The sequence below is a fragment of the Nesoenas mayeri genome (assembly GCF_963082525.1).
Source record: "Nesoenas mayeri genome assembly, chromosome: 2".
Classification (NCBI taxonomy): Eukaryota; Metazoa; Chordata; class Aves; order Columbiformes; family Columbidae; genus Nesoenas; species Nesoenas mayeri.
The window spans coordinates 155,653,195-156,229,910 of NC_137543.1; the positions used below are offsets into that span (position 1 = coordinate 155,653,195).

General features: G+C 40.2%; 1 protein-coding gene across 1 annotated transcript; it reads right to left on the reverse strand.

The window, feature by feature from the left end:
- Positions 1-33,728: 33,728 nt before the first annotated feature.
- Positions 33,729-447,524, reverse strand: DPP6 (dipeptidyl peptidase like 6; the record flags this gene model as incomplete). Its single annotated transcript, XM_080340056.1, has 26 exons — positions 33,729-33,875; positions 36,027-36,100; positions 36,200-36,272; positions 38,234-38,292; positions 39,140-39,245; positions 40,147-40,201; positions 41,478-41,672; positions 43,642-43,711; positions 46,023-46,121; positions 49,541-49,588; positions 71,477-71,595; positions 73,722-73,769; positions 75,440-75,531; positions 76,122-76,229; positions 82,418-82,456; positions 83,343-83,466; positions 87,407-87,504; positions 88,630-88,784; positions 119,753-119,873; positions 134,938-135,019; positions 151,755-151,807; positions 173,333-173,407; positions 175,868-175,962; positions 201,094-201,192; positions 209,281-209,395; positions 447,324-447,524. 26 exons carry the CDS (start codon positions 447,522-447,524, stop codon positions 33,729-33,731), a joined length of 2,550 nt encoding a protein of 849 aa, XP_080196182.1.
- Positions 447,525-576,716: the final 129,192 nt, after the last annotated feature.

Sequence of the window (576,716 nt, forward strand, 5' to 3'; positions counted from 1 at the left end):
TTAAATGAGGCAGCTACATCAAAGAGAAAAGTAATTAAATAGAGGTTTCCCTCGCTGCTCTTTGTGGCTTTAAAGGACTGATTGTCATTTGATTTCGTTCAGCTCGTGGTGTTGGAGTTGTGGGAAATGGCACAGGCCTTTCTGATGGGCAAGGTGTTTCTACTTCCAGATATTGAAGATATCTTACTGAGTGTTGATACCTCCTCACTGTTTTCATGGCTTTTGGAATGTGACATTTGAATTCGGTAGCCTTGCAGCTTTTTGTGGACAATACCTGTGTCATATAATCCCTTCCTGCTGTAGAAATCCCTTCCTGTCTTCTTCCCTGTGAGAGAAGACAGACAAATGGCTTTGTCAGAAAAGCCCTGTATTTGAGCTACATTTGGTAAGGCAGCATTTTGGGCCCCATGGGGCCCAAAACAACTGGAGCCCATCAGTGTTCCAGAGGCCAGGCTGGAGCAGGGAAAGGAAGAGGAGCTCAGGGATAAACCAGCTGAGAGACCAGGTGGCAGCAGCTATCCTTCCCAGGAGGAACCTTCTGAACACATATAGGTATTTGAAACCTGCTCAGAATTTTCTATGTCCTGTTAAAGCAAGAAATAGACAAAATATTTTGAAAGGAGAAAAATGGGGAGAGAAGAGCTTCATTTGCTTGTGGCGAGGCAGTGGAAGGAAAAGAGAGGGATCAAAACACAGATGTACTTTTCCTTTTGCAGCATCCTTTAGCTGAGAGGCTCCAGGGTTACAGGTCCCCTAAGGGGAGAACTCAGAGGAGCTGTGGTCCAAGGCAGCTTTAAAGCACTGCTTTATCAGAATTTCAAATACAGTAAACCCATCTTTCCTACTTCTGGCTCTATCTGGACTGAGTAAGAACAAGATGCCCACTTCCCTGACAATACCAGCATCTTTGCTTCTCATGCCATGTGTTTGTCAGTTTGTGCTTCATACCCTCCTGTTTTGTGCTGCTTTCACCCCACAGCTCCTTCTTTTCCCCATCTGTCCAGAGAAGGCTGTGATGGCCACGTATTTATCTTTCCAGACTCACTTCTTGCGCTTAAATCTGCTGTACCTCGCCTCCCCAGTGCCACCATCTTTCTGACAGAGGGCCCAGTGCAGTATTATAAACTATCCAGGATATTAAAAGTGCTACTGGGGTGATTAAAAGCAATATCTCTTGTGTTCCTCAGCTTCTGATCAGTCTCTAAACCTGTCTCAGGCATCAGCAGCCGCTCTCATTTCCCTCCGTGCTCTTCACCCCATCTGTCCCTCCCATGAGCGTGGGGTCATGGCACAGCTCCCCAGAGCTAACCAGACACTTTGCTCACCAGCAAGTTCCCCAGAGCTTCTTTGCCACGAACATCCCAACGTGTCTGTTTTACAGAGCCTTTCCCTCTTGGTCCGCAGCAACTGATATGGCTTCATTTCCTCTCCTATCACGCCAAGAAATTTGTTATTGCGAACTGCATTTCTGCTTCCGTGGAACAGGCGGTATAATAAAGTCTAGTTATTAAAAGCAGTATCTCCCTTGATCTTGGAGACAGGTAGAAGAAAACAATGTTTGTAAACTGCTCTGATTTGTTTTGCTGTAACATAGGGAAATACCTGAACTGCAAATTGATCAAATGCAGGCTCCATCAAATAGCAGTTTGTTTACATGTGTTGTGAAATGCCAATGTTAACGAACCCTTGGAAGCACCATTACAGCTGTGAGGACCCAGAAATAGTATAAAAAGCTTTACAAGGAGGACGAGTATCTCTTCCTAGGATAACATAAGGATGATCAAAGTGGCCAAGCTCTGGATCATGTGTGCACCTGGAGGTAGGCTTTTGTGATTGAAAACTCCTTTATTTTATCTGGTCATGTCACCTGGTTACGTGAAATACATCATCCTTCCCAACACATTTGCTCTTTCAAAGCAAGTAGGAGTAGAACTGAGCAAGAGTGGCAACTTCTTGCTAGTGCCTATGAGCAATGAAGTAAAATGTACCCTGCCCCCCAAAAAGGTATGTGTGTGGATTTTGTGAGGCTAAGAGCCTTTGGAGCTGATAAATTAGTAAATTATTCCATTTAAATTGAAGTACATTGCAATAAACTGTCAGTTTTGACAAAATTTGGGGACTTTTTGACTAGGAAGGCAAAATTAAAGTATCAACTAAAGTAATTGGGATGAAACTAATTGAGAAAACAAAGCAGAAACATAACAACTTATACCACTATAATCAAAGCTGCTCAATGTGGGGAAACTGAAACAGGAATTCACATTTCCAACTTTGCAGCACCATCGCTTGATAACTGCTGAAAGAAAGCAGAATTCTTGCAATTTGCCCAAACTCTGAACAAACAGGGAGAGAAACTTCAAGCTTATTTTTTTTTCCAAGCACCACTCCAGGTGTAACCGCCAACTACCAGCTCCTTCTTGCAGCACCTCTAACTAAATAGCTAGTACAACATCATGCAGCACTGCAGGGTGGTTCAGTCATTTATTTCAGTGATCTAACTGATGTTATTAATTGTTTAACCTCCAGTTACACCTTTACAAATATATCACCCACCCTCCGCATACAAGCTGCAAATATCCCAGCTGGACTCTACCAAGTGAAAGCCAAACTTTCTGTCCTAAGCATCCACTTGGATGCTGAGTCTTCCAAAGAGATGACGTTGTCTCTCATGTTTGAATTCACCTGCCAGAAAGCTCTTGAGCGCAAAGCCATGACCTCAGTGATGGACAAAGTCACTGTGAAGTTCTTCAGGATCCTTTTGTCTTCTCTGTTGGTCTGGTAGCATCATCCAGAAGGGGCTGTCTGTGTGAGGACCATCTGAAATGATTTCGGTCACCTGAGTGACATGAACACTAACACTCGGTATTGCCTCCCCAGAGGGCTTAGGATCCAGAGGCTGGTTTGAGATTTATGACATTTGAAACGTATTTTCCATCTAATTTGGGGAGTTTAAACTATAAGCAGATTTTCAAGGTTTTCTTGTCACCCACGGTGTTACAAACATGCTTTTAAAATAGGGAATTAGAGATCTAAGAAGTTTGTGTTATCCTTAAAATCACAGAATGTTTGCCAGGACCTTTAAAGATCACCAACCAACTGCCATGGCAGGGGTATCTTCCACTTGATCAAGTTGCTCAAACCTCATCCAACATGACACTGAACACTTCCAGTGATGGAGGATCTACAGCTTCTCAGGCAACCCGTTCCAGCGTCTCACTACCCTAATCATAAAAGATCTCTGCACATCTTCACAGGAGCTGTTCCAGCCTCGGATCATTTCTGTGGCCCCTCTGGCCCCTCTCCAACAGGTCCATGTGTGTCCTGTGCTGAGGAACCAGAGCTGGACCGGCACTGCAGAGGGGTCTCACCAGAGCAGCATCACCTCCCTCCACCTACTGGGCACACTCCTTGTGATGCAGCCCAAGATACGATTTGCCTTCTGGGCTGCAAGCGCACATTGCTGGCTCATGTCCAATCTTTCATCCACCAGTGTCCCCAAGTCCTTTTCCACAGGGCTGCTCTCAATCTCTTCATCCCTCAGCCTATTGAGACTGGGGGTTGCCCCAACCCAGGAGCAGGACTTGGCAACTCTAGGAGCTTGAGTTTCTAATTTGTTGTAATTAACAATAAAAGTGCCACCCAAGGCACAGGGAGCTGCAGAGATGCCAGCTCTTGCAATCTCAGTATCAACTCAGTGTGCCAGGCTGAAAGGAAAGCTTTGAAAGTCTGACCATGTGTGCTGAGCTGTCATTGCTGGGTGGTGAGCTCTTCATAACACAGAGAAAGCAGGATTTGTGATTGTAATTGAGTTCTTCAAAAAAAACTTGTTGTATCCTGGGTATGAAATGCCTAATCAAATCATGTTTACTGCTCAGCGCTAGACTGCTAATTTGCTTTGATTTAGAACTTTAAAAGATAATTGTGGATGTGTGCATCTGTGTAGGTTGCTGTGAAAAGGCTTTCCTGCCCGTTTAATAAGCAGCCCATTAATATGGACTGCGTTAATTTGACTTTCTTTTTTCAATTATGATTGATTTTAGTCCCTCCGTTAGAGGAGGAAATTGAGGCAGGGAACATCGTGTGCTCGCACCAGAGATGTGGGGTGGGAGATGGGGAGCCGAGGAGCAGCCTCTTCTCACAGGATCCATAGAGGTCCCCTTGTCTTAGAGAAACCCTCCTGGGAAAAGCAGGGACAAACACTCACGTTTTGCAGCTCCACTCTTAATATTCTTGGCAGCAACTTAACAAAGCAACTTAAGCATTTTTGCTCCTGTTTTAGCGTTAATAAAAGTGGAATGAGCTGGAAGTTGCAGGTAAATGTGGCGTCAGTGTAACGCAGAAAATAATTCCTGTTTACCAGACCACTTTTCTTTGGGCTTTATTCCTACTTATAGAATGTCCCAGGGGTGAATCCCTACTCCCATCTGCTTGTGTTCTGAGACTGTTGCTGACTCTTTGCATCTCCTCACATAGTCAAAAGCTGTCTGGGTCAGTCTGGTGCTGTACAGCTGGAGAACAGCTCTTCTGATGTGTTTTACTGTTCATTTTACTCCAGAATGACTCTGAAGGTCACCTGCATCCAGCCAAGGCTCCATCCACAGTGTAGAGGCTGAGCAGCTCAGGCACTGGCACCTACCTGGTGGACACCTGGTTTTGAGTCCAATTAATCGGATCAGGTGAGGCATTCAAGATAATACGAGATCATGTATCTGATGTGGGGAGACTTCACACTAGGTAGTCAGCCTGACCCCTCAGTATCCAAAGTTTGCAAGTAAACAATAACTATAGACAAGAAAATGCAACAAAGACAATGTCTCGATGGCTGCTCTTGGCAGCTGCTTCTTCCCCACTCACAGATTGACACCAAAGATCATATTGAACAGGCTGGGGTGGGATTGCACTGACAGTGTGTCGCTACAATAACCCAGAGCAGAGCTCAGTCAATGCCACCTCCACATGTGCTGACAGCAAACGAGATATTGTAAAGGACATCCCTGGATTTTGCTCTAACCTTTGTCTGTGCTCTTCTTCTCCTGCCAACATGAATCTTCAGTTGTCCGGATAGGCAGCAGCACTCCTGCCATCTTCTCGCATGGGCTTAATCACATGCAGAAGCACGCATTAAAATTCACAGATCTTCTTCCTTCTGATCTTCTTCGCAAAGAGACAGGAATCAGTTTTTCTGGTCTTCAGGGATGGAAACTTTCTCTAGAGATAGTTCTTGTCTTTTTTTTTTCCACTCATGGAAATGGTAGTGATTAATTATTGCAACTTTTCTGAAGTGCCTTAAAGGACTAACGGTTCTGAAATACTGTTCAAAACCTCAAGTATTAGGGCATTCTAGGAGAAAACTTGTCATCCCAGTGTGGTATCTCCAAGATTACTGATCAAGGGCATAAATCAGGATGGTGAGATCCAGCTCCTCTGTAGAAACAGCAGAAGGAGAGTGTTGCCTGCCAGGGTCCTTCAGCCTCTTTGCCTGCACACCAGGCTCCTCCAGATTCCTGTTTCACAGCTCTCTTTTGTGGCTGTAGGATTTCTAGATGTGGATTTAGCAGTATGAGTGGTGGGGTGAAAGATTGTCCGAGTTCAGGCTTTGGTGCAACTGCTCCATTTTTAGCTATTGCCTCTCCTCATAAATGGTGTTCGATCTAAGCTGGTCTTGCCGTGTCATTTTATACAAAATGTGGTGTTACTTGAAGAGAAGCCTCATGCTGGATGGTTTGGGTGCTCTTGTCCCAGCACCTGCAGAGAGCATCCTGGGCACCGAGAGGCAGCCGGGGCCAGGATGTGGTCAGGGCTGCAGCTTCAGCCCTGGGGATGCTGCTCAATCCAAAGACACAGGGAGCAGCGTCCAGGGCAGGCTCAGCCAGTGGGAAGCCAGATGTAGGTGGCTGGGTAGATTTTGGGGCATGAGGTTTTTCCTTGATCTGCTTTTCTGTTCATCTGGGAACATCAGAAAACACCAAAAGCACCCTACACAGTGTCTCCCTCCTTCAAACAATGGCTTTTAGCTCAACCTGCATTAGGCAGAAGTTTTATCTAACACCAATGGAAGATGTGCAACAGTAACTTGGTCCTTCAAACCAGGAAAGGAGAACAGGAGGCTGAGGGGAAACCTTATTGCTGTCTACAGCTACCTGAAAGGAGGTTGGAACATGAAGTGTGTTGGTCTTTTCTCCCAAGTAACAAGTGACACGACAAGAGGAAATGGCCCCAAGTTGCACCAGGGGAGGTTTAGATTGAATATTAGGAAAAATGTCTTCCTAGAAAGTGTTGTCAGGCATTGGAACAGGCTGCCCAGAGCGGTGGTGGAGTCACCATTCCTGGAGGGGTTTAAAAGATGCAGAGAGGAGGTTTTTAGGGACATGGTTTAGTGCCAGTATTATATCAATGGCTGGACTCGATGTTTTTGAAGGTTCTTAGGGTCTCTTCCAACCAAAATGATTCTGTGATTCTATCCTATGACTTATAGGGAACATGCATTTGAAGGGACAAAGCACAGACCTCCAGATGGTCGGGTCAGCCCTGGACCTTTGTCCTGGAGCATTCACCTGCTGGACCAGGGCCACGTGTCCCTCACGTGGACAGAGCTGATGCCACCAGACAGGGCTCACCTTTCCCTGCACCGCCTCTTCACCACAGCCTGATGCCAGCCCAGAGGTAAGGCCATCTGTGCCCAGCAAGGGATGTCCCCAAGTCACCAAGCAGCAAAACTTGTTCACCATCTGTATGTATTAGGTCAGGAGCTGAGAGACTCTCGTGCCACAAATTCAGTCCCTGAGTTACAGCAACATTTTCCCCTTAAAACTCTATTTCTCATGCTCACCAGTACAGTAGTTTTTTAAAAAAATCTTTGAAGAGGTAGTTGTTTTCCTCTGTGAGTACATTTTGCACAGGAGACACAGCATGTGAGGAAAATTTCCCATATGATGAAAGGATGTTTTGCATACATTCCTTTAGAGACCTATTTCTGCACCTCTGGGGATCTGGAATACTACATCTAATAGCACACCTTAATTAAAATAAATAGTGCTGCTAATTATATCTTGTCACACAATTTGTACCCTACAATTTACTAGTGCAATGCAGCTATGATAAAACCGTTAAAAACACACTTGTATGTAATTTTGCTGGTATGAATGTACTGCCGCAATGCTTTATTGCTTTTGGTCTTTTATGAAGATCCTCTTGTATTCTGAAGGTCACATTAAGTTGTCCTTAAACTTTGTTTTCATAACTTTCAGCAGCTTTGCTTCAAGAAGCAGTTTTGTAACTAAGAATGCTGAGAACCACAAGGACAGAGTCACCTAATGGAATACACCTGTGAAATGGAAAGAGGAGAGTAAAAAATAAACCAACGCAAGATAAAGGGAGTTACAGTTTATAGCTTACGCTATAAATAAGGCTTAGTCTAACAAGATCAACTTTCACAAACATGAGCATCTTCAAAGTGGCAATGAGGGAATCTTTCCAGGGGGGTTGGGAGTGACTGGTGCTTGTGTCTTTAAAAAGTTGTAGATTCATCATGTTGATGCACGTTTTTGCAGAGCATCACTTCACATCTGGAGCCTCCAAGTGAACCCTCACCCTGTACAACAAAGATGCTGAAGGGAGTGGAGCATCTCCCGTGTGAGGAAAGGCTGAGGGACCTGGGGCTCTTGAGCTTGGACAAGAGGAGACTGAGGGGTGACCTTGTTAATGTTTACAGATATGTAAAAGATGAGTGTCATGAGGATGGAGCCAGGCTCTTCTCGGTGACAACCAATGATACGACAAGGGGTAATGGGTTCAAACTGGAACATGGGAGGTTCCACTTGAATTTGAGAAGAAACTTCTTCTCAGTGAGGGTGCCAGAGCCTGGAACAGGCTGCCCAGGGAGATTGTGGAGTCTCCTACTCTGGAGACATTCAAACCTGCCTGGACACCTTCCTGTGTAGCCTCATCTGGGTGTTCCTGCTCCAGCGGGGGGATTGGACTGGATGAGCTTTCGAGGTCCCTTCCAATCCCTGACATTCTGTGATTCTGTACCTCTGAGGTGCAGCAGCATCTGCATCACTGCAATTGTTTGCTTTTATTTGGGTTTCAGAGCCAGATTTTGTTCCTCAAAACTTGTGTCTATCTGAACCCAGGCCCATCTAGCTTCCTCCCGTGTGAATAAACTAAAGAGCTCGTTGCACTCCTCCAAATCAGGAGCACCTGCCGGGCTGGGCAGGCCCAGCGGGAGCAGCGCCCGGCAGGAGCCGCTCGGAGCCGGACGGTCGCTCTGGCGGCCTCTGCTGCCACCTGCCGCCCGCTCCGCCCGGACACGGGGCTGCTCACCTCTGTAAAATGAGGAAAATTATTATTCCCCCCTTCGCCTCGGCTGCCACAGCTTCCACAGGTTTATTTCCGGGGAACTGATTGCCGAGGGAGTGATGGTTTTAAACTAAAGGAGGAGAGATTCAGGCTGGACATGAGGAAGAAATTTTTTACAGTGAGGGTGGTGAAACACTGTCCCAGGTTGCCCAGAGAGATGGTGGATGAACCGTCCCTGGAGACATCCCAGGCCAGGCTGGACGGGGCTCTGAGCAACCTGAGCTGGGTGAAGATGTCCCTGCTCATGGCAGGCAGGTTGGACTAGTTGATCTTTGAAGCTGATCTTCAACCCAAACTATTGTATGATTCTATGAGAGCTGAGGGGTGGGACTGCCAAAGTGACAACCTCTGCACTTCTACCCTGTAAGAAAGGCTGCTTCGTCATCTTTGCTCACCCCAAGTGAACCTGGACAACATGACGTGTTTCTCCATCTGGAAACATCTAAGCCCAGGCCACGTTTAAGACTACAAAAAAAAGAAAAATATCTTCCTGACGTCTACACCAACTGATGCCATTTCCAGTTACAATTTTGCCAGAGCAGCACTCATTAAAGTAGTGAGGTTTTGGGAAAGGGTCCCCTCTGAACTTCTGAGCCTTCTGTTGAGAAGACTGAAGGACCTTCTGAGAGCTGCTGGCACAGCCACTGCCTTCAGCGATGCCAGAGCGGAGCAGGAGCCGAGGGATCCAATCCTACCCCCATCCCTGCGGCACGGCCCCTGAGCTGAGACTTCTCACCCTCCTGTGTGTTTTCCCAGTGGCTGCACAGGGCTCCCAATGCTTCCCATGGAGGGCTGGCATGAGACTCGCTTCATTAACTTGTGTGCCGCTCCTTGAGGAAAGTGCTATATATTATAATTACAAAGTGCAGATGGCGATGACAGGCTGAGTCACTTCTGCTGTCCTCACGTGGTTCCCCTCCAACAGCACTGCAGCATCCTGTGGTTAGAAACCTCTTTCCCAACACTGACACCAGTGTCCATGTCAGGATTCTGTGCACCTTGTAAGCTGTGTCGGTGAATTTGAACCTTTTATGCTAAGCCTGAGCTTTACCCAGTTCTGCTGACCATCAGCCAGCAGCCCTTGCATCTGTGCAAGGCCTTGGGATGTGTTTTATGGACCAAACCTACCATGGCAGTACTATACCAATGTGAAATTGTGTCTATGGCTTTGGTCTGATTGTCTGACTTCTCCCTTCCTATTTATAACTCAAGTGATGGTGCTTAGCCAGGTAAAAACTCATATCTCTGCCCCCTCCACAAGAAATAAATGGTTTCTAGAACAACAGAACAAACACCACCTGCTTTCCAGGGACTTTATCATGTGTAAATTAACAGATACGTAGTAAATGCTTAGTCTTTCAGTGAGGACATTTAAGGCTATCATTTGATGCCAACACCTGTTTTCACACAACTTGTAGCTCAGTATCTTTGGGACCGTTTTCTCTGCTAGCACTGAACAGTGGGTTAGGGAGCTGGCAGGGCTGAGGAAGCGGGGGGGGATGGACAAGAAAATCAGCACACACCTGTGAAGAATAGTTTTGTACAAGCCTTACTTAGCTAAAAATATGAGTAACCCCACATCCAGGTTTCCACTCCTTTTCATGTGATTTCTTCCAGTTCTTTTTTATTTTCAGTGGAATAGAAAAGTTTTCTGATTCTGTGGCTGAACCAGCCTTTAAACTGTTTGTTTGTCTGTTAGTGTGGCAGGGGAAGTTACGGAGCAGCTGGCAAGTTGTAAATATCCTGGCTTTATCCTGGGCTTAAAGACTTTCTTTCAGATCAAATTATCTTTTTTGTTGTATTTTGGTTTGGTTTGGTTAGATTTTTTTCAGGATTTTTTAACAAATTTCAAAAGAAATGTGAACATTTGGGGCTAAACTTGGTAGGGAGGTTCATCCCCAAAACAGGAGGGGAGGGAAGGAGTGTGCAGTGATTGGCTCACAGGAGCACACTCACAAAAGGTGGAGAAACTTCTGCTCAAATCCTAGCCTGAACTCAAGCAAGTCACGGTTTGCAGTTTCCCTGCTTTGAAATGGACCAGGGATACAAGCTCCTCGAGTTCAGTTGGTTTTGTGATGACATTTAGAATGAGATGAGTGGTAAGATCTTAATTCCTGCTTTGCCTTTACCAGCTCTTGTGAGCATCCTCCCTACCCACCCAGAGCATCTGCGGGTGTTGCAGAAGAAATGAAGGTCAGAGCTTGGTTGCCTGCACCCTTTGGCTGCAGCAGATACGTGAAGCTTGAGAGATGGCTGTCCTGAAGCCTTCTCTGTGTCACAACCCTGGCGTTTCACAGCTCTGGCCTTGCAGGAATCCTTGTGCTTCTGGAGGTGGCACCTCGCAGCAGACTCCACTAGATGGAGCGGTGTCTGAGCGCTTGGCAAAGCCTCCGATGTGGTTTTAAAGCAACTGCAAGGGAAACAGACATTGAATGTGAAAGATTTCTCTTTTCCTAAGACTTCATTATAAAATAAATGTTTCCTAGCTGACATATGTGAGAAAGAGCTGTGTGTCCCTATAGGGAAATGCAGCTTTCCTCCTACAACGTGGAATGAAGTGATCACCTGGCAGCCCCCACTGTGGAAAGGGTAACCAGTGGCACTGGTGGCCCTGTGTCACAGGATGGTGACACACTTGTACCACGTTCCTGGGCCTGCTTGCTCTGCTCAGGGGTCCCTCTCTCTCTACCTCCTCTACAGTAGGTAACCCAATCCTGGTGCACCACCCTTGTGACCATCCTCACAGTAATGCAGTACCTCCCCAGGTCTGGCTTGGCTTTTGGCACCTTGGTGTTCATGAGAGCCTCATGCTACCAGCTGGAAGATCTCACTGCAGAAGGAACCCAGGAAAGCCTGGGCTACATGGAAGGTGGGGTCTGGGCAGGGCAGGCTGGACCTCAGGTGTCCAAATCCTGTTTCTTCTTGAGTCCATATCAGGGCTGGAGATGGTGACACCACCCACATCTACCTCCAGCATGGTGCTTGGCCACAGCCAAGGTGTTTACCTGGATGTGGGATATCAGGGCTGGTGCTTGGAGCACTGCTTGTCTGAATCAAGCACATCCTCTCTTCCTGGTGTCACTGCCACCAGAGTCCAATGACCTGGTCCAATGACTCTGACCTGCATGACCTCATGCTGCCAGTCTGGATCCCTGCTGGGGTCCATCTCATTCATTGTCCCTCTGAGGTGGCCAATGCCAATGGCTCTGGAAGAGGGTGCCAGCAGAACTGGAGGCAATCTGAAAGAGTGTCTGTCCTGCCTCTCCTGGCCCTGCTGTGAGCTGCATATTGGCTTGTGCTTCAAAGTCCTGACACATCCATGGACAGAGGCATCCTGTGGTGCACACAGGTGTTTCAGGAGCTGCAGTGTCAGGTGCTGGTGCAACGCAGTGTGCATCTCAGAAGTGGTCTGATGCGGAGATGCAGACACAAGGCTGCAGAACCCCAGACCTGGTGCCCCACCATCAGGAGGGCATGTGCAGCCATGGGGTGAGGGCGTGGGTGGTGATGCTTTCATTTGGCAGCAACCCTCCCTTTCTTAGAGATGGGCAATGGGAGAAGATAGGGAGGATGTGACTAATGGATGAGCACAGATGAAAAGTGAATGAATTTGGGTGAATTGGAGAGCCACATCCCACTGCAGATCAGCAGTGAGCCTGAGCTGGCTTTACCTCCAGGTTTCACTGGATAACACTCCTTCTGTCACTTTGAGGCACTGTGATTCTGCATAATGTTGTGTTTCATAAAGCTAAAGGCTGTGTGTGTCTGATGTTGCAGACAACTCTTCCTTCTTTATAAATGGCAGTGGTCAAAAGATAAATCCATCTGTGCAGCAAAGAGGGCAAAAGCTGCAGGTAGCCTTAGCCCACATACAGAATAAGTAATAACAAGAGCTTGGGCAGCCTGAGGCAACATACTTCAGAGCTGACAAGCTGGAAGACTTGGCTTCCTTCAAACATACTTGGTCTCCCCAGTGAATAATGATATTAGGATCCAAGCAGGCAATCAGATGTCAAGACAGGCTGAAGGTTAGGGCACGCTATTCAGATGAGACGGGGCCCTGGAGAGGGGGCCACTTGCTAAAGATTCACAACTTTTGTCAAGTATGTTTTGAAAATTTTAACCGACCTTGAAGGGTTGGGTTTGAAGAAACATTGATCTGTGGGAAGTGGAGACCATATCTCTTGCTCTGCAATGCTTCAGCTAATCATTGGAGCAGAGCTTTGACTCAGAAGCCTTTCAGTTTGATGTTGCATATCTTGTCCCAAAGACCTTTTATGGTGTTTATGGATGGGGATTGTTTCACCCACCAGGAGAACACAGTTGATTTAGGGGTGGTTATTCAGCAACAACTGGGTAAGTCTGCCCATCTGAACAATGTCAAGCTGTGGTTGGTGTTATTTGGTTGTGCCCATGGATATGCTGAGTGACACAGACTGTGAAATACCCTATAAAGGTGGAAACACAGATGTGGATCCACTCAGCATGTTTGCTTTTGGCCTAACAACAGTGACATGGGAGACCAGAGCTGCACCAGCAGGATGTGAAATGCGATGGGCAACAGGACAGTTTCTCTGTCTAATTCTTGGACTTCTAAACATGGCTGGTTATTGTTCATCTCCTGTTCCTGGATCAAATTGGGCTCTGCAGGTGATCATGGAATGATTTTGGTTGGAAGAGACCCTCAGGATCATGGAGTCCAACTATAACCTAACTCTAGCATCAAACCGTGCCCCTAAGAACCTCATCTATGCATCTTTTAAAACCCTCCAGGGATGGTGGCTCCATCACAGCCCTGGGCAGCCTGTTCCAATGCCTGACAATCCTTTCCAGGAAGAAATTTTTCCCAATATCCAATCCGAACGTCCCTTGGCACAGCTTGAGGCCATTTCCTCTGGCTGTATTTCTAGAAAAAAAAACAAACCAAAGCAAACCAAAACAAACCCCAAACAAACAAACAAACAAAACACTCCCACCAAAAAACAAACAAAACAAAACTAAACAAAAACCCAACCCCCAAACACTTGTAACTGTTTAAAACCTAAAGTACCTTCATGTCTTGTCTGGAGTCCATCACACTTTAAGGGTAAGAAAAGCACCTGGGGTGTGGGGTGTGTGTGTGTGTACAGAGCTGTGTTGTTCTGCCATCCTAGAGTTATCAGCACATAGCTGTGGAGAGACGTTTCCCAACACAGCTTAACTGTTCTCAGCAAAATCGGTAAATAATGACTTTCCAGCCACAATATAGTCCTGCTGGTTGCCCATGAACCAGAAAAAAGATTGATTTGACTTCTGTGCTGCAGCCTTCATGAGAGGGGTTGTCAGATCAAAAGACATTTTCCTCGGTTCACAATCAGAGCACACCTCATCTGCAGCCACTGAAAAACCATAAATGTGACCTCCCCCCACTTCCATGTCATGTGTAAAGAGTGGCCTTTTATCTGAGGGCTGCACATGATGGTGCTTGTGCCTGCAGAACCACGCCAGGGCTGTGATCTCATGTGCAGCTGACCCTATGCCTTGGCTTTCCTGCGATTCTGGCTGGACTTTGTGGTGGGTACAGTGTAAAATAAAGCTGTCTTGCTCTACCCTGTGGCATTTTTCTACCTGCTGACGGGATGAATTTTAGCTAGCATGAGTGCAGTGAAACGCCAGTTGCAGCTCAGTTAATGTATGCTAAGTAAGCAATTTCATTAGCTAGCAGTCAGTCTGCAGGATAATTTCATTACTTTGATGTGCATCATTACCTCTCCTTTCACTTATATGGGAATTTTAAATTTCACTTGGATGTGTATTTTTTTCTTCCCTTTCTATTTAAAATTTCTCCTCCCTGCTTCCTTTTCTTTTGCCTGTTTGCTAATGATATCTTAAAGTGAGCTTTGAATTGTCATAAAACTAGAATAGAATAGACTATAACAGAAGAATAGAATAGAATAGAATAGAATAGAATAGAATAGAATAGAACAGAACAGAACAGAACAGAACAGAACAGAACAGAACAGAATAGAATAGAATAGAATAGAATAGAATAGAATAGAATAGAATAGAATAGAATAGAATAGAATAGAAGTATAGAACCTGCAATAATTATTCAGTCCAACTGCCTGACCACTTCAGGGCTGACCAAAAGTTAAAGCATATTATATCATTTAAGGCATTGTCCAAATGCCTCTTAAACACTGACAGGTTTGAGGCATTGACTACCCCATATCCTTCCTCTTTTCAAAGTGTCTGGCTTTTGGATGTATGTATACACAGCCACGTATGTAACCATGCCAGGAGCTTGTCCTGCACAATACCTGTGCCAATGTGTCAAAGTGTTGGAGCTTGGGATATATCTATGGTTGCATGGTTTGAGGGACAGACTGTTGAGATGTTCCTTTGCTGAGGCCAAGCTTGTGGTAGCCCAGCCCCATTAAAACTTCTTCTTCTCCATGTGCCTCATACTTTGCATTTTTCAGAGGAGAGTACAGATAACAGTCCTGTGCCCTGACAGGGGCTAAAAAGGTCCTGCCTTCCCCAGCCTCTTCTTATTGCCATTGCTGCTGGATCAGACTTCCCTGGGCAAACTTCCTGTGGTTGCTCTCTCTGTACCACAGCATTTGTCACTGACTATGCTTATGGACCACATCTATCCATTTATTTCATCCATCCATCCACCTACCCACCGACCACAGCCGTCCACTCATCCATCCAACCATTCCATCCATCCAACATCCACCCACCGCATCCATCCATACAGCCAACCATTCCATCCATCCATCCATCCATCCATCCATCCATCCACCCACCCATCACATTTCTTCCTCAATCTTCTCCGCTCCCTATGACCATGATGCTGCTCACTCATCCCTGCTACTTTGAAACCCCCCCTTTTTTTTTCTTTGCCAACCAGGTGATGGGGGCTCAATTCTGTACTATGTGCTGCCTCACTTGAAGTGGAAGAGGCTGTGATGTCCCATTCACAAGTTGATCAGTAACGTTTTTCCTCTCTCTGAAACTCAGAGTTTGTTTTTTGGAGGTTTTTTCAAAAGCTGTTCATGCACTGTTAGTTTGAAATTGTATTTACAATAACTTATTTCTATAGCTTTTCTATTGTGCTGTTTGTGCTGGCAATTAATTATCGAGGCAGCTTATTTACAGGTCGCACTTACTTTCTTCTAGCACCTCCAATGAGATGTGAATAGCAACATTTTTTGTTGCTGGCACAGAGAAGTAGACATATAGTCTTTCAGAGCAATACTGTAATCTAAACAATAACTCTCAGAGAGATTCAACCTTGGTTTTAAAAAAAAGAAAGAGTCAGAAATTCAGCCTTTGAAATCACGTGTATTGGCCAGTAACCTTGGAGTTGTTTGCTACTGCTTTTTAAAAGTGTTTTTTTGGGTTTTCTTTTGGTCTGTTTATGTAAGAATAAAGTTTATTCTCAGCTATTCCCATGCTTCAAGGTTGCAGTCTCTGTAGCTCTTGCATTGGAGCACTTTGCAGCAGACTATTGGAAGTCTGGCAAATGTGACTCCCTCCTCCTCCCCCATCCCTTGTCCCTGAGAAGGACACATGTGCAGCCTTATCACTTGGTGCTGATAGTTCAGTTGCCTTCCAGCAAGCTGCATTTTGCTGTGTAGCTGCAGGTTGGGGACGGTGTGCTGGGTCTTTCATCACCCCCAGCACACAGCAGAGGCTGAACAGACAGTCCTGGTAGATGCATTTAGCATCAGCCTTCTCTTTCACAGAGTGTTGGATGATCTTCTGTACCAGGCAGGGGAAAAAGGCAGGACCTGCACCCTCTGCTTCTGGGAGTCCACGGGGAAAAGCCATCTGCAGTCCTCATGGGCTTGTACAAGGTGACACGGCAAAGGCGAAACCCATGGTTTTCTTCAGAGCTGGTTTAAAAGTCAAAACTGCACTGGAGTTTGTGATTTTTTCTTTTCCTTCGTGATAAGTAGAGGCTGTCCCTTAAAAGCCAGATTGGAACCAACTAAAACTCAACCTGCCTGCCTGAGCACTGGCATTCTTCTCTTACCCTTGTGTTTCTCTGCTTTCCTTCTGCTTAGAAACTTAAATCAGACAGCCACAAATCCATCTCCTTTGAGATGCTAACGCTGCTCTATATCTGCATTTTTCCAGTCCCAGCACAGTCATGATGCTGATGAGGTCATGGCTGTAACCATGTGCTGGAGGTACCTGGTTCTGCTGAAAGATATTTAGGTGATACCTGTATCCACCACCCTCCCCACAGCACAGTGAGATGGGAACCCCATGGCGGGCTCAGTACCAGGGTTTTACTTCCAAGTCTGGCTTCCAAAATTGCCACAGTGCCACTGTGGACTTACAACTGGACCCTGTATCTGCAGGAATGGGCATATGGGATGTTCTACAAGCTACTCAGACATTTATGTACATCCCGAATGAAGTCTCTGTTCATTGCAGGGGTGTTGGACTAGGTGACCTTTAAAGATCCTTTCCAACACAAATTATTCTATGATTCTATGGTTCTATGATTCTATGATTAAGAGCTCTGCAATTTGTGTGTGCTCAGATTCAGGAATGATGCCCCTCTCCTTTCCTTGTTCTACTTTTATTTATATCCAAACATATCACTGCAGTATTTAAGCTCCCTTAGTGCCCCATTTTGGAGCAGGGCACATGGGCCTGTCAACAGCAGCAGGCAGGGCCAGGCAGATACCACTCCAAACCAGCTGTGTGTCCCTGCGAGCTCTGCCAGGAGCATCTCATGCCTTGAGTCCACCTTCAACAAATCACTTGATTCTTCTCCCTGCCTGCTTCTGAAGATGGTTGGGAGCAGAGCAGTGGGAAGCATCATGCTTTCCAAAGTCACAGCCCTTTCCAAAAACCTTGCTTTGCCTCGAGGTGCAAAGCAGAGCTGCTACTGCAGCTCACCTGGATCCTAGGCTGCCCAGCCTTTGCTTTCTAATGGTCTAATTCCTTCGGATGGGGCTTTGTCAATGAGTAGCACACTAAGGCAAGACCCCTATGGCTTTTCCTGCCCTACTCTTCAAAATAATAGCTGTCTCCTTGGAAGGCTCTTTTTCACTCAAAGAAACATTAATTTATCCTGTATTTTGCTGCTCCACAGTTGTGGCTCTGAGCTCTGGCATCTGTAGGACATGGGCTGCCAAGAGGGACCATAAGGCATGTGTGTTCACAACCCTCTGGTGCTGTACCTGATGCTTTGCCTCTGGCACTCATCTTGGCCTTCTGCTGAAACTTGTCCAGAGGCTGTTCTCTCCCTGCATTTTAAAGATGTACTTTAAAATAAAATCAAAGCTGCCCATGATGTCCCAAGTAGATGGATGCTGGAGAAAGTACCCTGCTGATTTTGGACAAGCAGGAAGAAAAGCAAATTGTTTTCAACTCTTACTCAGGTCCAGGAGAAGCATTTTCTGAAGAAGGAGGCTCAGCTTTCTCTCAGTCTCTGCACATCTTCACAGCTTTCCTTGGCTCAAACCCCATCAAATCCTGCAAGAATAGCACTGTGGATAAATGGCCAAGGAGCAGGATTAGGCATTTGGATTTTAGGCCCCCAAATCCCTGCTGTTCTCTACCCTCTCCCACAGTTTGCACTCGAGCACAATGGAGATCACTCATATCAGTCGCAGTGCTGTGCCTTTTGCACTTCTTTTTCCACCCAGCTTCAAAAGATGATGAGCAGATGGAAACCTCTGAAGGATTCAATGACCTTCAGCAGATTGGGTTGAGCCCTAGTGTCCATCATAGGCTGTGGCACTGGAGACCATTTTAAACGTGGTCCTGCTGTTGCATGGTGGGTGACCCTGCTCACCCTGAGCTCACCTCACTTTGTGCAACTGGTATCACTGGCTGTGAAGATAGTGCAGAGTGCTTTATCCTTGCCATGTTCTGCTTCCCTGCCTGTAATGTGGAGACAAGGTAGAGTCCCCAGCCACCCAGGGATGAATGCTCCTGGTGCTGCCGTGTAGTGCAAGGAGACCTTTTAATCATCACACTGCTCCACTGCTCCTGGTGTACTTCCTGCAGCCTCCCAAAGCCAGGCTGCTCATGGAGGTGGACTAGGGCCAGCTGGGAAAGAAGCATTTACCATATAGAGTCCTTGGAGTCCATCTTTGGATGAGGACCTTCTGGAAAAGAAGCACTCCCCGTATAAAGGTCCTTCAAGTCCATCTCTGTTGTAGATATGTGTCCAACTTGTGTGACTTGTTTTGAAATTTGCTCCCATGATTTATGCCCACTGAGAGGAGCCACCTGACCTTGAGGAAGCAAGTTTGTCTTCTTTCATATGTGCGCAGAGAGGTTGTGGTTTAATGTCTTCGAAGTAACAGGGGATTCAATGCCATGCTGGAAATGTTTAAATGGATAAACAGTGGGGCTGGCATTTCCCTGTCCTGAAAGACCTGAAAAAGGCCACATCCAGTGCCCACTGAAACTGCTGCATGTTTCCCCAGTGACGTGGGCTGTGGTCCAGACTCAAAAAGAATGTGCTGAGGTTATCCAAGAGCTACGAGAGATCTGCAGAGTTGTAGCACGAGGGGGATGCTGACATGTTATCACAATTGATTAACGTCATTTGTCAATGCCTGATTAAAATGAGCAGAAATGTTTTTTCTTCCTCAGTGGCAGAAGAGCTCTCTTATGCAGAAAGTGCTTCTCTTAATTACTGCTCTGTAAACCCTCAGCGAGACAGTTCATCAGCATTGTAGCTTAATTCCTCCTTAATTCCCCGCTCCTGGTTTTGGCTGGGATAGAGTTAATTTTCTTTCTAGTAGATGCTAAGTGCTGTGTTTTGAATAAGGAATGAGAATAATGCTGATAACACAGGGATGTTTTAGGTGTTGCTGAGCTGTTCTTACACAGAGCCAAGGGCTTTTCTGCTCCTCACACCAACCACCAGCAAGGAGGTTGGGGGTGCACAAGAAGTTGGGAGGTGACATGGCTGGGACAGCTGACCCCAACTGACCAAGGCGATATCCCATACTGTGTGATGTAATGCTCAGTACTTTGGAAGTGTTTGCAGCAGAAGTACCTCAACTGCTCAGGGAAGAGTGTCAGTGGTCACCTGAGAAAATGCAACATCATTGCAAAAGCTGATTGTGACAATGAATCCCATAGGAAACTTAGACATGGATGGCGCTTGTACATAGTAACAACAGGAAAAGGCCAGATATTGAATGGGAGGGAGTGTCTAATACCGTATGGTGAGATTTGGGCAGGATTTGAATTGCATGAGAGAGAGAAAGCAATGGACAGATTTGCTTTGAAGGTGTTATATCCCTGAAACGCTAGCAAGCACCAAAAGATTTCAAAGAATTTTTGTAAATCAAAATGAAAAATGAGTTGTGGCTAGGATAAATGCAAAAGAGTGAAGGTAAAATATAAAACAATGTCAGCTGCAGGAGGGGCCGGGGGGCAGACACAGGGGGAGAGCGGAGCAAGAGCTGCCCTGTGTGCCCTTTTGCTCTGCTGGCAAACACAGAAAATGGGAAGTGAATCTTCATAATGGTTTTCTTGTTGCCTGCTGTGTTAAGAAGGGATTATTTCAGGCCAGCCCAGAGGGTGTGATGGCAGGACAGATGAGCAACATGGCACCTTTCATTGTGGTCCCGTCCATGGGGATGTGCTGTTGTGATGAAAACCTGCACCAGCATCTTCCCAGGCATCAGGGATTCTTCCAGGGCAAAAGCCAACAGAGACAGAGAAAACAAGAAAAGCCCCTTTGCACATAAAATCTGTTTTTTTCTCCTTCCATTGAGAGCAGGACAAAGAGCTGGGAAGGCTAGTGTAACAAGCCAAGGCAACAGAGGAGAGGTGAACTGAGGATGCGGAGCAGGGGCAGGTTGGGTGAGCAGCCTGAACAGGCACAACTGGAGATACAGTGTGGGGTGAGAAGTCTGGGAAGGTGCCCAGTTTTCTGCACTGGTTGATGGGAGGTTGGAGAGCCCAATGTGTGCGAGGAAGAGATAAATGTTGAAAAAAGCCTCGAGTGTTAGCGTCAGCAAGTTGAGCCTTCTTGTACAGTTGCTGCAAGAAGAAAGGAATGTCTGCCTGTGCCAAAGTGGTTTTACCTGATGGGCTTTGACAAGCAGAATCAGTACCGTTTTCTACATCTTCAGGCATCAGTGCGTAGACAAGCCAGAAGTTGGGCAAGGATCCCCAGAAAGCCAAGAGCAAATCTATAAGCTGTACCCAGGTACCTGAATCTCAGCCCCAAAAAACCAAACCCAGCTTTCTGCTCTGCATTTCTGGATATGATTTTCCAGATAGCAGTCAGGCAAAGCCAGTCCCCAGCCAGAGGTCTGGGGTAGTCTTTGGGCATATCTCAAAGTCCCAGCCTGGAGAACCGCAGTCCCTTCTCCATACTGGTACCAGACTTAGTCCTTGTGATGAGAAACAGAGTGGGTCCGGGCAGGACTACTGACAGGGCAGCTGAAGCTCGCTGTGTGGTGTTCTCTCTGTTAAGCTCCATGGGTTATTTAGCTCTGCAAATGCACCTTCTGTTGGTTGGTGCACCCAAAATGTTGGCTCCTTGTTATGGGTAGCCAGTATGGCCATGTAAAGCTGAAAGTGGTTCAGAAGGGTGGAAAGAACTGACCAGGTCCATCTCCATTCACCTCCTAGTCCAGATCAGGAACATGGTTTTTAAACCGAATGCTTGATTGTCCCCACTTACTACACTGGTGGTCATCAAAGAAGGGTATTGGGGCACGTGTGTGAAACGTGTCCCACGCCACCTGTAAATATGGATATAAGCTTTGAATCCTTGTGGTGTTGCAAAGAGAAGACCTGGCTTGTGCAGCTAACTACTTTCCTGATGTGGCAAGACTGAGGTTTGTTCCAAGCCAAGGTTCACGTTGAAGCTCCTGTGAAAATAAGTAAATTATCAGCCAGGAAAAGAGAAAGACCACAAATGAATTTGTGATCAGTTTCATCCAATTCTGATAAGAGCACATTTTGGTCAATCATGTACAAGACACAAAAGACTCAAAAGCTCCAGGCAGACAAAGTAAATTTTATGCCCCAGAAGAAAAACAGGATGCTGCAGCCTGATAGGAAACACAACTCCCCAGGGAGGTGCCTAGAGCAAGACCATGCTCTGAACGGTGGCCCTCAATTACTACAGCATTAAAATGTTAAGGTTGCAAAAAGTCACTCAAGAGACCCACAGCCCAAATAATGTGCAATTGGTTTTCTCTGTAGGTTTTTGATTGACAATTTTGATGACTGATATCAACCAGCTAGGAAATCCTACCTTAAATTCACAGGGGTAACTGTTAATTTTAGGATGCCTTCCCCAAGGATACTTACAGCCCACAGCTCAGTGTCTCATCTGTCTCCTCCCCGCTTCTCTTCGCTCCAGCTTCTTTCTCCTGCATCATTGCCATCTGAAAAACTTCCAGAGAAAAAAAAAATCAGCAAGAATTTTCCTGTCTTCCCTTTCTTCTAGACATGATGTCTTTTTAACACTTAATTGTTCTAATTACCTAATTATCTGTTTCACACAATCATGATTCACAGCTATAAAACATTCTTCAGCTTCTAGATGAACACCTCATTCAATTGCTCTCATGGAAACCCAGATGAAGTTGTTTTGCCCAAAGTGAGAGCACCAGCTCACGCTTCGAACTAGGTTGGATTTGCTGTGTTTTCTGTCCCTGTGGAGATATCCTCAAGACCTCACAGGTCACATCTCTGTGTTCCACCTCTGCAGTGGTACAGAGGGGAGAAGTTTGGGTGTTAAAAGCAGGAAACAACTTCAATATCCCTTTGCCTTCTGGCAGAGCCATACCTCCCTGTGCAATATTTTGGGGGTCTGCCATCTGTAGGGATGCAGGTACAGGCAGCTCAGGGCTTAAGGAGAAGGAAGTTCCAAGTGGGAGCAATTCCAGAGATGAAATTACATGACAGCAGACAGAGCTGAAGTCTCTCAATCCTTTGTCTTCTCAATAAACTTGTTATTTGGTTAAATACATAGTACTTTTCTTCAACAGCTCCTGAGGGCTCCATTAGCCATTTGAGAGACTTTGTACACATATGACTCAACCTGTTCCAGAGTTTGAATCATGAGCTTCTGCACTATGGCATGATGGGGTAAGTTAGTATTGATCTTAGCCTGGTGTTTTTCCAAAAGCAGGAATTGGGCCTGAATCTGTATTATTTTCTTTTCATTACTCCAAATGTTCTGATCTCGAAGAAAACATTTGTGTTGCGAAACAGGGCATTAGCAGCACAAATGGCAGCAGCGCCATGGGACTAGAAGTGCTGAACACAGCTCACCCCAGCAGCACGGACACTTCCCAGATAACCCAGATCAACTGAACTGTTAAACCACCAAAATCCAGCAGTCATGGATGGTTTTGTGATGCTTTTGAAGAGTTTATCTGCTCCAGCACAGTGAAGCGTTTGGCTGGGGACAGCAGACTATTGAAGTTAAAGCTGTCAGAGGTGTACTTAGAAAAACAGCTATTTATAGTACAGAGTGAGAAAGTTGCGAACTTTAAAAGGAGACAGACTCCATATGTTCATATACTGACCAAAAGCCTGGGTATTGCTAATCTACATTTCTTGTAGTAGGTTTTCCTTGACTGAAGCTAGATACGATGTATATGCATTAGATTTACCAGACTTTTGCAGTAGAGAAAGTGCTGAGAATCCCTGGCTCAAAACTCTGGGGTTTGAAGTGTGTCATAGAGATTGAATGTGGCAGGTACCTAGAAATGTACTTCTTGAAGTGTGAGCAAGTGGTCAGTCCTGGGGAGACACATAGCAGATGGGTTTGTTTTTCCATGTTTTCCATCTCTCTTTCAAGAACACTATTACTCGTAAGTTAAATAAGCTACAGCAGAAATACACCAACACTCTGCTGTGTAGCTTCTGTGTGTGGAAACTAACCCATAAACCCTGTAGCCTGGGAGTTCTCAGAAGATGAGCAATGTCCGTGCACTTGGAGAAAGGGCAACGGTCATATGTCCAAAATATGATAAAATTTAAAGCTGGTCTCTGAGTGACATAAAGATGCATTTGAGGGATTTGAAATTCCTGCAAGGAGTTCCCAGGCAATGTCCATGCCTTAAAGCAAACTAGTGTCCCATGTAAATGAAATCCTGGAGCAGGACCTGCCCATACACTGGGGTGTGTGAGGATAGGTGGTTGCACAATAAGCCTTTTGCTTCAACACTGACTCTTTTGTTGTGTGGGTATGTGCTGAACGATCTCTTCTGTGCCTTATTCAGAGGTCTAAACAAGACACATGTGGCTGCTCACCCTTGGAAAATTCTTACTGTAGAGTCATCTACAAGCATGTCTGTGGTTAGACATCTCAGTGCAACTGGCCCCTTGGCTTCTCTGCAGCCAGTGGAGATCTTCAGCCTATATGTTTCGCTTTCCTTTCTAGGGCAGTTGGGATGTGGGGCAAAAGGGAAATCCCAGGGACCAGCAGCCATCATGGGCTCAGCCCAGCGCGGAGCAACACAGAGCCTGGATGCACTCATGGGCTCTAGGGCTCCACATCATGAAACAAAACAAAGAATATTATCTGGAATAGATGTTAGTGTACCCCAGGAAAGAGATTTAGCCTGGCAAGTGCCTGCAGTACCTTTAGTCGAACAGAAGGGACAAAGTCAGATAAAACAATTGTGATCAGACCTCCAAAAAAATCCCATGTGAGGATCTGAAGCCAAACTTTGTAAAGTAAACCCAAATTTATTTTCATGTCCAGACACTAGAAACCTGCTGTCTCAGCTTGGTCCACTCCCTTGGTCCTAAACTGGGAAGCTGCTTTCCTGTACATCCAAAGTCTGTGGAAGGTGGGTTTTTTTGACATTTAATGGGACTAGAGCAAAATCCCAATGTTTCAACATGGACAGAGCTGTCAAGAGGCCTCACAGGTCTCCAAACCAAACCAAACCAAACTGAACCGAAACAAAACAAAACAAAACAAACACCAAACAACAACAAATTAAACAAACAAACAAACAAATAAAACCCACAAAACCGACCCTTTGCATTTATATTTCCATTAAAGGGTTTCCGTAAGGAAAGTGGAGCTATTGCCTGCAGCAGGGAAGAGCACCTGCTGCCAGACAGGGCTCCTGCAAGCAAATAGCATGAAATTTTCATGCAAATTTCCCACCAGGGTCTCTTGAATAAAGCTCCAGATCTCCCTGCCCTTAATGAATAAATCACTCCATCTCATTAGTGGAGTCTCCAGCATGAGGGCATCAAGCATCACCTTTGCCGCTGAGTTGACCAAAGAATTGATGTGACCAGAGACAAATCTTGCTCTTAAACTCGTGCTGAAGAAGACATGAAAAACTCATTAGCTCATAATCTCATGCACAGCAATGCAACATGGGGATAATTGAGATATAAGTGCTGCTCAGGCGCTTACTTCAGAATGATTTATTTTGTAAGCTAACAAACGATTTCCAAAGCAGTGAAGCTCTTTAATGTATTCTCTTTTTTTAATTTTTATTTTTATTTTTATTTTTTCTCTTTTTTTCTCCAAGTCTTTTGGGAATTGGCATTTGCTTCTAGGATGGCATGTGCATCTGTGGGGGGCTTTTGCACAGCATCAAAACAGAGGGGCCTTTTAATATAGCTCTGATGAGTCTAACACCATGGAGCTGTGTGCTCTATGTTTGAACAGCCCAGGGAGCAGCTGGATCCACCCCACACATCCCCAAAGACTGCAGCAATGGTATCACAACCCTCCTCACGCCCCTTGAAAGCAAGCGAGCACTATGTGCCCTGTTTCATGCCATCATTGTTCAACATGCCAAGTACCGTGTCCTGCATTTGAGTTACAACAACCCCAGGCGGCACTACAGGCTCGGGGAAGAGCGGCTGGAAAGTTCCTGGAGGAAAAGGATCTGGGGCTGTTGGTCAACAGTGGCTGAACATGAGCCAGTGTGTGCCCAGGTGGCCAAAAATGCCAACAGCACCATGGCTTGTATCAACACTAGTGTGGTCAGCAGGACCAGGGCAGTGACAGTCCCCCTGTGCTGGGCACTCGCTCTCGCACTCACTCTCTGCAACTACCTGAAAGGAGGTTGGAGCATGGAGGGGTTGGTCTCTTCTCCCAAGTCACAAGTGACAGGACAAGAGGAAATGGCCTCAAGTTGCACCAGGGGATGTTCAGATTGGATATTAGGAAAAACATCTTCCTGGAAAGGGCTGTCAGGCATTGGAACAGGCTGCCCAGGGAAGTGGTGGAGTCACCATCCCTGGAGGGGTTTAAAAGACACATAAATGAGGTTCTTAGGACATGGTTTAGTGCCAGATTAATGATTGGACTTCATGATCCTGAGGGTCTCTTCCAACTAAAATGATTCTATGATTCTATAAATGTTATTTCCTTGCCAGAGAGGTTACCTGAACTGCTGGTCTTCATCGTTTAAGCAAGTCTACTTTGTGTCTTGCATGGAGGATAAATTGAGGAGTGCAGGTTTTTGTGATTGTTGATTTAATGACAATTTCAGCAGTCCTTCAGAGTGCCATGCTGAAGCAGAGACCACTCCAAGGGTTGCAGGGGATGGCACATAGCCCCTCTGAGTGCTGCCACTGAGCTGCCTGCACCCTTCCCTGTGTGGGGCTCATGGCTTTAGGCTATTTTTGAGGGAGAGGCAATTTTTCCTCTTGTCGTTGGTGCTCCCAGTGCTCCTTGTGCCAGCTGCCCCAGGGGCCTGTTTGGCAACTGAGCTGCTGAAACTCCTGAGTAATTGATACCTTCTAAAATTGCACCTTTGAAGCAGTTGACTGGCCCCTGCGATGAGCTCCTGAATAATTGAAGTGATATTTGTGGGTTTTGCACTGAAGTACTAACAGCTGTGGTATGTTTTGATATTTATGAAGCCAAATAAATTATGGATTAGTCAGTGCAGTGAGCCCAGCGTGATGCTTATTACTGCTGGAGTGCCGGAGTTGATGGTGTGCTATTCATCCAGTTTTACTTCTATTGTGTGGCTGAGTAAGACTGGTGTCTATTACTGGACTTAATAGAGCTTGCTTGCAGGTTTAAGTTCCAGTCCCCAAGAACTGACAGTATGTTTTAATTTGTTCTTCACTCCACAGATTTTAGAAAGACATGCTGGGACTATAATTCAGGGTCACAGGGCATCACATCGACTCACAGATGTGGAGATGATTGTTTCTGCAGTAATGGAGATGGGCGCTAGCAGAATTAGCAGCAAGTCTTGGCATTAAACTCGAAATTATACAAAATCCAATCTTCTTTGCAAGCTGGTCTGTGGGTAAATGTCATACGTCTTCTCTGTGATGCCTCATTCATTGTACAAAGTTTTCTTCATAACTGAACCAGTGGTTGTGAGATTAAACTCTTCACTTTCTATTACCCACGCAAATTTTGGTTTTGTGCATGAGAATATTTTTATGCTGCAGATGATCCCATCATATTCGAAATTTCCCCCCATCGGCACATGCTGGGAAGGGACAGGCAGGGAGGAAATAACAGTTTGGAGCAGCAGATGGCATCCTACCACCCAAAAGCTTCCCTGGCACAGTGAAGTGTAATAAATATATAATAGCAAGGGGCACTGCTCTGCTTAGAGCTGCAGTAAGCAATTTGGTAGGAAACTGAGGTGTTTGTTCATTTCTTAAAAGTTATTCCTTTAGAAATGGAATGCTTTCTTTGCTTTCCTTGTCTTCTTGGGTGGAAAGGGATATCTATAGCTGATCTGCTTACCCAGATGCTCCTGGTCCATGCAGACTATGTAGCTCCTTCCGTCCCAAAGTGGGTGTCTGGAGCTGGCTGGATAAATTGTGCCCTGAAGTGCCTATTAGTCTTCTGAAAAACAAAAGCTAAAAAGAAAGCTTCTATTGGATGTCTCAGCTGTGGAGATGTTAAATGTAAACATCTACATTTCACTCCATGAAACCAGCTGACACTTGTCCAGAACAAAGTGTGGCACTGCAACTTTTTCTTAAAAGTATCCTGGTATAGAAGTCCCCAGAAAGGTAAAGCTCTGCAGGTAAAGCAAGCCTTTGCATATAATGAAATGCTTCAGACAGGAATTTCTTCCTTAGTTTCTTTTCTGAAGGTGCTGAGTGAAGGAATGAAGGACATTTTGTGTTTAAAATCCTGATATAGGAAAGGGCAGTGCTTTTCCAACTGTTATTTATTGAGCCACATTTGCAGATATTACCAGGGAAGTTTGGGCTGAGTTTCTGGCTGCTGTCACTGTGTTGCATGACGAATTGTTTATAGTCTGCCAGTAGAAGCAAGTGAGGAAAGTTTTTCCTATCCCAGTTTCCTCATAAATTATATAAGAATCATCACAGTGAAAACAAAAGTCTACTGGATCACAAATAAATCCTATGCAGTTAATGAGGTTTGAACTTAATGTTTTTGGTGCTTCTACCTTCAAAAAATGCCTCATCAAGAAGAACTGCAGCCCACCATGCAGAACTGATAAGGATGAAAAATGCACCAGCTCTGGTTTCCACTCAAAGCTGGGATGTTGTTTGCTCCTTTCCCCCACAACACCGTCACCAACAACAGCTGACAAACGCCTTATTGCCAGTTCTGGTATGGATAGCCAAGAAGAGGGAATTTCCATCCCTGTTATTGCCCCAGACCCTCTCTGACTTTCAGCGCAATTCTCCGCACCACTGATGTGTGGTTGCCATTCACATTGCCACCACTGATTTCCTCCCTGACCATCAGGGAGGTGTGCATCTTGCACACCTTCAGGAATGCAAGATGCAAGATAAAATTGCAGGCACAGCTGGCAGGTTTTGGGTGAAAAAGTGCCCATTTCTGCTCTAACCCAGTGCTCTCAGCATCTCTGTGGGTGCTGGGGTTGCTCTGTGCAGCTCCAAGGGTGCAGGCTGTGATGTGCAGCTCAGAGTCTGCCTCAGGGGAACAGCCAGATCTCAGCCATTTTCAACTCACTTTGATTTCTGCATTCCTAAAGATTTCCCTCTGAGGCTTGCTGGCTCGTAAATTTAAACTTACTGATGCTAGACTTTCTTTTCTTATCTGCCTTTCGTGGACCTTAGTGCACAGACTGAAAATATCTGGGGTGGAGGACCTCTGTGATTTTCATGGCTATAACCCTAGCCACTGCATCTCAGTATGGGCTGTCTCATCTCTGGCCTCTCTGTCTTTCCTCATTCCTCTGCAACACTTTTTAATAGGTGACAAACTTTTGTGTGTATTTCAGACTCATGTAGTGGCTACACGGCCTTATGTTTACTGTGCCTCACGTGATAGAATCATAGAATCGTTTCAGTTGGAAGAGACCCTCAGGATCATGAAGTCCAACCATAACCTAACCTAATTCTAGCAATAAACCAGGTCCCTAAGAACCTCATCTAAATGCCTTTTAAACCCCTCCAGGGATGGTGACTCCACCACTGCCCTGGGCAGACTGTTCCAATGCCTGACAACCCTTCCCATTAATAATTTTTTCCTAATATCCAATCTAAACCTCCTCTGGCACAACTTGAGGGCATTTCCTCTTGTCCTGTCACTTGTGACTTGGGAGAGGAGACCAACCTCCTCCACACTACAACCTCCTTTCAGGTAGTCGTAGACAGTGACAAGGTCTCCCCTCAGCCTCCTGTTCTCCAGGCTGAACAGCCCCAGTTCCCTCAGCTGCGCCTCCTAAATCTTGTGCTCCAGACCTTTCATCAGCTTTGTCACCCTCTTCTGAACTCTCTCTAGTACCTCAATGTCCTTCTTGTACTCAGCAGCTTGTGGAGGCTGCTCACCAACACCCACTACAAATTATGTGTCAGTTTGAGTAACTGGAAATGCTCAAAACAAACTACATTCTGGGACATTGACAGCAGCTGTTGCAAAGAGAGTGCAAGACCTGGATGCCTTTCTAGAAAGGTTGCAAGCGTTCACATCAGCCCACTGAAAGAGTTGTTTGTTGCTTTAATATGACCCAAAATATATATCTATAAAGAATGAAGGAAAAAAAAAAATGGAGGGAAACCTTGCTATTCCAAAGAAATACTGGAGTATGCTTTACTTTTGTGTTTTCCAGGAGCTTCATTACATCTATATTTTCTTTTTACTACTCTTCTCTTTTGATCATGGAAATGGACATTTTGATTAAAGCTGTTATCCCAGTGAGGAGGCAGAATGTGGCTTCATTTAAAATAAGGTTTTTAATGAACGTCTCAAAGGAAAAAAAAAAGGAAAGAAAAAAAATCCATTTTACAAAGGATTTCTGAATCTTCCCCTTCACAGCTGCTGGCAGCATAACTACAGTAGCAAAAATTATTGCTTACAGAGGACACTGATTATTGTAGCCAGGTAAAGGACCCAAGATCACTGTGGGAGGGTGGTCCTGCATTCAGCCACAAGATGGGGAGATGCTGCTTCCCCCATCCTGGAGCAGTTCCAAGGCTGGGGGGGTTGGGAACCTGTCCCCAGCTGCCTCGCACCGGCTTGAAAGTGGCAGGAAGGGTGATTTCTCCTCTCCCACTAGTCCCTGTCCCCAGAGGTCCCCCCGCTATCCCTCTGTCTCCTTTGGAGATGGTCAGCCAGGGTGATCCCAATTGAGGGTACTCAAAAAAAGGGTGTCCTCAGCCCTTCATTTCTTGAGCTACAGTTGAAGCCAGATGGTGTTTTCAGGTTGTTACAATCACACACACACATGCATACAAAAAAAATAAGCAGCACTAGGCTCTCGGGACTTGTTTTAGAAATTAAAACTGTAGTTTTTATGCAAATGTCCAAGTTCCACACTGGAATGTTTTAAGAAAAGACACAGTGTCACACCAATGTGACACTGAGATAGTAAAAGATTTGCCTTTATTAATGCTTAGCAAAGATGTTGGCAGCTGCTCCCAGAGAGTAGGATCATTGCTTATCCAGTTTTCCTGCCATGCAGACCACAGGTAGCCTCCTTTCCCCTTGATTCTGAAGATGAATTAGGTGGATAAGAAAATTAAAAAAAAATCTTAGTTGCATGAACACAAAATAAAAAAATTAAAAAATAATTTAAAAAAATTAAAAGTAAGCAAAATAACAGCAAAACTATTTTGTACCAATGCAATCTTTCTGCCCTGTACCAGTGCTAAAGCTTCTTGTTTCCTGATTTGCTCACAGAAAATATTACAGTAAGCATCCACAAGAGTTTTTTGGTTTTGCTGTGAAATATCACATTTCTCGTCCTCTTACTTTGCTTCAGTCAAACGATATCAGCTGATGGGACATCACCCTGGACACTGAAGAGGTGCAGCAAGTCAACATGGTGCAATTGGAAACCACATTTGTCAACCTTGTACCTCTTGAGTGGCTGCTTAGTATCACAACCTTGCTACATGACTTAAGTCTTGTAGAGTGAAAAGGTCTTTCACATCTTTATTAGGCCTGGAGACACAGATGTGTGTGCAGATTTAAATCTTTCCTGAAGCTATGCTTGAGATGAAGATGACAGAGTATTGTAGGGTACAATCATAGCCAGGATTTCTAATTTGAGTAAAAAACTCAGTTTTCCCAGGAAATCCATGAAATGAAAGGATTTCCTTTCCAGATGTGAAGGAGATGTGGAAGCATCCAGCTGATCTTATAGGTCACAAAATTCTGTTACAGGGACAGCTGGGGATGGCGGCAACTTGTTCCCCAGCTGTTTCAGTCTGGGACAGTCACTCCCATCCCCACAGCTGGTGGAACAAAGTGGGCACATGCAAAAGCTGCCACTCATTTGAGAGAGGTGTCTGAGCAGGTGTCGGGGTCGCCTCTTGGCTGGAGAGGAAACAAATATCTGAATTTGTGTGAGATGACTTGTCCCATTCCTGATGGAGAACCGCCTGCAGAAAAATCTGCTATGGCAGTCTTAGTAAGCTTTAGAGCTTTCAGAACCCAAAAGTGACTTTTGGGAAGAGGGACAATGTGTGAAATGGTAAAAATCCCTTTGGCCAAGCTGTCGTGCCTGGCTCATGGTCCCAGGAAGCCCGTGGACCGGGTCAGCAGCTACGTCAGCACCAGGGTCGGCAGGAGGAAAGGGAGGAAAGCTGCATTTTCGCCAAAGACTGGAGAGTGATACAGGTCTTCTCATGAACCGCTACTTTGGGAATGAACCCACTTTGTGCTCCTTCATGTTTTCCTCAAAAGTAGTTGCTGCTTACCATGGTGACACCACCTACCAAGGTCATGGGCAGACTGAATGGTAATGTGTATCCATTTATAAGGACTTGTTTTCATTTTTCTGATTTGTATCCTGCAGTGTGGGTTCAGTTCAACCAGGAATAGCACTTCAAGCAACTCAATGTTTATCTAAGTACTCTAAATTAAATAACAGGAGTAGCAACCAGGGTGGTAAAATAATGTTTTATTCCATGAATGAACAAACACTACCATGCCACATCCTAAAGTTCTTTCTACAAAAGATTGTGGACAGAGCAAATTTTTACATTTCTCAGGTCAAGTTCATTTCAGGATTTTGAGCCTGTTCAGTGTAGCAAAGTCTGGACACGCAGCATTCTTATTGTCTATTTGGCATTTTGCCAGATAAAGCTGATTTATACTGTAGTTCTTGTTCACGCATTGTTGATGCACTGTAAATTAAAGAAGACAATCAAAACCAAACTAGGTCATTTCTGTGGTTTATCAATATATTTGTCATGATGGTCAAAGTACAACCAACATTCAAAGCTTAAAATAATGATAATAAAAAAGACACACTAAAGAACACAATGGAAACATCATCATTGCTGTCAGGATGTGAGTTTACCCATAGTACTATGGAAAAAGTAGAAACCGGCATTGACATTCAAGCTGTCAAAACAAGAAAAGAAATTACATTAATTGTTATATTCCCAAGCTAGTACTTCTAAAGACTCCTGATCAGCAAAGAAGTGTTATCGCATGCATGCTGAACACAAGACTAATATTGGCTTGGGGACCTGACAAATAACTGACTTACATTCCTTTATATACAGCAAAATGAAATATACAGTATTAATACTGGCTGTACATTTGGTCAGAATACTTTACAAGGAGTGACACTAGTCAAAATTCTTATGTTGTGGTATGTGGATGTGAATGAAGTTGGATTTCCTTCTAAGAGCTGAACGTTTTCATAAGAAGTTTTAAAAGTTGCTTTGCAATGCTATAATGAAGTGTTAGACATTTTAAAGCAAAAATGCTCCCATTTTTTTTTTCTTTTACGCTAGTGTGAGAAGATGAGATAATTAGACCAGTTTGGAATGTGCTAATCATTGACCTGGAATAAAACTAAGCCGCAGACAGCATGTGCAATAAAGCCCAGCACATTGGTTTTGTTTAAATGGCTTTATGAGATGATCCGTGAAGTATCTGGTACAAAAAATTCCTACTACCATAGCCTCACCTAGCTGTTCCCCAACAGGTTGCCAACCAATTGTTCCAACACTAACAGAAAAAAATAATTGTGGCTCTCACCTATTTTTCTATAGTACAATAAAAATATCTCAGTGTTAGGCTGATTTAGCTTATTTATGTGCATATTTTTTGAGGCTGCCAAAGAAAATACTCAATCTTGCAGGCAAAGGCTGTGCCAGGAACATGAGAGTGAGATTTTCTTTGCTTTAGTCTAGTAGATTTTTTAAAGTTTGAGTACCTTGACCCCCATTGCCTCTTTAGACCCTTAAGGTCTAAAGTGATTTGGTTAATTCAGTGTATGCTTCTTCCCCATCCAGAACAAGCTGAGAAGCTAATAAGGTAAGCATGAGACCAAATGAAAACAGAAGTAAAAGCTATACAAAATAAAGAAATAATTACAGGTAGGCAAAGATCAGTTTAACTATAGCAACATTGTGTACAATTGAATTTCCGTGTCCTGTACCAATGAGAATACTTCTGAACATGGGAAAGAGTAGACAAGTAGGTATCCTTCAAAATAATTGTGCTATAATCTTTTCCATGTATTAGGTTAGATTCTTTTTCTGACAGAGTGTGATGCTAACTATAGTAACCTTCATATGGATGACAGATTTCATTGCTACTGTTTGATTGCTTGAATGCAGAGACATTAAATCTTCCAGTCCTCAAAGTGGTTTCTTGGGGTGTCCCTTCAAGTCCAGGGTCTTGCCACTTTCAAGCTAGAAGTCACTTTGTGGCAAACAAACAAACAAACAAAAACAAAAACAAAAAGGGGAAAAAAAAGAAAGAAAAAGAAAGAAGAAGAAAGAAAAATAAGATGTTGGTTGTGACGGATTAATTTCGGACAGCAGTTTCTGCTGAGTTCCCCATGCTTAATGTTCTTCCATTTAGGAAGGAGTTGCTGTCAAGTAAAGCAGATGAGCTGCTTTCAGTTTTCTTTAAATACATGCTAACAATGTAACATCTCTTTCTTCAGGAAAATGATCCAGTTGCATATTGTTAGAGAGATCTGCCTTGTGCTTAGCACGGACAAGTAGGGTTAATCGTCGTCCTCCTCCTCTTTCAGTGGGACAATCGGGAGTTTGTCCTGAACTTGGAAACACGCCACAAAGAAGTTGACAATGGAGTTGTACAAATGCTGCTCCAATGCTGCATTGCTGAAGTAATGGCTTTCATCAGGGTAAATCTGCAAAGAAACAGCGAAATATTGTAGCAGTAGGAGCTTAAAGTCTAGGATGACCATGAGCCAGCACTGGGCCCTTGTGGCCAGGAAGGCCAATGGTATCTGGGGTGGATTAGAAGGGGGGTGGTTAGTAGGTCAGAGAGGTTCTCCTGCCCCTCTACTCTGCCCTGGTGAGACCACACCTGGAATATTGTGTCCAGTTCTAGGCCCCTCAGTTCCACAGGACAGGGAACTGCTGGAGAGAGTCCAGCGCAGGGCAACAAAGATGCTGAAGGGAGTGGAGCATCTCCTGTGTGAGGAAAGGCTGAGGGAGCTGGGGCTCCTGAGAAGAGGAGACTGAGGGGTGATCTCATTAATGTTTATAAATATGGAAAGGAGGAGTGTCAGGAGGATGGACCCAGGCTCTTCTCGGTGACAACTAATGATAAGGGGCAATGGGTATAAACTGAAACACAGGAGGTTCCATTTAAATTTCAGAAGAAACTTGTTCATGGTGAGGGTGACAGAGCCTGGAACAGGCTGCCCTGGGAGGTTGTGTAGCCTCCTTCTCTGGAGACATTCAAAACCCGCCTGGACACCTTCCCTTGTAACCTCATCTGGGTGTTCCTGCTCTGGCAGGGGGATTGGACTGGATGATCTTTCGAGGTCCCTTCCAATCCCTGACATTCTGTGATTCTGTGATTCTGTGACTGACCATCCATATCTGCAACGTGAGCTGGCCTGCAAATCCACTGCTTCTCCTTGGGACTGAACATCTTCCCATGGATGCACATGCGGTCCAGGGTAATTCAGGCACCACAGTGCTCTGAGCACAGACTTGCATCTTCCTTCAAAAGGAACTTTTTAAGGGAAAGGTTTAAAATTTAGTTCAATTCAGAACAAGTTTGGTCTAAGAAGAACCAGACCACACTTAGAAAAAGCAGTGCTTGCTCTTGTGAAAACTGAAAAAATCCCAGTGCAAGTCTGTTTAGAGAAATGGCATTAGGTTTTACTAACTGAAATGAGGGATTTAAAGAAAAAAAATGCTATTAAGTAAAAAAATTGAAATAATTCTTGCTGAAAAAATAAATAGTAAAACATGGGAAGCTAGAAATGAAATAGTTTGAACACAACTTTCCATTTTAATGAAACAGGTAATCTTTGCACATGTTGAAGGAATGGAAGAGGATCATAATGGGGAGGATCATAGGCTGGGATATTGAAGGGCTGCATCCTTGCAGGCAGGACTGAAGTGTCTTACGGCTGCTCTGAGTACCTTGATCCAAGATGTAGATCCCTCAGACCTCCACTCAGTCCTCAACTAATCTTTGAGAAGCATCAAGCCCATCAGTGCCTTCAAGCTCCAAAGTACCAATGTTTTTGCACTGGAAAATGTGCAGCAGTGCCCATATTGGGCTTATTGCTTGTCTCTGGTGTCTTTGCTCCATTCTATCTGCCTTCAGAGCATGATGGAGTGAGTGTAGCCATCACATGAAGTTCCACACAAATGCAGCCAGAGGGAGCTGGTATTCAGTAAATCAAGTGTTAGTAGGGCTTGGGCACTGCAATGCAACTGTCTGTACTGTGAGCTGTAGCATGATCCTTGGCATGGTTTGAGCCTGGACTAGTTGCACTCTCCTGGTTGTGCCTTGTCATGTAGCAGAGGGTAGGGACCATCACCATGGTTGGTGGATGGGTTCGTTTTGGAAGACTGAATGGCTTGGACATGGGGCATTCAGCAAATCAGAGATGTAATTCAGTGGAAAGAGGGGCTTTCTAGACCAGAGCATGTCTTTTGCAGTGGGATGCCAGATATAAGTGACATTTCACTCAGCTTTTCTGGTTGATTTAATTTAGATCCCTGTTTCTCTGTAATTCATCCTGAATTTGGCCTGTTGTTCTCACAGAAAGTCAACAGGTATCAATTTCTTAGAGATACATCTCTCAAAACCTAATTTACTGTAATTTAATAATTGTTCTACAACTGTACAAACCAAAATAATGGTATCAAATAAGCATGGGAGTACAACATAGGCACACATTATACGGTGGTGCTATTTCTACTGCTAAGCTGAGTTTGCAAGTGGCTTTTCAAAGCTTGCTTCATAACAGCAGTTTGAGTTCAAACTGGGAAATAACTGTTTAAATATGAAAAAAATGAAACATATACTGTACCTGCAAGCTGTAATTAGCCTTTTCCCTAATTAGATGTGTGATAAGGTCTGCAGTATGCTGAAAATGGATTTTTTCTGTAAAAACAGATTACAATCATTAAAGGGGCAAATGTAATTAAGAAAAATCAAAGCCATCCCAAATATATAATGAGCTCAAATGATGGGCTAACTTACCATCAGCAGTAGCATGAATGATCAAAAATGTCTGTTCCTTCAGTAATGAGACTCTATGTGCTAATTTGGTGATCTGTGAAGGTAAAGGTTGCAATAAGATTAAAAGTCTTGCTAGAAATGAGCAATTTATATGGAAAAAATAGAAGCACTTAATTCCATTTGATACTTCATCACATGGATAACAAGCAGACACCAGCACAGCATATTCTTTTGGCTACTTGAATCAGTCTGGAGGTTAAAACAGAGCTGTCCCTGTCCTTTTAGGCTCAGTATCAGCAACAGGAAGAGGCCAGAGACTCTCGTCTGTGCTGATAACCTTCACTGAAAGCCTGAGCTGCAGAACACGTGGAGAATGCCAAAATGAATTTCCAGTGAATACAAAACACTGATGAAAAGTGTTCCCAGGTGCTATGCCTAAGAACACTTCAGAGAGGTGAAGTGACTTTGGTATGGTTTGAAAGCCAACCTCAGTGAGCTTTGACAGCTCAGGGGAGGATCTGATGCTAAATTCAAGTGTCCACTGCTGAGAATGCCTTTGCCCCCAAGTGCACAGGGGGAAATACAAATCTGAGTGACTGGGTAAGAGAAATGAAGGACTTCTCCACTTTCTGTTGCCTTGTTCAGAAGAATACAAATCTCAAAAAAACTCCAAGAGACTCCAAAAATTCTCAGAGTGGCAAAAGGAATGTACATCTCAAAATACAGATGTTACTGCTCTGTAGGGGGGCAAGGAGGAATACCTGTCTTAAATTCATGTTTCCTTCACTGTTTAAATGCATGTGTCCTGGCTCTTATTCACTTACGTGACTTAATGTATTTTTCAGTTAAGACACCCTTTTATCAGTCCTATCTTACACCTGTTTTCATCTTCCCACTATACTATGTGGTTTCCACAAAAGATAGACAAGTACGTCTCCAACAGCAACAAGACCTTCCATGTCTGGCTACAGAGGTCGAATTAGCTGGCTAAAAATGTTGGCATGTATTACTAAGATAGAGTCACTGTCATTTTATATTACAGATTACATGTATCTCTCCTCATTTAAAAGATAAATCAACCCTGAACATTAGAAGTGAGCCTGCCTATTTCTTTAGCATTAAAAGCAAGTTTTGGGGAATTTTGGTGGATGCAAGCTTGTTCTGACGTTCTTGCAGCTTTACACTCTGTATGGACTCAGATAGTGTTTGCAAATTTTGGAAGGGTGTCTCTGATCTTCCCTCTATTGTTGGACCTAATTAATGAGTTCTCTAATCCTCAGATGACCCATTGTGGGTTTTCCTTTTTTCCTTTTTTAAAAATGGGGTTGTGTCTCCCTTTTTCCAATCAGTGGGAACTTCACCAGACTGCCATGACTTCTCAAGTACGAGGGATAGCGGCTTAGCAACTTCATCCACAAGTTCTTTCAGGATCAATAGAGGCATCTCATCAGGTCCCAATGGACTTGTGCTCCTTCAGGTTCCTTAGATGGTCTCAAACCTGATCTCCTGCAGTGGGTGGTTCTTCATTGTTCCAGTCTCTGTATTTGCCTTCTGCAACTTGAGTGGTGTGGCTAGAGCACTTGCCCATGAAGACTGAGGAAAAAATTCACTGAATACCTCAGCCTTCTCCATATCCCAGGTAACCAGGTCTCCTTCTGAAGAGGGCTCACATTTTCCATAGTCTTCCTTTTATCACCAATGTACATATAGAAGCTTTTCCTATTGCTCTTGATGTCCCTGGCCAGATTTAACTATATCAGGGCTTTAGCTTTCCTAACCTGATCCCTGGCTGCTTGGACAACTTCTCTGTATTCCTCCCAGGCTACTTGTTCTTGTTTCCACTCTCTGTAGGCTTCCTTTTCATGTTTGAGTTTGTTAAGACAACAAAAGCAGCAAGCAGGTTGAAGGACACCTTCCTGCCTTTTAAATATACAGAGTTTTACTAGTGAAACCATGTTGCGTATCTCTTTTCACCCCCTAAAAGACAACACGTTGAGGAAGAGTTAAAACCCCTGTTCACATTTTATCAGGGAAATGCAGTGTCCATGCAGTTACCTCATACGCTTTGTTGTCAATCCCATGCAAGCCCAAGTATCTTTCAGAAAAGGCTGAAGCTTGAAAAGAAACAAAAAGAAAACATCAGTTCCAGTCATAAGTGAATACACTGGTGCTTCTGAGTCAAATATTACAAATACTAAAAAAAGATCCTTTCTAACCTTGCCTTACTTATACAGGGCATATTTATAAATTTTTTTGAAAATGGACTAAGAATACATATGATACTACAGTCTTTCATTATCACCACATATTTATGGTTTCTAAATAAGTCACAGAAGAGCTTTTTTTTTTTCCTTTTTCCAGAATACAGCCAAGATATGAGAGGAGAAGAGCACTATCTTCTTGTGTCCTTTTCTCCTTTCACATGGAGCCATCACCATCAAGAGTCTACTGCAAGCTCCCGTTGGTCTCACGGATAACTGCACGGGACCTTAAGGTTGGCTTAACATCACTGTCTTCTGTGGCAGTCCTTTGATTTCCACTGGCATCAAGTGCAAAGATAACTGGTGTCCCTGAAAGGACCACAATGTGCAGTGGAGTATTGTCATTGGAGAGAGGATGAGGTGGGCAGGCTGGACCACAGCTCCCACCCATGGATAGTTCAGGCAAGAAGAATTCTGGGCAGTGGTACAAGGTGGTACCAGAGGCTGGAGGGGTTTAGAGCAAAGTCTTCATTATTTAAAAGAAATAAGTAATAAAAGTTACTTTATTACTCTGACTACCATGGCTGGTCCCATTGGTGCCAGCAAAATTGCTCTTGAAGGGTTTATGGCTGGTCCTAAGAAGACACACAATAGAAAACAGGCAGGATCTTGGGGAAAAAAGCTATAACTGGGAAATGTTAGGGCAGAAACATAATTTGTGGTGATCATGAGGGTCTGTGGGCTCTGGGACAGGATTTACCATATAGTTTGAAGTCTGTCAGCGGGGAAAGAGCAGCTCCACAGGCGAACACCTGGTTCTCTTCGCCAGCTGGAAGCATGTAAGTGCTCAGGTAACCACCGTAGTCCTGGAACACAAACAAGGCAGGCACGTCAGCAGTTCTGTCGTGAGATGCTGCTGCTTTTGGGTACAGAAACAGGGCAGCTGAGACCTTGCAGCAAACTTTAGTTCATTACAGAGCTTTTAACACTTTGCCCTGAAAAAAACATCAAACAAAGGACATCTCCCTGGCTTCAGCAGATGAAGCTGAAGATGAACTCTACTCTTGTTGCGCTCCCCTGAAGGCAGGAGGGTTGTGGGCCCAAGAACTTGTCTCTTTTCATCCCACGTTATTGCTATGGGTCTGATCAGATATGTTACCTCTCCTAAATATTACCCCAGTCTTTCATTACTTAAAACGAGTATCACAATTTCAGCGTCTGCCATCACCCTGTTAACAGTTCCCTGCAGAGATGCTGCTGTATGTGCAGCTCTCTTTGCCCACCTTAAGCTTCTGTCTCCCACAAAAAACAATTTCTGCTCTTAGTCCCACTCTCATTTCAAACCGTGCGCACTTGGCAATTGCAGTTTCCCAGCCAGGCGCACACTGTGGTGTGAATCAGCCTCAGAAATCAATATTGTTGTTGTACATTTGTACTACACGATTTAGATCTACCCCCATTCCCATAGGCCTTAGGAGACAAAAATGAAATGAAAATTTGCAAGGGGAAAAAATAATTAATTATCTGACAGCATTTTTCTGACAACTAGTCACTTTCTGTGCTTGGAAGTTAATTAAAAAAATGACAAATACATTGATAAAATGAGAGCTTTCATCTTCACACATCTGAGAAAGGAGGAGTCTATCTCAAAAACAAATAATAATGAAAAAGACATCCCTGACATATTTGATAAATCACGATTTAGCTCAGCTGCGTAGCTGCATCAGCCAACTAGAGCAGCACAGAAGAACAACAGGAAAACATTACCTTCCCAAACACACCAACTCGCAGTTTATCAATGTAATGCTCCTTCAGCATCGTCCTAGAACATGAAAGAGAAGAAACAACGGGTTAAAAATATTTTTCCCTTAGATATAGCAAACATAATGTGATGTCAGCTTGAATTTGGGGTGGCAGCAGAAAAATGGTGTACACAACCTAAATTCACTCTGCCACATGCCGCTTTCACATGAATCTCGGTTCGATTTAATCTTGCAAACTGTTGTGTTGGATTTGATCAAGTAACAGCAGCAAATAACCTGCAATACTTCTGAAAGTCATAATAAAGCTGATCCTACTGCACTACTCTGATAGTGTTTTCAGTGTGATTATGTGCAGAATAAATCTAACAATATGACAGGACTTGACATTTAGGGGTTTGCACTGTTTTTTCTCTTTTTAAAAGTTTAAGGGTTTAAAGATGGATTTTTTTTTTTCAGCTATTATATCAGTCTAGCAAAAAAATAAGTAGGAGCTGATATTCAAGCTTACTTGTTTGTAGCTGTATGACTGTACAGAGCTAAAAATAAACAGGTTTTGAACACGTGACACAGATAAGTGTGCTCTAATCTAGCTCTGTTTAAGGCTTGTTTTTCTCCCCCTGCACTAGCTGGCATGAGCTGTCTCTTACATGCCATCACCTGCTTACAGAGGCAGGACTACATTCTCCCCCTCTACTCTGCTCTCATAAGAACCCCCCTGGAGTGCTGTGTCCAGCTCTGGGGCCTCCAACACAAGGACATGGACCTATTGGAGAGTCCAAAGGAGGCCACGAAGATGATCAGAGGGTTGGAACACCTCTCCTGTGAGGACAGGCTGAGAGAGTTGGGGCTGTTCAGCCTGGAGAAGAGAAGGCTCAAGGGACACCTTATAGCAACCTTCCAATACCTAAAGAGGACCTACATGAAAGCTGGAGAGGGGCTTTTTACAAGGGCATTTAGTGATTGGACAAGGGTTAATGGCTTTAAACTGGAAGAATGTAGATTTAGATTAGATATAAGGAAGAAATTCTTCACCATGAGGGTGGTTGAGGCACTAGAACAGGCTGCCCAGAGAAGCTGTTGATGCCCAATCACTGGAAATGTTCAAGGCAACGTGGTCTGGCGGAAGGTGTCAGAAGGGGTTGGAATGAGGTGATCTTTAAGGTGTTGAAACTAGGTGATCTTTAAGGTCCCTTCCAACTCAAACCATTCTATGATCCTATGATTCCCTTCTATCTTCTTGCTCTACCATACCCACCATTAAAGGAACAAGGATTAATGTCAGTCTTGGTTTATTATCATTAATGAATTAATTTCTTCAATAACAGTGTGACTCACCGAACAGCTTCCAACTGATCCTTTTCTTCTAAAAGGCCCAGCCTCCTCTTAACCTCATGCAACAGCTTAGTGCCTTGGAAGCCACTCCCACGACCGTCAAACTTCAGCACGATGGCGCTATGAGAACTGACCATGACACTTTCCCACGTCACCTCAAATCTCTCTGTTACGATCTGGTTACCAGGTGTCCCATCTCTGAAACAGAATCAAGCAAAGGCAATGGCACCAAGCATGGGCCAAAAGCCCTCCCTGGGTCTTGCCATGGAGATGGGGACTGGCAGCTCTTGCATGCATCATAAAGCAGGGCAGATTTCAAGATGGGGAGACCAGTCTCTGCAAAAATGGTGTGCAGAAAGCTGGTTGTGTGGGATGGGGTTTGAGGCTGGGGTAAAAGCTGCAGGTTGCTTTCTGCCTTCCTCTTTGCGCAGCAACTATCACTGTGCTAAGCTGAGCTTTGAATGAATCTAGCAAGCACAGCAATAACTGGGCAGGATTCCTCCCATGAATAAACCAGGGCAGTGACATAGAGGTCAGCTGAGTCTTCCCTTTTTACACCTGTTGTAATCTATATCTTTTGTCCACATTCTCCAAAGATGGTATTTTTCTGGTGGAGGGGTTTCCGTGAGGACCTTGGCTTTGGGGTGCACTGGCACTGCCAAAATATGTTGGATGAAACTTGCCGACATCTATCAACCTCTACTGGCAAGAACTGAGCTTTCATTCACTGCCCCATTCATCCAACCCAGACCTTCCCTCTCCCACGTGGTTCTCAAAAGCAGCTGTAGATGGAGCTGACAATCAATTCTGTCACCACTGCTTCACATAAGTACAGAGGGAAAGGACACTTTCAACGCGATAAATATAACAGATTAAAAATGTTCAGGCTGGCACAAAATTGGTAGGTAAGGGGAACGGGGTGGGCAGACTCCCTTTTCACTCTTCTGCTTAGGGCCAAATCCTGCATAGGGCAACTGTCTTGAGAAATATTGACCCACTTCAGCCAGACAGCTGGAAACAGTCAAGAGATGATGATGGTGGTTGTAAGTAATATTTTAAGACGGGGATTAATGTAGAGCCACTGGGACTTCCATCTGTTTCTTGTCCTTTTTGGGGTTCTTGGAGACATTAGGCAACTCACTGCAGGATCTTAATGTGCATGTGACATCAGTTATTTGCATTTATTCAAGCAAGATGCAGGCACATCCAGCTTCAGAGGCAGCCTAATCAAGTGCTGTTAGCTTGATGAGTACCAATCTTCCTCAAGCACTTGTATAATGAAGTACATTTTCTCTGCAGTAATTTTGTGATGTAACGGCACACTTACTGCAGTGCTTTTGTCCTTCATGGAGGAATGTGCAGGATGGTGTTCAGCCATTCATCAGGCATTCGTCACTCCTGCATGAGGCTTCTCTCTTGTGGGGTGTTCCCTGGCAAGCAGCAAGTGATGCAGTGGGATGCAGCCAGGGCCAAATGGGTTCTTCCAAGGTCAGTGACTTTCCTCCTCCAGTTTCTTTCCAAATTGCCAGAAAAAAACTCAGGAATCTGTATTGTTATTACTAAATGTTGCTCAAAGAAATACCCATCTGCTATGTCTGCCAGGAAGAACCTACCTAATATAAACGCTAATGTTGTGGAGATCTTCAAAGGTTTTTAGCTCTTGCCTTACTGCAACTTCAGAGGACACTGGCATTTACATGGGAAGGATTGCTGCATGAGGGTGTCTAAAATTCAAGCTGTAATGTTGACTGCATCCCACTCTAATACTACCTGCCGTTAAGCACACGGTGAATGCTCCAGGCATTGGGACAGAAAGTCAACACCCATCTTTTATTCCTCCCACTCCTGTTTCTCCCCCCCTTATTACTGAATTGCAAAGGCACGTGGAACAATTTTACAGAATATTACAATTTACTCTGCAGGATTTCACTAGGGCACTCTCCTGAGAGCTGAAACCATTGACTTAAACTTGGGAAAAAAGGGACCTACAGCCAACCTCTCCCAGCTTTGAGGTGAGACAGGGGTTAGGGACCAATGTGCCAGATTAAGGTGTTAAAGCAGTCTGGCACTTATTGTAAAAACTGTATCTGAAAAGGTTTTGATCAGGCCAAGGTTTCCATCCTACCCTAAAAAGGTGAACAGGAAGAAAGGACGAGCGAGAACTTACACAATCAAAAGCAAGGGGTAGTGCGCGGTGTCCGAAAAGGTTGCTGGCTTTAAGATCTGCATTGGCAATCCTAGGCAAAAAAAAAACCCAAATAACAACATGTTTTCAGTGTGGGAATGCTGACATAACTCTAATAGGTGTTTCTGGTGCTTTGGCCACTTGTGAACAGGAACAAAATGGCATTTCATCAGAGGCAGTGGTAAATACCACCTTAGAAACACAGATGTTGTCAAAGAAAAGACACATATTATGATAGCTGAGGTGACAAGAAATGTAAATCGGGAGTACAGTGTGAGCTGCTCAGTCATGCTTCACTTTTACAGCATTCAATTAACATCTGGCAATAGCTATAATTTTCCTTTTTGGCAGCTGGGAGAGTGACACAGCCAGAAATCAATATTTCAGGGCAGCAGAGGAGGGGGAAAATTGGTGATGAAAATGATAATTTAAAACCCAATTAAGTATGGTGGCTGGGGGATAGAATAGGATTATTTTGCTATAATGGTGTGAGGACAGATAAAGAAACACTTATTTTAATTCTAACTTCTAGAGGGCTTAATTTTGCTATAGAACAGGAGGTAAATGTGCTGACGCCTACACCATTATACTGGTACTGAACCAATGTAAGTATGGGACGTGGTCACCAAAGCTTCATTTAATGCTTCCTATGGCTTCATATTGACAGCCCAAACTGCTGCCATACAAACGCTTTCTGCATTAATGAGATGACATTTATTTTTAAAATGTTAACTACAATCCAGATTAGCAAAGGCCCAGCAATCAAATCGGTATTAGTAGCATTTTCCGTAGATTAATACACAGATTAACCACGCAGTTTAAGTGGTTTGCTTTGCAATCATTGTCTGACACTCCACCTAATTAGTTATTCCATCTGAATGCTAATAGCTGCAAATTGGCTCAATGGCCAAGAGACAGCCAAAAAGGCCATCACTTGACTTTAAATATAACTAAGCACTACGTGCAGTGTTCCCCAGGCTGTTAAGCCCAAAGCTGTGAATATACAGGGGGAGCGCAGAAGAACAGCCACACATCTGCGGCCAGCTTGTATTTGTTAGACACACACACACATATATTTTACATTAAATGACTAGAATCACATTTCAATGATACCTGCAGTTAAGAAATTTAGCATCAAGCTCAGTTATTCCTAATAAGATGCCAGTGCCACTATGAATTGGCTCACGGTAGGGATAGGCATGATCTTTGTGACAGGCTCTTTCCCCATCTTTTCCTGCCCATAAGCCCTGGAAAGTCATGTCTGTTCTTGTTATCTCATGCACTTGTTTATGTTCCTAATGCCCATGTGGCAAGCAGAACATGTTAGGGCCATTATGATCGCTTTCAAATGGCAACTGTCCCTCAGACTTTGCTTCACACTTTATAACACCTGGCAATGGTCAAAATTAGTAACTTGTCATCCATCACACCTCACTGCTTTATTTCACTGCATCCAATCTGAGAGGTACAATCCTACTTGGCACGGGAGATAGCATGGGTCATACTTTGAACTCAGGGAATTTGGGCTTTTTTTTTAGAGTTTCTATCATACACATAAACTGGAATTTTTGGGAGCCACTGAACAACTCCAGGTATGTGGATTTTCCACATATAGGTAAGATACATGCTTACGGCGAGAGGAGATGCTTTTTAGGTTGTTTCAGGTGCAACTATAGAGACAGGCAGAAAATGCTTACACTTTAACTGTTTGCCATTAAGCTTTTCTCTCTGTCCTCTCTGGCATATAGGTATGCGGGGAATTATTACAAAAATAATGCATCACCTGCAGATACAAACTGCTCTGAGTTTCTGCCTTCTTCACTGTTTTGGCTTTCCTCATAAAGCATTTTTTTCCAATCCTATTAAATGATATTGCTTTCTCAAAGAATCCTGAATGACTCTGGTGGACAGTCATTGGCGAGTCATCTCCATTCACTGCAGTTCAGCATTGTACACTGAAAGGCGGCCACAGCTATAGTCAGCAAGCACCAGACAGTATCCCACTTCAAACCTATCTCAAATAATTCTCTGGTTCTGCTGGGGCAAATGCCCTGAAGAATGGGGGCACCACACCGTGTCATTACTCAGAATGGCTTTTTCTCTAAAAATAAAATTTCAAAAGGAAACCCCTCACACACCTCTATCATTTTGCCTTTCTTCAGCTGCATTGTCATCAAATCCTGTCTCCGTAATAACCTCCTTATTTAGCACATCCTAAGAGAGTGTATGCGAACTGGGTGAGTTTATTGAAAGTCAAAGTAATTTTTCCTCCTGCCAGTCTAACCAAGATGACTGTATCATTTCACAGCAATAGCAGTCAAAAAAGAAAAAGAAAAATAAGAGAAAGGAAAGGTGCTACTTACTGTAATCGTCTATCTTGATTTCCATGTATTCTACCTTAGGCATTTGCCTGTCATTTACAGCCAGCTGCACATTTTCATTCACTTCCAGCTCAAATATTTCTGAAAGATGAAGGACAAGGTCAGAAAAATGTTTGGCATAGTTTGTGAAAAAGTGTTTCAACATTTTATAGTCACCTGAATATTTGTAACACAAGTTTCCTTATGAAAGAATTTCCTTGTAGTCCTCACAGAGATCTAGTTCACTTAAGTCTTTGAAACCCCTTCCAGGTTCTGTGTTGGCAAAAAGCTATATTCCTGAAATCAGTGACATTCAGCTGATTTACAGCAAATGGGAGTGTGACTTCCATGTAGAGGGTCCCAGGCAGACATCTACTTGCCATGCAAAGCTAGATATCAAATTAAGAAGTCCTCAAGTCTGAGTCAAATTTATACATAATAAACAGGGAAAAGGAGGAGACTGTGGAAAGCTTCGGGACAAGGTTGTGCTGCTACACAAGAGAAAATCCACAAGAAGGAAAGCCATGGGTAGAAAAGAGTGGACAAAGATCATACAGCCCTACAACATCTGGTTTTGGAGCTGTCTTGGCTTTCAGAGATTTTTGATGATCATTCAATTTGCTTACGTGTATTATGCAAAGAGTCTCTGGGACTGAAATAGAGGATTCCTTCCTCCTTCCCAGGAATTAATCTTTATTCCCCACATCCTGGCCATGTGCTCTAACCACTGAGTTTCTTCTAGAAAAAGCAGCTACATCCAACATCAGAAAGAGAAAGTCCCTTCCAACTGGTAAGGAAAGGGTCCACCTTTAGGAGACATTTCAGGTTGTATGTCCTAGGTGGTGGGATGTATCTCCTGGTGACGATGAGGCTCCTGAGTCCCATGGGGAAAGGATTCAGGGTCCGGGGGGATCCCATGGCGGTGGTAGTGAATCCTGATCTGGGGACCCCATTGTCTCATCCCCGTGGCAGCCAGCTGGGTTTGGACCAGGGGGATCCAGGGCACCATCTCTGCCATGTGAACCCAAGGAGGATTTGAGGATTTCGCCTCAAATTATGTGTTTCATTGACTGTAACTTCCCTTTAGAGACACACTGATAAATAGAAGTGTGACCCCAGCTCCTAAAATAATACAGTACCTGATTATCATGCTGTCGTTGCCCATCTCTGCTGAATAGGCAGGCACAGCACAAAACCATGCCCTTCCCACTTAATACATTTCACAGATCTCTCAGCTACAGTGTATTGATTCAATGACTATTCACCCTGCTTCTGAAAAGCCTGGCTCATCTCTATTGAAACCACAACCCCCACAAAAGTGCCAAAGCAACAGCCTATTACGTTTAGTTAAATATTAAGATTCTCATTTAATTATGGCACACACAAGTAGCTTTATCAGCAGAAAGGGGCTTGCCACGTAGGGGAATTTAGTCAAGCCGTTTTATTTGTTCATATAATTGCATTCACAGAAAGCCAGGAAGACTGTGGAGGAAATAAAAAAGATTGGCATATCTCCTAAAGGACTTTCTTTTCTGCTTTAGGACCACAGGGGGCTTGAGTCTGTGGAGTACAAATGGTCATTGCTTAATTAAATGTAAGCACGCTATAATATTCAGTGCAACTCACTATTATCAGATTATTGCAGAATACAGAGGCAAACTCCCTTTATAGAGGAATGGGCTCATATTAAATAAGTAAATTCAGTAACACAGAACTGTCAGTTGCCCTTTATTCAAAAGCAAAAGAAAGGGGGCAGAGGGGGGAAAAGGAACCAGGGGAAATGCTGATCATCTGCAGAAAATAATGAATTTCAGTAGGGAATGTGTTCTGTGCATGACTAGATCAAGTTCTCTATGTAATAAATGCTACACATCTCTATCTGTCAAAATAAAGCTAGTCTCGATGTGGTTTACGTTACTTTTTCAAGCCCTTCTTTTGCTGTTTCTGTTTTATAGTATCTCTCATTTTATTCACCTGAAAGTATTTTATAAAACTATACAGGAGATGTAACACAGTTCATGAGAGCTGTTATAGCCAGTCAGCCATCTCCATGCCTATGGTAAAATAAAAATATTATGTTTAAGGGGTGGAAAAAAGGCCACTTTGGAGCTGCAACTCAGAGCCGACTGTTCTGGCCCAGTGGCAACATCCCCTGTGTGTTGAGGAGCCTTATGGGCATCACCATGGCTGCTCTGGACTTACACTCAATGAGGGCACTGCCAAGCCCAAGTCTCTGCTGGGAAGAAGAAGAGATGATACACCCTTGTGCAATGACTGAGATATGAGTGGTCACCGATGCGGAAAGACTGAAAAGCTAAGAACTGGCAATTTTCTTTCAGTATTACTTAAAAAAAGCAATTTTTGTATCTTTGTAGATCAGAATAGTTACAAGTGCCAACCTTTGTGCATTTATACCTCTAACCCACTATTGCCAGCAGCAATAACATGAACATGAACATGAACATGAATGTAAACACAAACATGAACACGAACATGAATAAAAAGTGAGAGCCCTCCTCTGGAGGACAAAATCAGTCAGCTCTGTCATGGCGCTTTTATGGAGAAATTATAGACCAGTGGGGAAACTGAGTCACAAGGAAATTAAATATTTATGTCATGGTCACCCTGTAAGCAAGATGATGGCAGATGGTCTAAACCATGGTCCAGGGTATGTTGTGATGCTTTACTTTGGCAGCAAAGATCTCTCTTGCTGCCTTTACAGGACAGTCACACAGCAGCAAATTGCTTTAACCCAACTTGTTCTAGGATGTTGCTAAATTTCATGCATTTCTTTCTCTGCAAAGGAAAATTTTCATTGGAACAAACTAATTGAAAAGGATGGGAGGATAAATTAGAGGCTTCCTGTCATGCTGACTTGGGGTAAAAAAATGATCTTTCTGGATGATTTGTATTGTTACAGGTGTGACAGAGGAACCCCAGAAACCTCAGCTCTCTACAGGGAGTCCTAATCCACCTGGTAATGGCTACAGCCAGTACCAAAGAATTTGAGGGAAAAAACCCTATATTTGCAATAATTCCAGCTTCACAGTGGTGTAGATATGAACCATTATCCTGAAAAAGCTTTACCAGACAGTAAGTGCTACAATCCCCATGAACAGATCAGGAAACCAGGTAGAGGCACAACTTGCGGGGCTCACTCCACTGTGTTCTCTCTCTCAACCTGGTAATCCATATCAGAGTGATTTTATTAAAACTGTAGATTAAGCTAAATATTTATTATTTTTTGAGTGGGAAAAGAAACAAAATTTGTGGAAGACTAACAAAAAGAAAGAGGGAGATACAGACTTTGCATTTTTTTTTTTTTTGAGAAAGCTGATAACAAATGTTATGACCAAACCCATTGTGTTTGTACCCCATACAGAAAGCTTTTCGATGGCAGCACGACAGCTCTGCAAGTCCCTCTGACTTGCACAAGACTTGTATTTAGGTGGAGTCCTACTTTTGTAGGAAGAATCAAGCCCTTTTGTAGGAAGAATCAAGAAGCTCAAGCCCATTCTTACTCTGTGCATCCGTTGTGTTGTGAACAGTCACCATCGGGACTCGGGGACCTGGAAAAGAAGAAAAGAACTCAGTTAAATGTCTGTTGAAGCACACACAGATGCACGTGAACCTGGTTTTGAATTCCACAGAGCTGAAGACTCCTGAGACTCGCTTTCCATGCAAGAGTAATCTAAAAAGCAAATCACCTTGGTATTAGAAAGAGCCTATGAATAAATGACAGTAATGTAGACTCAAAGACATACGAGGTTTCAAAGCCCGTTCCCAACAGACCACTAAATGCATCTTTCCCTAATTTGTAAACATTATAATTAGCATAAACACAATTAAATCACTTGCTTTTAAAATTATTCTAATGATACTCAAACACCACAGCACAAAGCATTTACATTGTTTCTGCTACGGATAACTGTTGCTGGTTTGCAAATGTTTTGTGTTTTTGTGGTTTTTGTTTTGTTTTGTTTTGTTGTTTTTTTCTTGTTTATTATTTTGTTTTGTTTTGTTGTTGGTGGTTTTGTGTGTGTGTTTGTTTGTTTGTCTGTTTTTTAATGAATTAAACACCAGTTTGGCTCTCACACTAAAAATGATCACATATGCTGCCTTAAAATGCAGTATTTGGGTACTGAAATGAGTCAGTATTACACAAAGAGCATTATTATTACCATGCAATGCACAAGTGAACCACAGAATTCATTGCCATAGGATGCTATAGTCTTTAGGACGTTATAGTCTTTACCTCAGAGTGCTATATCTTCAGCACAGGATGCTATAGGACACTACTGTCCTTAGCACAGTGGTCTGGATTCAACTTCTTGTTCAGAAGGTCACCAAGTGGCTGATTGACAGAAAAATGGAACGGTAGATGAGAGGAGATTCATTTTGTAGTTGTTAGCTTCTTTCTCTCTGTTTTTCAATTAGCATTTGCTGACTGCTCTTGGAGACAGGATGCTGGGCCAAGATGAGCCTCAGTGTGACCAAGTCCAGCCACTTGTATGTTACTACCACACCTGTTCATAGATTTTCCATTGAGCTTGATAATACGACTCAGGAAGGTGGAAGAAGCAGTGATTAAATTATTAATTTTTAACTTTGGAGATAGCTGTTGTCTTACTTTCCTTCCCTTTCCCCATAATGTAATATGATGCAGCAGCAGCAGGTGCAAGCAGCTGAGGAAAGATCATCTGTAGACTCAGAATCAACAGCAGAGCCAGATGGCTCCCACACCAAGTCTACCACTAAACCATGTCCCTAAAAACCTCATCTACACATCTTTTAAACACCTCCAGGGATGGTGACTCCACCACTTCCCTGGGCAGCCTGTTCCAATGCCTGACAACCCTTTCCAGGAAGAATTTTTTCCTAATTATCCAATCTAAACCTCCCCTGGTGCAACTTGAGGCCATTTCCTCTCATCCTATCACTTGTGACTCGAGAGAAGAGACCAACCGACTTCATGTTACAACCTCCTTTCAGGTAGTTGCAGAGAGTGAGAAGGTCTCCTCTCAGCCTCCTGTTCTCCAGGCTGAAGAGCCCCAGACCTGTGCTCCAGCTTTGTTGCCCTTCTCTGAACTTGCTCCAGCACCTCAATGTCTTTCCTATAGTGAGGGGCTCAAAACTGAACACAGGATTCAAGGTGTGATCTCACCAATCTTTGTGGCAGAACTCTTTTGTACATACTTTATTTCCAGTTCAAACTTACTATGCAATGAGGGTGTGCAGCTGGTGGGAATGGCAAAATTTGGAACCATTTGTACAAAAGGCCCATATTAGAAACTGCGTTTCCTCCTTTCTCAGGCTCCAACACTCTGTTGGCACACTGATGGAATGCAGGCCAATCCTGCTGTTGAACTACACTGAATATTACAAAACCAATATTTTTAAGCTTCAAATTTAAGACAGCTTAATGAAGCTTGATATTCACTGTGATTCAAGTTCCTTTAAGATGGGTCCTTCAACCTACAAACAAATCCAATGTGATCACCAGTTGTGCATTAGCATTTTGTGCAGAGATGGCTGAGAAAAAGCACCTCAAATGCTGTAAATGATAGTCGTCACAAATGGCAACAACAACAGGTTACTGCGAGCCATCCATACTAGTTTGGTAAGTGAAATAAGTTCTTCAGAGCAAGAAAGACTTTAGGACAGTATAGTGGTGTCAATGTTTTAACCCTCTGCTGCCAAGAAACCACATCCCATGTCATACCATTGAGAGTGTTTAATGTAAACCTGACCTACACAGTGAGGAGGTAGAAAAAGGTTTTATTTATAATTAAGCTGACTGATATAGCAGCCTGACTTTTTGGTTCCTTGGCAACTGAGCATTTTCTTCTCTAACAATCCAATTCCTTTGTTTGTACCTTTTCTTAAAATGCAGCTGAGTACAATGCACAGAAGAAAACTCTGTTTTACTCACCGGGATTTAGCTGAATTAGCCCTTCTACTACCAATATACATTGATATGCTGACCATATTTATTTATAAATCTGCCCTGCTTTTTTTGTTGATGTCCCAGAAGCCAGTCTGCTGGAAAAGCAGCAAACCTAATAAACAATTCATCATGGGCATGATAAAATCATCACTGAAAATAAAAGGAATCCTCCCAAATGACTTCAGTTGGAGCTAGCACAATCCTTTAATTAACACAAAAATGCCTAACAAAAAGAAAGGTATAAAGAGAAAAATACAATGCATATAATCCTTTTATTTTCTAATCTATTTTTCCTTTTGTGTTGGTACTGGAAAAACTATGAGAAACTAATAAACAAAGAAAAAAGCCAGTATGTAGTTTATATATTATGTGTTGTGTTTCCTTAGTCTCTCAGTAGCTTACTGTAATCTTCCCAAATCAATATTTTAATGTGAGGTCCCACACACAGATATTCAGTTTGAGGTAATATGAAATATAAATATTTTAAACTATGCATAATTATCCTTGAAAAAGCAGACTTTCAAGTTGCTCAATTTTTATTTTTCAACAAATGAGGAAAAATGTTAAAGACAGTAATCTACAGAGTGGAATAATCAGGTTTGTGAGGAAGACCAGTCTTGATATTAAATATTCCCGGTGATGACATTCCAGTTAAAGAATGCATTTCACTTGTGAGCAGGCTGAAAGTCATTAAGAAGAAAAATCACTTTTTAGGAATGAAGTAAATTGCTTATTTCAATGCCAATTCTTAAAGTGAAACAACCTAGTTACACTCTAGACTATGTCTTTTAGTACACACACATCAAAAGTCTCTCAACACTCACAAGTGCCTAATGCCTGACAGGGATAGAACAAAATTCTTGAAATTAGGAAGTGTATATTCATTAGCTGCCTCTTGTACTTTATTTTTAAACCTCTAACAGTGTGACAGTCCCATTACACATGCCATCTGGTAAATGCCATCCACTGTCATTTGCGAATCTGAGAGTGAAACCTAATTTGTTCAATGAACTGCTGGGAGCTGACAGAAGCAGAGTGAGGACATCCTCTGCTCCATGTCCCCTCTCTCCAGAGCCCTTCCAAACGGGCTTTGATTGGGACTCCTGAGCCCTGGCACATTCTGCTACTTCTCTTCTTTAATCAGTGCTGATGAGCACCCGTGTCTATCCGTCCCCCTCGGAAACTTTGTGAAAGCTCTGCCTCTTGCTTACAGAGGTGTTGAGTGTGTATGAGCATCAGGTGCAGGTTGGATTTAAGCAATCGCTTGTGCTCCTTGTGGAATAAAACACCAAGTGCTCCCCTTTAAGAAAGTAAAGCAGATACTGAGCTGCTTTGCACTGATGTGAAAAGGTAAGAAAGACCCAGTGCACACCTCATAACCTGGGTGGGTGTTCCCAAAATCCTGGGCAGGACATTTTCCTGCAGGAAGAGGGGAGGATGATGCTGTTGGATTTCTTCCCCTGCCCCAGCTGCAGAGGGGCTGTTACACACAGGGCTGTGATACGCCCTGAGGTGTGGGACCTGGTTCTGCTGCTCTCTGCCACATCACCCCAAATTTGTAGGGTGCTGAGTGGCATCATATGGGCTCTGTGACCCTGTTATCTCTCCCTGCATACCCCTGGAAGGAGTGGGCTCTGCTCCCCTCTCCTTGGCTCCAGCATTGCACCAGTGAACTCCAGTAACTTGACAGCAGTTTTAATGCTTTTGCTTTATTTATAGCTTAAGAGAAAGGACCAAAATATTGACAAGAAAACTTCTGTGTGTATAGACATACTCCATACATTTCCGGACAGACGCACAGTTAATAATGCTGCATAAATCTCTAGTTACAGGAATGAGATTTTCAATTACTACAGTTAAAAGTCTGGCTTTATGATAAGGCCTTTGACTTTAAAGACGTTACTGTCATTATCCATGCTAGAAGTAAATTAAGCCATATCACTATAATGACACGGGCAAATTCATCATCAAGGAAGTATGACCTGCTGTGATTTGAAAGTGCACAGAAACTCGGTGCCTTGGTAATTTGACAAGAAAAAGCATTGGCCATGGCTTGTCATCAATTTTTTAAGCAGCTTTCATTATTACTTCCAAGAAGGTTATGCCTAAACACTATCAGAAATAAGTGACTCCAGATTTTAAGGTCGTAAGGTATAGATTTACAGAATAAAAATGGAAAATCATACAATTTTGAATAAAATGTTTACCAGGTATTTGTTTTGTAATATTTTGAATATAATATTCCACAATATTCCTGATGTTTTCATGATCTCAACAGCATATGGAATTATATCAGTTACAACATTAAAATGAAAGTAGTGATTATAAAAAGATTATAAAGTAAAATTGCAAAAAAAAGGTAATAAAAGTTTATATAAGTGTTTAAAAAGCAAAAAAAAAAGAAAAAAAGAGGAATTGTCTTATTCTCCTCATCCATATTCTCAAAGGCTTCAGTGTGGCAGATAATTTCAGACCAGAAGCTAAATTCACAGTGTGTAAACAATGAAAATTCAAATACTCTCTGCCAGCCCCACCAGCATATCTCTTAAGCGCTGATGAATGATTTAAAAGAGCAGCTGCAAGCGACAGGAGCTGAGAGGGTCTGGCTCTGCACAAGTGAGATAATTGGCAACAGCCATCTCTGCGTACAGATTCCAGATCTCTTTATTTGCTAGTCTATGAATTATTTATACACGCTGCATAAAGTTCATATGTTGGGGTGATATTATCAGCCTAATAAATTAAGACATGGGGAGTTCTGTGAATCACTGCTAACAATTAAAATATTTTCCCATTTACAGTATTTTCCAGTCTACGCTACAGACAGATGTTCGTGCTGTTTGCTTTGGCAACCTTGTTGACACAAACATCAAACAGATTTGTGCTGCTATTCACCCTCCCCAAGGCATTTAATTTTTTAATCTAATCTACTTCCTCAAATGTAACTTGTCTTGTAAAATAATCAATACTGTCTTGTTCACATGCAACACGCAGGATTGCATAAACCGCACCGATGGTACTGCTTGTTTCTGCCTCGCCTGATACCAGTAATAAATTTCATGCTTACTTTATATAGAGCAGAAATAAATCTGGTTGTTCTGAGGTGGCTTCAGTTTTCAGTGTCTAGAGGGCAAATGAGGAAGAGATTTGTCTTTAATTATACTACACAAAATAGCTCCAGTGAGTTCTTCAAAAGGATTGCTTGAATGAATAAGCGTGGTCAGGTCCTGAGTCTGTTCCATGGGATTTTGAGCAGCATCTACAAACAGCAGTGTGGAAGCTGGGCTGACACTAACTGGCTCCATCCCACTGTCTGTCCTGTGATCTCCAAGATGCAGAACAACATGGGACCTCTGGGGCTGAGAAGACTCCCCCTTGCTTCTTCAGGTAGTTGTGTGTTATAAAAGTATTAACAAACACCCACTAAATATAACTGTTTTCATGAATGTAATTCCTACTGGTGTCTCACTCTTCTGGTAGGAGCTGCTTTCTAACTTGAAGCTGCACTGGCTGTCACGCCAATTTACACCTTTTTGAGTTTATGCCAACAAGTCATCTTCTACTAATCACAAATATTCCTATTATAATTAGAGCAGTCATGTGTCCCCAAAGATCTCATCCAGTATAAAAAAATAGATGATTTTAGCTCCTTTTTGTAAGACAAAATCTCTTTTCCTCTTATTCTTTAATACAAGAGCATGTCACATTCAGTTTCTCCTTCCTAAACAGAAATGACCAGGATTCTGGCCGTGCTGTAGAGGATGTCTTAATTGGTCCTTACAAAGCGAAACTGCTACTTGCTCAGTTCTGTGGAAAATTGTTTGCCTGATCCATTCTGAAAGAGCCTCCTCTATGGCAACAGCCAGTAAATGGTTTGCAGACATCCAGTGATCACCTTTGTATGCCCAGGTACCCCCCTGCTCCTTTGAGACATTTGTAACTCTAGAGTTTCAAGCACACAAGACAAATTCTTGCCCTGAGTCGCCACATGCTTAGTTTTGCTCTTTATTCTACGAATTTCTCCCATTCCAGACCTGAAAGACAGCCAATTTCCCCAGTATTTCTCTCTGCCTTCTGATAATGCTTATCCACTTTGTGGCCTTAACATATTTCATTTGCTATGTCCAGCTTTGGGTTCCCAGGCTGCCAGGGAACAGTCTAAGTAGGGTCATTCCCAAGACCAGCTCTTAATGAACCCCACTGCTGATCTCCAATTAGCCTTATATTTCTCTTCATCATAATCTACCGCCTTCTTTCATTTAGCTGCTACTTAACCTTCCCTTAGAATTCCTTCACTAATCCCCATCCTCTCCTTCTTAATTAATATCATCCAATGAGGCATCACATTGAGTGGGCTGAGTGAAAGCATTTCCTTCCTTTCAGGAGGCTTTGGTGAAGGTTTTCAAAAGCCATAATGCAATAAAGCATGTGGATGATTCCAAAGAAGAACAGAATACCTATGGCCCTCAAGAAACATTGCAGGTGTATTAATCCATTATAGTGATAAGATCAGCCATAAAAAGGAGGCGACAGTACATCAAGGCTCTGTACCTGGAGGTGTAAGTACCAAAGGTAGGAAGGAACCACTCCAGATCATGTGGGGATCACTGACTTCCCAAAATGCTTTGTTATTTTGTTCTAATGTGCTGGTTCAGATCTATGATTGGAAGAACAAATCTGGACAGATAAATCCCCATACTCAATTCTCTTTCTTTTTTCCAATTTCTGTTCCATTTCCCGTTAATTCTAATTGAATCTCTCATTAATTTAACCTCTTTCAATTCAATTTTAATCCAGGCTTTCCGCAAACTTTGAAAAGAGATTAAAGCAGAAGTTTAACATTTGTCCCTATTTAAAAATTATGCTTGTTTCTTATTGGATTAGTTTATGCTAATCCTTAGAGAAATATGATATGTGGAGGAATATGCCTGACATTTTCTGTATTCCCCACCTACCATGGAAAGTCACCGGGTAACTCAGGATGCTCAGGGAGCTTGTGTGTTCTCCATCCTTGGAGGGTTTTAAGAAAAGACTAGACACAGCCCCGATCAATCTGGTCTGATCTCTGACACTGCCTGGAGCAGGAGGTTGCACTAGAGACCTCCTAAGGTTCTTTCCCATCTGAATTTTACTATGATATTTTGATTAAAAAGTAGCACAAATGGCAGTGTAGTCATAACAGAGGGACTGTGTAGCCATTTCCTGGTAGAGCTGTGGAAAGGTCCCCTAATAAACATCCTGCTGATAAATTAAAGGGAAAAGGATATTTCCTTCTAATAGCAGCATGAATGAAAATACTCTCTTCTCAGTGTGATTTACAACTCATTGACACTGACAGAATAAAACATTTTGTGCTCGTTCCATTAAAAGCCTTGTAAAAACTGATTCAGATAAACTTCGTTTATTTTTTTTTCCAAAAGTAAAAATTAAATTATCTTGCAACAAAATAATGGTATCCTAGCTAGGTAAGTAATAACTGATGCTGGATATTAGCTGGATATAAATAACATGGCCTCACATTGTCTGTTTATTAAGCTGTTTACCTCTCATGAGTTCTCAGGTTTTAATATATCCTTAATGTACTGACTACATTAATAAAGGACTAAAGAAGCCAGCAATAAACCTTACAGCTGGTCCAGCTGGCAAACAAGGTGAAAAAAGCAGTTTTCCTTAGAGGAAGCTTTAAATCTTGTGGGATGGTAACATCTGTACTATCCACTGCAGAATAATGAGTTCAACCAAGGTCGCTCATATAGCTGGGAATAACGCACATGTACCCGAGTCTCAACATGCAGGAGGCCACTGCCTGATTTGTGAAGCATTGGAGGAAGCCTGTTGTCACGGTCATTTATCTCCTATGAGTGGAATTCAGATAAAATTTTATATGTACAGAATGACTAAATGACAAGAACTCTGGCTGTAAGCAGATGACAGATCACCTTCCTCTGGGTAAGGCCAGACAGCTCATATTTACAAGCAAAAGACAAAACAAAAACAGAGCATGTAATGTAACAAAGCATGTAAAACCGAGGAACACATAGTGCTTTGCAGAATGAGGTTAATTTTAAAGGGGATAAAAGTTTCCATTTCATTCCACATTCTTTTTTTTTTTTTCATGCACTGGAAATTACAGGTGGTTTCTATTCATTTTATTATTAACTATTCATGCTTTTTTCCCCACTTATTCTATGTCACTGGGTATACACAGGTACTTTACACTGCATTATGGTTGTATAACAATACAGTGAAATATTTTAGAACATAAATGAATGGTTTACTTAAAGGAAGACAAAATGTGATGGGAACATCCACAAAAGCCACTATTTCATTTAATCTCAGACTACTTTAATAACTGTGTTGTTAACAGCCAACAGAAAAGAAGTTCTCTTGCAGATTCCAAACCGCTCATAGCATCCTCCCTTTTCCCAGAGAAAAAGCTCTTGTGGTACCTTCTGTTTGTGCAAAGCGGATTTTTCCTATCAGTTTGCTGTTTTGAAGTCCTGCGAGGATGTGAGGGAGTGGGAATGAGCTCTCCCCATCCTGCCTTTACCCACGGGATTTCTGACCCATGAACTGCACACAAAGGAGTTGAGATGCAAGAGCCAACCTCGGCTGTTAAGTAAGAAAGGGAGTCAAGTGAATGTAAATGTGAATTATATAGTAATTATAATATAAATAGGACCCAGAGATTAAGTCTGTGCATGCTTTCAAACAGCAGAAACTAATTTAAGCTTCATAAGCCTCAGGAAAAGTTCCAAAAGGTCACTGTTTGCCTGGAAGCACTAATTACAGCCTCCTGCTACTGGGTATACAAAAAAATGAAGCGTTGTTGTAATCATCTTTGTATAGGAAACCATTCTGGTCACAACAGATAACAGTCACCCAGTGACCTAATATGTGAGCAACCACCGGGATCACCTTCCAGGCAGGAACAGGGCTGCTGTGCTCATTGGGTGCGGGGCTGGGTGGGAACCTGTACCCACACCGTTGGGTTGTGACTGGTTCCTGGAAGCCATTATCACATCGCAGGGCATTTAGAATCATAGACAAATAGAATCATAGAATCATTTTGGTTGGAAGAGAACCTCACGATCATCAAATCAAATAATAACTAACTCTAGCACTAAACCATGTCCTTAAGAACCTCATCTACATCTCTTTTAAACATCTCCAAGGATGGTGATTCAATCACTTCTCTGGGCAGCCTGTTCCATTGTTTCATAACCCTCTATGTGAAGAAACTTTTCCTAAGATCCAATCTAAACCTCCCCTGGTGCAACTTGAGGCCACTTCCTCTAGCTGCACTTCAGTGTTACCTCCATGTTTCTCACACATCTTGGATTTTGTCAGCCAGATATTTGGGCTAGGATGCCTGGGTTATGCAGTAGCACAAGGGTAGCATGCTCTTGGGCTTTGCAGGTTCTGCTTTACCCAGAAAGGCAACACCATGTTCAGAGCCCCATAGAATAGTGTCAGCTGCTGGCTTTTACCGCTTGCTGTAGACATCAGATCCAGGCCAAGAACAGCTCATATGGTTCAGAAAATCTGACCCCCCATGAGACAGTAAGTAGCAAACCCTTCTGTTGATGTATGTCATACTATTTGATGTGCTGGAATATGATGTAACTCCAGGCTAGCAGATGAAAATCATAATTTAATTGTGAATAATAGAGAATATAGACACCAGTCTACTCTGGGGTGCAGCAGTAACAAGCTGCAGTCATTGGATGGCCCATAAAATATTCCCAAAACCTCACTTTGTGGTTCCCTACAAAATTTAAACTAGTGTTGTCCACTTCCATCCCCACCTCAGCCATTTGGTCCCATCCCAGCATGTCCCACTCCCTCGCATGATCAGAAATGTTTATACAAGCATCCAGCAAAACAACAGAAGAGTTTCTAGAACTGCAGAACAAAAAAAATAAAACAATTTTCATTCAGTTAAGTTCCTGGACCTGGCTCAGAGTGAGCCTATTTGTGGAACACGTAGCAGACTGGTGAAAAAAACCCCAAGGTGGACAGAGAATGGAGCTGCCTCTTTCAGTGGCAGAACTGACTGCTGTCTTCCAGACCCTGAGGACATACAGTGATGTGGTTCTAAAGATGTACTGGTGAAAAATACTATAAGGTGCTTTTTAAGGGGGTTATTATATTTCACAGCAAGGCAAGGTGGGGCAGAGAGAGGCAAAATCAGCCGGGACAGGAGGTAGAAACCACCTTCCCCTTGACCCTCCTCCTCTCAGTCACCACCTGGGTGGTATCACTTACGGTGCTTGCAGTAAGGAAAGCACCTAAAGTTGGCTCTCAGCCTTGGATATGCTCTTCAGAGCTGTTGATGCAGCTACACTGAGGTGTGGTGGCAGCTGGTGCACATCCCATTAGTAAAAGAGATCTTTCACATTTGTTTAAACCAAGGTATGCCTATTGTGTTTCTCTCTCCATAGGCTCTCGACTGGTTAATAAAACTAATTTTCAGCACTAGTAGTTATTTCAGCATCTAATTAAGTCTCTTCAGACTACCTCAATGACATAATTTATTATGATCCTTGGCAAAGGTCACCTGAATTGCCAAGTTCTGGCCATCATAGCAGGACCAGCTGCACTTAGCATTTACTTGAATTTCAGTAAGAAGTGCTTTGGAGACTCTCTAAGATGCTTTGTTATTGCCATGATGGGTAGTTCTATGATGTTATTAATTGACACTAAACCCGCATGCTTCAGGAATAATGCCAGGCAGCAGGCTTTCTACATAACTATGGTTTTGAAGGGATTAAATGTAGGTATTTCCCCTCTGTGCATTTAATGCTTGTTTCAGACCCTGGAGTGAGATATTTGTACCCACAGTAGCAAGCTTTCCCCAGCTATCTGCCAGAGATGCCCCTAATCACATGAAGTGGTTATCTGGAGAGGCTAAATAGGAAGTTCACTTTCTTCATCTCTCAAAAGCAAGAAAAAGAGTTTCTACCTTTTAAACCTGGGTCTTATTGACAGAAAATACTCTCAATGAAACATTCTCTCTGTAGCATTTGACAAGCAAATGCTTTTTTTCCCTGTTCAAATCCCTCTTAGAAGATCAGTACTTCCATAGCACCCACCAGGAGAAAACTGCACACATATACATATCTAGGGACCCTCTGAACTGAAAAAGCCACAGGATGATATTCCCCCTTGCAGCTGCACTGGGTCTCCCAGTTCCTAACACACTCAGAGCGCTATAAAAACATATAATACATAATTACGTACTTTGAGCCAAAATGGGTTATTATATTTTTCATAACCACTTTACTGCTGCTATAACTCAAAATTCAATCCCTCATTCAAGAGATTGTTGCCTGTCTCTAAAGGCACTGAGTGATGCTACAGTGGCACGGGAGGTTGGTCTTGCTGGAGTCCCATCCCGCAACGTGCTGAGAGGCTTCTCTGCAGCACTGAGGATCTCCAGCTCCCACTGTGGCTGCTGGGAATTAAGAGCATTCAGCACCTGGGATGACTGTCCTCACACTTATTAAGGCTTGCGATGTAATTATAGACTAGTTATTGAATTGCTATTGAGATGAAACATCGGGCGGTGCTGTGAGCTAACAGCAATCGTGTACAAACATGCCTTGTTAACTCTTCAGTCCGCTATGATTTAATAATTTGACATGCTGGTTTTGTTACGGGAGTGCTCTCCTGCATGCTAATAGCTGGGGTTCTGCTTGGAAGGTTTCTCTGCAGTGAACAGATTGAAGATTCACTCAGTCTTTCAAAACCACTCTGGTAATTTATCCATCTAGGAGCCTCTATGCCCCTTATTGTCGCTGCACGTCGTACGCAGTCAGTAATGGATTTTATTCTCACAACACCTCTAGGAAGCTGGAAATACAAGACCTGCTTGAGTTCTGTAAAGGAGCTTGTGACAGAGAAAAAAATCAAGCCCATGTGTCCTAACTAGCATTTTGCAGATAGGTAGGACTTCTCAGACCACTGTTACCAAACCTGTCTTTGAAATCTTCATGTCTAGATACAGGCCAACAAACTAAAACAACTATTATAAAAGTCACCTGTTTGTAAGCATATAGAATCATAGAATGTTCTGAGTTGGAAGGGACCCACAAGGATCATCGAGTTCAACTCCTGTCCCTGCACAGGACAACCCCACAGTTCACACCGTGTGTCTGAGGGTGTTGTCCAGTCTCTTCTTGAACACTGTCAGGCTTGGGGCTGTGACACCTCCCTGGGGAGCCTGTTCCAGTGTCCAGCATCCTCTGGGTGAAGAACCTTTTCCTAATGTCCAGACTAAACCTCCTCTGGCACATCTTCCTGCCCTTCCCTCAGGTCCTGTCATCGGTCACTAAAGAGAAGAATGACCCTGCTACTCCTTCTCCCCTTGTGAGGAAGCTGTAGACTGTGATGAGATCTCCTGTCAGTCTCCTCCAGGCTGAACAAACCAAGTGACTTCAGCCACTCTTCATATGCCTTCCTCTCCAAACCCGTCACTAACTTCATAGCCCTCTTCTGGGCACTCTCTAGCAGCTTCATATCCTTTTTATCCTGTGGCGCCCAAAACTGCACACAGAGCTCCAGGTGAGGCCGCCCCAGTGCAGAGCAGAGTGGGACAATCCCCTCCCTGCCCGGCTGGCAACGCTGTGCTGGATGCACCCAGGACACGGGTCCCTCTTGGCTGCCAGGGACACTGTTGGCTCATGTTCAACTTGCTGTCGACCAGAACCCCCAGGTGGAGGTTCTGTGGAGCTGCTCTCCAGCATCTCATCCCCCAGTCCGTATGTACAACCAGGGCTGCTGTGTCCCAGGTGCAAAATCCGGCACCTTGCTCTTGTTGAACTGCATGCAGTTCACAATTGCCCAGTTCTCCAATTTGTTCAGATCCCTCTGCAGGGTCTCTGCCCTCGAGAGTGTCAACAGCTTCCCCCAGTTCTGTGTCATTAGCAAACTTGCTAAGCAATCCCTCAAGTCCTGAGTCTGAGTCATTTATAAAGACATTGGCGAGCACTGGCCCTAAGATGGATATGTATCATAAGTGTCCACTTTCAATTCAGTATTTAGAGAATCCAATAGTACTATTCAAATAACACGTTTATTTTGTTATAGAAATGGAAAAAAAAGAAAGCAATCCACCTACTCTTTGCAGATATATTTTCCTAAATATTGAGGTTTTTTTATAGTCCATAAATAGCCAAATATATTCAGGGAAGAGCTAAGCTGGGTACTTTCATTATTGCTTGCACTGATTTTTACCTGAGCATAACAACTACTAAGAACAATCTGGTTCCAGGGATGCTGTTGGTGAGAATGTGATACACAAGATTTCTGTGTGATATGTAAAGTGATACCTGAGCAACGTAGTTAGGTTTTGCGGACAAAACATTGCTTTACAAACTCGTGCTTTATGAATGGTAGACATCGCACACTGATTTACACCTCCTGGCTTCTGCTTGTCCATAGTTAGTATAAAAAAAATCCTTGTCTCTTGATTTTACATTGCTTTCCAGGGATGGTAAGTGTGGCCCAAATGGCACAGGTTGAAAGGTCTGATTAAATGAAGGAACTGGGAAAGATGTGGAAAAGGGTTCATTATTGTCCTGCCTGAAGGTATGAGCCAACCTCTTATTGCAGGCACTGGGCAGATATGTCCCTGGTGGGTACATTATTGCTAAAATCCTGAGAGGGTAATTATGCGCCATCCATGGATGGAGACAGGCTACAGGACTAGTTCTGGTCTGTTCCAGTAGTCAATGGTGCTTTTCTTTGGAGTGATGTCTTCTAATATGAGGAAGGAAATGGGGGTCACGATACTTGACTCAAGATGTGGCCATAGGCAAACCACTAATTCTCGCTGTATCTCTGCTCCCCACTGGGTAAAAGCATGAAAATGATCAGCTGGGGAAAGGCTGCAAAGGGCTTTACACATCTTTCCATAACTTGAATTAAATGCCTAGTGCAGTATTTCTTTAACCAACCATACAACTTCTACTCTCTCCTCCCTGTATCCTGATAAATCTCAATATAGAGATATTAAATAATACGAAGCTCTTCCTGTTCAAAGTGACATAGATATACAAATTACTGCCAATGTCTCTGTGATGATCCCATTGGCCCCTCATGTTAATAGGGAAACAGAAGCATCTGTTTTTTTTGTGATGAACATTACAGACAAAAATGTCTCCCGAGTGATATGCTAGAACTAGTATACTTTTGTGAAGATATTTGTTGATTAAAACTCATACCTCAAAGATTTTATGGGATTTTCAGGGAAGAAAGTTCCCCAAACTCAGCATTATAAAAAGTGCAGATGAAACTGACTGAGTCCATAAGAAGATGAGCAAAATGAAATGTTACTTTGTGATAGTGAAATTCATCAACAAAGCCGGGCACTTTATTTGTTTTAATTTAGCTTTTCTTTGGAACGCATTCAAGTTTATCCAAATCAGCTACTAATCCCATGAGATAATAAAATACCAGGAGATTTTCCAAAATCTAGATCTCCTCACAAAAGACAAAGTTTTTATGCAGTAATGGCACCTAAGTATAGCCATAATACTAGAAACAATGCCCAGAATTTAATGTTTACTCACATTTAAGAAAAAATCACAGGGTTTAAATCCTTGAGCTGAATGATGCCAATGGTAATGGTGCTGGATGTTGGATGTTCCCACCCACCCGGCTGTTGGCTGAGCTTATCTCTCACTCTACAGCACTGGGCAATGTACCACAAAAGAAAGAATTAATGATCAGTTTTTCCCACTTTTCTGACCACCTCCAGCCTCCCTTAAAAGTTCTTTTGCACATGATCGCTGGCTAGTAGTTTTTTTGTAAAAAGCCCTCACCATGTTATTAAAAGAAAGTAGGAGAGATGCTAATTAGCAATCAGTATCTGGGTTTAGAAAGATTGAACTGCTTAAGGACTTCGGGTCTGTTTTGAATCCTGGTCCCAACAAGCATAAATACTGAGATGATGCACTGTACTAAAGCAGCCCTCATTATAAATTATTGATTTCACTTAATATCTTTTGTAACTTAGACTCATCTACACTAATAATTTACGCATATATGGTAACTTAGAGAAGTGTAACCACACATTTCAGGCTAGTATCATGTGTGGGTGGGAGCTTGTGCTGCAACCACATCAGAGGGCATAAAAATCTAGATTTGTAAAATTATTCCAAAACATGGAAACCTCTCCGTATTGGAAGACTGAACCTTGCTAAACCATGCGCTGGAGTTTGGAGTGTTAAAATGTGATTAAAATCAAGGTTAGGACAACTTGCCATAAAGCAGAGACAGATGATTTTATGAAACTTGTTGCCGACTCCAACAAAAATCTGGAAAATAAAATAAATGTAAAGTAACAAAAGGACTTCTAATGCTCAGAATAAACCTAGTAAGTGGAAGCAGCAAGTAAAGCTCCTAAGTGTGCCTGTGTCCAGGTGGTGTTTCCACTGTATACTAAGAGGGAGGAAAGAAGATAACTAAATTCTCAAGAAACAGTTTAAGGAGCTGAGAAGTTTACAGCTACATGCTGCCTCCATAAAGGATAAACTTGCAGCACTTGTCTTTAAATTTCATAAATACACAGACAGAATGAATTACATGTACAATGATATGAGGAACTTGACTCAGATTATCACTAATTTGGTTGTGTTGCTTCTTCATTACTTTGAATCACTCTCAAAGGAGATCCTTGAATTGCAACATTTTCCTGCTCAGTGCTTTTGCACTACTTTTTCTCTGTTTATGGGACTGAACCAGGATATTATCTGCTAGGATTGAAGAGCTATAAATCCTATTTTTGATGATTTCCCAGGCCTATAGGCATCCTTCAGCACTGTAGGGCCAGGAGTGTAGTTACAGAGCTGTTGTCATTGTGGCTCCTCGCTTAGAGGACATACCTGTGGAAAATCAGATATATACCCAGATAAATCCTTTCCCTATTGTCTCTTTATGTATCTTATCAGTGACAACATATCATTTTGCTCTACAGCTCCAAAATTGCCTGCTAGTAAAGGCAGAAATGACTTCATTCCCATTACCTGTGATTACCGATCTACAGCATCTAGGCTGATAACAGGAGTGCTAGAGAGACATCCAAATCAGATGATAATACATAAACATTTTGGTTGGAAGAGTCTATTTTCCTTTCTCCAAAGAGAGAGATGGCTTTGAAGTCATTTGATCTGGGCAATACTGACAATAAAAACTACCAGTCAGCTACAAACACAGGTTCCAGTAGAGATAATCTTCAAAAAGGTAGGATAAACTATAGTGATTTTATGGTATTTTGAATCAAAACAATCTACTGTTTCTGGAAAAGGAGGGAAGACTTCAGACATATAGAAGAAAATAGTATTCCCTGTCTGATGTCTCTGAGCAAAGTGAAAGCTGATTTTTCCCAAATTAGTCAATGAATGAAAAGATAATGCACAGTGCAGCAGCAAATGCACTTCTCTATCACCAGCAGCCATGCCAAGCATGAGACAATAGTTTTCTCTTAGCCCTCATTACAGTCATTTCTCCTCTGTGTAACTTTTTCTTTGTGTCATCCTTAAAAATGACTAATCCTGTCCTGGTTTTTGTTCAAACAGGACCAATTCTCCTTTCAGTACTTTTTCTTTTCAGTTAAGTTTATTCTAAGTAACTGCACTTTCTGAAGCCAGCTACATGATTTGCAGACAGTGTCTGCTTCCAGAACTGATAATGCCTAATGTTTACAGTTTCACTGAGCTAATGGTAGAAAGGTTATGCAGAAAAGACCCAAATTAAAGTACTTTCCATAGACACCAAGGTGACTGATGGATCTCTTACATTCCACAAGTGAAGGGTTGTACCTGCAGGAGAAGTGGACAGAACAGGTAATGAAAAATGAACTAATGAAGTATTCCATCCTATACTATCTATCTATCTATCTATCTATCTATCTATTTATCTATCTATCATCTATCTATCTATCTATCTATCTATCTATCTATCTACATATATATAAGACATCATACTCAGTTTAAAGCTGAGGCATCATGAAGGTCCTGGTCTCTTCTTTCATGCCTGGTGTCCATGAAACATTCTGCCCATTCTCCTGACTACAATCCTAATCCATGCATTCCTGAATCTGGTTCTCATTTGATGCTAAATCCAGTCTAGGACTTCCCGGCACCTGCCCTCCAGCATCAGCTGGATCATTATTGGGGGATGGCAATATTGGTTTTGTATATATTTCTATTATTTCTATTGTTATTATTATAACTATTACTACTACTAGTAGTATTAATGTTTATAATACTCTTTTTCATTGTTATTGTTTTGCTAAAGCTGTGGGGCTTTTTGTTTTTGCTTTTACCCATAAGTCTCTCTCCCTTTTCTCCTTCCCTTTCCCTGGTGGGGAGGATAGGGGTTAATAGAGAGCATCTGTCACCTATTGATCTGCCAGCCCAGCCTTAAATGGTGACAAAGCCTTGATAATGCATGATTATGGAGAACTTTAATTAGCAGGCTGGTAGGTATTCCATGAACAACACTCCTATCATTTTCATCATGTATTAAATGGCATTAATTGCAGTAATGTATGTATATGCTAGAGGTCTTCATCACTATTGCACTTATCCCAGTGCTAGAAGGCATTAACCCTTTGTGAGGAGCCTCACACCCACTCAAGTGCATTGAGATGGCCAAGATCAGCTTATGGCTGAGGTCAGCTGGTGGAGACTGACCAGCTAATGTAAAGAAGGCTACGATGTCGCTGTCTGCAGCAACAGGGGCTTGAACTCCAGGATCCAGAAAATCTTTGCCAGTTCTGTGTGTTTAAGCAAAAGTCTCAGTGACTTCAAGGATTTTTATGAGAGTGAAGGCGCCGTAACCAAACGTGCTACACAGAGTATCAGAGTACAGGTTAGCCTGAAACAGAAATGGTTGCACGTCCTTTTCTTCCCCTATGAACAACCTCATTGGGACTCAAGTTTTAATAGCGCTGGAAGGTTACAGTAGGGAGCGAGGAAAACAGACATTGAAGACAAGGTGCACCTATTTAAAATGGAAATATCAAAACACTGCAACACTGACTGCTGTGGTAATCATTGATTAGGCTTCATCCTTCAAAGGAGAACGAGCTATCACCTAAAAACAGGCTTTAGTGTTTTACTTGCTCCATGTCATTCAGTCTTGCACCTTACATGCTTCAGTCCCACTAAAGAAACAGGAATAATTTGCTTTCCACAGCCCAAACTCGTAATTTCTTACCTTTTTCTCTATGCAATTGAATTTTATATCTCATTCCAGATGAGAAAACCCTCAATGAAATTTATGTAGAAAGTAGCAAAACCCTTCCATCCAGATCTTCTTTCTGTTTATCTTAGAGGGAATCAGTGGCAGTGCCTGTGCTGTTTTATGAGAGGAGACAGAAGTGTAAGCTTATATTTTATGATGAAAATGATAGAAGGAGTGACCTTGCTCCAGCACATACTGCTTTTTCGGCAGTGTCTAGAAGAGATAATCTAACAGCAGTCTGCAAAGCGTCATGTTTCCTCAGATCCTGCTACAGTAATTTAATCATGAGCACATAAAATTAGATGAAAAATAAGGTAACTAGCCTTCTGGGACGGAGTGATTGCAATAAATGTTGCCTCCTGACAGTAGGCATTACATTGTCCTCTTGAAAGAGAGGTTACCTTTTATTATAGCATACTTCTCTCACTTCAGTCTGTGCCAGGTAGCACTGCTATTAAGGATAGTCTGCAGGACAGCAATAAGTCCTTTAAGACAATTATATGCTCCTTCCAAAGTGCCAAAGCACTGAGCAGAAAACTACCAGTCTTGACCTTTGGGGTCAAATGAGCAATGCCAGACCTTTTTTCGTTTCTTTTTAAAAGAGACATATTTTCCCTTTCTGTTGCTTTTCATTTAAGTATCACAGAGCACTTTAGAAGCATCAGTTGCTTAATCAAATCTTAGAAACCTTGCCAGCCATTTCGGAGAGGTTCAGCTGAGCCACAGTTGTGCCTGTGTCTCTAAACTCAGTGAAGTTTGCAACTTAAGGTCATAAAGAAAGATAACAAAAGGGATAAAGTGAAACTGAGGAATAGTGGGGGTTAGTCTCTAAGTGCTGGTACAGAAATTGTTTTCAAGTCACAAATATTTTCCCATGCATTTGTCTTGTGGGCAGCTGAGAAAACACATTTTTTTTTAAATAATTACAGGCTTCATCACCACAAAATCATTTATGATCTACCTTTGAAGGTACATATGGGTCTGACATAAAGTCATACACCAGCTACTGCTACAAACACGCACCTCTGTAGGCAGCCACAGAGTATGCAGCAAGACCTGAGCTCTGAGTGCTTTTATACAATGCAGATGGAGACGAAAGCACCAAACAGCCATAGGAGCTGTCTGCTGCTGTCTGGTCACTAACATTAACTCCAACTGTGATTTTTTTTTGGAGAATCAGAGGTGGAAACTTCTGACAGAAACCCTTAGGTAGCAGATGTTGTAAGAAAAAGTTTGCCCCCTGTGGTGGGCTGCTGCTGATCTACCTTCTTGATCAACTGAAGAATAAGCAGGACTCTTTGATATATCCCCATTCAAGCAGCTTTTCCATCTCTGTGTTATTTGTCTAGATGAATAAATAGTATTTCCTGCTAATCAGAAAGATAGTAGTGTCCGACTGCTTATGAGCAATAAAATACCCTGAGAAAGTGAGGCAAGGCCAAGCTCCAGCTAAGCAGCCTGAGGAGATGTGGAAAAGGAGCTCTCCTGTTAGTGGATCCAAGTGATTCCCCATCAAACCACAACATCTCTAACCTCGTTGGATGACCAAAGTCTGATGGGTTAACTTCTATACAGAAGTCTGCATTTCAGCCAGAACCAGATGTTTTCACTGACTTGACTCACATCATCTGTAACAGGAACCAAAGGGAGTTGTCTTTGCTGTAAATGTACCCATAGGAGATAAACAAAGTTAGATGGATCCTACATGAAAAGTGCTATAAGAAAAAGTAATGATATTCCTGTAAACTGCTTAAAAATAAAGAAGTTGAAAGACCTCTCACTTTTGGTTATGTAAATGAGGAATCACTCCACCAAATGTAATTGACTAATATTTTTATAAAACCATTGAAAATGGAAATCCTAGCAAGATCTCTGTATTTTCTCACGTATACATACTTTGCAAAGGTATCTGAATGGAGACATCGATATTACTTCCATGGTTCAAACTGTGCTGAATTTATACTACACTGAGATTACAGTTTGAGAATTTAGTCCCATGCAATGAAAATTCAGCAGATATAGACAGGTCTAACTCTAGTGATCTTATAATGGAGGTATTGTTTTCGCAGCTGAGAATCTTGCCCACAGTTCATTATACAAAATCATTATCTTGTGGATTTGGATTAATGTACAAACTAATAAAACTCATTAATCTCTTCAGGTATCACTGCAGGTTTCTGTGAGTGAGATGTAATGTAATCCAAACATGTTATCCCATAACTGTTGATTAGACCTTTCAGAAACCTTAATCTTGTTATTCACAAATGCTGAACACTCGTTAGTCAGAGAAGGGTCAGCCCATGTATTACCGAACAGACTGCTGGTGGTCGGCACAGGGTGCATTTAGTTGCTCTATGACAGCATACACTTTTATTTACATTACACACCTTAATTTTATCTTGAGCTGTGGAAATTGAGGCATTACTTGTTGCCTTCTTCTTTGCAGTACTTGCTTTAGAGAGCACGCAGCCATTTGAGCAGCTTCAATCATAACAGCGGGTGATTGCTGTGCATGCATTGCATGTGGAATTTAGGAAAATTAAACAAAATTAAATTACACAGGATTAAATGCTATGGAGTTATGCATTTAGTCCTATCAGAGCTGTAGAAAGCTGACTATTACGATTCTCCCCCTGAAATGTCCTCTGTCCTTAGCCTTCTGGATACTCTGAGGCATTTTCAACACAGGAAAACTCTCTTGGACCTGTAGATTACTCCAGGTTAAAGTAAATTCATGATGAATGAGGAATGAAACACAAGATATCCTGTACTTACGTTGTCGAGTAGGTATCTTTGTGGAAACTGCCTTTTCTTGGCAAACTGTCTTTTCATTTTAACTTACTTTGAATCCTCCTATTCACAGTACTGGTACGAGTTGATGCATTTGGAACTCAATCTCAGTCACCCACAGTTAATTTCACCTCACCGGTTTATCTCTCACAGACTTTCTGATGTTTTATGTCCTCTAGGTTTTGCTGTTACGGTAACTTAAGGATACTTGGAGCAGCTACAGGAACGTAACTCTATCTTTAATAGATATGAACAGAAAAAGGATGCACACAACTGTTTTATAGTTAAAAATAAAAATACACAGAAGAAAAAAATAAATGTTAAGAGTAATGCTTAAAAATCAAGGTGACCCAGATATTTATGGCCAGTCTTGCAAGCTGCCCACAAGTACACAGAATATCTAAAGATATCAATGCTGGCTTTAAATCCTAAGGCTCAACAACTGCAATAACGAAATCCAACATACCTTCACATGTCAGGAGGAAGTATTGCAGATTGTGACTGAAGGATGCACTGAAATAAGTACAGTTTTCGATCAGATCACAAGACAGACACCGCCTATTGAAGTTTCCATTTGTGCTTGCGCTGAAAAAGTTAATACAAGTCCATGAAGGTCATTGAACAAATGTTATCTGGAAGGAAAATTACTTGAGCCTTACTGTACTGTAGAACAAGAACATAAATATAATGTGTCCAATACTAGTAAGAGACAAAGCATTTCCATTTGGTTGAGTTTAAATAGCAGTAATGGTGTGTTGGGTTTTTTTTGCCTGAATGGAGGATATATAAAAGGATATTGATGTCTTTTTTTGCAAGGTCAGGTGGTTATGAAGGAAGGTATAGTCCTTAAAAGAAAATGATGGTTGCAATTCCACAAGAGGAAGTCATAATTTGGTGAATGAAGGCATGAAACAATGGAGCAGTATTTCTACACCTAGTTATATTATAACAGACAATAAAGAGCTGTAATTGCTTTCTGTAAGTTTCTTACTGGTTGCCTCACTGGTCTGATTTGCTGGCAGCTGCCTCAGAGACCAAAGCCCTCTTTGGGGATTTAAATAGTTGCTCTTATAACATCCAAGTAAAAAGGAGAGATTGTAATTAGCGATCTGTTTTTGAAGAATGTAATGTGGCCTTTCATACACTCAGAGTGCTTTGTAACAGTCTACTATACATTGAAGAATGAATTACAGATTATTAGCAAATATTAACAAAGAGAATTTTGCACTGCTATAGCATTTTCTTCAAGAATACTAAACAATAGATCTTTTCGCTATTACTGTAAAGCAGATGACTGGTTTTTGTTACCATTTCAAGGTAGAAAGACATGTTTAGGGCCACAGAGACTGAAGTGAATAGCTCTTGGGTTCTTGTTGAGGCTCAGACCGTGTCTCTAAAGTAAATCCTGTTTAAAGCTACTAAATCAAACACAAAAATGAAAAAAACCCAAAAGATCTACATCTGACATAAGCTGTCAGAGCTCCAGTGGAGTTCGGTCAATGAACATATGTCAAGGTTGCTGCTGATCTGACGCTCTTGGGCTGGGACAAGAGACAGTCAAACTACCCAGATCAGGAAATCAAATACCTGAAGCGAGGCCAAGATCACTGTGTAATCAAAGTAAGGTCAAGGACGTTGACATTTTAGGCCTCTCTTTCCCTGTTGCCTGCATGGGGAGGTGAGGTTAATGAGGCACCAGGGTGAGCTGTGTGCCAAGAAGCAGTTTGGGTCATGCCAGCAGCTCTTGAGCAGCTGTGCCTGGGCTCAGCTTTTAAAATGAGATTTTCACCCCATTGCGATAGAAAGGAATGGTCAATATAATTTTGATTTGTTTTTTTCTCCTTCAAGAAAATAAACACTGAGCTGAGCTATTCTCAAAAAGTGGTGGAGTGCAGTGAACAGGCATAGAAGTCTTGAAAGGGAAAAAATGATTCAATTACAGGTAATTTAGTTCACTCTGCTTTCCTTCCCACTGAGGAAAAAAAGTATGACCATGTTAGAGAAAGAAAATGTACTGACTGCCCCTTATCAACTGATACTATCACCAGTTCTGCCCTTTGTTGCAAATGCTGAGATGACAGCAGGCTGACTGAGAGGGAAAATAGGACAAATGGAATAATGATTCCAAAATGATTATTTAAAAGCTTGGGTTTCCTTCTCTTTGTAATCTGCTCCCACAATACTTTGCAGTGGCTACACTCCCAAGAGATGACAAAAAACCAGTCTTTTACTCATCATACAGTTAGGGAGGATACTTAAAGTCATCTAGAATTGCAGAAGAACATTTGCAAACATAACATATGGTTATTTCTTTTCAATTTTGTGAAGAGGTGATGTGCTATCACGTTTCCACAAACTCCTATTTAGAAGTATAAAACCAGATAATACCATTAGTTTCTGTAGTTCTGAATTTTTCAGGTGTTAAGCAGCTGTGTTGGACAGTTTTGTGACAGTTTATCATTCTTAAGACCAATTGAAAATTTGCAATAAAATGAGAAAATTGCTAAAACCCCCCACATTTCCAAAAGTCAAGCATTTTGCTTACTATTGTTTTGCTCTTCTATCTACTCCAGTGACAAATTGCAAGATCTTTCAATGCCATGAAAGACAAACACATATGAAACTGTTTCTATTGCAATTACTTATATAATGGTTTGTGTAAGATTGAAAAAACCAGGAAATTCTGTATGTAAAGTTAGTAAAGCACATACCTGTATAGATGTCGCCTCCTTGGCAAGTCTTCTGTGCTGTGGAAATAACTGGGGAAGAAAAAAATTGAAAGGCAATTGCATCATTAGAAAGTTGTTCACAAGTATCTCGTGCTACAGCATCTGCATTCACATGGCCATTTTCCTGATCTTGTAAAGGCAAGGAAAGTTTAAATGAGGTAGAAAAACACACAGATGGACACATCACTGCAGAGGCTCGAGCAAGTACATCATAGGCAGTACTGCAGTTAAAACAGTATGGAAATGTTTTGTTCCAGACTGGCCATGTCAGCAGATCAAAAAGGATCAAGTGATTAAGTGAAAGACATTCGCATTTTTACCTCAAGATTTATGGCTCAGAATTTCCTTTAAACACTTTTTTTTTCCCCTCTTTTTTTCTCTAGAACCAGTTTTTACTTCTCTGGCCACTTTTCTTTCTTTCTTTCTTTCTTTCTTTCTTTCTTTCTTTCTTTCTGTCTTTCTTTCTTTCTTTCTTCCTACCTACCTACCTACCTACCTACCTACCTACCTACCTACCTATGATCTTTTATTCTATCTATGTGAAACCCACTGAAATGTCCTCTTTGAAAAAGGGAGTTGGACTTCCAGGGAAGACAGAAGTTGGAGAATACTTCTTTGCCCTTGTTTTGTGCTGAGACTGAAGTGATCTTTTCTGGCTAAACAGTGAAAGCCCTGTGGTGTGGGGACAGCTTCTGAAGGCAACAGGGATGTTCTCCTGGAGGTGACCAAACCTCAGTCCAACGTGCAGGGTCCAGACCGATACCCCAGATACATTTCATGACAATAATGACAGACCAGAGGAGCAAATGTAGCATCCATGGGCTGAATAACAACTCAGACAGGTTGTTCAGCCCTGCCAATCTGCTTCCAAAAAGCTGCACTTGCTGAGATGTACATGTGGATTGCACAAATTGTATGTGGTGTTTTCTGCTTGACTGGCCAGTTAAAATGCAAATAAGACTTCAGTGCTAGTTTGCTACTTAGCTTTGCCAAGTGTTAAGGACCCTTATATCATACTGAAGTTGCTTGTACTTGGGGACATTCAAAGCCTGAAGGATCAGCATGGTCTTGATAACCATTCAAAGTTTATCATATTCCAGAGACTTTTTACTCAGTTGTTCAGTGATCTTAAGAAACTGAGAGGTGAGAGCCTTGTATCCACCTGAAACTTTGTCTGGAAAGGAATTGATATGGTATTTGATTCCAGAAAGCCTTCCAAATATTTTCTTACATAATTTATTGAAATGTATTTGAAAACGTAAATATATAAAGAAGTTATTTTACAAGGATAAGGGCAAGTTTGAAGAAGGTGGGTATTTTTGGTTTTGTTTGTTTTGTATTCTAACTAAATACTGTTTTTCTAATGCATTGATAGTTTTGCAGGTCAATAAAGGATTCTTTTTAAAATTTACTATCTTTAAAATTGACTATCAGAAGCTGCAGCAGGATAAATCACTCCCCTACACAAACATATGTAACAGTCACTGGAAGAATTTTGAACAGAGAAAATCAAAATAACACAAGATATATGTAACGGTGTGAGAGGTTAAGCCTAAATAGAGCCAGCTTGTCCTGCTCTCCTATCTCCATCTCCTTATGTTCATGCATTTCAGACACATACACAACACCATTGTTACTAACCCTATAGTCCAGGGCCAAACAAAGGAGGAGACTGATTTGTCAGACCAAAGTTTACTTACATTTTATGCCTCTTTTCATCATATGCCAATATCTTTGTGACATCCCAGTCACCAGATGTAATAGATTGTAAGGTGTCGCCGCTACTATTGGGCTGCCAAAAGAAAAGAGAATTAGATTTCTTTATTCTTAAAATAAGTTATCTGAGCAGAGCTCCTCTTCTGAAAAAGGGAGCTCTTTTGACTCCATTCCTTATTAAAAATAAACCATCATCTGCAATTTCCACCCCTCCCCCTGCTATTTCTGTGAATTTTCAGGCATAGAAATAATAGAAAGTGAGAATTATCTTAACCATAACTCTGCTGAAGATAATGGGATGAATTCAGTACAGAACAGCTTCAAACCTCTTCCTCTAATCCAGCATGCCCATAGGCTTCTGATTAATCCCTTATGGCAGTGCAGGGATTTACTTATTTATGTACAACTAAGAAGGTATTAAAAAAACAAACCAAAGCAATGGTACTGTTTGGAACGAGACAGTCAGTTGACCTTCTCTTCTAAGTATCTCAGTTGGAAATTCATGTCATCTAATGTCCAATAAAGCATCACTAATGGTTTTCTTTTATGCACAAGACCCACATTCTGCATTTGCACCTTCCAATCTCACTGATACAAGAAGAGATACTACTTTTTATTGCTTTCTGCTTCAGGTAAGACCCAAAGCAGTGGCAATGAGTGAGTCACCTGTGATGATGACATGGCAATGTGGTAGAACTTTCCGCGTCCTCCCTGGGGAATGGCTCGGACAAAGAAAAACTTCCGACCGTCCTTGGAAAAAATTGGTTCTTCATTCTGTAAGGGGCAAATTTAAAGCTTGTATTACCACTAATTTATTGTATTAAAATTGATCATCACTGCAAAAACCAGTGAAATACAGAGAGGTCTTTAACAGCAACCTGAGCAAACAAAAAGCCCACTGAAAACTGAAGAAAGTTTTGAAGTTTATTGCTTCTTGCTCTTGGGAAAGCTGACAGCCTTCAGCTGTGGAAGACAGGGACACAGAGATCAAGGAGAGTTCCTTGTCTAGAAAGTCAACTCCCATTTGCAAAGCAAAAAGTACACATAGGCAGTTGACTGCTTGGGGCAGTTGGAATAAAGCCTTTAGAAATGGTCTGAATCTCTCCAGCACAAGTATGACAAACCCTGTTTACTCTGCAGGAAGAACTGATCTATTCCTGTCCTTGAGGAAACACCACTAACAGCAACTAACTGTTGTATTTTCCTGCTCTCTTACAAATGCTTATTTCACTGAATTATTTACGAAGGGGAGAATATCTTGCAAACTCTCTTCAACACAGAGGTCCCCAGTGCACGTGATGATTGACTTTTATTGAGTGACTAGAACTTTCAACCAGAGACAGAAGAGACACAGTAGAAGAAAATCAAACATCACATATGGCAAGCCAGCATTTCCTGGAAGGGTCTTTGTCTTCTTTTTGTACAAGAACCCCAAGGCACACTGGAAGTCTCCACTGCAGGAGATGGTTGAACAGCAGATTACAAGGGAAAGCAGAAGGATGGTCCATATGTTGTGACACAGTAGCACTGTACCAAGGGAACTGGTTAGATGAAGCTTCTCTACTCTGAATCTTGAATGGCTGCAACTAAAACAAGAGCTGAACTTCTGCTGAATGTGATATCAGGCTGTTCTGGGACTGGCTGAACCCTGCCTTCCCCGGCCCAGCTTTATTGATCCTTCTTCTTCAAGGGCCATCAACAGGAAAGCTGTTGCTCAGCCTCTTCTAGGTCCTCCTTTGGTTCACTGTTACTCAAACACCTTGGCTTTCTGTTTGGCATGTGTCCAGACACCACACTGAACCAGAAAGAACTTGGTTGTACCAAGAGACATGTGGATAACGCAAACACCTACAGCAAATAAATACACAGTTTTATTTCGCATAAGCTAACATATTGTTCTTGCTGTATGCTTTCCTCCCAGTCCTTTACTGATTAATCCTTTTCCACTACTTAACAGATTTATCAACGGTGTTAAGTGTTGAAACTGTTTGTTTTTCCTTTTATTTTCCCCTGTTCATGTTTTCAGTATATTTTAAAATATTCCCATTTACAGCTTGTTGCAGCTCTATGAAATAATGGTTTAATTTGTTTCTGACATTGTTCTGAAACCTGAAACATGAGACTATATTATTTCCAAATGTCTTTCATGACAGGAGAAACCTCACTGAAAAACAACTGTGATAACTTGGGCAAGCCTTCTGCTCGACAGATTTTCCTTTACTGAGGTAAATAGCAATGAGTTCACCCTATACTTCTGTATCTGTGCCTACTGCATTATATATTCCAGCAATACGTCTCTGCCAGTGAGAGCAGACGTTGTGCAGATTAGTTTGAGGTTCATTCAGAGTTACAGGGGAAGGAGGTAGATGGCACAGATGACAGATCTGAAACTTTAGCACTCGGCTGATATTATGAGAGAGCCTATTCACATGTTCCTGTTGCTGGAAAGAAAATGCATTAATACAACCAGAACTTTGTTTAGGATCTTGACAGAGAGGGTCACTTATCCCAGATAGCAACTGGGGGATGTCAGGCTGAAAGGCTTTTGGTACAGGATTTTATACTGCATGGAGCTACACTGGACACATAATTAAAACATTCTCTATGTGATACAGTTAGAGCATTTGGTTGACTATTATTGACTGAATCTCAGAAAACTAGAATAGAAGAGCCCTCCTTGAAAATAATAAGAGATTAGGGAAATATCCTAATACTTGGAGTGCCACAGGGTCATAGTTCTGATAAACAGATAGGCGTGACATAAATCCTTTTAATCCTTTGCATTTTGACAAACACTTTGCTGAAATTCAACAAACTGTTGAAAATGTACATCGGCTTTACTGCGACAATGAAGTCACCTCCTCTTCTGGGCACAGGGACAAGATCTCTTTCCATCCCTTGTCACATTCAGCCCATGAGCTTCACCCTCCATCCCTGTCCCCATGTTCATCTGTGCTTGGGTACATCACATCTCTGAAGCCAGGGCACCTGCACCAAAATACAGGCTCATCAATTAGAGAGAGGAGGAGATTGTGCTTCTGGGTACTGATCCCCTCCACTGGATGAAATCAGGACTTTTCATTTAAACATCAAAGAATCTGTTTGTAGCCAGAAGCTGCTTTGTTAGCTCTGGCAGAAGAATTTGAGTATTTGGATTATGACACTCTGGGTCTTATTTCTGCTGTATCCTGTGTCTTAGGGCAACATTAGGTCTATTATGTGGTTGTTACATGACAGAAGGGCTTTACAAGGTGAAAAAGTCAGTCTTGTAAGTTTCTCTGAACTCTGCTTTTATTTTAAAAATCTATGTTCATACCACCTATTAAGTATGTGTAAGAATCATTATAATTTGCCAGGATTAAGGCAAGAGTGTTGTAAAAGAAAAATGATGTGAGATTTTCAGCATCTCAACTTTTGACAGAGAAAAAGTCTGCAGTTTCAAACTGAGATGATCTGAACCATGAGGGAAATAGGAGGACTGGAAACAGAAATGCAACCCAAAGAAATTGTTGTCAGGGGAGGCCAGCCAGCCCACGCAGGCAGTTTTGGAGGTTACATGTCACTAAACAATTTTGTGGTAACCTCCTGGTCTTGCCAACATCAATGTCAAAGCCTACAGCCTCTGGTGGAGTTGAAATTACACCCTGGTTTATAATTAAATTTGTTCAGGCCGTATTAACAACTAAATAAATAAATGAATTAAAATGTCAGTAAAGTTTATCCTCAGAAGGTGTTCAGAAATTGTCTTATTTCTCCCTTGCTGACTCATTGTCTGTATATGACCATCAATGGCACTATTAGAAAATGGCTTCTTCACAAAAATTGAAACAAAATTGTTTACAGCTATAGTTGCTGTTTCAAAGAATTTTTATATTTAAGCAAAAGTATCAGTAAAGTTCATGGCTTTTATGCTGAGAAGTACACAAGCAAATACATAAATAAAAGCACTGAAAACTTTCAAAGTCCCTAGGCAATTTTGGTGAACCTCTGCCTGTTCTTGTTTGTGCAAAAGGTTTGAAAACACTGGCCATATCATCTGACAAGGAGTGTCAGATACTTTCTAGCAAAACCTGTGCAGACACTGGATATTTGTCATTGTATTTTGGGTCATATATCCTATTTTTCAGCTACACAGACAGTGACAGCAGTGTTTCTCTTTGCCTATGTTGGAGAGAGGCTCTCCAAAGATTTTGAACTTGAATAAAATTCACTCTTGAAGATAACACAAAATCATTTACTATGACCCTCCATACACAGGAGGGTTATGGAATTACCAAACTACGACAACAACAACAACAAAATTCAAATTAATGGGTTGTATGCCCTATCTCAGATCTCTTAGTATTTCAGACGACTGAAAAAATCAACCCTGTCATCCTTGGAGACTCCTTCATGTTCCTCGTACCTTCTGATCCTGATGTTTTTCTCTCCTTGTCTCTTGCTCACAGTGTACTATGAAGTTTGCCCCTATTCCAAGAAGACCAGATGCACTTAAATCCCCAAGAAAAAGGTAAAGCTCCTGTATGCTTTTCAAACCAGGTGTATGGAGTACTCTGAATGAGTATTTTAAAGAATGAGGCAAGCAGTTAGATTCCTCGGTCTTACTGATTAAAATTTGGGGGACTTCTCAAGAGCCAATCTAGTCAATGGTGTATACAGAGCAAGTTGGCCGGCCAGGCAGTGGGTGTCTTCTTCAGGGTGGGCTGGATCATGTTTGAGGTCCATTGACTGTGTGACCACACTGGCTGTCTACAGCGGGAATTAGGCACCCGACTCCTATGAATACACCTATATTAAAATGTCGCAACCAAGGAGTCTTCATCCTGAGCTGAGACATGCTCCTGAGCTCCTTCAGTAGCTGCCTAATGTGCAATGGATCTCCTATTTAAAGAGGTTAAGGGACTCACATGAGCATTTCACATTTTCACATCATTCTCAGTCAGACACACATGCCATGAAAATAACTTTCCAGTTATCTAGATCAATGTGTCATAGAGAAAAAGGTAAATATAGAGAATACAATTATCCTAGTAATCATATATTCAGTCAAAACTAGAATTTTAGGTAATTTTGTTGTCAGAAATACAGGTGAAAGAGCTCTGTAATTCTTCAGACTCTTAGAAAAAGCTGTCGAACAGTGCTATCAAATGTCTCCAAATCCACAGCAAATGTTCCTTTAGTTTAGTACTGATGTCTGACTCATTTGGCTGCAGTGAACACCCTTTTCTAACCTCAAACAAAGCATACAATGTTTGGAGATGTAGTAAAGCAAACTATATTTCCCTGGAGCAGGCCTGTTAGAGACTGACAGATCATTTACTGAGGTTGTTCAGGACAAAGCACCATCTTTTAATGCCTGTTCATGTAGTAGGTAAATGACTAGAAAACCATAGCAGTGTGAGAACAGAAGTTCTACTATACTGTATTAATAGAAGTCCCAGTAAATAGCAGAGAAAGGATTAAAACCATCCTCGGATTTATAAAATAAATTAATCCCTTAATGTATCTTTTTCTTTTCTTTTCTTTTTTTTTTTTTTTTTTAAGATACAAGATATAGGTAATTTAATTTTCTCTTTCTCTTTGAAGCTTTTGTTTCCTATTCAAGCCAACACTGTCCTTATGAATGTAAAGAATACTTCAGCAGCATCTTTATTCTATACCCGAGCATACCAGTGAAAGATTATTTGAAATACTTGTAGCACAGAATCTATTTCTTCTGATTAGCCATAGCCTGTTGCTGTAGGACAGCCATTGGACTAGAGGAGATAGTTGTACTGCAGTTTCTACAGATTCTTGGATCCTGTGAACAATCTGTGACGAAAAATGTGAAATGCTTTAAATCTGTACTTGGAAAAAATATACTACAAGATCTTAATCTGACATGCTACTCCCTGTCTGGTGTTGTCGTATCCTATGAAAAACAGTTCAGTGTTGTGGCTGAATTGGCATCAGCAGCTTCTCTCGAGAGAACAGCTTAATCAAATCTGAGGTCACTTCACAAACTGACTGCTGGAGAAGTGTTATAAATGATCTTTCAGAGATTTATGTGCTGGAAATGAAGAGGTTTTATATAGACTTAAGTTGAAAAAAAAAAACCTTTTTCTGAAAAACAAACAAACAAAAAAACCAACAAAAAGAAGAAAAATCCCATAAATCAAAACTTTTTGAGGGTTTAGATTTTCTATCCTATTTCTATTTTTTTCAGAGTTTATTTTCATCTTTGTTTTATTTCATTTAAGGGATGGCAGCACATAGCCATACAATATAAAAGTATTACACACAAGTTACAGTGTCAGAAGAATTACATGACACAGTTGTCTGTTAAAACAGGATATTAAACTGCATCAGATAGTGTCTCCCCATTCTATGCACTATGCAAGCTCTCATTTTTTTAATTACCTCATCAACACTTCAATTTTATTTTTCACCTTTCTTGCATATGCAAACACCTGCAGAGTAATAAAGATAATTTTGCCAAATTTAGCTTAAATGACTTAAAAGTCCTATCTGCATGATTTTGTCTCTAAATGGACATAGGCACTTTTAATAAACTGACCTATGATCTGTTTTCAACAGTGGACTTCTTTCCTTTCCAGAAGACCACAAAATAAGCACCGTACTGCTTGAATTCTTCATCAGTCTCAACATACAGTATATAGGACTGCCCCTGAGGCTGACAAGTGTCACACAGACACCATCAGTGGGTGAATTTCCACCAGCATCAGCTTTTCACCTCTTTCAAACCCAAGTAAATTACAGGCTATGAACTGTGGGACATACCAGAGAAGATGGCATCTTCAATAAGAACTTGTTTATTACCTGGAAACTGTTTTCTGTAATATAAACCATGTCATCTTCCAAGTGACTTTCTCGGGTCTGGAAATCAGTTTTTTTCTTTGGGGGGAAAAAAAAAGAAAGAAAACCTACCAAAAACTTGACCGCAAAGAGAAGATCACTGTTACCTGTCTGTGCAGCCAGCCTTCACTTTCATCTTCATGTTTCTAAAACAAAATAAGATCATTAAATACCATACTTTGTGTATTACATTTTACTTAGCAGTGCAGGAAGCAGTTGGATTGAGTCTGAAAAGTTGTGCAGAAGCACAAGAAAACTGCTTAAATATGTGTTTCGGGAGTATAACCCAGTGACTGCTCTCCTTGCCTTTCCTCTCTGATGAATATGCACATGCTCATTCAGGAAAGCATTTTACTCACACAGGCAAAACACATAAATACACAAGATACATGAATCCCCTAAGAAACAAAGCTTGTTAAGAAGAAAATGAAGGTTGAAATAAAAGTTGTTATTATAAGAAAAGGTTCTGCCCTGTGCTTTGTGCACAGTATTGCATCATCTTTTTTCAAGGGACAGATATATCAGAACACATTTTTACTGTGGAAACACCTATGCCAGTTTAAAAGATGGTATGTGCTAATACTTACACAGGCTATATCAATACATCACTCACATTAGTATGTCTATAAAAGGCGTTAACTAAAATGAAATTGTGTGTAGATTAGCATGAGCCATTTGTAATGTAATTAAATATATATAACGCCATTAAACTAGGATGCTGCAAAGATATCCAGGTTACAAACTATTGATGTGTGTGTGCTTGTGCACGCATACAGTTATTTCAAGACAAATAGCCAGTCTCTTACACATACACACAGAATGTGTGCAGGGACACATTGCTCCTGGCTTTTTACAATCATGTAAAATAAAAAAAAAAAAGAAGTAAATATTGCAAACATTGTTTGTATTATGTGTCTGCCTAAATAAATGTGTGCCAGCTGCTGGGTTGCAAGGTAAGAAAACTGAAATACTTTCTCCTTGCATAGGTTGTGAAAACCGGTAAAAAATGACCATTGGTCTCATCTCTCCTACCTTTGTGCAGACTCCCGTGGTGGCATCGCAGAGCGTCAGGATTGACACGTTCTGGGCCCTGTTCAGCCAGTTTACTGCCACCTTGGTGCTGGTTGCCCATTTCACCATGGTTATGTAGTAGTCCCTGCAAACAGACACACAGAAACCAAGTCACAATACTGACATCCTAATGAATCGCCACACGGCAGAGCAGTTGGAGGCTGCTGCAGGTAAACGGTCCAGGAGAGATCTCTGGTTATTAAGAATGCTGTGTCTTGATGTCTCTGGGCTTCCTTTTGTGTGGATTTCAAACCCTAAAAATGCCATTTTTAGGGCTGTACAGGTGTTTTATCTGCCACTTCTGAAAGTCATTTTCAAAGATGAGGTGAATGCTGAGATAAAGAATCTTTCAAGCTATTTCATCTTCCAAGAAGGACTGAAACGCTTGGAGCTACAAATTTATGCACAGGTAGAAAAGAAATTGCAAACCATTTCCATTCTGAGCACACTAACTGGCTGGCTCAGACCTATCACTGCCAGTGGTTGGATTCTTTATGCTTCTGAAGACTTAATAGCATTTAAATATCCCTACTGCACACCACAATATCCATGAGTGTTGTATTAAAATGAAAATAGCAAGAAGATAGAATTTAGAGAGAGGAGGGTTTCTACAAAGCAGATGCAGCTGATTCCCATAAAGACATCAGCAGGGATGTGACAGTTTGCATTGGCAAAACAACCATCCCACAATCCTTGTACCATCCTCTATTGCTGGACATATTCAGGTTGTGATAATACTTGGAGGAAATCACCAGTGTGGGCTGCACAGTCCTGTAATCAATATCTTGCCCTAGATGACACAGGAGAAGGTTTATGTAATAGCGAGCAATGAAACCACTTTGGCTGGGCTGGAAAATGCAGGGTCACAAATAAATACAGCGGTGGTCATTGTCTCAGAGCTGGTCTGCAGTGGTACTCACAGATGTCCACCTCTGCAGCAACTCAGGGCTTCATCAATTTATCTGTGGCTTAAAACTCTGGCTGAGATGACAAAGCTGGTGATGTTATAATATACTGCTGATGTTATGATATACTGCTGGGCTATGTGGGCCAAAGACACCCTTAAATTAAAATATGACTTTTCACTGCATACAGTCTATAAAAAATTTATTAGTTCATTTGTTTGCTATAAAATATGTATAAGGAATTGTTGTTCTCATTGGAATTAATGTGCCGTGTCACTGGAGAGTACTTTGTGTTCTGGCAAGCGCTCCTGCATATACAGAAGAGAAAGGGCAAAAGCAACAAAGACCCGTTTGTCTAGCAAAATAACAAGTTGGAAATTGATTTTGTAGTTTTCAGTAATATTTAGTGCCTGAATTTGGCTGGGGAAAAGTAACAAAAGACCTCAATGATTGCATCCACTGCACTGGAAGGAAGAATACTTCCAGGTGAGACAACAGCAGTCTGAGAATTCAGTGCCTGAAATAAAATTGTAATTTTACTCTTTATCAGCAACAGCATAGGCCCTAAGAGGAAAAAGAAACAACAAAGCAGAATTAAACTGTATAACCATCTCTTCTTTCTCTCCAAAATTAACTGAGCAGATTCAGTATCCCCATAAAAGGAATGTGAATTTAGAACATGTTGTGGCTTGGAGCATTTTTTCCATAAATCCAATTTAAAGTTTGAACAACATACATTCACTTTTTACATTCCTCTTACTATTTGAACACAGGTGCCACAGTTCTTTCTCAGAAACTTTAATTATTATTTAAGGCCAATATCTTCCCTACAACCCCAGAGATGGGCACGGAGTCTCAATTTCTCTTCGAAGCCTCTTCAAGCCATCAAGTCCACAGATATGGCAGCCAGCAGACAACTGCAGATACTTGTATAGTTATTTTTCCAGTCTTAGAGTAAAAAAAACATGGCATTGGAGAAAATTGGCAAAAATGCTCAGAATGAAAGATTTCTAAAAAAGAAAATATTATCAAAATTGTATCTTTCCCCATGAAATGTGTTTCCCATCATCAGCTTTGCCTTTTTTTTTTTTTTTTTTAACTGAAAAATATCCCAGTTCTGTGGAAGATTTCTGACTTTCTTTAATTCTGAAAGAAAAAAGACCCTGGCATATCTCCACTTTATTCTCAGCTTTATTAATTGTAATAAACCACTTTGCTCCACATAAAAAGAACACCAAGAAGCACCGTTCTGTCCATGTATCATCTGTGTGAACAGATTGAGTACATTGAAATGCTTCCGATAGGACCACTCTTCTTGAAGATCCTTATCATCAGCTTCCTCTCCTTCCTTGAAACTGTCTTCTGTAACTAAGTGTACGTTACATTCCTCTTGTCTATTTTAATGAAATGTTATCACACTAATCCTCTCATTTCAGAAAACATATGCATAATGAAAATGCATTCCTAATGCTCTAGCAGCACTACTTATATCATGCCCTAGGGATGGAAATCACCATGGTTTTGATGAAATATACAGAGGCTAATTAATTAAGATATACTTTGCATCATTTTACAATATTGATTGCAACCAAGTAAATTACAACCACCCATAACCATATATGACAAATTCATTAATAACACTTGAATCCTGACGTCTCAAGTTATTACTATAATTAAAACATTTCTGAGTCTTTCTGTTTACAGATCATGCTAGCACCAGAAAAATGATATTGTCCAGGAGCCGTCGTTCTGATACTGTGATTGCAATACTGTGATGGGGATCCTCTGATCTCGAATGGCTGCCTGTTGTGTACAAGTCTGAAGTTGTTTTTCTGAAAGGCAAGTGCAGCTATGCCCATTTGGTTTGGTGACAGATCATATATATCTTTTGTTGCATAAATAGATTCGGAATACTTTAGAATTATTCAGGGAAAACATGTTCTGAGGCTGACACTAACTTTCCCAGCAAAGAAAGGCAACTCCCACTGTGCATAATCTGACTGGTTTTGTATCCTCGCATCAGATGACTACACGGCCTATACATAGGCCCTATATGTTTACTGTGCATCATGAAGATCATCCCTGCATTCTCCCCTGCCCTCCAAACTGCCTTGTTTCTTTAGTTTTGTGCTCTACTCTGTCTTTATTGTCACTGGAAACACAGATTGAGCAATTTAATTTAGTGATCATTAAAAACCTGTGAGCACACCTGTTGGTTGGATACTCCTACACAACGAAGTGCTGAACCTAGGAAGGATAATCTTGCAGCATTACATTTGGAGGGGTCACTATGGATACTTTAGACATGGAATCAGAATCTGATTTCTCTGGGCCTGATATAAAGCTATTTCAAGTTTGAATTAAAGTTACTGAAACCTGGATTTGGATTCTAATTCTGAGCTTTGCAGGGAGCAGTGCCACGCATTAGCTAAAGCTGTTTCTCTCCTGAACAACATGATCTTCCTTTCAAGTGTTCACAGACCTATAAACGAAACTCAAGCTTTGACCACACATTGAAGTTCAAGTCAAACTTTTAAACTCTTTCTAAATGCAGACTTAAGCACATAATTAGAAAAACGGTGTCAAAGCAGTTGGTTGAATTGCAGGCCAACTTCTAAAACACACTTGCCCTAGAAACTGCAATGAGCTTTTGCTCTTATATTTAGTATGGATTTGGCAATGTATTTCCAGAATCTCCACCTGGTTTCATTCCTTTGTTTATGTCCCGAAGCAGTGAGCTTGTGTTTGCTATGTTATAGGGCCGTCCTGTTTCTATTTCATGGTCTTTCACACAGGCTGCAGACAGTACCCCCTTTACAATTCCTGTGATTACGTGTGCAATTCATGTGTTCCTATGGATCTGGGGACATTCTGACAAATTCTCTAAAAATAATGCTACTCTGAAGTTAGCCTGGGCCACAGCATTTTCAAGTAAAAAAATAATAATGTTCTAAAAAAATACATGTAAGAAGAAAAACAATTTGAAAAATTGTAAGCAGATTTACACAAAATAAAACTATTTAAGAGTGGCAGAGAAAGACCATCTTGAAAAAAGTCAAGGTCTGATTAAAAACCCTGAGAGAAAGAGGGTCCAGCATCCCAGGGCTAGAAAGCACCTACCTCATTCTCTGATCATCTGGTGGAGTCATTTCCAGGTCATGGGTAGGTCCATTCAGACCAATCACGTGCAAAGAAATAGTTGGATTTTCCATACCAGCCTGGATTTTAAAGTAAAAATAAATTAACATATCTTATGCAACACAGAATGGTTTTCACTTATCATTTTATAATCCCCTTGAGTTATAAAATTAAATCCCATTGAGCGTACAGACTGGACTGCCTTGGTGATTCACAGGAAAACTGCAATGACATGGCACAGAGGTATGGAGAGGTAGGTAGGCACAATCAAGGGGTAACTTTACTTAGGACACCTCTAGCCTTGGTAAAAGATGCTACTTTTCATAGTGACCAGACATATTATTATTTTATGTATCTTTTGAGAAAAGGTTGTCTAACAGGATGATGGTAGACATGGTAAAATACTGATTTATTCTGTATTGTAGGAAAGGGCATCCCCCACTGAGTCACTGTTACTGTCCACAAAAACCTGCATATATGTGGATAATTCTCCTATTAAATTACGGCTCAATTCGGACCAACATGTGAGGTCTTAAGTTATCAGTGCATAAAGCGAGACTCCCAGAAGAAATGACTACAGCACAGCACGCTTCAGTACTGCCTTATAGTAGAAAATTACAGCAATAAGAGCAGCAAGTGTATCAATACAGGTGGAGAGCTGTGCCGGTGCTGTGTGTCTGCTGCAGGAGCACTGCAATCAAGAAGACATTTGCTTTTAAGCCTTTTCTGTATTTCACTGTGTTCTATGTAACACTCAGGCACAACATGTCTCCCAAAACAGACTATTTCCTCTGATATTAAGCCATCCTGGATATTCTAAGGAAACCCAAATACTACATTTTCCTTCTATATAAAAGAAAATGTATCTAAATGTAGAAATGCTGGCTTCCAAACTCTCAGACACCAATAAGTCCATTCTAGCACAGAAATACAATTGCTTTTGTATTGGTAGAAAGCAAGAATTTTAAAATGTTATTATCATTGTATTTAGAATGATTGATGCTCAAATCAGAAAAGCGCAATTTTACAAATGCAACTAAAGAGTAATGAAGATCACAATTACTGGGCAACAGCTGATCTTCCCTTAGATCTGTTTATTTTTATTGCTTATGAATGTGCACCATTATACAGTCTTCTGTCTGAGCCTACTGGAAAAAAAAATATTGTTTTCTGACAGAACAACATGACTGTATAGTTTACCTTACCTTTGGATAATGATATGTTTTAACAGTAGGGTAAAGGGTGCCAGTGTATACAGGTATCTCCATGGTGGGGACTCTGGAGGCATTAATTGTTGCATATGCCAGCCTGGTGCCATCAGGAGACCACCAATGAGCAATATGAGTCTTTAAGATTTCCTCTAATCAAAAAAAAGGAAAAAGGCTATCAGACATAAATTACCAGTTAGCAATAAATGAAACAGCGTAGATATGAAAATCCCAATCTAGTCACAGCACAGGGAGGATGCCACAATTAAAATTACTCATTAAATTATGCTGTATACACAAATGAACACAATTTATAAGAATTACTTTGAATATATGGCTTATTAAGCATAATTAGCTTTCTCAAGCAACATCAAGTTATTACTGTTAATACGTAAATTCATGGCAGCAGAGAAGGTCCTGCTACTCCTACTATGTGTCCTAAACATGGATATGTGAACATATAAAATATACATGCATGTGTTGGCAGAGCTTGGGTTCATATCTACCAAATGGTCACACAGCCCTAGCAGAGAACTGTGGTGACTGAGATTCAGTTCTTCTCCATAAAGAGTTCACAAAGTCACACCAGATACATATCAATGGATTAAAATACTGTTTATAATTAGGTACAAGTGCTTCAGCTACAATTTAAATCTTCCTAAGGTCTGTTGCCAGTGGGAATAAACAAAAATATAAATTTTCTATAGGTTATGCAGTGCTGGAACTTTGCATCACATCACAAGATATCAGGCTTTAGAATCTGTGGCTTGAATACCATCTTGACTTTTATTTGTATTTCATTTTTTAAGTCACTTTTGCAAAGCAATTATCAAAAACCAGGCAGAGTCAGCGACTGATCCTTTTTACCACTGAATTTTGGGATTACAGATTTTTTAGTGATTTGCGTAATGTAGTTGCTGTTGAAAAGGTACTCAGAGAGATGTCAATATAAATACATCAGAGTTCAAATATGCAAGGAGAAAACAAGATTGTCATCATAACAAATTATTTTGAAGGTTGGCAGAACCTAATTATCATTAAACACAAATTCAAAGAACTTCAAATTTTTAATACTTTTTCTTATAATTTACTATCCTTCACTGTAAAAATGACTTCAGCTTATAGATATCCAGAAAAGCTATCAACTTCACTCTTTGTCCAAAGTGTCTCCAGTTACTAACATTTGGAAGACACTAACTTGGCTTTTTAAACCTCCCATTTTGTGAAAGGCAATAATGTAATCCATTTTCATTAAGAGGCTTAATATCATATGAGTCACTCCTATTTAAACCATAGCAGAAGGACTTGCATATGCTGCACAGATTGATGAGCAGGAAGACAGGTCTCATTACTTTAATGTGAGAATAAGAATTAAAGAGGCTGCAGAGTGTTTCTAAGCCTTCATCACTGACGTCTTGCTACACAAGTCCAAGTAGTTCCAATGTCTCCTGTTACTGCTGGTCATTGCAAAAACAAATGAGGATTTTCAGAGTTCCAGCCCATCATGTTTATACACCACACTATGACGATTCAACCAGAAGAGTAGAAATGCACTGAAGAGTGGTTTATTTATTAAAAAAAAATCTTGGATAGAGACAATAGACAGACCATTATCATAGAGCAAATGAATACCTTTGTTAATCCAGACTTGCATATGGCTTGAGACAAAACTCAAGGTAATGTTAGAAAAGGTGCAAGGGAAAATCACCATCAGCAGTTACACCTTCTACAAATAACAAAATTAATTAATCAATACTTAATGGCAATACCTAAGTGAAGTTTCAGAAAAACGTCTAGGAAGTTACAAATATTACATGGGAAAGCACGTTTGGCAGATTTGCTTTGCTGCATTGTCCCTCCTGTTGTTGGTTGCTCATTAAAGACATAAATAAGAGCATAAAGGAAAGGAATAAAAATGCATGGCAGATGAATCCTTGACATTTTAACATTAATTAAGAATTACTTTAATCAGTAAACATTTTCTCCAAGATCTCAGACTTAATGAAGCAGTTCTGCTGAAAGTCACATGCCAAGAAAGGTTTAAGTGCAGGTTTTGTGGTCCTCTGTTAATAAGATTTAATTGTGTGAACCTTTGCCTTGAAACGAAGCCAGGACCTTGCCATTATTAAAGAGATCAGTTAGTTTTAGCAAACCAGAGAACATTCTTATGAAATACAAAATGCATTAATACCAGAAAGTTTCAGCTGAAAATAAAACCCAATTTGCAGACAATTTGTTCTTCGGGACATTTTATTCTTTGTGCTTGCATTTACCACATTCTCAGAAATGTGACTGCATTCAGTACTCCTGGGTCTTTCTAAAGACAGTTCAGAACCCACTTCACATATATAAGAAACAAGGTTCTTAAATATCAAAGCTCCCTTCCACATATACCTCATGAGCTCCTAGCTCAGAGTATAAGGTAATAATTGATTAAAACTTTTAGTCTCTTCCTCAAAGCTTGTAGTTGCTGGGTGCTACGTGCTGTAGGGATGATGTGAGCGAGCTGCAGAGATTTGTCACACTCAGTTGCTGGTGGCTGTTTGCTTCTTTCTCCACAGCTTTGCTTGCCAGCCATAGCACTGGAGTGTGCAAACCCTAAAAACAGTGACAGTGGAACATCCGGTTGCCATAACTGAAGAAGGACTGAGATACTGACTGTTCAGGCTTGGTGGCCGGGTTCAAGCACAATGTCTGGGGCAAGTCAATGCTTACTCCATGTTACCACATTCAATATTGAACCACTCTGAAACAGCTGGATGGCCTTGCTTAAAAACTGTGACTCTTTGGTGGGGACACATATTAGCCAGCTGGTAATCCAGGGGTATATTTATGTTGAAGGAGTGTTACAGCATGTGTATTTTAAGCCTTCTTCTAGCTGAATAAGAATCAATTGAATAATAATTTCAAAGCTGTGTGAAACAAAGTCATCTACGTTAACAGACCCTCAGGAGGAGTTTTTAAAGTCCTAGGTCAGAGTATATTCAGTGACAACTAGGTATATATCAGTTTTATAGACTTTAATATCACTGGATGAGAAAAGAAACTGGAGGCAGCAACAGAGGTGTGATGAGAGGAATATTCTGAGCTGAATTAAAGGTTGCTGCATTCAGTGCAGTACGTAGGTGGCAGTCTTTGGTAGCAAGACACAAATAGCATCCAGAGTTAATCAGGCTGTCCTCAGTAGCAATGCCATCGCTTCAGAAGACCATGTTTCCTGATGGATGCTTTTCTGCTCACTGTCAGGAAGCAGAAAGGAGAAGCCCCTTGCTGTGGTTCTCAGCTGCCAAGTAAGAAGATGCGATGCATCTGGGTTTGGAAGCAGCATTTGGCTGTGATACCATGAGGGTAATTCTTGGATGGATTGCACAGTGGTTTAGAGATTGGATGGATATTTCTACTAGATATGTTATCCAAAAGTAGCCCAGCACATGTATAAAAGGAAAGCAAAGGAAGAGTCTGCTTGTTTCAAACGGAGTTAATGCCAGCAGTACTTGCAAGAGCAATGAAAGGGGAGACTTGTATCTTACTTCAGGGAACAAACTTTTCAAGGAATCATAGGAAATAGGGCTGGAAGAGATTTTAAAAATTATCTGGCCCCTTCCTCCATGGACAACATCCACCCCAATCCTGTTACAGATCTTCACAAGTGGATTTTGCTATTCCTTCTGATATTCGTTTAGCACCTTTAGCAGAGGTTTGTCCATAGAAAGCAAACACTTTTAATTTTCATGTCCACTTCTGTATAAACACTGAACAGTCCCACTGAAGTGGGTCCAGACCTCTGCCTTCCCCTATAGAGTCAATGCAGGGAAAAGCATCAGGACTTCACCTGCTGCAACCTCAGTGGCAACCAGCAGATTCTAGATAAAACCTGTCATATAGACCACATTTGAAAATCCACATAGATGTTTTAAATTTGTGAACCATAATCTGCCATTGTGGTATTTCTACAGATCTTTCCAGGACAAATCCACTTCCCAGGCTTATGTAGAGTTCTAGACTGGGAGAGTTCCTCTTTGTTAATAAACACATGTAAATGCCATGGCCATGGAGGTTTCTTCATGTTTCTTCATACATTTCTAAAAATCTAACTAGTTCCGCAGCCTTTGTCCATCCTGAGTGAATTGTGCCTTTCCACTGAAGGTGGCAAAAATCTGGCTTCACAAACTCTTCACCAGTGACTGACAAGGAAATCCATTAATGGCTTAGACATTGTTTATAACTTGTAAAATCACTTGCAAGTGTGAGTTAAGAGAAGCAGAGATGTGTATGAGAAGACCAGGGTGCTTCGACAGACCAATCCTCTTGACGGATACCATTGCAAGCCCTTTCTACTACTTCCAAAATTATGAATGAATTTCATGTCAAGATGAAAAACTGAGAACAAGGAATAAATAAATAATTTTCAAGTGAAAAAACATATTTGTTTTTTTCTGTCATCACAGTCAACAGAGGCATACAGCTGTATTAGCTGTATAATTTACCTACTGAGGCTATACATATTACAGGCATTAATACCTCAGTTCCCATATACAATGAAAAGAGCCGGAGACACCACCCTGACTGGTCACTTTCCTTTGGCTGTCTGCTTACTTCTGCTCTGTGCAAGGTAGGATCCCAATGCTCCACAGCCATCCTCAAGATGTGCCCACCCCTCTGTGTCCACATTGCTACCCCTCATTGGGAGCACAGTGGTGATCATCCCAACACAGACCCAATGGTGGTGGCACATAAAGCTCTTCCACAGGAGCCAACAAGTCAGTGCAAGATTGGTCCTAAGAGCTTCTCAATCTTTAACTGATAATGTCTTCAAATAAGAATGAAGAGAAAAAATATTACAACAAATGCACAGAAACTAACCTTTTCTCTTTCAAGAAAAAATGACTCACTCATTTGTACTGCAGATAAACAAGGAGATCTGAATGATGTGTCCACCCTTGGTTAAAACCCCTCGTGTTATATAGATGAGCTGCAGTTAACAACCACAGTGTCATTAACTTCAAAAAAATCAATTCAATTTATAACAGCTGAGGAGGTGTCCTTGGAGACTAAGCAGAAAGGCTTTTTTTTTACTACATGTAGAAAAGCAGAGGCTTCCTGCATCTCAAGAGGTCAAAATAAGGGTGTAATGGGTAGAGGCACTTAAGAGGTTTTACCTATTAAATAAATAAATTTATTTTAGACAATTAAAATTCTCATTCCAGACATCACATTTTCTTTTTCAGGAAATCAGAGCAATATTATTAATGTTGTGCCCACAGAAGACAAAGACAGAAATTAAATAGTTTGATATACAAGTATATAGTACGATATATATATATATATATATACACACACAAGTATATAGTATGATATATATATATACAAAAGTATATAGTATGATATATATATACAAATATATATATATACAAGTATATAGTTTGATATACAAGTATATGTACACATACACACACACAAACGTATCTAGTTTTCTGTCAATAGACTCATTCATCACAGAATATTTTAATTTTTATGCAATGAGTTATATGAGTTGTTTGTTGTTCTTGTTGTGGTTTGGTTTTTGTGTGTGTGTGTGTGTATGTGTGTGTGTGGGTTGTTTTTTTTTTAAGGAGGGAACTTCCCCTTCTCTGTTATTTATTGCTGATGTGGTAAAGTGCAGCAAATCCAGGAACTGTAATCAATGTGGTTTTTTGTGTGATATATTGTAAATGTTGCTCATATCATTAAGTATTTGGTGTGATGAAGACATTTTATTGTTCTGTTACAAATGTTAATGAAAAGGTATTTTAAACAAAATGAAATTAAAGCCTAACATAAAGGCCATGCCTTACATTAGGAAAGAAAGCTCAAAAGAATTTGTCAGTAGGAAGCATCAAAATAACATAAGAGGAAGAGAGATCAGAGAAGAGATAGGGGGTCTAGGAAAGGAGAAAAAAAAAAGACTTCTGAGATAGTGAAACCCCAAGGGTTCTCATAGAAACATCAAATAAATACAAATGCTTATTTGACAGCTGCCATCTGTTTTAAAATCAATTACTACATCATCTCAAACCACCAACCACACGTCCAAATCGATTACTATCGTATAGTTTGAAAGCAAGTATTTTTACATGGTTAGGGAAAACACATTGTTCATATCAACCTTCACCGACGTGTTTCAGGGATGGCTTCAGAAGACCACTGTGACACCTTCTATACATACACAAGCAAATTTTTCTCTCAGTTGCTGTAGTGCAAATCTACACCGACTTCCACTAAGTCATTGGAATAGGTATAAAATGGGTGTAAAAGTAGTTATGTACATATAAATAGTATAAAACTGTTTTGTATTACTATATCCAACCTACATTTTCCTGTGCTGATATCAGCAATAGCCTTGCAGCACTATTAATTTCAGTACAATTAATTCTCTTTCACAGGTGTCTCATTGAGTCAGGTGGAAAAAAAGAAAACACCAAGTAATTTTGCAGGGTCACTAAACAATTCAACAATCTTTTGTAGAAAAAAAGATATTCTTTGGCTGAGTCCAAACTCTAGGCTCAACCTGATGCCACAGTCCCTGTAAGCACACAACAACCATTCTCAAGATGTTTGTGCCACTGTCCAAGAGATCCTTAAGAAAACCTGAGCTGCAAGGCCACACAGTGACCCTTTGTTCATTCTCGAACACATGGTCTCCCCTGCCACTGACAGGCAACAAGCTTATGAAGAACAAAGTATTACTTGCTTTTTTGGTGTTTTTGAGGACATGCTTTATAGAACATGTTTTAAACGTCAAATCCTTGTCCAAAAAGCTTACCACCTGATGGCATCAGCATTATACAGCGGTGGAGCTGAACAGATGCAGGCAAGGAGCTCCCATGTGTTCGGCAGCCATGAGAAGGTGGCAGCCCCTCATCTTGGGGAAATGAGCCCAGGCAGGAGATTTACACCTCCTCAAGCACAGGGAAGGTGTGGGCTGCAAATGTCATTAATTCCTCCTTAGTCATGCGGTTTAATTACTTGAACACTTCATTTTCTGCTCACACAGCTTTGCAGCCCCCTTGCTCTTGTAGAACACTGTGTTGAGGCAGTGGGTGACGGTTTGGCCAGTGCTTTTTGCTTCTCTGTGTCCAGATGCTGAGAGCCTGGAAAGAAGCTGATTTCAGAGGGGTTGTTCATGCTGGGCTCTGAGGACAACCCCATGTGTTCTGCATGGTCAACAAGGTTGCTTCTTAGCTCCACATCTCTCAAGAGTTGCTATATGGCCCGAGCCAAGCCCAAGCTCAGCAAACCCCATCAAATCTGAAGGCAAATTAGCCTTGGTCCACTTTTGCTTCTGTGAGATGAAGGTGGCTCTGTGCAATAACATCACAAGCTGCCATGCTCCAGCAGAAGACATGTCACCTTTGGATGCTTTCTGATACTTGGCAAGGACCCCTGAGGGAACAACACAGGGACAAAGAGCAAACAGTGTCCAGCTGAGCCAGGGTGTGCACATCAGCGGCAGCCTGGCCAAATCCTGTCCACTCCAACACCAGCTCCTTACCCACAGTCCCAGCTACCAGCAATACCCACCACTGTTTCTCTGAGGACAATCTTTAGGACGCCCCTCTTCAATGAGGAGGACTGAGATCATGTTAGGATGACGTCAAGCTCCTGACAGACAGAAGACACTTTCTGAGGCTACTGCTGGTTTAATACTTCCGGTTTTGTGGGGTTTTTGTTTTGTTTTGTTGTGTTTTTTTTCCTGGTCCATTGTTCCTTCTAATTTGTTGTGTTTCTGACAGTAAAAGATCCTGTAGTTGTTACCTGAGTTGGGGCATCAGGGTGTTGTTTACAAGGTTATTGACAAGTAGCTGCCAGACCTTCTTTGCATCTGAGTGCTTGGGAGCTTCAAAATGCTGGCGTATTGACTACAGGCCTGATCCTGCCCTCAGGTACATCTCTGCAGCCTCTACCAGAATACACACAGGAGACAGGCTCTGGCTGTAATAACTAAGAAGTCACAAATGTTTAAAATCTCCCTTTTTCATACAAATGGATTTGTTGGAAAAACCAAACCGAAACGAAACGAAACAAAAACCCCAAACCAACATAAAAACTGCAAAACTAACAAAACAGATGCACACAAATGTGTGATGTGATCTGAGAAGTACAGGTGTATTCTCACAAATGAGAGAAGGATTCAGCTATCTGGAAATGGGCAGAGGGGCCAGGGGCTCCTCCAGGCCATCTTCACGTCCTGGCACACTGAACACACTTAGTTGTTCAAATCCCACTTGAGGTGCAAAAAGCCATGGAGATGGGCTGTCCCTTGGACCTCACAGGGACTCTGGTGTCTCCACCAGCAGGAATGAGCAGCTCTCCCAAAGATCTGCCATCCTCTCCGGAGCAACCACAGCAGGCAGGCAGGCAAGCAAGGATACCATACATACTGCCATACTATCCTGAGCACACACCAGTATTTCCAAGTATTTCGAAGCCTGTTTTGCACTAGGCACTGCAAAAGATAAGGAAAGATATACACCTCTTTGGACAAACGCAGCAGAACAACACTGAGCTGCCTCCACATCCTTATTCTGCTCTTTTCAGAAGTTTCCCTTCCCTGTTCTTCTGGTTTTTTTGTTTGTTGTTTGGTTGTTTTTTTTTTTCTCTCCCCTGTGCAGCATCCTTAAAAAGCCTTAGCTGTTTGCATTCAAAAGCATTACTAATTAATGCTCACACTAGCTCCTAACAATTAGCAGGTTTCCTCCTTTAGTGGTATGCATCAGTTGCAGCCACAGTAAAACCCTCCTGGACCATCTTGGCTGGACTGACATGCAGACATTTCATCAACACAGGCAAGTCTGTGATCTGTCAGGATGCCTCAATGTAATAATGAAAATGAGAACTGAATTATGAAATTAGAATTATAAGTTAGTGATCATAAAATCAGATATTCCTGTTTCTAACACTCACTCCAAAGAACATATGCATCTAGAAAACCCATCCACAGTGGCACACTGCTGTATGTCCTTAATGCTACATGTGTTTGCACAGAGCCATTGAAATTGGGCCTCTGAGGAAGCTGATATACTGTCTGGGGTGGCTGGAATTCCTTTGTGATGCTCTTAAAGTGCTCTCCTGCTGACTTGTGATCCTTCTCCAGGCCCTGGACATCTCTTGCTGGCACCAGCATCAAAGTGGTAAGATCGGGATGGATTGAGTTTCTCCTCCACTGGCAACTTTAGTTTAAAGCCCTCTTCACCAGCTTGACAAGCCTATGACCAAAGATGCTCTTTCCCTTCTCTGACAGATGGACCCATCAGCCACCAGTAGACCAGATCCCCATGGTCTGAGTAGCCAAACCCCAGCTCTGTAACCATTTGTTGATTCACTACATTCTACTGGCCCTTTCAAACCTCTTCCCTTGGACTGGGAGGACTGATGAAACTACCTGCACTCCGGAGTCCTTTACTGGTGTCCCAGGACTCTGTAACCCTTCTGTATACTCCCTGGGCTGCTCCTGGCTGTGTCACAGGTGCCCATGTGGAACAATAGAGGTGGACAATAGTCAGTGGGCTGTTACAAGGCTTGGTGGTGTCTCAGTGACATCCCTGATAGGACTCCTGGTAAGCAGCACACCTCGAGAGAGAGTGCGGCAGGTTTTCACTTGCTAAGGACCTAGATAAGACAGAATTGATGTTGCACAATTGATTGGATGCAGTACAGCTCCTTATAGTCAAATATTTTCTTCCTTTCTTCCTTTCTTTCATTCCTTCTTCCTTCCTTTCTCTCTCTCTTTCTCACTCTCTATCTCTCTCTTTCTCTTTCTCTCTCTCTTTCTTGCTCCCCTCCCCCTCTGCCCCTCACCACTTAACAGGTTGCTATGGCTGGAAATACAATTTGCTTATCTGTGCAGTGCAGTGAGACAAATCAAGGCTTTCATTATATGCTGAATATTACTCTATTCAAGACTGCTCAAGTAGCTTCCACTTCACCTTTCCTTTAAATTAAAAGTTACAGGTTCTTCCCAACCAATTGGTGGTTTTTATGACAGGAGGAAGATAGACAGCCAACCTTGACACAGGGGATCCATTTCAATAGCTACAGACATATCAAGAAAGTTAGTGATCACAAAACTCTCTGAATTTGACTATCAAAAATTCATTAGACGATTGCAATAGTTCAAGAACACAAGTGCCCAAAAGCAATCTCTTTTAATGTTTCATAAAGAAATATGAGAGACAAGAAGACTGAACAGCCTGACATTGCTAATAAAGAACTTGATTCTTCAACCCCATGGACTTCTATCAGCACTTGCACAAGCTGTCTTTCACATGAATTACTTGCATGATTTATTCATCCTGAGCAGAACTTGCAAGTCACCTAGCATGAGGGCTAATAAACGTCAGTTAATATTGAAAAAAATGGCCCTGCTTCATAAAAAAAGAACTGTAGCACATTGACTGAATTTAGTTTAGCTCCAAATTTCTTAAACTGCTACAGTCATTGAACAGCCATTAAAACCCACTCAGAGTTTATATTGCCCTACTATGGCAGTATTCCCAGAGGTTTCAACCTGAACAGTGGTTCAGGATTTGGCTGAGAGGATGAATCTGATTTTACAGTACTGAATAATCAGAGGAACTACTGAGATCAATAAGAGTTACATACGAATAATAAAAAAGAGAGCAGGACACAAGCAGTATCCAAATTAGCTTCTAGCAATATTTCAGAGTGACATTCTTATTATATAACAGAAACATTTATTATTAATGAAGGTAATGGCATGTAATAAGGTTATGCCACTGATGGATCAGTGTGATTTGACTGTGTTTATCACAGTGGTGGCACTTGAATGTTGAAAATAAATTCTGTTCTTCCTAGGTGCAAGTCTTGAAGAACCTCCACTATTAACCCAGGTAGGCACACAGAAAAGACAAAAATACCTGTAAGATAATGTCCACCCATCAAAATCTCTTTCATCTTTACTACTAGGAAATCCCTTCTTTCAGTATCTTTGAGCTGCAGACTACTGTGCAGTAATTCTAAATCTACTGGCAAAAGCTTGCACAGTCACCTTCCTTGGCACACTAGGAATTACCCCACTAGTATTCCCAGAAAACAGTTTCAGATGCCTTGAGTCCAGGTGATGTATTCATCTGCGCTTCAACAAGAAGGAAAGCTGCGTGGTCCCCTGCACCCAGGGAAAGGCCACTGGGTCTGTTTAACTACAATTGGCTTCCAGAGCTCAGAAACTCCACTAAGTAAGTGAGATAGTGAATAAAACTCAGTGCTTTATATATGCTGAACACCCAACAGGGAAATACTGGCAAAGAATAAAGCAGTTTGCAGCGAAGAGCATTTCTGCAACAACCACTTTAAAGCCCGTTATCTGAAGGCAATAAGCACATGTCCAGACAAGGACAGAGAAATTAGAGAAATACCTTATCTTCTAGTGAGGTGGAAGGGGTGGAAATAAAGCTATTGGGAGTGTTTCCCTTCACATCTGCAGAGCAGGATGGGTATGAAGATCTTCAGGAGGACCTAAAGGGACACCAGTGGGTTGACCAAGGTCGTGTCACCCAGCTCTTCCTCACGAGAAGGGAGATGCTCCTTGCCTTCCCCAGCGAAGGTCTCATCCATGACACTTTTCTCATTACATACCCCCACATACGTCTACATTTGCTAACATTTTTATTTTTGAATTTCTGACCATTTTATTGGAGAGTCCAAAGTTTGTCTCTCTAACTGCTGGTCTTACTTTAAAGCTACAACACTTCAAGTCTTCTAATGGGAGTGTTAATAGGATAGTGAGTTAAATACTAGATGAGGTTAACTATTCAGACTGGCAATGGAATTCCAGAGGTTTAGGTGTTTGGTGGTTTTGGTTGGTTAGTTGGTTTGGTTTTGTTCTTGTTGTTTTGTTTGCTTGTGGGTTTTTTGTTTTGTTTTGGGTTGTGGGTTGTTTGTGTTGTTCTTTTTGTGTGTGTGTGTGTTTTTTGTTGTTGTTTTGGTTTGATTTTTTGTGTTGTTGTTGTGGTTTTGTTTTCTTTTAAATTTTGCCATATTTATTTGGATTTTGTATTTCTTGATGTAGCTTGTTTCCCATAGTTGTGCACCAATTACGCTACTTTCAACTTTTTAATTTCAGCTGAAAAAAAACCCATCCATAAGCCAGCACATAAAAATTTCAGAAGATGATAACAAAATGCATAGAGAAATGTACATGTAAACACACACACTGAGCCATGCAGTAACAGCAATAAGAAATTGTCTGCACAACTGGATCTAAAACCGGCAGGAAAAAGACTTATTAAAATGAATATCATAGAAAGGCAATTAAGAAATTTGAGGAAAAATATCCCTGATTAATTAACTGCAAATTGTAAGTATTACTTTGAATTGCGTTGTACAGAATAGTATCAAATTACTAATTATCCTTGCCCGCTTTGTTCAAAGATCATGAATGTGCATTTTAATTTATGCTGGAGTAAGCTAAATAGAATGAGAACCAGCATGTAGAATTTTGCAGAAATCACTGGGGATGAGGGGAAACTCCCACATTACCATATAAATGACATGCACAGAGTTATAAATGACATGCACTAGATCCAGCTCGTATTGTTCCATAAGATGTAGCAGGCAAATATCGGAAATTATAATAAAGCTTATAAGCTACCAGATAATAAATGTAACCCATACCCCACAAATCCCCATCTACTAAAGATAATTTTGTCTGCTGGTTTTTGCTGATTAAGGGTGGCTTTGGAAAAAATAGCCCCTGCCTTTTTTCACTTTATGTCCTCCATTTATTGGCAGGATGAAGATGGCTCCATTTTTATCTACCGAACAGCTCACCATTTCTAACATAGACTAATCTTCATTTTCAAGGCCCTCATAGCCTTCTCCACCCTTGAACACCTCCTATTTAGTATCAAGGAAAATTCCCACATAAAAAAAGACTCATTATGGAAGCTTTGTTTTCCACCGCTATATTTTTACCATGACATCCACGACGTTAGCAGCGCTGCTGTGTTGCAATCAGGGCTGACCAATATCTCAATACTCCCTGCAGCAGTCTGAGGGCTGGGTCATTTTTTTGGGGTGGGTTTTTTTTTAATACTAGGTACAACCAGGCCATAGGACATAGCAAGGTGGTAGATACTTTCCCACCACGAGACTGTGAAACATATGTTTTAAAACACGTCAAGATGTTCAGATGGCAAACATTATCAAATTGCAAAGAAAATACTGTCATCCTTGCTAAGTAGGACCAGAACTACTGAATTGTACTACTTGCACCTTATTATTTATCACTAAAAAAAGTAATTTTCTAAGTCATGTTATTCATGGAGTATTTGGATGTGGGTTACGCTCAGAGGTGCCAATTTTAACATATATTGTTCTTTCTTTCCAAGGCTTCCTAGGATACTTTTCATCTTTTCAGGGTAACTTTGCCCCTGGAAAACCCAGCAGCTCTGTGCTGGCCAAACATCCCTTTCCAGCAATGACACAGGGCTGCGTTAGTCCCTGAGGTGGGTCTTCTGCCCTGCTCCTACAGGGCCACACATGCATGTGTGGAATGTCCATCAGAGAGGGAGGCTGTGATTTACTCTTCAGGCTTCTTCAGAGTGATATTTCTCTGTCATTCCCTCCAATCTCTGAAGACTGTGTGCTCCACTCTGTGGCTAAAAATCCCAGTTATGTTGCTGGCACATTAGATGTGAGGTTTCATCCTCATCAGGCTTAGCAGGATTCCACCAGTATGCGAAAGTACTCAAAGCGTGGTTACATTGTGATTACATAGCCTTTTGTTATTTTTCATTAGGAAGAGCATTTCTTTAAGGAGTGCTAACAGGATGTCTGGATTCTGGTTTGCAGATCTACTTTCATGGACTGAAAAAGGGACCATGATATACTGCTGTACATACCACAATAACCTGGTTAACTAATTGGCTGTAATTTATCTTCTTGTGTCTTGTGTACTGAGAGAGCTGGCTTAGTGTAGTTTTAAGTCCAAATCCATAACAGGTATAAATAATGTATCTAGTGATACTACTAACTAAGGATCCAGTTCTTGTTTTTCAATACAATGTAAAGAAACATAACAGTGTTATGCCTGTCCACTAAGGACTTATGTGTTCACATGAGCCAAATTCACTCCTTTCACACCTGTAAATGCACCACACCATCCATTATTTTCCACTTGAAACCAAAAATAGACATCTACTCAGGAAAACTGGGCAGCCAAGCAACTATTTATGCTTTCTTTCCTTTTTCAAGTGGTCACTAAAGTGCACACTGTTTCCACTAATCTAAACTACAAGTTTAAAATGAAGTAAAGTCAGGCAGAAGAAGAGACTCTTGATCTTCAGGTACATTTTAGCTGCTGTATTGAAGGCAAAGGGCTAATTTCTCCTCTAAACCATATCTCAGCTGTCCTTTCAAATGCATTTTCTCTTAAGAGACAAACAGGTCAAACATGGGAAAGCACTGGTGAAGGACAGTCTCTGGTTGTCACAGGAATATTATTTTTCTGGAACCAAAGTCAAATACTTTGTGATCTGCTATCTACTACCAAGCACTTGGTGGACTTGTGTTTGTAATTTCTACACAGTCCAAGGAAATAATTGATGCAGGAGAACATCAGTTCTGGAAGGGGAACAGAAAGGTTGGTTGGTTCAATCCTAATGTGCTTAGTGAGGGACAGTGCTTGGGCTTTGAGCAACATGGCTACACCCATCATCATAGAATCACAGAATGGCTGGAGTTGGAAGGGACCTGTGGAGATCATCTAGTCCAACTCACCTGCTAGAGCACATTCACCAGAGCAGATTGCACAGGAATGTGTCCAGGCAGGTTTTGAATCTCTCCAGTCTTCCTGCAACTTCTCCTCATGCTGAGGTGCCATTCAGCAGTGCTGTGTTAGGTGATCTCCTCATTCAAGGCAAACTTCAGCCTCAGTAATGAGTAGATCACGGACTACAACACTTCTGAATGATAGCTCACACTACTAGAAAATTGTTGTTACCTCTGCATTTCTGTCTTACAACTCCCACCTCTCATCTGGCACCACATGCTCTCTGCTAACTGAGCCAGAACAACCCTGTTAAAGTTACAATTTCTCCTGTTCAGATGCCTGAAATTCAGGGGTAGGCTCTTAACAAGAGATGTCCCTTACACAGACTTGTGTTGTCACTCAAGCCATGCAAGCAGAAGAATGCCAACTTCTCCCACCACTGCTCTGGGTCCAGCGTTTATCAGTGGTGACTATGAGCCAGAGCAGCAGCTCCAGTGACAAACCTGGCTAAAAAGGGAAATTTCCAGGGAAATTTCCAAGTCTACACCCTGCTCCATATTGCTGGACAATAACCACATCAACTCCCTGAACCTTCTACTGACCCTCCCATTCTACCAGGTTTTACAACTTCAGTAGCTGATGAGACCTCCACAAGTCTTACCAGATGCCACATAATAGAGAAGAGTGCTTATTTAGCAGGAGATGATCCTAAAATATCTACATTTGGCTGGAAAATCATTTATCCAGGGTAGCATCATGCACAATACAACCTAGACAAGAAGTGCTAAATCATGGGGCTTTTAGACTCTTATCAAGTGTGTCCACACATACAGACCTTTGGGCAATACACAGGACATTGTGGGGAAGAAGGGTAGAGAGGGTGGAGAGAAAAAAAACAAGGTGATTTTAAAACACCGTAATTAATCTTTTTCCTCCTAATGTACTGCAATTTTGTGCCGTGCCTCCGAGGGGCAGCACAGCCTCAGTTATCACAGCCAAAATCGTTAAGCTATTGGGGACAGAGCTCGTACCTCCTGTCCTATTCTCACAATTTTTAGCCTGCTGGTGTTACTCCAGAATAATACGTAACAATCTCTGGGTTAGGATGGGTCAGTTCAATAATCAAGTAGAGTTTAATTTTTAAAATAAGATATTGAATCTTTTAAGTCATTTCTGTGCCTACCGTCTGAGACAGAGACTGGAAAATCAAAACAAATGCAATAAATACAACAATCTTCAGATAATTCCCATCAAGTAAGATTTATTTCTATGCCTGTTTTCAGACTGTTGCCTGCAATTTCAAAAGCACAATAGCATGAAAACATAATGTTATGCTTTTAGGAGCTGTTTTTCTTCAGTTCTATTTCTTACCAGTTTCTCAAATCTTTAATCTAGCTATCTTGAAAGCCTCCTTTAAATAATTGGTTTTGATCTAGTCTTACACAGTAGCAACCAAAGCTGTTTTATTTTTTTTTTCTGCTATTGTTGTGAAATCAAATACAAGACAATGACTCAACTTTAAGGAAAAGGAAAGCTAATGTAGGAGGCAAATGCTTGTGAGTCATATGTGTAAAAAGGGAAGGACTTGGAGTGATTTGCTCCTATTTTCTGGGATTTGCAAATCAGATAAGAGTCCATCAGCCCCTCCATGATGCAGAACAGAAGTAAGAGCCTGGCAGAGCTGGGGCAGCTTGAACAGCAGACATTTGACTTCTGTTCGTAGGGTGCCCATGGGTTGGAAAGGCTCCTGCTTCTGTTGACATCACTTGGGGCCAGCCCAGCTCTCCTACACATGGACTCACACAGACACATCTCTCCAGTTGTGCATCCCCCACACCCTGTGACCAAACCTGAAGGGGACCTGCCAGTGGTCTGTGCTGGGGGAGCTCCCAGCAACATGCTGAGAACAGCCAGATCTGGGGGTTTGTGTGATGCTCTGCATTTTATTTGGTGTCTAGGGGCCCCAGTGAGACTCTCATCTCAGTTTTGTGTCCTAATTTCTCTCATGTCATCTAAAATCAGGTCAATAATTGTGCCTCAGTTTGCCAGTTTCTAAAAAGATGGTAGTAATTCCTGTTCTATCAGGATACTATGTGAAGTTTTATTAATTGATGGTTGCAAAAGGCATTAAGATCAAGACAGAATAATTGCCTCAGTGAAGGTCATAATTAGACATGTACCAAGAGATACAGCTGAGCGTCATCTGCGATGCTCATTTAACCTCATTCTTGTATTTTAGCTAGAAGCCTGTGGGTGGTAAGGAGGAGAGCTGCTCTAACAAAGGTAACTGCTGTATTTAGCATGAACTTCAAGCATTTTGTTACACTGACACCTGAGCAACCCTGTGCAGGTGATGTTATACACATAAGAGATGAGAGAAAGGTCCATGCTACAGTGAAGAAAAGGACCTTGCAGGAGCAAGACAGACTTCTCTAAAGGGAATGTATGTGAGGCCAACAGAAATCTCTAGTCTGCGAGGAACAGCTCACCCGGCTCTCCTTGGCTGCGGGTCAGCTCAGGGGCCAGTGTTAATCTGATCAAAAAGGGGATTGTGAAAAGCTCATCCGACTCAGGCTGTGAAATCATGCTCTCGAATCCTAATAATTTCTACAGCAACCAGTTGTCACGTCACGAAGAATTATGGTCTAAAGTTGGGGAGGAAAGAACAAGCTGACACAATTTCGTGAATCCCAAATCCTGCTGTAGGCAGAACTGGAAGATCGCCTGCTTGAAAAATAATTATGTTTCTATATAGCATGCTCTAAAAAGTTTTTATTGCAACACTAAGGCTCGTATTTCCAAGTGCGATATAACTGGGAAATATCCCAAGATCATCAGAAGAATTTGAGAAAAATCAAAATTAATGCAGAGACTTTGGAGACAATTTCAAGAAGACATGCAACAGAATGATGGACTTTTGTACTCAAAGAAGCTTATAAATGACCTCATTTTAAAAACAGAACTTTAAAAAAATTATTTTATGCACTCTGTTCACTTTTTCCACTGAATATTTCACGTAGCAGAGTTTTGAATTAAAATTCAAGTCAAAAAAACCCCACAAACACACCACCAAACAACCGACCATACACACTAATCAAAAGCAAAATGGGATTTCATCTCGCATTGCTTCTTTCTAATCACCGTGCTATCTGCACACTATGTTTTTCCAGCAAATCCTGCGTTTTCCTGACTGTTTGCAGCACTCCTATTGAATCCTGGCGGCAAAGCCAACTGCTCCCACCTTTCCACAGTCTCACCACATGGTGGCAACGTAACGTCCACCTTCCTGCTCAGGAGGTGGGTTGACTCTGATTTCCTCCTTCATTACTTGTTACTCACTCTAATGATTATATTTGTAGGTGGCAATTACAGTCCTCTGCGCTTCTGCTTTCCATTTCCTCCAAAAATTTAATAGAGTATTGTTTGGTTTATTTTTCAAATAAACTCTGCAACATTTCCAAGGACATTAAACCCTGTTATAGCAGAATTTTTCTTCCAGCTAATGCAATATTGTATGTTTCTCTGATCTCTAATGAAGTTTTGAGGACCACTCTGAAATTATTCTTTTCTACCAATATGCATTCATATCCCTTCTGTATTAACTCTTACCCTCCAAGGTAGTATCTCTTTCCTTTAGTCTATATTGCTTTTGCCTTTGTTGCCTCCTCAGAATTAAAAGTCTTAAATAATTAAAAAATAGCATAAAAATAATACATGAAACACATAAAAAAGAAAAATTAGGAATATGTACATAGAAATAAAACAGTAAAAGCTTCAACCTGGAAAGAAAATACAGACATGTAAGAAAAGGATTAAACTTGTAGTCTTCATTTTAAGTGACTGTGCTACTCAGAAAATTTTAAAAATTAAATCTATCTGTTACTACTTCATTTTAAAGTCGTTTTGAAGAGATAGTCTAGATCTGAAGTACAATGTAAACCTTTATTTTTTCTGCATTTTTAAATAAGTGTTGATACTTTTCACTCTGGACCTTAACTATTACCAGATCTCAAAAATCCTTTAAAAGTGAAAAGAGATTCCTTCAAAGTCCACAATGAAAGTATTTGTCAATAAGAAACATTTTAAATAATTATAAATGCAGTATTTAGCTCTTAGCAGCATTTTGTGCTGCTGTGCTCTTTGATGTGACTCAAAACAGTAAGACTAAAATTCTCCAGTGCAGAGTGACATGAAAGAACTTTCATGATCTTAAAATTCTTTATGGTTGGGGATTAGGACACAAGTTTTTAGTCATTATACAGAAAAGCAAAGAAAAAAAGGTAGTCTAATCATAATTTTCAGATATTCGAACAACAGCTTGCTGAGCTGGTAGCACAAGCTGACTGCAAGTTTGATCATTCCGCAGCAAGACAACACAAGTGAACGTGGAAATGGCCATGAGACCTTTAGAAGGAAAGTACTGTGAAGAATGGCATCAAAACCAGCTCTACACAGCCTGGCTGTGCCATGGAAATATTCTCAAAGTAGGAAACTCATTTTTCAATTGAAAGAGTCAAAAGCAGGCAAAGGGGCTGGGAAAAACATAAGTGGTTGGTGCTTTTCTTGCAGGAGGCTGCAAATGTGAGCAGATGTAAAAATACTGCTTTATTCCTCAGTCTAGTAGCTGTGGTCTGGCTTTGCCATGGTGGGTGATGAAACCTGGCTTGTGACGTGTCACCCCACCTCCAGATGCCAGAAAATCACAGTGGATGTGTGCAAGAGCTGCAGGAGGCAGAAACGGGGTGCAGGCTGGAGCAGTGCCTGCCTTGGCTTGCCATGGATTTGAAGGAAAACATAGAATCATAGAATCATTTAGGTTGGAAGAGACCCTCAAGATCAAGTCCAACCATTAACCTAACACTGTAACTAAAAAATGTTCCTAAGAACCTCATCTAGATGTTTTTTAAACACCTCCCGGGGTGGCGACTCCACCACTGTCCTGGGCAGCCTGTTTCAATGCCTGACAACCCTTTCTGGGAATAAATTTTTCCTAATATCCAATTTAACTCTCCCCTGGCACATCTCCTACTGGTTACAGCATTGCTCAGTCCCTGCAGTCCTCAACCCACATCCCAGGATACCAGGACATGATTAAAAAGGTTTGTGTCATCCATCTGGATTCAGTTCCTGTTGCCTCACGCTGGCTGCTTTGCACCACCACAGACCAGGAGCAGCTGGAACCTCTGCAGCCTGCCCCACTGCAGACACAGGGTGTTTGCAGGCACCTGGTATCCCCAGCCTGACACACAACAGCCAGCACATCCCTGGCCACTTGTATTTTACGACTTACCCATGTGAAAGCTTTAAGATCATCTTTAAAATATGCTATTTTTCTCCATTTTTTTTTTATTACTGTTAAGTCTGTGGCATAGTTTACCCTGTAGACCTGTACCCATTGAAGACTGGAAAACAGCTGGTGCAGAAGCTACACCATATGGTAGTAACTTATAGCAACATAAACTAATTGAGTGTTGAGGGTGATAAAATCCCTGGATGCTTTATCTTTCAGAAACTGATGGTATGTCAACCTGATTTTTAAAGATCTACCCTAGTTCTTCAGTTCTGATCCAGAGCAAAATCCAGGTAGAGTCACCTCACAGAATGTCAGGGATTGGAAGGGACCTCAAAAGATCATCCAGTCCAATCCCCCTGCTGGAGCAGGTCACCTAGATGAGGTTACACAGGAAGGTGTCCAGGCGGGTTTTGAATGTCTCCGGAGTAGGAGACTCCACAATCCACACGGAGCAGCCTGTTCCAGTGCTCTGCCATCCTCACTGAGAAGAAGTTTCTTCTCAAATTTAAGTGGAACCTCTTGTGTTCCAGCTTGAACCCATTAGCCCTTGTCCTACCATTGGTTGTCACCGAGAATGGAGCCTGACTTCGTCCTCCTGACACACACCCTTTATAAATTTATAAACATTAACGAGTCTCCTCTTCTCCTCAGTCCCCTCAGTCTTCTCTTCTCCAAACTAAAGAGACACAACTCCCTCAGCCTTTCCTCACAAGGGAGATGCTCCACTCCCTTAATCATCTTTGTTGCCCTGTGCTGGACTCTCTCCAGCAGTTCCCTGTCCTTCTTGAACTGTGGGGCCCAGAACTGGACACAATATTTCAGGTGCGGTCTCAGCAGGGCAGAGTAGAGGGAAAGGAGAACCTCTCTTGACCCATTGACCACCCCTCTTCTAATGCACCCCAGGATGCCACCAGCCCTCCCGGCCACAAGGGCACAGTGCTGGCCCATGGTCATGCCACCGTCCTCCATGTCCTCATTGGTGTCAACATTGCAATCACCACTGGGCTGGTTTTCCACAGTTTGAAAGAAACACCTTGTATTGTAACTCCCATACCCCTCATATACTAAAGACCTGAGGTCCAGTGGAGAACTGGTAGCTCAAAATCCTGGTGCAAATGAGTCTTGTTTTCCCAGTGCTGGGGTCTGAGCATGCTGGTTATCATTCCTCATGCAACTTCAAGCACATGCAGCACAGACAGGAATATTGAAGGTTGTTTTCCACATACAGTTTGGTTCATTGTCTTTTTTTTTTTTTCATTTCATTAGGACAGCTGACATACACAAATTATGAGCTGACATTGTTTCTGATATTCGTTTGATTTTCCTGCTATTATACAACAATGGACAAGGCCAACTCTCTAGTGAGAATTACATATCTCAGCAGAATTTTCATCCCTTTTATGTGGCTTTCATTCATTCTAATTCAGACTATGTTTTATTTTTGCTTTTTTTTAATATATATATCTTAGAGCAGATACTCTTTATTCAAGCAAAAGAGCAGTGAGACAAAGAGAATAGCCATTTAAACAGTCTGCAGTTTTTGCACTGGCTCCTGAATTTCCATGAGAAAATCTGCACCAAGGAAGAAGTGGTGCATCAAAAAAAGTTACTTTTCAGTTCAAACTGATGGAATTCTGCACTAACATAAAATTTCTATGGCTATCTTTCAATTTGGTTGTTCTTTCTGACCTTTTAATCAATTCTTAATTGTAGCACTTAAAAAAGTATTAAGTTTGTTGGGTTTTTTGTTTTGTTTGAGGAACATGTTTTTGCACAAAAAGTTCGTGGACATCTTCAGAAGACGAAAACCACCAATTTCCCTCAGAGGAATAAATGAGGCAAATGTAAATTTATTACAATAGAGAGTTCCATTCCCTACACCTATCCTGTACACGCAGCTTATATGTATTTACCCTACTGTATATAAAACCAGGTACTCTGTAACTTTTGAAGGAATATTCCAAAAGCTCTTACAGTGACTTCGTAATCTCAGAGCCAACAGGTCTAAGTGCAAAGAAATCAGAAAAAGACATCAAAACTATACATAAAACCATATAATTGAAGGTCTAGAAGAAGCCTAAAGAAATCTTCTAATCCCCCCTTGCACTGAAATAGGATTGATGTTTATCTCAAGAACTATGACAAAAATCTGTCTAATTCACTCTTAAAAATCCTTCAGGACAAAGATGCCTATAGTAACCCTGGGCAACATGCCCTAGCAGATATATTTTCCCCCAATATTAATGTACATAGTTTTAGTACAAATAAACCCAATTCTTTTAATCTTTTCCAACATTCTACATCCTGGAAGACTGTTATGTGTGCCACAGCCTCCAAGCTCAATTCTACTGACACAGAAATGATGCATTTTTGTTTTATCTGCAGTGAACCTGATCACCTAGATGTAGTCTCTGTGTTTTATCATATTAAACAACATATATGATTTTACTGAGGAAAAACACAGCTCTCAAAAATGAGTGAATTTGCAAATACTTTCTAACATTCACATTCTTTTTGTTTTTCTTTTTCTTTTTTTTTTTCTTTTCCCCTGGGAATAATGTCAGTTTGAGATATTTCCTTTGCAACCCTGATAATGGACATAAAGCATGAATATTACAGCAAGACTCTCGCATTCAGCACCCTGGTGCAGATCCAGAGCAAGTATTAATTTCCATGGAGTTATTCCAGACTCAGCACTGCACAGGTCAAAATCTATCCTGCAATATTTAAAGTGCTAGTACAATAATTAGTTAGTAAAAATACCAGCATAATCAGAAAATGAGGACACAGATCTCCATTGGTGTATTTCACCCAAGGCTACTGTAATGAATTTGGTGCAGAGAAATAGAACTCATGTACAAGCAGAAAACCATAATAGCTCTGTTATACAACTTCTAATATGCCATTTTTTGGAAATATTTGACTCAGTGATATAATATCTATTTTCAGATACCTACCAGGTGCTACTTTCATACTCTGATACTGTTCTATGTATTTTATTTGTAAATTTTTCATTTTTATCCGCATACTCTTGCTTAAACAGAACAGGAGCTAAGTAATTGGGTTTAATTTGGTTGCAAACTGGGTAGCTCTTTTATCACATAAGGTAATTGAAGAGGTAACTGTGTCCCTGACAAAGTAGTGGCGGTGAAATAACAGTGGAAAAGAGATTCTACCACAGCAACTGGTAAAATTTTATGGGAAGTTGCACACCCCAACTAAATCTCCAGAGATCAAAAGACTTAGTCTGGATTTAAACTGCAGTAACCGAACACAATTTGTGCTTTTGTGTTTGCTGTATAGTCTGCAAATCTATTTTCAGGAAAAGCTTCATATAAGTTTCAATAATCTCTTTAATCACATAGCCAAGCAGACCTCAACAAGCCACTTGCAATTTGTTGCAATGCAGATGAGTGTTGCCTTAACTTAAAAGATTAAAACATTGGCAACAGCAGAGAGTGACATTTTTATTTCAACTGTTACTGCAAGCATATAGAAATCATGCAACAATGACTGGATGATTTAATCCAACAAAGAAACAACTTCATCCAGCAAAGAATGAATTGCAAGACACTGTGTGGAACTATAAGAAACTACCTAAAATGTTATAAAACCAGTTTGGACTTATTTAAAGTTTTCCCTCGGTGACCACACTGGCATCATTTCTGAAACGCAGTACCTAATTCCAGAAAGGAGAATTTTCTTTTCCATTGTCAGCCTGACCTGAGCTAACAAGAATGCCTCCAAGCATGATGCCAAGAGAAGCATCAAGGCTCAGAGCTCTTCCTCGAGAAATGCACTTTCAAATATAGGGCCTCTGTGAAAAAAAGACAACAAGCTGCAGGGCAAATACAAACAACTCATAGAATCATAGACTCATTTTAGTTGGAAGAGACCCTCAAGATCATCAAGTCCAACCATTAACCTAACTCTAGCACTAAACCATATGCCTAAGAATCTCATCTAAATAACTTTTAAACCCCTCCAGGGATGGTGACTCCACCACTTCCTTGGGCAGCCTGTTCCAGTGCCTGACAACCCCTTCCACGGAATTTTTTTCTTGCTGAAAACCTCTTGACTTGGAGCACTGGCTGACCAGCAACATTCAAATGGACATTTGGCTTCCTTCCACTGCCCCAAGGAGATCACTGACCGCAGTAAATAACATTCTGTTTTCCTTCCAAAAGCCATCCTGAAGCCTGAATGATGGTGATCCAAAAATTAGAGGATGACAGGTGTTGGCTTTGGCTGGCAGCCTCCTTCCAAACAACCTTCTGCAGAAAGGGAAGGTTAAAGACTGGGCTAGAGCTGGCAAGGTTTATCGTGGTGCAGTGCTGGATTTTGAAGCCAGTCCAGATAGCAGCACATTTTAAAGTTTTCAGGAGCTTGCTGATTTCTAGGCAGGAATTCGCAATGTGCATTAAAAATGGGTCAATTTTCCCTGACCTTAGCCAGCTGAGAAGGGCCAGAAGCCTGTACCTGGTGACACAATCTATAATATGAGCTTCCCTATGACAGTGGAACCTCCATCAAAGTGAGAAGGTGAGTGAACTTCTACCAAACCTTTCATGAGATGATCTGGCAAAATTTAAGGCTCTCTTTTCCTGTGTTTTAACATGAATAAGGCAAAATAATATTGCATCCAGTTCACCTTCCTCGCAACAGAATTAACTACAGTGGAAATATCCACTTTAAACACATAGCTGAGGCCAAGAGCTGCTCTTTATTCTTATTTTGACTGCAACGGAAATGGCCAGACTTTATGTACATTTGGTATAAATGACCATGCAAAAGAAGGTCCACAAAAGATAGTCACCTACTTTTTAGACAGGCAGCTAAATAATGGCTAACTAGGAATTATACGGCCCCAAGTGCAACACAACAGCTGCACGTTCTGAATACACAACACTGAATCATGTCCAATATGCAAAACAGAGGAAAGCTTGATATTTTCATGCGGTGACAATGTCACTGAAGCAGCACACTGGCTTTTCTATCTCACCTGAACGAGCATAGAAGTGAGGGAACAAATTTTACGCAGCTTCCTCAGAAGCTCTGAATAACATCAACACGTACTTGAAGACAAACTAGTGACTTTTAGACTTGGGGTGCATTTGTGGCACTATCTGAAGCCATTTTCAGGTTCCAAGTATTTCCCTACCCTCCCTTACCCCATACCAGGTGTACAGAACTGCAAATGTATTCATGTTCATGAAATATTTTCTTTGTGATTGAAAATGTGAAATTCTTAAAAACAAATTAAAGTCTGTATTCACTGTCCCAGTGATTCTTCACATATTTTGTCAAAATCATTTGTAGTCCCATTAAGGCTGGGCCCTATTACTATCTGGAGCACTGGCTTTAGAATTCTTTTGGCAAGAGATTTATTTATCCAGAGTATCTTAAAAAATTCAGCGATGACTCAGTCTAATTCTTCATGTCATCCTCCCCCACCAGGTCTCAGAGCTACTAATTACTGGGAAAGGTTAGCCCCGCACTGTGAAATATTAGGATCTCTGATCTCCTTCTCTGGTAGCACTGAACAGGAATTTTAGGAGTTACTTGCTTTCAGCCTCACTATGAATGTCCCTTTTCAAGTTCAGGTATAATTTAACCATCAAAGTTCCTGTTTCCAAGCAGAAATTCAGTGTTCTCATATTATACAATGAAAAACTGAGCAGACAGACAAATTGGGCAAGGCACTGTTTCAGCAGACTTACCTAGCATTTTTCCAATATTAGGACCATTTACAGAATCCCAGGATTAATACTTCTAAACTTAGGAAATGTATCTACTTTAGTTGCTTGAAACACTATAAGCATAAAAGATACTGCTCAAAATAACTGCTATTCGATCTGGCAGCTGCTACCAGGCACTGCACTTCTGAGACCAGTCACACATGTTCTAAATATACCCTCTGATTTTTGCGAGATGTTGATTAAATTATGGAAAAGACTTTTCTTTATTACTGTGTTCTTTCCTCTCTTTATGAAATCTAGAAAAGGAACAGAACCACTATTAGCATGAATCAGCCAGCAGCTTTGGATATGTAGTTCCCATAAGCACAAAGGGAGTTTCAGGGAAATGTATGTGAGGGGAAATTTGGAGACTTTACTAGATCTTGCAGCAAAAAATACTGCAGTTTCATTGTCTTAATGACAATGACATCCTGGCCTCTCCCACCAGGTGTCACTGCAAAGTCACATAAGAGAATCTGTTGGTGATAAGATGCAGGCAGAATGAAGATTAATAAGGCATACGAATCATCACTGAAGAAGAGTCTTTTTTCACTTCTCCTCTTGCTCCCTAGCCAAAAATAAAGCACAACAACACCACTGTGCATTAAATTCAACAAAGCAGAGTATCAATTTTAAATGATGGGTACATTTAGCTCATATTGTATAAGAGTTCTAAAGGCGTGCCTTGTGAGGTGGGACTGGTGCTTGGCAGCCAGATGTGGTTCTCTCTGACGTGAGGATGAGGAGACATCCAGATGAGACGTCACAGGCACGGTTGTCAGGACTAAGTCTGGAATGGGGATGCTGACTTTGAGAAGATCTTTAGAGACTAACATGGCAAACACTTCTGATCATTCTGACAGTGACATGAGATGAGGGAATAACTCACATGCAATCCTTCCTTTTGCAAGCCAAGTCCCTAAAAACCAAAAATGTGTCCTGCAGACCGAGTTGTAAAATAGCTTCTAAGGGACTACTCTTACATCTGAGGACACATGCAGCAAAACATAAGGAAAAACCCTCAGTTTCAGACTCCATAGATGCAATAGGCACATCTATAGGTGAAAATCCTTCCTTCTCCTCCCACTGGTGACAGGAGCACACACCACCGTGTCACATCCTGTTCCCCCTTGACTTCCAACTGTGCATTTAGCAGCAGAGCACAACTCCAGAAATTGCCCAACCCTATCTGTGAATACAGAATTCCTCAAAGGAGGTCACACCAGGACTTTGTAGCAGTGCAGCTCTGAAAAGGTCTGTGTCCTGTTCAGGAGAGCCACATAAAGAGACCATGGATTACCCTGCTTGGGTGTCCCCAGACTGTCATCAGTCTGCCAGCACACAGGAAGGTCCTCCTGTCCCATTGCCCAGGATTTAGCATCACACAATCCAAAACTCAATGAGCTTTCAAACCACAACAGAGGAACACCACAACCTCCTCTTTGTCACTTAGCATGGTCACACAGGCGACCGCAGAGCATCTTGCTGCCACTCCTTCTCACATCTGAACAGTCTCTCCAAATGCCCAGTAGCAAACAAAGGTACTTTAATTACATCACGACAGAATTAATTTCCATTGAAGAATGCTCTAATAAAGTGTTTAAATGAAATTAATTTTACCTGCACTTTACTTATTAAAATGCACATTACTTTTATTAAAGTATATATCTATATAAAGAACATATAAATACCCTTACCCTGTAGCTTTGGAAGTACTTTGTGCTAAACCACGACTTGGTTTAAAACTATCTTTAAGCCTCGTTGCTAAACTAAAGCATATTCTCAAACGAACAATGTACAAACAGCAAACTGAAACATAAAACACTTTGCTGGTGCTATGCATTTACATGGTTAGCTGGTTTCAGCTGCAGAACTTTAAAACTCTCTTTTATAGAATATCACTCCATTTTAGTAAAAGCATCTATCAGGCACAGCTCTGAAAATGTTAAGGCAGACTATGAAAACATTGTCAATGCTTATTTTAGTAATAAACCCCACGTTTAATCTATGCTTTCATGATACAGTAATCTATGTATCAATCTATAACCTTCCAGCTAAATGCACTAAGTAGATTAAGCTCTGATTGATTTGAAATGTTTTTTACTATATTATCAAAAGTCTACAGATCAGCATAAATACCTCAAAGAAATTTTTTCCCCTTTGGCAGATTTACAAAAGCAGAGCTTAACTTGAATTGAAATGAACTTCTGCATTTTTCCAGGGCAAAAAGCCTGTCAAATCTACTCGAGATCTGCTCTGCTTCTGCACTGGGTAAAAACCTGTGATTAATAGCATAGTGCATCAATTCTGTCGTGACAAAAGCAATCACATTATGAAGAAAAGTGTTCCCTCTGGGTCTACCATTCATATGAAGAGTCAGGAGTTACCCCAAACATTGGCACTGCTGGTACTGCAGTCTGCACAGCGTGCTGTTGGGGGGCATTTTTGTTGATGTGCTCTTGCTGATTGTGATAAAAGACCTTAAAAACTGGCTTCTTCTTCAAATAGAAAACATGAAGCTGTTGGGTTTTTTTGCATGCTGTATTTAGCGAAATGAGAAGCAGGTCATGAGCTGTGACAGTGACCTGGTTGCTGCTGCCAGAGGTGGTGAACTTCAGCAACAAAAAGAGCAGGCAAGGGAAAAGAAGTGCACTGAACTCTCAGTGATTCTGTTTCAGCATTTCTCACAGCTCCTTTGCAAGTCTATCTGCTGATGATGGCTGCACAGATGGAATGAGATTTCTGCATATGCTCAGCATCCCTTCTGGTAGCTCAGTGAGACGGTGACAGCGCAAACAAACATGGGTCTGAGCATCCCAAACAGCTTGGTTGGGGAGGTGGGGAAGACATGTCTACAGGCATCAGTGGGAATGGGGGAAGAGAAAGAATAGCCCTGAGGTGGTAAATTTTGACCTTTGCCCAAATTTAAAACAATTTAAGTCAGGTAAGTTTGGATTTTAAACATTTCAATTTATCCCACTGAAGAGGTGGTACCCAAGAAAAGAAGTTGTAAAAATAAAGGCGCCAGTAAGTGTGCTGGCAGAGCATGCCAGCTGCTGCTTGGGTAAAACTTCAGCCTCAATGACAACACCACCTGAATTCCCACAGACTCCAGCGGGGCGATGTCATCCATTACCAAGTGGTCCTCATGCATTTGGCTTCATGCAATACTCCATTTCTTCTGCAATCCCCCTCCATCCATCCACACATTGAGAGAGCTGACATGGGGACGTTGCAGACCCATCTGACTCCATGGCCTCATGGTTTGTTCATAGGTCTGCCACAAATCCCCAGTCCTGATTCCAGTCCAAGCTTTACCTCCATGAAGATGGCACAAGTGATACAGTGCACAAGAGGGAGCTCAGCTCCCACAGTCCAGCTCTGGATTTGATTTTGGATTCAGCATCCCATCATCTGGGAACTTTTTTATCTCAGGTTTTCCTTTGGGTACTTCTACACCTTGCTTGTGAAGTAAGATAAGTTTTTATTTCAATATGAGCCGTACTTGGACACAAAGTGACATCTCCAAAAGGAGCGTATATCCAGATTTCTGCAAAATGCTCTCTCAGTGAATAGCAGGTTCAGTTGTCCTACTCCGTGCGTGTTCCTCAGAGAGGTTACAGAAGGCGGCTTGATATACCCAGACTGTATTTGATCATAGATTCACTTCTTATCCCAGTACATTAACATAAAGGTAACAAGGAAGTTCATTATAAAGGACAAACCTGAAAGTCAATGTCAGCCAAGAAATTGCCTAAGCAATCCCATAATTGAATAAAAATATGTGTCAGCAAAACACAAGTGTCACCACAGGTTTGCCAGGGTGCTTGAAGTTCACTGGCTTGACAAACTCCTGTCAGCATCATGCTGTGTGTAAGACTCTACAAGAAGACCTTAGGTACTAAATGATGTTTATCAGCAAAATACAGGTACTAATATGCTAATTTGACCTACAGAGTCAAACACGCCTGCCCACAACTTCAGCAACAAATTAATAAATAAACAAAAATTAAAGACAATTAGCATTTTGTAATTTTTTAGCCACTCCTCTGGTTACGAAGTATTTCACAAAGAAAACATTCACTTGCAAATATTCTGTGGTACAGCGTAAACACACATTTAAATATAAAAAGTAATTTAAACTGCTATAGTATTTTTCTACTAATGTGTTTAAGAGTTTGTTTATGGGACCAGCTTCTCTAGGAGTGGCAAACAAAATAATATATTTTAATTCCCTCATTTTTGAGTCCAACAGCACCGTTTTAGCTGTGATACAGAGTAATTTAGGGAGTGATTCATATTTTTACACCGATTAATGGTGAATGGCATTTTGCAATCTATTTTCTTCCATTATACCTCATGGAATCTGGGACCATCCAACAGAGCACCGTTAATAGATATATCTGGACACGTATTTCTGTTGAGGTAAGGAAAGCTTGGGACTGTGCTGGGACCTGCAGGAAAATGTGTGACTTTAGAGGGAAACTGGGTCACAGGAAAGAGACACTGCCAGGTCCCAAACCCAAGATCCTTGTGAAAAGGAACTACAGGCAGCATTAGCTGGCCACAGAGAGGGGGATGCATGTTGTGTACATGTTATATAAATATATATGTGTGTGTTAATTTTAATTCTCATAAAGTGTTAGCTTAAAAACTATAATATTCCCCGAAAAAAACTGGGGATAGCTGGGATCCTTTCCTAAGCGAGTGAGCAGATGAGATTATTTTGGTCACAGACACCTCAACGGCAATCTGCCATCTGAAAGGACCAAAGTAAAGCAGTGCTCCAGTGATGACCCTCTACCCCATCAGGCCCATTTTCAACAGAAATAAGCCAATTATTGCAAGGATCTGTCTGCTTTTAGAAATTTTTTAGGTAGCAAGATCTGGGCAGCTTCCAGGGCCCACCTAGTGATGTGGAAAATAACCAATCAAGTAAAATTGTTTCCTCGCTTCTTCCTTTAAAATAAAACCCCTTTTCCTCCTCATTTCTGTCCTCTTCTGTGATTTGAAAACTGGCATGTCTATGAGTGATTGCAGGTGCCATTAAATAATGAAGCAGTTCTGTTCATTAAAGCTTGGTGATTTATTACCTTTGGACTAAGGGAAAGAAAAACAGGCTGAAAACGGAATTCTTACATCATTTCACATTATTTCCAGTCCAGCACTTCAGACAACTGTTAGAATAGCAGATTTTCAGCTCTGTGGTCCACCAGTCCTCAGAAATGCAATGCTGAACATCTAATTCCAGCCAGTTCTGTAAATCTAGAGTGTAACTTAAACTCATGACTAACTGCTGCCCTAAATGTCATGTCCTACCTTCATACAGCCAGTCGCTGAGCCCATTGAAAATAACACCTTCCTTTCCTGTGGAGACCACTCGGATGGCTTGTTTCCCCACATGGGCACAGTAATAGATGTTATTCTCAAAGATAAATATCTGATTTGAAGGGAAAAGAAAAAGAGAACAGCATTAAGCAGTGGCTCCATTATAAAATGTTGCATTTTGCTTTTACAATAATTGGCAGTACAAAATCACATATCACATTTTTATGGTGTCTTTTGTCAAAAAAAGGATTTTCACAGCTTGCTTCCAATGCCATCATCTAGTAGAAAGGTGATAATTTATTATACAACAAACCAAAGTTGGTCCTTTGATACAAGCTTTATTTTTCTTGCTCCTGTCTTCATTTCAGAAATTGAACAGCGCAGTTAGAGGGCATGAAATGAAGAATACCAGCACTCAGGATTTTGAAAAAGTAGTCCAGGACACGGTAGCAGCTTGCAGAGCTGATGGTGATGCATGTACTGACTGAACTGGCTACTGGAAACGTCTTCTTGTTTGTTTCCACCTGCTCCCATTTCCTTAAAACACAACTGGCAACCTATTAAGTGAATTTGAATTCAGTTTTTAATGCAGATGCAACAAGACAACATGAGCTATGGAACAGGGGGTGGTCTCTGTGACTGTAGCATGCTGGGCAACAAATGAGGCTCAACCTCCATAAGGAGGTTGATGTTTTGGCTGGGGAGGGGGCGCACATGCTCCAAGGACTCAATGGGGCGTCCTAGACCTCCTGCCCTGCCTTGGTCACCCAGTCACCTTCCTGCAGGAACCAGGGTGGATGGGACAAAGGCACCCATGGGGTCTCACCTCCCTGCCAGCATGGATGCAGCCTGCCATAACCCTCAGCTTGTCTTTGGAAGTGTTTCCCCTCCTGTCACAAAAATCTTGGCTTCAGGCTGCTGAAAGACTGATTGATCAAAACGTCATGGGACCTCACAGCTCCTTGGGACAGGTCCACACCAAGGATTGCTATAGGGTACCTCAGCCTCTACAAACACCTGCTCACACAGCTGTCTATGGGAAAGCAATCCCATCCTGGAGAAGAATTTATAAATACAAAATTCTTATCAATCATAAACCTTTCAATCTGAGTTTGTCAGGAAAGGAGTCTAACATAAGACTCCTAAATAAACCTCCTGCATTTTTTTAAAGCTAATTTCATGTGAGTCATTAGATCTACTTCTACGAGAATGCTTTTGGGAATCCGGCGGTTTATTTAGGTGTTTAACTGCTAACGAGTAAGCAAAATTTTAGCCAGCCACTTAAAAAAAATATTGGTTCACAACATCAGTCTTTATCATCTGCTTAAATGCTTTGTTCTGCGTTTTGCTGATGACACAGATCATCTCACATCCTCGCCCCAAAGTGAATTATATCCTGCTCAAAGTAGGACTCGTGTTTTGAATATATTTTTAAACTCCATTCAGACTTCAAAGAAGTACTAAACGGGGTGTCAGAAGTCATTTAGACTGAAAGACAAATCATTAATATAATTTAGCAGACATTTAACAGATGGGGTTTTATGCACCTGAAGATATTGAAACAAACATTAAGTATCTTTACCACAATGCTAGAATGCACTTTCTCATGTTACACTCATGAAAATATAGAATTGGGAAAAATATTTGCTTTCAGCTTCTGTTTCACTTCCTATTATGGTACGTGTTTCACCTAAAGATGTTCTGGAAGATTCCAGAAGAAAGTATAGATCCTAATTTGATTTTGGCAGCAGTTATGGCAACTTTGCCTAGAGGTAACGAGTATGACTGCAACTGTAGCTTGCTTTTATTCCTTTGGCCTGCAGGGGGTTTTAAACTAAGACAGGCTGCATCCAATTAATGTTTTTTGAAAGTGAAAAATATGTTGTGGAAGATATTACATTCTCTTTCCTACTTTGATTTTTAGTAAGCAGAGGAGACAGATGAGTGATGCCAAGTAAAGAATTTTCCATGTTAGCTAGTCGGCATATGGGAGGGCTCCCGAAGACTAAATGTACGTAAAAATCAGGAAGACTAAGCAGTATAAGGTACTCTGGACCTTATACACAAATCCAAATCTCTGTGTTCAATGTCCAAGAGCTAAACATGTTGGGCATGATTGGGTCAGAGCTCTTCTGTGACAGGCACACAGTCGAGTGGAGTTATTCAAGCGATGCAACCCATCTTTTGCCCAGCTTCTCACAGTAAATGAAGGTTTTTGCAATATTTTGTACTGTATTAAATTTTAAATGAATCTACAAGAAAAGTAAAGAAGGTGGATTGACAACCTGTCCCTGCTCTTTGTTTTGTAAAGCATTGCAATGCTTTCTGTCATCACTATTTTGTCTTTCGAAGCTTTACTGCACTAATCAGGTTGTATGAGGTATCTGGTAGCTGCAATGGAGAAATTAATATAGTGTTCTGACTTCAAACTGTCTCCCATATAATTCAGAGCCAAACTGCAGCACCTCATAGAGAATTTAAAATTATCCTCCTTACAATGCTTTGTACCCTAAAAATGTCAACCATAATCAAAATAAAAGATAACTGAAGCACCACAAGGAAGATTTCTGTGTAATGTATCTTATAAATTAAGAAAAAGCTTTTGAACTTGTGTTATTCATCAAAATGAAATGTCTTTGGATTAGTTCACATTCTGGGTTAGAAAGATATTAGATGATATTATGAAATACCTACATATTTTGACTTTTTTTTGGTTTTATGACATCAAAGCAGTGCTTTCTATTAAATGATCAGAACCCTTTCAGCTAATAAGAGGATAATATTTTTTTGTAAAGAAATAATTAAAAAATGCACAGACAACACTTTCACATTATTTGATGCTTGCTTTACATAGTAGTTCTAGACTAACATAAAATGACAACAGAAGGGGTCAAGCGCAGTTTTATGTATCTCTCTGTACCAGAGATGAAGAACAGACTCAGAATTTCTGGTGTCTTCTCTTTTGGTGTGCATATTTGAGGAAGGTGTTACCCATAACATTCTTGCAATGGATATGCCTTTTATCATGGACAACACATAAAAGTCCAGCACTGAGCGTAACTAACGGTATGGAAAATAAACCTGTGGTATGTTGGGAAGATATCCCCACATTAAATACCACACTCATTTTCATCATGACATATTCAACTCAGGGGAAAGAGAAGATATTCTGAAAGAAGTAAGAAGAATGGAACCACTCCTACATAAATTGAAGAAACAGAAGTTACTAACTATATATAATGAACAAGGAAGACATAAGCTCTCCAAGATAATGGAGAGGAAACAGAAAAGAGGAAAAGGACATTTTCACCCTTTTGTTTTTCCAAAACAACAGGGAAACCAATGAAACCTAGAGGAAAGTTATTTAAAAGTGAATAATTCCCCCTTCGCCCTGAAATCAGAATTAACATGTGGAACTCCTTGCTACTGATGTAACGGAAGACAAGAACTTCACTCTCTTCCCACTGGATGTTATAATAGGGTTCAAAAGAAGAAACACTTCTTAACAAAGATAACTGGAATGTCTTGGGAAACTAAGACAAAGTGTTGCATTTTTTTTAAAATAACTCACTCCAAGGGTAATAAAAATCAATGGGGATTTTGCTGTTAGCTTTGTGTGGATCAGGATGTCACCTGAAACTTTCAGCATAAGATAAAACCCCTTTAGCCTCAGGTATCAACGTACCACTAACTTGTGTGAGCTGGGAAGAAATCTCTGCCTGTTTGCGACATGGTTTGAAGCAATCAGTTTAATACATTTGACATCCTGTATGACACAACTAATATTGGAGAAAAAATAGTTGGACAACAAGCCTGAGACAGAAGAAGAGCTTTAAGTCAAAGATTAAGTATTTATCCAATAAGATAAATTTATACAGTAAGATAAATGTTTGCACTAACAACAAAATAAACTCAACTCACTTAAAACACATGAGCCTTAACAACACCAACTGGTTTAAGGAGGATTCATTTTAAATGTTTTTGCAACTGCCTAAAGGCCTCTGAAGTCATATTCTCTACCAAACTGACCCAGAATGGTATTAAGTAATTATGCTGCAGTAATTAAAATACTGTTACTTTTGAATAGATTAACTTATGGACCTTTTCAGGAATCTAATGAAAATAATCTCTTTAAGACCACTGCAAAAGTCACAGTGACCAACTATTTTGAGCAGATGAATACTACAACTCCTCTCAGAGAATACTTGTGACCCTGTGGGAGACCCAGTGTGGAGCAGTCTGTTCCTGAAGGACTGTACCTATGGAAGGAACCCATGCTGGAGCAGTTAATGAAGAACTGCAGCCTGTGGGAAGGACTCATGCTGGAGAAGTTCATGAAGGACTGTCTCCCATGGGTGGGACCCCACACTGGAGCAAGGGAAGAGGGTGAGGAGTAAGGAGCAGTGGAGACAAAGCACTGAGAACTGAATGCAATCCCCATTCCCTGTCTGTTTTGCCCAATATGTTGATTTTAAATATCTCCCTGTCCTTATTTCAACCCATAGGCTTCTCACAGCATTTTCTTCTGTAGTCTCACTGAGGAGTGGGATTGTTAGAGCAGTTTGGTGGGCATCTGGTAGAAAGCCAAGGTCAACGCACTACAATAGTTCCACAGTTTAATCAAGGACTTTTTTAAAAAATAATCATTTTTCAGTGCAAGATACTTCCTTACATTTTTTTAACTTCTATGCATTTTTTGGGGGTGTCGACGATAGGAATGTTTTGTGCTGAACTGTTTATTAACTATCTAAATATTCATATGGTATTACACATCACATTGGCCTGAAAGTCTCAGGCAAATAGACAGATTTCACTTCTTAATATGTCCAGGAAGTAGAAAAGTATTACCTCTTTATTTCTGTGCTAAGGTCTGGCTGAAGTCTGTGTTACAGAGTCACAACATGTAACTGGGCTTAGGAAATGTCAGATCATGAACACATATAGTTTTGATCATGATCAAGCTCTTCCTGGGAATGGACACAGAGAAAGACCTCTCCCTTCTCCCTTCCATTCCTCGTGCTCTCCAACTCCATCTAAGTACTTTGGAAATAGCCCTTCTCAAGCCAGTTTTGTTTTTTCCACTGCCATATGAAACCTGGAAGCTGAGGGCTGCAAAAATGCAAAACTGCAAAGAGAAAAATACTCCCTGCTGTTTTGTCCAAATTAAAACTTGTCCTTACTACACAAAATTAGCATGCCCATCCTCGTCCATCTAGCATTTTGAAGCAGATATGATAATTGTGTTTTCACTGTGGCATATCAAGGAAATCTAAAGAGCATTGTACTGGAAAGGTCTTGGCATTTTGCAGTTTTCATTCTTACATCAACTGCAGCAGGAAAATGTGTGATCAATTCAAAATCAGTTCTAAAGCTTGTTGCTGATTGACTATGCATTATTTAATGAATACTCTGCCAATTTTTCCTTTTGAACCTCATGAAATGCAAACTTTGATGTTCAAATAGCTTCCATTAATACATTCTGTCATGAGGGTTGTTCTTAAAGCATATGACATTACGCCAACTCTTATCAGTTCTTCAAAAAGGGAAATAAAAAAGCTCCTCACCATTGAGCTTACATAATAAGAACTAGTATTTTAATTATGCTTTTCTTGTTGCCATTTAAATGTAGCTTGATAGCAGGTGGGAAAAAAAAGATGTAAGACAAAAAACTTCCTAATATTTTAATTCTCTACATCAAATGGTTTATATTCACAACTTAGGAAAGAGACAGATAACAATTATGATGGAGGAGTGAGATAAAGAATTTTTAAATCAACTTCTTTTCTTTATAAAACCAAAATGTCATTATTAAAACCAGTGCTGAACCAACCAAAAGTCCACACAATCAACATATTGCAGAGAATCACATGTTGATGAATTATTGGCAGAAAAGTCTGTGGTTTCAGTTTTTCATACCAGGGGTTATCTTTGCTTAAATTCAAAGTAAGAAGCTAACTCCTTTCTAAGCCAAGACATAGCAGTTTCTGAAGGTACACAACAAATAGATAAGGCTTACTTTAATTCAACTTTACCCAGCCCAGAGATGGGCAAACGTAGTGTTTAAATCAATGTGAAGACTACACCAGGTTTAAAATCATTCTGCAGGAAGGCTTTCGTGACAGAGAAGGTGAAACCACTCCAGGGAGCACTAAAAACTGAGAATACAGTAGTACAGACTGATGCACATAACAATTGTGCTGAATCATAGACACGTCAAAACCAGTATTCATGACTTCTCATTGGAGATCAAAGGCTTGTATGCATCTGATATTAGCGGTGTACGAGATTAACTGCATGGAAATCAATGAAATGAAAGGACATGTAATTGATTCTGCAATGGAAAACCGTCAGAGTTACTGTAAAAGATGAATGAAAAATCTGCTGCCTTCAGTGGCTTTGATTACATTTCTAGGAAAGGATGTGCAGAAGAGTCAACACTTGTAAATTCTGTAAAGCTCCTGATTTTGTCCATATGTCTTGGAAATTTTTAATATCCCTTGTAATATAAACATTAAGAACTTAATTTTGTTTTCATCATGCATGATCACCAAAGAGATTAAGAAGTCAGAGAGAATGGAAAAGTGTTCCTTCAGATCTTCAAATAAAGAAATATTTTATATTTCTATGAACAGTGTGTAGGTCCCATTTAGTAGCTCCCAAGAGAGGATGCAGATCTCCAGGTCTGGGGTGGCTTTGCTCAAGGTCTGATGGGGGTGAACACCTTGCCTGCAGGAGGTGGGCATGGGTAGAGTAAGTAAAGGAGCAGTGTGTCAGAAGACCCATGACACCATCAGAGGTGTCAAAAAGGATGTTGAAGAATTTTCTCTGGGACCCTTACATGAAAGGAGGGGCAGGCAGAGTCTGAACTGATTGGGCTGGTAAATGGAGACTCCGGTGAAGGCATAGGCTGGAAGCTTATAACTTCAGGTACCATGAGGAAGGATCCTTCTCTTCTGACAGATCTGCATTTTGATCTGCATTTTGATCTGCAGCTACAGACCAGGTTCTGTGCCCCAGTTCTGGGGTGGGAGCTCTGTCCTGCCTGGGGAGGAAGCTTTAGATGCAGAACAACTGGGGAGAGAGATGATGGCCAGCAGCCAGGCAAGGAAGTGGTAGACCAGGCTGGCAACAAAACGGAGATGTGGACAAGACCTTTTAAATTAAGCACAGAAGAGATTCTTTGTCTTGCTTCTCCCAGATTAAGTGCATTAACATTCTCCTCAGTTTTCTAGAAGCTCCTCTACATTTTTGACAGTGCATCACTATAAACACAGAGCATTGCCATTTGTATTCTGCAAGCAGGCTAGTCCACAACACATACAGATTCTAATCATACCTAGAATCTGCCAGAGTCCAGCCAAACAAGCAATTATAATGATTCTGGAGATTTAAAAATATGTGTTTCAAGAAAAATATGCTGTCCTAGTTTCTGTTCTTCGGGGAAGAAAATAAGGTTTATTTCACCTCAACAAAGAGACTCATGTCTGTTTGGATTTCCCTGCCCTGGATTCTAATGTGGTTATTTTAATTTATAACTGCCTTGTTGTATTAAAAAATGTATCAGTAAATGTACCATTTAGTATGGAACTCTGATTCTGCTTTTAAGTTCTGTTTGATGGATTATCTTGTATTCTGTAACCTAATATCATTGATGGTTATGTAGGGCATCACTATAAATTAGATTATTTAATGTGAGATGATACAGTGTTTAATTTTAAATTTTTTATTGTGTTATAGAATGAATATCTGGCAAAGGAGAACACAGAGATTATTTGTCAGCATTAAGAAACTGGCAACTGGGATTCAGGGTTCCTCCCAGTACACATGACCTCAGATAGAGAGCTATCCAGAGTAATATTCCTCTTTAATGCAATGTTTAGTAACAGAGACCATCAACATCCATTTCCAGCAGGTGAAGGGTAAAGCTAACAGAATTGTTCCTGAGGCTTTCTCATAGCTCTGACGAATGGCAATTTCTAGGGAAGGTGAGACCACCACCACAAAGCAAAGTGAGATGCTCCACAGCCCCTCAGATGGGACTGCTTAGTCCTGCCTGCAGCATCCCAACATCTGCCACTCAAGCACATGCTCTCCCATGGGCTGCTGTGATCTAGGTAAAATGTAACTATTTTCATGGCACAAAATAGCAGCTTTCTGGGAACAACACTTTTCATAACCACTTTTTTCAATGGACATTATCTACCAACCACGGTTTTGTAAGATGCCAGAAACCCTTATGCGTAGACCTAAAGTAGGTATTTGCAGCTGCTAGATTTCAGAAATGAAAAATGCCATTAACCAAAGATATGTGTTCAAATCCATAAAGCCCAGTTGAAATTAAAAGAATATCAACATTTTAGATCTCTATGATAGGAGGGAATTATTTCCAATGGAACTGCCCTATGCTACAGTGTTGCACTGTTAGGAATTTTGCACTTTGTGCAACTGCAGTACCATATAATGAAATGTGGTAACATACAAATGAAGATAATTCAGTGCTTGCCCTACAGTGCAACAAGATGGTGAGTCTTTCTAAGCTAGCACGTCCATTGATACATGCATTTCTTGTAAGTACATACTCAGTTTCCCTAATGCAGAGTGTGAATATCCACATTTAATATTTAATTCTGTAAGTCCACTGTAAGTAGGAATTCAGTGCCACTTTCATGCTGTAACTCTACCAGAAAACAAAGTGACATAGATGAAGCCACAGAGGAAGCCTATCACAGTGTTTCATCTCTAGGGATGATGCCTTAAACGCTACATCATCCTGTGCCTCATATTCGGATGTAAGAACAGTAACTTTTTCTCTGATTGATTGATAAAACTTCTATGGCAAATAATCCGTTTCATTTTTTCCTCTGAAATCTTTCACGCCCACATTAAGAGCAACATCTTATTTATAATAATCACCTATATCTTCTTTCAGTAACATTTATTGTAGCATCCTCACTTATCTTACATGCCTTGCTCTTTTGCCACTGATGAAAATGCAATACCAAGATCGCTGAGATGGGGAGGGACACAACCGTTCTCAGCAGAGCTCACAACACTGACTGTGCCAAAACTTTGCTTTGGGGAATGAGGACCAAACACATCAAGCCCACTGATGCCAAAGGAAATGATAGGGTTGTGCAAAATTAAAAACAGGACACTATGGCCACTGTAACCAAAGAGCAGAGGATCAAAGGAAAAAAACCACTTTTCCAGTGGAATTCTTTGAATAAAATGTGGGGAGAGTGGAATCCCCAGAGTAACCTGACCAGGTATTTAGTATACATGCAATGTCTTGCTGGGGGTTTCTTAAAGAGTTCATATTCTGACACTGGAAAAGGGGATGAGGGGGGAGACAGCATATCATTATGCTGAAACTCTTGCTTTTCCCATAATGCAGGGACCATGTAAAAAGCTGTCTGAATATCCCCTACCATGCTTAAATGGGGCTTATATATTCCTTAGGAAGGGAGGGCTTTTATTCCTTGCAACTAGCAAGATAACCAAGTCAGAATAATTACACAAAACAGACAACAGCTAAATATTGATTCAGATGTCACTGCAAAAGGAAAAGGTGAGAGAACAGCAGCTTGAAAATAATGATGTAGAATTCTATGAAATAATGGTGGAGACAAATAGATCTACAGCAATTATACACACAGCAGTTCAAAAGCCCTGCTGAATTATAGTAGGAACAACAGGAGATGATCCAGTACCTCCTGTGAAAATGGTCCTCCTCACTTGATATCTATGCAGCACTTCTGCCTGGAACTAAGCTGGCATGACAGGCACAAATTTAGGCAAGAAAAAACCTGCTAATTAGAAGAGTCACTCCAATTTAGTTCCAGGTGTCATCACTTAACCAGCTTTTTGCATCTAGATATCCTAGTTAGCAAGACATTGTGCTACAGTGTTAAAAAAATTGATAACAAGAAATTAAATGGATCCATCATTCAAATGTTTTATATATGAACGACCTCTAATATTGCTCTAAATTGTATTGCACTTTTTTAGACAGGAATATCTATGACAATAAGTTGTTTACCAGCATTAACATTCATTGTTTGAGGGCATCTGAAAACCTCTAACATAGTCGGGGCTGAAAGACTTGTTCCTCCTGGCATTTGTATTTCACTGAAATAGAGACTCTTTAATACATCTTCTGCACCTGCTGTGAAACATAACTTCTATTATTTAGAACCAATTATACACTTGATTGCTGCATAATCTGCAAGACTAAAAGGTAGTTCCTGCTCTAAGAGTTGGCACTGGAAAAGGTTTATTGACTATGAATGCAGAAGAAACCCGTTTTGACCATTCTATGGGGTTGCAGTAATGCAAGGGCAAAACTTTCAGCAACTATAATCCTCTTCCTGCACATTTTTGGTACTTTAAAGAAGACAGTGGAAACAGTAAAAGACTGACTGGCCAGGAGAATCTCAGGAAAAAAAAAAAAAAGAAAAAAGAAGTTTTTCTTTGCTGAAGAATAAATGCTATGATCTATGATAGATATTTTTTTGAATTATAACTGCTGCCTCTAAAGTTGTGCAGAACTGCTTTCCCCGGCACCTGATGTGTCACCATTATCATTAGTATCTCTCAGGGCTGTCACAGATTCTGATTTTACAAAAAAAAGAAAATAGCAGCACAGCAGAACTTCTTCTGCTTTTGAAATTGGAGTTTAAGAACTGCTATGAACTCTACTTTAGTGCTGCCAACACAGGCAAATATTCACTGTGCGTTATTAGAGCAGTCCTACTGCTTGCTCCTTCTTTTTGACAATGGGACACACAAATACACCCAGCTTGTCCTTAAAGCAAATATTTTGAACAATGATGTGCTCATCTTGCGATAACTTAGATAAAAGCATTCCGAAAACTTCAATTTTTTTTGATTCCTTGAGCCCTTCAGCTACAGATATGCACCAAACAAGCTCGTGCTCCTGAAGCACTCCCTGACTTCAGCCATGCTGCCAAGCGAACCAGCAAAGAAAACCTCTTCACACCGTATTTTATATAAATGTATGTATAAATATTTTAATAAATAAAGGGGTCCAAGCCTGTCAGCTGCACAAGTTTTATGAAAACTGAGTTCCAGGTGACAGTAACTATTAAGGTTTGCATAGATATTGGGGCAAAGGTACCATGGAAGCCTCATGTGAGCCCTCTGCACGTGGGCAGAACATCAGTCTAAAAGATGTACTATTATAGAACATTAAACTGGCAAAATATTCCAACAAGATAAATTAACAGAAGCTTTTTATTTGTGGCAGAATTTAAACTCTGAAGTTAGGTAACTGTTGAGTCATAAATGCAAGATCACGAAAAGAGAGAATATATAAGACTTTTACAATGATAAGCATATGCAGAATAGGGCAAACATACAGCCTTTTTTTTTTTTTCCACAGACCTCTCATGTCACCAACACCCTCACATTGTTTGAAAGTATCACATGAACTGTTTGAGGGTAATAAAGTCTATTTACTGAAAACCAGAAAGCATGTTGCTTTTGCCATCGAATACCAAGGGGAACTTTGGGCTGTCAGCTGCACCATGGAAAAGATGGTTTTTTTTTTTTCATAGTCATTTTGCACAGTAATTTACACCTGCAAAAGGTGAATATATCATAATGACAATTTAATGGTCTTTCTCAGTCATTCCATAAAGGCAAAAATGATGGCTCATGTTGTAGGACAAATGAGAGGAACGAGCACTTCAATAATAACCACATTTAGGAAATACTATCTCTTATACTGAAGCTAGTGTCTCTCTTTCTGTTGACTTAGGAGCCCGTACTGGTAGGGACCTAATTCTTCCACCAGCTCTGTAAAACCTAATTTGTTAAGACTTTGGCTGAAATCTCAGAAAGGCTGAACCATTTTTCTGAGGTGCCAGAAATTAGGGCTTTTTTGCATTCTGATCTTCTGCCATAGATTTTTCTCAGATTCAATATCTGCCATTATTTATACAGATCTGTTGGCACGTGTGGCATTTTGCAGGGTAGTAAGAAGTCAAGAACCGTGCTCTGAGGAGTTCATCATCTAAAAATTGGCACGTAATGTAATGAGTAAGGACAGAGGAAAACAAGATAAACAGAAAATTGCTCCTGGGAAAGTTAAACTGTTTATTTTTAATCGTAAAGAACGCAGATCACTCAGGCTGCTTCTGTTTTAGATTTGTTTCTTTTTTTGAATGATTAGACATGCAAGAGACAAAGAGATCAGACACAGGAACCAAAAGCTCCTCTAGGAAGGACAAAATAGAAGCTATAAAGAGAATAAAATATTTTCGGAACCAAACCCTCTTGCTCTCTTGCCTTGCCTCTCCTTTGAAGAAGAACAAACCAGGAGATTTCAAGGGGAAAGCTTTTTATTTCCTGAAAGCTGGGGTATCTTTAAGGTGATGCAAACCCACTCACCCATGGTTCCCACCTTTCCTGGGAGATGCAGGACAAGGTTGGTTACAGACTGTGCATAGAGAGGGGCTGCTGTGAGCAGCACCGGAGCTGGTGCACGCTCGTGTACCTCAGTTTAGTTGTAGGACCACCCCGAGATACTGTGACGTGTGTTTGGCTCCATAACCACCCCAGACCCAGTGGAGCTGACATAAAGTTCTCAGCACCTTATCCCTTTCCATCCCATTTGACATTTTTTGCCTCCCTCTCCTGCAACACAACCCAGCCTACATTTAGCAACCATTTCACATTTACAAATTTAAATTTAATTTTAACTTTATTTTTTTTCTGCCTTTGCATTCAATGATGTCCCCACAGAGGCACACATTTCACTGGCAATTATATTCTGAGTAACTCAATTAGGCCTGAAATACAGAACAATGAGCATTGTATATTTTTTCTATCTATCTCATTTATAATGCTTGTATAATGCTTCTTTTTTCTCTGGTAATCCTCTGCTGATCATAAGCTATCAATGGATTATATGGATGCGTGTGAAAGCCTGCTTATTCCATAAACTGAAGCTACCATTTTATTTTAAGGTAAATGACTGTTAAGAAAAAAAGCAAAAAGGCACCTGTGTTAGAGGTATGCAAGATAATGCTTAAACTACCAGTGAGGTTCTTCTCACCTACCCTGATTTCAAATGCAAGAAGAAGAAATATGGCTGAATTACAGGCCAAAATAAACAAACAAACACCATACAGAACAAAGCCACTGTTGAAAGATGTATCCAAGATTCATATGAAATTCAATAGTAACAGGAATATTTGGAGTTAAAAAAAAATCTGCCACGTGTCCTACAGAAGGGACATGTACTAAACTTAATGTCGTAAGGAATTAAGTTTTCACTGTATATTTCTTAAAAGATAGTGGAAAGTGGTGTCAATTATTTCAGCATTAAAGGATAAAGTTGGGAATAAAGAAGACTTTGCTTCTGAACTGTATATACTGTCCTGTTGTACATATAATTCATCCATTTTTATATAAATATTTTTCCTTTCTGTATTGTTATGTTACATGTGGTAGAGAAGGCAATGGAGGAAGTAAATTGGTTGGTTTGACTTTGGTATGAAAAAAAATAAATCTGCTGTTTGTGGTGAAAGTTAAGGACACGCGTTCAGCTTGGTAAAACTAATATGAATGTGAATCAGTAACATGCTGTGACTCAAGGTGCTGAAGGCACACAAGTTTGCAGCAAAACTCTATTAAAGAAAGGAAGATTCACTGTGAAATGGAGAAAACCACTAACAACTCAATATCAGATTTTAATTAGTAGATGTAGTTTTCACTATACTTTGTGAAGTTCAGTCTGTTAAACTTAAAATACAAAAGGCTGGTCTATTTTTACTTTCTTCATCATGTCCTGAAGGCAGTCTCCAGTTGTTGAACATAATGTGTTGTCAACTGACTGTACATTATCAGCTGACCAGAAGCCCAATGACAAGAACACATAAGTCTTCACAAATTAATATAAAAGAGAGGGTTTGGTCAGCGTCAGCCGCCAATCTTTTGTGAATAGATATCAGCTGCTCAGCAGTGATGTGTTGGGCAGCAGACTTAGGCATTTGAAATTGCACATGTTAGGGGATGGAAATGGGGCATGTACATGTGTGCAATGAGAAAAAAAGAGCTCCTCAGAAGTCATTTTGTATAGGGGCAAAGGCTGCTGCATCTTCACTCTTGTCAGATTTGAGGTCGAGGAGTCTCTCAAACCCAATTTTCCTGATGAAACAGAGGAGAGATCTTCCTGTTCCTGTATCTGTTATGTTTCCTTCAGCCTGATTTGCTGAATGGTAGTGACAATATGTTCTGTTGCTGTTTTTCAAATCACAAAATTTGAAAACAATCTAGTTAAGGACACAGAAACAAAAATCCCCAAGAGAGCACTGAGGACAAGAGACATATGCCAGATTTTCTCAGATAATTAGCTTTTCAAGCTCATTTTTTGGTATAAAAATTTCATATAAAAAAAAGTTGTGCTTTTTTTTTTTTCTTGTTACAGTAGAAAGTGCGTGTTTGGCATATGCAAAATCTTAATATTGGATTTACATCAGGAAAAGAAGCCAGGGGATCTCTCCAGGAAATACATGCTCTAAAAAATGGGCAAATCCAAAATGGCAGCAGCTGAGGGACAAAACACTGGAGGTTTCAGAATTGTTGCAGGGTAAAAGGCTCCATGAAACACAAGGAACCCCCATCAAGTGTGGGGGTTTTGTTTGGTTTTGTTTTGTTTTTTTAAAGCCTGCTCTGAAAACTTTCCAGAAAAAGTTCTACTTTTGCCTGTTTTGCAAACAACTAGAGGGCAAATTCAGGCAACTGTGTTCTAAAGAGATGCATACTCTAAACAAGGCTGCCAGTAATAAAATATCCCTACCGCCAAGTTTGCAAGGCTGAAGATGTCCTTGTGAAGCAACGATGTGCTAACTAAATCATACAGTCTATTATGTTTAATACCTATCCTGTGTCCAACATTGGGAGAAGCAGGTGCATTCTCTCAAAAACCTTTCATAAAGTGTTCTTTCTCTGCATTTTTAGGCACAATTACTTTGCTGTAAATGTATATATTTATGAATTTTATAAATAAATGACATTATAAAAAAATCTCCATAAAGATGCTAGAAGCTACCACACAGGTCTAAAAAACTAGTCAATAAAGAAATATTCTTTCTTTACTTCAAAACAACAGCAGTCTCTGAATTCATTTGCACATTTATTCTTTCTCTTACCAGCTGTTGCCCTTTTGGACCCCAACCAGCATACTGAAGCTTTGCATTGCTGACCTCAGGGGGATACAAATTCTGAGGATCCCTGCAAAAAGAGAAAAATAAGATTTCAATTTCAGGAATGTTCTTATTTAAGCTGGTGCATACCTGCTTTGGAAATCCACCATGACCTCGTACAGTATATTTCAGCTGGAATCACCTAACGATTAGTGCCAGATTTCAGTAGGTTTGGTTGTGGTTTTATTTTAATAATAAGATAAGCATTATACCACTAGCAAGCATTGGTAAGATCAAGTATTTAACTGACGATTTCTGTTCCTTATTGATATAAAGTCAAACACATTAGTTCCACTGCTGACTTGCCTAAGTCTTAAGAATTAGTCAAAGGATGGCAAACAAAGTAATTGTAGTTATCAACACTGATGAGGTCTACCAAGGATAAACAATAATTACATTTTAAAATTATATTGCCACAAGAAAAATATAATTTCATCTTATTAATCTTATGTGTCTAATAATTCTCATTTAAACATAACGGCAGGAAAGTTTAGCAACTGTATAACAACTGATATGCAGTTTGGCTACGAAGGCAAAAGTTCCAATTAATACAAAATATCTTATTTTTTTTAGAAAATAAAATCAAAATGCTTTTCTTGTTCTTTCATCCACTACCTTCATTTTGTAGAAGAACTTCAGTGAGACATAGCAAATGCAATACAGAAAAAGGAGACTTTATTGGTAAATGTCAGAGCAGCATAATGCCATTTTATTACAGCACAGATAGCATTGCCTTGGCTGTATTTATACTCAGCACATAGAACTACATTAAATATTCTGAAGTCACATTGTTGCAAGTCTGTGTACAGCAATATTCCACAAACAAGAACACTAATAAAGCCTGTACACAGTATGGCTCATTAGCAGATCTCAAACTGCTTTAAGGAGTAAGGGAATTATCATCACTGGTCTGCAGATAGGAATAACAAGGCAATTTGAGGCCAACATCACCCAAAAACAGAGAAAGGAGCCAAAGCCTGCTTAGCCTTTAAGCAAAAGGCCTCTCTTCTCACACAGAGTTTATTTCTTCATTAAAGGCAATGTTTTCCAGACCATATTTTCAAAACAGAACAAAACCGAATGCAATAATTAGACACCAGCTGAATTATCTTTATTGCCTGTTTTGTGATCAGTGCTGTACCACAGTTATGCTCCAGCTCTGCCCTTCCAGGCAAGTTTTCCCTTGGCTGCACATTCCCGCTGCACTGAGGCAGCTGTACCAAGTTCAAAGACAGCAGCAAGAGGAATGCTTAGAAATTTTGTGCAGTCTTTCTGAGGTGAAAAAAACAAGGTTTTCCTTCAAATTCCAATTTAAAGGCCAGCTAGAGTCATGGCAGACGCTCAAGGAGGACACCGATACCTACAGCTTCCCGTTCCATCCTACCTGCAGCTGGAGCAGCAGCTTCTGCTCTCCTGCTATGAGGTGTGCATCCGTGGTTATAAACCATAACCCATAACGTCTACAAGGCTTCTGGGAAGAGTTTCATGGACTTGATCAAAATTAAAGTGGTCAAGATGACAGGCTCGATGCAGATAGGATATGGAAGGCCAAGAGTGGTTCATTATGCACAGACCCTCATGTCTCAGTGTATTGCAGGGTGGCCTGGAGAGCTTTTGGCTCTACAGACAAATGTCATCCACAACTGGTACTGGTGGAGTAAAATTATGTATGTTCTTTCTATGGCTTTTAACCCGAAGTCATATTTGTATGTAGCTTAAAATCACTTCTGTAAGGTATGGATAAGAGAACACATAACTCTGACCATAAACTCTAACAGCAGCCACAAAATTCCCATTAAGAAGAACAGCCATATAACTTCTTCTGGATCTTTTCAAGCTTGTATGCAATAGCTGCTTAAATTTAAAGTCAGCTATTCCTGTTAATCTCTTTGGTTAGATAGCTTGATTATCTTAACAGACAGTAATGTCTGAGTGCAGGAGAAGAGAGAAAAATAGTGAATCAAATCAAAACCTCTTATGGGAGAAAATAAAGTACTGTTTATCACACAAACTACCTAGTTTTGTTGGAGTGTTTTTGTTTTATGTTAAAAACATAAAATTGAAAAAAAGTTTTGTGTGTGTGTGTATTTTTGGTGGTGGTGGTTTTTATTTGTTTTTGTTTTGGTTTTTTGTTTGTTTTTTTGTTTGTTTGTTTGTTGTTGTTGGGTTTTTTTTAGCCTGTGTTGTACAGTGGAGCAAGAGAGGGAAATATTATCACTAAATAAAAAGTTTATACAAATGGTAAGAATTCAAAGCTGTAATGCCTCAGATAACACAGGTAGAGCTAAGGGATAGTCATACCAACTACAGCAAATGATTCAGAGCAGAGTTTTCCTCTTTTAGAAGAGGAAAAACTCATAACACAATGAGTAATGCTGCATAAACCAGCTTTGGTAGCTGATAAGGCAGAAGGAAAAGCGCTCCATTCGACCTACCAGCAAAGAGCTCTGCTGCAGAGAAAAAGTAAAGCCATCTTCCATTTCTCTTGTATGACTGAGGAAAAAAAAGAGTTGTATCTCCTGAATTCCTTCTCAAGTTGTTTGGAACAGCTGGGAACCTTCTTTTGTAGCAAAATCTTGTTTGTTTACCTTGAAATCTTTTGAAAAATATGTGGATAGAAAGGCTGACTGGTGGAACTGCATATTATCTGGAGGTGCCTGATTTACAAATCTAGTTACTATAAACCTCCTCTATATTCAGCACGTAACAGCAAGCACATCCAGGCTGTGATGTAGACCACTCAAGGCAGGTGGTAGCCAGGTATCCATTTTCATGTTGGGAGATACTCTTTTCTACAACGGGACATGAAAGCAGTCTAAGATCTCAGTTTTCCCTCACAAACTTTCCTGAGAGATGGACATTTTCCTCCTGGTACATTTTGATTTGTTCCTCATCTCTTCTGAAGAGAGTCCTCTTCCCTAGAGTAGTAACATTCACTTCCTTGCCTGCAGTAAACTTCAGTGTCATGTGCAAGGGGACTGAGAAGACATCCCTCCTCGCCAAGCCTGATCTAGCAGTCTTCAGAGACACTGCAGTGGTGATCTGGAGATGGGCTGTATTAGCAATGGCCAGTGGAGACCATGCTGTCGGCAGCCCTGTAAGCAGCATGGAAATGGAGTTCACCTGCTTGTGAACCCTACAGGGAAAGACCAGATTCTCATAGGCTTACTCAGGCTACATTGGGTGCATGGTCTGTGGTGGAATATGCATTGACTCCATCGCTGGCAGCCCCAAGCGACCCCTTTATTCACCCATAGAGAGAGGAGGAGGAGTTATGGCCAAAACCCTCTACTGCTCTCCTCAGGAAAGCTCTTGGTGATCCTCAAACTGAAAAGTCCATTTAGAGAGAAGCTATCACACACATTTCTGATTATCTAACACTATTCTGGAGCTTTAGCTCTCCTTGGAAAAATGCCTTAAGGCTCAGACCAAATGCACACCCATATCCCAGGATCACTCATCTATTTTCCAAGTGCTGTATAAATGTTTGCTGGTCATGCTGGTCAGCTCCTTCTGGGAGGTATGTTATTGCTCATAAGCTACAATCGTCCATAGCTACACCTTTGCTTCTCCTTCGAAACGGCCTGCTTAAATTCCTCTGTATTTTTTCCTTGAATCAATCAATATTATGGGTCATCTCAGCCTCTTCAAAGAGCCGGTGCTCCTCACAGACCCTCACAATTAGGGTTTGTTTGGATCTGAGCCTTCCCCTTGTGAGCTCATTTGTGTAGGATGCTGGCTTGGAAATGGGCTGTTTTGAAGGCAATCTGAACATCTCTTGTTACTGGTTTGCATGAAGAACTCAATTCCCTGCATCCTCACACCATGTTTGCTATTTCCTTATCGAAAAGAACCTTCATCTTCATTTCCAGCCAAAGAAAGAGCAAGGCCTTATTAGAGGGTTGCCATTATTTCTTTCACCTCTTAAAATGATTGATTTTAAAACTCAGAAAAGAGAGTAATAATGTTGCTTTGGGCCAGACAGAAGATGAAGCAGGTGCTGTATAAACTCTTCCACATTAAGACATTGTCTGGACCAGAGGCTGTTAAATTGCTCCAGACATGGGCATGATTTCAGCACAATGTTCAAAAAAACATTACTGAAGTAGTAAATTGTGAAATTTGCTCATTTAGATGAAGCTTTCTGCCAAAAAGACTCCACTCAAAATTTCTGAATAAGAAAAATCCTTAAGTGTAATTAGCATGCTGTCTGCGAAATCATTTTTGCTTGTAATTTAGCTCTGAACATATATGTGTAATAAAAAAACCCTTAACAAACAGATCAGGCTGCCTATTTTTGACCTTATAAAATACCATGATTAATGAAGAACTAGTTTTACACAGATTGTATTGTCTGACACTTTTCTCCTATTCTAAAGAAGACCAATTTCCCTCAGAGACTTCATGGCACTGAGTCTCTCCTTGAGCACAAACATGACAAACTGTCCTACATTAAGTTCTCCACAAGTAACTTAAAAAACAGTAGAAATTTTCCATTGTAATTGAGAGAGAGAGGCTCCTTTTACTTCAGCAAAAATGTTTCACAATGCCAGACTGGAAAAGCCTGAAACTGAAAAAAGCGGTCAAAGTCTAAGGTATGTTATAGGTTGTTCTTGCAGGGTTAGTTTTGATAACTTTTAATTTTAACTTTAAATACAGAACAATAGGATTTGTACGGAAATTCTTCGTTCATGCTGCCAATGTGAACAAAAATGCAAAAGTTTGCACCAAAGGCTGCCCTGTCATGTCCATCTTCTAAACAAATAAAACTTTGTATATGTGCCAGAGTGAGTTCTTAAGAAAAACTTTGAAACCCCTTGATTAACTATGCTGTGGTTCTGGAAAATATAGAAAATATATCAAGATTTCCATAGTATATGCAAAAAAATTGAAGAAATCAAGACAGTAAAAAAAAGTTTGGGGAAGGCAGAAATATCACCTCTTATTTGCATCAAGGCAGCACTGAATATTTTGAAAGACAACAGCCCTAAGCACATCAACTCACAGTACTTTAAGCCTTTGTCATTATTAGCTATATATATATATATGTATGTATATATATATCTAAACTACCTGTCTCAGCACCAGAACTTGGTGTATTCACATCTAATTCTAATAGCATAAAATCAGACAGCAACTTAGATTTCTTCTTCCTTAGAAAGAAGGAAAGAAAAAAGATATATAAACTACCATAGAGAAGAAATCTGGAATAGTTATAAAGAACTGGAAATATGTATTATGAGAAAATAGTGCACTGGAGAAAATTTGCAAAAAGAAATAAAAGCACGTAAAACATGTGTCCATAAATGTAGAAAGAACCATTGATAAGGACTTGGAGAAAGAGGGAAAGATTTCCAAGAAGCAGAAATGCCATTTCTTGAGAAGCAAAAATGCATTCTTAAACAATTAAATGTCTTATTTACTTCAGTATTCACTGAGGAGAAGAGGAAACAGGTGCCATTAAGAAAATCGCTTCCCAGGAGATACACAGTCCTGCAGAGACTTGCAGTAAGATAGAATAATATATAACACAAATGGAAATCAAAAACTTGCCAGAACAGATAATCAAGAAATCAGACTGTCAGAAAATGCAACTAAAAGAATCCTCCTGGAATTCTAATAAAAGTGCTTAAATAGATGGGGAAGGCTCTTCCATTCATCTAGGCTCATCTGCTATTAAATATTTAATGCGCATACTCATACGTACACATATATTCCTTATAGCACTTTTCAGTGAATAAAAGTAGAAGGAGCTAATGAAAGCAATTTGAACTTATTATTTTCAGCTACAGACACACATCAGATCATTCAGCTGTTCTTAAGAACAACTGAGCTCACCAACTATTTTATCCAAGATGAATGAATTCTATGGATTTAGAGAATGAAAGATAAAGATCAAGGGAATCTAAAACATTTGTCCTTAATTTGGCAATCCAGTCAGATTCAAGCTGATATGGGCTCAGAGGGCTTTTTGATTATAGTCTGCCTGTCTCTGTAAAGCATCCACCAATGTAATATTTGGTACTGGGCCTGCAAGATCATGCACAATACTAATACCACTTTAAAATCAATCACTTGTCAAAAAAGGAGACACCAGCTTCCATTGGGAATTCTGGAAAAGGATGGCACAGACTTGCCTTTCTGGTGAATGTCTACGAAAACTGATTTAAAAATGCATCGTAGACTGGTACATGACCACGAGTCATAGTAATGCAGGCTGGAGGACTGCAAGGTCTTGATCAAAATCTCTAGGCTTCCCCTTAGCAAGCAAACAGTGGAAACAGTCCTTAGATACTGGTAGCACTGCTTTTAAAATGATGACATTATCATGGTTCTCATGTGACCCCTTTAAATCATAGATGACAGACTGAATTTTTACTACATTTTTTTAAAGAACTTTTGTCCTGGAGTCTTATTTTGTCCCCTAAACAGAAAATGAGAGGTGATAGCATTCAGGCGATAAACACAAGCACTTAAAAGGAATTTTGTCTTACTCATGTAATTTTCTCTTACTCTATAGAGGTTTCTGAGCTGGCTCTGATCTCAGAGCTATTCAAGGCATGAGGTAAGACACTGGATTTAGCAGGATTTCAGGTCTATTTATCTACAACAGAGGTATGGACAAATGAAAATCTTAATGTTTGAATGCTATCAAAAAGGCTAGTCAGAATTACAGCTATTCAAAGATCAGCTAGCTAAAATATGGACAAAAAATACAAATTGAAAACAAACAACTCAGTCAACACCGCAATGTTGAAGAATGAACTGGGAAGATCTCAGCAATAATGAGCCCAGGATCAATGTACATGGTTCTTCAGGGCAACTCTGTCAGTCTATGGGAAAGGATGTTTGTGATGAAACAGTAGCATTTTCCATCCAGCTGACCTTGTCTGACTTCCAAACCCTAATAAAAATATAGCACCATGCTGTGATGCCTGCAGAGAGCAATATGGCATTATTAGTACATAAAATGAGATACAGTTGTGATCTTCTGCTACTGGTGCCAGCAGAAGTGCCTCGTTACAATATGACTTCCCTGGATGCTGGGTCACACTTTTAATTGGGGCAAGAGATTGATTCTTAGGCTGGTGCTCTAAACTAATCTGACAGTTTGTGTTACTAGGTTTCAGAGAAAACCAGAATGACTCAGTATTCTCCATATCTTTTTGAAAACTTAGAGTCTCTGTTTAAATCTTATTTCTTCTCATGTCAACAGGATAGGAGATCTCGAAGGTTTGTGCAGAGGTTCTTAGGAATATTGAAACACAATATTCTTCTGAACAGCTTGTCTCCACATAGATCATGTCCTCGTCAGTTAAAATCAACAAGGCATATACTTCCTAGAGCGATTATTTCTATTTCTTATCAATAGTGATACCTTCACTTTTAAGCAATACTACAATTAGCCTGATTTCAGACACAGTTTAAAAGTCAATTATAAAATACTCTCCTTATGTAAAAGACTAAAATACTACTCTAGCCCCATAACAGAGATGTATAAACCTCAAGTACACGCATATGGGGAAATGCTTGCCTTTGAAAGGGGATGTAATTTCTGCCTTCATGACTCTGCACACAGATGTTGCTTTCATTCCCCTATCTACTTCTTATGTGTGACACGGGAAAACAACCTTTTTTCTTCCTGTCTTATCTCCTCAAACTTGTAGTGGAGCATTCAATAAATGGAGGATTAGGGTATAGGGGTGGAGAGACATCAGGGCTGGTGTGACACAGTCTGGGCAACCAGCCCGGGATTCTATCACCTTTGCCATAAAGAGACTTTCTCAGTTGTTAATTTATCAAGGAAAGCGGTGGCTGTAGCATCCTTTTTCAACCCCTTTTTTGTGTTGCCAAAATTTCCTCATTCCATTCTTCTCCATGTGTTCTGGGCTCCCTAATGGTGCAGGATGCCTATTTTGGGATAACAAGAGATTTTAAGCCTATTAAATTTTGTTAGTGTCTCCCTGTGAATGGTCATAGAACCAGGTAGCAAGGATGAAAGGGAGCCCCAGGACACTGCTGATGCACAAGAGCGCTATGGCACAGACCGCTATATATTCCTCAGAGGTGGGACACAGATCACTATATAGTCCTCAGTGACTGGGCACAGGTCTGTATATAGCCCTGACTATATAACCTAAGCCCAGGCCCCATTAAGCCCCACAACATTGAGGAAATTCCCATAATCTTGCAGATTTGGGTCCTGCAAACTGTCTTTTTCTCAGATGCCCACAAAAAAATAGATCTTTGTCCTGTAACATGCAGCAGAAATTCTTCATGCTGTGTAATCACACAACACACTGCGAGTTTAAGTAGGCTGAAAGAGTTTATCACCCAACCACAGCAACAAATAACCAAGGCCCAGGCTGCAGGGTGTCTCCACAGCTTGACAGCAGCAGAGTAAAAACATCCCTCTGGGGAAATGCATGTCTCTTGTCCCTATTTTAGTGGAAAACTCCCCAGAACCTTGAACATTAGGATTAAAATACAAACAACAAAAAAAAAAACCTAGTCTCCACTATGGAAATCCACCTACAGAACAATTTCATTTCTGGAATGGTGATGCATGGAAACAGCAATTGTACAGGCTGTGGTTAACTGTCTATTCTGTGCTATGCACCATAATTCTACACATTCTCTTTCAGCCACCTTTATTTCACTTTTCTGTCAAAACTCCATGTACTAACTCAGCCTTGTTGAGTATGAATAAGGAGGAAAACCCAGGTTAATGTGCCAGGTTTTAGCTGTGGTCAGTGTTGGGATGTGCATGTACCCTGTGGCAATGTCAGCTTGGAGGCTGACCACAGCCTGGGGACCGAAGGAGTTTTATTCACACTGAGACATGCAAACAGTTCCAAATTCAGAGAAGTCTCTCAACAGTGAAGTACATTTTATTCCAGAATAGAATTTAATAGGAACACTGCCTCCATTTCATGGGATGCTGCCTCAGATAAACACTATGTTAGAGTTTGGTCCAAGCCTTTCTTCTTTCCTTTTATTTTTTGTTTTTCTCCTGATGAGCCATAAGCTATTGACCTTTTCTGTAAGATAAGGAGGTTGGTTGCTGGGCTTTTCTCTGCTAAACTGCTAACATCTGCATCTAACTATTAATTACCCAATATATTATTTTTTTTTCCAGTCTCAGTTGTTATTACTCTAATCCTTAATATCAAATCCTCCCATCAGGGGACTATTGGTTATTATTATAGCTATACATGGTTTCTAAGGTGTCCACCCACATCACAACTGATTCTGGAAGAGAGAAGCATGTGGTAAGAATTGCTTTGCCTACACAGGAAAGGAACATTTCACATTAAAAATGCTCTGCAGTGACCAACATGGGTGAGCAAATGGCAAATCTCCTAGAGAAATAATATGGTGTTGAGCTGCTGAAGTGGATTTCCTCCCACTGGCACAGCCAAGAGTCCTGCCTGAACCACCTTCTGAGGCTGAGCTGCTTTCAACCTGCCTCTGCCTGAAAGTGAGTGATGCTCAAATAAGGGCTTTGCTTAATAAAATGCCGTCTCTTTCTTTTTAAAGAAGTACAAAATGTATTTGCAAGCAATAAGCCAGTGTGTGATTCAACCACTGTTCTAATGCTTTACAAAGTGTTTAATTCAGATGATTATAAAAAGTGAGAAGCCCAACAGCTTCATCAGGGCTTGAGCCAAATGCCAGTAAACCCAAGTGAAATATTTCTATCCACTTCAGAGGATTTAAGGTCAGGCTCCACAATCCAGCTATCAAGTTTAACTCTTCAAAGGGCTAGTCTTCTGCTGTCAAAATACAACTGAAAAAGCATATCACATCATAAGGATGTTGTTATTTATGGTCTGGCACAAAAGTCACCACACTATGCAGCACAGGTGCCTTAATTAACTATGTAAACTATCTCAAAAAGACAATAAAACTATGGAATGTTAATTGGTAAAGAGTGATGAGAGAGAAGTAGCAACAGCAGATTCTTCAAAAACTGCAGAATACATTTTTTCAACTTATTTAACAAATTTCACATTGTTGCTCAATTATACGTACCTTTTTATAAGGGTTTATTTCAACCTTTCTGTACCATTGTTGAGGGACAATATTCAACTCCTCCTTAATTAGCTGAAAACAGACTCTATTCATTACAGTACTTTTTCCTCTTAAAAGAAAATGTGGGCTCTAGTACAAGTTTGTAAATGTAAAAGACTGAAATTGTGGAGCACTCTCTACAGTAATTATCACACATTGCCCCTGTTGAATAAGCATTATTTCTCTCCTTGCTTTGTGGATGGGGACACTGAGGCACAGGAAGATTCTTTAATGCTACACAACAAGCCAGAATAAAATAAAATAGAACAGTCTTGGTCAAACAGACAGATGTCTGCAGCAGAGCCAATTCCCTGAAGTTTTTTTAACTATGATTTTAAATAATGAAACACATTTTCCTTTTACTGTGAATGTGGAAATGGGAGCATGTGCAAGGAAAACCTTGTTGTCTTTCAAAATATTGTACCAGAGGGTATGTGCAAATTTGATGAAGTTTTCTTCAATTAACTTTAGCCTCTTTCCTGCCAGCAGCTTGTATATAAGAAGACAGGAAGATTAGCAAGAGCTCTGCACAGAGCTCTACAGACATTGCTTTGAAAATTTACTCAGTGAAGCACGGGCTCAGTTCCTCCTCCTGTTATCACTTCAATCTCCAATGCATATTTTTTTAAGTCACAACACTCAAGGGACTTCTCTTGAAGTTACTGGGAGTTCAGTGTGGGGTACACGTGCAGTATTTCACAGACCCTCGTCAGTGTCGGCAGGAAGAGCTGAACTCAGCTCCGCTGTTGCTCCTGTGATCTACTTACCATGTTCCTCTGACTACACCATATAAATCTGAGAAGAAATATGGATTCTGTTGAGGAGTAACTGTGCACGATTTCTTTCTTCCCATACACAAAATCAATGAGGAGTGGGAATAACTGCTGATTTTCTCCCTGATCCCTATAAGCAAATTTGGAAGCTCCTGTTGGTTGCAATAGGACAAGGTTTTAAACAAAAGGAGAGGAGATTCAGGCCAGACATGAGGAAGAAATGTTTTACACTGAGGGTGGTGAAACACTGACCCAGGTTGCCCAGAGAGGTGGTGGATGCCCCATCCCTGGAGACATCCCAGGCCAGGCTGGACGGGGCTCTGAGCAACCTGAGCTGGTGAAGATGTCCCTGCTCATAGCAGGGGTGGCACTGGATGAGCTTGGAAGATCCCTTCCAATCCAAACTATTCTATGATTCTACGACTGATGTGCCCCAGCTGGATGTGTTAACACCATGCTGAGAGCTCATACGAGGGGTCAGCACTAATCCCTGCTACTTACCTGTGCTTAGAGGGAAACGGCTCATGCAGCACTGGATGAAAACTGAGAGGTCTGAGGAAATGTATGTTTTATGCTGGCCTTTATTTTGGGGAATGCAAACACAATACAGAACTGTAAAAAAGTTTAACATATCCACTGGTCACAGCAAAAAGAGAAAGACAGAGGTGCTTCCTTGGATATCAATCCAAAATTAGCTCTTGTTTAAGACCTGCAGTGCCAGATTAAACCAGTGGTCCAGCGGCATGCACTGGTGTGAAATGACCCTAACACTGGTGAGGGAAATCCTGCAACAAGGTTATGGGAACACTCTGGTCACTCATGGCCTGACCATGAAGACCCTGAACAAATTAAGCTTTTCCCCTTATTTTGGTGAATGATGTGAATTAAAATCATCCATATTGGATACAGTTGGAGCAATATTTTTAAAATCCACAAAAGAATAAAATGATTTTCAGTGGTTGGATTTCATAAGTAGGTTGCTGCCTACATTGTATTGCTAGAGTTTTATTTTCAAAAGTGAGTAAAAATAATATTAGGAAATAACTGTATTTAATATTTATCTTTTCCCAGCACCTTGCACGAGAGTTCCCTGTTCCACATCCAGACCTGCAGATGCTATTGCAGTAACTATAAACTACCACTATCTGGTAATTACAATGTGGCAAGTGAAACTGTGGGGTTATGAGAGGAGCTTTCCAAAAATATTTATAATGCGGACAGCTGTAAGCAATTATCAGCAGATATATCTGAAAAACAGCACCGTTCAGAGGAGAGCAGATGGGATGGTACTGAAACGTTCATACCAGGGATCATGAGCAGCAAACACAGAGGCTTGTTCCACTAGATGGCACCCGGCGCCAGCGTCTCATTTTTTGGGTGAACAGCAGGAGAAAAATGGGTGACATGCAGGAAAGCTGAACTGAACATAACCTCCCTACGCATCTCAGCCCAGAAAAATTAGAACTGTGGATCTCAGCTGGCTCCCCCTGTGAAAACTGAAAACCACAGACCATTGAAAAGAGAAGGCAAATGTGGTGAAAACGGTAGGGGTTTCTACCCCGAGTTCACCAAAAGGCTGCGAGAAGGCTGAAATAACAAAAAAGGAGAAATTAAATCTGTGCAGGGTCCCTCCATGGATACTTACTCCCTCTTCTAGCTCAGCCTTATTTTCATTTTTAAATAAGATCCCTTGAGCCTATGTCATTGGTATATAGTAGTTGTTCTTTAGAGAGCCCAATTGTGCTATGCTTCCTTATGTACTGAGTTCGCCTTCACAACAGCTCTCATGGGAAAATGTAGCATCCATGCACCCTGTATAAAATACCATTTGTGTTAGGGACATGCCCAAATTGGCTTGTCAAACTTACAGAGAGCTCAGAATGAAATCTGGAAAATGCTCGTACAAGCCCCTTTTGACATCAGACACAGCCTGAATCTGGAGAGTCTGCAGAACACGGCAAAAATAACTAGAAAATTCCCTTTAAAAAGCAATTTATGCTGGCAGATCAATGTCATGTTATTTAAAAAATGATGCCACTAATTAGATTAATTGCCTTCCTAATTAGTTAGCCTCAGCAGGGGTGTAGCAAGGGTGTGAGTGGGTAAAAAGCCTGAACTGTCTGGTCTTCCTGATGAGGTAGACCATAGCCAAGGATGAGAAAGAAGGTGGAAAAAGCACAGGGAAAGTCACACTGTGCCAGCCCATTTCCAGGAGTGAGTGTCTGTGAGTGGGAGGGATATTGCAGAGGGGAATGAGGGTGCTCAATGCTTGTTGCTCAGCACCAAAGGCTTTTGTCACTTCTGTCTTTGTCACATGGAAGGTAAGGATGCTGCCTGTGGGTTGCAAATTTTGTCGTCACCAAAGGACCTGGAATGTCAAAATGAGGGGAGCCTTGTGCTGTGTCAGTGTGCTTGGTCCTGCACTCAACAATCTTCATCCACACACATCTGCCAGAGCAATATTCCTCTGTCAAATACAAAATACATAATGAAAAGATTTTTAGCCCTTCATCCAACAGAGACCCTACTTTCAGTTGTTGTATTTCATCACCTTTTAAATCATGTTCACCTGCTACACGTCCTCTCTCTTCATGCACCACCCTAAAATACACACAGAACTCTAAAGGAACAATAAATGTCCATGTTCTGGGGAAACAGTTATGTGCCACCCTTTCCACCACTCACACGCACTATGATCACCTGAAAGATGAATGCAATTGTTATTGTACAACAGGGTTTGCAATGCCTGTGTACGTACCCGCAGCCTAAAACACTTCATAAATCATAGCTGTACCAACACAAAATGCAGCAATCCCTCCAACCCTCCTCCTGCCAGCGGTCGCCTGATCCATCACTATGTCACGCAGCAGGGACACTGATGCCTGACACACCTACGTGCCTTCTGGCACCATCTCACTTTCCAAATCTTCCCCTTATGCTGTACACTTCTCCTCTGACAAATCCACCCCTCCAGCTGCTGGCACCACTGCTCATGCAAACACAGAGAGCGAGGTGAAACACAGCGGAGTGTGCAATAGAGCTTAAGCTGGGGGGAACAAGAAGCTGGTTGTCAAGGATGAAGAAAGATCATGGAGTAGCAGCATACTGCCTGGACCACTGTATTGTTATTGTTTAGCATTTCTAATACATACTATGCATGATAATTCTATTCTTTTCCACCTTTGTTTTGTCTGGAATACAGCTGTGCTGTCAGTCAAATGCTTTCATTCTTAGCCAGGTTTACTGCAGATACAAAGCTTGCGTGCTCATGGTGTGTGTTCATCCTTTGAACTCCACACCCTTTGAGCCCACAAGATCTTTTCAGATACATTGCCAGAAAGATGGAGCTTTCAAAAATTAAATAAACCCAGTAAGTTGCTGAAAAACAAACAAACAAACAAACACACACCCTAAACCAAAATTAAAAGCCCTAACCAACCAACTAAACAACCCCCACAAACAAACAAACAAACAAGAAGAAAGAAAAGTAAAAACAAAGACCAGACTGAGTTAGGGAATGAAAGAGACTGAAGAAGTCTGGAGCATGTCTCACTGGGACACCAGAGCTTTGATGTGGATGATGGTGGGAAATCTCCTTATTCCTATGATCCAGCTGTACATTGAAACGTCTTAACCTCAAGCTCCTGATTTTTTGTGGTGAGTCAGTCCCAAGACACACACTGTAGGGAAGCAGACTTCACAAGCTCCTGGGCTCACAGATTTTAAGACATGTATGCCTCTAGTACAGAGGGTTTTTTGAACAAAGTATTGTTTCTCTGTTGTTAGGTAGAAGCCAAAGAAAGTTATTTCAGCTGTTGTTGTTTTTGGAGGTTATTTTATTTCTTCTTCTTCCTTTTTCTTTTTATTGGGGGGGAGGGGGATGTGTGGATAAGTGTGCTGAGACAAATCCTTGAGGAACACCTCAGTCCAGGTGCAATACTAGTTTATTTGGGGTAAAAAAATGCTGAGAGATGTGTTTATATCTTGCCATTGAATCTGTGCTTCTGTCATTAATCCCAGTGGTTACTGTACCAAAGAAACTGGATTGGAAAGAGAGCATGGGCCTTAAAAATGCAGGTGGTGCAATGTCTGACTAGTAGGACTTTCGCCCTTAAAACATCATTCCTGTGCTAAACAGTGAGGAAACACTGAGCACACAGGCATGGCCAGGATCCTGCCTTCTCTCAGAGGCAGGCACATGGCTCATAGATGCACAAATCAGCAGGACTTTAGGACATGACCTAGTGTTTTCCTAAGTCAGAGACACAGTAATCCATTTAATAAGGTGGTCTGGGTGAGAGTGGGTATAAACTGAAATGGGAGGTTCAGACTGAATATAAGCGGAGACTTTCTCCCTGTGAGGACAGTCAAGCAATGGGAGAGGTTGCCCAGCAAGGCTGTGCAGTTCCCACTCCTGCAAGATTTCAATCCTAGCTCAATAAAGCTCTGAGTAACCTGCTTTGACCAGGAGGTTGGACCTTGGAAGAGTCTTTCCAGCTGAGTTACCTGGTGATCCTATGATAAGCCTGTGTACAAACCAGGCAGAATTTTTTTTAAACTTTGCAGGCTTTGCCAGCTATTGCAAGGATCCCAATACCTACTACCTGTTTAGCCATAATGCACAGAAATGTCAACTCAGTGAAGAAGCATAGCAAAAACTGAAATGATATCTTTTATGTGCAATGTTTTACAGAAATGGCAGAGCACAACTATATTGTCCCTTTTTACCATTCCCGCACAGTTATCACCGGTATGATACTTAAAACATACAACCTGGCACCAGCTTCCTGGCTTTTAGCTTTCTATTTTCTGGCAAGGATTTGAGGAATTTTGCTGAGCATTTCCATTGGTGCGATGGAAATGCCACTCTGAAACAACATGTATCACCATATGCCTGTATGTCTCTTATTGGTATGGTGGTGACCCATTCCTAACCAGCTGGGCCAGTCTTTAAGGTATATTTTAAAAGGGTATATTTTAAGGGAAAAGCAAGTGGAAACTATGGGTTAAACTCTAGAGAAACAAGGCAGGCAAGATGAGCTGCAGGGTGATGGAGATGGAGCTGCAGGTTACCTGCAGTGCCACAGAGACGAAGCTGAGAAAGGCGGATAAAAAAACCTGCAACTGATCAAAGCTAAAGAATGATCCCCTCAAGCTAACCGATGATTACGTTAAATACTGAGTCTGCCTCAGGACCTTTGGTAGACAGGGAGACCTAAATGAAAAGGCATTGTGTGATGGAAGTGTATTGCTTGTAATGATACACAGCCTTTCATACAATGTGCTTTAGCAATATGCTTTAGCAATATGCTATCCTTAAGTTTAGAAATGCTGCATGAAGCCTATGTGACATTTTTGTTTGTCTGCACTTACCCGACACTCCTTGAAAAGATAAATTATAAACCCAAAGGCTCGTAGCTTCAGTATAATTGTGCGTGCATTCATCTAAAAAGCATAAGGATCCTGGCAACAGACTACTGGTCTTCCTGCCTTCAAATGGGATGCTAGAGAGAGCATTTGTATCAATGGAATCTGCCAAGAGACCTAAAAACTGAAGGGTGATGCTTCAATTCTGAATGAATTTAGGGACCAAACACCCCTGGATAGATCCCCTGACAGAGCTCTGGTGAGTGGCCAACTGCGGCTCTAAGCCAGACGCCAACACATCTATATTCTAGCTAAAAACTTGAAAACTGGAATATGGAATTCATGTAGTCTGGCTCTCTGGGGAAGCTGAATACTTCTGTTTCCAGACTATGTCATCTTTTGTACAACACACAGCTCAGTGGATTCTGCAGCCTGAATGCCAGACCATTGCAAAGGGCTGTCACAGGAAACCATTTGTCACGATAGACATTATTTTGCAGAATTCTTAATGGCTGAGTTTTAAAATGAAGACATTGAAAAATTGCTTACCCATGAGGTATTTTGCTGAGGACATAATGTGCTGTATATGAATGCTGATACACCTGCAAAAACAAAATTAAGAAACAAAACAAACAAAAAAAAGAGATTAGTAATTGTCACCTGTGTTAATAGGGCTCTTTTTCTGCAAAATCAATCTAGCATTTATGGCTAGGGAGCTCTCATAAACACTTCAAAATCTGTAGTAGAAAAGAACAATACATTAATCCACCTAACGCTGCTGTGTGTTCTTTTCATCTTGCACTTTATTACAGTGTTTGGCAAATCGTATACATCCAGATGCTCTGTGTTGTTACCATGACTACCAGGTCTTTGATTAAACTGGGGGCACATGGTCTCTGCAAGGGCTAAATATAGAACAATCATTAATGAGGACACCTTGGTCAGCTGGAGACATACTCCATCATTATAACTAGACACAACGGAGATATAATGCATTTGTTTTTACTTTATTCCCACATAAATAAAACAGGGAGTGGTGCTGGGTGATCTCAGAGTGGGTTGTAAGATCCTGTCAGTCAGCAAATAAAACCTTATTGACTTCGGGCATAAAGCTGACCTCACATTGGTTTGAACTGCTACATTGCATCTTCATACCAATTTGCACTCTTAGGGCCTTGAGGAGGAGCTTGTCAGCTTGTATGGCAGGTCATCTCAGAAGGAGAGTTCATTATTTATTCTCTAAGTAGTAAATAATAACACCAGAGTCAAGGTCAATGTTTTAAAAGTTGGTGACAACTCAATCCCTTACAGGCATCTGTGGATTCCCAAGGTGAGCAATGACGAGGAACACAAGAGTCAGGGCACTAGTGTGAAAGGTCTAGATATACACATTTATACAGGCACTCACTTTTGCAATTCTGGCATCATTCTGTATGCTAGCAAATACATAAATAAATGCATTTTAAAAATAAATAATTAAATACATAAATAAAACAAATAAATCTCCTAACAATAACTTCATTTGACTTCTACTTAAATCTTTAAGCCACTTGCTCTCCAGTAGGTGTCATAAAGCATCCTGTCCCAGAGGACAAAGGAGGAATTTCTTGAATACTTACTTCACCAGTCAAGTTTGTCTGATGAAAATTAATTTTCCTATGCATTTTTTTTTTAATTATGCCAAGAAACCAGGATATGTCCTGGATAGTTCTACTGGCCTCAGCAGTGGTCATCCCAAGCATGTCACTAGCATCACAGTCAAGTAAGCATGACTCATTACTCTCAAGGGCAAGCTTGCACAGTGACATCTATAGCAGACTTACATCTTTTGAGGACTCAGTAGAGAGGCAAATAAATGCAAGACACATTATCCTGTAGTTAGTAAAACAAGCTTCTCTGTTACAATTTACACCCAAACATTAAATAATTACACTGCTGCATGAAACTCCCCCCAAAAAGCACTGAAATACAGGGACTAGTGTCAGACTGATGTGATTCTTCACCTGTGCAATCAATTCCCTTCTTTACAAGGACATCATCAGGTTACATCTCAAAATCATATCTCCTTTTAGGCATCCAGATCCATAAAGACTCCTCCAACAAGGAGAGTCTCTGGTGCTTTGGTATCAGCGAAGATCTAGGAACACACGTGAATTCGGTGCCAGCTAGCTTTTATTTTAGTACAGATGTCTTTTTAGATCCACTTGTTTCAAACGATGTGAAACAAATTACTATTATCTCGTCTATATCCAATCATACAAAAGAGCTCTTGAATCTTATAATGCTAATATTGGAGATCAGCTGATGCACGTGCCCTTAGATTTTGCTCTAGCTTTGGTGAAGTTCAAAAACTGCTAAAATTCCTTAAAAAAATGCACTGAAAGATAAAATCAGTCTACAGAGCTGGAAAACCTAATAACACATTGCCATTAAATGCTGAGCAACTTTTGTCTTCAAATATTCTGACAGTAGGACATAGAAAATGGTGTAGATATATAAATTGCGATCTGAGGCAAGGACTGGTGTTCAGGTTACCAAGCCATGATGTGTTGTCAGATACCAGAGGCAGAAGTCAGTCCCCAAAATGAGTATGAACAGACACCTTCAGGGGAAAACACAGACATGTGGAAGGCTGGAGGGAAAAGAAACAGCCAGAGCAGTTTTGAGCAGGACATGTGCTGATGCCTCGCTTGTGGTACAAGGTCCCCACAGCCATGTTAGAGAGTTTAGAGCTGTCTTAGGGCCATTAATGAAGACTGAGGTCTTCATTGGTTGAAAGAGTTTAGGAGTGGCAAGGAACTTCTTTATTTTCTGAACATCATTTGTCATCCTCTTGGGTCTTTGACCAGACTCTAAAATATCTCACATCAGCTGCAGCTGTAGGATGTAGTCTTCAAAGGCTTGCAGCTGACAGAGGTCATTCACAGGAGCAATCCTTTCTCAGATAAATCCTTAAAATCAGTATGTTTGCTCATGTAAACAACAACTACTTATATGAGCAAAGATTTCATGATCAGACATTTGTTATTATTATAGTTCTTAAGAACAAGAGTGCATGCAGATTGGAAGTCCTTCTCATTTGTACTATTTCAAACCCATTTGGAAGACACACTGCAAGCAACCCTCCTAAGCAGGCAGGAATCCAAGGAAAACATCACTTAATGTCTGAGAAATTAAAAGGCTGCTTTCCTCTTAGATATGCAAACAAAATGAAGTTATTTTAAGTTTGAGAGGATGACTATGTCTGCGTAATAGCTCAAATAAAATGTCTGCTGGATTCAAGCTGAATTAGGCTATTCAGTTACTAGCAGGAAAAGCCCACAGCAGGAAGAAGTACAAGAAAGAGGTGAGCATTCTTCTGAAATCCAAAGCTAAGCTTCAGAGACGGGACAGTGCTTAAAAGTCAGCATTTATTTCATTTGACCTCTCTGTTTCTGAGGCTTAGCCAACAAAAATAACTGTACTAACTCTCTGTGTTCCCCTTCCTTATGCAAGGGGTGTGGTAAAAGCCATTGCACTGATTTGATGCTCTTAGCCCTGATTTTTGGCTGGATCCCAGAAGCACACAGCTCCTCTCAGTAGAGAGGCATATTTGAAGGCAGCAGAAGTTTTGGCAAGTGTTTTGCTCTGTAGACCCTGTGTGCCAAGTCATCCTGCTAATGCAAGTTAGAACAGGTTTGAGACTGCTCTGAAGGGTTCTAGGTATGACCACAACAGGGTGACAAAAGGTCCCATGCCAGCTGTGACCAATGAGTGCTGTAAAAGTTATTACACTAAAACCACCATGCCAGAAGCACTCTCCCACTGGGTTTCTCATCACAGGTCACAGAACAGACCTCGCTGACTTTCAATCTACATTATGCTCTGCAACATATGCATGTTTACACTGAAATCATAAAGGGTCTAAAAGACAGATCTGTCTGTTTCCACTTAAGTCTTGTAAAAGTCAATTATCTCTCTAAAATTCAGAAAAATACAGGACTAATTATACATGACAACACTTTGTTGTGAAACCACTAACCTCATTGTATGTAATTAACAAAAGAAACCTGGGCCTGACCAGATGACGGTGGAAATGCAAACACTGCAGCGCATACAGCAGCAGAAAAGATCATCTGCCTCTCCCCTGCCACCAAATTCCAAAATAACAAGTAAGTGGTGGTTCCTACAAGCTACAGAAACAAAACAGAAGCAGCAACTTTCTGTGCCACATCACTGCAGAGACAGTATGGTGTGAATAGTAGAGTAACATCTTGAAAGCACTTGCTTCATCTCCAAGGATACAGGTCCTAGTCCAGCAGGGCTTACTTAAATAGAAAACATGTTATTTAACTGTAAAATTGATTTGGATTCATTCATTCACTGTGACTGGAGCACAAGTTTTGTGGGGAATGGCTGAGGGAACTGGGGCTGTTTAGCCTGGAGAAAAGGAGGCTGAGGGGAGACCTTACAGTCAGGGTAAAATTGGGCATTTCCTGCATACCATTCCATTTGCAGATCTGAGATTAAACTCTGGTGGACTGGCTGCCATGATCTCATGATTATTACTTACTTGATAAATACAGGAATAAAACATCCTTTGCATCCATTTTCTAAATTATATCATAGAGTCTGGTCCTTCATTCAGTTGTGTTATTTATGTTAAAGAATTGATAGTAGTATTACATTAAAGAATTACCTAGAAAACTGACAAAAAATTCTCATAAAATGTAAAATTTGAAAGGGAAGAGTTACAGGGCAGAGTAGAAGTGCAAGCTGTGTTACAAAGCAGTTTGCAAGACTGAATACAAAATTCCTAGTATTTACTGTCTTTGTTCTTTTTCGGGAATCATACACTTCATCCAAAATGTCACAGAATCACAGAATATTAAGGATTGGAAGACACCTCAAAAGATCATCCAGTCCAATCCCCCCGCCGGAGCAGGAACACCCAGATGAGGTTACACAGGAAGGTGTCCAGGTGGGTTTTGAATGTCTCCAGAGAAGGAGACTCCACAACCTCCCTGGGCAGCCTGTTCCAGGCTCTGTCACCTTCATCATGAAGAACATTAATGAGGTCGCCCCTCAGTCTCCTCCAAGCTAATGAGCCCCAGCTCCCTCAGCCTTTCCTCATATGGGAGATGCTCCACTCCCTTCATCATCTTCATGGCTCTGTGCTGGACTCTGTATAGCAGTTCCCTTTCCTCTTTGAACTGAGGGGCCCAGAACTGGACACAATATTCCAGATGTGGTCTCACCAGAGCAGCGTAGAGGGGAAGGAGAACCTCTCTCAACCTACTAATCACCCCCCTTCTAACACACCCCAGGTACCATTGGCCTTCCTGGTCACAAGGGCCCAGTGCTGGCTCATGATCATCCTGCTGTCCATTAAGACCCCCAGGTCCCTTTCCCCTACACTGCTCTCCAACAGGTCATTCCCCAACTTATACTGGAACCTGAGGTTGTTCTTGCCCAGATGCAAGACTGTACACTTGCTCTTGTTATACTTCATTAAATTTTTCCCTGCCCAACTCTCCAGCCTGTCCAGGTCTCTGGATGGCAACACAGCCTCTGGTGTGTCAGCCACTCCTCCCAGCTTGGTGTCATCAGCAAACTTGCTGACAGTGCATTCTGTTCCCTCATCCAAGTCGCTGATGAATATATTGAATAGTACTGGTCCCAGTACTGATCCTTGAGGCCTCCAACTAGACTCTGTCCCATTGATCACGACTCTTCAGCTTCTTTCCTTCAGGCAGTTCGCAGTCCACCTCACTAACCAATCATCCAGTCCACATTTCCTCAATTTAGCAGTGAGGGTGCTGTGGGTGACTGTGTCAAATGCTTTACTGAAATCACAATAGATCACATCCACTGCTTTGCCATTATCTATCCATCTGGTTATGTCCTCATAAAAGGCTATGAGGTTGGTTAAGCATGACTTCCCTTTGGTGAAGCCATGTTGACTGCCCATAATGACCCTCTTATCCCTGAAATGCCTTGACATGGCACCAAGGATAAGTTGTTGCATGACTTTCCCAGGGATGGAGGTGAGGCTGACCAGTCTATAGTTACCTGGGTCCTCCTTCTTGCCCTTTTTGAAGACTGGAGTCACATTTGCTTTCCTCCAGTCCTCAGGCACCTCTCCCATTTCCCAAGACTTGGCAAAGATGATGGAGAGTGGTCCAGCCATGACCTCAGCTAGCTCCCTCTGGACCCATAGATTTACCGATGTCCACATTGCTTAGTTGCTCCGTAACCCAGTCCTCATCAAATGAGGCAAACTCCTCCATTGTCCTGACTTCTTCTGGGGCCACAGTGGTACGGGGCTCCCCAGGACAGCCTCCAGCAGTGTAGACAGAGACAAAGGTGGCACTCAGTAACTCTGCCTTCTCTGTATCTCCTGTCACCAGAGCACCCACCTCATTCATCAGTGGGCCTACATTGCCTCTGGTGTTAGTTTTATCTGCCATGTATTTGAAAAAGCTCTTTCAGTTGTCCTTGACCCCTCTTGCAAGGTTTAATTCTAAGGAGGCCTTAGCTTTCCTAGTTGCCTCCCTATGTCCTCGGACAACAGCCTTATATTCTTCCCAAGTGGCCAGCCCCTCCTTCCACGATCTGTAAATTCCCCTCTTTCACTTGAGTTTGCCCAGCAGTTCCCTGTTTAACCAAGCAGGTCTGCTGGCTCCCTACCTTGACTTTCTACATGTCAGGATGCTCTGATCTTGAGCTTGGAAGAAGCAGTCCCTGAATGCTAACCAGCTATCTTGGGCCCCTTTACCTTTATCTTTAAGTACCATTGCCCATGGGATTACCCCTAGCAATTTATTGAAAAATGAACACTTTAAATAATCATCAGAAATAAAACTGTGCAACAGTTGACTAAAGTCTAAAATTAGCAAGAATACACTTTAATGTAATAAATCATAAAGCACTCAGTAGTTATCCAGGTGAAACGAATCACTTTTCTTCTGTAACAATAAAGTAAATCTCCAAATAATAGATCCCCTTGGGATACTTTACAGACTCAACTTATCTTTATAATCTATTCCCTTTTATACTCTACAGTAAGACAGTAAAAATACAGCAGAAGTGGCTGGTAGAACAGGAACTGCCAGATTCATTAAAAGGGTTTCCCACAAAGAGTCTCTAAAAAGACATTTGCTGGAAGTAGATTCTATAGCCTGTTTTCCTACTTGTGCTATGAGCAGACAAATCCCCAAATGCACATATGAATGTCAAACCAATTGAATAACCCCAAACATTTGACATAATTACATACTCCACCTTTCAAAATGGCCCTGGTACCCTTAAACAGTAACTCACACTGTGATGCAAAATATGCAGGTAAAAGATGACTTGCCATTTGGCCTTTAATATCTGTGATATTTAACCAGGCTCTGAAGTTGACAAATTAAGAGGGAGAAGAGAATAAAGTAGAATGCAGGAAGGCTTCTGCCTGTATCGGCAAACAGCTCACGTATTTGGTGCCCTGTTATCTAATGATGGCATGAAATGAAGGGAAAAACAAGTTCAGAAGAAAAATCGCAAGAAAATGTTAGCCAGAGGTTGGATTTCCTTCTACTATATGTATATATTGTGCACAGTAAAGGATGACCCAAGTCACTACCATACTGTCACATTGATTATTCTATTGGTCAGTAACCAACAAGCAAATATTGTCTTATCTTTACAGTATAACTATGTCATTCATACAAATCTTGCAGCAGAGAAAAGGATAATTGTCTGACTAAAAATACCTCACTGCCATAATTCTTTATGGTATTCTGTGGGGAATTAAAGAAGGTCACTGTACCTGTTTGGAGAATTTTCTGTACTTTTGATGAAAGTCATCAAAAGACTGTATTTTCACTTAAGGAGTCAACATTATTTGCCTTGATGAAAATTCTTTATGATACCATTGGTTTTGCTGGGGTTGTACAACCTGTAAACCGATTAATAACTTGACCCCTCCTGTTTAAAATAAATCCTTTTCCCATTATGTGTTGAACTGGCCCTCCAAAGGGACAAAAAATCAGTTCGTATAACTGACCACCAAGTTCTTGGTAGTGTTTTGTTCAATTTCTGATCTTTCATTCTCCCATGTATTTGTAATTTACAGCACAAGGAGCTACCTCTGTCTGAGACATAGCTTGTGGGAATTTAGGTAATGGTCTTCTCATTTTTTTTCTATCAGTGGAGGTACATTGGTCAGCAGTATTCTCCCTAGTCCAACTATTTTAGTAAAGTATTACCACCATTTTATTGCTAATAGGCACTCTACAGTAACCAGCCTGGAATTAGATTCTCTGAAAACCCACATGCTATCTATTCCTTTTGTGTCACTGCAATACAAAAAAAAACAACACCAAAATCCATACCAGTATTTTGTACCCTACACTCAGTGAGGCTCAATTGCTTGCAAGAACCAAAAAAATCAATAAAAACATATAATTGGAGGTCTTTTCAACATTCTCACCTTTCAAATTCATTGTGATACTGACTTTTGTTTTCTTCTGAGACAGCAAATTCTCTTTTGTCTCTACATTGGATTATACCTTGATATTTTATCACTTTCCAAGTAACGTACCTCTAATACTGTTTCATGCCGTGTGCCAATGTGTTTCTACAGCCCCCCAAGGAAAACTGTCCATTTCTCTTTGTGCCTCTCATAAATTAGGAAAACCATAATGAAATGCTATCAATGAGCATTTCCTGTGCATTGGCTCAGTTGGCAGCCAAATAACCCACAGCTGTTATCAAATCCCTGATTTGGGATCCTCTTACTCATTGCACCACATCCAGCTGATCAGCCACATATGTAATATGGTCACTGCCACCAAAAGTGCACACTGGGAGAGCTGTGTTACACTGTGAGGCTCTGAGGAGCTCAGGAAAGGGCAGAGATGAGGGAAATACGGTTGAGCAGGAAAGGTGATAAGAAGAAAGGATCTCTGGATCAATTGACATACAGAGCATTTGGCAACTGGTTGCCTTTGCTAAAATTGTCTCTGTATTGCAGAGGAACTAACTTAAATTAACATATGGGCAAAAGGAGCAAGATATATACCTGGGGAATGCACATATTACAGTTGAATTATGGGAAGGAAACCATGGGTGAAATGACACTAAGTGGTCAATGTCTCAGAGAGATCCAATAGGTCAGTGACTCAGCCACACCAGTGTGAGTAAGAAGCTGCTTCACTGCTATCCAGTGTCATAGGAAACCAAGGATGAGCAATTGAGTACCTCCAGAACCATGAAAAAGAATAGCAATTGATTTGGAGCAAGGGAATAAAATGCTATGTACAAGGGATGGAGAGTGGAAGAACACAAGAGGCAGTGGATCATTAGGAAGAGTCTTGCTTGGTTCTGTTTTTCAAATCTTTTAATAATTTAATCTCTAAGACTGAAAGTTAAATCATGGCAATACATGCCTGAAGGAGGCTTTATAAGCTTGCCCTTGGTGTGCAGAGGACAACCAGAACAGCTATGCAGTCATGCAGTGCTGTGAATGCTCTGTCACACTGGAGGGGCTTCCTTGGCACGGCAACAATCTCACATCAAGGTGACATCAGGAAGGGACAGCACATTCATGCCACAGTGACTTGCATTTTAGATGCATTTGTAACTCCAGCTGAAGCCAATTGTAAGAGGGTCATGCAGGCAACATGCACAGTTAATATGCAAATCTTTCCCACAAACATACAATGGGAGTGCTGGGATTAGAAGCTGATTTTCCAGCCACCAAACCAAAGATTCCTGAACCAGCAAAGCCAAGGAGTTACTCCTTCACAAATAGCGTCATCTCTAGTTTGCAAAATAGCCATAAATAAAGTGTGATGGCAACATCAGTAATAGATGGACTGCAGCGTTGTAAGATAATGCTGTTACTTCACGTTCCACAAACTGATTATCTCTGTTGCTTCATGATAATAATTCTTTATTAAAAGATTTGTTTCCAAATTACACTTTTGAGAGCCTTATACTGCTGACGATGCCAAAAGGGAATCTCAAGGCCTGCTCTAGGATTTATGACTTCGTGACATGGTAGAGGTAAAGCGGATGCTTTTTTTTTTTCTTTTTTTTTTTTTGTTACAAATGCAGCTCCAGAACCAACTTAGGCTACAGGTATTAACATACAGCTCGTGTGCCAGATCTCACCCCTAGGAGAGCATTAATCCAATCTGCCAACTGCTGCTGCACTCCAATACAGCTCTGCCCTGCCAAGCAATTACAAAAGCCTCCTTCTCCTCCCGAGCCACCTGTCCCTCACAGCGTTCCGCTGGCACCAGCAAGCACTTGCAGTCACTGGATTAAAGGACGACTGCTCCATTTTTAACTGGTAAATAAAATGGCAGCTGCAAAACACTCAGTAGGATTTTTGCACCAGTGTTTGCATGCTTGTTGTTGCTCACGTTAATGGGAAGCATCTGCAATCAAGTTATTAAGAATTATGAGTGAGGGTTATGAATAAAGAGCTTGTTTTGTTGTTAATCTTGTTTTTTAAACATTTATTGGTATTCACGTCACATGGTATAAACTCCCAGGTTCCCCTCCCACTCTGCAGTGGGCATAGCATAACACTGGATGGAGATTCTCTAAGGAAAGCCCTGTTCAGAAACTTGGAAATGAGAACTAAATTACCTAGTAAAAAGTTGATGTTGCCATTTTATCATACCACACAATATACCTACGGAAAACAACTAAAAGATAAACAAAACTTTCGCATTATTTTTTAATAAGGATAGGAGTATAAAAGTAGCCTAAGGCCAAATGAAAGTTGTAGAGTGAAACAACAATTATCCCAAATCCAGGAAACATAGAAAGCCTTCAAATCCACACAAAGACACACACAAAACATACAACCTTGATTCTGCTGTAATATCTGTGGTCATGATAATATCTGTAGTGGGTCAGACCCAAAGTCTATCCAGTTCACTATCCTGCCTTGGACAGTAACCCAAAGCTGATTCAGAAAGAAAACTAGAATTAGCTTATTTATACTAATCCTTCCCCAAAATACCTTCCCAGACTCTTGCAGTTTGCAGCTTGGAGCCACACTCTTTTCAGCTGTCTACCCTGCCATTGACGTCTCCAGTCATTCTTTACAAGCATTTACCCTTTTTGCACCTACAACCTCATGTAGCAACACCCTCTTCTCAGACAATAGTGCCAAAAGCCTGCTTGGGGTGTGATTCCTCTGACCTGTCTTTGGTGTCTGTTTTAGCCTCAGATTTACACCCTGGAGTATGTTAATTATAAAGGCAGCCCAGGGCAGCAGATGCAGATTTACAATGTTCACATCTACCTTCATTGACTTTGGAGTTACAAGTCTCAGGGCTGAAGGTCAGTATGAGAAATCAATGCTTTATAATCAATACTTTTAACAAAACATTAGATAATGTCTTCTTTAAATGAAACATTTTTTGAGCTGAGCAGACTGGAGGTAGAAATATTCTAAAAATCTTTTTTTCGTGACGTTTACAATCCAAATGGTGCAGGTTTGTAGCAATTATGTGAGAACTAAACCATGAAAATGGGCTGAATGCCTAGTATATCTAATTAATTTATTCACTTTTAAATAATTCACTTTACCGGCAGAAATTAGCAACTGCAGAACCACAGCATGTGTTCTTTCTATTAAAATTTACTCTTAGCATATCAAAATTGCTTTTTCTACTGTAGTGGTTATGTGAGTGAATAGTACAAAGAAGTTAGCACTTTCGCTGAAATCTTTTATGGTGGTCATAGGCTCAGGGCACTCTTGCAAGAGTCAAAGAAAGTAATCCAAGATAAGAAAGATGAGACCTTCAAAAAGCATTAGAGAGCATAAGTTTAAGAGCATCGAAGTGGATGTGAAAGAAGAATGAAAGTATTCAGATATGTGCGAGGGACCTTGGTCCAAAAACGTTCTTTCTGTTCAGCGAATGATTCATTTTCCAGTACCATATGAGATCAGAAGACTTGGAGCTGTTTCTTGGTGTACACATGAATCTAATTCACTGGAGGTCACATTTCTACATTCTGACATAGGAAAAATAAACTGAAATTACATATACAACAGCGGGACATTTTGTGTGCCCCCCTTGTGATGGTGTGGACATCTTCCAAGGCATAAATGGACTGTGGTGATGAAGGGCAAACAGGACAAGAAGAACAACAGAGCATCCCCTGTTCCTTGCCTGCTGCACAGCCCTTCAGAGCACTACCATCAACAGCATCACTGTACGGGTGCTCTTCCACTCTCGCACATAAAAACCCAAGGAGTCTTGCTTTTAAAGACCTGATTCATTCCCCTTTACAAGAAAGAGCCTTTATTGAGAAGAGAATAGAAGATTCCATTTTCAAATCTGGGTCATTAGCTGCCCAAGGAGGAACGATGATTATTGGTTTTAACATAGCCCTGACAAAAACAGAGTTCTGCAGGCAGTCAATGAGATAAAAGGTGTTTCTTTGAGGTAAACACAGAGCCACACACTCCTCGGATTTAGGCATGTAACACAGCTAAAGAGGAGAACAAGTGCATCAGAAGATTTGCATTTCCGAGTACACGAATTTCACTGGGGTGCTCTGCATGGTAAGATCTGGTTTTCCAGAAGAGGGCACTAAATATATTTTTTTTTCCTGTTTCAGTGAATAAAAATAAATAAATAAAAGGGACTGGAAATCAGAAGAATTAGATTATAAACTCCTGTAGGCTGGGACTGCTGCTTATGTTTTTGCACAGACATCAGCATTAAATTCTTTCTGATTGTGCCTTCTAATACCTTTTGAATCACTGTTATTTTCCCATTTTGCATCCTATTTCTTAACAGTTTAAAATTACCATCTATACTTAGCATAGCATAGCACAAAATGAGATTTTTATTGTCCCAAAAAATTTAGGAAGCAAAATTATGCTAAAAAGAGGAACTCGCCTCTAATGTAATTTGGAAACCTCTGTATGTTGCAAGAAACCTAGTTCTTTGTTAAGTTCTAAATTTTTTTTTACAATAATTTTTATATAGCTACATTTATTTCATTCCTCTTAGAGCAAGGAAAGTTCCCCTGTGTTTCACTGAGATAGATTCCTACACTAGTGCAAAAAAGAAAACTGCGATGATTCTGCTCCTGACTGTCTATCTGATTTCACTATCTAGGAGACCTTGTACAATTACCTTACCTATGGTTTATTCAAAAATAAATTGCAGGTTATTTTAAGATGTTTTGTGAATTTTGTTAGAACATTCATCTCTACCAGACTGTCAGTTCAAGTTAGCTCATCTATACACTCAGAAAAGGAAGTAGAATGAAAAATCTAATCTTATCCAAGCAAAGAAAAATTGGTTATTTTTGTATCATAGTGTTTTGCCTTGAGCCTTTTTATTTTCCCTTCTCTGTTTGATGAAAATCTCATTTGCTAAAGAAAATATTTACAGAGGAAGACTGCTGATAGCTGATACTGATACATAATATACCTATGTACTCTGGCATGACAGGCTAATTATTTCTGACTTTTGATATTACTCTAGTCTTCCCTGGAACTGTGGATTTGCTTTTCAGTTTACTGATGTATATCTGTGCCTGTGAATAAATGTAGGATACAGTTTGTTGGCCTCTGCTACATGAGCAAGGCTGCCCAGCTTAGTTTGAAATATTATTTTGCACTCAGTCATGTCTGTGCAATTTGTGTTGAAGTCTCTCAGCTCAAATCAGGAGGCTTAAAGTTTAGTCCTAAATCCATTGATCTACATTATTAGAAGAACAGCAAGAGTTTAATCCTTTGTTTTTAATAGAAAATAGTTAAAGGTGGCACAGCAGCTGAAGTCAGTACACTCAGTTTTTAATGCTCTCTATCTCATGCAGTTAGTATTTTATTGCACTAACCATACTAAACAACACTCACTGGAATGGATACTCAGTAAGAAATTGAGATTTGGTGCATTTTTACTAAAACAATTGCTATAGAGGAAACATGCAGTATAAAAACTAGAATTGGGGGACTGAGCACTGCAGGAAGCCCGGCTGGGCAGAGCTTTGCTTCCCAGCTCAGGCAAATGCAGCTAATCATGTTTTATGAATGCATCTAGATCATCATTTCAGAAGCACGGTTTTCCTGCTGAAAACAGCACCCAATGACAGGGACCAACAAATATAAAAAAACTAGGATCCTGATGCGTGGGTTTTTTTGTTGTTTTCTCCAGGAAAGAGATGCAGGCAACATGTAACCAGAGTGGCTACCCATGATAAATGCAAGGTTCCCATCAGTCCCTTCAACATTGAGGTGATCCCACTCCTAGACCACCTGCTGGGGACATGATGCTGGGGTGTGCACCCCTTCCTTGCATTTAAGGGGTGCAAACACCTTTTTCCACGGACAAGAAACACAGGAAAGCTCTACCCACCCATTCCTCTTTGATGAGATTAATTACCTATCATTTCCCATTTATAAGAATGGAATATATACTAAGTCTACATGTTTTTCTTATGTCATTTCAGCCCACATTTTTTGTTGCTGCTTCTACCCAGAGTTACAATGACAGACCCTTAATTTTAACTAGCAACACCTTGCCCCATGGCCTAAGGGAATTAACTACCAAAATGTCCTAGCAGTTCATGCATTTGAATGCCTAACCCCACTCTACCTCCTTGTTGAGGCTGGAAATTTTTCTGTAATTAAAATGAGCTGTGCCAAAGCATAAGGATTTCAGCTAAGAGGAAAAAAACATTCAGGCTACATAAAGGAACACATTTTCTGCTGGAGCTTTGTAGAAATTTGAAATGAACCATGAGGCTCCTCCAAAATAAACAAAAGTTTTGACCTCTTTTCTTCCCCTGTGTTAGTAAAAAATTGGTCCTGAAGGTTATCAACATGAAATTAGTTTCTGTAGCTTCGCTTTCAAAAGGGAGCTGTAGAATTAAACTTGTCACCAATTATTGCTCCACTATCCTGTGCCTGCGCCCAAAAATTTATATTCTAAACACACAATGTGACAGAAATTGGACAGAGCAATGACAGCTGAGCAGTAAGAACAAATATTCCCAGCACCTGATAACATGTTTACTCAATTAAAATGTGTATCCACCCTCCCATAGCAATATTTTTTAATTTTGTGAGCATGTGCAGCAGAAAAAAAACTCTGATCAAAAGGGCTCTGCTGTCAAAGGCACAACTGAGGACATCTGAGAGGACGGTGTTTGCACAAGGTTGTAATAGAGTTTTGAAAACCCATGAATCCCTCTAGAGCTGTGTGGCAAACTTCCCTCTCTCTCTGTGCCACCACAGATATGAAATATTAATTATGTTGAATCAATTACTGATACCAACATGCGACAGAAAACCAGGGCACATCAATATGTCTGACAGAGATATTGCTATTCCTGCCTGAACTGAGATTCATCGGTAGGAAAATCTCCCAGTTGCTCAGACTTTCTTTATTGGCAGCTTTGGTGTATTTGATGGAAGGTGACCGCAAAGTGCTGGTGTCCTGGGTGAGTTCCACACCTCCAGGTCTGACAGAAAAGCAAGTTAAGTGTGGAAACATTTTTGAATCAACCTTTTCTGATGCCTTTGAAAATCCTCTCATTGATCTTGTTGCTGCATCCTGGGGTGTATTACAAGGGGGGTGGTTAGTAGATCGAGAGAGGTCCTCCTTCCCCTCTACTCTGCCCTGGTGAGACCACACCTGGAATATTGTGTCCAGTTCTGGGCCCCTCAGTTCCAGAAGCACAGGGAACTGCTGGAGAGGGTCCAGCGTAGGGCAACAAAGATGATGAAGGGAGTGGAGCATCTCCCTTATGAAGAAAGGCTGAGGGAGCTGGGGCTCTTTAGTTTGGAGAAGAGGAGACTGAGGGGTGACCTTATTAATGCTTATAAATATATAAAGGGTGAGTGCCACGAGGACGGAGCCAGGCTCTTCTCGGTGGTAAACAATGATAGGACAAGGTGTAATGGGATCAAGCTGGAACACAAGTGGTTCCACTTAAATTTGAGAAGAAACTTCTTCTCAGTGAGGGTGACAGAGCACTGGAACAGGCTGCCCAGGGAGGTTGTAGAGTCTCCTTCTCTGGAGACATTCAAAACCCACCTGGACATGTTCCTGTGCGACCTCACCTGGGCGTTCCTGCTCCAGCAGGGGGATTGGACTGGATGATCTTTTGAGGTCCCTTCCAATCCCAAACATACTGTGATACTGTTCAGCCCACATTGAAAACGACAGATTAATGAATTTATTCATGGTAGGTTTGAGATTAGAAAAGATGGGCAGTCTTTCACAAAGGGTATTATAGTAGACCAGATTCGTAATTTAGAAAAAACAACCAACCAGCCAACCAACCAACAACCCCAACACTCTCTTTTTAAAATAAATTATTGTCTCTAAATTTTCTCCAATAATAGCTGCTGCTTCAGCTTTAAATCCAAAGCAAACTGTCGCCCAGAAAATTAACCTTTCCTATGTTCTCAATACTTTCCCGTTAATGCAATACTTCTGGACACACAAGCCTTAGCTTTTGTTATGTAAATGTAGCTGGAGCACTTCTGGTCTCCTTGCCACTACAAATAGGATAAAAGCACATTATTAAACAAGGATATTTACTCTACTGATCTTCACTATTTAAATAATATGGCTCAAAACAGGATGTAAGAATATGCAAGAAGGAGAACAGAGGCAGCTCCCCATTTTCAGCCCTGGCGGCCACAAATCACCTTGGTAAAACTCCATATGAGCACACAAAAATGATGCAATTTTCAGAAGCTGTGAGCATTTCACTGAAATATTAAATATTAACTGAATGGTATTAGTAATACTTATTCTATTGGAGGTGACTGAAGATGCTGCTTTCCTGAAAAGACCCAAAATGTAGCAAATCATCAGATTTGAAGCATGGCTAGCCTATGTGGTTCCACTTAATTCATTAATAACTTGACTTCTGCTAATTACAGAAGCACTGAATGACAACAGTCCTCTGGTGAATCAAGAAGAGAGAAGACAGCCTGCTTGAAAATACTCACATGCTCATATGTAATAACAGAAAAGCTTTGTAAAAAATACAATCTTTTCACTATTTACTGATTTTTTTTCTACTTTTTATGTAGGAAGTGAAGCTACATTTAATTATCCTAATAACAAGTAACTAATTCACATAAGTAAACTAATTTACAGTGCTTTAGCCTTGAAAATGTAGGGTAAATAGTTTTAGCCACTAGCTTTTGACAGTAGTCAACACTGCCCTTATATCATGCAGCTTTACAATAAAGAAGATGCCTTTCTGGTTTATGAACAACAAAGATTCAAAACTGCATTAATATGAAAAACAGAGATATGAAAATTATAAGCTTTTCATATAAGTAAACATACGCTTTCCACATCAAAATGCTCCACTCAAAATTCTACTGGTTTACAACAAATACCAAAAATTAAACAGATTGCTAAACCAGGTGGGATTATTATTATAAAATTTATGGTACAAATGTTCTAACCGTGAGCACTTGACATAGTGTAAACACTATGCATTTTCATTGTTGCTGGAAACAACATTGGGCAGGAATGAAAAAAAGCAAATTTCAAATATATTTATTGCCACAGAAAGAAAAGAGGTTTATGCAAACCCATTTCTAGCGCTGGTAAATCCATTTCAATTAAGTAATAAATATCATAGCTACAATATTAGCAGTATTACTGATGATAGTTATGACTGTCTAATTTTCAGAGGCATATTTATCATAATAATAGTGCTCACCTAACTGAAAAGGATGTTGTGAGGATTCATTAATATTTATACCCATTAGTGTTTTTGGAAACAACAAGCTTTATATAATTTTAATTTTTACACAACTAATTAAACAGTATGAGGTTGTAATTGGACCCATGAGCACAAAACCTGTTCATTCCACGTAACAACCAGACTTGGACAAACAGTCAAAAATAGTAACAACCACAATAATGATATGCTCCTTTCTATAAATAATGCTTTTTCATTTCACTCATGATCCAAACACAAAGTCCAAGGTTTGGACTGGGTCTTTCTGAGGTTTCTGTGGTCCAGCCACTGCCATGAGATCTATGGCAACTGCCAAGGTGAAAAGAAATACTAAACTCACCACATAAACTACTCTAAAAAAATAGTTGGGCCTGCTCTAATTACAGTGATGATTAATTCTTTGCAGCTTTCAGCATTATAAAAACACATTCCTTTAACTGCAAGATAGGTGATAGTGGCTCTTGTATTGGCCATAAAAGTCTTTAAGCCCTAATTGTTGTTCAGAAGACTAAGCCATTCGGTCCATATTAATCAGCCAGGATTTCCTGTATGTAATTACTCTTAGCTAGCTCAAACACAGTAATGGACTGGCAGATTGGATATGAAGAACAAGTAGCTTTAAGAAGAATCTTGGCCACTTTATTTTCATACTTGCATTCCAATGACAGCTATTCATAATAAAGGGAATTAAATATTCTCTGTTTAATGTCTCACCGTGCCACTCAAGAACATGACTTCTCATTTACTTTTCTTTATTTCTTTTATCACCATGACACGAGCTCTCCTAGTTAACTCTGACCGCCACAGAAATGACCACACAAGCCCATGGGGTTTGGTTACTAGTCCTTATTCTTACTCCATCACCCTCCCAGTCACAGAAACGCTACCAAATTTAAGAGGTAGTTTGTCGCTTGGCTATTTAGGAAATTCCTTTAGGAGATTATGGAAACTCCATCCTGAACACCAGAGACCTCTGTGTCTCCCTGGGAGGCATGCAGGGAGCATGGAGCTCATCTGGAAATGATGGTGGAGCTACATGCTGGGCAAGGGTGGCTTTGACCTGACTCCACCAGACCTTCTGCACTCTTTTTACTGTGGTGCTGCAGTTACACCCCAACTTGCTGATGTGTTTTTGGGTTACTGAACTCTATAGCCAGAGCCCCACATGCTTGTTTTGGGGAAGGATGATCTGAAATCAAAGTTTCTCTATGGGTGTATTTATTTCCCAATGCTTTCCCAAAACTTCACCCTATGGTTTCAGCCTCAGGTTTGACCTTCCTCTAGTGTAAAGAAACAAAAACCAACCAAACAACAGAAAAATTGCAAGAGTATTTTAAAGACAAAGAAGCCTGGTGCTTTCCCTGTGACCTTTCCAGAAAAAGAACAAATGTTCTGTGTTCAAGGTTAGAAAAGCTCCCTATTAGCACAAGGCTTACCCAGAGTATTGCTGCCTGAAAGATTAAACTTCTGTAAATATAAGCACTGCAAAAAAGCATTTAGAATGAAACCTGACAGCCCGACTAGTCACAATGTACCCACGCCAGTCTCACAACCACCTGCCAAGCTCCCTTGGAGAAATACATTTTAAGGAACATGCTTTAATTCATCATCCTCTAAGATGATGAAGTGATACAACAGGAAAATACACATTAGTTGCCACAATATCTTTGCAAAATAGGTGTCTGTCAGTTCACGACTGCATTATTCCAGTGTGGGTGTCAGTGCTGTTACTCAGACCCAACACTGAGCAGAGATGCTTCTGTGCAAATAAACAGAAAAACCTTAGAAGGAAGCTATTACTGGCAGGAAATTACTTTGTAGAATTCTTTTTTAAAATATTTCACTTCATTGGAGTGATACACTACGCTCTTGTATTTTGATGTTTATTCTTAGCTGGTATTAAACATCATCCATTCATATTAGAATTCAGATACAGGACTAATTCATGTGATATATATTAAGATAGAATACACATATGTAAATGCAGCACAACTGTATTGTGTAAAAAATTATGAAAACATCTATACTCTCAAACAGAAGGCTGCACATCACACTTTTAAATGGCAAAAAAGTGCCATACTTTCTGATACCTATAAAACAGGTATACAATAGTTTCAATAAGTTTCTTTTATGAAAGTATTTGTAGAATTAAGCTTTGCCAACACATTTCCTGAAATTTCCTTTTGACTTTGCAACAAGGACAACTGCCCAAGGCTTTGCTAATCAATTTCTTATGTTGCAGAAAACAGTGTAATTTGAATTTTGTCCAAGAATACAGTTGGAAACGCAGAAAATGTGGAAAGCTAACTAACGTGCAATTATTTGTAGCCGCAGCCTGCATACCAAATGAGAAGAAAGCTGAATAAGTAATTTAACAGTTATTGCAACTTTAATAAACAAAGAGCTACCCCTCATGGCTTAAGATGCAATATTCAAAGCAAACCTTATGATCCCTTTATTAGTATGCTGCTTCTTTAAAAAAAATAATAACAGTTGAATATTTTATCATCATGGATCTTAAAGAGAAAATGATGTGTTTTGTTTTGTTTCAGAAAACTATTTCAGGAACTCTCGCTATCATAATCTCATTTATGAATATTTGAACAAATTGCAATGCTCTCTAATACTGAATACACATCTATTCACATCCTGAAATCTTCCAGAGTTCATGTTTCCAGCTTGCCACCTCAGGTTTTCCTTTCTGGAAGAAGCTGTGGTGTGGGGCAGGGAGCACCTGGCTGTGTGCTGCTCTGTTTTCTCCAGCCAGGCATCTAAAGCACTCAAACTGCAGTGTTTTGCCTGCACCCCAAAACCACAGATCTGCAAGCACTGAAATGTAGAGGGAAGGTTGTGGAGGAAACATGTCCAACCCATCCCTTGCTGTCCCCATCCTCCTCTTCCTTTGCAGGTAGAACAGAAAGTTTGGGCCACAAAAGCCTCTGTAACTTTGCTTCTTGCAGATACTCTGAGTGTGCAGCCCTTTTGATGGCTAAAGGTGGAGAATAAAAAAAGGAATTTCTTACTACTGCTTTTTAGGAATGGATTTTTTTCTCTCATTATAATTTTTCTCGGTATAGGAAATTTTCTCTTGTTCTCAGAGGAACTGAGGATGCCCTCTCAGGGCTCTTCCAGCTGGCACAATGCATCTGAGCAGTGTCAGCATGGGGCTGCCACAGCCAAAGGCCAATCTCCACTAAAAGAACTGAATTTTGCAGAACACCTCCGGCACACAAGGCAGGGGGGCTTTCAGGCAAAGGCTTTGCTCGTTCCATTGCCATTAGGCTGCCTTCCCCATATTTAGATTTAATTTAACACTTCTACATCCATCTCTGTCTAGAACTCTGCTAAGCTTCACGTAAGTGAATCTGCACCAACAATGGTTTCCCAGCATAAAGTCTTTATGAATTATCCCTTAAGTTTCTCATACAGTTTTATTTGAACTTTTTTAATGCCAGGCATGGTTCTCCTGACTTTTATACCATTGTGAGTCAGGAATAATTCCAAAGATGACAGCAGAGAAATAAGATGAGCAACAGAACCACAACCTCAACTACCTAAAGGACCAACAAATTTCCTTCGGTTAGCAGCTGCAACTAGATTTATTTTATGGAAGAAGAATTACAGTTTCTGGTAAATGAATTATTTTCATTTTGAGGAATTGGTGCAATTCTAGATTACGAAAACAAAATGTATGTGGTTTATAGTTTATCTAAGTAGTACAGCACAGCTATCATTCAAACATTTCAGGTCTTATACCAGCAGGATTTAAAAGGAAAATAAGTATTATTCATGCCCAAGAACCACTTTCCGTGTGTCTGATTCTTTAGTCATCATTTAAAAATGACTCATTACACTTTTCTTTTTTAAAGTTTGTTAGAAAATTCATCCTAATCTAAAACCTAGTAGTAACTGAATTGTGATTTCTTACAAATGATTTATACCTAACCCTCTGAAGAAAAGGTTTTATAATGAAAGTAATAGCTCAACCCTAACTGCAGCACTGGGAACAGGGACACCATAATTAATGTATTATTTCAGTTGTGGGAGATACTGACAGTTGCTTTTGTTCTTGCAAATAAATTTATAGTGTGACTGAAAAAGGCACCATGGAAAAAAATAACACAAAAGAGGAATAGAAATCCTTGTAGCAAAGACATATCCTTACAACCCCCCTCCCAAAGACTATAACATCTTGGCAATGACAGTGTTTCCTCTACAGCGTAATTTATACTTTTCTCCTCTACTAGATGGCAGTATGACATGGTCTCAGAACACCTAAGTGAGGGGTTTTCTTTCTTCATTTCAGAGAAAGCGATTAATTTAAAATATCATCTTACTGGCATAGAAATGGAAAAAAAAATGCCCACTACTGGCTGTGTATTTTGAAATTGAATCTGTGTACTTACTGGTTCAACATTAAAAGCAAAAAGTGCGTATTCCCGGTCAGGTGACACTTCATATCGAATGGCCTTTAGGGAGACCTAGAAAATAAATAGGACATCAAATAAATATTTTTCAGTTTTCAAGCTAATAACATCTAGAACTAATTGTTATGATCATGTTTCTAATTATAAAGGATACTGCCAGACTGTCTTGATAAATAATACATCTCTTTTCAAAACCCAGAAATGTTATGTGGGCACATATATGCTCCCATAACTGAAAGCATAACTGCATTGTGAGTCAGACCGGGTAGATATAGCAAAAATCAGGATTTTCCTTTCAAACCTACTGCACAATGGCTGGTGAGGTACCTATGGGTGGCAGGTAGTAGAATACCCTAATTAATGACAATTCATTAATTCTCTCTCATTCCCTGCAGTCAGTGGCCAAAATGCTGGAAACAACAAACAGTAAATACCTGCTGGAGCAAATGATTATAAAAAGACACCACTACCTGTTCCAATTAAGAGAACTCTGAGGAAAACTATCCCATTCTCCCCACTTAAAGAAGTCTTTGGGATGCTATGGTGATGCAGTTTTCCAGGTGCACCCTGACCTGAGTTCTCCAAAAAGCTGCACTTTAAGTCTTACTACAAACAAGAGATGCCAAAATATCTCAGACTTGTCAAGAGTTACCCTTTCCCTGCTCCACTTATCATCTGTACAGTGCAGATCTGCCCACTCCTTTCCAGGATATTCCAATACAATACATTTCTGGGGCACCACGGGCCAAGAGAGGTGCCACTAACAAACTGATCATCCACTGTCTTTCAAATCTCATCCTCTCAAAAAATTAGATGCAAGCCCTTGAGAGATTCCCAAGGACCAAACTGGAAGGGGGAATTTGGGCTTCAGGGAAATGTACAGTATCCCATTGCAAGAGTCCTCCCTAAGGGCAGCAAGGCTAGAGGTGGTCAGTTTGGAATCCAGGAGACCGCCAAAGGCAGAGGAGACTCATCATAGAATCATAGAAGGGTTTTTGATGACCTTTGAAGGTCCCTTCCAACCCAAAATATTCTATGGTTTCTCTTGGAAGGGACCTTTAGTCCAACCCTTGCCATGAGCAGGGACATCTTCACCCAGATCAGATTGCTCAGATCCCTGTCCAGCCTGGCCTGGGATGTCTCCAGGGGTGGGGCATCCGCCACCTCTGGACAACTTAATGGGTTGGTGAGGCCAGCATGGAGCAGCAGTGTGAGATCTAGCAGTGTCAGCATGAAGACAGATTTTATTTGCAATTATATTAATAACACAAAGAAGGGAAAACATGACAAGGTAGCAAAAGTTATTCTGACCCAGAGCTGAGAAGAAACAGGACAAAGCCAATGTGCCCAGATGAGGTGTAATGGTGGCTCTTGTATCAGAACTTCTTGAACTAACATGGGAACCAGGAGAATAAACAGACAGAAGCAGTTTGATTTCAACAGCTCCTGACATTAAAGCAAGCCAGCCCATTCTTTTATGCTTAGCAGAATTGTAAAGAAAGGGGTTACGCTCTGGTAAAAGAGGATTGCTTATGTGATGTAGCAAAGGTTGAAGGGCAAATGGCAACACGTGAAGCTTAAGGATGGGTCCTGCAATAATAATTCAGTGATTAATTCTTTGTCTCATTAAAAAAGAATTAATATAGTAGTCTAGCTTTGTATAGGTTGTACACTTACACTGTTTTTATAGTTTTCTTGTAGATTTACTTTTATATTTTGATTTCCTAAAGCTGTTTTCTGCAGACCTTGGGACATTAAGACAAGTTTCTGTTAGCCTTCCCCTGCTTTTGTAGTTTTGCAATGCCATAGTACAACAAAACTACTTCAAGTTAACCAAAACCTTAGGTAGGTACAGTATAAGTGTCCATTTTACCAGGACAACATGATTCATAAATGTATCTTACTCTGGAAATTAACTTTTTGCAGAAAATATTGAAAACACTCTGACATTTAATGTACTAACTTCTAACACAATTCTGGCTTCATCTACTACAAAAAACAGTGCTAAAACCCACTTTCCTCATTAGCTTCTCTTCCCAATAATTTCTTAGTGTTTCGCTCACATGCGACCCATTTTCATTCTTCAACAGTATTCATTAATAACACCGAAATTACATTTCAACTGTTAGGCAAGAAAAAGCAGCAAATCCACAAATTAAAAAATAAGTATTTGCATGGAGGAATGCTACCAACAGACAGTAAATTGTATCAATTGTCTTTTCTATTAAGCATGCAAAGATGAGAATTATGCATCTTTCAATTATATATGCTATGCAAGACTAGCTTCAAATATCTGTATGATACTCTCCTGTAGTATGAAAGAAACTGAGCTTGCAGAGTAATAAAAGCTGGAGTTCAATTTCACATTATCAGTCATTGTGGAGGCCATAGTATTACCAGTGTATTGCTTCTCCTTGACAATACAAGAAGTTGAAACCCAAGTTATTTTCTGCTTTACTGATCCGACTTCAAGAGAAGTATGAAATTCTGCTACTCATTATAGAAAATACTTACAATTTTTTTGTTTTCTATTAATATTGTTGAACTGTTAGTTTCAACATTCCTCAGAATCACTGTGCCATTCTGGTTTCTATAAATGAATTCATTATCTGCAAGGAGGAAAAGAGAAGAACATTAACAAAATCTGAAATTCTCTGTATAGAAGCTAATGGCTTGAATTGAAAGGATTGCTGGAAATGTCCCTCTAAAGAGAACTTTTGTTGTTTTTTTTTTTTTAATTAATGCAGCCATTGCTGTAATGTTAAAGTGGCTTCCAGGTGAGTCATTAAATAATATGGTCAGTGTTTGTCACATTTTTATTCTGTCACAGTTTCCTAAAACTGAATGCAATATGGTCTTATTTCAAACATCAATACAAAGCTTGTGATATTGTTAATGTAGATAGAAAACACGGTTGAAAAACATTCCTTATGCTTAAAGGTTGCCAAGATCCTTAGTCTCTGTATGAGTTTAACAAGCCAGATGCTTAGAAAGTCTCTGAAAGTTAAAGGCAAATCACTCTCTAACAAAGTAGATTCTGAAAACTAATACTGCACAGATCTTCCAGCTCCACGATTTGTCCTCCAAACTTTTACCAGAAGGAGATGCATACAAAGAAATTGCCATTTCTACATGGAACAAGATAAACCAGTTTGTTCCCATTGCACTTTGGGACTACTCCAGTACTCAGGACATCTAAACATGGACAAGAATCCCCTTGCAGTAGCTACTGCACAGACAGGAGATAGTCTCCAGCTCTCAAAGTTCAAAACTTACTTGACAAAAATGCTGTAGTAGACCTATGAATAGAAACTCCAAATGAGGGTTGGGTGGCAGGTCAAAGGTTCAGGATGAAAAAAACGTTACAAGAAGAAAGGCTTGTCAACTCTCCAATGTCATAAACTGAAGTTCAAGTCTGAGCAGTGCTTCCATGCATTGCCCCACAGATAAAACATAAAACATAAGTTCCAGGCACACTGCCATTAAAGGATTCAGCAGCTTGTCTTGATGCAGGAGTAGGGTTACTGCTTTTTTGCAACCTGGTTGAAATAAGATTGAGAATCAATGTATCCTATGAAACTTCTGCTTCCAGTTTTAGCCATGGAAACAATTCTTCATTGCTTTCTCTCTGTGGCTATCCCAAGGTGGCTACTCTGGTGCATCCCACAGGGGTTAGGGACATGTGAATGGTTAAATATTATCCATGCGTTGTCTCGGGATTAGTCAAAGGTGAGTTTAAATCTTACCAGATTAATTAAAGCACAGACTCAATGCATTGCAGCTGCAAACAGATGCACACAACCCAGCTTGGGGTAACCTGGTGAAGACAACACTGCGTCTGGAGACCCAGTTCTTTCAAACCTTTGGTGTGCAGATGTAGCATACTCCTCCCTTGCCTGTGTTTCAGTCTTCTTTTGTTTCTAAGCTGCTGATGACAATCCTACTCACAATCATTAACCATCTTTGTGAAATGTTTTGAAAGTGCAGACAAAAAAAAGATCTACACTCTCCTTACTACTACCAATAAGAACAGTCATCTCCCACATATCACAGTTTTACATGTAAGTGTAGCAAGAAACAACCTTTATAAGACTGGGATGAATCAGATTCTGTGAGGTCAAACTGTTACTGCAATAGAGACGATCCTCTCCAGACAACAAAATTTTAGAGACTTAAGATTGCCAGTGTCCAAATCACAGCAGCAAGTGCATAGGCAAAGTTCTCAAAGCATCTCTTTCTTTTAATTATGGAATAAATTTTATCAATAACTTCAGTCCTAAATAAAAATGGCAGGATCTGAATTAGATGAAGAGACCATTTGAGACCAGAATAATGAAGGAAGTTCTTTTTTGGATTTGACAGTATTAAAATTTTGTCATTAGTTCTAGAGTGCTGTCCAAGGCCACAGCATTTTCATAAGCATGACTGATTATATTCAGGACTTTAAAATACTGCTTCATGTGATTTATGACTGAACAAACTAAGATTATTCAGCCTGGGAAAGAACTGATTGAACAGAGCTAGACAGAAGTCAAAAAAATCATAAACAGCATAGAGAAGATAAATAATGAATGCCTGTTCCCCGCCTTTTCCAAAATAAACATTAGGAGGCATTAAACAGCACCAGCCACTGGCAGGTTCTACACAAATAAAAGGGATTATTTCTTCACGCAGAAGGTAAACAAGCTGTGGAAGTCACAGTCCCAGAGTAGAGTGGGTGCCAGGACTGCATATGGGTCCAAACAAGAATTAAAAAAAGGGAAGAAAAAATCCATCCATTATTATGAGTTTTGTAGGGAGACACTTTCCAGAAAGAACTTGAACCTGAGATTGCGAGGGACTAGGAGTATAACCTGAATTATCATCTTGAGAAATGAAGACCCTTTTCTCAGGGTCTTGTTCATACGATTAAATATTCCCTCTTGCCTTTTTTTTTTTCATCTAGCCCTCTGATTCCTGCATGTCAAGCTGTGGAATGGCTCAGCTTCAGCAACGTGTGTGGAGAGCCTTCTCAGTCAAAATGTACCATGAATGGGTATGTATTATGCCCTCTGGTTGTGTAGGTTAGATCCACCTTTTATCAAGTAGTTCCCATTTCACAGTATCAACCTCTGTGCTATCACAAAAAAAGTTGAGGAGCTGCTCCACAAACATGGTTGGCTGTAGGCAAATACAGTTAGTTCAGTAATTATTATGAGTCAAACTGCAATTAATCAGCAATATCATTTCCAAATGATTCTTCATGCTGGGACACTGTGATTTTAAATTGAGATTATCTTCATACTTCTCTCACTGCTCCAAGTGTTTCTCTTTTCCTTCCTGCAACCCACTTTTTAAAATACTTCCCTAAGCATTTGCTCTTCTCCTAGGCCAGACACCAGAAGATATGATCTCTGGGGTCTGATCCAGCACCAACTTATTTACAACTTTAACTTGCAGCTTCTGTGTCCAGATCCTAAAGAAACACCTTATGCCAATAATTTAGAAAGTTATACAATAAAAGGTACTAATGCTCCATAAACACCTTGCCTTTATATCCTTAGGCTGTTAAGAATGAAGCATCATTTGTTATATGAGGAAAATACACAGTCCAAGTTTTGATTTTCTTGAAGAAATAAGAGGAATAACTAACCTGAGAGACAGAATATTACCAGTTTATCAGATATTTTGAAAATATTACTGCTTTAATAATCAACCTATATGAAAACCACAGAACATTTTCCAATTGTATACTAAGTTCTAGACAGAAAACTCACATTTTAAATATGGCCAGCCAAGCATTTGGATAATTGTGAGGCTCTCAGGATATTTCCCAATTACAGAAAAAAATAGTCATGAAACTCAGCTCAAAGTTCAGTATGCAGGTAAAACAGCTTATTAATCTAAAGAAGCAGTGAGGTTGTTAATATTTGGTAGCTGTTTCTTGAGCATTGCATGAACTGATGGAAGTTACATTACTTCCTATAATGACATTGCTACTAAACTTTTATTGCTCCCTATGCTCCAAAAAACCCATAACACGCTAATAAACTGTGAAACTTCAAAATGACGACATGAAAGTTGCTCCATAGTTGGAAGTAGGAGATGAAAGCCTTTCCCATTATTTGTTAAAATGTAACAAGTTTAAAATCAGGTACTAATCTGTTGCATATACTTCTGGTATGAATAAGGAAGAATAAACGAAATAGTGCTGATTTGTTAGGGCTGTAAATCTTGCTATTATATTCAACACAAGCTATCAACACAGTGTCTGAATTAATGAACAGAAAATCATTCTGCTTAAAAGAAGAACAAATTGATCTGCGTTATATTCCAAGCAAAACTCTGTGAGGTTTAGCTGGTCTGTAAGTCATATTATCTTAGTTCTCAAAAGAATCAATGAATAATATTCCTGGACTTCTGTGTTGAAATGTGTGATTTGTTCCACTGCAGGAGTATTTATTTAAATGGGACATACTTCAATCAAAGACAAAAAGCAATGCAACAACCTCTGTCTGTAATGAATTCTGTCCAGCAAGCTGATGAGAATTTGCAGCCTGATTTATACCTGTCACCACAGCTGATAAAGGTCACCACTGCATCTCATTTTTTATACCTGCCTTTCTTTGGGGCTGATGTTCAGTGTAAATGATGCTGAAAATTGCAACTTTCAGGCATAAAGCCATTTATTCCATTATATAATGGATTTCTTCAACAGCAGAGTTCACTTTGCCAACTCCTCCCCCTCTTTCAACTTCCAGGAAATTGTCCGGTTAGTAGAATATATTATGTGTCTGCGAGTGTAGACACAGATATATAGTCTCACTTACAAAACTGACTGATTACAAAAAGCAATGATTGCTAGAAATAACAGAGCAGCCTTGGTGCTGTACAGAGTCAGTGCAGACGAATGGGACAGCCTTGATGGAAATTTTTAAAAACCTGCTAAGCAGAACGGGTGAAATCAGAGAACTGAAGACCAATGATATATTTGCAGTGTCAGAGTTTCCCAGCTTCTTTGTACACATCTTTCTCAAATTCAGTCAGAAAATATGCACACAGAGAAAGCAGACCAAGTCCTCGCCAGGAACAGCACATACATGGTTTGTTTAGTCAGTCAGCTCTGCTCTCTGGTCCCTCATTTCGGGTGAAACAAGACAAAATGCTAGGATTTCTAGTAAGAGAATGATGGGTTATGCTCCCAAAGCAAGTTTTGCATTTTCAGGCATGCTACCTGGCCAACCCTTCCCAAGGTTTTACCATCCGAAAAGGCATGGAATCTCTGGAAACCTGCCATGGGTGCTGCCATAACGCTGAACCTGGAACTGGCAGCTGAAACTCGGGAGTAAGATCATGAGGCTGTCACTGGTATAATTTGAGGACCCCAAATCATCATTTCAACATGCAGAGGCAGGATAAACAGCCAAAACACTGGACGCCATCGAGAGAGCAAGACAGCATGGATCATTTGCCATGATATAAAACAAGGGAGTACAAAAATTCATGGACAACTGATAAACTGACAGATATTAAAGGAATTAGGCAGGATACACCCTCTATCATCCTTAATGCGGGGCTGCCTCATTATGGACCAGCAAATGGGGCAGGCTCAAGTCCAACACAGCATCAGCTATTGCCATGGTTCAAGACTCAACATTGGGCTAGAGGAGCACTTGTCTGAGCCAACACAGCTTCTTTTTACACTGCTGTGTGTCAAACTGGGCACCAGACTAAATGGCTCATCACAGTGGACAAGAAAGTCTGAGACAACTTTACTTCTAGAAGGAAAAAGTTTGATTGCTGGTGGTGCAAAGCAGTTGAATAAATTACATCCACCTACAGGACCACAGATTTGCATTAGCCTCCATGCTCATGAATTTATGGCCATACAGCTTATGTGATGAGACTGCGTAAGTATACACTATCAGAGATGAGACTGGTTTATAAGATAATAGCATGACCTGCATGCTTTTGAAGAGAATTCTCATTATTTGGCAGAGATTATGGAATGCAGAAAGCAGAATTATGTGATAAAATATGAGAAGGAATAAGAATTTGAATCTAGCTCAAAAAAAAAAAAAAAAAAAAAAAAATCTTAATTTTCTAACCATTTTCCAACTGATAAATAAAAACCAGAGAAAAAAAAGTTGTAAAGTTCACAAGCAGCAAGTCAGTAGTAAGAGCTAGTGAAAGGAAGAAGGTACCAGGACTTCTGGGACAGCTTGAGTTATTTAGAGCCACAGATTTAGAAGAAAAGTCAAGTTCTCAAGTCTTGTAGTTTCAGATCAACAGACGTGAAAGATAATTGAATTAATCTCAGTCTGATGAAAGTCAACATCTAGGGAATTATCTTTCTCAATCTCTGAGACTGAGGGAGATTGGTGAATAAAGGAAATTTAAATCCTGAAGTTGTTGTGAATCATTTCATATAAACGAGCCTCCAGATACCAGCATGACCTGCAAGGTTGGCAAACAAATTATGCTGTGTCAAGAGAGCAGATGGCAGAACATCCCACGGGAGTGAGCCCACATCGCTCCCTGGGGACAGAGGTGACATTGTGCTCGCTCATGTGTGCTACTGTGATAGATTTGAGATGGGACAGAAACAGGAGAGGACTGGGTGCTCTTCTGTTATTTCTCATCACTGCTGCTGTAGGAAGGTCTTTGCTAGACCTGATCTTGGGCATGACCCACAGCAGCTAACAGGCAGCTTGCATCTGATCAGCTTTAAAGTGGGGTTAGAAACCCTAAAAGAGTACTCTGAGCTTTGCAAGAAGTGTAAACACCACATACAATTTAACCTGACGAAGACAATTACTGCAGCTGGAAAAAGTCAAGTGCCTGAAGTTACCACTGTCTTTCTTTCAAAAAATAAAAGCTGTTGTGGGGTTTTTAATGACCCAAAGCAGTCAGAATTTTAAAATTTATATTACATCTGAAGGATGAGCCTTCCACTAGCCCTGTAGTCCTGTGCACCGCAGTGCAGGGCATCACTCAGCAGTCAGACAGCTGAGACCCCTTTCCTGACATGATGGCAGCACCTGAACCAGCCCGGGTTTTCTTGCAGTCCTCCCAGGCAGGTATCAATCAGACACAACAGGTGAGCACTTACCTTCTAACAAGACAACAGGCAGGAGGGTTGTGACAGTAGGACAGGTGATTTTTCAGACAGAATTGGTATTTTCAGACTGGCAACGGAATGTGCTGCAATTATACTCCTTTGGAAAATACACGAGGAGGGGGCAGTGGAATTAAAATTAAAAAGATAATAATCTTCTGCTTGTTTAGCATCCCAACAAGTTTTCTGAAGGGCCTGGTGAGCCCCACACACAGAAAAACCTGGACTACCCACAGCAGACCTGTGGCACATAGTGAAAAAAATACTGGCTTGCAGTGATTACCCAAGTCTGCCGGATCAGGGGAGGCTGCCAGTTTGCACTGAAATACAGTATGTCTCTGTGGGAATGGCGTCATGACCAGGCAAAGCACCAGGCACACATGGCAAGTACAGGCATCCATACAGCTTATGTGAGCATCTTGCATGGAGGGAATAGGACAAGTGAAGGTAAACAGACTGCTGTGCATGGGACCAAGACATTAAAAAAAGCCCTAATCCTGTCAGATGCAGCAAAAACACAGGCCTGCTATCTTCAGAGACTTATTTTGAGAGAGAGAGATGGAAGTTTTGGGAAATAATAGAAGCAAAGAAAAATGACAGAAGAGGGCAAACTCACAAAGGAAGTAAAAACCAGCAAACATTAACAAGAAACACCAAAAAAGAGGAAAAAGGCTGAGCACGATATGAGCAGTGAGAAGGATGAGCACAGACAGGCTTAGAGAAATAGTTATTTTACTTTGCATTCATGAAAGGGGAAATTGTATCTTATTTAGGAGGCCTGCAGGATTAATGACCCACTTAGGATTATATTTGCCTAACTGGAGGCACATGCCTTTGCCTGACAAGGAGAGTGGACCCCCCAAGACCTGCACTCCCCAGGGCAGGTATGGTTTATTCCTCAGAAAAGCATGGGGAATAGATGCTCAACAAATGGTAGGATCATGCATCCTCCCTAACTGCTGTAAAACTTAACCACATAGACAATGCCAAATAAAAGCATGATTAGTCCCTGATGGAAATCTATTCAGGTGTCCAGACAAATGCAAACCTAAATTCAGGTGGAAAAGAAGACCATTGTGATGATGTATAGTATTAAGATACTATGATCTATTGTTCTTTCAGGACATGTTGCAGTGCATCCATTTGATATTTATAGCTTCTACTCATAAACAACTGATTCTGAAATTCCCTCCCCAAAGTAGGCTTCCCATCCCCTGTCCCCTGGGATAACAGAGAGAGAGGGAGGGAAGAAGCATGAGTGGTGAACAACAAAGCCCCATTTCCATCCCCACAACATCATCCCACCCTCAGTGAGAGCTTGTCCTTAGGTCCTCACAGACTTAGGCACTTGTAATTCATCACAACCTCCTGCTTTGTCTTCATTCCACCTGCCCTCCAACAGCAACTCCTTTTTCTCCAGCCTTGATACTCTGCAGTGCAGAAATAAGTAAAAATCTCTTAGACTTTGTAACGCTGATGCAAGGGAGCAACAGGGGACAGAGAACAGCTTGCCTTTAAAAACGTCACTATAGCCTTTAATTCCAGGAGACGAGTGAAATCCCATTTTTATCTTTCTGGCATTATGGTCGCCATCCTTTTATTGTTTCCAGCATTTATTTTTTTCACATGAGAGGCTGAAAGAAAAACTTCTTTAAATAGGTGATTTACTGTAATTTAGCTAAATGCTGTATAACACATTACATTGGTACATTAAGTAAGTGCAAAATAATAGAATGTGCTTTACTATGCAAGAAGTGGTTTTAATTGCTCATCACCTCACTGCAGTTGCACTTGGTGCACCGATATACTGCTTTCTTAGTAGTACTAGTAAAATAAAAGGCAATTATAGCTCAGGAAAACTACCATATCAACGTGCATCTCTAGGAGGCTTATAAATTAACTTGTCAAAAGCTCAAAGAAGGTTGAGTCCTGTGAAAACTTAAAACTGTAAAAATCAGTAATGCCAGTCTGTTTCTCTTTTTTGTCTAATCGTAAATCTTTTAAGATCCAAACTAAAAAAAAAAGCTTATTGAATCTCATTAAAAGAAGACCTCAACACTAAGCTTGAAATCCAGACAGAGCACACCTTTGAAATTTCAGTCTCAAATTTGAAACCAGGTACAATTCTGCTGCTGCCTCTCATTTGTGAGACTGAACTCTGCTTCAAAGAGCCCCAATCTGGGAACTCTGTAGGCTCAGATCATAGCTTAGTGGCATAGGCATGAAAAGCTGAAGTCCACGTGAGAAATAAGAGAACCTATCTCATATTCAAGTAACTCCTCTTCCGTGCTTTTACCTGCTTTTCTAACACATGGCAGCAGGAGAGAGACATGACAATTAGAAAAAAAATGAATGAGAAATCCTCTGGACTAATCCATTCTGACACCATCTAGTGAAAAATCATCCCTATTACAAAACTGCTCCAAAATCCTAACAGCAACAGTAAAATAATAAATTTTGTTGCTTACTGCCCTCTGTTTATCTCTCTGTAATGACTGACAGCAGCATTAGGACTTTGCAGCACACTGAGCTGACTTTGGTGTATTCCAGAGCTGAGAAATCTTCCTCAAAAATTCTCTACTATCGTCTCTTCCAGTTCAGTTGTGCTCATGCATGTGCTATTCAAACCTTAGATGTTACAGCAGGAGAAGTGCACATGATCCCTAGGTTACCCAAGTCCAGACAGCTGGAGATACCAGATTACACTTATCCCTTTGATTTCCCACCAGAAACTTCTCACAATCAACACCGGCCAAAAGCAATTTAACTCCAAACAACTAACTACCCAGAAACAGTCCCCGGTGCCTTTATCCACACCCCATATATTTTTCATGATCTCACCAAACATCTAAACAGCAAAACAAAGCACAGGCAACAGGTATTGTGTATCAGCTCAGCACCCAGTGATGCCTCTTCTCTTCCAAATGCGCCGGGTCTTATCTGCCTCATTTCATTCAGCTTCACACAGGGGAGTGTATAACCCAAAGTAAATGAAATAATCCATTTGACATAGGGAAAGAAAGGAATACATGAATTCATTAAAGTTCATTAAAGTGTAACCCCATAGCTTGCTTTCTTAATATCTCTGTGCACTTCCTCACCTCCTTCTCTTCGCCCCCAACCAAATGACACTTGTTAGTGGCCATGACAAAGAGAAAGAACATATGAAGTGGCTTTTTCTTTTCATTATTATTATCATAGGCAGAGTACTGAAATTTCAGTACAGATGAGATCTATGTATATTAACAAGCAAAATTTCTGTATATACGTCTCTGGATGGGGTTTTAATTATCTTTGTGTGCAATAATTCACAATCTCTTTTATTCAGTTGTTTCTGGTGAAGTACAACTGTGCTGAAGCCCAGCTGTAAAAGGGAGCTGGCAGAGTCATGGCCATCACCTGGACTCAAGGCTTTCAAAAATCAAGGCGGATAAGACATGAAATCCAACATTGTACATGTTTTGGTTACTGGTGTATGATTACTGGTTTTGGACTGGTCACAAGAGGGCACCATGTTACAGAGCTCATGGGAACACTTTCAACACTTGCAAAGAACCATTAATAAATAATTGAGTGTGATGCTGGGGAGCAGACCCTGCAAGGAACAGCATCTGGAGGGGAGGAGAGACTCCCCACACTCAACTGCAAGGGAACTGCTAATAGGGGGAGCAGTTTGCAATTATATATATTATATAATCATTTTAAAACAGACTGCTGATGAGGGGAATGGAAAAAATAGCGTCAGCTATTAGTATATAGCTTTTCCTTAACATCTCAAACGAGTTTGCCTGCAGTGACTGGGCCGGCTCCGGCCAGAACTCTCATACCAAATCCTAGAAATGATTCCTGAATTTCTTATTCTACTTATTCTTGTTCCTATTCCTTGCTCTGCCAAGGAACTGATATCATGCATCATTCAGTGCCCTGCATGATAATGGTCTTGAATCAGTGGTTTGCTACTAAAAGGGCAAATGTGCTGATGCAGGCGCTGAAAGAAAAGAGCCAATAGGAACACCTGGTTTAAGTATAATGAATGAAAAATAGTTGCATCAAAATAATGAGTGGTCCCTTCCTTAAATCTTGGTCAACTTTCTGTCCGAAAGTATCTTCTGAATGGATCAAAACTTTAATCAGATGGCATTAAATCCAAAGAATGCTCTTATTCGATTAATAGAATTTGACTTCTCAGAATCATAGAAGAGTTTGGGTTGGAAGGGACCTCCAAAGCTCATCTAGTCCAACCCCCTGCCATGAGCAGGGACATCTTCAGCCAGATCAGGTTGCTCAGAGCCCCGTCCAGCCTGGTCTGGGATGTCTGCAGGGATGGGGCATCCACCACCTCTCTGGGCAACCTGGGCCAGTGTTCCATCACTCTCATTGTAAAAAATTCTTCCTTATATCTAGTCTAAAACTTCATATTTTTCTTTATTTTCCATATCCTGTTTTGTTTTGTTTTTGTTACTCGGGGCAACGCTCCTTTTTATCATGCATTTCCATGCTTTTGTCATGATCTTTATCCTTCTCTGGACCGTGCCTATTGCCACTAAAATCTATCTCTTTTGGATGGTGCAACCCAAACTCACTGTAGCGGTCAAGGTGATAATGTCCCTCAAACTGGATAAAAACATGCTATTTTTGGCATTGTTTTCTCCTGAATATAGTTCAATATTTTGCTCCTAAAAAAGTCAATTGCAACAGAAAATTGATTATATGTTCTCAGTTTCCTCCCTTAAGAGAAGGAAATAAAATATGAAATACAGAATTCTAATAAACCCTGTAATGTTTTTCATACTCATACTGTTCTGGCCTGATAATTTAGCCATATTAGCCATTCTGTGCCCATTAGGAAAAAAATCAGGAATATAACAATGACAGGTATTATAATCCTACTCATAAAATATCTTCCTGTTGTGGTTTAACCTGAGCTAACAAGACAACCACAATAGCCACTCTCTCACCTCCCTCCCTATCCCCAGATAGGGAATAGAATTGAAAGAAAAGGGAGAAACATGGATTTAGATAAACACAGTTTAGTAAAATAACAAAATACTAATACACTACTAGTAAATATACATATATAAAATAGAAATAGAATATAAAATAAAAAAATACTCAATGCAATTCCTCACGAACTCCACCCACACCAAACAGCCAGTCCCAGGAAACAGCACCTGGTTCCAAAGCTGATTCTGGAGACAGAAAGGAGGAAAAAGGCAGAAAGGTCCAGAGGCCTCTGCAAACATTAGGATGGCAAAAGGCCAAACTAACAAAAGTCCTGAATAGAACTTTCCTGGCTCTGACAGAAAGAATGAAGAAAGGGAAGAAGTGAGAGAGACCAGAAGATCCTGACTCTCTTTATATCTGAAGCATGATGCTAATGGGATGGAATACTCTCATTGATCAGTGTGGATGTCAGTCAAGCTCTGCCCCATCCAAGTCCTCCTTCCTCAATGCCTCACACCTGTGAACAGAGTGCTCAGAATGTCCTTGGTTCTCAGACCGGAGCAATTAAAAACATTAACTCTGTGCTGTGATGTTATCTCTTGTTCTCAAACTAAGTCCAAATAATGACCGTGCTAGCTATGAAAAAGAAAGGTTTCTAACTACATGAAGAAAATTAACTCATTTTCAGTCAAACCAGCACACTTCCTTTGTAAGGCATTAAAAATAGAAAAGAAATAAGCAATAAATGTTACAGGTTAATTTGTTTTAAGGCCATATCTTATGCATGCTACCCAGTCTGGTATTAGCTAAATGCTTCAAGGCAAAAGGTAATAGTAAAGTCTCACAAATGCTGCCCCTGAAATTAAAACCTGGAAGAAGGAAAATACAGAACACATGGAACAAATATATGTACACATATACTTTTGGCAATATTTTAAAAAAAGGTTTTTAGACTTTTTTTGTGTCACAGTTCACAGCCCACATTCCCACTGGGAAGTAAAAGATACCTCCAAATTATTAATAAGGTTCTTGGCTCATGCACAAGTCTTCCATGAAATATATCTAGTAAAATGAGTGAGTCCATCAACTGAAGTAACAATAAACAGCTGTAAAAACAGCTTCATATGGCCCAGTGTATGTGTATTAATTCCATAAAGATATGGATGGGCCAGCTCAGCCCCCGCAGGTGGGCGGACAACAGCACCAGCTCAGGAGCAGGTTTGGGGTATGGGCTCTTGTCCAGTAGAAAACAGGAAAACTGACTGCTGAACGGAGAATAAGTGTTTATTGGGGCAATAATAAGTCAGCCTATTGGAAAAATTTCTGGATGCTTTATTCAGGCAGAATTGGTGGATTTTATATGGCTGTCCAAGTCTGGTACCTCAGAATTCAGATGTTCCTACAGCACATGGACGATAAGGCCAACACTTCGAAGCAGCACCTAGACTGACTTATTATGCATGAATGACCACACTGAACATAACTACAATGAGCCTAAAGAATTGCTGGATTTACCATCCCTGCAACACACAAGTTAGAATGCATGCCAAAATAACCATCATTTATCCAGTAGATCCAAAATTTTGACCTTGATAGTGAAATTGCTTCTGAGCTGAAACTTTTTTCTCTTTTTGGCCTGAGCTTTGAAATTTCCCACTGCCTTTTTACTAGATGTTGTTTAGCTTTTTTTTCCATCCATGTCATTGTAATCTGCCCTCCCTGGAAATGGAAAATGCTTTGAAGCTGATTACCCAGATTTTGTGAATTATTACAAATCTTAAGCATTGACAAATCAGGTATAAGGCTTCAAAAGAACTTCATATTTTTAAAATATCTTTTCTAAAGAAATTAAAAATTGGGTTCTTTTCATTTATCTTCCAAATACGTTCAGCTTTTGAAAGGCCATTTAGACATAATTTCAAAAATGTCTTTGAGTACTAAAAATTTTAAGATTTATTTCATTCTCTTCTTGAATCAAAGTAAGTAATTTTGTAAATCATCTGTCTCCAGAAGCTGGGACTTTAAGTCAAGTAGCAAAATGAAAATTTGGCATCATATCTAGCTGGCAGTGTTGTGAAGACAAATTCCCTGCCCAGCCATACACAAACCTGGTTGCACGTTCATATTTTTTCTCTTCATCAAGCAAATGTTCTTAGCAAGTTGTTTCTCACTTTCTTTTTCCTTTCATTTTGTTTTCCTTCTCTCACCTTTTTGTACTTATTGTCATACCTTGAGTTCTTTTCCTGTGAAGCACTAGAAGTGGTTTTTAAGAGGTGTTACACTCCGATAATCTCAGGGATTACTTCTCAGTATGCATGGCTGCTTCTGTCTCAGGATCACTTACAGGCTCACCTTATTTTCTACCAGAGATTATTGCTCATTTCTGGCAATGGAAAGAGATATCAGCAAAGTAATCAGGTTTAAAATTCAGGGGCATGTGTATAGACCCAGCACTAGTTTCACATGAAGCTGTAAAAACCCTGCTGGGTACGGGTATCGCATGATTCTATGGCATTGCGATCAGTCAGTGTGGTAGAATTTGGTAATGAGGCCTATAGATTTTAATCCTAACACACTGAAAAATCTCCTGGCTTTTCTTTGGGTTCAAATAAATTATATTACATGGATGCTCTTGCCTTAAAGTGCCATGAAACTCAAATCATTTGAACACATTTGAGAAGCCAGTCCTGATACTTCCATGTAAATCTCACATGTAATTCTCATACTATCATCTCTAAAATGATATATTAGAGATGGAAAACATTCAAGAAACAACAGTTATAATCCAAAGTACTGATCTAAGGGCCATCAAGCCAAGCATATGGGAGCAAACTTCCAAATAAGCAAAATGAGGCAGTTTCTCATGCAACAGGTCTTAGGCCAGTGAAACTACTTGATGAAGGACACGGTTGATGCAAGGGGCTCTGGAGGACACTTGGCAAGTGCCTTGGAAAAGAAATACTTCTGGAGTTACTAAATAGAGAAAGCACAAGAGGAACTGGTAATTCCCTATCCTAAAAAGCATGTGAAGTTCTCCACACTCTCACTCATCATCTTGCACACATGTACTGCCTCTTATGGGAACAGATTTTTGGTCTGGACAAACCTTTGGTCTCCTCTGTTCTTAAATGAATTTTCACTAATGTGAGATTTGTATATCTGCATTTTAAAGTATAATTTTATATTCCCTTTATCAGTGATAATTATCTCATTCTAAATTTCTTTTTATTAAATATGTAAGTGTGGTACTATTTCTTGTAAGAAAAAAAAAAAAGTACTGCTTCCAATATGTTCAACAGCTTAATACAGCCAGGAGATCCAAAGTCACCAGAGACTTTCTGTCTTAGATAAATAAATCTTTGCCTGTTAAATATTCAATTACAAATATCTGATAAAAAGTTTAATCACCAAAAATAGAGTATTTCCCCTCTCCAAATTAGGAAATCTGTATCTCATCATATATTTATTTAATGTTGATTAAAAGGAACAAATAGAAGAATAAATACTGTTCTAATTAATCCTTGGTAAGCACTATGATCAACAAGTGCCTAAGAGTGGAGGAGCAAGCTCAGGGAAAGTTACTGAGGCGGGAGAACATGCTTTGCACCAAGTCAAAATCTTCAACAAACTCAGGCAGTGCAGTATGAAAAATCATTTTTTTTGGGGGGGGGGGGGATTTTGTTTGTTTGTTTTTTGTTTATTTGTTCTTTATTTTTGGTTTTGTTGGTTTTGGGTTTTGTTTGTTTGTTTGAAGACGGCAAGTTGTCTCCTACAGAATAGAGGGTACCTGAAGATGAACTGTATCTAAAGACATAAACTTTTCTGGAAATCACAACTGAAGGTAACAGCACGATGTTGCAATTGGGATCATCTGCTTAACAAAAGGTCCAAACACCCTGAACAGCTCTCCTTTCTCTATGATCCCTTTACAGCCCTTCCCTCCATGTGTTTCTTTCCCGGTATATCCTGCAATTACACACCTTATTTCTTCCCTCTGTTTTTTCCTAGATTATCATCTCCTGGGTCCTCCTTTCCCAAAACTTTTCCACCCTTAGACCAGTCTCTTATGAAAACCTTCAACGAGTTCATGCAAACTCTCTTGATCTTCCCTTCCTACAGCTCAAAACTGAATTCCCCACCTATCTGCCCAGATTTTCTTAGCAGTGGTAGATTTAAATGAAATACGTTTCTTACTCCCTCCCAAATCAACCCTCTTCATGGTGAGACACTGGCAACCTCCCAGGGCAAGGGAAAACATCATGCTCTGCTGTGTCCAGCTTGCTCCATCACCCAGGGGTATGGCTTTGCTTGTTTCTATCCCTCCTGTTTACTGTGCTACACTCTGAAGAAACAAAGAAATAAAAAAATAAAGAAAAAAATAGAAAAAACACCCAACTTTATTTTAGTACAACTTCAGCCAGCCATGCTGCAATTATGACCATCCTTTTAAAGGCTTATAGAAGACAATTTCTGTCACAGCAGTTCCCTCTTCTCCAGGGGCTGGGAACTCATGGTTACCCTCTTCACAGGTGTCAAGCAGGGAAGTGAATCTCACAGTATCACAGTGTACATCCAGTTCTTCACCTGGATTTTTAACTAACACCCACTGAGAAAACACCTAATCCCTCTCCCTGTTAAACCCCTGCATAACTAGTGCCTTTCCTTTGGCTCTGAGAGCAGCAGATTTTGATTTCAAACCACTTTGAATCAAACGAAAACTGAACAAATGAGAACAAAACAAAACCAACAGATCCTTTTTTAACTGGCTTCAGACTGTCAAGCATGTAGGCATGTAGGCAGAACTGCCACATGCATTTCTTTTCTTCCAGCAGCAAAAACACTGCTGGTGCGAGCCGCATCTTCAAAAGTCCCCTGTGGGTTCAGCCGCTCCCTGTGGCAGCATGATGTTTCCTTCCCGTTTCTATTCCTGCTGTTTTCCTTTTTCTCTTTTTTAATCAAAAGGCCCCCCTGCTGAGAACTGGGTGCAGTTGCAGTATGTCTGCCTGGCTAGCAGGGTAAAAGGACACAGCACTGAATTTAGCAGTTTGCATTAGCCACCAGTCGTACAGAGTACAGAGCTCTGCACTTGATGTGACATAAAGCATGATGATGAGGGGCCAAGAGGGCAGCTTCTACCTAATTCCCATGGATTTTTATCTCAAATCCACAAATATAACACACAAAAGCGCCCACATGGTCCTTCTCTTCACATCTTTTACAGCTTCAAATTCATCATAGAATCACAGAATAGTTTGGGTTAGAAGGGACCTTCAAAGCTCATCCAGTCCAACCCCTGTCATGAGCAGGGACATCTTCAGCCATATCAGGCTGCTCAGAGCCCCGTCCAGCCTGGCCTGGGATGTCTCCAGGGATGGGGCACTCACCACTGCTCTGGTCAACCTGGGACAGGGTTTCACCACCCTCACTGTAAAACATTTCTTCCCCATGTCCAGCCTGAATCTTCCCTCTTCTAGTCTAAAACCATCACCCCTTGTCCTGTCATAACATGCCCTTCTAAAAAGTCTGTCCCTATCTTTCTGGCCCTTTTCCCCCCCGCTTTCTAGCTGCATCTTTTTCTGGCTCCTTTTAAGTACTCAAAGGCCGCAATAAGGTCTCCATGGAGCCTTCTCTTCTACAGCTGAACACCCCAACTCTCTCATCTTGTCCTCATAGCAGAGCTGTTCCAGATCTCTGATCATTCCTGAAGCTGCTCCTCACTAGTAGACATGGCCACGGCAGAAGACACCACTTCGCTTGTGAGTAACTTTGAGAGAAAAGCACTAATTTTAGTGTAGCTGGGCTTGAAAGGGAAATGGGGAATCTGGTTTTGCTAATGTCTATATAAAGTATAGGAAACCAGCTTGCTGATCCAACATGTGAGAGTGTGACCATCGTGTTGCCTGTCACAGGGAAACCTATTTTTCCTGCTTTGTTTTAAAAAATCAGCAGGAACAAAATTGACAGTTATGGGGAGTAGGCATTAGTAGGACTCTGACAAGAAGGAGAACTGAAGCCCAAGGACATCTCCTGCCTCTTCCAGCCACCTTTGAATCACTAATTGTTCCATTTGATATTACTCAAGCAATCAAATGTATTTTCCAGCTCTTCATCTTAGGCCCTTAAGCCATTTCTCAGACAACATCACAGTACTGACTTCCAGGCTCATTTTCACCCTTTGCACAACTCCAGCTCTTTCTCCTCCTTGTACACCCCCAAGATCCTCCCCACTTGCCTGGGCTTCTTCCCCAAGTGACTCTGCATCCTGTCCTCTCTGTGCAGCATTGCACTGCCAATGCCCTCCTCATCACTTGTTCTCTTTCATCGTGTTTCTCCCAGGTGATTTTCATGCCACCAGACCTGTCCCTGGGCCAGATTCTTCACTCAAGCTGGCAAGATGGAGAGAGGTGACAAACATAAAGCTATTGCACTGAAAGTCTGAGGACATTTTTTACTGCATAAGAGTATTTAGATGTTCAGTAGGTAAAGCCATGTTTTGGTACCTCAAGAGCATATTTGATTTGGAGGCCCAACAACAGTCAGTGACACACAAAGGAATGGTTAGAGTCCAGCAGGCTTTGGAACAATTAGGTTGCTTAAGGAGGCTCTTAAATACAGGCTTTCGCACATATGAAAATCTTGACCTCCTCAAGACATCAAACTACTCAAAAAAGCCACCAAAAAAAGTTAAATATTTGTCCATTACAGTCTTACTTCTGCTTTTCTAGGGTGTGACATTTTTCACAAACATGACTTTCTCTAGTAATTTCTCCCTCTAAATTCAGAAGTTGTTGTACATGTCAAAGGACGATTTTCTCAGATTATTGCAGCACGTATGCCCCACCAGCACCCCAGCACTGCAGAGAGCTGGGTACTGAGGCGCTCCTAAGACAAGATATGAAGCTTCTCTCCAGCTTGCTCCTGCAGACTGTATTAATTTTTAAAAGAGCCAAATTGATTTCTCATTTCATTCTCTCTAGCAGTAATGAACAAAACAGCTACATGGCAGAAACGGTCTCCTCCACAGCCTGTTACAGTCTGTTAAAAGACCATTAATTCCTGTGTTTCCTGCCTTCAGTGAACAGGTTACTATCACTACTGAACCTCAGCAGTTGTCTAGTAGCTGAAAGGCAGGAGCAGGGCAACTTCTCTTCAGTGCTCTCAGGGTAGAGATACACAGAAATCTTTGAAGAAGATGATCCAAGATGGGGTCTAAAATCAAAATTATGGTTCAAACAGTTTAACATTTTGCTATCTTCTTTTTCATTGTGACAATCATGACAGAGCATGAGCCTTTATGCTGCTTTGGCAACACAGGTTGTCACTTCATTAAGTCTTTTAGACTAAGAATAGTGATCAACCTTCTCTAAAGCACGTGGACATTTCCACTGACACCAGCACTACATAGAAGTTCACAGTGTGCTTATTTAACCAGCATCCGTGTCTTCATGAATCACAGCAGAGGGTTTCTAAAGGCCATCCCCAGCAAAACCTCCACGTGGGGGCGACCAAGCAGCAGTGCCACACACTTCCATGAAGTTCTAGACCAGAAGAGCCTTCTTCAGTCCTTTCCCTGTATTTTCGTCTGGTCCACAAAGTATTTTCCTTTAGTGCGGTGTCTTTACCTCAGCATAAGGTCACCGTTAGGGCCCCTTAGGGTTGTGGGGCTCTTTGTTATTGGAGGTGGAAGTTCACTAAAACCTTAAACACAAACCAATGTGCTGTGCTCCAGCTGTGTCTCTTAGAAAATGTTTCAAGTACATTTGAAAAGCCAGAGCACTCAGAAAAATACTGCAGAAATAAGCTGCCATGAGGTTGGGCATACAAGAATCGGGAGTGGGACAGGTTCTCTTTGAACCATTAAGACTAGTATATTCATTCACTTAAGCCTTTTTAAAACATATTTAAAACACATCAAAATTAATTAACCAGTATCTTTACCAAGGGGGGCAATGAAGCAATCAGAGCAACCCAATTTGCTTTATGCCTTCACCAGATTTACACTAGCAAAACCACTTGTGAGCACATTCTAGCTTACATTTATTTAAAACAAGACAGGAACTGGGGCAAGTGTGTGGTTCTCATCTGGCTAGACCTAGGTTCAAGGAGCTGTAGTTCCTTCCTAATGCAGACCCCAAACACACACAAGACTGAAAACTGCACTGCCCAAGGGAGAAGAGTTTGTTCCTCTGATGACAAACAGGAAAAATGAGTTTTTCTTTCATGCCAACAGCCCAACCTTGCCAAGGGAAAGGTTTGACAACTTGGATGGTCACTTGGAACCTGTCAATATTTTGGTCCATGGATGAGCAGCCGAGAGAAGCCTCAACCCAACTAACCACATTACAGCTCTCTAGCAGGGCAATTTTAATCTTAATGGCTGTCAAAGCAGCACCTTACAGCAAATATTTTTTCACAATGAAAAATATTAGAACTCACCAAGTTCTTAATATCTATGCAAAGCAAACTATAAATAATTCATTTACTCAACAATCATTTGCATCATTTGAAATGCATCAATGCTTTTATCAATACAGAGCAATGGATTTACACTGCACAGAAAAGACTTGGGGGCATTTGGGCTATCCAAGTATTGCCAATCTGAGTGTTATTACTGAAGGTAAACTGAAATAAATTACCTCAGTTACTACATGATTACTTTTTTCAGCATGGTAAATAAAACTTATTAGTTCCAGGTCATTAAATTCAATATTAGACTTTAAAAGAGCCTAGAGATTCTATGATGTTATTAGCAAAATGTGCAATAAAACATATGTGCTTCAATATTACAGATAAAATAATTACTCTATTATATTTAGATATTAGTTATTAGTGCATTTTTCAGAAGGACTTTTGAGATAAAAGCCTAGCTGCCATTCTCAGATGCAAGCTAGGCTCATGGTGGTTCTAGCTGTCACTGAGTGGCAGGTTTCCAAACAACTAAGCCATTTCTGAAAATGCCATTCAGAGCCTTTTGCTAATTTACTCACTATTCCTCTTCAGACTAAAATAAATACTAGCTTTCCTGTGTTCCAGGTTCTCGCCTTTGGCTACAACCTCTTTGCAAGGACTGTCTCACTGTGTCTGGCCAGTGTCAAGCACAAAGAAGATACACTCCTAGTTGGAGCCTCTAGTCACTAACATTCAGCCAAAAATCCTGGCAACAGCTGCTGCTACATGAGCTCTGCCTTGCAAGATGACAGCAGCAAGGCAAGAAAAACATCCTCCAAGAAGTAAGCAATGATGGCACATTGCATCAAATCAATTGTAATAACTACAGACAGTATATTATAGGCTGCTATTATGTTCTTCTAACTACAACAGCAGCTAAGTACTTTCAATGTGGGCAAAATGTATTTGCTATTAAGTACAAAGACAGAAGATAAGCATAAGTGTCTGCAAGTGGTGCATGGAGAGTGTTGGTCTCTTCTCCCAAGTAGCAAATGATAGGATGAGAGGAAATGGCTTCAGGTTGCATGAGGGGAGGTTTAGATTGGGTATCAGGAAATGTTTCTTCCCAGAAAGGGTTGTCGGGCATTGGAACTGTCTACCCAGGGAAGTGGTTGAGTCATCATCCCTGGAGATGTTTAAAAAACACATAGATGAGGTTCTTAGGGACATGGTTTAGTGCTAGAGTTAAGTTATGGTTGAACTCGATGATCTTGACGATCTCTTCCAACCAAAATGATTCTATGATTCTATATGGTTCAGTCTTTACTGCTTTACTGCTCGCTTTTTGACGCTATGTCCCTGCTCACTTTTTGATGCTACGTCCCTGTGGAAATGACGGAGTGCTCCTGCCATGATGAGGATCAGATTCACAGCTGAAAGGAATCACTGCAGCTCTGGAAGGCCACGAAGATAGTACTCATAACCTGACCAGCTTCTCAGGCCAAGTCCAGGCCTATGACTATGAATTATTGTTTTCAGGACAAACTGGTCGACTGAGCTGCTCTTCAGCACAAAATGCAACCACTCTTCTTTATCCTAGGTTCTGTCCACCACTACAGGAACATTGCAGTATCCCAGTGAGTTCTTCTGAAACCTGAACTAAAATCCTGTGTGAGAGGAATTACAGGGAAAGCCCAGTAATTGCGAAGCCTAATTACAAAATATTGTGCAGCCTGACAGCAGAACTGCTGAGCAGTTAGAGATTAGACTAACAAGCGGCCCATCTGTCATTAGTAAGAGAGCTAACAAAAGGCCAGCACAGGACACTCCTGATGGGCTATGGAGGAGGATATGTAAATGAGGAAATGTCCAAATACAACTTTTAAGAGACATGGTATAAAATGAGCTGCTAATTGGAGCTCGCATGCATGCTTAGCATATGGACAACATAATTACAGTACAGTAAAGGAAAGCTCACAATAGAGGATGAAGACGGAATGTAGTGGGGTGTGACGCACCGAGTGATGAACAGAGAAGTGCAGGAGGAGACACGGGATGGATGGGGCTGGAACAGAGACGCAGCTCAGACTCTTTGCACCTGGATTGCACGATTTGATCACCAACACAATCTCAAATGTCCTGCACTACATTGCTATATACCTACTATACCATGTCAGCAAGAGTGAAACCTTCACAATAAATCCAGTTCTTACTTATGCTACAGGGCAAATGTAAGTGACAGTAGTCCCTGGAAATGGAACTAGAAATAAGCTATGGAGCACTCAGTTCTGGTCTATGAATGTGTTGTTCCCCTCTGGAGTGCTCTTACTAAGGCAACAACAATATCTGGGGCAGTAGAAGACACTGAAAGGAGCAGTTAATTAAACAAAATAATATTTTCTCTCCCTAAACTACTGGATAAAAATACAAATGGGAATTTGAAATTACAGATGGCATCACAAACGTTCTAAGAGGTTCAAAGTTCCACCTTCGGCACATCTCTCACTTAAGTAAAATTAATTGCGATTCCTAAAAAAGATCCAAACATATCCACAGCCACCCACAAGTTTTGATTGAAAGCTTAGAGAAAGTCTGTAATCTTTGCAATGGAAGTGTACTTCTCTCTCTTTTTTTTCTTTTCTTTTTCACTAGCTCCTTTGAAATCAATGGATTGATGATGCTATTGATTGGAAATACGTTATTTTTCCACTTGCCCGCTGTGAATAAAGAAAATGCTTAAGAAACAGCTCATCCCATCAATATCAGTGAGCTTTCAGCATAGTTTTAAGTGCCATCCTGAATAAAAAAATACTTTTTTAATTTTAACACTTGCTCTAACAGTCATTCAAGTCAAAGGAAAGACCTTGCTCCTTTATAGACTTTGAATCAGCCTCAACTTGCTGGGATGTACACAGATATTTTACTGACTGAACTGTTTTGGAAGGAAATTCCTCAAATGATTGAAATATTCCTAAACATGCAGCACACTTGATCTTTGGTGAGGCCACCAAACTCCCATTATTTGCAATGATGAAGGGGGAAAGGAAGGAAATAAAACTTTGAAGTGCCAAGAGGACCAATTATTGCAGATCTCTGAATGACCATGATATTTTCCTATATAATTAACTGGAGAAGAAGGGAAAGAAGGATTAACGACATCTACCTATATTTTAACAATTATGTGGATTCTGCACAAAACATCAACTCATTTTGTGAGCTGACATGCAATTTTAAACATGCAATTTTTAAATATACAATTTTTCTGGTAAGGCATTCCAGCGCTCTTGTTATACTAAGATTTATTAGTTTGGCTTTGGTATTTTCAAAGTCTTTTATTTATATTCTAAAAACTGAGAATCAGGGACCAATTGCAACGTGTGTTTGGGAATCAGGCTACTGGTCTTTCATCTTGCTTACCAGGGACCTTAATCAAAATTCCACCACTTAGCCAGCTAGAGAAAGCTGTGAAACACAACTGTAACATAGAAAATTAATTAATGTTGTAAAATGGCTTTGGGTCCCTGGATGAATGACACTGCAGGTTAGCAACTTGCCCTTGAATGTGAAATCATCCTTAGGTAAATCTACAGAATATCTACTGGCTTCTTAAAATTTCTCTAGACATATTAAAATCAGTATCAGTGGTACTAGTGGCACTGCAACAGAACAAGTCCTTCTAAAATATCTATGTATGTGTACACAACTCTACTTTGTGCTTTGTCCTTTACAGAAATAATATTTAAGTAATTTCAGATCAGGCAAGGTTGATGTTAAATTGCAGTGGAGTCAGTAAGAGTACATGGGAAGATGGAGATATATTTGAAAACATTCAAGATTGGAGTCTTAATAAAAGCTTCTATGGCACCAGTACATGACCATAATTGGAGAAGCATGGGAAATACTGTTTCTTCACAGAAGACTACAGTTTTGTCGAAAATATGCCTTACATCCATGTAAAGCTGTACTCATCAGATGGGGGATATTATACCTAGCTCTATGGCAATACTTCATTCTCTGTCCCTGAAAAAAGTTTATTTAAATCATTATCACTCCCTTATACTCTAGCAAATAAAGAAAATAGCAATAAAGGTCTCCATAAAACACCTCTTCCACCATAAGGAATATCAGTGCTAAAAATGCCCTAGGATGCTAGACAAATAATTCTGAACTTCAGTGGAGCTAATATTTCCGCTGTCCTTATTCCCAGAGAGCGGTTATAAGGAGCACCATTGCCCCAGACTACACAACCTGAAAAAGAGTTCCTGCCCATCAGCAGGTGTGTTTGTGAAGGTGAGTATGGTTTGCAACTGCTTTCCCCTGTAGTTGGATTGGTGGGAGAAGTCAGAAACAGCTGTGCTGAGGATGGCTGGGGAACACGTTAATTCAGCACTACCCTTTACCACTCTCTCTTTTCATTACAGGTATTAAAATTGTTCCCAATGGCTATAACAGACAAGGTAAGGCAAACACAAAGGAGGATTCAATCCAGTTCCCCATTAAATTCAAAAGAAAAACTAATAACTTCAGTGATAATAGAAGCTGGACTGGAACCTACATGAACAGCATACCACAAATCATTTTATTCTTGCCAAAGCTTGTTCAGACTGCAGCAATTTCCAGGGAGACCTGGAAACTACATCTCCAAAACAGCTCTACTCCAGCAAATACAACATGCATTAATTCAAGTATTATTTGGTTTTCCCCTGACTAGAAAACATAAGGCAGCAGAGGATGAAAAGAGCACATGGCTTGTGTGCAAGCACCAGCCCAGCTGCTGCTGGACCACTGTTTGCCCATTGCTTAGGAATGCTTTAGCTCTCAGCCAGAAAAAAATGTTTTGATGGGGGAATATAAACCTGAAGTTTTGTTTATGGTAAAATAATGACTGTGATAGTGCTCCAGTCACTTCTTCCAACCAGGTGCTACATCACCTACTGAATGCTGGAAGCTCTTTGGGACAAAGGCTGCAGTTTTCAATGTTTAGTTAGAAGCCCACTGGAGAGGCTTAAATTAAAAAAAAAATATAATAACAGAGCAGTATTTGCATATTTATCAGGAGGAAATCTGGAACAAGAATTTCAGGATTGAAATTTAAAGCACAGTTCTGGTCAACCAGCTCTAGTTGCCCTTGCTTGAGCAGACAGCTGGACAAGATAATCTCCTGAGGTCCCTTCCAACCTCAACCACCCTTTGATTCTGTAATTTCAGGAGCAAAAAAAAAGAATCGGAGAAATAAAGAAGGAAATAAAGAGACACTCAGAAAGCAAGGAAGCAAAGCAAAGACACCACAACATGTTCATGCCTCACTCACCAGTTATCCATTTAGCCTCTGGGTCATGAATTTTGAAATCATCACTGAAGAGATCTTCCACTGTTATCTTCTTCTTCTGAGACAAGCTGTTATCTTCAGCTGTAAAACATTTGAAAACAAACTGCCATTATTTCTACTTTGAAATGTATCTGAAATTACAGCAGCTGTGAACAGCGCCATGTCTCATTCAGAACCAGTGCACATTAAGCTTTCTGTCACACATAAGCCGCTTCCCACTATCAGTGTTATAAAAGGACCATGTAGTTGTCCAGAAACAGAAACCTCCTGGTTATTTGTGTCCAGACTCAGCAACTACAAAAAGACCAAAATAGGGTCCAAAAACCACATTTTTTGACATAACCTGATCAAAGAAGATTTTTAAAGTCATCAACACACACCTGTAGAAGTCATAGTGTTATATAGTGCTGACTATTCTGAAAAATATTAAAGCTACTTAACACTAAGACTATTCTGAAATCATTAGTTAAATTAAAAAAACAATGAAGCTTTTATAGCTAATATTTTTATTTCCTTAAAAATTGTCATGCAGAACCACAGCTAGAAAGGTATTTAACATTATAAGGGCTCAGACAGATTACTTCAGGAATTCACAAAGCATTTTCCATGGGAATCAGACACTTGACTGCAGAAATATCTTTAGCAAATCTATGAGACATAACCCTAAATCCTTAGGTGTTGCATAGCTGGCCCATACTAATTTTCATTTTTAGTCAAAGGATATACAATTTCATTTGTGAACATGAGAATCTGGACAGCTTTTAGAGTGAAGAATTAGAATGACAGTTTAAGATACTGTAAGATCAACTTGTAATAAAGTGTCCTTCATTTAGTTTGCTCTTCCTAAGTCTACTCTAGCACTCTGTTTTCTCCACAAAGAAATACTCGCTGTACAGCTTTCTCTGCTGCCCTACATACAGTCCTCTTCACATTTCTTGTGATTCAGTCAGATTGTCAAAAGACTTGTGTTGCAAAGCATCACCTGAAGAAACCACAAAACTGATTTAAAACCAAATAAAACGAAGGAACAAACTGAGCCACTTGAAGTTTGCCACAGCCAGCATGTTCTCTCTATGCCAAAATTACACCTTCCCATCTTCCTCACCATCTCTTCACTATGTATTATTATTATAATTCCCATGAACACAACACAGAGGCTCTTGGGCTTGTAACTGAAGTGTTTATGTTGAATCAGTGGACTCTTGGGCCTTACAGATGAAAAGTATATATATTACATCACAGAACTCTTTACTGGGTGCTTAGTTAATATAAAAACATATTTTCATTTTCTTAAAACTAATTTTTTAAAGAAAAACTGAAATCAACAATTTTGGTTAACATATTATTTTTTTCTTTTTTCTCCATACAGTATTTTTTTCTTTTTTTTATGACAAGAAGTCACCTCCTATGAATAATTTGCTTCCAACTTTCAATTTTTTGCTGAAAAATATTTTCATGAAAACCTTTCAGTCAGTTTAAACACATTTGCTATTTAAAGGAGCATGTGAGGCCACATTCTGAGTTTTTACACAGCAGGTGTGCATGCTTCAGTATCTCTCCTCACTACAGCATCCTCATGTCTGAGGTCCATTGGTATCATGCAGCCTTAGCTTTCTTGAACATTGTTTAATACTAAACTCGTTACATTGAACACACTGGTTCTTAGAAACAGTGGAAACAGACTCTCTGATACCATTTAATTGAGGAAAAAAGTCTTCTCTACTACACTAAATTGAAGCCCTTGTGCCACCTGATACCCCTGAAAATTACCTATGAACAATGTTTTGTTCCACTAAAAAGTGTTTCAATATAAACTACTGTTTTTACAAAAATAAATTATATTCTTCAATTTCCATATTTTTTTTGTAAGTCTGATTGAGGTTTCAATCACACTGCACAATGTGGTTTCCAAATACCAAGGCACAGTAATACAAGTCCTCAGCCAAATCCCTCCATGTGACAGCATCACGCCAAGTTCTTCTGCATAATTTTATTTATTAAAACAAAAAATAGAGAACAGAGGAGCACCAGGAAACTGTTCCAATTACTTCCCACCATGGTGCAAGGTCCCAACACTCGAGGAGAACAGACAGTGTAGAGCAGGAGCTTGGAGCTCACAGACAACCCTGATCTTGCAGCTGTTTTAGGTGCTGCCTCCAAAATGCCACCCCGAGGATCACGGACACCTTCTTTACTACCATGAGGACATAAGGACAAGCACAAGCAAGTCTCTGTGCTGGAGATTTGGGTATGGGCAAGGTGGGAAGCCTTTCTCATTCCTTCTTTCTGTGCAGGATGTGGACAAACAGTCTGGGGGCAGGTAGCAACTGAAGCGTGCACACTCAAGAGCCTCCCTAAGGTACACTGAGATTCCTTTATTGTCTCCTGCAGTGGGCTGTAAGAGATGCAATTTTCTCAATAATAATGAACTATGGACAACTGCTGCAATATGGACTCAATTGCAATAGGTCGTGTAAGGAAGCATGGACAACATTAATCTCAGCAGTAGAGCTGGGGAAAAAACAAGTAACTAAATAATCAATCAATTTATGGGGTTTTTTTAGTAAAAAATTCAGATTTACTGACCTCTCATCTAACAGATAGGTAAGTTGGATAGCTCATTAAGGATGTCTACTCCATTTCTCTGGCCCCAAAGAAGACATTTACAGGGGAAGAATTGCAGAATCATAGAATCATTTTGGTTGGAAAAGACCCTCAAGATCATCAAGTCCTACCATTAACCTAAAAATGTCACTGAACCGTGTCCCTAAGACACGTGTCTTTTAAACACCTCCAGGGATGATGATTCAACCACTTCCCTGGGCAGCCTGTTCCAATGCCTGACAGAAATGCAATTGTGGGATCTCAGGTAGCTCACCCTGTCCTCAGCAGCAGTCTCTGAGCATGCTGTAGAGTGTCTAAGCCAGCTGATGGACACAAGTTGTGTCCACACCCAAATGCAAACTTTCTTGATTTATTTTTGATTCAATGTTGAAGCCATGATAGGCACCCAGCATTGGTCAAACCTTTTGGGTTCATCTGTCTGCACCTCATCTTTGAAGTCAGCCCTGAACTGATACAATCTTGTTCTCCAGAACACAAACAGAACAAAGATCCTCCAAAAACCCAGAAAACTCACAACAGAAGGAAAAAGAGCTACGAACTGACCTCCCTGTCTGTTTTCCGTCTGCATCACCAACCCTTTCTTTGAAGCTTCCTCTCAACTCCAGCTACATTCAAAGGTTGTTTAATGGGTCAGAAAGCTTAAGTCACCTTTGGATGCCCACTTTCCTTTCTGTCATCCCTCGGGCTCAGCTCCAGGTCAGTGTCAGATGCTTTTCTCACACAACTCTCAGGCTACTGTGCATTGCAAGCATATGGGTGAGTGTCCCTGAATGTCCAGCTCTCAGCAGCCAGCATGCCAGGAGCTCCTCTCCCACTTCAGCATACCTGCTAGATCCCCAGGCAGACCTAATCCCTTTTTTCCCCTCAGATGATGTCTCTGTACCCAAAAGGTGGTGGCCAGAGAAGGCAGATAAGCAGCTTCTCTCCCTTCTGTAAAATCCTACTTTATTTTAAAGACATATAACATACATTTATATATAAAAATTTTAAACAAAGATATTACACTTATGCACATCTGGTCACAGGATATTTCCTTGCTCTTCCCAACTAGCAAAAGTCATACTAGGTGATGCATTTGGCTGTCTGGCAGCATGCTGTGAATTAAAGCTATACAATGACTTCCTCAGTAATTTCCCTTAAAAATGCTTCCTATGAATTTTGCAAAAAAAAATAATATGGAATTGCATGGAGTTTATTTTTTTTAAGCAAAAGGTCAGATTTGAAAAGAGCAAACTTGAGGCATATCACCAGAAAGCTTTAAGTATCAAGAACAGATGTGCAAAAAGTCTTTGTTTGCCTCCATCTCCAAACAGAGGGGACTAGAAAGCAGCCTTTCCATAAGCAAAATGTCTAATGGAACATTGGGGAGGCTTTTTAAATCAAAATTTCATTAGAATTGAGTCCTCTTTTCAGCTTTGTTTTTGTGTGTGCATGCATACATGCATAAGTATACATTTTACATGTGTTTATATTAAACAAATGCACACAATGCTGCTAAGGCAGGACCCATACAAGGGCCATTTGCTGCAACAAGTGAGCGGACACCAAGCCAGAAAAACTCAGTCCCACACTTTTGTCGTTTGTATAAATAGCTTCACATTTTTCAAAAGTGGGTGGAATGTCAGGACTCACATACGCGGGAAATCAGAGTCCCTCAGCATTGGCAATTGTGTGTATGTGATGTACTATAGTGTAATTAAATGCAAACTTTCACCAGTTACTGCTTCGTTTGAGAATGTTGTTCTAGAATAACAAAGGATATACAAGCCATAGAAATGCTGAAATTTTGTTGGGATTTTATAAAATGAGATGTAAGCCTTAGCAATTAAGCACTGCTACTGTAATTACAATGTCCACGGAATATAAAAACCACTGTTCTCGTTTTATGAGCAAATCTTAAAGCAGGGTGAGCGCCCTGCCCCTGAGAAACCCAGACCAACAGGGATTTCAGCTTTTCTGCAGCTGAATCCAGAGCTAAAACTTTCTTTAAAGGTTTGGGCTGATTTACAAAAAACTCTGAATAAGTGTATTAATCCCTTTTTTCCTCAGTTATTAAAAATCTTTGCCATCATCTGCCCTGCTAGCAAACCTTCTCTATTCCCCACTCTACCACTCACTCTTGCTTTTGCCTGAGACTACCCCAGCTTTCACAGTATTGGGAAATACCATCATCATGCTGCAAGTTATGGGTCCAGTTAACCTCTTTTCTTTGTCTGAACATGGACTACAAGATTGCATGCTGCACTCTATCACGTGTATGTCCCAAATTACTCTCTGTAGGCATTGCATGATGTTCAGCACTGAGTTTAGAGTATCTGCATTGCCTTCCTTGGTATTACACTGCAAAATGGGCCTTCAAACCACCAGTAAAGTCCTTAGAGAATAATGGTTTCCCAGCCAGGGAGAGGGCAAAGATAGACAGGAACAAGTAAGGAATTCAGAGGTAAATGCAAAAGTATATTTGTACTAGTATAATGGCCGGGCTGGACTCCAACACCATCATCAGAAGGAAGATTTAAAAATGTTTGAAGTATTCGCAGGCACTGTGCTCTGCCCTTGCCAGACTGCATCACCCCACTTGAAGCATTTCCAAGGAAGAGAGTGTTTTTGTTTGTGTTGTTTGCTTATTTTTGATGTTACTGTCACACTTGGCAGCAGCTCTCCATGCACATCCACAAAATTGTTTCTCCTCCTTCCTTCGCTGTCGTCCTGTCCCTTCCTCACCTCTTGTTCAAGTATCCATCACTTATTTTTCAGTTTGGCTACCAAAGGATAAACATTTCTTCTGCCAGTGAACAATTTTATGGCAGAGAAATGCAGACTCTGCTTTTCCTTTTGGACAGGCTTCTCCATCTTCTCCACTCCTACCTTATTGGGACATGACATATCCAGTTAGGATTACCAATGTAATTCTTTTTACATTTATCAAACCAGCCTCAGTGTCTCACTTAGTACTGGCTAGTGGGAAATGCTTGTGAAATGAGCCTCCTGTTACCCTCTGCCATAGTGCGTCCTAGTAATAAGTTCTGGGGTCAGTGGCCCAGAAGAAGACAGAACTCAGCTGCTGCCAAGCCACAGCAGCAACCTAAGCTATTTCACCCTTGGCAGAGGCTCACCATGAAGCAGTCTGGATCCATCATAAAAACAGAAGCAATACTGAGCTCAGAGTTTTTGTATTTGCACATAGGACACAGCTCTGAAACACCAGCAGGGGAAAAAAAAAACCCAAACCTAGTTTACCAGCAAACCGGGTAATCAGAGATCTCAAAAACCACAGATGGAAACTTTAGCATAGAAAATGACTTTGTGTATTCCTAAGTTTTAAGCTCAGAGACTCTCTCAATGGTGCTATTTGGAGTTGTTGCAAAGTACATACTAATAATTGTGTGATTTATGTGTATACATGTGTGTGAATACATATCCAAAACAATCTATTTCTGTATGCATATGCGAATATAAACACACACATACACTTGTGAATTTTACTTATAATTGAAGGTGGGTATTTCACTTTCCCACTTCATACTGCATAAAAAGGAGGTCATCATCATAAGTGATATTTACTAGTGTCTTCCTAATTTAGAGAACATTAACTACAGCATCCCAACACATGGTACACCTTTTCTGTCTAGGCACTTACATGGAGAACAGCACTGCAGTATCTATAGTCATAATAGCCATTAGTAGGTTTTAAGTGTGATTTTCTCTATGAAGAATGGAAATAGGGTTCAGGAGAAGTCTTAAATCAGGTATATAGGGGAGCCCAGAACTGAAAACAGATTTGCTAAATCCTCACCAGATACTCTTCTGACCATCTTTATAAAGAAATAGTTATTACAGATGTCTTGTAAAAGGGAAGATCTGTGATTTTGACTGTATTTAGGACTGTACAGGTATGTTTATGCTTCTCCCCATGTATCCCTCTATAAGGAACTCTGTTCTTCAATGGAAGTGGCACCTATGGTCTCATCTATGCAGTGCAAGCCACGGACAGTGTCTGGAAGCACACAGGTATGGGTTTAGGAATCTAGGCTTCAGTGTGCATTTTTGAAGAGTCTGGGACTGAAATTCTGTAAAATAGGAGGCAACATTTCCATACCTAATGGGTAACAGATGATATTTTTCACTGCAAATAAGTGGTACCTAATGTGAGTACAGTCCCCAGACCATGCCCCAAAACAGCTCAGAGATTAACTGTATTGTCCAAAGGTGTTAAATCTGAACTCTAGCAAAAGTAATTTTAAAAAATGATCCTTCATTAAGTTTAATATTAATTTAATTACTTAATTAATCTGGCATGACTGTGTGCTTACATTTGCATTGAAAACTTCAGGATAGCATGAAATAAACTGAACATAGAATGACAATAAATAATGTAAAGGATAATGTAGTGATTGTTTAACTCATTTTCAAATTAACTCAGCGCAGTCCTGCATTCTTGATTTATCACTCTCTCCAGTCTACTATACAGCAGGACTGTGGGACGAGAATTGTTTCAGAGAAGACGATCCAGATCTGCTGAACTGCATGCCAGTTCACATGCTATGAGCTAGAAATTTCTGCCACACATCTTCCATCTCATTTTTCCAGTTCACCACCCTGTGCTCTTCCATTTCCTATGGTTTCATTTCTCCCTTGCATCCATTCCCGCCCCAGCTCCGTGCTTTCTGTCTTGCTGTCCCCTAGAATCACTGGTGCATACTCATCCAAGAAGGAGCCTCTTCTCCTCCATGTCCCTCTGCAGGGGACCTTCTGCCTTCTCCTGTGCTTTGTAGCTTCTCACCCTTTCTGACACTGAGTTCTCTTTTCTATGTCTTGTCCCTCATTTGTTTGTCTTCATATTCCGATCACAATCTTCTCAGTGCCACGAAAACACATTTCTACTCCACAAGTTGGTATGGAAATTTACAGGGCTGTATAAATATGTAATAATCAATAATCATAATGATACCACATTAAAATTCAAGCCTGCACCCCTAGCAGTAAGAGATGTAATTTACAGAGGTTACATGCACTGAACTTTGCTGAAACTTGGTGAGGGGATTAACTTAGAGAATCCTTTATTTGGAAGTTACTAATTATTTCCTGTGCTTAGGTGCTACCATCTGGCATATAGTTAACTGGAATTGCTTTTAAAAGCTGTGGTCTGATCTAAAAATCAGTCCAGCTGAATGGGGTGGGATTTAGGTGCCTAAGCACAGCCATACAATACCTTTTTAGATGGTCTAGGATATGCCACCCAACCATGTCCTAAATGACTGCCCTATGTAGATATCACATCTGAAACAACACTACCCATCTATGTTTAGTGAACCAAATTTCATGCTTGTACCTTGAGCTCAGCAGCCCTGATCTTTGAATTGAAATGCAAAACTCCAAAACAATCTAAGAATGGCCTCGAACTCTGCACCACATCAGGGTAAAGAACAGGAAGAGTGATTCCTTTGATGTTGAATTTGCAGTCAGTTTTCAATCCCTTTAACCTTGGAAGTATAAAATTGCCAAAGAAAAACAGAATGGAAGTGAGTTAAAGGTTATAAATACCTGGTGTCAGGAGTATAACAGAGGTGACAATCAAGGAGCAGATAACGAGAATAACAAGTAAGGCAATTGCAATTCCTTTCCAGTTTCTTTGAGGAGGATTACTCCCCACCAGCTCCTAGAAACATCAAAGGAAAATGAGAATTTAGAAAAGGCACTCAGACAAGGAAACAAACAGCAGAATCCAAACAGCATCTTGTGTCTAGAGAACCACACCATGCACTCTGTGACTGTGGTGGGTGAAGCCTGTAAGCCAAATACAATTCATGCTGTTATAATAAGTTGTGGTATTAACTGAATCCATCCTGAGTCATATTATAAAATGACTAAATGCAAAGCACCTGTAGGATGCTTGGTGATGAAACCCACACTCACCACTGCCTCCTCACACATGGGCACAAGCTGCCCACACCAGCCCTCAGTCAATCTCACTTATCTAAAGCCAATTTCCTACCAAGCTTCATTAAGTCTGGGAATAAAGAACATCACAGTAACTTTCAAGAGACTTTTATAATAAGCAGCCAGAGAAGAATACAGGAAGATAAATAATTCACAGGGCCATGTATGGGGATTAAAATCAATAAAGATATCTCCATGGTGAACTTTTCTGCCTTCCCAGAAAACATCACATCTCTCAGGCCACCCTGCAGAGTTGGTAGGTCTAAGTACATGAAGACAGGCTTCATGTCTAGCATATACATTAAATTTAATCACATCCCTAAAAATTTAGAATAAAAGCTCCATCACTATTCACTGATTAGCTTCGACACTGTGGTTGTACCATATGTTCTGTCAAAATGTATACAGCACCCCTGCTCTTGAGACTGAGGTTTTTATGAAGTGCTGTGTTCACATTCACAAGATCTTAAATATTTATTGCACTTTATCCCTTTCAAGCTTTTTTGCTGGATTCCCCTTAGCATTGTGCATTAAATGTGATTTCATGCACACATTAAATCATCCCCAGGAACTTTATGAAATATCAGTGCACTCCACTTTCCTGGAAGGCTGAATTCACTCAAGGGACCTTGCCTCGCAGCCAGAACAACTCTGGATGCTCCTCCTCCTTGTCAAGCTCTCCGATTTAGAATTTTTGCCTAATTTCCTTTATTATGGGGGATGGTAGGACCTAGTAGTTCTTTAAAATATTCTTCTTTTCTTTTTTTTTAATTTTCTCAGGAAAACAAAAAGGTTTATAAAAGACTAAGCACTTCTGTAATTCAGAGTGTTTCTCTTCCTATAACTTTCTCTTAGACACAGCAACATAACCTGAACAGGGAGCTCAGGCAAACCTCAAAGTTTTGATTTCAGAAAATACTGGAAAATATTTTTCAACTTGCCCATATCAAGAATCCAAATAGTATGTTGAGATTTGTTTCATATATATTTGGGGATCTATCAATTACAAAGGCTATAAATCTGTAATGGAAAGCCAGGTCTGAGGCATTAAACACCTGAGGGTAGCATCTGTATTTTAGTATTTATTCTAGTTCTGGAAAAGACACAGTGGTTCTCTTCCTTCTGGCAAAGAGGGGTAGAAGTTAGCACCTCCTCCACTCCTTGCCTTCTCCTCATTTGCACTTGGCTTTCTATTTAAAATGAAAAATAATTTGAAGGAACAAATTTATAGTTATTATTCTTACTGGAGAACAAGTCTGAAAAGTAGGTCAGGAGCCTTGAGAAATGGAATTTTGCCAACAAGCAAACAGAAAGCATATAAATATTTGCATTTTTATAGCATCTTCACCCTAAGCACAAATACAAATGTTAATTAATTTAGTCTTCTAACACCCTTTTCTTAGGAAATTGTTGTGGTCTCCATTTTTCAGTGATGCAAATAGGCTCAGCAGAGAGCCTGTAACTTTCCTGGGGTCACATACAACTCAAGAAATAAACTCAGGAAAAGAATCCAGGTCTTCTGAGTAAATGACAAAATCTGCTTCCTTTCACAGCAGGGCACAGTGGGACCTAAAGGGATGACAGGAGAACTGGGGAGAAGCAGCTGAGGTACCACGGGTGCTTCTACTCAGCCAAGCCCTAAGAGTATCTGAAGGATACAGGTAAGACAGAGGCAGCACTATAGGACTGATGGCAAGAGGCATATTCCTCTTGTTCACAGACTTGAATTAGATCTACAAACCCAGATGTAGTTCAAAACCTTGCATTAAGTGGGGTGTCACCGTAGAACTCGACAAACGTGCTTAAGCTTTCAGGATATCAATACTTCCACTGAATCCATTATCATATCATAATCCCATTAGTTCTTCAGTCATCCAAGCGTTATTTCAGCAAAATCACAACAAATAAGACTGGGAATTTCTAGTCTAACAAGAGGAGGAAAACTGTTCATGAACAAACTTTGGGGTTTAACACACTGCAAGGAAGCAGAAAAGAAAGCTTTCACTTTATTTTCAAAATTTCATCTGGAAATTCCCTCTGATAAAAAGCAAGAAGAGATAAATGACATTTCAAAGAAAGGTAAGCAGTGTTATTCAGCACAGGCTTGGAAAGGAGCTTTTCTGTTCTTCTCCACCATTTGAAGTCTCTTTTGATAGAATCACTTATAGTAAATTTACTGCACACACATTGTACCATACACATGCGAATAAAGCTGTCTTAGGTCTTTCCTTTCTGTGTTTCTGTTAATTTCAGACAGATGTGGCTGTGTCACTGTGACCAGCTTTTGCTTCCAGGAGATGCCAGCCTCACCATTGGCCCATGACACCCCATGCCCTTGGCAGCAAACTCCCAACTCTTCAACAGACATCCCCATGAGTGGACATCAGCTGCTTGTTCACATTGCTCAGGAAAACCTCTGTGCCTGGGACCCAAGCCAGGAAGGTGTTTAATTAAGTCTTAAGCACGTACAGAACCAAGCACATAAACAATGTTCTTGAAGTGGCATCTCAAAGGGTTTGTTTCCAACATGCAACACAAAGCTATAATTTGCCCATTCCTGAAAGATCCTACTTTGCAGGTGTAAAGACAGAGATTTAAACTGATCAGCAAGCAGATACCCTTCATGAACCACAGCTGTTAATCTTAAAGATACCTCTTTGGTTTTAATACTGAAATCTGAGCATGTCACACAAATGGAAATAAACCAAGCACACACAATTTCTGCTCTGACAAAATGAATCTACTGAAAACTGTATAAAAGGGAACATTAAAACAAAGTTACTCATTGGTAGGAGTCACCTACTCTGTTATTCTCCTAAAGAACTAGCATAACACCTACACGACCTCTGCAAGCAAGCTAGAGACCTTCAGCCTGTTTTTTCTCCTTTTTTCTTTTTCTGCTTGTTTTCCATGCCCTTCTTTCTCTTACATAAAACCTTAATTGTTTTCGGATTAGGAGAGTAAAACAGATGTTACCACAGGTTTTAATATAAGCACACTTCATTGATGCTGTATATTAAAAACTGTAAATGTTATCACTTTCATCTTCATTTATGATTGAAAAATAATGCTACTCAACTGTGAAGTTGACTTTGAAGCCATAAATCCAGACATCTACAGTATTTTAAGACTAACATACAGAAATTTGCTAACATATTTTCTTGCCTCTAGAAGAATCATTGTAGTGACATGTTACGGATGAAGGCTGGATGTGTTCCAACCCAAGATGCTGTCAACAAAATTATTTCTGGCATGTTTACTTGAGACCTGCCAAAAGTCTGCCAGCACGGTGGCCATATGACAATAATAGAAAAGCTTCTTAAAACAAATACTCACCAGACACAACTTTTTTTCTTTTTTTCTTTTTTTTTTTAATAGCCATATCCATATTGCTAAATTAAAAAAGGATGATATAGACATCACTTGTCAAGTGTTGATATTATTTAATAAAAGCTATACATCCTGGACCAGAATTTCTGAAGGATCAATAGTGGGATGATCATGGTGGGTCTTGTAGTTGTTTTCAACACGGACTTGCAACTTTTGTGCAATAACAACGAAACCCAGTTGTGTTATACTGGAACATATACATTCCAGATAGATGTGCAGGATGTGAAGGCCCTTGTTTAAGCAAGCGACACTGGGCCATGGCTGCAGATAGAAGACTAAGCTCTCCTTTCAGTTACATCAAAAAAAGTATGAAACAAAAGCACGTGCAAGATGTTTTATTGGCTTCAGAGGTGATAGGATGGGGTGTACAGCAGTAGTTTTGTATGGTTTCCATACTTGACATTCTTGCAAGCTCTACTTCTTGCTTTTTTTTTAGTTTGTTTCTAAATTTTAACTAAGTAGCCTGAAATGCTCAAACATACAAAGAGAATAAATTAAAAACCTTCTAGTAAGCTTGTCAATACACAGTTAACTGAAAAATATGTGTTCTACTTTCAACTCTTTCTATCTTGTTCTAAATTAAGACTTTTGCCTGTCAACATAACAGTGAGTGCAATCTCTGGCAAGTCGGTTCACCAATTCCAGTACATGATGCAGAATAAAACCTTTGCTGAGGAATTAAGGTGCAGGAACACTGCTGTTCAAGGCAAAAACTCCTATGATGTTCAGTGGAAAAACAATCTTGCTATTAATTAGTTCTTTACAATGCAAAATTGCTGCAGATTACAGCTGCTAAACAGTACAACAAATGAGATAAAGAGGGGGTGACCCATATGGTTAGATTATTAACTTTGTGTTGCAAAAAAGAAATATTACTTGCAATGATAATGGCAATAAACTAGATGCATTGCAGTGGTTACAGCAGGTTGTTTGCTGAGACCTCTGTTTCTATTATTGATCGATACTGCCTTACTGTCGCATCACACTCCTCTGTCTGCCTGGACCTTCTGCCGCTCTCCTGCCTGACATTTAGGATGGAGGTTCTTCATGGACAGGAATCATTTTTGGTACCCTGCCTGTCACAGTGGAAACCTCAATCACTAAAGAACTTAAGCAGCATCATAATATGGATAAACAACAATAAGCATGCAACTGCATCCTTCTCATCTCTGAATTCAAGCTGAGTTACTTTTGTTTGGGGCTTTTTATTTATTTTCTTCCCTTTCCTTCTCTTCCCTCCGCTCCTGCTGCTGCAAACCACCCGGAGCTGAAGTATGATGCTGAATAGCAATCAGTTTGCAGACAGACTCAGAGAGCCTAAGCCTGAGGCTACAGAAAGCTCAGTTGTTCAGATGCTAAAGGTGACACTTTACAGTGAGAGGAATAAAAACTTGGTATGCTTTTACAAATTAAGCATGGCATGTATGTGGGCTTTCCTGCAAAAACCCAACAGAAAGATTCAGAGGGATAATAATCCTGCCTTTTGTGGTGATGAAAGACAACTATGTTTTTCTTCATCTTCTGTTGATAATAAATGCTTTTACTGATATGGAGAAATGGCTTATTAAGAGTAAACATATTTTCTGTCTAATCCTCAGCACCATGAGAAAAATCTTTTACCCTGAACACAATACAACACATTATCCTGCCCAATATTTCTGGGAGGATCTTTTACAAATAGCCTAAAGCCACTCCTTTTGGCCCTGTGGCTCCATCTCCTCTCACCATCTTCTGCAAAGTGAGCATATGCAACTGATTTGAGGTTGGGCATTAATGGAGTGTTTGAGAGTGCGTGAGGAAAAGGCTGTACCCAAAACACTCAGCTCTTTGTAAAAATAAACCTTGCATGTTTTATGCCTTGATGGAGCTTTCAGTCTTGCATGATTCTGTTACAAAGCCAACAGGAGAAATGAATGCCACCTGCACCTTATGCCTAACTGTTAGTTCTAACAGATGATGGGTCTTCCACAGTTTTAGAGCAGAAGGCACCAGATCCTCATCTAGCATTGACTGACACAGATCATTGGCTCCACTGGAGCAAAGCCAGTCTGTGTCAGCTACAAATGAAAGCCAGTGCTACTTCTAAATTAAAAAAAAAAAAAAAAAAAAAAAAAAAAGTAAAAAGATCTAAATACAGTAAAATCTGTGATTTCTAGCTGTGCTCTATTGCAGAAATGGATATTTAATAACTTCACATCATTTTTATGAGCATTATGATGAAACTGTTTTGGATCTCCTCCAGACCTAGCAGCACTAAAAGATTAATTTAGCATCTCTATATTTTGAACTGACACCTCAGGTGACTTTTGTACCTGAATATAGCAACCCCACTGCAACATGCCACTTCAAGCATTCCCAAATTATTCCTAGTGGTTAGGTATAGAGTAATGATGTGGACTTTCCAAAATAAATTAGAAATTGGGAATGTGAACTCTGAAGTTCTGCCAGAAGCCTCCTCTTAAGGTGACAAAAATTCAAGCTGAGAACACCAGCTGGAACTGTTGCACTAAGGGTGTCTCCATCCAAGGTCATAGTCATCTTGTGATTCATGGCCAGGAGAAAGGAGATGGCAATATTGTACATGTGTACATCACACAACATATGTGATTAGAGATACTTTTAGCCAAGAACTGTGATGGTCTTGATTTAATGTCGTCTTATTAATCTTCTTCACATTTCCACCATCCGTTTGGTTCGTTCATATGCTGTAACCGAGATGTTTTTATAGCACCTGGTGCAATGGGACTGTGAATCCTCACAGGGGCCCTTAGCTGCTACTGTAATTCAAGTCATAATTAAAGATCCATTCCCAATAGTGACAGAGCCCATAAAATCAACAGCATTTCTTTGATTTTATTTCAGTATTTGATATAAGCACACACATTCATCCACTAAAAGAGAACCAAATCATCTCCTCAGGTGAAATATCTGCCATGGCAGCAGTAAAACTTGGTTTGACGCTCAGAATTTTATTCCATGAGTCTGTGTTAGCATCAGATCCATGAAAAGGCTTGGCAAGCCCAAATGTCACAGATTATATCACTGATTCCAGGACCCTTCTATGCCATAGCACTTGCTTAGCTTCAGTTTTTCCACAATAACGCTCTGCCAGCCTGGCTCCCTCCAAACTGAGACACAACACACACACAAGACTTGAAATAGCTCATACCCATGCAGAAAGCATCTGCAAAAGGTGATGTTGCCAAGGCATGCCAGGATGACATCTCTCTACTCTATTTCTTGGTGAATTATGATCTCAAGAAATGGAAAAAGAAGTTTTTCTTCAAGATCTGAGAGCCTGGAGAAAACACCTCTCAGCTTTGTCATCTCCACTAATTCCAACAAAATGCCATTCTGCTTACATTTGTAAAAAAGCAATTACAATTTTTGGAAAAACTATATTTCAGAAAAAAAAAAAAAATCAATTTATGACTGAACACCAAGGAAGAATTTGTGATAAGAGAAGTAGTCAGGTGTTTAATCTCCCTGGGTAGAAAGGCAGCATTAGAAATTCTGTCTAATATTCTATTTTACTAACTTCTAGGCACTATTTTCCCCCCTGTAATCTAGTTTGTAAATAATTTGTTTCTAAATGGTCCAGGAAAGAAAACACAAGGTGAACAAAATTTAATTCCTAAATAATTTGTTTGGGAACAACATGAGAAATAGCCAAGTTTTGAGGTCATCGTGCTGCAGAGACAGTGGGAAGAGGAATACAGAAACAGTGTGTACAGCAGGGGGGAAGAAAACAGGTTTAGCAATTTCATTTTGTACTCTCTTGAGGTGTCCATCAAACTGAAGATGCAGAAATTGCACTGCGTGCTAAGAAAGTAAAAATTACCTTGCCAGGTTACTTGCAAACACTTCTGTGATACAATAATTATACTAATTCATGTGTGAATTAAAGCAACTGGGGCCTAGGGGAGGATTGCTCCTCCATTGGTCAACATAACATAACTCTCATTAACACGCAGCAAAGTTTCATGCACGTATGGGGAAATAGGAAAATAGAAAGAAAGAGAAAAGCACCCTCAGTCCAACCTACCATGCCAACCACCATCTAAAATGAGTATCTGAAATTCATCAGCTGCTTTTTGTTCCAAATATGTTTCAATCATTATCACTTCTTAGAGGACAATGGGATTTTAGATGAGGTCCCTGGCTGGCATGATGGCTGTGAGGTGACAGCTGCTGAAGGTCCCATGGCCATGGGAAAAGTTGGGTAAACCAGGTCAGAGAGAGATTGATCCCTCAAGTCCTGGAGTTACATGGGGAAGAGAGGGACACACACAGAGGATGGCATGGGAAGACACTGTAGGGAGAAGGAGGCTTTTTGGGGGGAGATAACATTTGATCATAGCCCATAATAATGGCATTTCTAAAGCAATGAAAATTACCTGAACCTCCACGATGAGACACAACATAAAATTGTTTTACAAAGAAAAATATCCTAACTAACAAGCACAGGATGATAAAATCTGTTTTGTGTGCTTACTAAAACACTCCTCAAATTCAAAAAACAAAACAAAACCAACCAAACAAAACCCCCAAAAGAAACAAACAACCCAACCAACCCCAAACAGTGAAAATCATATATTTCTGTCCTCTATGTGATTTACGTAAAAGTTGAGCTCAGCAGGAAAAAAGAATGTCCCTCAATCCCCAGTAGGATCTCACAAGAGCAAAATGCTTCTCCCCATTTCAAGATAGAACCCACACTCAGAGAGGTCAATAACAACATTTTTAATAGTATGCCTGAGTCGCTTAATCTTTTCCATATAGCATAAATTAATCATATTATGGTGCTGGATTTCTCAAGCATATGAGTATCCTATTAAAATCAAAGTATAGTGTAGGAGGTGTGCAAAATGTAAACTCCAGAGTTATTCTGAATGTTAAAATTCATACATTATTTTTATACATCTTTTATACAACTTTTATTTCAAACACGAATCATTTACTGTTTTTAAAAATACGAATTGTTTGATGTATGGATGTTTCAAAGACAACACTATTGCATTATTCATTACTATAGAAATATTTATATTAAAATGATAATGTACTTTAATTTTACCTTTAAGAGACTCTTAGTTTTCTGTTGTTTCTAGGATCAAAGGCCAAAACACTCAAGTTATTTGATGTGTGGGTCTCTAATGCTATGTTTCTATCTGTAGTACGTAGCTATGATTTTAATGGAAAACTACAGAAGGAATATTCTCTTTTGATACAAATTTTAACAATGCTGAGCAATGGAAAAACAATGTGTAAGTGTGGATTTGTACTTTACACAATGTTTTTAAATGAAAAGTCAGTAGCAGTTCTTTGAGTAGGACATGAAATTGAAGCTTTTTTTCTCCCAGATAAGTCCCCCTGTACAGCCAAGATCTTTCTGTTTAGCCTCCTCTTCTTCTCTTCTCCTGAATTTTCCATTCCCAGTTTTGCAAGTAAATACAAATGAGCAAATTAAGCCACCCAAAATCTCTTTTCTTGTCCCAAGGGCACTTGGCAGAGCACACCTCTCACCCACAACAGCCAAACCCTCTTACCCTGCAGTGCAGCACAACTGTATTACAACTTCTTTCCCAAAACAATCCCTGGCCCACTCTGCACCCCAGGTTTTCTGTGGCAGCCCTGGGACAGTCCTGCTGGTAATGGGCCAAAAGCTTGCCTAGCAGCATGGTCACAAATGATGCCAGCGATCACCTGTGCTTGGTCCCCAGCACTCCTCCAGGTTCCTTCACTGTATAAGCGCAGCCCTAAACTACACCTGAATCTCAAATCCTAAACCTAAGCTACAGCCCACAATTCACCCCCAGTTCTACAATTCTTACTCCTAAGGAAAAGTTGTTTGCTTGTGCTCATACCATTACTCACACAGAAGTAAGGAGCAAGGGAGATAATAGTGAAAGGATGGCTGTCTTTTCAATTTTTATAATGTAAACTATTTATTTCTGGCTAGCAGCAACTCGTGCTGCCTTCATGAGTGTGGGTTGGATGATGAGGCAGGGAGCAGAGTCCACAGACCATGAGACTGTCCTCAGAATATCTGGTAGACATTTCAGTTCTCTTCAAGGGATTTGCTTAGGCTTTTCACAGGTATTTTTGAACCAGAAACCACTTCATGACTACCCTGATTTGATCTTCATGAAGTTTTTTTAAAAAGTCTTAATTCTCCCCAGTCTTTGTCCAGCGCCAGCTTAGGAAAACCATAGTGTGAAGAATTACAGCTCTTTGAAGGGTACTCGAGCTTTTGGCACGAGGCTCAGGCTGGCTCATCAGCGAGTGCTGCTGTCAGGCAAAGTGACTCCAAGGTCTCCAAAGGTTTACGAGTCTTATGCTTGGCCTGTTTTAATTGATTTCTATTTTTACTAGGGTTCTCACAGCACATTACAAATAGCTTTGCAAAGTCATTTATTTTCATTTTCAAAACTTACTGGGCAGCAGTAAACACAACCAACAAACAGTAATTTTTCCTCAGGAAAGCAAGATGCCAAATTTCCTTCTCATACTGAGCTGTGTTAACAGTGGCACAACACCACAGGAGCATGACTACTTCCATTGAAAGAACAATTTTCTTTCTCATTTTTCATTGGAAAGAAATATCTTTAATTCAATACAATCCTGAGACTCACTGAGTGAATTAAAGAATGTTATATCCACATTCCCACTCAGAAAAGGCAAAACTGACAGACACACGAATTGCTATTTTTCTTCCAGAAGATCTATTTCATGGGGGTCACTGCCACTCAGCAGCAAAGCAACTTCATTTTCACCATCATTTTTAATCTCCCTGCACAATTCATGTTAGCATTTTAACAGCACCGACAAAAGCATCTCTTCTCCTGAATCATGCTGCTGGTTTATCTGTCTACTTTTCACTGGTTTTAAGCTGTAAAATTTCCTCTGTAATCAAAACCCTCCTTTTAATTTTGTGACTCTCTGACTTCTGACGTCAAGAGTGAGAGAGTGCGGGTTGGAAAGGTCTTTGAAACTGAAGTTAAATATAGGGATAGCGTATTGATTTAAACATGCTGTAGGATTTGGAAAGAGAAACATCACCCAAGCAGACACAATGACATCTGTGTGGCAACTTCATTGCATCCCATGAAACAATGCTCCAGAGATAGGAAGCAAAAAGACAAGTGTACAAGAAAGCAGTTTCTTCCCTGTGCCTCTGCAACATGTTATTCTCTCAAGAAGCACGATTTTGCTTCTGAAATTAAGTGGCCTTAACAGACTGAGCAGGGGCAGACATGCTTACATTTCCTTACAGTGCTCAGCAGAGATTCAGATCAACTCCAGATCCAAACACACCTAAAAATGTCCTGTATCTTCATCTCCCTGTCCATCTCATCCACTATGCAAGACATCCTAAACCCATGTGATGCTGAAACAAACCTTCTAATACAGACTTCCTTACCGAGTAGTACTCCATTTAGCCCTCTCATTTGGTGCTGCAAACACCACATTGCACTACGCACAGGCCAATGTCCTCAGAGGTGTTCAGATCCTTAACTCCCTGTGGCTGCAGCAGAATTCAGGCACAGAAATACTCCTGAGGACCTGGGTCCTGGTACCTCTGTTCTGTCTATCTAAATTCAAAGATAAAACCCTTCCATAACTAATAAAACAGTTCAGAAGTGATCAGATACGCATCAGGGAGAGAAGGCAACTGTTGGGTCTTGCGATATTGGCATTTTTAAAGAGAGAGAAGAGCATTAGCAAACCCAGGATTTCATTTACCATGTGAAAAATCTGTCCAGAGCAGAATGGGAACTCTATCAATTAATATACTCTACAGATGTGTCTCTCCAATAAGCAGAGTTACAGGGATCATTTTTCTCTGACACACACCAGGGAATGAAAAGGTTAATGTAGTGTATGTGAGAGCATTTTTAAAAATCAATTTAGGGAATTTTATCTGCTGTAAATTAGGCGATGGCACCAGGGAAAACCACCAAACTCCAATTAAGAAAAAGAAACAAAATAATTCAATTTAAAACTACATTGTGATTGTATTGCTCATTAGTGCACACCCAAAAATCAGCATCATGCATTTGATTTTTACCTTCTTTGATTACAAAAAGGCTACTATCAGTGAAAGATAATGTTGAATCATAATTAGAAGCAAGACTCTCCCTCCTAACAGCCCGCACAGCTCAATATTTTATGTAATGCAATATAAAGTCATTTTGGTTAGAAATCGCATTTGTCAACTCTCCTCACATTCACGAGGTTATGATCTCTCTACTTCTGGTCACATATACTTCTGTATACTCAGAAAAAACAGGGTTTGGCTTCTAAACTCCAGTCTTCCCATTCAGTAAGACCTTACAATGACTGAGCTGCACCTGAAGACATGAAGAAATTTAAGGGCAAAAATGATGAAACTATTTGACTCGTGGTATCTTTACAGAAGATCTGAACCAAAGTTTCCAGGTTTCCACTAATATTAACTGACAGCAGAATAAATCTCAGCTGAAATCCTGTTTTTTTCAACAGGGCTAGAGCAGTTCACATAATTTGATGGCACTGTCACAGGATCTCAATTCCCCATTGTCTAACTTGCAAACTATGGACTCCTCTCCCTGTCACAACTATATGTAGGGTATCTTCCAGCAGTACAGTGATGTTCACACTCAAAGCTATGATAAGAACATGTCCTCGAGGTGACACAGCTCCACACGATGTTTCCCAAAACTATCACCAGTCATAGCTCTTGTGCTTTTCTCAAGTGACATTTGCTGTCACCAAACTCAGGAGCTGAAAGGTGGTGCTGAGGATAGCAAGATTTTATGACATGTTCCACGTCAATGAAGTGAAGACAGAATATGACACAACTGATCTGTGCTCATACGCTGGCTGCTGTGCTGGTTGCCAAAAGATATCAGCTGCACAATGAAGGGACAGACAGGTCGTATAGGCTACTCAAGATAAATCAGCCGCATTATTTTCCTTCCACTTCTTTGACAGAAATACCTGTGTCATTCCCCTTGTGTGTTCAAAAGCCTTTCATCTGGTCCGTCACTAAAACCTCCCACTATAGAGAGCAAATAATCATGCATGTAAAGAATCTCAGTTATTTAACGACGACAGATGAATCTTCAACCACTGTCAAATGCTGTTTTAAGAGAGGCCAAGGACCTCCTGGTCTTGGCATTTTTCTCTCCCGCAGTGTCCCTCACATTGCTGATCATTTCCCACACTGCCCTGTCTGTCCCTTCATGGTATTGTGGTATTTCTGCCTCTCTTTCCAGAAATTCTTCACCTGTTGGTAAACAATGTCAAGAATATGTGATTATATATTACTATAGTCTTTTATATCTGATCAGGCTGCTATAGACCATTTACTCCTTCCTCTTACAGCTGGTTTGAGCTATTAATGAAGGGAGTCTCAAGTGTTAATTTTTCAGCTGCCAAGATAAAACACAATGTCAAAGTCTACCACTTCACCTAAAAATGTAAAACAAACAAGCAAGCCATGGTGACTGCTGTCATTTTTGTCACATTAATTTGGACAAGGAGAATGAGGGAGGCAGGATAAAAACAAACAAACAAACAACAAAATGAAAACAATTAGACTTGCACAGATTCATTCACTGCACTATATTGCTACAGCAGAGAAGTATATATGTAGATATATGTACACACATGCTCTCCTCTCTCTTCTTTTTTTCTTTCGATTTCTTGGCATGGGAAAGCAGAGGCTCACCCACTACACACATACCTACTTAGCTCTGTATGACAAATCAGGGCTTTTTTCTTTTTACCCATTAATTTTCACTTCATTAGAAATATGAAAAAACCTGTCCTTTTGTAAGCTGAGTGGAGCTGGCTTTGGCTCCTCTGAGGAAACACATCACAAGTCAGGAGCTGCAGCCCCTTCCCCATTGCCAGGACCAACCAACAGCAGCGGACTGCAGCAGTGGTTCATCATTTCAGCTGATCCACAACCCATATGGTGAGGGACTATGACTGTATTGAATAATCAATGAAAAACATGTCTGATCAAAAGTTCAAAAGAATGAGAGGAATTGCAGAACTAAAAGCTCATGTGGGCTGGTGGTTTCTTTTGATTTTTTTTTTTAGTGGGTTTTTTTGGTTGGTTGGTTGGGTTTGATTTGGGGTTTTTGTTTCTGTTCTTTTTGTGTTGTTTTGGTTTGGATTTTATTCGATTTTTTTGTTGGGTGGTCATTGTTTTTTGGGCACACCCCATTGCCATGTGTGTTTCCAGGAACATGGTGGCTGTTGGTGTGATATATCTTCCCTATGTCTCCAGTAGCTCACTAGGACATCTTGCACAATGCTGTATTTGAAACATGGATCTCAGTGCTGCAATACCTGCCTGAGAAGCTGGGATAGAGGCTGAGGCAGTCAGCCTGGGCTAAGCGTCAGGCTCTTGCAGCTCTTGGGATCCCAGCAAGATTATTTAAAGCTGGGACTTGGGACAGTGACCACAAAGGAGACGTGCTCTCGTTTACTTCTTAGCAGGAGGATAGAGGAGAAAAAAAATATGTATTTTATGACCTCTTGTTGTTAACAAGAAATATGCTAAGACTATGCCTGGGTACCCAACCCTTTTTTGCAGTCTTGGAATAGAAAAGGAAAAGCATTGCTTTTTTATACATAGTATTTTGCCTTTGTAAAGTATCGCTATCATAGCTTTATCATGTAAAATGAAAAAGTCATATTATTTTCAGAAAACCTCACAGCAAACTAATGGGGCTCTACAAACCTCATATTACTCTTTTTTTTTTCATTTTCTTGGCAAGAATTTAACAAAAAAAAATCAGAATCTAGTTCATTCTCTTACATAAACCTCTGTGAAGGACTCTTAAAATTCATATCAACAGTATCGCATTCCCACTTATCCCTTAATTTCCATTTGCTTAATGGCTTCGTCACTATTTATTTGTGATCTTGGTATTTTATTCCCCTCCCAAGAGAGATAAAAACTCCCCTGGGTAATAGGACAAAGAGCTGGAATGTGTCTGCTTCTGTTGAGCTTCTGTAAAAAACATATTAACAAAATATTCCCTTACAGGGAATAAGCCCAGTTCAATTTTTTTCCCTGGGGTCTAGTAGAATGATTCCAGTGATGCCAAGAGTCCAGATGCAAATGCCATGTGAGAAGGTACTTGGTGTGAATTACTCAGTCACATAACACATCCCCTTTGCAGGTTGAAGACTTGAAGTGTAAAATAATCAATCTTCCAAGGTCCTAATGAGCCCCCGTGTTACAGGCAGTACCACACAGTCAGCTTCTAGAACAACAAGAAATGTCTGGCACGGACAGAAAAGACAGCTAGAGGCTTATATCAAATTTCTTTGTGAAATTACAGGAGGTACTTAACCTTTGTCCTATAGCTTTTCATGAGAAATAAGAACATTTGCCATCCAGGCAGGAAGTCATTATCCCCCATAGGAATGAAAGATGGCTTGATATAATCCTGATCCTTTGACAACAAGACTTCTGAACCCAGACGCCCTCAAAAGACGAGTCTACAAAACCTCCGTGCTTGGGTTCATGCTGAGCATGGGCTTCCCAAGATCTTCCTATATGTTATACAATCCACACTTTACATACCTCTTAATTACAACTTAATTAATTTCCCACTTATATCAAGCCTTATATTAAGAATTCAAATTCCTGAACCAGCAAATGCATCTGCTGCAGAAAAAAAAACAAACAAAAAACCACAATTATGTGGAAAAACTCAAATGAGAGAAATGGCTGAGAAAGTTTAATTTCTGTAGAATATTCCATGTCTGTACCAGTTCAGTTTTCAGATTTTGAACTAACCTGTCTCTCCATTGGTTGGTCCCTCCATGGTAGAAGTGACTAACCATGAACAGTGGGAGCCCATGGTATGGATCCAGTTGTTGATCCAGTAATTGACAATTTATTAACCTCACTGAGTAGCAATGCGAACCCCCTCATCTGCATCTTCCTACCTCCTCACTGGTTTGTAGCTTTTGCTGCTGCCATTTTCCTCGCAGTTTTCATAGTGTGAGGAGATGGGACACCCCCACTCTAGGAACAAAGATTTGTGGGAAAAATGGAGGGTTTACTAGGTCATCTATACAAGCAAGATGTTTGGGTAATTAAACCAAAACCAGGGCTAGCTTGATAAAAGCTGTCCAGTTGCTCTCAGTTTCCCTGTACATGAGACTCTCAAACATTTGTAAAAATTCATACCTCAACTCCTAAGCACCTTTCCATTTCAGACAGGGGTTTTTGAGGTAGTGGAGTAAAATTTGAAAGTCAGTGCTATCATATGAGGGGTTTGCTGGCCAGGGAACAGAGCAAGAGTCCAGCTCCCCTTATTTCTGCCCAGCAAGAGAGGCCAGAGCTCACCCACAGCTCACAAGCCTCCCGGTTCTGCTCTCCCATCCCAGTGATGTCTCCTCTGAAGCTGTGGCCAGATATCAAAACATGCTCCTGCGCTGCAGCTGGTCTTGCCTCCATGCCTACAGGCAGCACATCTGTGGTGTAAGCAGCATCATTTCAAGTAAGAGAAGCAGGTGATTATAGCTCATCAGCTGTCACTGTGGCAAACAGCCCTTCTTCATTGCCTGGTCAGGACAGGAGCATTTGAACTCAGCTTGAAGAACACCATTGGGTGTGCTATTCATTATCTGCTGTTCAGCACAGGTAGATGTAATCTCCATATATTTTATTACCTCATCTCACACTGCAAGAATGGATACCACATATAGTTCCAGCTTACCACTTTCATTATCAAATATTAAAATATTTGTTGCAGAAGGAAGAAGAATCATGCTTTTCTCTGCTTGTGCTGAGCATAGCAGTCACAGCAAACTACCTGAGCATCTTTCATGGAGCCTGATTCAGCAAAGACCACTGCCAGGGGTGGACACAGGATCAGCAAGAGGTGGTGATGCTTTGCCTGCCTGATAACGGGGCTGTGCTTGGAATCAGCCTCCAGAAAAATGCTTCCCATATCCATTAGGGATGACATTTACCTTAACCCAACATGCATCATACTCTGTGCACCATTTAAGCTCTGAGCTCAGAGGGATGGTGTGTGGTGTATGAGGATGATGTACGCAATTCTGCGTTGTGTCAGTCATGTGTTCATGCAGGCAGGTTGTGTTTTGTTTTATTTTGTTTTTTATTTTAAGGGAAATGTGGGCAATCAAGCAAAGGAATAGAAAATAGGTCACTTCCAAAAAAAGTAAAACATTAATCTATAATAGTTGCTTTCTTTTTGTCTGTCTATATTTTATTAAGTAACTGCACAGTGTGCCTTGGAGTATTGTTGATTTTTTAATCTAAATATACACTAAACACTGCATACTATGGGCATCTTCTAAAATCAGTACCTGTATTTAATACTTCGCTAAATCCTTTTGATCCTAATTAAGAAATGCTGTTGTCAGTTAATGTATGATACTGCACGATGACTTTTCTGCCTCCTTTCCAACAGGATGTTCTCATCTGCCCACAGGGAAAATATTGCCAGGAAAGTGTGATGGTTACCTTGAACTCAGGAAAGCACTTAATGGGATGCCTTTCTGTATTAGGAATGCAGATATAAGTGCTTGCATACTTAGATATTTTGATTTATGATTTACCAAAGTAAACACTTGTTCTGCAGAGGAAGACCCAAGATACAATGTAGGTATCTATAACAAGGGTATCCTTTCCCTGTGCACAAACTGCTGCACCACATCCCCACAGCACCCAGCCCTCTCTGCGCATGGTGCAGGGAGCTGAGACCAACTCATGGGTGTCTGTCTCTAAGTGGATCTGGCCCTTAATCAAGAAAGGGAACTAAATATTGTGGTTGTTTCACATGCTAATGACTCAAGAATATAAATTATATTTGACACAACATATTAAACAGCTCATAAAGCTTCATAAATATGGCACAATATATCCCCTGTTTTCCGGCTTTTTAATCATTTTAATAAATCAGATAAAAATGATGCCACAATGTAACCATTACAAAAGAAGATTATCAGGAATGTAAAAAATAGCAAAAACAGCCTGCTACCACACACCTCAGAAGACAAAACACAAAGAGGTGTTTACAAGGTTGGGCCAGAAAACTGAAACTCTAATTAAATTTTGATGTAATTGATACTGTGGATTTAACCACTCCATTATGCAAGGCAAACCAATGAAACAGTGATATGTTTCCTTGTCTGGTTTAGCCTGCATCTCAAGGGTGCTTATAAATAGTTAAGCAGCTATATCAGAATTCATCAGTTTTTAGAGAAAAATTAAACCTCAACATTGCTATCTATGATATAATGACTTACAAATCAGCCCATAATTAATCTTGATATTAACTGCATACCCTTGTGGTATATGATTTATTATGGGTTATTCATCTAATTTCTTCTGTGGGTATTACTTCATGCACACACAATCTAATAACTTCTGATGCAGTAGCAGGTGCTACTTCATAATAAAGACATTAACATTTTTGCAAAAAATACTTTAATATCAATTGATCATACTCTATTTTTGCTTCTCTAATGAGCTTGATAGTGATTAAAAATTAAGACTGAAATAGAGATCTCATACTTCCATCTTCATCCTGACTGCCTTTTTCATCACTTTTCATGTTGTATTTTCATATTTCATATTTCAAAACCTATAGCTTCACATACCTACAGCCTTCTTACTACTGCAAGACTAGTGGTTACTTACTCATCAAAGCAGCTATTGGAAATAAAGTCCCTGAGATAGCCACACAGGTCTTACTTGTCTTTGAGAAATGTTTCTATATAGAGATAAAACGGAAAGCCCAGCACACTTCAAATAATTTGAAAAATGTTTGGAAATAAATGCAAAACTAAAAGAATTCCTGCAGCAGCCAAGAAACCTACAGGGAAAGAAAATGTAATGACCACAACTGATCACAACTATTCAATTATTCAAAAAGAAAATTGCCTATACTAACACAACTTCTTCACTCCTATCTCACATACTGTTCCTCCTCAGACTAATCATTCATTTATAGACTCCCCTAAATTCAGACAGCCTCCCAGTGAGGTAATGGGATGATTGGATAAACTGGTAATTACCGGAAGAAATGTTGCAGTGTCTAAAGAAGATGGCGAAATTTAGGTTCGCATTGTATGGGGAGAGTGAGTTGTAGGCAATAGACATACTCATATATTCACAAAAGATAAAATAAAATCTACCAATAGTCACTATCATTCTGCTAATAACCAGATTTTCAAATTATCAGCAGTCTTGACAGTGGACGCTAAAAGTTCCCATCAAAACTATGACCTCCTTGTGTTAGAAATCATCCTAAAATTAGATGTAAAGAGCTTAATTAAAAGAAGCTGTGTTGACCCTAAAGCCTCTCTTAAGCCAATCACTGCTGACAACCTGAAATTTTTTAACATCATTATTGTACCCCTGGGACAGCCAGCAGCCGAAAACCATGATGTTCTCTGAAATTGTTAAGGTACTTCTCCCAACCCTGGCTTTAAGAAAGGGCTTTCAGGGTCTCCCTCTACATATTAACACAATGTCAGAGTGTTAATTTGTTAATATGAATCAAATTCACGTGAATTAGCATTCATTTCAAGAAGCTTTACCTTCTGCTACTGAACCCTGTCTCAAAACAATGCCCTGCAGCAGATTCGCACCTAAAATTGCAGTATTCTGCAGCAACTATGTTCACCCTAAGTCTACTGGTTCAAATAAGATTGTTGCATAGATGTGATGGATCTCCTTTGAAACAGGCAATGAGCTACCACATGGATGCAGAAGTTTGCAGCAGTCAGCACATGACCAAAATCTAAGCATGTGGCATTACCTGCCGTAGAGAGGGATGCACGTTGTTTCCCAGCTTAGCAGCGTGTGTCTACACACAGAAATCAGACTCTGTGGCCTAAAGTTACTCTTTCAGGCGAAAATCCATCAGCTTCCCAAATTGCTGTAAAGTCATAAGCCAGATTCATGCTAAGATAACAGCTGTTTGCACATGACGCCCTTAGAAAGCAGCTTGCCATGCTGTCACTGCAAATAACAGAAAACTGCTTTAGTTTGGTCTTCCATAAACATTCCCAGCTATGCTTCAGAGTTTAAAGATCTAATCCTGTTTGTAAAATTCAATTAGGCTTCACACACACACACAAACAAATTAGTCATTAAAGTTTTAGATAAACAGATCTAAGCTAAGAACAAAGCTGCACCACTACTCCAGTGAATTTCAGGATTAAAGAAAATCAATATACTGTGTCATATTCCTGTAAAATATTATCTGCAGTACAGCTTGTTTTCTCATTTGTGCACGAAGCTAAAATTGAAGTCCAGTTTTTAGTGACTGCTATTATGGTGTGAACATTAAATAAAAAAGAGTAAAAAAAAAAAAATCACCTTCCATACAAACATGTTTCTTTTTACAATAGATGGCCAAGTAATGCCCCAACTTTTTTGAGTGGCTCAGGGGGGCAGAAGCCCTGGGTCTGAACAGCCTCCCAAAGGGAGGCACCTGCCTTTTATTAGGCATCTAACATAGCAGTGCAATGACAATTTTCACTTGCAATCAAATACAAATTAGTCAAGTTATTTCTTCACTTACTATCTTTGTTTTCCCTGCTTTTTGCTTTCACAGATATCTTGGAGGGGCACGGGGGGGACAGAGAGGAAGTTTTGGCCACTGGAGTTTGTAAATGTTCCCCTTATCTTATAAACCCCAAGTGCAGAAATGGCACAATAGTGTTTTGCTCTCTTTTCTACAGCAGATTCCTGTAAGCCTGTACATGAATAAATATTAGTTTTGTCCCACTGTGCCTACAAGGTGATTTTCAAATTCCTGTGGATTTAATAAAGAACTTAGGTGTTCAGCACTTGCAAAAATACTGCTGTTTAGATAGACACCTTCAGATAGATTGAGGTATTTAACCCGAAGAGTCAACATTTGCAGTTCTCCAGCAGGATTATTTAGGCTTTCAGGGCAAACTTCTACATCATCAAATGTGCTGCATGTTGCACTGAACTGAATCCTTGCCTTGTCCCTATAGATGTGCCTATACTAAGTAATCAAACCTGACCTGGCCCAGGCCGTGGGACTCAGTTTTCCATACCATAGCAACTCTCTGCCATGGCTTTGACCCGTGCCACAAGGAAAACAAATAAACCTCAAAGTTTTGAGTTCAGCCCAGGAGCATCTTGTGCCAAACTTGATCTGTACCATAAAAGAGCTGAACAGTATGGAGGTGTCAGAGGATGCTCTGCTGTCACTGAATGGGCCATTAAACATTTTAGTTTATCAGTATAGATGTGAGGTTTCTGCAGACTCAGAAACAAATCCTCAATGAGCCAGGAAGAAAGGAAGAAGTTATTCTATATTTATGTTGTATTGAATGTTCACTATCCTCTCATCTGTTTCTGGGATGCACGCTTTTCCAGAATCAATGTGGACTTTATTTCAGGAACAATCTGATAAATTCCTAAAGAATTGACAATAAATTCTTGGGGAAAAGAAGAAAAACAAGCCTTTTCCTTCTCAAATGTTTAATAGTCAGAACCTATTAAGAATTGTTGAAGATCTGCCAACATTTCCAATGATTTTCAAAGTCACACCATTTTTACTTGCTCTAGAACTGCTGATATCAGCAAGCATGCCCTTCTAAATAATTTATTGGCATTTCTACATAAATTAGATACTTAAAGGTGAAGATGCCATGAACCTTGTGGAGGCTGAGTGCTCACTACATGGACTATAATCCATCAACCCAACAGACAGATACAAAACTGGCTTAAACCCCAGCAGGCTCACTGCTTGGAAATAGTTCAAGGACTCCAGAGAGTCACTTGTAGTAAAAGCACATTCTACACAATAATAAATCACCATAAGATAAGGTATAAACCTCAGATAGTTATAAATTGATCATTCAAATCACATGTTAGTTACTGCTCACAAAAATAAGCAACACAAAAAATATGTTACTAAAGGACAACGTGTTATAAAAGACATGGCAGTTTCCAAGGCAGACTAAACCATGTATCTACATAAAGTTAAAATTCTTCATTAACACACTTTAGTTACACCCATCAGGTTTCAAAGTCTCCATAGGCTTTTTTTCCCCCCAAAAAAACCTATATAATAGCAGATGGCTGGTTTGCAGGATTTGGCCAGTGGAAAATGTTATGCTGGTATTTTACCCTGTAACTACTATACTTATAAGGACTCTCTGACAGCTAAGAAGGAAACAATCTGAAGAGGACAATGAATAATATTTCAAGAAAAAAGTTGAAGATGAGAAGCCTGCAAACAAAAAGCACTGCACTAGCAAGGAGCAGATGAAAATCATAAATGTTTTGAGATGAAAGAGCAAAAAAAAGTATCAAAGAAGGCTCTTATCTTGGCTAGAGAATCACTGAGACCAAGGTTGCGTGGCTGTTGTTAGGATGGATCCATTGGCTGGATGGATCCCTGAAGTACAGTGGTATGAGGGAGTGAGAAAAGCCAGTGATGAATGACATGCTAAAGGGATGGAAATATGATAAAAGCAGCATTTTCACAAGAAACCATTAAAAGTGGTGAAGTTGCTACTTGAGATAGAAGTGAATAAGATAGAACAAGACTAAAAATGAAAGTAAGCAGGACAATCAGCACTAATATCTCAAGGGATTAACTTACAAGGAGTAAAAAAAATTATCATCAGGAGCTCAAAATAGTTATGAAATCAACACTGGTGGCCTAAAAGTTACAGAAAAACCCAAGTTACAGCAGGTGAAGTGGGAAGGAAGCTGCTGACACCAGAGATAACAAGTGAGTGTCAGTGAAGGTCATTTTATCTCCCTGGTCTCTGAGTGACTAACCACAGTCCCCCAGGGGATGGGAAAGGAGTGTTCAGCCCTCCTTGATGAACTCAGGTGCAAACACAATAATTCCTCTTTGAATACAAACAATGGTTTGCATTTTTAAAATTGTCTGATGTTCTTATCATTGGGAACACACAGGAATGGAAACAAAGGAAGTTTTTCGACCTAATTCACAGTACAGACTCAGACTATGTGGGGACCCAAACAAAATGAATAAACTAAATGGATGATCGTCAATGAAACAAGTCAATTTTCAAGCATACAAAGAATTTGTAGATTCTGGTTTTCTTCCTATTTATTCCTGAAAACCTGTTTTGACAATAGATTAAAAATGTTTTGTTGCCCCTTCTTATTTAATTACTACCAAAAATAAAAAAAAAGGGAGAAGATTAGACATTTGTGCGTTTGCTGTAAACTATGAGCTTTGCCTTGCTCCCCGGCTCTATGTTCCTTTCAGTATTTGGTTTTAACTCTGACAAATCAACTCTCTTAGTACTATCCAGAATATGGTTTTGAGGCCAAAGAAAAAATAAGGTATAGCATCATCTTCCTTGTGAGAAGAGATGCAGCAAATTAGTTAATCAGAATTCAGTCACCATAATGATTTAAACCATGCCTGACTTCTTAGCTTGCTACTTGCCATTCCTAACATTGCTACCTGTCTGAGATGAGACACCCAGAGGAAACGGGGTTCTGCTCTCACATTTACACAACACCATTACTTTATCTTAATGATTAACACGCCCTGTTTAATAAAGCTCTGGCATCAACTTTATTACATCCTGCACTGCTAATGATTTGGTAGTCACCTAATGCATTAATCTTGATTCACAGCTCACTTGAAATATTTATATAGTACAAAATGCTTAAGTGAAGGTCAGCTGCATACAAAGCCTCAAAAATAAATTGCAAGATTTTATCTTGACTGTAGTTCCTCCTTGGCAGGAGACCATGGCTGTACTCACTCCTGGACAAGCCTCAGTTTTGCCCCCCACACATCTCATCCTGCTCTACAATGCCAGAGCAAACCAGGGACTCCCATACAGGAGAAACTTCTCCTACAAGGAGAAACTTCTTTACTTTGAGGTGCCAGAGCCCTGGAACAGACTGTCCAGAGAGGTTGTGGAGTCTCTTTCTCTGGAGACATTCAAACCTACCTGGACACATTCCTGTGTGATTTGCTCTGTTGAACCTGCTTTAGCAGGTGGGTTGGACTGGATGATCTCCAGAGGTCCCTTCCAACCCCAACCAGTCTGTGATTCTGTGATACAGACACACCTGGTCGGGTCCTCTTCCCCAGCTACCTACATCTAGTTACAAACCAAGACGTACCACGTACTGAAATTCCTTACTCTGCATCCATCCCACATACATTAAAAGCATCTGAAGCCCTAATCTCAAACAACTAAAATTCCCTAAATATGAAAGAAAAGCATCATTTGAGGATGTCCTTGAACCAACCTCAAAAGGCCTTTGCATCATGAGATGGATGAAGCCAAATCCTCTATCACTAGAATATTAACAAATAAATGGTGACAAATAAGGTGTTGATATAGGCAAGTTTAGAATTGCTGATTCAGAAACACATCAAAAGATATATGGCAATAGTTGAAAAGCACAGAATGGTACCTACAACATCAGTAGGCACCAGTGACCCTGGCAGACAGGTAGGAGCTGGGTTTAGAAGATGGTCCAGCAACTGTGGGAAGCAAAATGAGCCATATGGCAACAAACACAAGACTTTAATATTGAACAAAGAACTTCATTTTCAATGCTTTTTATATTCATAAAGGAACATGTACAAATGCTTTCAACTGGTATCATCATAATTCCTCTTACATTAAAAGTATCTGCTGGTCCCAGCCATAGGACACAGTGTGGGCAGTATGGCATGTAGAATATATGCAGAGAGATGAAATCTCTGAAAAAAAGCCAGATAGGCCTTTCTCTAAGTATAAAAGCAATACACTGAATCCCAGTGTATCTGCTTCTGCAAGCCAGTCACACAAGGCAGGGTGGACAACATAATGCCACAGGCTGCTAAGCCCATAAGCAGCTTTTTGCCACTTTTCCAGGACACATCTCAAAGCACATGGGAAATGTCAGTGCTGCCTCTGCAGCACTCGCTTTATGTGCTGCTTCTGCATGTAGCTTTTTACTGGAGCATTTCAGTGCGGGTTGTTGGCTGCAAGACGCTGAGGGTGAACATTAGTTGTAAAAAGCTGGTGTTGGTGAGGAAGAATCCTACCCAGCTGCTGCCTTCTTCTCTACACTTTGTCCTCCTTGCAGCTGTTTTTTGTTCCTTGTACACTGTCTGGTGACATGAATCATGGAATAGAAGGAATAGTTTAATCAATAAAGTGTTTAATCGCTAAAAATTGTTCCACAACCTCAAACTCACAGCCAAGAGACCACGCTATCTGTTACTGAAGATGCATTATGAGGGAGAAAGAAAGAGGTTTGAGTGTCATTAGTGAAATAATAATAAAATAACACATAAAAATTGAATACATGACCCAGTGAGAGCGTATAAACATAAAAGTGTAGTCCCCAAGATGGAATCATATTGCTTTACACATAATGCCACATAATGTGGTTTAAAATGGCAAGCTGTGTTTGTATTTTAAGGTGTGCAGACATACTTATTATGTGCAGCCAGTTTACTCTATTGCTTCATGAATTCAAGGAAAAATGTAGTTTCCATCAAATTGAATTGCATTAAGTGGCCAATGCACATTGAGAAGAAGAGTATATTGCTCTCAAGTGAAGGATCTACCTGGAAACATATGTGAGACCATGAATTTCTAAATATCAGACATTGTGCCATATAGCAAAGATGAAAATGAATCTGTTGCAGTTGTAATCTTTTAAATGCAATGCTTCCTTGAATACTGACTCACTTTGCTATGAAGATATATGCAAAGAGCCCAGAAAAATAATCTTCCTCAGCACTTCCATTATAATTAAATGCAGCTGCACGTTTGCACAAGTAATGACCACCATCTGCTCAGATCCATGACTACTCTGTCCTTCACCACAAATCACAAATCTCTACATATCCAGCAAAATACCCATTACCAGCTGACTCTCCAAAGTACCATATGAATAATCTGAATATGGAACATTTGTTACAGATGAGTGCTAATGTATTTGGCCTCTAAAAATGCTGGCCCAGTTTTGGATACTTTAATACTAATGACATGAAATGCTTAAAAGAAAATATGACCCGAGTTGCAAAGTCAGGTGTCAGGGATTAGAAAAAGCCAAGGCTTATGTTTCCTCTTCAGGCTTTAAGAATTTGGATGCAACACCATACCCGGTTCATAAAGTATCCTTTCCTAAGTTTGCATCTCACTTATTTCACAAAGTTTACTTCACACTGTGGGTATGCTCAATGCAATTATTTCACTAATTATTTTTATTCCATTTGCATCTCTCACCTTGTTACTACACACCACTCAAATCTTGTTACATTGGAAGATTATTAGCTTCCTTGAAAGTTTTCCATTAGCATTTCTACACCTTCAGACGAGGTCTGAGCACTTTGTGAAGTCTGGACTCTCCCACTGTTCACAGGGTGGATTTGCAATCTCATATTCTGCAGCTGACATTCTCCAAGACAGAGCTCAGCACCTCAGCATTGCTTCAAGCTCTCAGTCCTGTCTGGATCAACTGAGCATGGCTGTGTCAGAGTGAATCACAGCCCAGCCTGCTAATATACATCTGGATGCCACCTCTCCCAAGACTTGCAGTCATTAAGATTGGTTGTGAATAACCTACCTGTGAGCCTGCTTTCACCAGCAGTATGGGCACAGTCTGTTGTATTCATCAGTCTAAAACCCTTAAGCTTTATTCACTTAAGGAATTTTTCTTAATAATATTTTTTTTTAAGAAAGTGAGAATTATTATCCTCTTTCCTTTTACAAATGTAGAATCAATGCCTACACAGATGGATGTCCAAGTTTACTTCTAATTTGAGAGGCCTAATGTAACATTCACTGTGTCCTTCTCTACTTCTGTAACCGATCTTGAACACAAAAATTTATTTCACAACCTCGACTTAATCACTGAAGTCATCAAGCCTAAAAAGTGAATAGGACAGAGAGTCCAGTGGAAAAAACACCTGGGGGTGATGATCAGGTAATAAAAGGCTGTGTAAGGATACCCGTATACACAGGAGACACACTATATTTGCATGCCGCTTGACTCTGCTGATCAATCTACAGGCAACTTCTAAGCGGACACTGCTGATGGAGTGTCTCTCATACTCCTGATTCTCCTCTTTTTTTAATAGACCTTTGCTAAACAGAGAAAATTATTTTGGTAGCTCTTTCATGCACAGCAAAGGGCAAGTACAATGGCCAAAATTGCAACATGGGGAATTCTGATTAGACATAAAGAAAAAGAATAGGAGCAGTAAAGCATTGGAACAAGGGCTAGAGAGTCTGCATCATCCTCATCATTGAAGAGTTTGAAAGCTGGACTGCTCAAGACCCTGGGCAACCTGATGTAACTGCAGTCCAGCCCTGCTTGAAGCAGGTTTGGGATGGGTTACTGCAGCAGTACCTCCAAACTAAGCTTTTCTGCGACTGTCCTGTGATGTCTCCTCACAGCTTATGTTACACAGTGGGGTGTAGTTCTCCCCACCACACCATGGACATGTTCATTGTTCCAACTGCAAAGAAATAACTGGAGCACATTCCTGATCCACTTCATTTTGAAGATACCACTTGCACAGTCATACTCATATATGATAGCTTATTTATGCACAATTCCTTCTTGGTCTCCACATGACTGAGTAAGCATGGAACAAATGTATATTCCCATTGAGATACCACAGTTTGGCTGAGGATTACTGGAAAAAGTAATGAGCTATATTCTGTCTGACATAAATAAATTCAAGAGAATGAAACACCTATTTCCAAATTGTAGTATCATCCATCTAGACTTTCTGATAGTCCTGAAAACAGATGGTCTAGCAAATGGCTGTAATGATCATATGCGTACAATTTAAGACATGTTAAACCAGCAATATTTGCAGAAATATCCACTTGCAGATGTGAATGGGCCCTTCTAATTGGGTAGGTTCAGTGAAATACACTGGTAAAATTTCAGGACATTTTCTTCAGATATTCTTCACTTTCAAAAAGAAGTTTAATAAAAAACTTAAACATAACCACAATTAACTTATTTATTATACCATTAGTAACAATGAATATGTCAAGCTCAGACTCCTCCACACTTCTCATTTTGAAACTATTCTTCTTTGAGACAGTTGAAAGATCTTCCAGAGTACGAAAAAACACAAGACCAATGTATGCATCAGTAAATGATGTTGGAAAGCTACATTTTGTTAACTAAAAAAGGCCAGAGCTCGTTCTTTATTTCTGAGGCCAAGTGCCGTAGCTGCTCCTCAAAATAGGATGCTCATGTTTGGAAGGGTGATGGGCCACCTTGTTCCCCAAACTATGCCTCTGGTGTTCCTGGGAGAGCTCTGACTGTCATGAACCAAAAAAGTGCCGAGAAGCAGTAAGGCCAGTGGTAAGGCCTATGTCCAGTCCTGCTGTAAACTCAAATGTTTATATATGTGCTGCAATGTGTAGGTATATGAATATGTCTGGGAGACACGTTCTGCTGCCTCACAGTACAAATTGACTTTACTGGTGCATAGTCTTATTTGTATCGAGGTTTTGTGTATTGTACACAAGTACACAACATGATTCTTGATATCTCCAAGCATTAGATGAATTCATCACCTAACAACCTTACAACAAATAATTCCAACTGTTCCTCAAAACATAACCTGTGTACCATATTCATTTTAAAGGAGAAGAGTTTCTGGAAGCACATACTGTCTCAACAAAAAAAAAAAAAGTTAATCCTGACATGATTTATTATCCCCTTCATTGCATGCAATAATTCAATTGTTCCTTGTGTCATGGCCTGATTCTGTAGTCCTTTCTCTTCTAAATCATTCTGTTTATAGCAAAGGAAGGAAGGCTGCAGGATTACATCCTGACCTCCAAACAATATTCTCTTCAAAGCAGAATGATGCATTCTGCCTGCCCAGAACTGCCATGATAGTAGGTGGCATAAGGAAATGTAATATTTCTTTGGTAAATAAGGTTAAGTTATATTGCTTCAGTTTTTCATTTGAAGAGAACAGAGAATTTCCTGCTCCCAGTCTTATAAGATTCAGAAAGTCACTGACAAATAGAGCATGTGGATGCAGATTATCTGTGGAAAGATCCATATAGCACATGCAGATGGGATTAATCTACTCATTCCCTAAATGTAATTGCAGTTTCACAGAAATTCTGCTAAAACCACATTTATTTGGCAGTAAATAAGACAACTAATCACAAAAGATTGCTGCCCATAAATTCCAGACTGAAATTTTTGGCACATTTCTAATTGTCATATAAAAGAAAATTACATACTCTCTCAACTCATTTTTCCTAATTAAATGCAAAATATTACATTATTCCTACTACTCTTGTTGGTGGATATGAAGGCTATTTCAGTTTAACTATCAAATGTAGCATATGGTTCCCTGATTACTGGTATAGTGTGCAGCGTAAGTCCTGAGCAGATGATTTCAGGAGAGGATCTGATAATGCTTCCTACTGAGATGCGTATGGATGCTCTCAATCCAGACTTGCAAACTGTTCTGTATAGAGTTCTATGAAGGTAATGTGGTCCTAAATTAATGACTACAGGATTGGGATTTGTTTGTGGTTTGTTTTGTTTTCTTATTTTGTTTTCGAAAGATCTCTAAATAAATTATCACATACACTTCAAACACAGATTTTGTGTGATAATCAAGGCATTAAAGCCATTACAAGCTGGTGGCTTGTCAGCAATCTTTGACCTGTTTATAGCAAAAAGCTATTACAAATACTCAGTACCCGAAGTCACATAGGATATATCTGGCAGAAGAAGATGAATTCAGATATTTTGTGTCCCAATCTAACGACAAAACTGACTGTCCATATGGGATTTCTAATACTGAAAAGAAGGCTAAAAGAAATTATGTGAAAATCCTTTGCTGCCAGCTTTGAATAATGAAACAAAACGTTCCTTTAAAACAGCACACAATGTAAGATATTCTAGTACACATAACACTAAAATAAAAGCTACAATAGCAGTACAGTGCAAGTCTAGCACAGAACACATGTGGTTTAGTAATACAGTGGGAATTTATTGTTGTTGCCTTTATCTGTACGCACAAGAAGAGCTCTGTCATTCTGTCCACATAATAGGATGCAAAATATGCCATTTTATTAATTGCTTAACATCTACCAAACAGCACAATATTTCCCATGTGGGAAAACTCATGCTATGAGGGAAAACAACCCAACAAATGACAATCTTTAGTGCAACATTTCTCAGCACTGGACATAAGAGTAATTTAGTAAAATGCAGTTGGTTGAACACTGTCACTTGCCCTGACTGTGAGCCCTTCTTTATGCATGAGGATTTTGAAGTCTAATGAGTATGCACAGAGCATTCCCACTGATTCATCACCAGAGAGAAGAGATTTGGCTGGGATTTCATCCAGAAAATAGCTAAGAAAACAGCAAAATGCAGGTATGGGAGAAGCTCTGCTGTGCTCCAGGATTCTAACTGCCCTTCATAACAGAGCTACACTGTATGACTGCAGCTATTTCCCCTGCCTTCCTGCACATAAACTCTCTCCAAAGCATGCTTCTGACACCTTTCTACCAGGAAATTCTCCCAGACCCAAGGAAAATATGCTGCAAGCCAGGGATCCTCCTTGCAAATCTCATACACTGAACTCCTCTGATCTACACAGGAGATTCAAATGCCTGGGTATCACAGCCAAAACAAAGAAGCAACATTCTCCACTTCTATTGATAACTAAACATTGGCAACCCTTCGGTAATCAAAGATTATTGAAAGATTATGTGTGAGTCAGACTCACACATACACAAAGTTATGCGACTACTTGAAAAGCCATGAATATTTTCAAACAGGAAACCTAAAATGTAGTATTAGCCTTCTGGATTCGATCTTTCCAACACATTCATTGTGAGGGCTTTTTTGTTCATTTGTTTCATTGCTTTAAGTTTAGGTCTGCGTATAGCCACTTGCCTCCTGGGGTAGGGACATTAAGAGATATGCCAAATATTCAGAGAACTGTGATAGAAACTATGGCTCACATTCTAGCTAAGTTGCTTCCCCAGCACACATTTTGTTGGAGGAAGCCCCAGGTAAGCCCCAGATCTGCTGCTCTCCAAATCTCACTCGAAACTTGCAGAGATGCTGGTGGCTACACAATGTTCTCAACAGTGCTAGAGAAGGCTGCAGTATTTGTAGGAGCTGTGTGTGGTCAGGATTTTAATGAAATTGGTCAGGAACACAAGCAACAGGGAATTGATGAGAAACAGACCACACAGGGACTGGTAGGAATACAACTTTTTACTGCTTTTTCATCTTCATGAATACATCCCAGCCTAACAATATACTGGGCCATTGATTCATCAGCGTCAAAGGCGGAATTTAAGAACATGAGATTCACATACTGAGCAGTGCGGCCACATACAGTGACAGTCCTGAGATGCTGGCTACCTCTGGAAATTTTAAAGTCAAAACCAGTCTTTTGAGCTCAGAGATAATAATCTTCTTTCATTTTCTGTAGCTTAAGAGGTGTCAGCACTGATAGGACTACAGGACACAAACCTTAGATGTTATTTAAATATATCCATTTAGGAGAAAACATCAGCAAGATATGGCAACAATATAAGCAGCTCTATCAGCCAGAAACATTTTATATCTAAACCTTGAATTCTCTAGAGAAATCTTCAGACTGAAAGAAACAGCAAACTGCCGTATAATTCATCTTCATAATCTTGATGTGTGATTTTTATCACTGACATACTACTGCACTCCTGGCTTTTATTGTGTTCTGATTCCTGTTAAAGGTGTCCATTTGGCCTTGTTGAGGTAGAAATGCAATAAAATCATCTTTGGCTGTTTATTTTTTTTAGAGTCAGTGAGGGACTCAACAGCATTCTCCTGGTGGAAAGCTAAAAGCTAGACCTTACACCTGGTTCAGCAGTGTAAGTCTATTGCAACACCACTGACTTCAGTGACACTATATGTGGTTAGATGCCCTCTTTAGCAGTACCAACTCCTTTCCATATATAGGAAAGTGTTTTGAGAAAATACAGCTGTGCATTTGCCCTTTTTTATACTCTTTTTTCAGCTTTCTGCTACTGGCTGCTGTCTGAGACAGGGCATTAGACCAGATGGATCCTCTGTCTGCTCTCCTAAGGTCATTCTTATATTGTTTTGTAGGGCATAAATCTCCAGAAGTGCACATAGCCCACTGATTTAGCCTGTAGAGTTATGCCTCAGAATCCATTTCTTTAATTAAATAAAATATTTGGATCCTTTTGTTTAAGAGGAGATTGTAAATAATACACAGCTTAATACATCTTAAAAATCACCTGGTATCGAATCAACCATTTAACCTAACTTGGTTAATTTGGAATCAATATTATAATTAATTCCCTACTCCATCTGTCTTTTGAAGGGGTGAAACAAAACAGCTTGTACCAGTTCAGCCCTGTAGGATTGTGAAACACTGCTTCCGCCTGCTAAGCAAGAATCATCAGCAGAAGGGTCTTTTGCTTTTAGGAATGCTTTATAGAAGCAATTCATGTCAGAAGTGAAAAAAAAAACAACAAAATTTTCACAACTTCATTCATCCGATTTAGTGTCTGATTTGATTTTTAAATCATTGCTCAGGCTGAACCATACTAGCTTCACTTTAGGTAAATCATAACGACTTGTCCTCTCTGCGTTCCTGTGAAATGCTCAAGTACTCCTGGGCTCACTTTGCTTGAAGGAGGCTCAAGGTACAGAGAGACTAACAGGAAAACAAAAATAAAAAATAAAAAGATCACAGTCCCATTGGCTCCAGTGAAGGGAGAGCCCAACCTGCCAGAGTCCTCCAATGCCACCCAGTGTTGCACCCAGGTCTCCACAGTATCACAGTATGTTTGGGATTGGAAGGGATCTCAAAAGATCATCCAGTCCAATCCCCCTGCTGGAGCAGGAACGCCTAGGTAAGGTCGCACAGGAACATGTCCAGGTGGGTTTTGAATGTCTCCAGAGAAGGAGACTCCACAACCTCCCTGGGCAGCCTGTTCCAGTGTCTGTCACCCTTACTGAGAAGAAGTTTTTTCTCAAATTTAAGTGGAACCTCTTGTGTTCCAGCTTGATCCCATTACCCCTTGTCCTATCATTGTTTGCCACCGAGAAGAGCCTGGCTCCATCCTCATGGCACTCACCCTTTATATAAACATTAAAAACATTAAACATTATAAACTCCAGTTGGTATCACAACCACCAGACATAGCCTCCTTCACCATCATGGAGAAAAAAACCTCTTAGAGTTATAAAACAGTGAATATTTTACATGTCAGCAAGGACAGTGAGAAAAGCAGGTTGTCACCAACCCTGTCACTCTCTTGCCTGCTCATGACCCAAAAGCTGAAGGATCATCAGAAATCACACTCACACTTACTAGGTTTTCCTAATTACTGGTCAACCAGACATATGACCAGAGGGAACAGCCATGGCTGAGAGCTCCCAAATGCAGCCCATGTTGCAAAAACACCAACTGCTACTGAAGTTAATTTTTTCTCCTGCAGCGGAGAGCTGCTCTACAAACCTTCAGTTCCCTGTAATGTCCAATCCAAACATGCTACAGATCATTATTTTTTAAAACCCTTTCAAAAGAAGCATTTATGTTAACTTAGTCTCTCAGCAGAATGCATCTCCTGTCCCATAGGACCTGCACTGTGAAACAGGAATCGGGACAGGCTGGAAAAGGCCACTTTCCACTGTTACCCTGAGAGCAGCTTGGGGAGGTTCAGTGCTCAGCCAGGGGCACTGGTCCCTTCATTTGGTGAGGTGCCAGGCAGCATCGTAAGGGAAGAGCAATGATGAGTAAAGGGGCCAGAAGGCTGTAAATATAATAGTTCAAAAATGTATGCCCCCATGGAGATATCAGAAGGATTTAATGATTCAAAACTTCCTTTCCAAAGTCTTCCAATTCTCATGACTCTTATTTAGTTTAATAAGAGCTGCAAGCGTGCAGATTTACTCACCAGTATTGGCAAACTCCCGATAGCTCCTTAATGCTCCTATTACTGTAGCCATGTGATTAGTAAAAAAAATACTTTTTCTAAGAGAAAAAAAAAGCTTTTATGGTGTAGGGATAGTTTAACATTATTTGAGTGACCCCTTAGAGATTCAGATAACCAAAAGGTAATTCAAAACAACATAGCAGTTTAAATGTACTGATTTCCAGGGCAATCATGAATTTCTTGACAATTCAAATCATTATTTATAAACCCCCGAGGCAAACATCTCTGTATGATTAAAAAACCTTTGTTGCTCTAGCTGACCAACCAGCACAGTAAAGACATATTGGTACCTTAAGGCACCTACCAGTGAAACTGCTCTGGCATCTGCAGTTTCTTTTGTGAGGCCAAACGATGTAAAAAAGAAACCCCACATGCAACAGTATCCATTCCCAGCAGTGTTGCTCCAACTTACTGGTGCGCTGAACATGGTGCAAGGGAGCATGTTCAACCCATCTCCCACCATGAGTCATTTCTCCCATCCCTGCTCCGGTCGCTGCCCCAGTAGCTGGACATCCCAGGAACCCTCTGGACATTGTCATGAGCTGCCCATAAGCACAAGCAGGACAAGTGACAAACAAAAGTGCATTTGAATGACTTGCAGATTTTGGAAGATTTGTCCTTAACGTTGTGCTGCTGGCAAAGTCGCAGCCTCCTAATGCAAAAGACCAGCAGGGGTGACAAAATCAGAACAGATCCCTGATTAATACAGTTTGCCTCATTGCCCTTGACTATATCTCCAGCGACACCAGCCAAATGTGGGGTTAGTGTTGGGGAGCAGCTCTGCAGCCAGCCCTCATTAAGAAACAGATTCCCCCTTTCCCTGAAATTCCTATTTGTATGGCTTAAACCTCTCTGTCATCGTTTCTATCCTCCCATAATAGATGCCCTTGTAACACATTTGGTCCTGCAGGTTTACATATTAAAATGGCTCAAAGAAAAGTGTATGTGACTTGCCTTCTAATCATTTCATTTAATAAGAAAGAAAAACAAAAAGAAAACAAAAAAACCTCACACTTTGTTTGTTTGCCTCATTGGATAACAATTTTTGGCAAATGCTGCTACTCAACTGAATTTAACAGCATACTAAGTTGCTGCAATACTGACAAATACAGAGCACATTTGTTATAACAGTGTTAAAAATGATGACAACAAGAAACCAAGCTCTTCTCTGAGAATTACTAGGAATCTTGTGCCCTTTTCACAACTGAGATCTCCATAGAAATCCCCTTGTGCCTTACCCAGTTTAAAATTTTAAGATGAGCTGCAGCAGGCAGACAAGCAGTAGTCAAATACTGCTCTTCCCACGCCAAGCCTGCCAACTTCAAAGAAGATGTGCAGGAAACAGAGAACAATTAAGCTCAGTTTTCAAACATGCCATCTCAATAAACAGCATCACTGCTAATTTCTTTCCAGTAGCTAATTTATAATCTTAGTTACAGAAATTTTGAGAGAAGTACAAGAAGCAAACTGAGGACGGAACAGCATTGCAAATATTACATTTGATCATTAACCTTTTTGAGACCAAAGGAGATCAAATTCAAAGCTGAAAACAACTGAAAGGTAAGAATATTAGTAAGGAGTCCTGTTTGCACAATATTCCTGATTTGGTTTCCACTCTACTGGGAATGCCAAGTACGAGTAAGCCTGAATATACATAAGAAGTTATGCCATAATAGTGATTTGGTATATGAACAATTTCTGTGCTCAAAGATCAAAAAACAGAGCTTTGTTCCTTCTTAAAATACAAACCTCACTGGGGTCATTTTTTGACATCTGGTCCTTTGCTTTTTGAATTAGGTATGACATTTTCATCAAGCCAGATTCTTCTCTTTGGCCTTTTTGTACTGTGTGCTGATAAAATACAGGGGCTTGTGAGTTGTTCTATGCTAACAAACTCAGTATTTGGATACCCAAGAGCAACTATAATATATCTGGAGAGAAAAACAGTATATGCTATGTCTTGTGCTAAGACAGTATCTAGCAACTTGCAAAAGGTAATATAATATTAATCCTCCCAGTAAAAAGGGCAGAGCAAGTTAATGGGCATATATTTTCATGCTTCAGCTTCCAAGGTTCATCTGGGGAAAACAACAACCAAACCAAACACAACACAACCAAACACAACACAACCAAACCAACCACAACCAAATCAACCAACACAAATACCACCACCACCACAACTATGGCAGGAAGTCCATTCAAAGAAATATTCTAACACTTGGAAGCTAGTGAAAATTTTTGAAACAAAAGTGGTGAACCTGACACAATCTAGTCACTGAAACCAATGTTTCTCCTGGGAATGTGATAATTTTGATGAAATCATTCGAAAAGGTGTTTTATATTTTGAATGGACTGAACATGAGAGAGACCACAAGCAACAACAATAAAGATAACATATAATGGGGTGACTGAAACCAACAACTCAAAAGTAGGTCAGAAAAATTTACCAGTTTCAGAGCTAAGAGCTGAACTCGGCCACTCATGTCCCAGGTGAGTGTCTTTTTTCTCCTCACAGACAATCTGTTTTTCTAGTGCAATTAATATTTAATTGTTTATGCAGCTGCAACAAAAAAGACTGAGAGAAATCCAGCACAGCAGCTAACTGCTGAATGGTTGGCACATTCCTTGGGGAGGTGGGAGAATGGCAAATACCCTCATTTCCTTGCAGCTTGCTCTTCTAATTTTTTTACCAAGAACTTACTTTTTTTGGGTTTTCACCCACACAAAACAGGAGAAAAAGAGCATATCTTAAAAATAAAACACAACAACCAAACCCAAACAACCCTGAACTACAAAACTGAACATTTCTCTCAGACAAAAAAATTTCTTCTCACATATAATCACAAATAAAAATTGTGGTGCAACCTTGGTCCCTCTCTGGATTCTACAAGTTGATGTGACTCTCCCCATTGCTGCTTTGCAGGAAAAGTGCCAGTTATTCCCTCCCAGTTGAAGACAACTCACCATAGGCTCTGCACTTGTAGCTTTTCCACCCAGAGCCCAGCTGGCTTTGACACTGACATACTTTCCAAAGATTGCAATCCACGGTTACTACAAGTGATCAGATTGGTCAAAGGTTATCAAAGCTCAACAAAAGAAACAAACATAAGGATTCAATTAAGAAAACAAACAAACAAAAAAGTTGCAATACAGAGAAAAATATCTGTGTTGAGGTCTAGTTTAGTCAAGACTTTTATGTAGGTCACTCCTACCTCATTCCCTTTGAGGAGGGGATGGTGGCTGTTTTCTCCTCTCCTTTTCACCTCATCTCACCTGCCCTTTTCAATTCCTACCCAAGCTCACTGTTATTGCCTGTGTCTTCTCAGCCTGGTTAAACCTTTTCTGCAGAGTGTCGGAGTTGCACATTGAAGCAGATGGCTCTACATTGTCTCATATCCCTTGAAACATCAACCGGGAGGTGTTATACTTTTAGCTAACACAGTCCTCCCTCCCTTCCATTCTTGGGGTTTTTTTGTTGGTTTGGTTGGTTGGGGTTTTTTTATCAGCGAATATAATACTCAATATGTGCCTTGATGAAATTACTGCAATACCTACTCAACACATTGCATACATTACTTATGACAAATATTTCTCCTGCCATTTCTCATCTGTCAGTGAACCACCAGCCAAAATAGCACAACTGTGGATAATAGATGTTTTTCAGAAGTTGTTCAATGCTCTGAAGTTACTAGAGGATCTATGGGAGCTAAATGATTCCCACATCTACCACAGTCCTAAACACCAGCTGCCCATTGCTAATCAGTTGTTTCAGCAATGGGGCACTTTCAGATGAAGTAGCCAGTGATATTGCTGCAAGAAACATGAGCTATGTGGGGAGCTTCTACATTGTAGAGATTAGACACTGGCATGTGGAGAATCCAAATCTGCACCACATAATGAAAAAATGGCTTATCTCCCAGCACTGCAATAGTCAGGGTACAACAGCAACATTTATTGACCTATCCATAGCTGTGACACAATTAATGGCAATTTGGTTCCAGCAAAAATGCATGTGATTGACCCTACTTCATTAGTCTGCAGATTACTTTACAAACTGAGAGCAAAGTGCTGTGATTTAACAGATGAACTACAATAGCTGATTAATTTAATCTTATTTCAACTCCAGCAAACCCAGGTACCTTTCAGGGATAATATATTAATGAAACAGCCTCTATACAAGTATTGGTCCAAGATTAAATAAAGTGTCTTTTCTTTGGATTTGTATTTCAAACAGATATCCATGTGTTTAACTTTATTAATTCAAGCATAACTATATGATTAGACAGATAGATATAGTGTTTCAACCAATCTACATCCATGACACCACACAAAAGCATTCAAACAGCGGTTTAAGCTTTAATCAGCTACCTGATATCTTAGCTTTAATCAGATATCTGACTCTTGAAGAACTTATTTTTCTAACCTAGCACATCAGTTTATGAAGCTGCAGCTGAAACAACGATATGGAGGAATGAAGGAAAACTGTGCTTATGACAGACAGCCTAAATACCTTTTAATTGTAGGTTGAGGTGGAAAAAGAAATTAGGCAGCTTTTCCTAGCCTCCTGCACTGCTATGTGAGGTAGGCACAGGCAAACCATTGTGTGGCCTTAGTGAAGTACTGAGACTGCAAAGCAGCCATGACATGGACTTGAATAGGCCAAAACTCCAGTTACAAGGGGCAGGAGCAAAATGAGCCTAGAACCAGGCAGAATTTGAGAGGCAGAACACTGTTTTAATAACACCGTCAGCAAAAGGGGTTTCTAACAAAACATTTGATCAATAGAAAGTTGATTTTTTTCCTTATGATGTTTCCAAAATGAGTCGGCCCTTGTCTCTTTTCAAAGGTATACTAGACACAAACCAAGATAGAACAATATTTTAATTTTGGCTCAAAGCTATTAACTTTTTCCTGGCCCTTGGGGAAGAAGCATATTTAATTTTTGCTTTGGAACTGCTGAAGAAAGGAAAAATGATCATTTGCACAGCACTATGGATGTGAAAGCCTGGAGGAGGCGACGGAGCAGGAGCAAATCCATAGTCCTGTGGTCAGATACACCTGGACAACATGGGGAAGGAAAAGAGCTCACAGTCAACAGTGGAAGAAAAACTGCTAATTACCTCTAGTATTTTCAAAACACTAAAAGGAAATTAGGCAACTAATGAGGTTGCTTAATTCCCCTAGGCAACATGATAATCCCAGCTAGACCAAAAGAGTGGGACAGCACAAGAACGCTGCAGTCCCCTCTGGGTCTGGCTCTCAGCTGGGATAGCTCAGAGCATCCCCACAGAAGTCAAAGCTGGTTTACAGCCTTTGAGAATCTGTCTCAACATTATTAACATTTCTCTTCAGTTAAAAATGTTTCATTTTTAACATTATCTGTGTATGTTAAAGGAAAGGAAAGTCTAGCTAAGGCCACACAGTTTATATACATTAACCTGCTGATACAAAAACTGCTACCGGACATGATCTGAATTAGGAAACCTGTCATTCACCCTGACTTGCCATTGATCACAACTCCTTTAGAGCCTTAAAACAGCTGAGAGGAACACTTTATGCTGAATAAACTTCCAGAAACCTCCAGCAGAGAAAACCAGCATCAGTCCTTTCAGGGCTCTGACTCCTGCAGGGAGTGGGAGGAGGAGCAGAACTGGCTGGCACAGACTGAAATGTGCTGTTGCTGCAAGGGCTACCCAGTTTCACCTATCTTTTCCTTAGGATTTGTGAAGATGCACATTATTTCTGCCTTCAGCCTTCATTCAACATATCTCAGTGAGTTGTCTTGCTATGCCATTGATTTTCTAACCGATGGTTCAAGCGCACGATTAGACGTCAGGTTATTTGAGTCAAAGCAACAGGCAAATTCAAGCCTCTAGGAATTAGGACCAAAAAAAAGGCACTTGAAAGTCAGCACTGAAGGATGTGCAGGCTTGCCTCAGACCCTCACACCTCCTTCTGCTGCAATAGCCAGAGGGAGATCATTCTACTCTTTTCTTACAACACTAAAGGATTTAATCTTACCTGGCTTCTTGTATCAGAAGTGTATAAAACTTGCTCAGGGTCTGTTGTTTTCTGTAGCTTCCATTTTACAGTCTTGTCATACATATTTCTTATCTTCTTGCTCACTTTTTTTTTTTTTATTTTATTTTTTTCTTTTCCAGATAATCTATTTGCTGGAGAGAAGTTCAGCCCGTGTTGATTAATTCAGCAGTTAAGTCTCCTTTTGTTTTACTTGTGAATTTTGAAGATGTAGACTGGATAGCCTTGAATCAATGATGTTATCAGGATTGTTTTTTATTTTAATGTGAGCAGTAGCCCATTGCTGATTTCCAGCACAGAATCACCAGTCATTTAGATACAGTTCAGCTTTAATAGACTGAATCACTGGCTGGTTTTGTCTCTTACATAAAAGAAGAATGAGCCTCAGTAATCAGAGCTAAGTGTCAACACCAGGAGGAAAAAAATAAACCAAAACAAAACAAAAAACAACCCCCGTCTTCCCAGTGCCAAAAACCCACATGTCCACTGCATAAAGAGAGCACTGTTAAAAACACTTTATCCAATGCCTAACAACCAAAGACCTTTTAATCTGATTAGATATTTTACCAGCTCTTTGATAATGATCATCAGAAAAAAGGCATGCTTCACTTTACTCAATTACTGTGGAATTGTCCCTAAATTGCCTATAGGAAAATTCACCTGGCAGTTTCAGTCATTTCCCATTTTGTACCTTTTATCATATAAAAATGTTCAGGTACAGGTTACCCCATGAGACAGAGGACATTTTTTCATCTGATTCTAAAACCTCCTTTTTCTAATTATTGAAAGATGTCAAAAAACTGCAGGTTTGCCTCACTCTCAAATATATTATTTTCTATATATAAAGCTTTACCTATAAATGACAATTCTGCTGCATTTCAATTACATCAGCATTACAATACACACTTCCATATGACAAACAGATGGGTGAATTTGCATGTATCACCCTGGTATAAAATATTCTGTAGCAGAGAAAGGTTCATGGCCTTATTTCTCCAATAAATTTCTATGTATCTTCCTATTTTAACACTCTTAAGTTCAGCAATAGAGCACAGGAAAGGACACAAACCCCAGGCCAGCGCTGGACAGAAAACACCATCCACTCATTAAGATGGCCATTTTTTAATGAAGGTTTGTATTTTCTGGAACGTGGGACACTAGTTTGTGAAATCATTGCTACACACAGCATTTAGGAAAAAGAAAAGAAAGCAGTCTGTTTTCAAAAATACTGGTTACAGCTCATCATGTTAGTGAAAGGGACAATGTTATTGGGGCTTCCTACCAGGAGTGAAAAGCTCAGTCATTGCTGGCAAGGCAAGTTATGGCTACATGAAGATGCTCTAAGTTCTGCTCTAGTCATCGGGGTCTTTTAAGTGTTTTTAACACATTTGGTTGTAATAACAGGAGAATTTGTCAAAATTCAAGCTCTGAGGAAGCAAGACCAGGCATGAAAGCCTGCAGCAAACCAGTGGTCCAGCTCAGGACTGTGGCACAACAGGCAGTTTCTTCCATCTCCCATTGTCTCAGCACTGCTGGAACTAGCTCTTCTGAGAAAATAACTATTTGTTACTATAGGACATAGTGGTTGCCTATCTGAAAGACTGGAGTGTTTGAGGACAAAAAGATTAAAGGTTCTGCAACACCAAACAAGCAAAAATGTTTTATGTAAATAACGGAATTTTTTAACCTTCTACTCAGTCTCAGGTTTCTAAACAATTTTGGCTGGAAGAAGTTTGGATTCACTACACAGATTTCACTTCATTTACAAGAGTAATCAGTGACAAACAACTCCTTGAAAGGAAACTTTAGTCCTATTTACACAGAATTCAGGTTGTATTAGCAGTATCAGGACACAACCAAGCTGGCATGAGAGTATTGATTCAGTTATTCTTCTTCATGAATTTCCAGAAAGAAACTGAACTGCACTGTTGGAATGAAATACAGACACACTCTCTGCCCTTTAAATAGGCAAAAACCTCTGTAGGCTTTTCTGTTGGGCTAAATTGCCGAAGGAAGCATCAGTATGTCAGACTTCCAGAATTATAATCAATTATTATCTAAACAGCAGATAAAGGGGGGATGCAATTTTACAACAGTTTCTGTGTAAGATGCAAGTAAGCGTTAGGGAAGAGTAGACAGAAGAGTCTCTTCAGTACCTAATGACAAAACCATCTAGGCTTCTTTTTGCTGAATATGAGCAACTGACTCAACCGTTCCTGAAAAATACAACCAAATGGGTAGACTTTAAATATGATCAAATATCAAAGGACACTGCTGCAGAGAAATCAAAACACTTCTTTAAAGGATGTTGAGCTCACCTCCCACTCCCCACAATAAAATGAATGAGAGATTCCTTCTCATCCTAAAATGAGAACAAGCACTGTGGCCTGAAAATCTGCCACAAAGGATCCATTACAAGGCACTTGCAATGTCTCGTACATACCAGAAAGGTTTCTACTGCATCATTATTTCTATTGCAAAAGGCTCCAGTCAAAACTGCTTTCACAGCTTCAGGCATTGCAATTGATGCATGACCCCAGCTTAAAGACAAATAGAATTTTATTTGAACGGCATGGAATGACTGCATATGGAACAGAAAGGAAGAAAGAACAAAAGTAACAGAAACTGAATAACTCATTCCCACAGATGCACAACCTGACCATTTTCAAATTCAGTGTCAGTTTTATTACAGCAGTAAGTAAACAAGTCATGAGTTTGTAAGACAGTATCCCTTCTTTTTTACTGAATTAATGCTAATGGATAGAAAACTATAAGGACTGAAATATTTTACTTAACTACATACACACTTTCACATACCTACTTGGGATTTTGATTAAACTCACATTATGGAAATGTACACGCAAAGTCTAACTGTGCAGCTCAAGCTTCATAGCTGTGATCTCTGACACCTGTGCTGAGAGGGTTCCCAGGGTGACGAACTGCATAGTTGTTTCAGGGACATGGAAAGTTTTGTTGAAGACATTGGCCCAGTCAAAACCTCAAACTATGCAAGCTACTGAATAGTATCAGGTGACACTCTGGTCACTGTGGATTGTGCAGTTAATGTGGTAACAGACGAATGTAAGAGAAATGACATAAAGTACCAGCCACAGAAATTACTAAACTATTTTTGCTGGAGTTTTGGGTATACCTTGTCTATTTGTATTTCTGAATAGCTTTTGCTCTCTATAACAATTGGTTAGATGTTCAAAATTATGTGATTGCATAGAAATACTCAAGGATATAATCAAGCTTGAATTACATAAATGTTTTATCAATTTCTCTGTATGGGAACAAATTCGGCTCCACCCTGATTTACAGCAGTACAAATTTTTGAAGAGGCATACAGAGATGGTGTAATAGCTTGTGTCATTAGATCATTTACTAGTTAACCATTAATACTAGAATCTTTGGGCACACTAGGGCAGTTTTAAGGGCCTAATTCAGAACTGTATTTTTTTGAGATCTGGTGAAAACTTCTGCAGTTTTCTTATTTGACTTTGTATAAGCAGAACATGATGGTACATATCTATTAGGAGAACATCCATTTAGCTGTACTCCAAGGAGAAAAAGAGAAAAGGGATCACATCAAGGGAGTTGCTTTGATATCCTTTCAGTTCCTACTTGAATGACAAAACCTGTGTCAACTTTTGCTTCCTTGTTCTCCTGGGAGAGTAATTTTAGGAGAGAGCTACCAGTAGTCTTGTTGTAAACATCTAAATGACATGTTTTATCTGTATAAAACTGACAAGATTTGAAGATCGGAATATCTTTTATAGAGCAATTGATAGAGTTTTGGCTGAAACAGAGGCAGCAAACTTCAATCTCAGTACAAACTGGGACACACTGTTCTGAGCTTCGTTTAGTTATGTTAATCAGCTAAAAAACTTGAGAGAAGAGCTTCATGAAGGGTAACCAAGGGGAGAGGTGATAAGGCTCATTTCCTTATCGGTAGGACAGAAGGTGGAACAGAGAGAGTTTATCAAGAAGGAAGGCTTAGAAAAAAATCATAATTCAACAGAAAAATGAATCTGTTCTGTCTGTATTTCTAATATCCAGCAAAGTTATGCATTTTATCCCAAATAACCTCCCTCAAAGGTATTTTGTGCATTGCCCTTGAGAACCAGGCTCAGCAAGTCAGAGATAAAGTATTTGTTTGCAGGAAGTATTCTTCTCTGAGTACTGGCTTTTCTGTCCCTTTCCAATTATCAGCAGAGAAGTATTTTGGTGCAAAGTCACTGTTTCACTTGCATAATTCTAGGAAGGTATTTGGTGCATTAGGGAAAGTATACCACACTCTAAGGCTTCCATGTGTAGAGCTCATTGGTAATTTGCTTGTGAAGAACAATTTTTTTTGTAGTGGCTTTGGAGATATTTGGCAGCTTTTGTATTTCTTGCTCTCACACAATCTGAATCCATAAAGCTTCTGATTATCAGTTTGCTGAGATCTGGGAGAGCTGTCTAAAAGATAGAAGGGAGAGGATCAGCATGTTATTTTTCCAATACAGGATGTAATCACGGAGTGATTTTCTGTATCCCATATGGGGTAGTATCATAAAGCCCCTAGACGTTTTCTAGTAGTGTGCTTAAGTGTGTTATTCAAGTGGTTTATTCAAAGATGTAATTATTTCCATAGAAAAGCATCTTGCTGCATGAAAGTTGTACTTAGATGGCTGAGACGGTCTGTGTGCATTTTCCTCTCAGTGCAGATGCAGTGATGTCTAACTACACAATGAGTATGAAGTGTGTTTTGAATAATAGTTTGTTGTGTAGCACTAAGAGTATAGGTTTGTAAGTTTTCTATGGTGAATAGTTATTGCTCTTTTTGCCATTGAACGTGATAACTACAAAGTTTTCCTGGCACAGGAAAATTCTTAACACAATTTGATGGAGGACAAGGTAGCTAAGGAATTTTTGCTAAAGAGACAGAGAAAAGACTTACTACCTGTCAGACTGAAGAATTACATGTCCTATCCTTTCAATCACATTAGCAAGCGCATATATACTTTCCTGCTACCCCTACTGAAAATTCACTCTGAATGTCCAGCTGTGATTTTATGTTGCTTTATGAAACCCTATCAGCTATTAAAGTCCATTTGGTCTGGGGATTTCATTATACGAATATTTCAAAATCCATTTGTCAATGAACAGCAGAATCTCTAGTCCTTTCTTGGGGGTCAATTCACACAGAATGTTTGTTGCTTTTCTACTGACAGCTGAATGACAAACCAGTGCAAGCAGAACTATTTGAAGTAATAGGAAATGAACCTATTTCTATGCTAATACGTTTGAAGCACCGTTTCTCTGGCAACATTGTAATGTTGGAGTCTATAAAACATCTATACAATATTCTGCTGCTGTGTTAATAAACAAAGATTCATTATTCTAATTTTGTCCTTCATTCTCTGTAAGCTTTGTGGGAAGTAAAAAGAAAGCTCATAAATATCAGTGGTGATAAATTAGCACAGAGAACTAGACATATTTACATGGACATAGACTTCATATCAAAACACTAATTACTGCAGGCAAATTTAGTTTTCCCTTTAATCAGATTTTACAGGTAATTAGCAGTCAACTAAGATTAATTACAATTCATTTTGTGTTAATGTCAGCTTTTGGTCACAGAAAGTTTACACAGTATTTTATTTGCCAGATATAAAAGCTTATTCTTACATTGAAAAATCAAGGTTATGCAAACATGCTTTTAATTCATCACACACCTCTTACTTGTCTTAGAAATACTCTTTTGCATGAGATACCTGTTGGGTCTCTGGAGAGGCATACGAGATCTCCAGCAAGCTACCCAAAACTCCCGTGAAGCTGCAAGGTATTCCACCCAACCAGATTTCTGTGTTATTCAGCTGTAGTCAAAAGGATTATCAGACCTGTTAAGTTCAGTACATTCAGTGTGAGATCACACTTTTGTATCTTACCCCATGCTTTTCTGCAGCTAGACTGATGCAGTTCAGCAGCCTCTTCACACTCCTTTCCCCAGTGACAGATGCAGTCCCTGATGAGTCCTCCAGCTGTTGATGGGCTGGGCTGCACTGCACTGCGAGGATAGGACCTACCACACATTCGGAAGAGCTCAGCTACCTGGCAGGCTCTGCAGTTGTATCCTACTATCACAGTCCTCCCAGTCAAGCAAGCCCATGCACTCAAAGTATCTCACACCGTGGAGAAAAAGGACAAGTCCCAGGCAAGACTGGGGATATTGTCTGGGAAATGCCTTCAGGGCAGGCTGGGGTTCTTTAGAGATATCAGAATAACAAAGCAAGTCTGTAGTTTTATGGCCAAATCTGGGTCTGGGAAAGATCATAGAAAATTTGAAGTAGAACTAATTTGCAAAAATGTAAGGTAAGACCTCAAGAGGGCTGTAACTCTTGATATGGAATCAGGCTGCACCATGCTGAAATGCTCCTGTCTTGTTTCCAACATAGCCAAGTCCATCATTCTGGTTTGCTTTTCCCTCTCCTATCACAACCCACGTGCGGTAGCTTCTCAGAAGTCTCATACAGGAGACTCACTGCCTGAAGGGCAAGTCCTCCCTGGCTGAACCAATGTGATTCACCAAAGCTCACTCTCAATTTAATAGAGCCATAAGATTCTGTCCCCTTCCTAGCCACTTTACAGAGACGTATGAAGTCCTCATCTTACTTCATGCCCTACCGCATCAAATAATTGAGCTCACATTACAGATGTTATTCTATACAGAACCAAAGCACCTCTTGACCTGTCACCATTCAGGAATGTGAAAATGGGAGAGTAAAGGAAACAAGGTTTTAGGCCTCAGCATGAGTAGTCGGGAATCAGAGCTGCTACTGAAACCAGAAAGTGTAGAAAATCATATCTTCTGAAAAGCTGTTCAGAAAGTGAGCTGTAAAGGTCAAAGCTCATGGGAGCCCTGCAGGTTCCAGCACCTCAGAAAAAATCAGGGCTTAACACTAAACATTCCACTTCCTGGGAGCAGGACATTTGAAAATAGTATTTTGGGTATACATCATCTGTTCGGAACTGAGAAAAGGTCTATCAAATAAAAGACAAAAGCTGAAAGACAGAAAGCATCAATGAACAGTTGCCAGGAAAGCCACGCTGCCTCTGCACAAATGAAAAGGGTGGCCCTGCGCAAAACTCACTCACTGGTAAGAAATTTCTGTAAAAGGGCAGATCCCTCTGTAGAGCACCACTGGCCCAGTTTCACACAGTCTTGATCTCACTCAGATCCCAACACACACTGCTTCTTTTTTGCCTGCCCCGAAGCCCTCACAGGCATGAAAAGCCCTAGGATGTGGGTGACAGCAAAACTGTGAATCTGGGGACTCATCATCATAGTCAGATAGAGGAGTTTGGGGCAGGGAAATGCTGAACTGATCTCCTGTCACATGCAACCTGTGCCGGTGTCAAGCGAGAAAACACTCATTTATGGGTTTTAATATTCCTCTCTAAACCAAAAAGGCTTAAATGCCATAGTCTGACCTCAGATAAGAAAAACCAAACTGATAAAAATCATCATGGGAAGCCACATAGACATTTTCTTCTTTGATTTTCCAATTGCCCTCTTCTAATCTAGCTCAATAAAGCAAAACCAAGAAACAATCAGAAGTATATGAAATAAAAATGAAGAAGTGGATACAAATTTACCAAGATTGTTCAAAGTATCTGACTGTGGAGCACACTGAAACTGCTTAGGCTGAATGAGAAAATAAATCTGATGGAGAGGTGAATAACAGAGAGTATTTCATCAAATCCACTTCGGGCAGAAACACAGGGAAGGTGTGCTCTCTGGAAAGCTTCCAGCTGCAGTTCCAAAAATCAAAAAATGCATTTCTGAGTCTAAGATGAGAGTTTGAGGAACTGCAGGGGCACCCTCATGACAGAGTGGAAAACTCTCTTTCATCACGTCAATTCCCCCTGCTCAAGTGAAAAGTCTCTTGTGAACATCTGCCCCAGATTCAAACAACTCAAACGCCAGGAGATCACCAGGGCAGGGAGGATGCTTATGGAGTCTTTCTTACAGTAGGTGACATGGCCTTTGTGTTGACCATGCAACTGCAATAATGTAATTGTAGAGTCACGACATAGTTGAAAGACAAAACCCATTGGCAGCCTGTTTTTAACTTACTGGGATGAGTCATTTGGCAGTGAAATAATTTAACAATACCCTGCACTGATAGCCTGTTCTCATCAAGTAATTTCAAAACACTTTATAATACTTGGTGAAGCTTAACCTACCTTACCCCTGTGAAATAAAAGCTACTCTATAGAGTTCTTTTTAGAGGAAAAAAAGCGAAAGAAAGTATAGGGTGAATAAGTATTTTTACCAAGGCTACACTAATAATCAGTGATAAAATTGGAAACAGGAACATGAACACTGACAGTCTAATTTTCATACATTAATCTTGGAAGACTACTCTGCAACTGTGTTGCAGAGGTGATCACAATGACTGACTGTAGCAGTCAGATCTCCTAATAGAAACAATTCTATTGAAATTAATTTTAAATTTAAAAATTAATTTAAATTAATGAAAATTAATTCTGCCTGTACATCAATTCCATCTTTGCATTATCCTAATTAGAGCCTGCAAGTTCTTTTGTTTACCGATCATACATCTAGAGAACTAAAGGCAGAATATCATTATCACTGTCTGGCACCAGAGCAGCTGTTCAGGTCCACACTGGTCTCTGCAACAACCATCGGACTGTGAGGTCTGCGAGTGTCCCAGCACCATGCCACCACGGTGGTGGGGTCCCATAGGGTTGCATCAGACATGCCCAGCTGGTGTGAGGACAAGTGTTACATAGCTGTGTCCCTCACTGTGTAAAACTTCTCTTCCCTTATTAAATCAGATGTGTGTAAAAGAATGATTTTTCATTTCTGGTGGGTTTTTTTGCTCCACACTACTCTTTTTATTAAACTGGAGAATGAAGAGCTCTAACAAGACCTTAACATCTGCTTGATACTAGGAGGATATTTTTCCTGTTCCCTTTGTCACACACCATGGTAAACCATGCAGTAGTACAGGAGTAAACCAGGTGATATAAAAATCTAAACCTACCACCCCCACTCAAGAAAGCTGAGCTGTTGAGGCCAGTACAGCAGGACCTGTTGACCTTATTCCTGCACAATTCCCACTAGAGGGAATGGACAGACCTAACATAATGTTTTTAATGGTCCCAGCTATTCAGACCCTTGAATCCTACTCCGCAGTGTTCAAGAGACTTGTTGCTGCTGAGCAGTAATTAGGCTACCACAACGGGTTTCAAAAGAAACATTTTTTTAGTTGAATTTGTGTCATTTGTGAAATTAAAATAACGAGCTTGGCAAAATGAAATTGGGGCTCACGATCACATCTGCGTGTTTGCAAAGCACCTTGCACCAGTTCTGCCCAGGACGTTTGAGCACTACAGCAGCATTGATATCCATGTTCCCTAGAGATAGCAAGTTCATTAAACTCAGTCAGGAAGTGAAGTGAGTTCAGTAGACAATGGAAAGACCAAAAGACCAATTAAGTGTGACTTTATACATCATTCATGAAGGCTTCCACCAGAATTCAATAAAAAAGTCCTGCTTCAACAAACTAAGCAAAACATTTATTAAGAGAAAATAAAAGAATGAGACAACTTTCAGTACTTATATATGATAAAGTATTTAAAAGCATTGTTGCAGTTTATGCAATACTTCAAACACTAAGCAAGGATGCAGAACCTAATTTAGATCAAACAAGTTCTTCATATGTACTATACAAACTTTAAAATCAGCAAGAGTTTATATCAAATGAGTTAGATTTGTCTTCATAGAGAACTTTTTTTTTTTCATTTCAATATTCCTTCATATGTACTGCTCTCTAAATTCTTTATTCTCTAAAATCTCCAAACAGCAACACTGGCTTTTAACTGTTCTATGGGCTTCTTATCTTCCATCCAATCCAGCTCATCAATCCTCTCCATTGCCACACTCCATTTCCTTTCTCTGACTTAATTTGTACTCTTCTGAAGCAGCATTTGCATCCTTTCCCTGTATCTCCTCGTGACAGAAATGCCTTCAGGGGCAGGCAAAAAAAAATAGGCACTTCTCTCTGATTCTGAGTCACCTGCATCTATTCTGAATCACTATGAAACAACATATTAAACACACTATACTTAGAATATGTTGCAAATATAATGAGATTTGAAATACATTCCAACAACCAACTCATATCATATATCAAAAGGAGCAATGAATCAGGAGTCTGCAGATATCTAACTAAGCAGAAGCAAAATCCTGATCCTTCACCTAAACTAGATAAGTAGGAAAGCAACTTAGTTATTCTAAGCAACTGCAGGAAAGGAATTTTGAACTACATTTTCAGAAGATTTGGAGGCCTCTCAAAATTTAGAGGAACAAGCATTTCATGAGGTATATTCATTAGATAACAGCTTGGCTCATAGATTCCCAAACTATGGTGCCTGGCACTGTATCTCAATGAACAGTGGGCCACTGCTGGTCCACATCTCTCAATAGAGCTCCCAAAGAGGTAATACAGGTTCCTGTATGGGTAAACAAGAACACATAAAATAGAGAGAAATACCAACAATGAATGAAAACTCAAGCTTAACCTAAACTTTATTTTCTTATGCAATTGTGCACAAAACTGTTTAGTATTCTTTCTTTAAGAGTATGCAATCCTTGAATAAGAAAGGGTGAAGATATTGATCTATGGAAATGCACAGAGCATCCAGGGAAGTGGATGCTCACATGGTGCTGGTGTACCTCTGGTTATCATTCATTATCCTGCATTAAAAAAAAAGAGGAAACTCACCAAAGAACCTTACAAGAACTCATTGAGATCTTGACTTCCTATACTTTTGCAAGCTTCCAACATATTAAGAGACAGCTAAAAACACCTACAGTGCTTTCATAAGGCTAGTATTCCCTGCAGGTAACTGCTTTACCTGTTGCTTTCATGTAGCATAATCCTTAATTGAGACAGAACAGGACCATGGTACAACTTTTCTCTTACAATGTAGTTCACATTATGAAAAGTCTTCATATAAACCCTCTTGGTTCAACGTTTGTAAGTAGTGCCAGTCCAACTTTCTGCAATCATTAATGAAAATATAAGGCTGGAATTTCCTTCTTCAGCAACAACAGACAGCAGGAGACTATGGAGCATGGCTGAAAGTGATTAATAAGATTTGCTTGAAATAGAACACTGACAAAATTTGCCTAGTACTTTCAAACTCCAGTCCAATAAAACTGAACTGAACAAAACAACAAAGGAAACCTTAGATTCTATACTGAGGATCAGAACAATGCTCTATCTGAGTAGGTACCCTATTTCCCAGTATCACTAACACTTGTAACCTCAGAGATGTATATGTGCTCCACAGACAACTACAAGAAACCCAGAATAAGTAGGACTCTCTGATAACAGCACATTTCAGTATAAAGAGCTATGCTATGGAGAGCAGGCAGGATGAGATGAGGAGAAATCCTGGCCCTGTATGGGCTAGTTTAAAACTCTCAAATTGAGTGAATAGTTCAAATAATATAGTAAAATTATTTACTTCAAAAAAAAGTAGATACTGCAGGTTCACCAAAGGAACATTTCAGCATATCTAGGTCCTAAGGCCACATCCATAATTTCAGTTCTGATTTTATGATGAAAGTTCAGAACTAATCTCAGGTCAGACATGTGTCCATAATAATCTGCTTTTTGGGAAGGGAGTTTATATGTATTCATCTTTGTATATTAGGGTTAACAGTGCTATCATTTAAGGTTATGAGGTGTTCTCTTGTTTACTCTTGGTAAACTAGGGTAAAAATTCACCCTTCATAATGCTGATCTGCTTGATCAAGAGATAATTGAGCAACCGATAGTGACTCTAAAAAATAAATTTACCAAGAGATAATGTAGGTTAGTCATAAGTATTTTGCAGAAGGGAAGAGTAAAATGCTAGCAGTTAAAACTGAGAGCATCATGATCAAGAAGAAAAAAAAAGTCTTTCATAATCTTAAATGTGCTGGGGGAAAGAAATAATCTCCAACTAAATTCTGCACAGAGATATGCAAAATACAATTCTCACACGCACCTAATCATAAGCCGTTCACTTCTGCCAGCTCAGTGAGTGCCCTGAGGCCAACACCTGCTGCCTCGGTGAAAGAAACCCATGCTACCATAGTAAGAACTTCTCTCTTGAATCAAAACACAGCTTGTAAAGGGGCCTTACACCTGGACAAATTATTACTGAGAACAAGTTCAAATAATAATCTGCATTACTCTGTTTCCCTGAAAATAAAACAGGGTCTTATACTAATTTTTGCTCCAAAAGATGCTTACTTTTTTACCTGCTAGGGCTTATTTTCAGGACAGGTCTTATATTCAGGGAAACAGGGTAATCAGACTGAAAATTCTCCATGCAGAAAACATCACTGCATATAATACATAGGAAATCAGAGCTAATACTTCTCTAAGGTTCCATGCAAAACATATACATAAATATATATACATGCACACACATACATAGACACACAGATGATCCCGAACCCTTTCACACACCTAGGCATTTTAACGTTACCCTCCACACTTCAGTTATGCTTCTTTCTGAAAAACAAAGATTTAAAATGGTTGTTTCCTATTCCATTATCCTTTCTCATCCTCTATTTGATACAAGTCCTTCTGTTGCATTGTGACTACGATAAATATACAGCCCATTAAAATACTATGCTTAATATAGCTATGTGTATTATAATGTCTTCCAATGACTACCTATAATTTTTAGTAAAGGAAGACTCGGGGAGAGATCCAATAGCATGGACTCTCTTTTAATAAAACAAGAGACAGCACAATTGACTTTCTCTAGTTCTTCAAAACTAGAAATCAAAACCTAGAATTCTTTATGTTTCAAACATTTTTTTTTAAATGCAGAAATGCAGGTATAGCTATATCTATGTATAAAATAAATAGTCTTATATGCTGAGTTTATTTGACTATTTAAAATAAGGTTTGCTTTTCCTGCAATGGATTGTTTCCATTGGGTTTCAGACAGCTGGGAAACCTTGTACAAAAGAATGCAGACCATGATATCCCAATAGTCATGTAGGATTTAAACCCTCACTACTGAGAATTTTATGGTTCTCTCTTCAGCACTTCATACAGTGAGGAGAATCAGAGAAAACAAAATTTGTTTCTAAACTCAATTTCTAAAGTTGAGTGAATATTGACAGAAAAATTCTGAACTGAATGACACTGTTTAATCTGTCATTATTATAAGAACTATTTTTAATTAAAATTACCTCCTCTAAACCTAATGGATCTACTTGCATGAGTCAGGTGTGCAGGATTTTCCCATAAATATGACACAACCAGGAATATAAAGGCTTGAGAAAGTAGTAACTGCAATAACAACTTATACTTTATTCATTACAGATACATAATTAATATGTTTATGTAACCAGAAATGGAAAGAAATGCAAAAGATAGGAGTGAAGAAGGAGACACAGAGCAGCTCAGTAGATGCATTGGTCTACAACTTAAATCATGTGTATTCTTAACACATCTTGAAAAATTAAGCTTCCTGCTGACACTTTTATCTGGCTCTGAAGTAGCTGTAAGCTCTTTGTCTCGACTGCATTTGGAAGAAACAGAAGCATTGCCATGCATAAGGAATCACAATAATGCATATCAAAACAGACACCCTCACTTCACCACTCTCGTCTTCTTGGACATAGCAGCTCATCAAGGTAACAATATTTGTTATTGAATAAATTCTGTCTTTCATTGGAATTTTTCCACACCAAATGTTAGTGTTTATCATGCTTGCATTTATCTCATTAGTAGTTTCTTGCTCCTCTTTCCCCTCAGTATCACCTCATCTGCCCATCTCTTTGCATGGTCCATGCTCTCTTTCAGACAACAGCCCTTTGGGGGCCATGTTGCTTACTGTTATTCTTAAAATTCCCAGTACAATACAGCTTAAATTATTCCTGGCCTTCATTCAGGTGGTATTTCAATACGTATATTCATATACAGTAATAAATACCTGTGTAGGATGGAAGTACCCTGGATGCTTTACAGAAAGCAACAGAAATACAGATCATCCCCTGAACTGCATATGACTTTAAAGTCTCCTTTGGCATCCTCATCTCCATGAGGACATCCTGTGGGAACACATGAATCATAGAGGAGGATCATTGCCATTTGCAAGATTTTTTTGCTTAGAAGCAGATGTTCCTCCACAGAGTCCTAGTGAAGACCACATGCTGCTGAGTGGGCACGAACCTCCAGTCCGACAGCAGCCAGCTATGGAAAAAAGGTCTGAGATCATGAACCCTCCCAACAAGTGGTTATTGAGTTGCTGGCTCTGGGCATCAGGGAAGTACTGAATTTTCAGAAGCAGAGGGACACTGACAGAGAGACACACTGACTTCTGCACACTCATTTAAAGAGCTAATGTTAGTCTTCACTTTGGCTGGAAACCTTGAACATAGGTTGTAACTTGATTGTGTGGAAGATACAAGCAAAGCTGACATCTAACAAAAACTTTATGTATTAAGAGAAAACCAAACCCAACAAGTTATTACTAAAAAAAACCCAAAAAACAAAAACCAACCAAACAAAAACAAACAAACAAACAAAAGCAAAAAACAACCAACCAACCAAAACATGGGAAAAAATATTTAAAAAGAAGCTGAATCCAAGAGGATTGAAGAGTTTATGATAGGTAAAACAAACAAACAAACAAGCAAGCAAACAACAACTTCAGAAAGCCAGTGTATCTCCAATGTATCTTTCTTACAACAATGTGGGGAGATGAGCAGATTGATGGAGAAGAAACAAAGAACATTATGGAAATTAAGGAAAGCTAAACATTACAGCTATAAATCTCAAGTGGCTATATTCTGCTGGGGGATTCTTGATTTGTTTCCCTATTCGGACCTTCACAGTAAAGAAACCCATTAGTTATGCTATTATAACATTATCCAACATACAAAAACTGCACAAAAATGCAATTCCAGCTGGAAGCCATTAGCCATTAGACTGCCTGAAATCCTTCAAGCAAATTCCATTATTTCAGGTGGAGATTTACAAAGCTGTTGAGTCCTTACTACATGAGTTTTCTCTCTGATATATCTGAGAGAGAAAAGCTATCAGCTTCACACTTCATTTGTGGTGACATATGCTGTTCCTTTAGGATTTACTACAGCCCACTTCCAGGATTTAGAGTCCACTTCCCAAGCTGCAATATTCCTGTCACTAAGCACTATGAAATCTGAATTTCTTTGCTTGAGGAAAACTTGTGGGACAAGTGCTAAAACCTACAGGAATCCTAAGTATTGCAGCCAAAACAAACAACTTCCAACACTTTATTGCTCAGAACCTCAGACTTCACCTTCTAGACACTTTTTCAACACGAACTCAATGCTTGCCTGTGTACAGTTTATGAATTCTGATTATCTTGTTCCCCTAAAAGTTACTGTTACTGAAAAGGGTGTATCGAATCTCTTCTAATCCACACAAAAAGGGTCAGGGAACTTCACAGCTGTCATCTGGACAGAGATACAGCCCAAGTCAGAAAACTGGCCATGGAAAAAGAAACTCCTCTGTGTGCTAATCTGCCAGCTGGCAGGACAGTCAGACCACGCAACTGTCGAGTTCATCCTCCATCCCTTCTCCCTTCAGAGGCATTAATCTGAGTTTCTTTATTCCTATGCAGCCACTAATTTTCATATTTGGACTTAATACTTTTGAGATCACTGCTCGCTCTGTCCCATTTGGCTGACATTGGCTGCTGGATTCCACAGATACTGGCAGAGATGGACAGAAAGGCGAAGGTATGGACAAAGAGATTGTACTTATCTTTCCAAATCAAGCCTGGGGTGTTTCTTCAATTAAGAGTTTCTGGTATGAACATGCAAAGACTTTGTGCCACCAGAATGCATGGTTTTGGGTATGAAATGCCTTGCATATAACTTTATTCAATTTTTTTATTATATTCCAAGCTGTCCATATGAATGATGGGTATGCCTTTCTTCTTTTTTTTTTTTAATTCTTCAGCAGCCACTGTACCATTTTCTGTATTTCCTGCTGCATTCCAAAATAAAAAGTAGTTCCAGAATTTTGGGCTTTGAAATTACACTAGATTTATGATCCTCTCTGGTTGCATGATGTCTTACATGTAGTTTCAGGATGAGCAACTGAGAAATTACTATTATAAAAATTAAATCTAGTAGGTACATAACCTTCTGGCAATTATTGCTGTTCGTTGCTGAGTCATACAAAACAATTTATCCTATCATTCTTTCAAAATGCAATGTGCTTTCTAGAGTACTGCATTAAGTAGCTTGTATTTTTAAAGTAGTTTATAATTATTCAGCCTATCCTGCCTACATTCTCTTGAACCATTAGAACTCAGATACTGTGATTCATAAATGCAATGTTTAGATCATGATAAATATAGAAGACAAAATCACTTTTGAATACTATAAACTTGAATACAGAAGGTAATTCTAGCTGTAATTCTTTCAAGTAGACAAGACATACTATGTAAGTGCTGAGTACTTCTTCTGCAATTTAAGTATAATATAGATACATTAAACAAATCATATAATTTAACAATGAGTCTGATGACTAATGATATTCTGCTTATAATCAGCAAGGAAAATTCTCAACTTCATCCTTGCCTTGGTACAGTATGGATTTAAGAAGAAAGCAAGTCTAAAGCATGAGGATGTTCTCAGGTTCATTGGTCAAATGCGTTGAAGTGAGTAATGGTTGTTTCATACCATTTCAAATAGAATTGCTTTATCAGAAATAGAGCATTTCTTCCAACACAACACTTCAAAGAACATGCCTAAGTCACTACAAGACTATTCCTATAGGATCTTCCAAAGTCCTATTGTTAATTCAAGCAAATTCATGCTTTCTGTAATGATGACTTCTCCTGTGCAATAATGTTAAGCCAAAAATATCTATCAGAGTTCATACAGTGCTGAGCAACCATTTTTCTTTTTACAGGTATCAAATAAAAATATTAAACACCACATTTTCTAATATTAGTAATAAAACTGAACAGACAGAAATAGCTCATTGAAATGCAGTGAGCTACTCATAAGTAATACACACAAAAAGTTGAAAAATATAATCATAATAAAAGGCAGCCACTAAGCATAACTAGAAGTCTGCTTATCAGGAGACATCAATAACATCTTTGATGTATGTAAGCTAAAAGCAAGACACTAAGAAGCATTTTCTTAGAACTATGCAGGGAAAGGCTCATAATGTGTACACAAGAGAAAATGCTTCCCAGGCACTCATTCCTGCACATTTGCCAATAGAGAAATAGGTACAATAACTGCAGACACACAAATTGCAGACAACAGCAGTTTATTTCCTTTTTCTCAGGTGTAGACATTGCCTCAGTAGACACACAGAGGATGTTTCACCCAAATTCACCATAAAGAAGATGTCTGAGGAGGAAACCACTTGAAGGCAATGTAGTTACTGACAGTCCAGACAGTAGAAGAGGTGGTAGTACTAGATGTGTAATTTAAGACTAATGGAAAAGCTCCTGTAATTCAGGCATACTTCAAGCAAAACCGAGTCCAGAATTCCATGCTAGTAGACATTTGTGAGTATATTGGAGACATTTTTCTACATAGATATGACTTGAGTCCCGAGCTAAAGAGGAGAAAGGAGGGATAAAAGAATGGAATAATCTTAAATCAGACCTGTGCTGAAAGAAGGTTTAGAAAGATACTAACAAAGTCCTGATTTCAAGTAGCTTTGCACCCACAAATTCCAGAATCCTTCCCTTTTATTGTTTACAATATTTCTCAGACATCACATCTTTGAATAATTTGGATATCAGATGAAAAACAATCTAGCCTGTGGCTAAATTCTGGAAAAAATGTAATCTAGAATAGATTGCTAAAAAATAGTATTTTGCTGAAATATCATAGATCTGCAAGAGTTCATGGAAGATAAATAACATGAGCTTTTAGCAAGCATTGTAAGCTCCTGAGAAAGAAACCAAGAGTCACAAAAGCAATCAATATAACTAAAAGGATAACAGTGTTTCAAGTAGTAGGGTTTAGTGCCTCCAAATAACACCTTGCCTTGTAGGTATTTTTTAAATAATACTAACATTTCAGGAAGCCTGATGTGCAGGTTACACTACTTTCTCTTCCTATTTATAAATAGTAACACCAATTCCAAGGATTAAAAATTGGTTTGAGTTCTGGTGTTTAAATGGTTTGGTTATAAGTGTCTTCTGTCACAATTTGGTTAAGTTTACAACTGGAGTATTTAAACCATTTAAAATAGATATAGCAAACCATATCTTATTCACTTTAGCAAAATATTCATGATGATGGACCCATTTTTAATATATCATGGGCTAGACAGCATCTTTTGTTTTAGTCACTTGTACAGGAGAGCAATGGATTGTACAGACACAGAGGTACTCTGCAAAGAGTGGGATGGTCCTGGTCCTTCAATGAACTGACCTGCAAAAATGGAACACCTCAAGAGCTGCATAAACCTTCTAGCAGAGGACTAAACTTATTTCCTATAAACTTCTCCCAAAAGTCATCCTGTCACTGTGATGAGGAATGGTGTTCCTATTCAGCTGAGGAATAGTGTCTCCATCCAGCTCTAGAAAAACAGCTGAAGTCTCAGAGGAAATGGAATATGAAAATACATCAGTCATTAACTTCACTATTAAATGGAGCTTTGTAGTGTACACCATAATTCAATTTCTGATGTAATCTCTTTTTCGTATATTTTCTTTATTTTACAGAAACATACTAGGATAAACTTTTTACTCTCTCCCTTGCTAAACCAGCTCAGCTGAGACAAGGGAGTAATTTTTTTCCCTCAGAGGAACAGACAGCAACCTCACAGATGTCTACAAAAAGCACAGGTGTGAACTGATACATGGAGTTTGGTCTCAGTCTTTCAGCGATGTAATCTTGTTCCTTTTAAGAATAAATCTTGAAGCATGGTAGATAAAGGAGTGAGATTTCAAGCTACCAAATCACAGAGACTTACAGAAGTTGACTCATCTCTTACAGATGGGCTTACATGATCACAGACCATGTGAAATCTCCACTGCTCTTAGCAACACATTTAACACATAATATTAGAGATTTAGTGATATATTCCTGTTCTGTAAGAGAATGAAGCCTTGTTATTCTTAAGACTAATTTATATCTATGGACTGCTATCTCATTTAGGGTTGTTAGAATTTTTGGATTTTTTGCAATAATAAACACAATAAAAAAATGAAACAATACAGAAATGTAATTTAAAACAGATTTAAAACAAAGAGTTTAGTACTCATAAAACAAAAAGAGATGAGATACTAGGAGAGAAGGAATAATAAAATCACTTTGCTTGAATTCTGCTCTGAATTGTGTTGCCAGAACTACTGTGGGCAATAAGCAATGCAGAATCTCTCTTTTGAGCCACTGTCCAGCCAGGCTTGTTGAGCTGCACATTGAACTTCCCTCCTGAATACAACAGTAGGTGAAGGACTTCCACTTGTAAGTGCAATTTTCCTCCCTTTCAGAGTCCCACTGAAGAAAACATTGATTTTCAAAACGTCATCTCTCTTGGGATGAGTGCATCTCTCATTTCTATTAATTGATCCTAGGCATTATAATGTGCTTAGTGTATAACCCTGTACTTTAAAACCCTTATCAAATCCTAGGAATAAAGTAGCCTTCCTATTGTCTTTGTATTTCTTTCTGTTTCACTGTTTGTCCTCATCATCAACACAATTTCTCACTTTACACTAAGATCCTCATTTCTTTGGACATCGAGAACACCATAATGACAGAACTACTAGATATTGCTGCAATATGAGTAAATACATGATAACCTAAAAATAGCTTAATTTGGTGGCTAAGAGAAAACAAAGGGTGTTGGAAAGTCAATTGCGTTAGAAAAATTCGACAAAAATTTACACAATGATTTCCCAGAAAGAATAATTTCTTCATCTAGTCTACCTCTGGTTGTGGTAGCTTCGAAAATAGAATTTCGCATGGTAGACCACATCCAGCATGGTGAAGAGATATTCTTTCCTGATGGACATCTCAGTTTGTACTTGGCCAAACCTGTGCTACCAAGAGATGACCAGTTGTCTTCCATGGACGAGAGAGCTGATAGATGTTTGCCAAAGCACTCCAGTAGTTTGTGAAAGTGAACAGCACCCTGGAGTTAGAAGAGGTATTTCAACTCAATTGTTGGCTCACTTGAAGTCTCACTGCAAGGAATACTTCTATTTGCTTCCACAACTTCTAAGGAAATCATGTTTTCCCTGTGGAGTCCCATAAATTGTAGCAGTTATAATGTTTCTTCTTTACTGCTAAGAAAATGTACAGGATCAGGGAGTCTATGCCAAGGGTATGGCAGAAAATTTACGCTGAGGTTGGGAGGAATGCAGTGTAGCATTGACTTCAGTACACTCTGATTTCAGAAGTCTGAAAGAGACATAGCAGGTGCCATGAGTAAAGCTATGATGAAAATATTGCTCTTTTGCAGAGGAAGACCATTATTTGCTACTAACAAGACATTGCATAGGTAAAAGGGAAAAGAAAGAAAAAAAAAAATCTCAGCATGCAGGCTGGAAGATTGTATCTGCAAAGGTGAAGAGAAATGAATTAACACTGTTAAAATTGCAGTTCTGACCGAACAGCTCTGGATTCTGCTAGTGATTCTGCTAAAGATTTTGTGCCTGACTTTGAGGAAGTCTCTGCTCTTTTTCAGTGAGTGTAAAGCAAGTTCCACTCCCTGTAGGCCAGATTCTGCCTCCACCGCATGTAAAACGGGAATAAGAAAATTCCATTTGTCAATTTATACTGTCAGATCTTCATGGCACTGTCTGATAAGAACCTGACACAATTAGGTTTTGATCTTTGATGCTTGCCATAATATAAATACTGTTAAAAACTGGCTCTGGGTCATTTAAATACCACTCAGTACACATCAGATAAAAACGTCTGTAGGTTACTTCAAGGTTTCTGATGTTCAGAATCAAGTCAATGAAATTCCACATTCAAGGTTAATGAGAGAAATTGTGCATACTCATGTTATGCAACAGCAAACAACCATAAACACTGCCAATACCTAATTTTAGCATCTCACATACAAGGTTGTTCTTAATAGAGAAAGCTAACACTTCTCAGGAATGACAAGAGTTTCACTGAATTCAAGCACTAAGTACTGCATTTTTTCCCAGTGTATTTTTCAGAAAATTTGCAACATAAATCATGGTTTGTGAGTTGAAAATACTCAACACTGGCCTAACTCTGCTCCCACTGAAGTCATCAATAAAGTCCTGTTGTCTTTACTGGCAACAGAGATAGAAGAGCCAAGTGCTTTTGAAAATCTCAGCTTTATTCAACAAAAATAGACAAAATCTGATTTAAGATTAAGGTTCACACATAGGCAACAAGTCAGAAAATGTCAGATTTAAGCCTCAAGGTCCACAAGCTGTAATTCAGCCCCTGGTGAGTATGTATTGTGCTAGAGTCTAATTACATATCCTACACACTTTCAACTGCCTCAGACATCGCACCAAGTGGCTGGTGCTCACACGTAATGAGGCTTCTTCAATATTTCATTTGATCCTCACCGTTGTGTGTGCAGCCTTATTTGCAGCACACAATCCTACCCTGCTTTAAAGGCAGAATTATCAGTTTTCTCATAGCGGTTTCTATGGAGCTCATCACTACAATACGTGAGTGCTTCAAATATTCATCACTTTCTTCCCACAGCAACTCTACATGGTGAAGAGAAGATATTATCCTACTGCACAGATGGGGAGCTGAGTCAGAGAATGATTAAGGTCAAACGTTTTGCTAATTTAGGGTGTTCAATTTCAGACGCGTGAGATCAGATTTTTTTCAGAGTAATTATCATAACTTTATATAGTTAAGTATAGCTCCTATCTAGTTTAGTTGTAGCTAGAAATGTCTAGCACTTCTTAAAGTCAGAAAAAAATATATTGGTTTAGAATCCAGTGTCTTACTGAGCAACTGCATCCAGCTGAGCATTGGAAAAAAAAAGAAAAAAGAAAAGGACAAATGGGAACTATAAAATCTGAGAGAAATTAGGCTCAGGGGATCACATACGAACACAGGGAAACTATGGCATAAGGGTGTGAGGGGTCCCATGATAGCATTTAACCTCCTCAGCCATCAGATCATCTTTCTTGGACTCTGTACCCCACCTGAAACCTTCAGCAACTGAACTCGAAGTCCTAGATAGTAAACTCATCGGTATTACACTCCAAAAATCACCCTTAATATCAAAGATTGATTTTCCTGAAAGCTCTTAAATTAGGCAAACGGGATTTTTTCAAGCTCCCTAACTTTTGGCTCAATTCTTATTTGGTTGTTTCTTTGGATAAGGGAGGTTGGTTTTGGATGGGTGGGTATGTCCGTTTATGTGTGCGTATTTGTACACATTATCTGATAATACATCGATGTAATGAAAATAAAAGGAATATTTGGGGTAGTTTTCCGTATTACGAACCTTTACAAAGGAGTCAAAGTTAGTCAAACAACCTAAAGCATACATATTATAGATATCTTTAAAACTGAACTATTAAGCCAAGGAAGGAGAGCAAATCAAAAGCATTAGAGGTAAAGTTCTATATTACTTAATATTTATTGAAATATTTATTTCAATATCTATTGAAAACAGCATTTATTGCAGTCAACCAAGTGCCAGAATCCTTGTCTTTTGGAAAATGCAAGATTGTCCGACTAGCCCTATGCCACTAACACTGCAGAGCCACAGGGAAGGCAAGGATCCACTTGGAGTATTTCAGCACAGAAACTGTCTGTAGTTTCAGATGCAGAACTGCCAGAAAGAACAGGAAACAGAGGGTCTTCCCTTTCCTCCAGCCTCCATGCTTTCTCTAGACCCTCCTTGTCCTCATTAGTTGTAGGTTATTCAAAATGCAGTTGTTTTGCCATGCTATGAAAACCAGAAAGAGAAATTTCAGAGATTTTCCTCAAAGCCTCTTCATATATCTTTTTTTCCCAGGACAGTGACCCATGGCCACCAAACTATGTCTAGTAGAACAGCTAAAAGCAGCACTTCTCACACATTCCTCATGCCATTCTAATTTGCCCACTAAGGAGTGACATTTATTCTGTCCCTCAAGGGAAGCAAACAGATTTGCAGGTTATAAAATATTGCCATCACTGCTGGGTAAAACAGGAGATACTGAATTTTCTGGGAGAAAGAGTAGTTCAGTGGCAAAAGCCTTGGAGATTTAGGAGGCAAGGGTTGTGGGGTCTGAGACAGAGCTGGCTCATCTCTTTGTGTCCTGTCTTCTCTCTGAAAATGAGAAGACCAAACTAAAGGTAAGTGTTGTGCCTGTTATAGTTGGGAAGACTAAGCAGGTGACCAAAATGGTCTGTTCAGGCTTCAGAAGCCATGCCAGCATCCCTACTGCTGTGGTTAAACTCATTAACAGTCGTGAGGCACTTAGATATGTGAGTAAGTTACATCAGTGCATCCCATAAGCAGTTCTGGGGCTCATTTTATCCTGTCACTGCAAAGCATTCACCCACGGCTCTTGATTATTTTGACACAAACCAGCAAATGTCATGAAATTCCTCTTCCTTCAGGAACAAACAACAAACCACTTCAAATTAAAAACTATCTGCAGGGGAGGGTTCCTATTCTTTACTCTTGAAACCACACTTTTTTTGAGTGATATACCATTCTGCTTTTTCTTTCCCAAGCCAGTTATTACTTAGGCCAGTAGAAATCCAGTGTAAGCTGGAAAATGCTGCCTCTCAAAAGGGAGAGACAGTGCCCGACACTTTTCTGGATGGATCTTGGCCTTAAGGCAGTGATTTCTTGCTCTCAGGTTCAGAGTTCATTGGGTGCTGGCAGGCAGAAGGATTTACTTAATGATTTTCATGGTGGGGTTATATGTATATGCATCCGTGCCTGTATGTATGAATATACACACTCGCGGTGTGTATATTTTCTCTTGATGGTGTGTTAATATCCACAGGTACTTGTTAGGGTCCTGGGTAAGTCACTTCATTCTCATATTAAGCTTTCCTTTCTGCCACATGTGGGTAATATAGTTTACCTACATCACTGAGATGTCAGAAATAATATTTTTAAAGCAATTTGAAGACATGAAGCACAAAGAACGCATTAGGTATTACTATTACCTGTGAAAGTGCCATTTTACAAACACACACCTTTCTGTAAGGAGGCTATATTTATGTAACATAACCCTATAATTACATTTTATTTTCATCAATAGTATAAATAGTTATTTTAGAGCATCTAATGTCCTGAGGTCTTTCAGAATCTCTTACATTCATATTAAAAAAGAAAACAAACTATATTCTATCATTAAAATGGCAATTCAGTTCCATTATTATCACTTGGATACAAAAAAATAGACAAAACTCAACAGGATTATCTAATACCTTAAAATCTGAGAAAGTGCTACCTTTTCCTTCTTAATACTGACCAGCAGACCACTCTCAGTTTCCTAAAACTAAATGCCATAATTTGGCTACACAGCTGTTCAAATGCATTTGTTTCAAGTGTGCTACATTTTTTAGGTGTTTTCAAAAGAAAACATAGGGGAAAATAAATGGCTAGTAACAGCAGAAAGCTTTTAAGAAAACATAATTTTTAATACGCAAGAAAAGTGAGCCTTCAAAGCCCATGCATAAGCACCTACATAATTGGCTGGATTTTCAAGAGCACTGAGCTTTCAGCGGTCCCCAGTGAGACCAACAATAGCTTTTGGATGCTCAACAATTTATCACAGCTCAACAATTTCCCCCCTGGGCATTATTTACCAACTATGTGGTATATAGAAAGATAAAGCATTTGAGAATGTCATTTTTGGTTGGACTTGGACACCTGTACTGTCTTAGGCTCCCCTAAAACACCCCCAAGTATTTCCATATGTTTTATTCCAGGATCTTACAGCTAAAAAACCCAAGACTTCATCTAAATGAATGCTGCACACTTGGACTCAAATGTCAAAACTGTATCATGCTGGTAAAGGTTACATAAAGTAATGATTAATTAGTCTTGTTCCCCATTCAGGTTTTGCTTGGCTGTCAATAAAAGACAGTAGATGGTTGCCTGGCCAAAATATGCATTATTTCTAGCTACCTAATATAACTGAAAAGCAGGCAGCAATTCAATTTGCCAGCAATAATTTATTGTGTAGAATCAAAATTCTGTGAGCAACCTCTTCTCATCTGTTACTTTCAACTTCTCCCACAGCAATTTGATTTTCTTCCTGGCTTTTCATGTTAACTAGTCACCTCCTGCCAAATCCCAGCTATCTAAATAAGACTCTGCAGCTTGTTCAGTAGTTATAGCTGTGTTTCATGCATGCAGAGTGCATTCACAACAAAGAGAACTGCATCTTTCAGTCACGTTACCAAGACAAAACTTAGGAGGATATTTGTGCCAAATCCTCTAAAAAAAATTAGGAGCTACTTGAGCTTTTTAAAAGCTGAATATGTGACCAGAGTTTGAAGCATCACCCAACTGATAAAAAGATAAAACATCTAGCAGGCACTGAAACTGGCTGCTAAAATTGGAGGGGAGCCCTCAGTGCCACCCTTGACCATCTGTCTGTGCTGTGGTGTCACCGTGTGCCGCAACCAAGGCACCAGGAGGACGGATGCCGCAGACAGGTGGGGTGGAGGGAATTGGAGAGAATAGCAATAGCAGCAGCTACTTCTGCAAAAATCTTTCTTCACCTGAATCCGTAATTCCTGCAGGCAAGAGTCACAGGTGGTTTCCTTTAAAATAAAACGCCTGCTCACTGGAATTTCACAAAGTAGAGACAACAATGATTTTATCGGTCTGTTTGCTTAGGCTAATAGTCTGGCTTAACGCAAAGTTTTGTGTATTCTCTCCTCCCTCACAGGATATGAAAGCAAAAGGAAAATGTAGTGATAGTTAGTGTTTGCAAAGACAATCACTGCAAACGGCCAAGTCAATGCCACACTTTTTTCAGACAGACTTATATCTTCACTTCTGTACACTGCCAACACAACCAGTCACAAAGACACATTTAACTGAAGTTGATCTATTCTTGTGTTAGTCGTATTATCCATGTTGATTAATAATATATATAAAAAAGCTGTTCAACAGGTTTTTTTGGCTTGGGGCCATGGATTAATCTTCATTTGGTAATTGAAGGCTTACATGATGGAAAGAAACTCTATGGAAACTGTCAAGACAAGGAAAAGTAATGAAGTATAAACATCCGAGTGTCACCTAAACTCAGTCTCCTTAGAGTAACTGTCATCTCTTGTTTTATTCAGCTCTCTCAGCCATAAAACTAAATAAAAAGCTATGCATTACACCTGATGAGCGGCAAACCACACATAAATGTATAAACAGAATTTGGTGAATAGCTTACAACAAGTTAATACCTTTTTCCTCACAGAAACAGTTTCTCTTTGACACAATGCATTTACTCAAGAAATTGGCCAAAGACAGACAAAACATAGGTTCAGTGGACACTGGAGGCTGTGTTTTTGGCAACCCATAGCTGTTTGCGATGAAAAACATAAAAGCCTGGATAGAACAGAATGAATTATAACATGGAACATGGTTTGAAAAATGTGTATCACTGTCCCCTTATACTGTGACTCCCCAGAGTAAGTGCACACTTGTGTAGCTTTGTTATAATCTCTCATTAACTGCTTCCCCAAACCTCTGGCACATCTATTCTTCTTCTTTGAAGGATTACGCACAACTTGTGTATCACAGTAGATTGTGCCGCAGCAACTTAGCTAAAGAAAGAATTGATTCTTGCTCAAACTTTTTCAGAGAGGTCAAGGAAAAGATGACAAAGAAGCTATTTGGGAAAAAAAAAAAAAAAAAAAAAAAGGAAAGCAAAGAGATAATATAAGCTCTGTTTTCAGTGAGAGGACTAGAAGCACCATGAGCACAGAGCATCCCACTAGAATTCATTTAAGCTTATATTTTTAGCCTCAAGTATATACGTTATTTCTCATGTGTATTTTACATGAGCTGTTGAGCTCAATTACTTCATATCTGTGTGTACATAAAACAGTATTTCCAGAATGTTTTATTACAGAAGTAGAAACCAGCCAAGCCCTTTTTCTGTCCTAGAGCACAATGGGCAAGAGCTCTCTGATATTACTAGGGGGGTGTCATTAATTCCAGTTGTATCATGAATTGAGACAAAAAGTTTCAGTTTTCATATACTTTGAACTCTCCAGAGTAAAACCAGAATCATATTGTCTATTTTGCCAGCAGAAACAATTTTTAGAACAATGAGATTTTTTTTTGTTTGGTAATTCCCCATCCCAACAAATCTCGATTTCAATCTTTTTCATTTTCCATGTTAATGTAGATGCATATAAATTCTTAAGTAAAACTAAGTTTATGGTCCAAACAGATTCAACATGAAGATTTGAAAGGTCTCCCCAAATACTTTGAGTTAGATGATTTAGTGAGAATATCCCTGGATAAGTGAACTTCATTCTACAGAAAATTAAAAAACAAACAAACTAACTAACTAACTAACCACAAAAACAACTAAAATCACAACTGTGCATCATAGCTTCAAAGAGCTCTAATTTGCAGCAGCGTGAGCACTGAAGACTTAAAACTTGGGCTTAGCCTATGACAGTGGCTGTGTGATATTGATCGCTATAGTCTTTCTGGAATTCACACCAGGATGCTGAAGAGCAAAAATAATTGCTCCCTTCCGACCTGACATACAGGATAACAATTTATTTACTGACCCCTCCAGATGATAAGAGCATTATAACTGGCTGGAGATGTCCTAAAATGTATAGGAACTTATGGAAATTTATAGGAACCTACAGGAATTTATAGGAAGACCACTACCTAGCATGGAGGTTTGGCAGTGGACCTACTTGGTCCCCAAGTGCATTCTAGTAACCTCCCACCTCAAGGTCAGGAGAAGACCAACATGAACAGTACAAACAAGACGATGGGAGCCAATAGGTGCTAAAATAAATTTTCTGAAACAAATGATTAGGAAACCAGGCCTGCAACCTTATTCTACTGTGCAAACATGGCCTGATTTATATTGTGGTCCTGATCCTGAAGGTCACTCTCAGACAGAGCTCCATCAGAGGATCTAGGAGAAATTTGACATTTGAAGGAAGCGTTTGTCTCCATCATGACAAAGCAGTACAGAGAATATCGGCTTTTTCTATCATAAAAGCCACATGATGACAGAATGGGTCAGCTAGAATAAAACTGTTACATACAAGTTTGCTGCTCTTGTAGATTTAAAGCCTCCATTTTCTAAATCAGGAGTTTCAGACTAGTGAAAGACAGTACAGAGGTGAGCTCAAACCTTGATAAAGTAAATAGATTTATTCTAAATTTGACCACTCACTCCAAACATCTCTTCATTGTATTTCAGATACGTGCACTTTCCAGAATTCCTTAAAGCTCTCTATTTTATATAGGGATACTCTGTCAATATACAGCCCAGTATCAACACTGATTTCCTCAATGCATTTGAGCTAAAGAGGCCTAGTAGATAACAACACAGTCTCCTAATGTCCCAGAAGGGCATTGGAAAGCTCATGTTGTAAACAAGAACGAAACCAAATTAAGACATTTTCTATCTACTTACTATCAACCTTAAAAATATCATGGGTAGGAAGGCAACACTTCTCAAGTAGATGAGTAGTAACCGAAGTCAACTAGCCCTACCAAGAGATACCTACTTGAACAAGAGAGAATTGAAAAGCCTTCAGCAAGGAAAATCAAAACATTTCCTAATCAATATACATTTTACTAATGGACAAACCTTATGTGCTAAGTACTTACCAAGGCAATTTCAATCAATTTCTCCTTGGGTTTTGCTGTCCCATACACTCACAACTGCTCTTTGTTTTATCTAGCTGGTTTAGCTTGGGTTGATTGGATAAAATTTCTAATTATAGCATGACTTGCAACAGCAAAGTCAAGCATCAGTATAATCCATGTAAAAGTGTGTATTGTACTTAGAGGAAAAGACCACGGAAAATAATCAGTTTAATGCAACTGAAGCCTCCAATGATCAAGCTCACACAGATTAATTTCAAATACTCCTTAGATTCAACAGTCAGCATTCTCAGCAATGTTTATAAATTAACTTTTACATCAAAGATACTGGGACACGAAAATTATAAAAAAGAAGGCTGTTAGTATTATTAGATTCTACTAAACTGTAAAGTGTCGGGGTTTCTTAAGTAGAGAAAAAAAAGTTTAGATTCAAATTTCCTGCTATGGGGACTAGTCAATGTTTATTACATTCAGTGAAATGGCATATACAGAATCTGAAATTCAGGTAATAAAAAAAAAAAAGTTTCATTATCCTTCCCCACCTTGAGCAATTCTGTCTTTTTTTTTTTTCTAGTAGTGCATTATCTGAGAATAATAAAAAGCCTGAAGTTTTTGCTTACTATGCCTTTCAGGCTATATAATCTACTTTGCCAAAGACTGTTTTGTACAATTAAAATCCCATGACTTTATGCCTCTTCTCTCTCTCATTTTAATACAGGCTAAGTAGAGTTTCCCTCTACCAGTGGTCACAAAAAGCTGCATATGCATTTGAAATTAACCTGTTTGCTCCTGGCCATGGAAACAGGAAGATAAAAGTGTAAAGCTGTCAGCATACTTAAGGATGGTTACAATTTAATGTACCATTCATTAATTCCTACAAGTATGGTAAGATTAAGTATCAGACCACTTTAAACCCTATAAAAAAAAAGAGTTAATAGGTCAGTCGCAGTGTGTGATTAAGCTAACTTAAAGACCCAGAATGCAGACCACATAATATGCTACTGTGTATGTTCACTCCCAGCCAATTACAAGTTTATTATGGTATCTCTGACAAGCTAAATTAACAATAAATTAATGTCTAAGTTGTGATTTCACTTTTCACAATAATATACTAGAACTATGCCTTAAATATCTGCATGTAACTATTCAGGCTACAGACATAAGCGAAGGTAATGGAGTTCAAAACTACAGACTAATTGCTCCAGATGAAGGCTTATTATCTCTTCAATTTCAAGCTCAGCAGCAGTTAAGCAGTAATATGAACTACTTTAGTCAAAGCATTGTGAATCTATATAAAATCTACTTTTACTTTTATCTGTTTAAGTTTTTTTAAATGAAAAAACAACAACCATTTCTTTTCAGACTGACAAAGTTATGGATGTAAACTGAAGGGCTAAAAGAAACTCAACTAACAGTTCAGCATTGAGATTTGGTGGAGGTTTTTTTACTATTTCTCTCAAAGTCTTCCCCATTCTAATGGGTTTTCTCATCATTTCATGTGTAAGCTCAGCTTAACTCTTCCTCAGTGCATGCTTCAGTCTGTCTCATCCTCCATCATGAGACATCACAGAATACTCTTGTGGGTCCCTTCCAACTCAGAACATTCTATGATTCTACGATCTTCAGGGGCTGATTCCCCGCTCAGCCAAGACCTGGGTACTCACATCCATGAAAGTGGATGCACCAAGGGCACGAAGCCTGTCCACACAGGGATGGTAGCAGTGCATATGCCCTCCAAAGAGCTGTAAGGGACACATCAAGTTTGAGGCAGCAGCAGAGAAATGACATCTAGATGCTTCCCATCACCATGGGGTTGTAGCTGGGCTTGTCCCAGTGGGGCAGCATTCTAGAACTGATGAGGACCAGGTGGCCTCCTATGCTCCTAGGGAGAAATGGGAGTGCTCTGCTCGCTCCTTGAAATGCCTGTACACCAATGCGCGCAGCATGGGGAATAAGCAGGAGGAGTTAGAATCCTATGTTCGGCTGGGAGATTATGACCTGGTGGCAATTACAGAAACATGGTGGGACAGTTCACATGACTGGAATGTGGTCATGGATGGCTATGCCCTTTTCAGAAAAGACAGGCCAGCCAGGCGTGGTGGTGGAGTTGCTCTCTATGTGAGAGAGCAACTACAATGTACTGAATTCTGCCCAGGAGTGGATGATGAGCAAGTTGAGAGTGTATGGGTCAGGATCAAGGGGCAGGCTGGCAGGGGTGACACTGTTGTGGGTGTCTGTTACAGGCCACCAGATCAGGCTGAGGAAGTTGATGAGGCCTTCTATGGGCAGCTGAGAGTGGCCTCGCAGTCACAGGCCCTGGTTGTTGTGGGTGATTTTAACTTCCCTGATGTTTGCTGGAAGGACCATTCAGCCAGCCAGCCACAGTCCAGGAGGTTCCTCCAGTGCATTGATGATAACTTCCTCATGCAGATGGTGGAGGAGCCGACTAGGAGAGGTGCACTGCTGGATCTCATCCTCACTAACAAGGAGGGTCTGGTCGAAGCAGTAAAGGTTGAGGGCTGCCTGGGTTGCAGTGACCACGAGATGGTGGAGTTCAGCATCTTGTGTGGCAGGAACAGCATAGCAAGTAGAATTGCAACCCTGGACTTTAGCAGGGCTAACTTTGGCCTTTTCAAGCAATTGCTGGGGGAAATTCCATGGGCAAGACTGCTTGAAGGAAAAGGGGCCCAAGAGAGCTGGATTGCATTCAGCGATTGCTTCTTCCGCGCTCAGGATCAGAGCATCCCCACACGTAGGAAGTCAAGGAAGGGAGCCAGGAGGCCTGCGTGGTTGAATAGGAATCTATTGGGTATGCTCAAGCAGAAGAGGAGAGTTTACAGGTCATGGAAGCAGGGGCTGGCCACTTGAGAAGAATATAAGGCTGCTGTTAGAGGATGTAGGAAGGCAGCTAGGATAGCCAAGGCCTCCTTAGAATTACAGCTGGCGAGAGGGGTCAAGGACAGCAAAAAGAACTTTTTCAAATACATAGCGGATAAAACTAATATCAGAGGCAATGTAGGCCCACTGAGGAATGGGGTGGGTGCCCTGGTGGCGGAAGATACAGAGAAGGCAGAATTACTGAATGCCTTCTTTGTCTCTGTCTACTCTGCCGGAGGCTGTCCTGGGGAGCCCTGTACCCCTGAGACCCCAGATGAAGCCAGGTCAATGGAGGAGCTTGCTTTAGTTGACGAGGACTGGGTTAAGGAGCAATTAAATAGACTGGACATCCATAAATCCATGGGTCCAGATGGGATGCATCCGCGGGTGCTGAGGGAGCTGGCTGAGGTCATTGCTGGACCGCTCTCCATCATCTTTGCCAAGTCTTGGGAAACGGGAGAGGTGCCTGAGGATTGGAGGAAAGCAAATGTCACTCCAATCTTCAAAATGGGCAAGAAGGAGGACCCGGGTAACTATAGACCGGTCAGCCTCACCTCTGTCCCTGGGAAAGTAATGGAACAACTTATCCTTGGTGCTATCTCAAGGCATATCAAGGATAGGAAGGTTATTAGGGGCAGTCAGCATGGCTTTACCAAGGGTAAGTCATGCTTGACCAACCTCATAGCCTTTTATGAGAATGTTACAAGGTGGATGGATGATGGCAGAGCCGTGGATGTGGTCTACCTTGACTTCAGTAAAGCCTTTGACACAGTCTACCACAGCATCCTAGTTGCTAAGTTGCAGAGGTGTGGTCTAGACAATAGAGTAGTGAGGTGGGTTACAAACTGGCTTAAGGAGAGAAGCCAGAGAGTGGTAGTCAATGGTGTGGAGTCTAGTTGGAGACCAGTATCTAGTGGAGTACCTCAGGGGTCAGTACTGGGGCCAGTATTATTCAATATATTCATTAACGACTTAGACGAGGGAATAGAGTGTACTATCAGCAAGTTTGCTGATGACACTAAGCTGGGAGGAGTGGCTGACACGCCAGAAGGCTGTGCTGCCATCCAGCGAGACCTAGACAGGCTGGAGAGTTGGGCGGGGAATAACCTAATGAAATTTAACAAGGAAAAGTGTAGAGTCCTGCATCTGGGCAGGAACAACCCCAGGTTCCAGTATCGGTTGGGAAATTACATATTAGAGAGCAGTGTAGGGGAAAGGGACCTGGGGATCCTGGTGGACAACAGGATGACCATGAGCCAGCACTGTGCCCTTGTGGCCAGGAAGGCCAATGGCATCCTGGGATGTATTAGAAGGGGGGTGGTTAGTAGATCGAGAGAGGTCCTCCTTCCCCTCTACTCTGCCCTGGTGAGACCCCATCTGGAATATTGTGTCCAGTTCTGGGCCCCTCAGTTCAAGAAGAACAAGGAACTGCTGGAGAGGGTCCAGCGTAGGGCAACCAAGATGATTAAGGGAGTGGAGCATCTCCCTTATGAGGAAAGGCTGAGGGAGCTGGGTCTCTTTAGTTTGGAGAAGAGGAGATTGAGGGGTGACCTTATTAATGTTTATAAATATATTAAAGGTGAGTGCCATGAGGATGGAGCTAGGCTCTTCTCATTGGCAAACAATGATAGGACAAGGGGCAATGGGATCAAGCTGGAACACAAGAGGTTCCACTTAAATTTGAGAAAAAACTTCTTCTCAGTAAGGGTGACAGAGCACTGGAACAGGCTGCCCAGGGGGGTTGTGGAGTCTCCTTCTCTGGAGACATTCAAGACCCACCTGGACATGTTCCTGTGCAACCTCACTTAGGCGTTCCTGCTCCAGCAGGGGGATTGGACTAGATGATCTTTTGAGGTCCCTTCCAATCCAGAACATACTGTGATACTGTGATACCATCCCCTCTTGACTAACTCTCCATCCCAGTTCATGACAACTCTAGTGGAACTAGCCAATCTTCTGCACGTGATCACCTGCCATCCAGCTTTTTTAAGGGAGTTGTGGAGACAGGAAAATGTCTTCTAACAGCATTCATCACTCACAGGGATGCAGGGAGATTGCTCCATTCTTTCAGCAGCCTCTCCCACCAAAGCTGCTGAGCCCAGAAGCAGAACCCTGATGGCACTACAGGGCTATTTAACTAGACAAGATCCCAAAACAGAGTCCCTGCTACACCTTTTTCAGCAGATGTTGTCCAGTAGACTGGGACAAATCTCAGTCTTAGAAATTATGGTCTATCTGCACTTTTCACCTGCAGTTTCCATCGTCAAAAAAAATCTCATAATAGTAATAGCCATACCTTGCTTGTCAGTTACCACACACCATGTGCGCAGCACACAGGTTGTCTCTCAATGAAAAGCACTACTCCAGCAGCAGTAAGGGCACCCAGGGACAGGACACCCAGGGATGACTAATACAAGAGACAATGAGGAAAGCAGAAGGGGACCACATCACCCACACACTGCATGGAGAGCAGCCACTATGCCTCATAGTGAGCTCTTGGGAAGGCTGCAAAGCCAGCTGAATTCTTCCACTGAATGCATTCCTGGGAGAATTTTGCTGGTCTCTGCAACTTGTCTCTTGTGCACAGAACTATTGCCCTAACCATAACCTTGTAAAATGTGGCCACAGCTGATTTTTCCCTGCCTCATTCCTGCCACCACCTCCTTGTGGGACAGGGAAGAGTGTTGCCATGTGCTCCCTGCTTCCTTATGAACTAGCTGCCAAGTCACAGCTTCTTCCTCCACAAGTGTCTTTCACCACCAAATCCAATCATACTTCCATTGTAATTCCTTTAACTCTTTGAGATATTTAATAGATACTCTCTAGCTCATTCGTCTTCTCCTCTCTCATTTTCCTTCATCTGTGGAGGATTTTCATCAATGGTGGTGGGAAGTAGCCATGCCCTCTCCACTTCCATCACACTTAAGAGGTCTCTCTGCAACTTCCATGGCTTTTGTCAGGGCTTTCACTCTACAAGTACCATGCTCTGGGCTTCAGCCTTGGCTCATAGGCTCATCTGGACTTTTGGGAAGATGCTCTCCACCAACCTCCTGGGCCCTGAGCTTCAATATGTGGCTTCCATTTCTGAAAGGTTTTGTTTTTACCCTTGACCACATATATCCCAGGCTCATGATCCCCCCCCCCCCCCACATTTACTTTTCCTTTTCATCTCTATGGCTCCTAATTACACCACAGTATTCTTATTGAAAAAAAAAAAAAACTGAATTACTCCGTCTCAGAAAAGATCTCTTTTTATTATGCAAAAGAGAGCTAAAAGATGCATCTCTGCCTTACCTCAAAATATAAAATTGCTTCAAGTTCCCAAAATCATAGAATCAGATACAGTCCCAAAATTCTCTGCATTATCTCTGCTTCATTTGCAAGTTTGCGTATAAGTATCCAAAGTCCTGCCAGGATTTACCTTTATCTTGATCTTTTTCTGTTGAAATTCTTATTCATATCTAAGTCTTCAGAATAAGTTTTAACTTTCAGGTTTTCTCCTATGACCCTTTGCCTACATTCTCAAACATCAAGGAATACCTCTCTCTAATATCTCAGGTACTTGTGCAGCCTGAGTTACTACAGTATCTCAGAACTTCATATTTAATGTACTTTTCCTGAGGATACCCCTAGGTCTTTTTTTTTTCCCCAACATAAAGTGACAATGGACTATCTCAGCAGACGAGCAGCTGCTGACTGCCACCAAGGACCTTAAGTCTAACACTCTTTCTCAAAGTCACCATGGGATTCTGTGGCACAAGAAGCACTAAATTCTACACTCCAACCACTGAATCATCACTCAAAGCCACCTGATAATCCCACTCAGAATTTGCCCTTAAATCACAAATTGATACTATTTAATCTTTCCATTCTTGATCATCTTCATTAATTTCAAATATAGGTCCCTCTCTAAATTAACGTTTAACAAAGGTTTTGCAACCTTGTTCAATGCACTCCTCTCCCTTCTGCAATTCTTTTCCACATCTGCAGCAGCCCTTGGGAGAAGGAGCACGCTCAGCTTTCCTGTTCTGTTGCTGCTGGCACTCTCTCTGAATCTATTTCACTCACTTAAATCCCACTTAAGAATCACAGAAGGAAGGATGGAAGGATAAAGGAAAGGATGAAAGGAAGGAAATATGAAAGGGTAGAAGAACAAAAGACTTGAATGCAAAACATACAGAATAAACTACATAAATAATAGATACTACTGTACTCTACATAATTTTAAAAAGTGCTACCTTCCCTCATATTCTGCAAAGTAACCATGATTCACCACAACTTAATGTATGATAAAGATCACAAAGAAGCAGCACTAAAGGCATAAGAACTGGAAGCAAGAAAAACCATTGTTCACAAAACGACTGTAGCAATGCATAGCGCTGCTGATGGACCACAATTGGAATGAAGCATCAGATGTTCTAAGATAAGAGTAAAAAAAAAAAATATATATATATATATATCTAAGAAGATTTTTTTTCTTGTGGAGTTCAAGCAAAGTCTCCTGACCCCTAGATAACTGGAGAACTTCAGAGACAATAACAAAAGAAAGACTTAATGAGAAGGACTGTAACACAAAGCACCTCTGCTAGGAGTCGAGGTGGTATCAGTCAACCAACACTGTCTGAAAGAGAAGTGGCAGAGCAGATCCTACTGGACTTCTCAAGCAGCATCCTATGGAAGCATACCAACCCTTAGAACCTGTGCGCTTAGATCACCAACCATAATGCAGTCTTGATACATTTGAAGCCTTCCAAAAGGACTTCCATTTCTATACTGAACACCAAAAAACCTCTTCTCCAGACTTCTCCTTTTGAGACCAGTTTTACATCAAACATGCTCCTTTCCATCTCTGTCTCCCCCTCCACATTACTTTGCTGCCTGCATTTCTCACAGCAAATCAACAGCTTGAATAGACTACCAGTTTGATGCAATTTTGTGTTTTTGAATACAGTGTTCTCAGGAGCACTATTACAGAAATTTAATCTCTTGAGAAATAGATCAGGTACCATTAACAGAATGAAACACAAATGTTCTCTATGACTTCTTGGAAAAAACCTGTGCTAGGTCCACAATAAGATTTGCAATTTACAGAGTTGTTATCCAGTTGTTATCAATGATTTTATTTAAAAAAAAAAGTGCACTTAAATGACTAGCATTAAACAATTCCATTAAAATTAAAAAAAAAAAAAAAAAAAAGAAAAAGTTTTCTATGCATTTCAGAGTCAGGTTTCTCCTCTTTCCCTTTTCTTTGTCAGATACCTTCCTTTTATCTTCCTCCCTGTTTTGTGCACAGGTGTAATAATCCCAGCCAGGATACCACAGCAAGTCAGCAAGAATGAGAGATTCTCACAAGCAGGGACTCACCTTTATGATATGACAGTTTTCAACCCCAGCCAAGAACTCAGGAGCTCTGCTGTCACAAGTCACCAAGATAATGCACTAAATTAGCTCATCTCCTGGGAGACTCACTCCCACCTGTTCAACATCTCCAGGCCAAGCTCCTTTCAGCCCCCGGTTGAATCTGGATACCACAGAAGTATGTCCTGGTGCTCCTCAATTCCTCTGCATGGATTTTATGCCACAGGGTGCTGCAGTGGGGAGTCCGAATGTGCCAGCTAATGGCAAATCAGGTGTTTCTTGTAACACATTCAAAGCTCAGTCTGCTTCTGAACATAAAGTTACAATGTGCTATCTCAAAACTTGCTGAGTAAACATAAGATTCAGTAGTGGCTCTTTATGGTCTAGAATACACCAGGGATGCTACTGACAAATAAAAGGATAAAGTCCCTTCCCTGTTCTGACAGATAAAACTCACAACTCTATGACCTGCTACACTACAGCTTGTTTACAATGTGAGGGGATCCTGCACTCTTTGGAGGCAATTTATATTGCTCACATGATGTAGAGATGCTATAGTGTCACAGAGAATGAAGACTATTCCTAGATACGGCATGTTGAACTAACTGAGACATTTGACACCTGGGGACAATGATTTGCTCAACAGCACTCAGGTGAACAGAGCAGATCTGGAATGATTTTAAGTTACACCTCACAGGGAAAAAAAAACAACTGAACATGTAAGAATATCTTCAGATACAGAAGCATAGCTCAGATGTTATATTGATTTAACTACATCCCCCAAACCCTGCCAAAGACGTGGGGCACACCTGGTGTTTTTGTTCAATTCAGAACTGCACTGCTGACCAAATCTCTCAGTTGTACCCATCTACCATGCTCTAACTCACACTCTATAGTGGCCTCAGAGCACAGAAACTGGCTTCTGTTTGGATGAAGCTAAATGAGAAGATGCTCTTCAGCCACTAATGGACATTCACACCTGTCTGCAACAAGCTTGAACTAACCCCCCTGTCCAAAATGTGCATTTGGGACCTTGATATCATCTGTCTCACCCTCATGGGCTGGGTCCACACTATTTCCCAATGTAAGCACACCCATATTTTCTAGTTTATTTTACTCTGGAAATGAAGTAACAGCATAGGACTCAGCTCACAATGGTGAGCTGACACAACTGTACTCACTCTTCAACATACTATGGGCTATTTCTCTGAAGTAGAGAGTGGCAGGGGAACACAGAAGCATGAAATATTTATCATTCCATCTTTTTATTACTGAGTATGGCCTAGGTTTTACAAGTTAAACATGTTCTCTTCCCACTTGAAGACACCTATTATTTGGAATTCCATCTGTTCTATAAAATTCAAAATTCACTACCTTGATGACAGCTAACAGGCAGAACTGTTCTATTGATCTGGCTCCACTCCTTCATGGAGTCCCCTTCAATACAAAGCAGCCCTCAAGCTATTTAATCTCCTTAATTTTTGGTCTTTTACATGGAGCTGCACGCAAACAATCATTAACAACCTTGTCTAGGACATGCATATATTTTGGAGCAGGCTCTCATTCCCTGTAAGCCCATGACAGTTCTTTATACAGCAAAATAAATGGGAACAAGCATTTATTCTGAGTGTTCAAGTACCCAATTAACCAATCAACCCTTTAAATATGTTTTATAAAAGGTGTTCTTTGAGAATCTGTGATCCTGTTATCCTTGATATGCTGACTCATTTTTTAAAATACTTAAAAGTCTCATTTTAGTATTATGTCTATTACTACATTTTCATTAAAAAAAAAATAGCCTCCTTATTTTCCTTATTTTTATGTATGACTGTAGAACTAATTGCATTCCCAAAAGCTATTAAAAGTATCAAGAATTGGGCTAAACTAAGATAACAAATGTACACGCTCATGTTAAAAGACAAAGATTTTCAGCTGGTGTAAATTGCCAAAGCACATTGACCCAGTACTTGACCTGTTGTTATTTTCTTCTCCTTTTTTACTGGAAAAATGATTTGAATGGTATATTCACACAACCAGCTAACAATCCCCAAGTCAGTGAATAAGATTCACTAGTCCTCTTGAGCCAAATCCCAAGCCTACTAGCGTCTGTAGGCTTTTCTATGGACTTCTGAGCATTGAGTCTAGCAAAAAGCCAACTGTAACCATTGCACATTGCACAGTATCCAACTCCAGCCATCTGAACAAGAAAACAGAGCTGTGTAAAAAGCACCAACACATACAGAGGCAACCACTTTCAACTTACATCTTGATCAAGCAATCACAATTTCACCATAAGAGACAGTGTAACATAACACTTACAGAATGTTTTCTGTATGCGATGCCCAAAAGACTTAAAGTTCAGACCCATGGAGCAGATTAGTAAGGAGATAAAATTCTGAACAGTTTATCCAGCACAGAGGTGGGCAACGTTGCTTATCAGAAAGAAAGTGAGGGGGAAGAAAGGGATGCTTATTGCCTGGCTTCAAACAGGTAAGACAGTGCATTGCTTATCTCTGCATCCCAATCATTTTCTAATTATTATAATTTCTGTAAATCTCAAGACAGAACATGCTTTTATTTACATACAGACAGATGGGTCTGAATTAGATTTTTAAATGTATGTCTGCAAAGCTTCTGCAGATATTTTCAAACTTTCCCCACCCTGTTCCTGCAGTGTCTTTTTGTGGTCAGCTTCTGTTTGGGTTAGCATGGTAGGACATGTCATAGACTTAAGCCAACTGTGTCACTTGCCTGCCTCTGGATCCAGGGGATGTCACAGCAAGGAATACAGAAAAGGGACAGTCACAATCTCTTACGACAGCAGCAGCTGCTTCTGAAAAAGACTTGGTTCTCTACAGACAGACTAGCGCTTTGCCTTCAATTGTCTCCCAGCTACAATTTTAGGATTCTTGATCAGTTTTAAGCAAGAAAAAAAAAACTCAGCAATTTGTGATACGCCCAAGCCTGGAAATAGAATTTCAGCTGGAAATAGAATTTGAATAGAGCTTTTTTTTTTTTTTTTTTCTCAGTTATGAACTGTTTTAAATAAAATAAGGGTTCAGATCCACATTGGTGTTAAAAGATACAAGTGCACTCAAATCAATGGGCACAGACTGGATTCGGCCCCCCACCGCTAATTCATTTTACTAATAGTGTATTGTGAAAATAAACAAACAAAAAAATTATGGGAATAAGACAAGTTGCTTACAGACTCAAACATTAATTTCATCAATATCATTGGTATTTATATATGCCTGATATTTCTATTTCATGCTCACACTAAGGCAGAGCTGAGAGAGCATGTACTTTCAGAATATTTAAGCATACCATACAGGTATAATTGCAACTCAATCAGTTATAGAATATATTCAATCAAGACTCTGCATAATACTAAAGACCTATTTTAGGCATTTTATACTTCATATGGGAAGAAAGAAGTAGCAAAGACATGGCACACTAGAAGTAAAATGGCATTAGGCAGGTGATACTACCTGAAACAAAAGCACTGCCCCTTGATGAAAGGAAACTGACTTATGCTTCTTGACTTAGAAAACCTGACACTTTTTCACAGCTTTAAGAAGGATGAGGGGACAGCCCCACAGCCTTCTCTGTCCAGAAAGGCACTCATACAGCCCTGCCTTCCTGAAACACAGCTAGACTAATTTTAATCTGCAGCAAACAGTGACAAAAATGCATATTCCAAAAGCAATGGGCAGAGAAGCCTGACAGATGTAAGGTTAGATGAAGGCACAGCATCTTTACCCTTAGCCTCAAAGTTGTTTTCTTCTTGTTTTCACTTAAACATTGAGCTTGCTTTGGCCACTAGTAAAACGTCACCCTGAAAATGCAGATTATATGATGCTACTTGTGGTTCCTAGTGTCTTCCCATGCTTTTCCCTTCCCCAATTTCCTAAAACAAAGCACCAAGAAAAAACCCAAACCAAAACAAACAAAAAAACCCCAACATGCAAGGCTCTCAGCCTATCAAGCCAGGAAGAACTATTTTAAGAATTAATTTGTGCCCTGAGAGATCTGTTTAAATTATCCTCCTGTGCTGCCTTAACTGAAGATTAAAGCAGTGAACTTCCAGTGTCTTAAGGAAACGATGAAAATTGAAGAACTGGAGCGTACGGGCTCCTCGGCGGTTCCCCCAGGCATAGGGAGGGGAGGCTGGTGCTGAGGAGGAGGATGGAGCTGCTGATCTGCCCACAAGCCTTTGCCATCCCCAGTTGGAGCTCAGAGGTTGCAACCAGAGTTTCCCTTATGCCACCACTTCTTAACTATGCCTATCCTTTATAGCTGAGGGTATGACCCCTTTTTTTTGCACCCTGCTGCTTTTCTGACAGGGAAAGTTTTGACTTCATTCTGTCCTGGTAAGTGCAGACAGATAGGAATACCCTCTAAAAAAAAAATGGGATGACAGAGAAAATTAAGTTTTTAACTTTCTGCCTCTATAGAAACACACACAGCATCTACCAAGAGAAAGAAAAGGAGTCAAGTTCAGCTATGGTGTGAGCACTGCAATTTTCCCCAAAGTCAATGGGAGTTATACCTACTCACAGCTGCTTTTTCCCTCCTCCCACCCCCCCATCCCTGCTGGTACACACACAGCCTGAGCACATGCTGTGCTCTCAAGTGTCCCTCCAAGAAAATGTCAGACAAAAAACCATATCTCTGAAACTGCATGACAAAGTAAGAAGCTGAAACCCTCTTCTGCAATTTTATATCCATCTGCAGAGGGGCTGTTAAAAAGCCTTGTCCCCTTCCTCCAGTGAGAAGGGGCCTCCGTCCCAACATCCTGCCCACCTCCACCCCCCACATAAGGAACAAGTTACAGAACAAACCTCTACAGCCTTCAGAAAGAGGTACAGGCTGTTAAAAATAGCACAATTTCAGCTTCCCCCCCACCAGCCTGCACACACAGACCTTGAACCCAGCTACAGAGTACTTTGCTCCTGCCACTGTCTGCTAACTCAGTTGACAATTTTAGGAATGCATATCAAGAAGATTAAAAATAATAATAATCATACAAGAAACACAGAGCTATACAATGCAAATCTGTATTTGTTTGAAATTGAGGAAAATAAGCATTACCTGTTCTTGTTGTTGGGCTTGTTTCCCTGATGCATTTTGCTCCTTGGCTGTAGTCATGCTCACCTATTTGTGCCCACTGCAGTGGCAAACAGGATTTTACAGTGTGTGTGTGTAAGACTGTCTGTGTGTGTTCACACACACACACACACAAAGACTAAAGGTATAAGGATGAGTAACTAGTCCATCACTTAATCACCCTCTGAGAAATCTCCCAGCCCCACAGAAAGAAGTAAACAAAAATGCAACATAAAAAATAAAAATAAAAAACACAACAAAAAACACTGGTCTAGCTGTCTTCTCCCTTGAGCCTCTAAAATAAAAGCAGGAGCAGGAGCAGAGAGAAGGATGCTGTGGGGGCTTCTTCAATTAGCAACAGCCTCTGCAATCGTCACAGAAACAATGATAACTGCTTGGCAACCAGCAACTGGCAGCTCGGAGCCGGGAGGCAGCGATGTGGTCCTCGCTCCCCACCTCCGCGGCGGCAGCTCCGCGCGTTGCGCATGCACCTCGCAGCACAATGTGCAGCTTTGCTGGCGATGTGCAGAGCCGGAGCTCGGCAGTCCTCTCCCCTCCCGCAGCCGGGGGGAAGGGGCCACAGGCACCCGGTGCTGGCGAATTAAATCTCGCATCCCCCCACGCTGCTGGCGATGGGGGTCCTGCTGATGTGGAGTTTCTGGTAGATGTGCTTGTTTCTTTTCCCAACTTGCAGATGTTTCAATGCCCTGGCAGTCCCCGGCTGTGAAGAAAGGCTGTGCCAAGGGCAGCCTCTGTCCTGCTGCTGGGGCAATTTTGGAGGATGCTGTGCACACTCCCAGAAAAGCAGGTTCCCACTGACGGGAGCAGACAGCATCAGTGCTCCTCAGGGAGCTGCTTGCCTCATTGCCAAATGGTGGCATGCTCACCAGGGTAAAACATGCCCCCAGCCTCCCACTGGCCCTCTACATGTCTCTGATGTGACGGAGACCACTTTACATTACAGTTATCCTTGCTGCCTCCTGCAAACTCGCAGCTGCCATGTAGGTCACATTGCAGGGTGACACACCAGCCAGCGCTGCCTGCTCCGCTCCATGCTATTGTAGCTCGCTCCCCATGGACTCCCTGCCGTCAGGGAGAACTCTCCAACACAGCAGAGCTGTCAAACAAGCCTTCCTTGCCTGCTCACCCGCTTTGCTGTCAGCATGGAGTGACATGGGGTGTGCCTGAGCATGAGGAATAAAGCGAGTACCACTGTCCAGTAACCCTCAGGGGACCTTACACAGATGGGCAAAACTTGGAGCAGAATGAAGGTGGTTCCATATTTTCTGGGGAATAGTGCAAGCATTAGCTCACCTCAACATCAGGCAACACAGAACTGCCATGTTGCTGCTTTTCACTTCCTCACCTCCTTCCCAGTGCACCCAATGTACTGGGCTGAATGGAACCCAGAGCTCATCTCTGTGCCATAGCACTGTAGAAAAGCTAAATGTTTTCTCACTCGTGTGATACTGAGATCTCTGCTGAGTCTGCAGATAACCAGCTAAGGAAAGGGAATATCAAGAATATTTATCTGAAAAGGAAATGATTATGCCCCATTTGATCCTCAGTTTTACATCTAAGGTTTATTATACATGGTTACATTCGCCAAGAGCACAACTCCACCTGAGACAATTTCTCCTTACATCAGGGATTAATTTGATCCTTGGTTCAGGGGCAGATCAACAGTAAGCAGAGTTTTCCTATAGATCATCTACTAGTCACCACTAAGACTTTCTAAGTATTTTTGTATTTTCAGCATTACATATCATACCAGTTCACAGACACTACGACGTAAAAGATCTGCAACATGTAATTGTGCTGGTAGGAAAACAGACAATTTTGCCTGGTCCCAGACACCAGGATTCAGGCAATGGCTCATTAAAAAAAAAACACCCAGTGAATAGCACCTCTCTAACAAGCAATAATTTACATTTAAATCTACCAGCCTATGTCAACCTCTTGCTGTGTTACGCTATGACACAGTCCTAGCTTACATTGCAATTTCATCTCTTTAGTCCCAGTAGTTTTAGTCACAATATTTTGTAGATGTTTATAGTGAGGTCATTCTTGCTCATACATTTTTCCCCGGCCATGAGAGCAGAATTGCTTTCAAGGTCTTGTATAAGTGGATCAGTTTGACTTTTACAGTTGACTGGGTCTATTTTTCTACCTGTTATGGGTAAGAATAAAAGCTCACTTTATTCCACAGTTTTGTTGGTTTTCTTTCCAAGAGGAATTCAAACTAAACAGAACTGTATTTTGTTTTGTTTCAGGTTTTTGTTTGTTTTATACTTTCTTACAGTATATCCTGGAAATTTCTGCAAAACAGATCCCTCTCACTACACAGACCATTCACTCTGTACCTAAGACCCCAGTACTTACACTGTCAATCACTGAACTTAACTGCACTGTTATTGAAAATAAGTGTATTCCTACCTGTCTGTTCATCCTTGTATGGCCTCTGCATGTGCATTTAATTCTTTCACAGTTAACAATTTAAGACACAGTTTTCACTAGCTCTGGCAATGGCCCCTCTTCCTTACAATGCAGATTTTATACGATAAGATTGTTGTTGGATACATAAGAAGTTAATTGTGCTAATTAGTCCAGCAGTTAACTATGCAAATGCATATGGCTTAGCCTCATTACAGAGGTGCAGTAGGATGCTGACTGTTCTCACTGCACATCCCAATGTTTTGGCACAGTTACTCTGATGTTATTGAAATGACTTAATCTCTCTACCTTTATATCAACCCTGATCTGGGCGGGGGATTCCATTCCCTCAGAGGGCCATGAGCTGCTGCTCACTGCTGGAAGGACATGGAAGCAGGGGACAGTCACGTTCTCCAGCGCTCTGCCACCATACTTCCTTGACCCAAAGGGTTCAGAGGCTGCCAAGCACCTCCTGGGGAGATGCTAGAGGGGGAAGCAGTGGCCATTGCCATTCAGAAATACTAACTCATTACTAAGAGACACAGAATAATCTGCTCACCTATTAGCAGGGCTGAGGCCATCCATCCTGACCCTGTGCTATGTTAGGGTACCAACGTTATTGCTTGGCTGAGTCATCACTTATGAAAGATTAATACATCCCTATCACAGGACAGGAATCAGGATGTGCATACCCCAGCAGCTGCCCAAGCAGAAGGAACAGACAGTTCCATTTAGGCCATTGCAGGAGGCACTGGCAGATAAGGACCCTGGGAATATGGCCTTCTCATCCATCTCACCCCACAGCATCCCAGCTCATCACAGGGATACAAGCAGCACGTTGTTCCTCCCTGCCAGGTTGTTCATCCCTTACTGCTCATCATTTGCAACACGTTCATCTCCAGTGGCCTCCTGAGCTACACACAGGTTCTTTCTCCAGGCTTGCTCCCTGCCACACAAGCTGCATTCCCATCATGAGCATCCTCCATTAATCCATGTATTCCATGCCGTGCCACCACTGGGACAGCTCAGGAGCACCACTGTGAGCACAGACAGCTCTCCCTGTTAACCGAGACAGATGTTCAAAATGCCAGCTGTAACCACATGAATGACATCCCCACACTTGACATAACTGGCTCCTCAGGCACCATGGCACAACAGACCACTATTTCCCTCCCATCAGGAGAGGAACCAGTGATGGGTTAAAGGAACTGCTCCCAGCTTCTCAACTCATCTTCACCCAGAGTGCTTGTTTCAACAAAATCATGCAGCACTGCAGCCAGACAGATAATTTTTAATTACCTTGTAACAAATTAGTCACACATGTCTTAGAGCCTTTCACATTAGAAGGTAAGTGTTTCATTCTCCTGAGAGTGGCAGGAACCAGGATTGTACTCTAGGATCGCTCTCAAAACACTCCTTGGAGTTCTTGGAGATCATCTCTATCACCACCACAAAGCTCCCTCATGCTCCAAGATCTTTGTAAGTGGGAAATAACTATGCAAAGCCTCTGGAGGACAAGGTGGACTAAAACCTTTAGAAGTCATCACCACGAAGAGCTATGTACTCTTAGGAACTAAAGCACAATAACCATTGTTTATAACCATGCATTACAGCAACACATGCTAGGGAAAAAAGCAGCTTGTTATTGCTCCCAAACATTTCTAAGCAGATCAGCTTACTAAGGTGATCCTTGATCTGCTTCTCCATGTAGGTAGGGGTTGTCAAACTCATTTTCACTGGGGACCACCTCAGCCTCACGGTTGCCTTCAAAGGGCCCAATGTAATTTTAGGACTGGATAAATGTAACTGCTTACAAAGGAAAACTCCTAAGGGCAACAGCTTTCAGAATACAGTGTTATGGAGGTAGTAGACGTTAGTAAGATAACTCAGAAAGAGACAAACTCTACCAGCATAGGCATCCACAATAGGAAAGGTGAGATGAGCTTGTGAAAATATTGTAGCCATGGATTTTAGAATTCAGTCATTTGAAAGGTGACTGATGTAGCTTGGATCAAAACAGGCCCACAGGATGCCAAGTGGAACAGTGCTCAGCTCACATCAGTGCTGCTTTCCAGCAGAGGAGACAGCATGGTAGGGACATAAGGCTGACAGCTCCTGCAGCAGCTACCTGAAAAGAAGGTCTACCTGACCCATGCTCTTCAAAAACTAGTGGCATACTATCAAAGACATAAATCTGTTTAATCTCCAAGGCTGATTTAATACATTTGCAGCTGGCCTATTGCCCCACCTTTCCAACATTCCTTGAGAACTTTGAAGAGTGAGGAACAAGAGGGAAGGGTCTGTACAAAGCAGGCTGTTCATAGCACCACCATGGTCCTGCAGATGTGCCAAGGCACGCTGGTGACCAATTCACTCTCCTTAGCCCCAGTATCAACATCCTATCCATACAAAAGGCACAGGCGCTCTTCATTCTGAGCTTCTGTGACCCAGATGCAGTGAGTCAGGGGGATCTGTGCTCCACTTGCAGATCCTTCTTGACGTCAAGCGCTCCTCTTATAGAAGATGCCAGAGCAGAACAAAGAGCTGTAAAACCATCAGGGTTGCAGGGTTATAAAGTCTTCTTATGGGAGTTTATGCCTTTGGATACTGCAAAAGCAGCCAGACATCCTGGCTATTCCTTCTGGAGGTCTCTGTTCTGTGCTCATCTGCATAAACTTTGAAGAGGGAGAATTTAATTTTGTTTTGTTCTGGAATCACAGTTTGTACCCTGCCCCTCTCCAAGAATGTGACAACAGTAATATCATGTTATTGCACAGCAATGTCCCTAGTCTGAACTGGAAACACTTAGATGATAGATCAGCTGACATCAGCCCTACTCCCACAAAGGCTGCAGAACACCTCTATTGCTTACGCACCAGCCCTAGAACAGATCCCCAACCTCGATTTCTATTAGAAGACCACAAAAACACTTAACCTTCTTCTAAAGTAATCCCTGTCTTTTGGCTAGATTTCTCAGCTTGTCAAAGGACATCCCAGAATTATTTCTTTTTATCAAGGTGGGGAAAAGCTTTAGCCTTTAAGCATGTGTATTAATTAGTTTCATCTTGCACCCACCCTGCTACTGTTGCCCCTCTCCAGTTGTCTCCAACATGTTGCTTCTGCCAAGGGTTATTCATGGAATATTCTCTATGTCCAGATAAAGTTTCAGAGGCCACGCTGAGGACCTCTGTAGCTTGGTGATCGCCTCAAATGGATGATTTTCCAGCTTTCAAAGGTCCTCTGAACATGCTAGAGGCAATAATAGATAATTAATATAGTTACAGATAAAAATATGTCACATTTCCATTACCCATGACCCAGATCATTAAGAAAGCAATTTGGTGTGGTATTTTCATTTAACAGATCAAATCCAGTTTATTTAGTCAATGCCATTAATTAGTTATTCACATGAATATCTGCTCCTACAGGGGCTAGACTTCAAAACGCTCCTACAAGCTTGAGAACTATTATCTGAGCAAAAACGTGCAGCAGAGGACAGAGAGACACCGGGCATTGTAAGAACAACCTGTGGATCTCTATAACAGTCCCATGGTGTTGCTATTATCTGTGCATTACTGAAGCCTCACTAAGCTGTCTTTTTTTTTTTTTTCTACTTGAGCATGAGAAGGTGGTTTAAAGTGACTATAATACTTTTATTTGAAGCACTATATTCTGCTGCTTCCCATTTCTCACTGCTTCTCTAAGCTCCAGGACCCCACAGTTCATGGTAAACAAATGAGACAACACTGGGATGCAAGCTGTGAAGAAGTCTGCTTGAATTTGCACAGCTCAGAGCTCTTTTGTATAGCAGTTCCCTGCCTAAATTGGAGCTTGACTCTGGGGAACACAGCAGGTACTTGGGCCCTTATCACTTCTGGATTATGTATCCACTTTGGTTTGCTTATCCCAAAGATCAAGGATGTGTACTCATAGTCAGACTTTCCTTTTCAAGTGGATTATATTTTTCAAATCATTACTTTTAATCCACTGTGGGGTTGGTTTTTGAGTCTGCATATGTATTTTAATACATCATTCCCACCTCGAAGGCACATGATTAGCAGTGCCATAGTCATTTGGCACTATGTTATTCCTGCAAGGAATACAGACCGTACCGCTGGCTTTTTCCTTCCCCTCTGCCTGTTCCTACTGGCCTGATCTTGGCAGATGTAATGCAACAGATGCCTCTTTCTTACTTGTTTATCTGTGTAAGAGAGACTTCTGAGGCCCCAACTTCAGTGCCAGCTGTGAATCGCCTCCAAATTGGTTTTTCAAAGTTTGCCTCCTCACAGTCTGGCTTACTATTTCTGCTCCCTGCGATCTTAGGGATCAGTCTTCACTGACATTTTTCTCCCTTCTCTCTGGTTATTTCTGGGTAGCATCTGAATTCCTTCCTCATTGATTCAGTATGGGCTCTTTCTGACTGTTGTTTTAGAAGGATTTATTTATTTGCTGACTGATTTTTTTCTCTTTATTTATACATAACTTCTACAGAATAGCCACAATGTATATTTCGTAACTCAAATATCCAGGTCAGAAAATGTAAGAGACACCAACAGTGACAAGAAAACAGAAATAACAAAATATCCTCCCTCCCAAATTACTGTCAGAGAATCATCATCTTCAAAACAGCAGCAAAAATATTAGGCTATTTAGCAGCCTACTGCTTGGAAAAGGGAGAGCCTCATCTTCATTTTTAGGTGTAACAGTGATTTACAGGATGAATAAATGATCTGCATATAAGATGATGCCTGGTTTAAATGCAAATGTTGTGAAAGACTTCTTATGTAAGCACACGCAATTGCCTGAGAGATCCTCATACATAAAAGCCACAGCTGGAGCAAGTGGCTTTTTAAGCATTTGTTTTATGAAGTACACTTTTCATTGCAATGGTTGTTATTCTTTCATTTACTTTTATATCAGCTTTAACTAAAAAAAAAAAAAAAAGAAAAAAAAGGAAAAATACTTGAACTTTCAATATGATCTGCACACTTTCAATATTGAGGTTATGCAAAATACTGACAAAGCAGCTACATGCATGTAACTCACATCTATCTTAGCGATGCCATATTTCGGTAGAAGTTATACCACCACAAATTATGAAGTCTCACAAATTATGTAGGTATATGTCCTTAGTTTCTGTAGGTAAAACCTGACAGGTGGCTGCATCATATCCTGTAGGCTGGGCAGGGCTGAGCCCAGCTTTACATAATGGAGAGGATCTCCTTGGGACTGTGACCAGCTGTAGCAAGGGTGAGACCATGGGACTCCGATGAGCAGTGACCCATTGAACACCATGGTGGCATCATGATAACTTCTCATAAACGTTCCAAAACAACACCAAGAGGGGTAAAGCTGTCAGCTCTGCCACCTCCACCAGTATTTTCACTGGAGTTTCCTGCCTCCCCAAAGTGCTTACTGGAAGTGTGGTGGTCACTGCCTTCAGTTACTGGTAGGGCTGTGAAGTGTTTGTGTACTGCTGTGGTTTTTGTCAAGTATCTCTAGAACTCTTAGGAAGAAATCTGTTATGGTAAACATATGTTGCTGCATTTCTACTTGCTCTGTGGTAGTTAAGCTTTTCCACCAGCCCAAAATAGCCTTTTCAAGAACCTGAACAATGAAAACACTGCAGACACTTGTCTTCTCTAAAAGTGGCACAAAGGGATCTAAGGCTCTGCCTGTCTGGTTCGTGTATTTGTTTATCAAGAAGGCAAAATCAAAACATCTTCATATTCCTGTACTCAACTCTTTGAAGGCATAAGGAAGAAGCAGAAAACAGCATCTGGGCATAACTCAACCTCCCTAGTTGCATGAAACAAATAGTGCACAGATTTATGTCACTTCAGTCACTTTTCCCCTCTGTGCCTCAGTACCCCCACAGGGGGTCACAAGTTTTGTGAAAGGGATAAAGAGAGTTGACTTCTTACTGGTAGAACCTCAATAGTCTGTTTTCGTTGTGATGAAGCAAACAGAAACCAGACCAATGCTTTGCTTTAATTTTTCAAAACTGACCAGCAGTTTTGATATGCTACTTGGAGCATCTTTGAGGGGTTTCATTTTCAGCAGATGAGAGGTGTTTTGAAAAAGTGTGCTAGCACTGTATCTTTGCTTTAACTGCCTTGGTGAGGTACTCTTCAATTCTGAGAATACTGCACCAAACTAGATTCCCAACTCACTTGAAACCAGATGACACAGTAAAGAAAGTAGAAATCCTACTGCACTAATGCAAACACATACAATACATAACTGCCTGAATACAAACTTAAATAGCATAAGTAATTCAAGTAATGTAGCGGCAAAGTCCTGTTCCCATCCATTTATTTAATCTCCTTGTAACACAAGATAATTGATGCAGAAGGGACACGTAAGATCTATACATCCTACACAGCTTACTGAAACCTTCTGGAGAACAGTAGGGCCCTGAGCACAGCATAAGCCCTCTAAAAGGGGATAAGACATCCTTTATTTAACATTGATAATGTTAAACAAATACAGAGACATAGCAGGTATTCGGCAATGCCACCTCAGGCACTAAGGCAGAGCTGGAGCAAGGGCAGCTTGCACAGCACCTGATGTGCCGCAAGCAGAGGAGGTGTGACAGCCCTCACATCTCTACTTGAAATGACAAAGAGGGCCTCAACTTTGCCCTCATCTGTCCCTTCTGGAAGCAAGAACAAAACTTTAGAAGGCTGCAACTATCAGCAGCACAAGAGCAGCAGTAGCAGAGTTGGGATGTCAAAAGTGTACAGGGAACACAAAAAAGTGTCTTGACAGGGTTCAAGAGCACTCCCTGTGTCTTCACATCTGAAATGTTTGTTCTTTTGAGATCTAGCAGCCAGGCAGAGGAAGAGTGAAGAAGTGGCAGTGATTTGGGTACATGTAATTGCTGCCATAAGGGTCCCAGAAGGGGTGAGTAGCGTTCATTAAGGGACTGAGGACCTCTGGTTTACACATAGTGACCTAATATGAATTTGAGATTGTCCCACTACAGTTTACAGGGCTTCACTGTTTTTTGTGAACATGGAGAAAGTACATTATAGCCTCCCCAAAACATTACACATACTTACTGTGATGTACATAATCATACCTTCCCCCACACAACCCAAATCAACAAATGCCTCCTTTCTATAGCACTCACAAGTGAGTTTGCCTCCAATAACACAGTTTTCGCCATATTATTGTTTGATATAGTATCTGTGACCTCTCCATTTTACCAAATTATGAAGACAATGGAAGAAAAATGACACAAACATTTCAAAGCAGCCTATAGATGAATAAATGAGCATGTCTTCCATTTAATAAATAAATAAATAAATCTGTGTTTGCCTTTAGTTTAGAAAAATAGCACAAGGAAGGGAACTTGAGATACCTAGAGACAAATAGAAAGTTCCATTATGTTGCTACACAACTCCTACAAATCTTAGGAGCTAAACAAAAAGCTACACAAGAATGCGTCCTTTTCCTTCTAAACATATATTCCTGAAGAAACCATTCAAGTATAAAATTCAAGCTCGAGTGTGACAAAGGGTACCAGACAGAACTATATGCTTGTCACAAATAACTAACACATCTCATTCATATACCTCTCAAATTGTGTTTAATTATAAATATGTAATGTGCCCATCATATATACATACATAAAGAAAATTGGATCACATGTATATCACAGATACAAGTAGCATGGGTGATTACCTACACATGCTGTAGTACAACAATGTCCACAAAGAGACAAAAGCTGAGCCCAGTCCTGCTTCCAGCTGTCAGCAAAGCCTTCTGTTATCTCAACCTTCAGCCTCATTAGAAGAAGAGATGCAGAAGGACATCAGCTAAATGTCAGCAGTAGGAGGCAATAGCAGATCAATACCATGTGCTCAGATCAGGCTTTGCAGTAAATAACGTGTTCTGGAAAGCCTTGGGACATTGCCCAGCTCTATCTGTGAAATGTCTGCAGCTGCCATGTGTTGCATTTGGAAAGCTTATGAAGTCTCACCTTCATACATGAACTCACACTGGAAAAAGAAGTTGTAACACCCATCACTGAATGCTCTGTTGAGCAGATCAGACCTCTTGAAACAAGAAGTGGCAAATTATATCAGACCTGAGAACACTATCAGCCTTTTATTGCAAATATTACCCTAAGACAGTCTTTTGGACGTATTTTTCAGGGATAATAAGGCAGCTTAGGGCTTATATTTATTCATGGAATCAGCAGTCTTTTCATTTCTATTGTTCTCCTCTATAGATCAAGACTTCTGCTGGTGTGGAAAGTGGCTGTAGAATGGGACATTTAGAGGCTTAAGCTGCTAGAGTCTGAAATAGTGGAAAAAGAAGTCGGCCAGTGGAAAAAAATAAAATCAATTCCATTGGTCCTATAAAGCAATCCAGAGCACTGAATAGTTGGTTAACTACTTTTTACCTCACGCTGTATTTTGGTGATATCAGAACAAGCAACAGCTACTCTGAAAGGATTAATACAAGGAGAAGGCATAATAGATTGATGGGAAGAGTATACACATTCATGTCTGCCAGTAAGTCAGAGGTCAGCATGAAAGGGAACTATTGTACAAAGCTTTAACAGACAGGATTCTTCAGTAGCACTTCAGCTGATTGCTTTGCCCCTTCCAGTACTCAAAGAAAAGTCAAAGTAATGGGAAAATTCTAGCCAATAGATCAAGCTTTTAATTATGTCCAGAAATGAAGTCAAGAGATAAGTTTTCCAAAACACATGAATCTGTTTTCAACGTTTTTTTCCCTTCATAGATGCCAGAGACAGGCTGCATGTGATTAAAAGTTACAAAAATAGCATAGTAGTCCATTATAGTCTTGAAAGGATGCTTTCATTTGGTGTTTTATTCAAACTGATTTCACTACAGATCGTATTGATAGCAGAAGAGCATACACCTGATTCAATAGTTCATCTTACCAGTGAGGTAGTAGCCTGAGATTGTGGGTTTACCTATGTGGTAGTTGTGGGAGGCAAATAAATATTCATTTATAGTACATCCAGTATTATATTTTAATGCCTTCTTATCAACTGGACCATTAGGATGGCATGACTTGTAATAAGAATGAGCTCTTTGTATCTCATTGCTAAATAAGTATCATTTCCTTTGGTACAGATATATTCCTTAGCAACAGAGTTAGAGGATTCAAGCAGTTCCCTTCGAGAAATGTTTTTTAAAGATTTAATTCTCTCCCCAATAAGAGTATGACATGTTAACAGAAGTTAACACAAACACAGATGGCAGAATAAACCCTTATGATGCATGTGGACCTTTGCTAAAAGAGCAGAGCCCACATCACATTGTGGAGCATGGTACCAGAAGGCCTCTTCATTTTGACCTTCTTTCCAAGAGGAAAAAGGGGTAGCTACTTTACCTGGGACAAATGCTTTTCTGAGAGACACAAACTTAAATATATTCATCAGATTTTGCACTGTAAATGAGCTTTAAATTTCTATAATCAAAGATACTTAATTGCTTTAAAAGGCTGATAGAGCTTCCATCCTGGCAAAATCCTATGCATCATCTTCTCCAAGGCACTAAAGCTCCTTGACATTACTCTGGCTCTGTAAAGTGGATATAAGTGGCTGTAAGTGTAATGCACATCAATTTTAAAGCCTCCTTACACAGTCAGAGAAGTGCAATGCAGACACAGTATAAATGAAAATCCATTTTTGTGTGCTGAAGTCAAAACCAAAAAGCATCTATTCATAAAATAATCCTGTAGTATAGCTGCATGAAATCAATACAGTCAACATATTAGGAATTCATTGTAATGAAGCTAAATGAAAAATAAACTTTTTTTAATTATTTGTATTCCAGCAGCACCCAGGAGCTGCACAGCCCAGAGCTCACTGTGCTTTGGGTTAGAGATGTTTCCAACGCAACAACAGACCCTGCTGAAAATAACTTACAGTCCCAAGAAGAATATTCTGCCTGCCATCTTCCCAGCACACTGTTTTTCATTCCTAAAGAGACAGGTTTTACTATTAGTGAGTTTCTCTGTCCATATGGGACAGAGATTTCTTTTTCCAGGGCTCACTTCTGAGGCAGCCTGTTAAAAGACTCTTTCTGTGTGTGCAGTGTTGAATCTCTCCCTATCCTTTTATAAACCATTTCAAAGTACCCTTCCTAGACAGAAAAAGTTTGAGTGCTTCACATCATCATTCAACAGCTTTTGTTGATGTTACATCTCCATTTGTGTTGAGCAAGGATTTAAAAGATGCAATTCCCTATACAGGTTTCCAGCCTCTCTCAGTCCTCCACTGGCACTTGAGGTTTGATGCATCCTCTACTGAACTCAACGTTGTTTTTCTACTTGCAGCACTGGGCTTGGCTACCAAGATCACAACCTTGCTGGGGGCTGGGACCTGGATTTTACCCTGCAGCTCAGCCTTACAGAAATGTACATTTTAATGTTAAGTATCAAGAGGTAATTGAAAGTACAGGGGTTTTTTTCTTTCGTATAATGCACATCTGAAGAGTCATCAAAACTAAGACTCCTGATCCATACTTAGTGGGACACAATGGCATATTTACAGTCCAGAATCCATTAAAGTTAATGTTGCACTATTTACACTCATCTGCCACAAATCTAATACTGTTGTTATGGCTGTCCCATTTAATGTACTCTAGGAAACCTCTTCGAGCCAGTATCAATTACATTTGCAAATAAACTAATGCTTTGGGTTAAACAAAGTGAAAATATTCTTCCTCCAAGAAATTTAGTACTTGGTATCTGCATCTATTCCAAGTGAATCTTCTGTTTTATTCAATTAAGTACCACAGAAGATTACAATGATCCAGAAAACATTAAATGAAAACATCGATTCTACAATAACAATGTTGGATGTGGCATGAACTGCTACCACTAACACAATCATGACGCATCAAACTCAATTACAAATTCAAAATAGTTCTTTAATTGCACGGTAATTATTTAATGCTATTTTCAACTCAACTCTTTTGGCACTGACATTTGCACAAAGCTGTCTCTCACTTAAAGGCTGATATTTTGTGACCTCAGTCTAGACACCTGGCACATAAACTACCAGGTAGCACGAATCTTCTAGAATAACATGTGTTGTCATCCTCTTCCTATTCAACATTATCACTTGTAAGACTAGATCCTGCAGGCGCGTCAAGCCAGACACTTTGTACCAAATCCAGATATTCATATTTCTTAATATTTTGCAGCCCTACAGGTCCCTGATGATGATATGGATTGACCAATAAAAGCTCTACTGAACTCAGGAAAATTTTCAAAGGGAATGTCTCCGACTCCTTTCTCTTTTGTATTAAAAAAATCAACCAGCTCAAAAAACAACAAAAGCTCAAACCCAGAGGTTTGAAAATTAAATACAAGGAGGAAGAATTTCCAACCTAAACCATTGTGCCATCATGGGCACTTAATATAACAAGAACTTTTTGCAATAGAGTGTCACATAATGGATGCAACTTTACCAGACATATCATTCCAGTCTCAGTATGATGGTTTAAAAGGCAATACCAATTCTCATTAGATCCACATCACAACTCTTAAAATGTCACTTTTCCCTTGCAGATCAGGAGTCTTTCCAGCAGCTTTCTTTATAATTATGTTTATTATCAGCATCAATTTCCATTTCACCATTCACTTTAGAGGAACAGCAGATGCCTTTCAACATTTACAAGACAAACCGACAATAATTGCTTTATTCACTACAGAAACACAGTCAGTTCTGGAGTAAAGTGGTGCCGCTCTTCCTGAAACACAGCAACCCCTAATGACAAGTTAGTCAACAACTAAGGAATAGCACCAGACTTTGTTTTGCAGGATTTAATTCAGCTATCAGCCTGTTGCTCAGGGCTAAAATACATTTGTAAAGAGGGAAAGTATCTACAACACGGGATAGTATGGACAGGCGTGTTTGGAGAGGCTGCTAGAAGGTGCAAGTATATCTTCAGGAAAGAATGATGTGTGGAGATTTCTTTGAACTCCTCACTCAGTGAGGCATGTGAGAAGCCCTAATTCCATTAAAAATAAGAAGACAATTCTTCATAAAGAAAAGGAAAAGCTTGACTATTATCACAAAAAGTGCAAAACCCAGAAGAGAGATAAAGAAGCCCCAAAATACATTCCTTTTTATAAACACCAATCTCCTTTTTCTTTATTTTATATGCCGATACTCTTTTTCTTTTCTTTTTGGTACAGATTATTACTTCTTGAACATTCAGATCTGACAGTACAGCAGCTTGTCCACCCGAACATTTAGCAACTTGGCAATACTTAGCTCTAATAACTGCAAAGCCTGAGAAATCACAGAAATATCATCATTTCATGCATCAGATCTGTTTAAGAACAGACACAAAGTACTGCTCACAAACCGTAACAGAAACAATACTGTCCCAGCAATAAAACCATGGAATGGAAAAATCACAGAAATACTACCATTTTCAAGTTGCATGAAAGAAAAAAAAAAAAAAAAATCAAAAATGAACAAGAATTTGCTCATGCTGCTTTTACTGGAGAAACTCTAAAGGAAAAATAACCCTTTAACACAGGGTAATGAAATTATACATTTTCTCCTCAGCATGAAGACCGCCTGGCAAAAAATGAAATTAAGCTGGTTTTCAATATGTAAAACTTAAAGGCTTTTTCTGTTTTCTTTGTAAATTTTGCTACTGTCATCTATGATACAGGAATACTAAATTGAATGAGCACATCAATCTGCCAAATAATGTAACAAAATTGGAGACTACAGGTACAGCCACCATACAGGTAAAGTCATTTCTGAATCAAGGATATCTTTGCATCAGCAGGCAAGACAAAAAACAGAAAACACATTACATTGGATCAAACCAATGATCGGTTTAACACAGCTCTTAGTATGACAGGCAGAATCAGCTAGAGGAAAGTGCAAAAAGATTTTCACAAACCTGCCTAAAGGTAGAAATTTTCTGTTATTAAGAGATATTAATGTTCTTTCCAAAAGCTTTTTTTGTACATTTCTAATCCTCATGCTTATAATCGTGAATGCTTTTTGTTCAGCCAAACACAGGAGCACAGAGAAGATCTGACTAGATAGTACAAGTGGGTGATTTAATTATGAAGAACGGAGAATTAATTTCAGAAAGCATAAATAACGAAGAAGGATGCTGTTACTCCAGTGTAGCTTTTATCCTCATCTCTAATACATAAAATCTGACTTAAGCCATGGAGTTTGATTATCACTCTTGAACTGTGTTACTGTTAGTCAGAACAACAACAGAATTCTTAGTTATGATACAAGTTTCCATATTCTTCCCAAACTTGGAAGAATGCGTTATTTGGCACCTTCTCATGGCAACAAGCTCACACATGAAAATAACACCCTTGTATTCAATTTGAATTCAACCATTGGAAATGTCAGGCTTTCTATTTGTTCAGAAGCTTTTTGTTTCCCTTCTCTGGACCATGCCTTGCAGCAGAAACTCAAGCGATACAGGGAAATATTTGAGGGAAGTGGGTAAGCAGGAAAACTATATAACAGGAGTCTTGGGGGGAAATGTTATTGTTCTGATTTCTGCTACCCTGGTTTCTTCCTGCCTGCAGCTTCTTGTGTATCTGTTCAACAAAGACCATGGCCACTCGTCCATCTGAATGTGAAGAAGGGGAAAAGATGTCCTGATAATCTGTTTAGTCCCATCCCTTTCCTTTGTATTCTTCTATTGTGAGACAAAAAGGCTCCAAACTTTCAGGTCCCTTGACCCTATGCCCCTCACACATCCTTTTCGTCTGCCTTAAGGTCATTTTGCACATCCCCAAACAGAAACACACCTCTTATTGCCTGACTGCTGAATGACAGTTTAGTTTTAGTTGCTAAACAACCTACTGTTTCCTCTTACAGGACATCATCTGTTTCTGTTTCCTTCAGACCTCAGCACCTCTCAAATATTCACCCAAGTCCCCTAACCCAGGACCATCCAATCCCCCAACCTTGCCACTGATCTATTTACTGCATCCCTCTTAGAATCACAGAATGATGTCCTGAATTGGAAGGGACCCACAAGAATCATGGAGTCCAACTCCTGTCCCTGCAGATGACAGCCCCACAACTCACATCATGTGTCTCAGGGCATTGTCCAAAAGCTTCTTGAATCCTGACAGGCTTGGGGACATGACACCTCCCTGAGAAGCCTGTTCCAGTGCTCCACCACCCTCTGTGTGAAGAATGTTTTCCTAATGTCCAACCTAAACCCCTCCCGGCACATCTTCCTGCCATTCCCTCCAGCCCTATCATTGGTCACCATAGAGAAGAGATCAGTGCCTACCCCACTTCCTCATCACCGTGGGGACAGGCAGTGGGCACAACTCCCCTCTCTGCTGTGCCCTCAGCTCCTCATCCACCACTTTTCATTCTCCTCATGCATGGGGTAAAATTGGGGATGCTGATTCCTGGCAGGACACTTGCCTTTTATGGGCTAGATCTGGCCCACAGGTTGACACCTGAAGAGCTCTGTGGCACACTCTGATATCCTCTCTGTGGTCTCTTTTCCAAAACTAAGCAAAATCAATATTTAACAATTTCCCTATGTGTTAGATTTGCTTAAGCCTCAAAACATACTCATCAGCTACTTCTGAGCCCAGCCCTGCATGCAGTGCTCCAAATGAAGCTACAGTGCTTACTTATATAATTACATTATAATTAGCCTCTGTATTATCTTCCATTCCATTTTTTTATGCATTTTAACATCTTGTTTGCATTTTGTTAATTTTTTTTTTTTTTCTTTTTTTTCTGAATCCTGCTAAGCTCCTGGCTTCAGTGATGTATTGTGGTGATGTAGTTCCAGAGGTGCACTGTCATCCAAGCAATTATTGTTGTCCATTATCAACTAATTTCCATTGTCTATAGAAAAACTCAAGGTCACACTACTCCACTGCAGCTTTGGGCTAATCACCCAAAAGAATATGCCACTAATAATTACTATTTAAACGCTAGAACAAATGAATAGCAAACACATTAACAGTAGTTCAGCTATGAAGATTATGCTAGAGGAGGAGATTACCACAATGCCAGATCCCTGAAGGTGGTGAGTATTTACAATTCCTATTTGCATTCCTACTGGGTCACTGCAAGAGGGCTGTTCTGGCATGGTAGAGTGTAACACAGAGAACTGCAGTGGAGGCATGCATGAAAAGTGTGCTCCCATTACATCATGGGACAGATCCCACAGCATCATGGTCTGACTATAGTTCCATCTGCTGTGAATAAAAATCTCACCTGCAAGAAACCTGTCACAGCTTGTTCTGTCCACGAAAGAAGACAAAACACCCTGAGAAAGAAATGCACATAGCCAAAAGTGGGAGCAAAGAAAGGCTGTCCCTCCAGTCCATGCCTACTGCCTTGGGATGTGGCAGGGTCAGTGTAACACTGACCTCTATCACTTTGAAATGTTAGGAGACAAGTAGAACATCACACAGAGGACAGGGATGGACAGCTGCCCATTGCAGCTGCTACTGGGGGCTCCCGTCTCCAAACAAGTGTAGGAATCCTCCCCAGGGAAAGAGCCCGATGCAGACAGAAATGTTAAAACTATCACACTACATTCTTCACCTTCTGTTAAATATTTCCTGAAATCATATTCAGCTGTGCTTGAAACAACATACTTTGCCATCATTAATACTTACAAGGCACATCATCTGCCCAGATAGAGATGAGCTCCTTCAAATATAGAATTGTGCCTCTGTCAGCAGCAGACACAAGATTTTATACAGACTGAAGGTCTCGAATGGGTTGTCATGGTTCTGCCCCTTACTGAACCTGAACTGTGGCACAAAGAAAGACAACATTTCCCCCTTTTCCCACTACAATACTTTAAGTCTTATGCTCAAAACAATAAAAATGTTGCATAAAGACCTGAAAGAGGCTACTTAATGCTAGTAGACAGCACACAATGCGTTTGCTCTCCAGTTCTCTGTTATCGCTCTCCAATGTTACTGACACTATTTGTTCTTCTTCCTGAGCTAATTTTTAATCATTTTCAGGAGGTAATGTGCATTTAATAAGTAGATCAATATTTTGCATGCTATGCTTTCAGGAAAGTCAGATAAATTATAGACTTTGCTTGACATTTGTCTTCTGGTGCAATAATGTATTTCAGAAACTCAAGTAAATTTATAAGCCAAGAACTCCCTTTTCCTGAGTCAAAGCAAACAATCCTCTATCATGTGCTTGCAGAAGTGAAACATTTTTCCCTTATCAATTATATTCTTACCAAACAATTGCTTTGATACTGGATTTTTTCATGAGCATTGCTTATACATACCAACGGCATTATTTCCAGTTTCCCCAGTCTCCTTGAACCACCCCATACTTGGAGATGGATCAAAAAATTTCTGCCAAAGCTTTCAATTCCACTTGCTGCTTCCATCTCAGTTCCCAACTCATCCAGACCCAGTGCCTTGTCAACTTTTAACAGCTCTAATTGCCTATCTGCTCTGGAATAACCATAAAACCTTTTAGCATTTTGTATTGCCCCCAGAAAAATGTATTCTAGTCTCTGAAGTGACCTTCAGCTTTTTCTCTTAATATCTATGGTGAAGAATTCATGGAGACTCCTTGCAATGACAACATCATCTGTCATTCCCTGCCCATGTCTCTTAATGCCCTCATTGACCTCTGCATTGCTATGTTCTTTCTGCAATATTTAAGGACATTGCTGCTGTTTATCCATATTCCACTTACTGTCTAACTGGCCCAGTTCAATTTTTAGACATCGTTTTACTTTCTCTACGCAGACTTCATTTTTTTTTTTAAAGGTTTTCTCACAAAAACAATGTGACAAGACTGACAACTGCATTGAACTGAGGGCCCAACACTGTTTTTTAAAGCAAAAGGATAATTAAACATTCCCTCACTCTCTTTACACATGTGTGCATACACATTCATTTGGGAACTGATTTTGGATGTGTTGTAGTTTAGATAGGTAATTTTCTTTATTCAAACCTCCTGCACATCAGGACACTCACAAGGGGAAGAGATGGAATAATTTGAAATAAAAACTTGAGAGTCTTTACATCCCAATCTTTGAGTTTCTGATATGTCTGATCATTGTATTTGTCTTTTTATGTAGATGGGACTGAAGGGCTGAAACACCAGAAGGAACCTGCTCTCAGCAGAGACTCTTAGGGCCAGACTTTCATTTACATTAGGCTTCCTCCTGTGCTACTCTTGTCAGAACAATCTGAGGAGGAGTTCAAATAAGAATCAGGATGACACCCCTTACCCTCTCTTCCATCTTTCCTAGCAGTTCAGCCAGGAAAAAAAAAACCCTACTGTTTTTTTCTCCATATACTACATAGACTTTTCTAAGCCCTAGGCCAAACTACCCATCACATGATCAGCTCAAATGCCTTAGTGCTGGTGCCAGTCGCCCCATTCTTAATTGCATTTTCTCATAATTCTTCCCTTTTGCCATAAAGTTACTTCTGTTTTCTCAACTGAAATCTATATCCAAACATTGCTCTGTCTCCTGGGTAATCAGCCAGCCCAAGTTCTAATCTTATCTCACTAAGCAGTTTGCCCTTCATCTTCACTATCATTTTTTATGTATATTCAACTATGTCCTTGGTAGTAAAGCACACAGAACCAGCGGTTCAACACAGAGGAGACATTCCACATGTCTGTGACCTATTCCTTGAAACAGGCAATCCAAACAGGCATTCAGCTTTTTGGGAGTGATATCACATGGCAAATGTAAGTCTACTTGGCCTTCAAATAAGCCAGTTTTTTTTAAGCATATTCCTTTCCTCCACTTCACCCAAATGCATTAATTTGTGTTATGCATAGATGAAATTACTTTCATTATTTGTGTGTGTTTATCATGTCTATGTCCCTTTGTAGTCTTTTTCTTTTCTGGAAGTTACAGTTCCTCCCTATATAGCATCACACATCAATTCAATAACAGGCTGTTTTCTCCCTCTTCAAGAATAATAAATGAAGAAGATATGAAATGAGACCTGACCTAACACAGACAGCTGCAATGAGCATTTCCTTGTAAATAGAGTCTTTGCCACTTATCAAAAACTTTGTTCTAATTTTCAGTCTGCTCAAAGTTGTTTACATTGAGGCAATTTCTACAAGTTTTCAAATTAAGATTTGGCCCGTTATTTTACCCTGTCAGAAGTTAGTAAAAAACTAACATCCCACCCTCATCACCCCCTATAACACAAACTCGATAGTTCTTCAAGACGTTAAAACTGATCCCTGGATACGGTCCTTTCAAATCAGTAAGAAAAGCTGAATACGCCCATGGAATCATCAATGGTGTGAAACAAAACTAGTGATCCTTGCTTCTTTCTAGAGTTGGAGAGCTCACGTATAGGGTACCAGCTGCAGTCAGCCCTGGGCTGTTGAAGGACATAAATCAATTGGAGAGAGTCCAGAAAAGGCTCACATATTTCCAAAAATACATAATATCCAAGGAAACACTTGAAAGAATTCAGATAGTTTAATTTAGAGAGACAGGGACTGAGGAGATGTAACATCTCTCAGGAACTGCGTGAGTATAATTAAACTTGCCTTCAGACTACAGGCTGAACTAGATGACCTTTAGAGATCCTTTCCACTCTTATTTTCTCTGATGCTTTTTATTGCATATGTTGCCTGCCCAAACTTCTCTTACAGAGAGCAGCCATCACAGCCAGAAACCCTGCAGCCCCAAATCTCGCGTTTTAGACCAAAAATGCATCCACCATTGCTCCAGGGTTGCATCCCCCCTTGGATCCCATGGCTGAGGCAGTGGATGCTCAGTCCCCTCTTAAATCTCCATTTCAAGGATAGCACTGGAACTACTGCACCTCAAGATCTCGAGGCAATGGCAAAAGTCCTCCCACTGGGCCTCAGAGAGTGTCTGAATTCTGGATGCTCCACTCAGGCACCCACATCAGGGAAGGGAGACATCCAGCGTCCAGTAAATCACTTCTGGGACGGCAGATCTCGGTGTTCCACCAAGGACAGAGAAGCTGCTTGCAGCATTGCTGTCTGTCACACGACTCCTTCTGCCTTTCACTGAAGCAGGATATTCCTCAAGTCCTGCTGCAGTTATGTTATTGGCATTTTTTACACTTCTAACCATCCTCTTGGCCTCTCTAATGAAGAAATGTCATGATACTCAGCACAATTTATTACCAGAAAGCACTTGCCTCTAGTCTTTGTTTCTGCTAATAGCTGGAGACAAACATTTTCACTCTTTTTTTTCTTTTCCTTAACAAACAAAGCCATGCATCATTCTCCACTCATTCCCCCTTAGCTACTCCACACAAACCCTTCCCAGCCACTCCCAGCATGCTGATGAAGGAATATATACCTTCCTACATCTATCTCCACCTTCAAAACAGCTGCTTTTTATGCTCTCTTGGATTTGTGAATTCATACAATCTATTTACAGGTATAAATACTTCAGCTGTAATACGTCTGACATGTTTTCTTTCACAGTCATGCCCATAAACCTCAGATTAAATCTGTTGTTTAATTAATTTGCACTCAGAGCGCACGTCTCTCTTTCCTCAGAGCAATGCTCCCACTCTGGTTTGTGCTCCCTGCTGCACTCACCACCTCCTCCTCTCCTTCCCTGGGGATATTAATTGCTCTTTTTTCCCAGTTATAGCCTTGTCTGTATGGGCTGCATACAGCTGTACAAAAGTTCTTGTATTCAGAAACAACTGTCAGCATGGGCATTTGGTGAAGGGGATTTGATTTTAATCAGACACTTCTGGTAACTTTACGCATTTCTCCTGCTTGATCATCAAAAGGGAAGAACTACTTGTGTCTGCTTCAGAAATCTCTGCTGGACACCAAGTAGTGTAATCCAGGCCAGAGAGGAGATGCACCTGTTGGTGAAACAAGCACAATCTTTGATCACAGAAGATTACATTAATCCTTTCCCCATATTCTCTCTGCTCATTCACCTACAAAACATGATCTCACCCTATCTGCTTTAGCTCCTTGCAGCTCTCCTCCCGCTGTGGCTCTCTGCAAAACCTCATCCCCACCGTGTCCCAAGGCCAGGCAGGTCACTCAACATTTCCAAGGAAAACGGGACAATATTGCCAGTTCACCTTTCTCCCCAACAGTTCAGCTACCAACTCAAACAGCCCAGCACTTGCACTTCCTCCACTTGGGAAGGCAGACACAGATGTGTAAGGAACCAGGGGAGTTGAATTCACTGTAAAAATACATACCCTACAGCACCCTACTGGCTGACAATGACTGCATCACTCCCCTCCACCACCAAAAGACAGAGAAGTGTATATGCAAAAGCTGACTGTGTCAAGCTTCAAACAGATAAATGTTTCTTCTTGTCTCCTTTCCCACCTGCAGCCAGGCATTACTGGCTCTAAGAGCTAGTGGGGCATGAGTAGAGGTTGGATTAGCAATTAATACCTGTGAGCAGCAACCCACGTACAGGAAAAATATTAGCATTGAATATTTGCACACATAAGTAATGGATGCAGGAGTACTCTTTGTCAGTTTTACCAAAGAGTGAGGTGAAGGTAAGGCAGATGGTCCCTTTTACTTGGGGATGGAGGGGGACAAAAAATCCCTACAAAATCATGCCTCCTTTTTTTCCATACAAAACATGTAAAATAACGCCCATTCCTCTTCTAACCCATTGCTTCTTTCTGGAGAAGCAGGGACCCTGGACCCTGCCACACCACAGTGCTGCCCATCCACCACAATGCGAAGCTCCATGGAGAGCAGGACCAGTTCCCACAAATCACAGGTTGGCCACTACCTGACCAGACTTCCCAGGGCCTCAAAAGCTGCAGGTCAGCCCCTGCCAGAGCCCTCACACAATGTTTAAAAGCTACCCAGGACTCACATTTGTTATCCAAAAGCAATGCTAGGATCACTACAGAGACTTTTGCAATTGCCCTTATCCCATACCTTATATACATAGATATATAAGTATATATACTCACAATTACATGTGAAATTTTCTGTAGTACTTGATTGATTTCTGCTACTGGCTGTTTGCAAATGTATATACAACAGCCTCCCTAAGCAGGTCATTGTGCCACCTGTGTATAATTCTACTGCACACATGGCTACAATCCTGGTTGTCCTTCACAGCAGGTATTATTATAATGAAATGCTAATATTCAAACACAACTGAGCAAGTGTGTGGGCAATCAGGCAGTAAAAACAAGCAATGAGTTGGGGAACGGATCATCCAGACTGCACCATCCAGTATCTATAAACTTATTTACTAGATTTTATTTTTTCCCTGGTAAAAATACTGCACTTTGTAAAACTCCTGAAGTTAAATAAAACAAAATAAATAAAAGGACTAACGCAAACCTTGAGTATAGTTGGGCAATATGTTAGATGAAATAAATTTGTGCAGGCTGTGAGAAATGAAGAATGGGATTATAATAGATTATTTTAGTACAAGCTTTTGATTTTTGTGTAAATGTTTTTGGAATTTTTTTCCAAGAGAGATGTTTAGTGACAACTGCTGAAGACCTATAAAATGCAGTACCTATGAGCAACATGTGCTGGCTTGAAGTTGTGAGTGAAATTGCACGCAGAGGATAAATACATGTTCAGTACCAGGAGAACTACTAACAGAAGAAACAGTATTAAAGTATTTCTATTCTAACACTTTAACACTACAAATCCCAAATTAAATCTTACTATGGCAAGCATAAAACTCATGTAATAGCCAAACAAAAAGAAAGAAGTTTGTGGAGTAGGAAAAAAAGTACTGGCATATTATTAAATTGTTAATCATGTGCAACAGAGTACCACAGACAGAAGTATTCAACCAGGTAAATCCTGGAAAATATAATTATCACTTGGAAAATTTCATTACCCCTTACATCTGCCCAGCATCTTTATCTTCAACCATGTATGAGCATCAGAGTTTTGCCCAGTGCACTGAAAAATACATCTACATCCAGAAATGCAAACAGAGAAGGAAACACCCACAAGTTTTCACATTAACAGGACAACTGCTTCCTCCTCACCAGAAACCTGCCAAGAAAATTTTCATTCTGAATTAAGCAGCTCAACACACTGAAACCTTTCTATGTTCATGATGATCTCAACCTGATCCTACCACTTTGGCCTCTCCAGAGAGGCGGTTTGGAAATAAAAACGAGCTACACACTGCACCTCCTCTTTTCCAAGCCAGACTAAATGAAAATTTTAAACTAAATTCAGGTGATGCATAGGTGACAGGGCACTTAAACACCCCAAGACTGCTGTTCAACATATAAAATAGTGAAAAATGTGGTACTTGCTTTCTTTCTAATCTCAGCTTGAGTGCTCTTCATTTAAAATCTCATCAGTGTAATCATCTCTCTTTTAAAGAGAGAAAACTAGTACCCAATGATGACTTACAGTCAGCAGAAGCCATTATCTTTGCTTAGTTGTGACTATAGTTGTCACTATATAAACTGCATAGACCAGTTAGGTTATTCATGTTATTAAGGTGTGACAGCTGATAATACAAATACTGCTTCAGGCTCTAATGATACCTCTGCTGTGGATTCTAAGAAAGTAGTTGTCTTATTAGGTGGTAAGAGTGGTTCCCTGAATTTGGTTTCTATATAAAAATTAAACACGTGAACAGCAAAGAAAAATGTTATTTATAATCCTAAATATCATACCATTCCCCAAAGTGACAAGATCAATATTGCAGCTTGGCACTTGCTACGGTGACAGATGGTGCTATTAAAATACCAAACGTATCTTTTCTACAGAAAAAAAAAAAAAAAGAAAAAGAAAAAAATCATAAGTGATGACATTCTACGTTGTCTTCATCCAATATGCATTTTAGTTTACTAAAAAATGGTTAAAAAAAGAAGTAGAAAACACTTATGTCTTCCTCTTTCAAATATAACAAAACACTAAATAGGACTATTATAGCCTTTTCGGAACAGAGAAGTGAGGGATGCTTGCAGCAGTCTAAAGACTGTCAGAAAAGAGTTTTCATTATGCTCCCAACTGTATTTTGCATTAATTTCACCAGGGCTCTTTCATTTTTAATACAAGTCCGTACAAGAACAGATGAGGTTGGGAAGATTACCAACGGCTTTGTGAGCAGCTCTGTTCTGTCTGCTGGGAGCCTTTTGCAAAATCCACCTGAGAAAAGCTAGGGTAAGAGTCAGTTGTTTCCTGATTCCCCAGATATCTTAAATGAAGATTAGTTTAGATACTTACTATGGGTCAGCACTCATAGAGCTCATTGTACTGCTGAAGATCCTCCCAGCTGAAATCCTCTAACCTGAAAGCCATCTGCAAGTACTTTGGCAATTGAAATTAGAGATTGATAGAATGTTCCCCATTTTTATTTCTATCTATTAAAATTTCCAATTTATTTTAATTACCTCCCCTTATCCTCATGTCTAGTATTAAATTCTCTGTTGTGAATTTCTCAGAGTTGCAACAATTGGCTTTGCTCTAGTTATTTATTTATCTGCTCATTTAGATACTCAGGAGAAGAGGAGGCATTGGATGTTCAATCAGGAATTTTTTGTATTAATCACAGCTTTGAGGAAGATTTTCTGTTTAAATCTAACCCTGACATTTCCTTTCTCATTCTTTTTTAAAATGGCAACTTTTCTCAAGCAAGTTCTGTTCATTATGCTCTTTTCACTTCCAAGAAATTCTGGGCATCTAGGTGATTCAAAAATACTTCCTCCCCCCCGCCCCTTTTTTTTTCCTTTTCTTTTTTAAATGACAATTGTCCGGAAAAGCAAGACATTTCCAGTAAGAGAAAGAACCAAAAATATTCCTATTGAAAACTGTTTATCTTTTATAAGAATCTTCTAAATGGCAAGTCTTTGAAGTAAAGCAGGTCAAACTCAATACTGAGCTTTCAAGGTTTGCGTTAGCAGGTAAAAATGTTTCTTCCTGCTCACTGTCGGTTACCAGATGCAACAGCCCTCACTTCGTAGGCTTATCTATGCTGCCTAATTTCTGTTCCTATTGCTGTGGGGCAGAGCCCCATGTGCTTATGCTGACCAGAAGGATTTTCCTGTGATGGCACTGCACCAGCCCCAAAGACAACACGCCTACTCCACACTGTGTGTTGCATTAGCTGTGCTCATGATGGTAAAATCAAACGACTTCCGCATTTGGACAAGGCCACAGTCTTGGTGTTGGATTTCTATTGTGTCACACAAACAATACAAGACACTTCCCACACCAGGTGCCTGTGTATGGTGGGAAGGTGAGCATCTCGAACAAAGGGGAACCTTTCGGAGGACAAAGCCAACACAACTGAGCATTAACTTAGTATCTACAGAAAATATGCCATCTACTATAAGCTGAAAGGGCAATCAAGCTGGTGAAGGGTCTGGAGCACAAGTCTGATGAGAAGCTGAGGGACCAGGGGGGTTCAGCCTGGAGAACAGGAGCTGAGGGGAGACCTCCTGATCTCTGAACTGCCTGAAAGGAGCTTGGAGCATGGAGGGGGTTGGTCCTCTCTCAAGTAACAAGTGACAGGATGAGAGGAAATGGCCTCAAGTTGTGCCACAGGAGTTTTAGTTTGGATATTGGGGAAAATTTCTTCCCAGAGAGGGTTGTCGGGCATTGGAACAGGCTGCTCAAGGCAGTGGTGGAGTCACCATCCCTGGGGGGGGGTTAAAAGACACATAGATGAAGTTCTTAGGGATAAAGTTTAGTGACAGTGTTCGGTTAATGGTTGGATGATCGTGAGGGTTGTTTCCAACCAAAATGATTCTATGACTCTACTGTATCTCTCCACAGTGAGTCCACTCATTAAAATTCTGGATTCTATAAATAAGAATTTGTATGGGTTTCTGTACTCCTTTAACAGTGTTGGAAAGGTTTGGGTAATGACACAGAAGTTTATGGTGGCTGCTGATGGTTGTTTCCCTAGTTTCTCCACAGGAGGAACTAGATGGAGAAGACGTTTTTTAGGCTTGGATACTGGACAGTGAATGCTGGCAATAGCTGCTTGTCTTTCTTGTAAGACAGGGATTGTAGTCTCTGGACTAATAAAGGAGAAGGTTTTAGTCCCAACGAATGCAGATTTTTGTAGAATAATATAATCTAAAGGGCATTTCTAATACATCAGAACCTAAGAAGTAATAAAATTTCACAATAATGAAATAAAACGTTCATTATAAAGCATTTGATCACTATCTATGTGATACAAAAGAGTGCAACAGAAGACCACATTGGAGCTGCTGAATGTATCATGTCAGAATCACGAATGCTGTTCAAAAATTAGGGTAGAAGATGAAATGATAGTGATCTTACCTTGATAGTCTGGGATACAAAGAGGTGCTGGTCGATAAAAACTAATTTTGTCTAATGCAAAGGACATAAAGCTGGGTTTTAACATGCCTTTTAGTTGATACTTGACACAGTCTGAAAACATGTTATGGAACTGAAAAGTGTAGTGTTGTATTCTAGTTGCTCCAGTGGTTGGTTAGACGGCCAACTGTTGTGTTTTACGGAGGTTTAAAATAGATGTATCTAAAAAATAAAGTATAAAATATAACATATAAAATAGAAGCCAAAATAGAATAAAATAAAATAAAATAAAATAAAACCTATTGGTATTTTCTCCATGTGTTAAGTACATGACATGGTAGAAGAATGGTGGTTAATACTTAACTTGAACAAGCACCAGGGAACTTTTTGAGGATGTAGCTTATTAAAAAGGCTTGATTTACACAGCAGATAAAAAATGATGTATGATGTTGGTAATGAAAACAAATATTATCTGAACAACTGGTAGAAAAGATTTGCTAAGTAGGTGAAAGGAAGCCCAAAGATGCTTTGGAAGAGTCATGTCAGATGGTTAATCCTAGAAGGAGCAGAACTATGTATTTATAGGGATCAGATAATAGAGTTTTAGTTGTTGTCAGGCAGGGCTAAGAAAGGACAGTCTAACAAGAACAAATCCAAGAAGCTTGATCTCAAAAGTTAACCCTGACACTGCTAAATACAACATAGTCGATCCTGATGTCTAAATTATGGAACAAATTAGATGTCTAATTTAAATCAGAAACTGCTCTATTTCTATAATTTTCCATTTTTGCTGAATTGAAAAGAAAAGAAAGAGCTGAGACTTTTAATGCCAATAATAGAATGTAGAATGAGAATAAATAAAAATCAGTAAAGGAAACACAAGGGAATTATATAAATTCCAGTATTATACAAGCACTCACTCTGTAATTACAGGTGATTGAGTAGACAAGTCAAATCAGCTACATTTTAAACAGTTTAATTCTGAAGCTAGATTGAAGTTAGAAGCAGAAGAAATTGTGCTCTTGATATAATTCTTTCTTGTGTCTAGGTGAACATGGGAAAACAAAACGGCCCCAGAGCAGACAGGTGGGGAATATTGGAGCCCTCCACCCTGCCCAGGAAAGGGAAAGTCCAAGTCCTGCAGTACCAGCAGTAATTCTCTTTCTTTTTGAGTGGTTTACAGCCATAGGCTTCAGGGATGGGCCATTTCTTCATCTGCACATCTGCTTTTCTTTACTGACCTGACAACCCTCCAGGAACCCCAGCAAGGTGTTAAAGAAAGTCACAGTAAATAATTTTAAATCCTTTTTTTTGTTGGTGGTTGGTTCGTTTGTATTTTATTCCCAGACATAAAATCTGTGTGCAGTTTAATAATTTAAGTATCTACAAAAGTCCACCAAAAAAAATCAAACAAGCAACACTACCAAAGAGCTCCTCTCCTTTCTCCAAATACAATTAAACAACATGATGCATGAGATCAGGCCAACAAACATTCAGACAAAGAGAATCAAGTAATAAAGTCACTCACATATGTGCATAGTTTTACATTCTGGGTCTACTGCAAAACTCCTGTGAAAGAGGAGCTGGTAGAGAGGTGAAGATGAATTAACCAAGACTACAAAGGTGAGGAATTACCCAGTTCCTGGTTCACCAGCAGCAGAAAGCCCACAGGGAAGTTTGTCAGCAGCATCAATGTGGTGTAAAAGTGGCGACAGAAGAAAGTGAAAAAGCAAATGATTCAGACTGAGAGCAGAGAAACTAAATGGATTTCTTTTCATTTCTCTTTCACTTCAGAAGGTGAAGGGGAAATATCCATCCCAAGGTGACACTTTACAGGTAATGAAGCTGAGGCACTTGCAAAGGCTGACATATTGAGAAAAGAGGTGAAAGAACAGTTCAATAAATTAAAATGCAATAAATCACTCAGGCTAGTTGGTATCACTCCAAGAGTGTAGAAGAAATGAAGGTGAACGACTCATGTAAACGTACATTTTAGAATTAAACCATTTGAATCACGGCTTTAAAGTGGGAGGGATGGCCAAAGCAATGTCTGTCTATTAAAAAAGGATGCTAGAGGGTGAGAGGGCTCAAAGCTACACATTACATGGCCTTGCCTCAGTAACAGGTAAGGGCAGAGGGGACACTGAATGAAAAAAAAAAAAGGATGGGGAAAATGCCTATTATAAAGAACAGGCAGATATGGCCAAAGCCACAAAGCACTGTAGTATTTGCCAGAGCAATTGAACCAAATAAGATGAGTAGGGGAAGCTGGGGTCAAGCCACTAAGCATGTTACTCTTCCTCAGAGCAGACATAATGAAAAAGCTGAAGAATAACAGCAGGTTTCCAAAGAGAACTTCCAGACTGTCCTCAGGATGATATTTGGGTAACAACCCAGGAATGGAGGGGAATAGACTTCTGACACACCTTAGGGAAAAACTTATAATATTAGATGTGCATTTATTCTTGGCACTGGCTGACAGCAAAGAGTCCTGAAACCAGAGGGCTGCTCCAGCTCCTGGGCATGGGATTTATCTGGCTAAAGGAAGATGCCCATACCTGAGCTTTCTAGTCAGTAGCTTATCTGACAGTATATTCCATGGAAAGTCTGAGGGAACCCAGGTCAGAAATCACACCCTTAAAGTGCCATTTTCTCTTCTGTGATTATGAAGAGAGCCTGGAGTGACGAGGTCAAATATATACCCAGATACAAATTTTTCTGGCATTTCAGCTTCAGAGAGAGTTATCCAATACAGCTGAACATCATTGCCTTTAAGGCACCATTCTTGGGTTTTTTTCCCACTGCAAATGTTTATCAAACCTGTGTAGAATACGTTAACATTACAGACCAGATTCACAGGAAAACAGGGTGCTGTCTGCAGCACATTAGCTGCTCTGTAGCATTGAAGGATGTCAAGTGAAGATTATGGCTCAGTTGTTCAAAAGGCACCCCATACCCCAAATGTGAATCAAATCTTCTTGAGCTTATCAATGCAGGATCAGCTGCTAATTGCAGAGGTTTCCCCACCTCACCTCTTTATGGAAGAGCAGCAAGCGGGTTTTGCAGGGAAGGAGGACTGAAAACACCAGACCAGACAGCTGGAGTGCTTTCCTAGAGAGCTATTATCTGCTCAGACAGGGATGAAGCTCCAGGGGGGTTACCAAAACCTTCTAACCTACTTTTCTTTCTCCAGTCAGACATTAAAATGCAGCAGCTGTTTCTCTGTGGAACATGATGCTGTCAACAAGGCTGGATTCTCACTCCGTAGCTGAATCCTGCTGAGGCCACAGTCTCCCATGGACAGAGAAGGGAATAGATTCTCTTACAGAGGTCAGCTCAGCTCAGGAGGTATCAAGCCTCCAGGCAATCTGATTGACAGGTTATGTGAGTCTCATTTACTTGCAGACAGAAAAAAAATTAAAAAATAATAATAAAAAAAAAAATAGAGTCAGAAAAAGTTGATTTTTTATCTTAAGATAGGTACAATCCTATCAAAAGAATAGATGTTACAGTGGCCTTACTGTATACAATGAGGCTGACACAGGTTTGGATCTGGCAGAGGAAATCACACAACCCCAGTGACAGGTTCAGGCACCAGATGACCCTGCAAACCACAAGCCACATTCAATGCTATAAAACTCCAAAGCAGATGGTACAATCACAGCATCCATCTCAGATCTTGCTGCAGTTTCACAGACATCTACATTTACCATTCTCTTTCTCCTCAATTCTCCTTCTCTAAATTTGGCACTCAAACTAAGAAGCTAGTAAAGGTTTTAAGAGACAATTGCCTTACATAGCTTCTCACCTAAATTTCTGAGCCAAAAACCTCTGTTGGGTTCTGGCTGCCAGATCTCTCAAGTGAGGTAAACAGTTTGAAGAAGCCATGCCAAAATTCACAGATTAATTTAAATGGTAATCTAAAGCCCACTTAACTTTAGAGGTGAAGTTCAATTGAAGTTCAACTGCTGTGCTGCTCTCAGCAACTTCAGCCCATCATTTCAGGAAGCCAAGCCTAAACCCAGGGAACTCCCAAGATCAAATGCTCAGTTAGGACTCTAGGATGTGCATCCTACACAAGCACCTCTCAGCACTTCAAGTCCTCCAGCTCCAGTCTCCAAAATACCCTGTGCTGAGTGAATCCCAGAAGCTACAAGAACTTGACAGATTTCCATGAGGTCCCACTGCAACATCTTGTGAACCTGGAGGCAGCAGCACAACCTGCTGACAGGTGTCATTCTGCACTTGAGGAGGAAAAGAGCTACCCCAGGATCCTGAGATGTCAAAGAGGATCGCTTGGGGCAGATCTGGCCATCCTCTGCACAGCTGTGCAAGTTACAGTATTTAATTATGTATAATTTAATTATATCATCCCCACTGCATGCTGGGGTTGAGTAGGTTTAGATGATTGATTCCCCTGTTCAACGCAGCTGAGAGTACTTACACCAAGGGCTAGGGGGATGTATTTTAGAGAATTCCCTACATTTCTAAGCTGTAATCAGGCCTGACTCATAGAAATCTATTTTAAAAATCTCTTCTTAATCCTATACATTTTTCACATAAACATATACCGAAACCCAAAAGTATGTAAAACCTAGAACTGCTTGACATTTGTAGTCAAACTCAGTTCTACCCATGCCAAAGGGAGCTTAGTCATACCAAGCATTGTATAAGGTAAGTCTATTTACAGGTAAACCTTTACAATTATGATATAGTTATACTCTTGTTGTTTTTCTCTTTTTTTTTTTACTGTGTGCACAGTTTCTAGGCATACATTTTCAGATATTGAAAATATCGCAGTACTTCAACACTTGATATTCCTTTATCATCTTTCTTACAAAGATCCCAAAGCAATCTAAAACAACAAGTATGCCTCATAGCACCACGATAAACTCCATAAAATTATTTCTATTTCAGCCACTGAGGAAGCTAACAAGTGACCTGCCTAAAATGAAGGAGCAGCAGAACCTGAAATAGAAATTTAGAGCTCCGGTTCTGAATTCTGATCTAACCATTAAATATTCTGGTTTCTGTACAGTTTCAATAAACTTAGTAGAAAGAAAAAAGGAAAAAAAAGCCTACTGTATTTTCTCATTCATTCTCTTCCTGGACATGAAGACAAAGAAGACTCCAGTGGATAAGGTATTTAGCTTAGGAGACCCAGGTTCATTCTTGGTCTTCCACAATTATTTTGAGCAAGCCACAGTCTTTGTGGCTGTTTCTTTCCTGAGCAATAAAATTAATGGTACTGCCTTTTTGAGAAAACATATTGTTGGAATTAACCCATTGCTTTAGCTGGTGCACTGCTGCAGATTATTAAGTAGCACTGAACATCGGCATGCTAGGACAAAGTTAAAATTAGCTTTTGCTTTAGTTGAAATTATCTCAATTTATCAACAACTCCTTCTTGAAGCTTTCCCTCTGCAGAGCTTTTTTGCTCAGCGCTCTGCACTTATGCTTAAGTGAAATGATTGTATCCCACTAGCTCTTTTGAGCAGGATAATTGGCAATTACTTATTTTTGACATATGCAGGAAATCTAGAAAAGCATAATTCAAATTCTGTTACCAGTGATGAACTCCTTTTGCAGAACAGTACATTACAGTGCTCATCTCCAGTGCCAATATCCCTGGCAGTTTTAATTCAAATCTCAGAAGTATTATGTGCAGAACATTGTTTCTTATCTACAAGTTCCACACTAGAGAAATTCTTTTGTTGTGTAACCTTGAATCCTGTTCCTACATTTTTTGAAATTCCTGCAACACTTGACTGGTTAAAAAGAAAACAGAATTGATTTTATCTTGTCCCTCTTTATTTTCATGGCTGACATTTTATGTATAAAGTGTGTTAATTATCACTTGCTCCTGTTATGAACAAATCTATCTAGCCATCCAAATTGCCAAACAGCAGCTAATCTTACTAAGATGTTTTTAATGAGAGTATGAACAAAACTGCCCACAGATATACCTGGTGGAACTCTACCTAGAAACCAGAGTAATAGGCTCATTACAAAAAGATTACACATTAGATATGCTGCTCCCTCAGTGGGCACAATATGTGAGTGTGGATTATCTGTGCGCACTTTGAAAAAATAATTTTGCCACTGGTAAATTATACCTTAGGCCATTGCATATAACAGGTATGCAGCACATTATTGTATTTTAGCTGCATTCAAACCTCAATGGATTATTCAAAATACAAAGTCATGCAGTAGTTGAATAAAAACTCATTAATGGGTGTTTTACTTTTGTAAAACTGATATTGGTTTGGAGACTGTGGAACAGAAGGAAGCCTGGGTAAAAATTTACAATTAGGGCCTTTTTCCATTTAGTAGAAGTTCTTAGTTTTGTTTCTGAAGAAATTAAAATAATAACTTGAAAAGAAAAGTATTAGGAGTTACATTGAAGAGTTTTGAATTTTTCTACTACTTTGTCAAGGCCCCATCTTAAAAAAACCCATGCAAATCCAAATAATATTTCTAGGGAGATGACGACACATAGACCCATTAAACATTTTCATCCAACTCCAGCTGAAGACAAATAAGACTAAACAGAGAAGACTTTGCCCTCAGTGTAATGTGTAAAGAGAGATTCTCTTCAGAAATATCAGGGCAACTTTTAGAAGTACACACAGCACAAGATAACATATAATTTATTTTAAAAATGAGTATGGTTTCTAACATTAGTATTTATTGAGGATTTCTGTACAATTTAATTATGTGGTGTGTGAAGTTATTGATCTGGTAGTTTAAACACTTTTTAAAAAATTCACTCAGTTACAAGCTATTGGATTTTGTAATGATGTCATTCTTAAAACTTACCATTATCAGTGCAATAAAAGAGAAGCCACTTCTAATTAGATTTTCTTAATGTGATACTGTTCATTATGGATTGATTTTCTTTTTCCCTCTGCTATTTCTAAATGAGTTAGGTGAAGTTTCGTTTTTGCGCAAGTAGAGGTTAATTTTCACTGGCAAAGAAGCAGAGATATTGTACAAAAGGTTTATGAAAACCTCCTTAGGCGACTTTGTCAGATCACCTCAGTGTTAAGTTTCAGTACCATTAGTATTCAAGCCCCAAGCTTCAGCTCTAATAGATGTTGAAAGATTTACAATATTACACAAACCTGTGAAGAGTCTAAAACTTTTTTCTTTAATGAACATAGATTGCTGTACAGCAAAGCAGAGCGGGTTGGCAATGGTGCTATTGCAATGAGGTGATTCGCAAAAATAAATTAATAAGAGCTACCGATTTGCAATAGGGATTTTAGTGCTGGTAAGTAGAGATAAATGAAGGACCTTTGATCATGGGACCTCAGAGAGGTGACGTGGGGAAGACAAGGCAGGGTGTACAACCTGTCTCTGCGTATTTGCAACTCCTCTCTGTCATTCACAGCTTGATCCGGGAATGCAGAAACATCATGAGAGTTGAGGACTCCATTTGGTCTTAATTTTCAAAATTTTAACGAATTTTCCAAGTTGCATGTGTATCAGTAAGTACTTGCTCAGCTGCCACTGGCTTTGGGTACATACATGATGTAAATGCCGTGCATGGTTTGAGATAGGACAGCCATCAGGCATGCTAAGCCTGAAGGCCAAAGCACAGGGATAATGTTGTCAGTTGGAACACCCAGCTGGTACAAACAGCACACTTCCAACAGCAACCAGACTGAGCCAACTTCCCTAATGCCATTTAAATGAATGCTTAAATGATTCAAAAATTAGATCTAAGGCAAAGTATGAAATGTTTTCTATTCATTCAGGTAAGTGCATTTGAACACAAATGCACAGGCAAACAAGAACAGTTAAACAAAGACCTGAGCTCATCTCTGCTATGATCTGAGACAAAAGTCATTTTACTGAACACTTCAACTTGGGCATGAGCCATCCCTTTAACATCAGCCAACTGATAAGTACCTTCTCTTGCCTTGTTAACTCCTATGTACCTCTAAATCAATGACACTATGATTTCCTTTACTTAGCTTACTGAGATTGAATTAGTTCCATAAAATGTACCTTTATCTTGTTTTTTAGAAAAAGGTAGTGAAGGACTCTGCAGAGAGTTTCATTATCAATTTTCTTCTCAGCATGGAAGCATCTTTCCCACTGTCACACCGCACACCGACCACATGTGGTAGGAACTGGGAACAGGAGAGGAGCTGATGCATCATGCAGATGTATGGTCTATCTTAGAGTCTATAGGCAAGTGAAAGTCCCTAAAGTTCAGACTTCTGCTGGATCTTCCCCATCCTTATATAAACCAACTGATCCTTTTAAAAAATATTCCTTTGTACTCCGAGCCTTGCAGAGAAGCATATTTTAGGGTAGACATCAGTGAAAACATAGGAGTTGCACATGATAAAGCAGAAAAAAATCCCACCTCTAAAAAGCACAGGGAAAATAAATGGAAAGGTGAGAGAAGGGGAACAAGTGTCATGCTGTCACATTGGCATCACCGACTGATCCATCTCATTTAGCCAACTCAATTTGCCAGAGCCCTTTGGCCTGCCCTGCATTGTTCAAAGATCAGGGGAAAAGAAGTATTGATTAAACTGCAGCAGAAGCTGCTATGCAAACACATCCTGGTGGCATTCAGGCATGCATGAAAATTTGGAAGGGTTAAATGTAAAGACAGCAGCTCTGGGCAGTTACTAGGAGACGGTGTCCTGCCGTGACATCATGCATCAGCCTATGACAGGCTGTTCCAACAGCACAATAATCTTATGAGTCACCGGTTGTGTGTGCCTTCACTTGGGGTAGAAAAAACAGCTCTCACCCAAAGGTGAAGTATTCTCCAGCTCTTTCATGTATTTTCTCAGATGGATTCATTTTTTTTAAATAAATAAGTTATTTAATGTGGTTGCCCTCAGGCCTCAGTAAATCCTACAAGACCCAGCAAAGCTGCAGAGATCATCTTTACCTATGCAACAATAGTGGTACTGATGCAGCACTCATGGCAGTTTGGAGGACACCTACTCTGAGCAGGAGTGTTGGATCAAACTGACTGGCAGAATTTCCGTTCCCAAGATCTTGAAATCAAAAATCACAAAGAGATGCCAGACAATAGCAGGAAGCCATTAAAAATAAGTAACATATGGATTATTAATAGCAGTGCCTGCACAGTGTAAAGCGAGGCAGCCTTTGAAAAAGACATCAGTGTGTACAAGGTGGTGGCTGGGCAGAAGATGGGAGGATGCGCTATGCCAGTGGGTTAGTCCTGTTAATTTTTAAAATACTTGCTGCCATCTTAAAGTCAAATTGAATGTACATAAGTTGTACTACTCCTACTGAAGCTGGCAGGAAAAATTACTCCTGTGAAGAAATGCCAACAAAGGAGCTTAAAGGAAGGAAATCACTTACAGTATTTGTGATCACTTATGCTAAGAGAGGAAGCACAGTCTTGTCTTTAAGGAATACACCACAAATCTGGGTGTTTTATCTCAGTCCTGCTTTACCGCATTTGACAAATCACTTCTCCTTACGGCTCTGTTGTTCGTCTGTAAGGCAAGGATATTGATGTTTCCTCTCACATTCTTTGTCTGACCTTTTCAGATTATAAATTCTGCAGGGCCGGGACATTTCTTTATCTTTATCATTAATGTAATATGCTGGTGCTTTAAAAGCATTAATGGATTATACCTTCACTGCACCTTTCATGCTAAATACTAATAATAATCTCCATTTTAGAGATGGAGAGTTGAAACACAGCTCAAATTAACTGAGGTACCCAAGGTCACACAAGAAGACTGCAGCCAAGCCAAGGCACTGACCCCAAATTTTGCCCTACACTTTTATTAAAAAAAAAAAAATATATATATATATATATATATATATATATATATATATATATATAAAACAGGTATGGAAGAGCCTGGGAGAGGTTATTTTGTCTAACTGTCCTTCCAAAAATCTAAGTAAACTCACCCTAGGTCATTCCTAAAAGATGTTCATTCAGGATGTCCTGAGACACCTCCAGTAATGGGGATCCCACACTACTGAACACTGATCCTACCCCCCTTTTGCTTAAGGCTACCATTATTTCCTAATGTCTGATGTCAATTGCACATTACTGAAGCTTGTAATTTCTTGTCATAATAACAAAACCATGATTCTTTACACTTTTTTCCAACACTTTTAATTGAGCCTTTTGTAGTGTTATTTCTCATGTGAAGACATATCGCATAATGATTTAAATGAAATTCTACAGCAATTCATTAATTTCTACTGCTGTAACCTGTCTCCATGCCCTGACATCCTTTCACATGTGCGCATTCCAGAGGTGTCTTCTCCAGGCTGGACAAAGCCACCTCCCTCAGCCTCTCCTCATGCAGCCTCTCCCTTGACCATCTTGCTGGTGTTCCCTGGAATCACTCGTTTCTTAATGTCTTCCTTTTTCCAGGATTTCCAAAACTGAACACACTACACCAGATAAGGTCTCACAAGTGCTGAACAGAGGGGAAAGACCAGTTATGAAGTGCAGGGGAATGGTATATAATTTAAGGTAATGGGGGAAAAAATGAAATTTGCATCTGGTCCAGCTGAAGGATTCTATTAGATGAATAATCAGCTGGTCAACATTGCTTTGATGAGAAACTGTTTTCAACACAATGAAAACATTCTTAATAGGTTCCTTTTTTTTTTTTTTTTTTTCAGCAAATGTTAACTTTACTACTAAATGATTGTAATAAAAAATAAGTTGGAGGACTGGCTTCTTTATCTATGGGTGACCCAGTCTACCTACAGTAACCAGGCAAATTATTTTGTGATGGACAAGACCAGAATTGCTCTTGAGTCCAAGAGAGAAAACAGTATGTAATTCTGCTGAGGAGGAGAAGGGAATATGGAGATCAAGAGCTATGTCTCCCATGAAGCATTACAGTGCCAATTATAAATATGTATTTCAGTTTTCACATAAAAATATATGAAAAGGCACTCCCCACCCCCAACAAACAAACAAACAAACTTCAGAGTGCCACAGATTTTTTTTCTAAATACTTTTTAAAAACAGTGTTAGGCAAATACAATATTAGGCTACTTTTGCTGATGAATGTTTAAGGGTTTTGGCTCATGATTATACCTCCGATGCCAGATTAAGTCAATAGGATTAGGCCCATTATGTCTCTGACAACTCTGTTCCGAACAATTCGACTTCAATAAAATATATTTAAAGGATATTTACCTGTCTCTGAGGAGTGGTGTAAGGATAAATTCAGCAGTATTTCCACAGTACACTGAAATATATCAGAAATTTTCAAAGCCACCTAGTGGATTTTGATGTACCATTCCCATTAATGTCAGTGGGAAGTATATATCTCAGATATCTCAGCTGTAAAGCACTGTAATACATGAAGAATAACGACGAACACAAAATTTAAGTAGGGAACGTAAGAAGATATACCTAAATTAGTATTCCACATAGACATTTTATTAGTAATTTTTATGTCCTTATGCGGACTATAGGAAATGAAATCAGTAAAATGTGAATAATTTTTCCTAATTACCCTGTTAAAATAAAAACTAATCAAATTATTTTTGGAGATCAAATCTTATGATTGCCTCATCAATATTCCCTCTTCTCCTCAGGATGACCACACTTAGTTCATGTTTTTATTAAACTAGGGGATTCTAGAACCAATTGTACTAAATGGCCTAATATCTTTAACGATGACTCTATACACTATATTTGGGAGATTCTGCAATTTACACCTTGACAGGAAAGAACTTCTGAAGAGATTAGATTTTCCCTTTTTAGGAAGTCTGGATACTGTATTATGCTTAAAATAAATTGAAGGGTTGAAATCCACAACTTCTGGCTTCTGTAATTTTTTTTTACCCAACACAGAAAACAAAGAAGAAAGCAGAAAACGTAGCGGGGAGGGGAGAGAAAGAAAAAAATCCATGTTGGTTTCAATGTGGATAAATGTGTGGGACACAAAAAGATACCAAGTAGCCTCTGCTGATGCATTTAAGCGGCCAGGTACATTGTTCTTACTTCTTGGAGCAACAGGAATATCTAAGAAATCACTTTCCTAACCACACGTTGCTAACTGATCCTGACTTATCAGAGCTGCACAGCTCTCTCCATCATTTGTCCTTCTTCTGTCATTCTACAGTTGACCTATCTGAAATTTTTCTTCTAAAAATGGATGAAAAGTTGCAATTGATTCTACAAAGTCTCTCATTTTGGGTGATCCTATTTAATCAGGAATCAGGCCAAGGAAAATCTAAACCAGAAGGTCTCCAAAATGTCCAACACTCCATTCCATATTCTGTTCCATGAAAAATGACTTCTAAAACCTATCTGTGATTAGGACTAGTCCACAGCTGTCATTTCCATGAGAAGGTGGCAGCTAACAGAGTATGACTAAGTAAATGAGATTTTCTGTCATGAAACTTGTGACTTTGCAGCAGGTCTGGGTACACTGATAGTCTTAACACTCCAAGACAAATTTCATGAGCTCCTGTTGTTACATTCTGAGCTATAATGGGTTCTAGAGGGAGCAAAAGGGAACAAAAGGGGCAAAGCTTCTCAATGAGACACAATACTGACCCCTGTCCTTTAAGAATACATGTTCTATTTTCAGTAGAATTGACACTGTGGTTATATTCTACATACCTCTGGTCCTGAACTACATTATCTCCTATGGGTCCTCTAAAGCTCAGTATCTCCAAATTCTTCTCAACTGCAAGAAGCTGTGCAACATATGAGCCTGCAGCTCTCAACATGTAAGTCCATCTCCATGAAAAAAGTGCAGGGTAGCATCAGACTGCATGTGATGTGAATGGAGAATTATAATTCAGAAGTATTTAATCCTAAATCTTCCCTAGTGTGAAAAGACCACTCAAGCCACAAGGCAATGGAGAAACAGGTTCCTAACCTAGAGTTTAAGCAGTAATCATTACTATATTCTACTGCACTTGGAAATCTTGTGTAGACTAACAAGTGTAAAGATTAAGTAATATAGAAACAAAGCTCCATTATATTAAGGATTAATTGAATAATGATATGTTTTAATAAGTGCTTAGAACCTAATATACAAAGTTTATGAAGATTTGGATGCCCTCCAAAGTTGCTCATCCATCCACACTCTTAATTCAAGAGAGTTTAATAGCTACACTTTGACAACTTCTAGCCAATGGCTCCCCTGGAAACTCAGAAAGGCTCTGAAATTCTATGATAAAAATGAAACAACCTTTAAACAAAACAAAACACCATTTAAATAACTTTTTCAAAAGTAGAAATTATCTCTCCCATTTTTTTTTTTTTTTGGTAAGTATAGCTCTTTTGAACAAATATGCTCAAACAACCACCACGTAAGTTATCAGAAGCAATAAAAATCCACAACAAAAGGAAAGATAATGCAGCAGAGGAGAACATTTTCAGCAAATCACTGAAAAACCATTAGCAAATTAAAAAAAAAACAACAACACGGAAGATTGTTTTCAAGTAATAACTGTTAATCTAACTCATGAAATGTTAACACACACACTGTTTTTCAACTAATTAAAAGTTTAATTCACAGGTGAGGATAACCAAATTCCTTAAGAAGGGTATAATGCTATTAATGGAATCATTTTGGTTTATATCAGAGTGGGAGGTATGTGAATCCATACAAGACGAATGGAGAAAGTTGAATACATCAACCTGGACACTGACAATGGAATAAGAATTCTGAGGTCTGTATGAACTTGGAAAAATATGCTCTGCAAATCCTATTTGGCTTCTAGTTGTATTTTAGTTTATTAAGATAAGCTAGTTTGAATCCAGATGCTAAAAATGTTCATTAATAGCAATTATTTTTTATTTATGTAACACGAGACCACACATAGCTTAGGCTAGAGAACTCACAATAGTGCCTATAGGGCATTGAGAATTAATTAATAGTGCTGTACAACTGGTTTACTTTTTTTTTTTCCTTTAGTCCCTTTTCTGAAACGTTACATGTTGATCATTGCCAGAGGAAAGATACAAACCCAATGAGCACCTTTTTGACAGGAACTAGCAGACACTAAACAGGACTCAGGATGGACTTGGAACATGGATTTGGTGCCAGCTCAAGATAAATGCAACCTGTGCAAAATTGCAAACTGCACCTGTTTTCCCCTGTGATTCAACTGCTAAATATAAAACAGGACATCCGTCTACTTTAGGGCCTCTCAACAAGAGCATGAAGGCAGCACACAGTACTAGCACTAAAAGGTGCTCAGGTAGCTGGGAGAAAATCTATCTTATATATGGTACAGAAGAGCACAAGTTAAGGATCCAAATGGCTATGGAAATGCCCAAGACACTAGGCTGGAGTCATAACTATAAATTCCACATAGAAGGTAATCTCACTAATTTAGAAGGTGGTTCCTGCTCCTGCATCTGTTGTTAATTCAGGTATTTTTGTGTCTGGTACTTGCCTTCTAAGGTTACTCTTTCTTTTGCTGTATCTACTGAAATATCCATTACAAGTGAAAAAACCCCTCAGCGTACCTGAGGGATACGTATCTGCCACAGCAGCCGCATTTTGATAATAGGAATTTTCACTAAGATGAATGATTCTGTGGTCCCAAAATGTTCAAATTCACAAGGGTCCACTGTATATACATGGGACTGAGTTAGTACTGCCAGGTGTATAGGGAGACAGTAGGAGGGTTTAAGACATTCAGTGCTTCCTTCAAACACTGACCTTTGAGGGGAAAGATACGTTCAATCTAGCTCTGCAAACCCAGAATTGGAGAGCATTCCCACATCAAGATAGCCAGTAGAGAGGAGACATAAATCTTAATAAAAACTTTGAGAGACTGCAGAAGTCTATTAAGAAGACCCTGCTCATGAAAAATGAACATGAGCAATGCTAACTTGTCAGCAATTGTTTCCAAGGACAGCAGGAAGAGACCAAAGCAAAGGGCTGAGCCCTGGCTAACAGCCACGATGCTGATGTCTCTGAGGAGATCCAACATTGCAAAGTGGACAGATCATGAGTAAATATCATTAACCATAGAATCGAATCATAGAATAATTTTAGTTAGAAAAGACCTTTAAGATCATCAAGTCCAATCGTTAACCTAACATTGCCAAGTCCACCTCTAAACCATGCCCCTAAGAACGTAATTTACATATCTTTTAAGCACTTCCAAGAAAGGTTACTCCACCACAGCCCTGGGCAGTCTTTTCCAATGCCCAACAACCCTTTCTGTGAAGAAATTTTTCCTAATATCCAACCTAAACCTCCCCTGGTGTAACTTGAGGACATTTCCTCTCATCCTATCGCTTGTTACTTGGGAGAAGAGACTGACACTCTCCATGGTCCAACCTCCTTTCAGGTAGCTAATTCAGTTACTAAATGATGATAAGCACTTGAAACTCTACATTGTATTGAAGTTGCTTGTTAATTATTATCTCACCTATGCTTGACTGGGCAAAACCATGAGGGAGCTGCTACCTCAGAAGATCTGGCAGGAGGTAGCTGGAGCCAGCTTTTGTGCCACCCTCACATCATCTAGGGCTCTTTGTCATTGCAGAGTTCTCCCTAAAGCACCTTGGCTCATTCATACTGTGAACAACGTGTCAGGAAACCAACGGGCAGGCTACTCCCAGCAGGAACCACCTTTTGTGTTCATAACAGACACCAGTAAAATGGAGCTATGGTCCACTCAGCAGCTTCAAGGCACCATGTTGACCTAATTAAGTAGGTTCCCTGGAAAGATTCATTATTTTGCAATGGAAGACTTTAATGGATGTTGCCTTGGCAATGTTTTCATCCACAAGAAACCTTTCAGGATACAAAAAGAAGAAACAAGTGTTTGTAGTCCTTTATATCCAATGCCTTTTTTGGTGAAAAAGTAAGGAGGTTGCTCTTTCCTCTTTTTTTCCTTTTTTTTTTTCCCCTCTTTTTTTTGGTTGTTGTTGTTTTGTTTGTTTGGGTTTGTTTTGTTTTTCTTGTGGAAGGGGGAGTTAGGTCTTAAGTTCAGCTAGAAGGCAACATTCATACACAAGCACTCAAGGTTCTTATCAGTTATTTTGTCTGAATGATAACTATAAATTCTGTTTGTTTATATTACAAATTTAAGCAGCCCTAAGCAGACTCTGGGTATTATACTGAAACTTCCAGGTTAGATATTTGGGGTTTCCTTGCATTAACAAACTGGTCAACACCCCCAGATCTATGCCAACATATACAGTAATAGTTCAGCAGCAGTGTAGTTTCAATGAGTTAGATGATAGTTTCACAGTATCAATTATCTTTAGATTTGTGAAGTAGAAGAGAGCAAAAATGATGAAGCACACTGCACTAGCTCTTAATGTAGAACTACAGAATGTATAATTTAGCATTTATTTTACTGCCAGCATTATCTATATAATGTGTTAGTGAACAAAATAACCTATCAAACGCATTAGCAAACAAAAGCTATATAAAGACTCATAGAACCAAAAGGCAACATATGAATAATTCACATTTCCATGCATTAGGAGTCATCCAGATAAAACACATAAAGTGCACTTAACTTGTCCCAAAGAAAACTTATAAATTATCTGAATAAAGGTATATACTATCAACATAATATTTCAGTTACTTTGAAGGATAAAGTTGCTTTCTTGGATGACTTTGAAAACAATTTGCAAGCTTGCTCGATTTATGCTGACAGTAATTGCTGTACATCTGCCTGATTTAGACACAGGGAAAGAAACCAGGATGCACTGTGCAAGTTACAACTACAGAAGAAAAGCTGGCAAGCTACCTTTTGTGGTAGCTTTTGTGCTCATTGATAGGACTCACGCCAACTGTTCAATTATCTGTTCAGAATAGACACTGTTTTATTGGTAAAAGTACTCAGGGAAAAAAAAATACTTTTGACTCATGTGGTATTTGGCACTAGTAAACACACATTTATTAGATTAACATGAAGGATTTGGGGTAGATTCTGTATGACTATAGAAGAAACTATATGTTTCATGCCCAGAAATATAGAAGTTATTAAGGAAGTGCTCTGATACGAAACAATTTGTTAAGTTAGGCCTTTACCTATTTTGGCTTCAGTAGCATTAATGAAATTATAACAAACTACGTGTAGAAGTCTGCAAATACACAAAACATTTCATACATCAACAGAATTAGCTGTACACATGCAATTTTAGAGGTAATTTTCACTTCTACACTGAAACCCACCCCTACATTACCATTAGACTATGATGCAGCAGCCGCAATTCATAACATTGTCAAATTCTGGCAAGAAATGTTCAAGCAAGAGCCGTGGTGCAATGGTTAACGACTAACGACAGACATGTCAAGTCATCGATGTAAATGTAGGGCAGTGAGGCGGACAACTGTGGTTACAAGATGTAACCTTACAATGGAGGTCGCATGGCCTAGAGAATATATGTAGTTCCCCTATATATGCTTTTTGTAGTTATTAACTTTTGAAGAAAAGTGTGAAGCATGACCCAATGTGTAAAAAGGGGCAGAATTCTGGCATTTATGCTGAGCTGATAAGTACCCCGACAGCACACAGCAAAGACTGAGGACGCTGGTATAAGCACATGTCCTCAGACACATATAGGACTGCAAAGCATGACCTTGCTTTTAGGTAAACACTGTTGCACACAAATATTCCTTCAGGAAATATTGTCATTATCCTCAACTTATTCTCTTCCTTAGGATTGCAGCTAATTACTGAAAAAAAATTTAGGAACAATTAAAGCATTTTTCATTGCTTGTCATTTGACTGAGAGCAAGTTTCTTGACAGAGTAATGAGCAAAGGCGTACGCTAATCACCTATTAACTGGCAGGGTGCTTAAATATCACTTCATCTTGCTCTAGAAAAGGTTGTATGCTGCTTAAGTTAGTGTCATCAGTTTACAGGTTTCCTCACAGGTTGAAGACTCCTCTAAACATGATCCATACTATGTTTAGTTGAATCTCACGTGGTACAGACCACGCTCTCTTTTGACTGCAAAGATTAGGGATTTATGCCTTCTCTTCCATCCTGTGGTCTTTTGGGCAATGTATTTGTGGTCTAGAATGGTTGTAACAAACTAGAAGACTAAGACACCACATACAGAATGATTCTCATGCTAAATATTCAGGTAAGATTTGCTGTATGCAACAATCAAGTCTGGCTTCTTTTCAGGACATAATTTTGCTGTGTTTCACTGAGTGGAGCACAGTATGAACTAATGCTGTCCTGTCTGCCCTCAGAGGCAACAGGTTTAGGGAAGCAGCTCTGTTACTGTCAAAGTCTGAAAAACTAAGCACAAGGAATAAGCTTTGCATGTCCTTCTTTTCATGTGACCCCCAGAAAGCAGAAGGTACAGAGTGAGAGGGAGAACACTTTGTGCTCTCTCCAGCTTTACCTCACATTGCAGTTGCTCCCTAAATCCCCTCTCAGCTGTCCTTGCTTCTGACTGTGGACACCAGCTCTGCTGAGACCCTGCAGAGCATCATCATGTCCTCAAAACCACTGGAAATGGGACTCAGAGCTCCTCACTGGATGCTTACTTGTAATCTGTTTTTTTTAAACCTAGTTGTCCAAGGAAACAAATTTGATGTGACCATGCTATATATGTGCCTGCCCTGTTCACTTTTGGACTTGTGGCTATTCAATACAATTTGGCAAAGAAGTTCAACAAATACATTCAAGATCCCAGAAGTTTTGTGGAAATGGGCAGCCCAGCATTGAAGACAGATGAGAGTGATCACCCATACAGAACAAAGTGACAGATGATGAACACAATTATGTTAGTAGGCACTGGAGAATCCAGCACAGAGACCATCCACAGCAGTCAGAATTCAGACAACTGACTAACTACAGAACTGCGGCTTTTAAATAAAGAAAGTTCATTTTCACAAGGTTGCTCAGATACAAAAAACTTTGCCGGGAAGATCTGTAATCCTCTATTGCAAATAAAATATACACTTAACCTTTACAGAAGACATTTCACTTGTCTTTACTTTTTCTTTGTCAGTGAATCAGACATTTAGTTAGCAGATCAATTTTACAAATTACATAACCACAGAGTAATTGCTCAGTACTTATTATAGAGTGCAGAAAACAAGACACAACTGGAGTGACCATCTAAAATATTTCAGTGAGATAGTCAGCAGAGGATTATTTTCTTTTTTTTTTTTTTTTTCTGAAAAGTGCAGGATTTGAAATATGGTGGAAGACTCCAGGTCAGCAAAAGTAAAAGCCGTGTACATATTCCAGGATATCAGTTAATAGTAAAATATATTTTAAAATCCTTGATCAGTCTAGCAGCTTTCTAGTGAGTATTTACAGATAATTAGTAGGAATTTGTAAAGAATATTTTCTGATTGGTAAGCCAATGAGAGAATTATGCTGAATCATAGAGGGTATGTTTTTCAAAAACTACACTTTGTTAGTCCTTCTATTATTGACTTGCTACACATAGGCTGGGGTTAATTTATACCTCTCTGCCAGGTGACCCTCATGGAAATGACAGTGGGGTAAATGCTGTATTCTTTTCGTTCTCCAAGCTGTTATGGAAATTCCTCCAGCCACCAAGCCCTGAAACTCCAATTTCCTTCACATTTTTGTAGAAAAAGTTGCCGTACTGCACATAGCCATTCAGTGGAGAAATTACAGGATCCCTTTAGATTATCATAACCTTTTAGTCACCCAACAAGACAAAATGAGACCATTAGGAAAGTCAAATTTTGCTTTGAGGCAGATATTACTCAAGGATGTTTCACTGTCGTTGATCTATACACAAATCCAATCCTAATCACTGCTGTGCATTAACACTTCCCCTCCTCAGTGGATATTATCTTCCCAGCATGCTTACACAGTATAAAAATGTTATTATAACCATTTTTACTACAAAAAAAAAAGACAATCAATTTGCAAGGTAAAGCAAATACTTGTCAAAACAGCTGTCCCACTTATCCAGCGGACTGGCCTTCTCACCCACTTCTCCTAGAGCCTTAGGTGTGAAGCATGAAGGACACAGTACACAACACATCCCAAGAGAAACAAGGGGATAGAAGAGGCGATTTTTTTTTCACTCAAGGGCTGTGAACTCCACATAGCTACTCTCCACAGCCTCAGAATAAATGTTTGGTGCAACTAGTTCCTGACAATATTGTAAAAATACTTGCAAAGGGATCTATAGCCCATTGGTCTGGGAAAACAGTGTGAGGTTACAAGACTATGCAAGAAGGTGGTAATGACTGCAATACCAGTTTAAACCAAATACTTCATGAGTAGGTTTGAACCAACAGTGACCTGTTTTTCTTGATCAAGTTTTGCAACAGCAAGCCCAGACAGAATTGCAACTCTGAAGGCAGCTGTCAGGAAAATGAAGCCTCAGTATGGATTTCAGCGAGGCTGTAGCTGAAGCAGGAGTTTTAAAATATTTATAGGATATTCACAGTTCATAAGGTATAGGACATTCAACCAATCACATTGTCAGACTCTCTGAACAGCCATCATAGCGTGCCTTCCATTTTATATATACACAACAGTTTCTTTATGGTAACAGTTGAAGCATGAGGGTATTTAAAAAAACAACAAAACCCAAACAAACAAAACAATCAAGGGGATATTTTCTTCCTGCAGAAAAGATGTGTATCTTCCACAAATGTCTAATAGTACCTTTAACCGAGTGTTACTTTACTGTCTGCTCAGACATCACATAAACTGAGCAGCCTGTCACCATCCTTTCATCCTGATTAGACTCTTCTGAAATCTGGCCTGTGCCTGTGGTGAAGAACAGCTGATAAAGACTGACACAAACCCCAGTCACAAGGCTGGGTGTGCACATCCCCGGGAAATGCAGTCCTAGGTCTCAAGCAGAGTCTTGATGCTTTGGAATGGGACTTTTTCAAGTGCCTTGTGCCTGTGGAGATGGGAGTAGGAAGGTAGTGGTCCCTTGGCCAAAGGGATTGTGGGGACTCAACTCTAGCGCAAGGAATTTTGCAAAACTAGAACAAGATGGTTTATCTTAAGCAAAAAAACAGAAGAAACCTTCATCAGGTTCAACTTCTCTTCACAATTAAGTTCCCTATGAATTCTGCTATGCTCATGAAACCCAAACCACTCAGATACCCTATCTCTGCTCATTGCAAGACTTCTCTTTGCATCCCTGGGTTATGAAGCTGGCTGCCCCAGTTCTGTGTTCCCAGGCCCTTTACATTATCAGGGTGGCCTTGTGACATTGCGTTTGATAGACAACCCCATACTGCTACAGCATTAGCCATATACTGAAACTGGGGCTAGAGAAATACACAGTATAGAGAGATACCGGCATACAGCAATAACTTGTGTTAAACAGTCGCACTGATCGGTGCAGGTGGGTATCCTTTATAGCTTCTCGCGGGCAGGTGGTTTTCACACTTCAATCATTCCCTCACAATGTGTGGATTTCCACTTCAAAGATTTGGCAGTGTTGAAAAGAGGTTTTTCAACCTACACAGAGTTCATTTAAGTGAAGGGAGGTTCATCTTCCCCCAAGTTTGTACTGCTGGAATGGCTTTACCACTACAGTGTTCAAAGTTCTCTCTAAACACCTTTTGGTGAAGCAATACAGCTCTCCTCCCTGAGAATGACTACTGTACATGTACATCCACACACAGTCAACCATGCTTAATGGGACTACAGCACATACATATACACACAGACATGTAAACTCCATAAGAATATATGTAAAAACAGAATACAAAATTTATTGAGTCTGCTTCTGAATTCCTTTGAATCACATTTCATACCAAGAACTCCATATCTATATCAAACTGCTATTATGGTTTTGAATATGTAATTTCTTTGCCTTTTTTTTCTATTTTCCCCCTGTAATGAATTTGTGAGGATAAGAGCAGTTCTTGCCTCTGGCACTGAGCTTGCAAATGAGGGGATTTTGCCATTATGAAAAGCTCTTTCAATGGCTGAGCATCCCTCAGCCAGGATTTGGGTGAGTCCCAGACAAGCTGGTGCTTCAGCTGTATTCCATTGCTGGGAGGCCAGGGGAGGAATTATAGCTAGTAAGTAAATAATGGACTTTGATGCTATGTTGAGCTATGTAAGAAAAGTTATCTGAGCACACCAGGAGCTTATAAATGACAGAGTCTCTCATTAACCACTTCAGATATGTGGGGAGAACTGCGAGATGTAATGATTCAAAGAAAACCTGTTAGTTCGGAGATGAATCCTTAGATGACAGACTTGAATCCCACGTAATGCTGAAGAACGGCAGAAAGACTGAGCTAAGTGCAGTCCTATCATTTAGTCTTCACTCTTTCTGTTGTGCTATATATAGTACTTAGAAAAAGATAATAAAAGGAACAATAATAAGATATCCAGAATAATGTAACAATATATTAAGGAGCTTAGCAAAGACAAGTAATAACTATAGATTTCATGTGCACTGTTTAGTTATGCTAATAGAAAATAAAAATTCCCAGAAAATGTTAAAAGTGAAGAGATTCAAAAGAAGTGGCCTGGAGCGTTCTATGGGCAGAAGTCAGAAAACCAGCTGAGTTCCAAAACAGTGAATAAATATACTCATTACCTTACAAAGAGTAAAATACATTCAAATTAGCAGTATGGATATTTGCTTACCATGCTTGTATTAAGATAATTTAATAATACCATATTTAGTTGCTGCAGAGAAATTAAGCTAACTTTGTACAAGTTATAGAATAATAAAAGGCAGATTGGTTTTGTTCCAAAATGGTGTTCATTGGCACTGAACCTGCTTTACATCAGCAGGTGGCCTGAAACCTCTCCTGAATCTTAACATATACTTCTGAACTGAGGTAAGATGAGAAAGATTTTGTCCGCAATTGAAGCTACCTGCCTGTTCCTGTTCTCTTCCTGTTTTAACAAATTCTTTTCTTTTTTACATTTAGTCACTTTCTACCAACATCATCAGACATTCTTACATTCCCTATGACTGTAATGCATAAATCTGCCACATCACCTCTGTATTGCCTTCTACTGAGTATGTAAAATTCAAAATAAAATTATGCGTATTTAGTACTGTAAGAGCTCAATTTCTTTGGAAAATGCTCTTTGAATCTCATAGTTCTGAACTCATGTCTGGAGTCTACACAGCAAATTGCATACTAGTGAGTTATTCGGAATGGTATATGCACTTTGATAATGCAAAATATGATGAGTTTCTGAAAGACTTGCACAGGTGTCATGTCTCTTTGTTTCCATTATGGCACATCTCCCACCAGGTGAAATCCTACCCCAGACTATTCTAAGTGCCAGACCTATGGGGAGGGACACACTTCAGCTTTCAGGAGCTGCCACGTGATGAGGTTCCAGGAGATCTGCAGTGGTGCAGGTACTGGTCAGGCTAAGAGGATGGAAACATCGTGACCCATGGACCTGCAGGTTGGGTCTATCTCCTTTTCTGCCTGGTGCAGATGGCAGCGACAGCTTCACCTGCACTGTGAGACAGGCAGACATAGTTGAAAAACCTCTGAAAAACCTGCTAGCACTAGAACAGAGGATGCCTGCTTAAAAGCAGACAGGCATAAAAGTTTGAGTAGAGGAAAAACCTAGCACTCTACATTATAATTCAGAGTTGGCCATCGGTTCCTTTGGGCTGGTGTGTAAAGGTAGAGTCTTCTCATCTAGGAGACTATAAGCCCATTTGTGGACACTCTCAAGCCGGCTGGTTTTGAAAGGTGCTGAGCAACTCCAGTGCATACAGCAGCAGATGTTCACATTATTCCCTTAAATAAGGGAACGGGAAAGATTTAACATCTTTCCAAGGAGTCTAGCATGTAAAACAAGGATACTGACGGTTGCCCACCTCAGAGGGCTGCTCAAGCATTAATTACTGCTTGTGTTGTCCTGTGGAATTTCTAAATGTTGTGGAACGGTTGAGCATGAACTTGTGCTTTAGGTAGTCTGGATTGTTTTCTCTATAACTGCGTCAGCCACCCTGCACAGACACTGTTGCTGCTGGAATAATGTTAGCATTTATCAGTTAAAGCACTACTGGTGCAAAAAAAAGAAATAATAAACTTTTTTCTCCCTTAAGCGGCATCAAGCTAAAATAGAATACAGTCTGCAAAGCAATTAGATGCAATTCCACCATAGCCTCATGAAGATGAATGCATTGCAGCAGTTGCTGTTTATCCTCACTGCATAGCACAAAAACTAGAAACCACGTCTCTGAGATTGTTTACCCTCTGCAGATCATGACAAATTCAAAGGCCATTGGATCCTGGGAATTAGTGGTGGAAAACAACTCCAAACATTAGATTGTTCAGATCACCTCTTTAGTGATGCACGACTGTTCTCCTAAATCAGTATTTTAGTGTTTCCTCTAGGTCAGCTGAAAATTTTTATATAATGGCAAAAAGATTTAGCTGCATCCCCTGGGAACTGTTGCATAGCTGAAGAGACATTACAGGCAGGAAGCTTTACTTTATATTCAGCATACATTATTCCATTTAAAATTTCATTCCTTAAATGTAAATTAAACTCCGACTTGTTATGACAAATATTTTCTCGTTTTCCTCATGTTTACATATTTCATAAATATGTAGACTGTTATAAAACTGTCTCCGCATTACTCATCATTAAATCAAAGCATTTAGACATATTTTAATGTTCTTTCATACGCTAATTGTTCCAATCCTTTGATCATTTCCTCTTGCTCCACTTGTAATCCTAGAAATGAATTCATAGCAGAAAGCAAAACAAATCGGGGTAAGGCAAATATGATTTCTGTATTTGGTATGGTAGGAAGAGAGGCTAAGAGGATCTCTTCAAGATATTCTTAGAAGCACTTTTATCACAAATCAGGAGGTAGAGTCTTCTTTACCATGCCCTGGTGTACAGCAGGCAGAGAAGAAATCAGGTGAGGAGAGGATGAGGAAGGAAAATAGGCACAGTTTGCACATATCTGAAGGGTACCAACAGCAAAGCATCCACCAGGCATCCCCTGCGGACAGAGAGCCCTGGGCACAAGGCTGTGCCCAGACCTGCTGCACCCTGCGGCAAGGAGCAAACTCCTCAGGGGACACCCATGGGTCCCTGAACACTCAACTACAGGGAAGCAGGAGCTGACTCAGCATCAGGAGCAGTCCCAGGGGTGAAAGAAAGTGCCTGAGAGTTTTTAATAGAGAACTGGATGGAGCTCACTCTCTCTGCAAAGCCTCCATGGGATGCATCTGGCTACTCAGACAAAACCCCTGAGCTAGATCTCAGTACAGACCAGCAGTTTTAGACTGCTTGTAAGTAGAAACATTAAAAATATTATCAGTTTATATGGAGGTATGATTAGAAGTAGAGGGTAGAAATGGCTACAGGAGGAGGGATTTACTAATAGAAGCAAATAGCTGGCCTGAGCAGTGGGCTGAGTCTCACCAAAAGATTGTGATCAACACTTTTTGGGTAGCATTGTCAGTAGGGCATAGCTTCTGCCAGAGCTATACCTAGCATTCAGATACCAGGGTCTAATTTAGGTTGTCACCCAGAGGAGCTCCATGCACAGGAGAGCTAGAGCAAACTGCACAGACTTTGAACCCAGAGAGTATCATGGATATGCTCAATGCCTGCCTTGCATGCAACCCCGCTGCAAAAATCAAGCCCATAATCTGCAATGATCAAAATTAATGTGGATACATACCTAAGATGCAAATTCTGAGGTAATCATCAAGCCTTTGGGGGACAGACTTGGAAAGTAGAGGCCTTTGCTGTACTTAGTATCTACAGTTTTAATATATTAACTTTTGTAGTATCAAGATGACTAAACCAATTAGTTACAAACCAACAAAAGCTAGTTCACATTTAAAAAGCAAAAGGTTGTTGAAGAAGAATCCATAAAGAATTTGAGTCACCACAAATCCTATGATGTGCCTTTCAGAAAATCTCAGCTTCACTTTATTATTTTATTACTTTGAAAATAAGCTGAATTTATTCTAAGTAATATATGTAATTACTGCTTTTTTTCTAAGCAAACAAGTTATTCTGGCAGAGCTGACAAGGAATAGAACTGAAACTGAGAACTGGAAGACTCTGTGTCACATATCTTTGCAGTATGTCTGTGAAGAACAAAGTGCCAAAAAACTTCAGCCCACCATAGTGTGGCTTTTAGTTGCAGCCATTTATCAGTCTCCATACAGCTCCAGGAGGGATTGCTCTTCACCAGAAGAAAGACAGTAGGATAATGTGTCCTTCTCCAAGAGGACTTCTTGCCCTATCAATTGCTATACATAGCCTGAAACTGTAGCAGATGTCAAGGAGAGAAACATCCCATCTACTTATTGTCAATCAAGTTAGTATTTGAGAGATACTTAGTTCCCAGGAACAGCTCCACAGAAGCAATAAAAGTGATGCAATTCAGAAAGCAGTCATAAACCTGTTTCATTCATGTTGTCCAGCAAGTGCTTGCTCCAAGCTTTATGGGGAACAACAACAGGATAGAAGAAGGAATGGCAAGAAATGCTCACTAGAAAGCCTTTCCACACCTTGTACACATCAGATCCCAGCTTCAAACAAAATGATCATAAATATCATTATCCTATTGACTTTCCAGTTAGGAGTCCGGCCATATTCCCTAAGGACCAACCAAGTCAACTCTAAGGCCTCCTGCTTACAAGGGCTCAACTTTATACAAGTCCAAAGTTTAGATGTGAATATCATCTTGAGGTAAATCTGTTTACTGTCCTCTGAGTCACTGCACCTCTTTATTCTCTAAGAATGTCTGTAGGATGCAGCTTTACTACACTTAATGCAGCTCAGCTACTCTAATACATTAAGACAGAGACGTTCAAAACAAATGAGTACTCTGAATGACAGAGAGCTTTCTATAAAAAAGAAAACCAGCTTTCCCAGATGGTTGAGACTAACATTCAACATATCAAGAAAGACCTTTTTTCTCTCCTTCTCAGTCTCTGAGGCTGACAGAATTAAGCTACATGGTCTCATATCTACCCTAGCAGGTTTCCATCCACCCTTCTGGTTAAATATGCCCTTTTGGGCTTTATACCAACACAAGGGTGCCTGCTGGCATCACTCAGCTCCAGATGTCCTTCCCTTTGTGCAGAAAATGGGAAGGGCATTTCCTTTTCACCAATGAGCAAGACTGACAAAATCAAGACTGACCTCAGGATGGTACAAGATAGCCCCTTCTTCCCCCTTGTAGGTATTAGAGGAGAACAGAGTCAACAGAGAGAAATACATTTCCCCCTTCCCTCACACAAGTTATTTAAAAGCCAATAGTAATAAAAGGAAAACATAATGGGAGAAAAATGACCATATATACAAGGATGGGATGTCTGAAGCAAGGACAATAGGGATCTGGGAGTTGCTCTGGCAGTAAAATGGAAAGAAAAATTATTCCGTTTATTAACTTGTAGTAAAGCTGTTCAAAATTCACTGGAGAGGAAGGAGGTAACAGCTTTCCTGACCAACCCTCCATCTTAGGATGCCCTTAGCCTATGCTGAAGACCACTCTGATTTTTGCCATATGGTATGAGATGTGAGCAAAAGCTGATTACCCTGCCTGAAGATGTGAACTGATAACTGCAGGAGAAAAAAATAAAATAAAAAATCTTGTCTCAGACAACCTATAATGAAACACTTTAAAGCAAAGGGAGAAAGTCTTAAGACTTCAGTAAACTCCAGAGTTTACATAAACAAATTCTTTATGAACGGAAAGGCTTGCTATTTTGTTTACTGCCAACAGAAATCATTATTTTTACATGGCTCTTACACTCACAAAAATTGTGTAATTATGCAAACTTCTGCATTTGCAGAGGCATTCTAAGCTATTAGCACTATTTCTCTAATATGTGTGATTTTTATTTTTTTTTTTTTGCCAGAAGGACACCATACCATTAATTCTGTACCCTTTCTAAATGCAGCAATTACCTACCAAACAGATATTCTGTGCCACACTTCAAGGATACTTTCACCTTCCCACCCTCTGGTGCTGTTGCTGGGCAAAGGAGGAGAAGTTACTATTACCCTCTGAAGAGAAAGGGTCAAGAGGAGTCCCAGTACAATCTCAATAGTTCTTAATATATATATAATAAATGATTATAAGTATACCTTTACTGACTGTATTTTTTGCCATTAAATTCCACACATTAGTTTGCATGAGCATAACCTATAAAATTTTTAGATAAAATATTCAAGTTAGCAAGGAGCATATGCAAGATTAACCAGCACTGATGCTCCTCAGCTGCCAGCTTGGACCAAGCTCATGTGCTTCCTTGCTTATGTAAACTATTATTCATACCAAAGTTGCATGAGCCCTTGGGTCATAAAAGCTTGCCCTCCACTTGCAGGAGGCAAACGGTAACTGAGTTGTGTAAGAAAACCTCTGCAGGAAAGGCATTTCCCAATAGAGATGCCAGCAAAAGGGAAAAGGCTGCTTCCTGCTCAGTGTTGGGGAAAGTGGAGGAGACCAATATCACCAGCTATGGTACAGAGGAGCAGTGTTACAACACAGACCATCTCCTGCAGACCCTCTAGAACCCAGGGACTCTCACTGCTTCAGGTGATGGGGAGGCAGCATGTCCCAAAGACGATCTGCCTTTGTGCTGGAACTATATCACAGGGCACAGTAGACCCATCTATCTCAGCAGACCCTTGAAGGACCATGGAACTGCCAGTCAAGAGCAACTCAACCCACTAGCAGTCTGTTCTCAAGCATAATCCAACTCTAATACTAAATTATGTCCCTAAGAACATAATCTAAATGCCTTTTAAGCCCCTTCAGGGACGGTGACTCCACCATCATCCTAGGTAGCCTCTTCCAATGCCTGACAACCCTTTCTGGGAAGAAGTTTTTCCTAACATCCAGTCTAAACCCACCCTGGCAGAACTTGAGGCCATTTCCTCTCATCCTATCACTTACTGCTTGGGAGAAGAAACCAACCCCCTCCATTCTTCAGCCTCCTTTCAGGTAGTTGTAGACAGCACTAAAGTCTCCCCCCAGCCTCCTTTTCTCCAGGCTAAACAGCCCCAGTTCCCTCAACTGTTCCTCATAAGAGGTGTGCTCCAGGCCCCTCGTTTGCTTCATAGCTCTCTTCTGCACTCACTTTGGGAAGACAAAACTGTTCACTGCTTTCTCCCTTTTTCCTGCTTGGAAGGAGAGCAAAAAGGCTAAATCCTATTTAGGAACTTAAATTTGGAGGACTAGACTCAAGCTCCTATATCCAATAGTAGCATATGGACCCTTTATTGTAATAAACCCCAAGACTCTACTAAGAAGATATGGCTATATAAAATGAATCAAAGGCCAAGTACCAGCTCCTCATCATTGTTTTGATAGTGCTGAGAAGCTCAGCCCATGGGAGCTATAACAGGCTCATGGAACTCATGTGGGTGCTTCCAGAAAAGAGCAAAAGGAGACTGAGCTGTGGTAGTAAGAGCTCCCTCCACCCTGGAGATAAATAATGCAAAGTCAGAGAAGCTGCTTAGGTTGTCCCTGAACAGGAGAGCTCAATTCCAGTGCTGTCCTTCCCCTTTCCCCTCTCTTTAAAATTTAAAAAGAAATCAAATCAATTAAGAATATGTTGCATCTCATTTAAATAAGAGCCAAATATTTGAAGCTACCTAATTGTGCAAGCAATGTAGCTGAGTCCCTATGCCACATGGCTTGTTAATTTAGATGCATTCACCCAGAAGACCCTCAGTATCTAACTCTTGACCTATCAAAGCTGATGGAGGTCTGCCAGTGACTTCGAGCAGGCCAGGATTTCACTCCAGAAACCTTGGATTTCATCATTCACAGTGACAATACTGACTAGAAATGCTAAAGTAAATTCTGTACAGCATGCTGTCACTGCTAACAATGATTACAAACAGCCATTAACACAGCATCAGCAAGACTGACTTTCAAACAGATGTGCAGTCAACTTCTTAGAACCTTCTATTGTGAAATGAGGATCACAGGTGAAAAGTGACTTACCAAAAAATAAACACTTTAAAAAAGTTTTAAATGCACATTTTCATTTGCTCACTGAATTTTCCATTTTAGCTTTACATTGGTGAGGTGATTGAACTGCAGCTTGATATTTTGAGAACTTAATTTCTGCTGTAAAATTTTAAGATGCTGACCCTGTGCTAAAGAGGTTCTGATGTCACCCCGGTATGACTGTAAAACCAAAACAAAGTTAATAAGCAAGCAGCTTCTTTACATCTTCGGACAAAATAACCTCCAAATGAAAGGAACCTGCTAAAACAGCCAAAATCTTGGGAGGGGCCCTTTTCCTCCAGGGAGGTCTCCTTGACAGTTTATTGCCAGGGTTTCACATCCCACAGGTGAGTGAAATGAATAGACAGTCCACCAGAAGACCACCCTCAGGTTCCTGCTCTGAGCAGCTATGGCTAGCTACATTACAATCAACTCTATACAAAAACCTCACAACATTGCCAGGATAGCAAACACCTAATTTCCTTCATTTTTTAATATATCAATTCACTAAATTTTGTCTCATGGTTCAGTAAGCATTTATAGATACATTTAATTTTATAGGCAGTCCCCACAGAAACTGAAAGAACCGTCAGGAGTGAAACCACTTACATGGATAAGGGTTTGCAGGATCAGTATGTTAAGTTTCAATATTCTATTTTAGCCATAGGGGTTCACAACACTTTAATCGAAAGCATAAGCACCATTTTAAAATAGTACGTGCAATTTCACTCATGTTACATTTTAATCTAAAGTTGCAATGGGATAAAACTGTAGATTGTTTTACAAAGTCCATTAAAAAAAAAAAAAAAAAAAGGAAATGAGTCATTTAAAGCCTGGTCACTGAGATTTGTAAGCATATGTGAATTCTCTAATCCAGTTTACACTTTACAGCTTTACCATACTTGGGAGTCCCTCACTGACCTTGGGGAATGAGCAGTGATAGATTTACGACTTACATATGTAGTGAACTAAGTATTTCCTACTGCAAACCAATCCACTGGGTATTAATAGTTAAGTGTAATTAGAAACACTATAAGATTTGTAAAAGAAGCAATACACAGCTGTAATCTATGCTTATATTGATTTATACTTTGTTTCACCAGATTTACAACAAAAAGGACAGGTCTCAAATAACTAAGACCACTTCAAGCAAACCTCTTTACAGGGAAGACCTCTGTAACACAAATTGTCATACTCAAGAACATATTAAAATGTTTTCCAATATTATTTTAAATCAGTTCAGTTTGTTTTCAGCCATCCTCAGCAGCAAAAGTGCATCACACACAGAGCAGCAGTGCCAAGTGGCCTCTCCAAGATGAACATTTGGACGTTATCAGTTTCATAAACAGAAAGTAATAAGCGATTGATTCAGATTTACATGCAATTGGTTGGTGTTTAATAGTTTTCCTGGTTCACATGATGGAGCACTCGCCAGGAAAGCCCTTTCAGCAAAGCTGAGTCCTGAGCAGGGCACAAACCAACAGTCTGGAGGAGAATACAGTGGAGCTTCTTGACTCAGCCATGGGAATTCCTTGAAAGTAGGGGACGTGGCCAAATCTATCTCCAACATGGAGACTACAAGCCACATAGAATCACAGAATACTTGGGGTTGGAAGGGACCTCTGGAGATCATCCAGTCCAACCCACCTGCTAAAGCAGGTTCACTGGAGCAGATCACACAGGAATGTGTCCAGGTGGGTTTGAATGTCTCCAGAGAAGGAGACTCCACAACCTCTCTGGGCAGCCTGCTCCAGTCACTGTTGCACCTTACTTGAGGTCAAAGGACTCTGAGGAACAGCAGTTGGCCCTAACAGAAGCAGAGCTGGTCTGAGCTGCTGCATACAAATCCCCCCTTCCTCCTCCTTTCCTCTACCAGCTGATCACAAAGCCATCGAAAGGGAGGACCAAAAAACCAAAAATCCTGACCCCTCTGTTGCCCTGTGCAAACACAGTAAGTAGTTCTTCCAACCTACTTCCCACATCTCTACCTCGAATTTGGGAGGGGGGGAGTCTCTCTCTCTTGTGCCTCTCAAATCCCCTTTCCTACCTGCCAACACTAACCGGATTGCCATCGGGCAGGTCCTCGCTGCAGGAGGGCTGCTCCAGCTCCCCCCGAGCAGGCACCCACGGGTGCTGCAGGCTCATTCTCTTCTGTGGGAAGGGAGAAGGCGCTCAGACAAAGGCCAGAGGCCGCCCAAGCCCTTCCCTGCCGGCGCTGAAGATCATCTGAAGGCTTTCAGATGCCTCCTCCCTCTTTCGCACTCCTCTCCCAGTTGTCCTTCTCCCATTAGCACCAACTGCAGAGGATAAGAGAGGCACCCTTGAAAATGGAAGGCAGAGAAGTGCTAATGGATGGAGATTTGCACCCATTAGTCTCCTGTTAAAAGCTATTAGAGGGAGAGTCAGAAGTCATCGGGAAATTATGAGATGGGTGCTCCCTTCTTAAATCCTTCTTTTTCTCATTCAAATCTAGTGCCATTAGCTTTTACTCTGTGGATGTGCTTGAGACAGAGCCCCTCCAGCTTGCTATGACACAGCACGATCCATATATATCTGTCCTGCATGCTGCAAGGAAGAAATGTGTTTTCCAAATAGATTTAAAATTACACTATATTGCTGCCTGACGGATGTGTTATGGAGAGCAAACAGAATATATCAGGCCACAGTAGCTGGAACTTGCATTCATACCCTATGTCTCAGCAACGAAATTGCAGGTCACTGCCACTTCAGTAAGGGTGAAAGCCTTTGTATCTAAAAGGCAGTATTACAAGACTGGGTATACATTCTGTTAACAGGTGCAAGCATTTCAGCCTTGTTGCTTCTAAGGCTGGGGGGGGGTCAAGATACAATTCTTTAAAATGATAATGTATTTTAAAAGCACTTAAATAAGACATTCCTTTTACATCTCAGTCCCTATGCATAATAACGTAAGCCACCTAAAATAATGCTTATTGATATATGATTTTAAGAAGCAGCAAGAGCGAGAAATTGCTCCAGAGTCATTGCTTTTATACCAATTTATAGCCTAAAATACACAAATTATGAAGTAGGAAAGTATAGCTTCCTGACGGAATCAGTGACAATTCCAAGAGCTGTTTCTGAAGAGAACAAATTGCTTCAGCCCACCACCTTAAGTACTTTCCAGAGCAAATTACAGGGTTTTTTAAAAAGGCATATTTACTCCAAACTTCCCTTCAAATACTTGGCATGAAAGACCATAGCAAGGTTTTATAGCCGTCACATGCTGTTGGGTCAAAGATGCATTAAAGAAAACAGATTTTAAATACTTACAGGTATGATGGATCACAATGGAGTGTACTATTGAGTAAATAATGTGTGCTTTAAACATTTTCTAAATACAGGTTTACACAAGAGACCCAGTGGTTTCAAAGTAGCCATTACAGACTTTCATATCAATTTTCGTGTTTCCATGACAATTGCTTTACTTTTTTTATTACTAACAAAGCTTAGCACAATGTTCCTACCAAGCCTGGTGGAAGTGTTAACTAAATACCTCTGTATCATTAACAACCATTACTAATGAGCTCTCAAGACAGCTTCATATGCAAGTTAAATATTGTGATCTTCAGCCCTCAAGATAACCCAGCATGCCCATTAAATATCATAATCCATAATCTTCTTTACAATAACTGTAGAGAGTGTTGTTTTTTAAGCAAATTTGCTCAGAATTGAGTACAGAAAGATTGCTTATTGTTGCTACCAGATTTGACCCTATAATTCATTTCCATGTTTGTTTATTTTTTTCTTTTTCCAATAAGTTTGGCTTTCTGTTCTTAATTAGCTAGGTTGGCCCTATTTTCAGATTTTAGTTACCAGACACTTCAGCAGCAGGAGCAGATACTTGCTGAATACCATGGAAGATTTAACTGTCAGTGATATGTGCCAGAACTTCGGAGATTTGCATGAAACAAAGGCCAGATCAAGAAATAATTTTAAAAAATGAAAGGCTTCCAATGGATGTAAAAAACTGCCAGAGGAACAAAAGTGAAGTTTCCCTGCATTTTGCTGAAGGACATTCTATCTGGTGTGAAAAAAACAACTGATATTTTTTAAACAATGCTATCTTTTAGATGTATATAATATTTCAAAAATATCTTGAAAGCTTCATGTATTAATAAGCAGTTCCTACATCCAATTTTTATTAATATGTTTTTAAAAGAGGAGTAGGTAATTAACAGTATGAGTCAGATCATCAAGCAAGAATAAATCATCATAGCTCCAATGGTTTCAACTTATACTGCTTGTGAAAAAGGCTCTCTATACCTTTCTGGAATCACAGAGTGAATTCATCATCCCCAAATAATTAAGGATTTAATTTAATTATCTGTTAATCTCTTCATTTTATGACTGTATTCTGAAGGATGGCAAGAACTATGGAGAGCTATTGCAAGGGATGTTAATGATAAGTACAGTGTAAATCATAATTTTGATATATCCATAAATACTGAGCAAGTTAATGCCAAGAGTTAAGTGGAGGAAGGGAGTGTGCGCCATATCATAGACATATAATCTCCTGCATAAATATATTATGGCTTATTATAAATGCACACTCTGCACAATAAAAGGTCTACCCTTTTTGTTTTAAACCCAGCCATAAAACCCTCTTTGAGATTTTGACATAGTCCTATCCAGAATAGTTTGAAGTAGGAAAGAAGAAACAGTAGCATTTAAAACTGACATTTGCTTCTACAGAAATTTAATTTTCAGCTATATTACCCTGAAGTATCAGGTACCACGACGATGGAATAAGGACAAATGCTTTAGGGAGAAGAGCAGAAAATGCATCAATTAAAGGATGCTTAATAGCCTGCAGTTTAATTGCTTTAACAAACAGGAGGTAAAGGACAAAGTGTTCAGCTGCACAACAACATGCACAGCTATATGCAATAAAATATTTGTATCCAAGAAGGTCATTTTGCCTCTTAAAACTAAACCGCTCCCTGAGCCCATTTAAGTACCATGCTTCTACTACGGTAATTATCTCATGTCACTTAATATGATAAAATATGTACTTATGCCTAATGGATATATTTTAATTTCTAAGGAAACTGCCTGTTTTCACAAATGAAACTTGTACAATGATTAAAATATAATTTTCACTGAGGCGGTAACATTTTTCAACAAGCAAAACTATAAATAGAGACATTACTTATATTTCAAGACAGACTTAAAAATGCAGAGATCTTCTACTACTCAATGTCCTGACTATAAATTGCTGTGTATTACAGAAATCGACCATTTCTCATCATTGATGTAATCTCAAATCAAAGCTGCTTTTAAATACTCAAACCAATATTATCAGGAAGCAAGTGAACAAATTTTTGGATGAGGGAAAATATACATTAATTAACTAATAATGCAAGATAATTTATGTGATATAATTAACTGATATCAGAGCCCCACCTTCTGAAAGCAATCAAACAAATTTATTTAATGATTTTAAAATACTTTTTAAATGACTACTATTTGCACCATATTTTAACAATGGGAAAAACTGACTCCAAACTTTTCAAGAAAACTCATAAAAAGAGTTTATGAGTTATCAGAGAGATACCCGTTTCACTTGTTGCACCAAATTAACTTCACATTTGGTAAAGAATCATCTGTTCAATTCCTCTGTGGTCTTATTTCCAATATAGAAGATATGCAACTGTTTATAAAGTAAATATGCCCTTCTATTGTTATTTAATTCATTTGACCATCATGCTAGATTCTAATGCTACATTGGCTTTAAGCACATTCTGTATAGTTCAGCTCCACAATATATCTCAGCTCTAAAATACAGCCTGAGGGGAAAAGAGGGTTTTTTTGGTAATGCTTTTTTTATATTCATCCACCCTTAAATGGCATTTTTAAAGGCCACTGAGGAAATCAGTTTAGCTTGCTTTCCTCAAGGGTTTTTACTGTACAAACGTTGTTGGTTTTTCAAATTCTCTAAAACTTTTCTCAAAAGTTAAATTAACCGGAATGCTTTATGTCTCTAGAAATTTGCAAAGATGCAACTAACCTGCAAAACAATAAATACACCATCAACCCCTGCATTGAAAAGTCTGATCAAATAAAATGCATGCAGCAGGACAGCTTGTTCACAAACATCAAAATTATCTGCTTGTATTTTGTTTTTTACCACTGCAATCTTTCTAATAGATTAACGCATATTTTTCACTCACCCTCCATATTTTTTTAAATCTCTTCACTCTGGACAATTTGGATTTGTTCATCTCTGATGTCTGCAGGTCAAATATGTATCCTATATGGCTGTAAATATATTCTACAACCAGTCGGGTGCCTGAAACAGTAGAGTCATAGATATTCTTGAAAACAGAGGCACTCCCTGGCTTTTAATGCTGCTTCCAATAACCACACAGTTCACAGCTCAGCATAAAGTAACCAATAGCCGAACATGACATTAAAAAAAAATCCCTCCTTTGAGATCATAGAGGGAGAAGTCTTGATCCATCCAATACTTGATTTAGGTCAGCAGAAAAAAAAAGATGCTATTATGTCAGACATCCAACTTTAAGACGACTTGTGAGCTGACAGTCATGGCACTTAAAAGCACTGTCATGATGAGTCTTTACAAAGGGATTGTTTTAATCCTATATCCCCAAAAATGAAAGCTCCTTAGGATCTATGGAAATCACATGATATTACAAAAATGTCTGCAATGTTCTGGAATGGAATGATGTTGAAAAATACATAATGTAGTGTTTTCTACCTTATTTTTGTGGTTTCCTAAGGATGTGAGGTTTATACAATGGTGTTAATCTGCATACCTGTCATTTCTCCCAAATTATTTTCAACCCTTTGTCCCTTTTTTTTTAAAAAAAAAAAAAAAAATTAAAAAAAAAATGTATAAACCAGAAGTATCAAAGATGCTAATTTTTAAGTTTTCTGAAAATCAGTTAGTGACTCCTGACATTGTACTGATTCTTATTCTAAGGGAAAGGTGGCTGTGAGACAATCTATCCAGGAGGGAGTCCCCATGCAAAGTTCCAACCATGAAAAGATTTTGATCGGAGTTCTTATTGTTTGCCTCCCAGGTTGCTGTAAGAGAGAAGAGCCGTTTGGTTTTATTGTTCATACATCTGGGCTTCTTACGTTCCCTTTTATAATTTCAGGAAATTGAAAAGAAAGCAGAAAGTGTGTGAAATATCTCTCTCTAGTAAAATATAAAAACCCCACCGCATTTCAAGTCCATTTCTGGAATGAGAAAATAAATTTATTTGACAAACACTATGATTTGTCACAGGCAGCAACAACTTCAAAGCTGATCTCCTGCAGTACTGTGGTGCCCAATGAGCCATCTCTACAGATGTGACTACACAGAGGACACCCTTTTTAAGCGTCAGCTCTATTTGAAAGCCTGGTAGTGTAACATTCCAGGGGCTGGAAGGCAGTCATTCACTGGAGACACATCAAAAGGTTTTGCTTTGAATATCTGGCATAGAGAGATGGTCTCTCCACAAACATAAAGGGGTGACCACCACTTTCTCATGTGAAGGATACTACTTTCTTTGCCACACTGTGCTATCCTAGAGCTTTATCATGGTGTCATGGCATTACAGAAACCTTCTCTTTCCATCCTAAAATACTGTACAGCATGCACTTGATTGGTTGACATAGCATACAAGGCCACATTTGATATTACTGGTCAATACAGATGCAGCCTTTATGGAACTTGCCCTCTCTTTGAGTGCAAGGAAATGTCTAGACTGAACTGCTACAGGTCTGAAACTGCCAGGTTCTAATTGTGCAATGTGCCATTACTTACACAGTATAGCAAAACCCTTATGGGAATGTGCATTGACCAGTAATTCAGGACTTGACCCACGCTTTCTAATGGTCATGAGATGTTTCATTACATGCAAAGCTCCATTTTAAACATGGATACCAAGTTTAATTGACAATGAGAGCAGTTATGCACCGTTTTAAGAAATGACAGCTGGTCCTATGGATCTATTTGATCATTTTGTTCTCACATTTGATGTAGAAGGCCTAATGTTGTTCCACTGGGAGCATTCCAATTTATTTTAATGGCAGCAGAATCTGACCTTTCTTTAATAAAGAATAAAAGTGACTCATATTGTTTTCATCTAAAAGGACTATCTATATTTCATTACATTTTCTGTAAGCATTTCATCCTGCCTTAGTAATCAGCTTCTCAGTAACCTAACAACAGTATTCCAAATTTTAATTTTTAAGACTTAATTTTCAGTCACACTGACAATAGACTCTTAATCTGTCTCCCATTGAAAAGACAGATAAGAATATTTCAAATTCCTTAGTGTTTATTGTTAGGAAGATTAGTTTACGATTAGTTAGATGTAAGAGAATTTCTAGAAAATCTTCCTGATGTTATGTGGTATTAGTACTGAGGCACCAAGCACTTGCTGTTAAGCTAAAAGCAGACAAGTGATTTTATGGAAGCAAATGCACAAACTGTAGGTGTAGTTTAGGTGCAGTTGCATGACTTCTGCACATCGCTGTGCCACTGACAAAAAAAAGACAGACAGCTTTATGCTAACACATCTCTCAGTAGAAGCTGGGTCAGTATCTTAGTGCTCTTCTCTTCCCTACACTTGTTTATGCTCCACTAGGCATCTACAGCTTAAGATGCATTTTCCTAGACTCCAGGGATACCCAAAATGAAATGGAGTCATTCCCTGAACAAGTTTCCCTAAGCATTAGAAGAATCTGCTGTATGTTTCTTTGTTCTCAAAAGATGGACAACAGCTTTTGGCTTTACGTACTATAAGAAGTGAAATTGTCCAGGACATTCCTTTTGCTTGGCATGATCAGGACTTAAAAATACCATTGCACATCCAGGCCAAGGTCAAGCCAAACATAACTCTACCTTGTGGCTTTCTTCTTTGTGGTTTGAACGTTACAGTTAGGAGCCAAAAAAAAATGTTTATTCTGAATTAAACTCACTTCAGAATCATCCAAAATGTTTTCACCAATTTATGGGCTTTTGAGATTCTGCTGAAAAGTGGTGTCCAGCACATATTTTACCATGCTTTCAGGATAAAATCCTAATTCATAAATAAACTGGCATAGTTCATTCGCTACCCTCATTACACTGACATGTACACTGCAGGAAAATAGCTTCTTCCTAGATTTAAGAAGTCTGAAGCCCACAAATGTCAATGCATCAGCATTGGTGTATCGACCCCAAGATGAGGGAGTTGGAGGAGGTCAGGGCAGAACCCACCTATTAATGACTGAGTCACTCTCTCCTGTCCCCCAACTCCTTTCCATGAACTCTGACCTCAAAATACACCTCCTTACAGCAAGTATAAGGTGTCAGCCTAATTCCTGTCCTCTTTTCATTGAACCATAGAACTTCCAGTACATGACCAGCATTTTGTAAGAAGCAGTTAGATGAAGAAAGGCAGACAAACACAGATAAGAAAAAGTCTTATTGACAATTTGTAAAAAAAGCAACAGAATACTTCGGACATTAAAACTATCAAATTCTCCTCAAGTCCTTACAGATCATTCTTCAACATTAATTTTCTCCATTTGGCTGCCTTGGTAACACATTAACATGCTATTTGTGCCATATAGCAATAACTACTGCTGTGGGGTTTGCTGCTTTGCTTCCAGGAAGGTGAGATGCTCAGCTTTACCCAGTAATTTAGTTAAACATAATGGAATAAAATGATCCCAGAATATTTACTGCAAGCTCGAAGTCTCACCTCGGCCACATTTACTGAGAGCAATAGTGTTATATGTGTATTCCTGTAAGTATAATCAGGTTCTTATGGCAGATCCCAAATCAATAGAGGAGGAAGACTTGTTTGTACTAATTTATCATGGTTTTATAAACCACCAGTGTGGAAGGCCGTGAAACAGAAATCTGCAATGCAAAAAGTTATTGGGAAAGCCTTTACTTTTCAGTAAAGACTGAGAAATATTACTAAGAAATGACAGAGTACTGCTGACACCTCATTTGGATAGTGGGTACAATTTTGGTCACTCATATTCAAGAGAAAGCAAAACTGGAACAGATGCAAATAATGGCTGGCAAATGATCAGGCGATTGGAAAACCTGTCACGTGAGAGAAACTATCGAAGACTAATTAGAGTGAGGCTAAGAGGGGATATGACTGCCATCTATAAATACACTGGGGAAGGAAGCAGAAATGGGGAAGAAGAGCTATTTAAACCCAAGGTCACAGCAACACGGGACATGTATATAAACAAGAAAGGACAAATGTAAGCTAAAAATTATATTGTTTGTGACCACCTAACTCTAGCGTACCTTCCTAATAAGAATAGAAAGGAAAAAATGTTACATGATTCTAAGATTGTGGTTGAGTAGGTTATGAGTGGGATGGGATGATAGAGTGCCTGTAGTATGAGGCGGGCAAGTGACCCCGAAAAGCTGCTAACAATTTCCTACTCTTCTGAGCAGCTGACAAAAATGAAGTTTATGCAGCTGCTTCAGAACAGCTCTTCTAATGCAGCAAGTCATAAAACAATGGTGAAAAAAATGACTGAAATACATATTTCTACATCTGATGAAGGATCGAGAGAAGTCTTATTTCAAGCTTGTGACCTCCTACACTTTACCCTCACCTGACAGAGACCTATCTTGGCCACAGTGGTGTCATGACAGAGTAAAGCACACATCTTTGCATGCTGGACCTGATCTTCAGCTACACTGTGAGCCCCAGCTATGACCCTCTTTTCCTGGTGAGCACACACTGCCGCATGAAGTGGTTTTAGGACTGCTCTTAATTTCATCATCTACCTATGCAAGGCCAAGGGTCCATACGCCACCAGAGCATTACCTGCTCATCAGGTTATGATCTGATCACACCCCTGCTCTGAGGATCAGTCACAGAAATCAAGTTCAACTTCAGAGTTGCCCAATTTCAGGAACATACCAAAGGACAGCATAGCTGAAGCCTTACCTTCCTCCAGAATTAGATATCTCCTTGTAAGCAACTTTGATGCACATGGTGCACTCATACTGCAACCCACATCTGAGTTTGAACCTTTGCTTTTAAAGCTAACTCAGTTCACATTTCAGCTGCTTGGCTCCCAAGCTGAAGGCATAGGATCCTATTGGTCCACAAATGGGACAAGACTCAAAGCTTGTACATTATCAAGTCCAAATGTGTCATCCCCAGCCCAAGGTTTATCATCACATGAACACTTTAATTTTAACAGCCTCCATCAGACTTCAAATCTTTTATAGGATTCGTGACTGCACAGGAAGGAACAGCTACTTAGCTGTTTGAACATACCCCATCATTATTAACAGGAGGAATAAGGGGGTCAATATGATTTCTCTAGCAGCTAACAGAAGCAATATCTGCACAAGACCAAAGTAACACCTAAAGTAGGAGATGCAGAATGCTGACAAGCAAAGTAAAGAAAACATTAAAAACACAAAGAAAAGCTGCAGAGAAGAAAGGATGACAATCTGTCGTCCTGTTTGCTCATGAAGTTCTCATGAGTGAGAGGAGCAGAATCACACACTAGCTCCTGTCAGAGCTCACAAAATGACTTTGAAAATAAGTATGGTACCAAGACCCACAGCCCAAACCAAAGAGCAGGGAAAATGAGAAGCTGAACCCATGGAGAAAAACAGACAAAAAAAAAAAGTATGATTGCATCAAGAGCATCACCTGCCAGAAGTAAAACGAGAGGGACGGAAACACTCAACTCTCCATCTTATTTTATGAAGTTTCTATAACGACTGAGGCTTGGACATGCATTAATATAGTCGAGCACTGTGACAAGAACAGGCGCATACAAACAAAGCTACAGTGACAAATAAATACTGTGCCCAGCTCTACCTACCGAGAGTTATGGCCCATGGTCAGAATCCCGCAGAGAAAATTTTTCACACCTGGACCTTTCTCCTATCTATCCAGCCTGAGCTGCTCAGTGTTGTCCCCCAAAATGAGAGCAGCTTTTGGTCAAAACCTAGAAAACTGAAGTGCTTCATTATTCCCTTGACACCACGACTCATTGTGCTGAGTTTTCTGCTGTCAGTATTGACTCTGCTACATGCTTAGAAGCAGGGCTTTGCATGGCAACCTTTGCTCTTTCACAGCAGTGAGATATGTCACCCCCAAACCTCTTCCACGCAGTATTATCCTGCTAACTGTTACTGTCAGGAGACTAATGAATGGCATGCCCATTGCCTACCACACATTGACCTGTTAGATGGTGCCCATGTGAGCTACAAAGATGGCTCAGTATGAGCTCCTGTTCTCTTCAACAACATTAACAGACAAAACCAGGAGATACTTTTGATGGCATTACTCACGTGAAGCACACTGCAGTGTGCAGTCCCCTTGGTTGCACCAATGCAACTGCTTGTGGAGTCACACTGCAAGATGGATCAGAAAATTCATCATCTTTCACGAGGTTATTTTTTACCGGGTTATTTTCAAAGCAAGTCGGTTCACTTCTCAGCACATTGATCTGGTTCAGAGCACAGCTGTGCAAGCAGTTCTGTTGGCAAGTGGAGGACAAGAAGCTCCCTTTACTGGCATTACCTTCCATCCCCTCATGCTGGGAACTGCAGTGAACTTCTGAACGTGCTCCCTGCTCGTTGGAAACACTGACCCTCGCAGGGTGAGAATCAGCTATTTGCAAGCAAAAAACACTGGGAAGAAGCCACAGTACAACAGTTTGAAACTGCTGAAAATCGTTAGCGTGAGCAGATAATGTATATTTAATGGTCTCTACTATTTACATATATATTAACTCAGATGAATACTTCAGCTACATCCACGCATTGTGCTAGAGAAATATGGTAGGAAAAAAAAATAGTACTTCCTCATATATGAGTGTGCACACTTGCAGGCATGGAGCCTTTGAAAAAAGTAGCAAGATTGGTTAGTTATTCAAAGCCACACTCAGTGACTGATACCCGGTCTGCAGGAGGTGTGGGATACAAGTCTTGAAAGCAGCATGTGCTCTGGATGGAACAAAATACTCTGAGACAGCCTGCTATCACCATTGTCTGTCATAAAATGCTCCATTTGTTACAGATGTTAAACTTTTTGCAAGCAGTGTCTTCATCAAACTCACCTACACAGATCGTAGGGTTTCAGTATGAGGCACTTAATAGGGTCTCCTTTTCTGTATTGCATATGTTCTTGGTCTCAGCACATATAAAAGCTGTTGAACTAAGTTAGAGAAGAAAAAGCAACAACATTTTCACATCTGCATCAGTGTGTTTAGACCATGGTACCCAAGATACCCAATGCCTTTATTAAATTCAATCCTAAGAGGCAAAAGCTTCTTGCAGAAACTCACGTATAAGGTCAATATGGTCTGTAATTAACTAGGGTTTTGGTTTTGTTTTCTAAATAAACCAGCTGAAAATTTCCAAACATTCAACACGTGTCAGTTTTACAGCAACAGCTGTTACATTGGCTTCACTGAGAAGCCCTAGCTCCTTCAACAGCAGCACCAGCACTATATGACATGCTGTTGCATTGAGGAATGCAGTGTCTTGAACTTCTGGACTGCAGAAAGGACTGGGAGTAGCACCAGAGACTGTGGACCACAGGGTTTACTGTCCATTTTGAGAGACAGCTGGGTGAGCCATTCCTCTTGCTTGGAAGCAAGAGGGCAAGGAAAACAAGCAGGAGAAAGGTGGATAGACAGAAGAACAGACAGAAGCACAAAAGCCTCAACTACCCTGGAAGTATATTAAGATGCTAAATTCCTTACAGATTGTCAAATACGGTAGAAAAGAGATCTGGGGTCCATGGGAAGATGCACTTGTCTGAGTCATCGGATCTCTCTGAGCATCTCAGCTTTCCAGGTACCCTGCAACTGGGGCTGCCCAGCTGAGCAGCAGCTTTCAGGATGAGCAGCTCCAGGGCTGCCCTCCACTGAATTTCTGTAGTTCAACTGAGCACATAAACCAGAACATTGCATACCTGTTCTACATACAACAAAATACAATGAATTATATTCAATCTTGTTGTAAGAGAGTCCTGATTCTCTGAAATAAAATCTTACAAAGTAGGAGTAGAGATTTAGGCCATTCCTGTCAGATATTTGTCCAACTCTAGTTTAGAAAATTCTACTGATGGAGACCTGACAACATTTGTACACAATCTATCTCAGCCTCTACAGCTAGAAAGACAATTTTTCAAGCTCGTTATTCTATGCCATGCCTACACAAGACCTAGGGATATTTTTTTCCTCTTTGTAATTACTTTACAGATAAATAAAAACTGTCACTCTGTGCCCTTGTGAGGGAAGGCATTAAACAATACCTGGTTTTACACTTCACAAATTAATTTTCCATCCATGGTGTAATATTCATTCTCAGACCTGATAATATGTTATTTTATAAAGGCAGCTTCAGTTTCTTTCCCTTATTAGATATAGATAAAGATTTCTACATAGCATTTAATGGTGTAATGGTGTGCTGCTCTTCAGGGGAGTGTATTTTGTCTTTCTACATTATGTTTCTCTATGACATTGATTGGTGATACAATACTGTGCCTTGCAGTTTTCTGCTTTTGTTTATATATCCTGTGTAGACCTAGGTTGTTAGCAACAGTAATGGGCTTCCAGCCCTGGTATTATTTCCATTATTGTTGTTTAGCCACCTAAAGTCAATTTGTCCCCCATCATGGGAGACAAAGATTTATAAATTGAAAGAAAGTACACAACAAGCTAGTTTCTACTCCCTGTATTTTAGATAACCAAGTATAAAAAGCATAGAAATAAAAAGCTTGTATAGAAATATAAAGAAATATTAGGATAAGCACAGACATAGTGACTTCAGAAGACACCAGACTTGGAGAAGGCAGGTAATTCTCTGTATAGCTAGTGGTTGTGCAACCATCCCCTCCGGGTGTTTCCACCTCTTCTAAAGGAGAAACTCTACAAGGGAAGTAGAAGCCAAATAACTGCCTCTGTTCAGACAGATTTTTCATCTGAAGTCTTCACCAAGGTGACCAATTAATGTTAATCCAGAGGGCATTTTGTGTGATCAACCATTAGCAATGCAATCAACCCATTTCATGGTCATCTACTGCTAACACATTTTGACCATTATGAAGACAGATCATTCTGAGCTGCTAGTTATAAGTAAAAAGCTCCTTATCCCCCTCCCATAATCATCTAGACTCTGTTAGATGTAATTACTGCCCAGGCAATAAGGGAGACTAAAGAGAGGGACAGCCTGACATATGTCCCCAAGTGCCTTAACTGTTTTGGATCTTAATTCTTTAAAAATCCTTATCATTCTGAAAATATTAGCTTTGCCACCAAAGGTGAGACTCATTTGGTGAAACACAGACATCTGCCCTGTAGAGGTCTCCAGCTGAGCTCATCATCCTGGATTCCTTTTGCAGTCAATGAAGCACGAGCCGGTGGAGTCACAGTCACCTAAACGTCAGAAGAGTTATGACCTCAAAGTGCTGGCATTGCTCTTTTGATTACAAAAGCAGCTTGGGGTGACTAGATCAAATGGAAATGTCTCAGCTTGATTAAAACTAATTCTGCCCTGTAAGTCTCCTGAGCAACTTTTCACCTCTGATAAAATGCATTGCGTTTCAACCTCTGCACATGTTTTACACTTAAGAGAACAGGATTTGTGTGTACATCTGGATGCATGTGTGCACGTGACGTCAGGAGGAATGACAAATGTGCACAGACATCACAGATACTGATATCCCACAGGGAAGTGCATTTCTTTGCTCTATTTACTAGAAAAGTAGAAATGCTGGCAGGTTCCTTCTGCTGCTAGATTTCCTAGCAGCTGCCCAACAACCATGTTAGTGGTTGGTTAGGGCACTTATAGCAGTCTCTAAATGTTTAATATTTTATTCCTCCCTTGAAGCATCTGGTATAAGTCACTTCTGGAAACAGAACACTGGACTAGATGGAGCATTAGTCTGCAACATTCTGATCTGGTAATTCCTATGTTATTTTTTACAACAATTTATATGGGCATTGGCCACAGAGCCCAGTCTAAGTCAATTTTATTATAGGAAAAGAACATCTTTTCCCACCTCTTCCCTTCTTATTGAGATGCATTTTATTTTTTTAATGGAGATTTTCACAGCACAGTACTTGGAGGGAAGAAAGGGACATTGCAGCTTTCAGAAATCCAGATCTGGGCTCCGAATCCTACTTCAGACACACAATGAAATAGGGAACATTTTTCACAGTTGTTATCTGCAGATTCGGCAGATGTCTTCTAAACTTTTTATGAGCTTAAACACTGCATTATATGTACCAGTAAATGCAGAGTTTAGTAGTATTACAGTCAGCATCATACAGATGCCTGAAGGTTCTCTTAGTAACCCCAGTTGTGTTGGCTGGTACTTAGTGGGATATAGAAAAAAAGACTGTCATACATAGACTGTATGACAACATTCACTAAGGCAACATTTTTGGAAATGAACAATAATTCTGGGCATATCAAAGTCCAAAAGGTCCAGCACAAGCAATCATAAAGGGAACTGATTTTCACTACATTTCTGAATATTAGACTTCTTTCTGTGTTGCACTTAAGATCAAAGGTATTCCAGAGTCTCAGACATCACTGAAACGCCACTCTGCAATACCAAAGTCTGCTATACACCAAAGAAACAGTCAAAAAGTTGTACTGTGCCCCCATGTAAGGATAGTTTCATTGATCAAGGTCATCACTGACAATTTTATAACCACATAATTTTCCCTAACTAAACCTCCAGCTTCATCTAAGTGCAACTCCCTTACGGTTGTTTTTGCTTATACAACCCTATGATGCCAAGCTGTGAAAAATTATATGGGTCATATAATCTTGTCATTGTTCTGGTCTTACATTAACATATTAATTCCAACCAACACAGTACAAAAATATGATAAAAAATGTCATGACTGAAGTATTGTAGTTAGACTGAGTCCTTACAGGCATTTTAGAGATTAGCAGTGTAAAAAAAATTATTAGTTCCTCTAAATATCTGGATCTGGCTAAAGAAACTGACCATATAAAACTGAATCATTAGCCTTTGGCAAACTTCCTCAGTTTCTGTTAGAACAGTCTGGTACAAGTTGAGAAATGGAATGTTTTCTCTTTTCTTTTTTTTTTTTTTTTTTAATATCACAGGAAAGTAGATAATTTTCTCCTTTTAATTGTTATAAACTGGATAAGACCTAAAAAAATCCACTAGAAATAGATTTTTTTTTCCAGTTGAGTTCATGAAGGATTCTTTGTTGCCATATCGCCTTTTAAAATATATACTACAGTTGCACTCAGAGGTTGATAGGAAAACTCATATGTCATTTTTTGGCCAGTTTTTGTTCCCTTGGGTTACAGTGATGAATTGTCAAAGTGGAGACATTGCCATTGAATGTCACAGCACTGCACCAGCAATGACATATTCGTCACTGATTAAATGGAGTTTGCTGCATGAACTTGCTCTGAGGTAGGTTTGTACCAATAAAGCATCATGTTGAGTAGAAAGGACACGAAGTAGCATCGCTACCGGTGACATCAGACATGCAGCTGTCCTTCCCATGCGATGCTGCAGAGGTACAGCAGAGCATCCTGGAGCAACCAAAGGCAAATTGACCCTTGCACCTCACACTCGCAGCCCAAAGAAGCCAAGCTCTAGAGGCAAGAGGGTCCTGCCATCTCTATACACCTTATCAAAGAAAGAGGGGGTCATTGCTCAAATCGCTCAGAGCATATTATCTTGCTGAAATGCCTCTTTTTCAGCTCACCCCTCACATCTGTGTGGCCTCTCTTCCAGAATAAGCATCTGCCAGAATTGTTTTTCTGCTTCACAATAGAAACCGGTTGGACTAAACCCAGTCTGTGAGAGCACATCTGCATGGGAAGTTCTGAGCAGAGGAATGGCATCCAAGAGACTGTTTGTCTCCAAAATGTCACTTGGAGAATTTTTTGTGTTACCTGCATAACTAAGTGTCTCATTTGCAATGAATTGCATATTTTGGCTGCATTTTTTTAAAAAAAGAATCGAAGTAGAATGAAACAAAAGCCTGAACCAATGCAGTCTCATACAGTAAATTTACAGTCTCCATAGCAAGCTCCTAGATCAGCTGTTCCAGCAATGGAAGTGGCTGAGGATGGGGAAGCGGGGAGACGATGCACACACACACACAGAGAGCTTCTATTTGGCAAAAATAAACATTCATATTGAATCATAGAATCATTTTGGTTGGAGGAGACCCTCAAGATCACTGAGTCCAGCCATAACTAACACTAAACCATGTCCCTAAGAACCTCATCTAAATGCCTTTTAAATCCTCCAGGGCTGGTGACTCCACCACTGCCCTGGGCAGCCTCTTCCGATGCCTGACAACCCCTTCTGGGAAGAAATGTTTCCTAATATCCAATCTAAACTTCCCCTGGTGCAACCTGAGGTCATTTTTTCTCATCCTGTCACTTGTTACTTGGGAGAAGAGACCAAACCCCTCCATGGTACAACCTCCTTTCAGGTAGTTTTAGAGAGCGAGAAGGTCTCCCCTCAGCTCCTGTTCTCCAGGCTGAACCGCCCAGGTCCCTCAGCCGCTCCCATCACATTTGTGCTCCATCCCTTTCACCAGCTTTGTTCCCTTCTCTGAACTCACTCCAGCACCTCAAGGGCTTTTATTTGTAGTGAGGGGCCCAAAACTGAACACAGGATTCAAGGTGGTGCCTCACCAGCACCAAGTACAGTGGGATGATCACTGCCATTGTCCTGCTGGCCACACTATTCTTGATGAGGGGTATGGAAAACTCCATTCTAGGACTTTCTTCAAAATATGGCATAAAGTTTCAGGTGGCCTTGTCATACCATCCCATGTCTCCTCCAGACCACCTTTCCAGTAGCAGCAAATTGCCAGTGCACAGGGAAGAACAACCAGGGCAGCAGTGCAAGGCTTTTGTGGCCAAGGGCAGGAGGTAGCCTGCCAGGAGTGCTGCTCCTGGGGCAATAATGCCCAGGCTGGGATGTGCTGGACACCCTCTAGAGGCACAGGGCCACAGACCGTATGGTTACTTCTACCTGAGCCTTCCCACTCGGCAGGAAGGGGAGGCTGAGAGAAAAGGAATGTATGAGGAAGGATAGAAAGCTAAGCCTGGAGCTGAAAGATATGGGATAAGAAAGATCCTGTCAGAGCACATCTAAGGAAATTGAAGGCCAGAGAAGAAAGAAATAGAGAATCTCAAGGAAACAGCGATAAAGCAGCCTGGTGAGAGGGATATGAATAAGAGAATTTACGGGAGGGGGAGGTTGCTGAAAGGCAAAGAGAGGTGTCAAGAGGAAAGATACATGGTCCTGACAAAGTGAGGACAGACAGAAGAAATGTTGTTATCTGGGACAGAGTAGCTCCCAAAATAGAACATAATCTTCTCCTCTATTTAGAGTAGGAAATGGCAATTCCTATCTATAGACATGTTTTAACAACTTCCACATTTTTCGCTTTTTTACCTCCTGCTGCCTTCATCAAAACCTTCAACTCTTCGAAGTCACAATAAGCAAATTCAAGACTATGCTAATATTCACGTGGAAAAATTAATCATTTGCATGTGGGGTAATGCATATTTGTAAAATTGCCTTCACTTGCACACTGGGGCCAACACCTCTCTGGCATGAAAGCTGCCTCCTCTGAGCTGAAGTGTTTGTGAAGGTCATTGAAGTTCAAGGATCAACCTATTAGTTAGAAAGGCCTGTTCTGGAAGACTACTGGCTGTTTTGCCAAGACAGATCTTTTTTCTGAACTGATTTCTAAAAGGAATAAGCCTTTGAGAAAATCATTAATTCCATCCGGAATACAATGAACAATAAGGGGAATGAAGAAAAAGCAACATCCTGCTGAGTTCTCTGAGAGAGTATAGATTTCATTTTTCTTTAAAGATAATGTAAGAAGCATTACTGGTCAACTTTTACCACTTTTGTTGATTTTTACAAGTGTCAAAAGATAGATGCAACTATTCAGTATGCGACTGGGATGATTTAAAAAAGCTTCCTTGTTGGGTCTCTTGGCCGGTTTGTTTCTCTGAAGTTGCTACTCATCTGCTGCCATTGGAATTTAGTGAGCTAGTACTAGATTTTGGAAACCACTTGTACATCTATCAGAGATAAAACTGAAGTGGTATCAGCAATCCAGGCAACTTTCAGTAAGAAACAGGATCCTAAGAGAGATCAGCTTTGTCATTGGAAATGGTAGCCCATACTCTCTCCTCACAAGTGTCGAGTTTGAGAATGGCTCAAAAACACATGGGACATCTATGATCTATTGAAACCTCAAATTTATACTGCATACAGAATCACAGTATCACAGAATGTTAGGGATTGGAAGGGACCTCAAAAGATCATCTAGTTCAATCCCCCTGCCGGAGCAGGAACACTTAGATTAGGCTACACAGGAATGTGTCCGGGCGGGTTTGAATGTTTCCAGAGTAGGAGACTCCACAACCTCCCTGGGCAGCCTGTTCCAGACTCTGGCACCCTTGCTGAGAAGAAGTTTCTTCTCAAATTTAAATGGAACCTCTTGTGTTCCAGTTTGAACCCATTACCCCTTGTCCTACCATTGGTTGTCACCAAGAAGAGCCTGGCTCCATCCTCATGACACTCACCCTTTGTTTATTTGTAAACGTTAATAAGGTCACCCCTCAGTCTCCTCTTCTCCAAGCTAAAGAGACTCAGCTCCCTCAGCCTTTCCTCATAAGGGAGATGCTTCACTCCCTTCATAATCTTTGTTGCCCTGCGCTGGACTCTCTCCAGCAGTTCCCTGTTCTTCTGGAACTGAGGGGACCAGAACCGGACACAATATTCCAGATGTGGTCTCACCAGGGCAGAGTAGAGGCGAAGGAGGGAAAGGACAAACCATTAGTCAAACAAATGGACAAACCGTTAGTCAAACCAATATGTGCTGAGGTTTGATTCAGTTAGGTATGATCTAGAGCCCAGTAGGACATAGTGGACACGGACTTCTTCAAAGAGCTTTCTAACTTGCAGAAGGCCTGGCTCATATGACCCATGATACCTGGAGGTAATATCAGATAGCAATGTTAGCCAGGTAAGCTGAGTGACTCCCTATCTGGAAGGACTCAACACCAGAGACTTGCAGACAGCTGAGATATAGCCATTTGCATCACAGCAAAGTGGCTTTATAAGGGCTAGAGATAGGCTACTGTGATCTCCCAAGGTCAGCCCAGTGCGGTAGCAGGAGGCAACACACGGCCTAGATTTGAAAAATGGGGAGTCAGAAGAATTTCTAGATCCATCTGCTTCTGTCGGCTCCCAGTGAGGAACTCTTTGGCAGAAATCACAGCTGAAGTGTGTTTCCCATCCACTGAGAAGGAAATAAAAGCCTTGTTGCTACAATTGGCTGATGAACAAAATAACCTTATGGACAGTCAGAAGGAAAATCAGAGCAAAAAACTCCATATTTCTTCAGAAGAACTGTGCTAATATAACACTTTCAGAAAAATTAAAAGGGAAAATATGACAAAGCAGCAAAGCTTGATATGCTGATGTTAATGGTCCTGCCTCTTGTAATGATCAGACAGGGAATTACCTAGACCAGGAGACTTATTAAGTCTTTGAGTATAAGCAATATCTCCCTGCAAGAGTGAGAGGTTCAATTAAATGATCTGAATGAGTTTTTGAAAGTTTGGCCAAGGTATCTTATCTAAGGGAGACTGCCTCTTAAATGAACCTCCAGGCCCCCAGTGGAATATGCTTGGTTAAAAGGTAGCAAATTGCATCAAAATCATAGAATTATCATTAATGATGTTACTTTCTGAATTCTGAAGGACAGGAAGACCAGTGGTGAGATTAGCTGAAAAACTACTGGGTCTGTCAGAACAGTCAAGCTTCCAAAAATAACACTTGATATTTTATTCATATGGGTAAATTACTTAATTTCAAGTCCCTTCATGATGTTCAGCTTCCAGCAAGGCTGGGATTTGCCTTCTGTCATACAAATGACCCTTGTCTTCAGGTATCCACGCATGCCTCAGAAAGAAACCAGTGAGAAGGCAGAGCTGAAGGGAAACCGAGGCATAGGGGACTACACAGGAGCTACAGCAGAGGGTACAGAATAACCATTCAGTGTCCTTTCAACACTGACTCTTTGAGCACATTTATTTATTATAAAACCAGGTAATTTTTGTTAATTTAGTTTGTTTTAGTTTGTTTAGTTTAGTTTGTTGATTTATTCTTTCTGGTTTATTTTTTTTTTTTCTTGACATTCAAATATTAATTTCATGTGTATAACTGATGCATGAGTTACATATATTTAATAAGTGATTTTCTAAATCTGCTTTTGGAATTATTTAGACACATCCTATGTCAACCTCCGTACATTTACCCTGTAGCCCCATACAGTCAGTTACTTACATATTTCACCTGACTACCCAATAAAGCCAAATACTATAGAATCAGTTGGCACAATGACAGATCATTGCAGATTCCTAATAATTCTTCAAACTTTTATCTGAAATAAGAGTGTGAGAACTCATTACAGATGCCAGACTATCCTCTACTGGTTAGACATCTTAAATATTAGCTGTAGTTCCCTGAATTTATTTTCCTCTATTTTAGGGCAGTTTTCATAAAGCCTTTCCAACATTACTAACTAGGTCTGGACAGGCAAAAGACATTGGAGGGCCTGTTTTTTGGTTTTTGTTTCTTTTTTAGTTTGTTTTGTTTTGTTTTTTGTTTTTTTTTCTTTTAAACTCCTACTTTTTGCCCTAGGAATTTCTTCCATTGCCATCGGAATGCTATGCAATTAGGGGCAGCAGTGAATCTCTTCGAGTTTGCAGTTTCAAAGAACAACACCTCTGCTGCGTTCATTATTTCCCTTTTTATATTAATAATTGCACAAATGTCGTAAAGATTTGATTAAAAAATGCATTCTCATATTTTCTTCAGTATCAGAGAAGCAGTCCCATGAACTGATAAAAACTATTCCTTTTTATGGGTTTAACTCTTGGAAAAGAGTGAAAACAGTGAATAACAATAGGTTGGTAAAACCATTGTAGACAAAGAGAAGCATGAAAAAAAATCCAGCCAGGAGAAATGAGTCGGAAGTAACTTTGCATCTCAACTCATCAGAGGCAAAAATATTTCCATGGTAAGAAAAAATAGTATTTCAGGTTGCAGAATAACCGTCCAGTGCATTTCACACAAAACAACACTTGAAGGTATTTATAGCAGAACTGGACAAGACATTGAGCAGCAGTAGATACATAAACTAGATAATCTAATAGATGTTTTCTAATTCCAATGCTTGATGATTTTGGCAGAGGAAAAAAACCAATTGTTTCAGTAAATTCAATAAATCTCTTACAATACCAAGCAATAATGCAGCAATTACTAAAGGTCATGACTATAATTAAACAGCATTATTTATTTTATTGCCAGTGTCTCATTTTCTATTAAGTTAGTTGCTAACCCAGTGAGCTAACAGCCACCCTTACCTCTAAAAAAACCCCCAAACTTTCAGAAACTATTGCCAGAGATTTTAGGATCTTTTCTTCATGTAATTCTTAGAATTTGCATCTTTTCACACAACTATAACAATACATAAGAGACAATATTTTCTACAATCTCAAGGTTTAAATTAATTTTCATTGCTTGCCTTGTTGTATTTCTAACTGTATTCGTTAATTTTTTTCAGTGTTTGCATGCTCTTCTGGATTCTACTTGCTCGTCAATTCCTCTAACTCATATTTTGTTAACGAATCTCATCTATTACTAAAAGTACGGAACAATTTCTTCCATCTAAATTCCTTCTTTTAAAATGTTGGGATGGGGACTGCTTTCCACTTGATGGGATGTGAATACTCAAAAGTAGATTTAACTGTACCATTTTGTGAACTGCTACATTTGTGCTACTATTGTTTAGGGTCTTGATTCCCATCTCTGAACCTTTTTTTCTCCTTTTTACCCTAAGGTTTACTTGCAGATGTATATGCAGTTTTGCCTTAGTGCAGCATAGGTAATTTCTAGATATTAAATTCATGTCCTCAGCTTCCCACTAAAGGCTGATGGAAAATCATTAAAACTTCGCTGTGCAGAAGAGCCTCAGTTAGCACCAAGAAAAGGAGTGGAATGGATAAAGCCCATGAGTCCTACAATGTGCGATACGTAAACCACGTAACTCCACACTGCCAAGGTGCCCATCTCTCTGCTCAAGCCCAGCAGCAGGGCTTCCAAAGAGGCTGTCAGAGGGCTGTTCCTGCTCCACAATTTGGACTTTGGAGCTAATCCCAGTCTTCTTTGTGAATTCAGCCCTGAGGTATTCACAAGTGGGACTGATCCGAAGGGAGGATCAAATACTTGCTCTCAACAAGCAGTTCCTTGATCAATTTGACAGCCAGCAGTTTGGGCACTGAGCAAATAAAGACATTTCCTACAGACATTATAGACCAAACTCTTCCCAGAATCACAGTTCTGAGCCAACCTGTTAGTCACAGCATGGCCTTGTGGTCTTTTCCCCCAAATACATCTTTTAACTCTCCTCTCCTCACAATCACACTATTCACAATGTTTTCTAAGTGGTCTCCAGCCACAGTGTATTTTAGGTCTATAATTGCCACATGTTAAAAAAAAAACCAGCATAACTAGAGTTGCCAAAAACCTTGAATTCTCAGGGACTTGGCTGCAGAGGCAGAAAGTCAGCAGAGATCATAGAGTTAAAGAACCAAAAACGTCAGAGACTAGGAAGTAAGGAGAGAGATGAGGCTGGAAAGACTGCAGAAACACACTCAGGTAGTGTAGTCTTACAAAGCTGGCAATAGAGAGTCTTGGGTTACCATCCTCTGCCACTTTCACCATTTATTTTATGAAAAAGGGAAAAATCCTTCACTGCCATGGGTTTGGTGTGCATTAAGCCACTGTGACACTCCTGTGTTGATCAGCACCTCAGACACTGCAGTTCAGACCACCTGGTAGCTGTGAGCTACTTCTGGACCAGGCTGGAGAGTTGGTAAATTACCAGCACCATGGAGCGTGTGGCATCACATCAAATACTGCAAATATCATCATTATTATTCTAAGCTATAAAAAAGCCTCTGCTATTTCAAATGTTTATCTCAGCTAAACTGAAGCCTTTGAAGTCTTTGAATCACTATTTCTCAGCTAAACTATGCAGACCTTCAAAGACATCCATGGGCTCAGGAAAGGGAAGAAAATGTCAGCTCTGCCTTCCCCCTCAGCTTTTCAATATTCACCCTGTGCAATAGATTTAAACAAATTGCAGGATCCAGGACAGCTCAAGAGTTCAAGTTTTTCAGCTTGAAATTCCAATGCATCACCCTTCTATCTCGTATCTGCATTTCAAATTGTATTTACCAAGTACTTCAATTTTTTCTTTAGAACAGGTTATTAATCTGACACAGGATTTTGCAACACTTGTGCATTCAAATTCCTGCATAGTTTAGCAGATACATCTGACCTTGCTATTATCCTTCCTTTAGGAGATTTATATAGCATTTCTTCTTTGGAAAGATCATTAATTAGCATGCCAATAGAAAAAATGAAATTGCTTGCCATCTCCTATGTAAATGCTTTCCCATCTGTTCCCTTCTCATTTTCTCTGCACATACTCTACCAAAGGTAGCTTGAGGTTTTATACTGCTCTTAGAAAACAGTGCATTCTTTGTTGTGCAATTTAAATCTGTTAAATTGCATTGCATTGTGAAATGTGGCTCTATTAAAGTAATATATAGTTTCATGCAGTCTCTCCCGATCTGAGCCAACTTCCAGTGAAGTAGGTGGCTGTCCTTTCCTTAACATCTATGGATTCAGTTAAGGTCTAAAGAATCAGGTTTTGATATTTTTGCATCTAAGATTGCTACCAATAATAATAATAGAAAAAAAAATCTGCAGTTATTAATTTTTAACAACTTATGGCAGGATTCCAGTAATAGCCCCATGAACTCTACTGGAGTTGCCACATGGCACTGTAGTAATACCCTCCACAGCTCTTTGCTCTTCGATGTTAAGAGGATCATAGGCTTTTTCTGAGTCAAGAAAGCATCTGTGTGGAAGATTTTATTATTATTATTATTATTATTATTATTATTATTATTATTATTATTATTATGTTAGGGAGATTCAGAACTGATTTTCAAATGGACTACCATTATTTTAGTCAATATTTCACAAAAGGTGGCAACTTTGTATAGCAAAAATGTAAATGCCCATTTTTTTCCTTGAATTACCAAATAGCTCAGCAGTAAACCATTTAAGGGGAATCCAAAGTAGTTATACTTGGTAGTACTGCTAAGAGGCCAATGGAGGTTTGTTATTCAGTTGCCTCCCATTCCAGATGTTTTGGGCTGCTCTGTGACACAGAATGGCAACAACTGTTCATGGCCTTGCCTCTTCAGGCAGACAGGGCATCTGAAATGTTGGCTGACCTCAGCACTTAGTTTGGAACAATAAGGTATTAATACTTCTGAGGTGGATCCCTTGATATTCCTCACTTGCCACATCATGGTGCAGGCTAGGAAGTGGGTCTGGCACAATGCATAGATTCGTTTTGGATGAAACTGAACTGGCAGACCCACTCCAGATGTACACAGAATGCACTCCAACAGTTAAGGAGAGCATAGAGGTCCAAACCAATGAATTATGATGTCTTCCAACATGTACTGAACACTCGTTTCCCAACATTATGCTCTCAAAACACTATGAGCTCACGGAACACCCAGAAAAACATCTTGCAAAATGTAAATAGCCAAATGTCACCCTGTTTATAATTGCTGTTCTCCACCAGCTCTCATGGGGCTCTGTAGGCCCATCACAAACCTGGAAGGCTTGATGACGCTCTAAGTGTTTCAGATACTGGTAGGAGAGATGAATCATTTATGGATCATTCTTCTTAGGTGAGGATCCTCCACATCAACTGCTTTGCTCTACTGACCTGCTCCTACTGTGCTGCATCACCTCCTGATCAGCCTTAGCTGTGACCGTTCCAAGCAGCCACAGTCTGTGTAGGGAATGAGGGAATGAGAATGACATGAAATACTGTGGTATAATCTCTAAAACAAAATGATTTTTTATTGCGTTTCAATCAGAATTTCATATTTGGATGTCCTTTAAAGAGCAGACATATTTTTCAGAGGCATGGAAGAGAGGGGTCCAACCCAAGGATGGCAATACGCATTACATTTAAAAGCAATAATTTTCAACCAGAACATTATCACAAATGTTTCTGATTTGGGAGCCCAAGACTTTGATGACCTGATTGCTCATCACTTCCCCAGCTGGGAACTGAAGCCTTGCATGATGAACCCAGTGTGTTGCAGAGAAGAGTTTTCCTTTGCAATGTGGCTGTGTGCTGTACCTTTGCTTCAGATTTCCTCTTTATTTTAGATTGAAAGCAGTTTCCTGTTCACTTGCATCTAAGAAAGTTTTGCACCACATTTCCCATGAATTTTCTGGACATGGAATTTTAGAAAGTAATTAGCCAAATATATTATCAAGTTGTCTTACTCATAAATATCAAATAGTAACATAAAAGAAGCATATGTTGTTGTGGTTCTCCAACTGGGTGCCAGATGGCAATACTAAGATTCAAACAGACTCTATGTTAGAGTGGGTTGGGAATACACCAGTCAAATAACTTTTTCTTCACAGGAGGAAACATGATTACCAGGAAAAAAACCACAATATTTTCCATGGGACACTTGTGCTCACATATTTCAGTTCTTCATATGTGCACTACTGAAAAACAATGCTTTGGTTTGTTCTAATGTCCACTTTCCTCAGGGCTAACAACACCCTGGTCTGTCCTCATCCTGAGCTGCTGGAATACTTTGTTTGTCACAGCTCAGGTGCCTGGTAGCCCCATTTTCGTTAAAGACCTGGTTCTCCAGTGGCACAACCTTGTCTATGGTTGATATAAGCACAACACCCATACATGTGTCCTCTGTGCACAAAGGACGTGCCTGGGCAAAGGATGGAGCACACAGCCTGTGAACAGCATGTTCAGTAACACATGTGAATGAAATCAATGCAGCCCTGGTAATTCCCTGAAGTATCTGAAACAAACTGGTTTAAGGACATGGAGATATTTTTCCCTTCAGCAAAACAAAATGTCTTGCATGTCAAATCAGAGATATCAGAAATTCAGATTTTCCAACCAGGTGTACATCACTGCTGAGAGAATGGGAAGATTCTCCAGTGTTTATACCTCCAGATAAGACAGGGTGTCTTCCTGGATGACAAATTGCACAAATTGCAGGGTTTGACCCAGAGACAGGTGGAATTTTAAAAAAAGATTACATTAACCTACAGTCTTTTGTGAATTTAAATCCTGTAAAAAACAGGAACTTGAAAAGCACGACACATACAAAATAAGCACAAACAGTGAACTGCAAATAACCTGCAAATGATACACTCAGGTTGCTTTTTGCAATGAGGTTTACAATGTGACTGAGACTATTCCAGGGTGATGTGTTGGAGACACAGTGACAAGACCTCCAGGGCTTGATCATAAACCTGACACCTCCCAGCCAGCCAACTTACCTGGCTCATCAGGCTACTAACTATCACACGATCCAAACTCAAATTTAAGTTCTCAAAATTACTGGGCAATGCAATGGACTGGAAATGTTTTGTCATTCAAGTGCAGCATGATCTCTTCATTTACTAACATCAACTCACACTGCTCTGTTTGCCTTTCCCTGTGCAAACTCTGCCTCTTCTTGCAGGTAGCATTTCCCTAAAAGTTTAAGACCTCATACCTGTTTATTTCCAACTTCTTACAAGCTCTAGTTTTCCAGACTGAAGAAGGGAGCTCTGCCAGGTGCATATGCAAATACTGTCGCACCAGGTTTCTCCTCTTTCTTATCAATGTTACAGGAACTTTCTGCTGCTATTTAATATAATTTTCAGCAGCTTACTTAGAAGCTTAGAACTTTTCTTGAGTGTTTAACCACTTCCATTTTCTTTTCTCCCCTCCACAGGCACAGTGTTATGTTTTGAATAAGAAAAACCAGAACAGAGTCTTTGTGAATTCAAAACCTTTTCAAAAAAGGGCCTTACATTTCAACTTCAGTCCCTCTCACCAAAGGCAACACTGGAAACTTCAAGGAAGGAGGTTCTATTTAAGTTCTTAAGAATAACCTTTGTTTAATGTTACCTCCCATTTCTCCCTGTGAAAGCAAAGAAGAAAAGGTTTTCATTTTGCAGTGAACAAACTATGTTTTTATAATAGGCTGATCAGAAAATGACTTTGCATTTCTAGCAAAGTTTTATTCTGCATATGATTGATTTCCTAAAGTCCTTTACTTGGAGAACAGAGCAAGTTTGACCTCCCCATCTCCCTGAGCTGGCTGCAGTCATGACACACCACTGTGTGTTTACACCACTGTGTGTCTACACCACTGTGTGTCTACACCACGCAACACAGCTGTGAAAACACATTCTGCATGCAGAGGTGCAAATGTGTTGGGACACTGCTGTTTAACCTACCCATACAAATCTCCACTTCCCACCCCCAAATACATGAGTCTCCAGCAGCTTTGGACCTTGGAATCCTCTATACCATAAAGCAGCCTGCTTTCAACAGCTTATTCTCAACAAATAAAACAAATAGGGGTGGAGTTACTGAACTTTCTGTATTCTCATAAAAGTAGAAACTAATCGGTCAGATTTTCCAAAGAACAGGGATATCAAGTAATCTCAGATGGTGTTGACAGATTCTCCAGAATATCTGTAGAATCACAGCAGTGGCAATCACGATACCTCATGTCTTGCTGTGAGCCCATCCATTCAGCTTTCATGAGATACTAGAGTAGCCCTGGAGGGAGAGATCAGATTTGTACTGATGCTACATCAGAATAAGGATGTTATATGGTGTTTTGTGCCATCTGTTCTCCTAGGTTGTTCTCCAAGTGTCTCATGAAGACACAGCAAAGCATTCAAAGATATTGGAGCACTGTCACCTTTCCTTCATATCTGCACAGTGGATTTTCAGAAGTTCGGAGTAAAACTGAGTTCTGAATATTTTTGATACATGCATTGTGTAGTGTCTAATAAAAATAAGTAACATATTTTATATGTTTCAGTTGATTTTTTTTTTCTTCCTATCAAGTGTCTGCATTCAGAGCAAAAGGTTGCATTTCTAGAGCAGCATATCACAAGCACCAGCCTAACTTTCAGTCGAATGTGATTTCAGCACACATATACAAGAAAGCAAAGGTCATTCAGACTGGCGCCAGAGACCGAACTGCAGAATCCCAGACTTGAAAACTTCCCTTGAGTTAACACATGCTTTCCATGCAAGAGAATATCCTTCAATAAACTCGGGTGGTTGGTTTGGCCACAGAGGAGGACATATTGTTGTCTCTGACTCATCCATTACAGCAGCAGGGTGAAGACACAGAAAAAGATTACCTTCTGCATAGGAAGTACAGGAGTGATTCATGTCTCACTGCTTAAACTGTCCACACATGGTGAGGAAAGACTAGGGCTCATCTTTTATCTAACAGGCTGGGGATGTAGTTGCAGTGGCCAAGAAATCAGTGTTATGCTGTCATAGCTGAGAAGGACACTGCAAGGGGCACTCACTGCAGGTGCTTTAGGACTGTCTGTAAAATCCAGCATCACGCAGTGGGGACATCAGGCACAGGCAGTCCTGCAGATAACTGGGAGATGTGCAGGGGAAATGCAGCAAGGGAAAGGCAGGTTCCTCTCCCCAGTCCCCTCAAGGGCTGGGACAATTGGTACCAGATACCAGTGAGTCTAGACCCCAGGTGCAACAAGAGCCTCTGCAAAACCTCATCCCATCTCTGAGGGTTTGGCTGCTGGTGCTCCAGGCCAGCTTGGATGCAGTGTAGCTGCAACCTGGGAGCAGGTTGGTGGGACAGGAGCTGAGTAGCTGCGTGACATGAGCTGGGAGAGGTTCCACCAGGAGCTGATCCCTTCTTTTGGGAGCTGCCTTTGCTCCAGCCCTCTCCCCAGGCCCTTGCCTGAGTGATGCTGCAGCTATGTCTGAACCTGGCCATGTGCCCTGCTGGTCCCAACCTGCTGGTTTGAATTCTGGCTTCACCTATCTCATCCTACAGATATGTCTGAAGACCCTGTTGCAGACCCTGGCTACCATCCCTGGACCAGCTCTACTCATCTTTTTCTGCACTGTCTTGCCAGCCCTGTTGGCTCCCTGGCTCCTGGCTGACCTTCCCACTTTGGCTCCTCCCCAATGTACTCCCTTCAACAGGATCCCACAGCCATCCTCTGCTTAAAACAAGGGGTGCAACACTTCAGGGTGGATTCAAAAATAATCTAAAAAGGTATAAAAATAGCTTCTGTACCTCAAAAATGCATTTCTAGATTTCCCAACCACCTAGCAATTTAAACGGCCGTTTACATAAATGCCCCATGGTAGAGCGACATAAACGCACTTACATTTGTTTCCTGTGTTCAAAACTACCTCAGAGGCTTTAGAAATTCACCTGCCTACCTCACATTCAAAGAAAACAATCCCACAGGTTGAAATGTTGTATTTAAATGGAACATTTTCCTCTATTTCCCCTTTCAAAAGAAAAAATAGATGCCAGAGGAAGGAGCACGCCAATGTGACATCGCAAAACCTCCTCTTGCCTGCATTTCAAGGACAACTAGAAACAGCTTGGTCCCTTGCTGACCTCAATACTCAAAGGCTGAAGAGAACAATCACAGCCCTGAAAGAAGACCAAACAGTTGAACAACAAAGAACCTAGAAAGCATAAAATTCAAACTCTTTTTCATAATGGTCACATATGAATCAGAAGTCTTTGATACTCCTAGTGATGCTTATATTCACCTAAGCATTTTGGCCATTAGGCTTCAAGTTCCCTGAGTGAGAAATACTAAAAAAGTATTGAACATCACCTCAGAGTTCTTGAAATCCTTACATCTCACTAGACTCAATATCCACTTCACTGCAGGATTCCAATGAATTTGGGATAGCGGGGCTTGGTATCACCATGAGTATCATAGAGAAATCTGCTGGTTTTAAACTGAACTGAGTTCAGGACATGTTATCATATTTTCACTTCAGTCAACAGTGTCTAAAAAAGTAGAAGTAGCAATACAGAACTAGTAGGTCTTGCATTAGTTACTGTACCCTTCAGATGCTCCGGGGCAGAGACTTTTCTTGTTCTTTACAGTTTTGAATATGCAAAGGTGCTATTATTTAGCAAACTGATAGTTCCGATAACAATCTACTCATCCAAAAAAATGCAATTACTAGCAGAAGAGATAATTAATGATCCTTATAATTTTGCCCACAGCCCTTTCAGAAATTAGAGCTGTGGACTAGGTGTCATGTAAATATCTACCAGGAGCCACTCCTTGCCATTAAGCACTACCCTGAAAAATAATAATAATTAAATAAAACACACAGAAAATACCAAAACACACATACAGAGGACTAGAGAAGAGCAAAGGGACATGGAATGAAGAGACTTTCCAAGGAGAGCTGCAGAGCACAAAAAAAAAAGATGAAGAAACGGGATTTCTGAGGAGAAGCAGAACTGTGACTAACTGAGGCTAAGAGATCCAAAAGTGTTAGGAGTTGAGTTGAGGAGTTGAGTCGTGCTGTGGAGTCAGTGATTCTCAATCATCTGCAGGCATTTTTATAGCTAGAAAAATAGATCCTAAACAGGTTAAACTACCCACCGTGACAAAAGGAAGCACTGCTTGAACAGGGGTAGCTCATTTTCTCTCTTATACCTGTTACTTTTATTGGAGTCTAATCAGTATTTAATACTCTCCCAAACAGGGCAGGAATTATGCTTTTCTTTCTCATATCCCTAGGCAGAGTTGTGATTAGCAACATTTTCAGGTTGCTGTCACATTCATTTCATTAACGTGAAATAGCATTGCATCTTTTATTTGGGAGTGCTGTTTCTAGCTGCAGGGGCTGTGAAGAAAACCTAAAATGTGTGAGCTAAGCAAAAGCACTGAATTCCTCCTCAATGTTTAGATGTCTGAGAAACAACAGAGGGATGTAGTGGAAGAGCTATATCTCTCTGCCATGAACTTTAAATAAACCCTGAACCAGGACAATCACTTCATTAGCTGTTTTTCTTTTGATGATTTTACATGAAAATGGCAAGTATAATTATCATACAATACCTAAATCCTTTCCAGGCATTTTTTTTGAACAAATGCCCTACTTATTTTGTGTTAAAACTTGCCATTTATACTACGACAGCTCTCACAGGCTATAATGAACTGCATATAGAGAGTCTCATGCAATGCTAAATCAAAAAAACATAGAGAGCATTACATAGCATTCAGGATGGGACATGGCTTGTGGACTGATGCTCGAGTGTGGCCACTCAAACCACATCTCTGAGTTCACACTACAGACCATGGAGATCCAGCTAATGCAGTTAATGGAGTTTTGGGCACAGTTCAATTGATGGGACATAGATTTCTGTCTTGGAGTGTTCTGAATTCACCCAACTCCACTAATTTAATCAATAACCTCCAGTGAATAACATAGAAACTCAGCAGGTTGGTTCAAGTTTAGTTGTTTACAGTTTAGATCCCATCCTTATTGTTTGTTTCAGTTGTCTAAACACAGGTGATGGTGCCATCCAACAAACCGTAAGGTACCAGCAGAGTTCCAGCTGTCTCCTCTGAAGGGTTTGTTTTCCTGAAGGTGGCTTTTCTATTCACTTATACTGCTTAAGTATCTTATGACATTTCTGATGCACTCCTATCAAACTCATCTGTTTGCTAGCTAATTTAAAACAAACAAACAAACAAACACCAAAACAAAAAGAAAAAAACACACAACCAACCAAACAAAAAACAACCAACCAAAAAAACCCCAAAACCCAACAAATCTTTTTTCAGCACTCTTGGAGCTGTAGCCAAATGTTACCCACTGGGTGGAGTGAACTCAAAATTTCTGCCCTGAAATTTTCAGTCTAGCTTCTCTGTTAAGCACAAGACAATTCCAGGGGAGGTCAATGGCAGGATTTACTGACCAAGGCATGAAAAATGGTGTGTCATAGTAGTACTTTGTGTTGCACCATTTTTGTATTTGTATAGTGAGCTGTATTGGTTGCCTTTTGTGCATCAGCTGTATTATTTTCTTTGTATGAGTTGCAGAATTACTTATTATATAAAGTGCTACGTAAATGACTCTCAAACTATCACCTGAAACATGCAAGTGGTCTGACAGGTAATGATACATGGTTTACCATAAAATCTCTGAATCTGTCAGATCAAAGGCTGTTGATAGAGATCTGTTACAGTGGTATCATTTATCAGTGATCCCTAACTTTACAAAAATGCTCCGCTTTCTTAATCCTTGCAGAAAAGCAAACACAATAAATTGCCTTGCTATGTTTGCCCAGCAACTGAGAAGAGAACTGGGCTTTCTTAAAGATCTGAGTTTCTATAAATACTGATCTATATCAAGAAAGAGTTAGAAATACGGTAACCTCAATGGTCAGGGAAAATTCATAGAATTTAAGCTCCCTGATTGTGCATCTTAAAAAAAGAAAGGTTCATCAAAAGACATATTGAAAGACTGTCAAGAATAGTATCTCCCCATAGAACAGTGAGCTTATTCTGAGTTCAGTTGTTTTAACAGGATTGTCTAGGCAATGCAGTGGTCAGATTCAGTTGTTCTTGAAACATCTCTAGATAAAACATATTTTATCTCTTTGAAATGACATTTCTGCTCTCTGTCTCTCTGCTTTGTCTGGAGATGTGCCCAAGAAATGCCACTACATCATTTGCAATGATACATGGTCACATAAACTCCAATGTCCTGAAGCTTATCCTTTATAAGAGTATATGCAGTCATTAAAGACTCCTGAAAGAAACGGCATAGCTAGTACCTATGTTTTTTTTTTTTAAAAAAGGGTGTTTATTTGGTATCCTATTGCTTTAACTGAACTTGCTCCTTCTGAAAGAAAAAAATCTTCTATGTCTCCCATCAGGCTCCAAAATCAGAGGTTATTTTAAAAGCCACTTATTGTTATCTTTCCACAGAACAAGTGACTTTGTGTCTTCATTTTTTGGCTTAATCAAGGTGTTGAGATATAAGTACAATAATGAATGGAAAGACAGATCTCCTTTGTCTAATAATGCAGAGAGTAAAAGTAAACTTCTGGAAAAACTGAAAGAATACGCAAATTTCCCAGCTAATGGGTTGATTTGTTTACAGTCTTACTGTCAATGGCTGCTGTCTATACATAATTTTATTCTCCTGAGCAGTGCCTTATTTGTCCTGTGGGACTTCTAGGATGAGAAGTTACTATCTGGATGGAAGCAGGCAGCAAACTCACATCTTTACTAACTGGTAGAGTCAAGATTAACTTCAGTCTGTTCTGCATTATTCCATTGCATCAGGAATCTGGAAGAAGTGGATACCTCATACATCAGTATCTGTATGAAAGCATGTCACAAAGACATATTCTACCTCTGGTAGTACAAAGAATATAGCTCACTTTTAGAGTCACTGATTTGAAAAAGAAACTAGGAGAAGGTACTACAGGAGTCAATAAAATAAATAAAAAATATCAGAATATAAGCATCACTTTGAGAGCAGCACTTTTCTGTATCCTAACAAACAAGCCCATCAAGAGCTCATCAAGAAGAAAGGCATCACTTGAAAGCAGATGAAAGTATAATAAATAACTCTGACTTTCTCAGCAATGTTTATTCTTAGTAAAGTGCCAGAACTGTAACCAAAATATTTTAGAAAACTATTATTTCAATTCAGTTTCATTATATGACTAACATAATTGAGAAATATCACTGTCTAGTTCCAGATGGTATGTGAAATTTATTGGTTTTTATACTAGAAAGAGTGGTTGTTAAACTATACTAATTTTTAACCACCTCTCAAATATGTAAAATACTTGAAAAATAACATGGTTTGTAAAGTTGGCACTTGCTTTTCTGTAAAGAAAACCCAGTTCACATGAGAAAATAATAAATCCAAGGGTCTTCTAGCCTAAAAAAAACCCGCCAAACCAAACCACACCAAACCAAACCAAACCAAACAAACATAAAACCCCATGGAATAAAAAAATAATAAATAAAAAAAAGTAATTACAAGTAAAAAACTTTAGAGGAGATTATTTTTCCCTATGGGCCCAACTGAGTTATCAGCTCTCTATAGTGAGCAACTGAAATAACAGCTACATCCCCCCAACCTGGGTACTGATGAACAAGGATTTGAAAAGCCCTTTTTGGCCTTCAAGATAACTGTGAGAAGGAGGACCAGCTGAGGACCAGGCAGAGGACCAGGGGTTGTGACACAGCTGGGACAAGATATTGCACTGGTCTTCAACCACAAGGAAATGGTCTCCAACCTGATAAACTATGTGCTGTGATGACGTTTAGTTAGGACTATGTGGGAAGCTGTTGAAAGTGAAGACTGAGTATTTAGCATCTGGAAAACACCTGGCAAACTCTGGGGAGCTATGAAATAACATGGAAATTGCTTCAAGGACTGTACGTTTCTTTGCTTCCTTTCTTCTCCTCTGTGAACAGGGAGTTGCTGTGTTACTAATACAATGCTGTCCTTGGTCTTCTGGCAATGTCACTTGTGCTTCTGCACCTCTTCTGGGGTGGAGAGCAAAGTGCCTTTTAATAATAGTGTACTCCTAAAGAGGAGCAAGCTGGAGGAGGTGGCCAGACTCACTAGTGAGGGCAGAGATAATTAATGATCTGGAATATCAGAGGTCGAAGTGACTTTACGACTGATGAAGGCAGGTCTTGGATGATTTAGGACATCAAATGGGGAAAAGCTTTAGCTCTCCCCATCTTCTTAACCCTGATGTGATCAAGAATCCGTGCCCACAGACATCTTACCTGTAGCTCCCTAAATGTGGTACCTGTGGTGACAGACAGGACAAATGCCCAGAGCCACATGTGGGTACAGTGAGGTGGAAATAAGGCTAAAAATACCACAGCTCCTCCATGAAATCTGTGGCTGGTTATTAGGGACTGTTATTATGGTGGTGGGGCACTAGGGGTGAGATTCAACTTGCAAATTAAACTACCTAAAATTAAGGACCTATATTAGCCTGAAAGCATCTTTAGCTCTCTAGGCATGATTGACTGTATTGGCTAGACCTGCATGGGATGTAAGGAGAATGTAGACAGTCATGCAGATGCTGATATTTAAATATCTTAATCTGTGAATTTAAGCAACCTCCAACACTTTAGAACACTCCTAAAAGGACCGACACACACATGGTGTGCCGTGATTGTTCAGAGCAGGAAGCCAGGAAGACTGCAATCACCAGAGAACTACCCTATTTCATGTTTCTTTTTAAAATTCTGTAAGAAAATAGAAAAGAGGCCTTTTTAAAATATCTCTATATGGAAAAAAAAAAGTATATTTTTGTCCACCCACATTATCACACAGAAAGGATACCTGATTATATTTAGTCCAGTTACAAACCAGAATTACCTACTTAGTATTTCTTTTGCTAAAACATTAACACTTAGACCACAGCAAAGGAACTACACTGCGACTGTGTTTTCCTTCCTTGTTTTTTTACGCCCCAGTATGTTTTCAAATCCCTGTCTTTACTGTAGTGGAAGTCATTGGGGTGAATATAGGGATGTCAGGGGAAAGTTTAACGACCTCTGCATGTAGGAATTCAGTTGGGATAGTCCTTTCTGAACTTAGCGTGTACAAATGTGATTATATTCATGCTGAATCATATGGTCAGCTACAGCATAGGGAGGCCAAGAGCTGCAATACTGTTTGGGACTTACAAAACCAGTTGACTTTGAGGTTACTTCTCCTATACGTAATTGGATCTGAAGTGTTTCCTCTTATCTTCAAAAACCCCTCTGTTTACTTCCATGACAATCTACATCTGCAAGCTGCAAAATGAATTTGATGCTTACATACCATTTTTGATGGAAAATCTCCTGTCCCACTTTTTAGACATTCTTACAGAAATGTAAAAAGAATATTCAGAGAATGCTGAAAGTCAACAGGATTAAGGACTGTCAAGTACATTGCTTAGAAGATATAAGTCCTATCTATTTGCTAAGGATTTTATTGTACTTTCATGAGAATATTTGCACTGGCAGTCAGGGATGTCTCTACGGCTCAGGTTTTTTTCTCTTTAATGATAGCTAGGGAGGTAAAACAGCTGCCAGTTGGGATAAGAAATTGAACCCCTGCCTCCCAAGATCTACTGTCAGTTTAACTAAATTCATTGCATAACCTTTAATCTGACATCCTTTACACTTAACACTGCATTATTTTACTAACCCTTTAATTATCAGTGTGTACAAGTGCTGATGAGTTGAACACCACAACCATGCATCATGCTGCTCCCTGGGGAAGCCACCACAGTTCCGGAAGATCTATGACTTGAAGAGGTGGGAGAGAGAGATGGGAAGGTGAAAACAGGGAAGGAAATTGGCTTCTGGGGACAGATAAGCCAAAGGAGGTAACAGATACAAGCCCAGGCTGAACGGGGCTCTGATATAGTTGAAGATGTCCCAGCTCATTGCAGGGAGTTAGACTAGATGATCATTGAAGATCCCTTCCAGCTCAAACTACTCTGGAATAAGGAGAGTAGAAAAGTGTGGCAGGCACATGGGATGACTAAGCACTGGGCAGTGTTGGAAAAACAGGCAGAAAAAGGGGAAAGAGAGAGTAGATACAGAAGAGCAACAAGCTGACTAATACAAAACCTGACAGGTAAGACCCTGGCTTTAACCAATCCTGCCTTATTGGGTGCAGTGCAGATGTAGAAAGCAAATGATGTAGCCCCTGTCCTGATGAAATGACAATCTGCATTTAATTCAGACACACATACATGTGTATGGAAAGTATGTTCTGCAGTTTGGTACTCTATAGTTTAGTAAGAGTGAGTAGGGAACCAGGACTCACAGTGGTGTCTGCTGGAAAGATACATGTAAGACTCATCTTGGAACACCTCAACAGATAAAAAGAAATATATAAAGAAAAAATAAAGGGAAAAAACACCAATTTTTTTTACATGTATCATGTTAATTTTTCAGAGAAAAAAAAATCTAGAAAAATCATAGTGAAATAAAAAGTTTTTTTTTTCCCCACTCTCGAGTCTTCCCCTTTTTCTTCTGTTTTTCCTCTCCTTTCTTTTTTCCAGTAAATCTGAAAGAAAGGAAAAAGACACAAACTCATCCTTCCTTTCTCACCTCTAGAAAGGTGATGGCAGAGAGAAAGGAAAGAAGATCAGAACAGTGTAATAAAAATGCTTCAGGGAAGTTTAGTAAAAGGCATAAAACTTTATGTCTAAATGAAGTGAAAAGGATGGGAAAAGGAAGGAAAGAAAGCAAATTTCAGCCCCACAACAAAATGCAAGTTGCTTCCTTTATATGTTCGCAGCCTGTATGAACTATTATTCTCTTCAGAGGAAAAAATAAGGCTAATTTATTAATAAAAGATAGCAGCCCTGCTAATATTATATCTGCGTTTTATTAACATGAAGCAGTACAACTGGAGATCTTACAATTTATTCAACATCAAAGAGTAATTTTCTGTAGCGGATTACGTATTTAATGTTTCTACCTCCATCTAGAAGGTCAGTTTGCTTACAGATGAGGAATGATGCACCAGACAATTACCAGATTGATAGAGCTTTTAGGCGACGCAATAAAAAGGAAGGATTGCATTGACTCAGTATCATTCAGACTCCAAAAGAGTTCATAAAGTAGTACTGGACTGTGAAATAAGAGGAAAAAAAAAAAAAAATCAAAAGTCCAAATCTCTGCTGAATGTTGCATACATATGAAAGAAGTTGGGAGAAGGAGAAGCTAACAAAGTGTTCTGGCTGCCAGTGCTTATGTTCGAATCAGAGAAAGCACAGGAGAAACGCAAGGTCTCAGAGTCCAGCTCTCTAGGGCACGGACCATCTGTCTGCTCTGTGTTTGTACAAAACCAAGCCCAGTGGGGTCTTTGTTTAAAGAAAAAAAAAAAAAATCACGTTGACTTTTTAGTTGAAGGGAATTTAGAGGATGTATTTTGGGAATATAGATAGGTAACCAATGACTTTGACTGCTTCATTAAGTTAGTATGCCCATGGCCTAATGGTTCTGGCAGCCAAGATTTTCCTATTCCCAAAACATCTAAATTTAACCAAAGGACATGACATTTACTGGGACTTTAATGCTCTATAAGAATACAGTCCAAAGCACGATGGTGTTATTGTCTTTTTCTAATTCTAAATAAACTACCACTGCCTAAGTACCTTGCTTGACCATGAACAAATTGCAGATTTCATCCTTCTCATCTGTTACTACCAGAGATGGAGAAAACTAGAAGAAAATCATCAAAGTAACAAGATCTGACATCTGTGAACCATAGAAGAAAAACTAAAGGGTTGTACAGTCTGAGATGCCTTTATCTAGCTGTCAGCTTCTTTGATGAGCTTGCCCAGGGCATTTACACAGAACTGGGAATGAAGGTTTTTGTTTCTTAAAACATCCCATTCACTAAACACAGACTTTCTCAGTGCAGTCCCCACTTATGCTGTGTGACATGTGGGACATATTCATCGCCACAGGAAGAGAGAAGGAAGGAAGGAAAAAACTTCACACTGTCCCAGTCTGAATTTAAGAGCTCTTCTTTAGCATGCAACTGCCACAAATGCTGTAAAGTTCATCTCATTCTCCTCCCATAGAGATAGATGCTGACCATATCACTTAGAGTATTCAAAGACATGAAAAACTACAATTATGAACGCTATACTAGGATTAGAATATAATCAAAATCTCAAAGTAAATGAAAGTTCATCCTTCTGTTTAAATGGCAAACTTTGAGGTTTTCAATAAGATCAAGCACCTTCACAGCTTTGGATGTCAAGAAATGGAAAATATACGGATCAAAAACATAACATGGGTTATAAACAACTTATGGAAGACACATGGGTGAATTTGCCTCACCACAATTCTTGGAACAGACCGTATAATTACCTTGAAAGATAAAGAGTGCTCTCACAAAACTTACTTTTTTAAATGGATTTACAGGTTTAAGGACAAACAAGTTTAACAGAAAGAGCCAGCTGAACCCAAATAGAGTAAATCCAGCCTGGCAGACAAGTCAACTTAAGGCAATTGTACTTTGCCCATGCAATGCTCAGGGTGCACTGCAGAGCTCTGTATGTCATGCTATAAGACAGCAGAGCTGCCTAATTAAAGCAGATACAAGGGTTGGAAAGTCCAGTATTCAGCAAATCCATCAAAAGACCAGGTAGGGAGCAGGAAGGGTCAGATCCTCCTCTGAACAGGTGTCCAGGGACAGACCAGGCTCCTCTGGCATCCACAGAAAGAAACACTCCACACTTCAAATGAGCTTCTGCACAAGTCAAAATCAGGAGTTCATTTTTACTTCCAAGACATGCTGGTTCTTCCTCTTCAGGTATTCCAGTCATGCTGTTAGAGGAAACCTGATAAGTCAGACTTTCTGTCGGTGGGACCAGAGGCTTATGCATTCTGGTTTCATATTCTTTGCACCTTTTTAAGTTGGGGCAGACAAAATAATAAGCCATCAGCAATGGCAGGCTTAAAATGGCACATCACCATGCTTTCATTGTAATTATTTCATCAGACAGAGGGAGGCTAACTGAACTGATAGGTGTGTAGTGCATGAAGATGAGCCTATCATACAGAGTTTCGATCACTTTTTACCCACATAAGTGCCTGCTGTATGAGTTTTAGAAGCTTTTCTGAATGCCAGATTCTCTGAAGTGGAACCTGCTGTGGTTTCTTGTCATTTTCCCAGTTGTTTTCTTCTTCCAGAAGGAATTCTTTTTTCTTGCTTGAATAAGACCACACTAAGATTTTTATGAAATATATTTTCCCATCATTAAGCAATGAGGTATGAAGTATGGCTTTCCGAATTTAGTATCTACCATACTCTGTGTTTTAAGTTACTTTTTTTTTTTTTTTTTTTTTTTTTTTAAATTGAGCTCATACTCTGAATGCAACGTCAAAATTCAGATCCATGCATTTATAGAATCACAGAATCATTTTGGTTGGAAAAGACCTTTAAGATCATTGAGTTCAACTGCCAACCTAACACTGCCAAATCCATCTATAAACCATGTCCCAAATAACCTCATCTACGTATCTTTTAAACACCTGTTGGGATGGTGACTCCACTACTGCCCTGGGCAGCCTGTTCCAATGCCTGATAACCCTTTCTGTGAATAAATTTTTCTTAATATCCAATCTAAACCTCCCCTGGTGCAACTTGAAGCCATTTCCTCTCATCCCATCACTTTCTACTTGAGAAAAGAGACCAACACCTTGCAAGCTACAATCTCCTTCCAGGTAGTTGTAGAGAGTGATAATATTAGTGCAGCAACCACTTCTGTACCTTGACCACTAAGTGTTATACAAAAAATGGTCTAAGAATGTCCTCCACAAAAAGAGTGACAAATCTTACATGATGAAAGAGATTACGAACAGAAAAAAAAAAAAAGAAAACGCTTCCTGTTGTAAAGAAGGCACAAACAATTCATCTTCCCTAAACTACAATAAGAAGTCTGTCTTGAAGTAAGAACTTCCAAGTCTGAACCAAGAAAACACTTTTCTTCCTTCATCTTTTCTTAAGCTTTCTCTACTTTGTCTCTACTGGAAGATGACAGTCAAACCTGAGTAAAACTAAATACATCAGTGTGACCAAGATACTTCCAATTCAATTGATGTATTTTTCTGACTAGTTGCAGATGAGTAAAAAATGCCAACACCTGCATTTATTTTGATAAATAGCACTGATAAGTCTTATAAAATCCTTCTTTAATCTGAGCATGCCCTTGAATGAAGCAAAAATAATAAAAGAGGAATCACTTCCTACTGTGAAGAAGCCATGAAATAATGTTCTTTATTACCTAGTCAGTCAAAGGAGATTGCAACCTAAGTGTCTCAGAGTCTGTTTTGCATACTTCAGACTACATACACACTAATTGTCAAGCAGACTTTCTGTTTAAATATCGGTCAGGCTCAAAAGTTGTATTTAAAAATTAAATAAACATCAAAATTAAAGTGTTTTCTTTTGGGGGTTGTTTATTTGTTTTGTTTTGAGAAATATGAATCCAACAGCTTAACTCCGTGCATTGAACACAATCAAGAATCTTTCTTTTAGATACCAAAACATAAATACTAAACCGTGACTAGAACTGAGGCAAATTAAACCACAAGCTTAACTAAATTATATATAAGCTTAAATACTGTAGATTTCAATGGGACAGAAGTCCATTTTCAGAAATAAGTAATTTTCCTAATTTGGCTTACTATTTAAGAACACATGCTACATCAGACTACATTTGGGAAAGGCGCAAGTGACTGAGTTTCAGTGTATTTGCTTTCACAAACACCAGCTTCACTAGATGCATGTGGAATATATTCAGCAAGCTGAGAACTTCATCTAATCAATGATGAGCATGCAGAAAATCAGCAAATCAATCAATGATACTAACAGAAGCCCCTTCTATGATGAAGTTTTATGGAGATTTCTGTTTAGTGATTTATATCTCAATATCAAATTGTGACAAAAGTATGGAGTTAAGACCCAGGCTTTAATGTACAAAGAACCAAGAGTGTTTCTCATAGCTATGCTTAAGTTTAGAAGAAATGATTGAGTGCATGACCCAAATCCATAGAGGCTTTCTGTTTTCAGTGCTCTGAATCATTTCTCCTTCAAGGATATCAAATTTTATTTGTTAAAGTTTACTAGTGAGAGAATGAAAAGACTCAATTTATTTCCACGTTTTCAAGCTCATATTTAACTTTTCTGAATGGCATACTATTTCTGAAACGGAATGTATTTCAATTTCAAATAGAATTTACGCTATTCAAAGATCTATGTTGTGTTATGTATTTGTTTTCTCATAAATTGGAATGTTAAAAAGAGACATTCTACAAACAGAATTAGTTTTCTTTCTTTAAAATGTCATAAAACCCCCTTGCTTTCTTAAAGTTCAGTCAATATTGTAGTCTGAAGCCAGGACAGAACAAGGGCAGAACTGATTTTTTTGTTTCATTTACTGATCAAACAAAATATTTTTGATCCAAAACAATTTTGGATCAGAACAGCTTTCTTTTTTTTCGGCCCCCCTTCAACAATGTATCTGTTTCAGTATATGCTGAACTCACCAGGGACTAGTAATGCACCTTTCCAAGAAAAGCTCTCTCTGTAAGATGCAAGTGATATTTATCCCTGATAATAGTATAACAGTATATTATCTACTAGGAGCATAGATATACAATAAATTTCTTTAGATTTAGCCCCATACCTTCCTTGCATATGGGGGGGAGGGGGAAGGGAGAAGTCCCTGGATGGGAATATGATGTTAGTTCTTTAACTTCACTGAAATATTGCCTGTGACCTCTACACATTTTAGCAGACTGTGAGTGCTGATCATTCTTCACCACCCTTCACATGTCCCAGTATGAAGAGCAGTGAACTTTTCCTGACAGCAAGAGGGGAAAGCAAACAAACAAAAAAGACCTGTATCGACCTGTATCCTCTCAGCACAAGACATTCCTGCATCCAAAGGCTGGATAAACATGGGCACTCAGATCTAGGTGTCTACCTTTGTGACTTCAGGCATAGCTCTTGCGACTTACTGTTATTTCTAAGTTTCAAACTGGTTGCATTTCATTTATTTTCTCTGCTCCCTTTGGTACAACTTACCCTTCAGAGAAGGCACCAGAATTATGATAACCGACGTCAATAGGACCATAATTTCATTCACCATCTTTGGCACCACACAGTTCTACTCATGCACATCGACCTTAATGCTCACAGGCAAATGGCACTGAACTGAGCTAATTATCAACCTGAAATATGCGGTACAGACTCTCTTCATTAAATTATTTCAAGTCAAGTTCAGCGTTGGGTGTAATATTTTGTATTACGCTAAAGGAGTACATTTAAATATTACATCCAATGTAATATGTATGGTTGCATTGCATTTTGATTTTTTTTTTTTAAGTTAACTGTCATTAAATAATCGTTGTGCATTAGGAATCAACAACTGTTATGTTTGCTGTATGTTGAATCTGAAACACTGAATGGGAATAGCCAGCAAAGGGTAAGGAAGAACCTGACCTTTTTGCCAGAATGCACCTGATGAATTGCAGTCTTGCCCTAGATTTGAGGATGAGTAAAGAGTGAGTCACAGGAAACAGAAACTGCGTTGACTAGCCCTTACATCACAGCACTGATGATTATGAGAATTCCAGGGTGGTGAATAGAGAAAACAATTATAATTTTCTCCAACGCTATTAAGGAACATCACCAGTTTGGGCATAATATCCTTAATCAGACAAGGTAATATTTCCTCTTTCTGCTCTCAACTTGTTCCTATGCTGAACTATTCTTAGAATCATAAAGTTTTTTCCTGCTAATAAACTTAAATCTTTCTTAGTGAAAATTAAATTCATTCACTTTTAAATATTTTTCTGACCCACTGTTCTCCATTTTCTAAGAAACAACTATACACTGGAGGTGCCTTGAAACGCACTCATTTTAAATCAAGCAACCTCAGCCTTCCAACAGGGCTATTGTATTTTATTTAATTTTATTTTTAAAATCTAGTCATACTTCTTGCTTTCTCCTGGATTCTCTTGCGCATATCATTCTTAAAGTATGGCTCAAAGCACAAAAAAAAACATATGTAGCAGAATAACTATTTCCCACATCCAGCTCTTGCTACTCCTATTAATACATCCCCACATGAAATTCCCTTGCATCTTTACAACAGCATCAGCAATGCCCATCTAGTTTATAATTCACTCAAACAGCAGGTCCCTATGTGCGCTGCTGCTGCCCGGTAGAATATTCCCCATTTTATATCTCTGCATTGATTTCACTTCCTTCAGTCTTGCAGTTAGTATTTGTGTTTATTTAATTTAATTTTAATTATTTTAAGCTATTTAACAAGCATATCTATGTCATTCTGTATTCTAACCTGTACTTTGAGGTTTCTGTAACCCATCCCAGTCTGGCATCAATTGGAAATGTTAAAGGTTAGATTATCCTCTATCATCCAAGTCACTGAAAACATTGAGTATGAGGAGGCCTAGTGTTCGATGCCTGGGTAAATTCCAGTGAAATGCTCTCCCAGCTCAACAGCAAACCATTGACAGGTTACTCTACTGCTTTTCAAGTAGCCCTACACCCAAGATGATTGTGCCCTAATACATTTTCCTCTAGACTGCTTGGGAAATGTCATTTGGAATGGTGTCAAAAGCCTTACTAAATTAGAGATATATCACATCTACCACTCACGCTTCATCCAGTTGGCAGTTCTTACCCTGTTACAGGGATGACACAATTTATACTTGACAAATCCACATGGTCTATTTTTATCTCCTTATTATGCTCTACAGGCTTATTAAGGGACAGGTCCTTTCTCCTTTGGGCTAAAGGAGTCAGGTTCACTGACGGACCATTCTCTCAGGCTTCTTTTTCCTTCCTTGGGGTTCATTCCCCAAGTACTCACAGGCAGTTTTAGCTGGACACTCCTGAACTAAATGCTTTTGACTTATCTACATATCGTGTAACCTTTTCTCCTCCCCTGTTTCCACGTGGACGCCTATCACCTTGTTAAAATTAGTCACTTTAATTATAGGGTCACAAATTTCTTTTACAAGAATGGAACAAAGGGCAAAGAAAATTTCAGCCTTTTTCCGTGATCTTGTTTTGTTTTCCTTCCACATTAAGTAATTGCCTTTCACTTTCTTTTGCCTTCCATATGTTCCTATGTATTTATAACACCTTTTCTTGTTGCCTTTTAGGTGACTTGCTTGCTGAAAGTTATTTTGTGCTTCAGCTCAATTTCTTTTTTTTTCAAAATTCTTGTGTTATTTCTTCATGCCTGGCTTTCTAAGTTGCCCTTTGAAACAGTCTGACCTCTGAGAGCTGAACCTTATGTAGCTTGTTGCTTACACTAGAAAATATCAGAAAAGCATCATGTCACAGTTTCCCCCACAGCATGTTGCCAGCAGCCTGCTTGGCTGCATGAAGACCTGTGACCACAGAAATGCCCCATCCATGAACCCACCCTACAAGACCATGCACATCCACTGAAAAAAAGATTCCATTCAAAAAATCTGGTCCAAAACGTGTGTATTGTTTTCCCAGTATGCCCACTTATGCAATTGCCAAGTCTTTTGTAAGTCAAAAAAACCCAAGATGAGCCAAAGGCACAAGGAAAGCACTAAATGAGCTATCATTTGTGGCTTTTGCATACCATTCTTTATTTCAATAATACAATTTAAAATTATAGTGCTGAACACACACACACATAAATGTCAAGTATAATAGCATTTAGTGGAGAAATAAAACAGAAACGGGCAATCTAATTGTTAGGCTATGCGCTGGAGTCCTGTCCTACCTTTTTTCTATTCAGCTTATATAGCTGTTGCGAAAAGCTGCCTGTCAATACGGTCATGTGTTATTGTCAACCTATTTGTCCTTTCGATCAAACCGACAGCAATTTAGCCTGATTGCTATGCAGCTGGAGTAATTTGAGCCCTGCTCTCCCAAACGCTTCTGTGGCAGCTGCATTTCCATGGCTTACTGCAGCACACCTGCAGAAGGGCTGCAGCCCAATGCCTACACGACTGAAAAAATACCATATTTTGAGCATATTTATGGCTGAAGTGGAACAGCTTAATTACAAGGGAATTGGGACTGGGCATTCATGGAAAACTGGGATGTTACCCGATACAAAAAGATGAGTGTTACTACTTAAAATGCAAAGAAATCATTCCAACTGATTAATGTGGTGATGGATTTTACTGTATCACACTCATACACTGCAATCAAAAACCCCAGCCTGAAACAGAAATTGAAATTCAAAAACTCCCTCCAAGCATCTGTGTGCTTCACTGCACCTGCACGTACCCACCAGAGCCAGAGTCAGAAAGTGTTTGATTGCAAGGGAAAATCCTGTGCTTGTGTGTTATTTCCCATCCTCTGGAATCAGAGCAATAGCACCAAGAAGTGCTGTCAATCAGTGACTAATTTACCACCCACTGCTTAATGTAAGCTCTTGCCCAATGTGGTCAGTCAAGGGCACTGGCATCTTGAAGGGCAAGAGCATTTCCTCCCTTTAAAACTGCTTCTGGATTCCATTAGTTTTGAACAATAAGTAGAAAAATTAACCACATGACGTGGACCATCATTCATAAGAAAAGACATGAAAGTCTATTCATCGAGAAATCTGGTGGAGCAGCATGAAGAGGTAAAAGGTTCCCAAAGATTACAAACATCCACCGGTTTCACAGGACAAACTCACTGACTGATAATTCATCACCATAAAGTAAAACGCTTTGTTTTCAATAAACATCCTTGCCTTACGCAAAATGAAAGACGAACATGAAAATGGCTCAAAGGAGCAGTTTGTAAAACCTGTGAACAACAAAAACTGGTTTGTTCTACTTATCAGCAACACTGCAAGAAAAAAATGGCCTGACTTCAGTGCTCTTTACCTTGTTTGGCCAATTCACATATCACTGTAGTTTAATGCTACTATACCTTCATGAGACTCTACTCTGTCCAGTGATAAATCCCTGACCACAGTAAAAATAGAGGAAGAAACACTTCAAGGAGTAAATAAATGGGTTTCATTTTCCAAGCCAAATATTCCTAAGTAAAAGGTTAAAAAAAAAAAAAAAAAAAGGAAGGAGGGCTGATAATTATGTGATGTTGTTCACACATAATAGTCTTTGAGGCAGTTATTAAAATTCAGCTGACCAAAGTTCATTTCCCATGCAAAGTTCCCCCTCCCCTGACATTTGCAAGCAATTGAGCTACGTAGCCCTGAGCATGAACCTCAATAACAGCATCTCTGGGGATTTCAACCCATTTGATCAGTTTAATAGAAAAAGTGATGTGACACCTGTTTGTAACCACAGGGGTTTCCTTATGTAAGTCACTCACTGACACATGAGAGGTGTGACCCCACACACCGTTCCAGTTTGTCTATCACACTGGGGTCGCTACTGCTTATTAAGGGCTCAATCATTTGAGAGACTTTTCATTTGACTCTCAATATATCCCCTGGAATTACATAATAAATAAAGAAATACTCAGTACTTCTCAGGAGAAATCCTCTTATGCACAAATACATAAAGTACATTTTCTGCTCCCCTGTGGTTTTTTCCAGTAAGCAAGACCTGGCCACAGATGTGAGAGAGAGCACCTGGAGCAAAGCTTAATATTAAAACTGAGTATTCACAATGCTAGTCCATTGGACTCCACATCTCTCATTGCATCTGGCTTCTAGAAGGAGGCTAGAAGAAGAAAGGTTTCGGCTTGACAGAATGAAAATCATCAAGTAACAAGAGCTTGTTTAAAACAGAAATTACTCCAGAAACAGCTGTTGAAGAGAAGCTATTCCAAATAACTCACCATGTACACAGTTTCCTACATTTGAAGTGTCTCACGGTGAGGTTCTTGGACCCACTTTGAAAGTGAACAGCACCCACTAAGACTATAATAAGTAGAAAAAAAGAACTCACTGATTTCAAATTGCCTCTTCCTTCTTTTCTTTTAATCCATAAACAGAGCATAGACTTGGCCCTGGGGCCCAGCAAAATTCAGTGCTACAATGTGCTGGGCTCACATTAAAAAACAACAAAAAATAGACTTATTAGGTAGTGTGAGGGTTGAGAAACTTGGAGCTCCAGCACTGCCACCACAAGCAGGTATACACCTCACCAGGAGTCTGGCAGATTCCCACTGCTTTCATATATGTGTGATCAGCTGTAGGATGAGCAGTTTGAGCAAAACCTAGCTGAAAAGCAAAGGGTAGGAAAGCCAACAGAGAGACCCACTGCTGTGATGAGACCATGAGACTCAGGAATGCAACTCCAGCCATGGACCATTAATATCTGAGCATCTCTTTCATGCTAGTCTGCCTATCCAGATTATGCTGACAAGAGCTTGCTTATGTATCATAATCGCGTAAGGCTGTCTGCACCTCGTAGCTGACAGGAAACTAAACTGCTTCTGCCATTTCTTCATTTCATTATCCAGCAATTTTCCACCAATGTATGTGGGAATTTAAAAGAGTGACAAACTCATTTTGGGTTTGTTTTGCAAACCTGATCAGCTGGGGTTTCGTACACATACCACTACTGTCTAAATGGATTTGCTGGAGACTCGAATCGAGCCGGCACTGAATGGAGTTTGGGTGAGCGATGCACTTTTTGACTGACCTGATAAACTGGCAACCTTGAACTGCTACATTTTTTCTAATTTGCAGGAACTGCTACACAGAGTTTATAGGAACCATAAATTCTGGCTTTTTGGAGTCTTTCATTCAACAGGTACCTGATTTTGCATTCAGATTCTTCTTCATGAAATGCCTTGTTTCGCTAAACCAAAAGACACCAAGATTACAAGCTGATAACTGTAAGGGGAAGAAATAATTTGAGATTAGTTTCCATAATAGAATACTGGAAACAAAACTATACAGCAAGCACTTCTGTCCTGTGTGCATCCCTTCGCATAGTGAGTTTCATAAGAGGGGATTCTTCTTTTACCCAGAACATTTTTTGAAAGCATGAATAATATGAATCAATATTCATAAAGAGTTTGTCTCTAAATATTTCTACATGTCGTATTAGTTTTCCTGTCTCCTACAGACAGACAAATTTCCATCTGTTTTTTACAGCTTTCATTCTTTCCCTTGGCCATTGGCTCGGTCTCTACCTGAATTTCTGTCCTGTCTGTATTTTTTTATTGCTTTCATTTTTGAGACATAACCATTAAAACTGAGCTCTTTGTACTTCTTACAATCTCAAAGTCACATGGAAAGCAGTAGAATTTGTAGGAGTTTATTTCAGAGTTTCAACAGAGCAATTCGGAAACTTTTAGACTTTTTTTTTTTCTGAGAAAATTCTAGTACATTGTCCCCCCATTTATATATTGACATAGAATCTCCAGTGACATCTGCTCAAGGGAAGACTTAGGATTTTAAAAAAGAATGAAAACCCTGATGGCAAGGACAATTCTCCAGGTCAAGGCTTGTCTCCCAGCAGCTATCTGACCAGCATCTTAATTTCCCATGGTAGGAAGTTCACTGCCCAGTCTGATGAGATGACCCACCAAGGTTGATCCTAACAATGACACTCAGAGAGGTTTACATTATACAACCTTTTTCTTCTAAACTTTCAGACATTGAAAACCATGCAACTGTAAGATGAGCTCAATTTGATGTGTTCTCCAGAAGGTTTCCCCTTGTACCTGCCCATGGGTGAAGCAATAAACCTTGAGCATTTCATGGACAACATGACAGACAAGCTCAGGGTCCCTGTGGACAGGCCTTTGGGTGGATTGCAAGGCATGGGTGACAATCTAGTATGTCCTGTAATTTAAAGCAGTTATTTGGCTCCAGTTATCTAGTATTTGATTGTTTCACCATTTGCAACATATTTGCTCTCCCAGCAATGGAAGGAACCAATATTATTTACTCTTTAACGGGTGAAAACCAAGGCAACAAGAAACTATTGATCAACTGTCTGTAAGAACACAAAAATTGAGCACCAGGACTGACCTACTCGTAACAGTTTCAACTAGTAGTTTTTTAGCCTCCAGGAGAACTTCATTCACACAAAGGAGAGGCATTTGAGCTGCAAGCCTCTTCTTGCAGGATGGAGTCCTGAGCAGCCTGTTCCTCTGGGCTTGGCACTTGCTCCCTCTCCTTGTCCATCTCAATTGGATGCTCTTCCAGCAGTCACACTGGAAAAACCTTTAATGTGCACAATTGTTGGAATGGAAACAGAAATCTCTGAGAAGAAAAGACATGCAAGCAAGTAATGATTTTGTGTAGCTTCGATTTATTGACTAGTTGAGGTTATGTCTGTATGGTTATTTAATGCTGCTGGATGGCTGAGCAAATTTGTTACCTAATTTTGAGTGCTTAATGCTGCTTAATGGTCATTATGTTGCTGTAGGCTTAATTAACCAGTGGGTGGTCTATAGGTTTTAACATGGATGGAAGCTTTTTTGGTTTTTTTAAGAGGAAAATGTTTTATTATTTGCCCTTTTTTTTTTTTTGCATGCTGTGTCAGTATCAGTTATAAAACATGTTAGAATACACACTGAAAACTTCCTGTCATGGCCTTTTTATGTTCTTACGCTATTCAGAAATACTTTTTTTAAAACAAAACAAAACAAAACATTTATGTCATCAGAACCTTTTACATTTAGACTTAGTTGGTATCTTTCAAGATTTGCACTGAACTGATTTGATGGTGGAGTATTAGCCTAGCCAACAGCCACTGCTCCGGACAGGTCCTGGGGCTTATTCAGTACAAGTGAGGTTACAAGCTCAATGAGCTGACAGTTGCCTTTGATTTCCGAATTTCATGTTTCTATTTAATTGTGTGACTCAAACCTGTAATATTTCCACAATGACCCATGTCCCTGTGACATTTAAAGAACAGTCACTCAGACTGCAGGTGCTTTGTGATTTATGTCAGAACAAATGGAACAATTCAATTTATCCTACATCCAGGACTTCGTTACATAAATCCTGAACTAATCTCCTTTTTGTCAGAAATTAGCCCCAGAAATACCTACCTGGAGAACATCCAGTTTTGCAGTGGTGGAAATCAACTACATGGAAGGAATCCTTTAACTGCTGAGGTATGTGGAAGGTCCTAGGAAACAGCTCGAGGAATCTTTCTCCCTCAAAAAGGCAGGCACAAATTTGTTTGATGCAACATCCCTACAGGTGATGACTACTAGTCCTCTGCTTCTGAGAAACATCACTAGCTAACTTAAAGTAGCTATAAGTAAAGATCATGGCATGTGAATAAACACTGGCTTTTTATAATCCAGGGACTCCTCTCATCACAAGCCTGATGATAAGATCACACTCTTAAGGTAAGAGGTGTTCTAAAGTCCACCCGCATCTCATCACTGCAGCGCTCAGGACAGCACAGTCCCTCCTCTTCAACTCTCCCAAAAGGACATGCAGTGTGAGAGCAGAAAGCAAAGGGACCATCACCAAGGGGGCTCTGAGAAATCTGATCCAGTTGAAGATGTCCCTGCTCATTGCAGGGGGGTTGGACCAGATGACCTTTGAAGGTCCCTTCCAACCCAAACTATTCTATGATTCTATGACCTTCCCCAGGGCTGGCGGACAGTGGGGATGATCAGGACATGCACACCAGAGATACAGCAGCAAGATGCATGAAGTCTATTTTCTCCATGAAATTAATCTCTTCACAAGCATCTCTGGACTGGTTCCATGGCAGTCCTCATTGCTGTGCTTTGCTTCAGTGGGTCTCAGTTTAACATGTGGCTCCTAGTTGTCTAAGTGAGCACTAAAACCTCACTCAAAGATTTGAGAAAATACTATTCCTTTTTATACAGTGTCACTTCATTTATTTTTACCTATCATTTAGTATTATGTATTTACTAGTGGTGCATTTGGTGGCAATTAATTTGCTCCTATAGACATTTTCTGTTACCTGATTTCAGTGTAAGCCACTCGTAACAGCACAAAAGGTGCCAACAAATCTGAGTTCTGACCCATAGGAGGTTTCTTGGAAAGCACTGAAGTGGTTAATTTATACAGCTCTGGTAAGAATCAAAGTACTTTACAACAATAACATCATATAAACTCTCCTAAATGTAGGTATTTAATTGAGTCTTGCAAATTCTACTTGCCCACTCAGCTGGGACGAGTAATTATTTTTGATGGACGAGTAAAATGTCATTAGTACTTACATCCTGCTAAAGCTGCAAGATTAGTCTTTGTGGCTAAGCTGATAAATTTCCACAACAGTTTTGCAAGGCTGAATGAATAAACAGACATAGTTGTACTTTTAAAACTGCACACGAAGTCTGACTTAATGGGTACTCATTCAAACGGGGAGCCTCTTCTATAGGAAACGAGCGTGAATCCTACAGAAACACAGACTCCTGCCCAGCTCGTGGTCTTGCTTGGTCTCTGCTGTTTAATAAGAAGCAGTCATTATCTAAAATGCTACATAAGCATCTAATAGTTTGGTAGCATACCAGGAGTACATATATCAAGACAGTATTTGTTGTGTATCTAGAACTCCCGTTTACCTCATTACCATATGAGTCTTGATGACACAAATCAGTCCTCCTTAAGCTGCCTATATAGTACATGTCTCCCGAAACACCTCTCGAATCATTCCTGCTCTTTTTCCTGAGTTCAGTGTTAATGGCTTTAGACACCCAACACCTGGCTGAATCCCTGCACACAGGGAACACAGCTGGACCATGTACTGCAGAGCCAATGCCAGGCTGAGGGGGGACATAAAGCCTTTCCTGATAAAAAAGGCAGAAAAGGTCATTGGCAAGGAGCTGATTGCAAGAGAAAGATTGGAAGATTGCATTAGTCTTCATAACGCTTTAATAAAAAATTATCTTCAAAGGAAACCTTTGGCTTGAGAAACAGTAATAAGCACCAGTTCCTAGGATTACCCTCACACTTGAAAGGAAAGGGGTGTCACAGCAGGGACAGCATGAAATAGCTGGGAGAACTGACATTAGATGTCTAAATTTGATTACAGCAGGTGTACGTGCCCTTGCTGAGACATCCTCCTGCAGCCTCCTACCATGAAGGAGTCTGCTTTGAGCCTCCAAGATTTCCACAAACATTCGCACGCACAGAAGAAAGCTTTACATAAATTATACAACCACATCTGTGCCTTCTGCATCAGAGGTCACACCGCAATCCTTCACTAAGGTAAAGGTGCACACCAGAAGATGTTGTTTGCACAGCCAAGTGAGATGAGGGAGTCAAAACCTCTACCCTGACACTGACTTTCTCGCCTCTCATGCTGACATAACTACACCAACAGGTCCACATGCCTCCTGTAAGGACTCAGTGCATCCTCTGCTAGCGGAAAGGTCTGACAGCTACACCAGCAAAAAAGCTCCTGCTGAATTTTAAGCTGCACCTTATGCTGGAAGGGTCTTCCAGGAGACCTTTCTTATGAAGCCCTTGTATAATAGTATGGATGAGCATTAAGATGCCAGAGGAAACAATGTCCTTTCACATAGTCTGTGTTTCTCTGTTCTTTTTTTTTTTTCCTCAATAAGGACTCAGAAAATGGCTGCCAGGCTTCTCATACACTGATTAAGAGGCGGATGTTACGACATTGTTGAATTGCTAAATAAACCTTCAGTCTGGAAGGAACTGAAGACTCAGAAGGACAAAACACTTGCAACATATTTATCAGGTGCACCAAAAAATGGCATGAAAATCTGCCTAGCGAAAAGCTTCATCAGGATATGACAGAAAAATGCACATATTAACTAGAGTTTTTAAACTTTTTTACTAACATTATTAGACACAGCAGAGAGTATGGCAGAAAAGACTTAAAATATTGTAAGCCACATATTTATTTTTTTGGAGAGAAATAGAACAGTAATATTTAGCAGCTCCAACTCCTGTCTACAGTAAAAATAAAATAAAATAAAATAATAAAATAAAATAAAAAATAAAATAAATCCTCTGGCCACTAATAACATGGTCTCTTCCCTTTCTGTAGCCTTATTTCGTTGCAGCTTCTTACTCACTACAATACTATCCTACTAACTTAGAAAGAGGTAGTCTGACATGCTTACATATCAGTGTCCTGGCAGATAAAGCACAATATGGGGCACTAATGCTCAAAGGAGGAAATGAACCTTTCATTTGAAGCCAGAAGAAATTTGCTTTCACATGTCACTGTAGAGCAATACTATGCTACTCCCAAAGCACAGCGCTGCAAACCCAGAAACGGGCACAGCACCAGCAGCTTTTTTGGTCTGGGATTATATGGAGCAAAACCTACTACTTTTTCTGCTGACTTTTAAAGAGCATTCAGCACCTGAATGCCTGTTTTGCTTCTGAAAAGTCTCCTTTAAAGTATTTTTAAATCATAAAAAGGCATTCTACAGGCTTACAGTATTTATTAACAGCAAGATTTGATAGTGATAGTGAAGAGTAATAGCATTAATGCAACTCGCATCAAATATACAGAAAACGGGACACAGATATTCCCTGAAGTTAGTGAGTTACTGTTAAAAGAAATGGAGTTTTCTTCCTTTCTTCTTATCAAGAAATAAATATGTGTTTGCATCATATCAAGGATGCAACCTAAACAAGCATAAATGGTTCCAGGCTTTGGGAACATCTGCACTCTCCCGCTTTCATTGCATTTCCTAAAACCATTAACTTTCATATTCCTTTCACCTTGTGAGTTCTCCAAACAACCACTCACACATCTTTATTTTGACTTACCAAGGTAAAAACTCATTCAAGCATACCTGACAAGGGAATTTATCAGCTGGCAGAAGGCTACAATTCATGACATTCTCAGAACATGAAAACACAGCAATATTTTATCTGACACCTTTTCCAGCAATCTATGCAAATATATACATTGCTCTTCAGGTTAAAAAAAAAAAAAATCTATATATATCTATATAGATATATAGATATATATCTATATGTTGGAACCAGGTACAGGAAACCATCACAGTGGCATCAATGGCACGAAGAGATACAATCTAATAAATTTGCTGGATCAGAATTGTTCTGACACAATTCAGTGTAATAAATATATGGTGAAAAAAACACCTTGTTAATCACCAAACCACTTTCCCTTAAAGACATCAAGGCTTAGTCTAGCTTGTGGGCAACATATCAGGCTCTGACAAAGCACTGGAAAAAGAGATCATTAGTTTGCCAGAACCATAAATCTAGTATGTCAAATCTCCAAACCACTGACAAATTATCTCCATAGAGCAACTACATTTTTCAAATAGCATAATCTGCTGAGGTCTAGCGGTAAAACTGTAAGAATCATAAGAAGAACCCCAAAATGCCAGTTCATTTTATGATTTATTATATAACTTGTAATGAAATTATCTTCCCGAACAGAATGACTGCATCTCTGGTCCTGTTGCCAGGAAGAAAACGAATACTAACAACTACTAAATCAAACCAACAGGTTAGAGACCACATGGAAAGGGAATTTAACATGGCACATGCCAGGCACACGTCTCTCCCACTGACATACCTGTGAATGTGCCCACCAGATTCAGTGGAACCAGAATTAATGTCAATAACCAGCTCTAATGACAAGTAAAGACAGAAGACCCAATATATCACAGACAGTAAGTGGGGTAGGAAAGGCATGACACTAAGACTTGTTCAAGTGACTGTCAGGTATCTTGTGACCAAACCCTCATGGGTGACTGAATGATGAAACAGCTGGCAAAAGCCCAATGTAAATATAATACATTTAAAGTGATGCCCAATGGGAAAACAATCTTAAAGCTTACAAAGATTGTGATGGGGTTTGAGCAATTAGCACTTAGGGAGGAGAGTTTGGCTTATAATAAATAGACTTATCAAAAGGTCAGCTTCGTGACCAGGAGCAGTCAAGGATGCAAATGAAATCCTGAGAATTATTGGGAAAGAAACAGGAAACAATACAGAAAAAAATATAGCACTGTATAAATCTATGGGACATCCTCATCCTGAAGTCAGTGTGTGGTTCCTACACTGCTCCCTGTCCATAAAATGATGTAGTAGAAATGGATAATGTACACACAAGCGCAAGGGGGATGACTGAAGCCAGGGGCTGGCTTTCAAATGAGGAACAGCTGTATACACTCAGACTCCTCAGCCTAGAAGGGGACAAGAGGGGCCTATGTAACAAGGTGTGGAATGCAGAAGATCAGTGGGGAATGCTTGTTTATTCTGTCTTCCAATATAATAACTCTGCAACATCAAATAAAATGGCCTAAAAGGTTACATGGATTCAAAAGGTATTGGACAAATTCACAGAAGAAAAATTCATTTAGGACTACTAAAGGCACAGGGAGCTCTGGTTCATTAAATTGCTGAAGGCTACAAAGCTGTTCCTGAAAATACCTAAGACTGTGTTCCTGAATCCTAAAAATCTATGAATTTCAAGACGTTTAGTTATCTGAACAAGCAAACCAGAAAATATGATGTTGGTTTTACAGTATCCTTATTAAAATTTATTAGTTATTCAGCCACAGAACAGGAAAAATACTGTGATCATAATTTGCAGAAGATCTAGATGCTCAATGTGTTTTGTACTCAAACAGCAAAGACAAATACAGAGGAGACAAGGCTGATCTGCAAACAGCTTGAAAATAGATGAAATGGCTAAGTTAATGGGATAAATTTATTTTAATTGCTCATTGATCGAGCTCTAGCAACACCATAATACAGCATTCTCTATTTCCTCTTACTTTATTGTGGAAACTCAGTCTGATGCACTGTTTTGATCATCCAGGATATGAGTTGTCGGTAAGGCTGTTTTTTTCTTCAGGGAAAAAAAATATTGGTAGCTACTAGCTATATTCTAGCAGCTTTAGCCCTTTTCATGCTTTATACTAGAGTTTTGGATTGTCACAGTAACAGATAATCCAGAAGAATTCCTTCAAAGTGATCAAAACATGCATGACATATCAGTGTGCTTCTTAAAATGTCAGTTTGCTCTTTTAAATCATGCTTAAGCTGTAACAACCTCCCTTCTCAGCAGAAAGCATTAAGTGTTTCAAGTTTTGCATTATAGCCTTGGTAAATATCACCAGACTTAGAAATCCAAGAATATCAACCTACCAGCATGAGTCCTCATTTACTTATTTTCATTTAAGGATTTTGCTAGGTACTGACTGACTCACCAGAAAAATCCTTTGCCTGCTACACAAGAGCTATAGATCTCCTAGAATTGGCTGGGCAGATGACAACTCTCAATCTCTGATTTTGTTTACTGGAAGCCATGGGGAAAACACTTTCTGTTTAGCTCTTCCTCTGCTAGCCAAGCAGTAAAATGGGACCTTTTCTGGCAAAGTAATTATAGCAGCTACCACCAAAGCTTTCTCTGACTAAACTTCATATTCCTGTGTCCCCCACCTCAACATAAAACACAGTGAAACACCTTCCTCTTAGTCAAAAGCTGGGAAAGCTGTAAAATAATGATATCTCTGCAACCAAATTTCTCAGTAGGTAATTTTGCCATAGAGACAGGTTGTTATTTGATGATAGAGGATGGTGTCAAGTAATGTAGGATCAATCACTTGTACCATTTAAAGAACCAGAATTCTTTCAAGATAGACATTTATAAACTCATGTTTTGTTAGTAAGCTGCTCATCTGCAGGAGTTACAGGAATCCCCCCTTGGCATTTCATCCAATGGAGAGAGACAGCAGCACTTCTCTGTTTCTGAGAAACAGTCCCGACAGCTCAGGATGCTCCGCACTGCGACTGACTCCATGGTACCCATGGGTAGCAGGTACATAGGTCTTGTTTCTGCACATCTCCTCTGTGCCAACACAAAAATCCTCTGAAACACACAGCATTTTTTTTCCTAGTACATAGCATGTACTTTCCATAGCAATAAAATCCACAAAAAGACACTGTTGAAGAAAGCCCAAGAGACTTTTCAGTATGTTCCAGCACAGACAGTTTCCCAGCTACCACTGACAGATGTTTGTTTTCTCTGTTCTGAATCATTCTCTTCACAAAAAAGTACTCCATAATCTTCCCTAAAGCCATCTATTATAAACTTTCTCCTAAAACCTAACCAAAATCTCATTGTTGCAAATGAAGATTTCCCAGAATAGACCTTTACTATAAAAAGGTATTTGCATAGATAAGACTGTTAAAATCGTTTCTCTCAGTTTTCTCTTTTTTTCAACTAAACAAATGCAGTTTTTCAAATTCCTGTGATGTTTCTCAACCCTTCTGAGTTCATCTGGACTCCTTCCAGTTTCCCTAATTTCCCACCAAGTGTTATAACCAGTACTCAATTTCAGACTTCTCCACTACCAAATAGCACAGAATAATTACTTCCCATAACTTAAATACAACTTATCCATCAATATACCGTGGAATGAGCTCTACTACTTCCACAATTGCATGCATTTTGGATCTATATTTAACTTGTCATCCACTATATATATAAGCCACAAAACCCTTTTTCCGCAGAGAGCTGCTTAGCCAATTATTTGCCATTTTGTCCTGGTGTCGTGTGACTTTCCTTCCTAGCTACAATGCTTAGCATTTGTTTTTATTGAATTTTATCTTATCGATTTAACACTGCCACTCAAATTTATCATGACCATTTGAAATTCTAAGCCTGCCCTCTTCAAGAGTGCTTGCAGTTACCCATTTTGCAAACTTTAATTGTACTCCTTATTCCACTATCCAAAATGCTTACACAACAAATAAGTAGCTATAGTGTATACTCTTTCCTCCTCATATGAAAATATCAGCCTTTGTAAAAAGAGTACAAGCACGTGGAAATCTATAGTAAGATATAATCACTGTAAGTAAGGTCTTTTTATTGAAAAAAACACACAGAAAATTCTCCAGTTCAGAATTTCACCAATTCAAAGACATTCTTCCCTGCACCTCCTTCCAGGTGTACTTCTAAAAGAAACAGCTGAATGTAACCCTTTGTTGTAAGAGGGGTTGTACAGTGCTCTTCACATGCTGGCACACCACTCCCAGGGAAACAGACAATTAAACAGGGCACTTTCAAAGTAATAAATTCTAGACTGACAATAGCATTAAGCTGGAGTCCTGTTCTGCATGGCAGCCAAACATCTGCATCAATGCAGATGAAAATGAGTTACCCAACACAAGAGAATTGCCCATATAGACTGAATTATGAGCTTATATCTGAATAATTCAAATAAATCTGCTTAAAGAAGTGGTAGCCTATTACTGATGTGCCTATTTCATTATTTAACACAGGACTATTAACTCCTAACTTCTCACAGATACTGTCAGCTACACATAAAGGAAAATCACCAAGCTCAACGTACATTTACTTGTCAAATTAATTTAGAAACAACGGGCTTTCACTTCAAAGAAAAGTCAGGAAACATGACGTGACTTTGCAAAACATTAATCTTTCACTTCAAAATATTATCATCAGATGAATGTCTTGAGCATTTCTTCTGAAGCTACTGAGAAGGCTCAAATTCTTCTCCAACTTCTCTAATCAGGGACACAGATCACCTCATAGGTGTTTCAGGCATAAAGGGAATGAAGTCTACCTATTTAAGGCCTTCCTACGTAGCTGGGGTCCCATAATATGTATCTGGGAGACTCATGAAGTATTTACCCTCGCAACATCCCTCTGAGGGAAGGAATGCCATTATCCTCCTTTCACAGTGAAGAACTGAATGCCCAAGAGCTGAGAAACTGCCCATCCATGCAGTAGAGCTCAGGATAGTGAGTCCCTAAGTTGGCGCATCTTGAGTCCCTCCTAGAAGCCAAGCAAGAAATCTATTTTTGGGTGAAAAAGTGTCAAACACAACCTGTTTTGGCAATCCAGCCTTGCACCACCATGGTACACACCGGCAACGTCAGATCCAGTGACTCCCAGTCACCGCACAGGTTTCTCCAGCACTCGCAGGTTTATCTGTCAGCATAGGATATTGTCTGCTTTCAGCTACTATTTCCTGCACGATATGTCTAGATTAGGATCACTGGAAAAGTGCAGAAGGTTCTGATATTCCTAATGCAGCTGATGTTTTTAGGAGTTATTCAAACAGTAGCAAAACTCAGCCCACATTCCCAATGTATTAAAAGATAATAGCTCATTTCAAAATACGGCCATAAGTTAAAAAGCAAGTTTGAATAATTAACATTTATTTAATATTATTTTCCACCTTGAAAATCTCCATTTGTATGGAGTTACATCTTAGACAACCCAAATCAATGCTAATGTAAAATGCTTCAGACACTAAAGCATCAGCATGGTGGAGAGAGAGAAGCACAAGAGGTAACTTCTGCAGTTGTCACTTCTCCTAACAAAGAAAATGCTCCCCAAATCAGGTTTGGCCTAAAGGACCTGCAAAACTAGCAAGTCACGGGTTGCACTGCAACCTTTTTGTCAAACTCGATGGCATTAATGAGCTTTGAATTTCTTCGCCATGCAGCTATTGCTATAAATCATTTTGTCCAAGGGTTGGACATACACCTATCTAGAGCATGGCTGAAGCAAGAGGGTTAGCAGAGGTGTACATAACCAAAAATTAACCAACACACACCAAAATAAAAATTAAAAAAAAAAAAAAAAATCACATAGGAAGAAACCGTTGCAGGTCAACACAAGGTAGAAGGAACAAATTTGGTCCTGATGTAACCCGTACTGCAACGATGTCCTGTTATTTGTCTGCAACACAACGTGAAATAGAAAAGATAGAGAAGCACTACGGCACCAACAGACCCATCTGAGCAGGGATTGGTGAAACACCCATCACACTCAGCCCTGTGCAGGGAACCTCCACCCCACTCCTCTCCTTCCCTGCACACTGAAAGACTTGAGAGCTTCTCTGCTTGGCGTCATTCCATCCAAATTCCCTCCTCCCTGGAGGAGATCTCGCTAATTACAGCAACACCCGTCCCATGAGCAAAACACAGAGGTTTCTGGTCACCTGGGGAAGTTTTTAACCTTCATCTGGCAGACACTGGGGCATCTTCATCCCATGTTAGAGGCTGCTCTCAGCCACACTTGATGTGTGTCCCAGAGATCCGTCATATCATCCCTGCTCCTTTGCAGTTAGAAAGAGCTTGAAAGCTCATTGGAGCCCAGGCCCGTTGGTTTTAAATGTCGCCAGCCATCGCGGCATGTTCAGCGTGCTGAGCGCCCACCCCAGCCCGCCTACCTGTTCCACTGGAGCTGCCTCCTCTACAAAGAAGTCTTCCATTGCTGCAGCTGCTCACGTCTGTGCGAGGAACCGGGGCGAGGGGCGGGGATGGGGGTGGAGGGGAATCCTGGAAACTGGCACAACCTAGATACACAGACTGGCAGAGCAACCAACGTTTAAAAAAATCTTAATTAATTACACAGAATCCAGCAAAATTCTGAACCGTTGAGCTGACTCTCGGGTTGGTGTTTTGTTGTGCCTTTTTTTTTTTTTCCCAAGCGCTCATTACTCTGATGAGGCAGAAGGTACTTTCAAAGGCTTTTTGCTCTCTGCAGAGAAGTAAGCAAGGATGGCAGCCATCCTTTGTAGAAGACACACCAGCAGCAGCTAGCGACATGGCTTGGCATGAAGCTAAAACAAGACAAGAAGGTGCATTTTGTCAGTAGCGGTAGCTAAAAAGGGGCAGTTATTTAACCATTTCAGTGCTACAGTGGGGTTTAGAAGAGTTGTCGGGAGGGCAAATGTCCCCCTGGAGCAACAGCAGATGGGAAAAGCAGGACAGAGACATCTTGCAGGGGCACGTTGAACGGGGATAGGCTTTACAAAGGCTGATCTTGTGTCACTAAATATGAACATGCACAAGTCAAGTGGCTTTGAGTGACTCCAGAGGGAGGAAATTCCCACCAGGACAACTCACACACACCCTTGTCTTCACCTGCAAATACCCAGCAGGCTGTGTCCACATGGCTGGGATACATCTTCTCCTCCACGGCTTTACTGGCAAAATTCCCTATGGATTCATACAGGTCAGGACCAGGCCTGCAGGCATGGGATAAAACAACTCTCTGGTGAACACCACATCTTGCCGCAGTAGCTAGAGGTTTTCATAATTCACAAGGAAAGTATTTAAAATAATCTGAACGGTTGCAAAAAGCAGCAGAGGACTCCTGAAGTAATAAAAATATGCTCCCCAAAGAGCATGGAATTGGAAAAAAATTGTTAATTGAAAAGTAAGTGATGTGGGATGGAGAGTCATATAACCGATGAAGGGGAAATGCACTTCAGATCTTCACAGAAACAAAATGAGTTGGAATCTTTTTCAGCTTATCACATCATAGCTTTCATTCAAGCAATCATATAATTTTTTATTATTTTTTTTAATGATTTAAATAGAGAAAATAGACTTTCAAGGTTCAAGAAACTCTAGTGAACTCCATAGAAAAATAAAATTCTCAGGAACTTGTTTTTAAAACTACGACAGTACAAGACACCAAAAAGAGCCCTATTGGGTTCATTACTAATTACATGACCTTAAAAAATCTTCTTTTCATTAAACGTGGTATGTACTAAAATGCCACAGGAGAAACAATATATTATTTTATTTAGTAATATCAAAAGCTGTCATTTTCTGCAACAACCTGGGGCTACAGAAAAGCATATTCCCATGAATAATTAGTATTTGGCATTAAGAAGTATTTTATCAAGAAAGCTGCCATAGCTCTAAGTAACAAAACTAGAAGTGTTGGATGGTGTTAATGAAAGGTTAAGGTGACTGTTGTTCTAACCCATTAATTTGTCATTGTGGAGTTAAAATCAGAACCTTTCCATTATTGCAGATTTTTAGAAGAAAAACAGATGGAAATTATCAGCAAGAAAAACAACTACTTGCAACAGTTTGACTAGAAAATGACACTTTTCCCTGTAAATAAACAGCCCAGTTCAGGAAATCACATAAGCAAATTCTTCACTTCAAGTATATAAGCCTTCTGGCACCATGTTTGATGTCTCAGAATCAAAGTTGCTCTCTCCATTTTAAAGGACACACTTTAACACATTTTACTATCTGTAAGAACTTTTGCTGCAAAGGCAAAATCTTATGATCTTTATGGGTTTTTGTCACCTGTTTGCAATTAATAAATCATCCCTTTCTATTTTTGAAAGCCAGGAAAATAAAAAAGGAAAAAAATACAGTTTATAGCAGATTACCTGCTGGCATTTCTGAAGGACTTGAGCACAGGAAATTACTAGATATCAGTTTCTCTGCAATAACTATGCATATATCCACATTTATGACCTGGCACTCAGAGGTAAATGTAAGGCAAGCTGAGTTAATCAAGTCTGGACTGATTGAATGATGCCTTGAGTAAAAAGGCGACAAGGTACCTTGAGCAGTTGATGGTGGAGTAAGACAGATGTATATCAACAATTCTGAAGCAGCTGTCCTGAAGCAATTCCTGTAGTGCAATAACTGGTTCACATGGCAAAGCTTTCACAAATCATAGAGATTAATACATTCATCAACTATAAAGAAAATTTTCAGAAATTCGTCCAGAAATTTTGCTGGCTACAGATCTTCTCTGAATTTGAATTCTGTTTGAATTAGAGTGTTTTGTAGACAGTTGATTAGGCATGGCTAAAAAAATTCCCAATATAAAGTTCATTACAAACAACTCCTGGCAAGTTTTTCAACTAGCAGGCTACACTTATCTGCCTCATTCTGAAACATTTTCATACCTTCAGTTTACTTCTTTTTCAAGCAGATCAGAGAAATGTGATGGGACCCTGAATGTTCACTTGGACAAACTAAACACTATAAACTCACTCATCAAGACATATTTTTCCTTTCCTTACTCAATGCCACATCTGCTCTATGGATCCTCTTCATTGTGTTCAACACTTTTTGAAACATGGACCCTAGTCACGCATGTAATTTTTAATTAACCCATCAGGGTCAGTCAAAGATCTACTGCAATTTTCTTCTTTCTGAAGGGTCAAATACACATTAACATTTTTGGATACACACTGATGCACAGAGGGCTTGCCCTTCACTTGATACTCCTCAATGACATCAAGTCCTGTCTTTTACAGACATTACCTCTTCGCCCTTCAAATATTACCCATATTTATTGTTGTTGTATGTGAGTTTCTTAAAATAGATAGGGTTTGTGTTCTTTCAGCTTACCAACAGATCCCAGCTTTCCTGGATCAGTCCCACTATCTTTAGTATTGACACAAAGCATTCTAATGAATCACAGAATTGTGTAGGTTGAGAAAGACCATCACAGGTGATTTACATACAGTTTGAGATGGTGGATCGAGAAGGATCTGAGGAAGCACATTTGCTCTGTGATGATTCTCCATGTATAATTATACTGTGATACAGTCATTGGCAGATGTTAATCTAACCAGGCTGCTCATGTCCTGGTCCCTTTGCAGTTTCTTGACTGCTGTGTGGGACTGTGGTGCAGAGCCAGGAAACTCTCAGATGTTACATCCTTTACCCAACTAAGACTGTTCTCGGGGGAAAAACGGTTATGTCTGATGAGACCTGATCTTTAGGATGCCATCATCTTTATCTTTCCTTACCAAAGGTCTAGGAATTCAATCTTCTCATTTATTGTAGTGATTACTACTATTAATTTTCTTTGCTCCCACCTTGACTTAGTATTTCAATATTTATCAACCCTTCTCTCCCTGCATTTTAAAATCTCCTTTCACTTTTTCTCTAATATAGGTAGCTTAGAAAAGAAAAAGAGTATTTTTTTTTCTAGAGTTTGGGGACTATTCTTGAGCAGAATGGAGAGTGATGCCTTTGTCAAAGTTAGGATGTCTGAAACTTTCTTGAGCTTCAGTTCCCTGAAGTTCATGGCCTTCAGCAGTTGTTGGAAATTCTGACATGCAAAAATCACAGCAAACCTCTGTCAAAGTTGTCAGCTGTTTGTTGGACTTTCTCTTTTGAGATTATGTCATTTTTACTCGATTTCTCTGTGAAACTCTAAACAAATACAGCATTACTTGAAGAAATCACAACATTTAGTCAACCTTCAGAGAAACCTAACCTTAATTTTTAGAAATTATAGCAACGTGAGTTTGACGTATCCTCGGCCTTTCTCACAAATACTCCACACAGGTCAAATGATGAGCAACATGTGTGTATCACACATTGTCAAACAACTTGACATGCATTCAGGAAACAGCAGCAGTGGTCTCCTGATCCTACTAAACTCAAGTAGGGATACAGGGCCATAAGAAGATGCTGAAAACCTGAAATACTCTTGGCTTTGTTCAAGCTACAGTAGAGATAGGAATGAACCTTAATCTTTTCCAGTCCTCTTTTCAGCAATATTTCACACTTCGCTTCCTTTTTCCAAGTATTTGGATGAAGATTATAATAATTATTTTCTCTGAAAAAAATCCTTTGTGATTTATTAATCTTTGCATTGTAAACAGAGTTTAGGATGGAGGAATATTTCTAAAAATCCAAATAGCACAGCTCAGTTTTATTCCTTCTTTGATACTGTTCTTTTTTATGTTGCTACAGTATGTGTGCGCCATGTGAAAGTGAGGTTGCTATGGAAACTACTCATTATTTTTCAGTAGTAGGCTAGCTACTTAAAAAAAGTCCTACATCTTTTTAATCCCTAGAGAGTCCTAATTTATCCCGTACACAGACTTTCCTTCTTGACAGTTACTTTAACATTCACTGCACTGCAGTGTGCATTAATCTGAACATGTCTAACAAACCCACAACTCACTTCGGAAATCAACTTTCCAGCAAAGTTTGGTCTAAAATAAAAATACTTTTTCAGCTCAGCTTTTCCCTGCATATAGTTCTCTGAAAGATTGTTGGTATGAACAGCAAAGCCAAGAGCAGACCTCTACAAGAGTCTCACTGCTCAGAGAGCCAGGCATGGCAAAAGAAAATATCCTTTATCTATAATAAATGGTAAAAGCTGCAGGAAGAAAGGCTGAAACATGGTCAGAAGTGTTAGTCTGGAATTTGGAGTTAATTCCTTCTGGTGCCACAGCCAACACAGCCAATCTCTCAGTCTATTCTTCCCTCAATTCCCAAAAGGTATTTGGAGTTCTCCCTGTCTGACAGACACTAAGTTCACCAATGATCATCTCAAGCATTAAGGTAACAAGCAGCATCAGCACAGTCAGTGGGTGATTCATGGGGCTTTCCAGAACTCCAGACTGTCACCATGTGGTACATCTTACTGCTTCTCTGCTTAGACATCATACTGTCCTGCCTATTCTTTTTTTTTTTTTTTTTTTTTTTTCTTAAGAAGCAAATGCAGTAACTATTAGATTACCCAATCCACCCTTTCTTACCCAAATCCTTCTACATTGTTAGGTCAAATGACAGAATGTTGTTGGTTGAAGATCTCAATTTCAGAACATCAGCTGGTCCCTAGAAGAGGCTCCTCGAAAGGACCAGACAAAATATTCACCCCCCACTCCGATGATGCTGTTTCAAAATATTCATTCCACTCCAAGAATCTGACTGTTCCCACATTTCTTACTATTTAGTTCAAGCATCTCAGAGGAATGACTCTCGTCAGAGTAAGAAAGAAAACCAGAAGAGGTACAGTAGCGAATTCTCTCATTCTTTCTGTTTTAGGCATATCTGAAGCATCAGTAGCATCTCTTCACATAATTTTAAAATTTAACTGTTTTGACAAATGACAAAACTTATCTAATAATATACACTGGACAGCAACAGGAACTCCAGAGCTTAATGAAAGCGGAATCAGGTTAACACAAAAATAAACTATCCCAACTATTTCAGAGATTGCAAACAACATTTTCATGGTTGTCACTGTGGCTCTTTTTTCTTCCCAGTGACATTTTCCTCTATATAACCTTGCACACATTTCATATGTTCAATCACATGTAAACCTGATTAAAATTCAGCCACAGATGAGAGCAACTAAAGGGAAACTTTTAAAGCTAGCATGTCCAGATCTAAGCCTTGCCTATATATAATTGGCTTTTCCTTTTGGAATTTTGGAAAAGGAATCAGTTTTCTTACCGTGCCATTTATTCTAATTATGACAACAAAAGGAAAACACTGAGTTTTTTATGTAGTTCAAAAAATTTCCAACTAGCACACTGCTTACAGGTATTATATACTAATATCAGATAATATAAATAGCTCAATAATTTGCCACATACAGTCTGAAAGGTATAAACCCTCAAATGCCTTTGTCATCAATTCAGGTAAAAGACTGCCAACATACTTAAATAGTCTCCCTAAACCTTTTGTCTGGTAGTTATTACCATCCTAAACAAAAGAGTCCAGAATTTATTCTTGTTCCCTGTAATTGAAAATTTTTCTTCTAAGAGCTTTTGGGATTTTTTTCCTGACCTCAGCTCAGAAAAAAATAAATCCCTGTGACTCTTTCTGTATTGCAATTTTACTTTGTTGAACTCTGCCGCTTTTTTAACATTTCCCAAAAGGGAGAACATGGCCAGCAATTATTTTCAAATCTATATTTATGAAAACTAAAACGTGATCCCTGAGCCTACAAAGCTCATAAACACATCCTAAACTGCTTAACTGAACCAAAGAGTTAGTCGTATGTTATAGGTGGAAACTCAGAAAGAATTATTTTAATTTTTTCAAGCAAGTCTAAGTAAGAATGCCAAAGCAGAAACGGAGAACAGAAGAAATACCATAATGGGGGGAGTGGAGTGACGGTAGTGTAAGTATTGATGCACTGATATCTTCAAAATTCCATTTTCGAGGGCTCTGTAGCTCTTTCCCGAGTCGTATTTCTCTAACAGAAAGAATTTCTACTCAGCAAACCCTGCCCTCTGCTGGCCAAATGCCATTAGTGCCATACATATACGCACGTAGTTTTTTTGCCTATTTGCCCACAGATTGCAATCAAAAATGCAAGCAGAAATCCATTCAGTGGCATGCTTTGGATTTTATTTATCCTTCTTAATGTCTTAATAAAAAAAAAAAGAATTGTTTTACTTCTCTTTCAGAGAAATTTTTGTGTTACTTACACTAAGGACCACCATCCATGATGTACATAGACAATTCATGTTGCATTCCCGCCTCTACTCTTCATGAAACGATGCCTCTTTCCAGATTGATCACACAGTATTGCAGAATTATTGTCCAGCCTTATCCTTCTGCTACTGAAAGTGCAAACGTCTCAGTCTGTCAGGCTGCTGTACAGAACATCTCTGAGCCCATACCTGCCAAGCTGAGACATTTCACACACTGCACTTTGCTACTTCCGAGTCACCGTGACACCAGTTATATGATGGAGACAATAATGGAGACAATAAATAATTGGCATAATCATTGGCCCTAAATTTATCACATTTGTACAATCAGAAAACTAAGCTTTCCACAGACAGTGGGAAAACTGTGAAATCCAGATATGTACATGATCCTTAGCAAAAGCCTTTTTTCAGACTTCAAATTCAACAGTTATATTTATACCCATTTGCTAAATTATTTTTCCATCACATTAGCACAAAAATACATTTCTATCTAAACCATATAAATGGTATATATCTCCCTCCCATTGCAGAAAAAATTATGTAGTTGTAACACATATACCTTTATGATTGCTACAAACCAAACTCTTAGCACACGAGCAGTCGTCAAAACCTAAATAGCATATGAGGGGCAGAGATCAGCAGGTCACCGGATTTTTAGAGAGGTGGCCAGGGTTTACTGATGTACTGCCAACACCGCAGAGAGCTGCCAGGTGCACACACCGTGTTTCTCTTTCAAAACTGAGGAGTTTTCAGAATTTTCAGTGGTTTTTGTTTTGATTTCCCCTGCAGATCGCTCGGCAGCAGCAAGGCCTGGCACAAAGCTTGTCATGCTGAGACACGTCTGGATGGGCAGGTAGAAATGCGGTGGGAGAGGCCCATAAATCACAATTTCTACCCTGCCCAATGGCTCCAGGCCACAACCTGCCAGTCCCAGGCTGGGAGCTGCACTGTGGAGGAAGAGTTGGGTGCCAAGTTGCAGAGAAGTCTTCAGGTGACCCACAGAGCACTGAGCTGGGACTGGATGATAGCTGAAAGACTGGAAACAGCTGGGAACACTGGTCAACTGCATTTCTACTGCTCTCATTACAGGGGAACCCATTTGCATCATGGCGCTAACAGTGTAGTTATGAGATAGCTTGGGAAAGGTATTAAGCTGGCAGCACAGCCAAAAGTCATCCTGCCTTCTCCGTCCTCTGACATAGACACAAATGTCTGCGTCAGGATGACACACAGCAAGGAAGCTAAAAATAGCTCCAGCAAAAGGAAGAAAGACAAGTTTTACACCACAACTATCCCCCTGATCCCAGCCCAGAACCAAAGGTGACAGTTCTATCCTATTTGTTTCATAGAGTCATAGAATGTCCTGATTTAGAAGGGACCCACAAGGATCATCGAGTCCAACTCCTGTCCCTGAATAAGACAACCCCAAAATTCACACCATGTGTCCGAGGGTGTTGTCCAGTCTCTTGAACACTCTCAGGCTTGGGGCTGTGACACCTCTCTGGGGAGCCTGTTCCAGTGTCCAGCACCCTCTGTGTGAAGAACCTTTTCCCAATGTCCGACCTAAACCTCCCCTGGCACATCTTCCTGACATTCCCTTGGGTTCTGTCTTTGGTCGCCAGAAAGAAGAGATGAGTGCCTACTCTTCTTGTTCCCCTTGTTCCCTACAGTTGCCATGAGAGACACCCCCAAAACAAAAAAAAAAAGAAAAATACTCTTAACCCTCATCCAGTGCATGGGCAAGGGAGAGAAAGACATTCTCAGCAGTGAAAGCTGCCTGCTCACTCCTGAGTCCTATCACGCAACTCAGCAAGGCTGTTCCTCTGCCCTTAGAGAAGCCACTGGGAAAGCGAAACAACTGTGAAGACCCAGCTCTGCAAAACCTGTGGAGTCCTCTCCTGCTGCTGTGGGGATGTTCCCTTCTGGACAGCCCAAGGCAAAGCATGTGCCACATGCCTGAGCAAGGCCATCTTGCTAATGCATGTGGCAAAGGAAAAATAGGCACGAAAAACAAATAAAGCCATAAGAACAACAGAGCTCACAGCACAACCAGGAGAACAATTATCAATGCAAGAGAAGAGACATTATATACCCTGCTACTTTCTCACAGTCACAGGGCTACTGCTAATTAAACACATACAATTTCAGGCTGAGTGTGATTTTCAAGTTGATAGTGTCCTTAAACAAAACTTTTCTGGCTCTCATTGCTATTCATGGCACAGTAGTTTGCTCTAATCCTGACTCAGATAAGCTCTTACATGTGCTCGGTTCTAAGCACATGCTTAAATCAATGTGTCATGAGAACATGGGTCTTCCACTGAGCCAAGGGGGTTTTATGTCATACACCGAGCTTAATTGTGCCCTTTCATGCTCTTCTGAATAAGTACCTGGCAGTACCTCTCAGAAGAGAAGCAATTTTGACCTGCATGTCAAAGGTCAATGTATTACATTAGATTTGCCCAACTCTAAATCATTGGTTTCCTCATTTCTCTCCCACTCTGGAGATCCCCTATCCATCCTAGAAATTGCAGTAATCAAATAGTTTGCCCATCCAGTGGATGATTTTTTTTGGTGGGAAGAGTGGAAAATCATAGGTTGTTCTTCCACCACAGCTCCATGAAGATGAAGAATGACTGAAGCCCCCAAGAATGTACTCGAAGGGCCCCTCCAAGCTGACTTCCAGCAGCTGCATATAGAGTACACAATGGTAAGGGAGGTCTCTGGGGATGCAGGCACAACTGATGCATGCTTATGTAGACATGGGCACCTACAGCCTCAAAATCACTCAACGTGACACTGAAGGGGCTCAGATCTGCTATGGAGCTGAAAGATGTGTCATCACTTAACAGGTGCCAGAGAACGAGCAAATGTGGGGCACCAATATAAGTAGTACATAGAGCAGTGGGAGAAGCCAGAGCACCCAGCCATCCAAGTAGCCATCACTACAAGCTCGGGCAACTGAGTTCAGCACAGTTTTCAACAGAAAGATACCATAGCAGGAGGTTAAATAATCTTAGTAGCCAGAGAGATGGGCTCCAATGCCTTGAGGGTGATGAAACACCAGGAGAGGACTCAAAAAACAATGATCTACAATCTTTTCTGTATGGCACCAGTCTCCTAATCGTTAGGACAGAAATTGTACAGCAGAAGGGCCAGAAAAGCCAGTGCAGACAGTAACTGAGGTCCTGGATTTGTAGGCAGAGTACATGCAGAGTGACTTCATCAGCTCATGCAATTTGCTACCACACATGGCAGTGCCAATACAGAGGGTTTCTGCTGCTGCAACGATCATCAAACTGCTCATTTACTGAAGGCATGCTGAATGGCTTGGAGACACAGAGAATACTTCTTTACTGCTGACAATGCAGAGCCCTGTTCTTAGTACTAAATAACTGGAAAAGGAGGGAGAAAAAAGAAGAGATGGTTTACTTGCAATTGTCTCCTGTTGTAATTTCCTTTATATTCTTGGTTTTGTCTCCTTATCTGCTCCTGCCATAAATTTCTGGCTGCGCTCGTAAGGCCTTTTACCTGTACATCAGTGCCCAAGGGATGCAAGCCATACACAGGGCTTACCTTCTGTCATAGGGTCTCCGGAGGGCACAACCAGAGGGTTTGATGGAACACTGTGATCTTCATTTCGGTGAAACATCCTGTTCATGCTATTTTAATTGTGGTTTAGTGGCTTCCAGACAAGGCAAAGAGTGAATTTCAGGGCAGAAAGCAGACAGCTTTTTACTCTCATTCCAGTCTCTGGTACCAGACGTGGCTTCAAATCACCATATAGCTTGAGAAATGCATTACAATGCACAAGGATGCCAGCCTGGTGGCAAAGCCATTTCGATAAATGAAATGACACACATGCATTTGTTTCTCCTTTTTTCTATATATTTTCCCTTACTTACTCTTTTTCAGTTTGTCTTCCCTTTCTTTTATCTTCCCCTCTTATCCTGGAAATTTGGAGAACTTCTGCAGCAGCTTGAAACTCATGCATGTTTGACACAATTCTCACCTGGGAGCTAAAAATCAAAGCCAAGTCTGCACCTTACTGCTCAGGAGAACCTGGTGCTTCCTATCTCTACTCCAGCACAAACTCACAGCATGAGGGCAAGAGGGGCAGCAAAGTTAGGTTCACACACACACCTTCTTGGGAAGCAGCACGTTAACTTCACAGTAATAACACCTGCCCTCCACATTTCTACTCCCCATGCCATGTGTTTCGAATATACTGCTTAATGCAATCCAGAGACATCTAGACCTTTGCTGCTCACTCTCACTTAGGGAAACCATCCAGGTTCTTCACCTCACTAGTAAATAATAATAAACTTCTTGCTTAGAATAGTTTGGCAAATTTATTGTGTTGTGCTAATGGATTGTTCTGACTGTACACAGGGTCAGTCTCTGTCAGTACCAGTTTCTCTCACTTTGCTAGGCAGTAATTTAGTCTGCAGAGGGGAGCCCAGTTCCTTGATATACTGAGACAAGACATAAGGGAAACTACTCCACTGTGTCCCAAAAAATAAGGATTACCCCACTGATGTCTCAGAAAGAGAGGGGATAGGGGCTGATCAAGTCGTATAGAACTGACAGCTCCACTGCAGGGGTAGGACAAGCAGAGAAGGGGGATGTCAGGGCTCAGGTGTGCAGGAACAGCAATGCTGCTATTATTTTCTCCTATTCTTACAAAAGACCTCTATCTTTCTCTCTTTTCCCTTCCCAACAGCAGATAGTTAAACTGTGAAGCTCACTGCCCCAGGATGCTATATATGCCAGAAGTTTATATGTGTTTGTATGAAAACTCCAGTGACACTACCTTGGGTACAGAAACTTCTTCAGCCACAGGCTGCTGGGAGGACACACTGCGGGAGCTATGCAGTGTTCTTATGCTAGTCTAATACACTTTCTCCAGACAACTGCAAATGACAATTTTCAAAGTGATGGAAAACTAAACTATTCTGACCTTTGGTGTGATCCAGTATGCACTCTGCTATGTTTCAGTACTGGCATTTACTTGGTGACCTCAGCTTTCTTTTAGAACCCCAGTGCCTGAAATCATAGAAGTAAATCATAAAAGGTCTTAAGGAGACTTTGAATTATTTAATGACAAGATTATCTTCACCATAGCTCAAATTGTGGAGGCTTGAGTTTACAGATGTTGGGAATCAGCAGTATGGATTCTGCATGTCTTCCGTTTCAGTACTGACCTGATCCATTTCTCCATTGATAGTGCATTGCTCAACTCATAAAGGTGTTTTACCCTGCTGTCCTGTGCCACAAAGAATCTGGGAGGTAGCAGCAACAGAGGAGTTAGGCTATTAATTGCTCTGGATGCTACTCTCAACCTATGTGTTCATGATACATATAATAGAATGGCACATGCATGTCCTGCCACATGACACACTACCTGGTCTTACAATACAACAGGAATCATGGTGTGAATCTTCCCAGTGCCTCTATGTCCTGTGCATCCTCACAGCAGCAACGTGGAAGCAGAAAAGTAAAGATTTGGCAAAGCTCAGCCACACATGATGTTCACTCCCAGGAGGGAAAGCAAGATGTGCAGCACTATTCCAGATGGCAAAACAAACATACACAGCTGAAGCTGCAAAACAAGCACTGCTTGACTTGCTACCACCAACTGATCAATGCTGAGTCCAGTTCTTCTTTGGAGATTTCCATTGACTTAGCTCCTTAAAAGGAAGGAGTTCACTATTCTGTGCACTGATCTGAGAACAGGCAGCTGAGAGGAACGGCAGAGCAAGGCCAAACCACAGATCATGCGTTATCCCATTCACAGTGTCTAAACAGAGCAGCTACAACCTGGGCTCCAATGAAACCAATCCCCACCGTGGGCTGCACAGAATGGTACTTCAAAATGCCTAGAGAGATATTTGCACAGGGGGTCAGCTGTTTTGTTTTAAGCTGAGATCCACAGCTTAGATCACAGGGTCATGCACAACCCCTGTGGCTGGCCATGAACAATTTATATTCTGTGGTCCACAGCCCATCCCAAATCAGCACACACAGTTCTCGGAGGAATATAGCAGAGTTTGTTCCGTGAACTGAGGGGCTCATTGAAATTCCAGTTACAAAACAGGCTACTTCAGGGATGCCCACAGTTTGAATAATTTAAAGTCAAACTGGACAAACACAAGAATGTATCATGGAGAAAAGCCTGCTCTGGAAGGACAGGAGATAACCTCCTTAGTCTCATCTCTCTCCTCCTCACTGCAACTGTGTTAAGAACTTAAGCTGGAAAAAGTTTGCCCAGAGGAGTAACATTAGGGCCATCCTATGAAGTATGTTTAAAAAGTAAACAAAAGTGTACCAGGAAAAACATCATTAGCTGCAGTGCTGAGGACCTGAAGATGTATCTGGTGAAGCATCAGATCCCTGCAAATCAGCTTCTCCAGCAGCTATGAATTTCAATTTAACCACTTCCAAAATGATTCAGGGTAGTTTACTGTGTACCCTTATTCCCTCTCCACAGGAAGGAGAAATTCATCTCTCCCTCTGCATCAGCAATGGCTCCTGTCAAAATATTTTCTGTGTGTTTTTCCAGCCTATTCTCTTAGCCCTTTTGCCACCATCATTGTATTTTTGCCTCTGCTTTTTCTCTCAATATGCTATTGTATTTCATCATACACCTGTAGTATACTTCGGACAAGAGAACTGGCTGTTCCCGTCCTTATTCTTCTTTTTCTTTCTTTTATCTTTGAATTTAGTTTGAGGTCTGCACACAGAAGCTATGAGTCCATAATTCTGGTGCCCAAGATGCAGGATTCCAGGCCAGCTCCACAGAGACACGTAAAAGCTAAAACCCTGCAGATCTCAGTTCTCTCATGTAACCAGAATGTAATGTTCAAGCAAACTATTCTTACGATTTGTAACAAGTTCTATCATGATTTTAAAGAGTAGCACATTCTAAACCTTTGTTTTCTGTTAAAACTATGTCAGACAGACACTACCTGAAATGAGTTTGTTTATTCAAGCTTCAGTAATATCATTCCACAGAATTTCCATTCTGATTAGTCCCACAGACAATAAACAAGCAATTTTCTGACTCCTAAGTGGTAAGAATTAATTTGAATTTCATGACAAGAGATATGGATCAGAGAGAAATAAATTAAGAAATACAGTATTTCTTCATACCTGATGACAGGAGACTGCAGCCCACATTCGCTTTGTTCTAGCAAGTTCAGGTCCCTGAAGCAAAGTCCCCAGCAGCAAGTTCAGCAAGGCTGGCCAAGCAAACACAAACTTCTCATATCTGGCAGCCATAAGGAGACCACAGTGGGATTTGTGCTGCCAGGACAAAACCCCTAATGGCACCCAGTCAAAATAGCCCGTTCTCAGACACGGCTACATCTACAGAAGTTGCATTTCTACCTCCACAGTTGCAGAAATTCTACTATGAACCTTTGCAGAAGCAAGAGAAGGTGGGTGTCTTTTTGTGAGAAGAAATAGGAAAAGAAGTAGGGAAAAAAAAAAAAAAAAAGAAAATAAAAGAAAGTGGCATTAGCACAGACCCACATTTATCAAGCACTTGTTTCTTCCCCTACATATATTTTGAATGATAGAAAGTTTTCAGCCTCCCAGCAGAGATCAATGCTTGAAATCTGAAGTCAGACCAATTCAGGTGAAAAATGAGGCACACAGTTAAGAGCAAAGTGATTAATGACTGCATAACTTAAACACCTTGATGGACACCAGGGCATGCTCAGATCAGACTGGACATTTTTCTCTGGTTACAGTCTATCTCAAACAGTTCCTCAGCTCAAAGCAGGCAGAATTCATGGAAGCTCATGACCTGTAGGTGCCAGTAAAACAACTTCAGAACAATTCAGCCTCATGGAATGCACTGCATCTTTTAAGATTTCTTTCAGCCACAAACAGCACCAACATTCCATGCACTGCTGGACCGGGCCTAGACAGGATGAGACATGGCTCTGGCTCCATCAACATCTGCCACACAGCCCTGGCAGCAGCAGCTCCCCTTATTCCACAGGCAAAGGATGAGCAGCATTTCCTGAGCAAGCACCTTCCTCTTGTCTTCACTAAACTAAAGAGAGGGATGGATGGATGGATGGATGGATGGATGGATGGATGGATGAAAGTATCCATGGACCACATCTGACCTGTGAGCCACCAGAAGGGCTTCAACAGACTAGATGATTGCAATAAATTTAACCTTCTAGTAGGCAAACACATCTGTATAAAGTGTATCATTTCTTAACTTATTACAGTCCAGTGAGGACTGGCACAATGAATTGTCACACCAGTAAAGTATCCTTATGAGTTCCAGGTGAAGGAGAAATCTTGCAGGTATAATCAGCACAGGGATATCCAGACATTTTTTCTGGGAGAGTGCAGAAAGAGTATGAGCTTGTTATCTGCAGAGCAGATAAGAGACTCCTGGCAGTCTCAAGGAACTCGGGATGAGATGAAATGACCTCAAGTTATGCCAGGGGTGGTTTAGATGGGTTATTAAGATTTTTTTTTCATGAAAGGGCTTGTCAGGCATTGGAACAGGCTGCCCAAGGAAGTGGTTAAATCACCACCCCTGGAGATGTTTAAAAGACATATAGATGATGTTCTTAGGGACATGGTTTAGTGATGGTGTTAGGTTAATGGCTGCACTTGATGATCTTGAGAGTCTCTTCCAATGAAAATTACTCTATGATTCTACAAAAATGAGAAATATAGCTCCCAAATTAGTAGTGTATAAAGCAATACTCCATCAATAGTTAGGAAACATGAAAGGAGATGGATTGGATAGAGACAAGGACATTGATCCTTTATCGACTGAAAATCCAAGGGAAGATCACAATTTCTTCTGCATTTGTTCATAATCTTGTATTTGTTTCTTTTAATTTCCTCCTCAAATTTAGTCTTTTGAGCCACTCAAGACACAAGAAAAATTCTGTTTTCCAGGTACATGAAGTTTCACCAGCCTCAGGGAATTTGGAAGCATATATTTTCTCATATAAAGCAATAAAGAAATAAAAAATCCTGTGGTGCTGCACTTCTATCTTAGTAGCAGGACTATTGTTTTCCATTAAACAATGATGAACACTTCTTCCTATTGACTACTCCAAGAACTGTTCTAAAACCCCAAGGATGCTCTGTTTTATTAAAAGTAGGAAAATCCTCTAGGTATGTTACATCAGCTCTGAAGTTCTGACTAAACTTAACTCAGACACAATATCCCACAGAGCAGGAAGATAAATGGGAGACAAATTTAAACTAGTCTTTCTCAGGAATAAGAATACGAAGATACAAAAGCTAAATGTATATTGAAATGCTTCAGTACAAGTAAACTGTGTGCAATAACAACCAGAATAATATAAAATTTTGGAAGAATATATCTGAGAACAAGAAGGATCATGAAAAAATAGTTATACTTCATGTTTTTGTGGACACTGCTTCTTTCAGCTTGAAAAAAGAATACAGTTGATCTGGAAAACAGCTCAGCAAATTTTACCTCAGTACCCCAGCACAACCCACATCCTTTCTGTGATAGGCACTCTATGAATAACAACAGCAAGGCAAGTAAGTTCTATCAAAAATAATTTACCATTAAAGCATGATACAAAAGACAGACAGATGCATACAAAAGAGGAACCGACAGAGGATATGTGTCAGAGACAGTTAATCTGATTTCCTAATGAGTCAAGTAGAAATTACCAAAATATGCCCTTTGCTACTAGAAAATAATTCAGCACTATGTACTTCCAGTGTCCAGACAGCTATGAAATTACAGAAAAAGATGGATCTACTTCCCTGCAATAGTTGATTCTTGGAGAGGATGAGAACAAAACTATTCTCAGTCACTCCGTTAATTCAATGGTCTACAGTCACGCCCTCCTACTCCCAGCCCACTGATGAATCTCTGGAGACTCCATTTGCTGTCATGTAATGTCACCTCTTGTTTTCCTGCTTTCTTTTTTTTAAGATGTATCATTAAGGTAACTGACATAAGAGGAAAGGCTTCAGATCTGAAGGGCTCACACACTTGAAAGTTTGTCTACCCACAGGATCAATTACTCTAATAAAAGACATCACTTACCCTCACAAGTCTTGCTTTAAAACTAAGTACAGTACAATATCAGGGGTCTATATAGAACTGACATAGTCTACTGTAACCTTAACTTAGCCTTCATGCCCTCAAGCACAGAGGGACTTCCTCAACAAAGGCCATTGCCTCAGAAGGGAATCAGAAAATCAAAGCAAGCTGTCTCCAGGGCCCATGGTGACATGCATGGCTGAAAAGAAACGGCATGCAGTAAATTAAGCACTGGGCCGGAAAGAAGGAGGAAGGACAGTTTCATGACTAAGCAAGTGGACTGACACCCTGAAGACACAGATTATTACCTTGTCTCTTATACAATCAGGTTCTGTGATGCTGGGCAATGTTCTGTTAAATGTTTTTAAGATGAATTCTGCTAAGTGAGCATTACAGTATTACTTACTTCACAAACATTCACCTCTGGGACTTCTGATACTATTTGCATAAATGCTGAGGGTCAGCATTGTCACTGAGATCACGTACTTGTGCTTTCAACTCCCATAAAAATAGTCGCACACATACATCAAAGTATTCTCAATGCATTAACAATTGTTCCTCACTATCTATAGAATAGGGATAAAGCCCTCCTCATGCTCAGCAGCTGTCCTGTAAAAACAAGTTCATGAGCATTTGAGACACATTCAAATACTGTGGCAGTAAATGATAAAGAAGAGTCCATGAGAAAATTAAACAGCATTTGAAGAGAGCGCAGATTAAAGCCTAGGGCCACACATTAAACAACAGAGGGAAAATGAAATGTTGAAGAGCTTTTCATAAAATCACTGTGAGCACAGGAAGAGGGGTCCTGTGCAAAAAAATCCCAGAATGACATGGAATAATATAATTAATGACTAACATAAGGCACACAAGAAAAATAGAGTAATGAATACAAGAAAAAGTTGAATGGATTCACTGGCAACTTTAAGTCCAGCTCTGCTTATATTTTTTGAGTGCCTGACGGGGTAATGATTTCTCTGATGTATATTGTAATACCATGCAGAGATAACTAAAAGTGCTCTGAACAACCTCTATCAGCAAACGAAAGTTTACAGCCATGTGAATAATCAGTAGATAAATTAGTTTTGACTAATATGAATGAGCAGCAGCTGAAAGTTGGCACTACATCACCACAACACAGCACTCATGGTACCTTCAGCTCTTCCAGAAGAGAACCGCATTGGGCCATGTGCACGTAGCCTCAGCACTAGGGAAGCGCATCCCTTGGGAAGATGTTGCCCTGGGGATGCACTGATGTAGATCAACTGCGTGTTTGGTGGCATGTGAAATTCGAGCTCAAACAACCGTGAAAATCCTGAGTGTTCAACATATATTAGCACTTTCAAGCAGTATAATTTGTATCGCTTGATCTTTGCTGTCTTGAGAAGCAGAAAAAAGGCAGGAGCTTTAGTGCTTCACAGTTTGGACGTTTTGTTGGGTGAATCATTTTTATCACAATGCCTTTTAGCCCAGGGCTTAGAAAAACCATCAAGAATAGAAAGCACAAGTAAGATTATAGGATATAAGAATGTTTCATCTTAACAGCAGTGTAGAAATAATATTGGATGGCTTTCATTGCATAACCAAAATCTTCTAGAAGATCTGCCCAATACCACACAGGGATTTAAAAGCTTCTAAAAAATGAAATGGCATACAGGAACAGAAGCCAGCTTTCTAACTCCCAGTCACTTGCTACAGCCATGGTGTTTGCTGACTTACTGCTCAGGTACAGCATGTTTTCTCTCTGCTACTGGGTTGATATTTACTTTGGCAATTCCCATCACATCAATGTACCCACTGTCCTCTGAACCCAGACCACTTCTTCACACTTGTAAGAAGCTGTCATCTGCATCTGCTGCTTCTAACCACACTGATACAGCATCACCTCTCCCTCAGCACCCACTTCAGAAAGCACCACTTCTGCTATTCCCCTCCTGCATGGTCCAAACAGGGAGAGGGCTCTTCTCCTCTGCCAGTGTTAGAATAATTGGTAAGAAGTTTGCTGCCTTAGAGTATTTTTGCTACATTAAATATCTTCACACGTATGCCTCTCATCACTTTATTTGAAGAAGTGGCTGCATTAGTTTTAAACAAGTCTGTGCCATAGGTCAAATTTTCAAAAGTGCTCAGGGACAGATACAATAAAGGACACAGCTGCTTACAAGCCAGGCACTGCCATTCCTATATTGACAACATTTTGAGCCCATTGTGAGCTTGAAAAATCAACATTAGGGTCACTGAGGGGAAGAAGCTACCAGGGATTGCCTAGTATGTGTGGTACCCCTTCATGGGAACACTAACACTTACCAGCTGCTGAGGAGCAGAGCCCTACATCTCAGAGACCTTCCCACCACCACTCAGCCATGCTTGCTTTCCCTCAGTTTCCTTTCCAACTCACTCATCTCTCCTGGATGCAGAAAGCAGAGGAGAGAGGAGAGAGGAGAGAGGAGAGAGGAGAGAGGAGAGAGGAGAGAGGAGAGAGCTCTTCTGAGCCTGCAGCAACAGCCAAGAGCTCACCCTGGGAGATGGGGTTTTGAACAAGGCTGAAATCCAAACCCAAACTAGATGAATGTCATAGCTGATAAAGCACCACGTTGCAGGTGGGCAGTTTCTCCTCCTCCAGGCAGAGTTTCTAAAATAACTGGTGTTTTATAACAGACTCAAACCTTCCAACGCATGTTAAACCCACTAGTGGACCCACATAATGCAATGAGCCATTGAAGGGCACCAGGTGTGTTCCTAGATTAAGTGAACTCTTGTTCTGCCTATTCCTGTTTCACAGAGACTTTGATGGACTTGGGTGCTTACAGCTGGGCAATTCTGTCACACAAACAACACTGCTCTGGTGGCCTGGGGATCACTTATACTAAAAAAGGAAAATATCCAGTGAGGTTGTTCAAACTCTGAGCTAGTTTTCTAGATCATTTGGATGTATTGAGCTACTGCATTCTCTTTAGATACCCAAAGCCACAATTCACATAATCTGGAGATAATCTGCTTTCAGAATACACCATAGTGGTCTTATAACAAGAAAAAAAACTGTCTGATTTTCTTCTAATAGCTTCTCAGCTATAGGCTTCCTTTTGCAACCTTTGTTGCTGAGATAGACAAAGGTACTATGTGTAAAGGACTCTGGGACTTTGACAAAACAAGAAAATATGATTCCACAAGAGTACGGGAAAAAGAACTGCTCTGAATTAGATTTGGCCACACACACCGTCTGCAACTAAAAGGCTTGTAGATGCTGCTGCTCTTGTAAGTGACAGATCTCTCAACATCTTCCCTCTTGAAATGGAAGAGTGTTTGGCCTACTGGGAAGGTAGCTAGAAATCCTTAGAGAAATATATGCCAGGTACACCTGACTCAAATTTGTTTAAAATGCAGCAATCCAGGGACTCCTGAATAAACCTGACTGAACAATCTTAAAAATAGAAGCAAAGGATGGATTCAGTCCTGTATAACCCATATAACCCATTTTACTTGTTGTTGTTGTTGTTGTTGTTGTTGTTGTTGTTGTTGTTTACAAACACTGAGTGTAACAACCTTTGCTCCTTCAGGAAATTCTTCAAAAGTATGTTTAGCCTGCAGGATGAGAACTGAAGTTCCTGTTCCCTGGCTGGAGGCAGAGACCTCTTCACTGGCTGTATGCAAAATTTCAACAGATTTAGTTGTAAAAGGGGATCTTATGTTTTCTCTGCTTCCAAGCCAGACAAATAATCACAGAAAAATAGAGTTATTGAGAGCTATCTTAAAGTTAGATATGACTTTTTTTATTTTTTTCCCCACTCTTACCAGAAGCCTCTTGCAATACTTCAATGCTCAAGATCTCAGAAATGTTAAAATTTCCAGCCTAAACCAATTTATGGCCAGATCACAGACAGCTGTTCATATTCCAATAATACTTTTCATCTTAAAAAACTTTACTGTCCCCTGGAGAAGAGACCATTGACCTGAATAAATGAAAAGCAGTGATTACTGAAGCTGAGCAAGAAAAATGCTGGGAGTGCCTGGGTCTTACAACAAAACTTACTCCAAGATAGATATCCTGAGGTTGGACAGATTCTCCATTTCCACCATTATGAGCAAAGGGGAGTGACAAGCTCACAGAAAATTCTAATCCCTTGATTTGACAAGAAGACTGATTAAGAATAAAAAGCCTCTTTGCCTCTTAGCAAGTGCACAAATTTACATTTAAGAACTCTGAAGATTATGTCACTGTAAAGTAACAGACTTTGGTGCTGTACCTGCTCTAAGCTCCAGGGGAAGAGAACTGAGTACTAACTTTGACAGGTATTTGTTCTAAGTTTTAATCAGAAAGTTTAGAAATGTCAATAGACAAACTTTCAAATAACCCATTGTTCTGGTTCTGGCTGGGGTAGGGTTAATTTTCTTCAAAGTATCTAGTACTGTGCTATGTTTTGGATTTGTGATTCAGGGAAGTTTTAGCTATTGCTGAGCAGTGCTCACACAGAGCCACCTCACACCACCACATCAGCCAAGAGGCTGGGGATGCACAAGAGGTTGGGAGGGGACACAGCTGAGACAGCTGATCCCTGCTGACAAAGGGATATTCCACACTATATGATGTCATGCTCAGTATATAAACTATGGGGAAAGTTAGCTGAGGGCCGCTGCTCATGGTTTGACTGGGCATCGGTCAGTTAGTGATGAGCAATTTTCATTTGCATCACTTGTCTTTTTGGGTTTTATTTATCTCTCTTTGTTATTTTCTTTTTCATTACTACTATTAATAATAGTAATTAACATTATTATTATTGTTATTATTATCATCATCATCATTATTTTCTTCTATTTTGTTTCAATTATTAAACTGTTCTTACCTCAACCCATGACTTTTCTCACTTTTACACTTCCAATTGTCTTCCTCCCATTCTGCAGTGGGGGGCAGTGAGTGAGCAGCTATGTGGCATTTAGTTGACAGCTGAAGTTAAACCACAACACCCATTTGACTAAAAGCAGCCACCAGATTTCTTGATCCAATCTTAGAAATTTTAAGTAATCAAAACGATGTTAAGAGGCTCAGTTCCCACAAATCTGGTTGCACATTCATCCTCTAAAATGCCTCTGTGTGGTATTCATGAAAACAAACAGAACAAAAAAATAAAATAGAAGTAGTTGCATTGTCTTGTCTGTTTGGAAAGTCAGAGCCAGCCTGTATGAAAGAGGGAGAGGAAGAGAGGAAAGGTTGTCCCTAATGCCCAGCATGTATTTTGCAATGAGTTGATCCATCATTCCTCTTCTGTTTGTACAAATGCCTTGAACAGAACAGAACAGTCCTGAAATGGTTCATCACTCACAAACATTTGATGGAAGTGGATTCAGTTTTTGGTTTATGATACAGTATGCTGGAGGAGATGAGTTTTCTAGATGAGATACAGGCAGTACACATAAAACCAATCTACTTTTTTCTGCTTTCCAGTGCTGTCCAAGGCACTGGGTTAAAGGAAAACACAGGAGTGAGCTGCTGCCAAACTTAACCACACAGATCTCACTTATCACTGCTTGAGACATCGATCCTTGTCCAGTTCATCTACACAGCACTGTGGCAAACTGGAAAAAATTCATTTTTCTTTAAGTTACTTTAAGCATAAAGCCTTGCATTTTACTAGTCTTCCCACAATTATTATCTATCTCAGCAATCTGCCATTCAAACAATGCTCACCAAACCTTTCATAGAGGCACCTGAAGCCTGCTGATTGAGTTGTCTCACAGAAACCTTGCTAATAATATACATTTGGAGTGCTTTTAATCATTTTATGAAGTTAGGATATTCTTGTCTATTGAACTCCAGTGGACCACAGAAAAATTTTATGGCTCATCACCAATCAAGATCAGGTGAAAGAAATGCAGAACAGTGCTTTCAAATTAAATTACAGTTTTTCAGGTTGGACTGGCACAATCTGTCTTTAGCAACAGAGGAGGCTTTTGTGGAACTTTTAGAGCAAATTCAATCCTCTGATTCACACTGCTGCACCCTACACTTTATACTAAATTGCACCATTAAAAAGCTGACTGTGGTATTCTCACTTATCTTTCCACCCCAACAGTATTGTGCTATCTGCCAAAAGCCCACTTCCAGAACAGCTTCAGCTTAGCACAGACAGGAAGAAACAGTGAAGAACATGGTTGTAATTTGAGGGATTTCACATGCAGATTTACTGAGTAGGATTAAAATGGTTTAACCTTGTTCTTAACCTTCACCTTCTCTCTCTAGTGCCATGGAGCACTTCTTTCTAGCTCGTCCAAAGAGGAGAGAGCCACCACAAAGCTATGCAGTTGCTATGAGCATCCTTGCATCTATGACAGAAAGTCAGCATTCTCTCACAACCCAACACAAGAAGAGACAGCTGATTTCCTCTCTTCTCCCTCTCCTCTAATATGATGCTTGCCCAACACCTGGAGAAGAACAGCTTATTGAGGAGCATATAATTTGCTATTGACTGAACTATAAAAACAAACCTAAAAAACAATAACAAAATTAATCCTTTTGGCCATGTTTACACATTCCCTGAATTTGCATCCTGGGAATGCGCTAAGTGATCTTCCCTGGATACTCATAGGAAGAGAATTTCAATCAACCCTGAGCTTCAATGTTCTCAGACGGCAAATGTTTCAGTGATGCATAGATGCGACACTTAGGGACACGGTTTAGTGATGGACTTGGCAGTGCTGGGTTAATGGTTGGACTTGATGATCTTAAAGGTCTTTTCCAACCTAAATGATTCTATGATTCTGTAATGGTGAAGGGTCCAGAAAGATGAAGACTCAGCCTGAAAAGCCACATAACTGCAATCATGTCATGCAACATAGGAATGCAGACTGCACTGAACGGTGATAGCATGGGAAATAGCTCCAATCTGGAAGTGAAGGCCTGAGGATATAAGAAGGTTTGTCTTGAGACCTCTCCAAACAGGTGTATCAAATACATGCTTCCACACAACTCTGTCAAACAAACACTGTTAATCGAGGACAAAGTTACACCAAAAAGGGATATATTCTGGTATAAAATTGAAAGGCAAACCAACAATGTTTTGTAAGTGTAAAAATATACCTTGAATTTGTTATCTGCAATGCAAGCATTTAATAAGGTTAATAAGTTTTGTTGTTTTTTTGTTTGATGCCTTGTTTGTTTGTTTGTTTGTTTTTCTGAGATGGCACCTGTAACACTACATAGTTGGTCACTGATTAAGTATTTATAGAATATCTTCCAAAGAACAAGTAATTACAGAAGAGGATGACAACTATACATAACCAGCTTTTCCATCAGGTATTTTATAAAGAGGTGAAATAACTTGGTGCATTCTAAAAAGAAAAAACATTTGTTAAAGTTATCATACAATCAAAATATGGGAGAAATGGCTTCCAACCTCTCCCTCTGGGAATATTACAACTCTTCAACAGGGTGAGATAAAGGTGGGAGAGGCTTTTCAGGAAAAAACATCGGATAAAAAATCCTCTTCTCCCAGATAAGGGAGAACCTGCTCTCCTGCACAAAGGTAGTTCCTGGATTAGGAGATGTAAAAGGAAAGAGGAAATGTGGAATATTCTATCTCAGACACAATAAATGTTTTTGCCCTATAGCAAAAGATATTTTAGAGGCAAAATCCCTTGGCTTCCAGCATCAGAGCTGGCATCCAGTTCTGTGCATTACAGCTTTCCTTTTTCTTCTTTCTCTCCATTGTCTGTTTTTTCCTCTTGCTATTTTCTCTTGCTTTTGGAGTCTGCCTCATTCTTCTCCCCAGTGGCAAATTAAACCGAGGACGCTGCTTGAAAATTCAGATCCAGCCTATTAATCAGTGCATCATGGCTCTAGCTCCTTTTGAGCAAAGAAGTTGTCTCGGAAATGTTTTAACGCACTAAAGCAGCCAGAATAGACCAGACATCACATACACAAGACAGAGAGTCTTTGAAAACAGGAAAATAATATACCTTAGAGAAAGTAACCACAAATGACTCCATTCTGCCCATCTTCCTTTCCACATTTGCTTCCTTTTTTTTTCTTTTTTTTTTCCTCAGTGGCCTTTGCCACCTTCCCAAGTACATGACTTTTAACCCAGACAACCTTTCTATCTATCAAGAGCCTGACATATATGTTCATACTCCCCCAGGACTTGTCACTTTACCACATTAGCTCACATTTCCATCTCTATACAACTTGTGGCATGTTTTCCCTCAGCCAACAACCACTTTATTTTATACGACACATAGCATTTTAGCAACCAAAGCACAATAGTCTGATAACTGCCCATCCAGCATCATGTATATTCTTATTATCTGCTACATTATCCTTATCTAATTGCATGCACTTTGGCTCAATCTGACATTTTCAAAACTACAGATGCTTATTAGCTTTTCTTAGCTAAAATAAAAATGTGTATTATAGTAATTATCAGTTTCTGGCATTGTCTGTGAAACATTGTAATGAGAGAGACCTTTAGCCCACCATAAACAAGCACAATCAGGTCTGGTTTGGTTATTAGTAATGGTCCCACAAATGCTGTCACTGTCAGAATTAATGGCCATGCTGCTAATTATTAATAATCTCATGTTTCTGCGGGTTCTTTTTAGCCCAAAGCTTTAGGCCAAAAGCAGAAATTATTTAATTCTCTACTACCACAGCAAAGCTACAAATGAAGTCATGGCCTTGATTCCTTTATGGTATCCAGTAGACACAGATAGTACCTCACATAGATAAATAGCTCTGGAAGGTGATGCAGCAGGTCAGTGGCAGACCCAGGAACAGCAAGACTTCCCTAATGGTCATTTCAATGCCCTACCATACATCCATGGCACCTCAAACAGAAGGTATAAAAATGTGCTCAGAAATCACTGAGAACTACCCACTCCTTGCAGAAGCCTCTTCCAAGCACTCAGAACTCAAACACAAAGAGTGTAAACAAGGCAAGTACAATACAGCGGGTTACCATGATCCTAAACTTTGGCTATGCCACTCTTTATTAATCACTCTTTTTTTGCAGTGAAACACTGTATGTGTTTTGATAAGTGTTGTTTGTGATGCAGTTCACAATGGAATGAAGCAGCTGCTTCAACAGCACCCACTTTATTAGAGACAATATTGTGAAGCACTATAATACCTCTAGTGTTTTCTCCGGGTGCCTCCTCTTGTATTTGGGATTACAAATTCTCAAATTAAAAAAAAAAAAATTAAAAAAAAAAAAATTCTATAAAAGGTTAATATAGAACAGACAGAGGAACTGAGGAGCTGTACCAATAAAGTGCTTTCGTTCAGGATGCCTAGCAGAAAGACCAGTAACAGTAGAAATCTTTGGTTCACTATAAACCATCTATGTCTCTATGGCAACATCACTGTTGATTTCTACAGCTTCCCTACAAATAAAGTGAGAGATGTTTGGTCTTTTAAATATTACCTTTCTATTCTGGCACCTAAAGGAAATAGGAAAAAGAAAAGCAAAACCAAACCATATTTAATACAGATTATCCAGAAACATGAGGAGGGATTTAGCAATAAATGACAAACAAATAAAGATAGGATTCTACAGTCACATGAAACATAATCCCATGAGCAATCTGTGCAAATCTCAGAGCTGTACATGCAATAAACTTGTCTTGGGACAATCAGTCTCTTATACAAGAGGTCAAGCACTATTTAAAGCAGATCCAAACATCCTCTTTCCTCTCTGCTCAAGGCTCCTTGTGTTCCTCTGGAATACAAGATAACCCAACCTGTCTGTCCAGAGAGGAGAGCAGGGGAGACAGGCAGCAGCTGACACTTGCATTTTGCAATGCCAGAGGGCATGTCACTGTGAAGCAGCTGGAGAGGAGCCATCTGAGGTTTTTGCTGGAAGATCCATCTTCAGGCGCCAGGGCAGAGAGAGATAAGGTTGCCAGCAGCCACCTGTTAGATAAGGAGGAAGAACTGACTCATGGCTTCCCCGCAGTTCCTGGCAGGAGTTTTTCCTCCTATGAGGCAGGGCTGGGGAAATGGAGAGAGAAAGACCTGAGCAGTGCTTGCAGCCCCTATTACTCTTAAGGTACTGGGAGGTCTTGGGAGCAACTGGGAAGAGCTATCCATGCCAGAGCCACAGAATCACAGACTGGTTGGGGTTGGAAAGGAACTCTGGAGAGCATCTAGTCCAACCCACCTGTTAAAGCAGGTACACCTAGAGCAGATTGCACAGGAATGCGTCCAGGTGGGTTTGAATGTCTCCAGAGAAGGAGCCTCCACAACATCTCGGGGCAGCCTGTTCCAGGGCTCTGGCACCCTCAAAGTAAAGACGTTTTTCCTCATATTCAGATGGCACCTCCTATGCTTCAGTCTGTGCCACCTCCCATACCACCCTACCTTCCAGCAGAAGCTGTCAACAGATGGTTTTTCTATGACCCTGGCACAAGTATAAATGTCTGGTTTGCTACTGCCAGCAGTTCATACATTTTCTTTTGCCAAAGGCTGGCCTTATATATGTGAGTCTTTTTTAGTCCACCTTAGCAAGAGGTGCTGCAGGACAACTGAGCTCATCTTCACAGACACCAACATGACATGATTGAGCCCTGCAAACCACTGCTTATACCCTTGAGCATGGACAACAGGCAATAACAGGCCTCCTGCTGCTGCCCAGATGCTGGACATGATTCTGCCTCTGCAAGAATGGGAGGTAAGCAGCAGAGACAGGGATCCTGCATAAACTCACCAAGTGACTTCAGATCTATGGCTTGGAAACTGCAGTAACATCCATAATTGCGCAGTCTGCATGGGTTTCATTTCTCCTCTGACCAAAATACCACGGCTATTTTCTTTGATAGAGACTTGCAGTTCATTCTAATGGAAAGTAAGGAACAAATACATACTTTAAAATTAATGACTGTGGTATAACCAGAGCTGAGGTTACCAGGTATTTCCCACTACTGCTTTTGCATCTCGTGGAGCTCTGTATGTCCAAGATAGCAAACCTGGGGAGAAATTTGCACTTGCTTTTGAGGTTTGCCTAGAGTCAAATCTACTTGAAATGCTGCAGCAGATGCTATTGACAAATACAGAAATGAAAAAGAGAGAAAAGAGAGAAAAGAGGGAAAGAGAGAAGGAGAGAAGGAGAGAAAGAGGGAGACAAGGAGAAAAAGAGGGAGAGGAGAGAAAGACAAGGAGGGAAGGAGAGAAGGAGGAGAGAAGGAGGAGAGGAGGAGAGAAGGAGGAGAGAAGAAGGAGAGAAGAAGGAGAGAAGAAGGAGAGAAGAAGGAGAGAAGGAGATAGAAAGGAGGAAAGGAAAGAAGGAAGGAAGGAAGGAAGGAAGGAAGGGAGGAAGGGAGGAAGGGAACAAGGGAGGGAGGGAGGGAGGGAGGGAGGAAGGGAGGGAGAAAGGGAGGGAGGAAGGGAGGAGAGAAAGAAAAGAGAGAAAGAAGAGAAAGAGAAAGAGAGAGAGAGAAAGAGAGAGAGAGAAAGAGAGAGAGAGAGAAAGAGAGAGAAAGAGAAAGAGAGAGAGAGAAAGAGAGAGAGAGAAAGAAAGAAACCACCACACCTGCAATATTATAAAATGAAAGTATTAAGATACTGCTATCCTTCCTTTTGGATGTTTTAAACCTCCCTTCTCTCAAAGCAAATTCCAAACCCTTGAACAGCTGGAGGAAAACATCAGACACTTGAAATGTCACATGAAAACTGTTACTAATGAATGCAAGATACAACAAAGACTTAAAGGCACCAAACTTCACAATCAGTTTTACACCTGTAAGAATAGCCTTGGTGATAACTGGAATATTTTTTGTTTTTAAAGCCCCTGCAGCCCAGGAGCAAAAAATGGAACAGCTCACAGGGCTGATCCCTAACAAACTGTCACTGTCTTAGAGCTGAGATGCACTGTCTATGAGACAATGTCTCAGCTCAGCCTCTGATTTTCCATCTACAAAGTGAAGATAATAACCTTAAACACAGTTTTTAAAGGCACAGAAATAGCAGCTCATGGAAGAATCTATGTAACGGCAGAGTTCTACTAACAAGCACACTATGCAAATGATAAGCAAATAAAAAATACGCTCCATGGAAATCTGGTAAGAGTGCATCAGCTGAGATTCACAATATCGGCCTTTTTCACATTACCTCACACACTCCATTAGCTTTGCTTAAACTTACTGCTTGTGATGCAGACAAGTATCAGAGCCCTCTTTCTCCTCTCTCCCTGGATCCACAGGTTCCCTGAGGCTTAAAAACTGCATTGATCTTTGCTGTAATCTTTGGTAAGAATTTCAACTGTTATTTTAACAAAACAAACTATGCATGTTCTCTAAATCGAAGTGCTTAAAAACTGAGAAATAACTAAAATTCTGATTGAATGTGGGAAATAAAGGTTCCCAAACACTCTACACGTAGAAAAGTTGTGAAGGGCTTATGTTTCCACCACACAAAAATCACAGCCCATGCATCCTTTTAAAACACCTTACTGGGTTGTACCACTACAATGTTCTGTTCCCATCTGCACTGCTGCAAAACAGGCCCAGTGCCCATGTCTCATTTTCATTTTTCAGTTACATATCAGCAGTAAAGACCATGGTACACCAGATCTCTTCCTACAGACTAATGCACAGACTCAAAATACATTTTAACTCAGTTAACTCACCCACACTGAATCTCATCATTACCAAACACATGCAGTTTAATGAATATAGATAACATTTTCAAAGGCACATAAGTGAGTAAGAACCTGAACCAAAATGAGCACTTATGCACCTAAGTAGCAATTAGATTAAAATACATGCTTTTAGATTTGATTAAGATCATGTTTCAAAAAATCCTGAATTTAAAAGCCTAAATTATCTGTGTGTACTTTTGAAAATTTACACTGTATCACAACCCAGCATAAGCACAAGACACTTTTTGGAAAAGGCTGGGTTTTGTTTTTCTTTGGGAGAAAAGAGAAAAACATTCCCTTAGAAGACGGATTTGTTTCTCCCCTCCTTCCTCTATGCTTCAATATGGGACTATGTTGAACCATTTTTTTATGAGCTTTGAAAACAAATATTTCTTCCTGATGGTGAAAAAGACAGTTACCACATTGTCATCAAGTCAATCAAACCTAGACAAAGCAATAAGGAACTGAAAATAACCCTCACGCATGAAAACATAAACAAATGGTTAGTTGGTGTTTGACTATAAAAGCAATGAAATGCCAAGCACTCTATAGAAACAGTGTAATCAAGACACGCTGCCACCCTTTGGTCACAGAACAAAAATGCACATACATCACGGCAACGTGCTGGGCATCATCCAGCATATCAGGCAAAAATCCCAGTAAAATCAACTTAATGAACTGTAGTGGGAGATTTTGCTGGACCATCCCAAGCATAAATATATTAGCCCAAATTAATGTAAAGTTTTTTTTATTTCAAGGGACAAAAATCTTCTGACTCCCAAAGAGCATTTTCAAAACTGTGATGGACACCCTAAGAACTGTCTTGTTTCTTTTCTGAAACATAAATATTCAGAGGAATGGAGAGCAGAACATATTCCTAGGTTTGGTTTTTTTTTTTCCCCACCCCCTGTGTCTTTGAAAGTCCCTTGGAAACCAACATGAGCTGCTTTGACCCTGGGCTCAGCATCTTCTTTCTGCATTTGAGCTACTAGTTCAACAGAAATCACACGAGCTGAGTACTCTATGTGAGGTATCCCAACTCATTGCACAGTTCACTACTATTAGAGAGATGATTCAGCCTCTTAACACAGTTATTCCTGAATACTTAAAAATACATTCTCTCTGGCAGATTTTTTTAGTGCATGCATCATCATCATGCATAGTAAAGACTGCAGAAACAGAGGCTGATTTTAAACTAGCAGTATCATAGGGTGGTTTAACTCTAAATATAACTATAAAGCTAAGTTTAAAAAACATATCAGCTCCAGATCAAAGTATTCATTATTCAGTAATCATAAAATATATTATGGGCTTCCATGCAAATAAAATCCATTATTTTTATGAGGTTTGTAGCTATTTCTTTTGGAAGAAGGAAGCTACAATTTTTATTAATTTCAAAAGGTGAGCTTAGAGGTAGGGCCTAACTATTTCCATTGAAAGAACAAGTCCCAGCTCTCTACATCTTAATGGCTGTAGGTATCTGAGCTCAGCATACAAGAACTCACCAAGAAGAGGCAGAAGAAGAGACTCTTAGAGACATAAACTGAAGTTTGTCAATAAGCACAGCAGTTCAGATCTACAGATAGACTTCTGGTTACAATTCAAATTACTATATGTTACAGTAATGTTATGATTCCTGCAGCCCTAGAAACTCTTCTATAAAATCAAATCACTCATCTCTTTGGGAAAAGATCACACCACTTCTGAAATGCCTGTTGTCTGCCACTCAGGCCTCAACCTTTCTAAACACTGTCCTTGACACACATTTCTAGGAGGCAATACCTCTTCCCATTAGACAAATAATGAACTGAAAATTAACACTTTCAATTACATGCAACAGCAAGTGTGACATACCAAATTACATTTTTTTTTACACTAATGACTTTGATTCTCACTTTCTCAGACTCACTCTATTAATAAATGATATTTGATTTACTTAATCCTTTATTTATTCAAGCAGGAAACACAGTTTTACTGAAGCATTTCAAAATTATCGCTATTTATATATGAGTGAAAAACTTCTCAAAATGTAAATCCATCTGAATACTCAACTGCAAAACTAGTAAAGTATCATATGGCCAAATGTAGTCTCAAGCAAACGCAGAAAATAAATAAATGTTCAGAATTCAGTCATGGAAATATTATTCAAAGTAATGAAAGCTTTTGTGAGTCTGGTCATTTTTATATGGTTAAGTGTCCTATTAAAGACAATGGGAAATTTGGCTATGTAATGAACCTATAAACATGGAGCATATGGCTCTTCATACAGAAAAGTTTTATGATGTTTCAGTGAAGGGTTCAATATTTCTAACACATAACTTATAATACAAAATTTAATTTAAAAAGAACTTCTGTGATCATCATTTTATAGTCAGTGCCTTATAAAATAGATCAATATTCTGTGTTACAGAGAATTGCTGAATTTCTTATGCACATGATTAATGCATTGTTATCATCCCAGTAATTAAAAGGAGCGGGGTTACACACAATCAGCATGATACATCTTACTCAGCACCTCCTGGCAGTTGCCTGCAAAAATTAAACTCATTAATCACTGTGATGCCAAAAAAGAAAAAGCTTGGAAAAAATGAAGAAGCTTTATTTTATGGGAAAAAAAAATCTCAAGTCAACATCTAGGAGAAAATTCCTTCTACAGTACAATATGGAAAATATTAACTTCATCTAAAATGAGAATTATGTTACCAAAATTCTTCATAATCTGCTATACCACTACACTAGATTTCACTAAGAGCCTTCACAGATATTTCCTCATATCTAAATGAATGTAGTGAAAAGGAAACCCTATAATGAAGCAAAAATGTTGTCGGAATTTTGTTTACAGCTATTGCAATAATTGACTTCAGTATCAATATTGCCACAAAGCCAACTGGGAAGTGGTTTTCTGGGGTCATTTATACAAGACCCAGTTTCTCCAGTACTCTTCCCATAAATAAAATGATTGCTTTATCAGACTAACAATTAACATTAAAAAAATGCAATATTTAACCCAGGTTTTGTTCACAAGTTAGGTCTACTATATGTATGTTCTCATACACCTACCATGATCCGAAACATAGTGAAACTTGCTAAGATACTTAAGAATGTTGTGACTTGTATTTGCTGCACTTTCATATTACAATGTTCTCAAGCCTGTTTCAATGGTGGTTGTAAAGTGAACTGAGCAGTTGTCACAATAAATCACAATTGTATTTGGTTTAAATCTTGTTTATTACAAAGTTACTGCTTCCTCTTTAGCTTCTGTAGGTTTCATCTAGTATTTTTCCACCAGTAGTACTTACAGTGAACAAAATGCTTACTAACAATACTGTGACCTTCAAAGGCAAGATCCTGTCTTTCCCTCTGTTTTGTACTGCATTGAGGTCTGTACTGGTGCTTAAAAATACAGTACTGAGTGCAGCACACATATTTCTATAGGGAAAGTCATAATCAGAACCATAAAAAAATCTCAGCTGTCTCCTGATTATTAATCACATGACAAAGTTAGGAACAGAACAGTCTCATTCTCAGGTTTGTTTTGTTATTGCCAAGTGTGGCCAACCAACAAAACTTTGTTTCTATGTTTTCAAGCTCTGGGTCTTCCTACTAGATCTATGCTGAAGAATGAAAGAAAATGTGAATGTCCTGCTATAGTATATGTGCAAAACAGAAATCAGAAGTCTAAGCACTTGAGAAAGGGGTTTCCAATGCCATCTCGTTAAGCTCTTCCCCATGATAAGCACATGCTCCTGGCACCCTGCACAAGCAGACCACCCTCCTTGAACTTCTCCCATAGTCCTTGCCTGCTGCCTGCCTCACTTTTCCCTTTGCCTCAGGGATTTCATAGCCAAAGCTACATCAGCTCATCCTGGGCGAGCCTGCCTGCTGCCGCCGGGGACAGGAGAGACAACCCTCCCTTCTCTTCAACGTGATCTCGCCACAGTCAAGGGCAACAGGCCGCTGCCGGCTTATCTCAGAGCTGGCCGCGGGAGGGTTCAGCACCGCAGACCGCTCCCCTGCCACGGGACAGGCGGAGCGCAGCACAGCAGACACCATCACCGGTCTCCGCCCCGGTGCAGCTCAGCACCGCGGACAGTTCCGCCCGTCCCCGCACCGGTCGCTCCGGTTCAGCACCGCGGACAGCTACGCCGGTCCCGCTCGTTGGTCACCCTGGTTCAGGACCGCGAACAGCTCCACCGGCCCCGCTCCCAGGTCGCCCCGGTTCAGCACCGCGGACAGCTCCGACGACCCCGCCCGCGTCCTTGCCCCTGCCCGCCCTTCACCTCCGCTCCCCCCGCGGGCCGGCCACCGCTTTCTCCCAACACACGCTTTAAAGGCCATTTCCACCGGCTTCGTTATGATTTTATCCTTCGGACCTGAACGACCCTCCACTGGAGACCCCTAGGCCTGTCTGCCCCAACTCTGCTGGCCAAGAGCACGTTCGAACTGCTCGACTCCATCCACTGAACTTTCCCAGACATGTTGCCCCCTTTAAAAACAATTCACACGAGGTGTCCACGTGCATTTATAAGTCACCCCAAAACCCTGTAACTAGCCATGCTTTTGGCACTCCATTGTGGAAAAAACCCAGGTAGGCACCTTTCCCTCTACAGATGGCACTGCACAACAATGCCCTCCACCCACACACAAAGCCCGAGGGGAAGAAAGAAGGAAAAAAAAAAAAAAAAGAACACCAAAACAAACTCTCCTTTTAGTAGCTAATATAATTCTTCATTCTTTTGGAGCCTGTCAGCACTAATAACTTGCACACGCTAAACTGCGTGCTTTGCTTCCCAGCTTAGCGCTTCTGGTGATCAGAGAAGCGGCTCCAGACATCTGCCGTCTCCAAATACAGGAAAGCGAAATTAAAACAGTCAGATAAAGAGGGAGATGTGCCTGAGCCCAGCCCCGCCGGCGACACTCCGCCGGCCCGCAGCGACATCTAGAGCCCAGCACGGCGCCGAGAAGGGCCCCATGTCCCCACCATGCCGGGGAAAGGCCACGGGTGGGTGGGAGAGACCAGGCACGGGGATGGGTCCCCTCTCACATTTGGCCAGGGCCAAGAAGTAGCAGCACCAAGACCGTTGCCGGTCTGCGGGTCACAGTAAAGAGTTAATTCAGCGTCCTGTCACCGTTTGGTCCCCAGGGGCTATCAGAGTAGCAGCCACCTCAGGGAGGTTTAGGCCAATTTAGAAAAAGTGCACTTGCTCTTATCGACTGCGAAACTCTCTACAAAGGTACAGGAAAAGGGATGAGGAATTAAAACACAACCCGAGGAAGTTTCCCTATGAACAAAACTCTCTCCTCTGAGTGAGACTGACTTGCTGTCTCGGCTTGAAGCAGTGCTTTCCCTGGGAAGGCTCCTGGAGCCAGAGCTGATCCCTGCTGCAAATCTAGCATATCCCACCCGGGCAAGAAGTATTTGTAACAGACACAAACATTATTCCCAACTGCAGCCATTTCCTTCCCCTTGTGTGCACTTCCACAGAAGCAAAACACCCTCAATTCCCTTTGCAAACCTAGCACCACACAGGCTACACCAGCAATGGGGACCCATGCTTCCTTCTCCTCCTGACTTTCTAAACCCTCTCTTCTCCCCCTCTCTCCCGAAGAACTAGGCACGATCGACCCAAACCAGTTTAACTCCATCAGGCACAGCAGCGAGCCCTGGGTGAGTCACTCGTTACTAACGCAATATGCAGATGCACCCTTTGAAGTCGCTACTCTCGGAGGCAGAGCGGAAGGTGCGCGGCCGAAGTTTGCGACTTTCTCGCGGGGGCTCGCCCGGGGGCGGTGGGGGGGGAAGAGAGAGAAAACCCCAGAAACGGTTGCTCAGGGGTTAAAAAGTTTCCTCGCTGCCAGACTGGGGTGAGGCTGATGGGAAAGCAAGGAGGGAGGGACGAGGTGAAGACTTTTGCCCCGGGGGAGAGTTAAAAGGTAAAACAAGGAATAACAACTTAAAAAAAAAACAAGGGGGAGGCGGGGGGGGGAAGCTCTGTCTCCTCGCTTGGAGGGAGGCGACTGGAGATTGCACTTGGTTTCCAAACGCGCTTATCCCGCGCCGTTCAGCCCAGCTCCGCGGCGGCGGAGAGTCGCTCAAGGAGGCAGGTAACGCGGAGAGGTGCGGGGGCAGCGCGGGGGCGAGGGAGCCCCGGCTCCATCCCGTACTATCCCTGGCACCTCGGGGGAGAAGAAAACCGCAAAGACCCACTTGGAAGAAACCGCCGCCAGCTCAGCGGGGCACATGGGCACCCGGCAGGACGGGGTGGGACGGGGGGGAAAAAGGGGGATACACCCAAAACCCAACCCAACGCGAACCACACCGGCGCTTACATCCTCCTCCTCGCAGTCACTTCGTGGCTGGTATTGGAAGCGGGGCCGGCTGCTTTCCTGTTGCAATGGACGCGAGGTCTTGCCGGCAGCGCCGTCCTCCTCGCCGCTCTGGGCGCCCAGGAGGTGACTCGCTTCGGGGGGAACGGGGAAGGAGCGGGAGGTGTTGATCTTCCCGCTGAACCGCTGGTACAGTGAAGCCATGAAGTCAATCCGCGGGAAACGAGGGGGAGGGAGGGAAAAAGAAGCGCTTCTCCCTCTCTTTAATTTTTTTTTCCCCTCTCCCCCTCCTCTCTTCTTTTTTGGCTACAGCATGCTACACGCGGGCAAGGTTCAGTCCCACATCAGTGGAAGGGAGAGAGCTCGCTCCTGCTCCCCGGTCCTCTGCACTGGCACCCGGAGAGAAGCGGGTGGAGGGGGATCGAGAGAGCAGGGAGGGGGCGAGTGGTGGGGTGGGAGAGAAGAGAAAATAGATAAATAAATAATAAAACGCAATCGAGCCGTAACACCACAGACCCCGGGAATGCTGCACCATCCAGTGTTGGGAAAGAGAAAAAAAAAATTAAAAAAAAAGAAGCAGCAAAACACTCCACGGAGACGTACCCCCGATAATGGCGCCTGAGTGGATCAGCATTAAATGTGCTTGGGGGGTGTGCGTGTGTGTTTGAAAAAGCAAGAGGAAAAAAAACAAAAAAAAAATAAAATGGAAGGGGGGGCTGGCTCAATTGCTGGCTGTCAGCGGCTCCCCAGGCAGAGGCGGCAGAGCAGTCGCCTCCGAGGTCGCATACCAACAGTGTGCACAAGCGAGAGGCAGAGTGACAGAGTGTGTGAGACGGAGTGGAAGAGGCTGGGAAGCCTCATTCAAAGCACGTTGCTCTTCTGGGGAGGGAGGGCTCTTCTACAATCATCTCCTTTTCGGCATCTTCTTTTTCTTCTTCCTAATTTTTTTTTTTTTTTTTTTCCCGGGGAAACAACTCAAAAAAAAAAAAAAAGGCAACAGACACCTGATCGCCAGCCGTGAGAGAGAAAAAGAGGTGGGGAAGGGAAAGGCGAGGCGGGGAGGAAGGAGGCGGGACCGGCCGCTGGAGGGGCGTCGGGCGGCCGGTGTGGCCGGAGCGGCTCGGCCCCGGGGAAGGGGCACGGGGAGGTGGGGCGAAGCTGCCCCGCTGCCCTGCCCTGCCCCAGCTCTGCCGCGGCGAGCTGGCAAGTGCCTGGTGCCCGTCCCTTCCACCCCGTCCTCCTCCTTCCCCCGCCTCTCCACGGCTGAGGAGGGGAGGGAGAGGGGGAGGTTGCGGGTTTTTGGAGGTTGTTGTTGTCGCTTTTTCAAAGAATCCGGTAAATTGTGTCTCTTACTATTTTTGTATTAATTCATTTTTTGCTGCATTAAAACGTGCTTCAGCGCCCCTCTGTGGAATCCGGCCGAAGTAGCTCCCGGCACCGCCGGCCGGGGATAAACAAGCGCGGTCCCGGTGCCGGGAACGGCCGGGCCAGGGTCAGATCCGGACGGGGAGCGCCCCGGGGATCGCCCGCTGCCGCGGTCCTTAAGCCGACTCTAAGCGGTCCCTGAGCGGAGAAGCCGGGCCACGTTCATTCGGCTAGGAGAACCGCGGCCGGTAATTAAGCTCCCGGAGGAGAAAATGGGAATGTGCTCCGGTAAGGACCTGGGGGTGTCCAGCCGCTCCCAGCACGGCTGCATCAGGACACAGGGTGACAATTCCTGTTGCTCCAGCATCAGGCTCCCAGGTTTCCATAGCAACAGATGCTTAGGTTTAAAGGAAAGTGGTAGAGTTGCTGTCCCCTCTTCTCCTTCCTGAAATCTTCCTCTTTGACCTTTAAGTTTGCCAGAGATATTGGGATTACCGGGCATCCTCTTATGGGAAACACACAGAGCATAAACCAGAGTTTGCACATTCCCACTGAGAGACTTGCTGCTGAAGAGCTCACAAACTTGATTATACTTTAACAAGTGGATTTGATGGGCTGAGATGTTTCTAAACATGGCTCTTACTTAAGGCTTTAGCTGTTAAAAAATGCTATCTTTGATATAAGTAATTTCATCAGTCTTAAAAAAAACAACCAAAGAAAACCCCAAAACATGCACAAAAAAAACACGCAACCAAAAAAAACACCTCAGTAGATCATGCATACAATATTCTAAAGTGTAACTATCCCCCTCCTATGATTTCAACAACTGCCTGATCAAAAATCTCTTTACATCTTAATAGTTTTCATCTTCTGCTTTTTATTTGCATCTTCAAAGTCAGGGATGAAAAGTCTTAACATTTAGATGAAAAGGGAACCTTATCTCATCAAAAGGGAAAACAAAAACAAACGCTCTGCATCCTTCCTGACAGAACTTGAAAGAAAGAATCATTTTGATCTTCACAGCTGAGATCCTGACATTTAATTAAAAAATGAGATGAGCACACAATGCTCTGAAGCAAAGGTCTACTTTCTAAATCATAGCAACATACATCATAACAGCAGTAACTCTCCAGAAGCCACTTGGATCCCCCTATAAGTTATGTTTTGGACACAAGCTGACTACGCACTACCAAAAATCTGGACAGTTAGCTCAGCTAAATTCCATCTTGAATGGCATTAACAGTGACTTTATGACTACATGGAATTGGTGACAACTAGCACTGAAAAGAAAAAAAAAAAAAAGAAACAAGAGAATCAAATTAAAAGAAATAATACATTTTTAACTTCTAAGGAAAACTAGGACACAAAGGAATAATCAAAAAAAAGCCACAAAAAAGCAAGATGAAACCAGCAGGCAGAAAAAACGCCAAAGATTAAATGTCTGAATTAAAAAGTCTCAAAGATAGTACAGAAAAAAGAAAACATTTTGTCTAATAGCTCACTTCTAAACTGGAAGAGCCACAAAGGACCAATTCAGTTCCAAGTACATGCAGTTTGTGGTTTTAATTCTTAAGAACCAAGATTTCACATAATCAAGTTTGTCTAGTCATGCACGCACATATTGTGCAGGTAAGTGTGTACACGATTCATGGAGAAGTCATATTAAGGGAACGTAATACTGTTATGTGAAATACTCCAGAAGGAAAGTCTCGTCATGCTCTGGGTATTGCAGTGGGTGAAAGAAGATGGTTTGCACCAGTTGGGAAGTGCAAGACACATTTCCGTAGCCCTGCTACAGCAAGAGTGACCTTGTGTAGAAGGGCTGCGGAGGCAGCTGGAAGCAGAAACATCTTGGATTACCCGCTGCACTAAGATTCATCAGAACCAGTCTGTTGAGGCTGTTATTGAAAGCAGGAGGATTTTTCTGAGTCATAGGGGATCTGGATGATTTCATTAGGGACTCTGGAGAGCACTTCAGTTCTGACAGTGCACCAGTTACCTCGAGATGTAGCTTGTCCCCCACAATCATGTATTGTGATAGTCCTGTTTGTCTCTCAGGAAGCATTAAGAAGTTTATTTTTCCCAGTTTTACTGGTGCAGAGGCTCAAGCATGGATTCCAGAAGCTCCTGAGTCACAGCTCAGTGCTGGAAGTCCTCTACTCTCCGTTTGCAATTCCATGGTTAATTTGTTGTTCACCTGTGCATGACTTGGAGCCCAGAGTCCTGCACAATGTCCCGGTTACATGATCAGATACTGTCATACAGTGTGCACAGCAACAGGGCATGGCAAACGGGATGGAGCCAAAAAAAGAAGCACAGGAATCATTGAGACAAGATAGTAAAATGGTAATAAACAAACACTGTATCACTAACCAGGGTTTCATTACAAAAAAAAACCCACAAACAACCTTTTCTGCCTATGGCAAGATTTGAGGAGAGGAAAGCAACACGCATTATGAAATATGTTAGAAGAGGCAAAATATTTCATAAGTACAAACATAAGAATCATGTCTTTAAACACACATCTTGTAATAGAGATCCTTTCCCCACATCCTGCAAACAGATCCCAAGATAAAAATCAAGGCATTTCAAAACAAACAGCGTTCTCAAGCGTCTCTCAGTTGTATATTTAATTCAGTATCCAAAGTTCTGCAAGGAGGTTTGATTCCTAACTAGTGACATTTCCATCAAAATAAAGTGTGTTAGCTTAAGATATTTTCCCTGTAGCAGCAAAGTAATTATGCTCTACTGACTTTTTAAAGCATACAGATAAAAATGACACTTGGTTTTTCCACATTGTACAAATAAACAGCATTGCCACATTCAGCACTATTAGTGCAACACTATCAAAAGCAGGTCAAACCCAATCCCTACTGTCTGAAAACTATACATAAAAGATTTCTTTTTGGGTATGCTTTCTCATAATAACACTGGCAAAAAACAATCCAGCAATATTTCTCTTCGATATATTTTTTAAAATATTATTTTTGTCTGTCAGAGAACTCAAGCATTGTTATTCATGTTCCATTCTTCTGTTCTGACTAAGCAATTTATGCTTGCTTAAACTTTGAACTTGTCATCTAAATAATATGTAGTGTGTTGCAGACAGAGCTAAGTATGTTTCTAACTTTCATGTGGTGGTAGTTGTAAGCAATTTATTAGTGAAAAATTTTAAACAGAAATATTTTTTCAATAGTTCAAACACAGTTTTTATTATTTAAAATATTATATTTTCTATTTCCGAACAACTTTTAAAGGAATTTTAAAATTTCCTAATAATCATTTGATATCACTGCAGAAACCCCCAAATTAACATTTGCTCTTAAAATGACTGTATTTATTAATACCATCTCTCTGAGGTTGTTTGTTTGTTTGTTTTAAATAGCAACTCTCCAGACACTAAAGAAACAAAGACACACTATTTTAATTCCTATTACTGTTGTTAGCCAAAAAAACCCATGCAGCTTCTGAATCTCTAATGGCCTCAGGCTTATACCATACATACATCTGCTGTCTGGTGTCATCTGAAAACCCAACCAAACCAAAACAGAACAGAAATTCTCTTTCCTATGTCAAATGCACCAATTCAGCAGTCCCTGAGGATACACTTGATCATGGATTTTGATCTAATGTGTGTGCTGGGGGGAGCATACAATTGTGTCAAGATAAGTGACACCGGGGCTGATGAAGACTGAGAGGTTTTATATACTGTGGATTTATATACCAATCTGTTCATTTCCTTAGGTCATTATTTGTGCTCACAGCATCTCAGAGTAAATTTTGTAGAAATGCAGCGTTGGACAGTGAGTAAGCTTGGGACATAGAGAGGCATATTTTTCTCTGGCATCACACAGATCATTAAAAAAAAAAAATACTCTTGAAGGCCTTATAACAATTCAAAAATCCCAAACCAAACCCAAACCCAAACCCCTGAACAAACAAACAAGCTAGCTTTCCAGGCTGAACTAAGAGAAGCATTGTAAAAAATGTTTTCTGGGCCCTGTAAGAATAATTCAATCTTCCACGAGTGGTTGAATGAAGGCCCTTTATGGGGAAAAGAAAACACTACTACACAAATACTGGGAACGGCAGGCAAGACGGCTTTCCAGGATACAAGATATTGGGCAAAAAGAAAGTAGGCTGGAAGAAAAGGCTGCTGAGGGGAAGAGATGGAATGAGGGGGAGGATTGAAGAAAAACTAAAGCCCATAGAAGAGGCAGAGACACAGTGAAGTAACAGGAGGGTTGAGAGAGAAAGGAGATGAAGGCAAGTAAAATCAAAAATGCAGAGAAGAAATGCACCAAAATTGGATAAGATGGGAAGCACCAGGATACTAGGAAAGTGGGGAGACAGGCTGGAGTGGTAGGAGGTTAACTGGAGCCACACAATGGGAGGATACTCAAAGCCAGGGAGATCAGCAGCTCCAGAAGGCATTTCCAACACTTAGTTGCTAAGTTCACTCAGTGGTCAGTAGACAGGTGATTTTATCCACCAGGAGTCTTAATACACATCTAGGCCTAATGAAATTAAATCAAGAACACGCAGCTGAATATCAGCAAGTACTTTCCAGCAGCAGGAGCAGGACTATTTCCAGAGGAAATGGGTGAAAGTCCTGACAACAAGGATGCTTATAAATAGCCTGCAAGAGGCACTCGAAAATGTGCTGTAAGGAATAATCCTGCCAACTGGCAAAAGGATAGACCACAAGACCAGCAGGGTCTTTCCCATATGATTCTGTATGATTTTGCAACTGGTGCAGGGGTTATGAAAGGCAGAAAACAAAAACAACCAACCAACCAACAAAAAACAAAAAAAAAAAGCAGAACCAATACATCACACAGAAGAAAGCACTGAGGAAAAACAGTTGTGCAAGTTTGCTGCTAGAAAAGGTGACTGCAAAGCCTAAGTAAAAGAATGTACAGATGCACATGTGTTTGAACAGCTGTACACCACACTGGGGTCCTGGCCTACCACTGTACCTAGTATCGCAACATATGAAAATAGGAATTTGCACTGAAGAGTGACTTTCTAGCCTTAATTAATATTCTGTCTTTGGAAGCTTTATCTGAGAGAAGTTAGGATGAGATCCCAATTCCATGTCTTAAAGACAAGCCAGGAAGTTGAGCATTAAAGTTACAGATAAACACATTTTTCTTTGGATGCCAAGAGTTGTTGGCAGCCATGCAAGGCTCAGCCAGTGTTGCTGAACTGGTCTCCACTACACATATTCTTCTCTGCTTTGCAACTTGCCAGTATTTGATGTCGAAGTCTGATATGCCATAACAACCACAACCAGTTTGCCTGATTAATGTATCTGCTGAGGGGGTTTTCAGTAAGAAAACGATTTTTTTTTCTTCAGGAAGGTAAATGAGGCTGTTGCAGGTCTACCGAAAGAGTAACTATCTTGCAAAAGGATCCACTGGCACTTCAGTCAGCTACTTCAGGTGAAGTCTGTCTTGAGACAAGAGATTATTCTCAGCTTCATATGTGAAATGGATGCACAAGGTTCCTGGTCCATCTTAAGTGTCTGAGCCACATCTGCATATCCTCAGCTGCTCATGTTGGAGAATGTGATGTGATTCCTTTCTAATTCAGCACTATAAAATTGGTAGCACGCACAAGCAGCATACCTTGGAGAAATTCTGAATTTCCACTTGCCAAGAAGAACTTGTGCATGCAGAACGTTAGAGAAACAGAAGGGATTTAACCAGTCAGCATTTCAAATGCATGCCACACATTTCAAAGGGAGCAGACAAGACAAAATACTTTCATTTAAAGTCTTCTTTATAATACAGAGATTTTCTTTAAACAGATCTATGACTCTTTGGACTAGCTGTCACTAAATTGACAGCTTTCTTGTTGCTTGGAAGAGAACTAAAACCTAGATCTAATAAAAGGCCCAAGGGATGCAATGACACAATTTTAGATTTTTGGAACCCCAGAGCTGAAAGAAAACCCTAGAGAAATATATGAATATGCAGAGGAAAAAAGCATATATCAAGAGATGGACATCTCAGAAAGGTTAGCTACCATTAGACTAACAAAATATCCTTCTACTGCTTTGTTCTCTTTCTGACCTTGCCAGACATACACTTCTTCCTCCAGTTTGGCACAGCTGCAGCAGGTTCAAATATTTTTCTCTTGCAGTGTCTTACAAAGAAAAAAGCAATGATGGAGGTTTGTAAAAAGACCCACCCTGTGAGAGAGCATGTTGTATACTCTCTAGGAATAAATACTGAGCCAGGGATCTCAAAGGCTGCAGGCACAATTCAGTCTGGTTTCTGTTTCCCATCAGGATTAAAAACATAAGTGAGGAGCTGTCATGAACTGTTTTCTCAAGGCAGTTTTGAATGTACAGAACTGCCACTATAGGTACTTCAGAAAGTTTTCAGACTGAACAGAGAAGCATCTAATAAGTTCCAGTCATCAGGAGTTAAGTGGTTTATAAGCAGGGACTTTATGAAATACAGTCCTAGCTTAGCTGCCTGAAGTCCCCTGAAATCACCTAAAAGTAAATAATCCTTTTGGGATTTGGCACTAATTTCGATTGGTAGATGTTTGTGCCAGTTCGCTATTAGTGCTGGTGCATGTTCTTTTCCGCCCATTTGTCTTTATAAATTGATTAGGAAAAAAAGCTTATTTGTTCACTTACTGTTTTCTAAGTACAAATTGCCCCATTCGTCCAATTCACCTGTCTTAGTAACATAAAGTCTAAAATGACTGAGGCTCTTGGAAGCTATTTTAAAGGTTTGTTAATGCTTTCTGTCAACTACCATTATGTAACAGCAAATATACAGGATTATAAATGGCTGTCCAAACAGTGTATTCATTTTTCAAGAGGCAGGAGACACAAGGACAAGAATGGAATACTGATAAGAGATTAATAAATTATGTCCTTACTGACTTAACAGAGGTTTATGAGCACAGTTATTTAGGATCAACAAACAAGCCAACCAAAGAGAGATTTTCATTTTAAATACTTCTTAGGATATGCCTTTATTTAACTCATCAACATATCTGCTTCCTATTAACCTTACTGCAATCTTTAAAAGTGTGTCAAACAGAGTCACTAAGGTCAGCTTTGCAAAGGTATTTAGCAAAGTGAGGTACTGGAATACACACTAGAATGATCAAAATCAGATCAGTGATGGCACAATCAATGTGAGCTTCTTACTTGGAAAATTCCAGTGAATATTCACATGCATCTTTACGTATTCACTGGATGTACCTAAATTTAGGGCCATTTGATCTCTAGTTGCTAGTTAAGCTGATATAGATCTTATCTGGCTTGCTAAGTAATATCTTTAAAAAATAAATAATCCCAAAGCTTTGTGAAACAAGGCATGCGTATTTCTAGTCCCTCCTGACTTAGACGTAGATCTATATGTATATTTATTTGCACATGTCAAAGAATCATTAAAGCATGCCAAGTGAACCGAACTAAAGAAAGTGTGCAAACTAACTTTAGGGATGTTTAATAATTTCATCGCAAAGATAAAAGCAGTCCAGGACTCTGCTGGTCAAGAAAACACAAGCTGCTTCATCACGATGTGAATACGACTGTGACAAAGGCAATCCTGTGAAATTTTGACTGCAACTGATAATTTCAGACCTCTGAAAGAAGTCTGATTTGCTCTTCCAGAGAAAAATAATAAAATTCCCTCCAAGTTATGCAAGCATGCAGGAGTATTCAGATCCTCTTGTTCCTCTCCACAAAGCAGGCAAGTAGCAACCAAGCAGCTAAAAATGTCACAACAGGGCTCCAATAAACAACCTTGGAGTCCATCACAGTTTCTGCAACGATGACATCAACAAGACTTCAGCAACACAGCCAGAGCCGCATTTTGGAAAAGCACCAACACTGAAAGCAATCATTGAAAAAATGAAGCCACTATGACTTCAGGCAGTAACAATTTCTGATGAAACACCACTTGCTCCACTAGGTGATGTCTCCCCTCCAGGAACACCATCAGCAACGAGCAGACAGAAACAGCACCACCATTTGTCTGGAATTTCAGGTTCTTGATAATCATTAAGTTGTTTCTCAGCACTACATCTTAAATGATTTCATATAAATAACCACACTAAAACCTTCTTTGATTTCATGAGACTGAGGAAAGTTTACCATTTTCCTGTGGGAATTCTTTATTCTAGCCATTATTCACCAATTTAAATTTCTCTTTGCCTATCCAGTAACCCAGTAAAGCAGAATTCACTACTGATTCGGGGGATAATGAATTTATCGAAAATATCCTTTACTGAGAAAAAAGTATCCACATTCAAAGGAGCATATCCTTGTATTGGTATTGCTTGGTATTTTGGGAAGTGGATGACACCTCAAAACCAATTAGCATGGCCTAGTTGTGTCATGTAGAAACATACGGGTCCCTCAAGATAAAGCACATGCAGTACTGACATTTGCAGCACATTATGACAAATGCAGAAACAACTTGTCAGAGGTGGAAACGTTTGCTAGATAACAGAGATGACATAACCAGAAAGTGGGGCAGTACCCCCAAAGAGGAGCAATGTTATGTTTTGGCTAGAACTTGAGATGTCACGTTGGACTTGCAAGAATTTAAATGACCTGGTATTTTCCTACCAAAGGCATCTGCCTCATCTTTAAACACACAGAGCTTTTGTTGTATTAAAAAGGAAAGAAAGCACATGCAAGGGACTCAAACCTTTGGAATTTGCTGGTCTCTTAAGCTTGGAATAGTGTTACTTTCAGAACACTCACCAAGTCCTATTTCTAAATAAATACACTGGCAGCAATTTCATCTTTAATCTGCTTTTTCCGGGGGCTGCAGAGAAGCACCACTTTATCTGTGATGTACCTGTGCGTTGAGTTTCAGATCCAGGGCTGAGGGGCTCCCTGTTCTCCTGGCTCGTTCTTGGCTGGGATTCTCAAACTGAGCTCCAGCTCCCCTCTCCACTGCAGGCAATTCTCTAGCCAGGCCACCTACTTTAAGAGACAGCAGGAGCTGCACGTCCTGCCACCTCGCAAGCCCCACATGTGCCCCAAAATATTTTAAAGTAGGTTTGTGGGTCAGCTGCAGTGTGGGCTGCTGGCATACCCCAGCTTAGTACTGCAGCCATGGTGGGAGAGGTCTGATTGCACCTTTCTTCTTATTTTAGGAGCAGCCTAAGGCAAGTTTACAAAGTAATCTCTCTCTCTTTTGTGTTACTGGTAGTGCCTTTCTGTAGAAAAAAATAAAATAAAAAAAAAAAAGGTACTGATATGTTCACAGTGTGATTTCTAAGCTGACAGCAGGCCATTAAGATGAGAGCACAGGCATATTAAATATGCTCCATCACACACAATGTTTTGTCTATTATCTAGTTCATTTTAGAAAATAGTTGTCATTTCTTTATCAGATCTCTTTGGAAACTCACTACTGTTGGACCCTGCCCTCTACTGACATGCTTCTCTTGTGAACACAAAGCAGTCTGTTATATACATGACAACCTAGATGGCACACTTTAAATGAGATCAGTCTTTTATGGAAAGCGGGGGGGAAGAATGATGTGAGGACAGAGCCTAAAATGCTAGTGATTTCTAAGTCAAATAACTAGGAAAGAGGGAAAAAAAATCTTAATAATTCTTAATAATATTCTGAAGATGATAATTCATTTGGATCAACACAATTTTATAAATAAGAGTCTGGATCACCTTCTAACCTCCAGAAATAACATTGTTTTGTTTATAGTGCTTCTCAAGCCTGTTCTCTGAGTTTGATACAGAAAACATGCTGGACCTGGTAGAATTTGCAGTGGTAAACAAGCAGCTGTGCCATTCTGCTAACCTGCAGCAGAATCGGTGGTGAGGGGACACTTCCACTGCCACCAGCCTGTGCCCTCTGCCCAGCACACACCATTACAAGTGGCAAGAGAGTAAGCATTTTAATACCTTTTTTAAGGCACTTAAAGTGAAGAGAACATCCATTAAAACTTAGAGTAAGCCTCTGAAATAAAACTCCTTGTTGTTTTACAGATGAGACCAGGGGAACACAAAGTGATTTGCTCATGGAAGCCTGTACCAGGGACAGAAGAGGGAACAGGCTTCATTCTATGGCTCTTTATTCTACAGGCTAATGACTCTCTTTACAACAAGTGCTGGGAAAGCTCAGCAGACTTAGAAGGAGTGGAGCATGAGGAGAGATGCCACTTGTTCATTTTGGAAGCAACGGGCCCCGACCCGGGGCCATTTATCTGGTCCAGTACACAGCTGGGCCCTAAAAATAGGCAGCTAATGGAAAAAAAAAAAAACCCTTGAAGTCAGAGAACTAGACCACAAAGATAGCAAAACTTCCCTGAGAAAGATCCTTCTTCCTAAGTTATTACTACAGATGTGTGTGCTCCAGGAATATGTGTAGTTCTCAGCTCTGTTTCTCATGCACAGTTGTTCTATGTTTGCAACTGCAGTCTTGAGAAAAACCCTAACGTGCTGGTTTGCTCTTTCTGTAGGGTCCTCAGGTTGTTTATTCCAGCCCAACTGACAGAAAAAAGCAGAGTTACTGCGGGCACAGAGAATGCTTTATGCCCTCCATAAAGTTATTTGACAATCCAAGGAAAACTTTCCCATGTCTGTTGTTCAGATTCTAACGTGATTAATTGTATTTAGTGGGAGCTTTACCTGAGAAAGGACTGCAGGGTCTGACAGTATCGGAGCAGGTCAGCCTCAAACATTAAAATGATTCGTAGTCCTAGAAAGAAACATTTGAAAAAACCCTATAAATACGGATCAGCATCACCACTTGAGGGTGCTGCAGTAGTTCTTAAACATTAACTCAAAGATGTGCTACCAGTCAGGTACTGCACACAGAGCTACACGGCAATAATTCACCTAATTACTTCCATGGAGGCACTCAGAATATTTGGAGCTAAATTTGCACAAAATGCAGCAGAACAGGAGATCTTCTTCTAAAATAGATGTTTAAATCCTAAAACTTTCCTAGCTAACTAAGGTGATAAAATAAGATTCTCCTTAAAAAGATGCGGAAAAAGGAAAAATTAAGTAGAACAAAAGAGGATGCTCAATTGGACAAGTAACAAGCATTTCCAGCCTCAAAAAATTCACTACAAATATAAATTCTCAACTCTACACACACATTTTCTTTGACTGTAGTACAAGAAAATGTTTTCCAAGGCATTTCAAATTGATTTTGCAATAAACTATTACAGGATTATAGTCCATTTGAATAGTCTTCACTACAGGAAACACACAGAACTAGTCTCTGTGGGAAATATATTGAATAGTCAGTAAAACACAAAGCAATACTAAAATACAATAGCAAATGGTTCAAAAAAAGCCATGGCAAACTAAATGGAGAGTCTGAGTCAAACATTACCTAGGATTCTGTGGTTTTGTAGTACCTCTTTTTTATCACAAAAGATGTTATTTGCTCATGAGGATATAAAAACTTGAAAAAAAGAATAGATGATAACAAAGTTAAAAGAAACTTATGAAATCACTATATATATGAAAGCATAGTGACTAAACATAAAATGAGCTCTGGTTTAGAAAGCATGTCCAATTCCAGTTCTTTCATCTGACTCCTATCAGACACTCAAGAGAGCTGATCAGGAACTATTTGATGATACCCTTGGAAAATGCTGATCCATCGAAGTTAAAACTGCTAGTGGAAAAAGGTATGGTTTAAAACAAAATTCTCACTTCAAAGACATTTGTGGAGGGGGACTTATTGCTTAAGGTTAGAAGATATAAATGAACCATTTTCATACTGAAAATAAATTTATTTCCAAAAAAAGATGTTGTTTTGAAAACCCAATGAAGAATGGAAAAAACAACAACAACAACAACACAAGTTTGAAATGAGAATAAATTATTTCAGTTGACCCAAACTAATTTTATTCTTTGGCTTGCCACAGAGCAGACATTTCCAAGACTGATGACCCATCCCAAATTCAGTTTCTAATACCTGCAAACATGAGTCCTTCTCAGCTCTAATCTGGGTGCCTGCTATAATGGGGTGGGTCGAAAGGCTTTCTAAAAATATTGAAAAATATTATGATTACCTGGACCTCAGTCTTGAAGTCAAAGTACTGCAATCAGCTGGAAGAGTAAGAGCACCCTAGTGCAAGGGTGAATATAATCTAAGCGCAGGTAAGTACTAGGAATAGTGCTTTGCAATGAGGGGCAGAGAATCTCAACCCCCTTCCACGTCCTCTCCCTTAGGTGACTGCTCAACATCATGATGGTGCTGAATTTGATACCACCCATGATCCACAACCTGCATTTCCCAGGGCTGTACTCACACAGATAAGAAACGGACTCAATTTTAAAAGAAGATTGATTTAATCCCAATGAACATCTTTACACAGTATATATATAGAGCTGAACAAATGCTTGTGCCTCAATTTCCTAGCAAAAGACAGAAAAGTGAAAGCAATGAGATAAGGCTGAATGTACCAAGGAGAAGTGTGCAAGAGCAGAAATTCATTCTGCAAATTATATGATTAGCTACACACTTCTTTGGCCTTAGCCCTCTAATAGACTGGAGTAATTTGGCACCTATGTTGCAATACTCAGCATCAGAAAAAGAGCAAAAGCTACTGCAGATGCTTTACACAGACAGGAATAATCCCTAAGCCTATGTAGCAAGACATTGTTTTACTAGGGCATCTGAAATTAGAGCCAATATGCCAATATTCCCTCTCTTTACAAAAAGTGTGTTAGAAATAGGCAGACAATCTCGACATCTTGTGGGTTTTTCTACAGCCTATTCATTTCTACATTGCATTGTTCAACTAGTTATTTTTAAATTTTCATTACTTTGCAGACAGTGTCCTGATTATTCCTCTGAAAATGATAACCATTTAAATACCTTTATAAACGCCTTTACACATGATGAACATTAGCACAAGACCTACCCAATTCCCTATACCAAGGTCATAAATACCAGATGAACATTTCCAATGAGCAAAGTAAAAGAAATGTATAATTTTTACAAGTTAGAGAGGTGCTGTGGGAACTTTTTTTAAAGACAAAAATAGCAGGAAAAGGTAGAATATCATCTTGGCCTCATTTAAAACATGAGTCCATCTCACACAGTTTTATGTGGAGCTCTAGCTTAGCCTACATGTGTAGGAAGAATCAGCAAACAGGCCACAGCCAAGTGATTTGACTGTTGGATGCACAGACAGGAATTCCTGATTACTGACTTTGTGGGAAATTATGCCTCCGGTAAAGTGATGCTTTTACCTCTTATTAACTTCAGTCAGACCAGGATCGAATTTTGGGCAAGCTGCTCTGATTTTGTGTTAAGTTACCCTAGGAATAAAATGTGTGCATAATAACCTCCACCTACTCCCGAGGGGGCTGTGAAGATTAATGGTATGAAAGCACCTGGATGCCAAGGACAGACATTTGTCCCAGTTATGTCTACATATGAAAAATTATCAGACTGTTGTCTCTCAGAAGATGGTCACAGTTACTTTAAAATATCTATTCAAGATGGGAGTTGTGAATTCAAAGACTGGAACAGTTGAAATTATTAACAAGTAACATGTAACACTGTAAGTGTATTTCACTGGGAAAAGGTCAGCATTAGGGATGTGAGACAGCCTTTTACATCAGGATAACTCATATTGCCTTCTCCTCACCAGTCATGTATTTCCATAGCGCTGTGCTTTCTTTCAGTCATCTTATTTAACAAAAAGGATTTATGTTTTTTGGAAAACAGCACTACAGAAAAGGCATATTTATTAAGCCTGCCATTGCAAAGTCTTTTGTATTAAATAAGCTTTAGTAGCCCCTAATTTTTTCAATAAATAATGTTATCATTTATTGCATACTCTTACCCTCTATTTCATTTAGTTTAATTATACCAGTAACATGCTGGGTAACATTTCCAATTTGCCTTCTCTAAATAACTGGTATCATACCAAATGCCTGTAAGCACTTGTTACAAATGAAGAATGCTTGTCACTCATATTAAACCACTGTGGTTTGCTGTGCACAAATGTTTTTAAAACATTCAAATCTTTGGGCTGAAATATTTAGTTCAGAGGAGCATGCGGTTGCTTTGTGTCAATGTACACAGGAGAGAGTGACAGCTGTGTAAACACTGAATTATGGCAAAATACCCCAAACTTCTCCACAGAAGCATTTCAAACCATCTGTGCTCCTACAGGCAGGTCTTGAGCACTGCACTTCGTGCAGAGCAGGGTCAGGATCCTACCAGGCTTTTACTCTGCTTCTGAGCAGCATACATAGGAAGGGGACAACAAAGTTATTTCATTATTCCTGCTCCATATTCTCCCTTCATGGCTTCAACAGATGAGCAGGAATGCTGCTACTGTTGAGATAATTAGCACAGGCAATTAGTAAGAGAGTGTTAATGTTTCACTGAAACACAAACAGCAAAAGATAAATATTTCCTCCCTTAAGATCTAAACTAGAAGAATAATTAACAGCTGGAGGGGAGGGGAAGCAAGAAGCTAGAGCACACTCCAGAACTGCAATCTGTTATCCAATTTTTTTTGCAGGAAAACGTGTGTTTGTGCATTGCATCTTTTACTTAAGCATCTATCCTGCATCAGCAAAGCACCTGCAAAGCTCTCCACTGAGCTCAGTGATAGCAGGATTGCACCTGAATTTGGAGATGCTCATCATTAGAAATGAGTGATCTTAATAACTAGATCATATGGCCCAGTCCTGTAAGAAATGTTGTTCAGTCTGCACAGAAATCTTTGCAAGATCAGGGCTATAGTTTTATATTATGGTGGTAACATACCTCATGAACCAGGACCCTCACCTTTACTGTAAAGAGGTACAATCCTTATTTCACTCCTTGCTTCTTCCAGATCTATCATTCTCTTTCCTGTTAAGGACAAGCTTGACCACTTCTCAATATCTTTTGCTTCTCAGGAAGAGTGAAAAACATGCAAAGCAGAATAAAGTCTTATCAACAACCCCATGTTTTAATTCAGGACCCTTAGAAACAGTAGCTGAAACTATCTCATCCTTCCTCTCACACTACTCCAGGTCATGGCATACCTCATTTCTCTTCAGAAGACACCTTTCTGTGCTCTGGAGGGATTTTCCCCATGCTCCTTCTCCCTAGGACACAGGCAGCTCTCTCCAGGCTTGTCATTAGACAAGGCTCCTTCCTACCAGATGTAGTTCTTCAAGGCATGAACATTTCTGCTAAACACAGCCCTGGCCAGAGGGTGACAAGCAGTTCCTCATTTGCACAACTCCTGTTCTTTCCCAGCTCAAGGACAGAGAGGGAAGGTCACCTACTGCACTGGGACAAACCACCACGGGGCTTCCTTACTCTTAAAAGGGGTTGGTCTAGTCTAGAATATCCTTTTCAAAATCACTGCATTTCAAGGTTGAGCTTTTCAAGTGTTTTGAGTATTTGGCTGCCTGGTTCCCATATAAGTTTATGGAAAGGCCTGAAGTAACACCTCCTGTTCAGGCATGAGTGCTTACTTATGTTCTGCTCTGAGACACTTCGATTCTGAGCTTGTGTTTGGGTATGTCAGAGAAAGCTGTTTGCTGGGCAGAGCTACACACTGATGATGCTTTCTGTAAGGTAAGCACTGCCCATCATCTTCTGCCATTTACATATCTATTCCAGAGCTCTGCCACACTTCAGGGCAGAGCAGAAGAAGATACATGTACTTCACCCTTATGCACAGCAATTCTGATTTACCATGTATCAGCACAAGGACAAAGGAGAAAGACAGGCTTTCCCTTTCTTCTCTCAGCATCTTCAGGCAGCAGATGAGCAGGTTATGCAGCTAATCATAGAAACATAGAATCATTTAGGTTGGAAGACACCCTCAAGATCATTGGTTCCAGCCATAACCCAACTCTAGCACTAAACCATGTCCCTAAGAACCTCATCTACACGCCTTTTAAACACCTCCAGGGATGGTGACTCCACCATTTCCCTGGGCAGCCTTTTCCAGTGTTTCACAACCCTTTCCATGAAGAAATTATTCCTAATATCCAATCTGAATCTTCCCCTACCACAACTTGAGGCCATTTCACAGAATCACAGAATGACAGGGGTTGGAAGGGACCTCGCAAGATCATCCAGTCCAATACCCCTGCTGGAGCAGGAACACTTATATGAGGTTACACAGGAATGTGTCCAGTGGGTTTTGAATGTCTCCGGAGTAGGAGACTCCACAACCCCCCTGGGCAGCCTGTTCCAGTGTTCTGTTATCCTTACTGAAAAGAAGTTTCTTCTCAAATTTAAGTGGAACCTCTTGTGTTCCAGTTTGAGCCCATTACCCCTTGTCCTAGCGTTAGCTGTCACCGAGAAGAGCCTGGCTCCATCCTCATGACATTCACCATTTATATATTTGTAAACATTAATAAGGTCACCCCTCAGTCTCCTCTTCTCCAAGCTAGAGACCCAGCTCCCTCAGCCTTTCCTCATAAGGAAGACGCTCCACTCCCTTAATCATTTTCTTTGACCTCTTGTCCTATCACTTGTTATTTGGGAGAAGAGACCAACCCCCTCCATGCTCCAAGCTCCTTTCAGGCAGTTCAGAGATCAGAAGGTCTCCCCTCAGCTCCTGTTCTCCAGCTGAACCCCCCAGGTCCCTCAGCCGCTCCCATCACACTTGTGCTCCAGCCCCTTCACCAGCTCCGTTTCCTTCTCTGAACTCGCTTCAGCACCTCAATGTCTTTCTTCTAGTGAGGGACCCAAAAGTGAAACCAGGATTTGAGATGGGGCTTCACCAGTGCCAAGTACAGGGAGATGATCACTGTCCGGGTCCTGCAGGACACACTATTCTTGATGCACACCAGGACGCTGTTGGCCTTCTTGGCCACCTAGGCACACTGCTGGCTCATGTTCAACCAGCTGAACATGATAGCACATGGCACAGCTCTCTCACTTCCCTCCTACAAAAAGCACCATATGCTCTTGCTTCCAGACTGTCTCTCCACATGGGATGCCCAGAGGGCTCTGCAATCTGAGGCGGCACATCACAGGAAGGCAAGAGGACAGAAGTCGTGTTTCTGTGCCCAGCTACTTTCCTGTTTCTAGGATTACTGGTGAGATGAGGAAGTATGGGATGATTCACATCCATTTTTTAACCCCATTGAAACAAATCAATGAGATACTTTATGTCTGCAGCACCAGGCAAAGGGAGTTCTAGAGGAAAGGGTAATTATAAGAACAGAACAGCAATATGGCATGTGCTATGACATCTTATTTGTTTATTTAGATTTAAAACTATTAATAAGTTTGCCTTTCCACCGCTCTCAGTGCCCTAACATCATTAACCACTCAATACAATTTCAACAGCTTTAAAGTAGTCAGTTTTACAGAAACCAAGTCAGGCAGCCACTTCAACAGCTTCAGTGCAAGGGGAAGGAAACCTAAGTCCTCTCTGCCTTTTGCAGAATACTCTAATTCTTTAAACATGGGCTATTTCAGATCTGTGATTAGAAACATATTCCAGAGTCCTGGAGAATATTCTGCTAATTACATTAGCTTTTAATGGACATACAGGTCAGGCACCCTTCTGATCTCAGCTCGATGATGCAAATATGATCCTTGTGCTGGACAAGCTCCAGGCACAATAGATCATAACTGGCATCTTAGGCACTACCCATGACCTAAAAATGGCCAGTGAAGATCCTGGGCTGGCCACACCAAGAAAAATATTTCCCTCAGAAGGAAAAATCTGTGCATCTCCATAGCTGGTCTGTGACAGTGTAACAATAATCTGGCCATAGATGACCAGGCATGGACACAGCAGATGAAAGGAAAGGTCAGCAGGCATTGTCCAAAGGGGATTAGATGCAATTCCTTCTTTCTAAGGCACAGAAAATACTTGCTTCCTTATCCTGCTTCAGGACCCCCATATTGCTCTAAATGAAGTTCTGCCAGCTCATGTTCATTCACACCCAGATATGACTGGAGAGAGAAGCGAACTTCCAGTACTCCAGATTCACTTTTGAAAACACTAGCAAATATATCAGTGCTTATATAGATACATAAACACACAGCATTGTCATGGCAAAGTTTGGAACCATAGTTCAGACAGGAGAAATGCAGGGCTTCCAAACTCTTGACAGTCTAAATCTGGAATCCAGGCTTGATCCAAAGTCCACTAAAGACAATGGCAGTCTTCTCACAAAGACATTAGGCCTCTCTATACGTAGTCAAAGAAGAACTGAATCCTCCCAAAACTGGCCAATTAACCCCATATAGGTACTGGCTAGGGGAGTAGAACATTTATGAAATATCCTGTTCATCCCTATTTATGTCAGGAACTAAATTTCTTGTTTATTCGTGCAGAAAGTATAGCCACAGCATGCTGTTTAAATTAATATCTTTTGATATTTCAGTTTGCTTTTCTATTTTTACAATGGCGCAATATTTAACCCTCCTTCTGCATCCTGAATTTTACCTGTGATGCCCTTGTCTACACACGTCTTTCATGACTCTGGTACAAATAGGTACCACAGACATTTCAGCACCACCAGTTATTTACTGTACTACAGTGCAGTAAAATATATGGCATATTGCAACTACAAAACACATTTTAATCTTTCCAAAACCTGCTTCCTGTTGATGACCCATAAAAGGGAGAAGTTCGGAACAGTATTTCATTGCTTACTTCCCTGCCAAAGCTCCCACATCACAAGCTGGGAAATGCTATGAGTCTCAATGAACTGACCATCTGCAATAAGCAAATTTCCTCCTACTATTTGAAAGGCAAATATGCACAGGAAAAGCAATAACCTTCTATATATGTGAAAAGGGCAGAAGAATCCTTAAGTTCAGTAGCTGTAATAGCAATGCCACAAATTTGTATTAAGTGGACACTTTTCCAGCTGGAATTACACTGGTTCCCTTTTGGCAAAACAATGCAAAAATTAATGCAGCACAAAAAGGGTTATGTGAAAGCAATTTTTTACACCATTCACTTCGCCTATTTCATTACTGGAGATTTCCTTCCTATTTCTTACTGTCTCAAATCAGAGCAGCAACCTTTGCTTGCTTAGATTAGCACAATGACTTAATGCAGACATTTTACATCCACCATTGCTATGATTAATGGAAATAGATTTGTCCCTATTGCTTAATGTTAAACAGCTGAGGTCAGGTTTTATGCTAATTTAAACTTCAGACAATCCTACTGGCGTCAGTGGGATCATGTATGGAGCAAAATGTTGCTTCAGTTGCACTTCTGTCTCCTGAAGCCATCATATCTTAGCATAGGTCTTTGGTGATGTTCTAAAGGGTACATAGCAATGAGAGTCATTCAGAGCAGATGGTATTTTGCACTGCTCCTCCCAGACTGCAGTACTTTGATTTGCCGGTCACACAATAAACAACTGGCCTAAAAGCAAACAATAAAAGCAAGAGGAAAAAAAACAACATGCAATTTTGTGGAGCAGCAGAACTAGTGAGACATAACTGACGGTTAGATTCTCCGATGTCTAACGAGGTACCAGCTCCAACTGAAGTTCGTCCTGCAGGTGCGGCATTTCATAACTATTCCTCCTTTATAAGGCTTCTAGTGCTTGGTCAGATCAAAAATTACACTGCAGTCTCCCCTCAAGGGGCTATGGGTTGTGTCTTTTCTTGCCAGACTATCTATTTTCAAAGAAAATTGTGGCAATATAGACTTTTACCCTCAGACAGCTTTGCTAGAGTTGGTTTTAAAATTACTGAAATAACGAAGACAAAAACACACAAGCATGGCTCTGAACACCTCATCTTATTTAGAAACTGTGGGGAAAAATAAAAGATAGAAAGCATTAAAAAAGTATACTTACTGTCTACAGTTGTGGTCTACAGTCAATGGAATTAAGCATGCTTAAAACTTAGGAGCTCTGAAATCAGACTCTGGAAGGGTATCCTCCTCTTGACTGGCTACAGAGAGCTCAGGTTCATCCCTAAGGTACCTGAACTGAATGCCTACAATTAATGTCCCTTGAGTTGGCAGCTTTGGAAAGAAAAAGCTCTGTGGATCTAACAGATGTCCCCAAACATTTCTCTCCATGAAGCCAGTGAGTTTTATTCGAAGTGTGAATGTCACATTTTAATGGTTCCTGGTATTAGACAGTCATTGACCAGCCCCACAAGCACTACGTGGTGAACCTCATTCGAAAGGAGTTCTATGGAAAGAAGCAACTGGACCATTTATGCTGAAGCAGAGTTGGCACAAAACCAAGGAGTGGTGAGATTTCAAAGGTATGGAGCTTTTGTGAGACTGTTCTGGCATAAATCCAACACACCCTCTGGGATATCTGTGAATATTATGATATGGTGTGACGTGAGTACTGTTTCAGCAAGAGAAGGATGTTGCATTTGGCCAAAACAATTGCTCCTTACATCACTTGAATGTGTACAAAACAAGCTGCATTACATGTACAGAAAAGCCATCGCCATTCCTGCACCTGTCACTACTGGAAGGCCATTTGGGATTACAACTTTATTTCTGGTAAAGCTCCATCCAAAGCTCAGCTGCAGTCACTGGGGTTCTGTTCTGATACCAGTTGGATAACTGGTAAACGAGAACTCCACATTTCCTGAAACTTCTCAGGAATCTTGTCAAATAACTGAGGACAACTAGGGAAATATCATGAGATGCAGAGTTCAAATTAGTGAAAGAAAAAGGAGGTTTATTATTTTTATTCCAGCAGCATGTAGAAACCCCAACTGTGATCTGAGTCTCAGCGTGCCAGACAACATATAAACATAAAGTGGAAGCCAGTTTTGGCTCTGAAGAGCTTACAGTCTTCAGAGGGAAGACAGAAGGCAGGAAGAGAAACAGAACTAGCATACACACAGCAAAGTCAGTTGCAAAGCTAAGAGTAAAACTGTCTCCCTACAAAACCCAAATCCTCTCCTCTGTCCAGTCTGTCATACTGCTTAGTAATCAAAACACTCTGACATCTTGAACTCATTCAGTGTCTGTAGGATCTCTGCAAGCTAAGCTCTGAGGAGCCCCAAGCAGAAAGCAAGCTGAATCACACCTCCAGAAACCAAAATGATCAGTTTATTCTGCAATAATTCTTCATGAATCTACACTAGGTTATTGCTCCTTTGTCCTTTACTTCTCTTTTACCATCTTTTTCTTTTTTTTTTCCCTCTAAGTAGGTCACCTCATCTCCTGAAGTATGAAGCCGCAAGACTATGAAAGCATAAAGGAGATTTATTCCTCTCTGTGTGCATGATCTCTACTGAAAGAAGTATAGGAATGACTACAAGGTTCATCATCGACTACCAAGAACAGACAAATGTCTTTGTTATGCTCCTGTGGCATATCTCAAATATAGCCAGGACAGAACCAACAGTGAAGACAGAACAACTCTTGCTATTAAGTTGTCCAATAAATCATTTGAGGCTGGTCCAAAGGTGGATAAAGGTTTGAGACTAATTTCATTTGAGAATTTTTATTTGCTACACTTAATATAAGGCCATTAATGTTTGTATGTTTGTTAGTTGTTGTTTTCTGTTTGGTTTTGTGGATTTTTTTCCCTCTCTCAGTCTTCTCTCTGCTCCTCAATGCACATTTATATTAAATTTATTATTTAAAAGCATCTTTATAGACTGCCCTTTTCTAATCTCTTAAAGGGCTCTTAGTCACAATCACTCTTCACATATGATGTTTAATTACATTTTAATAAGGTGTTATTGAGAAAATAAAATTCCCAACAAGTGAAGCTGACAGAAATTTAAACCCTGCACTGCCTAAAATACAAAGTCTTTGCAAATCAAAATCAAGCACTTTATTCTTCCTTAGTACTCTTATTTTGCATCATTTTTTTACTTATTTCTGTTTGTACTAGTTCTAGAGGTCTCAGTTCACACCACCAAAAAATGATGTTATTCATAACAGATGCTTGTTATCAGGAAATTTCGCCACATAAGACAAGATTGAAAAACCCACAGAGTAAAGCATGGTAGCTTGCATTAAAGCTGTTTGTAGTGAAGGAAATATTTTGCCTATATTATGGAGAAGTGAATGCTGGCGCTATAATTCCAGGATTATTTATGAACATACTAGACAGCACACACATGCTCACATATACGCAGAAAAACACAGTGTTCAAGAGATTCAGGAAGAACCTTGATTCACAAGTGCTCATTTGAATAAATACACTGTAAAGCTGGCATTTCAGTGTTACACAAAATGTTTCTGACAATAGACTAATAATGTATTTCCTTAAGAAATTAACTCTATAATCCCATAGACTCTTTTCAGTATATGAGAAATAAAATAAGGTATAATAGGAAGACTTCCTTAGTTAAAGCAGAAAACAACACATTAAGAATCGATATCTTTAAAGACGTTCCTAACTCAAATTTTCACTTACCTTAAAAGACCAGTAGCCTCCCTAAGGATCAACAATTGTTACGATCCAATACCTTTCCTAGGATTTAACTACAAGACCATGTACTCTACCACAACCAGAAATACAGTCGACATTCCTCTGCATCTATTCACTCCTGTTAAGGGAGTTTCTTTTCCCTAGATTTCCCATAGCAGAGACTCAGGCATGAATTCCAAAATTTTTTTCTTGAATAAATAATTTATTTGTAAGGTATAGCGCAGAGCAGATCAAGCTGGGTGCTTCCTGGAAAGAGATCCCAAGTCAAAAAAACACTTTACAATTATACCCCCATAATGCAAGTCCCCACCCCCTGTGTGTCACTCTGGGCCAACTGCAAAATTAGAGTCTGGGGTCTCCCCGTTCTTCATTGGATCTCTTCACTTTCATCAGGCAGGCCTTCAATCAAATCCCTGACCTTCAGTAGCTATTTTGCACCTGCAGCTCTAGAAAAATAAGTTATTGGCAACTCAAAACATTTTTCTGTTTCATCTTCTTTTAGAAGCCGTTCTGTTCCTTTACTTATCTCCAGGAGCACAGATCCCCTTGTCTTCTAGCTTGAAGACTCTGGGGCATTTTTTTCTTAATGAGATAGAAAGTTCAAAAGTTCACAGCTTGCAGAAGTTATGCTAAGCAAACTGACTTACGCTAAGCAATTCTATCTAAGCAGTTTCTAAAAAAAAAATTCTCTAAGAAGCAGTATACTAAGCAATTCAATAAGTTAAGGTACTCTATCCTCTGACAGCTCCCTCATGTGGATACATTTTTCAACTAAAACCAGCCCTACTTTGGGGCATTCTTTATCAATATTTCCTTACTTTGATAAAACAGAAAAGAAAACATTCAAAGCAAGAAAGCTTTTATTTGAAAATAAATCAATGAAGTTTACAAGATGAATTAGGTATCTAGCTATGCTGAGATCTGAATCCAATTAGAACAAAGGCAACTATACTAGTGTAGGGTCTGCTGACCTGGGCTTTTCATTAGGTCCACAAGAAATTCTAAGCTCTTAGAAACACCTGTTAATAATGCCAGATGAAACAGTTATGCAATTATCTGGCCCATTAGTTTTGCAGTTTACAACCAACAGCAAGTGTTTTCCCCCACACTCTAAAAGCTTTGATGAAAAACAGTATTTACAATAGAGTAGCTGATAACCACTTTGATTATATGCAGGACTGGAATATAGGTCTGTTCTCAGGGTTAGGAGAAGAGGTTCAGATCCTGTTTTGCTGTATGTGAGAGCTCCTAATGTCTCCAGTAACTGCCAGATCAGGTTCTTCGTGTGTCTAGAGTCTTTGAAGTCACATTATTTGAAAAACCAGATTTTTTACACAATTCAGTTGTTGCAACCTGCTCCAGGAAAACTGTGAGCAGAATCACTGATAAAGAAAGGACACACTGAACTTCTACTAAATTTTGAGACTTCATTTGACCTACAAGAGCAGGGAGCTTGATAGTGCTCCATCCATTAGTATTACTGGCCAAGGCTGCTCAATAAAAGCTTTACGATGAAAGCATAACCAGCACAGTGGCATAATTCTTAGTGTTCTTGTGGACAATGGCTAAATCAATACCAAGTACCAGCCTCAGAGCTTCCAGATAGCAACACGGAAAGTCTTCCTTCTTCATATAACTTCACTAACAGCATGCAATAAACCATTCAGCAGGCACAAACAAATTTCTTCATTTCAATAAAACAGCACAAATTTGCTCCTTCTAGATTGTCCTTTGTTGTGGAAACAGGATAGATAGGCGTAAAGTATGCTACCTAGACATGCATTGCATTCTATGGATTTGCTTCTGCAACACAAAACTTCTCTTTCTTGATATTTAGATAGTTATACCGCTTCAATGCACCACAGTTGCCCATTTTCAACCTGCATCCACAGTTATGTCTGCAAGGTCACACAAGAAAAACCCAACCATGACAGAGAAGAATCTCAAGCCAACAGTGTGTCAGACTTTCCCTAGAAACCAAGCAGGGAGTCCACAGTTAACTCACTGTTTTCTTATCACCTGAACTGTTGGCCAGTTGCTATACCCTCACTGTACAAGCTCAGCTTTCTTTCACACCTTTAAGCACCTACAATTTAGAAAATTATAGCTAAGCTCTAGTTATATAAGGTTCCTTTATAAGTAATAACCACTGTAGGTTAGGAATCATTTGGTCTTATTTAGCATCTATTTCACACAGAGGTGAGTTCTGTGCAAGCCTCAATAAGTACCCTCACTAGATCCCCACAGATTTCAGCAGGAAGTTGGGATGCAAGGTGTTTACCCTGCATATATCCACATTTAATCATGAATCCTGAATTAATCCTGCCCTATATCCAACAGTCTCCTAAGTGGACAATAACGCTGTCCTGTCTCATAAAAATATTGTGAAGAAAAAGGCATAGAAGACTGTTACATGTGGTTATTATGGTAGTGTGGCCACAGAAGGACAAGGCAGAACTAAGACTGAGTGGTCCCGAAGAACCATATATTCTGACACCTTCCTGGAGAGAATTCAGGTAAATAAGAGGGGACTTCCAACCTTAGACACAGCAAAGGAGACACCATAGCTGTTAAACAAGTGGTATGCTTGGGGTCTAACGCAAACTGAATTTAGCCAGAACGGTCTAACATTTCTATGCATACTAAATCATTTTCAAATATGCCAAAATCATAATGAGCCATGTATGGTTTCCTAATTGCATGCATAAGCACTTCTGTAGTATATATGAAAATATCATACATAAAGGCACTGTGAACACATAAGAATGTGAACAAATATTCATGATAAATGTCTGCAAAACCTCAAGTTACCTAGAATGCCTGGCCTCAGTTTCGCATTTGACTTGAGAGCACAAATACCTTTGATTTTCAACCACTTTTGAAACTGGGATGCACAGGCCAATTGACTTGAGGGTGGTGAAAACTGCAAGGATCCTTAGAGAATACCTGTTACTTTAATTACGTATGGAGTCACTCACCAGTGAATGCAAAAGGAAAAGCAAACAGAGCTGGTCCCAGACTCAGAGTGACAGAGGGGGTATGGTAATACCACAATCAACTTCTTCCACAGGAAGAATACTCTTTTCTGGTTCAATCCTCCTTCACACTGGATTAAGCTAATGCAGAAAAAGCAATGAAGAAAAGAGTCTGTATAACTACACCACAATTGCTCCATGCATAGGCAAGCATCATAGATTCATTCAGGTTGGAAGAGACCCTTAAGATTAAGTCCAACTGTTAACCTAACACTGGCACTAAACCACGTCCCTAAGAAACTCATCTCCATGTCTTTTAAACCCCTCCAGGGATCGTGACTCAACCACTTCCCTGGGCAGCCTGTTCCAATGCCTGGCTACCCTCTCTGTGAAGAAATTTTTCCTAATATCCAATCTAAACCTCCCCTGGCACAACTTGAGGCCATTTCCTCTCGTCCTATCACTCACTTCTTGCTTGCATCCATGTACTTAAACTCCCACTGGCAGGCCATGGGTACTCCCAGCGTTTGGCAGTGTCTGCTATACTCAAAATCAAGTGCGTGGAGAAGCCAAGATTAAATCTACAGAGATATTCAGATCTGGAGTCTCTCTTCTGTCAGATGTGGATATGTCCTCATGCATCACAGCCCAATGAAAGAAAAGAACCATGAAGCCAGACTGCTGTTGGAGAGTAGACACCCCACAGGGTCACAGCCCAGGGGAGAAACCACACGTACTTCAAATGTAAGATGCACAAGCCAAGGGACTTGAGAGTGTGAGGTGGAAGCCAAATGTGTGATCTTATACTTTATGTGTGAGACTTGTCAGATCTGCCTACAGCCTTACAAAAACACTCGCAAACAGATACTCAGCCAGCTGGTTTGTATTTTCATAGTGTTTCCTAGAGGCAGAAAACAGAGTCTGCCCACAAACCGCATTCATATTCTCCTCGTGTAACTTTTTTTTTTTCAGCATAGCTATGATGGGTTTAATTTCACTTTGATTTCTTTGGAGGGTGAAAGCATTACAGGAAAAAAAAATACATTTCTTCTGCTTTGCCTTCAGCCTGAGAATGACAGAAAAAATCTCCCTGTGAAGAAACTGGTAATGCTGCAGTGATTTTTATCACTAGCACTTGTACCTCCTGGATATTAATAGATGTTTGGAAAATGCTGTAGTATCTCATTATTTATAAAATATAACTGGGTATAATTCCACAAAGAGATGAATACCTTTATATCAGGAGCTGAGCAGATTGCTTGTCTTACTCTGCAGTTTACATTAATGAATCTCTAAGGTTTGGTTTGGAAAAGTGATGTTAACATCACAAACCGGACAGATCGTCGGTCATTATGCAATCAGCATCACTTTATCATGACAAGGGTACAGCTGTACTCCTACCCACCGCAAAGTCAACAAATGTGAGTGCATCACCTGTGCCATATATCTCTCCAGCTCATTACAGAGCACAGGTATGCCTGATCTTGGAATAAGCTGATCAACACACTACTGTATTAGTCAATACCAGAGCATCAGAATTCAGGCAGATTTTAAACCGGAGAAATTTTTAAAAACGAAAAAAAAAAAAAGCAATAAGGAAAAGAAACCACACTTCAGTGAGAATAATGAAATGCACCAATGTGGGCTGGGAATTTCCAGATAGATGTAGGTTCTGAAGGAAAGGATCCTCTATTAACATGAATCTTAAACTGAGTATGAGACAATAACATCATACTTTTGGATAGTGCAAACACTATACTGAAGAAGATATAAGCTTCAAGTAAGATTTTTGCTTGACACAGCGTTTAGGATTCTGTGCCTATTCTGAGACATAAAACATAGATCAGTTTGGAGACAGTATGCAGAAGAACAAGGAGAAACACTTACACAGAAGGGAAAGCAACTGTTTGATTAAGAAGAGAAAAAAAAGCCTCATCACTTTTTAACAGCCTGTTACAAAAGAAGTGGCAAAAATTTCCACATCTGTGGTGGAGAGAATACATACTGCACGTTAGGAAAGTAAGAGAAGGAAAACCTTTCTAATGATAGAAAACCTTTCTAGGGATGCTGTAGTATCACCCAGGAAGATTGTCAAACCTACCCCTTTATAGTTTTCAAAAAAGTTAAACAGATGTATCCCAAGAATGACTAAGGCAGAGCTGATCTTGGCTTGCAGCTGGGCAATTAACTCAGTAAAACCTGATGTCCCCTTTTCGCCTTTTTTTTTTTCCTGTTGGTGGTGATGAGCTTTGTTTCTTCTTTGTTTTGTTTTTCCTGTGGATGAGCAAGACAGAGGGTCCGTAGTCTGGCTTTCAGGTGCTCATGGGAGACTGCAGGGCTTAAACATACCGAAACAATCTTTCCATTCTATGGAAACCGGGCGCATTTGAAATAACACAATTCCACGAAAAACCCTCAGAGCCTTCAAACCATCATGTGTCTGAGTAGGTATTTTTAAGATGATTTTCATTATACTACACATCTCTCACTTGATTATACTCTGATTCTTTTCTCACTTTAGCAGGCATCGCTCCTGCTGTCTTCAATAGCATTATTTCTCCCGTTTTTACACGACACTATATGAGAATAGTCCCAGTCCTAAAGTAGTAAAATGGATTTGGGATTACAAGATCTTAATGTTCTGGGGCTCTTTTTGTAATTTACTACTGTCCTCCAGGTTTCATTTATGCCTATAAATTGTCCCTTCGATGGCAGTGGCATGAGTGTGTTTGTTTAAGACACCGCTTGCTTTCATAAGCGCAGAAAGACAGATGAACCCCTGCAGAACCCTGCAGCTGGGGTTAGATTGATCTGTAACTTGATGCAGCAGTTCTTAAACACAGGTAACATGAAAAGCTCTTCAGCAAACTGCTGAATACAGCAGTCTGTTTAAAAACAACAGAAGAAGTGACTGAGTGTATTCATCTTGTAAGAAAATGCTCATGGAACAAGACAAGCTTCCTCAAGAGGTTGGGTTTTCCAGTTAGTTGCTGTGACTATGTCCCTATAGAGTTGCACGTCCGAGTTCATGAATGCAGCAGCATAAAATGAGGAATACCAAGAATCTGGAGAGCTTTTTAGATCTCAGTCTGATTCTAGACAAAAGCCTTAAAGACCTTGAGTATTTTACACATGGGCTGGATCTGAGGAAATGCTCATAAAAGAATTACCCTAACAATAACTTTAGCAACCTACAAGTTAAACTTAGCCAGCAGTACTCTGTAACTACATTCTTTTAAGTCTTATAAAATTACATTCAATATTAAAATACTAGAGACTCCCAGCAGTGCCACATCGTTACTCAGGTGGGCATCTTCCACACACAAATTTCATTTTGCAGACATAAAGCTTCTCCAGCTTTAGAATGTTAAACTGAAACTTGTAAGATTTGAACAGAAAACTCATGAATGAGAACTTAACTCTGTATATCTCTGAGAACTCTCTGAAGAAGCCTACCCCCAGAATAGGACCATACCTATTCAATATCAAGAACACTGGACTGCCGCAGATAGCATTGCTGAGACTGTCCTTCCTGGAGACCATCCAAGAGTAAATAGTCCTGCCATCCAAGAAGATACTCCATCTCAAAAGGCTCTAGGAAAGTCACAGCAGATAATTTTTAGTCAGTTTTTCTCCAAACATAGTTGTCTTTTAAAGAATCTAAAGGGTAAAGGGTTTAATTCTCAATCAAGTAAAAGTTAATCCAGGTCCCCTTCCAAAACATTGCTTTGCCCTGAAGGTAACTGGCACTGTCAAACTGTGTTTTTAGGGAGCCAGGAGACATCAAGTTATACGTCATGACCCTTTTTTGGTTGCAAAACTCTTTCATGAAGGTTGAACCTGAGGAAATCCACAGTGCTGATAATCACAGAGACTATCTTCCCTTGCAAGTATAACCAGATAAGGTAGGAGAGTTTTTCAGGTGGAAGAGTGTAATTCCTTTCACAGCAAAGGAATCCTGGCTGCCTAACCACACTTCTAATACATTTCTCATAAGAGAAGTCATTATGGAACTTTTTATAAAAGATAATTTCTGATTTCTGCACATGATATAAGCAGAAGATCTTGGAATCCTACATGAGAGGCAAAAAGGAAGTGCCTAAAATGGAGGTAAGCCCATGAACCCCAGCATTTGAAAACCAATCTCAGCTCCAGAGCTGGGGTTAACTGAGGACACCTCAAACACTTCTGTGGATCATCAATCAAATAAGCACTCCAAAGGCAATGCTTCACCTCTCCTCCCAATAAAAAGAGCTCCTGCTGTTCCTCACACAGTGCACCATTGATGGGGAGTCGTTTCAAGAGAGAACTGTTCCCCTGATTGTGCAGACTGCCAATAGCTGAGAGGATCTCTAATCAGCTAGTCACAGAAGAAATCTTGAGCGTTGTCCTGTTTCAAATCCACAATAATTCTCCAGGTCAGAGATCAAATCCTCTGGCAATTAGCAGAATAAATTAGTTTGTTAATCACCTCAGAGGAACAAGTACCTAATTAATGGGGAGGTGTTGTGTATGCATGACTAGAGATATTCATATAATCACATAGCTAGAACGACCTGGTTTTGAATGACATATCCTCCCCAAAATAGCCTGGAGCAAAAGAAGTGCTGTTGATAAATGGTAGTTGAGTAAAGCTGTTTGAGTATGCGAGAATGGTATGTTGCCTTAAGCAATATAAGTGGATCTGTATGTACAGCAAAACTACACCTTTGAAACTATTTCAAAGTTAGAGTTGCAAGAAGCTAGTCAGAAAAGAATGTAAAAAACAGGTCCGGTGGCATCGCTCAGAAGTTTATAACCCTTCCAGTGCATGGAAAATTGGGAAAAACTGCACAGAACTACAAATTGGGAGTGCAAAGCCATGGAGAAATCAACAGACAAACTAAAATTTCCCATTGGCTATGTGTGGGAACTAGACTTCCCCTTAATATTACTGTATGCTTTGCTTTAGGTAGGTGTGCACCATTTACTAGTGCTAATAAAATTGTGTCCCAAATGCAGGGTTAAGGGTATGCTCAGAGCTTTCCAAACAGCAGACCTAGAGTCTGCTCCTATTTTAAGATGAAAGGTTACAATTCACACAGCTTTTTAACTGGATCTTGCTTTCACATAACCTTTAGCAACTCTGATGCCATCCAGGAGGACCTTGACAGGCTTAAGAAGTGGGCCTGTGCAAGCCTCATGAAGTTCCAGAAGACCAAGTGCAAGGTCCTGCACCTGGGTCAGGGCAACCCCCAGTATCAATACAGGCTGGGGGTTGAAGGGATTGAGGGCAGCCCTGTGGAGCAGGACTTGGGGACACTGGTGGATGAAAAGCTGGGCATGAGCCAGCAACGTGCACTCACAGCCCAGAAAGCAAATCATATCCTGAGCTGCATCAAAAGGAGTGTGTTCAGCAGGTGGAGGGAGGTGATTCTGCCCCTCTGCTCCACTCTGGTGAGACCCCCCCTGCAGTGCTGCATCCAGCTCTGGGGACCCCAGTACAAGAAAGACATGGACCTATTAGAACAGTTACACAGGAAGCCCATAAAAATAGTCAGAGGCCTGGAACATCTATCCTATGACAAAAAGCTGAGAGAGTTGGGTTGTTCAGCCTGGAGAAGAAGAGACTCCATGAAGATCCTGTTGTGGCTGTTCAATACCCAAAGTAGGCTTATAAGAAAGAGACTTTTTACTAAGGTCTATAATGACAGGACAAGGGGAAATGGTTTCAAACTGACATATGGTAGGTTTAGACTGGGCATAAGGAACAATTTTTTTACACTGAGAGTGGTGAGGCACTGGAACAGGCTGCCCAGAGAAGATGTAGATCCCCTATCATTGGAAGAGTTCAAGGCCAGGTTGGATGGCTTTGAGGAACCTGATCTAGTGAAAGATGTCCCCAGCCATGGCAGAGGGGTGGGACTAGATGATCTTTAAAGGTTCCTTCCAGCCCAAACCACTATATGATTCTGTTTATTTTCTATGCTTCTTAAGCAGGAAGTTCCTTAGTGCATCTAGTGCTAGACAAGTGTTTTTCTTTGAGATTCACAGAAAGATGTAATAACTCTAGGCAGTTTCTGCAAAGCAAAGTACTTACTCAAGGAAACTATGGGCTATCACACAAGAAGGATTATATGCATTCTCTCTTACCAAGAACTTTTAAGAGAATCCAATGTCTTCTTCTAAGTGCCCCAATTACAAAAGTCATTGTTTCCACCTGGTTTTTTTTCCTTCCCTCTCTCTTTTGTTCTCTCTATCTGTTCTTTCTACCATTTCCAAATTACTTATTTAAAGTTTCCTAAATGAGGAATCTCAGTCCAGACCCCAAGCCCTTGGTTAAAGTTGTATTCAGTCAGGACTTCAATAAAATTTCAAGATCTTTATCTGTATTGTTTATCTGTCTTAGAGTTCTCCAGTGTTATAAACAGGCAGACACAAGGTCATGCAAAAAATAATAATTATAATTAAAAAAAAAATAACTTCCATATTTCTCCTTTCTCTTGAGATTCTTTGAACCACTGTCATGGACCAGAAGCCTGTCATATGCTGCTGCCCAGTACACGCACAGAGCAGAAAAATGGTCTCTTCCCAGAAAGCATCCCAGTCCTACATAAGAGACAGTACACCCTGCAGGTAAAGCCTGACAGCCAGACTAGTTCAGAAGCTCTGCCGGGTCCTCTGTGGACCTGTGTTGTATGGAAGCTCTGATTAGGTTATCATAATTATCCCTTTCTAGCCACAAAATCTATGGCTTTTTCCATAATCTGAACTAGAACATTATCAGAGATAATTCTGTAAACTGATGTCAACAATAGGGAAACTCAGATTACTATGTGATCAATACTCTGACCATTAAAATAAATTCCTAAGAGTCCTTACGTGTATCTACTGCATCAGTAACAGACTGTAGTATTTGCAGAACTCAGGGAAAGTATCAAGCCTATTTGTTTAGTCAAACAAGAGTCCTCTGAATCCTTGGTAAGCTTCTCTGGTCTAAATGATATTAGCTAACGGATGCACTTAAAAATCTTACTGCTTTTATTAACAAATCCAAGGAAAAAACTACAATGTATTGACAGCACCCACCTTCCTTAACCTTCTCCTACACAGTGGTAGATTTTTCAATGGTTTTTCAAAGAATTAGAAACTCTGCTTTGGAAACACACCAGTAGACATTCAGCTGGCAAGACCTCAGCTTCCTCTGTTGCATCCCTTTTATCAGCCAACTTAATGGCATATTTTAATCTCTAGTTTATGCTTAAAGATCCTAAATGTAGACATTCACGTATAAGGATCCTCACCATGGACAAATAGCTTAGATAACCTCTTTTAACTCAACTTATTGCATCACACCTGAAAGTTATATTAGGGTGAGGCACTGCATAGAGCTGCCTTTTAGCCCAAAGCATCCATCAAGGAGAGAGTCAGGAGAGAAGAGCCACCTACTGCAGAGCAAACACATACCAGTGGAAAATGGAGAAGCCAAATGTCCTTCTCATCAGTGCACCAGAAACAGTAAAAATCAGGCATCTGATCGACTGTTCCTTTCAGAGTCTGAGCTATTGCTCACAAGAGGTTGGTTTGTTTGTTTATTTTTGAATTTTTTCCACAGGAAAGAACAAGACTGGCAAACAGACATACCAAGAATCAAGTCACCTTCCTGCCCCACATCAGTACTATTAAGTATTTTCACTGATTCTTTTGAAGTCTATCCTGGCTGCTGGAACTTTTAAGAAAAGTCAAAATCCTGGAAAGGTTTAATTAGTCTTTTTTGGTCTAGAAGACAAATAAAGGTGAGAGAGAACATGAGAAGACTTATTTTACCTCCAAGCACGGCTTTGAAAATTTATGGGGGAATTCTTTTAAGATGTGTCTTTTTTTTTTCTTCCATTAATGGACTACAGAACACAAGGTTTTTTACCCAGTATGACAGAGGCAGTGGTTATAAGGCAACATGGGAGTTAAACCATGAAAATCTCCTTAACAGTGTGCCTCTTCCGAGCAATAGCAATTGGTATGATGGATACAGCCAGCAAAAGGCAACAGACACACAGCTACTGCATTTGAAGTTAGGTATTGTGTCAGAAAATAGCCTAGTATTTCCTAAAATAAGTCTCAGAGCATACAGTATAGCACTAGACTCCTGCAATGGAAGGTCTGCCAAATCCCTTCAAATCTAACAAAGAGTACGTGAAAGGAACAGATGGGTTAGACAGTTTTGGTTTTCTAGCCTTACATATTCTCTAAAAATCTATGTTTTATCTGCATATATACATACACACATATATTCCTGATAAAAGCCTGTGGTGAGCTATATATTACAAATTTTAAGATTACCTTATGCTGCTAATATTTCTCCTAATATATTCTCTAAAGTCATATCACCATCTTTTCGAAAGGTTGTAAAATGGGGTAGGCAACGTAAAGCCTAAAGTCAGGAATAGAATCCAATCCATATATGCCATAAAACCTTAGGAAGGTCAGCAGAAAGATATTATTTAATACGGTCATAGTACCTGTGATGTCCCAGTGCCAAATCACAAGTAACAAAGAAATTAGGTCCTGTAAAGGCATAACTGATCAAGGCTAGATTACTCTGTCTTATGTTAAAAAGAAAGCATGTTGCTTTTTAAAAACAAAAGAAGATGTAGCTGTAAGAAGTCTCCAGGGCACATCAGGTGTGATGGGTTGTAGAAGTTAATTAGCTGACTTACTTGAAACAGATAAGGAAAATTCCTATTGCTAAGCACAATGTTAGGGACACATTTTGGTATGTTATCTCTCAGGCTTTAATTTCTTTACAACACATTTGTTTTATTTTTTTATCATTAAATCTTGTCTAGTGATAAGGTCAATTCTCAACAATCAGGTGTTTAGTACATAGATCCATTATTCAAGTACAGACTGGCAGAATTAAGACACGGTTTACTACCCACACAACTACTCAGTTTGATAACCCTACTCCAGTTGTCAGGTTGAAGAGTGCCATCTTTCTTAGCATATATTAGTCTCTGCTACTTTGACAAGCAGTGTCAACCCAGGATATTACCATCAGTCCTGGTTCTTATCCCACACACACATCCCTCCCCCAAAACAAACAAACAAACAAACAGACCAACCAAATAAAACCAAAACCCCACAGAGTGAAGCAAGAGGCCTGAGCTAAACTATTACAACCAAGTGAAATGCTTTGTGTAAGTCAAACACTGAACAAATCTGAAAGCCGTAAGAAAATAACTGTTCATCCTCTGGGTTCTTTGCACACTCTGTGATTAATCTTATAGAAAAAAAATAGTAATCAAGGTCTTACCAGCTTCCGAAGTGTGAAGACAATACTGACAGCCTGAGCAGTGAGACTGAGGAGTGCACTGCTTTCAGGGGTCCACTTGCCATTGGCATCTGTAGCAAGCTATAAATGTCTTATATGTAACTTATTTTATGGAAAGTATAATCTAGATTTATAATGTAAATCTATTTTCATGCAAGTTTTTAACTGACCTTGTTTTATTAAAATTCCTGTTGCAACAAAAACTGCACAAGCGTGTTGTTGCCCTGTAACTGTTTGCAAGCAGAGCTAAGTAGTAAAGAACTTCTAAACCTCACATTTCTTTGCTCAGACCACAGCTAAGCAATACAGGAAACTAGAAACAGATCAAAAACCTTCTAGATATATGACACAAAACATTGCCCAATGGAAACTCATTGTGCTGGTCTGAAATCATGACAAAAGTACGGACAAACTGAGATTCTATCACCAGTTCTTTTGGTGAGATCAGGTACAGTTTTGTTTTCCACAGCAGCCCTGAACACCAGCATCCATGCTAGGGAAGCTGACAGAAATGTGGGCTTGTGCCAAAAACCAAATTAGATCCAGTTCATCGTGCTGGGTGATCTGGTATTCCATAGATGAGTACAAATGATTTTGAAGCCATGGCTTCTGTCTTCCCCAGGGAACACAAACAAGCCTGCCTGTTCCCACAGATCTGTACTGCCCTTGAGCTTTAATGTGGTTTGAAAAGCTTCAGCAGCAACAGTGCAGGACAAGAAAAAGTCTGGACCACAGCACAGAATAGCAAAAATAACTTTGTTTACAGGGTTTCAGCAATTGTGGGCAATTCAGCAATTTCAACAGAAGCTCAGAAATAGAAATCAAAAGAGAAAAGGCAGAAATAATACCCACCTAACCATTTCAGAGGCTTTCAAATGTCTTAGCTATTGGTTAGTTTTCTAAGTTGCTGAGTGTCTAAAATGCATATGAATGCAGACACAAACCAAATGTTTCTAGTGAGGGTACCACCTGCAAAAAATCTTGGGGAGTCTGATTTTTCCAATGAGGCAAAAAAAACCTGTTCTCTCTTTGTAAATGCAAACTGTGTAAGAATGAGTTTCACAATTGAAAAATTATATTGCTTTTTGGTAATACATACAAAAATAAATTCTGTTGCAAGATAAGAATGCAGTCTAACAGCAAGCCTCTTCTGGAAGGCAAGCCCAACAAAACTTCTCCATTACCAAGACACCAATGAGACTGGCTTGATTTGCTTCTGTTCACTTCTGCAAGATGCTCTGGAAGTGCACGAAACAGAGAGTTTTAAACAAGTCACTGAAGTTAAATACAGACTTGAACTGAGTTCTTCGCAGTCTGAAGCAGATCAGAACATTATCAGTCACACTTTGACCATTTCTACCTGTAAACCAATGATGCGTAGCACTAAACGCTTGTTGGGTGCACTCATTTTTTGAAGTGAAATAAAATACTTCACACAAAAATATACTAAACTGTTTAGTAACTCTGTCATCAGCAGAAGACCCACAAACACACACTATACAACAGTCACATTTAGACCAATGTGTTGCAAGAGAAATGTCCTTAATCTGGTGTGATTCGTTAGCAGAATTGTGATTTTTCCTACAGTATTCTTACAAGCAGGAGACCAAGGAGCCTTTATAACTCTTTACTCTGTTTTAAGGGTTTGTGATGTCTGAAATGACATAAAATGCAACTTCTGCAATATTTGGGCCTTGGGAGTCAACTAAAGCTAGAATTGATCCTCAGTCCTTTACTGAGCTGGATGCTGGAGAAAACACATCTCACTAACAGGAGCAGACAGCCGGGTACTCCACCCATTATGAAGTACTTTTGAAATACTATTCCTTATCACACTGGTACCTTCTAAAATGAGCAGCAATTGAGAACATATTTTAAGGGGTTAAATTCAAATATCAGTTGGTACCTGACAACCAGGGAGACGTGGAAGAAAAAACACATCTGGTAAAGACATTCCTGACATACAAGTATATTCCTCAGTGTTTTCAGCACCTCCATCAAGGCTTATTCCTGGACAAAAGAACCTATTTCACTATACAGATTTTCCACTACATGTGGTTATCCTAGCAGAGAAGGAAACCACTGTACATACTTCCACCTTAAGCACCTGGATTAGGACTTGGTGCAGTGTTTGCACAGCACCAAAGTCACAGTTCTGCTTTGTGAACGGGGCTCATAGCTACAGCTCAAACTGAATTAGAATATTTTTAAGTTGGGTGAAAATTTTCTTACAAATAAGTGAAAATGTAGATAAAACATCACTTTCTGCCTAAGCACATTTTTTAAAATTCTGCTAGTGCTCTGCCATATGTCTAGTACGGTGTGTAATAACCTGGAATTAATGAGAAGATATTTGAAGATCTATTATCTTTTTGGTAGCACCTACTGCAGTTAAGGTTTAGAACTCTCCTGAAGATTTATTGTGTTTCTATAAAGTGTCTTTTTCATGTGGTAATTTTCATACTGGAGAAAATCTTCAAAAAAACTATAAAACAGAGTGCTTTCTTCCCTCTGTGTTTGCATAACTATATACTCTACACTTTACCCTGTCCAATTTATTAAGTTATTATTATTCATTATTTTTCCAAGTAGTACCCAGAGGCATCACTGAATACATGACAAAAACATACACAGATAAGTCAGCACTGCAAGTTTTATCAAGAAAAATTAATTCCAGTGCTATTCTTTTGCAAACACTGCAACTGGCCTAAAAATAATGAGGTCTAAAAATTATTTACTTACAGTGCTTTTATTTGCCATTTGCTTTTCAAATGACTGAGATTTCAATTTGCAAGTCCCTTCATAAGCATCATGGACAGAAATTGCCTTTAAAATACTAGAATTAAATACTGGAATAGATTTTCCAATAAACATGTGACTGCAAGATTATGACTGTAAGATGGGAGAAAGTTCACTATAAAATGTTAAGCAACACTGACAGACTCAAAAATTGGTAATACAAAGGCTATTACTGCCTTAACATCAGAGTACAATAGCCAAATATAACAGAGAGGAGAACATAAGATAATAACAAGACCATAGCATAAACAGAAAATACATTTGCATTGAAGTAAATATTAATTTATTCTCAATCCAGAAGGCGTACGTCTGTGCATAAACCATAAAAGTAGCTTAGTCTAGTGTTTCTGCAACATATTAATAGTAAAATGTCAGTAAAAGCACAGAACTTCTTTCACCTCCCAATAAATTTAATTAAAGCTGAGGTCTGCTGGCACGCAATCCAAGTCAGCCTGCCCAGGCTGACTGGGGCAGCACACACGCAGTGATGGAGCATCCAGCTCATCAGGATTATGCTCTGACCTTTCCTTTTCATTTCTTCTTGTTGATAATGCTTGTACCTGCATGGATGCAGATAACAGATGAATAAGAGTGGCACTCCAGAGTGGGTTTTTTTATGCTTGCTAAGGATTGCTGTTTCTCCTTTGTCTTAAAGGCATGTGATTGCTGTCTAAGCATAGGGGAGGAAGCACATCCATACTCTACTGCCAAGCTGAGCTGATGCTTGCAAAGTACAGAACCTACAGCTAGTCTTGTCAGGGTCCTTCCTAAATCTGGTTACAAGCCAATCCCCATATATACTTCTGGAGATAGTCCTGCTAACCACCAACTAACACCTATGTCCGTGGCTACAAAAGATATTCACTCTATGACAGGATACCATAAGGAGAAGAGTTCACAATACCTACACATAGGTGATACGCAGACATAAATTTGATGCAGCTATACAAGAACTTCCTGGGGTTCCTAAAAATCAAGAGGAGGGACAGGGCCTGTTGCTAGCCAGATATATCATCCTCAGACACATGATGTGAATTTTGGGGTTGTCATATGCACGGACAGGAGTTATACTCAATGATCCTAACGGATCCGTTCCAACTCAGGGTATTCTATGACCTGATTCAGTTTCTAGTTTACACACAAAGCCTCCAGGATTTGCCCAAGGTCACAGAGATCAGTGGCAGCAGAGACAAATCAAAGCTGCTCACCAGAGGTTATTTGCTATGTTTGTAAAATGAGGAATTTGTGATTTGTCTCTGATTTAAATTTGCAACAGACTATAGTGACAAAGATCTGAATAAGGATTCTTGGTTAGATCAGGTGCAGAGAGAATGCTTTTTAAATATATGTTGTGGATAAAGGTTAAACAAAGTGGGATTTCAGAGAGCCACTGAAAGCAATAAATTGTTTTTGCACACATTTCTATCATATTCATTCTTCTCCTGTATAAAAATCCTCTTGAATTTGAGGTGTTGATTTTTCCAAGTGTTTTTATTACTGCAAAAATAGCAAGGTAAACTGAGAATTTCCCTGGCCTGAGGGATATTTACATTTAGTTAGTTTTTGATCTGACAGACACAGTTTTATCACCTGGCTCTTTAGGACAGGCATGTTATTTAAAAATACAATGAAATAAGCCATGCAATATCAGTTTGAAGGACTTAGAGCTATAACCAGTAACTTCTTAATTCAAAATGCATAAACAGGCTTAGAAGCTAGAATAAGAGTTCAAGACTCCACATTCAAAGATAAACACTTTAACCACCTGGCCAGTGGGTCGTCTTGTGCCCCTTGTCCCATGAATCCCAAATTGCATGCATGCATTTTAAAGGATAAAGGGAAAATACTCTTCTCCATCCAGGAAGGGACATATGGGCCTGAGTCCACTCACGCAGAGGAAGGGTCTTATGCTTTATATAGGTGAAAACTCTAACTACAGGTCTTACAGAAAAAAAGTAAGTGATCCATCCTCTATACTCCTGCATAATTCTATCTGAAGCAGCACCTGTTAATGGGATTTTTCAGTAATATTTGATGAGTGCCTGGCAAGTACACAGTGGCAGCACCTACCAGAACAGCCTTGCTGGGACTTGGACACTTCGTCCTGACATGGCACAGGCAGGAGGCTGTTCCAGTTTGGAAAAAAAGAGACAAACTTCACCATACAAAGAGGGGCTGGCAGACTAAGATTAAAAAGTAAGATATTAAAGTCATGTATGTATCCTGAGTTTTAGGCTATAGCCGAGCCAAGGTTCCCAGGACTGTAATTCTAGATTTACACGACAAAATTCTTGACAGCTTCAGATTTAATCAGCTGAATCCCGGATTTGGATTAAGCTCTCATTGCCTACAACAAACATGTCTGTATCACAACTTTACCCATAGTTTGTGCAAAAAGTAAGGCTGATGTGGATTGAGAAAAACCAGAGATCCAGATTACTATTAAATCATTACTCAAGTCACGTGTGAAAAGAAAACAATAAAGACATGAAATCTTGTGAGATGGTGAATAGCAAAAGACTAGAAAGATGAATACCCAGAAAACACTGACATGCAATGATGGATAACAATCTTTATTAATTAGTTTTCACTCCAGAAATTAAATAAAGTTTTCCATTGCCTCATATATTGCTGAATCATTTGTTTATCACATTGGCCAAACACCACGAAAGTAAGAGAGAATAACACAGATCTTGAACAGAATTTGGTGAAGGTATAAGACAAACAATATGTTTTCACATTTTTTATATTACACACATTATTTTTGCAAATATCTCTCTGAATAAAAAGCAAGTTCACATTTAAAAATAGGAAATGTTATGACCTAGCAACTGATAAAAAGACCACAGAAATGTAGCAAAGAACAGAGTGAGAGTAACAGGACACAAGAGCATTTACTAGAAACTAAGGCAGATAGGAATTCAGATTACTGTTTGGCAACTGGAGGAAAGCAGCTTCTACACAAAACCTTCCCACAAACGTTGAAACGCTGAAAGAACAATCTGTATTAACAGCTAACTATTGGGAATAAAAATGAGAAATTTTACAATGTAATTGTGGACACAAATGAAAGGCCTGTGAGACAGACTTGCCAGGAATATTGCCTCAAACCCCATAACAGCCAATAAGAGTGTATAGTAAGTACTGACATTCAAGGAAAGAAAAAACAAACAAACAAAAAACACACAAAACCACAAAACAAACAAACAAACAAAAATGGAGGAAAAGAAAAAAAAAAAAGCCTGGAGAGAAATACCTTTCTTCTGATAGCCAGAACCAACAAATGGAACAGAATGGTTGGTTGCTGCCAGCAACATAGTGCTGAGAGGCCACATCTTGTAGTAAGAAGGACCTTTCTGCAATCAGAGAAACATTTGAGGCATTTGATTCTATCACGTAGGGGAGAGGCTTGAATTGCACCTGACCTTAGAGAAACGATTGCCAACAGCAAAGGTAAGTGATCTGACAGAAAAAAAGGTTAAAACAGTAGCAGTCGGAACAAATACTGAAGTCCAAGGTACAAAGAAAACAAGAAGCAGAATAGATATACAGACATCCAGGTCCAGGATACATGAAGGGGGTGGGAAGGGAAAAGAAAGTCAGGTAGTCTTTGGCATGTCAAATATGTTGAATGTCACTGTCTTAATTTTAAAAGCCACAACCATTCTGAGACGAAAGTAAAATATGCAGTGACTAAAGATGCAGAGATTTCCAATTAAACAGAGCTACACACTTTAACTTTAGCAAATTCAAGGGCTATCAACGCATACACACTATAGGAAAAAAACTGCCAACAATTCAATCACCACGTTGGCAGCAATGCTCTTAGGTCAATGACCAATTCTGTTCCAGCAGGACTGAGTAGCCAGCTGCAATGTTATCCCCACAACACTGACAAGGCACTAACAGCAGACCATGGCAACTGTGAGCGACAGAACCAACCATTGCTGGGAAGCACAAGCTATGGATTTAATCCCAGTAAAACATTAGGAAATCTTAATGTCATACAGGAGGGACAACTGTAACCAGAGGCTTTATGCTGCACTGTATTACAAACAAAAAACATATTTTGAGGTAAGGGAATAAAACACAGCAAGGTAGAGCTTGAAATAACCATCCCATTTAGCCCAGGAGGCTAGTGAAATACAAAATTCACAGGAGTCATTGAAAAAGATGATGGAAATCAGAAGCATCTCTGTATCCACTGAAATGACCACAGAGCTGATGATCAACAGCAAAAAGAAAAATCATTTATGAACACTGAGGGCTGTCTTTGGCTCCAATCCACCTTCTACGGTACTGAATAGGGAAGTGTCTGCTCACAGGTTACTGCTCCAGTCTCTCCAAACTGAGAGTTCTGGAGAAATTCAAGCATGGACTGTTGAAACAAAAGGAAAGTTTGTCATAGGTAGTACATCTGCTGTGCTGGGTTCAAACAAGGGACTAAAATAAACACAACCATAACCGTGGTGAAACACAGAAGCGTTGTGGTGCCAGTTTTTCCCTATTAATCCACGGAGGAAGGCAGAGGCAGCAATGACAACATCAAGAGTCTAAACAGCAGAGGCGAGAGGGAAAATATGGACTTTCTACCCAAGAATGCTGAAACATTGCAATTACTTCCTTCTAGAGGACAATCAGGATTCTGCTTGGTCTCTTCAGGACAATTGCACCCTAGCAAGAAAATGAACATCAACCCAAGAAAGCAGCTAAAAGAAGTGCAAACCTACTGAAGCAAAGAAGCCAAGAACCTAAAGCCATTGCAAACATGATCTGGAATGTTTCCAGCTCTGAAACAGCCACAAAAAGGAAACAAGTTAAACTGCAGTAGAAAATACACCATACTAAACAATTGCAGATGTGGCAAAGTGAGGCAGGGGGAGAGTAGTGAAGGTGACTATGGAGTAAATGCAGAGAAATGGATGAAAAGGGCTGATCGGGCCAACAGAGCCTTCTGCTTGCTCTCTGTTGAAGGAGGAGAACTCAAGCTTGAGGATCACTACGGTGTCAGCCAACAACAGAATCCTCTACAACACCAATAATAACGAAAAATGACTAAGCAGTGTTTACCAGAGCACAGGGTGTAGGTCATCCAAATGGTTTGCTATTAACAGCCACATACAAAAATGTACTACAAATTGGCAACCACATGTTTTGCATACTGCCATACAAGAATTACACAGGACACTGCACGAGACTTGCAGGATGGTCCACAGGTAGCACCAGGAAAACTTCAGAGGAGCAGCAGAAATTTAGTCTGTTCATCTATGGACTGACTATCAGCCCAAACTGTCAAATTAGAGTAAAAATTTCCCTTAACCCGTGGCTGTTTTACTTTCAGGACTCTAGAGTCTTCTCAGGTTCTCTCTCAGCATGTGAGATGATTTCCACTCATGCAAAGTGAAAGCACATCACAACAATCCTGTTGTGGCAGAGGGTTGTTCCTCCTTGCCCAGGCTGTTAATGACTGCCTCAAGCACAAAGCATTGGAGAGGCAGGCTGAAAATGTTAATGAGTTAAGGGATCAGCCAAACATACTAAATGCTATGATGATCCAGTTGCACTGAATTCACATATTTTGATAGACACATGCATTAATAAATAATAATATAAATTCTTAATATTTGAAATTATAAAAATTCATTTTGCGTGCATTGATTTTCCAGAGATCTGAAAATATGAGCAAGGTTTAGCTGGCAAGTCTCTTCTCCAGCCTTCGTAACTGTGTGCTCAGTTCCCAGGCAAGAGTTAGCATTTCCTGTATTATTTAAAGCTTTAGATTTTGTTTTGGTTTTTGCTGTTTGTTTGGGTTTTCTGTTCCGGTCTTTGGTTTGGTTTGGGTTTTTGTTTGTTCGTTTTAAAACCTGAAGTATTACATCACACCCACAGTGTGTTTTTCTCACCATCTCTTCATATCACATGGAAACTGCAAGTTTAAACACCTTTTCCTCTATAGCTCTTGTGCCCCCGAACCACTTTGTGAGCATCACTCTCTCTGTGCTTGTACGCATTCACCAAGCTCCCTCAAGGAGCCATGGCTGGACCTCTTGCATCCCTGCTGCTGCCAAATGTCCGTAACATCCACAGAGCTTTATTATGCCCATAGCTACACTCCTAAAAAAAAATAATAGGGCATATTTCTGTTGCATGATCATCTGCTCCATCTGTGTATTTCATTCACCTTCTACCTCTTGTTGTCCATCAGGAATGTCCTGTGTGATGTGTGTTTACCACACCTGTCCCTTCTTCCCAGAGCGAAGCCCACAGGTGCTTCTGGAGTATGAAAAATCACATAAACCATCAATTCTCAGATCTCACCAGGATGCATTATTCTGCTCTTCCCTGCAGTTCTTAATTTGCTTCTGCCTTTGCTATTACTTATGATTAAAAGCCCTGACTCTGTTATTTAACTCCGTGAAGCACGCAGCTTGTATGAGATGGTGTACAATGCAAGCTCAATCTTACAACTTGAAATACTTAATTCTATTAAAAAGAAAAAAGAGCCTTATGATTAATTTTTATTTCAAGCCACAAAATGAAACAGCTTAAAGCCATCTTAAATATATTTCTCACAGTAGGAAACAGAATAAACCAACAAAACAAACTAAACATTATAATCAACCCAATTATTACCTTCTATTAGCCAAGTACTTAAGGGATGAAAAACATTAGCATTTTAACCCAAAGGAAGCATTACTGAAACTTTATCCTGGGCAATGGTCCCACACACACACACTTTCACCTTAATCCTTGAAAACTATTTGCCTTTCTCTTAAGGGTATTCAAGTGATTGATCTTATAGCTGTGCAGGTGATAAATTAAACCTTAGGACTAGCTTTTGGTTTGGTGGTCTTACATTTCATGGAAAAACATCAGTAAGAAATATGAGGGATGTGGCAGAGTAGTTTTTTGTTTAGTAATAAAAAAACTGTGCACATATACTAATTGCAACGGACTAAGCCAAAACCCAGCAACAGTATCTGAAGAGCGAAGCGGAGGAGGATCCATCAAGCAAATAACCAGCCGTCCTCACATTGCCCAGTTTGGCACTGTGCACAGCTCTAGATCGCTGTCTGAGAATACAGCTGCCTCCCCCTCCTCCTCGGGGGTTTAGAGGAGCATGCTGGCCGAGATGTAAGCCTTTTGTTCTCCTCAGAGGCAGGCGCAGCCCCACACGCTGCCAGCTGGAAAGGGCCCCGAGGTGTCTCAGCCCAGCACGCACTTCCCGCCATGGCCATGACAGGTACCGGCCTCTCTCCCTCAGTGTGGGGAGGACACATGGTAGCCCTGCTGGACACTGAAAGGGACTTGTCCCCCACGGCACGGTTTTCTCTCCCTCCTTTCACTCCCTTTGCCTCTCCTCAGGCTGTTTTCAACAGGCAGGGGCATAAGTCCCACCAGGTCCTGGCTGCAGACCTCTTCTCCAGCTGAAGTCTCTAATGATCTTTCTTCCCTGTGCCCCGTGGTCTTATCATCAGTCTTCCCATCAGCCTCTCATTGCCTACCCCAGGGTGTGATCAGTCACCAAAATAAAAAAAATCACCAGTTCCCCTGTTCAAGGAAACCATCCTCCTTTTTCCCCCAGCCATGGCTGGTGGTGGGCAGGGCTGGCCCAGTCATAGCCATGGCAGTTACAGCTGCTTCAAACCCTCACTTCAACATAGAACAGAATCATTTTGATTGGAAGAGACCCTTAAAATCATCAGGTCCAACCATAAACTAATTCTAGCACTAAACCATGTCCCTAAGAACCTCATCTATATGCCTTTTAAACATCTCCAGGGATGGTGACTCCGCCACTTTCTGTTCCAATCCTTCGCAACCCTTCCTGTGAATAATTTTTTCCTAATATCCAGTCTGGACCTCCCTTGGTGCAACTTGAGGCCATTTCCTCCCATCCTATCACTTGCTACTTGGGAGAAGAGACCAACACCCTCCATGCTACAACCTCCTTTCAGATAGTTGTAGACAGCAATAAGGTCTCCCCTCAGCCTCCTTTTCTCTAAGCTAAATAGCCTCAGTTCCCTTAACTGCTCCTCCTAAGACTTGTGCTCCAGAGCCCTCACCAGTCCTCATCATCAGTTCATCAGCTGTGCATCAGCACCTCTCAGCTCTTTTATTTCTCCTCTCTGTTCTTCAAGACCACCTACCTTTCATGAGCCCAAAGTGGTTTGCCGTTTGGCTGTGATAATGAACCGACAATATTTATGCTGGTGCCAAGCCTACAGTAAATTACAGCAGCTCCCAGGAAAAGAGCCCCTTTGGCTCAGCAGAGTATGCCATTTTATTTACGTTGTACTTATATACCTGAGTATTGAACTCTGTATTTAAATGAGACAACAAATAAATCCTACATAGGGGATTTGTTTGGGGAGGGGAAAGCAAAAAAGTCTTTAGCTTTGCTCCAAAAATACAAATTTGGAGGAGTGGGAGGAAAAGATGCTCATGGGATGGAATGCAACTCATCTCAACACACTGTCCATGATTGTTATCTCTGGAAAACAATCATTATTATAGACCAAATTAAATATTGCACGGTGTTAAAACTAATAAAGTAGAAGAAGAGAAGGATGGCATAGATTATTTTTGTCTAAATTTGAATGTACTTGTCTGATTTAGGAAAAAAAAGAGTTAGTTTAAGCTGCTTCATTTTCCAAAAACTAACGCTATCTATTGGTATTTCCAGTAAACTGATAGTTACTGATTAGCAAAGGTTAGGATTATGGGACTAGTCTATACATGCCCAAGAGAAACAGAAAAGTTCAAAGAGACCTATCCTGTGTCAGATCACATTCCATTTTTTCTTTGGAGTAATGAACAAGCTGTTTTTAAATATTGGTGAATGCTATACAATAAAATAAGGATTTAGCTGTTGCAAAGCAATAAAAATCCCTATGGGCAACAGTACTCCCCAGCCAGACCCTGAAGCCAATTGTGATTACAGCCGGATCTTTGCCTGAAGGAATACTATAGATTCTTCTACAGATGTCTGTGGTTTACAGTAAATCATATCAACAGCATCAGCATTCTGCAAAACTACATGACTGATTAAAGCAATACTGTTCCAGTGTTTTTTATGATAGACTGGTGATGGTGGTGATGTCCAAATTAAAGGCCAGCTCCCCAAAGTATAAAGAATTCACATACCCTCTACAGATTCTTAAGCAGAAGTTAAAACACAAATCATTACAGATTAGACAAGAACATACAAAATGAATGTGGACAAGAAAAAGTACACCCGAAGTCAGAGCAAAGAGAGACCTGATACTAAAATGTTTTTAAAACCAAAAAAAACCCCAAACTCCAAAAAAGGAAGTGATTTTCTCTCATTCTGTTTGTATTTTGTTGTTCAACATTTAAAGTAGTCATGAGATTCTACTTCAAAAATATGAACCACATCATTAATGACAAGAAGAAACATGCTTTGAGAGTTCAGGAAATGCATTTAGCCACTTCGCCATCTTAAGTTTCTCTCACCTCCACCTGAAAAAGCCATTAAATGGATAGAAGTTTTTGGCATCCATTAAGAGCACCCGTGGAATCAAACTCATCCCTTTAACCTTCCCACTGAGACCTACGAAGTTACAGGAATCACCAACATAAACTCTTAACCCTCTAAAAAGCAACGGCTTGTTGCTATTATAATTTCCTCCTCCTCTAAGAAGATAAAATTGAATGTAAATTTTGAGGTTAGCCCAGTCACCTATGAAAGGAGCCAGAAGTTCTAATGAATTCAAGACATGTGATCTCTATCTTGCTAGGGCAGACACAAACAGCATCTAACCCTGTTTTGCTCTGAAACATTTTCTGCTGACATCAACGGGAACAGGAGGAGTCATGAAGAATAAAACCTGTGTTGTGTGAATCCTGAATTTTTTGCTCATGACTGATTAGAAAGAAGTTGACGACACAAAGAGAGGTGAAGGTTTTAGGTTAAAAGTTGGATGTTATATCTTCATTAATAAATAAATAAATAAGAAACAGAAAAATAGTAATTGAACACATCAGCTTTGTGCTTTGGAGAAAGTGAGCACATGTGGTTTAACTACAAAGCAAAACACTGTTCTGAGAGGAAAAGTCAAAATATTTTATTTAGAAAATGCTAAGGCAGAGTATTTTTGACTCATAAGTCTTGCTTTTCCTTTTTTGGGTTTAAAAGTGATTTGCTAGATTCAGAGCAAATTAATGCACAACTTTTGGCTGACCTGACAATACACTGTTGCATAAACTTGCCACTTGAACAATGTTATCCCACCTAAAACACAACATAGTATATAGCATGATATGTCCTGTAGAAGTCTTTTAGCCTTTGTGTTGCACCAAGTGCCCCAGGCAGCTCATTGTGCAAAGGATCACAGAACTACAAAAACATTTCAGGAACAGATTTATGTAGGACATAGTCAGCATCAAGCATGCTCACCCTCACCAAACCTGGTTTCCATACCTCAGAGAAGCATTACAGATCAATAGTAAGAATTCACAACAGGACCAAGAGGATGCTTTTATGGTTATGATTGAATGTAGGCATTCCCTGCCAAAATGTGTTTAAAAGATTTTCACTGAGTAGATTTCTCTGTTTTGTACTAAGGCCATATATCAGTAAATGAGCTCACAGAATAAACATCTGACACTGGTAGATTAATTCTCCATGAATAAATTAGTTCAAATTTATGGTCCTGGCATCACATGTGAGATTAGGTATCCACGCTGTGTCAACAGGCTCATTGGAATTGTCTTGACAGTTTAAGTAACATCCTCTGTCAAACTTTGCACCTTTGCTCCTAGCCCTCTTTCCCTGAAGTCAGCAGGAAATTCATACCATGAATGCAAACATTTTGCTTTGCTGGGGATTTTTCTGTGACATATTTTTATTCCTATTTGCTTTCATTTATAATTGCTGTTGTTGTTTTGCTTTTATAATACAATTTTCCTTCCTGGAATTCGTTTGTCCCAGTTACAAAATAGTACAAAGTTAGGTAATGTGTATATTTTTTTCCATAATCAACATTTAAATATTTTTTTGCCTCAGATATTTCCTTTGTTATGAGAATCAAGAAATTGAGCCTGTAAAAATTCTGTCAAATATAACTTTTTTTTTCTTTCTTTCTAAAAATCATTACAAAGATGAGGTTCCTACACCACAGTCCACATCAAAGAACTCTCTCCAGAACAGACTATCAAGGCATTGTGAGGGATGTCATCCCAGTCCCACCTAGGAAAAGCTGAGTGATACCCAGGGTTCAAGGAAGCGACCTTGCAGCCTGAAGACCATTCCAAACTTCCTGGCAGTTTTTTGCTAGTAGTTACAATACACACCAAGACATACTTTGCATACCTCTGAGAACAGTGGAGCTATAAACCCTAGCATGGAGCTTACTCAAAGAAGGTCTTTGATATGCTTTTCATAAGTTAAGTATAAATATGATTTTACCAGCTGCAGTTTACTAATTTTCTTATTTGCTTCTAGGAGATCAGCTGTTTACCAAGCATTTATTTATGTCTTGTGTCTTGAACTTTGCCATAGATTTTTTTTGTGTAGACTAATAATTTAGGTACCCATGTGCACCATGGACAACCCGTTCTTGAACATCGATTGCTTCCTGCTTCTTCTCTGACACACTGATCTGCTTTGCATTCCCTTAGAGACAGTTAAAAGTGAAGACGTGTAGCTTATTGTTCATGCTACAGAGGCGTTTTCATCAAGAGATCTTAAAATGCCCAAGCATCAATTCATTCCTGCTGTCTCCTTTGTTAGTCCATGCAAGTTACACTAAGTGGATTGTTCTTATTAAGCTGCAGTCTCTCATCTTGTTCATAAATACAACTCATGGTGACTCTTCACAGGGATCAACCATAACCAGAAAGTGGATTATTATCCATCAGCAAAGTTTCAGCTCTTGATTACTGACTTAATTATTCCATTCAGCACATGTAACTCAAAGGGACAGGATAATGTTGTAGAACTCTTAAGTTCTACACTTCAGAACATTTTTGCTATAATACCCTAGACATGCTGGACCATGGTATCTATGTGCTCAAAAGCATGATACTCTGTTACAAGAACCTTAGCACAGTTTGACCCTATTAGCTACAGCTGATGATCTGCTTATATCAGGAAGCAGATGAATGAATAGTTTTTATAAAAGTTCTAATTTGGGGGTATGTAGGTAGCCCCTCTTCCTAGGTTTCCTAAGAAAATTCAAGGAGTCAAGAGTCACAACTGCTTTTTCCTTAGCACAATTATTTTATAGTTGTAGAGGTAAAAACAAAACAATCATAATTCAGCCACATATACTAATTTTTTAAAAATCACCAATAAAAATGAAGAATCAATCTTTGTGCAGACTCTTCAGCCCAAACTTTATTTAAGCATGCTCTCAGAGTAAATATAGATGTAAAAGTAATTTAGATATTCAGTTACAACCCCTTGCAATTACCACCTAATGTTTATCCAAACCCCAAACTTCCATAATTAACAATAAATTTACATGTACACTGTTCCTCATTTTGCCTAGAGAAATGATATAGTTTAATAAGAGATTTTAAGGTAGTGGTGTAAGACTGTGCTAACCAAATGTTTGCTTCTTTCCCATTATACTCTTCTAAAAGATATCCTTCATAATAGCAAAGAAGTTTATTACCAAGAGATCCATTTCATTAAAAGACTAAATATGTGACCACTAAATTTTTTTCAGATATTCTTTCTCATATAGAAATGCTGAAATCCAATCCCAGACCAACACACTTCAGCAAAGCATCTGTACAGAGTAACACTGAACATCTCTTCTATATCATATAATCCAGAGAATAAAAAATGCTTCTGCTAGATGCCTATCAAAAGTTGCTTTTAACAGTAAGGTGACATGTAAGTAGTGGTATTACCAACTTGTTCCCTGGGTTGCAATAGGCAAGGAGAATGAAAGCTCTCACCAGTTAAGGTTTGTCTCATGTTTCAAAGATGTAAGGTGATATTTACAGTTTTCTTTATTGCTAAACAAACCATCATTTCAAAACAGTATCACCAAATGAGATGGATCATTTGTGGTGACAGTCATTGGCATGAAAAAACTTTTCATTTAACCTGCCAGAGAATCCAAGCTCAATTAAGTATGGCCTTAATTGCTACCATTTATAATTTTTACCACAGCCATACCTACGTGGTTTCATCATGCTCATTATTTCATTGACATTTTATAGAAAAGAATGAGAAACTGCTCCTTCTCTCAGAATACAGTTTTCTTATGCACAGCTGCATGCAGGCCAATATCGATATGCATTTTACTATCTGCACTGATGTGAAGTCCCGAGGTAACAAATACTACTGCAACAGACCTGTCTAATAACCTCAATTTTTAATCCTCTGCCACTGCATGGGAACAGGCATATAGAGGTTAATGATGATGTCTTGTTTTTTTTCCTGAAGAGATTATTTAAATTGGTGTGGACTGACCAACCGGTCTTTTCAGGGCTGGTGACTATATGTCAAGCTTAAGACATGTGGTACACGAGGTTATTATCGAGAACTTACAGCAATAAGCGCTATGATCCACGCAGGGGCATGGGAGAGTGTGTGGCTTTTGGGAGTCACACTCCGCCCTAGAGTGAAGCAGATGTGGTGACCAGAAATTCTCCTCCAGGTCAGTGGGAACAACTGTCAGAACTGGGATTCAGGCTCAGTATTCCTTGCTTTGCAATCTCATTCTGGAATCAGCTCTGATCCTGCTGCACATCTTGCAGCACATGTCAGGAGGACTGCAGAAGGTTTCATGTCAGTCAGAATTAACAAAGAAGAATGTTGTCATCTTCGTTTGGGACACCTCAGTGATTGCTTTGATTTCATTTAACACCTCTAAGTCTATTTTCCAACCTCCTTCTTTTGTCTGCTATCCCTACAAAGGGGATGCTACCCATGAAACTAAACAGCACTGACATTGTCAACATTACCAACATCTTCACATTCCATAAAATCTCTGCAATAACCAGGGAAAGTTGAAATGACAGAAATACTGCTGTAGTGAAAAAGAAGTGAATCATTGTTTTGCCAGTAAACTAGCAGCAACGCTACATGAGATTTTCTTATTGTCAGATGGGGAGGTGGATCAGAGAAAGATAGGGACAGTACTGTAATTCTCTCTCTTCTGATCAAGAAATTGAGCAGAGGATGGTCTGCCCACTGTGCAATCCTCCCAGTGTCTCCTCTCCAGCAAAGAGCACCAGGAAAAGCTGCAGGGAGTCTTGAGATACCCCAGAAAATAGAAACAATTCTGGAAGCAAATACAAGATCTTTTTCAGCTGTTTGCAGAAAGACAGTGCTGCCTGGACTTCCTCCACCGTATACTAATACACTACATGCTCAAGCTTTCTCCACCCCATCTCTCACATCTTCTGCCCCCAGACTTCATTTCACACCTGCTCCATTGCTTTGCTTTTAGCTGAGTCCCAGCTGAACAAGCAGAACCACTGTAAAATGTCCCAGAAGGTATTATGAAAGTGCAGTGCCCTACTCTTTGCATTTAAGACTGTCTTAATGCTTATGTGAAGTCTAAAATGTGGACTCCTGACCTATTCCCCACAGATCTATCTCACACAGGCCACACGCTTTTAGAGCAAGAGCTGCCTATTCTCTGTGTCTATAGTGTCTAAGATACCAGGGCTCTCTCCTTGGTTACTTAGTAATAAATGGAGCTTTATTACCTGCTAACAAATGAAACAGATAATAATAAAGTTCTTGCCAAGAGACAAAATATCTGTTAAATCAAGTAGGAAAAAAAAATGAACCACCTCGTTTTAATATCCTTGTATATAGAAAGATGTCCTTAATCAGCATGAAGCTGAAATGAGGTACTTGCTTAGCAGGAACAAGTACACAGGAACTGATTTTCAGCAAATTGTGTGAGATGACCCTCTACTCTGGATAATTTTCAAAGTGATTACTCCATCATGCCCGAGGCTGAGGAGTAGAACATTACAGGTACTAACAGGTACCTGTGTCCTCTACATTACAAGCTGTGACGTTCAGATCAATTTTCACACTGTATCATGTCTCACAGCTGCATTTGGTCTTCAAAGCCAAACCATTACAGTATTCAGAGGAAATTAACTGGTGTGGCTACAAAGCATAAAGGAAATACTTGGTTACAGATAAATTAATACTGTTCCAGTGCATGCACTCTAATCTGGAATAAAATCATTTTTATTCTGAAATAATATTTATTCTGAAATTAAGACCTACTTAGCAGCAGAAGTATATTTAATCTTTTACATTGATATTGCTTTTCATATGCAGAAAATGAAAGTTCTTGCAGCATTGATTATTACCCTGCATTCCTACAGTGACCAATTAACCACTGACGCATGTGTCAGCATTCACCCTGGTTGGTTCCAAAGTAGCCCTACCGCCTGCTAACTTGGCAGCTTTTGCTAATTTTTTCTTATTCTGTTGAACACTTTTTATCTCAGAAAGGTGGGAAATGGAGGGATGTGCACAGGTAGTGCACACATAGCTATCCAGGCTGTTGCCATGCTGGACTATTCTTCACCATACATGTAGACTGGACTACTGTGAATTGAGCCAGCTCCATCTATTTATGTTACCACTGCTAATTTTGCCTTGCAAGCACAACTGGTAGTTCACTAATCAAGTAAAAGTACACTTAAAAAAGAATCATCATTTTTAAACCCAGAAGGATGCCCTTTCCCTTCACTAAGTGTTTAAGCTCATCTTACACTACAACACCACTAAACGGAGAGGTTCCTTCTTCAGGCTCTTTGCTGAGTGCTCCTTGTTGGCCTACATGTCGGACTGTGGGTCAATGAATCAGATTGGCTCGTTCAACCAGTCAGACCCAGCAAAAGAAAATAAGATTCTATTTCAGCTGGATCAATTAGCTGATCTCACTGGGCATGAGTACAACTGCGTAGCAAGGGAAGGCAAAGCACCATGTAGCCATGCGAGCAGAGAGAGGGAGCAGGGGAGAGAGTTTTACACTGACTTGGACTGCAAAATTCCATGCTGTGGAGCCGTTCAAACCACTCCTCAAGAGTCAGACACTTACATGGGATAGAGGAGGGAAAAAGTAACAGGGCAAGAAAGTACTTGGATTTGCCAGAAATTGAGAATGCAGCTGGTCACTTCAGTCACTCTCACCTCCCTATTCCTCCCATAATTCCTTGTGTTGTTTCGAATGCTGAATCGAAACTTCCAGCAGAGATCTGAAATAAATTGAGTCAGGTTCTTCCCTAGGGAGAAGGAACCTCTGAAGAGTATGAAGATGGTAATAACGACTGCATGTGAAAATGATAATCAATAAACCAGCTACTGTTTAACACTCCTAGTCTGGAGTGTTAAACTCCTGGAGAAGAGACACCCTGGGGTTCATGCAGTGATCAGCTATACCACAGTTTCACTTCCAGGCTTTGAAAAGTGGAGGGTTACAGATATAAGGGAACCATTCCCCAGCTTAGAGATACTTGGCAGATATCTATTTACCACATTTTATTTTCAGCCTTCCTTCACATAAGATTTCAATGAGCCTTGGCTGAGTGCTCACTATCCATAAAGGAAAACTAAGACACTGCAACAAATCACTCCAGAGAATGAAATACTTATTAAATACCAGAGAATGAAATACTTATTAAACATGGGAATTATCTGATCAAATGTAGATACTGTAGGCTTCTGAGCTGGCCATCCTCAGCTTCCTCAAAAGCCAACAGGATTCCTCTCTTCCTAGTGAAGATACCTAAAGTAGGTCAGTGGAACTGAACCCTAAACATGCCAATTTCTCTCCACTGACTCTAAAGGGAGCCCAGAATAACTCATACAAATGATCACGTTGTAGATGTTTTGTTGCTATGTGTCTTTCTCAGGTCACCTCTTTGGTGACTTAGTTTCCTTGTTGAATAACTGGAATCAAGTTATTTATTCTCCTTTGAAAAGCAGTTTTATCTCTGTGGACAAGAAATATCATAGAAGCTAAATGCTTTTAAGAAATTATCTTTTCTGTTTTACTAAATAGTCTAGAATTAATTGTATCTGGTTAAAATAAACTGATTTACTGAATCTAAACTGAATTCCTCACAGGAATGATTTAAATGATTTTCAAAAATTGGTACTCTGGTGACCTTTTGCCCACAGCTCGTTTCAAAGCTGTTTCTCACATGTAATCAGCATACTGTAAGAACCAAGTAACTCCTGTTAAAGGGGAACAAAGCTCAAAAAGGCATCTGAATTGCTGAAATCACAAAGAGAAGTCTGATGACCTTTTAGTCACATCTGATGTAAAAAGAAAATCCAGATTTATGTTTCTCCTCTGAACTCTGCATCTTTTAATGAGCAAGGGTACCAGAGTTAAGGAGTTTTGTTCATAAAAAAAATATATATAGAAATAAGCTGTCACTCATCCTATTGGAGAGAGGCTTTTATTGGACAAAGACAGTGTCAATGCCCCCAGGAGACCTGTACCAGAGAACTCCAGGAATCTTTCTCTACTTTATGTTTGGAGTGACTGGCTGGTATTTCTGTACTACGCACTGAGTAGAACCACCTGCTTCAACCACGTTGACATCAGCCACTGTTTCTCTGTGCTCCTCCATCTTTCAGCACTCTTAACACAACCATAATAACTGCATTTGATATCTCTAAGCTCCATCACTCAAGGATATTTGAACAGTGAGTTGATTATAATGACTGTAGGCCTTTGGCACAAGGCATTATTGAATCAGACCCCCAAAAGGAACAAATCACATAGAGTGGAAGATGAAAGTAGTAAAAAATTCCTATGTCTTACTCACATTTATTCTCCTTGTTTAGTCTTTTTCGTAAGTTTCTCTCAGTTTAGCTAATTCCAGCTTGAAGCCGTAGACTGTCCTGCTTCCAACATGCTATCTCTACATCATTCTTTTAATTTATTAGTTTTCATTCACTCAAATCTGTCCCACCCTCTACTACCAATATTGAAACATCCTCCCTTACTAAGTCAAGAGGACTGTGACACTGATTTCTGAAAAACACCCAATGACAGTTTGGTTGTGGCATGGGACTGAAAACACAGAGCGTTACTGCAGCAGAGCAAGGAAGGTTTGTATGTACCCCGTAGCAACTCTGCAGTAACTCCTCTTTGTAAACAAGCTCTGTCTTTTCTTCTTCACTGCCAGTTCTCAACATTGCCAATGCAGCTATGGTATTCCAGGACTGGGCCTGAGAAATTAGTCCTTTGGGGCTTTAGAACTGGTCATTTTGTTCTAGGTGTCTCCTTTGCATCAAACTCCTTCACAAGCTACACCACATCAATTTATAATTTTGGTAAGGTACGAAACAATAATACTGACATTACCAAGTTAGCAGAAACATCTTCAAAGCTATTGTTGGTTTGCTGGACTTTATTATGCTGGAACAATCAGATCCTCATCCTCACCTCTTTTTGCTGGACAAGGCTGCAAGCAACTTTAGAGGACCTATATTACAGCACTGAATAAAGATAATACCTGAATTATAAACTAAGCCATTGAGCCCAAAGTAAGAAAAACTAAAGCTCTGATAGTCCTAAAAACCATGATGAGAGAACACCACTAAACCTTTAGTTTTGACTACACCTGGGAAATTCCATCACCTCTGGGCCATTACTGCTGTGCAGGTTCCTCAGGATTGTGGATTGGAACAGTAGTGCCAGCTGATAGTTCATCATTTGTAGATGAATGAGTGGGACACTTTTAGATTTCCCAGTGGAGGCAAGGCCCTTAAGGATGCTTTATACCTTCTCAGAAAGGGAGGGGAAATAAAAAGGAACAAAAAAAAAAGCACTTTGCTTTGACATCTACCTTCAGTGATATAGCACTCTACTCCCCAGCAGGAGGCCCAACCTTGTAAAACAGATTGTACTGAAAAAAATCCAGCTGTCACTTGAAGATGCTGAAAATTTGACATCAATACTGTGGTAGAGAAATTATGTATTTCTTTAGCATTGTATGGACATCAGACTTAAATTAAACTCATCCATCAGCTGACAGAGAAATGAAATGCTGGTTTTGAAATACTGAAATGGTTTCATTTTGAGATGTTTGTAATGGACTCAAAAATACATGTATATATTCACATGTATATATTTATATATACACACTTAGCAATCAATATTTAAACTTTTTAAGAGAAGAGAAAGTCATTCTCAACATTTTCCACTTATGAAAGTAGATCTAGATACTAATATGCTGGAAGTAAGTAATTATTACTAATTTTGATAACAGTTGTAATTATATGACTATTTTTTAAACTTGTGAGATTTTCAATAAAAGTTTGGAAAAGGATTTTTTAAAAGAAAAAAAGAAGTATTTTCAACAAATTAGGACCAGACACAGAGAATATTTACCAACCACCATATTAATGAAACATGCTTTAAAAAAATAATTTACATCCAGATGACTACTTTCAAACAGGTAGATTTCGTGTTATACATGAGTTTGCTCAGCTCTCATCTGTCTTTGGAGTGATGATTTCCCATTTCCTTGTGAATTGTTTTGCTGACACCATAGTCATCTTAGAGACAAGTTTTTGCCACCAACTGGCTTGTAAATCTTAAGTTATGAGGTTTTTGGGGCAGTTACCATGTTTTTATTCTGCTCTGAGCATCTTGGGAGTCCTGGTCTGTAACTTAGGCCTCACAGGCACTGAAGTCATACACACTCATTCATAATTAAAGACAATGATTCTATCTTGTCCCATATCTCACAACATCTTTGCTTGGGGGTTCAGTCAGGCTCACAAGTTAAGGGAGTTTTACTCAGCTCAGAATAAGAGCTCTCCCAGCAGTGTCCAACACATTAGGCAGCTCCTCAGGACTCGCAGCCCCTGGCACCTTGTGCTGTGTGGTGGAGCACATCTTTCACCATCATACTGGGGAACGTGCCAGTCCCTCAGGAACAAGCAGTGGAGATGAGTAAGGAATTGTGCTTGAAAAACAGAACAAATCCCACAATCAAAACACAACAGGCAAGTGAGGAATTAGATGGACTCAAGACCTTTATCCACACTGAGGACAGATTAGAGGAAACAGAATGAGGAATTCTTGTGGGCAGTAATCAAGGGAATAAAGATTCACAGGGAATTGGGCTTGGGGAGGATGAGAAACTTGTTTGTACCATCTAGTCCCACAGCTTTTCCCAGAAAATAATTAGACCCTGGTTTCCTTTCGTTTTAATAGAAGAGTTATGTGGTTCTTGAGATAAGTCAGACAAGGACAGATTAATTCTCCATCCACAAAGAACCCTTACCTGATCTTCACCCTTAAATATCGTTGAATGCCTCTCCTTATTCCTACTCCTCTTTCCTAGAAAAACCTTCACTCAAAGAGAAACTGTCACAATGTAAATTTACATCAACTTCATTTCCTTTCCATCAAAGCTGGCTTTGAATTTAAAAAGCTTAGTGAAAACATACGTTAAGCAACACTGAAGTATCTGCTTTATCTTCCGCCCTCAATGTTTTTTCTTTTACTTGTTACTATTTGAAAATGAAATGCATTTCTAAACCACTGCAACTGTGTGAATGTGTACTACAGCCTGGTATCTTTTTGCTCTCAGAAGATGTGGCAGGAGGAAGGTGGTTATGGCAGCCACTGTTGGGTTGGTCTGTGCCCTACTGCGCTAGATGCTCTAAAAACAGTCAAACTAGTAAAAAACTGCCAATATGAACAAAAACTAACTTTGACCCTTTGGGGACACTCAGCACTAGTCAAGCAATGGGATATGACACCACATGCTAATTTTATCTCCTCCCAGATACAGATTATGGAAACTTGGCAGAAAATAAACTGTTTAGGTTGTAAGCACGGATTCATGAAGGGATAATACGTCACAGTGATCCACAATTTGTTCAGAAGACAGTTTCTTTATTTAGAAGCAAATTAACCAATCATTAAGTTTGAGAGGCTTTTGTTTGTTTATTGTTCTTCTCATTAAGCACAGCTAACAAAAACAGCTCACTCTAACAAAACCAGCTAGCTTATTTTGCCCACATCTTACACTTCACAGAGTTCTGACATTGCTTTGCTGTGAAATTGGAGCTGTGCTGAAACAGAATCTGGATCTTAGCATGGAAGTCAAATCAGTGCATCAGAGTGATGATAAGACCTAACAGCAGTGAATAAGCTTCTGCAGTGATCTTATAAGCCTGTCCTGGGGGCAAACTCTGCTCCACTTTCAAAAGGCCATTGTAGCAGTACTGAATGTGGGAATCTGGAAACAAACAAGACTTGTACCATTATTTGTGTGTTAATCTCTAGAATGCTTTTCCATATCAAGGCCATTTCACAGCTTGTAGATATTAGTGTCAAATTTGACTTCAGAATAAAAGTTCAAGGCCTTTGCTTACGTGTGCACTGGGCTCTTTCTAACACACACCAAAAAATGGTACTAGTTCTTTCCTCAGATTTCACTTCTTTGGCAACACACTTTGAAATACAATGCCAAAAAATGGCATTAGTTATACATTTCTGATGAATCACACCGAATTCTGTCATGGTGAAATAACATAAATCAACAGTACCTTTTTCTGAACAGTGCACAAATAATGTTCAAAACTGAATAATGCAAATGAAATCACATTTGTTATTAGCCCTCTCATTACAGGCAAAAACCCCCAAGAATCTTTTGTTGCATAATATATTGGAAAAGGCCCAAACCCTCTGTTTTTTCTTCCTTGGGGAACCTTTCTTCTCTCAGACTGAGTAAGCAGGTAATAACTAGGGGAGCAATGACAGGGTATTGTGCTTCCCTTCTACTTTTTTAGCTCTTATTTGCTCTAGGAAACCTGGGTTGGCAATCCTGACTGCCCTGGCCTCCCACTCACAGTAGCAGCTCCATAATCTTAGGTGAGGATGATGCTGTGTCTTAATAACCTCCGAGGGCAGCTTGCTTCTCCTCTCCAAGTCCCAAGAGTCTCATTAGAGGATCTGCTAAATCAGGCTTGTATAGTCTGTCATTAACTGAAGAATTTAATTAGTCTAAGTTTGTGCTGATTTGCATTTAGGAAAGACTGAAGCTTGCTGAGTTGTTGCTGTTATCATGCTGTGTTTATCTTTTCCTCTGTTTTCTAAGGGCTTTTTACAGTACCTAAAGGTCAGGGGAACATTCTTGGTGCAAAGCCACTCCTGACGATGCAGTCATACTGGCGACTTAGATAAATGCTTACTAGTAACAGAACAGACTTAGTAGCAATACCAGAGTATACCCACCCCACAGATCATAACAGTCAACAGTAGCATGGTACAATAAAAAGAAATTATAAGAAGGGCTTGCCCTTCTTGATGGAGCTCTTGCATTGAGAGTCTTTGAAATGTACCCACGGGACATGCATTTGCAAACTGCTTATTTAAAGCATACAAGTTCCCCATACCCACAGTGTCATTGAGAAAATGCCTGCTGGCCTCAATGAGAGCACTGCTAAGCCTGACACTTTCGGTAATCACCTCTGTAGCACTGAACTGCTGATCAGGCTTTTTGCTATCTTTTAACTACATCACCCTGGATGAAGACCTGCTAAAAAAATTCCCAGATTGTTCTCTCACTTTTAAAGTTTCAGGGATCTTGCCTGCAGTATTAATATGGTTTATATTCTGAGTATTGGCAAAAAAAAAGAAGTTATTTCCTTCAGAGTTCTTGCAATGTCACCAGAGAACAGGAACCGCTGCTCTAGCAGAATGTCTCATGTCCCATCTTGCAGGGTCCCTATTATGACAAGTTCCTACCTCAGTTCTTTGCACACCACCACAGATCTGAGACGCCCTGTGAAAAGCTTTGTCTGTTCTCCTTCTAAACACAATCAAATATAATCACTCTGTGCCAAAAGGAAAAGACTGCAGCTGGTAAGGAAATTAAATTTATTCCAGATCTTCCAGTAATGCATTACAGCATCAATGATGGAGGGATAGCAATCAAAACATGAATAAAAATATCTCAGGGAGTGCTTTTAAAGTTTAGGGCTTTATCTAAAAGAGCAAAAAACCCACCTAGTAACTATGTCTGCTTTTTTCCTCATTCCCTTGTGGATGAATTAAGATGAACAATATATTAACAGCACAAATACAAAATTTAGTCTCTAGTACTCATTTATCACAGAACACTTTTGGATCCCATTAAATCCTAGATCTTTTGACTTTTTTTTTTTTTTTTAATGGAAAACTGTAATTCCAAAGACTAAGCTCATAAATTTTCCGCCAGTGCAACCCACCCCTTACTGGGTATTTTTTCCTCAAAGTTCAGAGATCTTCCACCAAGAAGCTTTAACATGTCCCATTGAACACTGGAAAGAAACAAAACCCTCCTACAGAAATCACTCCTGTAATACTTGCTCTCCCACCGTTACAGTAAAAAAGTTCTATATTGGAAGATTAAAAGAATCATGCCTCACTTTTTTATTTTACCTTTGAATGTGTTTTTCATTGGAGTTTCTTAACTGAACCTACATTAAAAAGCTCAATCAAAACTCCAGAAAATCCAAATTACTTCACTGTCTTTGTACCCAAATAGCCAAATTAATCTTAAAACATTTGATGTTTCCTATCAACTGAATATGAGGTCTACAGGAGAAACTTACAAATTCTAAGAAATGAACGATTTGTGGAAATTTTTTCACCCTCTCTAAAATTGCTTTCTAAGCACATGGAATGCATTGCTAAGCACTATACAGAAATTATCCTGTTGAACATATTAAAATTAAATTTACATAAGAGAAAAATGTATCTGTGAAGTATTTGTATACACAAAGAAGCATAACATTAATGATACTGTGGAGATGTTATCACAGCCACTGAGTGCCTCAACTACAAATTAGAGTATAATTAATTTAAAATAGTCCTTTACTAAAACACAGAATAAAGTAGCTAAAGTAAAAAGCTGTAATAGTTCCCAAGATAGAATTTTCCTTCTTACAGGAAGGACATGGATGTTAGATCAATTTACTTAACAATGAAATACTGGAACAGGTTGTAGGGTAGGGTTGACCTTACACAATACAGGGCCTTGAACAAGAATTAGAAGCACAATTCTGCATTATTCCTAAATTTGTCTCTGCCCCACCTTGAAGTTGTATCTTACCTCCATTTCTACTGCCTTGTTTCCTGCCCTTTGACAAGTGATAGTGTAGTCACCAGCTCCTCTCTTACAAGGTTGCGAGCCATTGAAAATTGAGATGTGCTCTTGGCTAAGAGCTTGAACACAAGTATATGTGATCAAGTCCCAGACCCTGAAGCTGGAAAAGGGGGATGGCTGGACTAGTGCAGCTCTGAGCACTTGCTTTATTACCATTGTGTAAGACCTGCTCTGGTGGCCTGCAAATGCTCCCCCACGTGAGCCTCTCTACACATGACATACTCTCCAGTGAGTTCCAAGTACAAAATACAGGCACAAGTTGCTCATGCCCTTAAGCATTTACAGATTCAAATCCTTGGCTTTTGCCTAGGCCTCAGATGAGGAAAATTATATCTGGCCAGGGCCAAACTGTTGCAATTTCATGTTTAACCTTTCAGTAAGTAAATTGTTTCTTATGGAATAGATTTTTTTTCATATAATGCATTTCTCCTTTCTAAAATTTTCTTTAGACTTCTGTGTAGAAACGCATTACAAGTTTGTAATTATAATCAAGCAATAACTTTTTACATAGAAATAATTTCATTCCTTTCAAGCTCTTAGGAAAATACACTTGCTTTAATGATTTGGTTGGTTTGGGTTTTTTGTTTGTTTGGTTGGTTGGTTCGTTTTGTTTTGTTTTTCCTGCTGCGATTTATTGAGATATTAAAATAACTTTACTTTAGGTTATTAACTTTAAGTTATTTAAGGTTTTTAGGCATATTCAATTATATCTGTAATGTCAGTCCACACACTTAGAAAAAATTATGTATTTATCAGTAGCAAATAATATATATGCATTAAACAAAACTGTTCCTTCTTGAAGTATACTTCATGTTTCCTAAAGCTTGACTGGCAGATCACTTGTATCTCAGCTAACTGTGGACTTTACACAAATATTGTTCATTCTGCTTTGCAGTATTTTGCAGGAATGTTAAGGGCACAAATCAGATGTTTTCTGTGCTATTCCAATGACACTGAATAGAAATAGTAATTCATATTAGAATTTTTCAGCTGTTTAATTAATATTAAATCCTATAAATTTAGCCATTTTTTGCCTTAAATGTGTTCTTTTTAATTTAAAATGTTATTTTTGTTTTAAATCTAAAAAGAGGATTAGTGTTGGAGGATTTCTTTACAGTGGCAAAAATGTGTGAATTTCATAGCAATTATAAGGTACCACATGATTTCCTATAGCCTTCCCCCAGTGATTACTTTTGTATCATTCTTTCCCCAGGAAATATTAATCTGTGACTGCAATAAAGTACATCAACAGCTTTGTATTGCTTCACAATACTGTTGCTATTTGTGTTTTTCATCTCCTAATGATGAAGAGAGACTTCCTGTAGTAAAAGTTGCACATATATAAATGTAACTTAATTAAAATTGCTGGAAAATGCACTACCGTTTTACCAGGAAACTAAAAAATAGTTTTAAAATAGCCTTAATAAATACGAAACAACTTTAATTTTAAAAGAGGTTACAGCCCAATGCTCCTGCTGCCTGTAATAAAGCTGTAATCAGTAGCCACTTCCTGCAAACAAGTCCTTATACAGCCAGGACTCAAAGGAGCAGAATGTATCATCCAGACTGATATTAATTCTGAAGAAAAATCGGGACTTCTGAATTATTAAGGAAGACTGTCACTGAAGTTTTCATTGAACATCCGTATCCTGAAGCCATATAAATGTCACAAAAAGCCACAGTGCTTTGGCTCTGATTCAGTATAATTCTTAACCAGTCAATCAAACTACCTCTATATTTAAAGCTAAGCATGTGCATAGTGTTCCCTGCTGAATCAGCCCTCAGATTCCAACTTCACTTTATGAATCTGTGATTATCATCTTTCTAAGCAGAACCTAGGGTCATAAATTCCACAAGAAAATTATTATAGACCTTGACAGAACCTGCTTTGTCTATACAGAGGCAAAAGTACAACAAATTCAACTAGAATGTGAATTTATAGTCCATATGCTGTTCCACACCAATTCCCCAGGTAAGCACTTGGTGCCCTTGTTCATTATAACTTTAAACACTTCCAAAGCATACTGTTTAACAGGAGGGGAAAAAAAACAAAAAACAAAAAAAAAAACAACACAACACCCAGAACACTGATAAGGACTAAGGACCTGTTTACACTGAGATTCTCAGGAAGATACATGTAAATTTACTTTGTAGATGGATGAGTTATACCACATTAAATATCTGAGAGGATAGCCCCACATGGAATTAAAATAGCTTTAATTTAATTTAGCTTAATCCACTTCATGAGTAAAATAAATAAAGTGAAATGAATGGTACTTTAATTCTGAACGAGAGTTCAGCGTGGCTTAAATAGTCAAGTGACAACGGTTTAGTTAATTCAGATGAACTTGCTAAGGACCCCCTCAAGTATATGAGCTCTGACAGTGCCCAAGCAGAAATAAGAAGGGGCAGGTATTCTTGCAAAAGTGTTCTCCCTCATCTGCAATACACTGATATGGGACAAGGCAGAGAATAGTAGTGCTGTGTTTTCAGACTGGCTCATGAATGGCTAAGTATGACCATATTTTAAGAAGATGTAATTATCATGGTACTACTGGAATCACACAATCATAAAATTATTTAGGTTGGAAAAGACCTTAAAGATCACTGAGTCCAACCATAAACCAAACACTGCCATGACCCCCACTAAACCATGTCCCTAAGGGCCACATCTACACATCCCAACCCTTTGCACTTGCACACAGGATTCTACCACAATCACTTCTTAGTTTCAAATTAATCCCTGCATGTTGACCGGCAAGAAGAGGGATGAGAACTGGGGGCTATAGACCTGGGGCAGACACTCATCCAACCCTGTGCTGAGCTCCCCCTCTCCTACAGCGCGGCAGCGATCAGCACCGCGGACAGCTCCCAGCACGCCAGAGAGCATTCAGTGTCACGGGCGGTGTTCAGCACCATGGACAGCGCCCCGCCCCTCCATCTCCCCAGCTCCACCCACCAGCCCACTGGCCACTCCATCTTCCATCATTTTATAAGGCTTTTGTAAAGTCCAAACGAAGAAATGCCTTTGAATTGAGATCCAGAGGGTAAGGTAACAAAGCACAGGTCATTTTGGAAGTGCAGCATTCAGACAGGGTTCTTCCAGGCCACTCAGAGGATTATTCCATTTCCTGAGAACTGGGCATTGAAATCTCATCAAGGATTTTGGAAAACGTCCGATTAAGAAGCAACTTTTACCTTTAAGAAAGAAGCTCATACTACTGCTCAAAGCTCACTTAGGTGACTAGCTGATTGTGTGTTTCCAAATGATCAGGCTTGAAGCGAAGAGCAATTGAACTACAGACTTGGTTTTCTTCCTCACTTTTGTAAGTAAAACCTGCTGAGGAATTCTGGCAACATTCAGCCTGGATGTGGAAGCACTTTTCTGCATGCCCTGCTGTGAGTTAAATCTACTTGGAATTAGGTGGCTTCACTCTGATTTCTGAAGGCATTGCATGTGCACGCATGGGGAATGCAAACACCACTTCTCAATAAAAACAGTGAGCAAATCTGCTTTTGTACAGGAGCAGAGTGCTGATGTTTTGGTTTATGTGCTGAGCCGGACATAAAATTGAAAGGAAAAGCAGTAAAACAGTGCACAGAATCAGAGATTTTCTATAGTGTCTGCCATCTAAGGACCTCCAAATGTTTCAAAAGTTACTCTTCAGCAAACCTTACAATACTCCCATGTGAAAGACAAATGTTAAGTTGCCCATTTTACAAATGAGTAAACAGAGATACAATGAGGTCAATTAGAGTTTTCTGAAAACCAAAAGTAGCTGCATCAGTGCAAATCCCTGGCACAAATATGTTACAAAAGAGCAGCATGCATTATTCTTCAAAATAAGATCATACAGCATCAGCAATAAGCTGCATAGTGAACTGACGGGCCATATCTACTCTCAGGGTTTCTCCAGAATACCCTAGTCTCCAAACCAGCCAAGATAGACAACCCCTCCACGTTTGTCTAACAGGCAAGCAGTCAGCTTTGATGTATGTGAAAAGAAAAATAGAAAGGATGTAGTAAAGTCATCTCAGAGACAGATAGAAAATGCAGATAAAGACAGACATGCTAAGAACCAAAAATAAAATAGAATAGAAAACCCTAAACAACCATCTGCTCCCTTTGCTGTCTTACAAAATGGGGATCCAATATTAAATTTGTTCAGGTTTGCAAGTCAGTAACACTAACCACTGCAGCAGTTGTTTTGGCACCAGCATTAATACTTCACCTTTAGACAGATTTGAAGGACCGATATACTGTGAATGCCCACTAGAGATAGTAATTAAGTTTTAAAAAAAAAAAAAATCATGAAAATAATAAAAACCAAGCACAATCCAAAAACATCTAAACTCCCAAATGAAACAATTCTTTGATACAACCCACTCAATGACTGCTTGAAGTTTAATTGCTTTCACTTTTAGCAATGAATAATAGCCACCTATACAACAATCTGACTAGAGAGCACATATTTCATTTGTTATAATTAAAAATCTTGTTCAGTGTCTTTCGCTTCATTGGTCATTTGCTTAGAAAATGCAGAGTCATTTATAAAACTGATAATCAGGGTCATAGGATCACTCCATCCTACTCACAGCTCCACAAGTCTCTGCCATGCAGTGCTGGGGTAGCCCAAGTGGAAAGGAAACAAAACCACCCCTTGCAACAAAACCATCCTTTCATTTACTTGGGTCAGTGTCCTAATAGCCATTAATATTTGTCATGACAACAGAGAAGACTGCAGATAGCATGGTTAGAAAGACATGGTCCTAATGTACTGTAGCTTTGAGATGAAGTATTTGGTTTGTCTTTAAAAAGCCGCATCACTTCATTCTCAATAGCATTTGGCAGTCAAAGTCCATGACAGTTCAATGTACAGGTATATGCACCTACCTCACTAGTGGCTAAATCCAGTGCTTTGGATTCAATATTTATCAATTATATTTTGCAAAAATATATAGAGAAGTGTTTGTTTCCACATTGTTGAGTGAAAAAATAGTAAGAAATGGGAGCACTACAGTGTAACATCCAAATTCTCTCCTGGTAAAGTTCAAAGACTGTCTGTCTCTCCTGTACATCACAGCAAAATAAGAACATGACCTAGATATACACCATAAATCTGTAAAAGTACAGGAAGACAAACAGTAAGGAGGGTTTGATTTTCATCCCACAGCACACTTGTGATGATAGGAAAGGCCTGAAGGAAGGAGAAGGTGGAAGCTAGATCTTCCAAGCTGGGGAGAAAATCAACTAGGTTAGGATTGCAGTTAAAATCTTTGTTACTGATGCTTTCACAGAGTAATTTTAGACAATGATCCAGAAACATGCAGTCCATGCAAAGAGTGAAGATACTGTAAAAACTGAAACAATATTTAAGTGAATCATCCTTTACAAATTAGCTACAAAGAACTCATTGAATGCTATGCTTCAGCACTTCTTTTCTGTTACTTCCTTCTAAAACAGCTCACAACTTATAGTGTAAACTTTGAGGTATCTGCTTTAGGAAAAAACAGCAAGCCACAGGGCCAGCTTTTGTGCATAATTCTTTTCTGAGTCAGTTGGCACCATGCTTGTAGACCGCTGCCAGCTACCCTGGGACACTTGGATCTTTCACCACAAACACTCCTGAGAATATCCCACACACACTCTTATCAGCCACACAAATCTGCTATATAATAAGGATTACCTTAAGTGATAGAATTTCTCTAGGAGCTATTTGTCTAAAGTCAACACACACATCTCAGCAAATTTGGTAAGGTAAACAAGGACAGAATAAATTGCACTTAGACCAAATGAACAGAGGTGGGATTGTGACCAAGTGCAAGTTTAAATGAAGTCGGGGCATGACAGCAGCTCTGATGTATCTATGAAAGTAGATCTGGGATGATACTAGACTAGTTATGGGAATGTAGTGCTCAGAGTATCTGCCTGACCCAGATTCACTGTCAGTGAATGACTACCTGAAAACAGGATAAAGAATGTCTTTATGTGCCATGGTTTCAACCTAGGCATCATTTCCCTCTCTGTGCTCCTCTTGAAAGACACAACTGCATACGATATACATGGAGAATCAAGCCCTAAATGGGTGGCACTGCAACCAGAGTAGGATGCCATACTCAGCTAGGCATGTTTGAAAGTTTTGTCCATTTGAAGATCTTGGAAGGCTCTGCTTGAAACCAACGCATGATGTATGCCAAGGACTTAGCGATGCCTTTAATACTTCAATAACGAGTGACTGTGAAAGTACATTTAACAGGAATATCAGTGGCTGCAAAGTAGCTATTGCGTTTTTATTGTAAAAGCTGTAATGACTTCTCTGTAGTCATCTCAGATCCAATGCGGCACCAAGACAAAGCAAGCTACACACATCCATTATGGATCTCAAACAACAGATGCCTGTCTTTCTGATGAAGATGAAGAAACAAGATACTCCTCAATATAATATTTTTCCATCTTGTAGACAGTTCCAGACCAAATCCTGCTCATGTTATTTACACAACCAACCTGAAAGGAGTCAATGCATGCTTGAAATACCATGCTGGATATTAAAGGAGTTGTGCATGGAGATTGTGGTCTTGCATGCAAGCAAAGAATGAATTAAGCACCGACTAATAGCTTATGTCTAAATATGCTTTCTTCAGTCAGTTCAACTTACAATTCATTTTTAATGGTATTGATAGGCTGTAGATGGATGGGACAATCATGTGCTAAAAACCAAAACAAGGTGAGGAGAGGAAACTAAATTGCCGTTTAGCAGAAAAATTATTTCAATATTTGTTTTCCTTCCCAAGCAGAATGAAAACAAGGACTGCTGAAACGTCCCAGCAAAAAAAAATTCAGTTCAAATCAATCAAAATGTCTCATTTTATTAAAACTGAAATAATTAATTTTCCACAAATTATTTATTTAACATTAAAGCAAAAAAAAAAAAAAAATCAAGGATTACGTTTCAAAGTTTTTCCAAAAGCCAGACTCTGGCAGAGTACTATAATTCTTTTACTGAACAAAGCATTATCAAAACCATGATGTTCTTTTAGGAGGTTAATAGCAAAAATACAGAAATATTTGATCTGAAAATTTTGTATTAGATTCCACTGTCAGAATTTTCTCACCAGCTGAAATATTACCAATTTATTAATATGTAGGATATTGCATGATACAGTAAAAAACTTAATTACTGTGCACCATCTGTGACAAATACTGCTTAGATTAAAAATAAAATTCTGATTCAGACACAAACGTGGACATGAATAAAAGACATCCTCAGTTTTCTTTGTAATTTGGAATAAATCTGTTCTACAAGTGTAGCTCAAGTGCTATCATACAGGTTGACACATTCCTATTATCTTTTACTGAAAACCGGATCTTCAACACATCAATAACATTCGTATCATTTAATATAATGCTAATTATAGACAAGTAATTGAACCTAGCGCAACTAGACAGAGTTTATGTAGTAGACAAATACAGATGGATAGTACAGGACCTTAAAGAGCCACAGTCAATACAAACAAAGGGAAGGGAGAAATTATCATCCCTGTTGCACAAACAGGGAACAGAGGCAAAGACCAGTGAGAAGCCCCACACAGGGTGCAGTTACCACAGAAGGAGGTAAAAGAGCTGCCCTGCACTGACACAGCTATCCTGTGCACCATAGCTTTATGAGATTTGTCCAAGGTCACGCAGGAAATCAGCATCATATTCCTTCTAAATTCAAATTTGTTGCATGCCAAGCCAAACACGTTCACTGCAGGACAGTGTTTCTCCTAAGAAACCACATGACATGTTGAAGCCTGCATGCAAGAGATAAGCCGAGGATACCATGATGGTCACTGCTCAGCATGAATTCCTGTGAGCATGATGCTTATTGGCATTTAAATATGGTTTTCATTATATTTATTTTATGAATAGGTCAGATGCAATGTCCACTGCTTCAATATCACACTTTTTCAATCACATGCAACGGTCCATGCTTTCTGTTTTAACAAATCACAGTTGTTTTACACATCCTGGAGCCTTGGTAGTCGGGAAAAAAAACTTTAAAGCTATTTGACCCCAAGCAGCTCAAGTGGGCAAATGAAGTGGTAACAGTGCAATGTTATCACACTCTGAAATCGAAATGGACATCAAGGGCAACATACACTGTAAGAAGAAGACCTTGTAGACTATGGGGCTCAAGTGACATGTTCAAATAAAAGATTTACTATGCAGATTAACATGCTGAATTTTGATGAGATGCTTTGCATTTCATTACCATAGGTAAGTCCTTCCTCTAGTTTATAGTCAAATCTCTAGCCTTGCTTTTCTCTCCCCATGGCAGGATACATTTGCATTAACAGCTTCTGAAGTTGCTCCCTATCACTGCAATGTGGCATAGGCTTTTCAGCCAGACTGCGTGATGCATACCTCCATCCCAGCACAGCATACACAGAACTGCCTCAGTATTCTGTTGCTACTTACCTGTTGTGGGTTGACCCTGGCTGGACATAAGGTGCCCACCGAAACCGCTCTATCACTCCCTTCCTCAGTTGGACAGCACAGAGAAAATATAATGGAAGGCTCATGAGTTGAGATAAGGACAGGGAGATCACTCACGAGTTACCATTATGGGCAAAACAGACTTAACTCAGGAAAATTAATGTAATTAGTTACCAGTCAAATCAGAGTACAATAATGACAAAATAAAAATTAAATCTTTCAATACCTTCCCCCCACCCTTCCCTTCTTCCTGGGCTTAACTTCACTCCTGATTTCTCTACCTCCTCTCCCCTGAGCAGGGCAGGGGGACAGAGAATGAGCGTTGTGGTCAGCTCTTCTCTCCATAGACTTACAGGTCCTGCCACGAACTTTCTTGAGTGCGGGCTTCTCACAGGGTCACAGCCTCCTTTGGGCACCTCCCTGCTCCAGCAAATGGTCCTCCCCTAGCTGCAGGTAAATTTCTGGTCCACCACAGACCTTCACAGGGTGCAGGTGGATCTCTGCTCTACCATGGACCTCCATGGGCTGCAGGGGATAGCCAGCCTCACCATGTGCTGCACCACGGTCTGCAAAGAATCTCTGCTTCAGGACCTGGAGCACCTCCTCCCTCTCCTTCACTGACCTTGGCATCTGCAGAGTTGTTTCTCTCACATGTTCTCACTCATCTCTCCAACTGCAGCTTTCTGTTGCACAGCAACTTTTTTCCCCTTTTTAAATATGTTATTCCAGAGGCTCTACCACTGTCACTGGTGGGCTCAACCTTGGCCAATGTCTCGGAGCCAGCTGGCATTGGCTTTATTGGATACAGGGGAAGCTTCTACCAACTTGTCACAGAAACCACCCCTGTAGTCCCCCCGCTACCAAAACCTTGCCACACAAAACCAATACATCACCCTAGCCTGTCCTTGTTATAGCTGAGAATTGTTAGTGCCTTTCTTCTCATCATAAAGTTGTTTCTCTACAGAATCATCAATATCATTTTCGCCTCTTCTCACACCTTCAGCATAAATTCCTACTGCTTGCAAACAAGATATACAACAAACAATACCACCACCTTAGGGCTTTCACTAACATCAATTTGCTTTGCTTCATACTCTCCTGTCCTCTTACAGACACACAGGTTCTATCATTTTATTGATGCCCCAGAATCTTGAATGGACCTTCTTGCTGATGGTGCTTTGTCTCACCTTGCATCACAAAGCGGCTCCCTGCATCTCCTCTTTACCCTTGCTAATGTTATTCTCATGACTTACAGCATTTACAACAAGTCTTTTCAAAACTAATGCTTTATTTACACACAGAAATTACACAACTTGGCTAGTTTCCCTTTAGAAGGACGCATTCTAAGAATGGAAAAGTAGTAAAGCTGATATAAGAGTCAATTAATAAAAAACTAAACGACAGGAGCATAGTTAATGTTAGTCTATACAGGTTTCTGGGAAATAAGTCTTGTCAAACAAACCTGATTTCACTTCTTGATGAAATTACAGATATGACTGATAAATGTAACGGTGTAGGGATAATAGACATTTGGAAATGCGAATGGTTTCATCATTTGAACACCTTCCATCACTGGACTCTGACAGCCTCCAGCCCCCGCTACCATCTTTTCCAGTCAAATTTTTCACTGGCATGGTGGCCATCACATGGTTGGGGAGGTCAGAAGATGTGAACTTCCCCCATTCTTCTACTATGTGTGACCTACCACAACATACAGATCCTTCCTCTTAGCATGCAGAGAATGAAAGACATCAATTCCACAGTATGTGTGAAATTAGTGTAACAAGCCTCAGTGCAATACCTTAGGGAAGAAGATGGTATTTGCTAACAAAATTTGAATATGCAGATTTTATCCACCCACAGTCATTCTCCCTTAGAGTTCATTTACCATTGTCACATGCACCAAGATGTACATCTGCAGGTGGACTGGCTGAGATTTGTATGTGCCACAGTGGACAAGGCATAATGACGTTTAAGTTCTTGTTGCAACACTTGTTTTTTCTTGACTAACTATGACATGCTAGTTTTTGGTCAAGGCTTTTATACCTTTCATGAGCCAGCAATTGAGAAGGGGTGGTCCTTTGCTTCAGAATCTTGCCTGCTTAGGTATTCATAAGTATTAGCAAGGTTGCCGCTCATTACCTGGCTTTGCTTGTATGGAGTGTCTGAAAAAACATACACCTGTTTGGCTACAGCGTAGCTCATTGTTGGCCTAACAGGAGAAGGAACTGTGCTAGCATGCATGATGTGCTAGTATTTCACAGCCTTTTTGTGTCCTTAGAAAGCAAGGTCTTCTGCTGGAGAGATGCAGGTACCATGACTTTTATCAGAGCCCAGGCCTTCTGGGCATGAGAACACAGCACATTCCTCAGTTTTATTGCTGGGAACAATGTTCTTTATTATCAATAAATGACATTCTTCTCACACTTATTTAGCTGTTTTTTCCAGTGTTTACAGAAACATACTTCCATCTGCATTTCATTCATACCAATCTTAATATTTCTGTTAGAAGTCTCTATGTGTTTCGTTATGCGAGAGGAAAAGCAGCTTACTATGAGAATCACCAAAAAGTGAAAGCACAAGATACTGAATCTACCAGAGTGGATGTGCCAGTCTGACACATTTACAAGGCACAAGAGAAATAATTGAATTCACTCTTCAGATAGTAAATGTGTTTACTGGACTCAGCTTATGTGATCCAATGGACTCTAATAGCCTCCAGCACTGTTCCTCCTCTGAACACCAATGACAAAGACACTATGCTATGATTGCTTTAGATAGCTGGGAACCAGATTCTGTATCCTCCAATCCAACACTTCCTACATGTTGCAAGTTCTTGATGCACCTGTACATGAATTTACCAACTGCAGCAATCTTTGACATATGGACTCTACCCATAAACAGAGACTCTGTGTGTCCTGACTACAAATTTAGCTTGCTCTTTATTTCAATTACAGAAACAAGGATTTGAGCCTCATACACAGCAATTTACCTCTAACCTGCTTTCCAAGCAATGCTGCTAGCTCCTGGCAAAAAGCACAATTCACAAAGACAGTCTGCTCCAGACCCTGCCCCACAGAGATGTGCACACTTCAGTGACATCTCCTCTTCCTGCAACTCTCCTCCAGCCTTGCCTCAGTGGGCCTTGCACTCAACCCGTGCATTTGACGCACACACATTTGCATGTCACAGAACAAAAGGACTGATTCAGGACTGAATCCTGCCCGTCAAGCTGAAAAAAAATCACATGCAAATTATTTTAATTCCCGTAACAATGAGGCCACTTGGGGACCAGGAAGGTTCCTGCCAAATGATGTGCAACATGGACTCATCAGTCACCTCCAGAGAGTGGTCACAAGCTGGTTCACAGCCATTACTCATGCAGCTGGGGCTCTCTGCTTCCTACAGCACACAAAGATTAGCAAGCAGGCAATGGATGTTAGCAACCATCAATAACTATCAATTTAGGATAGATTCAGACGGTGACTGAAGATTGAAAGCTTTCCCATACCTAAATGCAAAATTGCCCAAAGCCTTCCGGTCTGTCCATTGTTCTGCCTTTCTTTAGTCATATCTATTCATAATATGTCTTCTTTAACATAGCAGGAAGCAGATAGCCCAGGATCGCACTACAGCCATTTGTCATCATTCCGCGGATTAGTCCACTTTGTCTCAATGTTGCCTGTGATGGCACTGTCAATACGCCAAACATATTAACATACGCAATGCTCCACAAGGATACAACTCCTTAAAAACTTAAGAGGTTAGGTTAAAAAACAAACAAACAAACAAACAAAACCAAAACAACAAAACAAACTTGAATGTGAAAATTACATTCTTGGTAAGTCTCTAGAAACCAAAGATTCAGATGTGATAGAACTGTATAAAGAGAGGAAAACAGGGGATCTTCACAGGAAACCATGTCAGCCTCTTCTTGAAAATACTGGAAAGCTAAATTCTGTGCCACTGAATTCAGCTGAAATGATCATACTCCCTATCTATTTAATCTCTCCCAAAAAGCGTGTGCTTTTTCTCCTTATTTTAACCCATCAAAAGACCTGAACGGCTAATGTGATTCTCACTGCTACTTTTTTACACCTTGGCAAGTTGCTTCTAGGTATACTGTGGGGTCATTTTCCTTTATTCATTTGGTAAATAATAACCCCCTTATTTCTACAATGGGACTCCATCTCATTTCACCTGCTTTAGTGAATAGAGGGATAGGTCACCTTTGACTTCATGTAATTTTGCCTTTTCTTGAAAAATTTCAGAGCATCAAGCTCTCTTTTTTTTTCCCTATACTGAATTAGAATTCTTTTGACTCCTTTTTTTTATTATTATTATTGTAGATATAGGCATGATAGATTCTGACTAATATTACAAAGAAACCTGTAAGGACATTATATTTTATGAAAAATACCTGCAATTTATACTTACAGCCAGCTTCAAATTTTAAACACTCCAAATCACAGTCAGGTGAGGTTTAGGGACAAATATATGCATAATTCATGAAACCACAGTCATTATTTGTAGCTCTATAGAATAAATAGTCCTTGGTAGACACTGTGCATTTGAAGGATGCACCATATTCACGCTAGCAATACGAAGCCAAATTGATATTTATGGTGTACTCACAATCCATTCAATTCTGTTTCCATTTGAACACACTGGTGAAATACAGTGCAATACTCTGTTCCAGTTACCAGCAAAAGATACACAACTTCAAGCAGAGCTCCCCATCACCGGCAAGCACAGAAGAGCTGATGACTGCACAGAGTCCGCTGGGGATCTTGTTATGCCAATCTAATTAACCTGGAAAATGCTCAGCTAGCACCGTGCTCTCGGCTCACACACAGATGGAAAACGGGCTGTTCAACTATTGTGTGTGCAAGGTGGACTCCTCCTAACTCCCAAGTCAGCAGAAACATTTAAGCATATGCTTACCATTAATGTTAAACAGGTGCATAAGTACGCTGCTGAACAGGGAACATAACAAGGAGCACGCCTCTGGAGTACGTGATTTTTGCTTTAATTGCTATTGCGTATGTACAGGTTTTATGTATTGGTTGCACTTAGATATTAAAAACAGCCTCCCTTCCCTACTAAGACTGCAGTTCCATTAAAATCTGGGTAAGAAAATGGTGAGAGATGCTATCTTTATAAAAAACAAGGTACATATATCTGTAAAATTGAAAATACTGCAACAAAAAAGGAGATAAGTAAACTTCGTTTTTAAAATTCATGCAACCTTATACCAATTTTTATTCCTAAAAGAATGTCCAAACCCAAATGAACAGTACCTCCCTTAATACAGTTTTTAACAAATAGTAAATGTAAATGTGCATGGCTAATGCAAATGAAATAAAATGCACAGAGAATAACATAGAATCAACAGGAAACAGCACAAACTTCCCCTGCATGAGAAAAACTCTCAAATAGTGAGATCAGGAAAGGTTCAGTCATGCTGATATGAACTACAATTAATTTCTGAATTACTGTTCTGCCCACAGTATTTTACATATCCTTCATATGGACCACAAATCCAGTTTTTAACAGAGCAAATAAACTCAGAGCTCATGAATAGTAATACTCCTGCATTACAGTCATTCACTTTACAAACTAGATCTTCATAAGAGGTACTTTCAGCCCCCTCACAGCCGGATGAGAAGGCATTAATATGAGCATATTTTTCACATCCTCGTAATTAGGCACAAGAAAGGAGCAATACAAGCTTATTTCTAGGTTACTTTGGTTACATCATATGCTGCAGAAGAGCTAGTCAGTATTTACAGAAAACATGCCAAGCTATCACTTCAGTTTCTCTCCTCATTTTCAATAACTTCGGTCCCAAATGATAAACAAATAAAAATGTTTCATTTCCAACATGCTTTCCGGTTTATTATCAGTGAAAACAAACACAAGCAAAGGTGCAGAAATGCAGCATCCTCTGTGAAGCACTTCATAGAGGAGCTAATGGGGTTCTCCATGGGGGACAACATACAAAATGAGACAAAGTAAGAACTCCAGAGCACTTTTCTTAATCCGCAGCATCCTCGAAGATCACCACCTCACTCTGCTTTTCCTTTGCTTGCTTTCTTACTCCACCATTCACCTTTTTTTTTTAGTCAACTCCAGTATATTACACTGTTTACTATCTTTAAAAAAAATACTGAAAATCTTTACTGACAGAGAATGTGGTGGGGTTCTGTGTTGAGACTCAGGTCTGAAAGCACCTGAGCCTCTGACAAATTCCCTACTCATTTCAGCAGGAGTAGTAAACCCGTTAAGTTCAGCAAAAGTTTTGCTTGAGTAAGTGCTGAATAATGACACCAGAATGAGGCCATGTAATGTGTGACTGGAATTCGTGCCAAGTCTGACTGTCTACACACATGCCTAAACTGATAAAATCTTCTGGTCCATATTCCCTGTAACTTTAGAGGGATTTTTCACAGCATTGGCCACTCTGCTTACCGCTTAGTGCTTTATCTGAGTGTGCAACAGTCACCACTGCAGCTAATCCCACTTTTTTGCACAGTCAGTTTTCTCATACTTGCTTTGACTGGACATTTGGGCGCATTTCAGGGTAACCCCTAAAGTCATTCCTCCATAGTAATAGGGGATGAGATGGTGGAAATACTTCATATATGGTAATAAAGGCAATAAACAATGTGTCATATCATGAAAGTTGCCTTGTCACAAACAAAATCCTGTAGTGGTTGCTGGATGTGCACCGAGTTTGCAATTCTTCTACTGTGCCTTGTAAGTGCACAGATTGGGAACCACCTATTCCCAACCAAATGTTGTACTCAGATTCAGCTATACATGCAATAATTCTTCTCCCTGGTCAAAATACCACATGCAATTCCACTGCTCCTGTTCCAATCCTTTACTTCTATAGCAATGAAGAGGATATCACTAGACATACAGATCCCATAAGGAACATTTTGTGCTTGGAAACCACCTGCAAGACACTGTCTTCTTCCTAGTGCACAGCATAATTATTACAACACAGGTGCTCCAGGAATTCCCAGGACCATACTGACACCACCACACTTGCACAAAGCCAGCTGGGGAGCCTGTTCCAGTGCTCCAGCACCCTCTGGGTGAAGAACCTTTTCCTAATGTCCAACCTAAACCTCCCCTGGCACATCTTCCTGCCATTCCCTCAGGTTATCAATATATTGTCAGCATTTGGGCTCTAATGGTTTAGATTTATTCTGTAAACTAGATTTATTTTTAAAATTTTATTCTCAACTGCAGCCTTTTCAAAATTAATACCATGAGAACCTGCTAAATATGATGGTCCATTGGGAAGGAATGCCAAGCTTCCTAAGTAACAGCATTATGCATTAGTGGATTAAACAAGATTTACAGTACACAAAACAATTTAATAAATGGGCTTTGCTTGTTCCTCTCATGTGAGTCACTGTTTAGTACAATAGCCTACAAACAACACACATGCAAACACACAGACCTAGAAGGATAAATGCATGTATTGCAATTGTGATGCCATTAAACCATTTGGATTAAGTCATTTTAAAGCTAGAGGTATGTTATAATGTTCTAGGGCAGCTCTGTATACATGCAAAACATGGATCAAGTGATTTCTGCAGCAAGATGGCATCTAGCTGAGATGGAGCTCCTCTCCTGCTACAGCTGGACTGCGACACAGAGACCCAAACTGCTTCTGCACAAGCATGCTGGGACCTCCAAACATGCAGATCCTGTTTCCCCACATCCCACTGCAAATGTGGTTGACAAACTCTGAAAAGATGTGCAGAGTAGTACTTGTCTCGCATAGTTGCAGCAGCCTAATGGGGTCCTTAGTGTTACTTGAGATGCTCTGGAATATCTATGACTGTTTAAGCAATGGACTTGAGCCTTAAATATCTGCAGGGCAGATGTTTATGGTTCAGCTAGTACCCCCTGTGAGAAATTGGCATTTAAGAGTGCAGTTCCTCTGGCCCATTTTATACATCTACACAAACATGGGATGAATCACACCCCAGACTCCACTGCCTAAATTATAAAGAGAGCCTAGGCTGACAATGTTAGATGTAGATGTCTACATTGAAGAAGACAATGTCTAATTGGAGGACTCCTATCCCCATCTTGTTCTCATGAAGAACGTCAAGAGCCAGAGAAACTAATTCACTCCCACTGAGACTGTTCCAGTAGCTCATCACCTTCACTGTAAAAACTGGGCACTTTATCTGAGTCCAAAATGCTCTGACTCCAACATCCAGCTTTGAATCTTGTTCTGCCTCTGTCAGCTATATTAAAGAGTCTGTGGCTATGAGAAGTTTTGTACCAACAGTTGTGCTTAGGCATAATTTCTATTGCCTTCCCCTTAACATAGTCAGTTAGACCAATACTAACAGAGTGCAAATCTCTGCCAAGAATGCAATCTCCAAGATAGACAGGAGCAACATTTGGTGCAAGGGAACACACTATGAAGTATCTTCTGGCAGTAGAAAGACTTGCTCCACATTGCAGAGCAGGGACCTCTCCTCATCAAAAAAGCCTCAGGCCATCAACCTCTCCAAAATGTACATTTTAGGTATTTATCTTTAGAAACATCAGGGAAATCCAAATTTCATTAATGAACAAAAGTAACCTCTCAAATACAGACGACTGCAATGCTGTTTTCCTGATGGCACAGACAGCTCTGTAGCCTCGGCTGCTGCTCAGGGCTTTACAGAACGACAGTTGAGTGGGCAGCAGTAAAATCCTAAGTCCCTTCCATTTCTCCTCTCTTATTGTTTAGGAAAACAGTAAAGAGATTCAGAAAAAGAAGGGAGGGGATAGACTATCCTGTGAGCAGTCAAGACAACTCAGAGGAGGGAGGGAGAAATGAACACAAAAGTGTTCCTGTTGCATTGCAAGCAAGAGGGAGTAGAGGAGCTGCTGGGTTATACTGAAGAGAGAGATGCAGGTGGGAGAATCACCAAAGTTTTGAACCTTCCCCATTATGAGAATTAAAGTTAGACCACAAGCCCCCTTTCATTCTCACATTGCTAAATAGTGAGCTAGCAATGTGGACTACTTCACACGACTGCCAAAGTTGTTCTGAGACAGCCTGGCCCCCTGTATTTCTCATAAGACCTGCAACTTCAGTGGATCCCTTATAATTTTCTAATACATGGTGGGAAGACTCTGCACTTTGTCCCCTAAGTAAGGGCATATCTAAAGGGACACTCTACATTAAGTGGACAACGTTGGGATCCTACTGGATATTTCCTTGTGGAGCTCTCTGCCATCCCACTTTAAATGTGCAAAGACTTAATTTCCATCAATTAATGACATGACATCAGAACAAGCCCAGAACATCTTACAGCTCTTTCACTGGGCTATGATGCAGCAATTTCAGTACCTCCCATGGATTTTAGTCCCTACTGCATGTATTATCCTAACCAAGGGGAATTCTTGTTCACCTTTATGCCTGACCCAGAAAGGACACTAGACTGTTATAGTCCTTAAAACGCAACTTGCCTCTCACTAAGCAGCAACAACAGCCCAAAGATCTTCTGCTGCAATTCTTGCTGTAGTTTGGCAACTGAATTTCTGCCTGGCTTTAAACTTCAGTTGGAATCACGACAGCACATCTTGGAACTGCTACCATAGTTCCCCAGCTTTTAGCTCTGGAGATCCCTGTGTTTTAGCTAAGGAAGTAGCCAGCTAATGAATAGCAGATAAAATCTGGCCTGCATTTGGCTTCTAAGGTTGACTCTGAGACAGAGGAAAGGATAAAGTAGCAAGGAGTCTGCACTGGATCAGAAACTCCATAACTCCACAACCTACTTTAGTGGGGGAGTTTCAAAAACATTTAATCTCTATGCAGTTTCTTTACCCCATGGCAGGATAGCTGCATTCTTGGCTGAGAAGCATTGCAACATATTTCAGTGCAATGTGATTGATCACTGAGAGCAATAAACCTGTAGGTAAAATATGGCAAATAAGGGAAATTACAATAGAGCTTCAATGTCTTTTATTTATGTTTTTAATATGAATTTACTGCTCATGAGAGGCACCAGAAATAAAAATGTGCAGGAGGAAAGCTAGATTCACTATTTGGCTGCACCAAAGTGTCTCCAGGAAGAGCAGGAGCACTCTAAAGACAACAGAGTAGCTTAGCCTTCATGTCATTTCTACTCTTGAGGTCTCAGAGATGCCAGCAGAGTTCCTAGGGGACAACACTTGCCACTGGCCTCAGGTTTTTTTTGTACATCTAAACTGCAGCTATCAGAGTTGGGATTTAAATGGTCAGACTAAATGTTTAAATCTCTAGACTTTTCTACAGTTCCTCTCAGTGAGGGGAAATTCTTTCTTTTGCCCCATTCATAAATTTTTCATCCGAGTAAAGCAGAAAAGTGACACATTCATCAAGGTTTCTTTTGGTAGTTTTCAAGAATTAGAGCAGATGCTGGCTAGACTGAAATTCAGAACCAGAGCTTCACAGCAACATCCTTCTAACAGAGATAGCTGGCTACGGCAGAGTGCTCACTCCTTTCACTGACAACTAAATGTGCCAAAGTAATAGCATGCTCACATACAGCACAATAAATTTTGCCTTCAATACCTCTACACACTCTCACTAAGCCCATTGTTTCCTCTCACCTAATTGTTTACATCTGAATGTAGTAGCTCCTTTTTATTTTTACTGCACCTATACCTCTACCAAACTGGGTTCTCAGCATTTGCGTAGTAGGTACATAAGAGAAGTACCTGGCACTACTCTAAAGGTCCTCTTCCAAACCATTATTTTTTACATATTTGATTACAAATCCATTTTAAAAAAAAAAAAAAAAGAAAGCACACATGCATCTACATGATAAATCAGTCCCTGGGAAGACACAGGCAAGAGTAGAATAAAACAAGTGTAGTTGGTATTATCGTCCTTGACCTGACAACTGAATGTGTAAGGGAAAAGACAGGAATATTTTAATGAAATAAATTATATAGCTGCACCTAAGGTTAGGATCAAATATAAGTGCATTACATTTATCTCCACACCCTAGTGTTGCATATTAACTTGAAAAAGTCTGTGGAAAACTCATGGGGTATATATCAGCTGTTACTAGAAGAAACCACTGTGTATTACTCACTCCCTACAGTATTTATGTAGAATTAAGAGAAATCTCATTGTAACAGCCCAAACTATTTCTGTAAGTTCCATTTCACCAGCTCAAATGATGAATGGGAAACAGTGCAGTAAAATAAAAATAGGCACCTTTCCAGGTAAATGTTGTTTAAAAAAGTCAAAACAAGGCCCTGGTGAAATACTGTCACGGGGATAAAAACATTTCTCTCAGTGTCACAAGAATGGCTTTGTTTTTGCTAGTCTAATTAAGTAATAAAGAAATCACAAGTGGAGCAACTTCATGAGCTACCACCGCACTTAAAAAGGGCTCATTGCATGACCAGGGACCAGCACGCCAGTATTATCACTTGCTGTCACATCATTTCAAGAACAAAATAGCTCAATTTAAGAAAGATTTTTAAAGAGAAGAAAATCAATACATAGTTAGAAGCTAGTCAAGATTCTAAGCAACAGCAAAACTGCCAGAAAACAAACAAACTAACAAAAAGAAAAAAAGAAAACCATGGTGGTCTTTGAATTTTCAATGACTTTTCAAATTCTGCTAGGCAATCAATGCAGCACACATTGTAATGCACCTCCTGGGACTCCACACATACCCAGCCCTGTATTCTCAGCAACTGCCAGGTATGTGAGACAGGACAATCACAGTATTAGGTTTCTATGTGACTAGTTCAAGATTCTAATTTTTGTTGTAACAAAAGGGATAAGTAAAAATACTATTTTTTTTTAAACAACAGCTTAAGAAAAAGGGTGAAGAAAGTAATAATGTTAACTTGTTAGAACTTCCACCAAAAGCATATCTGAGATTTCAAGATTAGGTCCACTAATTATTATCCTGAAGAAACATAAAATCTGTCCAAATATCTTAAAGCTCAAATATTCACCTAAATTTAATTCTTGCTTAAATAGACTGCAGATCCAGTTGCCACCACAGAGCAGATTAACACAGAAACCAGCTGTCTGTGTTAGAGGTGGCCCATAAAAACACAAGTATTAATTAAAGAAATCATCTGTGTCAGTGTAACAGTTTCCTTGTATTGAAATTCCATTGACAGCATTGCAAAAATGAGTTCACCAAAGGAAAACCTCGCATTCAGGTCCAGGGAGACTGCCCCAAGTGACAATAAGAAATATCTGTGACTTAAGCAGCCTGGGGGGCTGGATTCTGCTCCCATTTGAATCAGAGGCAAAAGCTATTGTGTCTGGCAGAAGGTTTTGAATTGTGGACAGCTCCTGCTACACAGCTCTGTGCACAGATCCATCACTCCAGCTTTTGCCCATCTTGCAGAGGTGTGGATATGCGGATCCATTTTGCCACGCTCAGAAGCCCAAGACAAAAAATCCCAGCAGAAGCTCTCACCCTTTGCTCAGTGGCAGTGGGGGAATCCCTGCTCACTCATTATTACCTGACTTCAGAGACCAGCAAGGCATTTTTATTAATTCTGTGACATTGTGTATGTAAATTAGGTTAGTCCTCTACTTTAATAGAATAATGTCATCTCAGCTGGTGATTTTTTCTTATTGATAGAGAACATCCTAATCAAAGGCTATAATGTCCTCCAGGATCAGTAGCTTAGGCAAATAATAATCTCAATTTCTCAATGTTAAAAAGTTCCAGCATCAGATGTTCCCCAGGCATTTAAAACTCATAATGAAAGGAGTACGATGCAATCACACAGGCTGTGCAATTCTCCTGGAAAAATGTTTGCAGAAGTTCCTGTTCAGTTCCCTTAGTTGAATTCACAGGTCACATAGCATTGCACCTTCCTCTTAAAAACTACTGCTGGAAAAAGCAATACTATTGGAGTTGGAACAGAAGGCATTTCCTTAAAAAGCCAACAAAGCATTTTACTACAGAACTTAATTAAAGGATGGAGAATACTTTGGCTACTCCTTGAACACGTCAACATAAGAGACACATGTACTACCTTTATATTAAATATTAGCATTTCCCCTCACAGGAGAGGCAAAATATATACACAAGTGCTTTCCTTGAAAGAAGGGAGGTGACAAGAGACCAACAGGTCCTTTACAAGCTTCAGGTTATTTGAAATGAGTAGTTTTAAAAGCAAAGCGCCCTGAAGCCATCACGTTTCCCACCCTCCCCCGGCAGCCGGAGCAGCCGCATGCGGGACACCCCCCGCACCCCAACAACCCCGGCGGGTCCAGCCAGCAGGCAAAACACACACATATATTTCGATCAGCACAAGATGGCAACCAGCGCTTCTTCCGGGAGAGCAGCTGGCTTTTTTTTTTTTTTCCTTAAGGGAGGGGGGAGGAAGAGGATTTAAAAGGCATCCCGAGTAGGTTTTTTAAAAAAAAGGCATGGAGACAAATATTTCCACTAGCAATGCCGGAGGAAAGGCAAGGTAACCCCCACACCCCGCAGCTCTCACACACATAACACGCACAGTGGTCATCAACTTGGCGAAGTTGGCCGTTCCGGAGCGAGCCGGGCGCGCAGCCGCCCCGGTACCGCCGAGCCCCGGCCCCCCAGCTCCCCTTAGGAAGGGGGACGCCCCGGCAGGCTCCGCATGACCAGCGACCCTCTTCAGGAGGCGGGGGAGACAGACACTAAGCAAAGGCTCAGGCTCGTCTGGCTCCCCGGCGAGCTCAGCCCCAGCAGCGGGGGCTCCGCACCCATCGTGCGGGCGATGAACGGGCTCTGCGTAGCACCGAGCCCGACTACGGAGCCCCGCCACTTACTTACAGTCACTCGAGGCGCCAGCAGCAGCCACTTACCATCATGTTTCCTTGCATTTTAGCCGTTTGAAACATTGCCTTTTCCTTCATTTTTGCCGTGTGTGTGCGTGCGTGTGCTGGTCTCCGAGAGTTACTTAATCCAGCGGCTGGATCACTTTAGTGAAGAACTGGCGTGCACTTGCGATGGCTCTTTTCGGGTGTGGAGTGGAGGGGACTACGAGCAGCAAAGGGGGAGGGTGCCTGCTTGCCTTTTTTTTTTTTTTCCTCCCCACCCTTTCAATATGTATTTTTCCTTTTGCCCCCCCCCCAAAAAAAAAATAAAAATACAGGCGATAAAAATCAAACAGCCCCTTTTAAAGGAGAGGTAAGAGTGGCGAGGGGCGGCCGGTCTCAGTCACCACCCAGATTCAGCTTTTGCCCTGCGGGAACCGGCGGGGTGGGGTGGGCAGGAGGGAGCCGCACACACGCCCCCCGCCCCGGCCATGCCTGGCCACCGCCCCGGGCCCGGGCGGTCCCGCCGAGGCCACCACGGGAGACTAGTTGCAGAAAAGCTGGAGCAGGAGGGACAACGGACAATAAATAAAAAGAGGGAGCTGGAGAGGGCGGAGGGGCGATCGCCCCCTCCCCTGGTTGTGCCCGGCTCGCTGCTCTCCCGGGGGGTCCGCACGGTTTTTACAAACAGGAACCGGGGAGGGGGGTGGCGGCGAGAGGAGCCGCCTCTCCCGGCGTTAACTGTTCACCGGCTGCAGCCGGCGCGGCCCCAGCCAGGCCACGTCTGATGCGGGGAGGGTGGGGAACGGGAATCAGGCTGCTGCGGTGAACGGGGCACGCACGCCGCGTTTCCATGGCTGCTCGACCGCATCGCCCCGGCCCCGCAGCCCCCCGATCCCACAGACCCCGGCCCGGCCGCCCCCCGCATCATCCCGGCCTCACAGACCCCTCCCGCCCGCAGACCCCCGGCCCTGCCGCCCCCTTCTGCCCGCATCTCCCGGTCGCGCAGACCCCCCGCTTCCCGCAGCCCGAAGGGTGCTCGGGGCGCTGTCTGGGGAGGAGGCGTTTCCAGGGATCACCCCCAATGCCGGGATTTGGGATGAACTCCACTGCACGCCGCAGGAACGGACAGGTGGATGCCGGAGCTCGGCCCCACCATAGGGAACTGCAAAGGCAAGGGCACAGCCTGCATGTGTCTGCAGCTGAGCCCCTGCCATGCCCTTTGCTCCTTTCTAGCTGTGTCCCCACTTTTTCTGTGAAGCTTTCCACGGCTGTGAGTTGCAGTCCGCCAGCTGAGCTGTCCCGCAGGTGGCTGGAGCAACTGCTGGAGATGGTCCTCTCCTGCTGCCCTTGTGAGAACGCAGCCCCTCCTCACCTTTATGCAGCTTTCCAGGGGCACACAGCCTTGACTCTCATCCCAAAGGTTTTACACCTCAGCCTGCATACATGGAAAATATCCTTCTAGCGAGCTGTCTCTTTTTTCACTCCCTGATGCACCAGAAGCAACTACAGTCAGCTCCAGGAGAACTAGGTGCCCATTCATTCTGTTTGTCATGTACAGGACTGCTTCAGATGTTGCCCACTCAAAAGGAGAGAAGAAACTCTAAGAAGAAAGTGATTAATTTAACAGCTGAGAAGGGAAACCAAGAAGAAAAAGAAGAAACTCTTCTTGTCATCCAAAGTTTGACCAAGCAAACATATTGAGCAGAAGCTCTTTTTTATTCTTTTACTTTTTTTTTTTTTTTTCAGTGGGGGAACTGGAGACCCATGGCTCCTTTTGTTATGCTCATCTGGAGCACCTTGAACTCTGGTCCTTCATAGCTTGCAGCATCTTCATTTCATAAGCAATGGCTGTTCACGAGAGACAGAACACAACATGTGCAATCCCACAGTGTTGCTCACACTCTATTTTTCCTTAAGCCACCCAGCTGTTGAAAGATATTAAAATATAAATTATCTCACTTAAGACATTAAGCATCTACCCCAAAAACTATGATAATGGGGAAGCGAGACCACAAGGTACCCGTGGGAAATGCCAATGACAGATGATGCTGGTGCCCCTGAGGATCATCTGTGGGAGCTTTTGTTCTACAGAAAAGTCACCCCTCACTTGCAGGTCTTGATTATTTTCTCCCTGGTCTTTATCTGAGAACTGCTTACACCTCATACATGCTGCATCTTGAGTAGGAAGTTTCTTAGTATGTTCCTCAAACTCTTGTCTCTTGATTTCTTTACTTCAATTTTGATGTTTTATCAGGCAGGTCCTGTTGCATCTCAGTATTTTACCCTCAGGTGTTTTAATTATGTATAAACGCAAAATATTTGTTATCTGCTTCACAGTTGGTAGTCCCATTTGCATCCTGCATTATTTTGTACACCAGTAGAATTACCATATATTGAACTCTGGTAATAGTGGTGGGTTTTTTTATATTTTTTCCCTCAGGTTTATCATAATGCATTTACTGAGTTTGTCTGCTTATTTGCATTTAATATTTAATTTTTGTGCTATTGGCATAACCACAGCAATTGCCTTGATTAAAACAGCTTTGTTTAAAGTTGAGTCTACTGGCAAAATTCTTTGTTTCACCTTTGACAACATCCAGTTGTTGAGTCGGGTGTTTGTTATTATTGAACACCAACCAGGGTCTACTTGGCCAGCATTTGTACATTATTGTGCTTCCACTTCTGCCATGAACTACGGTCCCATCATCACAATCCATAGATTTCATGAGAAATAAGACAGTGTTTTTCAATGCTGTGCAAAATGATGACATTGGTGAAGTTGAGGCAAAAAAATCCCATTATGAGAAATTCTTGGTTTGCAGCTTTTAGTTGTTTTGTGGGTTTTTTTTTGACTTATGTTCTACTTTGAGAAAAAAAGGTAATGAACAGTTTACCTCTGAAAGTTTTATGACCAGAGTCCACCCTCGGGGGTTTCCAAAAGTTGACAGATGAAGCCCTGAGCAACCTGATCTGATAGCTCGCCCTGCTCTGAGCAGGATGTTGGGCTAGAGACTTCCTGAGGTCCCTTTCAGCCTCAACTACCCTATGATCCATAAGATCACAACACTCCAAACAGAATGACCTTTTTTGTTATGGATTAAAATGCCTGTTTAAGAAATGACTGCTGTGTCACTTCCTAAGATGATTCCCAAACTGCATCCCTCATGTGCCCAAAGACTTTGGGTTCTGCTAATCACGACTTCAGCTGGTATTTTTCACATCTGAACCGCGATCATTTGGCTGATGGAACAGCTAAGTCTTCCTCTCAGACGCTGAATTGTGAGACTAAGTCATATTGCAGATTTGTACCTCAAACTGTGGCCAGGTGATTCCACTGCAAATGGTCCATGAAACAGTCCTTCAGGTTTGGGAAGATGAAACCAGCTACAAGTGATATTACCACATTACTCCCTGAAGTACATTAACCCCACTGGACTCCTTTTCATCTAGCGTTCAAATGACTGTTGAGCTTTTCCTCTTGATGGATTTTCTCCATATCGTTTTAATGGAAATTCACTAGAGCTGCAACAAATAGTTACTCTTCTCACTGAAAAAGGAATCAACTTTTTTATGATTAGAAAGTGAAATGGTGAATGCAGAGAGATGATCTGAAATTTCTCCCACATTTTTGTAGAGAACACTTTTTTTACTTTCATTGAATGATGTGGAAGGACAGCAAATCACCCTGGGACACAAGAAAATAATATGATTTAAGTAGCTAAAAAGCTTGCTGGTGGCTATTCTGAATGTAAGGCCGAAGATATGGCCCAGAAAATGTCAATAAAACATTAAAAAGCTTGACATGATGAAGAAACATTTTATCAGAGGAAAATTGTCAAAATTCATGACTTTTGCACTCTATTGCTTTAGTCCCGGTGTACCTCCTCTGTCAGTGGAGTTACTTTCGATATAACTATGGGAAAATTCAGCCCAGGCTCAGCTGCATCTTAACAGCAAATCTTAAGTGAAATCCCTGTATAAGGAAGGAGGCTTTTTTGCAATCTAGCCATGTGTATCCAAGATATATACCAGGAGGAAAACCTTGGGAACTCAGACAGGCTTCGTTTTATTTGTGATCTAGAGATATTCTCCATATGTCAGGTAATAAGACAAAACCAACATGGCATCTTCATTCTCCAATGTTTTTATAGGCCGTTTTGAGGAAATGTGCTTTTCTCACATCCATCACAGAATGAGATATCTGAAAAAAAAAGCCTTATAGATATTCTATTCTTTGTGGATTTCAGTACTCTGAGGCTGACTTTCTTTATCTGAAAAGGAACACAGGCTACAGTGCTTACATCCTATTCACAATACTTTATTTAAAGCTATGATGATAAGAGAGTGGGAGAATTTATTTTATCAAATAAAACACATTCAATGCATTTGATGGTGGCTCTCCTCACTAGCCAAACAAGCCTGGGAACAGTCCTGAATAGCAAGAAAGAATTAATTTCACACAGTATTAGCTGGCTGCACAGCACAGACTTTTATTTATTCAGTATTTTTGAAGGAAAAATATTTTAAGGACATAAGACCACAGACAAATACAACAGCTGTTTTACTAAAAGTCTCTTCTAAGTGTACCAGGATTTCATTTCCTCTCCTTAATTTAAGGTTACTTTTTATTCTCCCCAGTAAAAGAATTCATGTTTTCAAAATGTAACAAATGTCTTTTTCTTCCCAGTCAGACCCTTTTGAGAGGATCCCATTTTCTTCCTGTCAGCCTGATCCCACAAGTTTGTGTTCAGGCTTCTCTCCAGCCTAATTTTAAGACTCTGCTCTCTAATCGCAGGCCAAGTCATGCTACACCTTCCCCCTGAAATCTCCCTGTTCCTTAAATCCCATCAGACCTAGGTCCACAGCACACTGTTTTTTCATTAAACCTACATCTTCTTCCTTCCACTGGACCAGCAGGTTGAACTGAGCATCGGAAGAGTCTGATTTGTACTTTCTCTCAAGCAATCAGAAAAGCTAGTGCTTTTCAGTAGAAACACTGAGGAGGAACCCCATCCAAATTCTTGAGATGAGAGGATTATTCAGGCTGGAAGGACCTCAGGAGCTCTCCAGCCCAAGCTCCTGCTCAAGCAGGGTCATCTCTGATGTTGGACCAAGTTGCTCAGGGCTTTGTGAAGCCATGTCTTGAAATCCTCCAGGGATGTAGACTGCACTGCCTCACTAAGCAACCTGTTCTGATGAGTTTTCCTTATATTCAGTCTAAATTTCGCTTGTTCCAATTTATGCCCATTGCCTCTCCTCCTACTGCCATGCTTCAATGTGAAGAGCTTGGCTCCATCTTCTTGGTAACTTCCCCAAGGGACTGGAAATCTTCTACCATGTTCCCCCAAACCTGTCTCTTCTTCAGGGTGAATGACTCCCCAAGCCTTTCCACCAAGGATAAGTGTTCCAGCCCCTGACCATCCTGGTGGTTTTCTGCTGGACTGGCTCCAATTTATACAAGTCCTGTACTGAGGGCACAAAACTAGACCACAGATATGTTCTAATGACTGCTAAGAAAAGGAGATAACTGCTGAGGGAGAGATAATCTGTAGTACTTGCTTTGCTATTAACTTAAAATATTCAAGGTGGATGGCGTTGGTGATATCCCAAATGGAATAGTTGAGGGTTATCCAGTGCAAACCTAATGGAAATTAAGAACAGAGCTTGAAGCAAAAGTAAACGTATTCCATAATGCTATTTAGTAGTACAGCACATGAAAAGTAGAGAATTACAACAAACAACCTTTTTCTCTTCCTAAGTGAATAAATTTTGAGAATTCTGTTATTAACGCTATGCTACACATCTGTTCTGAAAAATCTCCACTGATACTATGCTAGAATTTTGCCCATGTATTTTGAACTTCAGTAATTACTTCTACTAAAAAGATGACATTGGAGAGTCAGATGAAGTAAACACACTGTTAAATGCATTTAAAGATTACTTCAGAGGATCCCTAATTCTTCAAAAATTAGAATAATGACAGAGCAGCTGCTGCTAAAAAGTTAATATTTGCTAGCTCTTACTGCATGAGGGTTTTAATGGCTTTGTTAAGCCAATGAGAGGGAAGAGTCTAAAAAAATGGAAATGATGTTATCTCAGACATTCTGAGGAAAAAAGACATATGATTTATTCCAAATTTAAAAATTATTTGTCTTGGGACCATTATTTTTGGTTTGTAACCCTTGAATTTTTGTGAGTTACTGCCAACATTGTCACTGCATGGGGACATTCTCTTCCTCTCCCCGTGTTCTTCACCTTATTTTTTTTGCAAGCATGGCCATTTACTACTCATGCCTCCCAGTGAGACACAGGACTAAGCAACTTTACACACTCAGGAAATGTGCAATTGCACAGGTGAAAACTGTTGGTTTTGAGAAAAGACTTACCAGTGCCTTCCTATTACACCAATAGGAACATTTTCCCAAAGGTATAATTGGACAGTTTATTTGTCATGTACCAACTCCATCCTGCAGGAAAGAGTGGGGAGCTCAACACATCTGATTTCTCCTGATGCTACTTAAACACTAAATGCCTGTACATGTGCTTGACATTTAGTTCTTAGAAAACAGGGTCATTTGTCAGATCGATCAGGGATTTGGCTTGAGACACATCACCTCTGGACAGCTACCTGGAATGCAGTCAACTCCCCATTATCCGCGAGTGAATTATTCAGCTGCAAATAGACCATAACCCTGGTACAGAGATCCCCAGCTTGTTTTCATGTAGTCTATGATAAACCCCAGAGCTTACAGGCTCACACAGGGCACTGCCTTCATGATGTTGTGCTGATGCCTCAACTAGCCTGGACAGAAACTTCCACTGCGCTCTCATCAAAGCAGATCAGATTGGAGACCTCACACTAAGATCTGGAGCACTATGGGGTGTACGGAGCTACTGGTCCACACACACTGTATTTTTACTTTTCAGGTAGAAGCACTCAGGTATATATTTCAAATTCTGGGACTCAAATGAGTCCCTGTCTGTATAGAGTATATGAGGTTTCTTACTAAGGCAGGTAGCAAATATAGTCCATAGAGCACCCTCGGTGTGAGGCATCATTGACAGATGCAGACTAGGACAAAAGGGCAAAATCTGGAGGTTTCCTACTAAAAGTATAGATTCTCCTTTAAAGCTTCTGTTTGTTGTTGTTTTTTTGTTTTTGTTTTTTTTTCCCACGTTTCCAGCTTTTAAACTCCATTAATAAAAGCTAAAAATATACAGAATTCAAATAATTACTTTTCCATGAATGAAATTGTTCAAGTTGCTAAGGGATTCAGAGTAGGAGGAAAAGCATTCAGAATATAATTTCTGCATAATGGTTGGGCATATTAAATTTAAATATCTGAGAATGCTAGGAAAATCTGGGCAGAATCATTAGACTCACTAATGGTAACAGGAAAACGCTAATATGACACCTTGCTTTTCAGGCAGGTACCACTTCTGGTTAATCAGAGCTAGCTTTTTTTATACTTAAAAACAAAGCAAGTCCTGTAGTAGACATCATATATACCTTATTAATCTCTTCTAGCATGTATCCTTACCCTTAAATATACTTCAGATTTCCGACCGGACTGCACCAGTTCCAGTGCCGCACCAATGGATCGTATTGGTTTTGCTAAATTAAGAGTATCCTGTGCTACCCAGCTTCTCTCAGCAGAAATGGGTACTTCAGAGTTTTGAAAAACAAACACATAAAAATACACAAAAGCGTAACTAAAATGGTATGCTAAAAGCAACATATGTGCTAAGTTTTTTCATTAACACTGAATTGAAATACAGACAGATTTGTGTTAAACAACTGAAAGTTTGTTATGTAACAGATTTTATCCTCTAAAACAATTTTAATTTAATTTCAATACCATTCTGACAGTTACATTTTTAATGACAACTAGGTTAAGAAGGCAAAAAGCATCAAAGTCCCTTTCACTCAAATGTTCACTCCTTACGGTTATTCCAGCCAAGTTGGAGAGAGATCAAAATTACAAGTCCTGGAACCAAGAGGCATCTCACATATTTCCAAGAAAATGCCAAGCGAGCTCATTCCATTTAAATCAATAGAAGTCCTGCCATTGAATCCCACAGGTACAGCCAGGGTCTGGCCATAAACTTTCCTTCAACAGCAACATCACCATGAGTCAAGCTCACTGTTGGTATAAAATGGTACAGTTCCCATTTCAGCCAAATAGAAAATCTGGAACCACGCATGAACCTTTTTTAATACATGCCCTAGTGATGGTACATTGCTCAGAATGTATTCTGCCTTTGGTATATGTAATTTCACTATTTCAATGCAATAGTCTTGCAGATAACTAATTTTGTGAATATCAATGTATTTCTATTTAATTCATGAAATTGTATAGGATCTTTTAGGTAGATAATTTAATGCTTGCCAACTTCCATTAATTTTTAACTAGACTGTCTAGCCTGGAAGACATACTGAAACATTCTAATTTCAGATCAGGTGGGTCTCTGTTTTGATTAAAGAGCCTTTTTTTTTTTTTCTTTCATTGTGATATGGATGATTAAATTTCTCTGCTAATTATCTGTATCACCTCAGAACACCCTGTGCCTGACAAAAATATTTCAACAAAATAAGACTACACTTAATTGCATTACTATTTTCTTCTTTTTTTTTTCCTTTTTTTTTTTTTTTTAATGACAAGAGGTTGATATAATTCACTTCAAGTTCTTCCCCACCTTGAGGGCAATGCTAATACTTCTTGCTGTTGGATGATGTTCCTACCACATTTGCAAATATTTTTTGCTTTACTTTTCAGTGTACTTTCAGTGCAATTTCATTGCAGTGGATGACCCAATCTTGCAACATAGGACCACATAATTTATCCTTCCTAGGTGTATGTAGTAAGTTAAACTCAAATTCTCAATTATTTGAGATTAGGTATCTAAGTCCTTTTGAAGAAGTGGATATCACACCTACAAGTCATCTGTATTGTCTGTTGCTGTAAGCCAGTTATTAGGATGGTGTTAAGGAGTTCACCAAAGTCAAGGACTTAGTTAATCTCTTGTGCTAATCACTTAACTTTCTTGATTTGAGCCTATGAAAGCACGAACTCCTTTGGGCAGGGCCTACTTTTAATCACATTTATAAAATGCTGGAGCAAACAGGGCCTTGATTTCTGTCCAACAATATAAAATGCTACACAATAACTGGGTTTCCAGTGTTAGTGAGATGGGTCCAGACCAAGTTTGTCTCTGAATGTTTAAAACATTTAGGAAGAATAACCAAGGATCTGTTTGATTTGGTCAAGTTTCAGCTCTAAATAAGGGTATCTAGAAAGCAAATTATAATTTAAATCTTCATTTTACATTCAATTAAAGACTAAGTGCTGCCTAATAAGGGATCAACACCTTTCCTAGAAGAAGTAGAAGGAGCTTTAGGAAAGTTCTTAATTATTTTTTCTAGATATCAGGTTAGGTTGCCAGCTTTGCAGTAGAAAAAAAAAAAATTTAAACCTGCCTCAGACCTTATTTTCATGATAAGATATGGGTGTAAGCTCTATTTTACTTTGAATCATAAATGAATACACATTCATAATTTGCTTTCTAATGCATCCTACTGTGTATAATTTAGACACAGTAATTTACGTGTGGGGAAAGAGCCAAGTAAGAAAAGTGGTGTTCATTGAAAGAAATGCCTGGGAAGCAGCAAAGAACAAGCTCTAGAAGTCCCATCAAAAGAATAAGGATTGTGCCATCCTTCTCTTATGAAGACACATAGATACATATGGATGAACCAAATCCATTGACTGTAATGGGTTGCAGGAAATTCAGCTGTTGGTGCAAGTCAGTGTGATCTCTGAAGACTCTCAGTTAACTTAAGCTGATATAATGTGTTTAAATAAACAAATAACAAAAATATTGTTTTGCTCCAAAACAGTGACACAGATAGTAGCTTGCTTAGGTATTTTATGGAAAGATATAAGAAAAAATGCCCATTCCTTAAAACTTTGTCCATCCCTTTCTGTAATCGCCCCAGAGGAGTAATGAACCCACAACAGCTCACCTGGCTCCGGAGTGACCACTCTGTACAGAGGAGTATCAAAGCTTGAGACATCCCTTCCGAGCAAAAGACATAGTGCATGTGGGGAAATGATGGAATATGCCATGATCTCATCATGCAGGGTCACCATTCCATGTGGCACAGGGGAGCATGATTTCAAACAGCCTTTCAGGTGCTGCCCCCTCTAGCAAGAACACTCCTTGGCTTATCCCAAAATCAAGGGGTTTTAAAGATGTGTTTCGCAAAGCAGCAGTGAGCAAGGGATCCTGGCCAAGGCTGTTGGCAGGAGGAGACTTTGAACTGTGGACTGGGTGGACAAGTGAAGGCCATGGCTGTGATGAAAAGCAGGATGCTAGGATGCTTGTCTGGTATGCAGTGCAGAGCCTCCTTGTGATTTCAGCTGCCTTTCATTATCTGTTTTCTATTTCAGTCTTAGTTGTGTTTTTTTTTGTTTGTTTGTTTTTTTGTTTGTTTTTTCCTGAGAGAGGAATAGAGTTCAGTGGTTTGTTTGGCAAGGAAATATTTACGTATTTTTTGTATAAGAAAATATAATTAGAAAATGTAAATATAACTTAACTCCATTACTGCACTGAACAATAAAATGACCACAACACAGGCTATTCTGGCTCTCTGATAATTTATCATCCAAATTATACACCACATCTCCATTAGACAGTCCTTTTCCACAAAATTCATCTTGCCTTGTCATGGCTGAAAAACAAAACTGATTTATTAAATATCGATACAACTGAAACAATTAAGTTCGGTGTTTGGAATACATCAAGAAAACATTTTGAAGTTGAGCTGAATCAAACCCTGTTTTACAGACAAGAACACATTTTTCGCTGAATTTTTTTAAGAAAAATTATTCTGCATGAGTGACTTGGTTTTGAAAAGCAGCTGTTTTTCATTATGGGAGTTCGTATGCCATTAACTCTTTAGGTCTGGATCCTTGGTTAAATGGCATTTGCTTTCAACTACCGTATCCTTTACCAGGTGCATTATACACATCCTGGAAACAGATAATGTGACCTACACAAGGAATGTTAATCAGAAACAACGAGTATGTGAAAAGCCAAAGAGTGGTTACAAGAAGGCAAAGAATTCTCCTTTGCCTCCTCCAAACACAACCAAATGCACAGGCAAAAAGAAAGCGTGAGTGTTCCTGTGGAAAGGAAATTCTGGCCATGAAAGCTTTTACCTTTCAAAACCTGCAAACTGCATCTCAAAATCATTTAGTTTTAAAATATTTGATTAAGTATTTATCAAGCCTCTAATTTCCAGAGAAGCTGAACCCTGTAAATCCTTAGTAACTGTTGCATCAAGTGCAATTGTACAGACTGCTGAAAAAAAAAATCAGGCTACTATTTCTCAGAAACTAGGCTAAAATACATTTTAAAAGAAAGACTTTTGTAACTAGCACTTGCATATTTTATATAAGAAAAGCTATTGACTCCTGTGATAACTATCTGCAAGATGCTTTACAAAGTGAACCCATCTAAATTACCATTTATAAAGTCAAACAAAATGCTTTATAGAAGTGCAGTCACTGGTTCCAGGGATGAATTAATGGTAAATTCAAAATGTAAACAGCACATTTTAACAAATCCATGCTGTAAAAGGACACAGAAATCAGGCACACAGCAGAATGGACTGAGTCAGGAAAACATTAGCACCATAGTTCTTCAATGGAAACACATGAAGCAAAAGGAATTAAGGCCAGTGGAAAACTTGGAGGACTAAAGCAGGATATAAGTGGAATTCAGATATTTGAGTCTCAAGATGAAATAATGAGAATTACTGCTCAGCTCTCACCTCACTCTGGTGTCTCTTTAGCTCCATTGGCATCAGGGTTTACAACCTGTAAAGTTGTCCTGGGCTCCTAACACAAGTGTCCCAGTTGTGAGCAGCCATGGTGCTGCAAAGCTTGGCCGTATGCTTAGGTTGCCTGAAAACCAACATTCAACAACCACCCACAGGTTTGGGACAAGGCACCCTCTACTCAGCCCTTCCCACCCAGAACTTGGACCCAAAGTCCTCTGGGGATTAGACCTATAAGTCTAATATCCTAAAGAGCTGAGGAGAAGGGGAGCTTGGGAGCAGTTTTTAGGGAGAAAATGACATTATTTTCTCAAGACTTTACTGAGGAATAAAAGGTATCTTCCTACATCTGCTACTGTAGTTAGAAGTAGACTGAGATCCTAACCTTAGGCAGCCACTCTCTTCTGTCTCTCATTCACTTCCACACAAATGCTTGCTATCTCCTTGAAATTCAAGTGTTCAGCATTTTCACAGAATGCAAAGAAAACTTCTGAACTGAAAAAAGGTTTTACAAATCTGGGCCAAAGTCAGAGTAGAGCAATTTGATGTGAGTCCAAACGCTGCATGAGATTGGCCATTACAGTTGTTATGCTTTACTCCCTCTTCAAATCATTGCCATTTTTTTTTAATTAAATAAAAAGTAGCACGTTTTTATACAAGAGAGGAAACTATTCCCCAGTCACCTGTAACATAAAGCCTGTTAAGGCAGTTGGTTCTGATACTATTTTCCTCTCTCTAAGAGAATTCAAAATCAAAGGTGCTTATGAGATGGGAGTTCAGAATATGTATTTTGGTGTTCTCTTTTTCCTGATGTTCCTCAGGCTGCTCTTGCCTATGCAATAAATACTCTGTCTATTCTGTTTTCATCTGAGTCTGACTGCTGTGCGAATTTATGCTTCTATGAAGTGAATAAATTAGATGTGCATTTAGATGATGGAATATAAGAGAAATTATTTTCCTTCTTTATAACTCTGACAGATTAATTCAAATGCCATAGCTATTGTTTTTAAAAGTAAAAATGGAAGACTACTAGTTGAGTTAACATGCTAGTTCTGATATCTAGAGAACTGAATTCAGAGCCATGTTTCTGTACAAGATGGACACAGGTGTTTCTTCTCCTTTTATGTGAACTACAGAAAAAATGAATGGTTCTAAGTCCTGTATGAGAGGTGCTGCGCAATCCTCCAACCATTTTTGTGCAATGTGCTCACGACCCAGCTCCTCTCCTCTCCTCTCCTCTCCTCTCCTCTCCTCTCCTCATCTACTCCCAAGCCCTTTTAAATTACCTGTCTTTGAAATTTATCAACTTCATTTTTCCAAATTCTTTTCCATCTCTTGTCTCCTCTTTATCTATCAATAATATGTTTTTACTGAAATAGCCTGTGGTCTACAGTGGTCAATTCTCAGGCCTCATCTAATGACAAAGACCTTCATGTCTTTATCTATTAGCCTTATATTATAACAAAGTGGAAATCTGCATATTGCCCCATAGATTGCATAGTTTTAGCTTCTAAATATAAAAGGAACTTAAATGCTGTGACATTTTTATGGATACAGAAGCAATTAAGTAATGGACGTAAGTTTGTAAATCTTATTAATTACTAAGGATCAATGCAGCACAGAAAGAAAGACAGTTCAACAGGGACTTCTCATGTCTGCTGACATTGTGCCATGGCCTCAGGGGAAGGCACAGGCTAACTCTTGAATGTCTATAAACGGCCCACTGACTTCAACAGGGCTGAGTGCCAGGGAGCAGCAACAGCAGGGCTGTTCCATGGGGGAGAATGAGCCAGATGCCGAGGGTGACACCAGGCCTCACCGACAGAGAACCAACCCACAGCACCTGAGCAGGGCCAGGGTGGTAACAGGACCATCCACAACCTGTAATGGTAGGACAGGTCCAGGACATGTTCAGAGAGCTCCAACGGGAGACCAAGCTGGAGAGAAGCTACCAACACCTGGGGGCATCCAGGGAGGGCAGTTAGAGGCAGGACAGCAGGAGACAGGGCTGGGCTCAGGGACACCTAAAACATAGTTCAGGCAAGTCCTGGACAGCTGAGCCCAAGTTGGAATAGAGTTCCTGGGCCATGAGCAGAGTGCAGGCAGAGGTCCATGACAGGGCTGATCATGGCAATTCAGGCCTGTTAGTGCACCCACAACTCTGACATTAAGTGCCAAAAAACTTTGAGGATCCAGATCTTAGCTTCTCTGTGCATCAGTCCATGTAAAAATTAGGCCATTACTAGCTCTGCTCCAGGCTTATCTTTAGAAAACACGTACTGGTATTCAGAATTTGTCCTATTAACATCACTTAGAGGCCAAAAGTTAAGTCATTATTGTCAAGAAAAGAGCTTGCCTGGTGATAACGCGACTGTTCAGGTCTCCTCTGCATATTCTGTTCTTGAATATCCACTAACAAAGAGGAAAAAGACTACACTGAAAGGCAGAATTTGCAGGTCTGGTAGCACCCAGAAGACCCCATTCAACTCCTCAGGCACTGCACAGGGTCCATGCAGTAGGGGAATGCCTGTGTGCTGCTTTCCATAACCAGTCTTGGTTATGACATTTATGAAGCAGAGCTGGATCATCTTCCCTGCAGAGGAGTTCTGTGCCACCCAAAGAGTCCTGAAATCTCAAATTTCAGGAAACACAGGGTTCAGATCATCCAGGATGAGACCTCCATGCAGTTTTACTTCAGCACAGAGGGGCTAGTTAGGAACAATTGAAAAAGCAAACAAACAAACCCAAACACAACAAAACCAAAACGTAAATCACGGAAACTAATTACTCAGCAGAGCTATTCTCTGTGCAGCTACACCTTCTGATTTGAGGAGTTTGGGCTGGTCTCTGCCTTCAGACACATTCCCCAGTACAACCAGAATTTGTCCAGCCTAAGAAACCACAGCACAAAGTTCCCACAGGGACTGAGAGAGTGGCTGGGACTTACAAGACATGAGTTACTGCGACAAATGCCAAGCTCTGACTTCTCCTAAGGAGATTCAGAAATCAAATGCTGATGAGGTTGACCTCCCTTAGATTTTGAGAGAAGCCTCCCTGGTCAGAGCAATTAGTGGACTCTCCACTGCTACAGTGGTCCTCCTTTTCCACCTACACAGCATTCAAATATCTAAATACTTTTCTTCTGGTTTTGTTCTTTTTTTAAAAAAGATTTCTTCCCAAACACAAGCTGCTGACTCTCCTCTGCCTGCTTTGGAGGTGCTTCCCCTGAGATGAACTGTGGAGCCTTGGGCACATTAATTTATCTTACACCTTTCACTACTGATCATTTGTTGCCTACCCCATTTTCCCAGGGACTGACTTTAACTCCAAAATTGATGGTGAAATAAATAGACAAATAAATCAGCCAGCCAGAAATATCTCCCCTTCTATTACCTGTTGCTCTAAGATATGCTGGTTTCCTCCTCACCTTCAAATTCAGTCTTGACTATGGGCAGCTCAGATAATATTCAATTTCCATGCCTCTTTCAGGTTATCTATATATAAAACTACCATGACAAAAAAGCAGCCTGCTAGCTCTGAAAAACTATAGTGCTATTGGAAAGAGATTTTTTAGTTTTCAGGGTTTTTCACTATAACTTTCTAGCACACCAGGATGTGACTACAGAATTTTGTAGCAAAAATACCTGAGCTTTGTCAGCTTGACTGCTCTCAGCATGGGTTTCTGGTTCACACTCCTGCTGGGGCTCCAAGGAAGACTACAGGAGAGCTGCAAAAGGAGCCCTACAAATTGTCATCAGCTACTCAGAACATGTTGCTGGTACTGTCACAGATAGCGACAATAGTGTCCCACCGAGCCAGACAGTGCTTTTTCAGTACCAATAAAATCCGGACACAGGGCCAGAACAAAGATTGAGCATTATTCCGTCAGCCGCTGATCTTCTTTTTGGAACTAATATGTGTTTGACATTGCATTTCTGGTATTAAAACAGAACCTGGCAGACCAAAAAATGATGAGCAAGGACAGAAATTTGAAGTGGCATGATGAGGCCAATAAGCCTTCATTACAAGCCCATCCAACAGAGGAAAACAACAAATGAGAAATGACATTAAAAATGAGACAAATCTTCTGCCAGCACAAGTTAACACAACTCTGTTCAGGTCAGAGAAACTACACTGATTTACATTAGATGAGCATCTGGCCTCATATACTTCATGATTCATTACAGGCAGAATTAGCTTTCATGGATATGACCTCATAACTCTGGGATCACCCTTGTAGAGCTGATGTCAAAATACAGTTTGTCACAGATGTATATTTTTGTTACTATTACTAAAACAACAACAACAACAACAAACGAGCCTCAAAATCCCACTACATTCTTGGAAATAGGATGCAGCATCTTTTCATGTCTTGAGTGCAAGTAGCTGCATCCATGCTAAAAGCGTTCAGTAAATACGTGGCAAGCAGCCTGATGGGCAAAGAGCAGGAGCTGCTGCCCCTCAGGGGCTATTCTCTGGCTATGAACACAGCTTGCTGGAGACCCCAGCCCTTGCTAGAAACAAGCTGTCAGAGGGAAAAGAGCAGATCTGTTTGTGCAGATGGCTCCTGTCAATCAGTTGTGAGTTTATTCCCGACATTCAGAATTATTCCCACCACAGAAACTTTTCATCTAACAAAAAAACCCTGTCCCTATTCAAAAGTAGCACTGTACAAAAGTCCTTTTTAAAAGGACCAACTCTTCACAAAATACTTCAGGAAAAGGTTCACACAGCAAATGTGACTGACTGGAAAGATGATACAAAAAATTACATAGTCTTGAGGAAGAGGCATGTATGTGTTAGGTCATGTAATGGAAAACTTCCTTGGGAATAACAAGACCCTATAATCTCTAGCTGGTCATGAAGTCAGTGATGTAATTTTGCAATCCAGTAGAGGGCAAACTTAGCCTATATATACTCAAAGTGTTCCTAAGACAGTCAACTGCAGATGTTCAGACATGTTTATCTTTCATTTGATAACCTATAAAGATATGAAGCAACCTACAACACCAGAACTCATAAGATGAAACAGCATCAATCCTACCTGTCATTCAGTGGCTTTTCAGTGAAATCCGTATTTATTACAAAATCAACAAAATGATAAGAACAATATAAGTTTTGAATATTTTCCATTAATGAACTGGTTTATCCCATTAATTCCAATATTTGATTAATCAGTAATTACATACCTATTTTCTGGAGTTTCCCCACATATGTAACAGAGAAAGAAAGAACAAAGTCATCTCTCCGCTCTTATTAAATACATATCAGCACACGTGTTTCAAGCAGTTTGGTTTTCACTTAGCTGCTGACTGAAAATGTAAGGTTATGAGTTATATGAAGGAATACAGGGGGTTTGGAGACTGTTTTCTGGAAGAACCTTTTGCCTCTAGCACAAAATGACATTGTTGTTATTGGCCACACACAGCAGGTATAACTTTCCCAGCAATGCCTGATGTGGTCCTGGCCAGATTAATTGAATAGGACAATTTTTGCTTGTAAGAGACCATTTCACATATGTACCCTGTTCCTCCCACAGAACTAACGGCTCACAGCCAACAGGTGGAGGTGCAAGAAGTTCAGACCCAGCTCAAATTCACTCTCAATAGGATAAGCAGCAAAATCAGGACTCAGTGGTGGTGCCCATTCCTGTTGGAAACCTGAAGAAGACTGATAGGCAACACCTCTTTCCCACACATCCACAACAACAAGCCTTCCTACACAGGAAAAGGTGTTGGGATGGCATCATTCACAGTGACAGAAAGAAGTCCTCTCACTCTTTCTATCACCCAGTACACTTACCAGTATGAGATACAGAGACAGAGTGGCAATTAACAATTCCTAATAGAGTGACTTTTTATGATGGCAGAGCCAAAGGGACTACACTCCAGTTGGCACAATCTAGATGTGATAGTGGCTCCTTGGTGAGGCTCAGCTGAACTTAGTCCAGAAACAGGCCTATGGATCAGGAGACTTAAATTTTATTTGCATATCTGCCAGTGTCCTGGTGGGTAACCTTGGGCGAAAGAACTTCTCTGTTACTAAAATGAGGCAAAACCATGGTCTGTATAAAATGCTTAGATGAAAAGCACCATCATGTCTGAATGCTGGGAAATACCACAATTACTGTGTGCACTCCTGCTCATTACAGCCACCACCTTGCAAAGCGCTGAGCAACAAGACTCAGACCAGCAAAGTATTTACACATGTACTTGGACCCGCTGTGACTATTCCCACGCTAGAAGTTCAGCATATAATCAAAAACCTTCCTGGATTGGAGACAGTGTGCTCAATAGGACCCAACTTTCTGTTGGCTCCTTAGGAACCATCAACTACATCCTCTCTGAGAAGACCCTTAGCTTCTCTAAGACCTTTAGGGAGTCAACAATGGTATACACACATATATGTGTAGCACACATAGACACAAGCACAAATGCACTATTTACACTCAAGCAAATTCTCATGGAGAACCGTCAATGAAGCTGGTGTAGGAAAGTCCACCTAAAGAGCTCATTTCTGGAAGAACAAACTCAACACATTCAGCTTCAGCTGTGACACTCTTTCAGCAAATCCATCTCATGGTCTGCCCAGCTGGTGCCTCTCCAGCTCAGCATGAGCCATGTACATAAATTAAACCACTTACATTATTGATATTGTCAGGGACATCACCCTGCCTATCTGAATCTGTCATCCAATCCATCAGGACCTTAAAACAGACACCACTAAGAGTTACATCCTCTTCCTTCTCAAAGCCAATAGCAGCTGCCTTGCCACCTGTCTCCCACAAAACAGGTGCTTTCTTCTAACAATAACTGGTATGGGCACCAAAAAAAAACCAAACCAGCAACAACAACAACAACCAAAAAAACCCCAAAACAAAACAAAAACAAAAACAAAACAAAGACAAAACAAACCAAAACAAAAAAACAAAAACAAAACAAAACAAAACAAAAAAACCAGAAAGGGAGCCACAAAGATAAAAAAGAGACAAATAAATGCAAGAAGCATAAATATTGCACTGAACTATGTTTATCTTTCTCTTTTCAGAGAAGGCAAAGTCTGCCACAAGCTCAGCATCAGCCTGCTTTTCTTTTTTGCCCTTTCAGTGTGAAGTCTACTTGAGAAGAAATGTCTAATGAGCAAGTTAACCACCTAGAAGCAGAAATGGCCCAATATCTACCTATCTGCTCTCCATCTCAAAAACGTGTATATTGGCGTCAAAACTCCATCCCAGAAGAAATGCTGCAGCAGAGCAGTAGCTACACAATTACAGCAAGGTACTCCAGGTTTCAGTTTTATTCCCACAGTGGTATCTACCACCTCTTACGGCCTCTGATGGTACACAAGTTAAGGTTACAATTCAGTTTTCCACAAAAAAAGCCTCAAGTTTGGCCTCTGCTGCCTGCCCCCTATATAACCACAGATACTTCTCTGTGTTTTGGAATTTCCAGTGCCTCTCTTCACTGTGGGTGAGTTTTCTGCAGAACGAAGGACCTCAAAACCTCTTATTTTTACATGTTCTACATGCAGAAATATAAATAAGTAAAGCTTCACTCCTGCTCCGTGTGTAGGCAGATTACAATAGAAGTGACTCTAGGAGAGATGCTGTGTTGAGTACCAAGTCACTGGTGAATACAGGTGGCATTTTAAAGGGGAAGGACCAAGAAAAGTTCCTGTACAAGCAGAGCAGCAGACACTATCAGGCAAACACTCTCGTGTCTGTTGAGGGCTATGTCATTCCTGCAGGATGCGGCTTAACCTGATCAGTTAATAGCAGAGGCAACACTGATGAGGAGCAAAATCCTTAATAGCTAGATAGTGGACCAATAGTCCTATCCAGTACAGCCAACAGTATGTTTCTCATGAAGAAAATTGAATTCCTGTAGTAATATGAATTCCTAGAGATGCTAGCTATTAAATACTGCTTGTGGCTGGACTTTATGCAACATCAAAGAGAATAATATTGTTGACTTCATGTATGTACGTGAAAAAGAAAAAACTGAGACAGGGTTTGCACAACTTAACATAGTTTCTTATGAAGCAGCAGTTAGCTTTTTTCTTTTTAAATTGAGTCTGTTTAATCCTTCCTGTGCTTCAAACCATTCTAGATAACCATATCAACCCTTTTCTTTTTTGCTGTATTATTTTACATACATAAGCTATTTTTGTTGTTGTAAAAACTATGGTCGAGAGAGCTAATAATGAGGAATTAGAAACTCAATATTAGCCTCAATAAGCAAAGATTCCATTTAGTAACATAAGAGTGTTTCTCAGGCAATCATGTGGAAGCTGTCCATGAAGATCACCAGTCATATAAATCACTGCAGGCTTCTCTCTCAATCTCAGCAGAAAAGCTTGCCTACTCACAGATGTTAACTTGGTCCATCACTGGTGAAGAGGGCTCCACATCAAATACCACACACACCAAAGAACATCCAGCTGCTCCATCATCTCTCTTCTGGACACCATGGTTTCACGGGTGAACCCAAGAACACTGTTTCTCCTAGGAGTGTCTGGTTTACTTCTGGTGTTGGGTGAGATGGAATGATCATCATAGTGAATTCTCAAGTGGAAAGTGCTACACTAGAAACTAAGGAAAGTACAACTTGAGAATGGAAGAAGGGATAGTGAGACACTCTTCCTTGTGAGCTGACACACATAGGCATAACACTATTTTTACAGTAACTTTTCAAAGGTGACTTTTCAAGCTATAATGGACTAGGGATATTTCGCTGTCAAAGATCTTTCCATTTTAATACATTCATCTACTTCAGAGACACACATGACAGTATGATGCTTTCCAAGAAGGCAAGGACAAGGCAGATAAGACAGTGAGCTCTGGCCGTGAACTTAGTTCTTCAGTTCGAAACAGTCACACTTGCTGAAGAGTCTGTGCCAAAGGTGCAAGTTTAAGCAGGGCACTACATCAATATTTACCATAACTTTGAAAGATGTCTGAGCACAGCCTGGGAACCAAGGCAACACTTGATGCATAAATATCAGTGAGATGCAGAGCTCTTAAACTTTCCAGATAATAAACTTCTCACAGGGCACAGCCAAGACAGCCAAGTTCACATTATAAGCACCCAGACCTGGCTAGTGCCATTCCAGCCTTCCACTCCGTGGTCTCAGCTACAAAATTTGTGTGTCACAATGCACTATCTTGTAGCCTGTGACTCATTTAGGCTCCTTCAGCATGCCTTCCCCCAGTCTTTGTACCCTTGCTTCTTAGAGACAATCTTTGAACCGCCTTTTCCAAAACCCTCCGCTGCCCTGCACACAATGAATCATTTCCTGGAGAAAGGCATATCTGGAACTGCCAAGCCAGTTTTTGGTACTCGGTGACATCTGGATGAACCCTCTGGTGCCAAATGCTGGCTGAGCAGAACCAGTCTGGATCATTCAGTAATAAGATGAAAATCTAGGGAAGCTGTATTCCCCACACAGCATAGGAAATATGGAGAATTAGAAAGAAAAATTGAACATCTAAAATTCTCATCAACACAAAACTATAAAGAAAAAAAAAAGCCCATCAGAACATGAAAATTCTAAGTCAAAATGCCAAAGCATTTTAGTTAAATATTAAATATAAACAAATACACAATAAGCAGCAATAAGAGTAGTGTTTTGACTGACAGTATGACAGCTGAAACAAAATGAATCAAAACAGTAAACCTGAAATATTTCATCTATTTAAATAAAACAAATCTGACACAATTCATTTACATTTAATCTTCATTTAAAATTGTACCAAAACTGAAACCAATTTGTTCCTGCAAAATATGTCTACTCTGATTAAACTGCATTTTGTGATACTGTTAAATTTGAAATGTTTTTGATAATCTCTAATTAAGAGACCTCTTAAAGCCTAGGAACTTCTCAAAACAGAAAGGAAATATTTTAGATGAGAAACAGAGATGCTGGGTATGTGAAATGGCCTTTTAATGATGGCATGTGTCCAGAATATGAAGAGAGAAAGGAATTACTCAGGGTTTCAGTAATTTTTGTGAAACATTGTATATGCCTTCTCACAAACTCCTACACATTAAATGATCTCCCACACCTGAAGCATCGGGTTTTAACTCCCTTCAAGAGTCCTACTTCACCAGTGAGGCCCATAAATGTCACATTTCTTAGTATAAAGAGAAGAGCATGTGGAGTTTGTGTAAGTGAATTAATAAATCTGTGCTAACACCTTTCTTGCATCTGCCAAAGCATCTCAGCTATGTGCATCTTTTAGGATCCAACTCTTCAAAGGCTTTCATAGTTGCTTAACCTGAAGCAGATGAACATATATTTCTAAATGTTACATGTATTTTTAAAATACATTGTTTTCAAAGTGAAATAGATACCTAAACCTATGTGGTATCAGAATACAAACTCCATGAAACTATTTTAATATGTATCTCATACGGCGCTGTTAACATCTTTGGTTCTTGCCATAAAACAAACACAACACAGTAGCTACAACAATAAATAATGAAGGTTTCAGGATGTGTTTTTGGGAGCATATGAAGTCATGAAAGACAACTAGATCTGTTTGACAAAAGATGACACCAGTCTCCAGGACCAGATTTACTCAAGGGACCAAAGTGACCCCCATGCCCCATGTGACCCTTTGCTGGCACACCACATGTCCCAAGCCCCATGGCACATCTTTTTCAAAGCTTCCCAACACTTTCTGAGCAGAGCAGTTCTTAGGCCACCAACCTGTGCATCAGAACAGGAGGAAACCTGCAATGTCAGCTGTAATGAGACGGTGTGCTGCAAACCTACATAGCAGCTTCTTCTGTGCATATAATTGCACATGAAGAAGGGGTAGAAAAGAGAAATATCCTTTCAAAGTCTGCTGAAGAGACATGTGGCCACACAAATACACAGTGGTCTGAAAAAAGTGTCTGGGAGGAGAAAACATCAGCCACAAGTGGCAAAACTCCCAATACTGCTAGATGCAGATAGTGGAGGAAAGCAATGTAGAAACTTTCTAGACCACTGAATGCATTTTGTGTTTGAAATAAGCTCAGAATTTTATAAATGCTACCAAAAATAACCACCTCCTTATCTACTGCAAGTCTCATTTCCCATTTTTGATGCAGATTATTTCTCCTTTATTGAGCATTGAATAGAGATGACTGCTCTTATCATCAATTATTTGTATTTGTCACCACACACATAAGGGTGAATCAAATTCAAATAAGACGAGAGGCTGAGAAGAACGATGAGGATGATCACGCCAACACAGCCTGTTTTTCGAGATGAGAGAAGCTTGTCTTGTTCAGTCTAGTAAAACCAAAGCTCAGAGGGAATATGAATGTTTTCTATAAATACATCAAGGAATACAACAAGAGAGAAAGGAGAGTTATTTAAGCTAAAGGACAACACTGCCAAAAGAACAAATGGATATAAACTGGCCATGAATAAAATGAGGCTGAAAATTAGAAGAATGTTTCAAAGCAACAGAGAAGTGAGGCTCTTGAACAACTTCCCAGTAGGGATAATGGTAGAAAATGTTTTAATTTGTCCTAAGATGGATCCATTAATTAATTCACAAAAGGGTTTGTCTGAGAGAAGCCGGCTATGGCAGGGGCCTGGCGTCAGCCCCAGATGTCCTTTACAACCCCACTTTCCTATGTAATTTGAGGTATTAATTCTGTTTCTTATTGAATGGTGTATCATGATAGCTGCTAAAACCAAAATGTTTGGGATTTTTTGAGTGATTCCATTATGCAGTGCCACTGACGTGTGTGTTACTTTCCAAACACCAAGAAAAGGTCCTTGCATGGAGGAGTTATATTTTAAGACACACACAACAGAGCTCATTCGCACAAGCAATGTGATGCGGTGCTAAGACACTTAAAGTATAAGAAAAGGAGATGAAATACAAAGGTAATGCAAGAGCACCATCCCTGTGAAAATACACAGCTTTTTTTGAGGGAAGTAAACCACGGCAAAGTCCTTACAATTCTTAATCTCAACATTTCTTTCTTACTTTGTATTTTTATACACCAAGCATTGTTTCAATGAGATTTAAGCAAAATTGTGAGGTAAGGTGGTTCATAAATTTCCAAATGAAGGAGATGGAGATCAGTGGCACTCTGGAGGACAGGAGCTGTTCTTGATCACTGATTTCTGGTTGTTCATCACTTCCAGCTACCTGAGAAGGCAGCTCTCGTCCTGCATATCATTTTGGTGACATCTTTTCTTGGTACCAAGTCACAAACATTGGCTGCACTCACCTTCGCCTTGGTAAGTACTGATGCTTTTGTGTACATAGAAGAGCACAACTACATCTATTCCATGAAATTCTCATCCCACCTATTAATAGAGTTTCTTGTAATGCTTTTAATGTAAGGAACGGAAACATGCTTGGGTCACTTGAATGACTACTTCACAAAAATGTGAGCCTGGTAAACTGAAATGTCTCATTTCCCTAAACCATTTTCCAATGCAAAGCATCTTATGAGGCAGGCAGTTTTGATGAGAAATCTTGGAGAGAAGGACTCTGCTTTCTCACATGCTCTGAAATGCCCAACACAGTCCTTCCTTCAGGGTGCAGCCTCTCTATATTTTCAGGGTTTTCAGGGTTTGGGGTGAGGAGCTTGGCTTTTGGTTTTATTTTTCTGTTAAGGTAAGTCTCTCTCAGAGGAAATTGAAAATGCACCTTGTGTGACTTAAGAGACTACCAAAAAAGGTTTTTAACAGATGTGGAGTTTAAGGGCAGAGGACAATTGCACATAATAAACAGGGTTATTATGGGGCAAGGATGGTTTCTTGTCTAAATGTCACTCTGGTGCTTACTTCTGTCTTGGAAAAGTGAAATAGTATGATTGAAAACTCCCTGCAATGTTGTGTTTTCTGTTTGAAGTATTCATATAGTGGGTTTTGTTTGTGGTTGGGGTTTTTTGTTTGTTTGTTTTCTGATTTGCTTTGTGGGTTTTTTTGCCTTTTTGTTTTGTTTTTTGGTTGGTTGGGTTTTTTGGTTTGGTTTAGGTTTTTTTAATGTGGATCACTTAATAGTGAACTTCACTATTTCCAGTTAAATTGTGAAATAAGAGGTTCTTCCCTTAAAGGATACACGTGAAAGATACCATTTTTCTCTCAGCCAACTACCCACACAATGTCCAACTAACTAAAAAAGCAACCATCATTTTTGAAAACACCATTGAACATCCTGCATGGATCATTTGGAAGATGACCCCATGATGATCTCAGCCCAGGATATTTTGTGCCTACTGAGCTCTAAGTAGGACAGCAGACTGAAGAACAGGATATCAAAACTAATTCTCATTTCCCTCTGTGTCTCTTAGTGTCCAGTAGTCAGTGGCAATTCTGCCAACCTCTCTCAGGCACTCAGTTCCCTGGCATCCAATTCATATATCAAGCGCAACACTGTCTTCTGCATCAACCCACTATGATGCATAAAATACACAGCTTAGAACTGCTTGTTTCAGTACCAGTCCGCATAGTTATTTCTATGCAAAAAGATAAAATAATGCACTGAACACTCTCCTGTCCAGAGGCCAAGCAGTATAGTTGCATCCATCCATCTGAAGTCCCTTGCTCCTCCAAAACTGGAAGCATGTCCTGGGAACCCACTGGGAAAGGGCCTCTGCCATGGCTGGAGCTGTGCCCAGACACTTCTGGGATTAGTGACAGATGAAAACTGTGCCAGCAGCTCTGTGAACAGACTAACATTATGGACAACCACCAGCAGCTTTCAGGCCATGCCCTGGCCCTATGTAGTTCTCTAGCAGAGATACACTCATAAAATCATTTCAGTTGGAAAAGACCCTCAGGATCATTGAGTTCAACCATAACCTAACTCTAGCACTAAACCATGTCTCTAAGAACCTTGTCTACACATCTTTTAAACCCCACCAGGGATGGTGACTCCACCACTTCCCTGGGCAGCCTGTTCCAATGCCTGTCAACCCTTTCCATGAAGAATTTTTTTTCCTAATATCCAATCTAAACCTCCCCTGGCACAACTTGAGGCCATTTCCTCTTGTCCTATCACATCAGATGTTTTGGAGGGAAGGAATGAGACCTCTGCAGTCATACAGTGCTTTCGTAACAGAACAGGGAAGACTAACAATGATATCATACCAATTTTGTCTTTTTATTTCAGACTGGTTTTAATCCAAGGGTCTCTAGAGACAACAGAATGAGACTCACAAGAGCTCCAATGGGCTTGTGTTGGGCTCTACAGACTCATGTCTGGGAAAGTAATGCCATGAATTAGAAACGAGTTAAAAATAAAATAGTAAGAATAGATGGCACTTTTCAACATAGTGAGGATAGGAAGAGGTTTTTCCCAAGATCTCTTGTTTATAGATTTTGGGGGTAATATGTTATCAGAAGCTGCAACACTTGCATGCAAGATGAAGTTGCTTTGCTGTAGTCAAGCTAGGAAGCACTGAAAGAAATTGTATTTATATGTTAACAAGGCAAATGACAGAATGGTTAGATCAAATCCAGTATTTTGTCAAATGACCGGTATGCATGAGGCAAAGTCTGACAAAATTATATAGTTTTCCCTATTTCAATTCAGGCTAATGCAGCAAGTGAAAATAAGTACACATTAAAAGGTTTAACTATAAAGAACAGATCATAAATTACTGCAAATTGCTCCTAAAGCCAGTAGACCTAAATTAATTTAGGTTACTTTGGCTAGAGCATTGTGACAGCAGTGATGCCAAAAAATCTGAGAGCAATCATGGATGAATTCAAATTCCTGTCACATGAAAGGGCACTTATAAAACAGGATTGCTCCATAAAGAGAAGAATTACCACTAGTCTATCTATGGAAAACCGTGCAATATTGGTATATTCAACCCCCTGAAAAAACCAAACTAATGGGGTAGCACTGTATGTAAAAGGTTCTGCAAATAGATTAAGCTCCTGAATTGGCATGAATATGGACCATTTGCTATTGGAATATAAAAATACTGATATAGTTCTACTATCTCACTGTAAGGTAAAGATAAGCTATATTGAGGACACAGCTTTCAAGATGGACAAATGAATTAAAGAGACCAAGATTGCTGAACAGGGCAGCAACTACTTCGACTATATCCACATCAATTTATCAAATAGTAAAAAAGGCATAAAGAACAAGTTCTTGCTGCTGTAGATGAATGCATTCTGAAACAGCTGTGTTCAGATAATGCAAAAGCATAAGCTGTTTTCCACTTATTTTCAAGTAACACAGTGACGGGTGTATGAAATAAATGAAGCTGAGTTGTTACACTAGAAGCTATCGCTTGATTTACAAGTTCAACAATACCAGGAGACAAAAGACAGCAATACTGAAGATGAAAATTTAGATAAGAACTAGCAAAAATATCAGAAAGCAATTATAGAAGGTTTAAGGTCAAAACCAAAGAAAGTAAATGCTCCTTCTGATCCAAGTGCTCAGAAAATATTTAGTGTTTTGTTTTGGTGGGTGACAGTCAAATATTTCCCTGATGTAATTATGCTTATTCACAAGAAAAAAACAAAAACACACACACACAAAAAAATAAACCACACTTTTTTTTTTCTTTTTCCTGGAACACAGTGGGAAGGTAGTGTCCTGAAATACAATTCAAAGCAAGAGTTTTCTGCTCACAATACCGAACCTCCTTTTTTGACAAAAAAATCTTTATCATAGAATCTGGTTTTCTTTGTTTTCATTAGGGCCACACTGTAGTCTCTTCTATTCTGTGCCGGCTTCTGGACTCTGGACAGGCACCTCACCAGCAGCTATGTCCAGATTCCCACATCTACATTCAGCCTGATTGCTTCCACCTTTCCAGCCCTTGCTAAATCAGGATCCCACTCTGCCCAGCTCAACGACAAGGCAGAAAGCATGTACATCACCTGCAACGTGGTGTGCCACTGTCACATAGCAAACACATCTTTCAAAGGAGTTTGTCCGCCATCAGCACAGCAGTATAGTAGCATCCAAAGTAAATAAGAAAGAAGCAGAAAGGTATGAGAAAAGCTGTAGGGATGAATGGCAAGGTTCACTAAGTTACTCAGGTTTAGCTCATGTCCTTGCAAAAAGCACAGAATCATAGAATAATTCCAGTTGGGAGAGACCTTCAAGATCATAGAGTCTGACTGTTAACCTAATGCTGGCAATAAACCATGTCTCTAAGAACCTCACCTACGTGTTTTTTCAACCTCTCCAGTGATGGTGACTCAACCACTTCCCTGGGCAGCCTGTTCCAATGCTTGGCAACCCTTTCCATGAAGAAATTATTCCTAATATCCATTCTGAACCTTACCTGGCACAAGTTGAGGCCATTTCCTCTCATCCTGTTGCTTGGTACTTGGGAAAAGAGATTAACTCCCTCCATGCTCCAAGCTCCTTTCAGGCAGTTCAGAGATCAGGAGGTCTCCCCTCAGCTCCTGTTCTCCAGCTGAACCTCCCAGGTCCCTCAGCCGCTCCCATCACACTTGTGCTCCAGCCCCTTCCCCAGCTTCGTTCCATTCTCTGAACTCGCTCCAGCACCTCAAGGGCTTTCTTGTCATGAGAGGCCCTGAATTAAACATAATATTCAAGGTGCAGCCTGGCTTGAATAAAGTACATAGAATGCACTATAAAATACAGCCCAAAAGTCCATAATTGTGACTTTGTGATGGCTGAAATTAAATATGAAGGCTGATGATGGCATTCTTCTCACTTCCTCTGACACTCTAACCTCAGGTATCAATATCAGACATCGTCAATGGAGAAAAATGGGCATTCCCAGCAGTTTTCATCTAAACATCTCAGCTGGTGATAACCAGTCCTTGTGAGATGTCTCTTCCTTAATGTTGTCCCTTTGGTGACTCGTTTGCCCACATAAATTAACTCTTCTGGCCCTCAGTTAGGAGAAATGAATTGCACCCCAAACAAGCAAAGGAATCAGAAAATACAAGATGCTTGTAGTGATTCATATAGTAACAGTGGACATTTTTGTTAGCCATAGAAAAAGCTAATCTTTGTTTCAAGCTCAACTAGTTTCACTCAGCTATTTTAGCATTTCTTAGTTCCACACAGTATTGGAGCATGACTAAAAAAAAAATGGCAATAGTAGCAAAACTCTTAATGGACTCTATGGCCTTTGACCCACTTTTCTCTTTGCTGACAAAATGTCTTTTTGATGTTGGAATTTTCATTTTTTTAAGACAGCATTGATTTCCTTTTTCTTTTTGCAGTTATGGGGTGGGTTGCTGAGGGAGCTGTTTGAAAAAAACTGCCAGGATTTCAGAGTGTATGAGACGGCCTTATTAAGTCTTTCTTGAGATAGTCTGCGTCCCACAAACTGCACACGATTCTGCAAAAATAATACGAACGGATAATTTTCTCTTATAGCGTCAAAGTTTTCAGTGATCAAGACTGCCAAAAAAGCATGATTAATTTTCTTTACACAAAATCTGTGTCCTTTTTTTACTGTGTATATGCCAATGCATTCCTGCTATCGTAAACTGATTTAAAAGTCCAGAGTTTCAGTACTTTGTGTAGAATGGATTTTTTTTTCCCCATCAGTATTTAACTGCAACTGCTGCCACATCAATGCATCTTCAAAATTTCACTCTCTCCTTCTGTGCATTTCTTTTCAGCTTGATGCAGTTTTGTGACAACCACTACTTCCTTCTTCTCTTGCAATTTTATGCATCTCATTCAGGTCTCTTGACATTAAATTCTTTCAACTCAATAGAAATTAAGTTTCCTTAAGCTGTCTTTTTAATACATATGCTGTCATGGCACAAAGCTTACTCATACTTGTAATGTCAATGTCTCCTGTCTTCTCCCATACTTTCACATTTTTTTCTTCCTCCACAAAACACACTGTTTCAAAGCAATAAAGTAAGTAACGGAAAGTACACAATAGTGGGGCTTTTGTGGAGACAGGGGCTAAAGGTGCCCAATTCCACAGGAAAACATGCTGATTCCCAATCATGTTAACAGAGTTCAGTGCATTAAATATAGCCCCATGTCAGTATTTTACAGATCTGCTGCACACAATAGACAGTAATGGCTCTATAGAAGCTCTTAGGGCCTTTTATGAGAATTCTCAACATGAGAGAGTCTTTTATTCTTCTTGACAAGTTGATCCTTTAAACTACTCTAGTAAAGAGAAGAATGGAACAAGGCAAAGCTAAAATTTCAGCTTTTGCTCAGCATGTCCAGATCAATGCTAATTAAGACAAACTATAAAAGAGAGACTGCTAGAGATTTCAAGACTAAATGTAATTATGCATAATATAGCTATTAAAAACAGATCAGACAGCTTGAATCTCCATTTTCCTCAGACTGGGACACCTGGAGCTGTGTAAAGAGAGCTATCTGAAAAGCATTCACAACAACCCAAATTTAGACCAAACTCACCTGATTTTGGGCCTTGTTATGACAGCCTATCTATTAGATAGTTGCATAATCCTTTTGCTGCTCTATATAGGCAGTCAGTGGAGTGAGCAGAGCACAGAGGCGATGTGATTTCAGTAATCCATGTTACTGAGGAAGCTTACAGCTCCATTCTGAACGAGATGGATTTTTTTTCCTGGCCATAAAAGCATAATTCTTCTCAAGGTCAGATAAAGTACGTTGCAATAACAGAGGTGGGAAGTACCAAAGGCATTTAGTGTACAATCAAGCCATGAAGCCTGCATTATTCTCAGCAAAGATGAAAGATGGCACATAACTCCCCAGAGACAGGAAAGTACGTCCTTCTTTTTTTCTTTTCTCTTATTTTTTTTGGTGTGTGTCAGAGATTGCTATGTGTCATTCAGAGTTGCCAAAATGCTTACAAAGGAAAACTCAAAACTGCAGACTCTGTTGACAGTTTGCTATGGGCAGAAGACTAACTTCTATTGACAAGTCCCTCCCCTAGTATTTCCTTTGTGCCTCTCTGTTTGTGGAGAGAGAGGATATATTGTTGTAGACCAATTGATAAAGTTGGAGAAACTGTCAAGCTTTGGACACACAAAGACCTTCTCCAGGTCTGACACAGAAACACCAGTCTTCCAAAAAAAAAATGCAAGCTAAGAACAGCTGTTCAGAATTTAATTAAGTATCTTAATCAGTTAGACCACCTGAGAGGAAAGGCAACATGCACCTGTGAAGCAGAAGGGGATGTTTTGCAGAGGTCAGGGTGATAAGGCAGCTTCTCCTACGGGAAATGGAGAGGAAGACAGGTAATTCATCAGTGATGCAACATGGAAGGGTTCCCAAAGAAAACAAAATGTTTCCTACAAATAGCTAGCTCCCAAACTGAAAGGAGAGACAAGAGATCAGAGGTGCCATCAGGGCTGCCACTGGAGTGGGACAGTCTCCTCATGGGACAACTGAGTTGAGTTATGCAGGGGGAGATGAGACTACGGCACTATGGAAATCCAGAGAGGGCTGGGGGACTGTGCACAGTCCTCCAGGAAAAGCATCAGTCATTACAAAATATTCTCCTGGAGTGCTGCCACCATCCTTTGGTAGGACAGCAGAACAGCACCGCCAGCTCTGCTGAGCATTGCAGAAGATCCAGAACTGGGAATAAGAGGATGCTTCTTTCCAGAGAAGTAGTGAGGTTGCATCCATCATTGGCTCCTTCCAGCCTGCCTCCTGGCTTGAAGTCAGACTGGAGAATTTACGAAGCTGATATGGCCAAATCCAAGTTTATGCTTGAAACTCCACAGTTGCAGTCACCAAGCACAACTCCCACAAACACTTATAATTTTAATGCTCGAATGGCTTCGTTTGATTCTAAAGATCAAAATGAAAAGTGTATGCTTGCCAGTGATTTATGATTGTCAGTGGTTTATAATATTCATGATATTTTTATCTGCCTATGACAGTTACATCTGAAGGTCGTGTCTGGTATAGACAGAGGGTGGGATTTTCAAAAGTACCTTGATGTGACCTGGCTCTCGCCAAAGGCAAAGCATTTCAGTTAACTAATAGTCACTGTCTCTCAAATATGTCACCTTGAGTTATCACCCTTCCACTGTACCAGGATACAGCATAATTTAAAAAGCCCTGAGGAATCTTGGACCTTGAAAGACATGCAGTTACCCCAGAGATGAATAAAACAGCTAATTGCTTTACAAATCCATTTTTTTTTTCTGCTGATTGAGGAAAAGAACAGTAGAAATGGCTGAGTGGGATGGAGGGAGGTGAAAGATGGAAAAGCAGTTTTGCACATACTTTCTGCTCCTCTTCATGTTTGTTTTTAATCTCTCTAATCTGAGCTGTGAATTTCCAGGTCAGTAGTTGGTGAGAAATAAACAAGATTGTGGGATAGAATGTTTGTTCAGGAGTCTACTGGTATTATTAAGGCGATACTAGGTCTTGCTCCACACATATGCTGCAATTGTGTGGGCTGAAAGAAGCCAGAACAAAGTCAAGTCCTGCAATACACAGAAACACCCACTGGAAAGGCTATTTCTCCGAGGAACTGATCTACAAATTAAAGCTGTGAGATTTTCAGAACCATTCACTCTGTCAGGTTGTTGCACTGTCCCTTAAAGACCTTGCTACTGCTGGTTACTTCAAATTTGTAACATCTGACTCAAAGGTTTTCTATAACATGGTTTCAAAGCTTGTTCTGGACAGAAACACAGGAAACATTTCCAAATAAATTTCCAATGCATCTGAGATTTCTTCTGTAATTTTTTTTTTATCTGAGACACACAGCATCATCATCAGGGTGAAATCTCTCACATGCCCATCTTTCACAAATATGTTCCCTACTAATACATTTTATATTAAGCAGTAATTTAGGATAAGCCAGAGATTGCCCAAAGTTTTTATACAGGTTTCATTGTCCTTTCTTGTTATATAAATCAGAAAATTCCCCCCATAATCATCTTGCTTGAACCGAGATGATGAGAAAAAATGTCCTGGGGTGCCAGGACATCTGAGGTGTCACAGTCACAGGAAAAAATGTATTCCCAGGAACAATACAGGTAATGGTTGGTCTTTTGAATTTAGTGTAGTGTAGATTCAATTTTAGTTGAAATTCAGCAAAATTACTGCAAAACTTCTCTTGTTCACAATAGTATAAATGCCACCAATTATAAACACAATTGAGCAGCATGAAAAGGAAATTAAATTTGTTTCCAGAAGCATCAAAAGAGGGGGAAATGGGATCAGTCTTCCTAGCACATTTATAGCCCTCATGTCACATATTCATGTGGTGATACAGTTCACAAACTATTAGTTTTCTTACACTACATAGACATTTTTCAGTGTTTTCCTAGTATAGCTTTAACATTACATTTTACCTTTTGATTTCTACGTGTTTTCTTGCATCCTGTATTTGAATCCACCCTAAGCATTTGCAAAATGCAAAATAGTCATAGCCTGAAACATGAAGAATAAAAGAACATACTCCTTGTTACTATTCTTTAAAAAACACCAAGAGGCATTGTAAAGGGACAAAGCCCACTCCTGGAAAGCCCCCCCAGAGGCTAAATAGTTTCTCAAAGACTTTCAATTTAAGGGACGTAAGTTCCTGGATTTGAAACTGTGCTAAAATACCCAGTTCTACCCATACGCTTCTTTCTTTGCTGCTTCTCACATTTAACATGCGTTTTCCAAAGGACTTGATATCACGTTTGTTTGTAACTTTCCAAAGATGATACAAGCACAACAGTTTTGGATGGATCATGAAAGAAAAGCTCATTTCCCATATTCCCACTTTCCAAATATACACACACACCCCCCGCTTTGCTCAGTGCCACTGATGCTCAAATCTGCTGCCCAAACCAAGGCTGCCGCTTGCTCTGATACCAAAGTTGGCTCAAAGAGCCCAGATCACACTGATTAAATGAGAGCAAGGAGGAGTCCCAAGTTCATGATTAGTGTATGATTAGGATCCTGGGCTGGCCTCTCCACCGCATGGCATTAGACCATTAAAGGTGATGGGAAGACGAAGTTCAGGTTTACCTCACACACCAGTTAGTACTTGATCCCACTACTCTCCTAATGACTCTGCAAAATACTGTTTGTCAGGATGAAATTTTGGAGTTTGAGCCTATGGACAAGAACTACAGCACAGACAGGTCAGTACTGGGAGAAATGTCCTTGGAGCAATTCGTGTGAGAAAACAGTTCCCACGTTAGCACCAGCCGGGTTGCATCTCAACACCCGCTGGGTCCTGTCTGTGGATGCCCCCACCTGTCTTCACACTGAGTATGGACTGATAGCTATGTTCTAAAATTAGAAACAAAAATAAAGAAATTAAATTAGATTCAGTCCCCTACAGATGGCTCTGTCACTATAAAAGCCGCCTGCTCTCAGACTGATATTTGTTTATACATAAATTTAGAATACCATAATAAATTAACACCCTCCCAACAGCAATGAACTCTTCTGGGTGGTTCTTCTCTTCCCAGTGGATAGCAGGAGGGAAGAAATGCTATTTTTCCTGCAAGGCATTCACAGCAGAAATTCAACAACAGCACAAACAGTGAAAGTATTATGGATGGAATAAATGCTTCCCAGGTAACTTCTGTGTGCCAGCATGAACTCTGCACAAAATACTTGGATAGGGTTGAGAAGTTTGCAAATAAAAACTTGGAGTAGACACAGAGTACCAATATCAGCCTCTCAAATCTAAAAAAATCTACAGTCAATTATTAAATCAATAAAGTGGTGAAGCTTAAAGCTTAAGCAAAAATGGGGTGGGGTGTGAGGGAAAGCAGTAATAGTAATAAAAGAAAAATCATTATAAAAATGAGAAGTTTTAGCATACTGACCAGGAACGTGATTTGGAGCTGTTCAAGAGATTAAGGATTTTTACTGTGAGAAGAAAATGCTAAAGCTGTTAGTCAGTGTAGCTGAAATGAAGGCAGCAAAACAGAATCTGTGGTTGCTAAGGGAATATAACATAAATCAAAAGCGCTACTATAATTGCTATACACTGTAAGGAAGTGATAAGACCTCTCTGGGTATATTATACCTAGTCTTGGTTATCATATCAAGTAAAGCTCCCAATGCTTTTTCAAATAATGCAGTGCAGAGAAAAACAAAGTGAATAACAGGCGTGCAAAATTTAAATTATTAACTACAAAAAGACTTGGGACAAGAAACTCACAAACAGGAAAAAAGAAAAAAAGCTGACAGATTTGAGTCTGAATATTGGGTATTAACAAAAAAAAAAAAAAAAATTGTTGAGGTCTGTCAGCCCCAAAGTTTGGTTATTTATTGAATTCTTGCCCCTTCTTGAAACCAATGAATATGTAAATAGACATATCAGCATGTCCATCATTTCTCTGAGATTACAACAGAATCTATTTCAAAGTTCTGAATGTGTCCTGGCCAGAAGCAACCCACCTTTGCAGCCAGTCTTAACCAAATAGTAAAGATCTCAAGCATCTTACACAGTCTCAGATGTGAGCCTTTGGCCTTGATCCAAGACTCCTTTCAGCAGCAGCCTCTTGAAATACCTTCGACAAAGAACTTCATTGCACAGTTTCCAGTTGCAGAAGAGGGCTAGGAGGGCTTCCCTGCTGTGCAGGAGCAACATTACGATGAACCCATTAAACAACATAAAAACTTAAAAAAATATTACCTGTCTTGATAAATTCTGTCCCTCTTGCAACCCATACTTAATGCTGATATGTTTTAGAAATATGGGATGCAAAATATGGAATGAAGGCCTCATGCAAAAGTCATAGGACACTGCTCTTAGTTCTCTATGTGTATACAAATAGAGGATGATCCAGAGTCATCCTACCTGTCTTTCAGCTCTCAACTCAGGGCATTAAATTGGGCATGCAGCTGAGCTACCTCTCACTACAGTCCACACCCAGGAATGGTTTACTTCAATGGGTTCAGCTATGGCCTCTCCAAAAGAGGTCAAACTACAGCCCAAATCCGTTCTCATCCTTCTCCATCATCAGCACCATGTGCCATGTGTCAGCCAGCCAGTTTCTGCCCTGGGTGATAGGCTCTCACAAGCTTCCTTTTTCATGGCACTTCAGGTGACTCCAAAGATCTTGGTTTGTGCTTCTTCATTTTTAACTCATGTATCCCCATTGATGATCTGTTTGTTAAATATAGAGTAAGCCATAAATGGCAGCACTATTGTCATAAAATAGAAGCAACATATAAGAAAAACTCATTACCAAATGTCTTATTTTTTACTATAATAGAAATCAAAACAGCAGTAATGTCACTAGTCTATTTACCCAATATATGACTGTTTTGAAACCTTTTCAGCACAAGAAATGCAATGGCTAAACACTGGCACTGCCTAAGCCCAAGATGGAAGCTCTGGGACAGATGCTTGTGAAAAATGTTTCATATATCAAGTGGAAAAAATTACTTTTGGGCATGTCCATCATACCCCACTGACTATAAGGAGAGCCAGCAGGGGACTAGTGTTCTCACTTAAATTTGTCAGTAAGGTTGGATGAACCCAAGCACTTAAATCCCTGTGGCAAAGAGAATCAGATCTGTGCATCAGGAGTAACATGCTGCTGCTGTTATCCAAGATACCTGTTGGAAGTGGGAGAGTATCCTACTGTGTGGATACAGTGAGGATGGAATTGGACAGGTTGCTACAAAAAATGATACAAATGCTAAAAAAAAACATTCAAGAAATACGGCAGAAACAGGAGCCAGGACCTGATAAAGCACTAGCTAAATCCCAAGCAGGCCCAAGCAAAAAGAGAAACAGTATAAAATTCTGCATAAAAGTCTCTTGTATTTGGGAAAACAAACAAACAAACAAACAAACAAACAAATTAAAAGCCCACAAAATAAAATAAAACCCCACAAACAATTATATCTGGAAAATTCTTTCTCAAAATGCCAGAGTTCACATTTCTTTTTTCATTTCATAAAAAAAAGGAGTAAATATCTGTGTAAAGTATGACTATTGTAAATGTAATACCTTATTTTCTTCAGTTATGGGCTCTGACCCATTGTGCAACATCCTGTATAAATGAGAACAGAAAGAGAGCTTGTGCACCAGAAATCTCAAGCCAGATACCACAGAGGAGATGGCACACAGATACAGACAGGCAGACAGGAAAATCAGGGTTGGGAATAAAGGACGGTAAGGAGCAATAATTTGAAGGATGATAAAGGATGATAGTGGGACAGTTTCATGAATGCTTACACAGAGCTCCTCTGATGGAAAGAAAGGAACTGTGGAAGTCCTTATTTGAAGATGTATCTACGTAAACAGCACTCATGTGCACAATCACATCTCATAAATGAAGCTCAAAACACTCATTAGCTGCTTTCATTCCTTCTTCTCTTTTAATTCTTATATATGTAATCCTGTTATTGAAAGGCCCCAAAGGACCCTAAGTCTGGACATGGATATTTTTTTTTTCTGCCCTATTGTTCCTACAAAAATTGCCTTCCTTCCTTTTCCACTTGTGCTGTCACTGGAGTCATTACTGGGTGCTACTTCAGCCTCCCCTGGGTCACCATGAGCCACACAAGCCTAGATCTTTGTACAGGGGTCATTTGCCCAAGGAATCGCACCCCTCATGGCAACTCATTAGACATTACAAAAGACCTGTTCACTCCAAATTTGAGCAAGACCTGCTGAAAACTACACACTTCCCTTTCATCTGCTGGTCCTGAGGGCACAAGTCACAGCCTGTGTTACAAGAGGTTCATGTCTGCCCTGTCAGAGCATGGCCAATCCTCACAGCAACAGCCGCTCCTCACCCACAAAGGGCTCAACCTTTCCTCACAACCGGAATGTCCACAAGTTCAAAGGATGCTGATGCTTCTCCATGTTGTTGCTGTCTCAGGAAGGCTGCATGCTCTAGATGGAAGTATATTTGCTAGTTATTTATTTGCTGGGCCACTTTCTGTAAGTCTTAAGCAGGATGCTGTATCTTTTTTATTTGTTCCAGTCATTATAATGTTGGCTGGAAGAGTAGAAAGAAAAACAAGGGCAAAATTATTAACTCCCTGAGCAATGGAGCTACTGAAGTCTGGTCTGTGGCCTTTTTATAATGTGGAGGCACAAAAAGAGTCTCTTTCCTCTGTAAAGCCACTGATTTTCATGAAGCTTGATGGGCCTTTCATCAGATCTGGTTCATATCAGCCAGTTGAATTAAAAAACTACTGGGGAGGAGCAGGAGAAGCAAGTGTGAGTTCACACATTGTGATCATGTAACGCCTCATTTCCCCAGGAAACGAGACTAAAGATCTTACTCTCTGCACGTGCCATTGAACAAACATATCCACCAGGCCAAAATTATTCAGCATATATCACAGGGGCCAGTTCTCAGAACATACACTGTGCTAACTATGCTCAGTCAACGTAGAATCCACCAGCTCCAGGCTCTAAATTAACATGCAGACCAGCAATATAAAAGCCCAGACTTTTTTGCAGTTTCAATTCATCAGTTCAAGCAGGGATGAGCATACTTTATTTTTCTTCCCAGATGGTTGGAAGCTGCAAAGTAATTTAGCAGCCTATGTGCTTCTAAAAAATTATCATGCTTTTTCTTTCCTGGCTGACTTGTACATCCCTTGCTGACTGGTTTAATGGTACTAAGAGTTATGGAATGGCAAATGTTTTTATTATGTGTCTTTTTTATTTTTAAATTGCGTTTTGACATATAGTCTATCCATTCACGTGTCCTTGAAGAAGAAGCCCAAGTGCCTCTGATAACTAAATAATAGAATGGCTACCTTGAAAAGACACTGAAAACAAGCCAATCTGCTCTTGGGATACCAGTGTTCATTTTCAGTCCTTTCATTTTACTATTCTCTAAATATGTTATGAAACTATTTACTGACTTGTGAGAGTAAGTGAAACACTTCAGGAGAGGTTTTCCTCTGAGTTTTAGTCCTAGCTTGGAGTTTGGAGCCATGTAGAGAAATAAGAAAATAGTGCATGACAAAAGAAAAAAAGGAAAGGGCCACGTGTCTCTGTGATAATAAATTAACCAGTGTTAAGAACCATTCGTGAGCATTTGTTCTGACACCTTTATAATAGGAGGTTTCATTTGAATATGAGGAGAAACTTCTTCACGTTGAGGGTGCCAGAGCCCTGGAAAAGGCTGCCCAGAGAGGTTGTGGAGTCTCCTTCTCTGGAGACATTAAAACCCGCCTGGACACATTCCCGTGTGATGTGCTCTGGTGAACCTGCTCTAGCAGGTGCATTGGACTAGATGATCTTCAGAGGTTCCTTCCCATCCCAACCAGTCTGATTCCATGGTAAGGTCATTAACACAGTCACAGGCATGGTTCTGGCCTTTGCTGGCTAGCACTCCCACAAGCAACTCATGGGTGCCATTTGGGAATTAGCACAGGTGCCAGCCCTTTGCCAAAAAGAAATATTCAGCCTTTTTTGAAGGCTCCAAGAAGTTAGCTATAGAGATGCAGGCAGTTTATGCCAGATGGCTTCAGTGTCTGAGAACTGTCCCAGGCACATCTAATGTACTGGAGTCGAGACAACCCGTCAGTCCAAGGGAACAGAAATGTTCAGGCTGTTCTGCATGAAGACATCACGTCCCCTTCTCCTGCCACATTTCCATAAGGACCAGGCATTACAGAAGGGACCACGCAGGGAAGCAGCAGCAGAGAGGGGACCACTGTGCCCGAGAACACCAGGGACAATTAATTCAATCCCAATATCATGTGATCCAAAAGCTGTTTCTGGCAGATTACAAGGTAGTAATCTGAAGAGTGCTCTGACATGAGGAGTGCAGAAGGGAAAGGAACAAGTCACATTGCAGCAACACAGGACTTCCAGCCAACTGCCTGGCATTTGGGTGTTCGGCTATACCAGATAATTCAGTTCCTGCTTCTGTTGACAGAGAACCATAGAATCATAGAATAGGTTGGGTTGGAAGGGACCTCCAAAGCTCACCCAGTGCCACCCTTGTCATGAGCAGGGACATCTTCACCAGATCAGGTTGCTCAGAGCCCCGTCCAGCCTGGCCTGGGATGTCTCCAGGGATAGTTCATCCACCACCTCTCTGGGCAACCTGGGACAGGGTCTCAGCAACCTCATTGTACAAAATTTCTTCCTCATGTCCAGCCTAAATCTCCCCTCTTTTAGTTTAAAACCATTACCCCTTGTCCTATCACAACAGGCCCTGCTAAAAAGTCTGTCCCCGTCTCTCTTATAGACTCTTTTCAAGTGCTGAAAGGCCATAATAATGTTTCTCCAGAGTCTTCTCCAGGCTGAACAATCACAACTCTCTCAGCCTGTCCTCACAGGAGAAGTGTTCCAGCCATCTGATCATCTTAGTGGGCCATGTGGCCTTGACCCACAAAAGATCAGAACTCATCTAAGGTGATTGTCATCATCTTGCCCAACACACCAGAGACCTGAAGCAGGGAGAGCCCTCCATCTTCCTGGTCCATGCCAGAGCCCTCAGTCACACCAAGGCTGAGAGCAGCACCCATGTTTCTCCAGAGCTCAGCTGAAATCTGTTCTGCACACTCAGGTTACTTTCTCCCCTGCAGTTCATGGTCAGCAGGAGACAGTCCTTTCCAGGAACCAAAAAACCTCCTACCACAATTAGCAGTCAGCTGTATGTGACCTCCTCTCATAAGTTGTTTCAAGCTTGTACTCAAACATACAAAATACACGTGCATCCCTCAAAACAGAGATGGCTTGAAAGCTCCAAGCTGCATCTTCCTGCCATTTCTCAGTTCAGCAGCAGCTGCCAGAGGCATCTGGGTCATCCCTACCATCCATCAGCAAGAGGTCTCAGGATCACAAACACCCCAGGAAAGGCAGTGAGGTTTCTGTCTGCCCAGTCCAGGCAGCAGCTACAGAGAAGAGACAGTAATGTCTAAGCAATGGGAATGGGGGATCTACAGGCCTCCCCCCACCTTCTGCCATTGACCTGCAGTCAGATGGTGAACAAAATACTTTTACTCTCCTATTTGATGTTTCACATGTTATTTGTTGTTTATTTTGGGGGACGATGAACAGTAAGGATGTTCTCTTAGAGCAGTTTAAAAGCAACTAGCACACATCTCTGATAAAAGGCTCACTGTGATTCAAATGCAAAGCGATTCTGTGATAGACATCTTCATAAAAAATATTTTATTTTGGCCCTTTCTCTCCAGTGCCACTTTTTACTTTGGTTCATCTCTATCTCTGTTCATCTACCTTAACCACAGAGACCAGAAAGGCGAGCTTTGGGAAATGTGCTGGCAGTACTTAAAGATTTATCCCTGCTGCAACAAAATCCTTTCATGCTTCTGATTGCTAATTACAAGCAAATACTTTGATAGCAGTGGGAATCAGTTAACTATCCTCCCACCTTTCAAGGCACTGCGTCAAACTTGTCACTACGTATGAATGCACATCTTAATCCCATTTGATCAAACCTGGAGTGAATAAGCTAAGAATAGGTTGATGCAACTGAGCACATAAAAGTTGAAAACATTCATTTACTATTTTGGACTCCATTTCTATCGAATTAATGAGCACGGTGCTATAAATATCTAATTTCCATGAATTTCAAATAATGTGGGAAGCACATCTGGGATGTCAGGGTTGGGGAAGAAGCATCTCTTCTTCTTTACTACAGCAAACTAGTTACATTTCCATCTTAACTTGAGGCCCCAGCTGAGACCCCATGGGAACTGCAACGTTTTCCTGCCAACACTTGACCCTCCCTGGAGGATTTTTAGCTAGTGACCAACACAGGAGCTGGCAAAACCCCACAAATTTAGCCTGCTTAATTAACTCTGTTAGAAATACTATTCACATGAACAAGTAAAGAAAAAACTAATAAGCCAAATTCATTATTGCTGTTAGAACATATATATATCTATTTTAAGAAAGCACACTCCTGTGATTTGGTGCAGGCAATTGAAGGATATATATTAGGCTGCTTATCTTTTACCTGGAATATATTATCTCTCTGAATGTTACTATGAATGTGCTGCCTTCTACAGTGTTTTTTGTTTATCTGACAGTGCATTCAGCTCCCTGATAGCAGGCTTTGCGTCTTGAGTTTGAATATGCCTGTCACCCACCTACAGCTTTCCATCACCTGCAATAAATGTATTTTTTTATTTTATTTTTTCTTAAATCCAGTTTTGTGTAATGCTTTCTTTACTCTAGAGAGATGTGCATGGCTACATATGTGCTAAAACTGTTTTCCCAGAAATGATATCAGTGCTTAGGAATTCTGCTCAGACTGAGGGTTTTAAACTGGAGATGGATGGAAAGATCTTAAGTCCCAAATCAGCAGTTCCTCTTGTTGTTGTTGTCTTTGATTTTTTTTAATATTTTTTTTTTAAATGCACAGGCAGACAACTGCCTCACTCCTCAGTCACAGCAGTTTTAGGATCCATATGTCCTTCAGCAAGATCTGGCAGAAGATTTCCACTGGAACAGATTTCCAACAGGAAAAGCCAGATCAAGAAATCCAGCTCTATTTCTGCAATCATACCAATCCTGACCAAAAAAACAAAAACAATGGAGGAAAGATAAATTCTGATTTTTAATCAGCTTGTATCAGCAGTTGACTCATGCACAATTGAAAGAAAAAAAAAAAAAAAAAAGTGAAGAATTGAAACCTCACCCTTTATAGAATTTTACATATTCTGGCTCCTTGTGTAAAAAAACTTGAATGAGCAGAAAAAAAGGCTGGATCCAATTACACCACTTATCACTTCTGCAGTCTGCTGGTATGAGACTTGAAGTGTGTCTTGTTTGATATTATGAAGGGAAAACAAATCTCTATGTTAGAACTGTGCATGGCAGGGGCATGGGTTGCTTCCATGAGTGTTGGTGTGCTTAGAGCAAGAGCTGTGCTGCCAGAAAAACTTCAGGACTGGTTAACAGAGCTCTGCCTTCAAATATTTCAAGCAAAACTGTGCCAGCTTTTTCAACGCTGAATCACAGGCTAATGCACTGTGTTATTATTGAGAGATGCAGAGTCTCTGTTCTTCCATTAGCCATAAAGGAGGAGGAAAAGGAGGAGGAAAAGGAGGAGGAAAAGGAGGAGGAAAAGGAGGAGGAAAAGGAGGAGGAAAAGGAGGAGGAAAAGGAGGAGGAAAAGGAGGAGGAAAAGGAGGAGGAAAAGGAGGAGGAAAGAAAGAAGTCTCAGACTCTACTAATGTCTTCAAGTCAACAACACCTGAGCAAGTAACCTGCATAATTAACCACGAAAAAACTCTGTAGTTAGGGAAACTCTGTACTAATTAGGGAAACAAAAAGAAGATAAAGTCTTTGGAACACCAGGTATTTATTTTCAAGAGAGGATATACATCAGAGTAAAACTTCTCTGAGACAAATGAAGGAGGACAATGCCTTCTGATTGGCCATCAGTATTTGTACTAGGCAATGCTTGAACCCTGCCATCTAGACATTAGCCACCCAAAAACATCAGATAGGAAAAAGTAAGAATGCGAAGAAGAATTTTACAGCATAAAATAATTCCTAATTTTTAGCATACAGTAGCAGGCTGAATTACCTTATGTATTAAAGAAAGGATACACAGAATTTCTCTCACAGTGAAAAACTGCACTGATAAAAGAATGTAAATAACCTCTTGCCTTATAGACTCATCAGTCTGCAAGAAATTTCACAAATTCACATGACAACCCCAAGCTTTTGGGTTTACACTTGAGTGTCTGAGTCTGCAAAATAAGATGTTAGAAAAAACCCATGTAGACAGAGACTTCCCAACACCTGTCTACAAAAGTATCTGTGAATTTAGCATCTTGTTTTTTCTAGCAATGTTTCATATGCATAAAATATGCCCCAGAAATGTAATGTTTCAAGATGAACTAAGGAAAATCTGTTGCGTAGAGCACAAACCTAGCTTTTGCCGAACTGCTGCCCAGGTGCTCAAAGATGACTTAGGCTCCTGAGTCATGGTGAAAACGATCTGTATGCCTTTGGTACCTCTAGAGTAGAATTATTTCCCAGTATTTTAATCTAGAGAGTCATTAGCTGTTTTTCTCCATGCCATCATTTCATTTGTTGGATGACTGGACATTGGGGTAGATCCAACCAGTCCCCCATCCCCACAGACATTCTCCCTCTTGGTTCTGAGCAGCTGCAGCTCTCAGCACACACATGAGCGCACTTTGGGGATGTCTGACTCTTTACAACGAAGCTGTGTCAAAATTTCTATTAGTGTGATCACGCACATTTCCACTGATCCTTGCAGCACCAACACCAGCTAAGAATTTGGCCACATATGATTCTTGTGCAAAGATGATACAGATGGATGCTCTTCTTTATGTTTGAGTTACCAGCTAGTGAGACGAATCCTAAACTCATGGTCAGAAGCAGAGGGCTGGTTTCCATAGCCGTGCACCTGCAGGAAGCTGCTCATCCCTCTCAAACAGGCTGCTCCCAGGCAGTGAGGGATTTGTGTTCAACAGCATTTCTCATGAGCTTTGCACAGCAGTAATGAGT